This window comes from Vulpes vulpes, chromosome 14 (assembly GCF_048418805.1).
Source record: "Vulpes vulpes isolate BD-2025 chromosome 14, VulVul3, whole genome shotgun sequence".
Lineage (NCBI taxonomy): Eukaryota > Metazoa > Chordata > Mammalia > Carnivora > Canidae > Vulpes > Vulpes vulpes.
In genome coordinates this window covers 119542403-120070551 of record NC_132793.1, presented here as the reverse complement: position 1 = coordinate 120070551, position 528149 = coordinate 119542403, and the positions used below count along the sequence as shown (strand labels likewise).

The following is a 528149-nucleotide window of genomic DNA, read 5'->3' as shown; positions in this document are numbered from 1 at the left end:
GGATATAAACAATAAACATGATAAATAAGTAAATTATATACTTTTAGGTGGCAAGTAGTTTTGTTTAAGAAAAAAAAACAGTAAATATAAATGAGAGCAGGAGGGCTGGAGGCTGGAATGTGAGTGGTGGTCAGAATAAGCCTCACCTATAGGGTGGCATTTGAACAAATATTTAAAGGCACTGGGATTAAAAGAGAGATGGCAATAAGAATGGTAAGATTCAGGACACCTGGGTGGTTCAGTGGTTGAACCTTTGGCTCAGGTCATGGTCCCGGGGTCCTGGGATGGAGTCCCACATCGGCCTCCCAGGAGGGAGCCTGCTTCTCCCTCTACCTATGTCCCTGCCTCTCTCTGGGTCTCTCATGAATAAATAAATAAAATATTTTAAAAAATAATGGTAAGGTTCATATTCCTGGGTTCTAGAAATTAAGAATAAATGTTTTATAATAAAATTACTACTAAGAGGTTGAGTACATTTTTGAGGTTGATGATTTTTATAGAGGAAAAGTTACTTGTAGCTTTTTCTTTCTGAAGAGGTCTGAGAGATGACAAAACATCTGTAACTCAAGTTTTATCTCAATTATGTAAAAATACAATTTCCATCCCTAAGTGGCAGTAGCATATTTTTGAGCCTTCGGTCGGTTTTGTTTGTTCAAACACATATTATTTATGAGTTTGTGTCTTAAGTGGTTTGTTCTCGGATCACATAACTGTAATCCACAAGATGATAATGAGGATCACCATGAAAGGGCAAAGACTATCTTTCTGTTCATGAATCAAATGAAGTATAAAACTGGTAAATACCTTTTCAATAATACCTTGAAGACTTGTTTTGATTTTTTTTGGGGGGGGGGGTGGACTGGACAGAGGGACAGGGAGAGAGAGAATCTTAAGCAGACTTCACATGGGACTTGATCTCAGGACTTTGAGATCATGACCTGAGCTGAAATCTAGAGTCAGATGCTTGACCCATTGAGCCACCCAGGCCACCCTAATTTTTTTTTTTAAGTAGACTCTATGCCCAACATGGGGCTTGAACTCATCACCCAAGATCAAGAATTGCATGCTCTACCTAAGGCAGACAGGTGCCCCGACTTGTTTTTAATACTAAATACATAAAGAAGCACTGCTAAAACAACTTCTTAGACAAGGAACATATAAAACTGAGTATGTTGCTCAATTCCTATTCTGATATAGTAACTGCTTAAGTTCCTACCATGTGTCCACATCGTTTACTATTTTATGTGTATAATTTCACTTAGTCACTCATTCAATAAATATTACTGAGCAGTCACTTATGCCAGGCATGGTTCTAGACTCTGGGAACGTAGCAAGGAACAAGACAGACAAAATCCTTAAACTTATGGAAATGGATATATAGTAGGTCAGGTAGAAATAAGTGTTATAAAGAGAAAACAAACCAGGCTAAAGGGGAGTGGAGAGTGTTTTGGGGTAGGGGATATTAATTCATTATAGAGTGATCAGAGATGGTCTCTCTAACAGGATGACAGTTGGTTTTCTGGGTGAAACCATTTCTAGACAGAGGGTATAGCAGAAAGTAAGAACATGTTTTCTTTGACTCGATAACTATTGTTTTATAGGAAACTGAAGTCTCAAGGATGTTACTTTTATATATGTGGTCATGTCACATAAGTACTAAGGGGAAAAACTAAAACATGACTCCAGGTCTGTTGGCCTCAAAATTCCATGCCTTAGTCTCCCAAAATACCATTTGATTTACTCATCCTAACCAAAGAGTTACTCTTTAAAAGATTGGCAGAGCATAGGACTACCAGGAATTAATTGGTGCTGCTGTTAGTTCTATAATTTACTTTAGCCTTAGGCAAATTACAGACACTTGCTCTTCTCCAGAGCCTGTAAAATGGGGTTCAGGTAATTAACAACTCAGAACAACTGTTATAAGAACTAATTAGCTAGTGCTTACAAAATGCTTTGAACCCATAGCAATCAGTGTCTTCACTCTGGCGTCACACTTTCCTCCCCATTGAACCCTAGGTGCCTCCATCCCTGTCTCTCCCAGCTCCCTATCTGGTCCTTTTTAGATTTCCCTTTGCTGGCAAAACTAATCACCTAGCTGCTAAAACCAGAAGTCCAGGGGTCATCCCTAATTTCTTTTCCTTCACTGCATACATTCCCAAATCGGGTTCATTCTGCCTCCAGAATGCATCTTATACACACCCACATCGTTACAGCTTCAATACCACCAGTCTGTTTCAATCCACCATTCCCTCTCGCCTAGAAGATTGCAATAATTGGCTAATTGACCTCCTCCTTTACCATCTTGTTCCTCTCCGGTGCATTTCCCACACAAAAGCCAAGAGCAATGTCTGAAAAGCCTTTCCTGATTTAAACATGTGAAGTCCCACATCCCAGGAAACTCCTCCATTCTGGGCAAAAAAGGGACAACTGCTTACCTTCTCCATGGCCTGTATGGCCTCACTAACATTTAGGGCTCCTGCCTCATGATGTCATCTCTTGCCACTGTCCCCTCAATCACTACCCCCTTTGCACAATGGCCTTTGTCTGGTTATGGATGTCCTAACCCCTTCCATTCTCAGGCCTTGATGGTTGTACCTGCCTTTCCCTTGGCCTGAAATGCTCTTCCCATGGCTTCATTTTTCTCGTCACTTAAGGCTCAGCCAGAAAGGCCTTCCCTGATGCAAGTTAACTCAATGGTTCCTATCTACTATTCTCTTAGAGCATTCTTCTACTTCCTTCCTAGCACTTACCATTAGTCTTAATTCATTTTCCATTTAGCCATTTATTGTGTTTCCTACCATTAGAACATCAGAGGGCAAGGACCTTGTTTGAGTGTTGTGTGTGGTATCCCCCAGCACACAGCTCATAGCCAGTGCTCTGAAAATATTTGCTGAACCAAAATTTTAAGTCTTGAGCCTCGCCTCTACCAAACAACAGGTGGACCTATGGCCTTGTAGGGACAGAGATTAAGATCTTACAAACACCAGAACATCTGGTTGACCCAGCTCCTTCTCAACCCCCAACCCTGCCAGTGACTAAGGCCTGACCTCAAAAGGACTCAAATTTTGATTTCTTGGAGGCCTAGAGATGTTAAAGGACTTGCCCGAAGTTACACACTCAGTTTACATTTAACATAGGCAGGGTTAAAACTAGTATTTCCTGATTCCCTACCAACTGAATTCTAATTTCTAAGAATCTTAGCGCAGGAATAAAACTCCAGACCCTATTTGCTTTAGCCCTTCCAATCAGACTCTGTCATCACCTCTATTTAAAAGACATCTGGAGCCAGAGAAATAAATGACTTTTCCAAGGTCACATTACTCTTGAAAAGGATTTTATTCTTAGACCACTCTCTCTCTAGTTTTTATTATTTATTTAAAGATTTCATTTTTAAGTGATCTCTACACCTAACTGTGGCGTCTAAATAGAATATCTCTCAGGGCGCGCGGGTGGCTCAGTTAAGCATCCAACTCTTGATTTCCTGCTCAGGTCATGATCCCAAGGTTGTGAGATTGAGCCCCTGGGCAATGAGACTGATTAAGATTCTCTGCCGCCCTTCACTCTGCCCCTCCCCCTCCTCTAAATACATACATACATACATACATACATACATACATAAGGTGTCCCATCGTTCGGATGGGGGCACCCAAATGTGGGGCAATGATCTGGTGGGAGCCCATGGTATGGGAGGTGAAAGAACTCACCTGAGACAGAAGAAAGGAAATAGAAGTTTAACGAATATATCACAAGGGAGTAGTGGGCAGGACAGCAGAGGAGAGGCTGTCTGCCATGAGACAGTAGGTAGGGGCGAGATTTAAAGGGGGGATGTAAGGAGGTCTGATGATGTATGGAAGTCTCCCTTTTCTGGTAACTGACTGGTTCTAAGTAGCCCATTGGTTAGTTAAAGCCTATGGATATATAGTCCTTTCTACATTCCATTACTCAAGCCTATTTGCCTAAAAGTGGCCTCTACACTAATGCGGGGCTTGAACTTATAACCCTGAGATCAAGAGTCACACATTCTACTGACTGAGCCAGCCAGGTGCCCCTTTGTCTCTATAGTTTTTAATCTTTTTTATTCTGGTCTTTGTACAACTATGCAATCAAGGATCTTTTCCATATTAAACAGGTTAGCAAATGGTATTTAAAAAATGAGGGAAAAAATTGGATGCAGGGATACATCAGGAGTGACAAATTATTTAAACAGATGCGATACTTCTGTTCCTGATTCATTAATTCATCCAACAAATATTTGAGCTCCTGCTACATGCCTTGAATTGTTCTGGACGTTGAGAACAAAGCATAAGACAGAGTCTCTGCCCCCTTAGATTTTACAATCTAGTATGGGAGGCAGATTATAACAAGTGAAAAGTGTAGTTTTATGCGTTCGGTGCATTGGGTAATGTGAGTCCTGTGAAGAAACGTAAAGCAGAATAAGGAGCAAGTGACAGGCGGGGAACATGGTTGTGTTAAAGAAGATGTTCAGGGAAAGACACTGCAGTAAGACGTCATTTGAGCAGTGATCAGAATTAAGGGCAGGGACAAGAGGAAGAATGTTCTAGGCCAGGGGGAACAGAAATGCAATGGCCCTGAGGCAGTGTAGGGCGTGGCACATTCAAGAGAATGCCCAGGGGCCCTGTGCTCGGAGGGAGAGAGCTGGACAGAGGAAGGCAAGGTCACACAGGTTGCTGGGCCCAGCTCCTGGTGGAAACTGCTCTTCAAAACGCCTCCTTTTTAAACGGACGTGTCTTTATCAAGCTAATATTTACAGAGCCAGGCCTTGCGGAGAGGGTGGTGTTGAAAGCCACTGTGTATGCGTGTTTCAATATGTTAACAAGTGCCACAGGATTTGCTTTTTCTTCCCCTAACTGCTTCTTGCTGTTAGAATGTTAATCTGGCTAAATCCATTCAGCTTCAGACGTTTGGAAATCAGTCACCTAGTGCCTGAGGCCAGAACAGGAGACCCACTTACACATCTCAAGCAAAGCAGGTGAGGGGAGGGCACTCCCTCGGATCCAGATCGGTGCAGAGACCGAAGCGATTGTTCAGCCAAAGTTTCAGGTTGGTTTCTAAAAATAAGGATCTGACTCATCCTTTCCTCAAGCGGAGAAAGCTTTATTCCTTTTCCCTCCGCAGCTCCTGGTTGGTTAACTCCTTTCTTAGCAGCTGCGTGGGCAGGTTGTCATAGGTGGTGTGGCAGGGAGGGAGAAAAGCGAACTGGCTCTGAAGTCAGATCTAAGTCAAATCCTCCCTCGCCGAGAGAGAGAGAGAGAGAGAGAGAGAGAGAGAGAGAGAGAGAGAGATTGAGAGAGAGAGAGAGTTTTAACCAATTTACTTCTTTGAGTTTCAGCTTCCTCCTGTAAGAGGGGGGCATTAACACTGGATTCGTTTTGCTGCTGCTGCGTAACAACTCAGCACACATCTAGAGGATTGGAACAACACCCATTTATTACCTCACAGCTGTGCAGGTCAGAAGTCCCAGATGGCGTAACTGAGTCAGAGCCTCCCAGGCTGGAATCCGGTATCTCGGCTGTGCTCTCACCGAGAGCTCAGGCCCCCCTTCCACGTGCATTCCTGTTCTTGGCAGAACTCAGTTCCTTGCAGGTAGTTGTCAGACTGAGGTCCCTGTTTCCTTGCTGGCTGTCAGCCCGGGGGTCCCCCTCAGCTCTCAGACTGCACACAGATTTCTCTTCCCGTGGCCCTTGCATCTTCAAACCAGGGCCTGCGCATCAGGTCTTCCTCACATTTGGGGTGTCTGGGACTTCTGCTCTCAACCGTTTAAGTTGAAAAGCTTAAGCTCTGCTTTTCAGAGCTTGTGTATTTAGGTCAGGCCCACCCAAATAATCTCCATTTCTTAAGGTCACCTGTGCCATATAACATGCTATCATCCGCCAGAGTGAAAGCGCATCACATTCACAGGAGCCAGGGATCAGGGCAAGACACCTTTGAGGGTCATCTTAAAATCTTTGCCTACAACAAATGCCTTCCTCAGACAACTTCTTGAGAATTAGAGATAATGTATATGTGTAAAATAGTAGACAATTAACCTTGCCACTGTTACACATAAGGACCCCTTTGGAGGAAGGTACAGTATAGGTAAGTTTCTCAGCTGAGTGAATCAAGTATAAGACAAAACTATACTGTCTATGGTACATATTATTATCTTTCTCATATTTATAAATGTTAAAATAGTCCTTTGAACATAATAAGTGTCTTTATCAAGCTAATATTTACAGAGCCAGGCCTTGGAGAGAGGGTTGTGTTGAAAGCAACTGTGTATGTGTGTTTCAATATGTTAACAAGTGCCACGGGATTTGCTTTTTCTTCCCCTAACTGCTTCTTGCGGTACTTTGAACATAATAAGTGATCTCTGTTTTTTTAGAGAAAGAAAACATGCTCTTGCTAGCAGGGGGATAAAGTGGTAAGGGGCAGAAGAAGAGAATCTTTTTTTTTTTTTTCTTTTTTAAGATTTTTAATTCATTTACTCATGAGAGACACCTCCCCCCACACACACACCCAGAGACACAGGCTCCATGCTGGGAGCCTGACACAGGACTGGATCCCCAGCCTCCAGGATCAGGCCCTGGGCTGAAGGTGGCGCTAAACCGCTGGGCCACCCGGGCTGCCCGAGAGAGAATCTTAAGCAGACTCCCTGCTTGGGGAAGAGCCTGATCCAGGACGCAGGGCTCAATCTCACAACCTGAGATCATGACCTGAGCTAAAATCAAGAGTTGAACGCTTAATCGACAGAGCCACCCGGGTGCTGCAAGTGATCTCTGTTTTAATTGGAGCATTGATTTGATGACTTGATTTGGAAATTCTATTTGATCTAATTTAACAAAGAGAGATTGAGTTTCTCCTTTCTCTTCTGAGTGAATTATATCTCTCTGCTTTATCAACTCATTTTGGCAAAGCTGTTACCCTTCCTCTTCCTTCTCAAGTACTTTGTGGTGAGTTTATCGCCATAGGACCATAAGCTCAGGCTTTTATAGTATAGATACCAGCTGAATTCTGGGAGTTGGCTGAAGTCACTTTAAAATAGGGAAGGAGGGCAGCCCCGGTGGTGCAGCGGTTTAGTGCCGCCTGCAGCCTGGGGTGTGATCCTGGAGACCCGGGATAGAGTCCCGCATGGGGCTTCCTGCATGGGGCCTGCTTCTCCCTCTGCCTGTGTCTCTGCCTCTCTCTCACTCTCTCTGAATGAATAAATAAATAAATCTTTAAAAATAAATAAATAAATAAAATAGGGAAGGAATGGCCTCTGCACATCACATCCACAATGAATTCATTTCAGCTACGACTATTTTGGTTGACTATATTAAAGACAACCAAGGCATGGTTTTCACACTGATGACATCACATAGTTTTCACACCATGACATCATAAGGCACAAGGCAGCATCTTTTATAAAAAGCATAAGTCCTAGAGCCACACTGCTAGGGTTCAAATCCTGTCTCTGACATTTGCTTTCTATGTGGCCTTGGGCAAGTTACTTAATCTCTCTGTGCTTAGTTTTCTCATCTGTAAAACATCATTTACTTCATAGGGTTGTGGTGAAGATTGAATTAAATATTTATAAAGTGCTCACAACAGGGCCTGGTGCGGAGAAGTACTTACTATATGAAGTGTTTGTTAAGCAAATAAATTTGACCCATCTCCACTTTCATCAGAGCTACGAAGAAGTAGCAGAAGTGAGTCACTTAAAGGCTTCTTTCTTCTTCCCCGGCCTAACCTACTGTCTTATAAGAGTGGCATGGATTTTTCAAATTGTGTTTTATTTATTTACTTACCAAATTAGCAAAATTTGCATATCCCACAAAACTTAAAAGAATGCAAAAAAAGAGAAACAGTAAAAAGTTTTTCTTCTATCCTAGGTATCCGCACACTGAGCTCCCTGAAGCAGAGCTAGGCTCTCATGTATCTTCCTGAGATAGTCGATACATAAACTATAGTATAAATGCTTCTATGATAATATGTCATACAGACATTTTTCAGATATGTTTTTAACACAGATGATAATACTGTATTCTGTGCAGAATCTTGCCATTCAGCAGTGTCTCATGGAGATCCTTCCATATTAGCACATAAGGAGCTGCCTCATTCTTTTGATGACAGTAGAGTATTCCACTGGAAGGGTACACCATATTGATTCAACCAGTCTTCTGTTGAACCAGTCCTCTGTTGAGTCCTCTGATGAACATTTCATTTTCAAACTTTTCTATTATAAATAATACTGTGATTAATACCTTTGTACATATGTCATTCTGCACATCAGATATACAGGATTTCTGAAGGATAAATTTCTAGAGGTGGAATTGCTTGGCTAAAAAATATGTGCAAAAAAGGCATATGCAGTGTTGACATCTATTGCCAAGTTGTCTTCCATGGCAGTTGGACCAATTTAAATTCCTTTCTACAGTATATGAGTGCCTGTTTTCCCAATCCTTTCACCAAAAGAATGTGTTATTCTAAAGTTTTTATTTTTCTTAATTTTTAAAAATTTTTAATTTTTTAAATTTATTCATGAGGACACAGAGAAAGGCAGAGGGAGAAGCTGGCTCCCTGCAGGGAGCCCAATGGGGGACTCAATCCCAGGACCCAGGGATCATGACCTGAGCCAAAGGCAGACACTCAACCACTGAACCACCCAGGCATCCCTACAGTATTTATCTTTGCTATGGACTTTAAGCTTGGCTTTGATACTCTGGTATCAATATGGTCATTCACATTTACTAGCAAATATAGCAGCATTTAGGGATGTTCTTATTTATAGTCATGGTAGTGCAGATAAAGGGACCTCTAGAAACCAGGATTCTTTAAATTAAAGGCTAAATCTGGCTTCTGTCCCATTCTCTGTGGTAACAGGCTAGCTGTCAGTTCAATATTGCAAGGAATTTTTAAGGACATTCAGCTAAGAATGAAAATATCTGTTCTGGTTGCCTAGTGTGGATCCCCTAAGGTTCATGTGGGATTGGGACATGTAAATGGTAGAACATTTGCTATTTTTGATAATGGACTTCAGGCCCTCTCCTTCCAAAGATGGCTCTCAACAGATACAACAGAGCTCTTTGTGTTCAGAAGCTAGAGCAATGACAATACCAAATTGCTTGAGTATCACCTATCAATTGTGTGCAGAGTCAGGAAAATGCTGACGTCAGTGAATCTCTATCTGCATTCAACAATATGGCACCTCTAGGACTAACTCTTTCCTGCTGAGAAGCGGCATGTGTCTCTGCCCAGGAGGGGCCAGTGGCTGCAAATATAGTTAGCTAGTGAAAGACGTTTTCTTCCTTGGAATATTACTCAAAGCTACTCAATCCTGGTAATATTATACTGTACAATATTCATGTGATAATTAACAGTATGCAGTACTATAAAGGTGATTTTATATACCAAAATATGAGCAATTTTGTTAATTTGGGGACATAATTAGGGGGAAGGGAAACAACAAACCTAGATGAAACCACATTTTTGGGGATCCCTGGGTGGCTCAGCGGTTTGGTGCCTGCCTTTGGCCCAGGGTGCGATCCTGGAGTCCCGGAATTGAGTCCCGCATCAGGCTCCTGGCATGGAGCCTGCTTCTCCCTCTGCCTGTATCTCTGCCTCTCTCTCTCTCTCTCTCTCTCTCTATGTCTATCATGAATAAATAAAGAAAATCTTTTCTTTTTTTTTAAATAAAGAAAATCTTTAAAAAATCTTTTTTTTTAAGTAATGAAATTTGAATTAAAGATCTTACATATTAGAATTATGTACAGCCATAGTTTAGATATTTTTGTACCTCAGCCTTGTCTGATAAGGACTCAGCAGTTTTTGGAAAACTTGTCTTTGAACTGAGATTCATATATTTGTTTTGAATCTCAGTCCAAGTTGGTTGGAAGTTTGCTAGAACTAGGTCTGAAAGTTTTTCTTTCTTTCCTTTATTTTCCAGTAAAAACGTGTTGATATTAATAAGGAGATTGCAATAAAGAAGAAAGTTGGGAACCACTGATCTAGAACTTTCTGATAATATAATGGGCCTCTTCGTGAGGTAATAGTAGTGAAATCTAAAAGATTGATGTGCATGTATTTAAGGTAGAAAGCCATTGGTACCCGTTTAACATCTGGTGATGAACAACTGCATTGGCTCAGGGGAGGTTTTGGGTGGCTATTCTTGCAGACACATTTATAACAATTGACCTCTCAATCTGACCCTACCATCCAGGGTAAGCTTTGAGTGGAGGATTCAGATAAGCCATTGTGGGGCTATTCAATCTATTTGAAAGGGTCTGTGCAACAGTTAAGTACTTCCTGTGAGGCTCTGTGTATTCTGGGAGGTTATTCTGACAGCACTTCCTTTTGAACACAGTTATAGTGTGTTGGTGGTGGAAGTAGCTACTACTCTGAAAGCAGACAGACTTTACCTTCCTATAGAAAAGGATCACTGGGATGTTGGCTTTGTCTGTTTTGCTGCTAACAAAGGTGGATCCTTGGAAGAAAGAGCAGATATCCTTGTAGCATCAGACTTGAAAGTCACTAGTGGTTGGATGGGAAGATTTTGATTTTATGATTTCTCTTGAGATTGTAGTTTTAAATGATGATAGCTATTATGAATTGTGATCAATCTATATAAAAGGACTACCCTGGACTCTTTCAAAAAAGCAGTCTAAACGAGGGACCCCAATGGTCCTAATGCAACATTGGTTCATTTTAACCAGTGCATCTATTTAATCAACATAAAAATCTCACATCCTGCTTTAAGATTATTTGAAATTTTGAGATAAATTATGCATTGTCATTAAAAGTATATAAAGTCAATAATAATGTTAGAATATGGTATTAACAGCTACATGCCACCATTCCCTACTCATACACTGCCCTTTGCTTGACCCACATGAGTCAGAGAAAAAAATACTCTCTGAATTTAGGAGCATTATTAACCAACCATAGAAACCACCCTGTATAGCTGTTAATCCTAAGTCTCACCAAATTGCTGACTCCTTATGTTGGCATGCTCTTATGACATAATGCTTTTCAAGGATATTTTGAAGATGGATTTCCTTTATCTCTGGTCTTTTGTGCAAACAAAATTTCAACTTGGCCTAGTTGTTTGTCACAGAGGACTCCTAAATCCCAAACTAATCCAGTGGTTCCAGCTTTTGGTGTTTCAGACATTCTCTGAAACAATTAGAGAATTCTTGGAAAAAACTTCTGTTTTCAGATAATGTTACTCAAAATGAAAATAGCCTTTCACCTGTTTCTAAAATTGGAAAAGCTATTCAGATTTTAACTTGAAAATGCAAAGAAACTCAGTTGGAGAAAAGTATGTCTCAACCAGACTAATAATTTATTTGCTTTTCAAGCTACCACAGAACGACAGATGGAACATTGCCCATCATGAGGAGAGAACACATCCAATCCATCTCTGATATCCTTTTTTTATTTTTTAAGAGCATGAGAGAGCACCCACAAGTTGGGGGGGTGGCAGGTAGAAGGAGAGGGAGGAAGAATCTTGAGCAGGCTCTGCTCCATGCCTGGAGTGAAGCCTGACATGGGCCTCTGTCTCATGACCCTGAGGTCATGACCTGAGCCGAAATCAAGAGTCAGAGGTTTAACCCACTTAATCATCTAGGTGCCCCCAATCTCTGAAATCCTAACAATATCAGCAAATAATTCTACAGAGTCCATCATTTCTACTTCATTCATTCACTTCACCTGAAATAATAAAAAGCAATCTTATCCCCTGGTCTATTATCTGAAACAAGTCTAGAAAATGGAAAACCAACAACTACAGTTTCAATCTGTATCCATCAACATTGGGAACACCTTGCTAATAAGATTCAATTTTGTTATGTGATCTGATATTGCCTCTCTCTAAAGCACATGCTAACAATAAGCAATCCACATGTTCAGAGTGCTTGAGACACCACCACCCATGAAAGAAGGGACCTCAGAAACTATATTCCTTTTGTCCCCTTGGATCTGTTCAATTTGTTTCTTTGTAAAAATAAAAATGGACATTTCTGTCCAGTGACCATTATATGTTTAATTTGCCAGTCCCTCTTCACCCTGTGGCTAGCCAGGTTCTGCTGAAGGTGTTATGCACTTGAAAGAGGTGATTGCTTGACTACAACCCACCACAATTGAAAAAACAGCCTGTACTCTAGTCTTACTTTCACCTGGGAGCCTGTTTTCTTACGGACAGAATTCTGAACACTGGACAGGTCTCCCTGATAATGCCACAGACTATTTAAACCTAAAATGTCAGTGCAATTACCACCTTCCATAATATGTTTTCCAACCAATGTCTACATGGCTGTGCTATTGCTCACACTCTTTCTTTTGTGGAATTTTCAGTTTCCTTTTTGGAAATCACCAACTCTGGCTGAAGCCATTTTTGTCTTGGTGTATGAGAAGAAAGCATATTTTTGGAGGTGTCCTTTTCCTTTCCCAGAACTATGTTTCCGCTCTTCTCTTTCCTCCCCTCTGCCAAGTACAGTCATCCTGCCTCCCAGATCTAAGGGCTAGTCCACGTAGGAGGTGCCACAGTTCTTTCTCAGAAGTCTTAAAGTTATGAGTCATGCCCTTCCTGAGAGCTACACTTATCTCTTCATTAGCCATGTTTTCTTTTTTCTGAAGACTTAACCTGTACAGACAGTTTTCTACGTGAAGTCACTCTGGGTCCCTGTACTCTACTACACACGAGATACGCACGCCAGTTTATACCCGGATCTCAAGTATAGATCAAGTATAGATCTCAAGTATATATATACCCGGATCTCCTTTTTTTATGATCGCATGTCCTTCTCACCTCAACTTCTGCTCTGATTTTTTTAAAGATTTATTTATTTAATTTTTAGTGATAGGGAGAGGGACATGGGGAGAGGGAGAAAGAGTCTTAAGCAGACTCTGTACTGAGCACAAGCCCGATGCAGGGCTAGATCTCCACCCTGAGATCACCACCTATGCTAAAACCAACCAAACCAAAGAGTCAGACACTTAACCAACTACACCACCCAGGCACTCTCTGATCTTTATAAGTCTTTGAAAATATATTTCTTAGGATTTTAGAGTTCTCTCATTTAGAAATTTTGCTATCAGATGCATCACCCTTGTAGAACCATGGTAGTTTGATAGCAGTGGGCAATATAAGTGTTGAAGAATTTATGGTGGTCCACGGAAATCAGATCATGGACTCATAAAGGGAAAGCTTTGTCGGAAAAATCTCAGTCTCTACCTCTGTGATGGTTATGGATTTTATGATAGAAGTAGAGGTAAAAGTTTCTGAAAATTCCACAGAAAAAGGCTACTATTCTCACAAAGAGAGAAACAATAAAGAGCTCTCAAGAACACTGCTGATTAAAGGAATAGTAAAAAAATGCCATAGGAAAAGCAGCAATCCTTCCAGAAAAGTGACTGTAGGTATTCAAGATTATGAAAACCACAATTTGTAAAAGAAAGTACACCCAGAAAATACAAATAAGCAATATATTCCTGAGATGTTTTATCTATTGGTGGTTTATCTCTTTCATTAGATCAAAAATATTGTCATATCAAGTATCTCAGGTAGTCAAAATGTCAAAAAATAAGCATTTTGTGCAACAGCTATTAACTCTACTTATTTTTTTTTAAAAGAATTTTATTTATTTATTCATGAGACAGAGAGAGAGAGAGAGAGAGGCAGAGACACAGGCAAAGGGAGAAGCAGGCTCCATGCAGGGAGCCCGACGTGGGGACTCGATCCAGGTCTCCAGGATCATGCCCTGGGCCCAAGGCAGGCACCAAACCGCTGAGCCACCCAGGGATCCCCTTAACTCTACTTATTATATTATGCTACCGCTGATGTGGTAACCATATTGCTGAATTTAGGGATCAGCAGTGAGATATTCAGAATAAAAAATATTGAGTTACAAATTAGTTTGCACTGCTTTTATTTTGAGAAACTTTTTTCTATTTAGATTCTTTCATGTGTAAGAAGAAAAATTGGAAACTTTCCCATCTTGGTATGTCCCAATTAATGAATCATATTAGAAACAGAATTTCAAAAAACATTCATTTATTCATTCTTTCAATTAACAGGCAGTAAGTACGTATTTGGCTCATGCCAGGCACTGTGCTAGGCACTGGGGTTACAGATGAAGTGGGAACAGACCTTGCCATTGAGGGCCACAGTCTAATGAAAATAGATAAGCAAACAAAAAAAAAATGGTGCAAAACAGAGGACTGTAGTTAATTCTTACTAAATGTATCAGAGTAGATGATTTTTGAGCTGTCTTCAAGGATGATAAACAGTTTGCTTGATGGGCAAGAGAAGAAAGGGTACTCCAGGCAGAAGGAACAGGATTTGCAATGATACCAGAGTGTAAGAAAGAGCATAGCAAGAACAGGCAACAATAGTTACTTAATGTGGCTGGATCCCGGGGGATCTCTGGGAGATGAGGCTGGAGGGGCAGGCAGGGTCCAGACTATGGAAGGTCTTGACCCCTGCTAGGGAATTTAGGCTTTATCAAAGTCAGGAGAAACGGAAGGGTTTTAAGTAAGGAAGTGAAACGGTCAGATTCACATTTTAGGAAGATGGCTTTGGTGGCAATGTAGTTGGAGTAAATGGGGCAGGATTGGAGACCAGTGATTAGGAGGTTACTACAAGGGTTTGGGCAAGAATGATGATTACTCACACATATTGAGTGCTAATCATGTGTCAAGCACTTGACATGTTAACTAATATATTTTTATTTTTATTTTTATTTTTTTTAGATAGGGAAGGGATGGGCAGAGGGAGAGAGAGACAGAGAGAGAGAGATAATATCTTAAGCAGGCTCCATGCCCAGTGCAGAGCCTAACATGGGGCTCTATCTCAAAACCCTGAGATCACGACCTGAGCCAAAATCAGGAGTTGGATGCTTAACCAACTGAGCCACCCAGATGCCCCTTTAGGTTATCTCATTTAATCCTCACATTGATCCTATAAGGATGGGTTAGGTTATGCTGTGACAAGAAACAACCCCAAGGGATGCCTGGGTGGTTCAGTTGGTTAAGCGTCAGACTCTTGATTTTGACTCAGGTCATGATCTCAGGGTTTTGCGATTGAGTCCCACATCAGGCCCCATGCTCAGTGTGGAGTCTGCTTGAGATGATCTCTCCTCCCTCTGTCCCTTGCCTCCTCCCACTGTACCCCACTCTCTCTTTCTCTCTCTCTAAAATAAATAATTTTTCTTAAAGAAACAACCCCCAAATAATTAATCAACATTATTTAAAACAATAAAAATAATTATTTGCTCATGCCACATGTCCCATGTAGGTTGGCCAGGGGGCAATGCTCCTCATAGTCACACAAAAACCCAGAGTAAAGGGAGTTTTATTTCAATACATACCTCATAACTTCAAGACAGGATCATCATAGCAGTGGGAAGTGAATGTGGCTTATTGTCTCTGGGCTTGGAAAGCTTCTGCCCAAGTGTCACAGAGCCATAGTCAACTCCATAGTCAACTCCTTTCCAGGGAGGCAAGGAAGTGCAATCTTACCATGTGCTCAAAAGGAGAATCAGTAGTATTTATTTATTTATTTATTTATTTTAAAGATTTATTTATTTTAGAGAGAGAGAAGGGTGTGCATGGGTGGAGAGAGTGGCAGAGAGAGAGAAGCAGACTGCTTACCAAGCACAGAGCCTGATCTGAGGCTCAATCCCCAAACCCTGAGACCATGATGTAGGCCCAAATCAAGAGTCAGATGCTTAATTGACTAAGCCACCCAGGCGCCTCAAGAATCAGGAATATTTAGACACTAGCACTAGCTAGTCTCATATCCTAGTTCTGAGTAGGAAGTAAAACCACACATTTCTGATCTCCTTTTAATGTGACTGTGTGACCTAATGTAGCCAATGAAATGGTGGTCTTTAAGAACTAAGAACTAGAATATAATTTGTCAGAATTAGTGGTCTTTAAGAACTAAGAACTAGAATATAATTTGTCAGATTCTTGGCTTTTCCTCTGCCATGGTGACTGGCAGTATTCCAAATGGTGGTGCTTCTTTAATCTGGATTCCAGAATAACAATAGATAGCAGAGCCCCATTGACTTCCAGTGGGCATGTAATATAAGGTGCAGTTGTTGGTCACTGAGGTTTGAAGGATATTTGTAACTGTAGCATTCTTAAAAGTCTCCACAAATAATTTTTTTAAAAATTATTATTCCCATTTTACAGATCAAGAAACTGAGATTCAGAAAAGTCAAAGAATGTGCCCAAAGTTGCACCTAATAGATGGCGTAAAGCCAAAATTCAAACCCAGGCAATCTGAGTCCTGAAACTGAGCTTCAAACTAGAGCTAGCAAGAGCCTGACTTAAAGCAGCAACAGTGGAGATGAACAGTGGGACTAGTTTAATGACATTTAAAAAGTAGTAAGTATCAAGATCTCCTGGATGATGATACCAGGATGGGGGAAAAACAGGTGTCTAGAATGATTCCGTTTTCTGACGTGGAAAAGGAAAGAGATGGTGACCAGTAATTCAAATGGAGAAGAGAGTGGAGTGAGAAGGTATTAAATCTGGAATTAGACTCTTTTAGCACTTCAAAGCGGTCATGCCATTGTCTTTTGTTCCCTCTGGTTTCTCAAGCAGTTTGATTATTTCCACATATTGTTGCCCTATATGTTATGTGTTATTTTTCTCTGACTGCTTTCAAATTTTTCTCTTTTTTTTTTTTTTTTATTTTCCAGCAATCTGACAATGGTGGACCTAGGTATGTTTTTCTTCATATTTATATTGCCTAGGGCTCACTTTTTGGATTTGTGAAGTTGATATTTTCATCAGATTTGTGATGTTGACCATTATTTCTTTGATTATTTTCTGTCCTATTCTTACTGTCTTCTCCTTTGGGACACCAATTACATCATGTCTGATACTGTACCACAGGTCTCTGAGGATCTATTCATTTTTCTTCAGGGTTTTTTTTTCTGTTCTTCACATTGTATAATTTTTATCAATTGAACGTTATTTTTTTTTAAGATTTTATTTATTTACTTATTCATGAGAGACAGAGAGGAAGAGACACAGGCAGAGGGAGAAGCAGGCTCCATGCAGGGAGCCCAATGTGGGACTCGATCCCTGGTTCCCAGGATCATACCCTGGGCCGAAGGTGGTGCTAAACTGCTGGGCCACCAAGGCTGCCCTCAATTGAACTTTAGAGGATTCTTCTGGAATTTTCCTTCTCCTGTTAAAACCCTTAGAGAATTTTGTTATTTATTTATTTATTTATTTATTATTTTTATTATTTTTTTAATATTTTATTTTATTTATTAATTAGAGACACACAGAGAGAGATACACACAGGCAGAAGGAGAAACAGGGTCCCTGCAGGGAGCCTGATGTGGGACTCAATCCCGGGACCCCAGGATCATGACTTGAGCCAAAGTCAGATCAACCACTGAGCCACCCAGGGGCCCCAAGAATTTTGTTATTTTATTTTGAAAGTTTCAAGAATTTGCATTTGCTTATTTTTGTATAGTTTATATTTTTCTTCTGAGATTCCTTATCCCCTATTTATTTACTCATTAAGATCACACTTTCCTTTATTTTGAACACATTTGCCTTTAATTCTTTGAAAATACAATAGCTGCCTTAATGTCTTTGTTTACTAAATCTAGTATCTGAGTAATTTTAGGGTCAGTTTCTAATGTCTACTTTTGTTTTCTTATTTTTGCGCTTGTATAATAATTTTTCATGGTAATACCAGAGGATAAAGGTGATAAATTATAGAAATTTTAGACTCTGGATTCTGTTGTCTTCCTTTGAAAAATTTTAGTTTTTGTTCTAGTAGGCAGTTAATCATTGGTTGCTCACTTTGAACTTATGCAGGTTTTTCTTTTTTCTTTTTTTTCCCACTTTGTTAGGGTAGATCTTCAGAAAAGCTCCTCTAATTTAGTGTGCTCAATCTTCAAACCATTTCCCCGGGATCCCTGGGTAGCGCAGCGGTTTAGCGCCTGCCTTTGGCCCAGGGCGTGATCCTGGAGACCTGGGATCGAATCCCACGTCAGGCTCCCGGTGCATGGAGCCTGCTTCTCCCTCTGTCTCTGCCTCTCTCTCTCTCTCTCTCTGATGACTATCATAAATAAATAAAAATTTAAAAAAAAAAAAAGTTAAAAAAAAAACATTTCCCCTGTGGATCTTGTCAAGGCTTAGTTTTAGGCATAACTAGGGCAGACCTAGGACAATAGGTCTTCCTCCAAGACAGTGACTCTTGAACTGTAGCATGTATCAGAATCACCTAAAGAGCTCATTAAAACACATTTCTGGGCTCCTTCCTCCAAGTGTCTGATCCAGTAGATCAGAGGTGGGGCCTCAGAATTTGCATTTCCAGCAGCATGTCTAACAAACTTTCAGGTGCGGCTGCTGGTGGTTGAGGAACAATTATCCAAGAACTATTGCTCTAGAATATGGTCCTTATTTTTAAAACATGTTTTTTCTAGTGTCCTAGCTGGATGCCTAAGGTATTATTAACAAAATATTAATATGGCTTTCCAGTTAGGCTGAGCCAAAACTCTGATCACCTCTATTACTGCTTGAATTCTAATATCCCTGCTCACTCTTCAACCCCATAGAAGTCGGAAGAGGTTATACAAAATCATAAAAGTGGAGGATCAAAGATAGAATCTTGGGGGCACTGCCAATTTTTCATGGGTGGATGAAAGAGGCATATAAGGAGTGATCCAAAAAGCAGAAGAGCCCTATCCTGGAAGTCAATGGAGAAGAATTCTAAAAAAATATCTTGAATTCTTACTGTGTCTCCTCCATGTGCTAAGAGGTTCACAGAAAAAAAAAATTAATATATTTCAAGCAACCCAATAATATAGTACTATTATCAATCCCATTTTATAGATGAGGATGAAGATGAAGAACCTGACCGGTTAAGTAACTTGCATGATGTCGTGCAGCTGGTAAGTGGCAAAACAGGACTTGAATCCGGGAATTCGGGCTCCAATACTCAAAATCCCCACAATGTGCTGCCTCATTCCAAAAATAGGAGACCATGACAAATGCCATCAGGCTGCCCAGGACAGAAAAGTGCCCATGGGATTAGGTACTAGGGCCACCAGTGAGCTCAGCAAGAGCTCACTGTAGTAAACAGTAGGTGCTAATTAACTGTTCAATTTTATCAGTTCCTGGGCTTAACCCTTTGTTTGAGCCAGCAGAGTACCACACACGTGGCATCTCCCAGCCCCTGCTTGCCTTATCTTCCTCCTCAGAAACCTGTTCCAGGTTTCTGCTCAGCAAGAGGAAACTCACTCCCCAACTGCGTTCAGGGAAGGGAAGATCTGTGCTTCAAGCTCCTAGGGGAGTGAAGAGAAGTGGGAGGTAACTACTTATAACTCACTAACTGTGCCCAGGCACAGATTTACATGCATTGGAACATATCATCAACTCAATTACCTATGCTCAGATTAGCCTTAGCAAGTCTTTAAGCTCTCACAGCTGTCTTCAGGTGTTCAGGGGATTATTATGGGGAGATGTTGATCAGCTGTTCTCCATGGCTCCTGGGGGCAGAACAAAAGAAAAGAGGCTTAAATGTCAGCAAGGGATTTAGATGTAAGTGAGAACTCTGTGAGGCAGGGAGGTCCTGTGTACCCAAGCAAGGGTTTCCAGCCTTTCTGTCGTATTTAGCCTAAATATTCCCTTCCCCACCACACTACCTCTTCCTTTGTTTTCTGACAAAAGAGACAAAAACAATAACAGCAAGTTCTTATGTAGTTCTTACTTCATGTCAGGCACCGTTATGGAGGTTTTTACTCATAGTCACTCTTCCAATATTCACCACAACATGATGAGATAAGTACTATTGCTGTCCCCATTTTACAGGTATGAAAACTGAGATATAGGGTGAATAACTTGCGAGAGCCAAGATGAAGCTTTATCCCTAAGTCCACTCTCTGAACCACTACCCTGTACTGTTAATCTGTATGTGTGGCACTAGAACAGAATTTAATATCAGGCAAAATAAGGGAGAAATTCTAGTTGGCAATTTGGCATGGAGGCTGTTGCAGATTGTTACAAAATGACCCTAAGTGATCCACGCCTCCTTGAATTTATGCCTATGTACAGTCCTCTTCCACACTGAATCTGTGCCATTCCAGTGACTGGCTTGGCCAACAGCATGTGATGGAAACAACTTTCTGGGACTTCATACTCAGGCCTTAAGAGGTCTGGAGCTTCTACTTTCTCTGTCAGAACCCAGCTGCCTTGTAAAGGACACTCTGTCTACATGTAGAGAGGACACATGTAGAGAGAAGACTTGGAGGCTGAGAGGCCATGTGGAGAACAACAGAGGCACCTCAGCTAAGAGCCAGAACCAAAGTGGTAAATGAAGCCATCTTAGATCCTCCACTCCCAGCTGGATTGTCCCAGGAGACACCACACAGGCCAAGATGGGGTGAACTTGCTGAGCCCTGCACAAATCCTAACTCTAAAAGGGTTGTGTGTTTTTTTTTATTAAAGACTTTATTTATTTATTTATTTATTTAGGAGGGATTGAGAGCACAGTGAGAGAAAGAGCATGAATGGGGGTAGGGGGCAACAGAGGGAGAAGGAAAAGCAGGCCCCCAGCTGATCAGGGAGCCTGATGATGCGAGGCTCCATCCCAGGACCCCAGGACCATGACCTGAGCCGAAGGCAGACACTTAACCAGTTTAGCCATCCAGGAGCCTCAAGGGTTATGGTTTTAAATCACTATTTCCTTTTTATTGTGGTGAAATACACATAACATAAAATTTATAATTTTAACCATTTTTAAGGGTATAGTTCTATGGCACTAAGTGGATTTGCATTGATGTGCCATCATCACACCATCCCATCTATCTCCAGGAATTTTTAATCATCTCAGACTGAAACTCTGTCCCCATCAAACACTGTTCCTTCCAGCCCCTGGTAACCACTATCCTACTTTCTGTCTCTACGAATTTAAGTCAATAGGTTCTAAGGTAGCACCATATAACTTCATAGAGATGCTGACAGATTTAATAATCTGCTTTTAGAACATATTAATGTGTTTCTTAGTTTATTAAATACCAGAGAGTTATATAAGTATCAGGAACCCTCCCAGAGCTTCAGTTTGCTGTGTCATTTGTACCTGTAATTCTAATGGTGTCGTGGCCTATAGTGTTACAGGTAAAATTATAATTATACCTAACATTTACTTTGAAGTTGAGAAGGCAGTTTCACACTTAATGTATCACTTGTCTTTCACAATAGCCTTGGAGGTAGAATTAATTTTTTCCCTTTTATAGATCAGGAGATTGAGGATCAAAGGTTTTAAGTGATTTGGTCAAGGTCATAGCACTGATCTAAACAGGTTGGTCTGCAACCATTTTTTGATCACGCCTGCTGTAAGGGAGATGGGGGGTGAGGTATCCAAAAGATAATTCAGCAGTTTGAAAAAGGAGACACAAGCCTGTTCCTCAAACCACAGCTGCTTGCCTAGGACACACCCATGGATATGCCCACAGGAGAATCCTTTGATCATGCTGACTACCAACCAAGATGGCACCCAATGAAATGTTTTATAGGGTGTGGCTGGGTCTATTTTAAGAAACAAATATGTTCCGCTGTAGTTTGAGCAGGAATAGCATGACGAGGCAAGCCAGGGACATCCCCATTGAGTAAAGCCACAGAATCATGCCCATTCATAAATCAATTCAGTGGGTCACAAACAATATATTTTTTAAATAAAATAGAACAGAATTCATTGAAGTAGTAAGGGCAAGTATTTTTCTGAGGAATTTATTTCAGTAATATTATATACATATTCTTGTATCTTCGTAGTCATGTTATTTGAGATTTGGGTCACAATATCAAATCTATTTCCTACCATGGTGTGAATGCTTGAAAACCACTGCCCTACCCCAATTCTTCCTCAAAGTTCAGAAGCATTCTGCAGTCTCTAGTGGAAGTATAGCCCGTCTACCTGCACTGGCCTTGTGCAAACAGTAGAAAAGAGACAGATGCCATTTTAGCACAAGGACAACACTCCAGGGGCTGGTTTGGAATGGCTGAAATTGTCATTTGTAAAATTTTGCTCAAGTGCCCAAGGTGATTTTATGCCATGGAGATGTAGTGATAGGATTCTAAAAGCAATGGATTAGTCAGGGAAACCGAGCTTCCACCCCCTTGTTCTCCTTCAAACACCTATAATTCCTTGAGATTTTCTCGGCTTCATTCCCTCATCTCTAGCAAGAGGAATGATCAGACCAAATTATCTTTGGGGAAAGTTTTCAACCAAGAGAAGGAGTGCTGATAAGATTTAGGCTACTGTCTACTCATTTTCCCAAGGGGATAGGGAATGCAGACGGAAAGTCTATCTGTCTCTCTTTTTTTTAAAAGTGAGTCCAGTTTTTTGTTTATATGTTTCCCAACATGGATAAGGATAGACAAACACTCTTTGAAAGATAACTAATGTACATTTCTGGTTTGAGGCTGAAGACTTACCTTGAGTACCCCATCCAGGTCCAGGTGTCTACAATCGTGAAACTTACATCATTTTAGTTTCATGAATTAAACAATAAACTATAATTGTCTAGGTCCAGGGTATGATGGTAAAGTCACAGCATCTCGGTCACATATGAAATTTCCTCCCTGTTATTAAGCCATGTGCATAAGAAGGCAGTTGAAATTCCTTAAGAGGTAAAAGCACATGAGTGTGGTGATTCTTTCCCCTGAGCTGAGAAAACATGAATTTCTTGGTGGCTGGATTTTGATCCTAGAGCCGATGCTGAGGGAGGGCCTGGGTCAGTGACCACTGGAAGTTCCTGGATGTTAAGAAAGGCTCCATAGCAGAAAAGAAAGCCCAGACATTGCCAACAACCATTGTATAAAAAGAAAAATGAGTCGTTGAGTCTCAGCAATAATGACTCTGCTTCTGCCAGTGTCAGCAGGGAGACAGGTGCAGAGAGCTCTGAAGAGCCCTTCCAAACCCTTACACGTGACCCAAAAAACGCCCCAGAAGCCCAAGCTCCTTGACATGCTGAGCTGAATCTGGAGTGTTTCCAGCTATATTCAAATGGGTCTGGGAATGACATGGGAACTTAGCAGCTTTGTTTGCAACTTAGGAGTAGAAATTGTTTTTCATCAAACAGAAAATATCCTTGTCTATTTGAATTTCAAACAACGTAATGCTGTTTGGGGACTGCTATAAGAAAATTCATTCTCATTGGGGAAACTCCACATCTTTGTACAATTTAGGGAGAGAATAAAGGAATTGTTCAAACTGCTTCATTTCTATTTTCTCATGGTATAGAGAAGTTTATGTGATTTAATGCTTCTTTTTCATGATAATTTTTGAAGAATATATTCAAACAAGATGCCATTTAGTAGACTTGAATATTGCCTAACTCTCTGGAATGACAAAAAGCACAGATCGGCACAAATCGAAGAGGAAAGTAAGAAAAGATTTATTCAAGGGCAGTGAATTATATTATTAGGCCAGTGACTCCCTTCCACCCACCCCCCCAAACTAACCCCATGCCCAGCTTATCTGAGTAAACCAAAGGAAATTTAATCTTAGCCTCTACTATATATTCAGTACATTCCAGCTGACATTTCAGACCCTGTTAGAAATCTGGTTGGCTTCCAAGCACATGCAATACTAGAATGAAGAAATAGTATAGATAGCTATCTCATTTTTCTTTCTCTCTGAAACATTGACAATGATTCTTTGTAGAATGTCTCAGGACATTCAAGGAAGTTATCCATAAACATTTTGCAGAAATCTGTCAAGAGCTGATTATTGCAATTTATATTATATGGATACTTCATTCCACAGGCTTCATGCGTTGCAAGATTAAAACATGCAGGGAAGACAATGGAGGCTATAGGCTGCCAAACACATGAACAACCAGTAGTCAAGAGGCAGGTTTGAAGTGTGGTATTTTCAGCTCGAGAGGACAGAATGGTGACCTTAGATGACACAGGCAAAACCACCAGACACACACCAATCCCTTCCCAAACACACCACACATTAACCAATAAAATGGGCGAAACCGGTAACTCCATCTGGTTCCTCAGAAATCCTTACAAATGTGCCAGTTTCTGTGGGATATGCCACATGAGAGTTCCCTGCTGGGCAAATAGGAGTATCACAGACACTTGAAATTCATACATAAACTCCAAGCCTATATTTCAGCAACTTAGTTTTCCTCCTCCATTAGCAGTTGCAACCAATGCCTCCACTGTAGGCAGGACTCCACCCTCGTCCCTGTCCCCATCCTACAGAGTCATGAAGTGTGTGAATAAAGATGCCAAGGCTAGTGGCCCAGTCCCAAACTGAATGATCGCCCTTTGGAAAGTGAACCCTGGAGTGCAATAAGAAGGCTTCGCTGCAGCGTCACACAGCACGGCAGGTTTGCCTGCTTCTCAGAATCAACAAACCACGGCAATGTGAGATGTTTTACTTGGTAAGTCTCAAGTCCTTTTACTGTGTGGGAGAGACATCTAGATCATTTCATTCTACTTGCTATAGTGTTTTGGTTTTTTTTTTTTTTTTTAAGGTTTTATTTTTAAATAATCTCCATACCCAACTAGAGGCTCAAACCCATGGCCCTGAGATGGAGGGTCACATGCTCCACTAAGTGAGCCAGCCAGGCACCCAGGTACATAAGAGTTTTTATTTGGGCTCTTACCTGTGGCCACCTACTCTTTCTCCCAGAAATAGTAGACCAGTCTTGCCATGTCTCTTAATCACCACAGTAGCCTCGTGTTTACAAAAGACAAAAGAATACTAGGTTAAAGTCTCATACTCTTCAACAAAGGTGATGACATTTTCTTTCATAACACTGCACTCTTCATGTCAATCTTAATTAAGCTATTTGCTTAGGTTAAAATGATATGAAGTACACTTAAAAGCATTTCTGGATGCACACATTTAAAGTAAGCATTATATATATGCTTATACACACACATACATAAAATCAAAGCAACCATTTTTTTAAAAAGTAAATTCCTTTTGAGAGCCATAATTTCAACTAGTCACCATGATTGTGCGAATCCATCTTTTTTTCAGAGACGATCATTTAAATGACTAAAGGTACTCAGTCTGTCATGCCATAAAAATACATTTATAATTGAATATCTCCCTACAGACAATAGTGTGCTAATGGTTCCCATAGAAATGCAAAGCCCAAAAATGCATTGATGTTCTTTTCCTCACCTCTGTTGAACTTGCCTTTCATTACTGGGTGAAGAGAGATCACGCTTTCATTTGGTCAGGCATTTGAGAGATGCTGCAACTAGGTTTCTGTTCATAGCAAACTCTACGTGGGAATAGTATATCGTTCAAAAAGTATGCACCTATTATTGCCTCATGATCTCCACAACATCCTTGAGGCTGAGCAGAGCAGGAGTGATTTTTCTGCTGACAGATGGGAAACTGAAGCCTGTAGAGGTTTAAGTTACTTGCTTGAGGCTACGGCACACATCAAGTCACAAACTAGGATTCAAACCCAGACCTTCTGAGCCCTAATTCACACTGTTTCTTTTCTCTGTGCTTAAACAACAACAACAACAACAACAACAACAACACACACAGAAAGAAAGAAAGAAAGAAAGAAAGAAAGAAAGAAAGAAAGAAGAAAGAAAGAAAGACTGGTACTTTTAAGCCAGGTTAAAAATCTCACTTGCTTGGTTCCCCCTTTAAAATCTTAAAACATGGGATCCCTGGGTGGCGCAGCGGTTTGGCGCCTGCCTTTGGCCCAGGGCGCGATCCTGGAGATGCGGGATCGAATCCCACACGGGGCTCCCGGTGCATGGAGCCTGCTTCTCCCTCTGCCTGTGTCTCTGCCTCTCTCTCTCTCTCTCTCTATCTGTGTGACTATCATAAATAAAAATTTAAAAAATAAAATAAAAAATAAAATAAAATCTTAAAACAGGGCAGTCCAGGTGGCTCAGCGGTTTAGCGCCTCCTTCAGCCCAGGGCCTGATCCTGGAGACCTGGGATCGAGTCCCACGTCAGGCTCCCTGCATGGAGCCTGCTTCTCCCCCTGCCTGTGTCTCTGCCCCTCTCTCTATCTCTGTGTCTCTCATGAATAAATAAATCTTAGAAAAATAAAATAAAATCTGAAAACAATAAATAGCTCACCAGGTGAATTTGACATATATGACACCTACACATTACAACCTCTGGACACTCAACCAGAGGACTGGCAGTCTATGCACTGAATGACCAGGATGGAGTATATGGGAGACAGTTTTATGGTCAGGCACCAGCTGGCCTGTGTGCATCCGTAGAGAAGTTTCAAAGCTCTACAGTGGGGCTGCAGCCACCAAATGTCCCCCTGCTCCCCATCTACCTCATGGTTCCCGGTCATTCTGGTCTGCTCCCTCATTCTCTAGCACAGCACAAGAGTGGGGGAGAAAATAGCACTGGAAAGAGTTGGTACTGGGTGAAGGGTTGGCATAGCTGCTTGTAGATACTTGAGGTGGGGAGAGAAATAGAAGATGGGAGATTGGCCACAATTCTTGGAACCTTCCTTAAGGGAGGGTGATATGAAAGCTTTTGCACAAAGTAGCAGAACATGAAGTGCTGGTCCTGGTTCCCCAAACTATAGTCAGTGAGTTAGGGAAGAAGTTAGAGAGGCCATCAAGTCCAGCCTTCATTCATTCATTCTTCTGTACATTCCACAAATAATCACTGAACATCTATACTGCTGAGGATATAGCAGAGAACAAAGCAAAGACCCTGCCAGCATGGAGTTTACATTTTCCTGGGGCTAAGAAACATTAAGCAAATAAATAAATAGCACATCAGCTATGATAAATGCTGTGGAGAACAGAAAAGCAAGGTAAGAAGAAAATGGACCCTTGGGGGGTAGGAGAGCCAGGAGGTACTATCTTATATATGTTGGTTAGGGACTGATAATGACATTTGAACAGAAACTTGAAGAAGCCATGGGGATATCTGATGGAAGAAAGGACACAAGTGCAAAGACTCTGCTACAGAGAATGAATGGCATGTTTAAGGACCAGCTCAGATGCTAGTGGGGTTGCTAGCATGGCATAAGGGGGAAAATTGTAGGAGAGGTGGTCAGAGAGACTGTGGGGCCCAGACCATATGGGGTCTTGGAAGCAAGTGTTAAGCTTGAGTGAGACAAGAACCTTTAATTGGAGAAATGACAGGATCTGGCTTTTTAGAGTATCCTTCTGGCTGCTGTGTTGGAACACATCTCGGGGCTATGTCATGGAACATGATGAAAATCTATTTCATTCTTAAAAGACCCTGTACGTGATTCAGTTACCTTCCTATTTTCCAGTTTGTTTTCTATGCTTCTCTCTCTAGACAGGTTTTCATCACTGGTTTTATTTTCCATCATCGGATTCTTTAAAATTGTCTGATCTTGCCATCATCCCTTTTCAACCCTCAACACTTTCCAAATGGTTTTCACTTGCACTTAGGGGAAAGCTCAAACTCCATCCTCTGTTGTAAAAGGTCCTGTAAGATTGAGTCCCTGCCTGTATCTCTCTGCATGTGCTCTCCTCTGTGTTCCTCTTCCTCTGTAGTCACGGTGGCTCTCTTTCGGTTCCTAACCCCAGATAAGTTCTTCTTCCTGATACCTTCTCCCTATGTCTGTGTGGTTCACCCTTGCATATCTTGTGCTCCAGAAATGTGTTGGATTAGTTAATTTATCAATCAAATGCGGTACCCAAATAAAATGAAGTCACCTCAGAATCCACTGTTTGAAGTTATTTCTGTTTTGGAAGTAAGCTTGGGATTCACTATCACTGGAATCCCACTCAGTATGACTTTATAAAGTTTTATTTATTCAAGTAATCTCTACACCTTACGTGGGGCTTGAACTCATGACCCTGAGATCACATGATCCTCCGAATTAGCCAGCCAGGCACCCCATTCAGTATTATTTTAGATTATGTGAATATATTTTGTTATAAATACATGTGATCTTAATAAATTACACACTCACATTTTGGAATAACTTTCCTAGATATTATCATTCTAATTCACCTTCCCACATCATTGCAGCATTACATGAAATATCTTGTTAAATGCGGGGCTCCTGGGTGGCTCAGTTGGCTAAGCACCTGCCTTGGATTCAGGTCATGATTCCCGGGTCCTGGGATCGAGCCCTGCTTCAGGATCCCTGCTCCAAGGGGAACCTGCTTCTCCCTCTCCCTCTCCCTCTGTCTCTGTGTGGGCTCTCTCCCTCAAATAAATAAAATCTCCTCACTGAGCAGAGAACCCAACATGGGGCTCAATCACAGAACCCTGGGATCATGACCTGAACCCAAAGCAGATGCTTAATGGACTGAGCCACGCAGGCACCCCAAAGAGTTGTGCTATTTAATATGTTACCCCAGTCACACATGTGGTTTTAAATTTTTAAATTTTAAGTTAATTAAATTAAATTTTAAAAAACCCTTTCCTCAGCTCCCATGTGGTTTGTGGCTACCACATTGAATAGCCCAGATATAGAACATTTTCTATTATTAAAGAAAGTTCTGTTGGACAGCATTATTTTAGAGCCTCCATTTCACACCTCCCTGGTGTTTGATCTATCTTCTCTTTCTAAGGAGATGTCTGCAACGAGGTGACAATTACTCTATCATGTTGTCTTTCTTTCAGTGCCTACTTTGTACCAAACAGAGTGTTAAGAGAGTACTTTATATATATAAGAAAAAATATATATAGAAGTATATATAAAAGTATATTACATTGTATATATATATACACATTATATATATATACATATATACTATACATGCACGTATTATACACACATATCTATACGTATAGTTTTATTTGTTCCTCACAGGATTAAACCATCAGCCAGTTTAGGGAGGCCAGTTTATAATATCACTGTAGTAAACCAGAAATTTGATGCCTGTTGGCTCAGGTTTCCATACTCAACTCTTTAATCAACAGGCAAAATGTAAATTGGTCCCAATCCCATCAGATCATGGAGACCTCTGGTGCAAATAAAAGACAATTCATGCCAGTATGGATCTACATCTTTTCAGAATCTAGAGGGCTTACAAGTTCAAGTACCATGGGGCATGAGCCTGAGAACTAGACAGCCAGAGGACATTCAAAACTGGAGCCAAACAATACATGCGTATAGTGTTCTTTACTTTTAAAAAAGATCAATTCATCCTTTATCATCCAAATTATAGAACTTACAATATGTCCCCCAGAAATGGTCTGCTTTCAAGAAATACATACGATAACATGCTGTTGGGAAGCACACAGACACGGAACAGAGACAAACTAGATGGGAAATGTTTGCAAGTATAGAAAACAGAAAACAAAGACCTTTAAAATGTATTTTGAGTGATACTTAATAAATATGCCCGTGTAAATTAGCCGACTGCTTGGTGCCTGAGAGTAACCGTTGGAGTTTTAAGTGATGAAAAAGATGCAAAGTGAAAGGCAATTGCAAATAACTTACTGTAAGAAATCCCTCACTCTGAACATTTAAAAACAGTGAACATTTCATTTTTTCAATAGAAAATCAGTTTTTCTTCACTCCTGCTAACAATTAGTAAACAGATATGTAAAGAATATTGACTCTAAGCAAAGTCACCAAATTGATACCTGTGGTGCCTTCATGTCTTGGCTTAGCACTATAGGTAAAATTTTTTTTTAAGATTTTATTTATTTATTCATAAGAGACACAGAGAGAAAGGCAGAGACATAGGCTGAGGGAGAAGCAGGCTCCCTGCGGGGAGCCCAATAAGCCAAAGGCAGAAGAAGCTCAACCACTGAGCCACCTAGGTGCCCCTGAATCCAGGACATTTTTTACACAAGATCGGCTTAGTTTTTGATTCAGAATATTCTTTTATCTTACCAAATTCATTTTAAAGATGATACTTCAATCCATGGGATATTTCTAGAACTGTTTTATTTATTTAAAAGTCTACATATATTTTCATTTTATATGCTTTAATAAAGTTCTTCATCCATTAAAAAACCTAAAGCAAGGGTCAGCAAACTTTTTCTGTAAAAGATCAGTTAGTAAATATTTTAGGATTTGAGGGCCATATGGTCTCTGTCATAACTACTCAAGTCTGCTATTGCAGTGTGAAAGCAGCTCTAGAACATACATAAACAAATAAGCCTGGCTATATTCCAATAATACTTTGTGCACTCTGAAATGTAAATTTTATATACAGTTTTTTCTGCCACGAAATATTCTTCTTTTGATTTTCTTGAGCTACTTGTGAATATAAAACTACTCTTAGCTCATGGTTCTGTGTAAAAATACATGGTAGGCTGGATTTGGCTTCTGGTTCATGGTTTGCTAACCCCTCATCCAGAACATGAAATCAAAGCCTAGAGAAATGAAGAAACTTGTTTAAGAACAGAGACGAGCTAAGGACTATGCTATATTTTTTCTGCTTACTCAGCTTAATGGGTTGTATCTTATCAAGAAATAAAAATTCATCATGATAAGATGATGATCTTCTAGCTACTAAAAGATAATTTAATTATATGCAAGGGAAGGCCATATTAAGGCCATTAGCCAAGACTGCTCTGCAACATTTTTAACAAAAGCAAAGTCAGAATGTTTGCCATTATTACTTTTTTGCGTTTGCGTTATCTATAATGCCAAAAACACAATGCACTCTATTAATGTTTCCTTCCCTCTGCCAAAAAACTATATACTCTTATTGTAATGTAAACTGCAAATATTATGCTAAAGGGCAAAAGGAAGCGTAGAGAAATAAGTTAAAATTTTAAACTACAGCAATTTGTTCTCCCAATCTGGAATTAGTGGATTTAAAGGAAACTTCTGCTTTTTTTTTTTTTTCAAGATTTTATCCTCTCATTAATGAGAGACACAGAGAGAGGAAGAGACATAGGCAGAGGGAAAAGCAAGCTCCCTGCGGGGAGCCCAGTGTGGGACTCAATCCCCAGACCATGGGATCATGCCCTGAGCTGAAGGCAGACACTCAACCGCTGAGCCACCCAGGCGTCCCAGGAAACTTCTGCTTTAATCTTGTCCATTAATGGTTAATTTATGTATAATTCCTATATAATTAACAGATCATTACTTTGAAGACTTGCTTATTGGGCTATTTTCTTACATCATTCAATATTTACTGAAGGTTTACCATGTACTGGACACTATGTGAAGCTCTGAGTATATAGTAATATACAAATTCTCTTCTATCCTCTTTTAGAGGAATGTACAGTATAAGGTTCTTCCCATTGACAAACTTTAGTGCCAGTCCACTACCATCATGTTCTTTATATGACAATCAACAAAATGAGTAAAAGCACTAATAAGTTATCTGATTAGTTCATTTTTTATTCTAATGTGCTTTGAAACATAAGAACCACTTTTTTTGTTCATCCATAAGAAGCAACTCCTCAGTGGTTAGTTTTATCATGAGATTGTAGTAATTTAATCACATCTTCTGGCAGCACTTCTAACTCTAGTTCTCTTGCTGTTTCTACCAAATCTGCAGTTACTTCCTCCACTGAAGTCTTGAACTTCTCAAAGTCATCCATGAGGGTTGGAGTCAACTTCTTTCAAATTGCTGTTAACGTTGATATTTTGACTCTTGCCATGAATCACAAACGTTCTTAATGGCATCGAGAATGGTGAATCCTTTCCAGAAGGTTTTCAAATTTATTTTGTACAGATCCATCAGAGGACTCACTAAGGCCGCTATAGCCTTGCAAAATGTATTTTTAAGTAATAAGACTTGAAAGTCAGAATGACTCCTTTCTTGACCCATGGGCTGCACAATGGATGTTGTGTTAGCAAGCATGAAAACAACATTAGTCTTATACATCTCCATCAGAGCTCTTGGCTGACCATGTATACCGTCTGTGAGCAACCATTTTGAAAGACTTTTTTTTTTCCTGAGTGGTCAGCCTCAGTGGTGGTCTTAAAATATTCAATAAATCATGCTGTAAACAGATGTTCTGTCATCTAGGCTTTGTTTATGGAGCACAGACATAGCATACTTCCTAAGGACCCTAGGATTTTCAGAAGGGTAAATGAGCATTGGCTTCAACTCAAAGTCACCAGTTGGATCAGTTCTTAACAAGAGAGTCAGCCTGTCCTTTGAAGCTTTGAAGCCAAGCGTTGACTTCTCTCTAGCTATGAAAGGACTAGATGATATCTTCTTCCAGGAGAAGGCTGTTTAGTCTACATTGAAAAACTATTGTTTAGTGCAGCTACCTTCATCCACTATCTTAGCTAGGTCTCCTAGACAACTTGCTGGAGCTTCTACATCAGCACTTGCTGCCTCACCTTGCCCTTTTATCTTAAAGCTTCTTTCTTTAAATCTCACAGATCAACCTCTGTTAGCTTCAGATTTTCTCCTGCAGCTTCCTCCCCTCTCTCAGCCCTCACAGAATTTAAGAGAGTTAGGGCCTTGCTCTGGATAGGGGAATGTGGTGGCTGGTTTGATCTTCTCCCCATACCAATAAAATTTTCTCCATATTAGCAATAAGGCTATTTTACTTTCTTATCATTTCTGTATTCACTGGGGTAGCACTGTTATTTTCCCTCAAGAACTTTGCCTTTGTGTTCACAACTTGACTGACTGTGGGCACAAGAGGTCTACCTTTGGGCCTATCTCAGCTTTCAACCTGCTTTCCTCACTAAGCTGAATTCTTTCTAGCTTTTGATTTAAAGTAAGAGACATGTGACTCCTCCTTTCACTTGAACACTTAGAGACCATTGTAGGGTTATTAACTGGCCTAGTTTCAATATTGTTGTGTCTTAGGAAATAGAGGCCCAAGAAGAGGGAGACAAAGAAATGGTCAGTTGGAGCAGTCATAACACACACAACATTTAACAATGAAGTTTGCCATCTCATATGGGTGCGGTTCATGGTGTCCCAAAACAATTATAATAGTAGCATCAAAGATCACTGATTATAGATTACCATAATAAATTCAGTAACAGAAAGTTTGAGATGTGACACAGAGGAACAAAGGGAACAAATGCTATTGGAAAAATGCACCAATAGACTTGCTTGATGCAGGGTTGCCACAGAACTTCAATTTGGAAAAAAAACATAGTATCTGTTAAGCACAATAAAACAAAGGGCAATAAAATGAGATAAACCTGTCATAGAAATTTATTTATTTATTTAAAAGATTTTATTTATTTATTCATGAGAGACATACAGAGAGAGGTAGAGACATAGGCAAAGGGAGAAGCAGGCTCCCTGTGGGGAGTGTGATGCGAGACTCCATCTGATGGTCCTGGGATCACCACCTGAAGCAAAAGCAGATGCTCAACCACTGAGCTACCCAGGTGCCCCTGTCATAGAAATTTAAAAAACATTTTGCAATGTTCTATCTGCACAGCTTTTTAATAAACTCAAAGAACTTCACACCAACTTTTTCTCTCTCCTCTTTCATTTCTTCCCACAATTTCTGTGTCAAATAGGTTGAGGAAATCTGAGCACAGCAAAATACAGGGTCTTGTACAAGAACACAACCAGTTGAGATAGAGGAAGTATCAAGATTAAAATATTTGTAAGAATCCTCCTTTACCCACTAAAAATTTAAATAAACCATTAATCAGAAAGGTAGCTACAGCTGTACAGGAAACCCTGTTAGTCACACACAGTATTTGTTTAAGTGAGCGAAAACAAGGGAACTTTTTTTCCCTTTCCACTCTCACAATACAAACATAAAAAACTAGAAATACCAGACAGACCTGGAGGTAATTAATGCACAGTAAGTTGAACTTTTTACCTGTAATATCACTTTATATGTGCAAGAAACAGCTACAATTGAATTGTAATGATTTAAGGAGGCCACTGGGTTGGATGGGTGACTTCTTTTTGAATAAATTATCATTGTCTTTCCACTTTTTCAGTTCCCATCTCCTGGTCCAACCACTGACATGACATTGGTCATAAAACTCATGTCTTTCTCAGTGTGTTTTTTCTACTTTGAATTTTTGGTTTTGAGCGGCCACTATTTTTATACTTATCCCAAAGCGTTTAGTGGCAAATGAAGGGATAAATGCAGAGGTGGCAGTGGTGGTGGTGGTGGGGGGGGGGGGGGGGTGGCATTCAGAATGTATGTCCTGGCTCATCCAACAATACCAGGACTTACATAAAAGTGAAAATCTGAAACTGAGATGATCTAGGGCTGGCCAAGGGCCACCCTTCTAGTCCAAATCTAGTTTTGGCAGATCCCAAGAAGCCGTATTTCATGTCAGTTTTCAAGCTGACTACAGCTTGGCACAAGGAATTCTCTTGTCAAGATCAGTTTCTGGATTGGAGCTAATCAGGACCCAGCATACTAATGAATACTGGACCTGGCGTAGTTCCATTCAAACACAGGGAGCAAAGAGATGGGGCATATCAGTGACCATACATGGGCAACTCCCTCCTTAGGACACATTTCAAATCTCACTGCACCTTAGCCTATACTTGCTGGGTTCTTTTTTTTTTTTACTTGCTGGGTTCTTAATTTTTCTGTATCACCAATCTCTTTTCTTGTCCAAAATTGATATCTTTAAATAAAAAAATAAATAAATAAATAAATAAATAAATAAATATGATTTTAAATAAATTACACTGAAATACTGCTATAAAATCTTTTTTTAGAAAGTAATGTATGTGCTTCCTTGTTAACATATTAAATAACAGGATCTGGAATCTAATAACTACATAAATTTGAAGTAACTTAATATTTCCAAGATATCTGCAACAATCATAATAGGATATGAAAATCTGTCTGATTTCTTTTAGTAAAAAGGTCACAGGTACTGCTAGTAATAGTGTGATTTTTGTTCATATTCATTATCGAATGAAATGCTAACTTAAATTTAGAGGTTAGTGAAAACAAAAATTTAACTTTTTCTTTCAAAATCACCCTGAATTCTATCAGTGGACCCCAGAAGAACAATCGCTGAAAAGTTTGAAAACACCCAACTAACAGAGTTAAAGAAAGAACGAATTTCTGCCTCAAAAAAAATGTCCAAGTTGGGATGCTTCTTCTTTTTCCAACCATTTTATTTACAAATCTCAGTCCTACTTCCCTGTGAAAGATTATTCCCTCCCATTTTGTCTTCCAGTGCATTGCTGTGGGCTCTAGGTATGTACTGGTGTTTCTGAGCACTAGAAAGCACTGTCAGAGTAAATTTCTAAAAGAGACATGCCACACAAAGACAATTATTCAGGTGGTTTGCTGCAAAATCTCCCTGAAAATTTGGGAAAAATAGGACACTTATCTTACTGATTAACCTTATCAATGATTCTGTTTTCAGCTCCCTTAGTTGTGGGAAAACACCTCGGTTAAAAGCTCTTTGTACCCCAAATACTTTTTTGACAAACCTATAATTAGAGGTCAACAGAAGATGTTCTAGAAAAGTCTAGTTTTGAGATGATTAAGATTAGGCAAAAGTAAAAGTCCTGAGGATTACAATCTGGAGTCATCTTCAATATTAGTTTTTTTTTTTTTTTTATCTTATTAGCAGAAACGAAACAAAGTGCAGCCAAGACAACTGTTACTGTTTTTGTTTTTGTTTTTTGTTTTTTTAATTTGAATAGAGAGAGAGCCTGAGCAAGGGGGAGGAGTGGAGGGAGAGGGATAGCTGACTTTCTGCTGAGCAGGAAGCCTGATGTGATGTGGGGCTGGAGTTCAATCCCAGGACCCCGAGATCATGACTTGAGCTGAAGGCAGATTCTTAACCGATTGAGCCACCCAGCACCCCAAGACAACTGCTATTCTTGCCAGAAATAATAGCAGCATTAACAATAACAATATGGGGGATCCCTGGGTGGCTCAGCGGTTTGGTGCCTGCCTTTGGCCCAGGGCACGATCCTGGAGTTCCGGGGTCGAGTCCCACATCGGGCTCCTGACATGGATCCTGCTTCTCCCTCTTCCTGTGTCTCTGTCTCTCTCTCTCTCTCTGTCTCTCTCTCTCTCTATGTCTATCATAAATAAATAAATAAATAAATAAATAAATAAATAAATAAATACATCTTAAAAAAAAACAGTAACAATATTAAGTCACAATCCTCATACAATGAAAATATTACCACAAAGGTTAGTAAGAGGGACTTTTAAGTCCTAAACTTAAGTAGTTGATTTTTTTTTGGTATCAAAAAAGTTCAAAAACTAATGGATCAGGAAACATAATTTCATTCATATTCCTGATTTAAAAAGAGACACTAAAATATACTAGTTAAAAGAAATAGTTATATAAAAGTATAATGTCTAAATACTTTATAAATGATCAGTACAACTAGTGTTGCTAGTGGAATGACCTTTATTATATATGAGTGCATAATGCTGCAAAGAATGTGTAAATGATTTTAATAGTTTTCAAGGACACACTGCTTAGGTAGACAAAGAGAGTACTGTGTTTTTATTCTAAGCAAAGTGCAAATCCAGAAAGTTAGCTCATATCAAAAAGCTTTCACAATAATTATCACCCATGTAAATAAAAATTTATTTTTTTAAGGTACTGATGTAAACTGGGGCCTTGTTCTTTGAAAATAATGTCTTAATTTGAAAAGTTAAAGAAACTATAAAAACTTGTGCTTGATATAAACCTTGACATTTAGACTGAGGCAATCTGAATTCTAGCTGTAGCTGTCCAGAATCATAAGCAAACAAGTTACCAGATATCTACAAGGTTCCTGACAAACCAAAGTATTGAGAAACTGCTTATTTCATATTTGATTTGTTAGTTAAGTGCAAAACTGTTGATTTTACTTAAAATTGTGACAAAATAAGCTTTACAAATTGTATTTTGCTCTTTAGTATTATTTTGCACACTTGTTTGCTTTCAATTAATTGAAAAACTAGTGAATTTCCCTGAAAACAGTAGCAGAAATAAAATTTGGTATGAAAGCCACAACTCATTAAGGTTAAATTAATTCAACAGATTCAATACAAATCCTTATAAAAATCCTATCTAATTTTTTTGTAGAAATTGATAAGTTTATCCTAAAACTCATATGTAAACTCAAGCTAAAACAATCATGAAAAAAGATAAACAAAATTGGAGAATTCACATTTCTCAATTTCAAAACTTGGTACAAAGCAACAGTATTCAAGATAGTGGTACTCACATGAAATAAACATGTAGATCAATGGAATAGAATTAAGAGTCCAGAAATAAACTTGTACATCTATGGTCAATTAGGGTTTGATGAGATCATCAAGACCAGAAAGGACAGTGTTTTTAAACAAACAGTTCTAGGACAACTGGGTATCCACATTCAAAAGAATGAAATTGGACTCTTGCCTCAAAACATGTAATAATCAACATAAATAGATCAAAGACCTAAACGTAAGAGCTGAAACTATAAAACTCTTGGAAGAAAATAAAGGAGTAAATATGTGTGACCTTGGATTAGGTAAATTTCTTAGATATGACACCAAAAGCACAAGCAACAAAAGAAAAAAGATAAATTAGATTTCATCAAAAATTTACATATACATCATCAAAAGCAAAACATTTAGTGATGTAAAGTACACTATCAAGGGAGTGAAAAGACACCCCACAGAACGGAAGAAAATATTTTCAAATCTTATATCTAATAAAGGACTTGTATCTGGAATACATAAAGAACTCAATAATAAGAAAGAAAGAAAAAAACAATTTAAAAATGGGGAAGGGATCTTGACTTTCTCCAAATGGATATTTTTCCAAAGAAGATATACAGATGACTAATAAGCACATGAAAAGATGTTCAACATCATTAATCATCAGGGAAATGCAAATTAAAATCACAATGAGATACCACTTCACATCCACTAGAATGCTAGACTAAAAATAAACAAAAATAAAACAAACAAAAACAGAATATAACAAGTGTTGAGGTATAGAGAAATCAGAACCATACACTGCTGCTGGGAATGTAGGATGGTACAGCCATACAGCCACTGTGGAAAACAGTCTGGCAGCTCCTGGAAAAGCTAACCATATAGTTACCACTTGACCCATCAATTCACTCACTTTTAGGTATATGCCCCAGAGAAATGAAAACACATGTCCACACAAAAATGTATATATGAATGTTTATGGCAAAAAAAAAAAAAGAATATACATGGTAGGATTTTTCAACATAGCCTAAAAATAGAAACAACCCAACTATCCATCAACTAATGAATGGATAAACAAAATGTGACTTATCAATACAATGCAATATTATTTGTCCAGAAAAAGGAATAAAGTACTGATGATATATGCTACAGCATGGACAAGACTTAACTTTTTTTTTTTTTAAAGATTTTATTTATTTATTCATGACAAACAGAGAGAGAGAGGCAGAGACACAGGCAGAGGGAGAAGGAGGCCTCCTATGGAGCGCTCGATGCAGAACTCGATCCCAGGACTCTGGGATCACAACCTGAGCCAAAGGCAGACACTCTACTACTGAGCAACCCAGGTGCCCCAGGACACATTGAGTTTGAAAAGCCAGTAGAATACATTCCAATGAGAGAAGCCCAGCAGGCAATCAGAGATATAAATCTTAATGTCAGAGGAGGAATTTATACTGAAGTCATAGATCTAGGGGTAATTTGCATATACATATAATAGTCAAAATTATGTAGAAAATATGTATGGCAAGAATATTTTTGGTAACTTTAAAATACATATAACATAAAATTTACCATCTTAACCATTTTTAAATGTACAGTTTAGTGGTGTTAAGTATATTCACATTGTTGTGCAACCAATCTCCAGAACTTTGTCATCTTGCAACACTGAATCTCTATATCCATTAAACAACTGCTCCCCATTTCCCCTTCTCGAACCCAGTTCTTGGAAACCACCATTCTACTTTCTGTTTCTATGAATTTGACTAATGTAGATATTTCATATGAACATTTGTCTTTTTATGACTGGCTTATTTCACTTGATGTAATGTCTTCAAGGTTTATCCACACTGACACATGCATCAGAATTTGCTTATTAAGGTTAAATAATATTGCATTGTGTGTGTGTGTGTGTGTGTGTGTGTGTTACATTTTGTTTAGCCATTCATCCATTGAGGGACTCTTGGGTTGCTTCTACCTCTTGGCTGTGGTGAATAATACTGTTATGAGCACAGATGTACAAAAACATCTGTTTTCAATCATTTTGGTATATACCCTGAAGTGGAATTGTTGGATCATATGGTAATTCCATTTTTAATTTTTTAAGAAACTGACATACGGCTTTCCATAGCAGCTACACCATTTTGAATTCCCACCAACGGTGCACAAGGGGTCCAATTTTGTCATATCCTTGCTCACGCTTGTTCATTTCTGCTTGTTGGGTTTTTTTGTTTTTATAGTAACCATCGTAATGGATTTGAAGTGATATTTCATTATGGTTTTAATTTGCATTCTCTTCATAATTAGTGATGTTGAACACTTTGTTTTACATGCTGTTGGCCATTTTTATATCTTCTTTGGAGAAACATCTGTCCAAGTTGTCCATTTTTAATGGAATTATTTGTTTTTGTTGTTGTCATTGAGGAATTCTTAATTTAGGGTAAATAGACCACATCTGGTGTGAATGGATGGGCTTTAAACAGTCATGAAGACCCTCATACTAAAATTTTATGTGTACGTGTGGTGGTTTTCCTCAGAGATTCTCTAGTTCTGATCAGATATGTTTTCCACAGAGAAAGCAGCCCCTTTATCCCAGATTGTGTAAATAATGCATGTATTATGCAAAAAAAATCCCAAAGAATAAAAGTCTGATCCTAAGTCTTTTGTTTTTTTATTGTTTTATTTATATCTTCTGTCATACAAAGACTGGCATTGTTACATAGTCAAATATATCTATCTTTTCTTTTAGAGTTTTGGAGTTACTCAGCAATGGTTAATCCTTAGAAAAGGATAACCCCTCAGCCTTTAGACTGAACATATACTAACCTGATCTCTTTGTGTGATATCTTTATTGAATTACATTTTTACAGTTAAGGTTTTATTTTTTAAAGATTTTATTTATTTATTCATGAGAGAACCAGAGAGAGGCAGAGACATAGGCAGTGGGAAAAGCAGGCTCTCTGCAGGGAACCAGAAGGGGGACTCAATCCCAGGACCCTGGGATCGTGACCTGAGCCAAAGGCAAACACTCAACCTCTGAGCCACCCAGACATCCCTACAGTTAAGTTTTTAATCTTCCTAGAATTTATTTTATGTTAGTGTAAAGTGGGGGATCTTTTAGATTTTTTGCCTAGGTAGATGATGGCTATTTTAATTTCTTTGTTTTGCCAAACCTATAAGGCAATGTAAAGAATATTGAGGCTGGTAGCTATCCTATTTTTTGTTGAAATGGTTTTTGTGATTTGCCATTGCATATTGCTTGCTAGGCTTTGTTAGTCTTAAGGATATTTAAATAGTTTATTTCTATTCTTATTTTTCTAATAGAATTTATTAGGAATAGCTGCTGAATTCCAACAAATAAGTTTTTAGCATTTATTGAAATACTTATATTTTTCTCCTTTACTGATGCAATAGATTATATAACAGATTACATCGTAATGAACCATTCTTGTATTTCTGAAATAAATCCTGTTTGGTCATAATGTATTATTCTTTTGCTACATGGATTTTGTTTACTAATATTTTATTTTGAGTTTTTGAATTTATATTCCTAAGTGAGATTGTTCTGTACTTTTCTTTATGATGTTCCACTACATTTTCCCAGTTTTGGTATCAAAGTTTGCTGTTTTTATACAATGAATTTGGAGACTTTCATCTGGAGTAGTAAACAATCTTGTAATTATCTCTTCTTTTAAAGTCAGATAAACTTAGCTGGGAAGCCATCCATATGGTTTGGTAGCTTTTTTTGATAGAAGATTTTTTTAATCACCTTTTCAATTTCTTCTCTGATTATTCTGTTCACATTTTCTACTTCCTTTGGGGGTCAATTTTATTTGCTGGGTTTTTTAAAATCAGGAAATCATTCATTTCCTCTAAATTTTCAAATTGCTGACATAGAATTGCAAGAAGTAATCTCTCCTATATGTGGGCATATGAATTATTTCTCATTTCTCACTTTGCCTCTTCTGTTCGTTGTAGTGTATGTGAGGGGGGGTGATATATCACTGATCTTGTTCAAAGAACTAGCTTTTAGATTTAAGGTACTTAGTTCCTTTATTTTATTATTTTTTTTAATTTTTATTTATTTATGATAGTCACACAGAGAGAGAGAGAGGCAGAGACACAGGCAGAGGGAGAAGCAGACTCCATGCACCAGGAGCCCGACGTGGGATTCGATCCAGGGTCTCCAGGATCGCCCCTGGGCCAAAGGCAGGCGCCAAACCGCTGCGCCACCCAGGGATCCCTACTTAGTTCCTTTAATGTAAATTTTTTTTCTCTAATGATGGTTGAGTCTGTGTTAAGCTTTTGTTATTTTCATTTTTATAAACAAATTAAGTTTTATAAATTTATTTACATAATTTTATATCCTTACATGATATTTTTCATCTTGTTGGTGCTTTCAACTTAATTTCACTTGTCCTATATTAATATCACCAACTCTAATTTCTTTATCTTTGTATACCCTTTGATACCTTGTGTTGGCATGTTCTTTGTAACCACCATACAGCTGAATTTTGCTTTTTAAACCAAATCTGACAGTTTCTGTTTTTTAATGGGTACACCCAGTTTATCGCCTCCAATGTTCTTATCTTACTCTCTATTAATCAATTTATTTTTCTTAAGATTTATGTATGTATGTATTTGAGAGAGAGAGAGAGAGAGAGAGAGAGAGAGAGAGAGAAAACTAGCGAGAGAGCATGAGTGTGGAGCCAGGGGTGGGGGGCAGAGGCAGAGAGAGAAGCAGACTCCCTGCTGAGCAGGAAGCTGGACAATGCAGGCCTCCATCCCAGGGCCCCAGGATCATTACCTGCAAGGAAGGCAGACACTTAACTGACTGAGCCACCCAGACGCCTCTTTATTAATCAATTTAATTTAGATTTTGCTTTCTTCTTTTTCTTTATTGATGTTAATAATAAATTCCTTGTTAATTTGGAGTGTCTTCTGTATTTTTTCCCCATTCCACTAATGGTTACTTCCTTTCCTCAGCCCTCTGTGTCAGAATGTATGTCTTTAGTATTATTTAAATAAGTCACCCCCTGAGATGCAGTATAGTCCCCACCATGATGTTCTAATCTAATCTAAACTAAGTTAAGATCTTTAGGATCTTTCTTTTTCCCACTGTTCTCTACTTCCCTATGATCATCTAGGACCACTCCTCCCCCTCCTCCACAGGCTTCACTAGCCAGAAGACCTATTGCCTCCTGGCCTCATTTAAAAAAGTCTTCTCTATAAAAACTACTAATAATAATAAAAATAAATAAAAAAATAAAAAAAAAATAAAAACTACTAATAAGCTTAACCTTACCTATGTTGTGGAATGGTTGGTGGCTAAAATGGGAAAGCTAGGAAAGCATCTTGTAGATAGTGAAATGGTGTAGAAACACCTGTGGGAGACTATTTGTAGGGAGGACTTAGCCTGTTTTGATCTCAATGGACAATCCCGGACAAGGTGGAATTATAATCTCTATGTGGCTTCTGTGCCGTGAAGGAAAAGTGTTCTAGCTTCATTTACTAGGTACAAACTCACTGCTACTTGGGACTGACTTCTCTCAGCTACTGTCTTTTGTTATAGGATACATGCATTTAATGGATGCATCTTTAAGGATGATATCCTAAACTATCAGAATCTATTAACATCTTGAAAGCAGACTGGGGGGGGGGCACGGCACCTGGGTGGCTTAGTCAGTTATGGGTTAGGCATCTGTCTTGGGGTCAGGTCATGATCCCAGAGTCCTGGGATCGAGCTCCATATCGGGCTCCGTAGTCAATGGAGAGAGTGCTTCTCCCTCTCCCTCTGTCCCCACTCTGTGCTCTTTCTGTCAAATAAATAAATAAATAAATAAGTAAATAAATAAATAAATAAATAAATAAATAAATAAATAAATAAAATCTTGAAGAAAAAGAAAGCAGAGTACTTTGCAGGAAAGGGACTCTGAACTGGAGGGTTCTGATAGGATGGGCCGGTTTTGAAGCCTGGCAAACTGCCTGCAAAGAGCTCCAAGGAAGGTGTCTGAAAGGAGGAATTGCAGACAGAAAACTGAGGGATCAGGGAGTACTTGAAAGAAGAGAAGGTAAAAGAAGAGAAGAAGCAGCAGCCTCCAGCACATATTTGCTTGTTGACAGTGTTGTCTCCTGTCTGCATTGGCTCAGAAGTTCATGGCATCATAGGGACTCAAGCCAGGACAGACACTCTACGAGCGCTGTCATACAGGAATATGAGAGCCACGTGTATGATATTAAAATGTTCTAGTAGCCACATTTTTAAAAGGTAAATATATGAAATTAATAAGGTATTTTATTTAACATAATATATTTATAATATTATTATTTCAACATGCCACCAGTTTGAAATTATTAAGGAGATATTTTACATCTTGTTTTCCTACGAAGTCTTCAAAATCCAATGTGTATTTTGTACTTTATACATGTTGTCATTTGGACTGGCCACAGTTCAAGTGCTCAATAGCCACATGTAGCCAGTGGCTATCTTACTGGACAGCAATGCTCTGTAGTGCTCAGTCCCAGGTTCTCCTATCCTTCACCCTTGGTGGAAATCACCAGACAGCCATGGCATTCTTTTTTAATGAGTCCTGGTGTGGTCTCCCAATTCTCGTAACCAGAGCCTGGCTGATGGACCTTCTATTGAGGGTGGGCATCCTGACAGAAGGTAAACCGCAAGAGATTGTCAGTTTTTAGAAGGCAGAGCTTTGGTCTGTTTTATTCACTGCTATATCCCAACACCAAGAGCAGTGCTTGGAACATAATGAGCACTAGATATATACTTATTCATTGAATTACATTAGTTTGCCATCCTGGCTATAAAGCTAGTAAACAGAGCTCATTTCTAGTAACCATTATCTGACAATCATTTTAAATTAAGCCAAACATTTTCAAAATTTATGAGTAGAAAGAGCATTTTCAAAATTTATGAATTAAAAGAAAATCCTAAATGAGTTTTAAAAGTAAAAGGAGGATGCCTCAGTGGCTCAGCGGTTTAGCACTGCCCTCCTTCCAGGGCGTGATCCTGGAGTCCCAGGATCAAGTCCCACATTGGGCTCCCTGTATGCAGCCTGCTTCTCTCTCTGCCTGTGTCTCGGCCTCTCTCTCTCTCTCTCTCTCTCTCTCTGTCTCTCATGAATAAATAAATAAATAAAATCTTAAAAAAATAAAAGAATAAAAGTAAAAGGAGCCACTCACTTTCTTGTTCCGCACTTTTAGTGTTACTACGGAATATGAATTTTAACCTTTAAAGATTTTCTTTTTTTTTTTTTTTTTTTTAATTTTTTATTTATTTATGATAGTCACAGAGAGAGAGAGAGAGGGAGGCAGAGACACAGGCGGAGGGAGAAGCAGGCTCCATGCACCGGGAGCCTGATGTGGGATTCGATCCCGGATCTCCAGGATCGCGCCCTGGGCCAAAGGCAGGCGCCAAACCGCTGCGCCACCCAGGGATCCCCCTTTAAAGATTTTCTAGTAGGCATTACACTATGGCAACAGAAAACAAACAAACAAACAAACAAACCCATGACTATATATATTACTATGCCTATAGCCACATTTTTTTGCTAAATATGTTACTGCAGTATTATATAATAAATCTAAATATTTTGCAACATTCTGTATAATTTCAACCTGTTTCATAATTCCCCGAAGAAGGATAGGATCAGATGAGTAGGTGCATTCACAACAATCAGTCACAACATTTCAGAGTGAAGTCATTGCCTTTTGGATTTTATTTTTTAAAGCCCTAATAGAACTTTAATAATTAAGATCATTATCACGATTATTATAATAGCTATTCTTTGTTGAATGCTTATTATATTTAAGAATGATGTTAAGGGTTTCGTGTACATTATTTCATTAAAGCCTTAAAGTAATACTAATAGTCACTTGCTTAAAGTCATTCAGTTAATACATGACAGAGCCAGGATAAAATCCTGGTCTGCCTGATTCTTGAGTCTGGAATCTTGTCTATTCAGTTAGTCCACCCTCTCCAGTTTTGTAGTGAGAATACTTAAACCTCCACAAAATTATGGTATTTTCAAGATCATACAGCTCATGAGCGGCAGAGTCAGAACTGAAGTCCACATCTCCTGTTCTCAGGGCCAGATTCTCTCCTTTATACAGTATAATCTGTCCATAAGCAAAGCATGGACATGTAATTTATTCAAAACATATCTTTTAAATCACTGAAATGAAAATTGACCTTCATATGAAGAAAACCAGTGATTACTGATTTTTAGTCTATTTAGCCATTAACAGCAACATAATATGTTTAACAGCTAGGATGGGGATTGGGAAAGCGGGATCAAGACTTGAAGTGTTCATTGATCCTGGTCCCAAGCTAAAAGAATGAAGTGAACCAGTGATGAAGTGTTACTAGCAGAGGAACTCCACAGAAGACCCCAGATAACCTCGGTTGGAGCTAAGAAGCATGAGATGTGGTTGAAAGGGGAGAAAGCTGTCCTGGGTTCACAGAGTGGAAACAATCTCTGCAGACTCCTCCTGAGGGCTCTTCCCACACCTTCTACCTTTGAATCTCCACCACCTGGATGGGTAGGGGGGGGTGCCTGCGGGAATGTCCTAGCTCCAGGCATTTTCAGGGCAGAACTGAGAATGGTCAGCTCTGGAAAGCAGCAGGGGCCCTGTCAATCTCCATAAACCCCAGGAGAATGTAGAACAATGGGCTTCTCAGTCCTGGCAGTCCTGGCGGCTCTCCTCAAGGCCACCTCCCTTCCATTTAAGTCCCTTTTTATTGAAGCCAGTTGAATGCTGTCTTATCCGCATTAAGGGGGCTTGGGCTGCTCCTGGCTACAATTAGATTTTTATGCCACCTGGGCATAGAAACTCACTTCATTTCCAATGTCCCACCATTCCAGTAGAGTTTTTACTTTGAAGTTCACAATTAACGTTGGGTCAGCAAGTTATTAGATGAACAGGAGACAGCAACACCGGTACAAAACAGTAAAATACTAGCTGGGTTGCACAGAGAGGCCAGTGCAAGAGACACGGTGACTGATCATCAACAGGGGGGCGGAGGTGGGGGGGGAAAGTCTAACCAAAAGTGTATAGGAACTGAAATTGTTCCTATAACTCCCCTTGCTGGCCAAAATGAAGAGTGACACAAGAAAAAAAAAAAAAGACCTGCCTACTTCCTGCTCTCTCTGATACCTCTCCATGTACATATCCATATACCTCAAGGTTAAAAAAAAATAGTAAGAAAAAAATCCAGTGTGAAGGGACTAAAATCGATAGCTTTATTTGCTCTGTTTTTGATGGATCAGCTATTCAAGTGGGAAATGCAATGAGGTCATTACTTTGATAAAGAAGAAAGTGTCCTCCAAGTATGAACACTGCATGCCATTCACTTACTTCATAAGAAGGAACAAAAGTTACGTGGGCAAGATTTATACCCATAGCACCAGGGAGTCTAGCTATGTCACAGCCATGACACCCAGCCAATCTCAGGGTAGTATATGAAACTGAAATGTGTTTGTTGAATCCGGCACTAATCATGATGAATCGCAAACACAGGAGTACCAGCAATTCAGTTACCTTACTGAAATGATATTTTTAATTCAGAAAGAAAATTTCTGCAACTTACACATATTAAGAAATTAACCATTTAAATTTTTTTTTAATTTTTAAAAAACAAACACAAATAAAAAAAGAAATTAAACAGTGGCTCTACACCCTACTTAATCTTAGGGAAAGGTGACATGGGGAAGATAGTCCACTAAATATGCAGGTTTCTCTCTCTTTTTTTAAAGATTTTATTTATTTATTCGTGAGACACAGAGAAAGAAGCAGAGACACAGGCAGAGAGAGAAGCAGGCTCCATGCGGGACTCAATCCTGGGTCTCCAGGATCACGCCAACCGAAGGCAGATGCTCAACTGCTGAGCCACGTAGGTGGTGCAATATGCGGATTTCTGACAGCTATAACATTAAGAATGTTTTGGAACACATAAGCAGGTATAGGTATAAAAACTGATTGTCATTTGAAATTAAAGTAATAGTTCCCATGACCCAGAGTCTTTTCTCATGATAGCAGGTTTGTTCTTTCTTACTGTTTTGCCATTGGTAACAATCCCATCTCAGCTTCTGGTGATACCCATAAACAAATTCTGTATAATCCTGAGTCTGTCTCCTGGTGGTAAACTACTCCAGAAAATAAGTGTACTTGAAGGCCATTTTGAGATTTTATATTAACCCTCTGAAGTTCTCCCTGTGTTACTTAGTACTTCTAAGTTCTTGAAATAATTTGCAAAATATTTTCTTTTTTTTTTTTTTAGAGATATATTCATTTATTTGAGAGAGAGAGAGAGAGAGAGAGAAAGAAAGAGAGAGAGAGGAGATCAGGGGGAAGGGGAATAAGGAGAGGAAAAGAGTCTTAAGCACACTCTATGCTGAGCATGGAGCCCAACCATGACTTGATCCAAGATCTTGAGATCATGACCTGAGCTGAAACCAAGAGTTGGACACTTACCAACTCTTGGTAAGTGACTGAGCCACCACAGCACCCAGCAAAATGATATTCTAATGGTAATTATATTCGCTATTGATCTACAGTTAACTGTATATATTACAGATATCAATGATATTCATTGATGATGGTTGATCAGTTAGCTAATGCTGAACAAAGTATTTTCAAATATCAGATCATTGCCATTAAAATGTTAAAAAAAATATCGCTGCCTTACCTTATTTATACTGTGTGGTTAATAATGATGTTCAACTCTTCTGATGACATTGGGCATTGAATCTTTAACGTATGATTTCTAAGGTGAGGACAACGATATAGTCTTTGATGGTCAGACCAAGCTGGAGCATTGTCTAACACCAAGGGACTTGGATTTAGATGTCATTTTCCAAAAGTGACATTGCCAAGTGGGAGGGCCTAATTGTAAAACCGAGACCAGGATAGTAAGGGCACACAATACAAGGAAAACACAACTCCTTGACCCTGCCCTTACCCATCACCTTCTGCTATCTTCACTTCTTTCCCTTTACAATTTAGGTCCTGTGGCCCATTACTGCAGCCACTTTTTTGCAAACAGCTTCGTTATCCTCACTCCATCTACTTCTTCCATCACCACTGCCAGGCAAGAGAATGGTTCTGGATCAAAGCACCTACCTACTTCTCTGCTGAGATCTCCAGGCTACTGTGCTTGTGAGAAATCATACAACTGCACACACTGATTTCACCATAGACCAATAGTGTCCAACCTGGACTGGTCCCTTCATACAGCCTGGTAGCCATTTGGTATTTCCCTAGGTGGTGGTTGTCTCTGCCTTGCTTCACAGAATTCAATTTCTCTTCACTTTCCTCTAACCTCTGACATCAACATACAATCTTCCTTTCTACTCAACAGATAAGACAATGCTATTCAGTTAGGCACTCCTTCACTACCCTGGCCAGTGGTGCACCGGTAAATGCCTAATAACACACTCTCTGGAGGCCTTGTGTGAGGAAGTTCTGATTTGTAGTTTTAGTCAGTTTCCATGACATAAATATTCCCACTCTGGTTGAATTCAAGCTTATAATGTATATTAGCCAGTTGTCAAAATTTCTGAAAATTTGACAACTGGCTTCTGTGAGCTAGTAGAAGCTGGCTCCAGCACACGCTGCATGAAACCCAGAAATTTGGGGTGCCTGGGTGGCTCAGTGATTGAGCTTCTGCCCTTGACTCAGCTCATGATCCTAGGGTCCTGGGATCAAGTCCTATATCGGGGAGCCTGCTTCTCCCTCTGCCTATGTCTCTGCCTCTCTCTGTGTCTCTCATGAATAAATAAAATCTTAAAAAAAAAAAAAAAAAAAAAGGAAACCAGAAACTTAAATAGGTCCAGAACATCTTTTCCTCCTTCACCCTCTGTCATAAAGAGATGTCTCTCTTATTCTCCCGTCTAAAGTGAAAGACTCCTCCTGTCTTCTATAAGTTTTTTTTTTTTGAAGATTTTATTTCTTTATTCATGAGAGACACAGAGAGAGGTAGCGACATAGGCAGAGGGAGAAGCAGGCTCCCTGCAAAGAGCCGGATGCAGGACTTTCCCAGGATCCCAGGATCATGACCTGAGCCGAGGGCAGATGCTCAACCACTGAGCCACCCAGGCATTCCTATAAATATATATTTTTTTCTATCTATTAAAATCCCTCTCTCTGGCATCTTCAACTCCCCCCTCTTTATTGGCTAATTCTTTTTTGTCTTTTTGTCATTTAATTACCCAATTCTCTCCACCCCTTTTTATGTTAAGAAAACTCCATTTGATTCCACATTTCTGTCCAGCTATGTCACAGACTCATTTCTTCAAAGAATTGTTTCCACTGTCTTATCTTCAGATCACTCAACTATTAACTGGAATCTGGGTTTCCACTGAAATCTCAAAGTTCCTTGTTACTGGATTTAACAGAGAATTTTCAGTTCTTATTCTACTGATTGGTTTTCAGCATTTGACACATTTGACCACTCCTTCCTCTACTTGACTTCTGGGTCACAATGGTTCTCTGATTCTTCTCCTTCCTCTTGGCTTTGGTCTCCTATGCAGGCTTCTCCTTCCTGTCCTTTTCTTATTTTTGGTGCTTCTCATGATTTTAATCTGAGATCCCTTCTTATTCGACTTTTCCAGGACCTCATCTCCTCCCATGGCTTCAACTACCATCTCTAGGTTGATGATGACTTACTGGTCCATGGCTCCAGGCTAGTCCTTCTCCTGAGCTTTAGATTTGTACTACCCACCAGGCATATTCATTTGCATCTTCAGAGGCACCTCAAACTTAACATTTCTAAAATTGAAATCTCCCCAAATCTCCTCTCCTTCTGTGCTCTCGGCTCAGTGAATGAGTACAAGTTGCTCACACCAGAAAGCTTGGAATAATCCTTGAATCCCCCTAATATCTCATTCCCATTAATCACCAAGTCCTGCTAATTCAACTTCCAAAACCTCTTCCATCTCTCTAGCTCTTATCATCCACAGGGTTACCAGCCTGGTTCAGTCACATCTCTCTACCAAGATTATCTCTCCCAACTAGTCTCCCTGTCTCCAGGCTTGCCTCATACTGATCTTTCCCCATTCTGAAGTGATCTCTCAAAAACAAATCAGATCATGTCACTTGCCTTCTTAAAAACTTTTGATGGTTTTCCATTGTTTCTGGGACAGAGACCAAACTTGAATATGATCTATGAGTGCCTGTGTGGTCTGACCTCCATTTCTGAGCCTCTCCTTTCTTCCTACCTTGTTCCCATTGATCTAAATTTTTTTCAGGTCCTAAATATGCCATGTGCTATTTCATCTCTTTGAATACACTGTCTACTTTGTCAGGAATGCCATAATTTACTTCCTGCTGCTTCCCATCCCTCTTCCTCTGACTCTTACTCATTCTTACAAGTCACTTCCTGCATAAGTGCCACTGACCCAGTTCCCTTTACTTCTGCAACTGTTGCATTTTTTTAAAAGACTGCATATTTTTAAAAAGATTTTTTAAAAAGATTTTTTAAAAGATTGCATATTTTTAAATTGCATTTTTTTTAAAATTGCATTTTTTAAAAGATTGCATATTTTTAAATTGCATTTTTAAAAAAATTGCATTTTTTAAAAGATTGCATATTTTTTAAAAAAAGATTGCATATTTTTAAAAATATTTTTTTGTTTATTCATGAGAGAGACAGAGACATAGGCAGGGGGAAAAGCAGGCTCCCTGCAAGGAGCCCGATGTAGGGCTCAATCCCAGGACCCAGGATCATGACCTGAACCAAAGGCAGACACTCAACCACTGAACCACCCAGGTATCCCTTAACCATTGCATTTAATACAATGATTGTTTTTGCTATCTTATCTCCTTCATTGATACTATAATCTCTGTGAGGACATGAGCCATGTCTATGCTCTTCACCATCATATCCCCATTGATTTTAATCAAGGAACCCCATGTTCATTAGCATCACTCTACATCTCACCCACCCTCGGTCCCTGGCAACTGCTAATCTACTTTATTCACCTCCCTCAGCAAGTGGATGGTGAGAAATATTCAGCCTGGACCTACTATTAACTTTTAAAATAAGAATATTAAGTTAGTGGTTCATAGCAAATTATTAAACCCTCTGTGTCTTATTTTCCTTAACTTTGAAAAGATGCCTATTCATTGAAGAACAAAGCCCATAAGGTGACCTGCAGTGTTTCATAAACTGCCTATATATCATTTGGCTTCCTATGAAATTTTATATTGCTCAGTTTCTTATCTCTTGTTTTGGTGAATTCATAGAATTTTCTGTTACTCGAGTGTTGGTTTCTGTTGCTAGAAGCAAAGCTCTATTATGCTTTGAAGAACCTCCCATTCTACCATGGCTGGTTCTTCAGATCCCTGCCTTCTGCTTAATGTCTTCCTTGCTCTCTAAATAGGAATTTTTTCCACTCTGAGCTCAAGGAATTTGAGTCCCTGCAAGTTCACATTTTAAAACTTGTCTTACATACAATGTTGTATTGCTCTCATTCAAATCCTATCTTTCAAATAAGACTTTCTTAGGTGTTTAGTTTTTGTTTTCAGAAATAGGTAATGAAAAATAATAGTAAAAAAATATAGATATAAAAAATAATAATAGATATTATTTTAAGGGAAAAATACATCTACCATCTCCAAGAACTCCATGGGTGCTTGTGAATTGTAACTGGAAAGGCTGATTAATCCATCTGTTTCCCAAGGATCATATTTAACATTAATTGAAGACTTATGACATACCAAGGACAATGCTAAAACCTTTATTTACATTACTTTATTTAAACTCAGGGCAACCCAACAAAGTAGGAAATATTGCTACCGCCTTTTTACAGATAAGGAAACTAAAACTGAGAGATTAAATGACTCATCCAAGGTTAGACAGCCAGTAACTGAAGACGAGGACCTTGATCGGTCTCTGACCAGAATCCATTATGTTTTTTCTGGGGGAAAAATTAATTGTAAAGTTAAAAGGTAGTTTAATCTCATGCTGTTTACCCTGAAAAATAGCGTTAAATTCTGATTGAAATGTTCACAGCAACCAATTTGAATATCTCTTTGATGATAAAAAAATATAAATACCTATGTTTAAATATACGCCCCTTGAGAAACACTTGTGCTTCCTGACCACCAATTTCATTGCTTCTCCATTCAGATTGTTCATATGACATCACAGGATAGAACTGAACTAAGGAGGTTCAATAATGAAAAAGACCAGTTATTAAGATGATTATCCCTCAGGACACCTACGTGGCTCAGTGGTTGAGGGTCTATCTCCCACTCAGGTCTTGATCCCAGGGTCCTGGGATCGAGTCCTGCATGAGGTTCCCTGCAGGGAGACTGCTTCTCTGTCTATGTCTCTGCCTGTCTCTTATGAATAAATAAATAAAGTCTTAAAAAAAAAAGATGATCATCCCTCTAATTTCCTTCCAATACACAATGCTAGATGCACATTGCTAAATTGTGTCTTATTTTCATTTTTTATAATAATTTCAATTACTGGGATTTAGTGCCTGGCACATAGTAGGCACTCACTAAATATCCATTGAATGAATTGATGTGTTATCTCCTTTTTGGAACTCTATGGTACTTATTTCCTAAAGTCAGGACCTACAAAAAAAGAAGTTTAAAATAGAAGAGTACTAAGGAACATTCAGTGTCGTTATCCTAGGGGTATGTACGTTCCATTTAGTCCTAAAATATATGCCACACGTGCTCCCTAACTGCTTCATTATGTTAGTTTTGTTTCCTTTAACAGATTTCAAGCAAGGACTGTCATTCAATTCTTATATAAGCCCCATGGAGCCTAGTGTAGTGCTGGTCTTATAGTAGACAATCTATCAAAACGTGTATCACATTCTCTTACAAATGGTAAAGGCTTAAAAATATTTCTTAATATGTTATGAAAATTATTTTCAGGTTGATATGTTTTATCAGAACCACCAACAGCCTCTTTCTTTCTAATTTTCATAAATTGTAACTTCATTTTTTTTTATTACATATATAAAATGTAATAGCATTATAAAGAATTATTGTGCTGAGGTGCCTGGGTGGGTCAGTCAGTTAAGCATCTGACTTGTGATTTTAGCTCAGATCATGATCTCATGGATTCTGGGGTTGAAACCTACCTTGGAATCCAGCTTTATGCTTAGTGAGGAGACTGAGATCTCCACTGACGCTCTTCCCCCCTTCCCCCGCCTGTCCCTTCCCCCACTCACACATAGGCACATGCTCTCTCTCAAATAAATAAATCTTAAAAAAAAAAAAAAAGAATTACTTTGCTGTCATCTTTATGTCTATAAATCAGAACTAATTAATTGATAGCATGGTCTATATGGGTTGATCTCAGTCATATTCTACCACTTTTATCTCCGATAAGTTTTTGATTGAGATGTAATTGGAATGCTTAAAATTCAACTTTTTAAAGGTATACAATTCAGTGGTTTTTAGTATATTCACAAAGCTGCCCATCCATCACCACTACATAATTCCAGAACATTTTCGTCACCTCAGAAAGAAATCCCACATCCCTTAGCAGACATTCCTCCTGTCACTCCCCCTTACTCTGGCAATCACTAATCTATTTTTTGTCACTATAGATCTACCTATTTGGACATTTTGTATAAGTGGAATTATACAATAGGTAGTCTTTTGGTCTAATTTTTTTCACTTGGCATGATGTTTTCAAGGTTCATTATGTTATATTGTGTATCAATTCTTCATTCTTTTTTGTGATCAGATATGCCATTGTACAAATAAACCACATTTTACCTAATCATCATTTGATGGACATTTGGATTCGTTCTACCTTTGGGCCATTGTGAGTAGTGCTGCTACAGACATTGATGTACAAATTTTTGTTTGAATACCTTTTGTCAGTTATCTTGCATAGGAAAGAAACTCCTGAGTAAAATGATAATTTTGTGTTTAAGTTTTGAGGAACTACTAATCTGTTTTTCAAAGCAACTGCACCATTTTACATTCTCACCAGCAGTGTTTAAGGGTTCTAATTTCTCTATGTCCTCACTAGCACTTATTATTTTGTGTTGTGTGGGGTTTTTTATTTTTTAATTCTAATCACCCTAGTAGTGTGAAGTGGTTTCTCATTATGGTTTTGATTTGCATTTCCCTAACAACCACTGATATGGAGTATCTTTTCATGTGTTCATTGGCCATTTGTATATTTTCTTTGGAGAAATGTCTTCAGATCCTTTGCCTATTTTTTACTTGGGTTATTTGTCTTTATTTTTAATAGTAAGAGTTCTTTATAACTAAATACAAGTCCCTTATTAGATATATAATTGTAAATATTTTAGCCCATTCTGCGAGTTGTCTTTTAATTTTCTTGATAGTGTCATCAGTAAAGTTTTTACTGTTTTTTTTTTTTTTAAGTTTTTACTCTGGAAGTTGTATATTTAAACTTTTGATGGAGTCCGGTTTATCTATTTTTTCTTCTACTGCTTGTGCTTTTGGTGTCATACCTAAGAAATCATTAACACAAGGCCACAAATACTTACTCATGTGTTTTCTTTTAAGAGTTTCATTGTTTTAGCTCTTGCATTTGGGTTTCAATCCATTTTGAGGTTAATTTTTGCATATGGTGCATGCACTAACATTTTCCATTTTCCATGTGTAAACACAGTTTCTATGTGTTTCATATGCACTATGGAAGTTTATATTGAAGTACTACAAAAGATTATAGATTTAAGTAGTAGGAAGTAACAGTTTTCAAGTAATCAAACTTATTAAATAAGAATTCACAGCAATTACTTTTAATCTTAACAAAAAAACTTATCAGAAATTTTCCTGTCTTGGGCAGCCCGGGTGGCTCAGCGGTTTAGTGCCGCCTTGGGCCCAGGGCCTGATCCTGGAGACCCGGGATCAAGTCCCATGTCAGGCTCCCTGCATGGTGCCTGCTTCTCCCTCTGCCTGTGCCTGTGCCTCTCTCTCTCTCTCTCTCTCTCTCTCTGTGTGTCTCTCATGAATAAATAAATAAAATCTTAAAAAAAAAATTAAAAAAAAAGAAATTTTCCTGTCTTGAAGGTAATAAGTGAAAATATAATGACAAAACTCCTTTGCATATTACATTAAATTCAGTAATTTTTTCATAGCATTTGCTTAATCTTTATCAGCAAATATTCCATTTCTAGCAGGTAAGAAAAATTTTGATAAGCTTATGCAGTATCTAATATTTTCTTTTTTTTAATATTTTATTTTATTTTTAAAATTTTTATTTATTTATGATAGTCACAGAGAGAGAGAGAGAGGCAGAGACACAGGCAGAGGGAGAAGCAGGCTCCATGCAGGGAGCCCGACGTGGGACTCGATCCCTGGTCTCCAGAATCACGCCCTGGGCGGAAGGCGGCGTTAAACCGCTGAGCCACCCGGGCTGCCCAGAATCTAATATTTTCATAAAAATAGCTAAATTTAAGTTGTTCTGTTCAAATGAAATCGAAATAATGAGCAAGCTTATTATTAAACCGATTTCCTTATTCAGTAGTTGATATCGGAATGTTTATTTGAAGCAGAGTAATTTATTAGACCTCCTGAATACCTTTCCTGAACAGACATTTCAATTTGAAAGAATTTTAACACTATAAACTGCATGCCCAGAGACATGGAACAGACAGCAGCAGGATTCAAGAGGAGAACAAAGAGACAAAGATCAAGCAGGTTTGCCAAACAGTAGGTCCCTGTGTTTGAAAAACCTTGAGGGCTTTGCAGCAATTCCATTTTAGAAGTTTTCTGTAAAACAGAGTTTGAAGTCCAGAGCACAAAACTCATTTTAGAGATGAAGTCACTGTTAAATTACTGGGGTTAAATGTATCAAAGTTATGGATTCTCTATAATTAGCATTGCTTATTTTCCAAGATCATAATTTATATTCTCTATTAAATTCAAGCTTCTGAGGAAAAAAATTGACAATGATTAAAAAAAGTACATTCTCCTAAAGGAGAGGGTTTTTAAAAAAATTTTAATTAAAAACTAGAGTTAGGGAGATTTTGCATAGAGATTGAAATATGTTATTTTTAGTTTTTAATAAAATTTGGAAGATTGGCTGTGGGGCACTGGTGGCTCCTAAAATATAATTTATTTCATGTTAAATGCCCTTTCAGTAACTGTATCTTTCACGCTCAAAAGAAAATCTCTTTCAGCAACTACAGGTGAGAACATTTTGATGTGGCACATACACAAAATCACATGTGGTGTTGAGATTGTCCTTTGGGGACAGCGGTGCCCTATCTTTTCTCACTCTCGTTCTGGTTGAAATTTTAAATGTTTGGTTATCAGAAGATCTTTCCACTTATGAGCAAGTTGACAGCCTAGGGAATGATCACTCTGTTATCTTGCATCATGAAAATTGGTGGGTGTGTCTTGCCTTGGATTCTCTGAAATGCTTTTTGGTGACAATCATTTGTTTTTGACCTGAAAACACCATGGTTTTGCTTTTCAAATTAGGGTACCAATGTAAGCTTTGTGATGGCAGAGATTACCTTGTTACTGCTTTTAAAGCCCCAGTGTCTAGAATACTGTCTGGTATGGTATTATAAATAATTATAAATGAGAGGGAGGAGGCAGAGAAAGAGAAGGGGGGGACAAAGAAGAAGGGAAGGAAGAGGCAGGAAAAAGAGTAAGGGAGAAGGTTAAAGAGGAAGGAAAAAAAGAAGCAGAAGAACTAGTAGGGGAAAGGGAATGAATGATACCACATCATAAGGAATATATACATGGTGGAGAGATGCAAAGCTAAAGGACCAACATAGGGATATTTGGGGAGGATCAATTTTACCCAAAGAAATGAGATGGGGAGGAGAATATTATATTAAAATAAATATAGAGGGCGCCTGGGTGGCTCAGCTGGTTAAGTGGCTGCCTTCGGCTCAGGTCATGAACCTGGGGTCCTAGGATGTACCCTTACATCAGGCTCCCTGCTCAGTGGGGTGCCTGCTTCTCCCTAAGAAGAGGGAAAATACCTCTCCTCCCTCTCTCCGCTCTTGCGTGCTTGGTCTCTTCTCACACACAAAATAAATTTAAAAAGTTAAAAAAAAATGAATATAGATATGTGATGGAAGAAGATGCAAAATTTGCATTAGGCAATAAATTTATTCTCTGCTTTCACAGACTCCTAGAAACTCGAGCTGGGAAGGAATCAAAGAAGTCATTTTGCCACATCAGCCATGTATGATGCTATAATCTAGGGTTGGCAAATTTTTTCAGAAGAGGATAAGAAATTTTATTTTATGTATTTTTTATTTTTTATTTATTTTATTTTATTTTGAGGATAATAAATTTTAGGCTTTGAAGGGCATAGTTTCTATCACAAGTGCTCCATATGCCATTTTATTATTATTTTTAAGATTTTGTTTATTTATTCATGAGAGACACAGAAAGAGATGCAGAGACGCAGGCAGAGGGAGGAGAAGCAGACTTCACACAAGGAACCCGATGCAGGACTTGATCCCGGGATTCTGGGATCAGGCTCTGAGCTGAAGGCAGATGCTCAACTGCTGAGCCACCCAGGTGTCCCCCATTATGCCATTTTAGCATGAAAGAACCTTACATACACACAATATGTTTTTTAAAAAAAAAGTGCATGTCTGTGTGCCAATAAAATTTTATTAAAAAAAAAAAAAAAACAGGTGGTGGGACAGATTTGGCCTGTAGGCTATAGTTTGTTGAGCATAACTGCATATCTCCTACAACATTCAGACAAAGCTTATAACCTCTGTCTGTATCTGCATGACAGGGAACACACTTCTTTCCAAGGGAAAACTATTCCATTTTTATATAAGTGTGGTTATAGAAAGGCATTCTTTATATTGAGTAAAAAAATCTGCTTTTGGTGTTATTATGAACTGAATGTTTGTTTCTCCCCAAAATTTGCATGTTGAAATTTAATCCCCAATGTGATGATATTTGGAGGAGAGACCTTTGGGAGATAACTAAATCATGGGTGGAGCACTCAGGAATGGAATTAGTGCCTGTGTAAGAAGAGGACAGAGAGCTAGTTTACTGCATCTGCAAACCAGATGAGGGCTTTTACCAGAACTTGACCATGCTGGCACCCTAGCCTCCAGATTGTGAGAAAGAAATTTCTAAGCCACCCGGTCTATGGTACTTTGTTACAGCAGCCTGAATCAAGACAAGTAAGACAAGTACCATCTTAGTGTCTGTTTGTAACTTAATGATTTAGTACATGATGCTTTTTTTTTTTTTTAAGACAGCTTCTGTGTCTAGTCAGCATGGAATAACAAGGATCTGATTTACTCTCCCACCTGAAACAACTAAAAAACTGAGCAAAATGTAGGAGACCAGAGCATTCAAGATACTGACACTAGGCAACCAAGGACAGTGATCTCAGAGATGGGAAACAAATGAGGTAAGACTCCAGTTGCCTCCACCTTACTGCCTAGGGCCAATTTCTAGGACTCTGAACTGGGAGCCCAAGTGGAGCCCAAGTGGAGCCCAGTCATCTCTTTGAGTCGAGGAGATGGATTTGCAAGTCCAAGGGAGCCAAGGACAACAGCATGCACAGAGTGAAGCAAAGGATCAGAGAGACAAATCTGGAGATGTGCAGAGGGGCCCTTTTGATATTCAGCTGAGTGCTGCTCAGTGAATGTGTGTGAAGAAGTTAGGCAAGGTCAGGGAAAGAAACACCTGAGAAGATTATAGAAAAGAGGAAAAAGTTCTTGGAGCTCACCAGAGGCCAGAGATAGTCCTTGCTCCTAACAGCTCTTAACAGCTCCTAACAGTTTTTCAACAGAGTGGAAAACTTCAGAATTCATAGGTACTCTTTAGAATATTAAGACTCACTTGCCACAGTAATGAGGGCAAACTATTCCTAGGCCAAACGCTGCTTCAGCCCTGGATAAATGAACTTAAAAGTTAGATCTGAGGGGCACCTGGGTAGCTCAGTCAGTTAAGCATCTGCCTTCAGCTCAGGTCATGATCTCAGAGTCCTGGGATGGAGCCCTGAATTGGGCTCCTTGCTCAGCAGGTGTCTGCTTCTCCCTCTCCCTCTGCTGCTTTCCCTGCTTATGCTCTCTCTCAAATGGATAAATAATATTCTTTAAAAAATAGTTAGATCTGAAGGGATCTGTTTTCAATATGTTTTCCCCTAAATGTACATTAGATAAAGTGTAATTTATAAATTAGGCACAGTAAGAGATTAACAACATAATAGAATAATTATGAAAATGTACTGTAATAACAGTTATTTGAATGTGGTCTCTCTCTTTCAAAATATCTTCTTGAACTGTACTCCCCTTTGTGATGATGTGAGATGATAAAATGCCTACACGATGAAATGAAGAAAGGTGAATGATGTAGGTACTATGACATAGTAATAGGCTACTACTGGCCTTCTGACAATACATCAAGAATGTCATCTGTTTCTGGACCTTAGTTGACCAAACTGCAGAAAGAGAAAAAATGGAAAAGGGGATTCTGTAAATAGATGGTGAAATACCCAGCCATAGATTGTCCTTGCATTCTGACAGCACTCAGTCCAAAGTGAACCTTGCTTCCTTGGGCCCTACTACAAATCACGCAACCACAGCTCCAGTCCTATAATGGGTCCTTTCTAACACCCTCTTATTGAGAAGCCCTTTTCCTAAAATTTTTTTTCAATTTTTATTTATTTATGATAGTCAGAGAGAGAGAGAAAGAGAGGCAGAGACATAGGCAGAGGGAGAAGCAGGCTCCATGCACCGGGAGCCTGACATGGGATTCGATCCAGGGTCTCCAGGATTGCGCCCTGGGCCAAAGGCAGGCGCCAAACCGCTGCACCACCCAGGGATCCCGAGAAGCCCTTTTCCTAAGGGTGTGCATTCTCCCTCACTGCAATGAGTGATAAACCCAGCTTGTATGTGTCCTTGGCTTTTGCTGGAGGGCTTTGCCATTTTGATATATTATTTAATATAATCTTCATAATAAGAGCATAAGCCTGAATTTATAGACAATCTTAAGGCTCCTAAAGGTTTAATTTAGAGTTACAGGCAGAAAGAGACAAATCAGGGATTTGAACACAGGCTCTTTGAATATTCCTCACTACCTTGGATGACAAGAAGACAGGGAGCAAGATAAAGAAGAAAATAAAGATGTTCAAAAAGAAACAAAAGATTTTTTTCCTCATGCTCTTTAACTGTCACTTTCATGGAACAACATCTCCATCTTGTGATATTTTATAATGCAAGTTTTTAATTAACTGGATTTTACAACTACAGTCAATCATTCAGAGGCAACCAAGATTTAAGAGAATACATTTTGCTATTATTTGCTTCATAGGCAAAATAAAATTAAGCCGTTCAATTGAAAACCACAACTAATAAGGAAAGAAATGTTTTTCATTGTCATCTGTGGCACTTTTTTTTTTTCGTGAAAGATGACCCTGTTGTATGTTTTCACTTCAAAATAATGTCCTTAAGATAGCTGAAGATCACATAGAGTAGATTGGTTGCCTATACATGAAGAAACTTTTGGATGCCTGAAGGTTAAGGGTAGGAGAATTTTCAATGAATATTCTTTATTTTGTATTAAACTAAAATCATGTGAATATATTACCAGTTCAAAACATAAGTTAAAAAATTTAAAGGTCAAAAATAAAACATACAGATATGCACCTTTACTTTTTAAAAGATAAATAGTATCTGCAACTAAGGTACTACAGAAAATAAAATGAATTATCTGGTTTTTCATTCATTAGTTGTAACTGACTCAGATTCCTTAAATATGAGGCTGTAGCAGTAGGAAAGAAGTAAACTAGGAAGAAGGGCTCAATTAAAAAATGATAAGGAGAGGCACCTGGATGGCTCAGTCAGTTAAGCATTCACCTCTTGGTCTCAGCTCAGGTCTTGATCTCAAGGTTGTGAGTTCAAGCCTGTGTTGGGTTCCACCTTAGAAAAAAATGATAAGGAGCCAGATAGAAGAGGGGAAGACAAAGAGTTCATGCACATAGAATATAGCAATAAGTATATTCCTAAATAATTATACAATCTGAATTTTAAGAAAACCTTTTCTAAATCATTTGAAATAATATAATTGAAAATTTAAGACAAAATAGCACTGGCATATGGAGCAAGTATTGTACTGACATACTTATGCTAAAAAACTATTTGTCAGGGGGCACCTGGGTGGCTCAGTTGTTTAAACATCTGACTCTTAATTTCAGCTCAGACCATAATCTCAGGGTGTAAGGGTCAGGCTCTGTGCTTAGTGGGGAGTCTGCTGGAGGTTCTCTCTCTCTCTCTCTTTCTCTGCTCTTCCCCCAGCTAGCCCTATCTCTCTTTCTCTTTCAAACAAATAAATAAATATAAAAATATTATTTGTTGGTTATCTGAAATTCAAATTTAACTGGATGTCTTGTATATTATCTGGCAACCCTAACTGCACATCCATTAAAAAAAAAAAAAAAAAAAAAAAAAAAAAAAAGATAACTCATCAATATACCAGCAGATGGCTCCCTGAATCTAGTTTAGAATAAGATAGTATACTCAAACCTAGTGTGGAGTCCTTATTGTCTCAGAGTTTTTATTGTTTGGTCTGGTGTGATTGGGTTAGTTTTGTGGGGGAGTGGGAAGTTTTTATTTAGTTATATAAAAGCATAAAATATCCTTTCTCACCATTTCATATAACTCTTCATGATTCTTAACTTCCAAATATGAAAAAGAAAATTTACTTTTTAATATTTGTTTCTTTTATATTTGCTCAAGCATTTAAATGCTAAGGCAATACATATAATCTCACTGTAAAGTGACTCTGACATTTCCATTAGATTATGTATTCTGAGCATTAGGTCAGGGATCGCCATAAAAACCATACCTTTACCTCTTCCATGCAGTCTGGTTTGCTATGATATTCTAACATTGAGGCATGTGTTTTGTTTTGATCCAAAACACACATCCAGAGCTCCAATGAAATCATTGATTCAAAAGAACTTTTAGACCTGCCACAATTTTATTAACCCTTTGCCAATGCCAAAATAATTTGATGTATTCAAGTCTAAGACTTATTTTCTAGGAAAAAGTATTCTAGAACAATTGTCTTAGAGTCTATTTTGTCTGATAAGAGTATAGCCACTCGATCTGTCTTTTGGTTCTAGTTTGGATGGCTATAGTTTTTCATCCTCTCCCTCTCAACCTATTTGTGTGTTTGAAACTAAAATATGCCTCTTGCAGCCAGCATATAGCTGGATTTTTAAAAAGATTTTATTTATTTATTCATGAGAGACAAAGAGAGAGAGCGAGGCAGAGACACAACACAGGCAGAGGGAGAAGCAGGCTCCATGCAGGGACCCTGATGTGGGACTCGATCCTGGGTCTCCAGGATCACACCCTGGGCTGAGGGTGGTGCTAATGGCTGAGCCATCGGGGCTGTCCTATAGTTGGATTTTTAAATCCATTCTATTACCTCTGCTTTTTAGTTAAGTATTTAATCCATTTACATTTAATGCAATTGCAGATCAGATAGGATTTATATTTACCATTTTTCTTTTTTTTTTCTGTATATCTTATGTCTTGGTCCTTTTATTCCTCCATTCTGCCTACCTTTGCTTAAAAAAAAAAAACCCTTTGAATAGATATTTTAAATAAACACTGATAAATAAATATTATTTTTAAAAGGTACTTAAATATCTTTCCCCTATTGACTGCCTATATTTCTCAGTCTCTTCTTCACTCACTTTTTTCTTAGTAAATAAATCTTGGACTTCAACATATCAAGAAACAAATATAAAAAACAGAGACTTGCCTGGGGTTATGTAACTAATTCATGACAACATTAGGACTAAAAAACTAGTCTTCTAATTCTACCTAGTTTTTTTTTTCTTTTTAATTCTATCTAGTTTCAAAGTTCCCACTACCACTGTGCCATGTAAGCAGACTGAGTTCATTTGTGACACAAGATCCTTCTAATGTCTTTCTTTTTTTTTTCTTTTTTAAAGATTTTATTTATTTATTCCTGAGAGACACAGAGAGAGAGGGGCAGAGACTTAGGCACAGGCAGAAGCAGGCTCCTTGCTGGGAGCTTGATGCAGGACTCAATCCCAGGACCCCGGGATTACACCCTGAACCAAAGGCTTTACCACTGAGCCACCCAGGTGCCCCTTCCAATGTCTTTCTTGCCAGTTATGAATTTCTTGTATTTTCTACCTCTTGTTTCAGAAGAAGCATTTTTCATATAATGCTTGAATTCAAATTTCTTGACACAGAGTTTCTTCAGTGCAGAGCCAGCACCATCAAAGGTATGGGAGATGATTTAAAGTGATATCCTGAATTAGTATTGAATAACAAATACATAACAGAAAGCTGCTTTATCCAAGGCTCTTTTGAGTCTTCTGACAAGGAGAAAATCTCATTTTTGGGCTGGTGTTTAACACCTCTCTAACATTGCCCATCTTCCTTTTTATTTTTTATTTTTATTTTTAAAATTTTTTTATTTATTTATTAGAAAAAGAGAGAGAGAGAGAGAGAGAGAGAGAGGCAGAGACACAGGCAGAGGGAGAAGCAGACTCCATGTGGGGAGCCTGACGTGGGACTCCATCCCGGACCTCCAGGATCACACCCTGGGCTGAAGGCGGCGCTAAACCACTGAGCCATCTGGGCCGCCCCTCATCTTCCTTTTTAGCTGAGAGCAGTCAACATTAGGCCTGGAGTGCTGGTACACTGTTTCTAGCTAGAATTTAATAGTATTATTTTGCTTTCATTGTGATTATTTTCATTTATGTCAAATGATGCTGATTTTCCATTCACAGTTTTCTATTAAAGTAAAGCTGTGATCTTGATTTTTTAAAAAAAAAATTGAGAAAATAGTATGGATAGTAGTATATGGATGTGGAAAAATCACCCACAAAAGTGGTACTTGAATGACCACATCTGGAAAACTACTGTGTTGGTGCAATCTATTATGATGATTGTCTATTGTAACCTCTTTTCTCCGGGGCCACCAAAGGTAATCAAGCCTGGGGAAATGAACCTCTTTTCTTTAAGGTTTTATTTATTTATTTGACAGAGAGAGCATGAGCAGTGGGGAGAGACAGAGCAGAGGGAAAAGCAGACTCTCCACTGAGCAGGGAGCCCAATGTGGGGCTGGATCTTAGGACCCTGAGATCATGACCCAAGCTGAAGGAAGAAGCTCAACCGACTGAGCCACCCAGGTGCCCCAATAGTAGACCTCCTGAACCTCTTTCCCTGTTGCACCCCAGGTAACTCCAACTCTTCCTTAGTTGTTGGCATATTTGGCTTTTAAATTTCAGAATATTGCTTCTAAGGATGCCGCTTATGAACTGTTATAAGGACTGTTATGGACTGTTATTGGACTTTTGTTCCTCTCCACTTGCCTCACCTCTCCACTTGCCTCAGCTCCATCCCAGTTGTCTGCTGCTTCTTAATTAAGAAAGATTTTCCCCCTCCTTTTCAAATGATTATAGCTCTTTTGGTTAATCTTTGATGGACTTGTGTTAAAGAACCACAGTCATATTTTGATTTTCCCAAAGTGATCTTTGCATTATCATCTTACCATTTCAAGTCATTTGCGACAAGTTTCCACAGGGATTGGGCAAGAGGACACTTGAGTAATGCTACCCTCTAAGATATGCGAAGTATTCCTTCATACCAACTCTCACCCAGCATCAGAGGATGCTATTTATCCACCTCAAAGTGAGTAGTTTCCTGTCTTTTGGGGGCATTCATCGCCCTCTCCTCCTCTGGGATAGAATATTTCAGTACCTGACCATCAGTAATCAGACGCAGTTTACCCATGAGGTTCTGAGGATCCTCAGACAAATAGGGCTCCTAATACTGCCCTTGTACCCCAAAGTTCCTAGTTAGATATAGCTTAGGTCCACAATGGAACACTAGGTATCTTTATAAAATACAAAAGAATAAGGAAAAAAATATTGCAGAGAAAATAGACTTATTTTTAAATGGCAATAATTATAAATTGAGTTTTGTGTTTAAAAACACAAGTTAAAATTCTTTATGTTTTGGGGCAACTGGGTGGCTCAGTCCTTTAAGGGTATGCCTTCAGCTCAAGTCATGATCCCAGTCTTGGGATGGAGCCTGCATTGGGCTCCCTGCTCAGTGGGAAGTTGGCTTCTCCCTCTTCCTCTGCCTGGAGCTCCCCCTGCTTGTGCTCACTCTGTGTCAAATAAGTAAATAAAAAAAATCTTTAAAAAAATAAAATAAAATTCTTTGTTTCATACGCTTTTTTATATTTCTATAACAAGCTTCAATGAAGCTGAGCACAGTTTATAGGCCTGGATTAACTTGAAGCAAGTGAGATAATATATTTTAAATACCTACTTTACACTAGTTACTCTGAGTCAAATGCAAGGAATGTTAATTTACAAATATTTCAAATACTCTACCCCCTGGGGAAAGAAAATCACTCCTCTAAGTTCTTTTGGTAGAAAGCTCCAGGTAACTAACTTTTAATTTTCTACACTATTTCTGATTTAATGTTCTGGTCATATTACAAAGAGTGACTTAAACAAAGACCACATTTTTTACTGCCCTGCTTTCACAACAGTTGAATCCACACACCTATCTCTACGGCGACTTTTGAACCGTCCTCCCTGAGATTTAAGTCCACAATGAGACCATTAACCAGAAGTGAGAGGTAAAGAGGATTATACACACAATTAGAACAAACAGTAACTATGAACTCACTCCCCCAAAACTCTTTGCTTAAGCTTTACTTTGGGGATAGAGAATCTCATTAAGTTTCATTTTCAATATCGTGAGTTGTCTCTTAACATTGACCTATCGTGGAAAATAAGAGCCTCCTCAGTTACATTTTGAAAGACTAATAGTACTTTAAAGTTGATAGCTAGCTTTGCCTCACATTTTCAGCAGATTGTACTGTGTACCGGGTGATGCATAGTGAAATGTATCATGACCTGACCCCTAAGGCATCTTCATATTTGTAATCTTCTGTGCATGTGTGTGTGACAATGATATTTTACTAATATCTGGGAATAAAATATTACATATAATAAAAATAAAACGAGTTAATAAAAGTATTTGAGTGTTTTTTAAAATTTTTTTAAAGATTTTATTTATTTATTCATGAGAGACACACAGAGAGAGAGAGAGAGAGAGGCAGAGATACAGGCAGAGGGAGAAGCAGGCTCCATGCAGGGAGCCCGATTGGGACTTGATCCCGGGTCTCCAGGATCAGGCCCTGGGCCGAAGGTGGCGCTAAATCGCTGAGCCACTGGGACTGCCCAAGAGTGTGTGTTTTATGGGCTACATGGTAGGGAGGTGGGAGAAGGAGGAGGAATACAGTATGCTCACAAATATTTATAATACAAATTGAAGGGTGCTAATGTACATCTGTTCATTAATTTCTTGAGGGTAAGGTGCCTGATCATTTCCATACATTCATTATTACTTCCAGGGCTGAGCATAGTGCCAGATACATGGTAAGAATTTAATGTTTATTTGTTAACTTTATGGATGGAATGCATGCATGCATGTAGAAAGTGTTATGGCAGGATCCCTGGCTGGCGCAGCGGTTTAGCGCCTGCCTTTGGCCCAGGGCCTGATCCTGGAGACCCGGGATCGAGTCCCACGTCGGGCTCCCGGTGCATGGAGCCTGCTTCTCCCTCTGCCTGTGTCTCTGCCTCTCTCTCTGTCTCTCTCTCTGTGTGACTATCATAAATAAAAATTAAAAAAAAAGATAAAAACAAAAGGTGTTATGGGGACATAGAAGAGGCAACACTTGACATTCTGGGAATAATGGAAGTTGAGTACACTAGTGGATGAAGGGGTGGGAGACAGAGGTTTGTAGCAGAGACTGCTAATCATTTCCCCATACCATCCTCCCCTTCTTCCATAGCGATAGTTCCTTGATTTCTAGATGGACACATAGGCCAACCCTCTCTGCTGTTAGGTATGCCATGTGACTGAGTTCTGGCCAAGAGATGTGTGCACCTTTCAGGTTATGTCCCTGAAAAAGGAATGAGCATGCCCTCCTTTTCCTCTAGTTCCTCAACCCCTGGCTGGCAATGGACCTGGCGGTAAGCCACCCTGGACTAAACTGACAAGAGCAAAGCCCTCACATGCCCCGTAAAATAGGAGTGGGGTCCCTGACAACTTTGTGGAGGAGAACCCCTGTGCCAACAGGACTTTAGGGGAGAAATAAACTTGCTCTGTTGAAGCCAATGGGTTCTTCTGGGTCTCTGTCCCAGTGGCTAAATTTATATTCTGATACAAGCATCGGGAAGGATTTATAGAGGCAATGTTTGCACTGAGTTTTCAAAGACTGAGTAGGAAGGAGTTCCCTAGGTGGACTCAAAAATTAAAGAAGCCGGAGGGAGGAGGGCGCGGGGTGGAGGTGACTGGGTGACGGGCACTGAGGGGGGCACTTGACGGGATGGGCACTGGGTGTTATTCTGTATGTTAGCAAACTGAACACCAATAAAAAATAAACTTATTATTAAAAAAAATTAAAGAAGCCGTATTAAAACACTTTTTGGGGGGGTCTGTATTTGCTCCCACTTGCATGCTATCATTGGGGGATGCAGCGAGGTTAATCTGATAGTCTGTCGGTCCAGTTCAGCCAAGTCTTTCTTTGCAGGCAATTCCTGGAAAGGAGGGACTTGGCCTTCAGTTGGCAAAGACGTTTAACGCAAGTCGCCCTGGAAGAGTGCATGATATTCGTCGTCCTAAAAAGTACGGAAATAAAGCAGGCTCGTCTTTTCCCCCTCCCCGCCTTTTTTTTGTTTGTCTGGTTTTTGCTTCGGGAGCTCTCTACTCTTCCTGTTGGAGCGTTTGCAGCGCCCCAGGCGCCAAGGCGGGTGCCGTCAGCGACACACAATTCTTGCTTTCGAGGAGAGCGCCCCGGACGCGTCCGGGAGCAGGGGAAGCCCGAGCTCCTGGGAGAGTCGGGGACCCGGGCCCGCGCGGGCCAAGCGCGCAAAGGGTCTCGGCCGGGCCCCCAGCGGGGGCGGGAACAGGTGTCTCCGAACTCCCACCCAGGCGGAGCCGCTCGCCCGCCAAATCCCGCGGGAACTGCCCTCGAGCGGCGTCCGGTTGCCATGGAGACGCGGGTCCCCGGCCGGCCGACCCACCCTCGGCGCGGCCTGAGCCGCGGTCCCCCGCGCCGCGCTCTACCGCGCTCCGCCGCCGCGTCCGCCCGGGGCCGCCGCGCAGGACACACGGAGAGGCCCGACGGCGCGCCCCGCCTTCGGGAACCCGAGCGAAGCGAGCGCCGGCGGCCGCCACCGCCCCGGCCCCGAACCAGGCCGGCGGGCGAGGCCGCCTCGGAACCAAACTGCCTTCGCGCGGCCCCGAGGGCGCCGTTCCGACCGCAGCCCCGGAGCCCCCGAGCCCCGGCAGACCTCCGCCGCCTGCGGTAAGGGCCGTCGTGCGGCGGGCGGGGGGAGCGCCACCCCCGACGGGCCCCGGGCAGGGCGGCTCGGGAGGCGACTCCCCAGCCGCCTGCGCCCCCCGCCCCTCCGCGACGCTTGGGTCCGCCCGCAGGTGCCCCCTGTCCCGCCGCCGCCTTGCGCGCCGCGACGGAGACGGGCGGCCAGGTGGGTCCCGCCTCCGCGGGGACTTACCGAGATCACCGCTTGTTTCCACAGACGCGATGCTCCAGGCGCGGGGAAGACGGTTCCGGGGAGCATCGACCTGGTAGTTGAGCTGGCGTCGCCGCCGGCAGGCGCGGGGGCGGCCGAGCCCCGCGGCCCCCGCGAGCCCCGCGCGGAGGACCCGGCGCTGACGGCCCGCGCCCCGCGCAGCGACACGGGCTCCGCCGGGGCGCCCGAGAGCACGGGCTTCCCGGACTCCGTCTACGTTACGGCAGCAAACATTTTTCAGGGTATTCGGTTCGAAAAGTCACCAGAGCACGTCTTGATCAAGTACGGGGATGAGCCCCTGCGGTCCTTGCCCGAGTCGGAGGACGAATCCTTGCAGCGGGCGTCCTACGAGCTGGCTTTCAGCGCCCTGAAGTGTGAGTAGCGCCAGTCCGGAGGCTCCGCGCCCGGCGGCCCGCGGCCCGGGAGGCTCCGCGGCTTAGCGCCGCCTTCGGCCCAGGGCGCGACCCCGGAGACCGGGATCCGGTCCTGCATCGGGCTCCCTGCGTGGGGCCTGCTGCTCCCTCTGCCTGGGTCTCTGCCTCTCTCTCTCTCTCTCTCTCTCTAAAATAAATAAATAAAAGTCTTAAAAAAAAAAAAAAAAAGATCAGCGCTTACAGGAAGATGATGAAGAATCCGTGGCGTGCAGCCCCCCTCCTGCACGCCAGGTTTTGTTTTTACGCACAAGTATATCTGGTCAGTTGCAAATGTCAAGGAATTCGGAGAGTTCCAGGAAAGTAATAAGCTCTTTCAGGGCCACAACTGTGTGTTTTTTTTTTGTTTGTTTTTTGTTTTTTGTCCCCCGGCCCCACCCCCACCCCCCAACTGCAGATTTGCTCGGGCCTAGCACGGTGCCCGTCCTAAGATAGATGTAATGCACAGTCATTAAATGGAACAAGGAAACCATTTCATTAACAGGAAGCATTAGGAATCCACTGAAGTAGCCAAGTACGCATTCCTTCTCCTGGGGTTATTTCTTTGCATTTTCTGTGTTCTGTGTTTACACCTTGTATATTAGTGTATAAACTTTAACAAACGTAAAAACCAGTAAGAGGGTGGGGGAGAGGAACAGAGATGGAATAAGAAGAAAAGATACAACATACTAAAAATGAATATTAAATCAAGCCCCCCCCCACCCCTTTAAGATGATCCCATTCAAAGCCTGTAGCCTGAAGTTTGGGAGCTGGTAAGAGCAACAGTCAAAAGGGTCTGGAGGTGTTGTTTCGTTTCTTAAAGATTTTATTTATTCTTGAGAGACACAGAGATAGGTGGAGATATAGAGGGAGAAGCAGGCTCCCTCCTAGGAGCCCCATGCAGGACTCATCCCAGGACCCCAGGGTCATGACCTGAGCCCAAGGCAGCCGCTCAACCACAGAACCACCCAGGTGTCCCTGGAGATGTTTGTTTTTGTACTGGTGATAAACTTTATAATTTATAATATATTGTACTATATTATATTAATGTTTACATTGATTTGTAAACTGACTGAATATAGTTCCAAAAAAGAAGTTCCGGAAATATTTGGAGTATTAGTAGCATGGCTGAAATGAGCCTGGGCCTTGCTAAAGAGACAGCTTGAAAGGGCAACACTAATTTTCATGTATTTCCTTGGTATTAGTACGTATTGGGCCTTCATCATTGCACATAAGCAGTTAACAATTGTTCAGTTGAACTAAATGTCCCATTAATTACTGAGACGTGAATATATATTTTTGGTAGTCTCCAGACATGATACAGCTCAACTCTAGGGCCAGGAGTTTATCAACAAGGAAGAAAATTTGATGTTAAGAAGCAATTTCTCTTTAGTTTTTATTTCTTTTCTCTTGCTTGTTTTTTGTTTTTTTTTTGTTTTGTTTTGTTTTTTTAATTTTTTTATTTATTTATGATAGTCACAGAGAGAGAGAGAGAGGCAGAGACACAGGCAGAGGGAGAAGCAGGTTCCATGCACCGGGGGCCTGATGTGGGATTCAATCCCGGGTCTCCAGGATCGCGCCCTGGGCCAAAGGCAGGCGCCAAACCGCTGCACCACCCAGGGATCCCTTTTTTTTTTTTTTTTTTAATGTCTTAACCATTTACCATTTTTTCTTTTCCAGTGTAATCTTTAGATTGTTTCATCCGTTCCTTCCATTTGCTTTAAAAAATGTAGTTTTCAAGACCAAGGTGTGCTTTTAAATCATGAGTCAAAAGAACATTTTTACATCTTTTTCTCTTTGCAACAGTGAAAGGCAGACTGGGCATCTGTGTTAATTAGCTGGTATTTAATGTTAATGCCAAAATTCTATTATAGACCATTTGTTTTCCTAATGGAATATTGAATCCTACCTTTAAAAGTCAATATTAAAAACTTGAAATTATTCTATATAAATTTAATGCATTAACTAGATGGTTATGCTATAGTGATATATGTACTAGATTATCTTTCTCAGTCTTTATTTCTTTTTATGAAGGGCCTTGTGATTATTTGATATTTTTTAATGACCCAGAAAATCCCAGTCAGATAAAGTACTGTCATAGGCCTTTATAAACTTGCTTTTGCTTGAAATGTTCATTTTTAAAATTCTAATTCTGATATAAGGGCAAATACTAAAATAAAATGTCTTTGGTTGTTTACTTGGTACAAATATTATTTTCTTCTTATAAGGAAACTATCTTGCTTAAATTATTATCTGAATAATTTCTGAATGTTCAAATAAAATGAAAACAGAATTTCTAAATGCATTAGGTTTCCAAGATAATTAAGAGCCTGATATTTTTCTTTAAAATATGGGATGCTCTGTGCATTTCACTTTTATCTTGTGTATTATCAGTGTCCTACCAATACTTTCACATGATATTTTTATAAACTCACATTTGGCTTGTACAGTATAGGTTCAGGGAATCACAGTTCAGAAAAGAAAATTCAGGATTTTTTTTCTCTATGGTTTTATAAGAGCAATAAAGCTGAAAAGGTTAATGTACAAACTAAAGAGAGCTTGGGTAATGGTCCCTTTTATTGGTGAATTTGTGAATAGATGATTTAGATCATATTACCTTTTCCTGTGGAAGTACAAGGAGAAGGAAAAAATGACAGAGGAAGTTCCTTTAATTATATAAATGTTAAGTATATTCCTTTGGTTGTATTATAAGTTTTTCAGTTTTATTGTTTGCTCTTTTGTTGATGTCCTTTGTGTATAAGCTCTTTCAAAGCAGAATGTGTATTTATCTGATTAACCTTTTAAAGGTGTAAAGGGCTCAGTCTGTTTTTTTTTTTTTTTTAAAGATTTTACTTATTTATTCATGAGAGACACAAAGAGAGACAGAGAGGCAGAGACACAGGCAGAGGGAGAAGGAGGCTCCATGCAGGGAGCCCGATGTGGGACTGGATCCCAGGTCTCCAGGATCAGGCCCTGAGCTGAAGGCGGCGCCAAACCGCTGAGCCAACCGGGCTGCCCATCAGTCTGTTTTTTTTAAGATGAAGACAACCACTACTCCTGCTTTTCTAAATAGCCCCAAAGTCAATTTTCTGTTAAAGAAGGTAATGAAGAGTAGCCTATTCCTTTTAAGTTTTACTTTTGTCAAAGAAGTAGAGTACTAGCAGCTAATTTGTTTTTTCAAAGAATCTCTGGATGTTTCAAGGAATTCTAAATATTAAAGAAGAAAATCTGGAAAACAATTTCTTAAGAAATAAACTGATGGGGACTCCTGGATGGCTCAGCAGTTGAGCGTCTGCCTTGGGCTCAGAGGGTCGTGGTCCCGGGGTCCTGGGATCAAGTCCCACATCAGGCTTCCCATGAGGAGCCTGCTTCTCCCTCTGCCTATGTCTTTGCCTCTCTCTCTTTGTCTTTCATGAATAAATAAATAAAATCTTGAAGAAAAAAAAAGAAATAGACTGATGAACCATAAAGAAAAAAGAACACTTGAAGATTTCCCTGAAATTATTATTATTTTTTTATTTTTTTTAATTTTTATTTATTTATGATAGAGAGAGAGAGAGAGAGAGAGGCAGAGACACAGGCAGAGGGAGAAGCAGGCTCCATGCACCGGGAGCCCGATGTGGGATTCGATCCCGGGTCTCCAGGATCGCGCCCTGGGCCAAAGGCAGGTGCCAAACCGCTGCGCCACCGAGGGATCCCTTCCCTGAAATTATTGATCTTATTCCTGACTTCATTCTTTCTCCAGCGTTTCTAGGTATATATAATAGTTGGTGAACTTTCAGTTCCAGGAACTGTCTGTGGCATTAATCTGCTCATTTCAGAATATTCTAACTCTGTCTGAAAAACCTAGTAAATGCTTAATGTATATTTTGGTTATGGCTTTGGGAATTAGTAATTTTAGATGGGGTGCCCAGGAATACCCTCAGGGTCAATGATTCACTGGAAGGACTCACAGAACTTAGCAAAGCTATTATATTCATGGGTATAGTGTATTACAGTGGAGGTTATTTAAAATCAACACTAGAAAAAAGTACATAACCTTTTTATATTTATAAATATATAAATTTATATATATGTATGTATATAAACATACTAGAGGAGACCTGATATAAGTTTCTTATTGTTCTTTTCCAATGGAGTCCACGGACAATGCTTAATTCTCTTAGCAACAATGTACGACAATGCGAATGAAGTATTGCAGTGTGTAGAAGGTAGTATTGAAGTATAGGGAAGTTCATTCAAGCCTTGCTGTCCACAGTGTTTATTGGGATCAGTCATGTAGATAAGGAGTGCTCTTGTGGCTGACCTTACTCAATCTCTAGCTCTTCCAGAGGCCACACTGATGCTGTTTTGCCCAATGCCCGTGTACACAAGGACACTTTCATCAGGGAAGATATTTCAAAGGCTTATAGAGGTTATTTCCCAGGAGCTTGGAGGGCCGTATCTTTCCTTGGAATGTTCAAGGTTTGGCCACTCAGTCCTGCTGAGTTAATTTTTTTTTTTTTTTTAAAGAGCGCAGCCAAGGGATCCCTGGGTGGCGCAGCGGTTTGGCGCCTGCCTTTGGCCCGGGGCACGATCCTGGAGACCCGGGATCGAATCCCACATCAGGCTTCCGGTGCATGGAGCCTGCTTCTCCCTCTGCCTGTGTCTCTGCCTCTCTCTCTCTCTCTCTATGTGACTATTATAAATTAAAAAAAAAAAAAAATTTAAAGAGGGCAGCCGGGGTGGCTCAGTGGTTTAGTGCTGCCTTTAGTCCAGGGCGTGATCCTGGAGACCTGGGATCAAGCCTTGCATCGGGCTCCCTGCAAGGAGCCTGCTTCTCCCTCTGCCTGTGTCTCTCCCTCTCTCTCTTTCTCTCTGTGTCTCTCATGAGTAAATAAATAATAATAATAATAATTTTAAAAGATATTTATGTATTTATTTGTGAGAGAGAGAGACAGAGAGAGAGCTTGTGTGCCCACATACGTGTCCAAATTGGGAGAGGGACAGAGGGAGAGAAGCAGACTCCCCAATGAGCATGGAGCCTGATGCAGGGCTAAGGATTGATCCCAAGAACCTGAGATGAGGATCAGAGGCGAAATCAAGAGTGGAAGGCTTAGTGGACTGAGCCACCCAGGTGCCCCGCCTGCTGAGTTAATTCTTGATTGTATTCATTAGAAAAATGATCTAGATCAATAACCCTTTAAGCTTTGGTTTCATGGAAGAGGTTAAAGCAATTTTCTTGAATGACAATAATAATACCTTATATTTACATAGCTCTTTGTAATTAAAAGAACACTTTGTCATTTGATATACCAGTCCTTTGAGATGTAAGATTCTGATTTTGCAGATGAAAAAATTGAGAGAAGCTCAAGAAGAGATTAAATGATGTACCTAAGGAACTAGCAGAAAGAAGGTTAAAAAGAGGAGATGTTTCATCTGGTTGGAAAGTGAATAGCAACCCCATCCCTAATCCTAGTTTTTTAGGGTTCCATGGTGTGTTGTTTTAATTATATAATGATTTTTGTATTTGGTGATGCCAGCTTCCTTCCCCTAGTATTTATGTTTCTCAAATATTCTTTCAGAATGTTAGTGGCTATTCTTTCTAGTTTTGCCAAAAAAGCCTTAAATAGTTTTATTGTTTCTCTCCTTCCACACCCACACAAACTGAGCCAATGGTATTATATATAATTATACGATGCCCTTGACATTCTTGAAGTGAAGATTCTAGAGATCCCTCACATGAAGGAAACTCCATGAGAACATAATAACAATAAAAGAGGGAGAACATAGAGGAGAATCAAAAGAAGGGACATCTTCCATCTTTCTTCCAGAGCCAGAGGGATGACAAGATGGGCTGTGTGAATCTTAGGGTTCCAATAAATAGTGCTCTGCCTTCACATTTGATTTTGGAACCAACTGAGAGAGAGAAAAGAAAATGTGTTCGGGGACATGGCTTTAGATCTCTAGTCCAGAGGTTTGCAAATACTATCTACCGAATACTTTCTCATCTAACCTGTGAAGAAGTGTAGATCTCTCTACTGCACCTCCACAGACACACTGGCAAAGGGTGTTTCTCTGGGGAAGATCCCTCCATGTTGAAAACCTGAAGAATGGGGATGAAGAGTTCTTTTCAACCCATTAAAGAGAACAGGCTTTTAATTAGTTGGGAACAGGGAATAATGCAAGTTATTGGGCCATGCCAGTAGGATATGCAAGGTTTGCAATCATCAAGTAAATCCTGATAACTCAAATTAGTCACTGGCAATGTGTTTTATTTAGCCACTCTGGTTTGTTAGAAGAGGAAGATGAAGAAAGGCCGCATAATGTTGTGGTAAAGAGCAGACACTTTGGTGCCAGACTGTCTGGGTCTGAAACCCTGATTTGCCATTTGGTGTGTGATTACGAACATAGTACTTAACCATACTCTTTTCCTCATCTCCTAATCAATAAAATAGAGATAATGATGATAGATACCTAATTCATAGGGTTGTTATGAGAGTTCAGTGAACATATGAAAAGCGTTTAGAACAAGGTATAGCACGTAGGAAGCACCATCTAAAGTATACAGGTACTATTAATGTTGGCATTACTACGTGAGATTGTTATGTAAATTGTAGATACACAAAGATGATGCATTTTGCACAGCATCAAAGGCAGCCCAACAATGTTACCAGTTTTGACAAGAGCCCTAAAAGGAAAAATGCAATGTTGGCAAAATCATCATTATTTCATTCTGCCTCTTCTATTTCTTAGGAAATAGTGTTTTGCTCCTTCTTAGGAAATAGGAGTGTTTCACTGTATCCTAAGAAGGAGTAAAACACTTCCGTTGCTGAAAATTCTGTGACCTGTGCAGGTCTGCTTCCTTAGAACTCCTTCATTGTTATGAGGACTCGATTTTCTGTGATGAAATGGGACCCATGCTGAAAACCTATGAAGTAGATAGGAATTGGTTTTCATGTACTTAGGTGTAAAACTAAACCTTATTTTCCCTATAAGTGAAATGTTGCCTTGTATAATACAACCGTAATTGGTGGCTCAAATATGGATAATGATTTCCAAAGGATTTCCTATGAAAGTTAGAGTCTGTGCTCTATTAGTCTAAAACTTCTTTTTAGTTTTCCCATCTCCCAAATAAAAAACTGAAATTCAAAGTGTACCATGCATATAAAGCATTTGTCACATGATGTAACAAAAGGAACATTCATTTACCCCGTGGAGCTTTTTCAACATGTCCGCTTGTTTCCACCTTGTACCTTTGCAATTATCTCTGCCTAGAATGCTCTCTCCTCCCAGATATTTCCATGGCTAACTCCATGTCATTTGGGTCTTAGATTAAATGGGTCATTTAATGTGTGTGGAAACAACATTTCCATGGCTAACTCCTTGTCATTTGGGTCTTAGATCACAATGTCTTCACCAGTGAGTCCTACCAGATATTTCAGTAAGAAATAATACTGACCTATGACAAACTCTTTGAAAGAATGTAGGAAGAGGCAACACTTCCCTCTTACTTTACAAGGCCAGTATAACCCTGATACCAACATTGATAAGGATATTATGAGAAAAGAAAATGATAGACCAATATCTCTTGAGCATAACATGGAACAAAACTAAATAAAATATTACCAAATCAATCCAGCAATATAAAAATGATGACATTTAAATTAGATCCTCATTAATGTTTTATAAAGGATATGAACTAAAGGTTGGAATTCTTTTTTACTGCTTTAACTATTCCAAAAATGCTCCTTTGACTAGGATTTTGTGTGGTACCTAGATCCCAAGGGTTCCGGATTCAAAAAGATGACAAGTATTCATCATGTGAGTCTTTGTCAGGAATTGAAATATATTTTAGATATGAAAGTAAAAACAATTGGTGGTATTGTCTAAAGTATATTTTGATTCCAAAGTTTTCTTTTTCATTTTTGGTATTTTCAGTAACAGATTTTTTTCCTTGTCTTGCAGTTCAAGATATTTTGGAAACAATATTAATAGATAGCTATATCTTCCCAAGTACCACAATAGTAAGTAGACAACTTTTACATCATTAGCTGTCTCATGATTGTTATTTAGAAAGCACTAACAAGCCTTTAGATTAAAATAAAAACTAGTTTACTTGATGCTGAGGCCTCTTCAAAACACATCCTGAACTCTTTCCTACTTCCAGTTCTAATCCTAGTACTTTCATTGTGATGACATAGCAAAAATTGTCTCTTTGAAGAGGTTTATTTTTTTTACTGGATTTTTTTTTTCTATTTGGAAGTCCTTCTCTGTCTCTCAATACAACCAGACTATGAAAAAATAGTGGAATGGAAAATAATGCTATTAAATATTGTTTGTATACTTTTCTTTATGTGTGTTTCCCCTTGGTAGCCAGATCACTTGAGCAGTCTTATTATTGTGATGCTGTATGATTTCCAAGACAGAAAATTTCAAGCTCGTCTCCTTTCTGATAATGAAGAGCCCATAGCAGAAGTTCAAGAAGTAGAGAGTCTTCTTAACAGGTAATTGTGAAAGTACAAAGAGTATTTTATATGAAATAATTATTAGTATTTTCATTGGTAAAATTGTATACCATATAATGTGTAGATAAATGTCAAAAATTTATAGAGAAAAAAATAAAAGTTCATGTTTCTTGAGTTCCTTTACAAACCTTCTTGAACAGGTTAAGTATTCTGTTTAAAATCAAGTTGTTGGGACGCCTGGGTGGCTTAGCGATTGAGCGTCTGCTTTCCGCTTGGGGTGTGATCCCGGGATCTTGGATGAGTCCTGCATTGGGCTCCCTGCAGGGAGCCTGCTTCTCCCTCTCTGTGTCTTTCATGAATAAATAAATAAAACCTTAAAAAAAAAATCAAGTTGTTTTTGAAAGCTTGAATTGTAAGATCCAACTTGTCTTTGAAAAATCATTAGAAATTCCTAATAATGTTTCAGCATATACATAAATTAAACCTCATTTGAAACAGCTATTATTTATTTACTTAGGTCTGTTTATAGCTCTTTAAAAAAAAAAAATCTAATGGGGATCCCTGGGTGGCGCAGCGGTTTAGCGCCTGCCTTTGGCCCAGGGCGCGATCCTGGAGACCTCCTGGTGCATGGAGCCTGCTTCTCCCTCTGCCTGTGTCTCTGCCTCTCTCTCTCTCTGTGTGACTATCATTAAATAAATAAATAAATAAATAAATAAATAAATAAATAAATAAAAATCTAATGTATCAAATAAGAAAATTCCAACAGAAGATAAGAACCCACTACTTTGCCAAATTAAAAAGAAAAAAGAAAGCAAACCTTTTACGTAGTTAAGAACAAGCTAACAAGTTTTAAATTTGTTTTCTTTATAGCCTAAATCTTAGCAGAAACCTACTATGGGGATAGTAATAGTACCTACCTGAAAAGGCGGTTGGGAAAATTAATTAAACTAATGGCCATGGGGCAGCCCGGGTGGCTCAGCGGTTTAGCGCCACCTTCAGCCCAGGGCCTGATCCTGGAGACCCGGGATCAAGTCCCACCTCCGGCTCCCTGCATGGAGCCTGCTTCTCCCTCTGCCTGTGTCTCTGCCTCTCTCTCCCTCCTCTCTGTGTATTCTCATGAATAAATAAATAAAATCTTAAAAAAAAAACTAATGGATATGAAATGTTTAGCTTAGAACCATATGCATAGTAAATGGTCAATAAATGTTAAGTGCTACTATCATTAAGGCTTTTGTTACCATGTTGTTAAACTTTAATGGAAAGCAGAATATAACAATGATAACAATCTGGTAGGAAGATTTTTCCCTGAAACAATTATCAGTATGATATCTGATTTTATATTGTTAAAGGAAATTAAAGCAGTTTCATTTAAATTATGAGGCCGGAGGACTAAGGTAATGACATAACAAAAATAACTTACATTTATTGAGCACTTAATATGTATCAATCACTGTTGTGGAGCTCTTTAATTACAACTCTCTGAGGAGGATACTATTAGCAACCTGTATTTTAACATGTGGAAAAACTGACACACAGACATTTTACAGAAACCTACCTAAGGCTATAGATCCAAGAAGGGAGTGACCGGAATTCAAAATCTGGAACGCTGATGCCAGAGTCCAAGCATTAACCATTTAGATGCTACTACTCCTTCCACTTAGGATAGTTAGGTTTGGCTGAAGGACTCTGAAAGATTAAAGACCTAGTCATAGCTCATGTCAGATGTAGCCATAAGAAATTGTAAGATGGAGAACAGCAAAAGCAATCACAGGTGTATATTCTCTGTGTTAGATAAGTAAGGATCTCACCTGGTTTTCCATGTGGGTTTCTGGGCAACCCACACCTCACTGCTCATCCCACTACTAACTGGACTACTTGCCTTCCAGGACAGGCATCCAGATACATCAGAGGAAATTGATGGGGCAATATGCTATGGGACAGACTTTGAGTTTCAGCTTTGCTGAGCTTCCCTCAGTTTCTGTTTGACTTAGTTAGGACTCAGGAGACATTGATGAAAGTCCCAGCATAGTCTTAGTGAGCCTAATGAGAGCTGGGGTTAGCTTGAGTCAGCCAGGAAAGCCACGGGGCTCTAACCAAATTAGAAAGACCAGACTATGATTTCCTCAACAGCAGATTTTCTAGCTGAATGCTAGCAGGGCAGTGAAGAGGACAAGCAAAGGCCATGGCTCAGGAAGCCTGAGGAGCCGGAAGATACTATCAAAGGATTCTCTATTCCCTAGATTTTTCCCTTTCCTCAAATACCATGCTACCTCCTGCCTTAACATATACTGGTTACATTCTTGTCAATGCAAGAGTTTTTCCCCTTATAGAAACCAATAATGGTTTATATAATGCAAATCGTATTCCCAAATTAATCAGTTAACCAATCAAATTAATTTGTACTATACTCAATTTATAATCTGGTATAGGAGAAATGTATTTTAATCAAGATATGTTTTTTTAAAGATTTTATTTATTTATTCATGAGAGACACACAGAGAAAGAGAGAGGCTGAGACAGGGAGAAGCAGGCTCCATGCAAGGAGCCTGATGTGGGACTTGATCCCCGGTCCCCAGGATCACACCCTGGGCTGCAGGCGGCGCTAAACCGCTTCGCCACCGGGGCTGCCCAAGATATGTTTTAATGTGTTTAATCGAAATGTGTTTGAATCAAGAATCTTAGCTTTTAAGTAATAGAAACCATCTTCAGTTAGTCTGAGCAAAAATGGAAAGTGTTCTTACAAAGATACCGGGGTATCTCAGGCAACTCAAAGACTCAGAAAGGGAATGAAGCCAGGAATTGGAAAGGTGTTAAGACTTTCTTTATCTTTGCTTTTTAAACTTTTTATCTCTACTTCTCTCTTAGTATCTGTTCCATTCTCTTTTTTTTCTGCATATCTACCTTTTCTGCTTCTCTAGTCTATATGGAAAAAGCCCTACTCTTCTTGCACTGTAGTTCCTAAGCCTACATGTTACAGTTGTGTTTTAGTTTCTTCATTTACATTAACTTATTTTATCATCTCTGCACACCAATTCTAAATTCTAGGTTCCCCAGGAATTTGATTGGCTCCATGGGGTTTGGGTGCATTCCTTTGGGCCAGTCCTGCATAGCCAATAGAGTGTGATTCTGAGCTCGGACAGGATGTTGACTTGTATGAAGATCAACCTCTGTAGACTTCCAAGGGCTTCTGTTGTCCCGAGGGAAGTAGAATCATTTTAAGCTTGAACTATACCTTATTATGTTTCTACTGAAAGGATAAGAACTAATTTTAAGAGGTGATAGAAGTGATTATTTAGCAAGAAACTGAATAAGAATGATTTCCTTCTTATAAAAATTATGTTTGATCTTTGTTGTTATCCTTTCTACCAGAGATCCTTGTGGTTTTTGTTTTTTTAAAAAAGATTTTATTTATTTATTCATGAGAGACACAGAGAGAGAGAGACAGAGACACAGACAGAGGGAGAAGGAGGCTCCATGCAGGGAGCCTGACATGAGACTCCATCCTGGATCTCCAGGATCAGGCCCTAGGCTGAAGGCAGTGCTAAATAAACCACTGAGCCACCCGGGCTGCCCGAGATCCTTGTGTTTTATACTCTATGTACCAACTGTGTCTTTTCCTTTATTCATGGCTTTAGATATACAATCCAAGATGATATAAATTATCATTTTGGACATACGCAGGGTCCTTAAGAACTCATTCCTTGTATAGATCAATTATGTTTTTAATCCTACATGCATGGGTTAAATAAAAAGATACGACTGTCACTTCCTTTCTCATTCTCCATGCCCTCGCACTAGCCCAAAAAAGAGTTTCTATCAAATAATTTTGTTTTTTAAAGATTTTATTCATCTATTCATGAGAGAAAAAAAGAGGGAGAGGCAGAGACAAACAGAGAAGCAGGCTTCCGGTGGGGAGCCTGATGCTAGACTCAATCCCAGGACCCCAGGATCACGACCTGAGCCAAAGGCATATGCTCAACCACTGAGTCACCCAGGTGTCCCACTACCAAATAATTTGTTGGACTTTTGTGAGGCAGAATTGGAGAATGAGCAGTGAAATACTAGAGACGCAGCAGGAGGGGAAAGAGTTAGTAGTCCATCCTTCCAGACCACTCAAAACTGTTCCTCCTGATATCTTCGACGTTACATTATGGCACCAACATCTACCTAGACTTCATCCTTGATACTTCTTTCCTCCCCTTTCCTATACCCATACCTTACTTAATGCTGTAACTCCAATTGAAAAACATGCTTCATTGGTCTACTTTCCATTTCCACTACTACCTTCCAAATCCAAACCACCAGCTTGCTATGCTAGCTTCCTTACTGATTTCCCTGTCTATAATGCATACTTTCCCACAACCTATTCTACATGGCAGGTACAGCAGTTTTTTGAAAATGTAATTATTTGATCATAAGAGAGTGTCTGGAATTAGACTTATCCTCCTACTGTAACAACTAGAAAACTGGACAAAATATATGAGGCAAAGATTTGGGGCATTAGACAAGATACAGCACAGAAACTTGATCCCTAAGAGAATGAAAACAAATGAGATGAGCATTAGAATAGTCCTGGCTTTATGCCTAGAGGTACTTTCCAGCTGCAATACAGGAAGAGGAAGAGCCCAAGAGGAACATGGTAGTCCCACTAAGAAAACAGAGATTGGAATTTTGGAAGGCTGAATAATAATTTGTCTTTTCTTCTTTGTTCTATTAAAGTGGTAAGGTAATTTATATTGAATGATTTATGAGTGTTAAAACCAATCAGGTAGTTTGGGGATAAATAACATTTGTTCAGATATGTCTCTTTTCTTGTCTTCCCCAATTCTCTCATTCCCTATAATACTCCAGTTTCTCATTTGCCAAAATGCTCCCCAAATACTTATTCCTGGGTTTTTATGTCTCATATTCTTTCCACCTCTTCTTTGGAAACTCTTAGGTTATTTTACTTAGGGAATATACTAATTCACTAACATTGTAAGTATGATGTCTGATTTTATATTTGCACAGTAAATTCAAGCAATTGACTGAAGATTATCTTTTGGCATTAAGAAAATGTTCAATTTAGGGGTGCCTGGGTGGCTCAGTTGGTTGGGCATCAGACTTTTCATTTCAGCTGGGATTGTGATCCTGGCATAGTGGGATGGAGCCCCACATTGGGCTCTGTGCTCTGTGTGGAGTCTGTGTGGGATTCTTTCCTTACCCCCTACCCCTACCACCACTCACACATGTGCTCTCTGTGCTCTCTCTCTCTCAAATAAATAAAATCTTGAAAAAAATATTTATGTTTAAAGAGAACCACACATACACAATATACAAAGATAAATTTGAATGTTAAGGCTGGAAACCATAAAACTCCTAGAAAAAGACATAGGCAGTAAGTCTTTGGCATCAGTAATCTTTGTTTGCACCGGTCTCCTCATATAAGGGCAACAAAAGCTAAAATAAATAAATAAATAAATAAACAAACAAACAAAAGCTAAATAAAAATAAAAGTTTTGTACAGAGAAAAAATCATCAACAAAACAAAAATGCAACCTACTGAATGGGAGAAGGTATTTGCAAATCATACATCCAATCAAGAGTTAATGTCCAAAATATACAAAGAATTTACATAACTTAATATTAAAAAAACACAACCAATTAAAAAAAGGGGAAAGGACTTGAATAGACATTTTTCCAAAGATATAGATGGCCAGCAGGCACATGAAAAGATGTTTAACATCACTACTTATCAGGAAAATGTAATTCAAAACCATAATGAGATACCTGACACCTATCAGATTGGGTATTATCAAAAAGACAAAAAAAAAAAAGTGTTGGCAAGGATGTGGAGAAGTGGAGAAAATGAATCCTTGTACACTGTTGGTGGAAATGTAAATTAGTGCAGCCACTGTGGAAAGTAGTATGGAGGGTCATCAAAAAGTAAAAATAGAACTACTATATGATCCAGCAATTCCACTGCTAGATACTTATCCAGTGAAAATGAAAACACCAATTCAAAGAGATACATGCATCCTTATGTTCATGGCAGAATAATTTATGATAGCCAAGATATGAAAGCAATACATGAATGGATGAAGATGGGAGATACATATACACACATAAAACTCAGCCATAAAAAAGAATAAAATCTTGCCATTTGCAACTACATGAATAGACCTGGAGTGTGTTATGCTAAGTGAAATAAGTCAGAGAAAGACAACTAACATATGCTTTCTCTCATATGTGGACTCTAAAAAACAAAACAAATGGACAATCGAAACAGAAATAGATTCATAGATACTGGAAATAAACTGTTGGGTTACTAGAGCATGGAGGGTTGGGGTGAGCAAAATGAGTGATGGGGTTAAGAAGTACAAACTTCTAGTTATAAAATAAATAAGTCATGGGATGTAATGTATAATATAGGGAATATAGTCAGTATTCTAATAACTTTGGTGACAGATGAACTAGACTTAATGGGATCATTTCATAATGTCTAAAAATATTGACTCACTGTTATATAGATGAAAGTAATATTGTATATCAATTATGCATCAATTAAAAATAATGAGTAAATAAACTGAAGGAAAATGGTATATTAGGACTCTATTCTGGTAACTGACAGTACTCCAACTCAAGATTAGGTAAAAGAAAATTTAGTATAATGTATTTCCTGGAAGATTGAACATCAAGATGGCAGGAAGGGCAGAGATGTGGCTATACTTCTATTAACTTAGTCCTCTGACTTAAATATCATCAGGATTCTCTGACTCTAGTCCCTGCTTCTCTGTGTGCTTTGGCTTCATTCTTCTCCCAGAATGGGAAATGTGGCTGCTGACAACTCAGGAGCTTTACATCTTACAGCACCGACACTAGATAGACTGGCTTGATTCTTCCTACATACAAAAATTGTCTGACCCTGCCTTGAGTCAAGTGCTCACTCTCTACCAATCAGCTGTGGCCAAGGAGACTGAGTCAGTTAGGGACACCTTCCAGGAAAATTGTATGAATGGAGGGAGGAGAAGAACATTTTTCAGGAGACAGGAATTTCTATTCCCAGAAGGGAAGCAGTGCTTAGAATGCAAACTAGTAGGTTTCTCCTATAAGTGGAAACATTGGTATGCTAAGTATGTCGACTAAGAGAAGGAACTCCCATTAACTAGGTACAGTCATAGCTGCTGGTCAGATCAGCTACTAGTCAGAATATTCCCTGACTTAAGGAAAGCAACACAAAAACATATAGGAAATATGCCTTTTTTCACATGTGTGGTTGTGATGGGGCCATGCTATTCTTAAAATACATGTTTCTCTTTATTTCTTTATTCTTAGAAAATTGCATTTCTCCACTATATCATGAACAATCACTGACTTAACCAAAATAACCCATATGGTTCCTTATGAAGATAAGAGAATAAAATCTATTATGAGCAAGTAATTTGGGTATTTTCTTTTTTATTTATGTACTATCCAATTACATTAAAAATATTTCTACTTACCTTCTGTCCACTTTTTCTATCAATTATGTTTTTCCAATGCTCTATAAGAATAAATATGAACATTTTATTCTTTTTTTTCTGTAAAAGAACTTCAACTCCTTTATGATATTTGGAAATCCAATAAACTTCTAATTACATAAATTAGAAGGAAATTAATGGAAATATTGGGAAAAGTTCTTTTTGCCATTATTTGTAGATGTAAAGTTTCTTGGGATACACTGTATTAGGTATAATTTGCTATTGTGTATTAGTTTATTTCATTTATGGCCCAGGATATTGTTATCTTCCTTTAGAGGCACTTCCTTTCTTTGCTGTTGGAAGACCACAGCTAGACCTGGGACACTAACTAAACCAGGCGGCCTGGTCTAATCTGGGATTGAGATGATTGGAAGCTGTGCGTCAGTCCTCGTTTAGGTGTTATTCCATTTTATTTTATTCCTAGGGTTGTCTTTTGGTAACCCTGTCCAAAGCCTGGGGACTTATCAAAGCCCCACACCCATAAAGTTGGTATGCCCCCAATTTCCATTTTTGTTCTTCATGGCCCATGAGTCATTGCAAGCTCTGCATATCTCTCAACTTCTCAGGCACATATTTCAAAATTGGCAGATACTTTCATATATGATGCTTCTACTTGGAGCACACACTTCCTTAATCCTGGCTAACTCCTACTTCTATCCTTATGGCCTGGCCTAAATGTAACTCCTGGGAAACTTTCCTTGACTCTCATAGCAGTGCCCCTCCCTTGTGCCACCACAGTATCCTGCCTTCTCTTGTCATGAATACTGATGACATTTAAAAATAATTGCTTGTCTCCCCTTACCAGATTCTACACTTCATGATGATGGCAAGAACAGCATCTTCCTTGCTTATCCCTTTGTTTCTGGGACCTAAAACAGTGCCTGGAATATTATAAGAATGCAAATATTTGTTCATGAATTAATTGATACTTCTCTATGCTTAAGAGGCTTCTATTTCCTTTTTTTTTTTTTTTTATTAAGAGGCTTCCATTTCCTGCAGGAAAAATTCCCACTTCCTATGCATGGCATACAAGATTTTTTTGGGGGAGGGGGCATATAAGATTTTCTGTGATGTGAGTCTTGGATCTCTCACCACACCATACTCTATAAATATGCTTTGCTGTTTAACATCTCTATATACATGGTGCTCTGCCCTGTGTGTCTTTTTTCCTTTTGTGGACTGGAAAATTGATGCTATTTGTGGCTTCTCTTGTGGTCTGGAAAATTCTTGCTCTTCTTTAACAGTTTAAAAGAGAAGTTTAGGGACACCTGGGTGACTCAGGCAGTTAAGCATCTGCCTTTGGCTTGGGCTTGGGTCATGATCCCAAGTACTGGGATCAATCCCCACATCAGACTCCCTGAACAGCAGGGAGTCTGCTTCTCCCTCTCCCTCTGATCCTCCTCCCTGCTTGTGTTCGTTCTCTGTCTCAAATAAATAAATAAATAAATAAATAAATAAATAAATAATAACATCTTTTTAAACAAAAATAAATAAAAGAGAAGTTTAAGTTTCTTCTCCTCTTCAAAGTCTTTTTGGGCTGATCCTTGCTCTTTTTCTAATACCTTTACTTTCTTCTGAATAACCTGTCTAATGTCACATAGCTAGTAAGTGGTGGAAGCAGAATTTGAACCCAGGTAATATGATTGCAGAGTCCAAACTGTACTGGCTGGACAGACAGGGAGAGACGGCAGAGGGAGAGGGAATGTGGTATGTTATCAGCAGGGGCTGAAACAGTTCCTGTGTGGCCAGGCATAGATTTGTGGATCGGAGTAGTAGGAATTGAGGACTGAGGTGTCAGTTTAGGTTAAATTATTAATATCCTAGTGTTTCATGATAAAGAGCTTAGATTCTGTCCTGTAACTAATGGGTTCATTTTAGATTTAAGCATAGGAATTACAGAACTACAATTTAACATATAGAAATAGCTCTGGCTATGTTTACACAACAGGTTGATGGCAAACAGATGATTGAGCAACTCTCTGATAGTGTTCAGATTATGGCAGGGGATGGCCTTCTGGAACAAGAATGCTGTGGTTTCCATTTTTGTCATTGCAATATACCTTACAGCTATGGAAGAAGTTATTAGTAGCTACAGAGTATTTCCCTAACAGAAGTAATGCATGTCTGGTTATCCTGAATAGCATTTGGATTTGGTCTTTATCCTCAATCTGATATTGTATATTTATACAAAAATCTTTGTAACTGTATATATACCTTAAATTACTTTTTGTGTGATTAATTTATATTAAAATTCACAGTCTGAAATATTTTCTCTCTGGAAATTTGGAAATTTATTTCTCTGTGTACTTACTTCCCCCAAATACACAACATATATTTTTCTAGGCTTCATAGCTCTAATTTTTAGGTACAGTGATTGAATAATTCAGTCAATAGCATTTATGGTACATTTGAACTATATAGGTATTTGGAAGGACTATTTAGTCAAAAGTGGTGTGTACTCAGAAACATCTCACATGTATGATATAGAACAGTAATTCATCCTTTTATATTAATTTAGTTTTTGATGTGCATTAATGTATTATGTAATTGTTTTTAGTGTCCTTTGCTGTAGTTCTGACATTAGGAGATAGTACTACACAAATCTAATTTTATTATAGCCCTAGAAGTCTTAATGTTTGATAACCCTTCCCTCTCCTCCCCACCCAAGTGCCCCATCTATATACTCTCTTTCCATTTCTCTCTCCACCTTCCCATCCCTTCCTTCCCCTGTTTCTCCCTCTCTCAATGCATGCACACATGTTCATACACAAACACATTATTAGGTGAAAGGTTCTCGTTCTCCAAGTAAATAAGAATCTATCTTTTTTTTTTTTTTTTCTGAGAGAGAGTGTGTGAGAGGGGAAGGGGAGGGCAAGGGAGAGGGAGAGAGAGATTCTTAAGCAGGCTCCACATGGAGCATGGAGCCTGATGCAGGACTCAATCCCATGACCTTGAGATTATGACCTGAATCAGAATCAGGAATCGGATGCTTAACTGACTGAGCCAACCAGGCGTGTCTGAGTAAATAAGAATCTTAATCTTACTGAGCTTTCTGTAGCCACATACACCACTCTGGTTGTACTTACTTCTTCCATGGCATCTCTTCCCCATTTCTCATTCAAGGTTATCCTTGAGGTTTATTATTCAATTAGATTCTTACTGTGAAAATGCTGATTATAGGTCAAGAATAAGTCCTATATTCTCATTTATTAACATTTTCTATAAGATAAAATCATTGGATCTTCATGGTGATGCTAACCAGTTCTTGTTTTTCTTTTCTGTTATGGGAAAATCAGACCTGGGAAGGACTTCAGATAACAGATTCATGGAAGTTCCTTAATCTTTCAAGGCTACACTATTGGCAACTATGAAAATAACTAGCCCATAGTGAGTGTCTGTTGTGTGCCAGGCACTATGCTCAGTATTTTGCACACATGATTGGTAATCACCACATTAATAGTAAGGTGGTTGACCACATTCTACAGATGAGAAAACAGGCTGAGAAAAAGGATTCATTAACATACCTGAGGTCACACAGCTAGTAAGTAACAAACTGAATTTAACTTCAAATTTGTCTGATTAAAGTCTATACCTCTTTCACTACATAAAATTTCTTTCAGGGATCCCTGGGTGGCGCAGCGGTTTGGCGCCTGCCTTTGGCCCAGGACGCGATCCTGGAGACCCAGGATCGAATCCCACGTCAGGCTCCCGGTGCATGGAGCCTGCTTCTCCCTCTGCCTGTGTCTCTGCCTCTCTCTCGCTCTCTGTGTGACTATCATAAATAAATAAAAATTTAAAAAAAAAAAAAAAACTTAAAAAAATAAAATAAAATAAAATAAAATTTCTTTCAGTCAGCAGTTGATATCTGAGGAGATTCATATCTATACAGGGGCAGCAAAAAGTGAAAAAAGGAAGCAGCATTATTGGATTTCTATTTTCAAATATTATTTTATACTATGACAATTTGAGGCAGAATTACAGAAGGATTTGTTAGAATTCTAAATCTAATTTGTGAATTTTTCTAGTGGAAAGTTGATAGTCTTGTCTTCAGTGAAATAGTCATCAAGAATGGATTTTCTATCTCTAGTTTTAAGACGAAGTTGGCTGCAGCATTGGCAAGATGTCGAATCAAACATGATGCCCTTTCAATTTACCACATTCTTCCAGAAACAATTAGGAACCAGGAACTAAGGGCCTCCACTTTGCCACTTTATGCTTGGATAAATACTTGTAAAATCAGGTATGAGTTTTAATCAAATTCTTTATTCATATTTCAATTTACTAGCCTTTCAAAATAATGTGATAAGAAATACTACCTTTTTAATGGGTGGGGTGGGGCACAGCTAAGGGAGTGATTCAAGAATCATAGTTTAGTTCAGGATCTTATCATCAAATTACCAAAGGTAATTACATAAATATGTTAACTTTTCTGTCTTTAATTACCTTTTAACTTATCATTAGCTAAAATTGTTAAGTTCCATTAGATGCAATGTATATGGTACTATTTTTATTTATTTTAGGAAAAAGATGCTAGTGTTAAATACATTTTTAATATATTATTTTTATATATATTTAATATATTATTTTTAATTACACTTAAAATTATTTTTAATTACAACCTACTATTGCATATTTACAGCCCTGAAGAAGTTTATTATAGTTTGAAGAAAAAAGGTTATCATAAAGTCAAATCTGTATTACATATTGATGATAAAGTCTTTGCTGTGGACCAACATTGCCATGATGTCTTAATTTTTCCATCTCATCTTAAAAATGATCTTCTAAATATAGATCTTTTCAAAGATTATAAACTTATACTTCAGGTAAACAGACATTTACTTTCATTGTGATTCTCAATAATCCTACTTAAAGAATCCACTTAAAAATAAAACCTAACAAACTGACTATATTTTTTATAGATTATCAAGGAAATTTATAAAGTCTAATTTTCAACTATTTTATTGAATAAAATGTATACCCCTACAATCAGTGTTCCTATTGTACTTCAGCATCTTTGTCCCATGTGAAGTTATAAAGTACATGTTCTCCTTCCTGGACTCAATAGATGGGGATACTTGTATTGCTGGAACCTGAAAGGCTATATTTTTCTCCTCCAAGGAAGTATTCAAAAAAAGTGCAATGGTACCTTTTCCAACTTCTATTTCTGGGGAAGATGCTAATACCATCCTGAATTTGAAAATGCAATATGTTATACTTTCCCATTACTTCCTTAATATGGTCTTACGGTCTTGATTTATAAGAGGTATATAATGGCTATCAATGCAGGAAGAGGATGTGAGATTATATGTGGTCTCAATAGAATGAAAAAAAATGATCCAAAAAGTTAGGTTATATTAATTTTTATGTCCTTAGATTCCAATGCTTGGCTCAGATTTACCTTCGTCTTCCCCTTCACACACTCATCTTCTTGGGTGGAATCTCTTGGTCTTATCTTATAGTGATACAAACCCTACAGAGCACTGAGATCAACTGCAGAAACTCATATGTCTAGCCCCTTTTTATAAGCTTGTCAATCATCTTACTTTTAATATCTGTGAATCAGCAGTGATTTAAATGACAGTGGAATGGGGAAGAAAGAATGGTATCAGCTGATGAGTGAGTTTTCATGAAGAGGTAAGAATCGGTGCTGTAGTAGGACATCACTAATCTATTAAACACATTTTGGAGGTTTTGACATTATCATCACTATATAAAAGCTAAATGATCACATTTATAATTTAGGCTAAACAAAGTTAAGTTCTTTGTTTTAAAATTCTTTATATCAGTTATTTTTGTTAACTTTGTCTTCTAACATATATTAAGATGTTTTAAACTCAAATGGATTAGGTATCTCAAGAGTCCTACTAAGTACTTTTTTTTTTTTTACTTAAGCAAAAAGAAAGTTCATGCTTCTAGTCAAACCATTTGAAATTCTAATCATATCATTATCTTGTAGGACAAATCTCGAAGTCTCGCTGTCCATTCTGTAAGGGCTTTATTAAATATGGATGATGATATCTTAATGGTCAATACAGGTTCATGGTACACAGTTGCCCATATGTCAGTCTTAACAAATAATAATACCTCAAAAATATTTGTGTGTGGAGTAAAGTCACAAGCTAAGGATCCTGACCTGAAGAATCTTTTTACAAAAATGGGATGTAAAAGTATGTATAAATATTTATTTGTTTGGTGATTAATGTTCTACAAAATTTAGAAATGTCAAAAATGTTTGAATTTGTTTTTTGTAATATAAAAACTCTACATATACTCTTAAAATTATTCACTAATTCATATTACACCAGGGTCTTCTCATTGTTTAATATTGGTTAAACAACTGTAGTTTAAATTAATGAATATATTGGCACTTTGGGATATTGCTTGGCATTAGCTACCATATAATTTGAAGTTCAAACAATAATTAGTTAAAGTAGGTGGTAGAAATTATCATCCTTTAATTAATAAGAACACAACCAAAGGAGTGCTTGACAATGTTAATATCTAGGACTAGAAGTTACCATCCTTTAGGCTTCTTATTTGCAAAATCTTTTCCATTGGATCATGCTGTGACTAAAGATAACATTTTATTATAGGTTCAGGGAGGCTGAAAAACCAAGCAAAACTTTTGACAGATTCACATGGCTAAGGAGACAAAAAAAATAGAATATAAAGCTTGACTTGGAGAGGTAGACTAGTAAATATCTAGAATTTCATATGGAGACAGAAGAAGTATATGCTGGATAGTGATCAGTTATCTAACAAATTGAAGCCCAAGTTCTAGTCATCTCATTCCCAATTGGATTAAGATGATCTGGGATTATTAGTGCCCAGATTTAGCTGCCAATCAGAAGCAAAAGTAAATTTTCTCTGGAAGAAAATAACATCATCCTAGGTCTCATATCATCTCCTAAATTTTTTCAAATATAACGTTTGGCACTCAGTTTAAAAAACAAAAACAAAAAAACCAAGGTAAAAAGAAAAGATGTGACTAATATAAAGAGAAAAACACTGCAATAGGAACAAACCTATAGGTGGTTCTAATACTAGAGATATCAGATGTGGACTTTAAAATAACTATGATTAGTATGCTGAAGAGATTAAATGCCAAGTTGTAGAATTTCAGCAGAGAACTGGAAACAATTTTTTTAAATAAAAAGAAAATTCTGGAACTAAAAAATACAACATGTGAAAATAAGAGGTAAATAAATTTAACAGTAGATTAGAGCTAAGGAAAGAATAAATGAACTGACAAGCCACAAGAAAATATCCAAACTGAAGCAAGGGAAGACAAAGGATTAATAATATGGGAAAGATCATAAAACACACATGAGACTCAGTGATCCAGTGATCTTCCATATGCTGTGATTGAGAACACAGAAAGAGAGGAGAAAAATAATTGAGAAGAAATAATATTTGAAATTAAGGCTGGGAATTTTTCAAAATAGATAAAATAAATTAAGCCACAGATTCAAGAAGCTCTATGAACTTCAGTAAGAATAAATATATAGAAAACATATTAGGTATATTGTGGTATAACTACTGAAAACCAAAGACCAAGCAGTCGAGGTGATAATATATATTACTTTTAATAGAAAAGCAATAAACTAAAAACTAACTTCTCAACAGAAATAACCAAAACCAGAAAACTATTAATATCTTCATAGTGCAGAAACTACCAAGTACATTTCTAAACTCAGCAGAAATTTCCTCTGAAATAAAGATATTCTCAAACAAATGAAATCTGAGACCTTGTCACCAGCAGACACAGTGGAGGATATACTAAAGGTTATTTCTTGAGTAGAAGGAATATTATCTCATATAGAAAGTTGTAGATGCTGGAATAAATGAAGAATAATGGAAAAGATAAGTACATAGGCAAACCAATTATAATCTAATGTCTTGTGGGAGTATAAACTAATGTCTTATGGGGTTAAAATATGTGTGTTATATTTAATTAAAGTAAATTACGACAATGATACATAATTTAGAGAGAAGGAAATAGAATTAATGTGTTTTTATCATCTTTGCTTTGTCCAGTAAATGGTAAAAAATAGTAAATCATTAAGTCAGTGGTGTGTGTTATATCTAGGGTAATGAATAAACAAATAATAAAAGGATGTTTAATAGCTAGGAGGGAGTAAAATGGAATATAGAGGTAGAATACCCTATTAACATAGAAAGGATAAGACAAATAGCAAATAGGTAGATTAAACTTTAAAAAATATATATGTCAGCACATTAAGTATGCATGACTAATACTTGAAATAAGACAAAGAATGCCAGTATTAAAATTTTAAGATCAACAATATGCTTATTTATAAGAGAAATTCTTTACATAAAAGGTTATTAAAAAATTAGGACAGAAAAAGATATACATTACATATACTACTACAAGAGCTATTGACAAAGTAGATTTAAGTTAAGAAACATTACTAGAAATATAATTATAACATTTTCATTAGGAAAATTAAACAGTATGAAAGAAGTATATACTTAATAACATAATATTACATATAACTAAACTGTAGATTTCACGTATGATTTTTGCAAGGTTTCCAGATATAAAATTAGCATACAAATTCAGTTTCTGCATATCATTAACAAAAGTTTGAAAATGAAGCAGATATCTTTTACAATAGTACCAAAAACTATAACACATTTAGGAGTACATCTAATAAAATATGTGTAAGACCTCCTCATAAAACTATGGACCATTATTGAAAGACAGAAGACCTAAGTAAATATAATAATAGATCATATTCATATTCATGAACTGAAAAACTTAATGTCATCAAGATGACCTTTCTCTCCAAGTTGATCTGTATGGATTCAGTTCAATCCATATGATACTGCAGAGTACCGAGGAGATGTTTTCTTTTTCAATAAATGGTTCTAGAAAAAATGAAACTGATCTGTGCTTCACACCAATACAAATCTAGAATCTCCTAGAATTTATAAGGGAAACACTTAATGACTAGGATTGGTAAAGATTTCTTAAACAGGACACACAAAGCACTAACCATACAAGAAAAGATCAATAAATTGGAATACAGTAAACTTTTTAAAAATTTTAAACTTCTATACATTAAGAGAGTGCAAAGGCAAACTGTAGAGAGGGAGCATATAAACGGAGGAAGAAAGAAAAAAAATAAACTGAGGAAGAGTTTTATATACATGTATATAAAGAATTCTTACAAATTAACAATAAAAAGATAGACAATCCAGTTGGAAAATGTGCAAGAGACAAGACCAGTTATTTCACAAAAGAGGATATCCAGAAACTTAGGTAAAAGTAGTCAATCCCATTACTAATCAGGGAAATGCAGTTAAAATCACCACAGATGCAAAAAAAGAAACTTAGGTAAAAGTAGTCAATCCCATTACTAATCAGGGAAATGCAGTTAAAATCACCACATATCCACAGAATGATAAAAATTTAAAAGGTTTGGAGGGGAGTCTGGGTGGTTCAGTTGGTTAAGCATCTGACTCTTGATCTCTGCTCAGGTCATGATCTCAGTGTTGTGAGTTCAAGCCCCATGTTGGGCTCCACACTGGGCATGGAGCCTACTTAAAAAAAAAAAAAAAAAGATTACAGTACCATGTACTGGCCAGGTAAGGAACATTGGGAATGCTCAAAGATAGCTGGTGGGACTGTTAACTTGTACAGCCACTCTAGAAAACTAGCATTAATCACCAAACATGAAATATGTATAGACCCTATAACCCACCACTTCACTTCCAATTACCCATCTGAATTTTTCCCTAGTTAACAAGAAAGAATAGGAACCACTAGGTAACCACACAGTTGAGGAAAGGAAGTTTTTCCTTTTAGAAGTATTCCAACTAATAAATGAAAAAGAGATGACAGGATTAAGATAGGTCTATTTTGCAACCCCTTTGCTGGTGCCAGAAAGGCAACTTAATGGATGAGTATGATGTGACTTATGAAGTAGGTTTTTTTGGTCCTCTCTCTACCCTCTTCAGTCTCCTCTCAAAAAAAAAAAAAAGAAAAAAGAAAAAAGAAAAAGAGCCTGAATCTAATTAAGCTTTTTAAAGATCCAACTACTAAGTTATAGGAAGCACAGAAGATAGGAACATGTTAAAGTACACTCTAGGGAATCAATTAGCAAAATCCAGACTGTGGAAAACTCGTAGCAGTACAAATAACCATGTTTCATTCGGAAATAAGTTATAAGGAAAAATGCAAAGGGAACCTTAGAAGAAATTTAAAATAAGGCTTATCAGCTAATTGTAGTGTATGTACCTTATTAATATCTGGATTCACATTAAAAATTTTTGACATGTGTGAGACTATTTGGAGATTTGAGCCATAATTGGATGCTATTATTATTCAATGATAATAAATTATTTTTAAAAATTTGTATGGCTATATTTTTTAAGGAGTTCTTATCTTTTAGAGATATGAAGTATTTGTAGATTCAAAATAATATGGGTGGGGTGGAAGTGGGTACAGATATAGATGAAACAGAATTGGGCATGAATGGTTCACTGCTGAATCACCATGATGGGTGCTTGAGAATTTATTATATTTTTATGTCTGTTTTTGTACATGTTTGAATTTTTCTGATAGAAAGTTAAAAATAGAGGGGATAAAAGGAAAAGACCCTCTGATTAAAAAGAAAAACAACAATTTCAAAATAGAATAGGAAGATGAACAAGGTGATCAGACAAGAGAAAATGGGTGGGCCATTTGCTTCAACGTGGATGGAACTGGAGGGTATTATGCTGAGTGAAATAAGTCAATCGGAGAAGGACAAACAGTGTATGTTCTCATTCATTTGGGGAATATAAAAAATAGTGAAAGGGAATATAAAGGAAGGGAAAAGAAATGTTGGGAAATATCAGGAAGGGAGACAGAACATAAAGACTCCTAACTCTGGGAAACGAACTAGGGGTGGTGGATGGGGAGGAGGGCGGGGGGTGGGGGGGAATGGGTGACGGGCACTGAGGTGGGCACTTGACGGGATGAGCACTGGGTGTTTTTCTGTATGTTGGTAAACTGAACACCAATAAAAATTAATTAAAAAAAATAAAAAAGAAAAAAGAAAAAAAAATGGGTGGGCAAGCAGTTTCAGGGGTGACTCCTCAGCAGGTGAGGGGAATGGGAGCCACTGCAGAAGTGGAGGGGTGGCCTGAAGACAGGGGCACAGATCATTGTATTCTGAGACTGAAGTCCTTAAGGGACCTTAGACTGCCTCATAAATGCTACTGACACCCATTTTTCTCTGGGGAAGATAAAATATAAAAGGGAATTACAAATGGGAAAGGGAAATAACCTAATACTGAGCGTTTACTATGTACTAGGCACCATACTAAACTGCTTTATCTCAGTCTTCACCACAATTAGATGAAGTAGGCATTATTATCGCATTTTATGAGTAAGGAAGTGGAGGCTCAGAGAGATCAAGTCACACAGCTAGTAAACAGTAGGAGGTTGGGAGTCAAAGTTGGGTATTTCTGCTTCCAAAGCTCATTTCCCTCCACTACATCACAGTGTTCTGATGGAATCTGAAGTTCAGAATAAAAAATAGAATTATATTTTATGTAGAAGATATTTAAATTTCAAAATTATTCTCTCAAGTGAAGGAGAAAAATTCATGTAGTATCGGAAGTTATCAGAGAAGAATAGCCCTCTTTTCTGACTATATTAGGATGACTCTTCGTGAGGTTGAGGATTTAAAAATGAACAATGATAAATCAATCTAATTACATACTGTATTAAGATTTTTAATTAATACTTTTGCATTAATTTTTCTGTTTTTTCTCCAAGATATTGAAATACTTCATGAGACATTTCTTAACATTGAATCAAAGGATCATAGATTACAGAAAGTTAAAGTGATTCTGTTGCTACCTCGTTGTTCAGGACTGGGTGTTAGTAATCCAGTAGAATTTATACTAAATGAGCATGAAGGTACTTTAAAGTTTTTTAATTTATAAATTACTGAAATTTTTTGATAATTTCAAAAATAAAATTGTTTAAAATCATTAAAATGACATGTCAAATATATCTGATTAATGAGTAGCTACCATGTATATAGCACTTACAATGTGTAAAGTACTTTATGCCGGGTCACCTGAGTGGCTCAGTTAAGTGATTCTTGACTTTGGCTCAGGTCAGGATCTCAGGGTCCTGAGACTGAGCCCCAAGCTGGGCTCTATGCTTAGCATGGAGTCTGCTTCTCTCCTTCTCTCCCTACACTTGCACACACACACACTCTCTCTCTCAAATAAATACATACATAAACTTTTTTTTTTTTAAGATTTCGTTTATTTATTTGAGAGAGAGAGAGTGAGAGAGATAGCGAGAGGGAGCACGAGCAGATGGGAGAGTGAGAAGCAGTCTCCCCCCTGAGCAGACAGCCCAATGCAGAGCATGAACCCAGAACCTGGGGGCATGAGCTGAAGGCAGATGCTCAACCGATTGAGCCACACAGGCACTCCAATACATAAACTCTTAAAAAAATTAAGTACTTTACATTCATTGTCTCATTTAGTCCTTATAGCAATCCTTTATGATATGCACAGGGGAATATTAAAAATATTTAATAATTGGAATGATGTAGGTGATCAGATGTTCGTCCTTATGCTATTCTAGTATATACTTGAACTCAAGATATAGGCATTAACATTTACCAGCATTTTATGAGGAAAAAAACTGAGACTCAGAAAGATTAATTCAATTTTACAAGGTCACACAGGTTCTAGTTAGTAACAGAGCTAGAATTCAGGTTTAGATCAGCCAGACTGAGGGGCTCCTGGGTGGCTCAGTGGTTGAGCGTCTGCCTTCAGCTCAGGGTGTGATCCTGGGGTTCTGGGATCGAGTCCCGCATTGGTCTCCCCACGGGGAGCCTGCTTCTCCCTCTGCCTATGTCTCTGTCTCTCTCTGTGTCTCTCATGAATAAATGAAGTCTTTAAAAAATAATACATCAGCCAGACTCTACAGACTGTGCTCTAAAATTAAATCATTATCACATTATTTCAAACTCAAGATTTCTTTAACCTCCAGTATGTATATTTTATGATATGAATGCCTCAGATTAAATATTAATACTAGGAATATTTCATTTCCTTCTTTAATAAATCATAAAATATTATTTAACATTACCATTTATTGAGCACATATTTATAAGGCAGTGAGCTAAGCACTTTGCTTCAATTATTTCATCAAATCCACAATAACTCAATGAATTTTTTACAGTCTCCCCCCCTTATCCATGGGGATTTGTTCTAAGACCTCCAGTGGATGCCTGAAACCATGGGTAATACTGAACCCTACATCTACTGTTTTCCCCTATCACCTATGGTAAAGTTCAATGTATAAGAGATTAATAACAACAAATCATAAAATAGAGCAATTATAACAGTATTTTGAAATAAAGTTATGTGAATGTGGTTTCTCTTTCAAAATATCTTATTACACTGTACTCACCTTTCTTACAATGTGAGATGACAAAATGTCTACAGGATGAGATGAAGCGAGGTGAGTGAGGTAGGCACGGTGGTGATGTAGCGTTAGGTGACTATTGACCTTCCACCGATTTGGCAAAGGAGGATCATCTGCTTCCGGGACCTTCAGTAACTGAACTACAGAAAGCAAAACTGCAGATGCTGAACTCCTTTTTTCTCCATTTTATGAGTACAGGATCTGAGGCTCAGAGGGTTTGAAGCTCCCCAGAGCCATTTGACTAGTGTCAGAGCCCAGATTAAAACACAGCAGCTCTGATTCTGAGGCTGACACTGTGAGCCACTTTTTAAATGCTGTGCATTAACTGAAACATGCATTAACTGAAATGGATCCTTACTCTAATCTGTTCATATTGAAAGCTCTAATTAAATAAGATTAACTGAAATATTAGATAAAGAAGACATTTCACCAACATTCAGCATATAGTGAGTACCTATTTTCTGTTTCTAGCAAGGACAGAATCAAAAACAAGAAAAAGAAATGCAGGGAGAGAAGGAAACTAATATTTATTGCACACAACCACGTGCCAGCCAATATTCTAGGTGGTATGCGTGCACTGTCACTTAATAGTCACAATAACATTTTGAGGGTAGTGTCCTTTTATTATTTCTATTTGGGGAGGGAGGGAACAAGACTAAGAGAAATCTCACAAGCTACCTAAGGTGTAGCTAGTAAATAGAGAGGCTGGGATTCAAATTCAGATTAGTTAGCACATTCCACTATACTACAAAATGTGTAACTGGGCTTACACTGTTCCACGTGGAATTTTGACCTGCTATCGAAAATGTCTTCCCAATGGTAGTAAAACAGAAGCATAACCAACTCAGATGGGAGAATGGTGAGCTGAGAAACTTCCTACATTAACTGGGAAATAAATAAGAATTAGTAGACAATGGGAAAAAGAGGGGGAAGAAATAGCTGCCGCTATAATAAACATTGCAGTCAAGAGAATTAGACCTTCCAACTGAGAGACTCTGGCCTTATTCTGGGCCATCTTGAAGTGGGAATGCAGAAAAAAACAAACCATAGGTAAAAATAAAGTAGAGCCTGTTGGGGATGGGGTGGGATGGAAAGCCCAAAGGGAACCACAAGTTATGAAAAGGGAGAAAGTAAAAAATTTCCTAGGTATTAGCAATGTTCTGAAAACTTTGATGATGAGGCAACAGGATAAGCCAAGAAGCAGGCTTTGGGAAACCTAGGGGGAAAAAAGGAAGGTTTCCTCTGAGGAGGTAATAGAGCAAAGAAGGAGCTGCTGACCTAGTGTCTATGGTAGAAATAGTACCAAGCTTAGTGGGGATAAATCCAAAAGACTTAGATACTAGGTGGAAGGGAGAAATCATGAGTTAGTTTGAAAAACATTTTAACATGGAAAAGTATTAGAATCATTGAGGAATATATGAAATTGTTCTTTGCTAACAACTTGGAATTATTTTAAAATGGAGTGAAAGAGGTAAATTGATACAGTTTTATAGTATAATATGTAAGTGGTCCTTTAAAAAACTGGTGAATAGAGGGGCACCTGGGTGGCTCAGTCCGTTGAGCATCTGCCTTCAGCACAGGTCATTTCAGGGTCCTGCATTAGGGGCTCCCTCCTCAATGGGGAGCCTGCTTCTCCTTCTCCCTCTTTCACTCCCCCTACTTGTTCTCTCTGTCTCTGTCAAATAAATAAAATCTTAAGGAAAAAAATGTTTTTAAGTGGTGAGTAGAGATAGAAAAATGTGAAGTATAAAATTAAATTGGGAAATAATAGAATTAACCCTTAGCAATATTACTGGAATGGAGAAGAGTCACTATATGGCATAAATAATTGGCTCTCGTACTCCAGTTACTGAGAGGCGAAATAAACAGAAGTTAGGAGTTTGGACACTCTGGTCAGATTTCTGAGCTAGAAGCATGGTTCTACACCTCGTAGCTATGTGACCTTAGATAAGTAGTCTAATGTATGTTTGGACAGTTTTCTTAATGTTAAAAGGGATGATAAAGGGGGTGATGGGGCACCTGGGTGGCTCAGTGAGTTAAGCAGCTACCTTTGGCTTGGGTCATGATCTCAGGGTCCTGAGATGGAGCCCTTGTAGGGCTTCCTACTCAGTAGGGAGTTGGCTTTTCCCTCTCCTTCTGCCACTCTCCCCTCACCACCCCCACTCTTGCTTGTGCCTGCTCTCACTCTCAAATAAATGAAAAGTCTTTAAGGGGGATTGATAAATAATGTATATAAAGTGGTACTCAATATTCTTAATATCAAAAAACATGTTAAAATTAGTTTTAAAATTTTTAAAAAGTTACTTTAAGAGTTTCTTGATCTGTTTCTTAATCTATGAAGACATACATTTACCTCCCTGAATTTTTTTCTTCCAAGATTGCTTTCAGTAAGTTAATGTTTTTAACCATGTCTTTTTGTATTCTTTCCTACTCAGACGTGACTGTAGCTCATCAGTTTCTGCCTTGGAAATAAATCTCTTCTTTCTTTTCACCTATTAGTCTCCAGATTTACTGCATTCTCCCTTCTGTATCTAAATGACTTAGTTGGATGACTATTGCATAAGAACTTGGAGAAGAATATTAAAACTAAATGAAATTATCTTTATTTAGTTTTTAAATTTTAACAGCATTTTTATAATACTATTTATTTAGTTTTAATAAATATTCTCCATGAAATTCTCATTAATAAGGAAAACGATTGAAAAATTAAACTATGTGATTATAGCAATATATGAAATACACCCAATAGTGATATATTTAAAAGGATTTATTTGCTTTAGATACAGGTTTACTTAAAGATTTCTCTCAAGGAGGCACATCAGAAGATAAACTTCACATTCTTGCTCAACAGCAATATGAACAGCTAACACATGCAATGAAATGTAAGTTTATTAATCAGTGCAATCTTAAAATATGTTGTGAATCTTAGAAACATTAATACTTCATTTATCTATTATAATCAGGCTAATGAGTTGTGACCATAAGTGAATTTTCCAAAATAGTCTTAGTGCCTTCCAATATCAAAATATTTATTTTTACCACTTCAGTCTGTCTTAAAAATAGATGCTGTGCTATCATTTGTAGCATAGGTTAGCAAGCATAATGAACAGTTTCCTAATGCTGAAGTAAAAAAATTATGTACATCTATTATGGAACAGTTTTGTTTATTTCTTTTCTTTGGCTTTTTACTTGATGTAATTTTTCTGTTGTCATTGTGCCTGCCCATAATAACTATTCTACAATTCAAATTTTAATCAAATTCTTATGTCTCTTAGTACTAAATAGAGAATAGAGAAAAGCAATTACAAATATAGCCTAGATTTCTTTATTTTAACCCTGAGTAACTAAGCTCTTTAGGTATTTGTGGTATTGTTTCAATCACTCCATTTAGATTTTGTTTTTTTGTTTTTGTTTTTGTTTTTTCCATTTAGATTTTGAGGAGCACTGCCCTCAAATGGATATGGATATGAAAAAGTGAGAAATCTCTGAGAAATTACATAAACTATTATTAATTCAGTGCATTGTTTATCAAGTGCATACTCTGGGTCAGGCTGGATTTAGGGATATGCGTGTGAATAAATCCTGATCTACAGAGGCTCAAAGATAAATATATAGTTATAGATAATTCATTACATAAAGTTAGAACATAAATGAGGTAGAAATAAGGCAAATGGAAAGTACAGAGCCAGTCTGTTGATGCTACTCATAAATATTAATTTGAACACATATATATATGAGCTCATATATATATGATCTATGAAATAAATGGTTGGAAGATTAGAAAGTTGGTAAAGAATTTTTTGATGCTTTCTCAGATCACATTATTTAAAATTACAATATCATCTGAAACTATCTCCATCACTGCTTTTTCTCTATAGCACTTATCACCTCCTAAAGATATGATATAACTATTTGTGTCTTATCATGTTAATAAAACATGGAAAACAAGCTTCCCAGGGGCAAGGATTTTTGTCTGTATATCTTGGATGCCTAGAATAGTGCTTAGCTCGTAGTAGGTGCTTGATATGCATGAATAAATGAGTGCAGATAGTAGTAGTATCTCATTTTACAGAAGAAAAATCTGAGAGTTTAAGTAATTTTCCCAGGTTCATACAGCAGTCAAGTAAATAATTGGAATTCATATCTAAGTCTGTTTCTAGTTATGTGATATGGCTCATGGGGAGAATGCCTGAAGTATCAAGCTCATGGTAATCTGCAGTAGTATTTGTGTTTGTGACTGGCTTGATCACATTGATTGAAATTTCCAATTTCCAGACAGATCAATGAAACCAGGAGCTGGTTCTTTAAAAACGTTAATCAAATTGATAAACCCCTACCCAGACTTACCAAAAAGAAAAGAGAAAGGACCCAAATAAATAAAATCACAAATGAGAGAGGAGAAATAATAACCAACACTACAGAAATACAAATATAAGAGATATTATGAAAAACTCTATGCCAACAAATTGGGACAACCTAGAAGAAATGGATAAATTCCTAGAAACATATAAACTACCAAAACCGAAACAAGAAGAAATAGAAAACTTGAACAGACTGATAACCAACAAAAATCTCCCAACAGGGGTGCCTAGGTGGCTCAGTTGGTTAAGAATCTGACTCTTGATTTCGACTCAGGTCATGATCTCTCAGGGTCCTGGGATTTAGTCTCCAGTGGGCTTCCACACTCAGTGGTGAGTCTACCTAAGTATTCTTTCCTTCACCCTCTCCCTCTCCCCACAAACTCCCTCTCTCTCAAATAAATAAAAAAAAATCTTTAAAAAGCAAAATAAAACAGCTCTCTCAGCAAACAAAAGTTCAGGGCCAGATGGCTTCCCAGGGGAATTCTGCTAAACATTTAAAAAAGGGTTAATAACTATTCTTCTCCAACTGTTCCAAAAAAAAGAAATGGAAGGAAAACTCCCAAACTCATTATATGGGGCCATTATTACCTTGATTCCAAAACCAGACAAAGGCCCCACTAAAAAGGAGAATTATAGGCTAATAATCCTGATGAACATGGATGCAAAAGGTCTCAACAAAATACTAGCAAATCAAGTCCAACAGTATGTTAAAGGAATCATTTACTACGATCAAGTGGGATTTATTCCTGGGCTGCAAGGGTGGTTCAACATTGGCAAATCAATCAACATGATACACCACATTAATAAAAGAAAGTATAAGAACCATATGATCCTCTCTATAGTTACAGAAAAAGCATTTGATAAAATCTACATTCATTCATGAAAAAGCCTCAACAAAGTAGGGATAGAGGGAACATACCTCGACTATGAAAAATCTGTAGTTAATATCATCCTCAATGATGAAAAACTGAGAACTTTTCCTCTATGGTCAGTAACAAGAGAGGTATGTCCACTGTCACTACTGCTATTTAACATAGTACTGGAAGCCCTAGCCTCAGCAATCAGACAACAAAAAGAAATAAAAGGCATCCAAATCAGCAAGGAGGAAGTCAAGCCTTCACTATTTGCAGATCACATGATACTCTATTTAGAAAACCCAAAGACTTCACCAAAAAAGTACTAGAACTGATAACATGAATTCAGTAAAGTCACAGGATACAAAATCAATGGACAGAAGTCTGTTGCATTTCTATACACCAATAATGAAGCAGCAGAAAGAGAAATCAAGGAATTGATTCCATGTGCAATTGCACCAAAACTGTAAGATACATAGGAATAAAGCTAACTAAAGAGGTAAAAGATCTATACTCTGAACAGTATAAAACACTGGTGAAAGAAATTGAAAGTGACACAAAGAAAAGAAAAAACATTGCATGCTCATGGATTGGGAGAACAAATACTGTTAGGATAAGCAATCTACACGTTTAATGCGATCCCTATCAAAATACCACCAGGATTTTTCACAGAATTAGAACAAACAATCCTAAAATTTGTAGAAAACCACAAAAGACTGAATAGCCAAAGCAATCTTAAAAAAAGCAAAGCCGGAGGCCTCACAATTCTGGACTTCAAGTTATAAAGCTGTAATGGTCGAGACAGTATGGTACTGGCACAAAAACAGACACATAGACCCATGAGACAGAACAGAAAACCCAGAAATGGACCCTCAACTAATCTTCAACAAAGAAAGAAAGAATATCCAGTAGGAAAAAGTCTCTTCAACAAATGGTGTTGGGAAAACTGGACAGCAACATACAAAAGAATGAAACTGGACCACTTTCTTAACACCATACACAAAAATAAGTTCAAAATGGATTAAAGACCTAAATGTGAGACAAGAACCCATCAAAATCCTAGAGGGAAACACAGGCAGCAATCTCTTTGACCTCAGCTACAGCAACTTCTTGCTAGACATGTCTTTAAAGGCAAGGGAAACAAAAGCAAAAATGAACTATTGAGACTTCATCAAGATAAAAAGCTTTTGCACAGCAAAGGAAACAGTCAACCAAACTAAAAGGCAAGCTCCAGAGTGGGAGAAGATATTTGCAAATACTATATCCAATAAAGGTTTAGTAACCACAGTTTATAAAGAGTTTATCAAAGTCAACACCCAAAACCAAATAATCCAGTTAAGAAGGCAGAAGACTTGAATAGACATTTTTCCAAAGAAGACATCCAGATGGTTAACAGGCACTTGAAAAGATGCTATTGATTATTCATCAATAGAGAAATACAAATCAAAACAACAATGAGATACCACCTCACACCAGTCAGAATGGCTACACAGGAAACAGTAGGTGTTGGTGAGGATGTGGAGAAAGGGGAACCCTCTTAATGCCGGTGGTAGGAATGCAAACTGGTACAACCACTCTGGAATATAGTATGGAGGTTCCTCAAAAAGTTAAAAATAGAACTACCCTATGATCCAGTAATTGCACTATTAGGTATTTACCCAGAGGATACAAAAATACTGATCCCAAGGGATACATGCACCCTGGTGTTTATAGCAGCATTATCAACAAAAGCCAAATTATGGTAAGAGCCCATATGTCCATCGACTGATGAGTGGATAAAGAAGGGGTGGTATGTATATATATATATATATATATATATATATATATATATATATATACACACACACACACACACACACACACGCACACACACACACACACAATGGAATGTAGGCAGCCATGAAAAGGAATGAAATACTGCCATTTGCAATATTGTGAATGGAACTAGAGAGTAAATGAAGTCAGAGAAAGACAAATACCATATGATTCTACTCATATGTGGAATTTAAGAAACAAAACAGATGAACATAGGGTGAAAAATAGAGAGGCAAACCGGAAAGCAGACTCTTAACTATAGAGAACAAACTGGAAGGGAGGTGGATGGGGGATGGGTTAAATGGATGATGAGTAATTAAGGAGTGTACTTGTTGGGATGAGCACTGGGTGTTGTATGTAAGTGATGAATCACTAAATTCTACACCCGAAACTTTTACTATTATACTGTATGTTAACTAACTGGGATTTATTTATTTTTTCTAACTGGGATTTAAATAAAAACTTAAAAAAAAAGAATTTTCAATTTCTATACAATCCAGTTAGATTCACTTTACTTATTGGCCACAGATTTACATTACTAATATGTGCTTTAAAGGGAAATCATGCAAGCATTTATGGAAATCATTCCTTTCACAACCATGTGGTAGTAGTATCAAATAGATGTTTGGAAATATAAATCTGTTTAGGATTGTTAATAGGATCATTATTATTAATTACACCTTCTTTATAGTTACTAAAGCTCAAGCAGTCGTTTATTGCACATGTTCAGTTTATCCAGAAGAAAATGAAGCTGTTGTTAAAAAAGCACTGGAATTTCAGGACCTGGGGAATAAAGTACAGCCTTATAGGTAAGAAAGGAAAGGATCGTTTTGAATTCAAATATTTCTGAGAGTGAATGATTATGATTCTCTAAGTTATGTGAAGACATTCCACATCCTTTTTGTTATACTTTAACATGACCAAATAAGCTAACTTCTTACAACTATAATGTAGATTCTGTAGAGCCTTTACAATGGCTTGGCATGAGCATTCTCTTGTACTACTAAAAATTCTTTTTTGTTGTTAGTAAAGCTAAAGGCATTTTCACTTTGAGTTGATTGGTTTTTGGATTAAATTGGGTCTAAATATTTATATCCTGAGTTTTATATACATGTATGCCTCAGTACAAGAAAAATAAGTATATAAAAAAACCTTAGGAAGGAGATAGAAAATTATTTAATTGGGTGTTTATTATCTGAAAACACATTTCTTAGCCCCCTGTAGCCTTTGTCCTTCACAAAGACTGAGGTAAAAATGGCCTAAATAATTCAAGTAGATTTTGGGTTAAATGCTACAGGGAAGTAGGGGTAGAGAGGAGGAGCACTATTACATCTGAACTGTGGACATCAAAATAAAGAGTAGATCTAAAAATACATGGCACCAATTTGTTCTTCAAGACTGTATGATAGGTATTTTAAAACATCTCTTCTATTTTTTACTTATTTGTCTTGTTCTGAACTTTCCTTTTTAATTCTTACAGAAGGTTCTTAACATGCATATGGTTTGCTCCTTCCTTTTAACTTGATATTTTTTCCTTTGCTGTTCACAAGTGGATATGTTAATTATGCTTGTATTTTCCTTCTTACTGAACTTTACTTCCTTACCTAGTAGTAGCTCCTATTGGTGGCTAAGGGCCAACCTCATGCTCTGATAGCTTCCCAACACTGCATTAGCTAAATCACCATCTAGTGGCAAAGAGAATTATTGCGGGTATATAACCAAATTCGTAATGTGAACGATTTTGTCTGTCAGGGATGTTTTCTAAGACTATACTGTGGCAAAAATGGAGAAACATCTGCATTTTATTTCATTAGATTTTATTTCAGGTAAGCCATGATGAATGATTAATCCATGATATGGTATAAAAAACACAGGTAATATTTAAAGACATGAAGATAGAATAATGTGGGATTTGGGCTAAAATTGGAGAGTAAATATATATTCAAGAGATTTAACTACTTGCTAAGGATGCTGTTGAAAGAGCTTATGAATTGCTTAAGGAAGTATACTGTATGGCTTTTGAGAATCATTTCTTAATTCCCAAAGTAGGAGAATTTAGGTCTGAAAGCAGTATTATATGCCATTGAATCTAATCACCTGTTGTTTAAATTTCCTTTTAATATTCCAAAAATAGCTCATTTTTGGACTTTAGCTATCATGATACATGCCTTGGGTTTAGGCTGCTTCCCCCGCCTCATTCTCTACTGTAAAAACTTCAAACATTACAGAAATACCAACTTTAAAAAGAATGAATTTTTCTAAATTCCATTCTCTTAAAAATAATCATGTTAACAGTTTGATGTGTAATCTTTCAGGTTTTCAAGAACCAAAGGTTGTGGATATTTTACATTGTAATTAGTCTTCTCAAATTACTCACCAAAATATACACTCTTATTAATCTATTTCTCCACAGCTTCACCAATGCTGTGTTTTATCAGACTTAAATCTTTACCAATCTAATTAATTTCCATTTCTCCGTGAATGAGGTTGGGCACTTTTGCAGTTACTGACTGGGCAGTGTAGTGTGAAAGGTTTCAGAGCCGTAGTCTTCAAACATTTTTATTCAAATACTCCCTACCATTTTTTAAATAACTGTGATCATTTTCCGTTTTAAAGTTGACATCTAATATTTTTCATCATAAATTTAAATAATTGCAGAATATTTCTGGAATATTATATTACATGTGATTTAAGTATATTTCTGTTAAATCTTTGGAGCTGCACATTTATCTTACTTAATTTGTGGAAAAATATTTCATCTGTTACCTGTTTTACAAAACTAGTTCTCATTGCTAAAACCAAATTAACCTCATCAGGAAAAGTGTGACTTTATTAATTTAAATAAACATGTTAATATGCCTGTGTGATTTATTTCTAATTATAATTCAAAGATAGAAATAAGGAAGAAGAGAGAAGGGGAGGGAAGGAGAGGGAGGACAGGAAGGGAGTGAGAAGAGGAAGGGAGTGAGAAGGGGAGGGCAGGAAGCAAGAAGTTAGTTCAAGAACAGAGCTTTGGTAAGAGTTTGGCACCCTCTTCAAGATTTCTTACCTAAACTCTGTTTTGCCATGGGAGAGGAAAACCAGTCTTGAGTTGTCTTTTTGTTAGCCCCCTAGAGATTTTAACATCCTGGGACAGTGCACTATGATGAGATAGGTGCCTATTTTTGTTGTGTGAGAAAGGTGTTGTGAAAGGAGAAGAAGGAGAAGTAGCTGTAACATGGGTTACCATATTATCTACCTAATGGATCATTATGGAGATTGAATATATTAATATATTGATACATAAATGTTCAATAAATGTTCATTGTTATGATTATTGCTATTAATTTGCAAGTTGTCTGCTTGTGTTCTTTACCATTTTTTCAACTGTATTATTCATCTTTTTCTTCTTTTTATATGTTTTATTGTATATTACATATATTAACTTTTTCATATAAAATACAAATAGTTTTTAGATTATCTCTTAAATATTTAAAAATTTTAATTCCAGTATAGTAAACATACAATGCTATATTCATTTCAGATATATGATAGAGTGATTGAACAATTCTATACCTTACTCAGTGAACATCATGACAAGTGTACTCTTAATCCCCTTCACTATTTCCCCTAACCCCCCACTCACCTCCCCTCTGGTAACCACCAGTTTGTTCACTATACTTAAGAGTCTGTTTCTTGGCTTGCCTTTCTTTTTCCCTTTGCTTGCTTGTTTTGTCTCTTCAATTCCACATACGAGTGAATTTGTATGGCATTTGTCTTTCTCTGACTGACTTATTTCATTTAGCATTATACTCTTTAGCTCTATCCATGTCATTGCCAATGGCAAGATTTCATTCTTTTTTTATGACTGAATAATATTCCAGTGTGTGTGTGTGTGTGTGTGTTTATGTGTGTGTGTAGCTTCTGTATCCATTCCTCAAGCAATGGACACTTGAATTATTTCCATATTTTGGCTATTGTAAATAGTGCTCCTATAAATAGAGGGGTGCACTGTATCCCTTGGAATTAGTGTTTTTGTATTCTTTGGGTAAATACCAAGTAGTGAGATTGCTTCATCCTAGGGTAGTTCTATTTCTAACTTTTTGAGGATCCTCAAAAGCCACTTTTCCAGTGTCTGCATCAGTTTTCTTTTTATTTTAAAAAAGATTTTATTTATTTATTCATGAGAGACACAGAGACACAGGCAGAGGGAGAAGCAGGCTCCTAATCCTGGGTCTCCAGGATCATGCCCTGGGCTGAAGGCAGTGCTAAACCACTGAGCCACCCCAGCTGCCTGGTTTGCTTTTTCCACCAACAGTGCATGAGTATTCTTTTTTCTCCATATTCTCACCAACACTTGTTTCTTGTGTTGTTGATTTTTAGCCATTTTGACTGGTTGATGTGCTATCTCATTGTAGTTTTGATTTGCATTTCCCTGATGATAAGTGATGATGACCATCTTTTCATGTGTCTGTTGGCCATATGGATGTCTTCTTTGGAGAAATGTCTTTTGTCTTCTGCCCATTTTTAAATTGGATTATTCAAATTTGGGGTGTTGGGTTTTATAAGTTCTTTATATAATCTTGGATACTAACCCTTTACTGGATACGTCATTTGCAAATATCATCTCCCATTCCTCAGGTCGCCTTTTAGTTATGTTGATTGTTTCCTTTGCTGTGCAGAAGCTTTTTATTTTAATGTAATCCCAATAGCTTATTTTTGCTTTTGCTTTCCTTGACTTAGGGGATCTATTTAGAAAAAACTTGCTACACCTGATGTCAGAGAAATTAGTGCCTATGCTCTTTACTAAGATTCTTATGGTTTCAGGTCTCACAGATGGGTCTTTAATCTACTTTGTACTTATTTTTGTGTATGATGTAAAAAAGTTATCCAATTTCATTCTTTTGCATGTGGCTGTCCAGTTTTCCCAACACTATTTGTTAAAGAGACTGTCTTTCCCATTGGATATTCTTTCCTGCTTTGTCAAAGATAAATTGTCCATATAATTGTGGGTTTATTTCTGTATTTTCTATTCTGTTCTGTTGATCTATGTATCTGTTTTTGTGCCAGTACTATACTATTTTGATCACCACAGCTTTGAAATACATATTGAAGTCTGGAATTGTGATGCCTCCAGCTTTGCTTTTTTTTTTTTTTTCTTAAGATTTTATTTATTTATTCACGAGACACAGAGAGAGAGAGGCAGAGACACAGGCAGAGAGAGGAGAAGCAGGCTCCCTGCATGGAGCCCGATGCGGGACTCGATCCCAGGACTCTAGGATCATGCCCTGGGCCAAAGGCAGACGCTCAACCACTGAGCCACCCAGGCATCCCATCTTTGCTTTTTTTTAAAGATTGCTGTGGCTGTTTGGGGTCTTTTGTGGTTCCCTACAAATTTAAGGATTGTTTGTTCTAGTTCTATGACAAATGCTGGTGGTATTTTGATAGATATTGCATTAAATGTGTGGAGTGCTTTGGGTAGTATAGACATTTTAACAATATTTAACAATTCTCACAATTCTTGAGCATAGAATATCTTTGCATTTCTTTATGTCATCTTCAATTTTTTTTTATCAGTGTTTTATAGTTTTTAGAATACAGGTCTTTTACCTCTTTGGGTTTATACCTAGGCATTATTTTTGGTGCAATTGTAAATGGGATTGTTTTTTTAATTTCTCTTTCTGCTACTTAATTATTGGCGTATAGAAATGCAACAGATTCCTGTATCTTGATTTGCATCCTGCAACTTTGCTGAATTCATGAATCAGTTTTAGCAGTTTTTTAGTGGAGTCCTATGGGTTTCCTATACATAGTAGTATGTTATTTGCAAATAGTGAAAGTTTTACTTCTTCTCTGCTGATTTAGATGCCTTTTATGTTGTTGTTGTTGTTGTTGTTCTCTGATTGCTGGGGCTAGGGCTTCCAGTACTATGTTGAATGAAAGTGGTGAGAATGTACATCCTTGTCTTATTTCTGACCTTGGGGAAAAAGAAAGATTCTCAGTTTTTCCCCCACTAAGGATGATATTATCTATGGGTCTTTGATATATGGCCTTTATTATGTTGAGGTATGTTCCCTCCAAACCTACTTTGTTGAGGGTTTTGAGGGTTTTTATCATGAATGGATGTTGTATTCTGCAAATGCTTATTTATTTATTTATTTATTTATTTATTTATTTAGTAGGCTCACAGCCAGTGTGGAGCCCAACATGGGGTCTGAACTCACAACCTTGAGATCAAGACCTGAGCTGAGATGGAGAGTCAGATGCTTAACTGACTAAGCCACCCAGGCACCCTTCAAATGTTTTTTCTGCATCTACTGAAGTGATCATATGGTTCTTATCCTTTTTTCTATTGATGTGATGTTTCACATTGATTGATTTGGGAATTTTGAACCACTCTTATCACCCAGGAATAAATACATCAGATCATGGTGAATGATTTCTTAAATGTATTATTGGATTTGATTTGCTAGTATTTTGTTGAGAATTTTGCATCTCTGTTCCTCAGAGATACTGGCCTCTAGTTTTGTTTTTCTGTGGCATCTTTACATGGCTTTGGCATCAGTGTAATGCTGGACTCATAGAATGAGTTTGGAAGTTCTCCTTCCTCTTTTATTTTTTGAAATAATTTAAGAAGAATAGGTACTAACTCTTCTTTAAATGTTTGGCAGAATTGCTGTGGGAAGCCACCTGGTCCTGGACTTTCGTTTGTTGAGAGCTTTTTGATTATTGATTCAATTTCTTTGCTGGTAATTGGTCTGTTCAAATTTTCTATTTCTTCTTGTTTCAGGTTATATGTTTCTAGGAATTTTTTCATTTCTTCTAGGTTGTCCAACTTGTTGGCATATAGTTTTTCATAATATCCTATTATAATTGGTTGTATTTCTGTGGTGTTGGTTATTAAATCTCCTCTCTCATTTGTGATTTTATTTATATGGATCCTTTCTCCTTTTTTCTTTGGTAATTCTGGCTAGAGGTCTATCAATTTTATTTATTTCTTTTTTCAAAGAATCAGCTCCTGGTTTCATTGATCTGTTCTATTGGTTTTTAGTTTCTATAACATTTATTTCTGCTCTAGTCTTTATTATTTCCTTCCTTCAGTTGGTTTTAGGTTTTGTTTGTTGTTCTTTTTCTAGGTCCTTTGGGTGTAAGGATAGTTGTTTATTTGAGATTTTTCTTGCTTTTGAGGTAGAGCTGTATTGCTATAAACTTCCCTTTTAGAACTGCTTTTGCTGCATCCCAAAGGTTTCAAACCACTGTGTTTTCATTTTCATTTCTTTCCATGTGCTGTTTAATTTTTTCTTTCATTTCTTAGATGAACCATTCTTCATTTAGTAGCATGTGATTTAACCTCCATGTATTTGTGGTCTTTCCAGATTTCTTCTTGTTGACTTTTAGTTTCATAGCAGTGGTCAGAAAAGATGCATGGTATTATTTCAGTGTTTTTGAGTTTGGGGAGGCCTGTTTTGTAGCCTAACATGTGATCTATTCAGAAAATGTTGCATGTGCACTTGAAAAGAATGTGTATTCTGTTTTAGAGTGGACTGTTGTTCTGAATATATCTGTTAAGTCCATCTAGTCCAGGGTGTCATTCAAAGCCACTGTTTGCTTGTTGACTTTCTGTTTAGATAATCTATCCATTGATGTAAATGGGGTGTTAAGGTCCCTACTATTATTGTATTATTATGAATTAGTTCCTTTAAATTGGTTATTAACTGTTTTATGTATTTGGGCGCTCCCATGTTGGGTGCATAAATATTTACAATTGTTACATCTTCTTGTTGGATTGTTTCCTTTATCATTATACAATGTCCTTCTTTGTCTCTTGTTACAGGTTTTTTTTTTTTTTTAAGTCTATTTTGTCTGATACAAGTATTGCTATTCTGGCCTTCTTTTGACTTCCATTTGCATGATAAATATTTCCCTTTCCCTTCCCCTCATTGTCAATCTGCGGATGTGTTTAGGTCTGAAATGAGTCTCTTGTAGGCAGCATATAGATGGGTCTTGTTTTTTTTAATCCATTCTGTCACCCTACGTCTTATGATTGGAGCATTTAGTCCATTTACATTCAAAGTAATTATTGAAGAAATAATAGCTACATATGTAGCTACATATGTATTCTCATTTTATTACTTGTTTTGTGGTTGCTTCTGAAGATTTCCTCTGATCCATCCTTGTTCTCTCTTTCATGAATTGCTGGTTTTCTTTAGTGATATATTTGGATTTCTTTCTCTTTATTCTTTGCCTGTTTATTAGTAGTGTTTTATTTGTGGTTACCCTTAGGTTTGTATATAACTTCTGCATATAGCAGTCTATATTAAGTTGATAGTTGTCTAAGTTTGAACCCATTCTTTTCTCTTCCTCATGTTTTAGGTATATGGTGTCATACTTTATATCCTTCTATTTTGTGAGTTTCTTGACTGATTTTTTATAGAAGAATTCATTTTTGCTGCTCTTTTATTTCCTGCCTTCATACTGTCATTTTTGGTCTTTTCTTTCCACTCAAAGTCCTCTTTAATATTTCTTGTAAGGCAGTTTAGTGGTCACAAGCTCCCTTAGGTTTTTTTTTGAAATTCTTTCTCCCTCCTATTCCAAATGATAGCCTTGCTGGATACAGTATTCTTGCCTGCAAGTTTTTCCCATTTAGTACTTTGAATATATCATGCCACCTCTTTCTGGCTTGGAAAGTTTCTAATGGAAAATCCATCGATAGTTTTATGGGGGGTTCCATTGTATGTAACTATCTTCTTTTGTCCTGCTGCTTTTAATATTTTTTTCTTTATTACTATATTTTGCCATCTTAATCATAATATGTCTTGGTAGGGCACCTGGCTGGCTCTGTCAGTAGAGCATGAGACTCTTGATCTCAGGGTTGTGATTTTCATCCCCATACTGGGTGTGGAGCCTACTTAAGATAAAATTTAAAAAACAGTATGTCTTACTGTGGGTCTGCTTTTGTTGATTTTTTAAAAAAGATTTTATTTATTTATTCATGAGAGACACAGAGAGAAAGAGAGGCAGAGACACAGGCAGAGGGAGAAGCAGGCTCCTCGCAGGGAGTCCAATGTGGGACTTGATCCTGGGTCTCCAGGGTCATGCCTTGGACTGAAGGTGGCACTAAACTGCTGAGCCACCTGGGCTGCCTGCTTTTGTTGATTTTGTTGGGGGTTCTCTGTACCTCCTAGATCTGGATATCTGTTTCCTTCAGATTAGTGATGTTTTTAGCTATTATTTCTTCAATTTTCTGCCCCCTTTCTCTCTCTTCCTCTTCTGGGACTCCTATAATAAGAATACTATTACGTTTGATGGAGTCACTGAGTTCCCTAAGTCTATTCTTGTTTTGCATAATTTTTTTTCTCTCTTTTGTTCAGCTTACTTCCCATTATTGTCTTCTAGGCCATTATTTTGTTACTATGCTTCTCCCAGCCTGCTGTTCATTCCATCAAGCATGTTTCTCATTTCGTTTATTGAACCCTTTATCTCTGCTATGTTATTCCTTATCTCTGTTAATGGTCTCACTAATGTCTTCCCCTCTTGTCTAGTGAGTATCCTTATGATCATTGCTTTATTTACTTTATTTTTTATTTTGGGGTTCCATTTGTTTATTGGTCTCCTGATTACTCCACAGAAGAGTTAAGGTGGGAAGGGGCTTCAGCATCACCCACCTTCCCAGATGGCAAGAGTTTCAAAGCCTGTGCAAGATAGTATAGTCACTGATTCCTGGGATGGTGTGAGCTGTGGGCTTTGAGCTCCCCAGCCCTGGCCTTATGCAATCAAGGTAATAGAGCAATAGCCACTTCCCTAAGCCTGAGTGAGGCAAGGTGCACCCCCACAGACCATGAAACAGGGTTCAGGATTTCTCTTCTTATAACTGAGAGACCAGAAGTCTGTCCCCTTGGCCCACTCTCCCAGTGGGTCCAAGATCATCACCACTCTGCCTGGGAGGGTTTAACCAGAGCAAATCATGTAGTGACCCATGCTGGAACAGCTGGTGAGGGCTGGAGGCTGTCTCAAAATCAGGTCCCATAGGGGTGAGTTCAGGCAAGGAGGGGATAGTGGGCTGAGGAGAAGATAAAATGGGAATGCATCATCATTCAAAACAATATAGGCTTAGGGCCCACCTGCTTGAGACTCCCATGAGCAGGAGGCTAAGTTAAACCCACAGCTGGGCCCTCCAGGGGCCATCCTGGTGGCAGGATATGAGCCACTGTTGCAAACTAGTGCTTTTCCCAAGAAGAACCTGTGCAGAACCACAACTTCCTGATTCTTAAGCTAGCCCTCTTCCCTGTCTGAGTGTCTGGGCTTCCAGTTCCAAGGTGGGATCATTAGAGTGTGGCCACAGGGCACGGTTTTCAGCTGGAATGGGTATGAAATGCCCGCCCTGTGGCTCCTGAGAGGCAGAAGTTCCTTTGCTTTTCAGGTTGAACTTCAGTGAGCAGCTAAGTATTCAGAAGTGGGAGTGTCCTGGCTTGGGGCCACCATTCAGGAACTCAGGGCCCAGCCCATTGCCATAGCTGCCACAGGACACTTTTAAGGCTTCAGGTATATTGTGCTTCTGATGCTTGGCCACACTATGAGCATGCGTGGTCTCACTGAAAGCTAGCCACACGTGCATACTTTGAGCAGCTGAAGAAAAGCTCATAGTCACACTTGGCATATACATAGATACCTGGCTCAAAGTGGTTCTGGAAAACCTCACCCCCAAAGGAGCTGCAGAATGACATGGCACCAGTGGGACCATGGCGTGACTGTTGCTTCAGACAGATCTGAGGCCACTGGCTCAGGACTGCCTGGCTTGCACCAAGGGCCCCAAGCCTCCTCTCAAGGAAAATCATTGCTTTAAATTCTCCATCAGGCATGTTACTTATATTTGTTTTACTTAGATCTCCAGCTGTGACCTTGCCCTGTTCTTTCATTTGGGACAAATTCCTCTGTCTTCTCATTTTGTCTAAGTCTCTGTGCCAGGAAAGTAAGTTATGTCTCCTGTTCTTGAGGGTAATGGCTTTATGAAGAAAAGGTCCTGTAGAGCCCTGCAGGTAGTGTCCTCTTTTTCCCAGGGCTTAGCACTTCTGGGAGTGTCTCCAGCGTGTGCTCTGCTGTTGTGTCCTGGCCACTTTATCCTTCAGGCCAGCCATTTTCAGAGGTTCCCTTTGCCTGTTGTGGGCAGTGTTTGGTCCCTGCCTGAATATGGTGCATTTTAACTAGTCTGCTTGAGAAATGAGACATGTCTCCACTGTCACCAGAACTGAGGCCTCACAAAAACTCCCAGGTCAGGAGATACGATGCTGGCAAGGTTTGGGCCAATCTTCTGGTAATGAGGGTCCATCACACGGAGCCAAGGGTGACTGGAAAGGGCATTTTTTTCCAGAGGGTGAGGGGGCAGGGCTTGGTACAAGCAAGTTAGATAGCAAGTGTCTGCCCTGTGCTTATGCTGAAGGGCAAGGAAGGGAAATGATGCCACCTTTGAATGCTACCTCTTTGGGACATGCTCCAAGATGAGTAAATAACCTCACCTCCCCATTCTGTGTCCCAGGCACTCTTCAGATTGGTGTTTCCGCACTGTATGTCTGCAGGCTGTTTGCCTGCCTTTTCTCCAAAAGCAGTCCTAATGTCCTCTGAGGTCTCCCAGATCCAAGCATGCAGACCTTTAAAACTCCAGGCTTTAAGCCCTGTTGGTTAAAAGAACTCACAAAACTCACTTCTCACTTTCCAAGTCCATTGCTATAGGGATTTGTCTTTTCTGTGTATTCCCCTGTGTGCTAGTATGTCTCTCACCCTCCTCTGAGATCACGGCTCTCTCCCCACTGTAGTTCCACAATCCATTTCTCTCCCAAGCTGAGTCTCCACAATTCCTACATTCTTTGATGTAGTCTCTTCCCTACCTTAGTTGTGGAGTTTGTTTTGCTAGTCTTCAGATTGATTTCTGAGGCATTTAGGATTTGGTAGTTGTTAAGTTGTATCCATGGGACATGGTGAACCTAGGATCCTACCACTCTGTAGAATTCCTGTAGACCTGGATTTAAAAGGCTCATGTGATCAGGCCAGGTCCACTCTGATAATATGGATAGCTTAAGGTTAACTAATTTGAGACCTTAATTATATCTCCAAAATTCCTTTTGCCATGTGTCTGACTTTCCTGGACTGCCACAACAAATTATCCCAAACCTGGTGACTTATAACAAGAGAAATTTATTCTCTAATAGTTTTGGAGATCAAAAGTCTGAATGTCAAGGTGTTGGTGGGATTGGTTGGCTTCTGTGGCCTCTGAGGGAGAATCTGTTTTATGCCTCTCTCCTAGCTTCTGCTGTTTGTTACAATCTTTGGTGTCCTTGGCTTGTAGCTGTGTCACTCTAATCTTTGTCTCCACATGGCCCTCTTACCCTATGTGTCTCTGTATCTTCCCTTCTTATACGGACACCAATATTGAATTTAGGGTCTACTCTACTTTGGTATTACCTCATCTCAACAAATGATATCTGCAAAGACTCCATTTCCAAAATAAGGTCAGATTCTGGGTTTTGGATGGACATGAATTTTGGGGGGACACTATTCAACCCCAAACAGTCTACTGTGGCTCCCTAAAATTGATGTTTGTCTCATGCATGAAATACATCTAACTCATCCCAATATCATCAAGCCTTCACCCATTCTAGGATCAATTCTAAATCCCAAATCTCGTCTAAATATCAACTCCACAAATCCCAACTGTGATTATCCAAAGCAGGTATGTGTGAGACTGGGTATTAAGTTATCTTATTATTTGAAGACGTGGCCTGTAAGCTGGAGTTCAGAAATAATTTTGTTATGTGGGGACAATTCCTATAAGGTAATTTGACCAATCTTAATTAGGATTATTATTACCATTAAAAAAAGACAGCATATATAGCTAAAATATACCATATGTATTAAACATTTACTGAATATTATGTACGAGGCATTCTTTTAGGTGCTAGGAATATATTATAAATTAAGATTGACAAAATCCCAACCTTCTTATTTACATTCTGGAACTAAATATGTTCCAAACTGGTAAGAAATCATTATTTTCAGAGAGAGTATTCTTTACCTTATGCAAATAGATTTTTTTTTGAGGATTTCTATTTGTGTAGAGCATATATATGAATAGGCCTCAGAAATTCAGTTTGTTCGTTACAAGGTTGGTGAGAGGAGTGGCTGACACTCTTGCCTTTGGAACCTACACAGCTATTATATTTCAACTTAGTTCAGCATAAACATTTATTAAGAACCACCATTTGCACCACCTTTTCGCATGTCACCTTTTGAAGTCACCTTATGTTCCAGCCACATGGAAATACTTGCTGTACCCTGAACACATTTTTAAAATTAATTTTTTTAATTTAAATTTTAGGTAGTCAACATACAGTGCAGTACTGGTTTCTGGAGTAGAATTCAGCAATTTATCACTTACGTGCAATACCCAATGTCCATCATAACAAGTGCCCTTCTTAATCCCCATCGCCCATCTAGCCTATCCCCCACCCACATCCCTCCATCAACACTCAGTTTGTTCTCTATTGTTGAGTCTCTTATGGATTGTTTGCCTCTCTCCTTTTTTTCTTTTCCCTCTTCCCATTATGTTCATCTATTTTTTTTCTTAAATTCCACATATGAGTGAGATCATATGGTATTTGTCTTTCTCTTATTTCACTTAGCATAACACACTTCAACTCCGTCCATGTCCCTGCAAATGACAACATACTCTTTTTGATGGCTGAGTAATACTCCATTATGTACATATTCCACATCCTCTTTATCCACTCATCAGTCAGTGGACATTTGGGCTCTTTGCTCTGGCTATTGTTGATAATGCTGCTGTAAACATTAGGATGCATGTATCCCTTTGAATCTGTATTTTTGTATCCTTTGGGTAAATATCTAGTAGCACAACTGCTGGGTTGTAGGGTATAAACACACATTTTTATGATACTTTGCTTTTGTTCGTGTTCTTTCTTCTACCTAGAAATACTTTCTTTACAGATTGGAAACTTACTCATTCTTCAAGACACAGCACCAATGGTGGTACTTCTGTGGAATCTTCATATTTGCTATCCCATGGCAGGAGTTAATTGTACCTTTTTCTGTATTCCTACATGATTTTGCCTCTATTTGGCTCAGCATTCTTATTGGGTCTTTTTTATATTATTATAAACTGATTAGTTTCTTCAACTAAATTGTAAACTATTTAAGAGAATTAATATTTATGTACTTAGCACACAGTAGGCAAATAGTGAATGAATAAATATACATTTAAAATGGTTTTAAATCACTAAATTCTATACCTGATACTAAGATTACACTGTAGGTTAACTAACTAGAATTTAAATAAAAACTTGAAAAAAATAAAATGGTGTTAAATTTCAAAATATACAAAATTATTAACAAAAGAGTTCCTGATACTTTAATTTATATGGGAAAATATTGCTTTGATTAAATATATTTTAATTGTAAAAGTATGGGAATATAAGAATTATTTTTTTATGAATGAACCACTTACTCCTGAATGAGAAATTAAGTAAATACAAAAACCAAAATGTTATTTTACACATAATAGTGATTAGAGATTTTTATGTTTCTGGCACAAAATCTTTTCTTTGTTATGCACTTTCTTGAGCATTGTGTAACACATTCACTAATACTCAAAAAGTGGTTGGGAAGAATAATGTAGTTAAAACGATAGGCTATATTTTTATATTGTAATTGTGCAAAAAGTAACCAAAAGAAGGAAGTCATACTTTTTGTATTTTGACAACATGTGAAAGTAAAGGTTTTTTTCTATTATATCTTTGTGATTACTATACATATTTACCTGTTTTGATAATGGAAGTCTTTTGGTTAAAATATTAGCAACGTGGAAGAGATTTTAATTTGTAGAAAGGCTGGTATTCTTGGCATGGTTGTTTAAAGATGGAAACCTTGGGAAGCAAAATAAATTATGAGCTAATATGAAATAGAGCTTTTAATTTATAATATTGTTCTGATTCAGCATTTTATTCTTATTTGGGATTTGTGCTTAAATGATTAGAAAACATACTAGAAGAAAAATTGTCACAATTTACTGTCTCTCTTGATTGGCAAACAAGTCATTCTAACCATCTCCTGTTGGCTCATATCTATTGCAGGCTTAGTCCTCCTGTTCTTCCAATGTGTTCCTTAAAGGAAATACATCTGTCTACTGATAAATTTTTCAGAATGGAACCATCTGAAATTACCAATGGTTGTTTTCTTTCTGTTCTAACAAGGGAGGTAAGGGGGAAAATTCCAATCTATGTCAGCTTTGAATTAAGAAACTGCAAACCTCATAAAGAGGAACCTAGGTACTTTGTGAAGATTTTGAAATGGTGTGCTTACTGTGTGACACAAAAATCCCTTTTTTTAAAGTTCATTTGTTTTAGGAAGCTCTATACCCAACACGGAGCTCAAACCAATGACCCTGAGATCAAGAGTGGCCTACTCTTCTGACTGAGCCGGCCAGGTGCCCCCAAATCCCTCTTTTTCTCTTTCCATTCCTCCTGAGCGATCCTTGCTTATCTGCTCTCCACCCCTACCTTTCCAAGCACTTTGCCAACATTTAGTTCATCTTAGCTCACATGGAAAAAATAAGCTCTAGAATTTTTTTTCTATCACATTTACAAATGAGGAAGTTTAAAGTAAAAAAAAGTCATTTGCTGAGGTTTATGGGATATATTCGGGAATAAGGACTGAAAACCATTTCCTTTATAGTAACAAAGATACTCTTTTATTTTTACTGAAATGCTGGGAGAATTTATAATATACAACTCCAACATGTAGTAACTGCCTCTTTTTAATTGTAGCGGGACCCATCTGAGACAGTGTCTGTGAAGGATGTTTTGGCCCGGGCTGCAGCAAAAGGTCTACTGGATGGAATTGAGTTAGGTAAATCTTCAAAACGGGAGAAGAAGAAGAAAAAATCAAAAACATCATTGACAAAAGCTCCCACTAATGACAATAATGGAATCCAAATGAAAATCGCTGAGTTCCTGAATCGAGAAACAAATGCAAAAGCTAATCGGCCAGAGATATTAACAAAAACATCTCTTCCGCAGAAAAATGCAACTCCAGCAAGTTCTTCCTCACAGGTCAGAAAACCTGGCAAGCCTACCAACAATCCCTTAGCGCCTACACTTACGAGGAACGCAGCTCACCCCAGACCATATGAACGGCAGACCAGCTTCCTAAGACCTCGCTCAGAAGACAGAGTGATTGCTCTGAAACCCATCGAAATTGTTCTGCCTCCGGTAATGTTGCCATTTTCAAGTTCCCAAGGGATCAAATCTCAGCTACCAACTCAACATTTTTACTATCGTTGGGTTGGACCCAAGACTGTCATGCCCAGCTACTTTCCCTCACCATCAATAACCAGAAGAGGGGAAAAGCCTAAAGAAAACTTACCTTCCTCCCTACTCCGGCGTCCTCGACCATGGCTTTGACTGTCTTGTGTTTTTTACAGGGGTCAAGAGCAGTTGATTTTTTTTTCAAAGTCTGATATTTCTCTGAAGGTTAGATAACCCTACACAAGATACTCATCCTTTGGTCACTTAGTATCTTCTAAATGTGATATTACCTTCAAGAGAATTAGGACAAGTGAGAAAATAATGTAAGTGATCCAACAAAAGCAGAATTCCTACATTTCAACAGCTCAGTGCTGATCTGTTCTAGAATGTCCGGCTGTAGACTCAGTATCAGCTGTTAGAACTTGTCTTCTTGCTAACTTTCAGTCTGGACTCAGGATACTGTTTTAAGAGGAAGCTGCAAGTTTTTCCTGCAGGGAAACACTGCCTCATAACAGATGTGGGGCTGGTGACTGGAAAGCGTGGCCAGGGAAAAGACGCTGGCCTTCACGCCTACTTGAGGTCGCTTTTCTGTATCTATTCAGTTGTGGTTTGACATTTTCCATCACTATGGAGGTCGATTTTTTTTTCTTAAATATCAAAATATTCTTTAAACACGGGATGGCATGTGTTTTTGTGATGTGATTGAGTAGGAAGGGCAGGCAGTTTTGAAGTTCCAGGTGTGGGTAGTTCAGCTGAACGCTACCAGAGTGAAAACTGTTTCTCCTGGGAAGAGCTTCCAGGATCCGGAGCAGATTGAACATAGTCAGCTTTCCCTTCTGACCATGCCAATCACAGTTGTGGAAAAGTGACTGTACACAGATTTCCATCTAATTTGTAATAATTCTGAGGGGAAGGAAAACTGAATGCAAGTGACACCTATTATTGAAGAGATCCATAAAAGTGTCTGCTTCTGTTCCAAGATCAGGTGAAACAGTAAAATCTACAAGTCCTATCAAATGGTACTCGGTAATCAAACTTCAGTAAATCATTTCTGATGCACAATTAAAATATATTGTAGCACTATGTTAATTATATTAAAAGTCAATTCATCTTGAATGTATTATCAGTTGCCTGTCAACAATTGGTATGATGATTTCTGGGTCTATTGATTGGTTTTTCATCATGGAAACAGAAATTCTTTGACATTAAATCAAGTAAGTTACGACTATGAAACCTATTGTTTAAAATATGTTCATAGACACATTCATAAAGTTTGAATATAAAGTTCTATTTTCAGAATCCAGTTGTGTTGAACAGTTTTATGTAAATTCCTAAATGTTCAAGTCAGGCGGCATGATTCAGTAGACTATTATCCTCTTCAGGATGAATTTTTAGGCCTGTATCAGCTCTAACATTCTAGTCTTCATTTTCTCACTTGAAGTGAGGATAAACAAAATGGCAGATTTCATTTTAGTAGTAGTAAATCTTTATTTTAGCTGAAAATTTACATTTATCAGAATGTGTCAGGGAAGAAAGGCAACAAGCCTTTTTATACTTGAACTTCTATTTTAAATCCCCAAAGAATTCTCAATTATGACTCTCAAAAAGTACAGAAATGTTTTAAATGCTCAGCTTAATTTATTGATTTCAAAAATAAAAAATGAGACCAGTTTCAAAAATAAGGTCTTTCCTCCTACTCCCTACTGTCTGGCTCTGAGTGTCCCAGGCCTCTAGAGCTCTAGCTAGGGCAGCTGAATTGAACTTTGCTGGGTAAAGAGCTAGTATTTTATCCCTGGAATCACTTATTCCTCCTGCCTCTTCCCCTGCCCAAGGCTGAAAAGTATTCCATTGTCCCAAAGTAGCAGGTTTAAGATATTTATTTTCTGTGATGTTATAGAAAGATAATTCATCGTGGAGGAATAGTTCATGATATTTTTCTGATAAGCTTGTGATTCATGTCGTATCACAATTTAAGCCACTTATTTTCAGTATCTCATAGCACTCATCCTGTCACTATTTTTCTCTAGAAATATATGGAGATTTTGAACGGTTAAGCTTGTAGTGTTCTTCTTTGAGGGTCTTCTAAGAACACCATCAATTATTTAAGTGCTTTCGTAAAAAGGGAAAAAGACTGGATAAAACTGTGAGAATGCTAGTGAAGGAGAATACTGATTACACTTACATTTTCCTTTCTTGAGCTTCTTAGAGCAAAGCGCTGCAAAAACCTAAAATAATGAATTTACTGGTAGATTCTCCAATAGCAAATTTTGTCTGAAATTATTTACCACTAATGTAATACCCGAAACCAAAATGAAATTTTGTTCCTTCAGAGTAACTGCCTTTGATAGAGTTAAGAAGCAGCTATGGTGGGGGAGGGAGGGATTGCAAGATGTACAAGGAGAAATGGGTACACACTGATCTCATGTGGATCTGGCAGTTAAACTAGCCCACATCTAACTGGCTCTTCTGGTTACCTTGGATTTTGGACTTAGTGCTTGTACAACATTATTCTTTATTAACATCAGGTTCTTAAAAGGAATGAAAGCTAGACTCTTAATACTAGGAAGACTGCTTCCACCCATCCCGAGCTGGTGACTAAGGATGCCAGCTGCCCTTCCTGATTGCCCCATCAGGGCAGTGCGATAAATTACTCAAAATTTAAAGTGACTATAGTTCTTACCAGGTGGAAATCTGCAGTAACAGTCAAAGCACAATCTTTCATTACTAACGTGGTTTTTAACTTGAGGTTAGAATCATCAGAAGAGAGAACGACTAGCGTGCAGATTCTGGTTATTTCCATTCCTGGATCAATAGGACTGAGATGGCAGATGAATGAGCCAGACATTTTGTGCAGCTAAGTTTATTCTCACAACATATTACATTTAAATGTGTAAAAGTGGTCAACAGCAAAGGGGGCAGAAAGCAAAACCAAACGTTCTTTCAGGATAAACAAGCTGCTTTGGATGGCAAGGAGTGCTCTCATTGATAAAAGTGTGAGCGGAATCTTTTCTCTGAAGCTGAACTAAATTAAACTTCATTTTACTGGCTGTGTAGCACACATGTCAGCTGTGTATTAGGTTAAGGAAGCCTGGCAACCTAGAGAGCTAATGGTTTTACTAGTTAAATTGTGCTAGTCTCAGGGCTCTGCTTTTCGTGGGAATTCATGAATTTGTGTCGCAAATGCTTATGAAATGAGGGCATCATATGAGAAAAGGAGGAAAGATTTTGGGCTTTCTAGTAAATGACCTTGTGTAGAATCATCTTACAAATCTCCATCATAAAATCTGAGTGGATTTTGTAAAAAAAGTAGCAGTGCCAACAGTTTATCACAAAGAACTTATTTTAATGGAAATGGGTCTAAATGTCCTTTCATGCAACCAGACAGACACAAACAAAAAACAATGGTCCTAATTAGCTATAGGTGATCTTCTATCCAGGTGGAAACAAAGGGCTTGTGGACATGTGTCTTTTAGATGAGATCACATGTGCTGTGAAGAATATAAAAACAAAGCACCCAAGCAGTGCTTCAGGTTTGCAAAGTAAAGTTTTTGCCATAGGCATGTTGGCTATTCCCCTTGATGCTGCCAAGGAGCACATATAGGAGGTGGCAAGTCTGCGTCTATCTAGCTGCTTTTAAAAAATAAAAGGAACTTTAAGCATTTTGCCATTTCTTCTACATATTCCAATAAAAATGTGACTACAAATCATTACAAAACCACCTTTTAGGCGATGTATAGTTCACTGAGATTACTTAGGCCTGGATACACTGTGAGATACTATCCAGTAAAGATAATACATTAACACAATAATGCAGTATATTTCAGTAAAAATAGAATAAATAAAATAAAAATATTTCAAGCCGTATTTAACAGGTTAATTAAAACAATGATAAGACGTACGAGGCATAGCGGACACGGCCGCCTGTTTACCGCGTCGCAGGTCTAAGGAAGATGCATAGATAACTCAAGTGTCACCTCAGCGTCGGGTGAGACACCGCGCCCTCTCACAGAGAAATACACACACACTGTCACACGTACTTTTTGGCCATGGCAGAAAGTGTCTGAACGCTCTGTTTAACGTAATGGAGTTTACAAAATTAATTGCATTTAGTACGCAAAGCTATTTTCAAAACAGAATATCTGCAGTAAAGTTTTCAGCACGTAAAGCCTATCATTCATCTTAACACATTCTAGAATTGCATATATTAATCAGTTTGCTACTTAAAGCTAGCTCAGTATTCTTGATCCTGAAAACAAACAAAGGTATACCTTAAAAAATGAACAGTAGGTTCTGGTAGAGATTTCCAGTAGAGAAGTGGGTGACTGGTTCAGAATTTTTCTCACACTAAAACCTTTCTTTCACTGCGGAGATCGTGATGAAAGACCATCATCGTTAAATTTTAAACAGCTTTTCGAAGGGCACGGTAAGGATTTTCTTAATGCGATAATTTCTTAGGATGGCACTGGTTACTTCAGATAGACTAGTATATAGGCTGGTGAGAAGCAGAACTCCTTTCTAGGGTGGCATCTTTTTTTGTCACAACACTACAGTGCCAGCCAACAGTTCCAGGATTCTGAGGGAACAGAGACAGGAGGCCACCGACTCCATCATGTTCTCTGGTGGCTAAGTACCACGGGTTAGGAATATCTCTACCACAAGTAACGTCATCTCTGGAAAATCTCGTGAGTTGAACAGGCTTGTACTGCGTGTAGGATCCTGTTCTCTACAACACGTTTGAGGCACACTGTAGGAAAATAGGCCTGGACTGAGTGAGGGCAGTGGTTTTATGATTAATACCACTGCATGAGGAATTTGGATGTATTTCCCTATTTATACAGGGAATTCAAAGATTTTTTTTTCTTTTTTTCTTTTTTTTTTTTTTTTACAATAACCAGTTATGCCCAGGGTAATTCTGGAGAAACCCTTCCTCACTGATGTGGAAGCAACATAACGTATAACAGAGTTGGGAAGCATGGGTTCTGGTCCTGGCTCTCTCATAAAGTTTTGAGACATCTTAGGCTAAGTGACTGAGCCTCTTGGTACTTTATATATATATTTTTATTTCTCAAATGTGTTTATAGAGTACCTTTCTCTACCTGTTAAGGCTCAAATGTGATAAGACTGTGGAAACCGTTTTGACAAGAACATAGTAGTGGATAAACAAAGTGTTACTTTTTATAACTGGATGTCTTAAAATGTTAATTTTGACATTAAAAAGTAACTAAGGCTAATATTTAGATTGGTCTCCTTAGCAACTTCTTTTTAAAACAACAATGTCAATAAGAGTCTAAATCTGTGTATCTTTATAGGTGAGAAAATTATTTTTGGGACACTTGTTAAGCAGTTCATTGTTGCTGTGTATATTTTGCTCTGATACGAAATTTTTAAATCTTGAAAAAAATGGAAAAAATATAAATTTAAAAATATATCTAGTAAAGTCCAACAAATTCTAATATTAAATACATAAATTCAGAAAGATTCGATTTAATGTAATTTGTTGCCATGGACAATACATGTTGGACAGACAGCTTTCTGGGCAAAAAGCAGGAAGGTAAGACTGCATACAGAATCCTAGCAGGACATTTCACTAGGAGGACTAACATAATGACATGGTGGTAGAGAGTCAAAGTATGAATGACACTCCCTCAACTCCAAATTGCATATTGGCTGATTATCAAACTAAGGATGAAAGGCGTACGAGGAATATTTCATTGTAATGTTGTTTATGTAGAGAATGGCCATAGTGAACTATAATTCTCTAGCTGCATTGTACAATATAAGGCAGAAGTTTGAAATATGTCCCACCCAAAATGCCTTATGATTTTCTTAAATCTTTTTTTTTAAATAATTGGTTTGAAAACCATCTAGAAAGGCTATTTTTTTGTTTGATTTTAATTTCTCAAATTTGGTTTGTTTTTCACTTTTGAAGTTTCACTTTTCCCCCAACATCCCACAAACAGCTGTAGACATGAAATGGTGTCCGTGTGTCAAAGAGCTCGTCAAGGAAAGCTGCCATTTGGTTCCTGTCCTGATGCCAACAGCCAATTGTGTCAACAAAAGGTTCGATTTTATGAAAGACTGAAACAAAAACTCATCATCCTATTTTAACAGCAATTCAATGGTATCTGGTATGCAGTGGCTACTCCAATGTTGGAAACAGGGCAAAGTGCTGTAGGACTTAAACATTGCTTGTGACAGATCCAGTCAAGAAGACAGTGAAACTAACTCAGGTGTCATTCGCTCCAAGGACTCCGCATGAGTTCACTAGGAGGGGTGTGGCCACATTCTTCTCTGTGTATGTGAAGTTAAGTAATGTTCACGATATTTACAATAAGAAAAAGACCTTCCACTGCTCATGATGTATCTGACTCATAGCAAAAAAAATTAGTCATGCTTCTTTTCATATCACATGATGGTGGCAAGACGAGAGAACATGCTTGTCTAACACTGTTTGGTTAAGGATAAATTCTCTGAAGACAAAGCATCAGCAACTGAATGGAAGGCCAGGTATCAGTTCATCTTCTTTAGTGTAGCTATTCAATCTTCAGGTAAATATTCCAGAATCCTTGGACATATGCAGCTATGGCGTCTCTGTGACAGGGCGTTTCTGTTTCAAAGTGTCAATGAGGGATAAGACCCCTCGTTTTACATTGGTCGTGACTCTTCTGGTCACGGAGTCTGCTGGCGGAGGAGGTGGTCGAACTTTCTGTGAAGGCGGCCTCGCTACCAAGCACTTCTGGTATCGTAACTGAAATAAAACAAAAATGTTTTATGGTCATTAATGACATATCATCCCTTCTTGTTTGATTTTAATTCACCAATGCATTTACTTCCAAAACGTAATGACTTAGCTCCTAAACATAAATCCAAGAGTTTATTATTTCTTTTCTTAATGTGGGTATTTTATTTATTTTTTAAAAGAGTTTATTCATGAGAGACACACAGAGAGAGGCAGAGACACAGGCAGAGGGGGAAGCAGGCTCCATGTAGGGAGCCCAATGTGGGACTCAATCCTGGAACTCCAGGATCACGCCCTGAGCCAAAGGCAGATGCTCAACCACAGAGCCACCCAGGCGTCCCAATGTGGGTATTTTATTTTTATTTTTTTATTTTATTTATTTTTAAATATTTTATTTATTTATTCATGATAGACACACACACACACAGAGAGAGAAGCAGAGACACAGGCAGAGGGAGGAGCAGCCTCCATGCAGGAAGTCTGATGTGGGACTCGATCCTGGGACTCCAGGATCATGCCCTGGGCAGAAGGCAGGTGCTTAAACCACAGAGCCACCCAGGCTGCCCCAATGTGGGTATTTTAAATGCTCCCAAATGATCATTATGCTTGGGACACGTGGGTGGCTCAGTCGGTTAAACATCCAACTCTTGATCTCAGCTCAGGTCTTGATCTCAGAGTTGTGAGATCGAACCCCGCATTGGGCTCTGTGCTGGGTGTGGAGCCTGCCTAAAGAAAAACAGATCATTCAGCTCAACAAAGTTGAAAGTTATGGCTTTCCACATCCATCTCCACCCTCTACTTGTTCTCTATACAGATAGGCTGGTTGCAATTAATGTACTCTAATAGTCAAAGAGCTAATGAAAAGGATCAGGAGAGACAGTATTTGAGTTTTGTCGGAGACACGTACATCTCTGTACAAGAGGTAACTGCTCATGGCTAACTGGGAGACAACATGGTGGAAAGGGCACAGACTGAAGCGAGGCTCTGTCCCTTATGTGAACTGTGTGACCCAAGCAAGTTATTCCATCTCTCAGCCTTAGTTTCTTCCATGTAAAATGGCACAGAACTGGGACCTTTACAGAGGGCGTTATGAATAAGGAATCCTTGCAGAAGGCTGAAAACAGGCCTAGCAACACTGAAGGCATTCATAAGTATTTGCTCTCCCTCCTGTTTCCTGCTTTAATAAAAAAGAATGATGTATAAGATTTCAGGATACATTTTATCTGCAAGCTTAAATCCTCATGGATTTAAAAAGTTTAAGTAGCCTCTACACCCAACATGAGGCTCAAACTCACAACCCCGAGATCAAGAGTCACACAATCCACTGCCCAAGCCAGAAGCCCCTAAACCCTCATGGAATTTAAAATGTCCATGAGCACTGTTGGCATCCCAGATAGTTTCTCTCCTTCAGAAATATAGTCGACTCACTTTTTTTTTTCCACTCACTTTTTTTTTTCACTCACTTTTATATTAATGAAAAGTAATTCCTCAAAATTAGATGAGAAGGTTAAAATTTACCAAATGTTTTTTCCTAATTGAAGCACTTTAAAATCATTCCGTGGTTGATTTTTTAAACTCTGCTTAAACATTATGGGTTCTTTAGTACAGTGTGAAACAGGCTGACGCTTCCCTGTGGGAAGCATGAACTATCTACAGGAAGGACTCTGAGTCCCAATGCCCAGAGGCTACAGAATTGGCTCCTTTTGATCCAATCATCCAAGAAACTGATTTCTCAAGTTTCCTCTGGGTCAGGTATCTTGCTAGGTCTGTATTACAACCCAAAGCACAGACTTCCAGAGCACAGATCTGTAAATGGGCAGGTGTGGCATCGTGGTACCCTGGACTAGGCATCTCTACTGTCAAGTGTGTCCTGTGTAAATCAAAATTGCACCTGGTGAATTTCATGAAGGCTCCCCCTCTCATTCTAGATGCCACCAAAATATCTTCAGCTGGGCCTATACCACACAACTGCAAAAAGTGCCTAAAAATTAAGTAGATTCAAAAGAATGTGTTAACACCCCCAGATATTTCATATGGTGTAAATTCATGCGTAGATATTTCAGAGACAGATTCATGTGGATCTGACTGAAGAGGAAAGCCACTGAGTTAGAAATGCTAGAATCTGAGTGTAGAGGAGAGTGTGATGTCACCAGTGAGCCCGGATGGCCGAGCCGCTTCAGCTGGTCACCCTGTTACAATTAAAATCGTAAGCAAATGAGTAGAAATGGTTTCTCAGAGAGAAAATGAGGCTGAGAATCAGAAAATAAGCTGTAACCAGTGATAAAGCTAATTATTTAATTGTCACCAGCATTTAAAATGTACAGTTAAGGCGGAAAGCCATTCCTTTTATGACTAAAACCATCTGTTAGGATCTTTTCCATTTCGTGAAATACCTCAAGGGTCACCCCCCACTTTTGCTTGACTGGGTGCTTCCACTTCCCATTGTCTTCATCCCCTGAGTGTCCTGTACTGGGCCGAGGGGTTCATCTGGACTCCTCCACCAGCTTTGCCGCCCCCCCCGCCCGCCCCTTCACTTGCAGGGAGATCTGAGTCTGCTTCCTGGCTCCATAGCACTTGAGGGGAAACCCTATCCCTGACAGAGGCCTGTGGTGTCAGAACCCCGCAAGCTCTTCCCCTCCCTCCTTCCTCCTCCCCTCTTCATTCAAAGATGTCCTTCAAGGGGAAGTCAGCTGGCCCCCTGTTCTTATGCCTGGCCTTTGCCATCTACAGCCCTCCTCAGTCTTTGCCTTCATTCTTAGCCTAGCAACCTCTTGCAACCTCCTGCGACACCACCTCTTAGATTCTTAGGATTTGGCTACTCTCGGGGTCACTGTGACCCAATTAGGCTAAACCCCAACCCGAGGCTCTTAATCTACCACCAAGACCTTGCCCCCAACTGTGTGTATGACCCCCATTTCAATCCAGTGTTACTAGCTCATTTCCCTCTGCCTAAAAAATGTGTGAATCCCTCTGCACCCCCCATCGGAAAACCAGAAGCAAAACCCCGTGCTTCGAGCTACCCCTTCCACATCCGACTTGGTCTACCTTCAGGGTCACTACATCTTTTTCCTCCTGGTACTTCTCAGGCCAGTGTGATTTTAATACTTTCATTTACAGTACCTTTTACACTACAGCAGAATTTTGGTTTATGTGTCTCCCCATCTACCTAAGCTCTGTAATGCAAGGATCTTAGTCCCAGGGTCCAGCCCATAAATGGTGGGTTGAGTTAAATGAACAGGTGCTTTAAATTCAGTATTCCTCATCCCCAGCCAGGCAATTCTCTACAACATCCCAAGCCATCTGCTCCTGCCATTGTCCTGGATTAGACCCTCTGAAACTCACATCTGGACCAGTATGGCCTCCTGGCCGAGCTCCCCACCTCAGCCTTGTCCTTTAAACCCATCCTCTACATTGTTTTTTGTTTTTGTTTTTGTTTTTTTAAAGATTTTATTTATTTATTCCTGAGAGATACAGAGAGAGGCAGAGACACAGGCAGAGGAAGAAGCAGGCTCCCTGCTGAAGCCTGATGCAGGACTCAATCCAGGACTCTGGGATCATGCCCTGGGCTGAAGGCAGATGCTCAACCGCTGAGCCACCCAGGGGTCCCTACTTTGGTTTCTTTTTTGTGGAGTATGCTTTTAAAATCTAGAATCAGTTCATCTCTCCTGCTTGATACCTCTCCTGTTTGCTGAAGACAATCACCTTGGCATGACATCACAGGCCCTTCATGATACAGACCTCACCTTCTTTACTTGGTTCCAGCAACCCAACCTGCTGTTGCTAAGAATTACCACCCACCCCAGGTTTGGATACCTATATTCATTCTGTTCTGCAACTTTTCTAGAACTTTTTCAGTGCCCAGCATAACAGGTGCTCAAAGGATATTGGCAGAATGAATGATGAAGTGTTTTTGTTTGTTTGAAATCATATACATGGTACACAGAGCACCAGCTTTGTCACCTGAAAAACGTGGGGTCAAATGCAGGCTTTGTCTCTTACCAACTCTGCACCCTGAGCCCCGTTCTTTTCTCTAAGCCTCTGTTTTTTCACAAATAAAGCAGAACTAACAACCACCTTCCAAACAGTTGCTGTAAGGACTGAGTTCACAGATACAAATGAAATAAAATATGTAAGAACAACATGCTTAAACCAACTATCTGAAACAAATCATTCGGTACGCTGCATTTTTTAAGTACTAATGTAGTTTTTTAAGTACTCATACATGGTCAACATTTCCTGATCATATACTGAAATTAATTAGGGATCGGGACTTAAGAATCCTCCAATTTGTAATTTTGAAGATCACTGCTTTCAATGGCACTGGAGTCTCAACAGAATGTAGCTCCATCCAGTCCGGCTTCTTGTGGGTGTCCTTGGCTGTTGAGATGGTGAACTGCTCGTTGTCATGGATGACATCCACAGGAGCGAGGCGTTATACAGCAAGGCATTACTTTAGAGGTTAGATGTATTTTCTTTCAAATTAGTAACTCTGCACTAATTTACTGCACATAAAACAAAAGCAGTGGCGTGGAGCTCCAGCAGCTCCCTGGAGCGTGATTACTCACCATGCAGGCGGCCTGCACCGCCTCAGACACGTTACCCGCATTAGGCTCGCACCAGAAAACATGGCACTCAAAGCGCTGGTTCCCAGTGTCCATGATGAAGGCAAACGTATGGACATCCTTCCCGACACCCATGAAGGACAGGAATCGCACGCGGCACTCCACTAAGGTTTCCTCTTCATTCTGCAAGACATGCTGATCAGCAGCCCGCTCTGTCTATGAAGCCAGGCAACAGTCATAAACGTGCTCATTTCTTAAATCATAGACTCAAGCCTGGAGTGGCTGCGTACAGACACTGGTATTCAAAATATATAGCTAGACTGGATTTAGAAAGGACTCATATATTTTCTAAATATATCCGGAGAGGCCATCACTACTATATGGGTGTCTCATAGACATTTAACCGTGCTCTGACCTACACTAACTGTGCTTCTGTGTGTTCTGTTCTCTGTCTGCCACACTCCAAGCCTGTGTGTTCACTGTGGGCAGGGGCAGTGTCATGTGTACTTCTTAGGCTTTGCCCACACAGGGCACCTGGTGGCTCAAAACCCATTTGCCCAGGCGAACCCACTGGAAACCTCAGAGCACCAAGAGAAAAAGAGCTACAGGATCTCCTTCTCATGCTAAGTAGCACACTGTTTCACATTTCTATCTAAAACCATGTAGAAAAGCTGCCAAATCACTCCTCCCCCTCCACAAACTGGCGTCCATATGGTATCCATATGATGCAGTGTAAAGAAATGTTCAGAATCCATTCTTACGAACACCACATCCTTTGCATCAACCATATGCAATTTCTGAATTAGTAAACACATCCAGAATGTTGACTTTTGGATCATTAACATCTCAACTTACTAGATATTCACTCAGGTGCTATGGAATTCTTTCATAGGAAAATGAAACTAGCCTGAGATACCATGAAGTTTTCTTGGGAGAAATGATGTGTAGGTCGAGACCCAGGTAAGGGTTGGGTAGGCAAAGGGGTGGAGCACAGAAGGAGCAGGACTTGCACACGGTGAGGGAAAAAGGGGCTCGACACATTTAGAGACTTAAGAAGACCCAGCTTGGTGGGCTGGAGAGGCAGGCAGGGCCAGTGAGCATCACTCCTAACTCCTTCTGAGAAGGGGAACTGGGCTTGAAGGTGACCTTCCAGTGGATGGCATCGAGAGCAGGCCAACGCCTTGTGCTCTTTCCACAACAGGTGCTTCACAGAGGGAGAACTGAGAAGTGGTCACGAGCCTAGAGAAGACCACCTGGACAGAATCATGAGCTTGTTGCTTCTAGTTGTTGTGACCACAGGCACTATTTGCCTCAGTTTCCTTAACCAAAGAATGGGTAATTTGATTTGAGGCTAATGCTGGCTTCTCTTGATGACCAGCGGCCTCTGCTACCAACGACAGAACAAACCAGGGGACTTTCCACAACAGAAGTGTCTCCTGTGCCCCAACTCCAGACAAACAGCCCAATCCATACTGAAAGCCTGGAGACGAGCCCGAACACCAAATCCCACAATGAGCGACTGCCGGCATCATATAGGTATCTCTAGCAAATTACTTCAATCTCTTGGGCACCAGAGCAAGAAAGAATTGGGAGCACCAAAATAGATGCTTCTTAGTTCAAAGAAAAGCAAAGTTACGCCAAGATCCAGACACAAAGGACAGAAAAAAGAAAAAAAAAATTTAAATGCTGGCTATTTTAATCACAATTAAGCACACCCCCAGAGGTCCAGCCTTGGCTTTGTGTCTCCCTTTCAGGGAAGATTACTGTAGCCAGAGTTTCACTGTAACCCACAAAGACCCATGGTGCGTACAATCCCACTCACCTTTTCACTGATGACAGTCACAGTAGCATCGGCCACATTCATGTTCACAGACAGCCAGTCCTCCTGGTTCGACGAGGTCATAAGACTTTCTATGGCATTGTTCAGGGTATCCATTCCTGTGGATAGAACAGATCACTGAGGAAGGTCCTAAAGCCATTTATCACTCTCCAGTGTGGGCCCAAATCACCCAGTAACAGCTACACCCAAGTGGATCTTTTTTCTTTTTGGTATTTCGTTGGGAGCATTTCATTGCTTGAAAGAAAGAAACCAAAAAGCCTTTTCAACAGAAAGAAGGGTCATGAGAACCTCCAGAGAGGTACCCAACTGGACCGTGGTACTACTTTCCTTCCAGAGAGTCCCACCCCGAGTACATAGATAGCACTTAAGCAAATGTTACCTTTCCCTAAGCAAGGAGCCTTGGGAAAGGGAACGGGACAGAAGCCAGCGTCTTCCAGACTACCCCACCTTCCTCCACCTTCCTCTGCTCCTTACACAAGGCCACATCTGGGAGGCCCGCTTCCTGAGCAGGGTGCACGATGCCCCGGGCCCTGCTGCGGGGTGTTGTGTGGCAGTGTGAACGGGGAGGTGGGAACGGCAGCTTCACTGAGGCATCATTCACATACAGCTCACTCATTGGAGGTGTACGATGCAGTGGTTTCTGGTATATTCACAGAATTGTGCAAACCATCACCACAATCAAATTTAGAACATTTCTATAACCCCAAAAAGAAAGCCTGTATGTTTTAGGGGGTCACCATCTATTTTTTCCCAGTCCCCTGGCCTGTCCAGAGGTTGGTCTATTCTGGACATGTCATACACATGGGATCATACGGTGTGTTTCTTTGTATCCGGCTTCTTTCATTTGACGTACTGTCTTCCAGGCCAACCCACGCTGGTACTTCATGCCTCTTTACTGCCAAGTAAAATTACCAAGTACAGCAGTATCCCATTTTTTTTTGGGGGGGGGGGGAGGCAGTATCACATTTTATTAATCCATTCATCAGTTGATCGACATTTGTTTCCACTTTTTGACATTGATGAATAACGCTGCTGTGAGAGTTGGTGTGGACAGATGTTTTCATTTCACTTGGGTAAACGCCCAGGAGCAGAACTGCCGAGTCCAATGGTAACTCTGCGGTTCACCTTTGGAGGAACAGCCAGACTTTTTTTCCAGAGTGGCTGTGACCATCTCACTTTTTCCCAAGCAGTGCACAAGGGTTCTGATTTCTCCGCAGCCTCTTCTCCCCAGGGGAAGGCTCCATGTCCCGCCTCCTTTGAGCACGGTATGGCTGAGCAACCCAGCTCTGCCCCAGGCTGTGAGCCAACTGCAGTGTGTGCCGCCTGGGGGTGGCACCTCGAAAGGAAGGCATGAGGGCTCCCTCCACCTTCTCCCCCGCCCAGTGGTCACCAGCACTGATGGCGGTACCTGGTCCCAGAGCGGCTGCTCCCTGCCAGAAGGGCGCAGCCTGCATCTCCACGCCATAGTGTGGAGCCATGCGTCTGCCCTGTTAAGTCCCTCTATTCTGGGGACAACGTGACGGGGCAGCTTAGCCCGTCCTCTATTGCTCTCTGGATCAGGACCGTGTACGTGCCCTGGCTGGTGACAGTGCAGGGGCCTGATTCAAGACGGGGGAGAGGGATTAGAGGAGTAGAGCCCACCTCTCGGGGGTGGGGGGGGGACGATCACCTCCCAGGAGCTCCCAAGCGCTCGCAAAGTGAAAGGACATAAACGTTTCACATACCGACTGGTTTGTCTACGGGTAACATGCCCAAGTACTGCACGTGGAACTTCTGGACCAGCTCAGTCTTTGGTGTTGGAAAGTCTACTGCAGGAGAACAAAAGCAACAGACTCTTTCACCGTGGTTCGGACACCCACACCACAGCCGGCCACCACGCTCTGCGCCGTCCGGATTGCCCAGCACACCGCCCGTGCCACAACGTTTCTAGAGGGGGTGCGGCCCCTGTTCTGTGAAAAGAGCATCTCTTCCACCAGACACTGCGGCTCTGTCACTCAAAATCCCACCTGACTTTCATTTCTAGGCAGGGAAGCATTTGAAAGCAGGACGTGGGATGGATGCATTAAAAGCTGCTACTGTCTTTTTTCATATATGCTAAATCCACCGGTTTTGATGGCCTATTTGGGAGGAGTGGTTGGTGGCCCAGAGAAAACGGAATCACAAAGGGCACCGAGACAGGAAAAATAACAGCATCCCCCCACGTGTCTCCAGTTTTATTTTATAGACCTGACCTCTAACATTATGTTAGTTTCAGGTGCGCAACAAGTGACTCGGGCGCCCGTACGTATCGCCAAAACAATCACCGCAGGAAGTCTCCTTGATGGTGATCATTATAGTTGGCAAAAAAATTTTTTTTTCCACATCAACCCACATATTTTTAGACCAGCTGGTTCTTATCTCACGCTATACATGAATTATAGAAGCACTAAAGATTATATTCTCTAGTCTTGTCCAATAACAACAAAACTCATCCTGGTCCTTTGTGCCTAATTCTGTCGGCACAAAACAAACTCTGTGCCAGGAGGACCCCCTAGTGCGTGCTCGGCGAGCATCTGTGGGTTGAGCATGGTTCTACAGGAGACTAGAAATGGCAGGGAACCCCACGAGGCCCTCTGGGTCTTCACCAGGCTGCAGAGCGCCAGCATGAAGGGAGCAGGTGCTGCTCGCCTACCTTGCAAGGGAACGTCGAGGTTCACATTGGTTCTTTCCTGTAGGGAACTGCAGGCCAGGGCTTTGGCATTCTTCCGTTCGGCCATAATCTGAAGAGGAGAAAACACACCTGTGGTTTGTGGTTACAGACCCCGTCTTCAGCCTTTCCAGCCAGGAAAGGGCCTGAGGTGACTTTACTTCCAAGTTGAATAGGTTTTCGTCTACCGCCTGACCACCCCCCTCTGCGTCGCTGAGCTACGTTGAGAACTGCGCTCACTCTCCCCAGGGGTAACAGGTGAAGGACTATCCCCCTGAGGAGCAATCTCCTGATTGCTTGGAAATGATTCCTCCTTTCCCCTCCCTGTCTAGGGAGACAACCCAAACAAATACCCTCTGCTGCTCCACTGCGGTCACTGGAACATACAGCAACAGATTTTTCTCATTGCTTCTGAATGTTGACTTCTTGGCACCCTTTTCAGGGCTCGGGGGTTAGTGTTTGTGGGTTCAAATCCCTCCTTCGCTACTTACTAGCTGTGTGACCTTGGGCCAGTCACCTGACCCCTTGTGTCTCGTTTCCTCTTTGCATGTGGGAATAATAATATTTATGTCCCCAGTGATAATGTGTTGTCAGTTCTGAGGACTGAATGTCAGGACTCAGAAATATTCCCTGCTCTGGGGGTTGTTATTCTCAAATCTGTCTGCGGTCTGCTGTTAGGGGCACTAGGATCATTTTTCACTCCTGTTCACGAAGTGCTGTTGGTTTAGGGACTGGAGGAAACCCACCCTTCAGTGACCCCAAAAGCAACTCCTATCTTCATTCCCAGCCCAAGCTTTCCATTTCAGGTGGAACAAAAGTGGCTTCCTCCCCAGAGCTCCACTCCAGCCCTCTGTGGGTCTGCGCCTGGGATGGCAGGCAAGAGGGCTGCTCACAATAACATCACATTTTTACTGAGCACTTGCTCTGTGTTAGGGCCATGTTCGGGGGGCTTTACACTAGAATACAAGCTCCACGAGGACAAAGATTTCTTTCTTTCCTGTTTTAGCCTCTGCTGTATTCTTAGAACAGGACTTGGCACACACACGATGTTCAGGGCTATCTGCTGCCTGAATGAATGGAGATAATGATGAGCAGGGAGTGTGCTGCAAAGCTGCAGGCTATGCTGGGGCCCGTCAATGCCAGAGTGGGATAAATGGTGATGGCCAGACCAGCACCGACCCTGCATGCACTGGTCACCTGGATCAGAGCCGGCCCAGCTCCTACCCCTCCCTTAGGAAACGTGGCTGGCACCTGCTTTGCTTCTGATGTGCAGATACCAGGCTACAGCCTGGGCCTGGCTAGCTGAGGAAGTGCTGTAATGAGGCGGGGTCTTGACATCTGCCTCGAACCAGAAAGGTGATGCTCAGCAGGGGGGGTGGCCAAGTCTCATGTTCAGATTCAGTAAGTCAGTCTGGGGGTGGAAAGGCCTGGCTGAAGGACACCTGTGCCAGTGCCCTGGGCACTGGGCCACCACTATTTGAACACCAGCTGGCGGTGATGTTACTAAAACATCAACCATCCTGGTACTGCACTCCTTGGAGGTCCAGGGACAGAGTGGCCAGTGGTCTGCTCTCTACTGGCTCACCCTTGGAACACTGTGTTCATTCAGGGGGAGCCAACTAGAGAGCACAGAAGAAGAGGGTTAGGAGCCTCGTAACCTTGTGACCCAAAAGAGGTGAGGATTCTGGAGGAAGGAGGACAAGAACAGGACTGCGCAGACACCTGTCTAGCACCCCCAAACGTACAGGTACAGTCCACAGCTTCAAAGGTCTTCCAACGGTAAAGGGCTGTCCAGCAAGCAGACGAAATGGAGGACTCTTTTTTTGTGGCTATAGATTACACATCTCAAGTAAATCTATGGAGGTTCTGGAGGGGATGATTTCAGGTCTATGCAAGAAAGAACTCTCTAACAGCCAGAGCTGCTCAATAATACCAGTCTCCTGAGAAGTGCAAGACTCTGTTAAAGGGGGTCACAGAGGTGTGGGCAGAGGATGGGGATGTTTCTATCAGGACTGCTCTGCTGGAGGGGAAGGAGGAAGGGAGGCTGGTCTGGCGACGTCCAGCTGTCCGTCCTCATTCTGAGCCTCTGGTTAAAGCAGCGGGGACCTCGCCAGTGTGAGACCTTGACCACAGCCTGCCTCATGGCTGGTCGGCTTCCAGGAGCAGCTGTGTGTCCTCCTGAAGCCAGTGTCAGTCAGCTGCCTGCATTTCCACAGACACCCAAGTGGTTTCTTTCTTTCTTTTTTCTTTTTAACTCATGAGAGAGACAGAGAGAGGCAGAGACATAGGCAGAGAGAGGAGCAGGCTCCATGCAGGGAGCCCGATGTGGGACTTGGTCCCAGGACCCCGAGATCACACCCTGAGCCAAAGGCAGTTGCTCAACCACTGAGTCCCCCAGGAGTCCCCTCTTTTAAAAATATTTTCCCAGGTGGTTTCTTACCGTCCTCCCCTTTTCCAATGTTTTACGCTCAGATCTGGGGCCGTGTCCCTGAAAAGTCTGCCCTGACTTCTTTCCCCTTCTCCCTGTCGGGCTGGGGATACGCATTTCCATGCACCGGCCCTGCCACTGTTCTGTCCACCTAGCTCACCCTGCAAGCTGTGGAGGGACCCAGGCTCGGCTCATCTCAGAGGCAGAACATCACTGAGAGCAAGAGGGCTTTATCCCAGGGGGCTACACAGATGGTCTGCCCGTTTCTCCCTGAACACGACATGCAGGCCAGCATCCACCCTGCCTTCACACCCCCTTCCCCGCTCAGGCAGAGAGAAAAACAGAGGGACGGACCCTTGCATCCTGGCCCACCTTACCTTGGAACAGATTTCGTGGAGACTTGTGGCGATGGCTTTTGCTGGTGTGTCACATCGAAATACGTGACATTTCAAAATCCTCGTATCTTTGTCTCTTGCTACGTAAGCAAAATCTCTGTGCGAACAGAATTTATCAGGACATCAGAAAAGGGACTCTAGCAACACACGCTCTAGTTACGAATGTTAGCTGAGCGAGCGGCCAGCGTGTCGGTGGCAGAGTAGGTATGCGGTGGGCAGAACCAAAACGTAAGCTTCACCAGCTGCCTGGGACACAGGGACAATTCCAGGGATTTAGGAATTCATCTCTGAGTAAAACAACTATACTGTTTCCCAAAGTCAGTGTCCTGAGCTCCTGGAATCTTATGACCAAAACCAAATTTTAAATTTTTTATATTATTTTATTTATTTTTAAAGATTTTATTTATTTACTCATGAGAGACACACATAGAGAGAGAGAGGCAGAGACACAGGCAGGAGGAGAAGCAGGCCCCATGCAGGGGAGCCCGACGTGGGACTAGATCCCGGGACTCCAGGATCATACCCTGGGCTGAAGACAGATGCTCAGCCACTGAGCCACCTAGGGGTCACAAAACCGAATTTTTTAAATGAACCTTCTATCTAGAGCAATTATGATTATAGAAGCAAGAAGGAGCTTGAAACAAGCACGGATTTGCATGAGTGCTACCAAGACAAACACGGTGGTGCAGAGGAAGCAGAACAAGAGGCTCTGATGTGCAAACATGTGCCCGGAAAATGAGCAGAGCCCCGGCTGCTGGGGCCAGGTGACAGGCTGTCACCGGGCAGGCTGCCACACTGGGAGACAGCACAGACTGAGAGCCCGTCAGGGCCGTGAGATCCTGTTGAGTGGCTCACCCCGACCGAGGTGAGCTCACACACCTCGGGGAGCGTGCAGCTGGCGCTGGATTTTCACCTCTTTTACTGATGACAAGGGTAACGACTGGGACAGTACCTGGCTTCAAAGAACCAGGCTGTGCAACTAAATTCCTCCCTGTGATTATTGGACGACGATGGTTTAAAGATCAAAGTGCTCAAGAAAAAGAAATGCCCGCGTTGCTGCATCCGGATCACCATGATCTCCTTGTATATGTTGGTTAAGCCAGGACACGGTCTGCAGATTGTGTCTACAACCGCAGAAAAATTCTTTATCTATCTATCTATCTATCTATCTATCTATCTATCTATCTATCTATCTATCATCTATTTTATTTATTTATTTAAAAAAGATTTTATTTATCTATTCATGAAAGATGCAGAGAGAGAGAGAGGCACAGAGACACAGGCAGAGGGAGAAGCAGGCCCCACGCAGAGAGCCAGACGTGAGACTCGATCCCAAGTCTCCAGGATCAGGCCCTGGGCTGAAGGCAGGACTAAACCGCGGAGCCACCCGGGCTGCCCCTGATGAATTTATTTTGAATGATTCCTCTTCGTGTAAGAACCGGTGGTCTTTTCAGACTATGATAATCACTTTCCTCAAGATACTCTTGGCTCTTTGGGAAGGCACAGGGGTCTACCCACTGGAGGCAACTGGCCATCGTGAAGCTGTGGCCAGAAAAGCCTACCCTGCATCACATGCCATGCGCAGTGGGGCTCCCCACCCCGGCTCCAGGTCGGGGGCACTTTGGCCTCAGCCTGTCCACACCTGACTTCAATACCTGCTCCCCCCTACCTCCTCCTACCGCATGTTCTATCTCAGCTGGCGTCCTCTAGGCTAGAACCAAGAGGCCTTCCTACCCACCCCCAGCACCCCCCAACTCCCCATGTCTGGCTTCCTGAAAACGTCCTGAACTCATCCACCCCAGCCAGTTCCACCACCCCAGGGGGAGTCTAAGCAGGTGGCCCCGCCCCACCTCACCTCACGGGGTCTCTATGCCCTGGTCACAGTGCAGGACTCAGGGATGGGGGGGAGCATCCTTCCCAGTGCTGCCGCGGCGACTCATACACCCTGGTTCTGTCAGTATCTGTGACAGTCTGCATTCCCCACGACTCCCTGAAGCTCTGTGAGGATGGTACGTGCCTCATCAACCCCAATACCCACCCCAGACCTGGCCACGGAGGTCTTGACTGACTGGTCCTTCCTCTTTCAGAACAGCGCCTGCAGCTTGCATCCCAATTTCCTGTGGGGAAGCTGACCCTTGGCCAGAGGTGCCCACGGGCTTTATAACCGTGGGTGGAGGGGTGGGTCTGGGCGAAGAGCTGGGCCCACACTAAGGGGTGAGCAATCTTGTCCTACCCTGTGCTCCTGAGGCCTTTCCGTTCTTGTCTCAACCACTATCAAGACAACATATTAAATAAGAAACGAGAGAAGTCCTCATTTCTGGAGAGCATGCTCAAGGAAAGCCCTGATTCTGGCCCCCAGCTCTCCGGGTTCTTCTCTTTCCTAGATGGATCCTAAAAGGATATATGTGGTGTCTCGCCACACACAACCGTCTTCCTTCAGAATTCTACGTTCAGCTGCCATTTCTCCAAGGCCAAACCTCTTTGGTTCTCTGATCACCCACTCAAAGTCCAAACTCTGTCTGGATTTCTAGAGTTCTGAAACCTGGCCCACCTCCTCTTCTAGCTCTCTTGTTCCAACCATGGGGCTCTCTGCTCTGTTCCAGAAAGGCAGGTCTTGACTCATGGCATGTCCTCTTGCGTGGCCACTGGCCTCCCGGTACTGTCTGGGGTGCACTGCGGTCCATCCAGCTCAAAAAAGCCTGCTTGGCCCTCTGTGCCCCAGGACATTGCTTGTGTCTAAACGCTTGTGGTATTTAAATTCTGTAGCACAAAGGATAAGAGCTTGTCACATCCTACCTTTCGTAGTTACTGTGCAGACCTCAGAGTGTCTGTTCTCAGAGACAGTAGGAAGCAGCCAGGGACAAAGGAATCATGACTCAGGCAACCTCAGTTCTAGTCTCAGTCCTGAGTGCAGGAGCTACAGCAACTCAGGCATGGCATCTAACCTCATCTCTAAGTGAAGGAGCCGAGAAACACATTTCCAAGGTTCTCGTCGGGCTGTGATATACCATGAGGTAAGCTTCCCAGTCCCAGCCTGCTCTTCAGGACCGCTGTTGGCCTGCGGTGCAAAGCTACCATCCGGGAGGAGGACACCAGCCCTGGTCAACGAGCAATGGCCCATCCTAGCAAACTGCAGCTCCGCGCCCTCCGCTCTTTATTATACAACCCCCAAGGAGTAATTTTTAAAAAAATTATTATTATTAATCTTCATTTTCTTCCGGCTCCAGTGAAAGTGATTAATGCCTCAGGCAACCATCTGGAACCCACATCTTCCCAAGGGAGAAGCTTAGCAGCCAAAGGCTTTGTTTCGGGGATTTTTTTTCCAGCTTTGTCTTTTCCTGTGCGCTTTCAGGTACCGGGCTAATAGATCCGGGACGCAGGAAATCTGTCCATTGGGGACAGTGAGTGAGTCCTGCAACAAGCCCTCTAGGGGCTTCATCTGCTTCCCTGGGAAGGAAAAAATGGGAGTTCTCTCCTCACTACCAGGGTCAAGCGATTTGCATGGGAGACCTGTCCGGAGCCAAGCTAAATACCTGCAGGCCCCACGCTCGGGTATTTGTAAGCTGTGGTGAGTCCTCTCTTTCAGACCTGGGGCACAGACAAGTCGAGCAACCTCCTTTGTGTGCAATGAAATGCATGTCTGATCTAATTTCATTATTATTTGGAATGAAACCCAAACATCGCTTAACTGGTTGTTTCAAAAGCTCAGCTTTTCAGCACCTCATTTCTGAAAAAGCCTGCGGTCTAGACAGAATCAGGACCCTTCTAAGATGCTCGCGGCCCAATTCCAGGATCTGGGAATGTGTTAGCTCACACGGCAAAGGGTGATCAAATAAAAGATGTTGAGATGGGGTTGTTATCCTGACTTATCTAGTTGGGCCAGACACAATGACGGGGAAAGGACTTTGCTTCTAAGTAAGTGACAAACAGGAGCAGCAGCCACCAGCTAAGGAAAGCCGGCAGACAGCCTTTAAAAGCTGGAAAAGGCAAGGAAATGGATTTTCTCTTGGAGTCATTAGACGTGCCAAAACCGTGATTATACCTGGAATACTCATTTTAGATTTCTGATCTCCAGAACTGTAGCAGAATAAATTTGTGTTGCTTTGAGCCACTGTTTATCACTGCTAGGGGGCTTTATGGTCTAACTAAATTATGATTTAATTAAAGATTTTTATTTAAAAACAATCATATTCCATTCCCTTCCACAAATACCTTCTGAGCCACGATCACATGCCAGGTGGACAAGGCTCCGGCTAGGAAGCCCACTGTCTAATGGTACAGGTGTCCAGTGAGATTCACAGTGCATCTTTAAGTATCACACAGACCTCACCAGGGTGAGAAGGGCAGCAGACAGTTCCCAGAAGGTTCCGTGAGCATGAGCAAAGGCATGGACGTGAGAAAGTCCACAGAGCATTAGGAAGAACTGCTGGCCCAGTGCATATGCCTAGGTACTGTGGCAAAGGGCCACGGTGGGACTGCAGGGAGGTTGTACCTGTGTCCCCCCCACAGCCTGGCCCTCAGAGCCTCGGAATATGGCATGTGACCCTGCACAATACCTGTTTTAAAAAGTTTCTTTGGGTGGGATGAAGTGGGTCAAGGGAGACACTGACTGGGGGCTGCTGCTCAATGTCCAGGTGAGCAAATGAGTATGAAGCAGGCTAGGTTAGCATCTGTGAGAACAGGGTAAGAGGAGACAGACGGAAAGGAGGTGCTAGAAGGATGGCTGGCAGGACTGATGGGTGGGGCTGATGAGAGGGCAAAGCCAGAATGACTCTTGCTGGGCCAACTAAGCGCCCTCGAATGCACCAGGCCAGGAGAAGGGATCTGGTGAAGGAAGGAAGCTCATGAGCTCGGGTTGGACGGAAGTGTGAGGTGCTGGAGGGCCACCCGCTGGCCAGGCCCACCAAGCAGGAGGACTCTCAGTCCCTGAGCGTGGGCCTGTGGTCTGGGCTGGAGACACGGATCTGGGGAGCAGCTGAAGTCAGGGCAGCAGATGAGAGCATGGAGAATGAGACAAGACAAAATGAGGCCTGGATTGGAAAAGAAAGGCATTTAAAGGCCTCACTGAGGCAGAGGGCCCAATGAAAGATAGAGAAAGAGTGTGTGTGTGTGGGGGGGGAAGCACAGGAAAGGCTGGTTCCAAAGGCACTGAAAAAAGAGGGTTTCAGGAGAAATCTCCAGGGCTGTAGAGGCTGAACAGCAGGAGACCTGTCAGTCGGTCTTAGTGACAGGGAGGACGGGAGGTCTGTGGTGAACTTGGCCTCCTGGGCCTCTTCTCTGGAGGAGGGAGGTTGGGTCCCAGCTTTAGGAGACTGAGTTAATTTTTTTGCCCCTTAAAGTCTCATTCTGGGACCTTTCAAACATACACAGAAGTAGAGGACAGTCCCCATATCCCATCATCCAGTCTCAACAATAATCCAAGATGTTGCCCAGCCCAGACTTTCGGAGAGACTTTTTCCAATCAGTGTCAGGATTCTCAAAGATCTTATGCTCACACATCAGAGCAATCTGACCTTTTCTAGAGATCTTCCTGTGTTCCAAGGGGGACGAGAAACCTTGGGACTACAGTGCTCCTGAGAGATTGCAAACCTAAAAGGTTGCGTGTGACCAGCCTAGGGCCACACATGTGAATTTTGGAAGAAAAGCACCAGGTGCCACTGGGTGTCACATAGCCAGGCAGGGCCCACGGTGGCTCTGAACCCACGTCAGGGTGAGGGTCAGGCCCACCTTCGCCTACAGAGCCCTCCATGGCTCTCCCGTCCCCTTCCTCTTTCCTCAGAGCCACCAGCAGCTGTGGGGCGACAGCTCGGCTGAGATGGGCTCAGATGGGCTTCTATGCCGCCTCCTGGTTGACCAGGCACCCAGTGGTCATGCATCCCCCAGGCCTTCAGTGTGTTCATTTACATCCACAGAGAGCCCAAATGATCTCTGAGGTCCAGTCAGAACACAGTTCCTATTTTTCCCAACAGATTCTTCTAGATGTTCGTCTGTCTGAGACATTCCACCTGACCCTCAGGTGCAAGCACTGCTTTTGTCCTCGGCTCTGGCTTGTTCCACTGACAACGCTCACTGAGGAGCCATTTGCTAAAAGAGGCTCTGGTCCAGGCCCCCCGCTCCCCACACACAGAGTTGTGCCCCATTCCTTTCTCGGGATCACGGGGATCACTGTGTCTCCTTTAAAAACCAGGAATGACAAGTTTACAGCTGTACCTACCTGCGTCCCTTCCTTAAACTCTAACAGAAGAGAGCACCAGCAATCAACTCCCTCTCCCCATTTGTTTACTGGGCCCTTGTGTTTCCCACTCTCTCTGGTTCCTCTCCTTTTGCTGGTCCCCCCTGCTGATTACTGCCCCAGGGGGCCCGGCCTCCAATCCTGCCAGGGAAAAATGTCAGGGCTGAGACACCTTCTGTGGCAGCCTCAAATTTCTTCATGGCAAGGAACAAGGACAAAAGAATGCTTTTACTGTTTCCAGTTGAACAGCAGTTTAACCGCCCCGCAGGGGCTTAATCCATCTTTAGGGAATGAATGAAGAAACGATTCTTTATTCCAATGGGTTCTATTAAAAAAAGAGCCCAAACTACTCACCCTTTCCCTGGATCTCTCCCCTGCAACCCTCTTAGAGACAGGGCATTTGCTTGTGTGTTCCTCTCGCCACTAAAGGAATTTATGAGGCACCTACAGACCTCTTAGTGGGGTTAGCCAGGCTAACATTTCAAAGCCCTGTCCACAGAAGCCGGGAGAGGTCGGTATCTAGACTATTTCAGTGATACGAGATCTTATTTACTTAACGAATCAGCCTGTTTCACCGCAGGAATGTTCCCGGGGAGCCAGAACATATATATATATATTTTTTTTTTCTAAATGATGAACTGAAACTTGCCTCCTTGCAACTTTGGCTTGTGGGATTGAGCTTTGCTTCCTGATGCAGAAGCAGGAGGAGCTGAGCCTGCCAGCTGCAGGAGAGCCTAGGCGTGTGCGGGGAAGGGACTCGTTCCCCTCTTTTCTAGGAGATTCCTTTCCATTCACTCTCACCTAATCTCCTCTGCTAGCATTCCTTAGCCGGGCTCCACAAAAAGACAATGCCTTCCACAGAATCCGGGTTTGCTTGGGTCATATCCGTGCTGCGTGATGCTGGGAATTTGTGAAGGCCGGCACATGACAAGCATTCGATTAATGGTAGCTGTCGTTATACATGAGGAAAAGGTCAAAGAGAGGACCCCCTTTGAAATTCTGTCTCCTTCTCCATGAGAGATGTTTAAGTAAATATTTGAGTTCATAGGATTATAGTAAGACTCTCTGAAATGTACCTACAGACCCCTGCCTCCCAGTTGGTTTATCTTTCTGTAGAAACTATAAGCCACTACTGCAGTTGTTGTTACTACCACGGAGGACGGGCCCCACACGAAAATAATGACAAACAGGAACAAAGAAATCTGAGCCAAATATTGCATGTCTAGCCCTCTATGACAAACGGCTTTATCTCCACTTTGTTTTACGTGCACAGGGGCTGGAGGGAAAAGAGTCCTGTTTTCAACACTGTTTGCTCTTCTCTGCCTCACTGCTCCGATCTTCTGATGGTACTTTGAAAATCTCATTTTGGAAATGCTGGTGAGGATGCGGAGAAAGGGGAACCCTCTTGCACTGCTGGTGGGAATGCAAGCTGGTGCAGCCGCTCTGGAGAACAGTATGCAGCTTCCTCAGGAAGTTGAAAATAGAGCTACCCTACAACCCAGCAATTGCACTACCAGGTATTTACCCCAAAGATAACAGAGGTAGTGATCCAAGGAGGCACCTGCACCCCAATGTTCATAGCAGCAATGTCCACATTAGCCAAACTGGGGAAGGAGTTGAGATGTCCTTTGACAGATGAATGGATAAAGAAGATGTGGTCTATACCTACAATGGAATATTACTCAGCCATCAGAAAGGGTGAATACCCACCATTTACATCGACATGGATGGAACTGGAGGGTATTATATGGAGTGAAAGAAGTCAACTGCAGAAAGGCAATTATCATATGATTTCACTCACATGTGGAATATAAGAAACAGTGAGAGGCACCATAAAGAAAGGGAAAAATTAGAGAGGAAGACAAACTATAAGAGACTCCTGACTTTGTGAAAGGAGTCCCCAAAACCAAACGGTTGCAGGAGGGGAGGTGGGGTAACTGGGTGACGGGCACTAAGGAGGGCACGTGACGTGATGAGCACTGGGAGTTATTCTATATGTTGGCAAACTGAATTTAAACAAACACACACACCAAAGAAAGATCTCATTTTGCGGGTGGGAAGAGGAAGAAAGGAGATGAGAAAGTCATCTTTTTAGATGGTCAATCCAGAATGTTACACACACACATGATTTTTTGTTTTTGTTTTGCTTTGTTTTTTAAATTTTACCCAGTGGCGTATCAGCAGGCACTGACTTCACAAAGCTTAGGCTCCAGCTTTGTCAACTCCACTCTCTTTCTCCTCTGCAAGCTCAAGCAGATGCTAAGTGCCCCTTCAGAGGGCATCCCAGGAACTCCTCACCTGCGTAAACACACATTCTCCACAGGGAATCGTGAGACACATAAGCTGTGTAAACAGCAGATTTGAAATTCTACCTGCAAATAATCCAGGTGGCTCTGGCGGACCAGAATGCGCAGCCTTCTAAAGAACAGAGTCACGCTGTTAATTTAATATTCGGAGCCACGACCTCTCGACCTCTCCCCTCTCCCCGGGGAGGAGACGGGAATACATACAGAGGGGAGGGATTAGAAAACATCTGAAAATATGTATCCTCACCGCTGCCTTGCACCAGCCCTCCCGTTACTGTGGATGAGCTCACGTTCCTCATCCTCGGCCTCCAGAGGCCTCCTCAAAGGTAAGGAAAGGTAAGGGCCGTCACGTTTGCAGAGCCTCCCAACCCAGGCCCCTCAGGAAGACTGAGCCTGGAAGTGCCCCCCACCCAGTCAGAACTTTAATTTGGTGATAAAGCTGCGGAGGAGCAGAGCTGCAGGCCCCCAGGCAACCAAACCAGCAGGCCCACATGCGCAGCCCAGCACGGGGAACACAACATCTGAGGTACACACGCCTGCCTTTGGCCTCAGAGTCCTACCCTCTCCATAGTCAGGCTCATCCAGATGTAGGAAGGGAGGAAAAGAATCCATATGCTCGGGCTAATAATCGAGACTGAAAGGGAGTCAGTCTTCCGGGCTCTTAGCCTAGAGCCACCCTCACCAACGAAACTCTAGACAAGCCATAACTTCAGCAGGTCCTACCGTGCACTGAGAAGCCCTCTACGACGTGGGACGCAACCTTAGCACTTCTAACCACGGCCCCTCCCAGCCACGGGCGAGCGGCCACGGCCACGGCCTGTCCTACCCAATCACCCAGCCCGTCCCCGTCCCCAGGGTCAAGCGCAGCAGAGGCTTAGGGACCCGGCTGCAATTCCATGCTCTGTTTTCAATGAGGACACACACGAATGACGATGAACAGAAGGTCACGGAGAGCAAACTCTGCCCTTCGGAGACAACGATGGCTGTGGTGGCGGCAACATGGCATGAGGAAAGCACACCGACGAGGGGGGAGAAATGAAAATCGGTTTGGTTACCTCTCTCTGAATCCGGGCAGGCATGAGGGAACAGAGCAGAAACAGCACGTTAGCGTTCACTCGGCATCCAGGAAATGCAACAGCCCCGTTAACAGCAACTCTGAGCCCCGACACCCCATCTTTGCTTCCCAACTTTGCTGCGACGAACAGCCTCTGGGGGCTGATTTTAGCTGCGCTCTGTCACACAGAAGTGTGTATTTTGAGCCACGTTACGATGAAGCCAAGAGATGCCAGCTGAGTTTAGAGGCAACATATCAACCGGGGGAGGTAATCAAGCTTAAAATATCACAGTCAAATACAGGAAACTGTTTGCAGTAAACACTGGCAAGGCGCGTGTCTTCATTTTCCAGCTCCACCTGCTGCCAATAAAAAATGTACAGAAACGATGACATGGGGACAGCCTTACCTGTTCTTACTAACTTCTGGCATTCTACTAATTAATTGAGCTGCAACTTTAGCATCTCGGCCCTTTCACTCAAATGCATCACGAGAAGGCCCCAGAGCAGGAGGGGGCAGGGACAGTAGAAGGTCAAGGGCAGAGATGGGACGTGGGAGGGCTGGCTGGGTGAGGGATCAGATGTGCCGGGGAAGAGAGGAGTGGAAGGGGAGTGGGATGCAGAGCAACTTGGGGCCACAGGCTTCAAGATTCACTCCCTGAGCCGGCAGGGTGACCCTAATGAAGTCACTTAAACTCTCAGCCCGGGGTGTTCCCTATACCCCTCTGATCTTGTCCCAGCCAATCTGAAAGGGCCTGAGGGCCACCGGGTCCCCAGGGTGGTCACATGCACGCCAGTGAACATAAAGCAAGTGGGCCGGAGAGGCAGGGAGCACCCGGATACCGAGAAGGAAAGGAAGAAACCCAGCTGTCACAGAAACCTGCTCTTGGGGGCGCCCCGCGGCCAGGGTCACGGAGCAGCCCGCACGGCCCTGCAGAGATGAGAGCGAAAGTCAGGGGGTCAAACAGCAGGCACGTCACACAGTGAACCACAGTCATACAGCAGAGAGGTGGGCTGTACAGCCTGAGGCGGAGCAATGACCACAACGGGTTACTAGGTGCGGGGAGCCACACAAGCACACAATCCAACTTGCAGATATATGGACTCACGAGAAGCAAATGTTTGAGTATTTTGATATCCACACAGTAAGAAATCTGGAACAATATAATATCCATGTTGTCACCTGTTACCTGGAGGAGGGGCTTGTGGAGGATTTTATTTAACACGTTTGAATATTATACAATCAGCACGTGTGACTTCTGTGCAACCAATAGGTAAATATCTATCTCATTGCTTCAGCCAGAGCCCTGTGAAAAGCGCACCCCGAAGCACAGGTGGCAAGGCTAGAACATACATGAGTACTAGGGTGACACCCCCAACAGCCACCCTTTTTCTTGAGCTCTGGCTCCGTGTTGCCCAAACAGCAACCCAACGAGGTAAGTTTTACTGTTCTTACTGATAGAAAAGAAAACCAGTTCAGAGAGGTTGAAGAACTTGACAAAGGTCACACAGCTAGGACATGGTACAATCAGGGTTTGACTGGAGGTCTGCAGGACTCTCTAACACTAGTCTTCTTACAGTCGTTCAGCATCACCTCATGGTTTGTCACCCAAATGACCCGGACGGTTACAATGCACAGGTGTTCAAGACAGGGGCAAAGGATCTAGCAAAGAACCTGGGGCTTTAGATGTACATGGGAGGGCACCTGGGTGCCTCAGTGGTTAAGCCTTTGCCTTCAGCTCAGGTCATGACCCCAGGGTCCCGGGATCGAGTCTGACATCAGGCTCCCTGCTCAGTGGGGAGCCTGCTTCTCCCTCTGCCTCTCTGCACTTGCACTCCTGCTCTTTCTCAAACAAACAAATAAATAAATAAATAAATAAATAAATATATAAATCTTCAGATGTATAGGGGAACCTCTCTTCCTTTCCTTGGGTTGTGAACTTTTATAGGGGGATAAGGTGGCTGACAATTCTCAAAAGAAGTCCTTTACACTGAGTATGTAGATAGAACCGTGTTCAAATCCAGTTGGTAGCCATGTTCCCTTGGGTGTTTATCCTGTTTTTTTCCCCCCAGGCTCCCTCTATGTGCCAGCCACACTGTGTTACCTGGTGCGTGTGATCCTTCAAACCTCCTTCCTTGTCAGTGAAAAAGGGATCAGGACACCTGGCTCTGGGTAATCGTGGGAATTAAGTTAAATGAGATGGTGTGTGTAAAAGAGTACCTGGCATGTAACACGGTGCAATAAACTGCTTCATTGTAGTTGTCATCACTAAGTCATCTTATGGTTTCAGGTCTCAGTTGGGTCATGCTGGGTGGGCACTAGAAGTAAAGTGTCTCTGCTGGACAGGAGGTCACTGGGGGAAATATTACGGCCATCTTCTCAGAGTTGATGGGCGCTGTTCGCCACAGAACGAGGGGAAGTCACTTCCTGCTCATGTCTCTCTGTCAAAATTAGTCTACAGAAGCAATTTCAGATCATCACCAAAGGATCCAAAGACTTGGATCCTAGTCTCATATTAAATGAACACTCGGTAAGTCTCTTAACCTCTCTGAGTCTTGGTTTCTCATTTTAGATTAGATGGCTTAAGAATTGCCTGGTGCTCAGACTTTTATCAGAAAAGGATTTGCTAAAATGTTTTGACTCTTACATCAAAAAAGGATGAGCTGGTGGCATTTCTTTGGCGAGCTTTTCATTTATACCAAATGCTTTTAATTTTTTATTCCTAACAAAAACTTTGCCTGATTACCTTCAATCCAGAGACCTGAGAATACAGTCTGTTTCTTTTGGATATAATAATTATTGAAGACTTAGATATTTTTATTTATTTCTTTTTTAAAGGTTATTTATTTATTTATTCACGAGAGACACACAGAGAGACGCAGAGACACAGGCAGAGGGAGAAGCAGGCTCCTTGAGGGGAGCCCGACGACGTGGGACTCCATTCCAGGACTCGGGGATCACGCCCTGGGCCAAAGGCAGCTGTCCAACCACTGAGCCACCCAGCTGCCCTGAAGCCTTTGATATTTTAAATCAGGTCCATTACTTCTCATCCACTTAAGGAAACAGCATCAATATGTAGCCACAATGTTTTTCCCTGAAGGCAGAACTTGGAAAAATGATACTGCCAACTTTTAACAAGGTTCCTTCTTTTGGGGTTAATAGACACTGCTCGATTTGAGTGTGGAAGTAAAAGCCAGCCATAAGTAGGGACTTCAGAGAGATCTTTGAAATGTCTTTCAACAAATGCAGAAGAGTCAAAGTGGCAGCTGCTTTACTGATTTAACACCTTATAAATTTGCCAGGAAGCAAACATCAGCCCAAAGCCAGGCTCCTGCAGCAGGAAGAGCTAAGCGAGCTAAATGTAGAGTCAGGCGCACGCTTGCTCCCCTCTCGCTGTAAACGCGGAAGAATTAAACCAGGATTAATTCCACACCAGCCACACACTCAAGGGCTGCTTGATCAGTATGCTCTCGGCGGCGATTTCTTGGGAAAATGAACGTGGGAGTAATTGGCAATGTTTTCATTAAAATAAGCCTGAAATAACAGAACTACTTGGCATGTGTAACCGGGCATCCAAACGAATAGGAAATTCCTCAAAATAAACAGCACGCCAGAATGACAACGTCTGTTCCAGCTTTTTGGAGGAGGATGCATCTCCTCGTCCCCGGCACGGCCACCTACTTCTTATGCAACTCATGGGCCTTCTACTTTTCACACACTGAGCACGTACATAGCAAAGACTTGCCAGTGTGCTTCTCACTCCATTTTTGCAGAACTCTTGTTTCATGCTACTTTTTGATGCCTGGCCTTTCAACATTGGGGGGCTTTTGAGCCTTTTGAGCACCAGCACAGACCAGCATTATCCACACAACAATGAAGCAACAGCTATAAAACTTTATGTCATGGAAGCTCTCACATCAACTCCGGAACCTCGCTATTTTCCCCCTAGCTTCAAGGTCTTTTTTTTCTTTCTTATCCCTGACGTATATTAGTTGTCTGCCCTCAGTCAAGGCCCTTTGCCTCTTTGTTCTTCAGTTTATTCATCTGTGAAATGGGAATAATAGTGGCACGGACCCCCTAAGAGTTCTGCGGGGATTACACTCATTAATTCATGTAAGGGTCATGGTGTGATGGCACAATGTGGGGCTCGGTGTGCATGCTGAGCAGTGCGCTAACCAATTGTGGACAAAGAGGAGTTTTGCAGAGAGAAAGTTTCCTAACCTGTTTTGGATCATGGAACCTTTCGGAAGCTGATGAAAATACCCCGCAAAGAAATGTGCATGAATTTTATGCACAAACCCTAGCAGGATGGGGAGAAGGTTCAAGAATCCCTGGAACTCATTCAAGACCCCTTTACAATTCATATCCTGCAGGTAAAAGCTCCCTGAACTGAACTGAATTCTGGATTTATGCAAATTTACCATCTGGTGTCTGGAGTTTAAGAGAATTCAGCTCAGGAAAAGGATCTGTCCTTCCCAGGACCAAACCGTGACATAGGCACCTGTCTTTGAGGAGTGTGCCTGATTTTGCAAGCTAGTTCCCTTCCCACCTCCCTGCTCTTGCCCCCCAGGCCCACACGGCCTATTAACTTGCAGATGCAGGCAAGTCAGAGTTCCAACAGGAGTAAGTGTGAAGATGAGGATCTAAAGTGGTGTAAGGTTATTGAAATTCAAGGCACATTCTTCTAAACAAAGGACTTTCTCATGCCACTGGAGAGAAAACACAATAGTTACCAGTCAGCTTACTAATGAGGGAAAAAGGGATATTTGAGAGCAACCAGGAAATGAGTTTGGTGTGTGTGTGTGTGTGTGTGTGTGTTTAAAGTCCATGTTTGAAGTGAGCAAGAATTAACAAGTGTCTGCTTTCATCTGAGCTGTATTACAGTAAAGCAACAACCACTATCACAACAAAACAACCTTGCTTCTCTGAATATCTATGGAAAGAGAATACATATACATAAACTTCTATTTAGGTCTCAAGGGAGAAATAACTCATACCATGTTATGGTTTCAGGGTATAAAGTTTAGGGCATAATCAAAGAGCAAAATTATGTAAATTGTACCTGAATTGTGAAACCATGGGCTGGCTTCCTTCCTGAAAGTACAGGTGGAAAAAAACAAAACAAAAACTTGATACCCAGAAGGCTCCCTCCTCTCTGACTCTGACATAGAACAGGGAAGAAGACAGGTCTACGCTGGAAAGGTGATTTCCATGCAAGAAGTGTCACTAAGACATGAAGTACCAGCAAGTTATAGACAAGACTCCCAGTTAGAACCATGGTGAGTCTGTGGGTGAATTCCCCTCAATTCCATGCACCCAGCCACGTGGAGGGCCTCCTTCAGGTAGGGCACATTCTTAAATCTGTTCCTAAATTTTCAAGAGGATTTCAGGCTATCGCTATATAGCCAATCCCTATTTCTTTGCACAGACAGGAGTGCTAGTGTAGCCAACACAAAGAGCCAAAACATTTGATCATTTGCATTTTGGAAACTTCCATCTGGATACAAGTATACCTGACACTCTGTAAACGTGGTGATACCTGAACAAAAATAAACATCAACAACACTAACAAAATCACCATGGCAGCGCCTGTTTTATTGAACCTGCTGCCCACCCAGGCTTTGTTCTCAGTGCACGTTATTGCCGAGCCACACAATAATCCTGCAGGAGAACATCACGACCTATTTTACAAACAAGGAATCCAAGATGCAAGGAATTTAACTGGCTCAACACCCCCACCAATAGAAGGTGGTAGATCCACAAATGGAACCAGCAGGTCCCCTTGCCCGGTCTCTTCTCCATTGTTGCGTGGTTCTAGAGCACCTGGCACCTGACTGAGCCTGCCTCTCTCCCCCTTAGTGGGCTCTCCTCAGGACCCACCCCTCGGGGAAGAGAGGTGGTCTCAGGTCTCTGCTCCTCTCTCTATCCTATTGGAGTTTCGTTTCCACCACAGCTGGACCTGGTGACAAAGGGCAAGTGTTCTGATTCGGTCTAAACAACTTTCCCAGGCAAAGGCTAAGGGTTTCGTCCTCTACACAGCAGCCAATTATCCTGTTGCTGCCCTGCTTTGATCCTCTCCCGGACTCCATCTCATTGACCTCCCTCTCGGCCTCACCCATGGCCTGCTGGGCTCCAGCCACACTCCCATCCTTCTGTTCTCAAAACACACATGGCCTGTGTCCACCTTGGAAATTCTGTCATCAGTATTCCCATCGCCTGGGTCGCCTCTGCCCCCAGGTCTCCTCTGGAGGATTCCTCCTTATTGTCATCACATCCAGAAAAGCACTCTGGGCTATCCAGTCATGGTCAACACCTGCAGCTGTCAAAACTACTCTCTTCTATTGTTCTTGCTTCTACCCCAGAAAAGAGTCAAATCTGTGTGAGCAGGAACTCTTCCTGCTGTGTTCACTCACCACCTCCTGGCACACAGTGCCATGTAATCAATACATATTTTTGAATGAATGAAATAACTAAATAGAGTACACAAAGAACTACCCCTCACCCCCCGCCCTTACTTCTAATAATTTTGTAGGAACCCAAGGTACCGATGCTGGGAATAACCGGGAATTAGCTGCATTTTATTTTCACTTGCTATTGTTTACTGCCGATGGCATTTTAAAAAATGACTTTAGCTCATATTCGGTTTTTATGTCATCTGAAACAGTGTTAATAAAACATATTTCATGTGAGCCGGCAGGAGGAGAGTTCTGAAAAGATTATCAATCTCTTGTGACTCTATCTGAAAGTGAGGCAAATCTATACTTTGATCATCTCCAGCAGAAACAACAGTGTTTTCCAGAGCCCCTAACTAGATTCCTTCTTCAGAACATTTGTCTAAAAGAAAAATGGCTCCCCTGCTCCTGAAGAAATCAATATATAAATTTCCATTGTATATTGATTTCTATTGGGACTTATCAACTCCCTGGATAATTTTCTTTATGTTTGAACTCTAAAAGAAATAAACCATTGCTTATCATTTAGGAAAAAGACCTCAGACAACACATTTCCATATATACCGAGACAGAGGACCTACGGAGAGCTATATACCATGAAGCATCATAGAGCATTCCAGAGGGATCTTAGCAGGAGTTAACTTTCTGATACAATTTGAAAGAATATCCAGATTTCCTGTTCAGTAAGGTTCCCTTTTCTATGCAGCTAGTCTCTTTGTTCCAGCCTCTTTTTTCTTTTCCAATGAATATAAGAAATCTTAAAAAAAAAAAAAACTAAAAACCACAATCCCATTATAATAGCATTCTGTTTTTACTGCCTGAATTTACCTTCCTTTTATTGTCCAGATTTGTCCATATCTGACAAATGGAATAGACACACCACCTGGAAGAAGCTTTAGTGTGGGCTTGGGTGTTTGAATACTAGTTTGTCATGGAAGTACCCCACTGCTGGCCCAAAGAGACCGAACCTTCTTACTTTCGAAGGACAAGGACCCTCTTTCAGCTGTCGTTGGGGGCTCTACATGGATCTTTTATCTATTTATTTATTTTTAAAAGCAATTTTCTTTTTTAAATTAATTAATTACTTAATTAATTAACTTATGATAGTCACACACACACAGAGAGAGAGAGAGAGAGAGAGAGAGAGGCAGAGACATAGGCAAAGGGAGAAGCAGGCTCCATGCACCGGGAGCCCGGGTCTCCAGGATCGCGCCCTGGGCCAAAGGCAGGCACCAAACCGCTGCACCACCCAGGGATCCCCTACATGGATCTTTTAAATCAGAGATGAAAAACCATGACCCCAGGATCACAGATCATCTGTGTTCCCTATCTGTTTTTATAAAGTGTCACTGGGACATGGCCACCCCCATTTGTTTCCCGTCTACGGCTGCTCCTATGCTAGGAGAACAGAACTTGTGGAACAGTAGCTGCAACGAAGATGATGTAGCCCACGAAGTCCCAAATATTCAATATCAGGTCTTTTCCAGAAAAAGTTCCAAAACCCTGCTTAGATGACAACTGATTCAAGGGAGTGACGTCCTATATAGACAAACACTGAAATCAGTACCAGCTAAATAATTTGTGAAGCCCAGTGCAAAATGAAAAGGGGAGGCTCCGTGTGAAGAAATGAAGAACTGCAAGATGGTAAGAGCAGAGCATTAAACCAAGCACACACTAAATCTGTACGGCAGCCCTCAGACACTAGAGTAATGCTTGCTGCAGGTGACAGGCTCCAAAGCCACCTAGAAACCATTCCATCCAGATGCAGGAATAAGAGTCGCTTCCAATCTGTAGCTTCTTCAGGACCCAAAACACCTTTTGCTCAACTGAAATCCTACACATACACCCCACCCTGCGTGAGAGTCAGAATCAATGTGCAGCTCTGCCTCAACCTCTTATTTCAAAAAGGTCGCATGCAGGCTGTGAATGTGTTTTTAGCAGGGGGGTAGGGCAGGGGAACTCAGGGGGGCAGAAATCACACTGGACTTCTTGCAAACAGCATTTTCATGTAACCTGGCAGACAGATGCACGCTCTAACATGACAGAAGCAGGCCAAAGCAGCCCCAACTGTCAACTGTGCTCTCTGTGGCTGCTTTTCCTCGATCATAATTATTTCAACTGTCATAATTTATTCATCCCCAGACAAGCTTACATGTTCCAGGGTGACTAGTCCAGGCATCTGGGTCAGAAGGGCTGGCTGCCCCAGTCACTTCCACCCCTCCTCAAGCCTCAACTTCCGACTTCGGAAGGAGTATCTTCTGCATCGGTATTTTTTTTTGCAAAACCAAACCAAAGTTGGTTTCAAAACCAAAGTTAACTGACAAAGACTGTAAGCTTTTGAGTTCGTGAATGTGAAGGTGGGAGGGTGCAGAAAAAAATCCCATCAGAAATCAGAGACTTCATTTCCATACTTTACAGGTACAAGGAAATGGCTTTACTAGCTCACAGAGTGCTCAGTGATTTTTCTGCAAGGTTCCCAAGGAATTTTACTCTTTCTGATTTGAGATACATTTGGAACAAATTTTGTTTGTGACAATATGTCAGTTGTTGGGACTCTGAAGAATGTTCCACGTGAAATAGGTAACTTCAAATGCAATTATCAAAGGTTTCTTATAAAACTGGAGCAAAGGTAGATTAATTCCATATGGATTAAAGCTTAAAACTTGTCTTTTTTCTTTTTCTTTTTTTTTTTTATTTTTTATTTTATGATAGTCACAGAGAGAGAGAGAGAGGCAGAGACACAGGCAGAGGGAGAAGCAGGCTCCATGCACCGGGAGCCCGATGTGGGATTTGATCCCGGGTCTCCAGGATCGCGCCCTGGGCCAAAGGCAGGCGCCAAACCGCTGCGCCACCCAGGGATCCCCAACTTGTCTTTTTTCTTACGTTGATCTTTTATTTTTTTATGACAGAAAAAAGAAAATGCTCGAAGGTCTGATACCAGTTGAGAAGGACAGTCAGGGCAATAAGGCTGAAAACATCCTGGACAAATGGCTATATGCACAGCACTCCACTGGACAGGTCTGCTCACCCACAATGGAGACTAAACCCTAATTAAGTCAAGGTCTTGATACAACAGAAATTGAAACTGAGTTGCTGCGTTGCTTAATAACTGTCCTTAAACAGGCTTTATTTCTTTTACTGTGGATTTCAAACAGAAATCAACAACGAATCTAAAAATCCAGGGGGTGTCCTAGAATACTCTCCCTTCCACTTCTGTTATAGTCAGTCTTGCCCATTCAGTCTCCACAACCCACTTCTCTTCATTCTCTCTGCCACAACTCTGATTCTTCTTGGAGTGGGACTTGCTAGCTAGTCCCTCAGCTTCCACTTGTGCTCCTAATGTCCATTCTCCCAACCACATTCACTGAGATCTTTTCTTACAAAATATTAGGTCATGGCACTGCCCTGGTTATTACCTTTCAAAGGCTTCTCATGGCATTAAAAAGAAAACCTAAACCTTCGACCACAGCCTGCAAGCCCCAGATCATCTTGTCCCCACCGACCTCTTCTGCCCCAGGGCATACCATAGGCCTCCTTGCTCCTGGCTTTAGCTATGCTGCCCTCTGCTCTGATCCTTGAAGACACTGTACATCCCTCTTTCTCAGAGCTCTCCACTGGCTCCCCACCTGCCTGGCTTCTTCTCAGCCTTCTAGTTCAGCTCCAATGTCACCTCCTACAATGGAAGCCGCTTGGTGACCCCTTTCCCCACTGAACTACTCTGTTGTTTTCTCTGAGCAACTGACCATTCTCATGGAGCTTTGTAATCTATATCATCATGCTTCCTAAATCGTTCTTCCAGCCTATGTCCTGCCTCTTCTTCATACCTTGTCCGTCTCATTCATTGTGTACCTCACAAGACGCCTGAAACACAGACGTTCCGTATCTGCTGAACAGCAAGATAATCTAGAGATTATAAATGCCAAGTACATGTGATGGTCATAGTTAAACCCTCCAAAGAGAAAATGAAGTATTTTCATCTATATTAATTCATCTGCCCACTCAACAATTCAATTATGGAGAGCCACGTAGGCCAGGTACTATCTTAGGATTAGAAGAATCCAAAGGTCTAAGAATTTCTCAAAAATATTATATGCTGTGTTTAAAAGAGGCACTTAGGAATGAGTAATTTACACTACTATTTAGCATGTTTTCATGTAACCCTAGAGATGTGTGTTAAAGTCTGGAAACCCAGATGAGTAAGAAGTTATATATCATCAATACGTTCTAAGAAAAACCAAGAAAGGCAACCCCGGCCCGCCCACCCCCCCCCAAAAAACCACATGAAAAGTACAAAGGGAGTAAATAGGGGATTTTCCAACTGTGTTCCAGGTCTTTAAATCTACGAGTCCTTTAAATCTACGAGTCCCCTCTTCACACTTGGGAGACTGTGGCCAGATGAAAAGCTTTGCTCAGTCAGTGGTACCAAATGGAATTCACTTCCCTGAGGGGTTGTTCAAGATGAAAGCTGTCCAGGTGAGACCAGGAGGCTGCACGACTGATAGTTTTTGAAACAGACTGGAATGACCACATCCAAATAAACAACATCCCTGTTCAAACTCTCTTAGATCTCAACTTCTGGTCCTCCTTGCAGTTCCAGACTCCTCTGAGAGGTATCCACGGTCAAGAGATGCAAGTGCAGAAAGACTGAACCACCGACCATCTGATTAATACCTCCACCCTTGGAGAGGAGGTGACCTTGACCTCAATGGTGTGCATCCACAGCCCTGGGCTCAGCAGACCTCTAAGGCCGCAGCCTGCAGCAACATCCTCTTGCCTCACCTCAGTGTTATCCATACTATTTCTCAGGTGTGCTCCAGTTCAAAGGATCTGAAATGGGTCCTCTGATAGCATTATGTGGGCTCCAAGAAAGTAAGTAGGTACTTGTCGCATTTATTGAACACATAGCAGGTGTTCAATAAATACTTATTAAATAAATTATCCCCATTGCTCACAAGTTAGGACTTATTACAACAATAGAGGAACTCATTAACGCATTAGGTGTCACAAAAGTGGGGTTTCTGACCCACCCAGCACAGAGCCTGTGCCTTCACTCTGAGCCTCACTCACCGCTGAGCCAAGAACAATGACACTTTTCTTTGACGATAACGACTGATGCCTTATGTCTTTCCCCCATTCAGCTTTTTATTTACATTTCATCTTGGACAACACAACCATCAATAACTTTTACAAAATTATGGCCAAAATGGGGATTTACGGTTGTTTTCCTTACAATACGTTATGCTTTCTAAGTCCCTGGGAAAGGCTTCAGGACACCAAATAATTCCTTTCACAAAGCAGTACCAACTGAAAGGCAGTGGCAAAGCTCTGAACTTTAGGGAGAAAACTTGCAAACTGCTTTTGTGGCGGAGTAAGGCTGAAGGAGAAACTGCCCAATAGTTGAAAGAAACCAAAAAGAGAACACGGGGAAAGGGGACACAACCCACCATTCAGGATTCAAGTCAAACCAGGCTGCGTCTGCGGTTATAAAAGGAAAGAAAAAGACTAATGGGATTGCCTGCTCCTCCGCCTTCTCCTACCCAAGGCAGTAATGAAGATTCACAGCCATGCATTAATTAGGGAATCGATAGATAGATGTGCCTGGTTACAATACTGGGACAGGGAAACAGATAATGGAGAGAGAAGGCACAGACTCCCCCAGAATCCAGGCAAATGTTGTACGCGATATTTCCATCACGTTTTTCTTAAAAAAAAAAAAAAAAAAGCCACTAAAAACTCCTTTTTGATTGCCAAGAGCAAGGAGGTGACAGGTTGGCTGATTTTCTACATTTGGGGAATTTGAAACATCTTCTCACATGGGAGTCCCACGTATTCTCAATCCTAGGACTACAATCATTCGCAAATGCGCAGCCTTTCTACACCAAACAACATTGGTTTCAACCCCAAAACTGGATTGCCCAGATGCTGCCGGGATTTCTTTCCCTCGTTAACAGACAAGAAGACACAAACGTAAGACTCACCGGAGGGCCTGGGAGATGAAGGCGCCCGTTTACTCAGTCCTGGTACCCAGGGGCCGCAGGCGAGACGCCCAGCGCAGAGCATCCCCGCGGCCCGCGCCCCCTCGCCCCTCCCCGCCCGCCGCCTTCACCCCTCCCCCTCCCCCCCCCCCCCGCCCCTGCACTTCGCTGAGCGCCGCGACCAGCGCGGAGGGCGCAGCCTTTGTCCCGGGGGCCCCGGCGCCCGCCTCGGTCCCCGCTCGTCACCTCCGCCCGCACCTGCAGACAAAGGCCCGCCGTGGCCTCCCGGGCGGCCCGGGCGCGAGGGCGAGGGCGAGGGCGAGGGCGAGGGCGCGGCGACCACAGCAGCCAGCCGCCGCCCCGCCTCAAGTTGCAGCGAGCGCCCCCCGCGCCCCCCGCGCCCCCCGCCGCCGCCCATTGGCTGCCGAGGAGGAGCCGCCCCGCCAGCCCCGCCCCCCGCCAGGTGCGCCCCCGGGGCCCCGCCAGGTGCTCGCGGCTGCCCGGGCCCGGCCCGAGGCGCGCAGGGGGCGGGCACAATGCCCTCCTCCCGGGACGAACCCCCGACTCCAGCACGAACGCTGGACCCTCGGGACGTGGAAAGTTCATTCTCATCCCGCTGAGCCGCTCTGCAAAGTTGACGCCTGGGCTTTGGGTTTTTCTGGTTCCTAATAGATCCAGCCGGGTCCGTGAAGGGGGTCGGCGAGGAGAGGGGGGTGGAGCAGGGGGCGGCAGGGGTGGCAGGGGAGGGCCCGCTGCCACGCACGGCCGGGGCCTCTGCAGTGTCCAAAGCAGGGGCAAACTGTAGTTTGAAAAATCTGGCAGCCAGTTTGGAACTGAGCTGAAAGGTATCCTTGGCAGATTTCCCTGCCAATTTACACGAAACCCTTACCAGCAGGTAGTTGCCCCTGCACACCTTTCCAAGAGAGGTGCCCTCTCTTAGGGCACCTTTTGTTTAGTGCTGACTTGGAGCCAAGATGACACTGGCACCCCAACACCGTCACCTCTAGTGGAGAGACCCCATACACAGAAGCAGGGAAGTGGCCAGTTGGCCAAGCGACAGCATTTTAAATGAGTGCTGGCCAGTCACTAAAATGGAGTTTGAAAGAAGAATCCAAGGTCTCCTTACCGTCTTTATTCTGTGTCTACGGAGGGCACTCTACTAATTGTTTGTGGGCAGGATGTTTGATTGGACAATTTAACAAAATGAAATAGGCTATATTCAAAGTACCATGCATGGAACTTGTGAGATACACATAGAGAATGAAGGGAGTCTGCAACTAGGAGGTGGTGTCTGATTTTAGTAAAACACATCACAGGTGTCCTGGCAACTCTTAATGTTCATGTTTTAACAGCAGATTAAACATCTACTCACTTGTGCAACACTTATTAAGCTCTTCCTAAATGCCTGGCTCTCTGGCTATCCGTTGTTTTTCAAGGGGGACATGTTCTAACTTATGGTATATCCGGATCCACGACCAGTAAATACCTCAGCTGTTTAGAAAAGTTGTTTACACTTAGCTGCTCCGGCAACCACAACTGTTTGGAACACAGCCTAACCCGGAGGTGGGGGGTGAGTCTGGGGCGTGGGGTTCAGCAGTCGGAATAGGCATCACCGAATCTGCAGACATGAATTCATAGAATCCCACCTGTCACCCCTTCTTCCCTTCCTCCCTCCCTTCCACATAATTCTAGTGAGTGTGGTTACTTGCCTACAGCAGGGCGGAAACAACACATCAGCCAACGCTGCCAGATGCCCAAAGGTGACAACACAGTGTGACAGCTGAGGGTGTGCTCGCAGGGATGTCATGCTTGACAAATCCTGCCAACTCTATGTACCACTGTTCTCTCAGACGCATCCCCCTCTCTCCAACTCCACCGCCTCCTCCCTAGTTCTAGCCACTGTCTTCTCTCATCTAGATGGTTGAAGTGGTCTTCCAACAGTCCCCCTGGTTCCACTCATTCCCAACTGGCTGTTCTCAGGGCTGCCACACGTGTGTGTCACAAATCACAAACCCGAGGAGCTTTGCTCAGGCTTTAAAACTGACGAAAATGCCCTTCCATTGACTGGAGATAGAGTCCACAATCATTTCCAGGGTCTCTGAGGCCACCAGGGATCTGGTCCTGATTCTCTCTCTAATCAACACTGCAATCATGTTCCCTCTTCCTTCTCCTTACTCCAGCCTCATCTCCTAGTTTCTGGAACATGCCCAGCTCCTTTCCATCTCAGCCTTTGCACCATCTGTTTCCTTCTTCTGAAATGTTCTTCACTGCACTGCTCACCTGGCTAATCCCTTTCACCCTCCATATCTCAGTCCATTTCCTTGAGGAAAATCTTCCTACCAGACAGTTCTAGACCCTTACCCCCTCCATTCCCCAGTATCCTGGATTTTTTTCTTTATAGTCCTCTTCTCCTTCATTTTATAGTGAGGCTTATATACATGATTGTAGTGTCTGGTTTTGTTCCTGTAAAGAACTCAACCTTGGTCAAAGAGGGTCTTGGCTTGTGGTGGTAATCTCTAAGACCATGGACCTAACACTTGTGTTTCTGTTTGCCTGCAGCTCTTGGGTCACACTAGATAGTCTAATGATCTAGACTAGGGGCTTTGGCCCTACGTAAGGGCTTTGGCTTATGTGGCATCAATGCCACCTCTGGAGGGGCTCGAGACTGAGGTCAACCACACGGATCATCAACCATGCCTATGTGATGGAGCCGCAATAAAATTCCTGAACACCAAGGCTCAGATGAACTTCCCTGGTTGGCAATACTCTGTGCATACTGTCACACATGGATCCTGGAAAAGTTATACAGTCCATGACTCCACAGGGAGAGGACAACTGCAGCTCCGTGTCTGGATATTTCCTGCACTCTGCCCTATGCAGCTCTTCTCTTGGCTGATTTTCATGTGTATCTTTTAGCTGTAATGAACCATAACTGTGAGTATAATAGCTTATAGTGGGTTCCGTCTTTCCAGTGAATTAGTGAACCAAAGGCTGGTCTGGTGGACCGTTCTCTCTTGTATTCTCAGTATCGGGCACATTTCCTAATACACAGTTAGTGTTTGATACATTGAGTATTGATCATATTTAATAAATATTTTTTTCTATAGGTACTTTTAAAATGAGCATGTAATGAACATGGAATGCCTTTACAATTTAAAGAATAAAATTTCACTTTGCCAACTCCTACTTCTGAGTCAAGGCCAGATCAAAAGTCGCCTCTTCCATGAAGCCCTTTCCTACTCGCCAGGGCCCATCATTCTTTCTTGCCAATTGTGTTCTCTGGCTTATTGCTCTGCTTTAACAGCAGTCAGTGTATTGAAATGTTTTTGTGAATGACCTATGTTAGATAAACTCTGAATCCCTGGTGTAGAATGTGGTGCTTACACAGAGCGGGTACACAAAAGGCATTTGCAGAAGGCAATTTTTAAAATTTAAAGGTTTGGTGTATAGAAAGATAGGTTCAGGGGTACCTGCATGGCTCAGTCAGTTAAGCATCTCCCTTTGGCTCAGGTTGTAATCTCCAGTTCTGGCTCAGGGAGGAATCTGCTTCTCCATCTCCCTCTTCTGCCCCGCCCCCCCGCCCCGCCCCCTGCTCATGCTCTCCCTCTCTCTCTCTCAAAATAAATAAATAAAATCTTAAAAAAACATAGGTTCAGCCATCTATGAAATTCTGGTACATACTGCAGTTCATTCCCTGAAAAATAAAATAGCTGTTACTGTAGTAGCTGTTATAATGGTGTGCAACTCTATTATTTTCTTTTTAAAAATAAAAATGTTCCTCAAAATTATTATCCACTTTAAAAACCTGACATGCTTTAAATAAAAGTATGGAAGCAGATCACCAAACTTTTAAAAGTCATCTGACTCCCTAATTAGAATGAAATATTACAGTTTATTTACATAATACATTAAGAAAATAAAATAAAATAAACACAACCACCAATCTTTCTCTCCTCCATACAAACCTAATTGAAAATTCAACCAGCACACTAATAACCTATGATGTCCCCAAGTAGCATAGAAAAATCAATTTTATTTCCTTCAGACCTGCATTTAAACTGGATAATAACTGCTATAATGTGCAACAGCCATAATCCAATTTCAATTTGTTTGATTAGATGAGTATAAACATTAAACAAGAAAGTCACAGGATTGTCATAACAATGTTCACGCTGTTAACTCATTATAGAACAAAGCATTTTGATTTGCTCCTAGAAAACATGCTGCTAGAAAATATATAAATAGGAATTCAAAGAATCCTTGAATACCATCCACAAAGATCTTTGCATTGTCTCACCCAAAGATAAAAGCAGCTTTGAACTAAGAGGCCAGTAGGAACTCTCCCTGAATTTGGGACAAGGAAAACTCCAAATGATTCCTTAAATATATGAAGTTGTATTGAACATTCTTTTGTATCACATTCTATAATCAATAAGATTATCAAGGCAGCACCCAGGTCAGTGGTTCTCATATTAAAATGTGCATGGTAATCATTAAAATGAAGATGTCAGGGCTCAGCCCAAGAGTATGATTCAGTAGATCTGGGGTGACTCCTCGCTCTTTTCATGTATGCACCTGAAAGATCTTCAGAGGCAGGTGGCCAGCGGCTGGACATTGAGAAAGTTTCCAGAGAAGGGACTGGAACTGTGTGGATGAAGGAAGTCAAATGACACAGATAAAGACAATGGACAGTGCAATGTTGTGGCTTCTTCTGTGTCCCTGACTACACTCTGAGCTCCTGGAAACTCAACCGTGACTATTTGTTTTTGGTATCTTCGATGCCCAGCTCAGCAGGGAGCACTTAATAAATTAATTTCATTATAGTAAAGTGGCTTGCACCCACACTCACACCTACCTGGACATCAGGAGAATTCACTGAGGATGCACTTGTGGGGGTCACACATGATCCCAACAAAGTTTTCAATAGACCAGGTGGGCTGTTTGGGCAGGCCCTTGACCTAGATCAGTACCTTCTGAACTTCAGTGTGCAAATGCACTCTCTGGGGATGTGTTAAAATGCCAACTCTGATTCAGTAGGTTTGGGGTTGGACCTGCTTTTCTAAAAAGCTCCCAGGTGATGCTAATGCTCTAGTCCAGAGACTCCGCTTTGAGTGGCAAGAATCCAGATGTAAATTAGCCCAACCACGGCCACAATGACCAATAAACAGCAAGAAGGATGCAAACTCAGATCTGCAATTAACTTGAACAACAACAGCCAGAGAAGTTTGCACTGGGAGTAGTATTTCCTGACTTATTTTAAAGGACTGTGTTACCTGATGGTTGCTCTTAGAGAAAGCCATAACATGACTTTTTAAAAGAAAACCTCGACCGCCCCATAAAACATCAGATACAGCAGAAGCTTTGCTTGTAACTCACATAAGGATGAGGGCTTTATTCTAAAAAACCTCCAGGTTTGACAGCAGTGTGCTCCAATGAAAATTTTGAGAAAATAATTCTCCGGTCCAATGTCCTGAAGTCTTCATGTTCTGCCCTTATAAAATGCAAAGGCTATTTATAATAGATGGGCACAACAAAATTTTTTGTAAGTGGAAGACATTTCCAAGTCCTAGTCAGGGAGCAGAGCTCATTTCCCGCATGCAATATTCAGCAGACACAACCTCCCACTAGACCAAAGGCAGTGGGCACTTCCCTGGCATTTACTGTACTATGAAGAAATTTGACTTCTCCCTCTTCCCCCCACATCACATCTCAACTGCTAGGTGGTGGGAGGTAAGCATAAATCATTACCCTCCATGATTCGGAATCCTATTAGAACTGGTTCAGTTCTTAAAATGCATCTGCTCAACCATGTCCCTATGCAACCCCCTGGCAGGCAGGATTGTAAGGAGGTGCACGGGCCCTGAAAGCATGAGGGCCCAGTGAAATGCCTGCCGTCTGGCAATTTCCACAATTAAAATTAGAGAAAAAGCATGTTTCTGTAAATTCAAACTTAAACAGATATTAAATTCATGGTTGGTTAAGTGGGGGCCGGGGTAAGGGGGTAGGGACTGGTAGAGAGAGGCAAAAAGAAGTTCCTGAAGTCAATTTTACTTCCGTCACCTCTAGTTCACCACTGCTCTGGTGTCTGTCCCTGTAGTTTTGTCTTCTTGCAAATGTAATACATGGAATCACACCATACATAGCTTTAGAATCTTGCTTCTTTCACTTAGCATGATTGTTGAGTGTACCAGTTGGGTTCAATCCTTTTTACTCCTGAGAATTTCATTGTAGGGATGTGCCACACTTTGTTTATTCATCTACTAGCAATGGATATTTGTGTTGTTGCCAGTTTGGGGCAATTATGAATAAAGCCAATAATAAGAAAAACAGCCCAAGTGTTTAAATGGACAAAATTTAAACAGATACTTCACCAAAGAAGATATATGGTTTTCATAAGCACATAAAAGATGTTCAATATCATTATTCACTAGGGACTTTTATAGGGAATGCATATTCAAAGTACAATGAGTTACCATGTCACATATTGTAGAATGCTAAAATAACAGCAACAAAACCCTACGAAAACGTGGCCATACTAAGTACTGCTGAGGATGCTGGGCAATTGGAACTCCACTGTTGCTGGGAACGCAAAATGGTAGTTTCTTCAAAGAGTGGTTTGGCAGTTTCTTATAAAGCTAAACGTATCCTTCCCATACAACTCAGCAATCCTACTCCTGGGTATTTACCCAAAAGAAGTGGAAACTTATATTCACACAAAAACCTACATGCGAATGCTTATAAGAAAATTCATGGCTCATGATGAACTCCCCTCCCTCCTTTTTAAAGATTTTATTTATTAAGGGGCATCTGGGTGGCTCAGTAGTTGAGCTTTTGCCTTTGGGTCAGGTCATGATCCCAGGGTCATGGGACTGAGTTCCACATCCGGCTCCTGGGTAGCCTGCTTCTCTCTCTGCCTATCTCCCTGTGTCTCTCATGAATAAACAAAATCTTTTTAAAAACCAGATTATATTTACTTGAGAGAGAGAGCACAAGCAAGGGGAGAGGGAGGAGAAACAGGGTCCCCACTGAGCAAGGAGCCAATGCAGGGCTCAATCCCAGGACCCTGGTATCATGACCTGAGCCAAAGGCAGACACTTAACTGACTGAGCCACCAGGCGCCCCTTAACATCCGCTTTAAGATGAATAGATACCTGTCTATGGATGAAACCCATCCTAAAACTCCTTTGGGTTACTTCCGTTTTCCAAAGTTCAGACCTGAGTACATGAGTGATCTTTAAAAAATAACTAAGAGGGCAGCCCTGATGGCGCAGCGGTTTAGCGCCGCCTGCAGCCCAGGGTGTGATCCTGGAGACCTAGAATCGAGTCCCATGTCGGGCTCCCTGCATGGAGCCTGCTTCTCCCTCTGCCTGTGTCTTTGCCTCTCTCTGTGTATCTCTCATGAATAAATAAATAAAATCTTTTAAAAAATAAAAAATAAAAAATAACTAAGAGATTATAAAGTAGAACCACTTGATTTCTTGGTGATCACAAAACTCTGCTCTTAGGAGCTTGCTGTTGAGGCTGAATCTCAGAGGAGAGTCTGAACAGGGGTTTATCCTGTAATCACCACTTCCAGTGCAGGAAGCAGGTTCTGACCCTCATCTGTACTTACCCCTGAATCCCTCCTCCACACTTTGCCTTCCCCATTCCACTTATGTGCCCCCATCCACTCCAAGAGGTATCAGCGATGTCAGGAAACTATGGAAAGCAAAGCAGATAAAAATCTGCCAGCATTCTTATCCTTTGGTGTGGAGTTGAAATAAAAACATCATGTATGACTGCTAGGATCTGTTTTATCTTCATGCTCAGCAGGACTTCCTGATGGTGAATGCCTCCGAATGGCATTTCGGAGAAGTCTGGGTCCATTATCTAGCAGAGCTCTGCTTGTTTTCATAAATAAAACCTTATTGGAACATGACCACAGCCATTCATTTATATCTGGTCGAGGGCTGCTTCTGCCTAACAGTGCCAGAGTTGAGTAGTTAAGACACAGGCAGGATGACCCACAAAACTTAAAATATTTACCGTCTAGCCTTTTATGGAAAAGTTTTGCAGATCCTTGATCTAGCAGAATGGCCCTTTGGTCATTCAATTAATATGATCTATTCGTGTCCTATTTGCGTGGACTGGTATAACTACTAATTACTAATATGCGTGCAGCACTTTATATCTTCACGTACGAACAGTTCTGTATCTTCAGATAGGAACAAATGTCTGTTCATATCCATCATTTCATTATCCTATGAGCTCTATTAAGTTGGCAAATTATTACCATTTCCTTTTCACAGACAAAATAGGCTCTGACACAATGAGTGAGTTTATTTATAAGAAGTGAAACCAGAACTCACGCCCATCTTGTTCTCCAAATCTTCTGCTCTTGTCACAAATAAACAGAAAATAAATAAGACATAGAGCACATCAGCAAGCTGATCATTTAGTGAGCCAGCTAAGATCAACTTGGATTTTCATCTGTCTAAGCTCATTCAATTAAATTCAGTGCCACACAAAGTTCATGCATGAGGCTCATGTCCTCTGAGATGGTGTTCCCTTTTATCCTCATTTCTGGCACTTATAGATTGCATAACCTACAAGAACCTTCTCTTTCATGCAAAATATACTCTTTTCATATATATGAGTTAATTATACTAATGAAGTATCAGAGAGTTGATTCATTTTCACGGAAGCTAAAGCTCAGATAATTTCTGGGGCTTCCTTTAAGAAAAATAATACAAAAATACTCTCCTTTTGCAAATTTTACAAAAACCACATAAACTCATTACTAAACCCTCTCCCAGGGCCTTGAAAGGGGCCCAAGATTTTAAGCTTCCTTATCATAATAGTAAACCCTCCTCTGTGCATTATCTTTCCCCCTTGACGAAAGGAAACTCATATATTCCAGATAGAGCTCCTCGTAAGAATCGCTGCCTTCTGACTGAACAGACTGATTATTTAAATCTGCCATCCCCATTGCCTCCTCTTAAAGCTGCAAGATTGAAATCATTCACGCCTGATCTCAGCCTCCAGTGGTGGCTTTCCAAGTGTGGGCCACGATAAAATCAGCTTTACTAGGGAACGTGTTAGACGTGCAAGTTCTCAGGTCCTCTCCCAGACATTCTGAATTACAGACTCTGAGGATGGGACTCAGCCGTGGGTACTTTCTCAAGACCTACAGTTGATTGTGACGTGGCTCAAGTTTGGGCATCACTGGTCATCTAGATCATGGATTCCACTCTCTCCACTCATGCAGAAAAAACTTTGAGGAAATGAGGGGAAACCACAACATCTAACCAAGTTTTATAATTTTTTCTTTAGGAGCACAAGAAGCCAACAGCCAATTTTAACAGTAAGCAATCCCATTTTTAGAATTTTAGGAAAATATAGCATGTAAGATGTGTCAGGATTAACCAGAAGGAGACAAGCAAATGCTCACAGCTCAAAGTCTACTTTGATGGTTCCTGAGTGCACTGATGACAAATTAAATGAATTCATGACTTATTAATCAAGTGGAAAATGTATATTTAAACACTCCTGATATAGTCAGACTGAATCAGTAATTCCAAACTCTGAATCATCTTACAAGTTGAAGGAACTTCTCACAAAGAACCTAAATTACTTACTTTAAGTAAAATTCCTTATTTTTCAAAGGTTGGGGGCTGGATCAAATCAATCCTTTTAATCATCAAAGGGCTATTTTATTATTTTTACCCACCAAGGACCTCTTATTTTAAAATGTACTTCTTATACAAATATTAAACTACTTTGATGTGTACCCACACTGCTTTTCCTGGCAATCAACGGTACTCTTAGCCACTAATCACAACTTCTGATCAGCATTAGCTAACCTGTGTTGCCCCTCTAAGTGGACATATTTTAATTCCCACCAGAAGCAAAGACCCTTTTGGTTGGCCTGTGTAGCTTTGTATTACACAAATGCATAATTTTCCCTCTGGCCTCTCCTCATCTATAAAAGGCATATAAAACCTGTTGTTCTAAGGATTAAAATAAAACAAACAAAGCCAGATATAATGTATTTAGCACCTTATTTGGCAAATGGCAGGCACCCAAATATGGACATTACTATTCACATGATGATTAATTAAGCTGTTTGAAATCCTGAAATGAGCTCTACAGTGGACACTTGTTAGCTTAACCATCCTGGCCCCCCTTTCTGGGAAATACCACACCATGCAAACCTAGGTGAACAGCACATTCCTGGTTGACACCCTGCATGAAATAAACCTGACCAGTTAATTTAGACTAGGTGGGCGCCTACCCTATGCTGGGTGAGTCTCTTCCCTCAGGAATTTGGAATTGAGAGTCTACAGTCTTAGACTGGCTAGGAAAGAAATGGCCATTTTTTACCATACGAAGAAGTGAAAACCATAAGTGAATCTTGACATTACCTCAGACCCTAGGTTCCAAAAGACAATCAAATTGTCCTTTGCTTAAGATCATTTGAATCATTTTCTGTTGCTTATAATCAATGAGCTTTAACTACCATCCCTACCCTTCACCCAAACTGTGGCAGAGCCACATGAGGTGAGGTCAGTCCCAACCTGATAGTTAGTGACTCCAAAGTAGTCTCTGGCCCTTAGGAGGGCTATGTGTTCAGCACAGGTCCAAGCAGACGTCTCTTCCATATGTGGGAAATCCAAAAAGGGAGCAAGCCCTTTGGCAACACACTGTAACTTCAGGTTAATTAGAGTTGAAGATACCAGCCCATCCAAAGGCTTGATAGCAGGAGAGATTTAGTGAAAAAGATCTTATGCTGGGGTTGTTCCAAGCCAACTGTGGGATCCTGGTTAATTCACTTCACCTTCTGAGTCTGTTTCCTGCAGAGTTTCCTCTTAAGTATATGAGACAGCAACAGCAGCCCCGACAAGCACAACAATAATAATGATGGTAAACACATACCTAGTCTTCATCAGTCAGGGCACAACCAGGAGAACAAAAACTACTCCAAATAGTTTATATGGGGAATTTAATAGAATTGGTGACATGGGTGATGGAAGAGTAGAAAAGAAAACGGGAGACAGCGAGGCCCTCAGAGATGAGCAACAGTAGGATGCAACCTACTGTGCCCTAGCTGAAGGGCCCAGGGATCAAGACTACCCAGAGGAGCCACTACCACGGTGGGGTATGCAGAGGTGGCTGGAGCCAAGAGGAGCCACAGCCCGAGGCCCAGAGAGGGGAGAGGAACCTGGCTGGCACTTCTTTCCTTCAGCACCTTCCAGTGGCCAGACCCAGGCACAGCCTGCACTGGGACTAGTGCACTCACCCTGTAGGCGCCAGACACTGTCCTCAGCTCTTAGCAAGGGGAACCCATTTACCCCCAGGAGGTAGACAATGGTATTACCCAATGGAGAAACTGAGCTACAGAGAGAGTGGTGTAATTTGCCGAAAGACACACACACAGTAAGTGGCAGGATTGAGATTTAAGTCTTTTTCATTTGAAATCCATTGATTGAAAATCCATTTAATTTCTTCCAGAGGTGTGGCCAGCAAAAACAAAGGCCACACTGTTGCAAATGCTATGTGTCTATTGTTAGACACTTAATATTCAAACACTGCAGTTATGCTGCTTGTCCCCAAACAAATGGACGGGGTGTCCTTGGTGGTTCTGAACATTGTAGACCGCTTTGTACCGGGAGCTGCTACAAACTCAGCCCTCCTGATTCACAATCAGTCCTAAAAACAAGTTCTCCCTTTGCAACTATGGTTAGTTTTCCAGACAAACAACTCTTTTTTTTTCCTTCAATAAGTATTTATCAGTAAACTACTAAATTTTGGATATGATGATAGGTATTGAGAGTATTCAATATTTGACCCATGCTCCACCCCCCACCCCCCATTTTTACTTTTCAGGTATAAAAATTACTCGTTTTTCTTTTCTTCTTCTTCTTCTTTTTTTTTTTTTTTTTTTTTGAGAGAGAGAAAGGACACGCTCATATCCAGGAGTGGGGGGGGGGGGGAGGGACAGAGGGGGAGAGAATCTTAAGCAGATTCCATGCTCAGTGCAGAGCCTCACATGGGACCTGGGGCTCAATCTCATGACCCTGACAGCATGACCTGAGCCGAAATCAAGAGTCGGTCACTTAACCCACTGAGCCACCCAGGCGTCCCTCCAAATTTTCTTGAGTACAGTTGACACACAACGTTACATTAGTCTCAGGTGTGTAACACAAAAAGTTTATACATTATGCTGTGCTCACCACAAGAGTAGCTGCCATCTGTCCTCCACACAGCGCTATCACAATACCATTTACAATGTCTCCTGTGCTGTACCTTTCATTCCCGTGACTTATTCATTCCACAACTGAAAGCTTGCATCTCCTACGCCCCTTCAAACCTCCCTCTTCCTCTGGGAACCATCAACAGTTTGTTCTCTGTATTTTTAGGTCTCATTCTGCTTATAAGTCATTGTTATATGAGGACCTGGGACAATCTGACTGGGTAAGGCCTAGATGGAGTACATTCCAATAGTGAATTACAGATTCAATGGTTACTCAGTGTCATGCCCATGCCCTCCTGCTCCATGTCCATGGCAGGTGTGACCAACAGATGGCAGACTCCTCAGCCAGCTGGTTTTGGTCTCCTGGCTCTTCTCACTCCAGCAGTTCAGGTCCCTAATGTCATCATGTCAAAGATGGCGAGTAACCCCTATTTGCTAACCTGGCATTAGGATAAACATTTCCTAAAAATAAGGCAAATGTCCGAAGGGACTGCTTTATAAACAAAATAGGCCAGGATTTTAGATTTTGAAGGCAAATGAGAAACATATGTGAAACCACAAAGACTTCTGAGAAAAAAAAAAGTGGCTTTGACATTTCTTGGTTTATACCATTGTATTAGTTTCCTTGCCAACTATATAGGCCTAATGCTGTAAAGGTTTACTGTTTGTGGTATTTACTACTAAATATTTAGTAAAAACTAAAAATTACTGGAATTTGTGTGCATTGGCATATCAGGTTCTACACAGTGCTTTAGAAATGGAAAAATAGCTCTTCCTCTCAGTCCCATATTGAAATCGAGTTGGAAGAGGCGAGTCCGGTCTCAAAATGGAGGTAAAACCGCTGCCCGGTCGCCCCCACCCCGACTCCGGCTATCGCCGCCGCTGCCAGGGGGAGAAGGGCCATGATCCAAAGGAACCCAAGCAGTTGAGAAAACTGTTTATTGGTGGTTTGAGCTTTGAAACTACGGATGATAGTTTAAGAGAACATTTTGAAAAATGGGGCAGACTTACAGATTGTGTGGTAATGAGAGACCCCCCCCCCCAACAAAACGTTCCAGGGGTTTTGGTTTTGTGACTTACTCTTGTGTTGAAGAGGTGGATGCAGCAGTGTGTGCCCGACCACACAAGGTGATGGGCGTGTAGCGGAACCAAAGAGAGCTGTTTCTAGAGAGGATTCTGTAAAGCCTGGTGCCCATCTAACAGCAAAGAAAATTTTTGTTGGGGGTATTAAAGAAGATACAGAAGAATATAATTTGAGAGACTACTTCGAAAAGTATGGCAAAAAAAAAAAAAGTATGGCAAAATTGAAACCATAGAAGTTATGGAAGACCGGCAGAGTGGAAAAAAGAGAGGATTTGCTTTTGTAACTTTTGATGATCATGATACAGTTGATAAAATTGTTGTTCAGAAATACCACACTATTAATGGGCATAATTGTGAAGTGAAAAAGGCCCTTTCTAAACAAGAGATGCAGTCTGCTGGATTGCAAAGAGGTCGTGGAGATGGATCTGGCAACTTTATGGATCATGGAGGAAACTTTGGAGGTGGTGGTAATTTTGGCCATGGTGGAAACTTTGGTGGAAGAGGAGGCTATGGTGGTGGAGGTGGTGGCAGCAGAGGTAGTTATGGAGGAGGTGATGGTGTATATAATGGATTTGGAGGTGATGGTGGCAACTATGGTGGTGGTCCTGGTTATAGTAGTAGAGGAGGCTATGGTGGTGGTGGACTAGGATACGGAAACCAAGGAGGCGGATATGGTGGTGATGGAGGAGGATACAATGGTTACAATGAAGGAGGAAATTTTGGTGGTGGTAACTATGGTGGTGGTGGGAACTATAATGATTTTGGAAATTATAGTGGACAACAGCAATCAAATTATGGACCCATGAAGGGGGTCAGTTTTGGTGGAAGAAGCTCGGGAAGTCCTTATGGTGGTGGTTATGGATCTGGTGGTGGAAGTGGTGGATATGGTAGCAGAAGGTTCTAAAAAAATTTCAGAAGAAAAGGGCTACAGTTCTTAGCAGGAGAGAGAGCGAGGAGTTGTCAGGAAAGCTGCAGGTTACTTTGAGACAGTCGTCCCAAATGCATTAGAAGAACTATAAAAATCTGCCACAGGAGGAACGATGATCCATAGTCAGAAAAGTTACTGCAGCTTAAACAGGAAACCCTTCTTGTTCAGGACTGTCATAGCCACAGTTTGCAAAAAGTGCAGCTATTGATTAATGCAATGTAGTGTCAATTAGATGTACATTCCGGAGGTCTTTTATCTGTTGTAGCTTTTTCTTTTTCTTTTTCTTTTCATTACATCAGGTATATTGCCCTGTAAATTGTGGTAGTGGTACCAGGAATAAAAAATTAAGGAATTTTTAACTTAAAAATAAATAAATAAATGGAAAATACGAGGTCACTTCGCTGTGCACATGTGTCTCTCTCAAAATGAAAAAGAACAAACGAATTTGCACTAAACTACCTCCAAGTTTAAATGGCAGGGAGAAAAAACATTCTAGTGTCTAAAAATGTAGACATCAAATCATGTTATACATCATTTTGGAGGAAGACATAGTTGTCTGGCAATAAACTGCTCACCCATGAAATGAAATAACCCTTCTAGGAAAGGATGATTAATTATTTAATAAACATTGTGTGTTTTTAACTTCACTGTGAAAAATAAATGGGGGAGGTGCCTTGGGAATCTCAATGGGCAGCATCCTCTCCCTCCTGCCCACTACACCCCACGCTGTAGGTACCGAGGAGGTGGCACTGGAGGGAAGGACAGCATGGAGTGGGGCAGGAGGCGGGTTCTGTCCCCATCTCTACACAGGAGGACACAAAGGCTCAGAGTCACACAGCCAAGAAGAGGCAGATCCAGGAGTCTGGCTGGCTGTGTTGAACTTCAAAGGTCCTTGCAAGATATCATATAATCTGGACCACCCAGAGGAGGGAGGAGGTGAGGGTAAAGGAAGGAGGAGGGAGGAGCAGAGCAAGGGAGAAAGAGCTGGGGTAGCAGAGGGGGTTCCCACCATCCTGACTGTGGTAAGGTTGAACAATGGTCCCCAAAGTATCAGGTCCTAATCCCTGGAATTTGTAAGTATTACCTTATAAGGAAAAACGGTCTAAGTTGAAGATTCTGAAATGGGGGTATTATCCTGAATTATCTGAACGGGCTCTAAATCCAATCACAAGTGTCCCCATAGGGGAGGGGCAGAGAGATCACACACACAGAAGAGAAGGTGACATGAAGAGGATGCAGGCACTGGGGTGATGGCCACAGCCAAAGAATGGGTGACGGGCACTGAGGGGGGCACTTGACGGGATGAGTACTGGGTGTTATTCTGTATGTTGGCAAATTGAACACCAATAAAAAATAAATTTATTATTAAAAAAAAAAAAAGAATGTCAGAGCAACTACAAGCTGGAAGAGGAAAGGAACAGATTCTTCCCAGGGCCTCCAGAGAGAGTAGGGTCTTGCCAATGCCTTGATTTTGCCCACTGAAATGAATGTTGAACTTCTAGCCTCTAGATTGTGAGAGAATTCATTTTTGTCGTAAGCCAGCAAGTTTGTGGCATTATGTTATGACAGCCACCGACCTGCTGATTACAAGCTGAGAGGTGTGGCTGTGTGCTTCTCAGCCTGGCTGGCACCTGAAACCAGGAGATCCTGGTCGGGGGCTTTCAACTCTTTTTCTGAAGCTTCTTTCTCCCTTCCCCTGTGTGATCTTCAGCACAAGAAAAAACAGGTGTTCTCATTAACAGCTAAAAGGAATAGCAAAAAGCACTGGTTCAGAATTTAGGATTCATGGTTTTAGACATGGCTCCATAATTTTTTTTTTTTTTTGGGTGCAACACCAAGCAAGTCATATGAAAGTTCTAGGTCTCCCTTTCCTGATCTGTAAAAAGCATCATGATATGTCCTTTAGTCTCTGGAAAGATTAAAGGAGGGATGCCTAGGGATGCTGATGCCGTGGCTCAGTGGTTTAGCACCTGCCTTCAGCCCAGGGCATGATTCTGGAATCCCGGGATTGAGTTCCATATCGGGCTCCCTGCATGGAGTCATGTGTCTGCTTGTGTCTCTGCCTCTCTCTCTCTCTCTCTCTCTCTCTCTCTCTCTGTCTCTTATGAATAAATAAAATATTTAAAAAAAGAAAGATTAAAGGAGATAGTGTGCACAGACCCTTAGTGAACTATAAAGCATTATATTAAAACACGTAAAGAGTCCTGATTAATCTCCCTTCATTCTCTTCTTCATACAATCAAAAGCATCCTTAAGCCCCTAGTATAAGGAAAGAATTGTGTTGAGTCACATACAGAGAAGTATAAGACACAGTGCTGGCTGTCAAGGATTTATGATCTTCTTGGGGAGACATACACACCTACAATGTTAAGTAACAGCACAAGGTTGAAGAGATTAGGTGCCAATAACATGTACATGACTACAGAAATAAAAGAGATCATACAGCACCGCAGTGGTGTGAATATTTGGTCCCCTTCCTAGTGCAGAAGTGTATTTCTCCACCCCCTGAAGTCATGATTGGTTATATGACTTGCTTTGGCCAATGTAACGTGAGCAAAAGTTCAGTGTTGTTCCCAGGCAGACATTTTAAGAGTCAGTGCATTTTTTCTTCTTGTGACCATGGCTGGCAATACTCTAGTCTACCAGTGACTGTATCATCGGCCTGGGACATAGCATGAGGCAGTGCCTCCAGCCAATCTGCCATGGACGTTTAGCAGAACGAGAGTTGTTTTAAGCCACTGAGGCCTTTGGTTGTTACTGCAGCATAACCTAACCAGTGCTGACTGATACAAAAGGTGACAGGCTACCAGAAAAGGTGGGACCAAATTAGGCTATAAGGACAGCCATGTCAATGTAATGCTTGACAGGTACATTACAAAGTGATTCATGGGTCTCAAGGACTCATGGGTCTCAAGGACTCACCCACACCCCAGGTGGACAGGGACTGTGAGGTTCTTGTTCATAGCTACATCCTTGGTGCCAACTACCATGGCTTAGTAGGGATAATAAAAGAGTGTCTAATAAACCCCCAGAGAGGTGGATTGGACCATCTAACAGAGGAAGGAAGGAGAAAAGAAACTCAACAGCTTGATACCTCAAAGTAGGAATGAGGATGATGGGGCCTTGGGCATGAAGAATACCAATACAGATCACTTAAAAACATACAGGTACAATTATCATTAAATTATAACTGTAAATCTTAAAAAAAAAAAAGACGGTGCCCCTCCTAGATGATGACAGCCATTTCTACTCTTCTGCTGTCCTGATTAACACACTTCTTTGGTATAATCTGTTCTAATAGCATGGTTCCAAGGTCTAACAGGATGATTAACAATATTATGATTAAAAGTGACCCAAGATTTAAAGACCTAAGATATATACCATCTTTCTTTTTTTTTAAAGTATCACTCTAATTTCTATAGCACAGACTTACTAAAACCTTATCTTAAAACAATTTTTCCCCTCCTTTTTATTTGCAATCCTTGACTTAGCGAATTTAATGAATAGGATTAGGTTTTATCTTCCTTAATAAATATCCTCTACAGCTTCTCTTATGTCAATAAAAAAGACAAAGCAACTCTTTAGCTAGAAGCTATATAGAGATAAACCAAGACATTTCCTTTAGGCAAGAAAGGGGTGCAATTACTCTGGGCCACCGAATTTGTGGGGAAAATATATTAAGAAATTCTACACCATCCATTAGATGTAATGCTTTTGGTAATCACTGCTTATCTTTGTAATGGGATCCCTGGTGGTAAGAAAAGTAAGTCTGGCAAGCAAGTACCTTTAGGGCTGAGGTGGTTTCTGTGACACTGTTATTCTCTAATTCATGTAGGAAGCCACAAATGTCATTTCGATTGGCCAATAAATATTAATTTACTGTAGAGATATATTATTAACTTTGCTGTTCTTTTAGCTGCTCTAGGTTTTTACATAGGGGAAAAAAACCCTCAAAATACTCCTGCTGCAGAATGCACAGCATTTGTCAATTACTGAAAAATAGGAAAGCCAGGGAAAAAAATTATCTGTATTTTAAACATGCCATTAAAGGGCACTACAACTGGACTTTGTAATTATTAAAATGTATATCCCATGTGCTTCAGAAAAAAATTAAGTGGTTTACAATAAAAGGCAAACATTCTATCAGGCTCTTCGATTAGAAAAGTAAAATTTAAAACCAAATAGAAGGAAGAAGTAGTTCTGTAAATCAATTAGGTTAAATATGAACTTGAATTGCATTCAACCATTTCTGATGTAAAAAAAAAAACAAAACGGCAGCCATATGGTTTAGTCTAGCATTATTATTGCAGTTAAGGATTTAATTTCACTTGAAACTTTCTGGCAATAAAGCAAATGTGACCAACTATGCAATTTTCACCATTAACCTAATTCTTTAAGAGAGTCAATATTCACTGACTGCAAAGAAAGCTACGCTCAGAAGAATATAATGCTTTTCAGTGAAGTCATGGGGGGTGGCGTGCTAATAAGCAAAGTGTTAAAACCCAGCTTTGTTATAACTGATAGAATTATCATTCAGAACCCCTAGATCAGGGTACTTCTAACCCGGCAGGTCCCAGAAATATTGATCCTCTTCAAAGTCCATTTGTATGAAGCAAATAATGTGTTTTATGCTCACAAAGTATTAAAAGTTCAAAACAGCCCAAAGCCTTTCAACAGCTAAGCTGTGTGTGTGGGCCCCTCTCTGAGAGCAGGATGTTGCAAATACTATTTCTCCCAATGATCTGTTCATGGAATTTTTAAAAAAATTAAATGACAGCTATTAAGCTGGTAGAATGTTGTTTGGTTCAAATACTTTTTGGAAAAATTAACCAAAATCAGTGTTATTCACACTAGGATTAGCTAGTGGTAATAAACAGCATTTTAAGAGTTAAATAAATAGGGGCTGGTGGGGAAGGGGGGGGCAGGCAGGAGGGCTGGAGGCCGGGTGAGGGGCAGCCCCTTTCATCTCCTCCTCCCCCAGGAGAAAGGGTAGCTTCATCCCCCTGCAGCCTTGGGGCCTGTCTGAGCTTGGGTGGAGGGTTCTGGAGAAACGGAGGGGGCTCACTGGGGAGGGGGGAGAGGAGGAGAGATGTGGACAGAGGTCCTGGGAACCTGAGACTGGAAAGGAACAGATGGAGAGGCTGAGCCAGGAGTGAGGTAAGAGCAAGGCCGAGATGAGGCCAGGATGGAGAGGCCAGGATGGAGAGGCTGAGAGAGGAGACAGACGAGTGTCTCCTCTGCCATGCACACACACACACACACACACACACACACACACACACACACTCACACACATTAAACAATAGAGTAGCAAAGAAACAAAAATCAAAGAACAGAACACACAGTGAAGCTAAGTACTGCGTGAGATTTGTTAGTTAAATGTGAAAGAATAAAGGAGACAGAGGGGGAATTAGGTCATGCCATTAACCACATTTCTTATGGGTTACTACAAATAGTTTGAAACCAGTGATAGAAAAAAACTGATGACTATAAAAAAGGTGGGGGTTCACACAACAGTTTTTAAAAATCTGATAACTGCCCTTGCAAAACTTGTTTTCTTGTGGGTAGACACACACACGATCGGCAAGTTAAGCAGAGCTTCCTTGAGTGCTGGCGTGGAAGGTTCCATAGGCTCTGGCTGTGTCCCAGGGCAGGGAGCAGCTGGTTCCCCAGAAGGAAGCATGAAGGTTTCACGAAGAGGCTTTAGAAAGTGAGCAGGCAAGACAGGGCAGCCCGAGGCGGGGAATGTTCTCTGGCCCACCGTGCGGGAGGGGTGGTAGGGGGAGCCTGGGGGGAAGGAGCTGGAGCAGCAGGCAGGGGTGAGACACATGCTGCCCCTGGAGGGCACACCCCAGTCTCTAAACAGCATGAACATGTCTTCACCTGTCAGGAAGGTTCCTTGGGCTGCAGTTGGCAGGTTATTTGGAGAGGAATACCAGGCGACAGAGAGGGAAGGATGGGGGTCAGGGATGGGGGTGGAGAGATGGGCCTAAGAGGTGGTAGGGAAAACTGTTCCTTCTCAGCGTCACGGTTGAGCAACACTGAATCGGCCTGCCTAAGGGTTGCTTCTTTCTCTAGTGCTGCGCTGTCCACTAGCCATGTCACGTAAGCCACACAGGTAATTTTAGCTGTAGTCCCTTTTTTTTAAAAAAAGGAAGCTTTAAAAAAAAAATAAAAAAAAATAAAAAGGAAGCTTTAATAATATATAATAATAGATTTTATGATTATATAATATTGTATATTTATTAATATATTATTATGATTATATAATTATATAATAATATATTTTAATTAACTTCACATGTCCAGAGAATTATCATTCAACACGCAAACAACATAAGATGTTGTTTTGAGATATTTTACATTTTTTTGTGTGTGTGTGCATCCTTATGTGTATTTTACACTTCACAGCACATCTCAATTCCGACTAGCTGCATTTCAAGGGCTCAAGAGCCATCTGTGACCAGCAGCTATTGTACTGGACAGTCCAGCTCTAGAGAAATGTTATCTTTGTCTGACTTACTTTTTACTACTGACTGGGGCTCAGACTCTGTGAAGTTAGCGGTTAATTTATGGGAGATTAATTAGCTGCAAATAATTTCTGTGACTTTATGCCAAAAAAAATCCAGACAACCCCAAAGGTGATGATTTTATTGCCAGTAGAATATTAACCAATTTTGTATCTAACTTAGTCATCTATTTTAACATTTTCTCTTTTCCTCTGGCCGCTGTTGGGATTTTCTCTCTGGCTTTGGTTTCAGCCATTTGACTAAGATGTGCCTACATAGAAAGGAGTAAGGATGTGTGTGTATTTAAGTCATCCTGCTTGAGGTTCTTTGTGACTCTGAAAAGCACCTCTGCTTCCTGGTGGCTTAATTAGCAGTTTTGAAGATTCTCAGCATTTCCTATATTCTTTTGAATTGATTTTGGTGTCCTGCTGGTTCCCTCAATGGTGAGTTAAATAAATCTTTTTTTTTTTTAAGTTAAATAAATCTTTGACATGTTTACTCATTGTATATTTTTAAAGTTATGTTTAAAACAGCCTTATTGAGGTATAACCAACATACAATAAACTGCACATATTTAAAATATATAATTTGATGAGTTTGATAGGTATACACTAGTGAAACGTTGCCATAATCAAGGTAGTGAACAGATCTATAACTCCCAAAGATTCTTCTTGCCTCTTTATAATCCCTTACCTTCTGTCCCTTACCAGGTAACTGCTGACCTGCTGTTTGTCACTATAGATTAGTTGACCTTGCATTTTGTAGAATTTTATATAAAGAAAATCATACAGTATATACTTTTTCCTTTTTTGAGGGCAAGGAAAGGAGGGTCTGGCTTCTTTTACTCAGCACAATTCTTTTGAGATTTAGCCATGTAGTTATGCATATCAGTAGATGATTCCTTTTTACTGCTGAGGGGATATTTATTGCATGGATATACCATAATCTGTGTATCTATTCACCTGCTGCTGGATATCTGAAGTGTCCCAGCTTCAGTTATTCCTTACTGCACATATGAGAGCCTATTTTTAGCTTTCTGAAAATAATACCTGGGTCTAATTATTAAGGAGATAGAATCATTAGGGCCTGACCACTCCCGGAAGGTAGGGAAGGTAAGAGGACCCTAAGTTGCTGACTCATGCAGCTGATGGCAGAGCCATAACCAGAGTGGACTCAGCAGGAGTTGAGTGAATGAATGCATGCACGCACATGGAAACAAGTGAATGAATGTGTGGACCTAGAAAACAGGACTATAACTTTGAAAATGGGGCGAGGTGTGTGGATGACACACTCAGTTCTGACCACATTGAGTTTAATAGATTTGTGGGGTTTTTTTGTGGTTTTTGTTGCTATTTTTAGTTTAACAAATTTGGTTCCGTATTCCAGCAAGCAGGCTGTTATTAAACTAAGTGCAAAGGTGATCTGGCCCTAGGTTAGCTAAGCAGGTGCCAGGCACACTACCTGTGACCTTGTGGTTTTTATGCAGTTAGGAGAGAAGCTTCTTTCAAAGGGAGTTGAAATGGACTTAAAATGGACTGCTGAATTTTTCGAGTTCAGATAGCTGTTTATAGATTTAGGAGTGACTTGAGCCTTCCTATTGTCATCTCGATCCCCATCCCAGGTACATCTAAAGGAAGAGAAGGCAGGAAGGCTGCTGAGGGGCCTCAGCCAGAGGGGAGGAGATACTTTTGATGTGAATTAACTATCTATTTCACAGATTTGGTAATCAAAGAGTTAAGGGTTAACTCTTTTTAAAAAATGCTATTGACACCTCTGCTGGTGCTCTATGTAAAATTCCTGTAAAACTTATTACCCATACTCTCATTCCCTATCCCTATCTCTCCTGGGAGAAACCTGGTTTCAGTGGCCATGTAGAAATGTCTGGTTCTACTGAGGTTAAGGTGGAGACTTAGATTTTTCCAGCTTTGTTTCCAACAAACCTGCACTTAGGAGTTCTTCCATGGGGGTAGTAAGGAAGGATTAAGGGATCAGAGGCAGGAGCCATGAATGATTTCCCAGTAGACAGAGAGACTCTCAATTGCATCACGACCTGCTCCATCCTGGGCTGGGCCCATGGCTCTGCAGAGAATCATCTCCAAAAGGACAGGGCCCCCTGTGCAGAAAAAGGAGCCCTTGACAATGCAGCTTGGAGCCATTCATCGAAAGAGGCAAATGTAGCGACACAGGATGGTGACCAGGCCTAGAGAAGCAATCTCCTGCAGAGAGCCAGGCAGTCCACGCCCAGTTCCTTTCTACTCATGGTCACCTTCCTCCCCATCCCCTGTGTCCAGTCTGTTCTCCATGTCATCAAGCCCCGTAATCTGCTCTGTCCCCAGCCCCAAATTCCTTAGAGTCCTTAACTGTGCTCCCTTATGCCCATCTACCCACCCCAGGACTTTCAAACATCTCTTCACCTCTGACATGGTTCCAGTGTAAAATATCAGCCTGAATATCAAGATGTTTTAGGTTTTATTCTTATTTTCTCTCCCTGCCACCTAGCTTCTCCAGATACGTGGATGGTGCTACATCCAGTCTGTCACCGACGCTGTCTTCTTTTATTTATGGTCAAAACAATTGTTCCTGCATTTAGACAGACTGCTGAATGAACTATCTGGCTCATTTATTCATATCTGGCCCAAAGTCTGGTTTAGTATTATTCCCACTCTCCAGCCGCCGTGTCTGTGCCAGCCTGATTCTGCTCCCTGGACATTTTTACCCTCAGAAGCAGGGTCCTTGCTTGAGGGCCCCGAGTTTAATTCTTAATTCCTGTTTTTGATTCCTTTTCTCTTCTTCTCTTTTCTAAACAGCAGTTCCCCAGAGTACTCTTTGGGAAACAACTCAGAGGGGAAGAATTTCCAGCTCTGGAAGAAACATAGGACGTGGTGACTGTGCCCACAGGCTGTGTGCCGGAAGAAGGAAAGATAGGAATATAAGTTGACTGATTTCTTGTCTAAAGACAGAGGCTGAAAAAAATAAATAAATAAAGACAGAGGCTGGTGAGCAGCAGGAGAACAGGAACCTGGGGCCCACGTGCTGACACGTGTATGACAGCAGCAGGACATCTCTGAACCCAAGTGACTGGCCTGAAAACTCATCACAGGACAATTTTCATCCATTCTCACTTTACTCTATTAAGAAATAACTGCACCAAACACAGCTCATTCCCAGGATTTAATTCACAGCTGTGGAATTTAAACACCAAAGTCTGGCTCAGTAAGAAAGAAGACCACAGAGCCATTGGTGGGGGAAGTCTAAACACCAATGTTAGCTTTTGAGGAGACTTTACCTTATTAGTCAAGACTCCCAGGAACCAATATGGGACAAATTTTAGATATTTAAAGGCAAAATGATGCTAACTTCCTATGTGGTTAAATTTCTCCTAATTTTTAAAAAGAAAATTTATTTATTTGAGAGAGAGACCGAGGGGAGGGGCAGAAGAGGGGGGAGAAGGAGGGAGGGAGAGAGAGAGAATCTCAAGCAGACTCTATGCTCAGTGTAGAGCCTGACATGGGGCTCGATCTCATGACTCTGAAATCATGACCTGGGCCAAAACCAGCTGTCAGACGCTAAACAAACTGAGCCACCCAGGTGCCCCTCTCTTAATTTTGTATAATAGTTACAGTTGACCCAGGGCAATGTTTTAAGGAAATAGTACCATCTCAATAAAAAGAGTACTACTGGGGACAATGAAGGATACTTCTACAAAAGCACCTCCACATCCCTGCCATCCCGACAGTGGCCGCCCCCACTTTAAGTGGAGAAGAGGGCACACTAAGAGCCCCCCAATATCAGTACAAGGGAAGATCCATGACTGAATTGCAAATGCTGGGATTCCTACTCCAGTAGTGCTTCTCTTGACCAACTCTAGCTCTCAAACACCTGACATTGTAGGAGGTGGGAATCCTTGAGTACCACCTAATGTTCTCTAGTTCTTAGCGACTGACTGTGCTACTGTGATAACATAACAGAAGACACAGATATTTTGTCTTTGTCCTGTTCCTGACGCAAACTCATAAAGCCCTTGTAACTTCCTGAATGACAACAGCATCTTTTGTCATGACATTTGGCCTTAGTCCTTGGTTCTTGACACAAGAACGTTTAAAACCTTCCTAATCTCCAGAATGTTGGGTGTTGTACGCTAATGACAGGGCTGCCTTCTCCCTCCCCTGGGGGTAGCTTCAGAGTGGGGTCTGGTCATCAGAAAGACCAGAGTGTGAATAAAGAGCTGAACTTACAGCCCCATGCCCAACTCCAGGGAGAGGATGGGGCTGGAGATTGAGGTAATCACCAGTGGCCAGTGATTTAATCTATCATACATACATAATGGAACTCCCATGAAAAAAAAAAAAAACAGGGTTTAAACAACAACTGGTTTAGACAGATGATGGGTTGGTAAATGCATCCAAGGGGCCAGGAGGGTCATGTGTCTCAAACGTTCCAGGGACGGAAGCTCAAAGTCCTGTGTTCACAATGCTTTGGGACCTCACCCTATATGCCTCTTCATCTGGCTGTTCATTTATATCTTTCATAATTAATTGGTAGTAGTAAGTAAAGTGTTTCCCTAAGTTCTGTGAGCCATTCTAGCAAGTTGTCAAACCTGAGAAGGGGTTGTGGGAACCTCTGAATTATAGCTGGCAGGTCAGGAGTATGCATGCCCTGGAGCTGTGACTGGCTTCTGAAGTTGGGATGTCTTGAGAGGCTCAGCCCTTAACCTGGTGGGGGTCTGTACTAATTCTGGGTAGGGTCAGAGTTGAATTAAATTGCAGAACACCCAGAACTGATATCCACAGAGAACTGGAGAATTGCTTGGTGTGAAAAACCCACATATTTGGCATCAGAAGTGTTTTGTGAGTAGTAACAGATCATAGGAGCTACATTATGTTCTCAATCCCTGGATTTACCAAGAAGCCAAAACTCTCTGCTGATTACATTTGAATAAAAGGGTTCAATGTGATGACTTGCCTATGAAAAGCAGTGAGTGCCCATTCATCTGCAATAACAGTAGTCTTTTACAAATTTATCAACCACCTAATCATTTACAGAGCATATACAATTTGCTAGAAACTAAGCTGGGCTCTGGGTCATAATAGTTACAACTTTCTCTGCTCTATGAGACACTAATCCATGTTTATGTGGGTTGTTAGGCCATTTCTCCATGAAAACTACTCTTCTTTCTGTTCTTGGAATGCTTGAAGTACTCCAAGATTATGGGTACTGACAGAGAATTACTGAAGCCAAGCATGATGGATCACCCTCATACTGCATCCAGAGAGGCCCATTCCTCATCCACCTTGGGACTCAGGGAAAGTATGAGATGAAAGTTGTTCTGGAATCATCACCAGAACTTTCTGCACTCTCTTGACATGACAAGCTCAAGCTTCCACTTCACCGGGTAGTGTCAAAACATGCTTATGGAGAAATGCTGGATCATGCATTGAACCAATTAGCAAAACAGAAGATGAGTTCCCAAGGAGAAATCATTGTCTTCATACAGTCACCAACAGGGACAGCGCCACCCAGAAAGATCTGCTTGAAAATGCCCTCACATATTCCTTGAGGGAATTTTTCTTGGACAATCACTTACAAAGTCTTTTCTTAAAGGTTATTCTAAGCTGAAAGTATTAGCAAGCATCCCAGCATGATTAATAGAAGGAAGGGAAGCCACTTGTAAAGGGATAAAATATAACTACAGTGTAAGTCAGCAGAATGGTCAAGTAAATCCTGATGCCTCTGCTTATCATGGGGCTGTATTAAAAAGAAATTAACTCTAGAGGTCAAGATAATACTGTGGCATAGGGAGAGAATTATTGCTCTCCCCGAAGACTTTTCTCCCTGAGGCAACACAGCACATACCCTAGATTAAACTTTCATCAGCAGATCTTGGAATTCCATCAATCTTTCATTACAGTCTGGCCCGGAGAACCCTCTGACTAGATGTCATTGGGAAGCTCTCCATCCTCCATACGGAGACCCTCCAATAATTACTCCTAGGGAAAGAAACCATGACAAAGGGAAAATGGAGATAACTTTCAGATTAGCTTAAAAACAAGAGGCCCAGTATCTCTAAATCCCTGTCACCTAAGACAGAAAGGCCCTTTATCACTGACAACTGCTACCAGGTGAGAAAGGAAGTCAGTTGGGCTGGTGGCTTCGAAGAAGGGACACGATCAAGCTAGTTCCGCACTTCTGCGAGTGCTGGAAAAACTGCCAAGCGGAGTTAGAGCGGATGCAACGGGATGAAGGAGTTTTTCTAGGGTGATGCTCACAGAAATGGGGCACGAAGTAAGGAGCATGTCTCTTCTTTCTGCTCCAGCCTTGCAGTCTCCTCCCAGTCGGAGGTAGACAGCCAGGCAGTGACCTAGACAAGCACAGATGTGTTCTGGGCCTCAGAAAGCAGAGCCACCCACCAAGGGCAGGTTTGGAGCTGAGAGACAGCAGTGTAAGAGCCGGCTCAGGAAGCAGCAGGCCGTGGGCTCGGAAGGCTGAGGGGATTCGTCTTCAGACTCCATCAGAATGCTGCCTGTGTCACCTCTTTTTTTAGGGGTAGCTGACCTAGCTCCATATCCCAGAGTCCCTTGCAGCTGTGTGTGGTCAATGGGGTATGAATGGCATGGGAACATATGTGAGTTATGCAAGGTCCAGGTCGTCTTTCAATTTAGACAAGTCCCCTGGCCCGGTCTGCTGAGGACGACACTGGAAGGATGGTACAGCAACAGCCTAGAAGAAGCCTGAGCCTGCGTGACACAGAGCTGTGCCGCGAGACGGTACTGCTCATTGTAGACTGCTACAGGAGAATGTGTCTCTAGTGTTTCAGACAGTGGACTTTAGAATACCTGGTGCAGTGGTTCAGCCATATCCTGTTTAATACACACCAGTTTAGCTCTAGGAACAGTAGCAGGACTGGGCAATGCTTACGGGTACCCCAAAGAATGCTGGTAGATCTGAGTGCAGGTCGCAAAGGAGACACAGTCAAAAAGGACATTGCCTTCCTTACAACAACCTCCTACAGCAGCCACAAAGACCACTCCAACGCTCTTTCTCTAAAGGGAAGGAGGGCACCCTGGGTCCCTTATAGCCAGGTCTCTGTTCTACTTTTTCTAAGCATCCACCTGAAGATGTAAAAAACATTCCTAGCTCAAAGCCATACAAAGGAGGTCTCAGGGCCATAGTTTGCTTTCGATTCACAACTATGGTCTTATCTCCTCAATGAAGAAGCCAGATCTTTAAGGACAGGGACCAGGCCATAGAGTTCAAGAGTCTCCCTGCTGACCTCCAGTCATGTTAGGCCATCTGTCACCTTTTGTCAGGATTAACAGGGGAGCCTCCTATTCAGACAGATGAAAATCTCAGGAGTCTAATCTTTGTCCTGTCAGAACCAGAAGGCTCACCTAAGGTAAGTCCCACCCTCCATCCTTAGTTTTCTAATCTCTAAAGAGGTTGGAAGACATTGGTATTAAACTGCCTTTTTGATGTAAAAGTCTGTGAGTCAAAGTTTTATCTATGTTAATTAATTAACCCCAGCTTTACTCAGGACCCTCCCTATACCCCATCCCACCTCCAGAATGAAGCAGCGTTTTCAAAAGAAATCAAAAGACAACAATGGCATGAAAACAAGAGCCTAGACCTATGTGTAACAATAGTCTTCTAAAACAACTTAAATCAGGGTCTTGGTGGCCAAGACCAGTTGGGACTCTCCTAAGAGATGACAATATGGAAAAAAAAATTCAGTGTGCTTGAGACTCACTATATTTTTTAGATAAAGGGTCCCTGAGATTTTAGAGAGATTTTAGGCAGATAAAACAATTATGTCGAAGATAAACTCATTGGAAATTTATGAATAATCTATCACACCGTTTTTATTAGAAATTATTCATCAAAAACAGAAAAGAGATGTAGAAAACATTTTCTAGAAGGAGAGGTTTTGCGATAACTATAAGCATAAATAATATCACAGGAATGACACTGAATCTGAGAAAGTACTTTTTAAAAAGCACTTGTGCCCAATGGCTATGGTGGTTGCTATTAATTATGAAAGGATTTTATCTTCATTCTAGCAGGTCCAACAGGATCTCCATTTATTAAGTTATTTATTAAAGTTATTTATTAAAAGTAATTCCAACTTTTCTAAAAAACAAAGACAGTCAGCTAGTGTTGCTAATTTAAATGAATGAGTTTACTGACCAGAGCAGCGTTTTCCAAAGCGTATTCCACGTGACTGTCTCTCCATGAAGAAAAGGGTCTCAGTGAGCATCAGCACAGGAAAACCTCCAGGAGGGTCCAGGTTTTGTAAAAGGCCTGGTTGCACTTTGTCTGCATTTTCCCACTAACCCTAGAATCTTTTTTTTTTTCCCTCTTGAGGAAAGTGTATGAACATCTCACTTCATGAGGGCCTCATGGAACACTGCTGTGGGAGTCACTCGGGAAAATGCTACCTGTGGGATCTGAAACCCTCTGACTATACCATCCACCCACTTTCCTTTCTCACACGAAACAGAGAATCATCAGATACTACTGCATGTTGGCAACATACATGGGGATCCGTGTGCCCAGATCCTTCCCAGAAGACGAGTCTGTATCTGCCGCAAGGAGTGGAGAGTTCCTGTTAAAAAGTCTCCTATGTTCAGAAATTATGTTTGCTTGCTCTGGATACCTCTATAAAAGAAGAAGGAGAAAGCTGTTTCCCTGGGTCTGAATGATGATCGGCATGGGCTCCCCAAACAGGCTCACGAAATCCTTCTACCCATCCTTGGAATGATAGCATGAAAGGCTCACAAGACAAGAGGTGGCACCCCAGTTGTCTGCCCCAGTCCCTGTGGGCAAAATGGCAGCTCTAAGGCCAAGAGCCATCTGTACCTGAGGATGCCCTCTTTCCCAAGGTGGGAGGAGGCAGGGCAGGTCTATATGGGCACCCCAGTGCTGCCTTAGATTGGAAATATAAGGCTTCTGAAACTCCTTTCACTGATCTCCATATCTGGGCACCTTGACATTGATCCCACTGTGATCAAAAGGAACCCAGGTACAGAAGAGCCAAGAGAGAGGAGGTAGCTCAGTCTTTGTTGGGCAATAATGCAAATGTGCTCTAAGAAATACCACAGTTAAGCCAGGGATGACCCTCAGGAGTAAGGCGGAAACTTCAGCCCAGTCCAGCAACAACCAACATCCCATGGAGAACCAACATCTCATGTGAGTGCAGCCCCTCACGCCGTCCATAAGAAGAGGTTTCTCTAAACCAACCTTGGGGATCAGTGTGGCGCATGATTGCCAGATCTCTTCCTCACCCAGAGGAAACTCTCTCCATAAGCAATTTCTTCATAACAAATCAAACCCACTTGAAAGCTTAAAGATGGTGCTAAACCCCAAATAACGATAAATTCTGAAATTATTTCGAGCCTCTGGTATACACACTATCCTCCTTTACTTGAACCACATCAAGAAATCCTCTCAGAGCCCCAGCAAACTAATACACTGCTCTGGTTTGATCTCCTGCGTGCCCCTGACACCACTTACTGACAAGCAGATTGTTCCTGGGTTAGCAGGGAAGAAAGAAAATGGAGTCTTGGGAGCTCCTGCTTGCAAAGCATGGAGCAGAGGGTCGGGTATGTGGTCAGTTGTCAATAAATGTGTGGGCCTGTTACTAGCATTCCATGAAAATGGTTATCTTGATATTCACCAGAGGAGAACACACGGCCCTAGTTCCAAGGACTGTGCCTACTGAGGTATAATCAAATCAACAAGTCTTTGCTGGGCACCTACAGGGCTGGGCAGGGTATTAAGGGGCTGCATTCGTCACACTGTCTTTTTCCTCACGTTTCATTAGACATATCTTTTTAGAACTCCAAGAGAGAGAAAGGGAGAGAGAGAGAGGGAGGGAGAGAGAGAGAAGAAATCCCCTAAGACATTCCATTTTCTCAGTAACAAAAGTTACAAAGGAATGCAAAATGGGCTCATTTTTGCAAGCAAAATGAAACACTTTTATGTTTTATTCATGCAAAGTGAAAACCCCTTTCCTTTGCAGCATTACAAATTGAATTTGCTCTTGTAAATTGCTGTTAAAAGAAAAAAAAGTTTAAAAAAAAAAAAAAGCAGGAATACAAAGGCCCTTTCTTCTAAGGAATGAAAACTCTGGGGACCAGTGGGGAGAAATAGAACCTTTCGCTGGGAAACATAATTTATTATTATTATTATTATTATTTACTACTTCCAAAAGCAATCCAACTCAAGGGCCCCCCAACCCACCGCAGGAGCTTGAGGTCCTGACAGCCAGAGTGGAACCCTGAGGGAATTTCTAAATTACACTTATCTGTTAACATTGAGCAAGAATAAGAAGTGGTTTCAAAAACTGGTTAACCCACCCCACTTTTCAAAAACATAGGCAAGGCAATGTAACTGAATTTACACTGCTATCCCTGGGTGGCAGCGGGTCAGGGGGCTCTTCTTGCCTTGTAGGATAACTGAACTCAAGGTGTCTGGAACAGCCCCTCACCCCGTGTCAAATGATAAACTGTCCTTGAAACCTCCCTGACATCTGACCCCTCCCATATTCACCCTGTCATTGAAAGGAAGTCATGTAATTCGCTGTATCTGCTAGCATATGTTCCCTTCACGAATCAAGACCGAATTCATTAGGCATTTGCCACGTCGCCATCACTGTGCCAGTTCTGATGCACACACAAAGGTACATATATACACAAGCTCTGTAAAGGCCTCTCTTATGATCCCCATTTGACAGAGGAGAGAAACTGAGGCTCAGAGCTTGAATAACTCTGTCCCCTGGAGTTTCAGGGTTTTTTTTTCTTCTTCTTCTGTGAACATGTGGCATTTGGCTTCCTTTTAAAAAACTGGGCAGGCTAAAAATGTCATCAATGAAATCTGTTCATAGCCTAACTTTAAGAAAACACAACCTCATCTATTTGTACATGTATCTAACGATCCTCGCCATGGCTCCTACCTTAAGAACAACCTCGGGGGGCATAGACCAGGGAAGGATTGAGCATCTTACACCCTTCCATTAAGGTTAAACGTTTTTAATGATGAACAAACATCATCAGGTATTTTCCCTGTAAAATTACTCTATTCATGTCAACTCATCAACTGCAGTGTCACAGCTCTGCCAAGCAAGTGAATGGCAGGTGTGTACGCATAAATTATCACCCTCCCCTGCCCCCTCCCGCTCCCCCCTTCAGTGCACCTGGCCCAGCTGTCACCATTTAGCACTCTGGTACAAAAGCTCAAAGACACAACTGTGCTCCCAGGAAGGTTTATCCAGTCAGCAGTCAGAAGACACTTTGGTTTTCTCTTTTGCAGACAATTTTTCACGCCTGGTGATAGCAAAAATGCTAGTTCTGAGACTGAGGAGTGTATAGCCATTTTTTTTTTCTGGCTCAGGACTTGGAACTGATTCAAAAGACTACCGAACCCACAAATGCCCAGCGTTGGTGGACAAAGGCTGGGGAGATAAGCCAAGACAGAGTCCCTGAGAGAGGACCACATGGCGCAATAAACCAGAATGCCCAGGAATGGAACCATAAGCTCAGCAGAGTCAGCTTTTTGTCATCTGGGATTTTCACCTGCTTTTGTCCATTTTCAACAAAGCAATAACTAATCATCCTATACCCGATCCCTAAAGGCTAGAAGATCCTCCGGTATTTTGAGAGTTGCCAAAGATGAACTATAATGTAAGAGTGAAACATTTAATGTAGCCCAATTACTAAGCAATAGTATCCAAGTATGATGTCTGAAATAAGTGCCACTTTATCGTTTAGAATAGATATGTATTTGAACTTCCTTATTTCCAGTCATCCTGGAGAACTAACAACTCACAACACATCTAAGAAATACTTGCTGTAAATAACACATTTTCACTAGAATTTCAGAAAAGCATACATTGAATGGAATTCTGATGTGACCACGCATTTCAAATGTTAACAAAGTTAAGCCAACCACAAACCCCAGAAGCTCCCAATCACCATGATTCAATGATCTAAAGCTTGTGGTACAACCTCTCTCTTTGAGCAAGGCCGCTAAGAAAGAAACACCACTAGGAGGGCTTCTGAAATGGCTGAGATCAACCCAGACTGCAGAGAAGAGGGAAAAATAAAGGGGCAGGGGTCCAGAGAGCCTGGGTGAGCTGGCAACTGGGATGAGGAAAATGAGCAGGGGGAGAAATACACAGAACTCAAAAACAGGATCCAGAGCTCACAGAAGGTCTGACATACAGAAATCAGAAAGGGAAGTAGTATGGAGGGTTTAGGAGGTAAGGAGAGAGATGTGGCTTTAATTTTTTACATTTTTCACACTTCTTACATTCCTAAGGATGTTCAGTAAAGGGTAACAACTCTGAGGCCATAGTTTTACCTCTGAAGGTAACACAGGGGCAGGTCCTAAAGTGACCAGTGGTGGCGCCACCCCAGGGTACTCACCGGCCATTGTCACGGCCCACGCCCCACACACGGATGCTGGCAATGGGCTGCGAGTGGAGCACGCTGCGGTCCATGGGGTCCACCAGGCTGAGCGTGTCATTCTCCAGGATCAGGTACATGTCCTTACCCTGCGATTCAATGAGAAAACATGCTATCTTTCTCAGGAAGCTGCACTTCATGATGTGTGTGGCTATCTAGGGACACTGTTTCAACCAACAAAAGAAGCCACCCTTTGGGACGGTAATTTGTTTTCCTAAGAGAGCAACATCCTCTCTTGACTAAAATGTGCATAAATTTTTCATACTCCTCGCACACACCCAATTTTTCTCACCCTCTCCACATCCTCCAAAATGTGTCCCTCACCTGCCTTCTAGTCAACTCCTATTTTTAATTATTTACAATTCTGAATCCTGACTCACTCTGAGAACAAAGACTATCACAGGAGTGTCCCTGGAGAACCTGGTCTTTCACTAACATCATGTCCGTCATTCTCATAACTTGTCTCTCTCCGTCCCTTCCTCTCTACTTAGACCCTACCAGGCATGCTCCAGATGGCCTTCCAACGACCATGACCATCCCATCCCTTCTCAGTGTTTATAGCACTTCACATCTAGGTGATCTGGCTTACAAATAGCAGGTGCATTTTTGACATCTCTTGGTACCACAGCAGCTAACATTCATAGGACTTGATCACATCTCAGATCATGAACTAAGGCCGGAGGAAAGGAGACACGTTCCTTAGTGCATGGCCAATGTTTAATAATTTCTCAAATTATGCCTGAAGAACTGCAAGGGGAATAAAGTTGAATAGTCTATGTTCTTGCTGCCAAAGAGCCAACATATGTGGGGAGACAGGAGCAACACAAGCAATGAGCAGCCTCAGTTTCCCTGTGATCTTTCCAATGTGCCCTGAGAGCTTGGTTTGTTATTATCTCCAATTAGCAGATAGGGAAACTGAGGCTTCACAGTTAGGCAACTTGCTCCAGGTCTGACCCAGAAGATGGGACACCTTTAGCCATACAGGCACTATCGTAATACCAACACACAGGGTGACCTTAGCTTAGGCCAGCCACTTGGTGGTCTTCAGGAGAGGCAAGATTGCTGAGCCCCGGAGAGCTGGGAATGAGAGAGAGGGGTCCCAGGTCCTGCGGGTGCCAAGCAGTGATGTGCTTTGGGATAACTGACAGATGTCTGGTGCCTTGTGTGCTCTCTCTGCCCTTCCCCCAGGAATGAAGCACTGGTTGCAGCCTAAGAGATCTCCAGCCAGACCCGCTCGTAAGTGACCCCCAGTATAACTCCCACGTGGTCACTGCCACCCTACCTCTCTGCAGCTGCCTCACGGCAACCACCTTGTAGATGCTAACAGACTCTGAAGGCCTTTGTTTTAATGCTTTATGGGATGCCATCCATGGAGAGGCCTGATCCCCCTCACTGAGGAGGATATTGCATTTCCTTTGGGCTAACTCAGCTTTGAAACCCCTGCTGGTCCTCCCCAGAGACTGTCTTCATTGGTTAACTCTACTGACCATTTTTGCATCGTTGGACAGAACCAACGACAACTCTCAGCTGGTAGTCTACAATGAGAATGGCTGGTTGAACCTGGAGTGTCACTGAATGAAAATACCCCGTGGCTTCTGCTGAGTCATTCAGCACACACACATCTTCCCAGGCACATCCTTTCGGTTTCCTCACCCACACACAGCAGCTCCTGACTGACCACCTTAAAATCTTGCTAATTGGTTTTTGTTACCAAAATAGTGATGCTTATGCAGCTGTCATCCAAGGACGAGACATTCATCCGACAGTCATGACTTTATTTTCCATTTGCCACTCAACAAACATTTAAGGAGTTGTGCTGTATGATGTAAGGCATGGCCAAAAGCTCATAACCCTAAGGATTGAGCTACACTTTATACACTCTGTAATAGAAACACTTCCTGAAGAATTTATTGTTCAGAAGCACACAGAATTGAGAAAAAAAAATAGGAATGGCTTAGTGAGGCAAACTATGTGGGAAGACACAGCATATTTTCAGGCAGGCTGCCCCCTCATCTCTATCCCCATCCAAAGCTCTCTCTCCTGTAGGTATCCTGCGAATTGGAGATTCCTTTAGAATCTAACTAAGCTCTTCTAAGTACCTGGTGGCAAGTAGTCGGTGGTATTCATCAGTCATTCACACATTACTATAAATTATGCCAAACTTTCTTCTAAATCCTAGCTGAGATTTGTTCTTTTAGTGGAATGGCATTTTGGCTGAAGAAGAGGGATGGCAGGTAGATAATCCAGTGGGAAAGACATGTATTTGGGTGGGAAGTGGGAAGTAATGCAGTGAAAGCATGGTAAAGGCAAATACCAAACAAATGTCCTTTTCTTGGACGGGAGAAAATTCTTCCTTCTTTCTCCCCATGCTGGATATCTAAAAGTCCAGATGGCAATGCAGCTCGGTCCCATTCTAAGGTATATAGACTCCTCCATGGGAAGCCCTGACATTCTGACAATGTTTCCAGGAGCTCCAAGCAAAAGAGACCCCATCAAAGAGTTGCCAATGTTCTGTATGAGCTGGGCATGGTTCGAGAGTAGTGGATTCATACAGCAAGCACTATGTCAAGACACTCCCGATATACCCGTTCTAGAGGTCTCAGAACATGGCAGGCATATGGCTTTTCCTGCTTGATATGATTTTTATACTAATTTGGTATTTTTACTTATTACTTTCCTTTCTGAAATGATGTCAACTGACAATCCAAAACAGAATTACTTTGTTCAAAGTGAGAAATAACATCTAGGTATCAATTCTAAAAACTCAGGTAGGATATTGATTTTCAGATTATAAATAAAGCAGAATGTGTTATAACAGGATAATGTGTCAATTTTCAGAGTACAGGGACACCACCACTTCTGTGTGTATGTGTCGGGGTCACATTCCCCTTTGAGAACATACTTTCAGAGAGCATCTCCTTTCCTTCTTATATAATGGTGTGTCCTGTTTTGCATGCGGGTTAGGGGTTTCTGGGCCCTAGCACCCATCCATACATCCCCTGGGACTTGGGGATACGTGGTCAGACCCTGTCATGTAGACACAGACAAATGTTCTCTCCCAGGGCCCAGTCCTCACTGGGATCTGGCAAAGCTAACAGATAAATCAAAGGGTACGTCATGCCCAGACTACCTGTCTTTGTGGGAAGATGCTCCTGATAAATGCCCTCAGTATCGCACCTCGCAGAGCCCCAGGGTTTCATGAAGCACAGCAGAGCAAAAGCAAGCCTGCCATCAATTATTTCCACATGTTACTCACCTCTCCCCAGATGCCGACTGTATCTCGGATGTCGTTTTTGCAGTAAGAAAGCTGCCTGATGCAGTTGTTGACAGCAACGCTGCTTTTACCAGGAGCGAGGTCTTCCTCTGCCATTTCTACCCATCCCAGAGAGCGCACAGCGAAACACTGGAAGACAAAGCACAGGCCATGAAAGCATGCATAGATCACAGCCAATCTCCACCAATTTACCAAAATCCCCTGCAAAGAATGCCTAATGCATCTTCAATTACTACATAATGTCCAGTCACCGAATTCAGCAAATGAATCCTCTACTGCCGGAAAGTTCAATTGTGACTGCTTTTTGCTATTAAAAAAAATGTAGTAATAAATATCTTCTTGCCTACTTTTCTGTATGTGTGCGCAGATTTTTTCTAGGAGTAGCTTACTACTGGTACAATTATAGGTCTAATGAGTATAAGGATTTTTAAGCTCCTTTATCTATGATAAGGCATTTTTCTTAAACAGTAAGAAATGCAACACCCACGAGAGCTGCTACTTTGTTAAACACCCAGAAAAAGACAATGGAAGAGAGAAAGAATTAAATATGCATTAGGCACTTGTTTCTAATAACGATGAAGCAAAACGTATTCTCCAGTACCCAGAAATGAGAGAAAATGGGGAAAAATGTGCTTTCATGATAACCGGTCTTAGGTCCTACAGCAACTATACTTAGCACCAAATCCTGAAAACCTGCACAACACATGAGCTCGCGAGATACCTTAAAGCACAAAATGCTCTTATTCTTTTATCCCTTTGAGATACTTTGAGATCACAGTTCTTGTCTTCCTTTCTAAAGTTCAGTTATTCAATTGTCTCAAAATATAAAAAAGTATTATATCCATGTTGCAACAAGAAAATTCAAAGATCTATAAAAAGGAAACTCATGAGACATGTGAGGGCTAATTCAGCTACAGATCTGCTTGCTGCCAATTGTCAGGGAGGCCAGGTGGCTGGAAGGGGGACGGAAGGGGGATCCTTCCCAAGCAGTACAACAGCTGAAGCCACCTACCTTCCTTCCCAGCACAGGCAGGGCAGACAAGGGGCCGAGTTTCTGCGGGAGCCAGCCAGATACTCTCAAAGAGTATCTTGCAAAGTTTTCAGAGTGAACTTTATAATCAGATGGACAGCAGAGGCAGTTAGCTAGATAATGAGCATTGAGCAGGACTGCTTGATGGTTGAAAAAAGGCGGAAATTGCCAACCATCTCCAGAATGCAAACAGTGGGGCAAAGCCCTGGGAACACGCAGATGTTCTTTCCTATAACTGCTGCCCTAACATAGCCTCTGACTCCATTTACACTGAGGTTTTGGCCTTCCTCCTCATTCCGACCCTTGCAGGGAATGGCTGCTACAGCTGTTCCAACAAGGACCATAGAGGGCCCCAAATTCCCCTTCCCTACTGAAGGGAAGAGGCCCTTCAGGGACAGGAGGCCACCTCGGTCAGAGATGGCCCTCCCTATGACCTCGTAACCCATGCAAGTATTAGAAATAAGAAAGCCCTGACCCCTCCACGTAGTTGCCACATCTGCACCTGCCTGCTATCCCACCTGGGGTGCACTTTGGCTCCGATCACTATTACATGCTTACCTGCCTAAGTCTGGCTCTGAATTCCTTCTTGGCCAAACTCAAGAACCAAGGCTGGGGAACAGAACTCGCCCCTAAGAAAATGAAATGCTACAAACTCCCTAAGTGACCATATTCATTTCAGGTCAACTTTCCCTGTCTCACCCCCACACCCTGACCGGACACCTCCTGCCTGAATTGCTAAACACATTTTCTCAGGGGGAAAAAAACCAACCCACCAAAGTCCCAAGGACAATCCATTTAAGCAAAGAGCACCCTCACGTCCTAGAGGAGAAGCAGTGGCGAGGTATCTGCCTAACCATTGGGACCAGAACAGCAGCCCTGAGCTGATGGTGGATAGGATGCCTTCTACAAATAAACCAAAAGCCCAGGTCCCTGTGACCTCTGCAAAAGCTGCTCAGCACTCTGTGTCCCGAGGGAAGTTTCTGGGAGATGCCCTTACATTTCATCTGTGCCTCTGATCCACCGCAGGGAACCTAGTCAAAGGTGAAGAGGATTCCCACGGGCACAAGGGCTGAGTGGCGGCCTTGGTGCAAGCCCCTCCTGTAGCTCTGCTTCCTTAGCTCAGAGAAAGAACTGAGTTTCTCCCCGTGGGTACGTCAGATCTGACACAGGGTTGCCCCACAGCGTGCCTTCCCCCCATTTCACAGCTTGCAGGGGCTCTGGCCATATGTACCCCTTCCTGCAGGAAGCCCCGTGTTGCTCACTAACCTCCCTCCTTGTGGGTTCCCCACACGGCCCCCCAGTAGTAAAACAACAGCACCACACCCCAGCCTGCCATCTGTCCTCCTTCCATCCCACCTGCTAATGAAAATCTCAGCTTTTCCACCTCCACCAATGGAAGTGCGTGGAGGTTTTCCCCACACGCCAACACGCAGTTCTCAGATGCCAGCTGGGTGTCCTACAGTTCAACCCAATTCTGACACTACCTGTAGACAGCATCAGATTCCACAGGTTAAGGGGCCAGTTCTAGAAGGCTGTCTCCCCAGCCCCACCACTTCAGATGCCAGTCACAAGCCCAGGTTACAGACTGGAGTTTTCCAACAACTTGCTCTTTGGATTCTATTAATTTGCTAGAGCTGCTCACAGAACTCAGAAACATTTTACTTACTAGCTTCCACACTCGTTCCGGGCACCATATTCTCCCCAGTGTGCATGGGTTCACTGTCTTTTAGGGTTTCTATGGAGGCTTCATTACAAGGGCACGGTTGATTAAATCATTGGTCATTGGTGATGGAACTCAATCTCCAGCCTTCTTCCTGCACCCCAGAGGTGGGAATGGAAGTTCAACCCCTGTTGGCTCCCCTGGAGACCAGTGCTCCAGCTTTAGGTGCTCTTCAAAAGTCACATCATTAACCTAACAAAAGACCCTTAATCACTCTCAGCCCTTAGAAAGTCCAAGGGTTTTAGGAGCTGTGAGCCAGGACTCAAAGAAGACCAAACATATGAGAAATATATCTCAACAACCAAATACATATTTTCCTTATAAATCACAGTGTCACACACCTCTAGTGCTATCCTCCTGTGTCGAAAACAAAATGGAAACTCTCCCAGGTTGGAGAACATTCATATCATCCCAACCTACTTAAATAGCAGAAAACAAGCACAACAGAGTTGTATCATTTGACACAACACACTGGTCATTGGTGATTGCACCCAATCACAATCATTGTTCAAATGCCAAAGGTATTAATTCATTTACTCCTTATTTCAACCCTTTTAAGTCAATACTAAGTTAACTGTACCTATTTTATAGGTGAGGAAACAGGATGAAGCACAAGGCTAGTACATAGGTTGAACCCAGCCAGAAGTCAAACCCAGGCAGCCTGACAGCTGGGCTCCCATTTTTTTCTTTTTCTTTTTTTTTTTTTTTTTTAAGATTTTATTTGTTTATTCATGAGAGACACAGAGAGAGAGGCAGAGACACAGGCAGAGGAAGAAACAGGCCCCCTTGGGGAGCCCAATGCGGGACTTGATCCCAGGACCCAAGGGATCAGGACCTGAGCCAAAGGCAGACGCTCAACCGCTGAGCCACCCAGGCACCCCTGGGCTGCTACTCTTAACCACTCTGTATGCCTGAAATTTTCCTGGAGGGACAGTGTCAGATGGGACTACATCCACAGAAAGGCTCAAGAACAGTTAGCAACAGCACTAGAATTTTGAGTGTATACACTGCCCAGAGCAGGGACAGCCTGGGTTAAAATCTTAGCTCTAATTTACTAGTACTGTGATCTGGCCAAGTGATTTATAAAATCCCAATCTTTTTTCATTTATAAAAGTGGAAAGAACACTCCATGAACATTTGTTGAATGGAAAGAGCAAATGAACGGAGTGCTACAGTAAATCTTGGCTGAAGTCATCAAAGGGAGAAAAATGAAAGGATATGATTTGTAGTTAGTGTGGCCACACATTTCAATTGTCCCCAGGACAGTTCTGATTCATGTTTTGTTGTTCTAACAAAATTACTGAGGGGCTCCTTTTACTCTCAAAAGGGTCCCAGTTTTGATAATAAATTATTAGACTCATTTTGCTCAAATTCCAGTGAATGCAGCCTCTGGAGTGGAAATGGAGGTTTGGATGGGATCCTGTGATATGCCCAAATGGAAACAGGGTTCCAGATCAACAGAGGCTGCTATCAGGAGAGCATCCAGTGATCCCGGCAGAGGTGAGCCGTAAAACAATGTGGGATGGTCATATGCCCTTCAAACAAGAAGCCAGGAACACATTTTTCCCACTCTCTTTAATTGCCTGCTACAAAACCCTACAGCCTGTAAATACTCAAAAGAATTTATTAACAATACGGAAGGTAAAAAAGAATATTGGCTGCCTTTTGTCCCTTGAGTTCAAGAATAAATGGATTTCAATTTAAACAAGCTCACTAAAATTCACAGTATTTTTCTTGGCTAAGAAATGCAAACGGTACATGAAATATATCGTTTGTCATGCTGATAAAAAGAAAACAAGAGTCCTAACTCTATTATTACAGTGAATTTAAGTAGTTTTCCTTTGTGCAGTTTTGCTGCTGTTGTAATTTAGTTTCTGGTCTATACACCTTCACCACTGGTCCCCATGGCCAGAGTAAGAGAAACAGGTGTAAGGGAAATAACAGCTCCACCGGGGAGCAAATTCATCCTCCCAAAGAACAAAGCTGCAAAGAGCAACCTGCACTGTTGGGTGCTGCCCCTGTGTGGCAAAGAAGGTTAACAACCATCACCACCACTTTTCCTTAGCTCAGATAAAATGATGTTTGGTGCAATCAGCTCTGGGAATAAACATTTGTTTCAGAGTATCCGAAGAGCCCAAAATATTCAATCCAAAAAACCAAATATTTAATCAACCTTACTTATATATATTTTTTTTCAAAATTTAAAGAAAAAACTAACATTGGTGTTTGTTTTTCTTTTTTTTTCTTCAAGATTTTATTTATTTATTTGACAGAGAGAGATAGCACAAGCAGGGGGGAATGGCTGGCAGAGGGAAAGGGAGAAGCAGACTCCACGCTGAGCAGAGAGTCCAACATCCCAGGACCTCAGAATCATGGCCTGAGCCGAAGGCAGACACTTAACTGACTGAACCACCCAGGTGCCACTCAAGATTTTAAAGTAATCTCTACATTCAGTGTCAAACTTGAACTCACAACCCCAAGATCAAGAGTCACATGCTTCACCAATCAAGCCAGTTAGGCAGGAGCCCAGATGTTCATTTTTCAATAGTTCTTTATCAAAAGGGCAAAAATGAGTGGTTCAGGGAACAGACCGTGTCATCAGATGAATGTGGACTTAAGTCACAACTTTGGGGAAGTCACTTCTGGTCCCAAAGTGTCAGTTTCTTCATCTGTAAGATGGGAATAATAATAGTACCTATAGCTTATAGCACTGTTGTTGGGACTAAATGAGACAATGAAGATAAAGTGTTTAGTTTCCTCCCTGGAATATAGGGAGAACTCCGTAAACGTTTGTCTATTATCAATAGGTTTTAACTCTTTTCTATGTGTGGGTTTTAAAGATTTCTCTAGTTTAACAGACTACAGCCAACCCTTGCATGTGGAGGTGTACTGTGGATCATGAGGGGCTTTGCTCAAACACACAAAACTGGCCGCTGACTGCATAGTTTCTGATTCAGCAGGTCTGGGTAGGGAATCGGCAAGAGAACTTGCATTTCTAACAGACTCTGGGTGAAGTTGAAGTCTGGGGGCCACACTTTGGGGAACCACTGCCACAGACAGAAGGCCCCTTTCCTACCCAAAGTGGTGTTATCCCTAAGAGTGGTCCTGAAAGTAAAATGTGGGTGGAAATCCCAAGACTACCACTGACTATCCGTGATCGTGAACAAGTTAGTTAAAATTCCTGTGCCTCAGTTTGTTTGTTTCTTTTTTAAAGATTTCATTAATTTATTCATGAGAGACACACAGAGAGAGGCAGAGACACAGGCAGAGGGAGAAGCAGGCTCCCCACAGGGAGCCTGATGCAGGACTTAATCCCAGGACCCCGGGATCACAACCTGAGCCAAAGGCAGATGCACAACCACTAAGCCACCCAGGTGCCCTTCTGTGCCTCAGTTTCTTCATCTGACACTAAAAATCCCAGTCCCCCAACAGCCTGTCACATGTTGTGAGAATTAAATGGGCAGAGTTTGTTGCTGCTCCTGTTATGCATCACTGGCTTTAGGGGAATGAGCACTGTGGCGGAATTAGAAGGCACGTAGCTCTTGGCCTGAGGCTTCTTCCCTCCCATCTGTTCTCCTTCTCCGTGCTGGAATCAAGTTGTCATATCTTGGTTAGAAACATGTCGTGTTTCAACTTCCTTTTCTCTTGAGTACTGTATTAATAGAGACATACACCTGGGGACAACCATTTCCAAACACACACAGAGGGGGACAGAACACAGCACAAAGCCTTGGTCTCTACCGCCAGATGGTCCTGGGTTGAAAGTCCTACATTCCCATCAATGGGTGCTCAGCCTCCATGAATCTAAGTTTTCTCAGGTGAAAAGTCGTGGTCATACGGGCTCACAGAGCTTCCAGGAAAATCAAAGGAAATAAGAAAGGGGAAGTGGCTGGCATGTTGCATGCCCGTAGCAAATGTTCCCTTTCTTCTCTTTCGGGATCCAAGAGGCCCTCTCATTTTGTTCTGTGTTCTCTCGGAGGTGGTCTGTGTTTCCCTCACCCTGAGCTTTAATGAAGACAAAACAGATGAGAATATGCTGGCAGAGGACTGTGCGGCCTATCCCAGGACTATTCGGTGGGAAGGGGACAGGGGAGTGGAAAGACAAGACCGCAGCTGTTGGAGAGGAGGGGCCGGACTCTGTGCTTGGCACCAAGGAACAGGGTGCTTGGATGAGCTCGCATCCACAAAGCAGCACCCTCAATACCAGGTGGAGGTCAGTGCTCCCTGACTAGTGAGGAGCAATGACCAAGAGGGAAATGATACTAGAGTCAATAGCAACACTAAATTATAGATATTTAAAAAACTAAAAATGTTCATGGAGAAAAGCTACAATTTTGTCTAGTATTATACATGTAATCCTAGTTAACACTCATTTATGGGAGTGACTTACATTTAAGCCTAATTACCCTGCATTACAATAACAACTGTGTATTCAAGTCAATACGCATTTATTGAATGCCCAATAGTTCCTGGAGACAGAGAGAAATGAGTCACACACAACTCCACTCTTAACCAGCCTGTAAAGGAGGAAACAAGGTGGGAATCTACACCATGGCAATGTGAAATAAGGGGACATGGAGACACACACGTTTGTTGCTCATGGAAGGGCAGGTGTCTTGTTTTTTTTTTTTTTTTTTTAACTTAGAGGGCATTTTAGACAGTTTTTTTTTTTTAACATTTTATTTATTGAGAGAGAGTGTGTGCATGCAGGAGCATGAGTCGGGGGAGGGGCAGAGAGAGAAGCAGACTTTCAGCTGAGCACAGAGCCTGCTGAAGGGTTTGACCCCAGGACCTTGAGATCATGACCTGAGCTGAAGTCAGATGATTAATGGAGAGAGCCACCCAGGTGCCCCTGGACAGCTACCTGAGGGATGTGTTATAGAGCTGAGCTTTGTAGAATGGATGGATTCATTCAGTTAACAAACATTTGCTGACACCTACTGTAAGCCAGGTTCTAGAAACACATCAATGAGCCAAAGAGACCAAAGGTTCTGCTCTGTGTAATAGAGTACAAAACTAGAAGGGGGGCAGCCCTGGTGGCCCAACAGTTTGGCACTGCCTTCAGCCTGGGGTGTGATCCTGGAGACCTGGGATCGAGTCCCATGTCAGGCTCCCTGCGTGGAGCCTGCTTCTTCCTCTGCCTGTGTCTCTGCCTCTCTCTCTGTGTCTTTCATGAATAAATAAATAAAATCTTAAAAAAAAAAAAAACTAGAAGGGGGTGCCTTGGTGGCTCAACCATGTAAACATCCAACTCTTGATATTGGTTCAGGTCATGATCTCAGTCATGGGACCAAGACCCACATCAGGCTCCGTGCTCAGTAGGGAGTCTGCTGGAGATTCACTACCCCCTTCTCCCTTTGTCTCTCCCTCTTTCTCGATCTAAAATACATGAATAAATCTTTTTAAAAAATGAAAAATAAAAATAACTGGAAGGACGAAATCATTCGGCTATGACACCAAAGGTCACGCAGCTCCACTGACATGAACTAGATGAGTAAGATACATGGTATACAGGGGAGGGGCATGAGCATACCAGTTAGAACCCAGGGTTCCAAGTAACAAATCTCAATGTGGGTGATCTGAGCCAAGTTACTAAATCTTGGTGAGCCTCAGTTTCCATGTCTGTTACAGTGAGGACAATGTTATGGACCTCCTGGGGATACTGGCATGATTAAATGGGATGGCCTCTGTTAAGTGCCTTTACAAGGTCTGGCTCAAAAGGGCTGGTTGAGAAAACGTAGCCACTATTTCCTCAAGGTCTTTGGTCCTTGTCAAATGTGTTGGGACTGGGGGATGCCATCGATAGCCAGCCAGTCAATCCTGTTTTCTATATAAGCAGGACTATGGACACACCTCAGTGGCTGGGGGTCGGGAGAGACAACAGGGCCTACGGAACAGTAGATGAGGCTCTGTCCTCTTCAGAAGAGCAGGCTCCATCTCCTCAAGACTACCTCAGGGGGTTTGACCAAGAGTCCATGGCCCCGGGCGGGGGAGGGGGGCAGATCCATGGGCTTCTAAACCTCCTGAAAATACACCCCAAGTTATTTGTATGTTTCCATATTATGTAAAAGGGTGCAAAGCTTTCACTAACTTTCTCAAGGCTCTGAGAATATGAAGTACTTTAAAATAATTCCAAGGGGGTTGGATACCAGAGCACTCAGTCATCATGGCATCCATGAAGATGCACATATTAGGGGTGGAAAGGGCTCACTGGGTGGCATCAGAGTTCTATTCTGAGAAGCGGAGGAGGAGAACAGTTCAATGACTCTACATATGAAATGGTTGGGTATTTAGGGGAGAATAGAAGAAATGAAGGTTAATGAGGGCAGGGAGAAAGAGCTGGACAACCTATAGGAATCTCTGAGCGAGTGGCTTGCAAAGGGGAGGGAAGCCCAATACTCAGGTTTTGAAACCAGTAACTGTTTGATGCTGTGTGAGCCCTTTGATTATCCTTGGTGCTCCAGCAAAAGCCTGCTACAAAGAGATGGCTGACATCCAGGGGGAATTAAAAGAGAAGGGGGTACCCTCCCTCCTGGGGAGATGCTTGGCAGAAAAAGAACAACAGGCAAAGGCCTCAGAGTGGAGCCCAGCAAGTCAACTCAAGCCCCAGGGAGTGAGCAGGACTTTGGGAAGGACTTTGGATCTCCTCAGGCTGTGAGACTGGCATGTGCCCTGGAGCCTGAGAGCGTGGCGATCCCAGATGCTGCCCGAGCAATGCAGAGCCAATCTGTGGAGCCCTTTCGTGCCCGTGCTCTTTCGGCCAGGGGGAAGAAAAACGTGTGTCCTTGCTACATGTGATTATGAAAAACCTTTTTAATAATCATATATTGCACATATGAACAGTGCGGGTATCCTTTTTCTCCTTCTTTTTTCCATGCTGGCGGCCTGCATACCATAGCCATTTAGGGCACCTTCATTATAGTTGACATCCTATGTTCCGGGCTGCTTCTCTAAGAGTTAAGAGCAGCCCTCCACCCTTTCATTTCCCAGTTATTGCACAACATGGAGACAGCACGAGCCTGATTACTGCCCAGGTGCCAGTCTTCTGAATGTCCAGATTGCACGGAGAAATAAAGTAGCGAGGAGGCCAGAGGGAGTCCAAGTGCCCTTCCCAAAGTTTTGAGGCAGCTCAGTTGGTTAAACATCTGACTCTTGATTTCAGCTCAGGTTGTGATCTCCGGGTCGTGAGATTGAGCTCTGCACTGGGCTCTGTGCTCAGTGCAGAGTCTGCTTGAGATTCTCCGCCTCTGCCTCTCTCTCTCTCTCTCTCTCTCCCTCTGTCCCTTCCCCTGCTTGTGTGTGCGCACGCACACTCTCTCTCTCTAAAACAAATAAAATCTTTTTTTTTTTTTTTAAAGCACAGGATTTTCAAGATTCAAAATATCTTCCTTGGACATTGCCTCCATAACAGGGCAATTTTTAGTTCATCAGTGTTTGTGGTCATTATACACAGGAAATAAATCATTGTCACTATGGACACTGTTTTAATATAATTAGCTATATTTGCTATTGCTTTTCTTTGAAACACTGAGATGCTTTCTAAGTCCAGCATCCCGGTGGGCTCCACTCAAGAGGTGCCTGGGGACTCTAGAGTGGAGCTTGACCCACTTCTCTATCCAGCTGAAGCAAGGAATCAGCTTGATTAATTATTCAGCATGACCCCAGCAGTCAGGAATACCCAGAGAGCATTTCTACGGTGACCCCAATGAGCACTTTAGCTGTGTCTGCTGTTTCTCCCCAACTGTGGGCAACATGGTGAGCATTTAGGCACAAAACAAGAAGCCTGGCCCTTTGGGGCCCTGGCCATTTACTTAATTTTCCCCCTTCCAACCTTTCAGAACAAGACAACCAGGCTGGAAAAGTATATCCTTTGTTAACATCTGACAGGGCCTTCTACAAAGAGGACAGGCATAATAAATAGATACTACCCATAATAATGGATAACACGCGTGTGGTGCTCACAACGTGCCAGACACTGAGGATGGATCCGTAATTGAACTCTTGCCTACAATATCCATCTCCAAGGCTGTCTGCTTGCACTGCTGGCTGGTCAGTTCCTGGAGGATGGTTCCCAGCCTGGGTTACCTCTGCCACTAGCAAATAATAGGCTCTGTCCCTAGTAAATGTTCTGGAAACACGCAAGGTCAGGGGGCAGGAACACCAACAGCATTCTCTGTATTTGAGAAATGCCTCAGCATGCACACAATTATAGGGAATCAAAGCTAAGTTATCTAACACAATTAGAGGAAAGATGTGAACACAGTTAAGGAGCAGAGCTTTCAATTCTCCCTCATACACAACGTGGAGCCACGCAGGTTCCCAACATTTAAGGCTCCAGTGACTATTTCATCTTATTTATTTTTTATTATTTCTAAGATTTTATTTATTTTATTTGAGAGAGAGAGGATGAGTGTGAGAGAGAGAGCAGGAGCAAGGGGGTGGAGGGAGCGGCAGAGGGAGAAGCAGACTCCCCACTGAGCAGGGAGCCCAATGCAGGGCTCTATCCCAGGACCCGGAGATCATGACCTGAGCCGAAGGCAGACACTTGTTTGATTGACTTGTTGTCAATCAAGTGACTGAGCCACCCAGGTGCCACAAGACTTCAGTGATTTTTTTTTTTTTTTTTTTTTATGATAGTCACAGACAGAGAGAGAGAGAGGCAGAGACACAGGCAGAGGGAGAAGCAGGCTCCATGCACCAGGAGCCCAATGTGGGATTCGATCCCGGGTCTCCAGGATCGCGCCCTGGGCCAAAGGCAGGCGCCAAACCGCTGCGCCACCCAGGGATCCGACTTCAGTGATTTTAAACCTTTAAATGAATATATAAGGATTCTTCCCAAGCAGATGTATCTTTATTTCTCCCACTCTATGACCCTCCCAAGTCAGCTCCTGGCTGTGGGAACTCTTCCCAAACTGTTATCTAAAAAGTGCTTGCTGACTTGCCACCACACAACATTGAGAAAAGCAATCATTTTGGGATTTACAGAAATCGAGGCTTGAACCACTGATATACTGAAAAGAATGCACAAGGGCGGTCACGTGGGAATGGACAGAGATGTGATTCTGCATGTACTCTAAATATTTAACTGCTGCTGGGGAGTCCTTGCTGCCCTCTATTTATTCAGAGGAAACAAAAAGTTCCCATTCCTTCTCACCAAGGGATCTCTTTGAAGGATGAAACAGGCCAGCTGCGCAGAACAGTAGCCTGGGCTCTTTTCCATTCCCCTCCTGTGGCTCGAGAGGGTGGGGACATGGGTCTGAGGCCATGCTGGAGAGCGGGACAGTGCCGCTGCACTGGATTGTGGCTTTTAATTTAAGACACACACTTGTGTGGCACTGAAATCACAACATCAATGTATTTTACTTTTCACTTAAGACACAAGATATGTATCTTTATGTGGCAAGGAGATCCTAACATCAATACGTCGTAAACATATTTCTAAGTATTTATTATTATCTTAAAAGCAATATTCTTCGGTGCCTGGGTGGCTCAGTTGGTTAAGCCTCTGCCTTCCACTCAGGTCATGATCCCAGGGTCCTGGGATGGAGCCCCACATTGGGCTCCCTGTTCAGTGGGGAGTCTCCTTCTCCCTCTCCCTCTGCCCCTCCCCCTGCTTGTGCTCTCTTGCTCTCTGTTAAATAAATACATACATAATACGTACATAAAATCTTTAAAAAAAATAAAAATTCTTCAAAAAGCAGTATTTTCACTAGTACCCAGGTGAGGGGACTTCAGAAATAGCACAAAGAGGGAAGGGGTTTCCATGTACTGAGCTCCTATGGTAAGAGACACCATTAATCTTCTAATTTAGTATAATTCTTATAACCTAGTGAAAGACGTAGAGGCCCTGTCCCCCACCCCCCGGTGTTCAGAAGGAGAAAACAGACTCCCTGAAGAATTCAGGCGAGTTCAAGCTTCATAAAACATTTTGAAAGGCGTGACCTGGGTGCCGTGGTGGTCATACATAACCGAAGGTTTGGGCAGCCCAGGTGGCTCAGCGGTTTATCACTGCCTTCAGCCCAGGGTGAGGGTGTGATCCTGGAGTCCCAGGATCAAGTCCCACATCAGGCTCCCTGCATGGAGCCTGCTTCTCCCTCTGCCTGTGTCTCTGCCTCTCTCTCTCTCTGTCGCTCATGAATAAATAAATAAAATATTTTAAAAAACCCGAACATAACCGAAGGTTTGTGAATGTGGTACTGAGGAGGAGGCTGAAGGTGGGGGACAGCTGAGGTAGCAGACAGCGGTGTCACACACAAGCATTAATGAGGGTGTGTGTGTGTGTGTGTGTGTGTGTGTGTGTACATGACATTTGGAGTCGATAAACTAATTTCTCCTGTGTTTCTCCTTTGGTACTGATGGAACTCTTCCCCCTGACATTTCTGGTCACCAAATATGTGACACCAAGCAATTCTCTGTAATACTGCTGGGGGGTCCTATCATTTAACTCAGTTCTTTTTTTTTTTAAAATAAATTTTATTTATTTATTCATGAGACACACACACACAGAGGCAGAGACACAGGCAGAGAGAGAAGCAGGCTTCCTGCAGGGAGCCCGATGTGGGATTCGATCCTGGGACTCCCAGAATCACTCCCTGGGCCTGAAGGCAGACACTCAACCTCTGAGCCCAGGGGTCCCCATTTAACTCAGTTTTAACATTAAGTCCCTGGATCTGACATTAAGTCAGATCCACAGGGTAAGTGCTCATTCCCACAAGCCTGCCTCCCTCCTCAACCTCAGATGCCAAAGGCAAGCCGGAGTTGTCATCTCTTCTCTGACTGGCTATCAACTGGAGGTTCCCACAAGCTCCCCTTTGGGTTTAATTTTCTACAGCAGCTCATAGGACCCAGGCAACCAGTTTCCTTACTAGATTACCAGTTCATTATAAAAGGATGTAGCTGGGGAGCAGCCAGATGGGAAAGCTGCATAGGACGAGGTATGGAGAAGGCACCGGGTTTCTAGGCCCTCTCTGACCACGCTGCTCCCCAACCCTTTCCTGCATTTACCAACTCAGAAGCTCTATGAACTCTATACTTCAGGGATTTTTCTGAAGGCTTCATCACCTAGGCACAATCTATCTTTAATCCCATTTCTAGCCTTCTTCCGTCTCTGGAAAATGGGCATTAGGGCTGAAAATTCCAAGCTTTTAGTCATGGCTTAGTCTATCTGAGACCAGCTTCCCATCCAGGAGCCCAATGAGCGTTGCCTTACTAGAACAAAAGACACTGCTGTCACCCACGAAATTCCAACAGTTGAGAAACTCGATTTCAGGAACCAGGATCAAAGACTAAACACGAGAATAAAAGATGCTCCCATGCTCTTAACCACATAGAAAATCCCAAGTGTTTTAGGAGCTCTGTGCCAGGCACTGGGGCAGATGCCAGATACTTTCTTTTACCTATGTAATCATTTTAATCTGTAGGACAACATCTTAATCTGTAGGTGTTATTATTATTTCTATTTTACAGATGAAGAAACTGAGGCATAGGGTGGTTGTAACAGGCTGACTTGTGTCCCCCTCTGAATTCATATGTTGAAGCCCTAACTCCCAATGTGGTTTATATTTGGAGACAGGGCCTTTAAAGAGGTAATTAAGGGATGCCTGGGTGGCTCCATGATTGAGCGTCTGCCTTCGGCTCAGGTCGTGATCTTAGGGTCCTGGGATTGAGTCCCACATTATGCTTCCCACAGGGTGCCTGCTTCTCCCTCCTATTGTGTCTCTGCCTCTCTCTCTGTGTCTCTCATGAATGAGTGAATGAAAATCTTAAAAAAAAAAAGAAGTAATTAAGGCTAATGGAGGTCATAACAGTGGGTCTGAATCTAAGAGGACTGATGTCCTTCTAGAAGAGAAAGGGACACCAGGAATGTGTGTATGGAGAGAAAAGGCCAAGTGAGGACACAACAGGAAGATGCCATCTGCAAGCCAAGGAAGGAGGAGATGGGAGAAACCAAACCTGCCAGCACCTGATCTCAGACGCACTTAGCATCTACAGCCCCTTACCCAACACATAACGCACACGTCTGAACTACTCAACAGCTTAATCAGGTTCATACCAGAGGTCAGGGAGACCTGCTTCCCATTCTCAAGAGGCCCCAGAGAATTCACGTCTGGAAGTACATTGAGGAGAGGGAAATACCCCCCAAATAGGGAATGAATGAGTACTTCAAAGGACTCACAATACTTAGTGCTTCAGACTGGCTCTGAGACCTAGCCCTGGGCGGTCTTGGCGCCCCTGCCCAGACTGCCCACCGGAGGGCGCCATTACCCTTCCTTCTTTCTCCCCCCACCCCCACCTTCCCCAACCCCCACCTCCTGGTAACAGATCACTGGAGGTAAGGAGTCTCTAAGGAGGCAAAGGAAATTCAAGTGCCATCAGCCGTCTGAGCCTGTGCTCATCCCTGCAGGCCACAGCACTGCGATGGTTTGTCAAGGCTGAGGCCTCTGCACCTCCTCAGCCAGGGCCCAGCACTTTCTCCTCCATGAAAGGCTTTCTGCAGTTAGAGAAAGGCCAGTGTTCCCTGGCAATCTAAAAGCATTTACCATGTTGGTCCACGGTGACTCTCATTAATCTGCAGGGTAGGGGGAATCGAAACCATATTATGAGCAATTTATAGGCATTTAAAAATAAAAACCAGATTGTCAGTTTATTAATTTACAGGAAGAAATGGAAGTCTAACCGGATGCTCCATTTGGCTAACAAGAGGATTCATTCTCTAGAGGAAACCCAGTCTGGTTTTTAATCACCAGCCCACTGCCGGCTCACGAGCAGAGATGCAAGCAGAGGAGCCTGCTTCAACATCTTTACGGCCAGAATCTTCAGAGATTCATTGCTGGTGCCAGAGACAGGCCCTCGGGGTTGTGACTTAGTACAAAATGGTTCACTGTATTAGTCATGTCCTGCCCAGGAACCAGGCTGGCATTATGAGGCCTATTTTTATCAATGAAAGAGTAGAGCAGAGCTAGATTCCAACAACAGATTGAGCCCAATGTTTCCAGAATGTCAAGAAGCAAATTATGTGCATGTGCATATTTCAATATCAACCTGCAGGTAGATCACATTCAACATCTTCACGTGTAATCACCACCATCTTTCTAGCAGTGACCATTTATCAAGTGCTTACTCTTTGCTATCTGACACATAAAATTAAGAGTCTGGACTTGTGGAGAAGCATGAAGGAGAGCACTGACATTTATAGGCCATTTTCTAAATGCTGCATGCTTTACAGCACACAGCATGACATGTGCTCACAGCCCTGCAAGGCGGAAGCCACCTTTCTTGTTTTCCAGGTGAGAAACTGAGGTTTGGAATGCTTAGCTGAATTGCCCAAGGTCACACAGGAAATAAGCACCCTAGAATCTAACCTAAGGCTTAGCCCTCACAGTGTTTTGTCCTCTTGATTTTACAGAAGAGGAAGCCAGCCCAGTGAAGTTCAGCAAAGTGACATAGCTGAGGACTGGATGGGTCCTAAGCCTAGTCACTAATCTTTGTTCCACATTAGCTGTTCTATAAACACGGACGTTCCTTGAGACCTGGCCTATTCTGAATGTTCACCACTCAAAAGAGGGCCCAGCGCACAGTACATGCTCAATAAATATTTGTCACATGAAGACCTCAAGTTGGAGACAGGCTTGGAGGTCACATGGCTATAGTAGACCAGATTTGATCAGGAATCCTGGGCCACTATCTCTGGCCATGGCCTCGGCAAATTAATTGTCCTCAGTTTCTACATCCCTGGAGGGATAATCCTACCCTGCAGGTCCTGGTGAGGGTTCACGGGGATGTGGGCTGAGCTCTGGCAGAGAGCCTGGCACAGCCATTTTTATTATAGCAAAATGTCTAGAGCTGGGACTCTGAAGCCAGGGCACCCAGGGTTGAATCCTGGCTCTCCACTACTGAGTGATGCAGGGCAAAGTACTGACCTGCCCTGTGGCTTAGCTTCTAACCTATAAAAAGGAGACAATGCTAGTACTGATGTCTTAAGGAACATTGGGAGCAATACCATAGTAACATACATCTATTGTGCTTAGAATAGTACATGGGAAGCTTTCAGTGTGTTATTGTTATGATAAGCTCTCTACATTATCAACTAATCCTGATCTAGGCCATGCCTAGTGACATAAAAGTCAAACAAAAATATCAATTGAGGGCCACCTAGGTGGCTCAGTTTGTTAAGCATCTGACTCTTAATTTCGGCTCAGGTCATGATCTCAGGGTTGTGAGATTGAGCCCTGCCTCAGGCTCCATGCTCAGCGAGGAGTCCTTGAAGATTCTCTCTCCCTCCATCCCTCCCTCCCCAGCTCCAGCACACATGCTCTCTCTCCTCAAATAAATAAATAAATAAATAAATAAATAAATAAATAAATCTATCTATCTATCTTTAAAAAAATCTATCTATCTATCTATCTATCTATCTATCTATCATCTATCTATCTATCTTAAAAAAATATATCCATTTAGCCAGCAATGAGAGCTAGGTCAGATATCATGTACCATGCCTCCTCTATAAGACCAAAGGCCAGTCTTTCTAGGGGACTAATTCCCGCCCTGTGCCCAATCCAATCTGGCTTATTAGGAGTTCTGTCTACACTAGCTGGTAGAGCCTTGACTCAGGTTTGCAGACTGGAGCTTATATTCAAGTGTCCCGAAACACATGGACCAGGAAAAAATATGAACACCTGCTGTGTTTGCAGCCCTCTTCTCTGGGCTTCCAAACGGTTCCTGAAAACATACTGGGCACTCAGCTAGACCCACAGTCCTGTCTTAGAGCTGAGCCCCTGAGCAAAGCTTTGTGCTAATTTCCCCTCCAGGTGCCAATGGGATCTAGACAACCCGGTGTCACGACGCCCCCTCACTGTTGGGACCCTGACTTTGAACTAAAGACCACAGGGATACATGTGCGACAAGGGACCATTCATTAAATAGGACCCTCTGGACATGGAGCAGGCCCGCTGAGCCTCAGACCATTCCTGCATATATCCAAGCAATAATGGTCAAGTATAGAAATCAATGTTTTGTTTCACTGTTCAAAAATTCAAAAGCTTCTGCAAAAGACTGTTTTTTTTTATATGATGTGAAATGGTTGCTCTCACAGAGGGTAGAAGACTGGGGGCAAGAGCAACTTCCGAAACAGGACACCTGACATGTCCAACTAGGGCGCCTGTCAAATCCTCAGGTCAAACATCCAATCATGACCCTCCTAGATGACTCCAACCTGCTGCAGCCCAAAGCCCAGGCCAACTCTGAGTTGCCACAAAGCATCTCTAAGAATCATGATCTGACAATAACCACAGAAACTTCTCGTGGTGGGACAGCGAACATGTTACACAAAGGGAACTTTTGCTGGAGACATTCGAACGCCAATAGAAGCTGGGTTTGTGGCAGTAAACACCAGATTCACAGCCCACACTCCCAGAGCTTGAGTAAGAGCCTGTGCAAGTCCAGGCCAAGGAGCTAGGCTGGCAGGATCCCACTTCTATTCCTGCTGATAAGCAGCAGATGTCTGCACTACTGGGAAACCACTCTTACTCCCTGAAAGTGTGAATGGTATTTTAATTTTCCCCTACAGGAGTCTTGGAAAAGACTAGGAGGCAAGTTCTATGATCCACATGGCTGATTTACACTATAGATTATATTTCTGCTGCTGTAAAGTTGAGAAATGTTATTTGCAGCGTAAGCATAGAGTAAAACCATAATGAATATCCAAGTTCTGCACATAAAGTAGGCCACTTTATTTTGCTAGGGAAAGCAAGATGGCCATGTGAGCTATAGAGGAGATGCTGATCCAAAGAAAGGAACAGAGAGAGCTTGAAGTCAGGAGATAGGCTGTTCCCTCCAGACTGGGGGCTGGGGACCTGGGGACATAGGGAAGTCAGAGCTGGGACACTGGGGAGATAGGGAAGTTACCTGTACAATCTCAACTAATAACAAGTCTACTTGCAATATGGAAAATGCAATACTTGAATAAACACAGTTATCTTTTTTTTTTTTTTTTTATTCATGATAGTCATAGAGAGAGGATAGAGAGGCAGAGACACAGGCAGAGGGAGAAGCAGGCTCCATGCCGGGAGCCCGACACAGGACTCGATCCTGGGACTCCGGGATCGGGCCCTGGGCCAAAGGCAGGTGCTAAACCGCTGAGCCACCCAGGGATCCCCCACAGTTATCATTCTTTTTTTTTTTTAATTTTTTTATTTATTTATGATAGTCACACACAGAGAGAGAGAGAGAGGCAGAGACACAGGCAGAGGGAGAAGCAGGCTCCATGCACCGGGAGCCCGACGTGGGATTCGATCCCGGATCTCCAGGATCGCGCCCTGGGCCAAAGGCAGGCGCTAAACCGCTGCGCCACCCAGGGATCCCCACAGTTATCATTCTTAACAACAGTTAGCCAAAAGCATACTTTACAGGCAGCATCTGAAGCAATTCAGAACTGATTTGACCCTTTACTCTAAAATGTGCCCAACGGAATGATGCCACTTGGTCTTGAAGAAAGTCTTTCCATGGAATGGCTCAAGTACAAATACAGTCCATCCTCACTATTTGCAGATTCCATATTAGCAAATTCACCTACTTGCTGAATTTTATCTGTAACCCCCAAAATAAATTCTTGTTGTACTTTTGTGGTCACTCATGAACATGCAAAAGAGTGGCAAAAAATTTGGGTTGCTTGATGTACACGCTCCCAGCTGAGGCTGAACAAGGCAACTCTCTGTCTTCTTGTTTTAGCTTTCGTGCTGTAAGCAAGTGTCCTTTATGTGGTTATATAGTGTCTCATTTTTTGCATTTTTATGCTTTTTTTTGGCAATTTCACTGGTTAAAATGGCAATGAGGCAAAGTGCTATACCGCTGTTCAGGACTCCTAAGCGCAAGAAGGCTATGAAGTGCCTTAGGGAGAAAACAGTTCTTAGGCTCCATTCTGGCATGAGTTATAGCACTGTTGGCCTGAGTTCAGTGTTAATGAATCAACAATATATATATAAGGTGTCTTTAAACAGAAGGACACATAAAACAAGGCTGTGTATTGATAGGCTGATGAAAATGTGACCAGAGACTCCCAGGAATTTAGCTCTGTATTTCCCTTAGGAGCAATGCGTCAGTATTTGCTAATTCAGTGTTGGCAGTACTTTTTAGAGGATTTTAAAGAACCACGATAAATGATGAGCATCGACTCTAACAGCCCGTCATCCCAGGGCAAAAATGGAGAAGCCTTCCTTCTTTGTAAAGGACGTAGGTCCATTGCTTCGTAGTAAAAGGATCTTAATTATTAGGCTTTCTGGATCTTGTGGTAGTAGAGTGTCGGCAGGATTCAAAGCCAGGAAACCATGGGTTCTTGTCCTGGTGCTGCCAGTAGCTGTGACCTCTAGGATGTCCCCTTAATGATCTAAGCTTCATTTTCCTCATTGAACCAAGACAGAGAAGAAAAGGGGGAGCCGAGGAGGGAGAAAGGTTTGGGCTAAAAGATCTCGCAGGACATTTCTAACTGTAAGATACCTCTCCAGCATCTGATCCCACTCCTGTCCCTGTTGTGTCAGTCACTCAGCTCCAGCCACACTGGCCTCCAGGTGGATCCCTTCTCTGCCAGGCATCTGCTCCCCTTGGGCTTCCCCCTTATCTACCCAGCGCCACTCCCTGACATCTCACTTAATGTCTCCTTCTTAGGAGGCCTTCCTCAACCATGTAGAACTGCAACCCCTCCCAGCGTGATCTAGCTCTCTCTTCCCTACATTATTTTTCTCCACAGCAAGTATTTTCACCTAATGTACTTATATGCCACTTCTGCATTTTGCTGCTTATCTCCCTCCCCACACTGGAGGGTAAATGACATGAGGGCAGGGAGCTGGTCTGCCCTGTACCTGATGCCTGGTAAAAGTGACCTGTAATTATCATCATCATCAGGAGTTACTGTATTTTTGTTGTTGGTTTATAAGAAAGCTTTTATTGCGTGACTCAGCAAGAAACGAAAAATCTGCACTTTTTACCAAGTGTCTGAGATGAACTCATTGAGCTCATAAAGAACAGAGACCTATAAAGACCTTAATTATAAGCACTGCTATTACCAACCCTAAAGACAGCATTTACAATGTTTTAGTTCTCGAAGCTGACTCCTAGAAGTCTGTAAGTACTCACACAGGGAAAGTATTTAACCACGGTGCAGAGAGCCAGAACACAAGAGCTCTGGGGACCTGGAACCCAACCACCTCATTTCACAAATGAGTAAACCCGAATCCCAAGAGCATTACCTGCTAACAAGAATGACAATCTGCCTTGCAGGGGGCGGAGCGGGCATGGAAGGCGATCTTCAAGGGTGCTGGCAGAAACAGTCCCTGGCCAGCTGGCACTCCTTGTAAATGAAAGACGCAGTGAACATGAAGAGGTGCTCTTCCAAGACATTTATGACAATTCAAGAATTTTAAGTAGTTGTTTTAAAGGGTTTGCTTTAAATTAGATACATTGCATTCATTGGATAGGGATGAGATATTAAAGAGGAGGGCATTTTCAGCAATGGACTAGAATAAAGGCTAAAAATGCAATCCTAGAGATGACAAAGTATCTGAGGAATAGATATATCTTAGGCTTTATCTAAGCCCCCCTGTGGATTCTTCTTATAAGTGGGCACTGCCATTAGCAAGCCTGTTTAAGAAATATATGCCAAGTTCCCAAGGTAGTGACTTCCTACTCTGTTCTTCACATGGAGATTGGCAGCTCTTCCCCTGTATTGGGGTGATACAATGCAAGAAGATGGGTTTCTATTTGAATAAAACATCTTTAGCCCATGTCTAGCCATGTTCTGTTCCAAAGATGCAATATACCTGTGTCTCAAGGTGTGGACACAAGGAAAGGTGGCTAGAAGGAGCCTTGAAAATGTTCAGTAGCTCCAGAAACTGTTCTAAGAACAAGCATGACTGTGACCAATCTTGGTGATCACACAAAATAACCAATGAGAGCAGGGATCCCAAGAGTGCTGCAAAGTAATGTCTTCCCAAAAGTCCAAGAAGAGCTATGACTCCGCAGGTCGGATCCTGTCACAGAGCCTTGAGATGGTAATGAGGCGCAAGGGAGTGAGCAGTTAGTGAGGTAAACCTTGACAGAGACAGGGTGCGGAGGAAATGGTGGGAAGGGCCAGAGGGAAGGAGGGAGGGCTTAGGATTCTGACATCTGTAGGCTCCCCTGACAGGATGGGGTTCCCAGACAGGGACCAAGCCAGTTGGGGGACAACTAGGCTTCTATCGCTATGATGGAGCTGGCATGGGTCTAGTGATTTGGGCCCAGGGCAGCTGGCTCAAGTTCAAGGAGAAGCCTCATTCCCAAACTCTTTCTTTTCCTAACTCCTATGGTAGACAGTCAATAGCTCATCTTGTAATGCTCTATTCTTTGAATTAATTCCAGCTCCTCAATTAGCCTCTGAGCCTTATTTTTAGAGCTGAACTCAAAGCTTGTCTTGTCCTCTACTTGATCGATGAGGCCCATCAGAAGAAAGTGACTTGCCCCAGACTGCCCAGCCTGTAAGTGGCAGGTATGGATGAGTGGTAGGCATGGGGAAGGAGGGGTCTCTTGATTCTCAACACAGGACCCCTTCCACTGTCCCCCATAGGATCCGTAAGAACCATTTGAAGTCAGAGAACCAGAATTTTTTTTTTTAATATCCTACAATGCCTAGCTAAGTTCCAAGCACATCATCAGCATTTAGTATCAGTTGATTAAGTTTTTCTTCTGAAAAAATGCAGTGTATCCAGAGAAAAATCAGCGAAACTAATCAAAGCAACATGAACTTTGCAAATTATAAAGAACAGTGGAGGGAATCCAGATTAATTTTCTCAGAGAAGAATGAAAACAGTATCTTGAAGTATGGGAAAGAGTGTGGGGATGATGCCAATAGAAAGCTGTCCTTCCACACAACATATTAAGCAAGAGGTAGGTGCTTGGAATCGTAAGGAAGAATCTGGACAGTGGTAATACTGAACTTCTTAAGGACAAGATACTAAAACAAGGAACCCTCTACCCAAAAGCTCTTTATCTCTGGGGCAAAGCTTTTTTTTTTTTTTTTTTTTTTTTAAAGATTTTATTTATTTATTCATGAGAGACACAGAGAAAGAGAGGCAGAGGGAGAAGCAGGCTCCATGCAGGGAGCCCGACGTGGGACTTGATCCCAGGTCTCCAGGATCACGCCCTGGGCCAAAGGCAGATGCTCAACCACTGAGCCACCCAGAAGTCCCTGGGGCAAAGCTTTAAATGCACTATGGTGAGTTAATATTCTGTGATAATGCATTCAAGTGTTGACCACCTCCTTGTTCAAAGCGCTTTGGGAAGAGGCTCTTTTTACCTTCAAGGAGAGAATGGCAGTTCACACCTGGGCACCCACAGTAACAAAATAAGATTTGTTTTTATGTCTTCAGAATATCTTCACGTGTTAACAATGCGGCATGTCCCAGGGCTGGCTGGACCACATTATCTTGATTCTACACAGCTTACTCCAGTGGGAAAGAAGACCAGCTTCAACCTGCACATCATCACCTTTGCTAACATACAGGGACTTGGTGCTGGCACAACAACACGCTCATCCCTGCACACTTACTATCCTTCACAGAGAGAGACCCTCCAAGAACTCTAGAGGAATGGGACACTGTTTCACATGTACTGGAATGCCAGAGTAGGCTGTGGGCCCCTGGGAAACCTCTCAGCTTCCTGTATCCGTTTCCCCCCACCCCGTGTTAACTTTACAATAAGCTAAAAAAAAAAAAAAAACAAGGTTTTAGGGAAAATGTTTTATAGGTGCTATATTATTTATCTCTGTGACAGTAAGAGTGCTTTAATGCTGCTCAAGGCAGCAGGCCAGATACTGCTGCTCAAGGCAGCAGGCCAGATTGTGAACCTTCTGCAACTGCTTGCGGGGGTTGGGGGACAGCAGCCGGGGCAAGGAGCAAGCAAACCACCCAGTGTTCCCAGCAACATGGGAGCAACTTTGAAGCCCATGAATATTGACATAGAACTCTGGAGTGAGCATAAAGCCTCTGCTGGCTAAAGCCCAAATCATTTTAACCAGGGTTCTGGATGCTAAGCCCGACTGACTGGGCTTTAACCAGGGGCTCCAGGAAAGGAAGATTTGTATGACTGGACTCCAGTGCTTCGTTCCCATTCTGGCTGAACTAGGGAGGGAGGGAGGTTGCTTTAGAGGGAGCATGCCTGGGATTGGCCTCCAGCTGACTTCGTTCACACAGCAGCAAAAATCCATTACTCACCATTGCTGACGGGACTATAGGAACCCCACGACAGTACAATTTTGTAAAGAAACGGTTGGAAGACCAAAATTATACTTTATGTTTAGCCAGAGCTGCAGGTTATTGAAGCATATTTTTTAAGGTTTATTTGGGGGGTGTAGACACATGAGTTGGGGGAGGGGCAGATGGAGGAGGGAGAGAAACAATCCTTAAGCAGACTCCCTGTTGACCACAGAGCCTGACCTGGGCTTGACTCAGGGCTTGATCTCACAACCCCGAGATCATGACCTGAGCCGAAATCACAAGTTGGACATTTAAGCGACTGAGCCACTGCGCTCAAAGCATTTCTATAACATCTTCTTTGGTCCTCACAGTAACACTGTGAGGTTCCCAGAATAGGCAATAGCATCATCCCATTCTACAGATGAGATAAGCAAAGTCCAGAGAAGTTAAATGACTTATTCAAAGTCACACAGCTCATCACCAACGAACTGGAGCTAGAACCCAGGTACTCCAGCTCCTACTTCATACACTTTCTACCTGAAGCATGGCCCTGCAGGAGGGACAAGGACACTGGCTGGTTTTTCCTCTTTTGTTATTCTCTGCGAGTCAACTACCTGGGATCACCAATACAAAGCAAGCAAACGAAAACAAAAAACAAAACAGGCACAAAAACCATATTTTGTATTTCCTCTCCATCTCTGAAAACGGTTGCACATCTTCAGGAAAACTTGAGCTGGTGGTAGAGATTTCCCACAACAATCACACAGGAAACCAGATAAACAAACCAGGTGTGCTTGCCAGGCCATGGGAAGGCCCACTGCGTGGACAGGCAAGCATCCGGAGAGTAAAAGCTTGGGCATGGGAGCTTGGCTGCCTGGGTGCAAATCTCAGCTCTGCCATTTACCAACTGCGGGCAAGTCACCTGAGATTCTAACCCTCAGCTTTGACTAAAAATAGAAGAAACAAAGGAACACACCTCACAGGGCTTGTGGGAGAGCAGAACAGCAGCGGTGCTGTGTGGGCGTTTGTCACTGCCATTGACAGAGGTGCCAAAGGAGCCCGAAAGGCAGAACCCTGAGCGTGCCAGTAACAGCCCTATACCACCTCGGTCTATGTGTGCCTCGTAAATACCAAATGCTCAGTGAACATTAGCAAACACCATGGCGATTTTATATCAGAAAGAACACAGAAAAAAAAAAAAGAAAAAGAAAGAACACAGACTTGAGAGTCTGTCTCACTCAGGTTCAAATTTTAGTTTGTCTACATAATGGCTTTGTGATTTTAGGAAAGGGATTCCGATTCTGTAAATCTCAATTTCCTCATCTGTAAAATGGAATAATAGTTACTGCCTTCCTTGCAGGGTTGTGTGGAGAATCGGATGGTCCACAGCATGTCACACACCCAGCAGGGTGCTCAGCACATGGATAGAATCAGAGTACTGTGAGTTTCCTTCTTTGCTCACCCTCTACCATTCCCAAAGGACGTCTACACTGGATGTCCATTCATGTCACTGTTTCCAGATCTCAACTAAAACATGGCGAAAATGCAGAAGAGTATCTGAAGTAACATGGGTGAATTTTATGTAGAATTTTATGTTACTTCGTGAGTAACACTGGTCTATAGCATTAGTGTAGAGGGAAAATACTGAGCACGGTCTATAAATAAGCTCTAGGTTGCTATAGATCTCATCTGAACTCACGGCTCTAAAAAAAAAAAAAAAATCATGGCTGTCATAGGAAGGGCTTTTTGAGCAATCATATATTCTTGGCCCTACGTCCATGTGTCATTTACGTGGGCCAACTTCCCAGATTTGCTAGAGATGGGGGTCACTGCTGCTCATACTGACCATTGGTAAGGTGGCTAGAGCAGAAAAGTGGGCCCCAGCTAGGAACCTGTCTGCCCCTTCCTGAGCAGCAAATCTGCTAAGAGAATGAGAGACTATAATAGAATCCAAAGGGACACATCTCTGCTCTGTGCCAATAGAAAGCAAACTAAAACACCACCTGGCTGGAGATTTCGGTTAAGAGTATGTTGGTTCAATAGCTAACCATAATCTTAATGAAGTTATTTTTAAGGTCTCAAGGTCAATTGAAATTATTTTTTAAACTAATTATTTTTAAAGATATAACTGACATATACAACATTGTGTCAGTTTAAGATATACAATGTGTTGGTTTGATACATTTATGTATTATAATATGAATACTAGCATAACAGTTAAAACCTGTATCATATCACGATTATCTTTGTGTGTGTGTGTGTGCATGTGATGAGAACAGTTAAGATCTAGTTTCTTAGTAACTCTGAAGTTTATAATAAAGTATTATTGACTATGATCACCATTTGGTGCATTAGATCCCCAGAGCTTCTATCCTACAGCTGGAAGTTTGTATCCTTTGACCATTTCCCATACCCTTGAGCCCCTGGTAACCACTCTGTTTCTACAAGCTTGGCTTTCTCAGATTCCACATGTAAGTGATGTCATACAGTATTTGGCTTTCTCTCTCTTTTTTAATATTGTATTTATTTATTCATGAGAGATACAGAGGGGATGGGGAGAAGCAGAGACATAGGCTGAGGGAGAAGCAGGCTCCATGCAGGGAGCCCAATGTGGGACTCAATCCCGGGACTCCAGGATCACGCCCTGGGCCAAAGGCATGCGCCAAACTGCTGACCCACCCAGGGACCCCAGTATTTGGCTTTCTCTGTGTGACTTATCTCACTTAGTATGATGCCCGCAAGGTCCATCTATGTTGTCACAAATGGCAGGATTTCCTTCTTTCTCATGGCTGAATGCTACTACTCCAGTGTGTATGTAAGTCACGTATATATACATATATACACCACATATTCTTTATCCATTCATCTACTGACACTTAAATTGCCAGTTAAAATTATTCATATGTTATTGCTTAGTGAACTGACCTCAAACATTGCCTTCAACATGAAGCAACTGAAATCCAATGTACAGTTACAAGTTCTCTCTTCCAGCAACATTGTCACTGTCGTTCTTAAATGAGACCACCATTTTCTCAGCTGTATTGTTTTCTTTTCCTCCCCTCCCCAGTCTGATGGACCTCACACCAGCTGACACGTAACAGCTGTTGAATAAACAGATGCCAAACAAATGGATGGATGAATCTGTCCTGGACAACTGTGGAGAACTGTCACTCTTGATATCAGAGATTGACATTAAGGAAGCCTGACTATGAAAATGATTTCCTTATAAGCAGCAGAGCCAGGGGTGGAGGAAGAACTCAGATTCTGATCTTTGCGACTTCATACTTTGAGGAGGCCTGCAAGTGAGGGGAAGGTATGGTTCAGCTAAAATGACTCAGCCTCTGAATAATTCTGACAGCCCGCAAAGAAATGAGAAATGTTTGCATTACTACCTCAGTACTGGTATTAATTTTGAACTGACAGCCCTAAGAGCACAAGGTCTGATGTCTGTTGGCAATTTTCTAGGTAGTCTTGACACGCCAGCATCAGGACCCCCAGCACTTGACCAGCTGGCCCTTCCTGGAAGTCCCAGCTCTGCTGGATGAAGGCACTGCTGCTGCTTCTGCCTACGGCTGCTCAGTGCTGTGACTAGCCATGGCCCAAATTCTCTGCCAGGATCCCACAGGGCCGGGTTCGCACACCTGCTGCCCCAGCATTCTCCTGGATGCTCATCTCCACCACTGCTGCTGGCTGCTGCCCGTTCACCTCACCTGTTTCCTGCCGCCTTCCTTCAGGGAAAGAGGAAATCTGCCTTTCGTTAATTAGCCTTCCTGGGCATCCGCCACCACAAGGTGCAGCTGCCAATGATGGAGAACAATGCATCTCATTTCAATAGCGCCCTTCAAAACTCAGGGGCTACATGGCTGCCAATTCCTTGACTGCTCGTTCAGACAAGTGTAGTGACCAGAAGTTAATAAGGGAAAGGAAGCCATGGTTCTGCCAGCAACACAGCATTATGTTTGGCCATGTTGGCAAATAAAGGGAGGAAAACAGTTTTAGAAACACAAAAGCTGTCCTCTGGGCTAGGAGTCAAAATGAACATCCAAGGCCAATGGCTCAATGTCCGAGAATGAGCGTCAGCTCTGCTCAACGGAAAACCGTGCCGAACTAGGGTCAGGAAGACTGGCTTGGAGTTCTGCTCTTCTCAGACAAGTCATGCATTCTTGGGCAGATCAAGTTGCCTCTCTATGCTCCTCCCATTCCTCCTAAAGCTTGAATGAGATAGTCTGTATTTTCTCTTTGTGAATGTCAACCTAAAAGCCACACATGAGAGGATGAATCTCATTCTGCCAAGACTTGATATGTTCATCATTGGCTCTGTGCCTTGGTTTCTTGATTCAACTGTGTTGATAATGCCCTTCACTAAAGACATTTTTGTTGAACAACTGAAATGTGGGAATGACATTTACCGCAGCTTGTATGTTCCAAAGATGGCTGCAACAAAGCTTCCCGTCCTATGTACTCTTGCATTGTGACCTTGCCATGCTCCCTTGAGAGGCAGAGGCCACGTCTCCCCCATTGGTCTAGGTGGAGGTCTAGGTCTAGGTCTATTCCTCAGCAAGGAATAGCCTTGTCTCACCCGGTGGCTTTAGCTCCCTGCTTCTTGGAAGCCAGACCCCACATGAGAAGTACACTGCCTACCCAGGGACCACTACTGTGAGAAAGCCAAGCCACATGGAGAGACTCTGAAAGATGAGATGCCAGGCGATGAAAGAGAAACCTAGGAGCACCGAGCTGCCAGGCATGTGAGTAAGAAGCCATCTTGCAAGTGGACCCTCCAACCACCCCCCGCTGGCCTCTATGTGGATCAGAAAAGAACTGCACTACTGAACCTTTCCCAAATTCCACAAAATCACAAGCAAAATAAATGGTTGTTTTAAGCTACCAAGTTTTGGCATGGTTTGTTACATAAGTTTACAGGAATAGACAACGGCAACAATGCTATCTGTAGCACTGGACAAATATGATAAACTTTTCTTTGAGTGAAAAAATGTGTGTGTGTGTGTGTGTGTGCACTGGAGCAAGAGGGGGTGGGTATGGGGGAGAGGGAGAAAGAGTCCTTAAGCAGACTCCACACCTGGCTCAGAGCCCAACGTGGGGCTCTATCTCACAATCCTGAGACCATGACCTGAGCTGAAATCAAGAGTCGGATGCTTAATTCAGGCGTTCCCAATGACGAATGTCCTATTAATAGATCTGTTCCTAAAGGCACTTGGTGAACATGAACACAAATTTGCATATAAAATTATTTTCAAATATTCTGCATTTACATTTACTGAATGGGGAACAATCACTAAATCCTGTTGCAGTGCAAGTACCCTTAGGACTAGGGTATCAGCTTAGGTATTGACGCCTTCTGGGAAACCACATGAGCCACCCCTTACTGTCAGCCAGGGTCGATGCCCCTAGCACAGTGTCCATTCATGACATGGTAAGTCGCATTCAGAACAATGCATCAAATTCTCCTGTTTGTTGTCTGCCCCCTGAAGCAGGGAACATATCTACTCCTCTTTAGACAGGAATAGTAATAATGGCTAATGCATAAAGAATGCTTATTACGTGCCAGGGATGGCTCCAGGCACTTGAGATATATCTTATGTTTATAATATATCAAGCAACATCTATGCCATTTAATGGGAAATAGGTACTATTATTATCCTCACTCTACGAAAGAGGAAACTGAGGTACAGAGAAGTTAAGCAACTTGCCAAGGTCACCCAGCTAGTAAACAGCAGAGTCTGGCTTTAAACTCACGCAAGTCACAAAATCCCAGAATGCTATTAACCATTTATCCTTCAGCCGCTCCTTCAGCATTGTACACTCAATAAATGTGTTTGATAGAGTTAAAGGAATCGCAACAGAAATGAAATCCAACCTTTTCGTACAGATCAGGATTTCTGAAAGGAAAACCTGTGCCACATGAATCAAAGTCAATTATGAGAACTATACACAGACATAAAATCCCATACTAATGCTAAGTAATGATAATGAATGTGCTACACAGACCCAAAATAAATCTGAATGAGTAAATACTCCCTACCCCTTCCTGTTTATCTATTCGTGCTAATCTAGTCAGTAGCCACTAATTTAATTACTTCATGAAAATCTATGCTAATCGGAACCAAGGGAGGGCACAGATAAATAAGGCTCACAGAGGAGTATTAGAATTTCATGTTCATTCATCATTCACTTCAGAAAGTTCCTCCACCAAACCCACCATTGGACTGATCTCCATCCCCCTCTCTCCCCCCTTCTGGGGCAGGTTGTAACAAAAGAGTAAGCAGACAAGCAGAGCTTACACAAAATCCAGCACCTGGCTAAAAACCCCCCAGGCAGCTGAGAACTGGTTGCAAATGGGCCATAACAGAACAGGAAAGTGCTGTGTAGAAAGGTTAGGTCGGCTTCCCTGCAGAAGATGCAGGAAAACAATGCTTTATTGATCAGGTTTCAAACTTTTTAGTGTTAACGACTCTTAAGTGTTGTTGGGTATAGACCAGCAGCAGCGGCATCTGGAAGCCTAACAGAAATACAGTCCCCTTGTCTTGTCCCTAGAACACCTGAGTCTGAATTTGCCAACACATGCAGGGGAGTTTAAAGCACTGCAAAGGACTGGACCACATGAGTTGGGGTGACGGTGAAAAGAAAGGGGGAGCCTGTCCTCAAGCCATGACCTTGTAGTTCCCTCACCCAGACCCACCTCTGACATCTCTGCTGCCTCCATCCAAAACATCAGGGCCGCCTAAGCTTTACCCTTAAAGAAAGCTTAGGGAATTAATAACTGGGAGTGGGTGCAGACACTTTCCTGGGCTTCTGAGTCAAAAGCATCTGAGTTCAAGTTCTACCTCCACCAGTCACTAGCTGTGTGACAAAACAAATTATGTAACCTGTTCAAAGCATCAGTTTCTTATCTGTAATATGGGGAAATAAACACAATGCCTGGTGTTTGCAGGAAATCTGCATGTGAGTGCCTGTGTGCAGAGCACAGGCTGAGTGTGTTTGCAAAGGGGGAGTCAGCAGCCTGTCTCCAGCCCTGGAGAGCAATAAGCAAGTTACTCTTTCTTCCCTTCTCCAGCTCTTGAAGATAGATGAGCCTAAACAATGGCATCTCCAGATGCCATAGGTCAGGACTGCTACATTTCACCTGGAATTTCTCAGAACCAGGGTGACTTCTGAGACGATCACACATTCATTTTACAGATGAGGATGGTGAAGGTGGAGAATTAAGGAATTACCCAATTCCTTTTCTACAGACTTCAGAGGAGAATGTCCTAAAGGGAGTTCTAGAAGCCTCTCTTCATAAATATCCTGGAAATGATTTGTTATACACTAAGCCGGGGTGGTCCAAGGCCCAGGAGACCTGGCTTTGAGTGCCATCTCTACCACAAACCGATTGTGTGACCCTCAGAAAGTTATTTACTCAACTTTTCTGGGACTTACTCTTTTCACCTGTAAAGGACGCCCTTTAGATCATCTCCAGCATCCCTTCCAGCTATAAGCAATTCAATGATTCCCAATGAAAGGTGGCTCCCGCCCATTTCTTTAAAGATGTAATTTTCAATATTGCCCACAAGGTGGCGGAACGGCTCCTTTACAGAAGTCCAAGCAGAGCGACACAAAGGAGGAAAAAGAACTCTGAGAACCTAGCATACTTTTTTCAAAGGATTAAGTTTTCTACAACTTAACTATAAAATGTTATTCTGGTGTTGATCATTATAATCAAGGGTTTGGCCAGAAATGTGCTACAGGCCATTAGAAAAAGACAGTTTTGGGGCTTCTGATTGGCTCAGTCGGTTAAGCATCTGCCTTCTGCTCAGGTCATGATCCAGGGTCCTGGGATCCAGCCCCTCATTAGGCTCCCCGCTCAGAGGAGAGCCTGCTTCTCCCTCTGCCTCTGCTGCTCCCCCTGTTTGTGCTCTCTCCTGCTCTCTATGTCAAATACATAAATAAAAATCTTTAAAAAAAGTTTTATGGGGTTAAATTTGGATTTTAAGGTATTAAAGCAGGATGAATAAGAGGTCACATAGCAAATTAATGGGAAATTAGAAATGCAAGTTATCTGACTTGCACCCAACAGACTGCCCAAATAGGGCAAGGAGTTGCCTTCTTGACAAATGAAGCACAAAAGGCAATTATATATAAAAAGCTCGTGTACACAGGAATTTCAAAAACATTTTCACATGGAAAAAGTAATACAAAAGAGAGAAAGAAATGATTAGAGAAAAAAATATTTGGGATTACAATAATGAAGAATATTTCGAATCTAAAATGCATAGACACTATACAAGTGGTACCCTGAATTAGATCTTGGAACAGAAAAAGGATATTAGAAGAGAAACTGATAACATCTTAATAAAGTGTTTAATCATTTGGTGCTGTTAATTTCTCAGTTTTGACAAAATGTACTATGGTTATGTAAGATAGGACGTTATGGGAAGCTGGGTGAAGGGGAATTGGGAACTCTCTGTACTATCTGTGCAACTTTTCTGTATATTTGAAATTATTCCTAAATAAATATTTAATCTACAAATTTCATAGAAAAATAAGCATAGAGGAAGAAACGGCCAAGAATGGACAGAAACAGTTTCTACATAAAGCAATGTCCTGTCTTGATAATTTAAGAAGGGGAAATTTTAGAGGACACAGTAGCCCATGTGCAATAAAACTAGGCTGAATAAATTAAAATGACAAAGCCTAGAGTTAAAGTGGGCAGTGAACAAAGAAGTGTATTCTAGGACATGACTGGTGGAATTATATGCTGCTGTATCCTTTCTGTAAAGCAATTTTGCAATAGGTGACAGAGTCATAAACTGATAGCCTCTGACCAGGGAGTACCAGTTTTAGCAACCTATACCAAAGTAACAAAAAGATAAAAAGTCACCTAGTTTTATGAAGTTGTAGCTCTGCTCTGCAGTGTTAGAAGCTGCTCCTGTGGCCACTGGTGCCTAGGTGGATTACGGTGCTATTAATTAAAGTAGGATTATATTAATGGAGTTAAGAGTGACACATCTGATAACTGCAGAAAGGAATATATGAAATAATTTTTTAAAAGACTTTATTTATTTGTTTGAAAGAGAGAGAGAGAGAGAGAGAGAGAGTGCGTGTGTGTGCACAGAAGTACGAATTGGGGGAGACCAGAGGAAAAGGGACAGATTCCTTTCTGAACGAGGAGCCCAATGTGGCACATGATCCCAAGACCCTGAGATCATGACTTGAGCTGAAATCAAGGGTCAGACACCCAACTGACTGAGCTATCCAGGCACCCCTGAAATGATTTTTAAAGAGCTCATGACATAGTATCCTAGATTGGGTCCTGGAACAAAAAAAGGACACTAGTGGAAAAAAAATTGAGAAACTGAATAGGGTCTATAGTTAATGATGTGGTATCAGTATTTATTTATTAACTTTGATTACTATACTAAGATTATGAGGATGTTATTTGGGAAAACTAGGTGAAAGGTATATGGGAACTCAATCTCTGACTCTTCTGTTAACCTAGAATCATTTTATTTTATTTTTTATTTTCTCAAAGATTTATTTATTTATTTATTTATTTATTTATTTATTTATTTATGATAGAAAGAGAGAGAGAGAGAGAGGCAGAGACACAGGAGGAGGGAGAAGCAGGTCCATGCAGGGAGCCCGATGTGGGATGCGATCCAGGGACTCCAGGATCGCACCCTGGGCCAAAAGCAGGCGCTAAACCACTGAGCCACCCAGGGATCCCCTGTAAATCTAGAATCATTTTAAAACAAAAGAATGAAGACCTCAGAATTATATACAAACACACATTACTCTCAACTACAAAAGAAATTATTGCACAAAAACTTAGGTAGGCTTGAAAAACATTTTCAAAGTTATAAAAATACTCTGCTCTTTGGTGAGGGGGTTAGGGAGGTCCTTGTGTGCGTGTGGGGTGGGGGTGGTGTGGTCATTTTATGTTGTCACTGCTATTAAGAGGTTTCCTTGAACAAATGATTATCAAGGTGCCCAGACTCAGAGGCTGGAGAGGGTTGGGAAGTACCACATCCTGATACCCTAAAAATGATTTTAGTTGTTTTAGCATGCACACTTCACTCAGGAAGGAAGACATTTTCTATAATAACTTTTTAGTAATCAGTCCTTAGGGGCTATATTTATAATTCCATGGCACATGAAATTAATTTTTTTCCCTAAAGAGAGGATAGTTTCTGCTTATCTGGGGGGACTTCAGTTTTCTAGCTGTTGGCAGACTGAAGGAATGTGAAGGGTTATCTAAAGAAGTAACTGACTTCCACAAAGGACTTGAATATCTCGAAAATCCAGGTCTTTGCCACTTCTTCCTTCTTAGGTGCCCTCAGTGACATCAAACAGGCATTAAGGGGACAGATGGCAAAGCACAGGGGGTATGTGTGTGTGTGTTGTGCGGAGGACTCCTCCAAAGTGACTCCACACTGAAGTTAGTTCAAAACTCATCGGCTTTTTCAAAATTGGTAAAGAATAATTTCATTTACGGCTGCTGGATTTTAAAATAGTTGTAAATCTGACAGAACAGCTTGGTCTTCCCTGCAAGGCATCCCATGCCTGGAGTTTCCATTAGTGGGTAGCGGGACCATGCATCCAGAGGGGAAACACAGCCAGACTCCTCAATTTCCTCAAAGGAAGGTCAACCCCACTGGGTCCATGGTGAATTAAAGTGTGTAGATTTGCCAATCACCAGCGATGCAGCCTATCTCCACTCCAGCCCCCTTGGCTTCCTCCTGTTTTAGGCCCAACCTTGACCATAAGCCTTGTTGAAACCATGCTACAAAGGGATGGAAAACTCCTGCAGCCCATCCCTTCCACTTCTGGAGTCCAGTTCAACACTGCCTCAAATCAGACCCACAAGCTAGTCCACACTGTCACAATCTTCCACCAGTTTACTTGAAATGAGTTTTGCCTGGGTGTTTGTCCTTTGCTTCCAATGAGTCATGCTATGAAACACCGACTGACAAAACCCAAATTCCCATATATCTATGTATAGTTGGAATATTACTGAGGACACATCATTTGGTGGTTGCCCCTAAATAAAGCTCCAGGTGAGTTTTTTTTTTTTTTGATTGAGGTATAACTGACATATAACATTATCTTTGTTTCAGGTGTAAACACAGTAATTCAGTATTTGCATACTTTGCAAAATGATCACCAAAATAAGTCTAGTTAATATTCATCATCATATAGCTACAAAACATTTTTTCTTGTGATAGGAGTTTTAAGATACATTCTCTTAGCAACTTTCAAATACGCAAATGTATGAAGAATTTTCTTTTCTCAAAGTCTCGTGAGTGTGGGCTCTGTAGCCACATGGCCTAGATTCAGATCCTGAAGCTATTTACTTACTAGCTGCTTAACCTTCTGTGATTCAGTTTCCTCATCTGCAATATAGAGATAATGATACTCAGGCCACTGAATTTTTGTGACGATAAGAGCCAGGAGAGATAAAGTCTTAAGGACAATGCCTGGAAAAAAGTGAACACTCAACAAATATTATTACTGTTACTTTATAAAGAAGCACTAGAAACACTCTTACACACCATAAGGAACTGGGAGGTTTATGCCTCATGTACAGTGTGATACATGTAACGCAGGGTTCTAAAACGCTCTGCCCTCCCACTACGCTGGGGGTCTTCAACAATGACAGTGACTCTCTACAGCAGGGGGACTTGCAGAATCCAGGGTGGGTGGGATTAATTAGAAGCACATATAGTAAAAAAAAAAAAAAAAAAAAAAAAAAAGCACATATAGTATGCAAACATCTTGGGATTCTCCATTGTCCTAGGGATTTGTGCCATTTACCCTAAGAAACCTCGGTGAAAATAATCACCAAGAGGCACAAAAAAATGAACTTGCAGGTCAATTTCCATAACTGTGTGGAGTCCTATGATTTGAAAAACTATGTTTTTTTTTTCCTTTTCCCTAGTCTGATCTTTTCTGACCCTTGTCTATTGCCCCAGCACAGACAGATGTACCGATTATTCCTTTATATTTTCTGTGCCTTAAAAGAAAAAAAAAGCATTTGTTCTTATAAGTTTTCTAAGGTCTTATATAACAAGGTAGGATATAAAATAAATAATCCCATACATGCACTTTCTCATTTAGAACTCAGTACAGCTTCAGTAACTAATGGCAAAACCGAATGTCCTCATTAATATGAACAAATTCATAATAGGTGTTGGAATAGACATGTGGGTACCAGCAAGGGGCAGATAAAGAATTCAGTGAACGGTGCCACTGGGAGGTAAAAAGAGAAAGCACAACTTGGGTAATACTTCAACCAGGCTTCTGTCCCGGTAACAATCTCCTCTCCCCCAGCAACTCACCAGCCCCGCCCACTCGTCAGTTTTGCCATCCATCCCAGCACACCATCCCTCCCAGTGCGCCAAGTGCACCATCCCTCCCAGTGCGCCAAGTGCACCATCCCTCTGAGCACACCAAGTGCACCATCCCGCCCAGTGCGCCAAGTGCACCATCCCTCCGCCAAGTGCACCATCCCTCCCAGTGCCCCAAATGCACCATCCCTCCCAGTGCGCCAAGTGCACCATCCCTCCCAGGGCGCCAAATGCACCATCCCTCCCAGTGCGCCAAGTGCACCATCCCTCCGAGCACACCAAGTGCACCATCCCTCTGAGCACACCAAGTGCACCATCCCTCCGAGCACACCAAGTGCACCATCCTTCCCAGTGCGCCAAGTGCACCATCCTTCCCAGTGCGCCAAGTGCACCATCCCTCCCAGTGCACCAAGTGCACCATCCCTCCCAGCACACCATCCTCCCTGAGCACCAAAACTCCCCATCACAGCTGGCGCTTCAGGAAGGAGGAAGAGACTGCCACCCACTCCGCCTCCTCCAGCCTTCAGGGAGAACCCTTGTAAAACACCTGGTAGCAAAGCAATGACTCCCAGCCCACCTTCCTGTTTTACTACATCCGCTCCCTGCCATAAAATTTATCTTTAAAGGCCAGCATGTTAGCAGCGGCCCAAGGACTTGTTCAGAATGCCACTGGCTCTAGAACACCTTCGTGCTATGAGGCTGCGCTTAGAATGTAGCCCAGCGGACTAGGAGCCTGGAAGGAGGGAGGAGGTGTTCAAAGGCAAGCAGATGATTCGCCCAGCACAGACAGCAGTATGGCAGTTTCAAGGAGTCAAGGTTTTGAAACGGCATGGTGTTTCCCACTTAACTACTACTAAGGGAGCTTATTTGCTATTTTATTCACAGACACAAATCTGCTTTGGGAGTGAGAAAAAATACCTAGGACCAGCTACATAATTTGCAAGTGGAAATGTAATATGCAGAAAGAAAATGCAGAGCCCCTGTTCAAAAGGCAGGGGGGAAAATGCCGTAAAAAGTGTTGAAACAAAATTGTTGCTTTTCTTCGACATTCTCTCTCTTCAATCACTATGGTGTGTTTTACTAGGTATTTAAAGTCGCTCTCTTGGGCACAGGTGATCTGCAGGGTAAGTGCAGACCCTTACAAATGGCCCAGGGCCCTGACCACCCTGCACGGACCAACACCTCCTGGGTTTCCCATCCCATTTGCTGCTGGACTGATGCTCCTGTGCCCTGGTCAGGAGTGGGGAAACTGAGTCAGGAATCCTCCCCTTTTCTGTGGACCCATCTCCCCTACCCCGATGCGCAGCAGATAGGTGATCCTCAAGTGTATTGCAACATCTGTGCCAGGACACACTAGGTACCTGGATTGGGAGTGGGCAGGGCCTCACCCCCACTGAACACACTGTTAAGCTGTCAGTCTTGGCTGGGGTGGCCACTACTTTGCCCTTCCTTGAGATGCCATGGAAGCACCTGTGCCCAAAGCCAGCTCTCTCCAAGCTCACAGTAAGGCTCCTACTTGGGTGGAAGGCAGTAGTCATTGCTGGACGGATGCAGAGATGAGGATGTTTGGCAGGGCCCGAGGTGCCAAGAAGAAGGGAAACAAACAGTTGAGAACCTCTCAAGGAGGTAGGGAGGTTGGGAGGTAGCAGGACTATTCATAAGGAGAGGCTCCAACTCCCCGTTGCATGCTCCATCGCCCCATTGGACTTCACTTGCAAAAACACAACTCCAGACATAAAATTATTAAGAATTTCAAGATGGTGATCACCCAGCATTAAACCCCAGGCATGGGTCCCTGTGCAACTACACTGGCCACATGTCCATGCTGGCCTTGCTGGCATCCCACCAAAAGTCCAGAAGCAAAAGCTCACTCTTGTTTTCTTATTGTCAATCAGGCCTGTGTTTATGAAAGACACAGTACAAGTGTGAGGCTGTCCTGGACCGGATGGGCGTGAGGGGTCTTGCAGCACCTGCTGATTGCCCCTCCCATTGCTCTGCAAGGCAGAGCCTGGTGTATCTTTAAAGGCCTCTGGAGCCCACTCGTTCGAACAATAATTTTAACTTATTACACTGCACGGAACTGATGTAGTGAGATATAGGCACGGTCTAGATGATTATGGAAATCCTCCCAAACCTACCTTGGCCTAGGGATTTATTTTAAGTGTTGAGGAGATTAGGAAAGAGAGAGGATCGAGGAATAATCACTTAGTAAGTAGCTCTGGGTTAATAATTTATAAAAACCAACCCATTTCCAAAGTCATTACTTTGACCACTGAAAGCACATTTCTCACAAACCTTGGCTTCTGGGTCACTATTGATACTGCAAGAATCATCATCATCAGCATGTGGGGCATTTCTAGAAAGAAAAACAGAAAATTGGACTTAGAATTCTATTGTAAACTCTAGCCATGAGAAGCCACACATTATGGCAGGCCTTCCCAATGCCCTACCTGAGTTTCAAAGACGCATAGCGGAGTGTTGCTCCTTCAAACTCTTTTAAACTGGGGTCCGGGTTGACTGTGGCTGCATGCAAGTCCTAGAGGAAAACAGATCCCTGTTAATGGAGAAAGGGGGAGGCCCCGTGATGTGGCCTCAAATATCAAGGGGGAGAAAAGTCCTCCCAGCATGAGGCAGAGAGTGTATGTGAGCTTAGGCAGAAAAGGGCATGCAAGGACTGCTGGATGCTGGCTCGGTGCAAGCCCCAGTTCTTACAAGACAACAGGGAACCCGGGGCAATCAGCTTGAAATCATTCACAACAGGACACATCAAAAAAAAAAAAAAAAAAAAAAAGGCAACATGTGTGTGAGTTGGACATCCCTAGCAAAAAGCCCCATCACTGCGTCCCTGCAGAATGGATGATATTCATGAAGAAGAAAAAGATACAGCCACAGCCATGCAGAAAGGACAAAATATTAAATGATCTGGAATCTGACAATATACTTGCCTTCCAAATGTCACTATTAATCTTTCCCCCATTCAGAACAGCAAAATCACTCCATGGCTGTTTCTAGACATATAATTATTCACATAGGAAAAAAGCACATTGATTTAAAAAAAAAAAAAAAAAAAGGAAAGGAAATAAAAGAAAAAAAAAAACACAAGACACCGTTGTTAGCATTGATATTCACAGGACAGGTTACGGAACAAATTCACTCTACCAGCAGCTTGTTAGCTGGTTCTAGATCTAGATTATCACCTGAAGCCTCAGATGGGGGAGAGAGACGGTGCTCGACTTACTTACCATGGAAATGACTGACCACCATTAGTGGTCAGCGTTAGATCTTCTAAACGTGGCCTTGAAAGCACACAGTATGGTTTCAAGGATCCAGTGCCTAGCATACCTAATTCCATAGGAATTTTTTCTCTCCCGCTAACCAAATAGAACTCTCTTCGGAGATGGGGCTGGAATTAGGGATGGCCCTGTCACTGTGCAGATTTGAAAACTGGGAAGGTCCATGCCCAGGGCATAAAAACCTGGGGCCCAAATTATTTTCATGTAAAAGAAAAAAGGACAACGAAAGGGAAGGAGGGGTGGTCAGTAGCGCAGCCTTGATCTCAATATCTGACCTAATCAAAAACCAGCTCTACACAATCTAATGTAAGTTCTTCAAATTCATAAAAAGCTCCGCTTCCTTGCCACACCAGCTTCTTCACAAATTAGTATTTGATCACGAAATGATTTTGTAAACATGATCACAGAACAAAGCACGAAGCCCTGCCTTGCTGGGAGAATGCTCAGAGTAGATCTTTGAATTGAAACAGCCCTTCCATTGCCCTCAGACAACAGGCAGTGCTGTTGGTTTTTCTTCCTTTCTACCATATTGAGTGAATATTCAAATATTTTTTATCTAACATTTGGGGGAAATAAATGAAGCGAACAAAACCCAGGGACATCCTTGTGAACGTGTTCCACGGATCTGTCAGGTGAATAATTGCTTTTCTTGGATAATAAATCAACAATGGAGACTTTTCACTCAAGTCACTTTCAACTACGGTGTTTTGAAAATGAGAAGGGAATAGTGACCCATGATTTCTGCTCATGACATTAGTATAATTTTTAAACCCACTAGAGGCAGAGGCAGCTAAGTTCAAATGTGCCGTGTGTTGAGAGATACGTTCATTTAACTCAGCAGGACTCGAGCGTGGAGTCACTACAAATATAGATTTATTGTCACCACTGCACAGCTGGTGTCACTGCTGCTTTCCTTTTTGGACTAAGCACCCGAACTGCAGTTTTTGGAAAAAAAAGTAGAACTCACACCAGTATATCTACTTTTTTAAAAAAGAATCTCTTTTATTGAGGGGGGAAAAAAAAAGGAATGCTGCCTAGACCTCTGTCTTTATCCTACCCCAGCCCCCAGAGCAGTGCTCAGTTTTCACTGAGGAGAAAATTAAAAACATAGGAGGGTCTACTTGTTAGCTGAGGATACCTGTGAGCCCCCTGAAATCACGGTGGGGTTCTGTGCGTGCGCGTTTTCCTGGGGTAAAGATCCCTCACTTTTCTCATATTTTCAGAGGGGCTGACCAAGCAAGGTTTAGAGTCACCACTGTAAGGGTAACTCATAAGGACCTGAAATCCCAAGAATTTTAAGCTAGAGTTTGTTTTTCTCCCCCCCAAGGGAAAATAAGCCTATTTGACCTAAATCATCATCACAATGTTATACATTACATCCCCATGACTTATTTATTTTATAATAAAATAAATGCAATTTTTGTTTTTTCGTTTAAGTTGAATGTTGAAAAAAGGATATCAGATGGTGAATTAGTAAGACTCCAGGTAATTATGTTCTTGTAGAGAAACTAAAAAAAAGAAAGTGTGTCTGACAAAAGGAATCTGAAATCAAATTATCTTCAACAGGCACTGTTTGGGGACTAGAAAGTATTTTTTCAAAAAGCAAGTATTCAGAAAAGTCTTTAGCATTTAACTAAAGTCGTTCTCTGTATGTGTGCATGGCTTAAGCAAATTTTTTTAATGTATTTACTTTTTGGATGTTGGGTCTCTGTAATGTAAAAATTGATTATAATTCTAAAACTGTATGAATCCGGCTCTTATGCTACAGAGATGTGAGTCAGCTGGCAAACTTCCAACAATCACTTCTTACAGATTTAAATAAACAAAGGTCATATACAGCAATTCTTCAAAAGCTAAAATAACATGGGGATTCTCAAAGGAACCCTTTAGTACAAAACTCAAGTAAGGCCTAACGTAACAGAAGTTATGACTAGGACAAAAGACTCTTTACTCTCCTCTATATAAAAGCACTCATTTTTAGAAATTCCCTCTCCTACATAAATGATCATAAGTTTTCTTTTTCAAAAATGAAGGGCAACAAAAGACAAAAACAATCCATCTTGAGTTTTAAGAACCACATATTCTATTCACCTGTTTTTTTTTTTTAAGAGAGAATACAACATTTTAGCTAATCATTAAAAAAAAAAAAAAACCAACCCAAAGAGATTATTTGGTTCTATAGAAAATCTGCAGTCTGCATGGCAGGAGTGAGAGATGAAAGAAGAGGTGAGACAAAGAAAAAGGCAGTGAGAGAGGGAAAGGCAGGTGGGCTCTAGGTCTCAAGGACAAAGACTGACAGACAGGGGGAAAGGCTGGTGAAAGAACAGAGACCATTTCCCACGAGCAATGACCTCCCAACTGATCATATTTTAGGCAATGCAGCTCAATCTTTGCACCGTGGCAGAATGTTCTGGTGCCTGAGTTATAGATGGGGACATATTGTCCTGGTGCTTTTCTTGATCTTGACCAGGTGAAGCACGCCTTCACCTGATCAAAGTGATGACACTGCGTTCTGGGAGAGCCTTGGAGCCTTAGCTCCTCAGTGGCGGTGGTATCCCTGGGGACTGACCCACCCCTAGAACATGGTGCCTATTATGACCCTTCACGACCTTTCAGCATAGCGCCCCTCATGATCACACAGCAGAATCCATGTCAGGGTTCCCACTAAGGGGGATCTAATCGTCTAACCTTGACTACTGAGGGTTTTCTTCTTCCTCATTTCTCTTCTGGGATCTTAGAAAGTAATGCTACAAATCAAACAAAAATGATACATCATCCTGCTAGAAAAAAGCTAACACTGGAATTGACAGTGTCAACAGCATGTTATTGAGGATGGAGTCTGAAGGGATGGGAAAGTTTCTAAGAAGTGATATCAAAATGTAACCTGGAGAGCAAGCGTGGAAGGTGAACCTGCTGAGAACCAGGCAAAGAGGAAAGCAAAAGAATATTCCCTAGCGACTCTGATGAAAGCTATAATCATCACCTTCATGTGCCCTTCAGAAGGTCTGCTGCAAAAGCCCAGGTTCAAATCCTGCCTCCGCTCTCATCTGCTCTGTGACCTCAGTTCCTTGTCTACGAAACAGGGCTGAGAAGACCTCACCATCAGAGTGTGGACAAACAGATCAAGAGCATTATCCTTTATCTTAAGGACTGCTGCCCGAAGGTGCCCAAGAAATGGCAGTTCCCATATTTTCTGCTCTCTCCTTCCACAGTGGAAAGAAAAAAATAAAGCCATTTTTAAGAATAAAAAATTGGGGGACCTATGGCCTACAAAGTGTTATGAATTATGCTTCTTAATCCTCTTCTGTCAGGACTTGAGCCTTGGTATGTGTGGCCTTGATGATAAATGGCAGAGCACTCGATATCTTGGCACTCTAAGGGACAGGCCAGGTGATATTAATGAGCATTGAATCCCTAGATGTGTGCACATTTTTAACTTCTTTGTAAAATGCTTTCTGTGTTTTGTTGGATGCAACACTTGTCAGAAGAAGAGAGTTATGGTTTATAATGCAAACATAACCCAGAGAAGAAGAAGGAAGGAAGAAAAAAGAAAAAGAAAAAAGAAGAGGAATCAAACTAGTAAACAGACCAACAAATAGTTGTGCAATTAAATTCATCTTTGTGAGCCAGGGGAAGGTCAGGAGGCCCGGGGCTCTAGTGCCTGTGTTGCTGCTACAGCAAGTCAACCAAGAGCTCACTCAGCTATGAAACTGGCTTTTTCCTTCACTCAGCAAACATTTCATGAACTTCACCATGAACCAGACACTGTGACAGGTGCTGGGGATGTAAGATGAGGGGACAGGTCCTGACTCTCCCCCCCTGCCAAGGAGGGAGACTAATATGCTCCAAGTAATACTACTAGAAGGGATGCCTGGGTGACTCAGCAGTTGGGCATCTGCCTTCAGTTCAGGGCTTGATCCCGGGTCCAGGGATCGAGTCCCACATCGGGCTCCCTGCATGGAGCCTGCTTCTCCCTCTATGTCTCTGCCTCTCTTTCTGTGTCTCTCATGAAAAAAAAAAAAAAGGACACTCTGGAGTAAGGGCCTTTCAAAGGGGAGGGATGGGAGCAGTAGGTCCCAGGAGAAGCTAGGAAGAGTCCAAAAAGGAAGTGACCTAAACAAAGGCAGGGAGACTAGATTCATTAGAAGGCCCGCTCTTGTACTTACTCAGCACAGAATCACCTGGAAAGCATATGATAAAGGCAGATTTCCAGGTCCCACCCCTGGAGAGTCTAGCTCAGTGGCCTTGGGTAGGACCAAGGAATCAAGATATTCTACAAGGGTCAGCAGTCACCTTGGCTGCCGTCCTTGGCCCACAGGCTAAGAAATACAGCCATACCATTCACTAGGCCCTTCTTGAAAGTTCTCGCTGTTCATGATTACTTGATTGGGTCAAGAAGTTCAGTAAAAAGATGAAAGAAGGGGATCCCTGGGTGGCTCAGCGGTTTAGCACCTGTCTTCAGCCTATAGGGAGTGATCCTGGGGTCCCAGGATCGAGTCCCATGTCAGGCTCCCTGCATGGAGCCTGCTTCTCCCTCTGCCTGTGTCTCTGTCTCTGTCTCTCTCTCTGTGTCTCTCATGAATAAATAAATAAAATCTTTAAAAAAAAAAGATGAAAGAATAGCTCCTCTGTGTTGTCATCTTATTTCTAAGTATATATGGAATCCCACAGGTTCTAATGTAATACATAGATTTTCCCCTCCTAGGGAGTTAGTGGCTCAGGCCCCTGACAGACCCCGGGAGCAATGCAGCAAGAACAGAGCAAATTATGATCAAGAAAATTATGATCGGCGTTCTGAGAAACAATTCCACCTCCCCTGCTGCAGACCCACTTTCTCCTCCACACTCCTCTCCTTAAGGAGCCAGGAGATACCTTCAGTAGGAAACATTATAAGGCAAGAGTTGCCTATAGGCCAACAGTGATTCATAGAATATTCTGTGAGGCACCCTCTTCTCTCTAGAATTTGACATCCAAGTGATTTGGAACAAATCAATGGATTGGTGGAGGAAGGGGCGAGGCAGAGATCATTCTGGGCCAAATTTCAATAGCAAATGCTTCCTGGCCCGTTTATAAACTTTAGAAAATATTGCTGGCATACACAGAGGAAACATTATCCACTGCGCTTAGCACTTCCCCAGTGATCTCTGGAATGTGAAATGTAAAATTTTCAAACTGTAAGGAAGCTTTCAGTCCTAAACTTTTGTGAAGCAGAGTCAACAGATTTGGCACTTACTTGATTTTCTTTCCCCCCCCAAATGAGCTCAGGGAAAAGCTGAATAAAATATGCATTTCTAAGTTTCTTCTCGTCCTTAACATTTTGCTTTCTCTCCTGGTTCCAAATTAGTTGAAATAGATTCTATTTAGGGATCAAAGAAATGGTGTCAGAGAAGTAATCATTTCTCTTCCACTGTCATTAGCACCTGAGACACTGTTATCAAGAGAAGTCATTTTCTAGAAGGCTCTGCATATGATCCAGCCTGATGCAGAGATGTGAGACCCACCAAGCCCCCTGATAGGCAGTACTGTGAGGCCTGCGGTAGGGTGGGGGTCAGCAGACCTTCATTCAAGCTTGGCTCCACCACTAATAAGCATGTGACCTCGGGCAAGCGTCACGTCTCTGTCTTAGAATTGTCAAATGTAAAAAGGGAATGACAATGACAGTACCAGACACATAAGGTTTTATTAGGAGTCATGAGAGAAGGCATGACCTTGGCACCATAAATGCTCCATTACCCTCGGTGCTTCTGGTTTAATATCCATGTCAGCGTCTGCATATTCTGGGTATATGGGAGTCTGGGTCTCTCCCCAGCTCCCCCTCCTCTTCTCTCTACCGGCTCATACATTTGCTTCTGTGATTTTAATTTACTGCCTTTAAATGTGCTTGGTTCATTGACATAATGGCCTTATGGACAGGGGGAAAATGTGTATGAAGTGAACAATCAAAAGGCTGAGCTGAAGAACATCTATTCCACTGGTCTTATTAAAGTGCTGGATGCGAGTGGCGCTCTCTCTGAAACTTAAAATGGCGTATCTGTTAACAAAGTTCCCTGGAGGGTTAAGGGTCAACACAATGGCATGGTTAACAGCAGAAGTAAGGAATGAGACCGACATCAAGGTAGAGATTCACATAGTACTGGGGGCAGAGCAGAGGATCCAGAGTCTGAGAACTGGACACATGCCCATCCTACACCAGCTGCATGCTTACTGAACCCACTGAGCTTCTGTTAACTCTTCTCTTATGCAAGGAACAGATTAGGTGTCTTCTCGGTCTTGAAGGGAACAAATGTAATGACCTTTATGAAAATACACTGAAAGCCAAAATAAATCATGAATAGAGGCAGGGACCCTGAGGACTGTGGATCATTAGGGAAACACTGAATTCTAGGAGAGGAAGCAGGAGGCGAGGGCCATGGGACATAATCTGAGCCTGGGAAGGGGCCCTGAGAGGTAACCAGGATGGGAGTGGGAAGCGGGTGCGGAGAAAAGGAAGAATAGGCCCGCATGGACATCAGCAGGAGGCTGGGGGAGTAGAGGTGGACTCTGCTCCCTGACCCTCTTCCCCAGGGCAGCCTCCTACCTGGCATGCATTCTTCCCAAGATTTTCTGCAGAAAACGTGGAAACAAACACCTGCCATATCTAATGGAGAAATAAAAATCTGCATCTGATAAACTTTGGGCTGCCCTCCTTGGACTTTACCACACCCACACCTTGGCCTCAGGAGGCAGGCTTGCAGGAGAATTTAATTTCTTCTACATACAGAGGACAAGAGGTTCACTGGACAAAAGTATCGTCTCAAAGTGAGTCTAATCTAACTTCTGGGAAAATGAGAAAGCACATTAGGCTGGAATCTCAGAGCCAGAGGAGCAGAGTGAGAAAAGCCCCGGCCTAGGATTCAGGAGCACTCAGGATCTCTGAGTTCTGGAGCCAGTGGTGCCACTGATCACCCACCTCTCTGCACCTCAGCTGCCCTGTCTGTCATGTACGGACACTGGTGTCAGCTGACCCTTCCCATCGTAGCATTCCCTCGTCATTAGGCCCTCTGATGTGGTGCAGATGGTTAAAGGGTTGTAAGCGGGGAATGAACCTCTGGAATGGAAAAAGAGAGTCTAACAACAATGTCAAGAGAAAAGACGTATAGGTAAGAAAGGGAGAGGGTATCTGCTCCTAGTGGAGAGTAGAGGCTGTGTCCTGGCTGGCTCAGCTTCTGAGGGGGCCACTCGGTGGCCCAGGGAGAAATGCCAAGATGCAATCAGCTGGGATGGGAGGAGGGCTCTACTTCATGCTAAGCTCCTTGACGTTCATCTTTAGTTCCCAGCACACCTCACAAGATGAGTAAGTGAATGGAATGTGTTCAGTGAATAGGAACCTTATACTTCAATAAAAAGTTATCAGAGTTGCCCAGTAATAAGCAACAAAATTCTCCGTGCTTCAGCAGTACTAAAGCATGTGCTGGACCAGGAGGCTCAAGGGCCAACAAACCAAGGCCCTTGTCTGAGGGAATAGCTCACCCCAACCCATCACCTGAAAGACGGAGAATCCAAGGCCCCAGCTGGGTAGGTGAGATGCTGAAGCCCTGTAACATGTAATAGGAGGAATGGATCTGGAATGTAGGTCTTGCTGCCTCCCAGGGAAGAGCAAATAAATATCGACAGATGTAAGAAACAAGATACTTTCAAAGACAGGAAGGGTGATAATGGTTGCAAATACACAGAGGAGCTCTGCAGGTGAGAGACGCAGTTCAGATTCCCTCCAAGTCCTCAAAGTAAAAGAAAAAGAACAAAAGACTGTGGTCAGACAGGCAGACGTGCCTGTGTGTGAGGGATCCAACTACTTTTCTGGAAAAAGCCAACACTTAACTGTGACCTTTTCCAACTGCCATTTTCTTGAGTATTTTGTTATCAGGATTCGCAAAGGTTTGCTGTAAGGATCTCTGTATAAATAAATACCACAGTGTAATTTTTTTTCATGCCTCAATTCTTTGTTTAAACATCGCATTTCCTCCTCAGGGATAGCAGAAATTTATGCTGCTATTTAGGTCTAAGATAATGTCACTTCTGCTAAATAAACAGATCCTTAAAAAAAAAAAAAAAGAAATTATGCACTTAAGGGCTCTCAAGGGTTATTCTTTTTTTTTTTTTTTAAGATTTATTTTATTTATTCATGGAGACACACAGCGCGGGGGGGGGGGGGTGCGGGCAGAGACACAGGCAGGGGGAGAAGCAGGCCCCATGCTGGGAGCCCGATGTGGGACTCAATCCCGGGGTCCCCAGGATCATGCCCTGGACGGAAGGTGGCGTTAAACTGCTGAGCCACCCAGGCTGCCCTCAAGGGTTATTCTTGCAGCCATCCCCTCCATGCAATCAAATGGACCCAAGGCTAATACGATATGCAGTAATTATCACACGTCTGGCCAAGACATGTTTTTCCATGTGTAAATATTTTATGGAGCAGCACCATGCGAAGGCACCTGCAGAGTTAAGTATTGGTTCCATGAGCCCCAGGGAATCTTAACCACTTCTCATTAATCAGCCTCTCTTACTTTCTGCACCTAGAATGCTGTTTCAAGAGACCAAAAGCCACGAAAAAATGAGAACATCCCTGAACGATGGTTTTAACACTATTTACACTAAGAGGAAAGCATTTCTGAGGTTTCCGATGCAGCATGCATGATAATCAAAAAACTTACCTTGCTGACCTGTTGGGGCAGAAGCAACAAGTCTAAAGAGAAATGACAAGCAACATCCACTCTACTAAGCTGTTAAAAAGATACTCCATTTTACCTCGTGCTCTGGGGTGGGAGATGACGTTACAGAACTAAGGGACCCTTTCCTAGAACCGTGAAGATCTGCTGGGATGGAGACGGGGCGTTCCCACTGAGTCGTCCCTGTCGGTATGTGCCAATAATAGGTCCCCGCAATGTCGTTGATTCTCTTCCAGCCAGGTGGCAAATCTGGATCAGTCTGAAAGGAGTGATCACTCCATATATCTGCTGGGAAATGGAAAACAAGATTTTCTTAAAAGAGGAAACAATCACAGTGTTCCAATTTCAGCACTAATAGTTCGGGGAACCGCAGAGGCAGATATGCCCATAGCACTAATGAGAACTAGAGCCATCCTGTGGACACAAAGTATGGCAAAGGGGACAATATGGAAAGAAGTGAGAGAACTGAAAAGGAAGATTGACACTTGAGGATACAGATATAATGGACCATGGTCAAGTCATCTTACTGCTTCAAGAACCCTTTGGAACAAGCTAAAGCTTCATTAGCCAAAAATCAATGCCCCACGCAAAATTTGCAAGGTTACACACAAAATCTACTGACTCCTTTACAAATCAGTAAGCCTTACTGGTTGGCATCTTGATACCATTCTCAGCAATGAGTGTAACTCTCATTTTCTTTAAATGCTTTCTGTAAGTGAACACTGTCTTTGTATCTTCCTTTTGCTTTCACAACTCCTCCCCTTTGATTGTAAACATCTACAAAGTAGCGATGCCTTTTGTAATACTCTAGAATTCTAAATTGTACACAGAAGATTCCTAAGGACGGCAGACTAGAAAAGCCTTTGGAATTCAAGACTGATGCTAAAAGCCGGCGAGTAACCTAGTACATGAAGGAGGGTGGGTGTGGGATGCAATAGGGAATGGTGGGGACTACGGCAGACTGAAAAGCAAGCGCAATGTCCAAAAATATTCAATTAAAAATATAATAATGTTTTAAATACTGTGCTGGGGGCAGAGGGGAACAAAATACACGTCCTGGGCAATTTTAGCAATCCCTGGCCTGTATCAATATTTTATCAGTTTACTGGAAACTTACTTGCTTTGCAGAATCTCATTTTGGCCTTCTTGAAATTGAATATGAGATGAGGTGAAGTGCAAGAGAAGACAGGAGAGAGAAGTACAGCAGCACAGTGGGGGAGTCACAGGCAGCTGTATCAAGGTGCGTAGGTAGTAAAACTTAAGAAACTTGTGTTTCAATCTGGGGATCACTTTTTTTCTAAGCATCAGGCCCTCTCCCATGGGGCCATTCACAGGAGGCGGGGGCGCTTCACAGCAATCCAATAGAGAAGCACATGGGTCTTGCTCTGTGCAAATGTCACTACATCACGTGGGCAGGCATCACTGCCACTGTCGCTCTTACAGCGGCAACAAGGAAAAAAGGAACCAAACAAAGAGGCTGATTAAGACGATGGGCACAGATGTGCATTCATGCGCGTGTTTGGCATCCCAGCATTCACTTTTCTCATTTAAATCTGCCAGAGGCAAAACTGCCACTTGTCTCAAATTATGATGGAAATTTCCCCCTTCCCCCTACAGGAAATTAACCGTGATTAAATAATTTCAACTTACCCCAAATTTTCAGAAACAACTCGAAACAAACATGTATACAGTCCTTTGTCCTGTCTCCTTTTTAGGGGGTGGGAGGGTTGTTTTGTTTTTTGCATCTCAACTGGGACAGGAAAAATAAAATACATGGGTATCTGGATTAAGATGGAGAAAATCCTACCAAGGGTTATTTCCTTGTCTCATTTTAGCGGTTTATAGAACCAAGCTTTGTGACTTGAAAGGACCTAAAGAGGCTGCTAGTTACCATTTCTGAGGTTTTTGAGGTCTGAGGGCCTGAGTTTTATACATTTATCCTAGTTGTCTCCACAGCTGGGACGTGAGCATGAATGTAGATTACCACTATCAGAATATGGAATCATATTGGACCAAGGACAGAAACCAAGATCTCTGCTGAGATTTTGTTGGAATACAAATTAAGAAGGGATTTATTCCACTTCTAAAAACTGATGTTGGTGATATGATTATGATGGAGGAAGTGAGGACAGCACACCTACAATATTACTAATAGCTCCAGAAACATTTATAGAGTCGCTTCTGCATCATCCCACACTGGATTTCAAGGGATGTAAGTAAGCCCTGTGATGGCAGCCCTGTCTTGTATATCATCATATTCTAAACATCTAGCATGGCAGGTGTTCAATAACAATGAGTTGGATGGATGGTGGATGGATGGATGGATGGATGGATGGGAGGAAAGAATAAATAGAGAAGGAGGGAGAAATGAATGAATGAATGAAGTCTTTGAATGATGGAACTAGAACTTAGCAAAAGAAGAATTTTGAAGAAATCAGTTCCATGCAGTTTCACAAAACAGAACAATTTTACAACCCCCAGAAATAGCAATGTCTACTTCCCTTCGATGGTGCACGTGAATGTTCTTATGGATGAAAGGAAACATAATATGACAAACTGGAAAGAGTCCTGGGCTGGTGGCCAAGAGACTTTGGGTTGAGATTTGGGTTCTTTCTTTATTGAAAGGTTCCAAAGGGAATAGTAGGAAATACGCCTTCAGTCCCATTACAGTTCATTTTGTTAATCTAAATAGCTCCAACTTGCCTTGTTTTCCTACATAAAAATATGTACGCACTTAAACAAGTACTTTGAACCTTATTCAACAGGTCAGTGGTTTTCAACTGTTATGAATTTGGGAGGAAAAGAGTGGTGCAGGCAGGTGGAATTCCAGGCCCTTCTAGACCATTCTAACCACAGCAGCACCATTTTTATGTCTCCAATACTGGTATTGTATGTACAATTTTCCCTGAAAACAAAGATCAAGTTGTTGTTATTGTTTAAAAGAAAATTTGAAACCACAGGTAAAGCAAAAATGCAGTGGGGCCCAGGCACCTAAATCTCAAGAAGCTGCTTCTGTCAAATGATTATTCAAAATACTCCAAAGCAGCTTAAATGGTTGCTCTCAAATGAGTACCAAAGTGCATATGGCATGAAGAAGGGCATGCAGACTCCGTCGATAGAGGAAGAATCTATAAACACCAGCTGATTAGAGGAGAAAGTTCCAACCTCTTTTGATTCTCAGAAAATCACTTAGTGAAGCTTTGCTGAAGTCAAAGGAGCTGACGTTGCAGAAACGAAATGATGTCTGATAGTTTCATGGCCCTTCTGATCCTCAGCAGTTTTCTCAAACTGAGTTGTCTGTCATGCACCTCTTCTGGATAGATCTGCCTAAAGTTCTCAAGTCATGGTATTCTCATTTTTTCAGCAGGAATATACTAAAAGACCTCTGCCCTGGAGAATTCTCTTCTTTCTGGGTGAGTCAAAGATCCATTCAGCGGTATCTTGGCATCTCAGTGATTGAGCCTTTGGCTCAGGTCGTGACCCCCAGGGTCCTGGGATTGAGCACATCGGGCTCTGAGCCTGCTTCTCACTCTGCCTATGTCTCTGCCTCTCTCTCTGTGTCTCTCATGAATAAATAAATAAAATATTAAAAAAAAAAAAAGATCCATTCAGCACTGGACAGAAGAAGGCAAACCACAAGATTTCACTCCAGTTACCCAACCTCAGGATTGGAACTCAGGCCAATTGTTGGCTGGGTTACTTAAGGAAAGACTCATAGGAGAGTTAAAATGGAGAATTCTACAGAAAGCCTAAAGAGTAGTTTTAAATACTCCAGTAAAACTATAAATGAGGGGAGTCAGCAAAGACTCTAAATATGGCATTATACAGCCTGGCATGGCAACCAAGTGCGAACTCTGTAGCGGGCCTTTGTATTTTGGCTCAGCCACTCATTGTCTGAATGATTTCCAACAAGTTATTCAATACCTTTGGGCTTTGGATGTTTATCTGTAAAATGGGGATTAAAACAGTATCTACTCTACATCACTGGGGAGTATGTAAAACACTCAGAACAAAGGTTGACATATAATAGGCATATTTGCCACATAAATGTTCACTGTTAAGGGCACCTGGGTGGCTTAGTCAGTTGAGCATCCAACTTTTGATTTTGGCTCAGGTCATAATCTCAGGGTTGTGGGATCAAGCCTTAAATTGAGCTCTGTGCTCAGTGGGGAGTCTGCTTGAGATCTCTCTCTTCCTCTCTGCCCCTCCCCCTGCTAGGTCTTGCTCTTTCTCTAATAAATCAATATTTTAAAAAAATGTTCACTGTTATTGCTATTATCATTATATGTCATAGGTATCTGAAGCCAACAACATGATAATATATTAAATTCACTAAACCCACCATAAGAAGTATTTTCATATGCCCAAAGGAAAATGCTGACTACAGAATTTATGGGATTATGTAATCATCATGGTTCAAAGAATAAAGATAAAAGAAGATAATCTTATGGTGACTCTTCTTCTGGAGAGGAAGGTCCACCAGACTCCCTTAGCAGGGCTGGGATTTGAGGACCTGAGAGGGTCAGACAGATTCCACCCACCATGCCTTGCGGTGCTGCTTCCCTGTCTGGCAGTGGTTCTGCTTCACCAATACTTTCTCTTTCTTCAAATGTTTGTCTCTCAATTAATGTGTAAGTAAAAAAAATAAATATTTCATAATTAAAAAAATAGATTCACATCCTCTGTTGTCTCCTTTAAAGCAGATTTGTGTGGGATGCCTGGGTGGCTCAGCAGTTGAGCATCCACCTTCAGCTCAGAGCGTGGGTCCGGGGATCGAGTTCTGCACTGGGCTCCCTGTGAGGAGCCTGCTTCTCCCTCTGCTTATGTCTCTGCCTCTCTCTCTGTGTCTCTAAAGAATAGGTAAATAAAATCTTAAAAAAAAAATAAATTAGATTTATGGGGTGCCTGGGTGGCTCAGCTGGTTAGCAGCTGCCTTTGGCTCAGGTCATGATCTCAGGGTCCTGGGATGGAGCCCTATGTTTGGCTACCTGCTCAGGAGGGAGGCTGCTTCTCCCTTTCCTTTTCCTCTTCCCTCCAACTCATGTTCTCTCTCTCTCTCTCAAATAAATGAATAAAATATTTATATGTATATGTATAAATCTTTATATAATATTATATATAATCTCTAAAAATATATTTTTTACATGTGTATGTGTATATATATATGTGCGTATGTGTGTGTATATATCAGATTGGCTAAATTTGTCCTAGGTTTCTCTCAAACACAAACCAACCCCAAACAAAGTTGCCTTGTTTTTATATGATTCCTGAATATTTTCTTCCACTGTGGGTCTAGGGCTTTCGTTACCAAAAAAAAAAAAAAAGTTCCCTACTCATAAAGTAAAGCACATCTTCACAAACATTACCACGTTTAATGCTCACATCAATGCCAGCTAGAAGGTGGGGGTTGGGGGTAGATAGTAGCAAGCCAGGACAAGAATCCAGGCCTTTCAAGGCTTAAACCCAAGTGGTATTAATGCTGCCATGATGTTCTAAGGTTCTAAGAGCTAGTAACAATACTGCTGTTAACAGAAAAAGTAACAAGGGTAACCAGACACTGACTTCAGGCTTAAGTACCCGGATCCTTTATTACCTCTTTATAGGAGCTCGGGGAGTGTCCACAGCTACCCTATGAAGAACACAGTAAAGTTAACCCCTTTTTGAGGCTTAGGGAAGACAGCTATTTGGTTTGAAGCCAAGGGGAGAGACTATGTCCCCATGGATAAATGGATGCTACTGTTTCAGACAGCTGAGAAAAATCAGTATGGACAGCTTGGGGGAATTGGGAAAGTAAATACATAGTGATAAAAATGAAAGAACACAATGGCTGTAAGTCTGGGGCTTTGAGACCAGCCTGCTGGCCTGACCAAGGTCAAACAGCTACTAAGCAAGAGCCCTGAGTCCTGAACCACCCCTGTGTCTGGGTAAGTCCACAGGAGGATACTTGCAGTGTAGGCCTTACATAGGGCCCTCCCTATTCTGCTTTCAGTAATCTGGGGAACCACTGGCCCACATAGCTGCAGGCCCTCTCCATCAGAAGCCTTAGGATCAAATTCCAACCTCGGGCATGCTGCAAAGACCAAGACCCCTTGTCCCTCTTTCCCTCCCTACAGGATCTAGCACATAATACGCTTTCCGATCTGTCATCACTGCATCTCCCCGAAGGCACTGTCCCAGGGTGACAGGACGGTTCAGCAGTAGGGGCTGAAAGCCATAGGTGTCCTTTCAAAGTGGACATCCTTTCTGTGGCCCTTTGTTGTTTGTAGTTTTGTTCTGGAAGCAGGGCCTGGAAGTCAAGAGTATAAAAATAGCAAGGCTGAGAGCCCCAGAAAGTCCCTCTTGTACTGAGAGCCTCCTGGGCCAAGAGCAATACTTGGCGTGGGAACAAGGAGCCCATCTGTGAGCAGCAAAGACCCGCCCCTTCCAGCCACCTCAGACGCCAGGGCAACAGGCCTGGTTCTGGCTCCATTTGGGCTCTGTCTTTCCAGGGACCCACTTCCCACTCCCCTTCTCAGTGGAGCTGTATGTGAGGTAAGCCCACCTCTAATTATCCTCTCCTCTGGGCTCGCTTGCTGGAACCCAAGGGTCAAATGAAAACAAATCAGCATCTAGCAGCAGCTGGAAATTTCCTCTGCTTGCTCCAGAGGCCACAGGAAGGAGGAACGGATGAGCTGAGATTCTAAATTTGGCAAGGTCTGCAGCACAGAACACAAAAGGCTGCCCTCAGATCCTCAGGATGGCACTCACTTCCTTCCGTCAACATTTGTGTACCCAGTGCCTTCCTTGTGCAAGGCATGGGGTGAGAGGTCACAAGGAAAGAGGAGATGGACCAATTCATCCAACAAATATTTCCTGTCTACTCTGTGCCAAGCACTGTTTTAGGGCTAGGGATACGTGGGGTCATCAGATGGATCCCGTCCCACACCAGTGACCTGGAGCGTTGGTTCTCAAGCATCAGAGTCACCTGGAGAGGGGCACCTGGGTGGTTCAGTGGTTGAGCATCTGCTTTTGACTCAGATCATCATCCTGGGGTCCTGGGATTGAGTCCTTCATCGGGCTCCCCACAGGGAGTCTGCTTCTCCCTCTGCCTATGTCTCTGCCTCTCTCTGTGTGTCTCTCATGAATAAATAAATAAGATCTTAAAAAAAGAAAGAAAGAAAGAAAGAAAGAAAGAAAGAAAGAAAGAAAGAAAGAAAGAAAGAAAGAGTCGCTTGACATGCTAGAAGCGATCACTGGGAACCACCCCAGAGTTTCTGGCTCAGCAGGTCTAAGAATCTGCATTTTCAACAATTCCCAGGTGATGGTGAGTCCATGCTGCTGGTTTGAGACCATGCTTTTAAGAACCACTGGTCTAGGAAAACAGAAAAGGTAGTAATTCTTTCACATCAAACTCCATCTAAATACTGATCCCACAAAATAAAAAATGTGAATGTATATGCATTTAGTCATTCATTCATCCATCCACTTATTCACTCACTGTGTATAGTGAAGGCCTTCTATAAATGCCAAGCACTATTCTAGTAGCTGGGCATACGGTAATGAACCGATGGGTAATGCGATCAATCCTGTCTGGGAATGGGGTGGGCTATTTGGATAGGATGGTCTGGGAAGGTCTCTGAGGAGCAATGTATCCCTTGACTAAGCAGGGCCAGCCTTGTGAAAAGACAAGAGAACACCATTCCCGGCAGAAGGAATACAGCGCAGAGCCCATGTGGCAGGAAAGAACCTGCCATGTCATTACAACCAAAAAGTCACTCGAGCGAGGTTAAGTGGTCTAGGATAAGATTCAAGGCCACCAGGGCTAGGGATTTACCCTCTATGCAAAGGAACTCTTGAAGGTCTTGTGTGATCTGTGTTTTTCCAAAAGGGGGGGCACCTGGGTGATTCAGTTGGTTAAGTGTTTGACTCTTGGTTTTAGCACAGATCATGATCTCAGGGTTGTGAGACTGAGCCCCACATCGGGCTCCACGCCCAGGACAGATTCTTAAGATTCTCTCTATAACCTCCCTCAACCTCTCCCTCTCTTAAAAAAAAATTTAAAAAATAAAATAAAATAAAATAAAACCAAGAGAGTTTTCCACACAATACTTCCTTCTTGGAGAAGAAAAAACCCTTCCTTCCGAAGTCTTAGTTTCAGCCACTCCTAGCTAATCCCTTGAACAACATTATTTCTGAAAGAGCCAGGTTTAAAACTACAGGTTTCCCTCGCTATTTGAAAATAGATGAAACCTTTCATAAGCCAAAATGGCATAAAGCTAAGAGGCAATTACCATCAATTTACTTGGGAAAAAATTTTGAGGGTCCCTAGACCCAAAAAACAACCTCTCTTAGGCTTTTCTGATACCTCAGGACACATCTTGCTAACAGATGCACAAAATAAATCGAGATAAAGCACAGATGCTCATGGACACAGGTCAAAGCTATGGCAAATTGATGCTGAGTTGCTGAGTATAGTTCCCGGGAAAGGAGCTTGGTGGGGCCACTCTTGCTGCTGGGGGTGCACACTGCCTCTGTAACAGCTCGCTGCAAAACAAACGCTGAACGCTATTTTCACCTTTTTATTTTTTATTTTTATTTTTATTTTTATTTTTTTTCACCTTTTTAAATAAAAGTGAAAATCTTCTTCAATTTCTTTTGGTTAGTGCACACAGGTACTAATGTAGGTGTTTTGAAAAAGCAAAGTGGCATAGCACAAACTTTTGAAAAGTGGAGGTCACCTGTACTTAATTTTTTTAAAAAGATTTTATTTATTTATTTGAGAGAGGGAAAGAGAGCACGAGCACAAGCAGGGGGAAGGGCAGAGGGAGAGTGAGAAGTAGACTCCCCATTGAGCAGGGAGCCCGATGAGATGTGGGGCTCAATCCCAGGACCCCGGGATCATGACCTGAGCAGAAGGCAGATGCTTAACGGACTGAGCCACCCAGGCGCTCACCTGTATTTGAATTTAACCTTAAGACTTTTTGATCACCTGGTGGTCCACTTCCTGTGCCTCTCTCCTCTCTCTCTTACTACTTAGTCTCTTTTTTTTTTATTCTGGACTCAGAACTTCCTTGTCAGAATAGAACAAGCAAGAGTCTTGCTTCCCTCCAGCTGCATCACCAAATTCTGGAGACAACAGCATGGAGCCAGGACTCTAGGATTAGACAATTTATTCCAGATTTGCTGGGGGTCCAAGGTAGCATATGGAGGCTACTCAGAATATGGTTTGAAACAGTCCTCAGTCAAAGTAACTGGAAAACAATGACTATGGAAACTAGGGAATGAGCCCCAAAGTGTCCTAAATCTGTGAGCTCTCAGAAGTCTGACCTGCACGTCTACCAGGTTATGGGGGGGGGGGGGGAGGTAACAGGGAGAAAGCTCGTCCCGAAGTTTCAGGGTCAGTTCTATTTCTTAATATTTATTTGCAAGGCGTAATTGGGACCCTGAAATGCCTATCACAACCTTAGAAAAATTATACATTGTGCTCAATTTGCACTTTCCCGTGTGGCATTCTTCTAACAGTGACAATAAAATTCTTAACAATTTTAGGAACATTTGTTTCCTAATACTTTTTCCCTTATTTTTCTTTTTAAATACTAATATTAAAGTTTTGGAGTGTCCTTGAAATAGGAAACTATTTGTAGCTGAGGATTTTTCTGTTAAAGATTCTCAAGTAAATATTCCAAGAACTCACTATTTAAATAGTCCTTAAATTTGGGCCTTATAACCTTACATGCTTTGTATATTTTTATCAAGTATTTTGGTAGAAGATCAACACAAAGTTTCTTAATTTAAACTCACTGGAGACATAGTCCTTGCTGGGCTTAGTCTACTAAAATCGTTTCAGGGCCAGGTTACTATCACAGACAGGAGCTCTGGAGTCAGCCAGCAGCCTTGAATCTTGGCTCCAGTGCTGGCTGGCCCGGGTGACTTGTGACAAATGGCTTCATTTCTAACGGCCTGTCTGCTCACTGTACAAAAAAAGCCAATGACAGCGCCTACCCCACAGGGTTGATGTGGAACAAAGCACCTAGCACAAAGCTGGGCACATAGTAATCACTCAGTAAATGTTTGTTAATAGCTATTAATCACTTTGTTCAAATGTGGCTTTGGGGAAAAATATCCCGCAATACAAAACATTTTTTGAAATGGCATGAAACACAGTTCATTGAAAACAAACTAGGATTTCCGAGTTTGCAGCAACCAAACGGGTTTCTACTAAAAAGACTGTTTTTCTTTAGATGGGGAAAACTAGGTGATAATCTTGGCCCCCCACATATCAATTTAGAACAATGTATCACATGAGAACACACTGGTTTGAGTATGCGGCACCTCTTCAATTAGCATGTGGCTGTTTTACGTCATGTAGCTGAGCCCCTAAAGAAACAGAAATGAAATCAGAACCAAAGAGCTTGTTAAGTGTGCTTTATTAATTAAGACATCCTTCTTTTGAAATTGCTTTTATTCTACCCCCTGTCCCCATGAAAGTATGTATGTAGGAACTGTGGGTGGAAGATAAAAGGAAACTGCTTCTCTGTTCACAGACTGTTACCCAAAATCAAGACACAATATATGAGTCAGGGACTCTGCAAAGACAAATTTAAAACTAAAAGGCGTAAGATATAAGTAGCTACAAATTTTCTGGAAAAAACAACAACTAACCCTGGTATTTGTAAATATCTACTCGTCTGTACAAATCTACAGATAACTGAGGTTAATCATATGACCTGACTAAAGACTATTTTAAATATCATCAGAAGGTCTCACTCTAGGAGCACCTGGGTAGCTCAGTGTTGAGCGTCGGCCTTTGGTTCAGGGTGTGACCCCGGGGTCCTGGGATCGAGTCCCGTGTCAGGTTCCCCACAGGGAGCCTGCTTCCCCTCTGCCTATGTCTCTGCCTCTTTTTCTGTGTCTCTCATGAACAAATAAAATCTTAAAAAAAAAAAGAAGGTATCATTCTAAATACTCAAACATACAATATAACATGTACTTTTCTACAAGTTATGAAAGGAGATATTAAAATCTTAAGATGCTATGAAATATAATCTAAGAACATGATTTCCTTTTAAAATGTACAAAAAGCACAAAGTAGCATAATTTATAAACACTTCTGAGAAACCATAGGCTTAATGCTCCCCCAACCCCACCAAAAAAAGACCTACAAATAAAAACTTGAAACTTGAGTGGAGATTCATATTTTGTTTTAAGAAAGACCATTTCAGTAACCTCAGTTTTATTTTTCCAAGAGCTGGGAAAAACATATATTGAAACAACAAATCTCCTGGGGTTCCTGGGTCCCTCAGTTAAGTGTCTGCCTTCAGCTCAGGTCATGATCTCAGGGTCCTGGGATGGAGCCCCACTCAGTGGGGAGTCTGCTTCTTCTTCTACCTCTGTCCTTCCCCCTGCTCATGCTCTCTTTCTCTCTATCTCAAATAAACAAATATTGTAAAAAAAAAAAAAAATCTCCAAAATCCAGAAGTCTAAATAAAATAATGAATGGAGAATGAATATAGGTAGGCATTCTCTTGAAATCAGGAATTCTTTTGATAATTTTATTTATTTTTAATTTTTTTAAATTTTATCTTTTTTTAGTAATCTCTACATCCAACACAGGGTTCAAACCCCCAACCCTGAGATCAGGAGTCACATACTCTTCCAACTAAGCCAGCCAGGTGCTCCAATTTTTGGATAATTTTTAAAAAGTAAAGATCACAACATATTTATATAAAATTGCTAGACAGGTTTATTAGGTTTTTCTCCAGTTGTCTGAGTACACCACTCACCTACTGAATAGCAGCAATACATCTTACTCAATACCAGATGGGATTATTATGTTTGGCAAGAAGATCAGCAAATCAGACCTAATACCCTTTGCTTTGATGTTTGGGTATTTAGTGCTTACTTCTAACTACAGTGTTCTAGAAAGATCTATGACTATATGGAAATTAAGCAAAGGGTAACCGCACAACATTATTTAGAGAATGTATCCCGCTGCCATATCCTCAGTCAACCCAACCACCCAACTTTCTGATTTGATTATTATTTTACAGTAAGCATTTGGAGAAGAGAAGACAAAAATACCACTGCTGGCATGAATCTTTCTTTGACTTCCAAACACTCAGACAGATAGAATTACTACTGGCACCATACTTTTTCAAGGTAGACAGGTTTGAAAGTGTATTAAGTAGAACCAATCTTTTCCCCATAATTTTGTCAGGATCTTCAGTGCACCTCCTCAGGCAGATACACAGTAGCAATGATGACAAGGTGGAAGCTATTCCAAGGGTTGCCTTGGCTAACCTCAAGGTCATTATTCTTCTAAATGATGACATAGCAGGACTTGACTTCTCATCTATGTTAAATATTAGAGCAAAAGATGTTATTGAGAAACTAGGAATTAGGCACAGTATTCTACAACAAACTACAATTCGATCTTTTATCAGTGCATTAAAAGAGTAAGGTCAATGGATGCCAGCTTTTCCAAAATCAAAATCGACCTATGGGAGCACACAGAACTATATTCCCTTAAGTTAAATGTATATATTTTGTTTCTTATACACGAACAAAAACATGTATTTCTAGAGCACTACAGGACTTTCAAAGTGCTGTAACTAATCCAGACTCATTTGATGCCACAAAATCCTGCAATGCAGGCAGAAGAGATCTTATTCCCATTTTACAGATGAAGAAATAGAATTCAACCATGTGAACTAACCTGATGAGGTTGGAAACCGGTTATTATTGACTGAAGAAATCTCTGTGAATTTTTGTTTGGGAATCATTCTATTTGTTAAGTGCATTTTTAAAGGTTAAGTACCCTTAAAAATATCAGCAGAGAGGCGCCAGGGTGGCTCAGTGACTTAAGTGTCTGATTTCAGCTCAAGTCCTGATCTCAGAGTTGTGAGATCACACCCTGTATCAGAGTGCTGGCCATGCAGCCTGCTTAAGATTGTCTCTTCCTCCCTCCCTCCCTCCCTCCCTCCCTCCCTCCCTCCCTCCCTCTGCCCTGACCCCATAGAAAAACATACATTAGCATAACTGAACTAATCTGCTCCATCTGCCATGGTGGTTATTGGTCATATTTTAATATTTGATGTAAAATAGGATTTCTAGACTATGGCTGAGGTGGAGGAGTTCAGAGAAAAATGGTTTCCTGATATAGATACACAATTAAAAGGATCAGGGTGAAAGGATTGTTACTCCTCGAGATACTTATTTTCCACCTAAATCAAAAGAGAATTTGAAGCAGCTTTGTACATAAAAGATATAAATATATTTCAACCAATAAAATGAGAGGATAGAGCCAGGGAGTTGAGAAGAAATTTAATCTCTTGCTCCAAAAATTTACAAAGGGTTATCTAGTAAAAGTAGTTTATCAAAAAGAAACTTTTTCCTAAGCATCAAATCTTAGCACGCCAGAAACTGCACTGGAAGTAGAAAGGCAGCAAACTGATAATAAAGGTTTTACATTGCATCTCAGTGGTTTTATTCTGTAAATTTTGTTTTAAATTGTAATTGTGTTGTACAAGAGGTAACTAAATGTAAACTTTTTTTCTTTTTAAATAATAAAGTTAAAGGGGCAAACCATTCTGTACTATTCATTTTGTCTGTGAGCAGCCTGCTGTCAGGGTCTTATAAATCTGGTACCTGTGGGAGACACCGAAAGTTGTCCATCAATATCCAGTGTCTTCTTCCAAAGCAATAAAAACTTCTGTTTGGATACCTTTCCCAGAATACATTTCCCAGCCTCCCTTGCAGCTAGGTGTGACCAGCCAGATTACATGCTAATCCTTGGGGTGTAAGTACAAGAACTGTATGGCAGTTTCCAAGAACCTTCCTTATAGAACAGCTGGCAGGCACATGTATTCTCGCTGCCTGGAAGAGATAAGCTGCCTTGGACCACAGGGATGCAGGCTATACCCCAGGGATGGAGGGGCAGTACTGCCAAGGAATTTGGGTTCTTGGGGTGGATGAATTGCTCCTGCCAGGCTTCTATATGAAAGAGAAATCAATTTCTATTGTAATAAGCCACTGTTACTTGAGAGTCTTGCAATACTAGCAGTCGAAATTGATCCTAACTCATCTATATAATGGCGAGAAACTAAATTAACACCTAGGAAAGAAACAGCTTCTAGTAGATTAGTTTTATAATCTCCTATTCAATCCTAAAACTTTAGGCATCTGATTGGTAGGGTTAAGAAACCCAGGCTCCTGACTCCCAAACTCCCAAACTCTTTCTGAAACAGCAAATTGTTGGAGTGTAATTTCATTGGTTATTGCTCATTCATTTTCTACCACCCACCAAGCCAAGCATCTTAACCTCATATCTGACTTTTGTCAAAAATTACCAAATGCTGGAGAGTCTGGGAAACATCTGACTCTTGATTTCAGCTCAGGCATGAGTCTCAGGGTCCTGGGATTTGAGCCCTGCCTCAGGCTCCACACTCCATGGGAAGTTTGCTTGAGGATTCTCTCTCTTTCCCTCTGCCTATCACCCTGCTCATGTGCTCTCTCTCTCTCTCTCTCTCAAAGAGACAAATAAATCTTTAAAAAAAGAAACCAGGGCAGCCTGTGTGACTGAGAGGTTTAGTGCCACCTTTGGCTCAGGGCCTGATCCTGGAGACCTGGGATCGAGTCCCACGTCAGGCTCCCTGCATGGATGCTGCTTCTCCCTCTGCCTGTGTCTCTGCCTCTCTGTCTTTCTCTGTGTCCCTCATGAATAAATAAATAAAATCTTAAAAAAAAAAAAAAGAAAAGAAAAAGAAACCAAATGCAGAAACTGTGTTGGGCCTACTTTTTTACAAACCTCAAGAAGTATCTACTAGGATGCACCAACCACAAGCAACATCAAACCATTTGTTCGATTCAAGTCTTTGAATTCTTTGATCTGTACCATGTTCCTCCCCAAACCCCTCCAAATCTAGGTCAGGAGAGAAAAGCAAAGATTCTCCAATGGAAGAAAACAAAATGGCAAAACCAATTAGCTGTTCCACACCTGTGTGATAGCTTCATTTTTCTTTTCCAGCAATGAAAGAGTGATGATGTGCAGAGCTTTGAGTTTTTCAAAGATGCTGAGGCTACTGGCAGAAAAGAGGCAGGGGTATTTGTGGATCCCATCTGCCAGGGATGCACGTGTAGAAAGTGTCATTTCTTTATGCTTCTCAAAATAGAATCTAGCATAAGACAATATTAGGTAATTGAGCCAAAATTCCAGGAAAGGACAAGTAAATGGAATAAAAATAATTATTCTCAAAAATTTCAAATAATAAGCAAGTGCTCAAAGTTTAGAAGGGCTTTCTGCCTGTAAAGATTAGGATATAGGACTATTTGTTTAAGCTGTGGGCCCTGCAGAGCAAAGAGTTCAGAAAAAGTGTCACAGAGATGCTATTAATCACAAATTAAGCAGATCTGAGTTCCTTAAAGCAAAGGTCAGGCTTGTTCCTCTTTTAATTTTAATCAACTAAGGTACCCCAAGAGTGTCTCACACACAGTAGGTGTGCAATGTTTTCTAGAGATATGTAAATGTAGTTGGGGGTGGCTCCCTTTTTTCATATCTTATTCTCTGAAACTGAGAAGCTATCTCGGGGTGCCATGGTGGCTCAGTCCGTTAAGCATCTGACTGGCTCAGGTCATGATCTCAGGGTCCTGGGATCAAGCCCCACATCAGGCTCCTTGCTCAGTAGGGAGCCTGCTTCTCCCTCTGCCTGTGCTCCTCTGCTTGTGCTCTCTCTCTCTCTCTCAAATGAATAAAATCTTAAAAAAAAAAAAAAAAAAAGCTACCTAGATGATATCTATATGAATGATAATTACAGGAAAGAGGAGGACAAAGGAGAGGAAGGAAGGAAGGAAGGAAGGAAGGAAGGAAGGAAGGAAAGAAGGAAAAAAAGGAGGAAGGAAGGATGGGAGGGAGAAGGGGGCAGGGGCATGTACCACTAAGCATCCTGCCTGCTGAGTCTGAGTTCTACTTTGTATGACATCGAAAAAGGAACTAGGATAACTGTTAGCTAGTTTGTATTCACTCACAAATGCGCTGGTTAACCCATAAGGCCTCAAAGTCCAGCCAACAGGCTAAAATTATTTTCTAACTAGAAAAATGCTCTCGAAGCATTAAAAGTTCTCATCTGCAGGTTGTCTGGGAACAATTCCAAATTTATATACAACATAAATAGGATTTTTTCTTCTTCATCTCAAATTCTAAGCTCTCACTTGTGAAAACTCTGATTCATATGAAGTTTTTGTTCTGGGTTGGCTCTATTTCCTTGTTTCTGGATCTGTGTAGTGTCCATTTGTAAAAGATGGTCTATCTGATCTTGGATTCTGGTATGTTCTAAGCATCTTCCTCCTTGGCTTTCTCCACCGCTTTCCCTCTCCAAGAAATTACTAGAACCTAAAGGCTGTTAGGAGCATACAAATGATGCTTAGATCTCAGAAGTGAGTAGAGAAGAACATTGTCTGGAAGCAGATGAATCCAATGCTGTGTCAAAGTTTTCCTTGTTTCATGCAAAACAGGCAGGAGTTACCGGTGACAACTGTCTGACCATGTCGAGATCTTCATCTTAGATAGCTATCCATGCTTCTTTCCTTGTAGAAATAAACTTTGTGTGTTTTTCTGTGTTGCAGATATGCTTGAACGAATGAAATGAGAGTACTGACTCCTTTTAGAAAACATTATAGTAGGAAGTACCTAACCACGGATCCAGGAGCAGAAAAAAGTTGAGTGAAAGATAATGCTGGGTTGGGAGTTTTTTTGTTTTGTTTTTTGAAATTCCCTTTGGAGAAACAAACAGTATAAATTACTTTTAAAAGCAAAAGCACAAGGGGTGCTTGGGTGGCTCAGCCATTTAGCACCTGATCCCAGGGTCCTGGGATTGAGTCCCCCATTGGGCTTCTTGCTCAGCAGGGAGTCTGCTTCTCCCTGTGCCTGTGTCTCTGCCTCTCTGTGTCTCTCATGAATAAATACATTAAAAAAAATAAAAGAAATAAAAGGAAAAGCTCATTTTTCTGTGTAAATTTTCAATGGGATTTTTCTTCCAGGGTAAAAATCTTTTTTTCTCCCACTTTCTGCTTCAATGAAAAAATTCATTCAAAGAATATATTAGGCTCTGCTGATAGAGAAAGACTTGCAAATAAAGATTACACTTGTACTTGACCCAGATTTCAAACTGATCGTCCTAGGAAAGCTTGACCTCTTTCATGGGTACTGGGTCTGTTTCATAAACATATGCATGAAACTGAATTGGTTAGCTACTCCTAAAAAAAATAAGCCATAACTTAATTCACTCTACTGTTCAAAAGGATCTGATTCAACAAATAACTGCAAGCCTGTATTTTTCACTGAACAAAATTAGAAAAAATACATCCATCAATAAGAATATGAAAAAGAATTTTTTCCCAAACCAAGTAAATAATATATGCCCTATGAGCCAGTAATACTAAATGTATATCCCACATGCCATCTCACACAGTTCTATCAGAAGGTGTGTGTGTGTGTGTGTGCACGCGCATGTATTCCTGGGGGAGTAACTGTGGTGCTGGGGACATGGAGGCAGGCTAGGAGCCCATCGCTCTATGAGGAGAAAGGGAAAAATGTGTTGAGTTCACACCATGGAATACAATGCAGGAGTTAGGAACCAGGCATTAGCTATACACACAGTCTTATAGATAGATTTTTAAAACACAGCATATGAAGAAAATATCCTTTAAAAATTATGAACACACACACAAAACAACAAGGCACATCACAAGCATGCTTTTGAGCAAAAAGTCACCCATTAAACACATTAGATGATTGCCTATGGGTGGAGGGTGGGAGGAAGAGATGGGAATAACAGGGAGTAAGAAAGGAAGCATGGAAAGCAAGAGAGGATGTTCTGTACGTACCAGTGATGAAAATACACCACGAATTAGGGCATATGATTAACTCAACTGTCTACAACTGAGATCCAAAATAAACTCACTTTTCCATATTTACTCATTTTCCTAAACAACAAAAATACAAGTGAAAAATGACTAAGGAGACAGATATTGTTTCGGTAGCTACGGAAGTCACACAGGGCTCTCAAAGGTCCTAAGCTGTACAGTTGAGCTGTCCAGTAGGGAAGCCACTGGCCCCACAGGCTACTGAGCACATGAAATGCAGCTTGTCTGAACAGAGATGGGCTGCCAGTGTGAAACACACACTGGATGTGGACAACTTAGTCCAACATGAAGAAAAGAAAAGATTTTATTAATAATTTTTATATGGGTTCTATGTTGAAATGAGAGTACCTTAGATATATCAGGTGAAATAAAATCCATGATTAAAATTAATTTCACCTGTTTCTTTTTACTTACTGTGGCTATTGGAATGTTTAATATCACATATGTGGCTCACACTATTCTTTCTGATGGACACACTGGTCTGGAGGTTTCCAGTGAGCCAGGGGTTCAAGAGGGATCCTTTCTATAAAAATTACTTTAGAACCTCAATTTGGGAGGTTCTGAAAAACATAAATGTGGCCCCCTGACTGGAAGGATATAAAAACGGTTCAGAATTGAACATTAACATTCTAGGGGCACCTGGGTGGCCAGGTGGTTAAGTATCAGTACTTGGTTAAGTATCTGCCTTCAGCTCAGGTCACCATCTCTGGGTCCTGGGATGGAGCCCCACATCGGGCTCCCTGCCTAGCAGGGACTCTGCATCCCCCTCTCCCTCTGCAGCTCCCCCTGCCCATGCACACACACACACACACACACACACACTCTCTCTCTCTCTCTCTCTCTCTCAAGAAATAAATAAGTAAAATCTTAAAATAAATAAATAAACACTAAAGTTCTAGTTTAGGAATTGCTAACACCTTGAAGCACCTATCACCTTCCAAAGTTCTCATTTTAAAACTTCCTTAAGATCAATGCTGCTTTTTAGGAATTCAAGTCCAGTCCTTGAATTTCAACTAAAGGAAAATTTCTACTATATTTCATTCTGAAGTTATATAGAATAAGATATCTGGAAAAATCTCATATAATACATCGATCCAGATACACAGCATATGACTTCAGCACCTACTATCAGAAGGTACTTTAAAAATCAAAATGGCACTAACAACTTAGAGATTATGTATTCACAGTACTTACCTGTCTCTTGCTTGCTCTCTCTGTCACATGTGGTCTTTTGTCACAATGTAGACTATTTTTCCTACACTCTTTTGTATGGACCAACTGCCACCTATTAATGGTCTCTAGACCCCTTTATGACAAGACTTTGAATTTCCATTTGCCTGCCCCTAGCTCTGAGTAGAGTGCTTGGCATATATGGATGGTCAACAACTATCTATCAAATTAACCGGAAGTAAGTGGGGCAGAATTGAGACGTTTGGGGAGGAGGAATAGAGTCACATAGGTTATTTTCTTGTGATTGTTTAAGAAAACTATTAGAGGGCAGCCCGGGTGGCTCAGTGGTTTGGAGCCGCCTTCGGCCCAGGGTGTGATCTTGAAGACCCGGGATCAAGTCCCACTTTGGGCTCCCTGCATGGAGCCTGCTTCTCCCACTGCCTGTGTCTCTGCCTCTCTGTGTGTGTGTGTCTCTCTCATGAATAAATAAATAAATAAATCTTTGAAAAAGGCAAAAGAAAATTATTAGAAAGGACCAAATGTTTCCAGGTTTCATCAACATCAGCATCCATGTTAATGTATTACTGAGGTGCTTACCATGTGTAAGCCACTGTTGTAAACACTTTGTGTATCAATTCATTTACTTCTTATTAGAACCCTTTAAGATTGGTGTTATCTGGGGATCCCTGGGTGGCGCAGCGGTTCGGCGCCTGCCTTTGGCCCAGGGCGCGATCCTGGAGACCCCGGATCAAATCCCACATCGGGCTCCCAGTGCATGGAGCCTGCTTCTCCCTCTGCCTGTGTCTCTGCCTCTCTCTCTCTCTCTCTCTGTGACTATCATAAATTAAAAAAAAAAAAAAAAGATTGGTGTTATCTTACTCCATTTTATAGACGATACATAGAGAGGATAAGCAACTGACTCATGGTCCCAGAAGTAGTAACGGTAGAATTGAGATTCAAAGCAGGCAGCCCCACACCACAATCCATGCTCCCACATACGTGTTAGTCAATATACAAATTTACCCATTTTAGGATTGGATCCCAAACGGTTCAAGGCTCTCATATTCATGCCTTGCTTTTCAACCTCCACAGCACTGCTTCATGCTAAGCTCTCAAGAGCCTCACCTGGATCTGAAAAGGGTTCATAATCAGTTACTGTGACTGTACTGCTCCCTCTAATCATACCACAGCTAGTAATTTCCCAGAAAACACCCATTTCAACCACTCCCTGCTCCTCCTCCTGCACAAAATAAGCAGACTTCCTTTAGCATGGAGGAGCATTTAACCCCCTTTTCAATGGTGCCCTCCCCTTTGCCACCTCATTCCCTTATGCCTTTCCCAAACCAGGCCAAATGCCTATTCCCTGGTCTCACAACATCCCACACAGTTCTGCATCCCCAGGCCTTTGCTTATGTTGTTTCCCTGGACTGGAATCTCCTCCTTTTCTACTCCCCTCAAACTAAAGCGTCAAAGGTTGCTTCCTCCATGCAATTTTTCCTAATCACTTATTTTTAAAAATTAACTTGTTCTTCCCTGTACTACCTCCTTTTAGATACAAATTATGTAGGGCAATTTCCCCCCTAATATTATAGTTTCCAATATGAGACACCCCTCTCCCTCTGCTCCTAATGCCTAGAGTCAAGGATTGTTGTGTACGTGTTAGGATCCATAATGGATTCTGCTGAGAGGCTGAATGGGAGGTGGAAGCCACTCTTCACAAGACCCCCTAAGTACAACCACATTCAGAAGTTCAGAATTTCTTATACAGGCAGCAAAATACTATCAGAAGTTTGGAGCAGGGACTCTGTGTGTTTTGAGGATATTATTATGAACAAGATAGAAAATAGATGAAAAGGATTGCATTAGCATAAAAATCATGTATCATAACACATGTTCGAAAATTACATGTCAGTAATAGAAGTGAAAATATCAAGCCAAAATAACACATAATTACAAATTCTACATCTCAATTTAATTTTGCTATCAGTATAAATCAGTGATTAAAAACCTAGTCACTGGCCATTTGAAAGACTCCTTCCTCCCAGCGTGCAGCTGTTGTCATGACAACAGGACTTCCGGCCATATCCACACGGGCTTAGGTTTAAAGGGAGAGGATAAGGATCAATCAGGTGAAATAAAGAATACACTGACCAGTTTTGGAATGTAAGAAAACATCTTTCAACCCAAGGTTACCCAATATAATCTCTTTACATCCCTGTCAGTATTAGAAGCAGGCTGAGTTTTTTTAATCAATAAAATTATGCCTTAGCTTCAAGATTCTGCACATATAGTAATAACATGTGCTGAAGGTCTACACGCTAACTCTAATTAGTGGAGGATATTCCAGAACATATTCAACCCTTCCAATTACTGATACTATCCTAAATCTTCCTAGGTCAGAAGCTGCCTATCTTTCTTCTGTCTCAGCCCTTCTAAAGGATGTACTCTCTTTAGGAACTGATTCTTTGCTTCCAAGCAGATGGGATGGGGGAGTGAGGTGGCGGCGGTCCATTATCTCTTTGCCCTTCTGCACTATACAAATGTTGAACATCTCAGATGACTATACAAATTAATTTGAAAATTCTGTGAGAACCAGTAATTATTTGTGAATAAGAGCCACTAATAGATGAAAACTTGAGTGAAAGTTATAAACTGAATTAATTTTCTTCTTTTTTTTCTGTGCCTTGGACTTTCAATTAACACTGCCATCTATCCCCACTCTGGTGTTTGTGTGTGTGTGTGTGTGTGTGTGTGCGCGCGCGCGCACTAACTGCATTTGAGTTTTTGTTTGTTTGGAGACTGATTATAGCCTCCTGCATCCATTCACCTTATTTCAGGACTGGTCCTGTCAGGAGGACCAGGGTGCCCCAACACCATGAGCTAGATTCAGAGTGGTTCACATCAGGGACAGTTCCCACTCCTAGGGGCATTCAGAAATGTATGGGAGTGTTTGGGTTTCTCACAATGGCTAGCAGGTGCCAGTGGTGGCTAGAAGCCAGGGATGCTAAATGTCCGACAATGCATAAGGCAGTCAAACCAAAGGAACAAGGCATCTTGATTTTCCTGGGACTCTCTTGATTTTAGCACTCCCAGGCCCAGGCAAACTGTCATCTTAAATCCAGCACAAATGAAAGATTGTCTCTGCCAAACACTGAAGAACTTTTTCTCATGGGCAGAAAAAATACATTTGCCCCCGTCTTCTAAAAATTCCCTGTGGTTCCATAACTCTTCACTCCCTTCTGACGGTACCGTCTATTTACAGTTATCTCAAGAGGGAAAGCAATTTTCCTCATACATGCTTGTAGCGTAGATGTTCCTAGCATGGGTGAGAGCCAGCTCAAGCCAGCTTTTGTGAGAATAATTTCTACATCAAGGCTCTGAAGCGTCTTCTTATTACTCAGCATATTTGTATTGACGGAGAAACTCCACCAAAATCTAATAATGAGCCGCTATTAACACAATTCTTCCTTGTGAGATGCAAACTCAGGAGGAAGGACACATTTTAAAACCAAAATTCAAGCTACATTTTGAGAAACAGACCAGTGGGTTTTTGAACCTGCTTTCTCTTTCTTTGGTTTCCATCACTAATCTTTTTTTTTTACAAGTCATTTTACTCAATTACTCTTAAGCTAAGAAAGCATTTCATACCACTGACAAGTATAAAAACTAGATTCTCTACTTACTTGTTCAGATAGAGGACACAATAATTGGAGTGAGACTCTCTAAGGATCACATCATACATCTTTATGCAGAAATAGTAAGAACTGTCTCTAGGAAAATGGTTATGTCAGCTGCTTTTCATTCTCTTTAAATCTCCCCATCCTGAAGCTATTAGACAACACAGTCGCTCATGGATTCTGTGACATTTTTTCCTAGAAATATTTTCCTTATATGGTCATCAAAGGAGTGCAGGCTTCCGGTTAGTATTGGTACTTCAGAGGCCTAAAGGAGTTAATACCTCTAATCTAATACCAGCCAATGTCTTAAGACCAAGGGAAGAAAGTCTATCAAGTAACTGCTCCCTCTGACACCTTCTGGTTCTTAATCTGATGCCCAGGTGGCAGATATTTTACTTTAACATTAAGTTAGTAAAAGCATTCCCCCAAATTCTTGGTCTAGATTTAAATCATTAACTTAGATGTGAAAAGGTTATAGTGCCTAACAAATCCAGTCATAGTCCCATTCAGGCTTTAACTGCAGTGCATATTCTTATGGACTAATCAATTTAATAGAACAATGACCAGACCGGGGGGGGGGGGGGGGTAAAAAGATAATAAATACTTGGTTTCAATTTCTAAAGCTGAACAAAGTCAAACTCTCAACACAAAACTCCCAAACACTAAATCTAGAGTTGCAAAGTAGATAAATCGTACATTATTTTGTTTTAACGTGTTTGCTTTGTAAAGGATTTGCTCAAATGGTCCTTTCAAATATTTTCTCATATAGTGATTTCGTCCATTTTTAAATATTTTTAAGGGGCACTTGAGTGGCTCATTGGTTGAGCGTCTGCCTTTTGTTCACGGCGTGAGCCCAGGGTCTTGGGATGGAGTCTTGCATTGAGCGCCCTGTGGGGAACCTGCTTCTTCTTCCTCCTATGTTTCTGCCTCTCTCTCTCTGTGTCCCTCATGAATAAATAAATAATATCTTTTTAAATAAATAAATAAATTAATTAATTAATTAAAGCCACTCACTAATGTTCAGAAACTCCTAAATAATAAAACAAAATTTTAGAATAGAATAAGCTACTCTGGTACAGAAATTATCTTCAGCTGAAAGTAGTTGAGTTCCTGAAATCCCTTCCCTGCCTAAAAGTAGAACCTCCCAAAAAGAACTCAGTTGTCATAAATCCCCTCTCCCTGAGAGCAACTCTAATCTCTTCTGGAAGCTGAGAAATCAACACCCAAACATATGGTTACCAAACTATCATTATCTCCTATCTATTCTCCTAAGAGCTCACTTAGCTTTCCAAAAAAAAATCACCTGCTTTTTCATAGTGACCTCTACCTCCCTCAACCTTCTAAAGAGTCATGTGTTCAGAAGCACCCTCTCCCCCCACCATCTCCTGTTAAGATTTTACATAAGTCCCCAATCCTAACAGCCTCCCCAAGTTACATTTCTTTGTGAACTCTCATACGTAAGTACATAATTCAATCTGGGATTCTTCCTCTTGCTCATCTGTCTTAGCTCAGCTTAATTTGCAGTCCTCAAGTACTGAACCTGAAAGAGAAGAAAAGCTTTTCTTCTATGGCAAATCAAAGCACTCTGTCATTCCTTCCTTCCTTCATTTATCAATACATTCAGTGACCATCTGCCAGGAGCCAGGCTTCGGGCTAGATGTTGGACCTGAATCTTGCAGTCCACTGGGGAAAAGTGGCATCTAGTCAGTAACTTAAAATTACACGGAGTAACATGAGAGAATGGAGTCCCGTGGGAGTTTTAACCCTTGTTCACATAGTTGGTAGGCACCAAGAGTAAGTTTTATGAATAGAACTCTGAGTTCTAGGAGGTAAGTTCTGTGAGAGTAAGGACAAGTCTGTTTTACTTGGTACTTATCCCTAGGGGCTGTCTGGTATCTGGCACTAGAGTAAGTGCTTAATAAGAATTTGTTGAATGAATTCCACTGCCTTGAATCTTGCACTCCAAAATAAACAATTCTCGGTAGTCTCTGTTGGCAATCACAGCATTTGTTGAGAACCAGTGGTATGAACAACACGATCTCAGACATCCGATTCTTTCCATCTCATAGAGAAGACATCTTTGAATGACATCTACTCCTTATCCCAAATGTATGGGATATTCTCCAGTTTCCCTTTTCAGTCTAGTCTCCACCCTTTCCAGTTGAGAGGCTAAACCCTTGGTAGGTTTCGCCAATGAGAGGCTCAGCAGATGACAGGAACATGGGAGGAGAAAGAGGAGAACTCCCCAGCTCCCCTTCTGCAAGAGCACAGGTTGCCTGGGACTACAGTTGGGTTACCCCTTGTCTATACTCACAGTTGCAACCTCTGCCTGGGTTCCAGGAACCTCCCATCTTCTTGGCCCTTCGGGCCTGGAATGTGCCAATGGGAACCTGTTGCTGTCAACCCCGGAAGGCTTCCTCATACTCTGGAGGTTCTCAATCTTCCCCAAGCCTCTGTACACAGTGTCTTCTTTAAACTCCCCTCAGTGACCCCACTGGAGTGATCATCTATTTCCCCCCAGAACCCTGATTCATAAAGAAATGTACTAGAGTTGTACTCCTTTCCCTGGGCTGCCATAACAAAGTACCACAAACTGGATGGCTTATAACAACAGAAATTTATTGTCTCATAGTACTAAAGCCTAGCAATCCAAAATTGAGCTGTTGGCAGACCCGTGCTTCCTCCAAAGCTGCTGGGAGAGGGTCTTACCCTATCTCTTCCAGCTGCTTGGAGGCCCCAGGCATTTCTTGGTTGTTAGCAACATAACTCCGGTCTGCCCCCCACCCCTGCTCCCTTCACAAGGCCCTTCCTTCTCTGTGTACCTCTGTCATCACAGGGCATTCCCCTTTGGTCTGTGTCCAAATTCCCTTCTTCTTATACGGTCACCAGTCATAATGGATTAAGGGCCTACCCTACTCCTGTATGAACTCATCTTAACTTGATCACATCAGCAATGACTCTATTCCCAAATAAGATCAAACACACAGGTACCGGGAGGTAGGACTTCAACATATCTTTCTGAGGGACACAACTCAACCTATAACAATAGTTAATACGTGGGATCCCTGGGTGGCGCAGTGGTTTGGCGCCTGCCTTTGGCCCAGGGCCCGATCCTGGAGACCTGGGATCGAATCCCACGTCGGGCTCCCGGTGCATGGAGCCTGCTTCTCCCTCTGCCTGTGTCTCTGCTTCTCTCTCTCTCTCTGTGACTATCATAAATAAATAAAAATTAAAAAAAATAGTTAATACGTGTAGAGATAGTGTCTATCTGCAGAATTATTTGAGGGCAGGTGAAATCTTTACCAATCTGCACCCACAGAATCTAGCCCAAGGTTACACACACAGAAGATGCTCAAAGGCACACAACAAATCAGTAAATCATTAAGTGAGTAGTACATACAGCTATTTCAAAAAAAGATTTATGGTTTTGTTATAGTTAAAAATATATCAATAGAGTCTAAAAGAACAGAAGCTGCCTAAACCACTCTTCTGTTACGGAACTGTGTGCAGGGATGCTGAACTAACAGTTTGCCTGCACATCTAGTCTCAGGCATATCTAATTCTAATATCTCCATGAAGATTTGTCTAGAGAAGTAATTCCCCTTTAATATCACACGATCAGAGAACATCGACTGAACAACTCACAGCTTTAGACTACACTCAGCTAAGCTTCCAGGATACAGATATGAATGAAAGACAATTCCTGCCTTCAAAGAACTCACATTCCAATAGGGCCAACACCTTTAGACTAAGCTGAGGGCCCTTGTGCCTGTTGCTCTAGCCTCTGTTTTATTCAAGTGCCCAGAGCATAATTTTACTTCTTTTTGGTGCTTTAAGTCCATTATTTCAAATATCAACTGCTATCAAATGTCAACGAGAGGCCCTTAAACTCCTTACATCTACTGCTGCCAATAGGCATGTTCTTTGAGCCCTTTGCAATCTGGTATAGGTCCATTGTCCCCCCACCCCACGAGGGCTAAGCTGTCCCCTTGCTCATACTGGAAGGTTTGGCTCTACCAGCTTCTTTTTTTCTTTTGATCTAGCTTCTCATTCCATCCAGCTCTCTTCTAATTCCCTAAACCTCATCCCTTATCTGCTACACAGCTGGGTTAGAAACATGTCTAAAGTGGAATAAGTAGGCTTTGAGCAAGGACCTGGAGGTCAAAGTGGGCAGAACAAGGACAAGGAGGCATCTATGGGCTCCTCAAAAGGCTTTTGCTCTTGTTTTAAATTCTCCTCACTGATCTAGTTCCACTCTACCCTACTGTATCAGGGTAGTTTTCTATGCTGACCAGTAAGTGTTTACATCTTACTTTATCTATATGTTTAGTTATTACCTGACTCCTGCAATAGACATTTGGCTCCCTGAGGCTATCAATGGAATGGGTGGACATCATGGCAGCTCTCTGGCATCTTGACAACAAGGGCTACAGGTGGTTAATAAATAGGTCCACCTCCTAACATTGAAGACTCCTTACTACTTCTGGAATGATTCACTTTATCTCATATCATCTTACTGTTGGCCTAGAAGGCAGGACATTATGCCGCAATGTCTCTTCACCACTGCAAATAAACAGCTTTCAGGTAAGTTAATGAGGAGAATGCAGTAAATAAGAAAAGAACTTTCCCCTACTTAAACCTCAGTCTTTACAAAACAGAGACACATATTCTTTACTCATCTCTTATTTCTCAAGCCCAGACTTGGATTGACTCTAATTCTAGGGACCCTCATGAATACCTGCATGCTCATTTAATCCAAACCAGTCAATGTTAGCTACTCAAAGGTCTGTTAAAAAGGAGTTTTTATCCTTCCTTCTGACCAAAGCTATTAGAACAAATCATCTGCAATAATAAGGTTTATACAAACTCATAAAATATTGATAATATTTAAGGCTATTTTTGTTTCACATAAAAGTTATTATTTCTCTCCTCCAAAAATCCAATGCTACAGAGTCAGCAGTATTGAGAAACTTTACTAAAATTAGACTTTCATTCCCAATTAGCTTTTAGACTCAGGAAAACCCAACAATGTTAAATACAAATCCATAGGTAGAGAGTGAGGAGTAATTTCAGAACGGTGCTTATTATAATTTTATGTGAAATGTATAACCTACTTCAACAACTAAATAGTAAAATTAATGGGATTCACTCCATGTGAGAATTAGCTGAGATGCTAATTCTTAATCTGACACCAGGGGGCAGACATTTTGCTTTAACATTAAAATTAGTTAAAGTATTCCTTCAAATCCTGTGATTTGGAGACTGGAGAACTTTGGGGATTATATTATTCACCAGAAGAATTCTCAACTTCTAAAAACCAGAGACATGTCTACATATTAAAGAGTGGGTACTAAAAACACTCCCGGTTGTGATCACAGAGCTTCTGACCACTAACATACATACTGAACCTACCAGGTGAGGTCATTCTGGTAGGCAGTAGGTCACAGGAAGACCAGGGGATCAGGAGCTTCCTGTCTAGGGTGTGGAGATGGACATTCATCCAGTATTCATTCCAAGAATTAAAGAACCTAAACGGCTATTAGTGCTACAAAGGGGAAGGAAGAAGCACGTTAGCTTTCTCTGCATACCATAAAGAAGAAACAGGGCCAGAGGGCTTGAGATAGGGAAATACCCCAAATAGCTCAAAATGCAGAGCACCTTGCTAGATGCTGAAGGGCAGTGGCTCTCAACACAAAAGCATGCAGGCATCTTTTAGTGTACTCTTAGTAAATACTGGCTGAGAAAAGACCCAAATTATAACAAAGTAAGGGCACTTTTAAAGAAACTTGTGTATTATTCAACCCAAGAGAATCCAAATATATTTGAAAAAGAGTCACCACAGACATATAAAATGCTGGGTACACATACAGATACGCAGCCTCTGAAATATCTTCTTTTTCCCAGAGGTCTGAGGCCCACAGACTAGGAATTTCTACAGTGTGTGATAGCTATAAAGATGACTGCCAGGAATACACCAGAGACGCTGTCCTTGACCTTAAGGAACTTATGTTCTAATCGAGATTTAGCAAATCTCTAAATAAATGCACAAATGAATTTCATATAGGGTAGAGTGTAAACCACAAATGCCATGCTCCAGGGCGCAGGAGGGTGTGATACGGTGATGAAGCAGACAACAAGGGGCTTCATGGCAGAAGCAGTGGTGAAATGGTTGAGCCATTCTCAGATGAACCATCTGATGAGCCATTCTCAGAGATGTCCCTGTCTGTGCCTGTAACTAAGCGCTGATATATAAGAAGATGCAAGCGATGGGACTCAGAAATAGCCTATGGCTGCAACGTTTTCTCGGTCTTGAGGATTCAGCCCACAAACACACCTTGTCAAATGCCAAGGACGTGTGCCCAGATCCATTCCAAGCCTCCAAGCAGCCCGTTGTTTCACCCCAAATCAGGCAGCACGGGGGCTGGGCTAAGCACCACATTATTCTAGCCATACACGGTGAGGACATTCTGCTCCTCCCTGACACATCCACTGCCTCCATGCTGGGGTAATAACTAGCTTCTTACTTGGCAGCAGTCACTTTTCAAGTTAAGGGTGAGTCTGTCTACCTGTGAGGTCATTTACTGGTAGGCAGTCTGGAGCAGAAGAAGCTTTAATACAAACCTCTATAGAAAAACATTGTCTTGTCAATGGTAAGATTCTACTCCAAAAGAAGTGGGAAAAAAAAATGCATCCTATTTCTACTTAAACAGAAATTGAAAAAAACAAAACAAAACAAAAACCTGCCAGTATCACTGAATATAGGGGGGGAAAGCATGGAAAATTATCTGATGAATGTCAATTCAATTGTCAATACAAAAAAGTGTTTTTTGGTGAGGCAGCTGGATCACAAAACCTTTCTCTGGTTCCTATCTTCACCCTCAGCTCTATAATTCCTGGACAGTGGGAGTCATCATGCAAATTATAAAGATTATACAAATATACATGAACAACCAAAAACTCATTTTATTAAGATTACATTTCATTTAATAACTAATTCACAAACACATTATAAGAAAAATGTTCCAATTCAGGACAATAATGGGAAACAAAAAACACTGCTCATTAACATCAATGAGCTCCAGATTAATACGAGTACTTGGGGCTCATCTTTTTTTTTTTTTTTTTTTTTTTATTCATGAGAGACACGGGGTGGGGGAGCGGAGAGAGAGAGAGAGGCAGAGATACAGAAGGAGAAGCAGGCTCCGTGCAGGGAGCCTGACGTGGGACTCGATCCCTGGTCTCCAGGATCACGCCCTGGACGGAAGGCAGCGCTAAACCGCTGAGCCACCCAGGCTGCCCAGGCTCATCTTAAAGGTAAACGAAAAGACACATAGGAAAAGCAATGACAGAAAGGGCCAGCCAACTAACTCCCAGCCTTGCTCCATGACCTTGGGAAGTCTTTCCCACTGAGTCTGTTTTCTCACCTGCACAAGGGGTAAAGCAACTGGATTTTCTAGCACTCTGCGATTTCAAATTCTGGAAGGAAAGACTAGATACTTTATTTTGCTAACGACATTTCTCAAAAAAGTTGCAGTTTAGAATTTATACAATTGGAGATTCCCCCAGAAATTAGTATTAAAAATTTTGTGGCATTTCTAACAAGTTAACAGTTAAGATTTGGTGCCCAACATACAATAAACACTCTTTGACAAGTGGTAGGAAGAATTCTTGGGTGGTCCTAAGATTCCTGCCTCCTGATACACACCCTCTGAATAGTTCCTCCCCTGAGTATGGGCAAGACCTAGGAACATGACAGGCTATCACTCCTGTGATTAGGTCACATTGTAAGGTGAAGTAATTTTGCGGATTTAATGAAGATCTCTCATCAGTTAACTTCAGGTTAATTAAAAGAAATTTTGTCTTGGCTGGGCCTCACCTAATCAGGTGAGCCCTTAAAGGCAAAAAGTAGCAACAGATGCTGGCCTTGAAGAAGGCAGCTGCCATGTATAAAAGGAGGGGACACAGGGCAGGGACCCAACAGGAGTCTCTAGAGCTGAAAACGGTCCTGGTCAAAAGCTAGTAACAAAATGAGGATGTTGGTCACACAACCATAAGGAAATAAACTCTGCCAAGAACCAGTGAGCGCGGGGATCCCTGGGTGGCTCAGCAGTTTGGAGCCTGCCTTTGGCCCAGGGCATGATCCTGGAGTCCCGGGATCAAGTCCTATGTCGGGCTCCCTGCATGGAGCCTGCTTCTCCCTCTGCCTGTGTCTCTGCCTCTCTCTCTCTGTGTCTCTCATGAATAAATAAATAAAACCTTTAAAAAAAAAAAAAAAAGAACCAGTGAGCATTGGAGAGGACCCCGGGCCTCAGATGAGACTGTAGCCTTGGCTGACACCTTGCTTTTGGCCTGTGAGGCTCTCAGCAGGGGACCAGGCTAACCTGTAATCAGAATCCAGATCCACATTAACTACGGGATATTGTTTTATGGGATGTTTACCATGAACTACATTTGTGGTAATCTGTTACTCAGCAAAAGAAAACTAATACAAGGCACTGAGATTTTTTGGGAACAAAAGCAGGGGCTGTTTTCCCCTTTCAGCACTAGCTAGACCTTTTGCTGCCTGTTCCGCTCCACAATATACTGGCAAGCACTCTACCTCCTGGTGATTTTTTTTCCCCTTCTGCATTCATTATGGAGTCATTGACTCTTCTACAACCCAGGCCTGAGACAGCAGCAGCCATTCCATGGTGGGCATGAGATAAATGACAGAATGTCCACATATGATCCACGAAGGGAGGCAGCAGAGCCAGTAAGTGTCCGGTCAAGGTAGGACCAGTTAGCTCTGAGACATGTGAGACTGGAGACAGGAAAGTCTGGGAGGAGAGTCTCAAAGACAGTAGAAAGCATAGCCCTGAAGTAGGATCCCTTGCCCATGCTGTGCAATCTGTGTGTACGGTCTCGAAGCTTCATAGCTGCATACGGGCACCAGAGAAAATTTAAGTTGTGTAGCTTTGGGGACAAGCACCAAAAAAGGCAGTAAGAAGTATCCAAAACTTGCAATTTCTCAAACCTGGGCTTGTGCTCAAGTCTCTTTGCTCCCAATCTCTTTTCCTGACTAGGACAGATCTCAGACCAGGTTCCCAGAGTGGAATGAGAGGATTCTCTGAGTCTGATTCATGTAGGGATGCTCACTGACAATGGAGATTCCTGGGCCTCATCTGAGACCCTACCGGATCAGAATCTCTATGGGGAAGGGCCCAGGAGACATGCACTTGTTAACACGGGAGTCTTCTGCATGTTGTATTTGCAAACCAATAATCTAACTTGGCCGACGCTGTCCTCTTCTAGGTGAGGAATGTGAGCTTACTCAACTTGCTTACAGAGACATGGCTAGCAAGGGAGAGAGCTAGAAGAATGCAGAATGCAAAACTGACGGACGTAGCCCAGGAAGCTGGGAAATGAAACCCGTCTTTGTGTTTTCCACACTAATATTCTCCCCCATTAGTACAGATAATTAAGCACCGAAGATAAAATGACTTTGTAGTGGCAGAAATATGTAAACACATTAGGGAAAAAAATTATGTTGCACCAAGGTCTGTGGTTGGTTAGCATTTTCTGGTTAGTGCAAAATTTGACAGTACGCTAAAAGTTATCACTGGGATGGTTTATGAGGAAGTTCCCTCACTGAACATCCCCTTCCAACCACCTACCAGCTGCAAACCATGAGTGTCCATCTGGCTGCAGGTGTGGTCTCTGCTCCCTGTGGACAGAGGCCACCACGATGATGTGTGTAGGCTGCTCCTATTTCTCCAGCTGCAGCCCCAATAATTCTCCCACTGCAGCACTTACATTCCTGTTTGGGACCATGCTTCTCTTGTGCACAGAACAGGCCGTAAAGTAGGAACTGCCTTAATGTGACCCCTCAAGTCTCACTCAATTTCCAACAAACCCCTATGTTGTAGACTAAAACATGTTCCTTCACATATGTTAAAATAGTAACCCCACTTCCTCAGCATGTGACGGTATTAGGGACAGGGCCTTCGAAGAGGTGCCTGAGGTTACAGAAGGCCTTTAAGGTGGGCCCGTAGTCCAACAGGACTGGTGTCCTTATGAGGAAGGACAGGAGGTATGTGTGCACTAGGGAAAGACCTACATGAAGAGGAAACAAGAGAGTGGCCATCTGCAAGCCAAGGAGAGAGGCCCCAGAAGAAACTAAGCCTACTGGCACCTTGACCTTGGATTTCTAGAACTGTGAGAAAATACATTTTTGTTCTTTAAGCCACCTAGTCTGGGGTATTTTGTTCTGACAGTCCTAGCAAATTAATATACCTACTTACATGTGAGAGTAATTCGCACAAAATATAGACTCCCTTGCATGATAACTAGTTAATTATATTTTTGAGCCTGCATTCTAGCCATCCTTCTCTTCAGACAAGGCTGATTGTGCTTCTGATTATAAGCTCCCCTCCTTCCATCTATTTTTTCAAGATTAGAAAATATTCATTTATTCAATGAATTAAAAATGTATTTTCCTTGCAAGTATCCAAACGTGGGTATTTCTTTGGTCATAAAGTAACAAAGAGTCAACAACAAAAAAAAATGCAAATAATAATTTGCTCATCCCTTAAGGATAAATCTTAATTTAGTTTTTAAATTTATTTTTAGTAGGCTCCAGCATGGAACCCAAGGCGGGGCTTGAACTCATGACCCTGAGATCAAGACTTGAGCTGAAACCAAGAGTCAGATGCTTAACTGAGCCACCCAGGGGCCCCTACACAAATCTTAATTTTAAACAACTAAACCTCAATATACATAGGAGATCAATTCAATGGAGAAAAAAAAAAAAGTAAAACCACTCTCCTTCCCCAGAATGAACTTTGGTAACCCCTGTCAATAAACTCAAAGACTGGAGCAAAACTATGTGTCCAGATTTCCTTCCCACCTGGACTCCACAAGGACACCAACCATCAGGGGTATCCTCCTCCTCTTCCCCAAATATGAAACCTCAAAGTTCCAAAAGCCCTCCCATTTATTCAAATGCAGTAAGTATAAAAGTAGCAAACTGCCTCCCTTTTGGAACCAACAGGTGACAGATCCCTGATAAGTGCCTGGGCTTTATCCTCTCTAGGGACCTGGAAATGCCCCTTGCCATGCCTCTCTCGCTAGACTCCCCATACAGGCTGGGGAAGAGAAGGATGGAAGCAAACAAGGGAGACACATTACCAGTATTTGGGGTTGCAAAAATAACTAGAGTGGGTGACATTAACTGGGCACTCACCATGAGCCAGACACTGTTCTAAGCACTTTTTGCATATTACTCATTTAATTCTCAACACTTCCCATTTCACAGACCAGGAAAGTAAGGAACAGAAAGGTTAAGTGGCTTGCCTAAGGTCACACAGTTAATAAGTGGTGGTGCTGGGATTCAACCCCAGGCAGCCTGATGTTCTATGGCCTGTGCTCTTAACCATCACACTATTTGCTCTCTCCTAAGAACCGATACTAAAGCAAAGGTGATTTAAAAACCATTCTTTCAGTAATCTACTCTCCCATCCATATCTTGAAAAGCAGTTGCTAGAAAAAAAGAATGAAACACACATTTCTATAATTTAAATGTAAAATATCGGGAATTAGCAAACATCTCACAGACCGTCTCTTCCCTATCATTCTGGGAAGTGGATAAATATTATTTCTCCTGGTAATGGACAAGAGATAAATCTGACTTGGTACAATGTCATGGCAAGTTCGAATCCTTAAATCCAGAGTCTTGCTTACTATGATTTTTTGATCCCTGAATCATGAAGTCTCTTGTGGGAAAAGAAGAAAAGAAAAATATATTCTTATTTGCAACACTGCTAGTGAGTTCACTGGGAAATTAAATAGTCCACAGAAAGCCCTGGATCAGCAACCATCTGGTTAAAATGCTGCGGGGTGGACTATTCTACAGGTTCATCAGCTGATTTTGACCCTGGGAGGCAAAAGAAGGCAGCAGTGCATAACTACCAGTGCAAGAGGTCGCTGAGTAAGGTTGAAGAATCGATGGTTCGCCAGTCTCCATAAATCACAGACACAGGAAGCCTTTCTCAGTAGGGCTAGGACAGCAGTCACGCATGAAACCTACAGGGAGCTGACCTCCTGGGAAGTTGGCCCATCTCCAGATCGTCAGCATTTGAGTTGCCTTATAAAAGCGCATGTACACAAGCCTAGAACTGGTTATCTTTGAATGAGTTCAGGGCGGTCTTTCTTCCTTTTTGGGATTCATTTCTGAGATAATGGAAGACAATAATTGATTGGGTCAAATAAGCAAGGATTTGGGGATTTTGAAATAAAGTATGTGATCACTGGCCAAATGAACTCTTCCACCATGGAAGCCAAGGGCTGAGCCACAGGCTGGAGTCAGGGTTTCCTTACATCCCCACTCAAGAGCACCTTTCCTTGTAAAAACGGTCCAGAACATAAATAGTCATTTGGTTCATTGTGGAGTAACATGTTCTAGTGCCACCCAGGCCCCTGGCATCTCAAGAGGTGGAATGATGGCTAACAAACAGCAAAGAGGCAGGGAAAATCTGCCCAGAGAATGTTGGGAATTCGGTGTGCTGCTTACTGTATTTATTTGTTTTGGGGGATGAAGAATAGTTTGCTGTAAAGATGTTGACATAATGCGGTATTCATATTACGGGGAATATATGAAATAATACAGTACACTTTACCAGATTAAAAAGAAAACTATATACTCTTCAGAGTACTGTATTTAATATTCTTGCTGGGACCCTTACACAAGGAAACAGACATTCATGAGCCCACTGTTCATCACAGCTTTGATTACAATAGCAAACTTTCTTGGCAGAGGTATCTGTCAAAAATTCTTTATATTGGGTGACTGGGTGATGGGCACTGAGGGGGGCACTTGATGGGCTGAGCACTGGGTGTTATGCTATATGTTGGCAAATTGAACTCCAATAAAAAATAAAAAAAATTCTTTATACTGATAATTCCTCTAGGAAAATACTAGGACACATTTATGAGATATGTATGAATGTTTACAGAAGACATTTATGAGAAAAAGAAGAAAACCACCTAAAGGCCCAGCAACAAGGACCAATAAAAGAAATACAATATTCCTGTGTTCTACATTATTATGCAGCAGAATGAGGAGGTCTTGAACTAGACTTCCTGTATTCTAATCCCAGCCCTACCACATATTTGACTGATGCCCCTTACGGCTGTAAACAAGGCTGTGACAAACCGTGGTTCTTGGATGGCTGTTTCCCTGTTTAAGGGTCTGGCTATATGACCTTACAAAAACTCTGTAACCTCTCTGGGACTCAATATCCTGATACTGTAAAATGTAGATAATAACAGTAGTCTTATAGGGCTCATGTGAGGTTTATAAGTAAGTTCTTAGAACATTATCTGGTATGAAGTAATGGCCATACGAATGGTAGCTATTAGTACTATTATCCCCAAAACATGTCACATGCGTGCATAGAAAAAATATCTATGTAGCATATCACATTTATATAAAACAAAACCAACAAACCACAACCACATCTTTTCCCATCCCCCACCAAGATTTTCTCTCTGGGGAAGAGACAAGGTGAAACAGATAATGGGTATAAGAGGGAATTACAAGCCTATTCTTCAGAACTGTATGAATTTTTTCAAACTTGAATCTTCTACATTGGCTTTCTTCAAGCTCTTCCCTCCTACTCCCTCCCACCACTACATCAAACTGCATTCCACTCATATCACTTCTCCAAAATCACTCGCTTCTAGTCATTCATAACCTTTTGATGGTAAATTCAAGCTGTATTTTTCAATTCTCATGTTACTTCACCTCTGAATGTCTTTCAACATCATTGACCACACTTGTCTTAAAATGGCTTCCAGGAAACCACCCCCTCCTGGCTATTCTGCTACTTCTCTCGTATTTCTCAATGTCCTTGAACATCTCCTGTCCTCCTTCTGGGCCTTCAGTGTTGAAGGCTTATTCCTGGGCCTTTTCTCTGCTCACCTGGTTCAACTTTTAGGCAACCTCCTCACTGCCCAGGGCTCCAGCTATAATCTCCAGGAACATGCTTCTCATACTGAGACCTCATTCCAGATCATTCTTCTGAGTTCCCAAAAACATCAACTGCCCACCTGGCAATGCCCCTGGGATACTTTCAACTTATCTTGTGAAGGGTCTGGCTTCCTGCTCCCGTTGTTCCCATCTCAGCCATCTGGTGATGGAAGCTACATACTTAGGGCTCCTCCTGACAAATCTCTTTCTTATAGTCCTAAATCTAACCCTAGAATAGTTAGTGTATCTGTCTTGTACCTGCCTTCTTCCCTTTCCCCATTTCTATTGTTGCCTTCTTCAGGCTAACCCAGTCTCTCATCTACAATTGCCTGTTAACCAGCTTTCGGCTTTTACTCGTCTTCCCCTCAGAGGTTCTTAGCCCAGGGTCCATGGACTCCCAAGGAGTCTTGTGGATAGAATTCAGGTGGCCCATGAACTTGGGTGAGGGAAAATAGTACACCCTTATTTTCATTAATCTCAAACTGAAATTTACCATTTCACTCAATCATGAATGTTAGCAACAGACCATCCTAGTATTAGGAGAATACTAATACTCCAAATACTAGCATGATATTGCCACCAAGAGAAATCGGGTATTTTTACATCACATGACGATTGTCAGATACACTGTTTAATCACTCCTTTGAAATTGCAGTAGCTGTCAGACTCTCCACTGTATCTTTTTAAGATTTTATTTATTTATTCATGAGACACACAGAGAGAGAGGAACAGGCACAGGCAGAGGGAGAAGCAGGCTCCATGCAGGGAGCCCGACGTGGGACTCGATCCTGAGTCTCCAGGATCACACCCTGGGCTAAAGGCGGCGCTAAACCACTGCGCCTCCCAGGCTGCCCTATATCTTATTTTTTGATGCATTAGTAAAGAGGCACACATACCACTACATCACATATATGAGTTTAGTATTTTGGCAACTGTATTTAGATATAATTGGTCTCTTTTGTTATCCTATGTGTTTTATCTTATAGATTCAAAAACATTCTTCTTAGAAGATGTCCCCTAGGCTGCGGCAGACAGCCAAAGATGTATGTCAGTGGCACATTAAAGGTCAATAATTTCTGCTAGCTGATTCTTCATACCACTGTCACAGTTATTTTCTCAAAACACAACCCTGATATCACCCTTATATGCCTGTTCAATGATTTTGCTAATTGAGACCAAAGTACTTAATCATCTGGTCCCTGCCTACCTCTCCAGCTTCACCTGGCACCCTCAACCCCTTGTTCCCTAGACAGTACCTACACAAATTATCTCTCAGCAATCCAAGCTTCCCATCACCCCACTGCCACCCTCAGGACTTTGTTCATGTTTGTCTCTGCCCATTCATCATTACCTCTACCTGTTGACACAAAGTCAACCCTTTTCCAATCTTCACGGCTTCTTATAAACATCTCCTCAGAGAGGCCCTTCCAGGACCCCAAGGCCATCCCTTATCTTGGCTCTCCACTCAGAACTTCTAGAACTTTGTCCCCATAGTACTTTTCACAATTGGTAATCAACTCTCCTGCTCTGTGAGGTAGGAATCATAAAGTGCTTTGGATCTATTCTACTGCTGACTTATGCTAAGAAATCAGCTAACATTTGTCAAATTAATGAGTTGAAGAAAAAAAAAAAACAATCTAAATATCCAACAATGTAACTTAAATAAATAACGGTATTACCTAAGTTATGGACAGCCATTAAAAATTGTGTAATAAAAGTATATTTGCTGATGTGAAAATGTATCAATAGATCTCATATTTGATATGAGATCTAAGTGAAAAGGGCAAGTTAACCGAGTACATCTTCAGGAATCCCACTTTTAGTAAGAAAAATATAAATATATAAACATATGAAGAGAGAGAGACAGTGCCATAAAACAAGGTCTGAAAGGATATTCATAAAATATGTAACAGTTCTTAACTCTGGGCAGCAGAGTAGGAGATTTAGAATTGTGTATCTAGCTATGTTGTCTAACCTTGCCTTCAATGACTATGCCTTGATTTTTGCAATTAATAAATTAATAAAATTGCAAACTATCTGCTTAGGTTAATTAGTTTCAAAAATAATTAAACAACCCATAGGAGGTAAGCTATGTTTAACTGAATTAACTCAGGTCCATTCCAGCAGGATTAATCCTGGACTTTTCAGGAGGCTACATAAAAAACTGTAGAACCAAGTATACCTGACAGTGAGCACGACGTCAACTGTGAGGTCATGATGAACAGGACAGGTCTTTTCAGGCGAGTAGTGATCTCATTACTTCATAAAATCCCCTTTAGTTACACTGAATTTCAGGTTCAAGATATAAACTAATCCACAAACCCTAGTACAGGAAAAGATTTAAAAAAAACCATAGCAATTTTAGTCACTATTAAAGCCCGATTTCTTACCAGATATGCTGAAATTAAAGCAATATTTTTTCATTTTGTTGCAGTTTAACCACATTAAATCTCTAAGTATTAAAACAATAAAAAGATAATGCTCCAAAATTAATTAATTGGAGTTAGAGTGAAGCTGGGGAAGAAGATGAACATCGGTAATTTCTGGAAAGTTGAGCAAGCAGCATTTCTACATACAAGTCAAACTGTGTGAAAGAAGCACCACCGGTAATAATTACAAGTCTTCAGATCCAGCTTATATTTCATCACAGTAAAAAGTTACTTTGCCCTGTACTAAAGCATTTGGCTGGGATGAACTAACTTGCTGATTCATGTTATCTTGAGTATAGACTTTTCTACTTGAATAACTTAATAGGTTGTCCCAGGGAAAAAATTAGTGACACATAAAGGAGAAAACAGAAGTTTTGTAAGGGATTCTAGTCCTTTTTGAAAATCTTCAAGCTCCACAGATCACAATTTCTAAACTTCATCACTTGGTCTGCAGGAAAGCCAAGAACTCTATTTTGAGAGGACTCTTTCCAAGGCACTCCATCAATTCAAAATTGCTCATTTTCTCTTTTTATGATTGCCCCTCTGCCAGCCTAACAAAATAATAAAGTAAAAGAGTAAAAAATAAAGTCTCAAAGAAATCCAAAAGAGACGCTATGCCCAATGAAATACTGTAGGTAATAAGAGATTACTTACAGTCTCTCGCCGAGACAGTGCAATCCACCCTCAGCTGATCTGCAACCAGCATCCTTTAGGTTTCTGAGCTACATTTCCCAATACTTTTCTATCCTTTAACAGGCATCCGAATCAACTCCCCATTTGAAGTTTGTGTGTAAATAAGAATTTAGTTAATTAGCCCAGGTAGGATCAGAGTTTGTAGAAAATGAAACCATCACTCCCAGGCACATTTGCCTGGACATCACATTGCTGAAGCTCCACATGCAAATGGCATCAGTGCTTCCTTATCCAGATGAGCTGAGAACAAAGCAGCTAGGAAAGGTGCATCCACCACTGAACTGTTTCCGGTTTAAAAGATCCTGATGCATGATCTGACTTATTCCGATCAAGAGAGGAGATCAAGAAACAGGGCACTGGGGCCATGAATCTATTGTATTAATCCATCACCCACAATGGATAGTAAGTAGCCACGTAAATAGCAAAATTCCCTCACATACTCCCCTCTTTCGAGCACAAGAAAAACTATACAAAAAGGCCTTTATTGTAAACTGTTTAGATAAGCATGGAGGGGAGAAAGGGACAAATTATGAAAAATTAAAAGACAAATTTAGGAGACACAAACTCTTCCCAAGGTACCTAACCTCCAGCACTCCACAGGAGCACAGCAGGAATGGTAGAAATTGATTTTGTGAAAGGCTATTAAAGAGAGTGCTATTCTCATCAGAAAGTCCCTCCCCTTTTTAACCATAATCAATAATTTAAAGCAATGCCAAAAATCACATCAGTCAAAATGACCAAGAAAACTTTTGGGTTTTTTGCACACTATAGGGGGAAAATTAAATTCACATCTGTTAAGAAATTATCACTCTTTGAAGATTAGGTAAAAACTAACAGCTTTTCCATGGCTTGCCAATATACTCACTTAAGAAGAAAAGCTCAATGTTAAATAACACGATACCAAGCCTATGTATCAAAAGAATAATAAATTTATATTTTTTATTACACAGATATTTGATTTGCTTGTCAAAGTTTAAAAGATCGATTTAGGACTTGAGAGTCACAAAACATACTTCAGAACTTGACAATATAATTGTAAAAAGTGGTTTTCTTCCTCAGCTCAGCAAATTTCTTAATCTAAAGTTACAAAACAATCAGCAGGAAGCTTTGATTGTTTGATTATAAATTACACTGAACCAGTTCTCTATTTTCATGTGCCTTGTTCTCTTAGGTAATGATTTGTACCCTAAGGGATAAGGAGGTCTCTTGAATATTTTATAGGACTTTTTTTTTAGATATGACATTTCAATCCAATGACTAATTCTTTGAAATGTATTTAAAATTAGATAGTCATACTTTCTCAAAATGAAGGACTGAACATAGTCTCTGTGTATAATTTATAACTAGGGTGTGAAAATTCCCATGATGTTTCTGGGTGGTGATCCCAAAACAGAAAAAGTTGAAGAACCACCATGTTGTGACTGCTCTGTTTCTGGAACTCTTTATAAAGGATGATTCTGTGAACCATCAAGCATTCTCCAAGAACCTAGTGGATTCATCCTCAACATGTGCTGAATGACCAACTCTTCAGGATATAATAGAAGGGAACTAGAAGGGAATTAGAGTAGACAAAATCTAAAGTCCCTTCAAATTCCATGATCCTGTGGTCTTTCCATAAAGTAAAAATGAGACTTTACATTCAAGCATTAGCATTCATGAGACAAAAATCAAACTCTCCAAACCTCAGTTTCCAAGTCTGAAAAAGATGAATGATTATATCCAGGAATATTTTGTGAACTGAATGACATACTGAATGTCAACAGATTGCTCATGCAGTGGGCAAGAAACAAATGGTCACCATGACTAAGTGACTGTGCCCCAAAGATGACTCAAAGCCAGTTCTGACACAAGAGTTTCAAAGTCACATTACATTATTCACACAATCCCAACAGATACACAATCGGACTTGCCCCAAGGTGTGTCATTCTCATTGTACTTGTGCCAAAAGCCCTTATTTTGAAACACACTCTACTTGAATATACACGATTAAAGTTTAATTCTTATCAACAACTCACTCTTTTCTTTTAAAATGACAGGGGCTAGGACATGGTTCATATACAGTTAATACTACTGTAATGAATGCTAAATAAATAAGTTTTCTTCTGCTGTCCAAAGTGCCTTTCTGGACTTTTCAGTGTTCATATAGTGGGTGAGAAACAAGTGGATTTTTCAGTGGAGTAGAGAAAACAGAGAAGGCTGAGAAGTACATTTATTAATGCACAATATTAAGAGTCAGGTGATCATCATGACTTGCGTGGACTCTCAAAGGAGGCAGCTACCCCATGATGCCTTGCCTCTTTCAGTACTTTTCAGGGGTCTGAGGCAGAAGGAAAGCTGAGCTCACTCAGCTCAGACACAATGCTTTCTCCTTGCGACTATGATGCACACCAGAAGAGATATGAAAAATGTTTTCCAGAGGTGAATGCTTCTCTGCAGAAAGAGTTCATTTCCTGGAAACAAAACCAAAATCTCTGCATCTAAAATCCATGCTTCCAAAAATTATGGCCTTTCTTTCATCACATAGCTTTTATGTAAACAATGTGCAGATGAGCTTAGAGGAAATCAATAAAACACAAGAGTTTTTAATTTCCCTTGAGTAGACTAGAAAGTGCATTTTTTTCCAAAGACATCCTAAATGTGTTGGTTTTTCAAACTAGCTATGCATTTACTTGGTTTCTTAATTTGCTTGTTTCTTTATTTATTCTCTATTTACTGTAATAAACAATTTATAGTGACTTATAGAAGCACAAGCATCACGCCAACTGTCAAACGTCCTACTGCATTTTGGTCTCTGCTCAGCTGAACTTTATATTGATTACTAGTTCCTAAGAGCTTCATTTGAAGGGCAATGTGTTTGTTCCAGGGGGTGGTGTCACAGACCACATTCACAGATTCAATATCATGCAACCAGACTTTCAAATCCACTGGCAACAAAGATAATAATCACTGGGTATTCATGAAGACCAAATCTTGGCCTCAAAGGAATCTTTGGTGAATTGTCTGTTCAAGTGGGAAAGAAAAGAAGAAATGAAAGAATACAAACAAAATGCTAGAGTCATGTAATCAAAGAAGAGGTCCAAAGAAGGGGGACTTTTCACACATCGGATTTTCATTCACCTTTTCAGGAAAAAAAGAGAGAGAAAGAAAGAAAAAGGGAGGGAGAGGAAGCGAGGGGAGGGAGAGAGAAGGAAGGAAAGAAGGGAGGGAGGTAGGAGGGAGGAAAGAAGGAAAGAGAGAGAGAGAGAGAATGAATGAACGAACAAATGAACATGGACTCTGAAATGAGACAGACCTTGGGTGTGAATCCTGATCCTTTGGGTTGCTTAGCTATTACTTAAGCCATGATTCTTACAGCTTTCAGAGTCTCAGCAAACTCACCTCTTTAAAAAAAGATTTAGCATCTACCCTGAAGGACTGTGGTAAAGACTAGACTCCCACATGCTTGCAGAGAGCCCAACACACAGTGGGCATTCAGAAAAGGGTGACAATTATCATTCCCATAAAATGAGTATTGTCAATGGAGGTTTACAAATTTAGAGAGTGGATTTCTGAAAGGGTAATCAATGATTCTCAATCTTGGCTGCACAAAGGATGCATTTGAATAGCTTTAAAAAACACTGATAGCAAAGCTTTAAATAAATAAATACTCTTCTTCTCACAGACCAGTTAAATCAGAGTCCATGGTGGGAATACCTCGATGTAGATCGTTTTTTAAAGCACTCTAGGATATTTTAATGTACAGCAGAGTGAGAGCCACAGGGTTGAATCATTCGCCAAGTTCAATGCTGCTTTTTCTCTTATGACCCATCATATGCTTATCTACCATTGTTCTTTGGCTCACCTGCTATACCAGCAGTCTCAAAAGTGAAAGTAGTGTAACATGGAAGCAACCCAAGTGTCCATCGATGATGTATGAATAAGCAAAATGTGGCATATACACACAACGGAATATTATTCGGACTTCAAGAGAAAGAAAATTATGACACATGCAACAACATGGATGAAACTTGAGGACATTATGCCAAGTAAAAAAAGCCAGTCACAAAAAGATACTGTACGATTCCATTTATAGGAAGGAGGTACTTAGAGTAGTCAAAATCAGAGACAAAAAATAGAATGGTGGTTGCCACGGGCTAGGGGGAGGGGAGATTGGGGAGTTATTGTTTAATGCACGTAGAGGTTCAGTTTTACTATGAAAGGAATTTTAAGAATAGGTGGTAGTGATAGTCTTACAACAATTTGAATGTACTTAATAAAAATGAATGTCTAAACTATCAACAATAGTCATATTATGGAAAGAGCCCAAATGTCCATTGACTAGTGAGTGGAAAAAGAAGATATAATATGCGTGTATAAATAAAATGGAGGGGCAGCCCGGGTGGCTCAGCCGTTTAGCGCTGCCTTCAGCCCAGGGCCTGATCCTGGAGACCCGGGATTAAGTCTCACGTCGGGCTCCCTGCATGGAGCCTGCTTCTCCCTCTGCCTGTGTCTCCGCCTCTCTCTCTCTCTCTCTCTCTCATGAATAAATAAATTTAAAAATATATTAAAAAAAATAAAATGGAATATTTCTCAGCCATTAAAAAGAATGAAATCTTGCCATTTCCAACAACATGGATGGAACTAGAGCATATCATGCTCAGTGAAATAAGTCAGAGAAAGACAAATATCATGATTTTACTCATATATGGGATTTAAGAAACAAAATAGATGAACATGGGGGAAGGGAAGGAAAAATAAAATAAAAACAGAAGGGGCAAACCATAAGAGACTCTTAATTATAGAAAACAAACAGGGTTGCTGGAGGGGAGGTGGGGGGATGCACTAAATGGCATTAAGGATGGCACTTGTTGTGATGAACACTGGGTGTCATATGTCAGTGATGAATCGGTAAATTCTACTCCCGAAACCAATACTACACTACGTTAAAGAACTTGGATTGAAACTAAAAAAATGGCTAAGGTGGCATATTTTGTGTTATGTGTATTTTACCACAATTTAAAAAAAAATGAGAGTAGCACAAGATGGTCCACTGGGATATGAAGAAAGTATATATTTTACTTTAAACTTTATTTAAACTTTAAACTCTATTGTTATTTTATCCATTTATGTCTTTCTTCTAAAATTAATTTATTTGAGAGAGAGAGAGACTGCATGGTGGGGAAGGGGCAGAGAGAAAGAGTCTCCAGCAGGAAGACTAAGTGCAGAGCCTGACACAGGACTCAATCTCATGACCCTGAGATCATGACCTGAGCCAAAACCAAGAGTTTGAGGCTCGACTGACTGTACTACTTAGGTGCCCCTTATCTATTTATTTCCACTTTTGTATGTTGCATCTATGCACAGAATATATTAGTATGTTGCAAATGTGTATTGTTTATAAACATACATATGGCCAGGATATATACTCAAATATCAGAATGAATAATGAAGAGTTCACAAAATACTACATTTCCTAGAAAGAAATGTGGATCGATCCTAAGGCCAACCTTAGACGGTGGACCTGAAACATACGTCATCATTAAAAAGAAAAAAGCTTACAGACTGGGACAAGGGAGGGTGAACAGAGGAAGGAGACACTACAATGCACAGGCAACTTGCCCAACGTAAGACATTCATTTGGCAGAACAGGTGCTCGGATCTGGATCCATAAAATCTAGTTTGGTGCATGTTCCATTCTGCTGATTCTAAAATAATAATTTAGACCAATGTTAACACCAAATCAAAGGAACCACCAATAAGAATCGCTAGATATTTTTAGGAAATTAGATAAAATGAAAGTAGGGAAAGAAAGACTATTTATTGATTCCTGCCATGTGCCAGGAATATACTTTACATACATACATATATACACGCTTTGCATATATTCCAGCACATAGACTTTCCATATATTTATTATTAGCTCATTCAATCATCTCAGAAATTTTATGAGGAAGGTGATAGGAGCTCATTTTATAAATTATGAAATGATGGCTTAGGGCTATTTTGTAACTTGCCCAAGAACACAGAGCAGTGAGGCAGATCTGGGATTCAAAACCTAGGTGTACTTGACTCCAAACACCATTCTTTTTCCACCATACACTTGAATGCAATGTGTGTAAGAAATACATTTTGTCATCACACATGTAAACACACATGTATTTATCCAACTGTAAAAACTGTTTCATAAAATAATACTCAGCCTAAAACTGACAGACTAAGCCTTAGTTTGTTGCCCAACATCATAGGAACGTTCCACTTGTATCAGGTGTCTGACCTGAGAAAAAGGGTTCTTTCCTACAAAAGTGCCAAAAGCTAGGCAAGATTCCAAGGCTGATCACTTCTCATGAAAGCACTGGTGCCATAACTACTCTTTATCCAAAAGAAAGAAAAGAACTCTGCAAATGGCTCAGCATTTCATTAGCCTACCATTCCAAAGTGTTCAGGCTTCCAGAAGGCTCTTGACAGAACTATGGCAAGCTCCTGGAGGAAACGCTTCACCAGCATGCAGGAAGTTCGTGGTGGGTCCAAGTATACCCATATGGGCAAAGTAATACAGATTAAACAGTGATTTATTTCATCCCAAACTATATCTATCGTTTTAAAACTATGTTTCACCATGCTACTCCAAACTGTATATGGCATCTTCTCTTCCGCTTCTGCCAAGAAAAGCAAAGACTCTGGGATTCAGCTCCTGAAGGTTTAAATTGGGTTTATGTGGTCTATGGAGGAAAACAGAAGCAGAGAGAACCTGGAAGAGCGAGAGAGGGGTGGAAGATTCCGTCTGCTTGAGTACACAGACTTCTGGTCAGTGTAGACTGGGTTTTGGTTTTTAAATTTCTCATCTTGCTTCTTGGTATTGATAAAAAGTTCCCCTGAAGACTGTCATGTATTGTGAAACCTTTACCCCCACCCCCACCCCATGATGTTAGCCCATCCTATCCTTCAGACTAAGAACATACAAAATATTTTAGATGAAATAGGGTAGCTACCAAGTGATTGTTTATATCTTAAAAACATATGCAGAAAAAAAAAAAAAACATATACAGAGAACACATAAAAAAATACAGATGGAGTTCTGACTAGAGCAATTTCCACCTGCTTCTTGGTACTGAGCTTGAAGTGAGGTGATTCTGTTTGTTTGTTTTTGGCAAATGAGCAAAGAAAAGCAGCAGAAAGTACAGACAAGCTCCAGACGTTCTAACCCCGTCTCTTAGACATACTTTTTAATTTACAGCTTTGAAAACGCTCCTTCCCTAATTCAGCTTATCCCTTAGTTTTCTAGGTTTCTTTTAGAATCTGCGGAACACCAAAGGGTATGTTAGCTGAGGCTGCTACTCATGCGACCCTTAGAGAAGAAGGTGGGCTGAGGCGTCTCTGAAGAACTGTCTCTGAGAATATTCAGGATGGCTTAAAACTACAAAGTTATGAAAATCCAACCAGTTATAGCCTCTACAATCAGAACACTCAGTCTCATCCCGTCTGTCTCTGCCCCCCACCAACCACCACCCTCCAAAATCATGTTGAGAGTGAAAATTGTTAATTAAGGCTAAAAATGCTAAAGAGAAAAGCATCTTTGCTAACACGTTCTGGAGTTAATGCTCAGAACTTGCTGAGAATGGAAACGGATACCTCAGCTGACTGGTTTAGTTCACTTTAACAGCTAGAGATTCGTTTTCTGATATAATTAAACAGCATTTTAGATATATCCTGGATAGTTTCTTGGGTTTCTCCATAAGTGTGGAGTGGGGAAGAGAACAAACTAACACTTGGAAGATTTGTTGGATGAGGGGCGGGATGGGATGGCTGCATGGAAGCATGGGGACTCTGCAAGTCAGCTGGCCCTAAGGCCTCCTGGTGTCCAGACCCAGGGGATTGCACTGGCCTCAGACCCACCATCCTTTTCTCCCCTCTTTCAGCTAAGGCTGATTGGACCTATAAACCAAACTCAATTGGGATGGATCGAAAGCAGGGCAGCCTTCCATTTGCAAGATTTCTGCTCTATTAAGTATTGTCTCCTTATCTCTACATTCTAGTCTATTCTGCTGCTTATCTAAAAGTATTTTGTGCACACAAATCACAGTCCCTCTTTTACTCTTTCTGTGCCTTTCTCTTAGTGGGACAGTTAATTTCCCATTTGGAAATAATTGTAAAATCAAATTTCTGCAGAGCCCTGATTGCATGCCCAGTACGATACTGAGTGCTCCCCATGTCTCCCTTTATTTCAGCCCTTCAACTGCCCCATGAGGCAGGTACTGTCATTAACCCCATTTTACAGAGGGAGAAATGCAAGATGGTAAGTGACTGGGCCACAATTATACACTGAGTAATGTCAGAGTTGGGATGTTAAATATTCAGTCTTTATGTTGCATAAAGCTTATGGCAACAGATTCCATTTTACGGTCAAGAACTAGAAAAAGGACTCCAGGGGTTTAATTTCTGGAGCCTATAATAATTGAAAACCCTTCTTGCCCCTACAAAAACTAAAACAAAGCACTGGTTTTGTGTTTTTTGTTTTTGTTTTTTTAAGAAAATGAATGTTTTATACATGTGTTTCATCATGATTCTATAAATTGCTGTTAAACTTTAGCCAGATCAGAATGGACTTTAACAAGATCACAGCACTTTACAGCATCATGGAAATCCCCAACTAAAGCAGATCAAATGTCAGAACTGGAGTTGTGCTTCTCAAGCAGGGCGTGTAAAGGAATCCTCTCAAGAGCTCGTTAAAATGCAGGTTCCTGAGACCTACCTACTGGATCTGATTCTGGAAGGCACAGGTGAGGCCCAGACATGAGCACTCTAAGACATGTCTAAGAGAGTTGGATGCAGGTGGATTTTAGGACAAACCTGGAAGAAAGAGTGACTTAATAGCTGCAAGGAGATTTCTCCCCAGACTTGAAAATGAAGGCGCTTAAGACTGTTGTTGGAGTAATCAAGCAACAATGGAGTCAGCCGATGGATCAAAGCCAAGAAATGGGACAAGAAGGAGATAAGATGGCTCCCAAACAGAGTATGACTATCATCTCGTGATCTAATAAAAAATACATATTTGGTCTCATTCTGGTTCCTGGAACTCTGAAGAGTTCCTAAAACCCCTGAGTGATGTAAGTCAGATAGCATCTTTTGTCATTCATAATAAGCCTCTATCCACTAGAGCTGAGTTTATACTAATTCAATAACTCTAGGTGGGACTCTAGATAGCTTCAGCATGGGGCTGGTTGCCACAGAGGGAAATCAGAGGGTTGGAACTCTTAGTTTCGTTTTTCAAGGAGGGGAGAGAGGCTATAAACTCAGTTAATCACCATTCGCCAGGGTTTTAATCAATCATGCTCATGGAATGGAACCTTCATAAAAATCCTAAATGAAATGGCCTGGTGAATTTCTGGGTTGGTGAACAAATCCATGGGTCAAGTCCAAAGAGACAGAAACTCCTCCACTCAGGACTCCTTCGGATCTCGCCCTCATCCCTCTTCATCTGGTTGTCCATTTGTATTCTTTATAATATAATTTATAATAAACCAGTAAGTATAAATTGTTCTCCTGAGTTCTATGAACCATGATAGCAAATTATCATTCTGAGGCAAGGGTAACAAAGACTCCTGATTTGTAGTCAAGTTGGACAGCACTGTGGGTAACCTGATGACCCACTACTTGTGAGTGGCATCTGAAGTCAGGTGAGAGCAGTCGTACAGCACAGGGACCTTAACCTCTGGGTATGTGCTAATTCTAGGCAGTTAAGATCAGGATTGCTGTCCAATTAGTGTCTGCAGAGAACTGGAGAACCCACACATTTAGTGTCAGAAGTGTTTTGTGTAGGTAAAGAACAGATCAGAGTGGTAGCAATGGCTTATCTTTAACTCAGGAGAAAATATTATTTTATCCTAAGAGTGTGTTAGTCAGAATAGCTGGTAGGTATTATATTTAATCTAGGTAGCTTAGAAAAAGTAGACCATAGATTCAAATCCCAAAGAAGAGTGAATCTTAGCCAATGTGCTTCAGGGATTCTAGTTTCCCAATAGCATCACCCGAAGGGGAAGAAGTACAGGATACATCAGGCTCTCCAGCCTGATGCCTTTTAAACATTTGATTTCTCTGACTCCCCTCTGGTAGAACCATGCTCCTCAAGCATCCTTCTATGTATAGTTGGGTTCCCTGTGTGATTGTCTAGAGGGAGGGGAGGCCTAGTCATGTAGTTTATGGCAAATCAGGCCATGTGATAATGACTTCTGGTTGGGAAATAATACACTAGCTCTGAGAGTGTGTACTGACTGTGTCATGTCAACAAATCCATTATCCACGAGAGTGACCATTCTCATTACAAATTAATAAACTGATATACTGTCTGTAGTATTTTAATCTCACAAACTTGATTAATGAGTCTATCTTTGAGAAGCAGATCTGCTTTTAAAAAAGTCTAGTTTTGGAGTCTGTCAGGGAGACCCTAGGCCAAGGCCATGCATGTCACCAGGTAAAGTCTGTTGGGTCTCTTACTTGGCAGAGGTAAGTAAAAGTCAATGTCAACATCAGCTTGTGAGTAGAAGAGTATGCTGGTCTTTCTAAAGGTGGCCCCTTCACTTCACTGCAGATGAGTACAAATTAGAGAAAAGTGATGCAAGTTTAATATTTACAATGAGAAAAAAGAACACACTGGTTCTAACCATCATAACTATGTCACAGGTGTTTTGGGCGGTCCTCTAATACTACCCAACCTGGCTAAGTCACCATGTTCCCACTCCGTCCTTACCCTATCATCTGTCTAAAGGGAAGTATGCTTAAAGCTGCGATGCACCAGAAGCTCACGTAAAAGTCCCAGACAAAATAGAAGAACTTGGTGTCGGAGTAAAGCCACAACTCTAATTTCAGCACATCCACTGCCCCCTACCCCATCCCTCACCCCTCAGCTATTCCACATTATCTCAAACTCACATATCCAAAATAAAAAACATCCTCCTCCTCTTCCTCCAAAAACTAGATCCTTCTCCCAACCATTACTGCTGAAAACCAGCATGTTCTAATCTTCACACTGAAACTCTGACATGTTTGGTTCTTCTCTCTCCCTCACTACCATATTCAACCCACCACTAAATCCTAGAGATGTCTTTCCTCTACTTCTGCTCTATTTGTAAAGCTACCAGTCTCCTCTGATCTTCATCATCTCCAACAGACTGCTCTGAGACACTCAAAACAGCCTGCGTCCTCTGCCCCAATGTACCCTGGGCACCAGTGTCAGATATGCTTTCTTCAAACTTCACCTTTCTAAGGACACTTCTTTCTTGCAATTACCAACCACTTTTCACTAACAAAAGCAAGTTCATAGTTAGGCATTAGCATTCTCCAATCTGGCCTCCATCTAACTATCTGATCTTTCTCACAATTATCCTTCATGGATTCTCCTCTCCAACCAAAATGCTGGAAGCACTGAGCCTCACACCAAGAGCAAAATTCCTGGGGAGAGTTTCAGGGGATTTCTCAGGTCGAAATTATTTTCATAATTCTAAGATGTTATTTACAGCTTTTTCCACTGTGTTGACATTTAACCAATAGGGCACAAAAAATAATGGCTACAATTGTGGGCTTTTGCAGCACGAAGAAAGACAGTGATACAAATTGTACCAGCAATCACCATATCCCCCGATAATATATACTCCCACTGAAAACAAAGCTAATTTCACCTAAGACTTCCTTATGGAAGCAGTAAAAATTATTGACTTCATTAAATCTCAATCCTTGAGTACACCTTCCTAGTGTAAGCATGCATAAAGCACTTCTGTAGATGGAGGCATGATCATTGTTTGAGGAAAAACGTACATGGAACATCCTTTCTTCTTCAAAGAACAACTGACAGACTAACCGTGGTTATTCAAGTTCAGGTACCAAGCGGGCATTGTCTCAGAAATGAATGAGGTGAGCCTGTCACTTCAAGGAAAACAACTGACATTATTTGTTGCCATTGATAAAATGCAAGCTTTCAAGCAAAAATTAGAATTTTGGAAAACTTGTTATCTGCCACTGAGAGCTTGACAGCTTCCCAATAATTACTGACTTTTCTGATGAGATAGGTGGTGAGATGAGTGAATGTAATGTTTTCCTACTGTATAATGAAATGAGTCAACATTTGGAAGAACTTCACAACTCACTAAACCAATATTTTCCAAATCACCAATCCATGATGTTACAAAATTATGGATGGGTAAAACATCCATTCGAAATGTATGATGCATCAATGGATTTTAATACAACAATACAACAAAGTTTACTATTGTGATTGTAACTAACTTTTAAGAAAATATCAATTATCGAGGTTTGGTATAACATCAAAAAAGAATATCCGCAATTACCTGAAAAAGCTATTAAAATATTCCTCTCTTATCCACCTTCATGTCTGTATGAGACTGGCACGATTTTCTTCATCTACTTCAGCCAAAACAATTTATGGAGACACAGTAAAGGTAGAATCAGATAAGAGAATCCAGTTGCCTTTGATTAAGCCATGAAGGAGATTTTTTTATTTCTTTATTTCTTTATTTATTTATAAAAATATTTTATTTATCTATTCATGAGAGACGGGGGCGGGGGAGAGAGGCAGAAACACAGGCAGAGGGAGAAGCGGGCTCCATGCAGGGAGCCCGACATGGGCCTCGATCCTGGGTCTCTAGGATCATGACCTGAGCTGAAGGCAGACACTTAACTGCTGAGCCACCCAGGTATGCCAAGATTTTCGAATAAATAAAACATTATCACTCTTCTCACTAATTGTTGGCTTTGAAAAAATGTTTGTTTCATAAAACATACTATTTTGTTAATAGTAATGTTTTTTATTCTTTTTTAAATGGATTAATTTAAAAAATAATCTCCATTTTAATCTTGAATACAATAAACATTGATAGATATAACCCACATAAAAAAGATCTTTGAGGGGTACCTGGGTGGCTCAGTGATCGAGCGGCTGCCTTTGGCTCAGGGCATTATCCCGGGGTCCTGGGATCAAGTCCCACATCAGGCTTCCCTCAGGGAGCCTGCTTCTCCCTCGGCCTATGTCTCTGCTTCTCTCTCTGTGTCTCTCATGAATAAATAAATAGAACCTTTTTTTTAAAAAAAAATCATTGGGGATCTCAATAATTTTTAAAGATGTGAAGGGGTCCCAAAGACCAAAATGTTTGAGGAAACTGCCTTAGAGTAATCTCTCCTTTTGTTTTCTTCGTTTCTCTTTTTAATTTTCTGTGTGCCCACCACTTCTTCTCTAAATTCCATTTATTTTTCAATTCTGTCTTTTTCTCCCAGTCAAGAAATGCCTATCTGGAACTTTATAACCCTTATCTGTCCTACATACTTGACAAAACTCTACCTGGTCCAGTGTTACCACTCAAACTGTGGTCAAGCACAGAAGTACATATCAGTATCACTCGAAAGAGCTTATTACAAATGTAGAATCTCCACAATTAAAAGTTTTCTTTAAAAGATGCACACTCTCTGGATGCCTGGGTGGCTCAGTGGTTAAGCATCTGCCTTAGGCTTACGACCTGATCCCAGAGTCTCAGGATCGAGTCCCACATTGGGATCCCCGCAAGGAGCCTGCTTCTCCCCCTGCCTATGTCTCTACCTCTCCCTCTGTGCCTCTCGTGAATAAATAAATAAAAAATTTTTAAAAATAAAAAAAAATGAAAAATAAAAATAAATAAAAAAATGCAGACTCTCAGGCTCCAGTCCTCAGATCTACTAAATCAGAATCTGCACTTCAACAAGATTCTCAGGAGATTTTCCTGCACATTCACATGTGAGAAGCAGAGGATTTGTGCATCTCCCTAATTACTGTGAGTTTCTTGGAAGTAAACTATTAACTTTAATTTGTTGTACTGCTAGTAAGGAGTGCACTTGTGATGAGCACCAAGCATTGTAAGGAAGTGCTGAATCACTGTATTGGACACATGGAACTAATATTATACTGCATGTTAACTAACTGGAATTTAAATAAAACTTTAAAAAATACAATTTACTTTTTATAATAATTATTCACTGGAGCATGCTTACCCATTGTATGAACTTATTTCTGGGGATTAACAAAACAACAAAAGCAAAACAGCCTATTTTCCGAAGAAATTTTCCACCTCACAGCAAAGACAGTAATAATAATGGTAGCTAACATTTCAAAACATGCTTTCTATGGGCCCAGTATGGTGCTGAGGACTTTATGTAACAATCTTATAAAGTAGGTCCTACTATTATTATTCCCACCTTTGAGATAAGAAATCTAGGGTTCAGAGGACAAGAAAGTGATAAAGTGGGATAAGCCCACTTTATCTGCCTCTAACACCCAGAAAGTGATGAATGCCATGAGATGAAGCAAGAGATTAAAGGAATCTTGAGGAAGGAGCCTGTGAGTCCTCTGAGGGAAAGATTATGTCTCCATCTGAGATTCACCTGAGCACTAGCTCAGTACGTTGCACGTCTAGGAACTCAGGGGGCATTCATCAGACTGACACTAACTACATCAGTGGAGTGGGGTAACCTTATCAACCTTACTAAGAGTATCCTAAAAATAAACCATCTAGATTTTACCAATCAGATAATCCTTAACTCCATTAAAGATACAATAGACCTGAGTTAAAAATGCTTCTCTCTGGTATATCACACATGGAGTCCATTCTCTGACTCAGGGCTCTTATTCCATAGCACACAGAGGAAAGGGCATCAAGAGACAGGGGGACAAGACATGAACTAAAATGGTGAAAGCCACTTGGAAATCCTGAAAGAAACTGGTGCTCTCTTTGAGTAAAGAAAGGAAGTCATGAAATGTCTCCCTTGTCCACAATGAGGAAGGGATGAAAGGGAATGTTGGTCAGAGGTCCCCCCATAAGACACACACCTGAAGCAGATACAGAAAAGCAAAGTAGGAACTGGAGAGTCAGCCCATTATGGAGAAGTACCCCTGAAGGCTTCCGTCACTAGGTGCCTTACCACTCTCCATCCTCAAACTGACCTTGCTATGCTTCCCATCAGTCCCTTCCCAATGATTTGGAGTTGGGGTCATCTCCATCCTCTCACTTTCTGACAACTCCACATGGAGCTATGACCACATTTTCTTCTTAAACATTCTAAGAAAAGGTTCTATGGTTCTATTAACACTACTCTACATGCCTATTAGGGATTAAATATGCTTTCATGAGCCAGCCATCTTGTAGACCTTATAGAATCCTCATTATTAATACTATCGTTTATATGAGAAACAGTGTCCTGGCAACAAACAGACCAAAACCAGCTTCTCAAACAAGCCATTTATAGGATGGAGATCTACATTTATTATATTTCAGATGTACCAATTCAGTTTTATATGAAGACTTCTTTAAATGATACTAAGGGAGAAAAATAATCAACTAACAATGGTCCTAATGATACTGAGTAAGAATCCTTTTGAGGATTAAATTCAATCATATCAAGAGAAATCTAAGGAAAGCTAAACAAAAAGAAAAAAAATGAAAGTTCACACACAGTAAACATCCTCTCCCCTCTTAGGTACCAAGAGGAATGTTAATAGAGTTGGAGTCATCCTGTTCTCTTGCTTTCTGACCATTCCACGTGGAATGCTGACCATGTGTGATTTTTTTTTTAAATAGGCTCCACGCCCAGCATAGAGCCCAGTGAGGGGCTTGAACTCATGACCGTGAGACTAAGTATCAAGAGCTGAGATCAAGAATCAGATGCTTGGGGTGCCTGAGTGGCTCAGTTAGTTAAGCATCTGCCTTTGGCTCAGGTCATGATCCCTGGGTCCTGGGATCGAGCCCTGCATCAGGAGCCCTGCTCCACAGGTAGCCTGCTTTTCCCTCTCCCACTCTCCCTGCTTGTGTTCTCTCTCTTTGTCAAATAAATATATAAAATCTTAAAAAAAAAAATCAGATGCTTAACTGACTGAGCCACTTAGGTGCCCCAACCATGTGTGATTTTCTAACAGTCAACTGATTCTATTTTTCCAATGAAGTGCTTGAATATGAAGCTTTTATTTCACTGTTTTGCATCTAAGGGTTTTCACAGGGAAATGCAATATATAAATTATAAGGATAATTGTTAACTACCTTCACATTTATGAAAGCAAACTGAGAACATTACCACATCAGACTTGAGGTACAAAATTTATGAACCACCCACATTCTAGCTTTTGAAAAGCTAATGTTTCTCCTCCTCTAACCAGATTAACAGATGGAGAACATTGAGAAGTCATCTAAAGATGTCTTTGGAAAATTCAAGCATGTTTTGCTTAACAGTTCATGTAACACTTTATAATTCTAGCAGAAGGTCTGGGACTGACCGGAATGGCTATGGCCTCAGGATGTTACCACTATGGCACTGTGCTTGCATGCAGCTGTAACAGGCAAGACCAACATTATGTTAGTTCCTTCTACCATAATAGCTTCATGTGTATATGGCAGCTGAGCCCCCTGGCACACAGAGCAGAAGTCTCTAAGCCTAGTCTCTTGAGCTGGAAAGGATAGGACCCCCTTAAATGGTGGCTACTGACTCTCACCTTTTTGGCACTCAAGCTCAGGGTTGTGAGATTCCTGGGTTTATAAGAGAAAGGAGAAACCCATATTTTTAAGTAAGAAAAGCTTCCAATTTCTAAGCACTAGCATCTAATTCAAAGTCTTCTACCATGTTGTTTACAGGACCAAACCTGTGGGTTGTCTGTACATTCTCCAGCACTGCCCATGGGTGATCTCTGAAGATTTGATGGCATCATATGGCCTTTGCATTGCCCTATAGTTAAGATTGTATCTTTTTCTCTTATATTCTGCATTGCTCCTAAGAAAATCCTGTGTGTTTGGTAAGCAACGTCCCTCAAACATAGGTGAGAAAAACATGGCGATCACCAATATCCCTCCTTGTCTGTTCCTAAGCTTTGGGCCAAAGGAATAAACCCATCTCCATCTGCCAAGTTCCCTGAACTACCCTAGCCTTCAGAGCTGAGCCACATGGCTAAATGTTAAGCTTAACTGTGTCTTTATTATGTTTTTCTTCCCTTTCTACACTAGTTCCCAGTCTCAGCTGGGTTTGTGATTTTAGACCCACATCTAGGTTTCCTCATCTTTACCACAATTTGGATGAAGGCAACCCCCAAACTATCTTGAGGTCCTTTGGCAGTATATTCTGTTCATTTATCAATTCTCATGGTAGATACCTACAAATTTAAGATTTCCTTCTTGAAAAATCTGAACATGCTAATTCCTGCAAATATTCTCTCACAAATCCTCTGTGTTACATATATTAAGGAATTACCTATTAAGATACCTGTGCTGGGTTGAGTCATACCCCCCTTCACCAATTTGTATCTACCCAGAGCCTCAGAATGTGACCTTATTTGGAAATAGTCTTTGTAGATATAATCAGCTAGGTGAGGTCATACTGGATTGGGGGACTCTAAACCCAAGGACTGGTGTCCTACTAAGACGGCCACGGGAAGACATGGGCAGAAATTGCAGTGCTACAGCCACAAGCCACAGAACACCAGGCATTGCCAGAATGGGAAGCATGGGAGAGGCAAGCAAGGGAGCTTCAGAAGGAGCCCTCAGAAGCAGCCTGGCCTGTTGACATTTTGGACTTTTAGAACCATGAGAATAAATTTCTGTTGTTCAAAGCCACCAAGCATGCAGCAATTTGCTATGGCAGCCCTAAGAAACTAATAAAGCAGCGAAACATCTATTCTTCTTTGCTTGGAAGCTTAGGCTCCCTGGACCTGCAGTGGGACTTATCTTTTCATACTAACTGAGGTACTGACATGTGCAAAATAAAACAAAGAACACACAGACACCTGTAAAAGGTACTCTTCATACGGCGGGGTGGGGGGCGCGGGGGGGGGGGGGGCTGAGTCCATGGAGATAAGAAACTGTTGTATGTGAGGGCAGCCCCTGTGGCTCAGTGGTTTAGTGCTGCCTTCAGTCCAGGGCCTGATCCTGAAGACCTGGGATCGAGTCCCACGTCAGGCTCCCTGCATGGATGTTGCTTCTCCCTCTGCCTGTGTCTCTACCTCTCTCTCTCTCTCTTTCTCTCTCTCTTTCTCTCTCTCTCTCTCTCTCTGTGTGTGTGTGTGTGTGTGTGTGTCTCTATGAATAAATAAATAAAATCTTAAAAAAAAAAAAAGAAAGAAACTGTATGTGAGCTGAGGTCATAGAATGGTTCTCACTTGTTTCTACACCTCAGGCACCTGCCACAGAACACAGAAAAGGCTCTTAATAAATGCCTGGCATATATATGTCTATATGAAGTAACAAATCAGAAAAAATGGGTGAACTAATGAACAAAATTATGATGAGCAAATTCACCAACCCCCAAACTGTTGGTAACTTATATAGATAATATTGCTCAGTTAAAATCAAGGTAAAGTTACAGATCTAGTTCAGTTCCCCAAGGATGTGGACAAGTTCAAGCTTGCGGACACTCTGGATGTTTCTGAGGCCTTGGGACCTTATGATTTTTTAAAAATCATAAGCCTTGGGACGCCTGGGTGGCACAGCAGCTGAGCGTCTGCCTTTGGCTCAGGGTGTGGTCCCGAGGTCCTGGGATGGAGTCCCACATCAGGTGCCCGCAGGGAGCCTGCTCCTCCCTCTACCTGTGTCTCTGCCTCTATGTGTCTCTCATGAATGAATAAATTAAAAAATCTTTAAAACAAATCATAAGCCTCTCTATGTATTTATAAATTTAAGATTCCTCTGTGAGAATAACGGATTTGGCCAGAACATTTACAATGAAATTTGACCAAAAATCTTCAAGTCACCCATAGTCCTTTTGTCTCTATGGCCCCACTGAGTCAACCATCTCCTGGTGATTGCCCTGGAGGGTACTTCTCAGAGGCACCAGACACCAGGACAACTATAGGACTCCACCCTTTCTCTTTCTAATTAGCTCTTCTGTTTACCCTCCCCAGAAACTAACTTGCCAAAACTAGAAAACACAATTTAAAAAAATTAAAAAAATATTTATTTAGAGGCAGAGAGCATGAGCAGGAGGGGCAAAGGAAGAGAAATATCAAGCAGATTCCACACTGAGCATGGAGCCTAATGTGGGACTTGATCTCAAGACACAGAGATCACAACCTGAGCTAAAACCCAGAGTCCAATGTTTAACCGACTGTATCAATCAGGTGCTCCAATTTTTATTTTCAAAATGCCAGTAAAGCAGAGAAAAGACTGGGGGAAAATTACACATTAAACTTCTTTAGTAATTGGGATCCCTGGGTGGCGCAACGGTTTGGCGCCTGCCTTTGGCCCAGGGCGCGATCCTGGAGACCCGGGATCAAATCCCACATCAGGCTCCCGGTGCATGGAGCCTGCTTCTTCCTCAGCCTGTGTCTCTGCCTCTCTCTCTCTCTCTCTGTGACTATCATAAATAAATAAAATAAAATAAAATAAAATAAAAAATAAACTTCTTTAGTAATTAAAAAGAAAAGAAAAAAAGATTTTTTTACTTTTTAACACTTCTGGGAGACAATGCCCTCCTTGGATCTCCATACGATGTCTATTTAGTCCCCAGTACAGGTAACTTTAAGGACCTGAGCGTCCACATCTCTAACAACTGAAGTTTCCTCCTCTGAGCATCATCTACCCCCAGCACTCTGGCCAGCACTCTGGCTTCCTCTGAGCATCCTCTACCCCCAGCACAGTCCCTTCCTGGCTCATTGAATGTACCTATCAAAAAAAAAAAATTTAATTAAAAAAAAAAAAAAAGAATGTACCTATCGTCTTGTACTCACTACCAGACTGTTAGACTTTTGCTACCATTCATTTCATTGTATTATCTTTTGTTTCCTGAAGTATAAGGAAGTGAAAGAGCAACCACAAATTTTTGAACATTTAAGTGAATACTTTTTTTTTTGTCTAGAAAATTCCAAAAATGATTGAGCGAAACCATTTTCTTCCCTAATAAGTTCATGAGATGAGGTAAGGAATATTTTTATATATCTTACCCCCAGGCTACTAAAATCTAACTTGGAAATCACATCATCTACCCCAGAATACAGTGTGTCCGAGCTATTCTGGAAACATCTCACATCTGTCTTCTTGAATTCCTCCTGTCACATCATGGAACTCTCAACTGAGAAGACAAGACAGGAAGGCTAGTGAGTCACCAAAGGGTATTTAAGAGATTAAAATTAATCCAGCAGGGCAAACTCGCTGAAAACTAGGTCTTTCCTATATCCTAGAATTATTTTTTTAAGGGAAAGGAGCTTTTGAAAAGCAATTTAAAAATCATGTATAGTTGAAATTAGCAGAAAACAAGTGACATAGAATGAACATTTAAAAGAAGTTTCTGAAAAAGTTAATACTATAACCTTATCCAAAGTTCTGACTTTCTTAAGCTAGCTAAAGCCAGAAATAAGAAGAGCTGCCAATTACGCTGACACAATTAGGTTTGTGCCTTGGCTTTCCCCCTCTCCAGCTACCCAGCTTGCAAAAGAGGTCCACTTTGCTTGCCTTAATGCTGGAAACAATCAATGTTATGACATCAAAGGATTCAAACTCTTGAGCAACATGGATCAATTTACAACGCAAAGTGAAGTGTAAAGGCAAATGTAATCGAAACAGCTCTTTTCCTTGGCACTGGCCTTTCTGACGTGCAGGCCTATAGACTCAAATGTGAGAAATGTCTGTGGTGGACTGAATGACCAGCCCCAATTCTCCATCCCTCCTAGGAGCCTAGAATATAAATAAGAATCATCCTATCCAGATGCTCTTCACAGTTATGGTTTACAAGCTGTGCTTACTTTTTCTGTTTCTATAGGTGTGCTTGATGTAGCAACGCTGAGAGAGCATGCATGCATGTTTATCTTCCAGCTCCTTCCAATCAGCAAAAAGATAACATTTATGCAGCCTTTTACTATGTATTACGTACTCTTTGAAGAGGTTCATATCCACACATAATGAAGACTTGGTTCCTGCTTTCATGAAGCTCTACGTCTAAATGGAAAATTTCAAGTAAGGTTACCAACTGCTGAGGGGAACATGATAAAAGAAATCTGAAAACATTTCTCTGAAATGTTACTTTCTCTGAAAGTTACTTTCAATAACTCAGAGGGTCTTGAAAGGTTTCACAGAGGAGATAACATGTGAGCTAGATCCCAATTTTTAATAAGGATGGAAAGATCTTCTAAAATATAATTTTCCATTTTCCAGATTCTCAAGATAACTACCACACACAGCCAGTTGGAGAAGATTAAATCTCACATATTCAGGCTCTGGAGGTCACTCACTATAGTACAGTGGAAAAACACGGGATGCTGTGTCTAAAGACACTGGTTCAAGTCCCACCATGACAACCTGAGAAAGTACCATGAACAAGATTCTATGGACACATAGTAGGTCCACAGAATTTCACTGTGCCGTTCCTAATAACTGGTTTTTCAGCCTCACCTATTATGAGGCAACATTGTCAATTAAGTTATAAAATATCTACACAACATCAAAATCAGATGTTGATTGAGCTATAATATCAAATGTTTACTGAATATATCAAGGCATTTGGGGATATGTAGATGGCCTCTGATTTTATTCAGTTAACCATTACTTATTTACTAAGGTCACTTGCTATATCTCACACACTGACAACACAAATACAAAGATGAACACAAACCACTCCCTGCCCTTAGGGTACAGAAAGTCCTAAGTAAAATCAGAGTCCAGAATGTAGGTAACTTGTAATTAAGGGAGAAGTAAACTTTTACATCCCACTTGCTGTAGTGCTAATGGTGGTCACTAATAATAATAGGCACTAATATTTATTAAACTCTTGCTATATGCCAGACACTGTTCCAAGAGCTCTCACTTAATCCTCACAATTGGTCCATGCCAGACCCCACTATCACCCCCACTTTACACATCAGAGACTGCATGAACTGCCTGCCTCTAACCAAGCTTTGAATTTAGGAAGTTGACTCTAGAGCCCATGCTCTCAGTTATAAGTTAATGAAGCATTAGGCTCAAAGTCACACTACCTCGATTTTGTTTTCTCTATGTATATCCTGCCTTTGTACACTTTAGTAATGAACCTAATCTTGGCACAGCTATTCCACAAGACCCACCCAGGTTCATACTCTGTACCTTTAATTTTATTAAGCCCCAAATTAAACCTAAGTTAGATGTTGGTACCAAAAAGGTCCGGAAACCTGTACCCAGGTAGCATCAAAATATTATATCTTTCAAAAGTTTTCATGAAGCAAAGACACCAGGTGACTAACAGAAAGATTACACACAATCTGACCAACCTATATTTATCTGAGTCATCGTGCTTACCTGGGGCCGTGGAGGGAACTGTATTTCTAGCAAAATGCTAACTAATTCTAAGTTCTCACCTTCAAGTACCAAAATGGGATGCAACCCTTTCTTTTAGAATCAGAGTCAAGGCATTCTTTTGAACTTTGGTAAACTCCTATGAAGCTCAATAATTTCACAGATGCTTTCTTTTTTTTTTTCCTAATAGGCTCTTGTTTTCTCAGAGGACAGACTACACAGGAGGAAAGAGGAGCAACATATTGTATACATGATTGATTGTGCAAAAAAAAAGTGACTAAAATGCTGGAGGGGGCAATTGAGAGACAAAGAGAAATGGAAAGTAGTCGATCTCTGGGTTAGCAGTGCATTTTATTTTATAAATAGCAGTCTAACTTGGAAAGGATGCCCCTAAGGTAGAAACGAGCCTATTTTTCTAGGCTCCCCAAAGCACAGTCTACAATCCAAAGATAATTGTGTCATGATTTAGTCAGAAAACACACACCACTGTGATGAGTATTTACTTAACACACAGCAGATAAGCAAATATATACCCTCAGCAATGCATACTAGAATACGGGTACTCTGTACTATGCAATGCATACCAGTATCTTACAAAAATTTGCTCTTATTTTTTTCTCTCAATAGTTAGTATTTGTGTTTATTATATACATAAACATGTATATATTATAGGAAACATAATAAACACTGATTTGACCATTAGAAGTGAAACATACAATGTTTAATTTAAGCTGATCATGATCATTATAAACACTATGTTTCACTGGAGAGACAAAAATCAAAAGTAATACAAATGCTGAAAATTCATTTATTTTATTTTACTCACTAATTTTCGTAGTGGTCACCACCTGAAACTTGGAAGTGTGATCATGAAATAAAGAGGTTTCAATTCAGTAGGAGTTCACAACCGGCTATGATGAAATTCCAAAAGAATTCCTAAAAACTACCGATATTAATATTTTGAGATCTTGTGGCGTGCTGAAATAAGTACAGAGATTCCAGAGTGACCATATGTTGAAAATAGCACAGGTTAGGTTCTTATGTACTTTTTTTAAAAACTCAAATGTCACTGCTTGAGAGTCACAGCTAACCCACATTCTCTTGAGCATATTTGATTCAAAATGTCTATCCTTAGCTACCCATTAAGGGATGTTACCATATTGTCAATCTTCCTTTAAAATGTGAAGGTCTTCAAAACTGACTTGAAGAGAGAAAAATGAACATAGCCTCTCATTGTGTCAGAAAGCTTAACTCAGTTCGCATCATGTGCCAAGCACCAGAGAAACACAACAAAAAATGATGCCAGGACACTGAGCAAATGAGCAGTGAGCAGAGGGGACCCCGGGAAGGTTTCCTGGAGAGAGCCAGAGCAGAGTGTATGTGTTCAGCTGGAATTTTGTGCTCTCTGTAGGCCCTTACTGACACTAGCACCCTACAAGAGAAGGAGCAGTACGCAGAAATCATCCAGACACTCAGCAGTGAGGGAATAATTAAATAAACTGTGGAGCTTGAATATCGTGGAATAGCATGCTTGATACTTAAAAAACCTGCAAAATATATACTTAGGAGGAAAAAGCAAACCTTCCTAAAACTATCTAATGTAATTTTTTTTTTAATATTTTATTTATTTATTCATGAGAGACACAAGGAGAAGCAGACTCCTTGCAGGAGCCTGATGTGGGACTCGATCCCAGAACTCCAGGATCACACCCTGGGCCAAAGGCAGATGCTCAACCGCTGAACCACCCAGGCATCCCTGTTTTGATTTTTTATTGTGGAGAATTTTAAAGATGCAAAATTACAGAGAACAGAATAATAAACACTTATGTACAAATCTTTAACAATTATCAGCTAATGGGTGGCTTTGTTTCTTTTTTCTTTCTTTTTCTTTTATTTCCACCACAATTATTTTGAAGAAAATCCCATACCCAATATTATTTATGTTAGTATATATTGTATCACGTTGTATCTATTATTACTATTATATATTGGTATATATCTCTAAAAGATAAGGACTCTTTAAAAAATACCATTATCATAAAATTTGGGTAAAACTTAAAATTTATTATAAATGTGGGTATATGTCTAAGATGCTCTCTGGGGGTTTATCACCGCCTTCAGCCCAGGGCATGATCCTGGAGTCCCAGGATCGAGTCCCACATCGGGCTCCCTGCATGGAGCCTGCTTCTCCCTCTGCCTGTGTCTCTGCCTCTCTGTGTGTGTGTGTCTCACATGAATAAATAAATAAAATCTTTTAAAAACAATAAATAAATAAATAAATAAATAAATAAATAAATGCATACATAAAATGCTTTCTGAAAGGAAATACTTAAAAAAAAAAAAAGACAGCAGCCATCATTGTGAATAGGGGCTAGAGTGAGGAACAGGGGAGACTTTATTGTTCATTTAATATCATCCAGTAAATTTTATTTATTTATTTATTTTAATTAATTTTTTAAAATTTAAATTCAATTTGCCAACATACAGTATAATACCCAATGCTCATCCCATCAAGTGCCCTCCTCAGTGCCCATCACCCAGTTACCCCCCCTTCCCCTTCCACAACCCTTTGTTTCCCAGAGTGAGGAGTCTCTCTCATGGTTTGTCTCCCTCTCTAATTTTTCCAGTAAAATTTAAAATTTGCCTACAGTAGAAAGCGCCATGCCTGGAATTACGGTGGAAAGGCTATCACGACGGGAGGAAGACAATGAGGTCTGGGTGGTACTCCTGAAAGGAAGTGGACTCTGGATGTGAGATACTCAAGGAGACGTTTATATAGATTCAAACATGAGCAGGTGACAGTGTCCATCAGCTACAGGTATGAATCCTCTCAATGGGTAAAAAGTAATAGCTGTGAACTCAGCAACATTACTAAACATAATTATGTCTCCAGTAATGTGCAGGTCCAGGCATTTATGAGATGAAATGGACTCATCTCAACCTCCCTACTGCCATATCCAGCTACAGCAGGCTGATGAAATCTATCACCTAAAGCACTGCGATTTTAAAGGGCATTTCAAAAACACTTTTTTTTTTTTAAAAACAAGTTAATGTCTTCACTTTCTCCTTCTCTTCTTCCTTATCTATAGTCCTTGTAGTTTCTCTGCCTTAGAGGTGGCAGAAATGTCATTTCCTTCAGCAGTGGGACGATCTGTTATATTTCCAGCACATTAACATAGTCCTGGAACCCACTGGGGTAGCTGCCGGGTGACAGGGTTATGTTAGAGAAATAAGCCTTTGTGAGTGCTTGTTTATCCTGAATTAAGATACAACAAAGTGCTCCACATGTTTTAATCTTATAATCAGTACAGTGGGGGGGTTATGAGAAGAAGATATTCAAAGTAGCTGGCTTTTAGAACCCTGTTCATTTCTGTTCCAATTAGGACAAATCTGAAGATGTTACAGATATAGACAAAAGTCAAGAAAGACTGGTCTCAATTAGACCACTTAAAATCCTGAACTTCTGAATATATTAAAAAAAAAAAAAACCCACACCACCACTTTCTTACTTTCAAATATCACATGAACCAGGCTAATAAAATGTTCCCAGTAAAGGTCAAAGGGAAATGTCTACAACAAGTAGACTTTTAAACTTTTTAAACTTCTAACTTGTCATTAGTTTGAGCATAACTAAGTTCTGAGAACTTTAAAATAGTTGGTTCTTTTCATGAAGCTATGTGTTGTCCCCTGCAACTCTCTCTCTTTTATTATTTTGCTTTACAAAACCCAGTATTTCTAGATAGGGTTTAGAGCCAGTTCACCTAAGCGCTGGCAGTATAATTTCAAAACAGATCATGCTTTACTATACACCAAGGACCCATTTCTTTTACAAAAATGCTCACCAGAACAAACAACATAGGTAAGAACCAAAATGAAGCCAGGGAGAAATTTAATGATATTTTCCACACAAACTGCCTTATTGTACCCCAAGAGGCATACATTCTTCTCTGCCCACAAATGGACTTTTTTGGTGCGACTAGGGCTTAATCTCGTCAATAACTGGGAACACCAGAAGAAAGTAATGCCATGGTCTAGACCCTTCCCAGGGGTACCTGTTTCATCTGGGGAACTGGGCGAGGCGCTCTCTTGGGATAGTGTTGTCCAGCTGGACTCCTCATCACTCGGTGCCAGGTTCTGGATCCGGTGGAGTGCGCAGTCAGTTTTGGCTCCCGTCTTAGGATGATCCTTCTTGGTCTCTGGGCTGGATGACACCGTGGCCACTTGGCCATCTTCGGGGCTGAACTGGGCTTTGTTGGCTTTCTGTGGCAGTGCTTCACCATTCCCGATGACGGTGGAGGCCTGGCCCTGGCCCGGCTGCGATTTCTCTTCCACAACCCCGTGCTGGTTGCCTAAGTTCTGCTCTAGTTCTCTGGTTGAGGTTTCCAGGTCTGCATAGTAATTTAGGAAGCTCTTGGTTCTCCTGGGTTGGGAGGGTAGAATTTCACAGCCTGAGGAATCGCATGGGTGGGGCTCTTTGCCCTCTAACTTCTCAGAAGTTATGTTGATGACTGCAGTGGGGCTGACGTTTTTGTTGGGGTCCTGCTGTCCCTGTTCTGCAGCCTTCCGGAGCTGGTTCTCCCCATTTTTCACCAGCTTGATGTTGGCAGAGCCACTTCCCAGCAGGGGCTGTGCAGCTGGATCAGAGAGGCCCATTGCCACCTGGATGTTAGTTAGTGCATATTTTTTCCTGCATTTGGGGGGTGTGCTGTTCTTGCTTTCGGTGTGTTTTATTTCAGCATTCAACAGTTCATTGTGGGAGGAACGGAGATGAAGGGTGTTTGGTGGTGTGGCTGGGCTGTTTCGATTTGTGATGTCTGTGGCTCCGCTGCTGGCCATAAACACTGCCACGGTGTCTACACCTGAGTCACCTGGAAAAAAGAAAGTAGTCATTAGCAGGCTGCCTGGCATGATTAAACTGCTTAGCATACAGTGAGCCAACATTGTTTTTACAAAAAATTGAAAGGATTAATGCTTCCATTGCACACATTCTTATAGAATGGACTCATTTTCCTCTTTATTTTCACTATTCACTCATAAATTAAATAGGAACAAATAAAAGGCTTAACGTGGATACAAAAAGAAGCCAATTTACAGAAAAGCTGAGTGGTCTAAGGGTCCAAATTTTATTTAGAATCTCCCTTTTGAACTCATTTCAGGGCATTTTCTCCTGGTCATTATTCACAACCTTGCAAAGCATCCCCTTTCTAAACATTCACACCACATTTCTATTCTGTAGTTCCTTTGAGCAACAAAAAAGTTGCCCAAAAATCCTCTGGGGTTCCAGTCTTCTTAATTAACCTGAAAGGTCACTGTTCAACAATGTACCATACATCCAAGGTAATTTTTCTCAGCCATGTTGAGAAATTGTGTTCTGAATGCCTGGAAAAACCAAATCTCCATCAGAGTTTGCTAATATCTTTGTGAACATTTTTGACCTGGGCTTAGTGTTTGGATGAAAGACATTTTGGAGAAATGGCTCAGTTACTTGAGAACACACACACACACACACACACACACACACACACACAAACTATTACTAATAATGCAGCCTTGAGACCTTGGCTACTGCTCTGTTAGAGCCCCCAAAGGAGTCTGAATATATTCCACTGAATTAAAATACAGACTCAGCGGTTTGCAGGCCCTGTGTGCCCTTGCAGGACTCCTAGGAAACTATCTGACAGTTGCATTTATCTCAAATATTGTTCATACCATCCGTGATTTATTCCATGTGTCTCTTACTAGGAAGAAAGAAAAGTTTCTCAGACTAGAAAGGAATAAGATTCATCAACAAAAATTCCTAAGGTTTCACATTTCTCAGCCTATGAAGAATGACCCTTTCTTATCTGATCCTTTGCCCTCCACGGAGACCTCAGTGAGTTTACACCAGCAAATGAACCAAAGCACAGCTCCTAACATTCCTAAAATTGTATTGTGACAACTCCCTCTTCCACCCGCAGGCAAAACAGAGACCTCCACAGGGAAGGAAGGTAAAAATGTTCCTTTGCTTGGGAGCTTGAGGTATTTCTTTCTATCATCAAATACTCAGGATCATCTACTTTAGGAAAGAGTCACCCACTCATGCTCGGGTCTGTGTGCTTCTAGAAAGGCAGGCAATGTACACTATAGGCAGCGCCCACATTTATAACGCAATACACGCATGGCCTACAAAGACAGCTAAGGGCTGTAACATGAAGTGGTTAGACCTTGGACGCCATTCTTTAGAATTGTTACTTATAAGGATTATTGCTAACCCAGCAAAACAGCTGAGCCCCTGGGCTTCATTTTAGTTAGAAAAAAAAATCTGGTTTGTTTCTCCTTTTTAAGCAAAATCCTGGCAACTACATTTTAAAATAATTATACTGTTTTCACTATTACTACCATTTTCATATATTCCAATTTATAATTCAACTTCACTCAAGAGTAGCACTTGATATGAAAGGGCCCACCGGGGATCCCTGGATAGCTCAGCGGTTGAGCACTGGCCTACGGCCCAGGGCGTGATCCTGGAGACCCTGGATCAAGTCCCACATCAGGCTCCCTGCATGGAGCCTGCTTCTCCCTCTGCCTGTGTCTCTGCCTCTCTCTCTCTCTCTCTCTCTCATGAATAAATAAAATCTTTAAAAAAAATTTTTTTAAAAACATAAAACTGAATCCTGTTTTAAGAAAAAAAAAAAAAAGGGCCCACCTTGAACCCATTTGAAATTTTCCCAGAGACACATATCTTGTCACATGGGCACATAAGAGAAAATGCCATTTAAACTCTTGGGTATTTAGAATGACATTACTATGAGAAAGGAAATCTCTGCTTTTTAAATGACATGGCAAATATTTCTGGGAGGCTATTTTATGATGTTAAGGTACTATATTCTAACACTGTTATTAGGGAGAAAGCTTTATTTACTTTGTTTATAACCAGAAACATTTTCAGAAAGAATACTATCAAAATTTCTAGGTGATTAAATAGCTTTTATATCTTGGATGTGATAGATAAAAACCTTTCGCCACATTCTCATCAGCCTTTTGGATCCCACTGCCCTCCCTATGCCCTTTGGAACATTTCTGTGTGCGAGATATTATGAAGGGGAGGTCTGGGCGGGTTAAATTAGAACAACAGGACCATCCCGTACAAAACAGCTCTGTCTGCACTGTTTTTATAGATCAAAGCCTGAATACAGTTTGTGTGCATCTTAAGATATTAAATGATGGTATCAACTGGGAGCAAAATAAAAGGTTCACATCTAGAACAGCCAAGTTAATGCTATGACATATACAGCTGTCTCTAGGAGTTAACTACCAGCTGGGCAGTCATTTGGGCTCCAAAGAAGTAGGCAGAGGTCAGCAAATTCCTAGAAAGAACAAGGCTTCAAAGAAGGAGGCCCCTGCAGCCCAAGTGGCTCAGCAGTTTAGCACCGCCGTCAGCCCAGGGCGTGATCCTTGAGTCCGGGGATCGAGTCCCACGTCGGGCTCCCTGCATGGAGCCTGCTTCTCCCTCTGCCTGTGTCTCTGCCTCTCTCTCTCTCTTTTTCTCTCTGTCTATGTTTCTCATGAATAAATAAATAAAATCTTTAAAAAAAAAAAAAAAGGAGGCCCTGAATGTGGGAGGCAGTGCCATGAGGATAAGAACAAAGAACTCAGGGCCAGGGGGACAAGGCTTGAGCCCTGTCCATGCTACTTACTAGCTGAGGGATCTAGGACACCAGATCGTTAGGGTCCTTGTCTGAAAAATGGGCACATTAATAGCATGTGGTTTTTGTGAGGGTTAAAAAGAGAAATGCAGGCGGGTATTTAAAAATAAGTATAAGCAACCCTTACCCCTTTAGATCCGAGTGACAGAGCACAGAGCTGCCTGCCAGGGCCCCCAAATTAACACCTGATCTGCTCCAAGTGATAAAAATGGTCCTGCTGTATGGACACACAGGAAGTAAACAGGTTAACAAGATGAGATAAAGAAGTTGGATCCAGAGAGCTTAATTATAGGGGGAAAAAATCACTCAAGTTTAAGAGGAAGGAGGTTTGTGTTTCTTTTTTAAAGCAAAGGAAATCTGACAACGTCTCTTTGAATCTATTCTATTTAACTGTTTTCTTTGGACTCAAGAATAAGTCCAAATTCCTTGACATACAGGTAAGTGAGTTAAATTCTCCATTTCTTTGCTGTAAAATCAGGATAGTAGTAGTATCTACCCCTCACTGATTTTGTTGAGAACGAAGAGAGATGACTGTCAAGCATTTAGCCTAATGCCTGGCATACCATTAGGGATTATTATTTTACCATTCCCTCCTTTCCCACGCACTTTTGTGTCTGATCACCATCTTTAAGGAGCACTTTCCTCTTGCCAGGCACTGTGCTAGGAGTAGGGGAACCAAGACACACAAGGTCCCACCTGCTGAGTGCTTTCAGCCTTGTTGAAGACAAACATGCCATAATGTAATAAATATCAACCAGGATGGGAATTGGGGGAGGTGCAAAGGAGTGAGTGGTCTTCCCACTTCAGTCTGGAGAGGATGTGAAGGTAAGAGAGGGTGGATTGGCATTTGGGGGGTCTTAGCAAATCCAAACACAAAAGTTGAGATGCGGTTAAGGGGGAGGACGAGTCAGGTGGAGTCCTACAAGACATGCTCCAAGGGTTTGGACTTGAACCCCAGGCAGAGAAGAAGATCAAGCACTTCAATAGAGTAAAGGATGAATCTGAGGTTGAAGAGAAAGAAACAGGAAGAGAGAGAGAGAGAGGGATAGGGAGAGGATGTATGTGTATGTATGTGTTGTATTCCTTTATGTGGTAGAGGGAAAGGGTATCTTTCCCCCAGCATGTTCTCCAAGATGACTTTGATGAAAGGGCATTAAAGAAGCAATGTAAATTAGGCAATTAAAACCTGAGTAGTCATCAGGGCAAGAGAAGAATGAGGCAGATGGAGAGTGCTTCCCCAATGAAAGAGGCAGGCTGGCCCCATCTTCACACTCTTCCATTAGGTGTTAGAGTCTGACTCTGCCATTTATCAAAGGGAAGCAAAACCCAGGCCCAGAAACCCCCTGGAAGGCTACTGTAAATAATCCAATCAAGACAGGAGGGAAAGAACAAGGTGGGCATGAGAGACTTAGGCATAGGGTGGGGGGTTCTAGGTGGGGAGAGTCTTTCCCTCTCACTGACTCTAATCATTCATCCCTTGCCCAGGGCATGAAGATAAGGCCCCCCGTTAAGCAGCACTGGCTGATTATAAGAACATTGGTGGCTTCTGTTCTCCAACAGCTTTGGGAGAATGGCAGAGGTGGGCAGAGGGTGACCTTCAAGGAACTTCCCCCAACAAAGTGAGGGGACAGAAGAGCAGTTGGAGGATGACTTGGGGTTATAGGAAGGAATTTTTGTTTTTTAAAGATTATAGTCTTAGTGATGTTTTATTGCTTAGAAGCTGGAAATGCAGAGGCCAGTAGAGAAGGGGAAGATGGAAACACAAGAGGGATATATGAATAAGATAGAATGCAGGTGATGAGGGTATCTGGGTGGCTCAGTTTGTTAGGCGTCTGCCTTCAGCTCAGGTCATGATCCTAGGGTCCTGGGATTGAGTTCCCCTATCAGGCTCCCTGCTCAGCCAGGAGTCTGCTTCTCCCTCTGTCCCTCCCCCTGGCTCATGCTCATTCTCTCTCTCTCTCTCTCTCTCTCTCTCTCTCTCTCTCAGAAATAAACAAAATCTTTTTTAAAAAGGATCCAGGTGATGAGAGGAGGGAGCATAGCAGATATGAGAGAGTCAGCCTTGCCCAAGACAAGGGATGTTTGATGAGAGAAGGAAGGAAAGAAGTAAGGGTGGCAACAGGCATATCTACCATGGCTGTGACACAAAGCCAAGGAAAAGCAGCACTGACAGCCTCAATTTTCTCTGTGGAAGTAAAGTCTTCCCCCGAGAGGAAGCAGGCGAGGGGAACACAAGGAGAGGAACAAAGTCCAGAAACAGTCACATGGGAAAAACACAGAGTTGGTGACTTTTTCTAAAAGAAATGTTAAGTTTGATGGAATAAGAAGAGACACACAGATCAATGGGACAGACCAGAGAGCACAGAAATAACCCCATGCATGTACAGCTAATTAACTTATGACAAGCCAAGAATACACAACTGAGAAAGGATGGTCTCTTCAATAAATGGTGCTGGGAAAGCTGGACAGCCACATGTGGAAGAATGAAATGGGACCACGCCCTTATCCCCTCCACACAAACATCAACTTAAAATGGATAAAAGACTTCAACATAAGACTTGAAACCATAAAATTCCCAGAAGAAAACATAGGCAGTAAGCTCCTTGACATGGGTCTTGGCAATTGTTCTTTGGGTTTGACACCAAAAGCAAAGGCAACAAAAGCAAAAATAAACAAGTGGGATGACATCAACCCCCCAAATTTTCTGCACAGCAAAGGATACCATCAATGAAATGAAAAGGCAACCTACTGGGGCACCCTGGTGGCTCAGTGGCTGAGTGTCTGCCTTTGGCCCAGGTCATGATCCCAAAGTCCAGGGATTGAGTCCCATATCAGGTTCCCTACAGGGAGCCTGCTTTTCCCTCTACCTATGTATGTCTCTCTGTGTTTCTCATGAATAAATAAATAAAATCTTTTTTAAAAAATGGGAGGTAAAAATGAAGACATAGTCACAGATGGGGGCAGAAGTGAGGAATAAGGTGTGGGGAAGTGAACAGATGAGGAATGTACTCTGGGTAGGGCCTGGAGAGGGCAGGGAATGGAGCCAGGAAGAGGATGGAGAGCTGGGAGGGAAAGGCCAAGGGATCAGAGGTCTCCAAAAGGTCAAAGCACAGGTGTTACAGGAACAAGGAAATGTTTTCAACCCTGGCTGCATGCATCCCTTGGGAAGCTTTTAAAGACATAGAAAAGGCAAAGGCCCACTCCGAAAGACACCCTCCAAAGACTCTGATTCAATTGACCTGGGATTGGGCCTGGTCAGGGCAATTCCAGTGTGTGGTCAAGGCCAAGAACCACTAGAACAAGATAATGACTGCTGAGGCACTTGAAACACTCTGATCACACATGTCACATTGCTTGTCCTTGCACACATTCTCAACATCCTTCTCTCCCATCTGGCAAATTTCTATTTCACCTTTAAGATTCAAGGTAGATGGTGGAAGCCTGGGTGGCTGAGCATCTGCCTTTGGCTCAGGTCGTGATCCCAGGGTCCTGGGATCGAGTCCCGCATCAGACTCCCGGCAGGGAACCTGCTTCTCCCTCTGCCTATGTCTCTGCCTCTCTCTGCGTCTCTCACGAATAGATAAATAAAACTTTTTTTTTTTTTAAGATTTTATTTATCTATTCGTGAGAGACGCAGAGAGAGAGAGAGAGAGAGAGAGAAAGAGGGGTGCAGAGACACAGGCAGAGGGAGAAGCAGGCTCCATGCAAGTAGCCCAACATGGGACTCGATCCCGGGGCTCCAGGATCAGGCCCAGGGCTGAAGGCGGCACTAAACAGCTGAGCCACCCGGCCTGCCCCATAAATCTTAAAAAAAAAAAAAAAAAAAAAAGATTCAAGGTATTCAAGGTAGAGATCACCTTGTTGTGCACTGTCTTCGTGCCCCTCCAGGCAGATTGCAGGGCTCCTTCTTCTATAGTCTCAAACCTCCATACACTTCTCTCTCTGACAGCATCACTCCCACTGTTATTTTTGCCTTTTGAGTTTCCTATTAGACCGTGAGCTCCAGCAACCAGAAGAGCAGCGTAGCACACAGTAGGTGTTCAATGCATGCTCAGAGAAAAAAAATCAGTGAATACGATGAAAAAAAAAAAAAAAGCCAAGTGTTTCAACATCTCAAGAACTGTTTACATTAAAAGTCTAGCTCCTCTCCAGCTTTTATCCCATGCAGCATCTGAGCAAGAGTTAAAATAAAATCTTTCAATATACTATCCAGACCAATTTATTTTGCTCCTCGGTCTCGGCTCAAGAAATTCTTATGCAATTCCGCCATAGAAGAAAAGGCTATTTACAGTCCAAAGTATATGTTTTGTGACCCAGAACAGGCTGGTATACTTCTCTGCCAGACGTGATTTCTTATTGCTGTCATGCTCCCAGCTCCGAGTTCTCCAAGCTTTGGTATGAACAGCACTAATGGCTCAGCGGAGGCTCCGGTACGTGGGGTACAGTGCTCCTGTCACCACCATGCCCCCCAGCACCCCATTCTGGCCCTCCCTCCCTTCCCTTCCTTCCTCATATTTACCACCAGCATCGTTAGTAACCATGATCGAAAGGGAATCACATATGCTGGGAAATAGCAACACAGCAATCGTATAGATACTAAAAAGTATGGGGAACCAATGAACGCTCTGTGGGTATAAAAGTGAAAGGCTACCACCCCCCTCACGCATCTCTTGCTTCTGCTCTTCTCCATGTAAGACATTTTAGCCTGCTTTCCCCGATCCTAATACCACAGTGACACTCAGAAGTTGGGGCATTCAGGCCACCTCCATTTATCTTTGCCTCCCATGATGTTACTACAGATTTAAGATCGAAGACCACTTGGCCTAATACTCCCTAGGAATTGGAGGGATGGAGGGAGTTAAATCCACTGACACATGGGCTAGACCCTAAGTGAGAATTCCGGGCATTGCCTCTGCATTTCCCAGACTAGCAGCACTGGATGGTCCTTCATGGCTTTCTTATCCTACCGAATTCTGCCCATTTTCCTTAAAGTGTTCCTCTGGTAAACTGAGTCTCCCCTTCCCATCTCCTCCATGCCTGCTTTCAGGCCCTCATCACTCATCAGTTTCTTTCTAAATCTGCAAGTGTAATGGCTCTGCAGTCTAGCCTGACACTTTTTGCCCTGTATCATTCTAAACACAAACCGTGGGCAGGCCGGGTGGCTCAGTGGTTTGGCACCGCCTTCAGCCCAGGGCCTGATCCTGGAGACCCGGGATCGAGTCCCATGTTGGGCTCCCTGCATGGAGCCTGCTTCTCCCTTTGCCTGTGTCTCTGCCTCTCTCTCTCTCTCTCTCTCTCTCTCTCTCTGTGTGTGTGTGTGTCTCATGAATAAATAAATAAAATCTTAAAAAAAAATAAATACAAACTGATCATGTAGATCTCCTGCTTGAAAACACCTTCTGGCCCCTTGTTTGAATTCTGCTCACTCTGTGAGCCACTTCAAACTCCCCTATGCTAGTCTCAATCGAGCCTTCTGGTCACATCTCCCACCACTGTACTCCCGCCCCCCGTCTTGTTCTCTACACTATAGCCACAGTCAACTTTCTTGACAATGCCAAGCCCCTTCTCAACTCTTCCCCATGCACATGGAGTTTGTTTCCTCTACCTAGGTATGTCTTTTGCCTTCATTTCCCCTACCCCCACCCTATACCCTGCCTGAAAACTATAAATCCTTCAAAACCCAGCTCCTTTAGCCTTTCTCTGATTCCTAAACACAATAATGGCTGCCCCCACCTCTGTGCTAGGTATGTAACAGGCTGTTCATATCAGCACTTCTATATTACACTATAAATGCCAACTGAGATGTCTAACTCCCCTCCTAAATTATAAGTTCCTTGAGAGTGGTGACTGTTTTATTCACTTTATAGGATATAACTTACATATCATAAAGCTCACTCTGAATGTACAATTCAGGGGTGTTTAGCATATTCACAGAGTCATACAACTATTACTATGATCTAACGGCAGAACTCTATTGACACATTTGAGCAATACAGAGATGGTTCTGCTCCTAGATTTCTGGTAGTTGGATGGGGCTCCAAAACTTTGCCATTGTCTCCAAAGTTATTTGTCATGCTGTTATGATTCAACATCAATTCAGGAGGATCAATTCCTATTCCAGAGCTGGGTGTAAGTTGAATTAAAAGTGAGACAAGAGCTAATATTACTACTGCCGCTGCTCCCCTGCATGCACACAGAGAAACATCTGTGATAGCCTGACATGCATTTCCTCTCTATCTGGTAACAGCCCCACAATTTTTCTTGGGGAATCAACTTTTCTACACACTCATTCCTTCATTCAACAGATTCTCTGGTGTGCTCTACTGTGCAAAAGATATGGTTCTAACTATGAAGGTTATAGCAGTGCACAAAACTGACAAAATAAAAATACCTACTCTTGGGCAGCTTACATTCTAGGGGTTCAGCCCATGTGTTTCAGGCAGAGATGCTGCTGCCCGTTATTTTGTAGAGGACATGGCCCAGGCCCAGCCAGTCAGAATAGCAAATCCTCATGGCTATGGTGACTGGCTCAAGGAAAAGCATGTGACCCACACAAAGCCAGCCCTAAGATTGTTGCCAGAATGCTCAGAAAAGGGGTGCTCTCTTTTCTCTTTTTCTAAAACTAGAAGATATGAGTCTGGAGCTTTGAGAGGTCACCATGAAGAGGCAACCTGAGTTATTAGCATGAACCTATGAGCAAGCAGATCCACGAGACAGAGAGAAAGGAGGAAGCTCTAATGACATTGTTGGAATCCCTAAAAGAAGAAGCCATGCCTACCACATAATACCCCTAGACTCCTTGGGTATTAAAGTCAATTGATTTTTTGGTGTGTGCTTAAACCATTTTAAACTGAGTTTTCTCCTATTAGCAACTAAATAAAAAATGCTTCGTTAAAAAACAGAGTATTTTTTATGAGGCCTAAACAAAACTAAGTAAGCGAGGGTTACTTAAATTCTATAACCAATAAAGCTTTCCAGAAACCGAGAGTCACTAAGATCCCAACACTAAAATGTAATCCCATAATTCTGACGACATCCTAATACAAACCCATGCTGGAACCTGTAGTTAAACCTGCCCCCTCTGTTTCTCTTTTCTGAGACCTCTAGGCAACTGTCAAAGAAAATTTTGTCAATAATGACCAGAAACTCTTCTCTCCATACCCTGTCTACTCCCTGTGTGCTCCCATGACATTCATTCATTGGAATTGGAATTGGAATTGGAAATGGACAAATGGCCCAGGGAAGCCCAATGTTTGTTTGTCCCACTCTTCAATTAAACTTCACAATTTCTTCATTTTCATTTTTCTGCTACACAATTTTATTTCCACTGAGGAGTTAACAGCCAATTTCTACCCTGAGCAATGTTGCCTTTTGAACTAGACCTCAAAGTATTAAGGAAATAAAATAACTCAGATTTTGTTTCTTTTAGGAAGGAGAGGCAAAATAAGGCTGGTTTCCTGAAATTACTCATGAAAGTAAACTCCCAATGTGACGAAAATGATAAGAACTTCTCTCTGAACAAAAGAGGCCAAGGCTATGGGTCACTGAGATCACAGGATTAGAACCTTGGAAGTTTCTTTTATTTATTTATTTTTTTAAGATTTATTTATTTGAGAGAGAGTGTGTGCGTGCACGTGAGAGAGGTAGGGGCAGAGGGAGAGAGAAAGAATCCTCAAACAGACTCCCCAACTGAGCGCAAAGCCAGCCATGGGGCTGGATCCCAGGACCTTGAGATCATGACCTGAGCTGAAACCAAGAGTCAAAGGCTCATCCAACTGAGCCACCCAGGAGTCCATAACCTTGAAAGTTTCTAACAGCTTCACACAGCTGATTCACAGGGCAACTACCCAGGCTTTATGGTACGAGGGTGATTTCAATAGCTAGGTCTTACCTACCTAAGGGTTTTTTCAAGCCCACTCAACTTAATTGCCTGAGGACTCACTTTGTTAAATATCCCAAGTGGAGCTGAGGAGACTCAAAGAGATGTACCAGATACTTTTCTTCAAGAAATTCAATCAGAATGGGTAATGAGAATGAACAGTTATTAAACAAACTCACGGGCAGTGTGGGTGGCTCAGTAGTTTAGCACCACCTTCAGTCCAGGGCGTGATCCTGGGGACCAGGGATCAAGTCCCGTGTTGGGTTCTCAGCATGGAGCCTGCGTCTCCCTCTGCCTGTGTCTCTGCCCCTCTCTCTCTCTTTCTCTCTCTCTCTCTCTGTCTCTCATGAATAAATAAATAAAATCTTAAAAAAAAATAAACAAACTCACAATGGCTGAAGTAGGTAGAGAATCTTATGAGAAAAAAAGTATTTGGGGGACACCTAGGTGGCTCAGTGGTTGAGCATCTGCCTTTGGTTCAGGTCATGATCCCAGAGTCCTGGGATCCAGTCCCACATCAGGCTCCGCGTAGGGAGCCTGCTTCTCCTTCTGCCTGTGTCTCTGCCTCTCTCTCTCTGAGTCTCTCATGAATAAATAAATAAAAACAAACAAACAAACAAACAAAAAGAATGAAGACCTTGAAAGCAGTCACCTTGGGATAGTATATATGCTTATCCCAAGGATATTTTCTCTGCTCAATTTCTAAGCCATTTGCATTGTTTAGAAGAGCCTCAACATCTTTGGAAAATTAACGTATGTTTTTAATACAGCTCTAGATTTTTATGACCAAGTTGGATGAATATGGTCAATGAGCAAGCTTGAAGATACTGGCTTAGGTGGGAAGAAGTAGGTGAGCGATAAAGTAATGACACAGGTTTTCTTGACTAACTGACAAGCTGGGCCTCAGGTCATTTCTACCAGAGAGTATGGAACAATGGCAGATTCTGTGAAAGAGGGTAACTACTTGACTATGTCATTGGCTGAGACCTCCTTGGAAAGGACTCCTGAGTTGAATCTTGAAGGTTCAACAGGAATCTTCCAGACAGATAATGGTGTATGTTCGGGGGTATGTTTGTTTTTTAAAAGGCTCCCTGTCATCAGGAAATGGGATGGAAGGCTACTTTATCCCAGTTATCGGACCAGACTCTTCTGTACTAGCTACCCCCTGAATTTTTCTTTTCTTTTCTTTTTTTTTAATTTTATTTATTTATTCATGAGAGACAGAGAGACAGAGAGACAGAGAGAGAGAGAGGGGCAGAAACATAGGCACAGGGAGAAGCAGGCTCCATGCAAGGAGCCCAATATGGAACTTGATCCTGGGTCTCCAGGATCACACACCCTGGGCTGAAGGCAGCGCTAAACCGCTGAGCCACCTGGGCTGCCCCTTTCTTTTCTTTCTTTTTATTTTTTTTTCTTTTTCTTTTTCTTTTTCTTTTCTTTTCTTTCTTTTCTTTCTTTTCTTTTTTAAAGATTTTATTTGCCACCTGAATTTTTAAGTAAAAAAAAAAAATGACTGGGCTATACACTCCACTAAAATAAGAATACTGCTTTCCTTGTAAAATGCATCACATTCTATACCAACACATGATAGTAGTAGTTGTCATTAAAAAACCATGCTGGGGATGCCTGGGTGGCTCAGCAGTTGAGGGTCTGCCTTCGGCCCAGGGGGTAATCTTGGAGACCCGGGATCAAGTCCCACATCGGGCTCCCTGCCTGGAGCCTGCTTCTCCCTCTCTCTGTGTCTCTCATGAATAAATAAATAAAATCTTTAAAAAAAAAAGTGCTGGATAATTGTGTCATTATCTCTTATACAACTACCAACAAACAAAAGCAACTTGAGTACCATTAGAAAGAATGAATACATTAGCATAATAAACTATAAGTGACAGTAAGAAATTCCTAGAAGTTATCTGATTTGTTCACTTCCATTTAGAGGAAAATACAGCATTTTATATGCTTGCCAGCTTTGTCTTTACAGTTTCCATAGAGAGCTTATCTTGCAATGTAATAAAAGATTTTAAATGCTAAAGAATTCCTAAAAGGAACCATTCTCAACAGTTTAACCTGTGTTTCTTAAAAGGACATGTGTATTTGCCCTGATTTTCCAAAACTAATATGCCTGTTCAAATATGTATCTACAAAGAAAATCTACTCCCTGCCCTTAAATTACCACAGTGGGGATCTAAGAATCAGCTCAAAGTTCCTAATTTTCCTGTGTGAATTTAGGTTTATCACATTGTTTTTGGCTCTTTTGTATAAAAAGAATATTACCTGTTGTTCACATACCTCTACTGAGCTTGGCGTTTATTTCGTTATGTTTTATTTTAGTTCTACGTTGAAATGGAACATGCAGTATTATATAAAGGAGAAAATGGCTGGGACGTCCTTAAGGATTTTAATTCAGAACTGAGAGACTTTAATACCCATCTGTCCATGGTTTAAATCTACTTACTTAAAAACTCAGAATTTGCTGAGTGGTTTGTATCCTAACAAATATGGATTCCACGATTCATCTTTCACTTGCAGTCCTAAGTCTATGTGTAATTCAAACTGTTATAGCAATTACTTCTTCCTTATTCTATTACTGTGAGATGAAGAGTTAAATCCCACACCACACTGTGTGTGGACTAGCATCCATCCTGACACAGAGAAAGGGATATACAATAAAATTAAGGTGGTTTTCTTAAGGCCTGAATTTAATCAGTACCAGATCAAAGAGAATACTCAATGGGGGAGTTCTGCTCTAGACAAACCCAACAATGGTTGAAGACTCAACAATGGCTAAGATGCTATTTTAGAAGACTCACCACTGACACCTCATTGTCCACATGTAAGTATTCACAGGCTATCACGTGCAATGCTAGTTGGGAAAATCTGACATAGTTTTAGTTTCCTGTTATAATCAACTAAAATACTTTTATATTATATTACTAGGGTCATGCAATTGCTACATAAATACAGGTAAGTTCAGTTGATTCTCCTATCTTATTTTAACGATCTACTTTTCCACCACATGACTGAACAATAAAAAGCAAAAACATGTCATTTTAGCAAACCATGTTTAACATCAAAACAGTCATCTATCACATATATTTGTTCACGTTTTAATATTCAACTGCTTCTCTGCATTGAAACATGTGAAAGTGTGTCTGACCTGGAAGTACTTCTGACATGGATCACTGGACGCCAGCAGTGGTGCAGGAAATAGGTTATAATTTGAAATCTGAAAAGAGGGATCATTTGAGAAATTAAAACCCCAAATAACAAGCACAGAAGAAAAAAAGCATAGCATTGACAATTCTTCCAAAAGCTGTCAAAAATGTTAAACAATTTTTGGCAGAAAATATCCAAATTTTTGTTTATTTATAGTTGGTCACAACACATTTGACTGAAATTTAAATTTCTGCTTAGCCACATTTCCCACAAACATTTCTTGAGATTCTTTTTCCATGCCAGGCTGGAGTTACCTATCTGTCTGTCTGTCTATGTGTCTCAACTTTCCAATGCTTTTTCTCATAAAAACATAAAATTCAGAAGGCAATAAGGAAAAAATTGGTACATTTCACCACATAAAAATGTAAACATTCTGTTTGGGAGTAAAAAACGACTATAAACACAGTGAATACAAAAAAACAAACTGAAAGAAATTAACACTACGATGACATAAAAGGGCTAATTTCATTTATATAAAAGAGCTCTTTGATGTTATTAAGAAAAGTATGAACAAACCTATAGGAAAATGAGCAAAGGACAGGACAAGTCCTAAGAGAAATACAAATAAACATATAAATAACTAACGTCACTCAAAACTAAAGAAAACGTAAATTTAAATAACAATGACTCTGGGCATCTGGGTGGTTCAGTGGTTGAGTGTCTGCCTTCAGCTCAGGTCCTGATCCTGGAGTCCTGGGATAGAGCCTGCTTCTCCCTCTGCCTATGTCTCTGCCTATCTCTCTGTGTGTGTCTCTCATGAATAAATAAGCAAAATCTTTATAAATAAATAAATAAATACTCACTGATATTCCTCTATCAGAATGCAAAGATTAAATTAAGCTTGATAACACATAACTACAGCAACAACACTGGAAATAGGACTTTTCAAAACTTGCTAATGGGAGTAGAAGCTGGCAAAACTCTTTGAAAGGCCATTTAGAAATATCCGAGCAAATTTAAGATGCACGGACCCCACTGTTCAGCAATTCCATATCTGAGTATGTTTCTAAAAGCAAAAAATTGGCAACTAACTATTCTTCAGTGGACAGCTGGTTCATTAAATTATGATACATCCATACACTGGGGTACTGTGCACTACTTGGAAAAACAAAGTAGACCCATATGAGCTGATATGAAAAAGGCTTTAAGACTTATCACTAAGAGGTGAGTAACATACATAGCAGAACAAAAGCAGTTTTGAGTAAGATTTTTTTAAAGCATATACATATATATGCATGTAAGTGCACACACACACATATATACATACATTTACACAGAAAATCTCTCAAAAGAATAATAAAGAACTAGACACAGTGGTAAACTGCCAAATTAGATACATAATAAGGAAAACGGAAAACAGACTGTTTTCAATGAGTTGCTATCAGGAATGTCACTTAGAATGATAATCTATTATATTAATTCAAATGCGGATACTGCATGATTCCATTTATAAAGTACAAAAACAGGAAAAACTTATCTTTGTCAGGGTAGTGATTTACTCTGGAGGGCAGGAAAGGGGGAGCAGCAAGAAGGTAGCCTCTGGGATGTTATGAGGGTAAATGCACTGTTTCTTGATCTGGATATGGAAATTCCTCAAGCTGCACCCTTACATGCACATTTCTGTATGCCTATTACAGTTATGTGAGATGTTTTCTCAAAAAGTCAAATGATGGGGATCCCTGGGTGGCGCAGAGGTTTGGCGCCTGCCTTTGGCCCAGGGCGCGATCCTGGAGACCCAGGATCGAATCCCACGTCAGGCTCCCAGTGCATGGAGCCTGCTTCTCCCTCTGCCTGTGTCTCTGCCTCTCTCTCTCTCTCTCTGTGTGACTATCATAAATAAAAAAAAAAAAAAAAAAAAAAAAAGTCAAATGATGATAGTTTTCTAAAGCATTATTCAAACTGCATAACTTTCTATCTGTGAAGACAAAATTCTATTCTAACCTTTCCGAACTAGTAACCTTTAATGGGCATTGCTCCCAAATTTATGATTCAGATAATGACCTGACAACTTGGTCTACTGACCCACAATACATTTTTAATTATATTTCCACATATTGCAGGTAAGGCTCATTACTCTGGTATAATTAACAGGGTGGGTTTATTTTAAATTGTCCTGAAACAGCAAAAGATGCCTCCTCTATGTACCTTTGCTTTTGCCCTAGACCTTTCTCAGCTCCTGAAAAGTATTTTACAAATCAGTTTTTTTGTTTTTCTGTTTTTTTGTCCTCAGTGTACCTTAAGTTATAAGCAGAGACAGATGTGAGGTGACAGCTATTTCAAGACAATGAATACTAATAAACAGAGGAAAAGTTAAGAAGAGGCATGCTTATGGGAGCAAAAAGGCTTGAACAAACACTAAGAATCTAATATTTCAATATGTCTCATCTTAAAAAAAATTCCTTGTCTCCAGCATGAAAGAAACTGACTTCTATGAAGTTATGAATTGACATTCTGCTAATCACTTCATATTTTAAATGGTCCTGTGCTATTATTATCTGACTAATATTTATCCCATACATGCCATATGTTCCACTAGGAGCAGAGGATACTTCAGTGAATAAAAACACATTCCCCCTTCTCGTGGAACTTATAGACTAGTCCAGGAGATGGACATTAATCACAAAATCATTCACAAATCAGTGTATAAGCATATATGACCAGGAGGAAAAGAACTCAGTTCTGTGAGAAGATGGAATGAAGCAAATGGGATAGACTAGAGTCAGGATACACTTTCGGAGAAAGTGCAATTTAAATTGCAATTTGAGGAAGAAACAGGATTTAGCTAGGTAAACATTTATTAAACACCTGCCATGTGTAAGGTACTCCTTGGCCACAGGACTAAAGAACAAATATGCAGAGTTATTTTCCCCTAGGTATTTATATTCTTGATGAATAAGCCTGATCTGGCTAAAAAGTTTCTAAGGACTCTGTGGCATGGATTAGTTCTGCAGAAGAAATAACCTGAGAAATTCAAAAGCACTCAAGTATGGTTTAAGAATAATCTGTAGCTGAGCCACTTGGGTGGCTCAGTCAATTAAACGTCCAACTCTTGATACAGCTTAGGTCATGATCTCAGGGTTGTGAGATGGAGCCTCATGATGCATCTGGCTCCACATATAGCAGGGAGTCCACCTGAGATTCTCTCTCTCCCTCTTCCGCTGCCTCTCTTGCCACACACACCCGCTCCCTCTCCCTCTCAAATCAACAAATAAATCTTAAAAAGAAGAAGAAGAAGAAGAATCATCTTCTGTAGCTGTGCTGTCCAATATGGTAGCCACTAGGAGCAACTGGAGCTACTAACACTTGAAATGTAACTAGTGAAACTAAGGAACAAAATTTCTAACTTTATTTCATTTTAATTAATTTAAATCTAAACTTACAAACTGACACTTGACTCTCTGGGGGAACTTCTTGGGTAGGTGAATCTACTTTCTCAACTATACATTTTATGAAATCTAAATCATCATCAAGTATTTCTAATGAAAATTCCTCATCCAAGTTGAGTGCTAGAAGTGAAAAACACCTGATTTTAAAGACTTTGCATGAAAAAAAGTAAAATATCTCACTAATAATTTTAGAATATTGGTTACATGTTGAAATGAGTATATTTTGGATACACTGAGTTAAATAAAACATACTGGCAAAATGGATTTCACCTGTTTTTGTAATGTGGTTACTATTCAAATGTAATTCGTAATTTTACAAATTTCAAACTACATATATGGCTCACATTACTTTTCTGTTGAAGAAGCACTGATTTAGGGAATGGGGCAGAATCTGAAACTTCGCCCTAATCAAAATATTATTTACCTTTTCCATAAAAGCAAAGACAGGCAGAAACACTACCTCAGCTGTAAAGCTAGGGAAGGTCCGCCAGTATTCAGAACAGGTGCCTGTTTCCATGAAATCACATACTGAGTTCAAAGACACCAGAGACTCAGGTAGGCCATTACCTGCTCCATGTTAAGAATACAGCTGTGATTTTAAAACAAAGCATGAAATTATGTAAGTGAAACAATCTAGTAACAATAATTTCCTTCTAGCAGCGTTTTCATGTGTCCTATTAACGAAAATTCATAATCCTTCTGTGCCTTGTGATATTGCCATTAAAGCTCAGTAAATGTCCAAGAGGACCCCAGAAGAGTGTCCCCAAGCAGAAATCATGTAAGTACTATTAAACAAATGAATAAGTGAATAAATAAATGCCCACTTGTATTTGGTTCAGTATAAGATCCTTTGTGATTTTTCCCCTCATTGGATATAAATATATAAATTCAAAATTTTATATATTATCAACTCAATTTTTTCTATTATAACCATCTAAATCTCAATGTCTTTATTTTTGTCAATATGAAAAGTCCCTGATCAAGAATGCTGTATCTCACTAGAATTGTGCCCAATGTATACTGATTATTCTTTTTATTTGTGATATTGTATTTGTAATTTAGAATAAAGATTTTTCCCTCCATTTTTATTGTGTATTTTGTCTTTTTTCATGTAATTACAATTACTGTACCCATAAGGTTTCTAGTAGGAAACAGATGACACGATCAAATTGAATAATTTGAGTCAGGTTTAATTAAGGGACTATTTAAAAAAAAAAGGCTGTCAGGTAGAAAAACCACAAGGAGTAATGCAGACTCCAGAAGTAGCAAGAGCAAGTTACCACCTCTCATCTGAGGGACAAGAAAGCTGTATGCAGAAGGGCACTGCCCTACAGGGCCACCATCTGCATTGGAGGGTCCCCCAGCAGCTTTCAGCAGCCCTGCACAAAACTACGATCTTCTCCTGCTCTCATTGCCTGACCTTCTGACTACAAGGTTAAGAAACTATTCCTGAGTAAGCTAAAGTTGTGTGTAACTCTTCTTTTTCCAAGAAATAGATGAAAACTCACATTCATTCATCTATTCAGATACAGCTCAAGTACCGTACCCTTGAAAAGATTTTCTTTGAACTACCTAATTATTTTAACCACTATTATCCCACACTAAAGTTTGTACTTATTTCTATTATTACATATAACACATGATACAAAGTTTTTAATTTTATCTTTTTCCTAACAGAGGCTAAGTTCCTTGAAGAAAGGACTGCTTCACTTATTTTTATTTTATTATTTTTCATTGAGGTGTAAGTCACACAACATTATATAGTTTCAGTTGTACAATGTTGTGAATCAAAATATTTGAATGTACTGCAAAAAGATCACCACAATAAGTCCAATTAATATCCGTCAACACACACAGAAAATTTTTGTTCTTGTGAGGAGACCTTTCTATGTACTTTTAAATGATGCCAAAGAGGGACTATAGAAATAAATAAAAATCAAATAATTTCATTTTACCTGCCTTTCTTGAATATACCCCAAAAAGTCTGACTGATTCCTCTCAGTTTACCTCAGTCTCTTTCCTGTTCACTTCCTCTTCAGACCATTGGTTATGCAACCTTCACACAGTTCTAGCACTCCAGATCCAGCCTCAGCCTAATTTCTCCTGATACCTCCTCCCAGGTGTATTCTTGTTCCATAATAGCATAAACACTGCTGCGTTCACAATCACACCTTTATCCCAAAACTTTAAGAATAAAGTTCTTTCAGCCATTGACAATCCAATACCCCAACTCTAGAACCTCTCACTTACTTAACTCCTTCCTTACCTTTAAATAGTGACTTTCCCAAAAAATCTAGCCTTGGTGCAATCCTTTCAGAAACAACATTCCCTTGCTATAACAACTTTTTTATAACATTCCTTTACTATCTTGAAGTGAAACTTGTAGATAAATAATCTATCTATACACATAAATTCCAGAAAAGGAGAAATAAAAGGAGAGATACATTTCAGTAAGCAAATTTTCAGGCCCAACTACACTAGCAGTCATAAGGAAGTCATCAGACACCTGCATCTCTGGGTAGATTCACTGTGAGTGCAACAACTATAAATGCAAACTGACAGAGGCATGTGTTGTTTGTCAGCCCAAAAATCATGATTTGCACTGCTGTCAATAATGGCAATTTCAAAATGCTGAACAATTCTAAGAGAATTTCAAAAAATGTTAAATACAAGTTATCTTACAATTAGGAATTTCCACTTCTGAGAGATATAATGTATGTTAAAGCCACAAAAAATACTTTATGTTTAGAACTTATAGGCACAGATCATTATAAACATGCTGTTTGCCCACATGAACATTTGGTAGGGTGTTTATAAGCTTTGCAGAAGAGGACATTCTCGTTATATAGGGCTGTCCTGGGTATACTGCAAGGCATCTACCATCCCTGGTCTCCACCCGGAAATGCAAGTAGTGGGCCATCTTCCACACTTCCTAAGGGGTGCTCTAGACACTTCCAACCCCCCTGCTTTGAAAGTTATAATGTCAGCCCAGAGTTACCTCTCTACTTCCTAATTCATTTGACACTGAGGTCCTATATGATCTTGAACCAATACTTAATGTCTGAAGCACATCTTACTCAACTGTAAATCATGATTGCCTTCCATCTACCAGTTACTATGAGGATCAAATGAGATACAATAGGTTGCTTACTTGCTTGCTTGCTTGCTTGCTTTGCTTACTGCATGGCAGATACTATTTTTTCTAACACATGCATGCAACCTGTTTTGTCAATGATGTAAGCTTTCTGAAGGAAAATGAGGTGTCCTGGAGATCTCTGCACACCTATAAGTACTTGATAAACCCTGGTGGCACACATCTTCCTTCCTTCCTCCTTGCCCTTTCCTGCACTCCAAATATGTTCACAAAGAATGGACCAAAGAACTACAATTACAACGGGAACTTGTTTTCTGCCATTACTGAAATCATTATCGTAACCTGCCAAGCATAGGAAGGGCTGTCAAAAAACTGTCGCCTTACCCTCTTGAAAATCTACAGGGTTGTATCAGTTGATAAATACTTTTCATGTAGACATCGCACTCTAGGATGAGACTTATCTCCAAAATCATACTAATTCATCCTTTAAGGTTTAAAATATTTTTCTCTAATCTCTATTTTCAGATCTATAATTTGGAGCAGCTACATCAGATGGCTTTACAACAGGCAAACGTAGTTTGAAAAGTCCTTTAAATTGCCTACTTGGTACAATACACACTTTCCGTTAAACAACTAAAGTGTGTAAAATTTTATGATACATACATAATGAGGACGATTTAATACGTATATGCATATGCAAAGTTTTATTTCAGTATTTTGTATTTCCACAGAGAAGAAAGTAGAGATATGTCATATAATATTGCACTCTATGGGAACAGACCTGATTTTTTTGAAAAAAAGTTTTAAGATACAATTACTAGTAACAATTTCTTGCCATCCACATACCTAGGTGCTACATATCCGCTGTTTACAATCACTGTTCTGGAAAAACCTAAATTTGTCACTTATAAAAATTAAAAGAAAAAAAGAAAAAAAGAAATAAAAATTAAAATAGAAGAAATTTCCAGCAATAAAGATACAAGAACTAATCCTATCTTTAATGCCCCTATCTTATGCAAAAACACTTAAGGAAGTTGATTTGTGATTCTAGCTCCTTATATTGACTCAGTGTTCACAGAGCCAGATTTTATTTTCTTTTTTTAAGATCTTATTTACCTATTTGAGAGAGAGTAGAAGAGACAGAACACGAGTGGGGTAAGGCGGGCAAAGGGAGAAGCAGACTCCTCACTGGGCAGGGAGCCTAATGTGGGGCTTTATCCCGGGACTCCGAGATCATGATCTGAGCCAAAGGCAGAGGCTTAACCAACTGAGCCACCTAGAAGTCGCCTCAGAACCAGCTTTTAAAACCAACTCCAAGAACACTATCAAACAAAGAAAAACATACACAGAGAACGAGGCACCTAGGTGGCTCAGTGGTTGAGCATCTGCCTTTGGCTCAGATCATGATCCCAGGGTCCTGGGATCAAGTCCTGTATTGGGATCCCCGCGGGGAGCCTGCTTCTCCCTCTGTCTATGTCTCTACCTCTCTCTCTGTGTCTCTCATGAATAAATAAAATCTTTTAAAAAAAATATGCACGGAGAAAAATCTGTTTCCTGAAATGTATCCCAGGGGAAAATATCAAAACTGGAGAAGAAATATTTTTAAGACAGAATAAAGGTAGGCTTGTCCATGTGTGAATTACCTTTACAACCCTTAACAATAATTTTTTTAAAAAAAGCAAAAGCTTTTATGATTCTCCCACAAATATATTTGACCCCCATTTTCCATACTTCAAAGGCATGATGTCTGTAGTTTAGAAATAACAGCAATGTTTAATGCTTCCAAGACGTGTCTGTTCAAAATATGCTGCTGGATGGCTCTGGAGGGTGGACTACCCTAATGGCCTCAATCAACACCTCTCTGTATCCTTGCCTTCTGCTCTGTTACGTTAGTTCAGTCCCACTGGCTCTGACATAGCTGTGGGTCTTGCTTTGGTCATCTGAAGGTTAGTTAAGGAGAAGCTTGAAAACCATGGCCCATTTCTAGCCCCTTGAAAAAGATTATGATCTACACTACAGTGCAATACAAGAACACACACAGGCTGGCCTCTTGGAAGGATGTTGGAGACTTGGGTAGCTGAATCATCTTGTCCAAGGCCATCTGAGACCAGCCTCAGCCAGCTGACCATCAAGCATGTAGGAGAGTACTGCAAAGGGCTGTGCACTGTGCCCACAGCTGACTGTAGGCCCATGAGCGAACCCAGCAGAGACCATAAGCATCCTTCAGCCATCCTATAGAGACCAGTGGCTATTGCTCAAGCTTCTGAACTTTGGGGGGTGGGGGGTTCTTATGCAACATTATTGGGGCAATAGGTAAGTGATATACCAATTATACCCACAACAACCAAAATGAGATAACAGGAGAACCACTGGGATTAAACCTGAATCGCGATCCAGGGGAGGTATGATGTTGTGTAAAGATCCCACTGTGGAGAATCCAGTTCTTCCTTGGACACTAATGCCCTCCCTAGATTACACAGGGATGTCTTGGTCAATATAGGCTGCATCTTTGGTTTCTCCAGTTGTTCATTCACAACACACAACCATTTACACTCTGCATGTTAGAATACCCTGTGACGGCAAATTTTGGGAATGTATCATCAGGACATACTAGCAGCACTACTTCTAATAGGAACAAAATCAGAAATAAATTAAATGCCCATCGACAGGAAACTGATGTAATAAAGTATCACATCTATACTACGGAATTTAAAAGTGGCTACGTTCCATATTTAGTTACATAGAAAGATCCTGTTATTGAACAAAAAAAAAAAAGCTATAAAACAGTGTGGCAAGTACACTCATCTTTACATACACTTTCAACTTTTCTGTATGATTGAAAATTACCATAACGAGAAGTCAAAGTAAAGGTAGCATGCAGAGTGTCATTATTTCATAAATTAAAAAAAAAAACTTTCCACGGTAAAATAAAACACAGATTTAGAAAATTACACAAAACAAACAACTTATTATTCTAAAGAAAACAGTATAACACAACCACCCAGATCAGAAAACAGACTTTCCTAGCTACCCCAGAAGGCCCTCCATGTACTTCCTTTCTTCCAAATGTAAATAACTAATTTTGAACTTACAGTAATTACTTCTTTGATTTTCTTTATGATTTCATTACCTCACAGCGCAACCTTAGTCAATATAGTTAATTCTTACCTATTTTCTTTTAATTTCAGTGTCTTTTAAGTTACATTTAATCTATGTCCTCTCTATCCTTTTCTATTTATTTATTTATTTATTTATTTATTTATTTATTTATTTATTTATGACAGTCACACACAGAGAGAGACAGAGAGGCAGAGACACAGGCAGAGGAAGAAGCAGGGTCCATGCACCAGGAGCCCGACGTGGGACTTGATCCCGGGCCTCCAGGATCGCGCCCTGGGCCAAAGGCAGGCGCCAAACCACTGCGCCACCCAGGGATCCCATCTATCCTTTACTTTACCTTACAACATACTGATTGAAAAATCTGGATCTGGGACACCTGAGTGGCTCACTGGTTGAGTGTCTGCCTTCAGCTCAGGGTGTGATCCTGGAGTTCTAGGATCGAGTCCCACATCGGGCTCCCTGCATGGAGCCTGCTTGTCCCTCTGCCTGTGTCTCTCCCTCTCTCTGTGTGTCTCTCATGAATAAATAAATAAAATCTTAAAAAAAAAAGAAAAGAAAAATCTGGATCTGAATAAGTCATGGGGATGAAAGATACAGAATAGGGACTACAGTCAATGTTACTCTTATGTAGCATTGTATGGAGACAGATGGGAGCTACTCTTGGGGTGAACATAGCATAATGTATAGACTTGTCAAATCACTGTTGTACACCTGAAACTCACATAACATTGCATGTCAACTCTACTTCAACTTAAAAAAAAAAAAATCTGGCCCACGTGAGCTGTGGAGTTTCTATAGTATAGATTTTGCTGACTCCCTATTCACAGTGCAGGTGAATACACTGCACTATCCTCTGAATTTCCCATAAACTGGAGACTGGATTCAGAGGCTTGAAAAAATTGAGATTCAATCTGTTTGGTGGGATGCTCTTTCATCAGGAAGCACGTAATATCTGGTTTTCCCTGGCTGCTAATGTCTGCAGTCATTGTCACTCACTGTCTGGACATGTTAAATCAATGGGGATTGCAAGACCATGGTACTCTAATTCTCCCATTTCATTTTCATTTATTGAGTGGAAAAATTTTAGGAGATGCCTCTCATCATCTACTAGATGGCTCCCCAGGGGTCAATTCATAGAAGAAAGGCAGGATAAGTATCTGATTCTTTCCTGACTACTTTCAAGATAACGAATTGGTGCTCCATTAACCTCAGACCGTAACCAATCATATTTGTCCATATCATCAGGCGTCATGAATTTAAACATATTTGCAACTCTTATTCTTGAATATCAAACTGTCTCATTTGGGGGCACCTGAGGTGTCTTCAGGTTGGCTCCTGAGTCCTTCTGACATGGCTGTAATCTTTGATAGCTACTATCTAGAGATGTTTCAGGCTCATCTCTATTATCTAGAGATGTTCCAGGCTCATCCCTATTATCTAGAGACTATTCTGTTTCTTCTTCTTCTTTTTTTAATAGTATGTTTGTATGGGATGTAATCTTGCTAGTGTTCTGTACTTACATGAAATTTTATAAAAGTACACAATACTAACAAGATCATATCCCATAAATTTACTATGAAAAGAAAAGAATATGGAACAGAGTGATATCCTCACAATGAAAACATACCAAAAAGATGTGCTTAAAAAAATGAAAATATAATCTACTATTTCAAAAGAGGGTAAAGATTATTTTCAAAATTATATGAGATGTGAAAAAAAAGCATACATCTGAATTAGAAAACTTATATATAACTTTTATAGTCTCTTTACTACCTTTCTCTCCGTTATTTGGAAAGCTCTACAAGAGCAGGGACCACATCTATTTCATTCATCAGCATATTTCTAGTGTCTGGCTCATGGCAGACGTTCAATAAATAGTCCATAAAGGAATGTATAGAAATGCTCACTAAAATGTTAACAGCAGTAATCTCCGGGTAGTAGGATGTAGAAAAATGTCTTCCAGTGCTTTGTATGTTGTTGAATTGTGTAAATTCTTTTACAATGAGTACGAAGTATTTTCATATTCAGAACAAAGAGTTATTTTCAATGTGAAAGAAAGTTTGTACATGAAACTATGTACATACTATATATCTCTAGAAAGCAAGCAAGCAAGCATGCCCCCATCTCCCATCCCCCCACCCTCACTGCCTATATCTTCTATTCATAAAGGAAGACTCTGGGGTAAGAGGTGATAAGGCTGAGTTTTACTAAGTAAGACTAGGTTTAGAGTTTGTGGAAAGGAAGACAGCAACCACCCATCTGCCTTCCATGCTATACTTGACAGATTTTACTCTGTAGCTCAGAAAACATGTTAATAGGACTTCTTGTGGTGAGAGGAAGGGATTAAAAAAGCAAAGAACCTTGTTGTGATAGTTTGGCACCACGTTGAAAATGGCTCACAGTGCCTGCAATTCGTGGAACAAAGATAACATCTTTCCATAAAATCTGCACTCCAAGACATCCCAAATATACAACCGAGAAATGCCGATGGCAGTGACGCAAAAGCACCAAACAGAACAATCCCAAACAAGAACGAGATGAAGCCTTAATTTGCTTAACTGGGCCTTCATATATCTATTAGAGAAAACATAAGAGATGAACTGCCTCATAAAACAGATGGTCTTCTCCAGTTCCCTTTTTTTTTTTTTTAAACAAGATAATTAAAGGAAACGAAAGAGTAAGGATCTTGTTAAATTGGCTACGGAAAATGATTTCATCTGAAGTAGAATGCCTGAGTTTCTGGAGAAAGGATTTCAAGTTTCCCCCTCAGAGCTGATGCAGGTCATTCAGCAAAGCCTACATCAGAGAGGGAAGCCACTCTTAGGGCAAGAGCCTCCTAGATAGCATGGAACATCCTGGCACACTCTATTAACAGAGGCAAAAAGGAAAGCAGATGATAATGAAACATAACCCCTTGTTGAAAGAGCACTGGAGAGGGAGTCAGGACGTAGGAGCTTAGATGTCTTGATTTGTGGGTCTAATGAACCTATTTCACTTTGTCACCTTTTAATTTTTCTTAGAGAAACCCATTATTCATTCCCTTATCATATCTTGGTAGTAAGAACAAATGAGAGAATGAGAAAAAAATCTCTACAGCAAAGATTGCAAATGTAAAATCGTTAGTTTACAATGAAATTTTGTTTCATTGCTAGATATATAAGTCCCATTGTGCAGTATTGTTGTGAATCAAAAATCAGAAGGAAGAGAAATGAGGGTCCAGGTGTCCTGAACCCAACAGAAGAAGACTGTGTCCATATCTGTTCTCTAAACTCTAAGACACTTTCTTGAAGAAAAGGAGAAGCAGATAAAAGTATACCACAAAAGCAACTCAAAATTCCAGGCCAGATTTTTGATTGAGACAATAATGGGAGCCAAGAATCCTTAAGGTCTTGACTGGGATTCATCCAAGAAAGGGCACTGCTGCCAAATGCTACCTCATCTGACATAATGCCTACTGGGTCTGAATCTAACCAAAACCCAAGGGATAACATTTAACCCTGGGTAGCATTAAGTGACTATTGCTGAAGGTTTCCTCTGAGCTAAATAAACAGTATGCACAATGTCTCTCAGGTCTGACAAGCCCTAAGAGACAGGCACCATTGTTCTCATTTTACAGACATGTACCTATAGCAAGGTTAAGAAACTTGCAAGACATTAGATGGCTAATAAGCAGCACAGCCCAAGCACCATACCCACCCTATGATTCCAGAATCCTCAGTTTAGTATTCTATTCTACTGCCTCTCCCAGAAAGTAGAAAAAGGGATGGGACTGGTGAAAACAGACTCCAAAGATCCCATTAGCAGAGATTACTGATCCCTCCTCATCTACAGGTCCCAGAAGAAAGTGAATGTCACAACCCAGCAATTAGAAAATGGCTTCTCTTCAGTCACATCATAAAAGCAACACTGAACTTCCCTTTTGACCTGCCTAACTACTACCTCTGGATCGCTCCTATTCCCCCTACGTTCCTGAAATCCTTCCTTCTCTTTTGTTGGGACTTTTCCTGATGCTTCAAATACCACTTCCCCAATCCCTCCTCATGAGAACCAAATCCACTCTATGCTTCAAAACTTACAGTTAAAGCTCATTTTAACACATAATGCACATGAATCAACCGTCATTTCACCATGTAGTGGCCTGGAGACATTTGGCAATTTTCTCGATGATGATAATCTCTAACAATTATATCACACTGACTACTTACCAGGCATTGTCTTAAGACTTCATACATATTAACCATTTCAATCCTCATAACCACACTATAAGTAGGGAACTACTACTGTCCTCATCGTACAGATGAACTAACAGGCAGCAAGATACCAAGCAACTGCCCCAGGTCATACATCTAGCAGGTGGTGAAGCGACTTTGTTTTCAATCTCTCTGAACTTCAGTTCTCTCATCTCAAACATAAAAATAATATTCACCTCACGTGGTTTCTAGGCAGAAATGGAATAAATATACCCAGAGCAATTTTAGATAATACTTAGATTCCCCCTTCTTCCTCTAGGGTTTCTGGGATCACTCTAAGGTACAATCTAGAAACTTTCAATTAAGTAAGAACAGGGAGATAACCGAAGTGCTCAGCGTCTTTTGGACATGCTGTCTCATGTGTGAGTCACACATCCCTTTGAAGGAAATACTACCATCCTCCTTTAACAGATGAACAATTTGAGAACTCAGGCAGGGATGTTCTGCTGGCAACTTGAACCAGAATTCAAATCCACATCTGCATATTTTCTCTCCATTGCTTTTTTTTAAGCAAAGCCCCGTGGTCTTTGGTGACCTGGTGTTGGAAGTCTCACATGTCACTGTCACTTCTGCTACATTCTATTTCTTAGAAGCAAGTCCCTAAGGCCAGCCCACATTCATGCTTAGGGAATCAGGAAGGGTGAGTGGCCTATTTTTTTTTTTTTTTTAAGATTTTATTTAGTTATTCATGTGCAGAGGGAGAAGCAGGCTCCCTGCAGGGAGCCCAATGCAGGACTGAATCCCAGGACTCTGGGATCACAACCTCTGGGATCACGACCCGAGCCAAAGACGGACACCACTGACCACCCAGGTGCCCCTCTCTCCATTGTCTTTGAAGAGGCTTGAGGGGACAGCCAAGTCTTGTAGTTCCCCATCTTCCTCACACAGCCATATCCAGAAGAGTAGGGCTGAGTAAGTTCCACATGCAACCAGTGCTTATGTGATTGCCAGTGTTGACCTTTCTTGGAGAAATCAAGATGGAAAACCATAATCAAAGATAAAAATAGGTACAGCCACATTTACTAACCCTACATGATTCCCAACTCCCCTAATAAGGAAAAAAAGAGGGAGAGAAGGCAAAGAAATGATGAAAGGAAGGAGGGAGAGAGGATGGAAGGAGGGAGAGAGGAAGGAAGGAGGGAAAGAAGAAACTGTCCCAGACCATGGATGATAATGAAACATACACCCAAGTAGAATCTCTGCGTTCTCCCATCCACTTCGGTACTTTTTTTCCCACAAGAGTGTCAGCTGCAGATCTTGGATCAACTTGCTCTTCCTTCTTGGCCCTTTGGCTGCGGCCTCAAAGAAGGCTCAGGGAAGATGGGCTGCCCAGCACCATTCCTCTCAGAAAGGCAGCAGGAGGGAAGAAAACAGCTCGGCCCTGACCCGCGGGCCGAGGCCGCCACCAGGAACAGGGTGTTCCTCTCAACACAGGATGCCCATTCACAACACACACCAAGGTCCTCCTGTATCTCTAGCCACCATCGGCTCTCCTCGTCAAAACGTAAGAGCAGGCCAGAAAGCAGACGGCAAGCCCCGCTGCCAGGGAAACTGAAACAAAGGGGGCCCTGAGTCCAGAACCACACCCATCACCTCGCCTGCTCTCACCCCCACTGTTCTCGAGCTGGGAAGAGGACAAGCTGCCTTAGAAATGTCTTAAAAAAAACTGTTTAGACCTACTGTCGGCCCAGCATCACACTGACACATGAACTTAGAGGGTCCCATAAACTTAGAAATATGTTAGGACAAACTTAGGTGGATCTTTTTTTTCAAGACAGTTTTCCCAGGTTAAGAACCATTGCACTGGTTGGTCACAGTGAGAGAACAGAGCTATGGAAAAGGAAATCACCACCCTCCCACGAAGTCTCCTTCTCAACCCCCCTAGTTCAGTGAGGCAGACATCCAAGCAAGATCCCAGCCATCTCTGACATCATCCTGCCCCAGCCCCCATGCCCATTTGGGGATCTGGCACCAGCGATCTACACTAAGGAGCTATGGACATCTGAATTCTCCTCCCTTCATTGCCACTGTCACCACCTAAGCCAGGTTTCTATGAACTCTCTTAGAGGCCTGCAGTCCATCTCCTGATCAACCATCTGCCCTCACTCCAGCCTACTGCACACTTCTACAGATTTATCTTCCTAAGAGAATCCACCACCTTTATCATGACCATACCCATGCTCCAGACCATTAAAAGTGGGACTCTAGGGGATCCCTGGGTGGCGCAGCGGTTTGGCGCCTGCCTTTGGCCCAGGGCGCGATCCTGGAGACCCGGGATGGAATCCCACGTCGGGCTCCCGGTGCATGGAGCCTGCTTCTCCCTCTGCCTGTGTCTCTGCCTCTCTCTCTCTCTCTCTCTGTGACTATCATAAATAAATAAAAATTAAAAAAAAAAAAAAGTGGGACTCTAGGGCCAGAGCAGTTGGGTTTGAATTCTGTCTCCATCATTTCTTATTATGAGTTTCTTTGGGTAAGTCACCTAACTTCTGTGTCTCAGTTTCATCAACTGTATAATGGACATAATGAGAGTACCTATGTCAAAGGCTTACTGCAGAAATTAGTTGAGTGTGTATAAAACACTCAGAATGGCAGTAACACAGTCAGTGCTATTTAAGTATTAGCTATCATCATTACCAGTATGACTCTTTTAAGAGCTCCCCTACTGGCTATCAAATAAAATCTCCATTCTACCAATAGGCTTTCAAGACCCTCCATGTACTAGACCAAAATAAGCCCAACTTGCCTCTAGTCTCTAGAGACATAAACCCTTCCTCTACCACCTGACCCCCAAGGGCACACCAGCCTGGGCTCCACACTTGTTACTGAACCTCCTGAAAGTTTCCCACTTGTATGCTTCTGCTATTTGTTTTGCCCGGGACATCCTATCACTGCCTGTCAAACCCTTACTATCTCTCAAGGATCGGCTCAAGCATTGATCCCACCTAAGACATTGTCATCAAGAATTCAGGTGGACAGCACTGAAGGTGTTAATGTATCTAGCAGGTTTTGCAAACATGCCCTTATCTGCCTAAGAGTTATCATTTTGGATTACCTCAAAGAAATAACCTTTGTCATTTTGGGACTCAGGCAGTCAGAATAGATGGCTTTCGAAGCCTCCTTTGGAGACCCTTGGGGTTATATAATGTTTCCTTGTTCCTTTAGGATAATCTTTCATTAACCAAGAAGAGGATGCACAGGTTAACCACATATATTTTTATTTTACAAATGAATGGCTGAAACTGTTTTAAGTCTAAGTTCCAAGGTTATAAAAAAAGTGTAATTTTACTGGATTGTGTCTACAATCTCTCTTTATAATTTGATAGTGCTGTGACTTATAATTCCTTTTATCCTAACAGCTCAAAAGACAATTTTGATTTTTTACCTTAAATTATTTCATAATACATACCATTACACCACTTCTTTAAAAAAAAAAAAAGATGTATTTATTTGTTACTTGAGAGAGAGACCGTGTGGGCAGGGAGTGGGGGGGCGGGCAGAGACAGAAAGAGAATCTCAAGCAGACTCTCCGCTGGGCATGGAACCCAATGTGCGGCTCGACTAGGTAATGACCCCGAGATCATGACCAGAGCTGAAACCAAGAGTCAGATGTTCAACTGACTGAGCCACCCAGGCGCCCCCATAGTACCACTTCTACCTTCTGGGGGAAATACGATTCACAGAGTATTTGCATGAAGTCCAACAATGCACTAATTCTAAGACAGTAAAAAAGAAAACCCTAATTTGGGTTATTTTTTCCCCTACCCCTGTTTTCAGCAATGCAGAATTCTAGGATAAATTGTTTCCCATAAAAGTTAGAACTAGCCCCCAGATTTCTTGAAATCCCCAGGGTAGAACTTAGCCATAAAAAATTTGAAAAGAAGTAGAAAATTTAATAATCCCATTACCCTGAAATCCAATAAAGCCTGTTGGAGCTTCACATTTTTAAGAAATCAGACTATTTATGCTATTACCCCTAGAACTGCTATAGTTTCCTACAAAGCCATAAATATACACAATGTAGTTCACCAGAACACTGACTAAGACGATCATAAAAAAGGCCATAAGGAAGATACCGGCCATGAAGCATGGCTCGACGGTACTTGCTACAGCAGGTTCATGCAGGCAAGTTCATTTATTTTGAAAATTACATTTCTAAGTCCACAACTCATCGCCTTCAACTGTGAACAACTTTTAATACAAGTTAGAATGTCCTTCTCAGCGACAGTTTTCACAAGAGCTAAAGGTCATACTGAATATCAAGGAACAGTTATGAGGTAATCACAGCATACGGGAAAAGCATATAACATCTGTATCTTCACATTTGCTTCAGCTATCATCGCATTCAGCTGTAAGCATCAGAAAACCCAAATAACAGTGAATTCAATAAATAGGAAGTAATTGGAAGGCTCAAGGCTGCTGGTGTCAATTCGACAGGAACAATGTCAGAGCAGCTATCTCGGTGATGCTCTTGGCTTTTCCTTCATGCTTGTAACCTCATGGTGACATGAGGGCTGCTGTGCATTCAGACAGCTTATCAGTATTCAAGGCAGGGCAGAGGAGAAAACAAGTAAGGGAAGTGACAGGCTCATGTGTCAGGCAGGTTTTATCAGGACCATAAATGCTTCCCAGGAAACCACACCCCCACCCAATTGGACTTAATTCTCAAGTCTCCCTGGCCAGAACCAGGTCACATGACCACACTTGCCACAAAGAATCCTAGAAGTTTAGGGTCAGGACCGACAGGTTAGCTTGGACCATCATAACTATTGTCTGAGGCTGGTCATCATGCTACCCAGTTTGTTAGCAAAAATGGAGCAGGATTTAGGCACAGGGTGGGCAATTATTTGTCTCTATTTTGAGTCTCCATCTTGAGAATAAGAAAGTCGTCCAATGTGTAGAAAAGATAATTATAGTATTTCCAAAGTGTTTGTTGCTCCCCCAACTTAAAAGCATCTACCATATATAAATCAATGTTTTACAAATTCCAATACCTATAAAAACAAACAAAAACTGGTTAATCTCTGGGTTTGTAAGCTCTGATTTTTCTCTATATATATATAAACAGATAAAAATTGACAGTCAGATGGTGAAAAGACAACTGTTAAGTCTTGGTGCCATGAATCCTCATCACAACCTGAATGAATTCTACAAAGTTCTACCTGAGGTGAATTTCACCTTTCACTAGGCAGAAAGGCCACGTTAGCTGTGATGTGCATGGTAAAGTTGGGGGTGAAGCATCTTAATTGTATTTTCCCCACTCTGTTGTCCCTCTTCTCTCATTCAGCTCTCCTAAGCCTGCCTGATGGAACAGGTGAATCTCTTTAGCACCCTGGCTCTCCCATGGAATCGTGCCCCCACCCCCCTCACCCCTGCCACAGCCACTTAACATCCAGCAGCTTCCCACTGCTTTTTGGAAATTATCAAAACCCCGTACCAAGACTCCAAGTCTGTTCAGCCCAGCCTCCTCCAACTCCATCTCTCACCAAGCCCTGCCATACCCGCCATGCTCTAACATCCTAGTCTTCTTTCCATTCCTTTGAACCATCCATATTACCACAGACTACGATGAGCTTTCCTCAGTTCTCCACATGGCTAGGCTCTTCCCATGCTTCAGATCACAGATCAAACAGCACTTGTTCAGGGACATCCTCCCCATGTCACCCCATGTCATGGGGGCCCTGCCCAGGAACTCTCCAACAGACTACTGACTTCTCCACAGCATGGGCCACAATCCATAATTATCTTCTCTGAGTGGCTTTCCTCTTGTCTCCTTCCATCCCTAGAATAAATGCAAGTTCCAGGGAAGCAGTCACCTTACCTACCTTATCCACTGCTCTGTCCACACAGCCCAGCACACAGAAAGGCTCTAGACCTTTCTGCCATCTGCTTCCGGGATGCATTTGATGCAGCAGATCTCCAACTCCTCTGTGGGTCACTAACTCCTCGAGGTAGCCACCAAACAGACACTGCATCCCCAGGACCTGCTCCCCCTCCCCCCAGCAATCCCGACCTGGGAATCTCCTCTCTCCCAGCAGCTTCTCCTGCTTAGAACCCCTTCCCACTCCTGCCATAGCTGCTGAAGCAGGTGGCATAGTGGTTGGGAGCACAGAGCCTGCAGCCAGACAGCCTGGACTCAAATCCCAACCATACCATTCACTGTGCAGCCTGAAATAAGTTACTTATCTCCCCTGTGCCTCAGTGTCCTCGTCTGTAACTGAGTGATAAGAGTAGCACCCATATCCCAAGACAGCTGCTAGGAGGACTGAAAGGATGCCCATGAAGTGCTGGAGCAGTGCCTGCCTTGGAAGTGGTAGTCACTAATAATGCAGCAACTAATAATATAAATAGCTTATTATCATGAACATGCGCTTCGTTTTCACTAGGATATATTCTTCATGCACCCCCATTTCAACAGGTCCATCCACAATACCCCCACTTCACGTGCAACTCAAGTAACACCTGCAACCCCATAGTCGCTCTACCACTCCATGATCAGAATCACATCTGTTCCTAGACCTTTGTCCTACAGGAGGAGGAAGCTTTCAAGGTTGGGTTTTAGTCCTTGAGCTTCATGATTACACCTATCTTTCCTGGCCTTCCCCTCCTCTAAGCTGCTACACCACGTGATTTGATTCTGATAATTGCCACCTTTGGCCATGTCTACATATGAAAACATACACTCTTGGAGGACAATATGTAACTCTTCTCAATCCTCCAGAGGAGCCAGCACAGCATTACAAGTAGAGCAGATGCAGTAGCAATCCATCTACTGATTGGTTCTGATCACCCCTCCAGCCTTAACTCCATTCCTGTCCCTCAATCAGGAAAAAAAGGGGAGTCATTTTTAATCATTGCTTAAACTGGACTCTTTGGTGGAAGAAACAGATTTCAAAAACAAAAGGCTTCTATCTCCTGACATTCAAAAAACAACAGGAAAACCTCTTTACCCCTAAGCAAGCCCCAGTCACAAGGACAGAATGGTAGCAGGTATGCATGATTTAGCCAAGTCATGCTGGATTTATTGGTTTCAAGTTCCAAATAAGCAATATGCAACTTAAGCCATTTGGGGAATTTTCTTGTACCCTGAGAGATGGGGATCAACACTTGCCATGATTGGATACTCCTAAGAGGGCACTCTAAGGAGAAAACAAATCTGATTCCACAGATTTAAGTATTTTCCATAAAACTGAAAGGGAGAAAATGACTTAAAGTTTAGATATACTTTAACAAAGCATTTTCTATAGAATACGCAAGAATGCATGCTTGCTATGTTGTTTCTATCCCTTTCTCTATAAACACACACATACCTCATTAAAGAAAGTTCTAGAAGGTACAGAGGCTAACAATAAACTGACCTATCTGGTGACTCTGAAATATGCCAAGTCATTCCTTTCAGAATTCTATGGGTTTCATGTTGCGAGGATTCTTGTGACCTTCATTCAGGTCATCAGAGTTCACTTCCCCCAAGAACAATTTCAGGTTTGCATAAATGAACAAGTGTCCGGGAAACCTGGAAAAATAATTCTATCTGCTTTATTTTCAAAAATGCCCCCCAAAAGTTGTATATTTCTTTTTTTCTCTCTTTCCAGAAGCTGCTCCCAGAAGACAGTTTCAAGCTCCAAAGTTTGGCTGGAACATTTCTTCTCAACCACTCCTTTTGCAGAAAGTCCCTGTGGCCACTTCCCTGAGGACAACACATTCCTCTCATCCCTCTCTGAGTCAAAACCTATCCACATATACAGAAGGCTAATCTATCCCACCATCTGAATCTTCTACATATGAAATGTGGGGCAAGGCTGTTTAGAAGCCCCTAGAGTTGTCCCCAAAATGCTAGGCACGAGGTTTGAAGACACTTGCCACCCTACAAATAGGTTCCCCTGGAACAAGAAAGCTAGTCTACGGAAAATAAAAAAGGAAGCCACACTTAGTTCCCTCCAAGGACTGTTATGCCCCATCTTCTAGACTCATTTTATAGCAAAAGCAGACACCAAACAGGCTTCTTTCCAGGATGTCCATTCCTGTTACTGAAGACTTGACACAGGGCTTCTTGGTTCTGCTTTCTGTTTTGATGCTAGAGATGATAGACCTAGAGCACCCATGTGAAGATGGGACTTTTTCATTACCATAACAAAATAAATTTTGATATAACATTCAAATCCTCACTGGAGAAGAAGCAGACTACAGAGGGAATTTTAAAACAAAAAAAGCAAAAATTTACAAAGAAGGAATTTTAATTTGGATTGTTGAAACCTTAATTTCTCTCTCCAGAGAGACAGAGATGTCACCTTTCTTTATTACTGTTAACATCAAGAGATAATTTTATTTACTAGACGTGAAAACAAGCTCTAATTTATGAGTATCTAAAAATAGAAGCAGTAGATAGGCCTCTGATAAGCAATTTCAGAGCTACGGTTCACATGCCACATAAAATCTAGAATCAAGCTTACTGAGACATGCCCAGAAAATAGTGTTCTTCAAGTGGTCTGGTGTCCAAAGATGAACTGTACTACTTCACCACACTCCAAAACTACGGTTACTTAGGTGCAAGTGTCTTTGCAGAACACTCATTCACTGAATTAATATTTATTTAACACTCATTTACGTTTAAGATTCTTTGCAAATCAGAGATCGCAATCTGGTGATTCAAAGGTCTTAAAATCCTGTCATCAGACTATGCTGATAAGAGTTGCTAGTCCATATTGTGAGCCAAAATGACAAGGAAGGACTCTGCCTGTTTCAAATACATGGAAAACCTGAATAAGATATAACAACTTTTTGGGACACCTGGGTGGCTCAGCGGTTGAGTGTTTGCCTTTGGCTCAGGTTGTGATCCCAGGGTCCTGGATCGAGTCCCATATCAGGGTCCCAGCAGGAGGCCGGCTTCTCCCTCTGCCTATGTCTCTGCCTCTCTCTGTGTGTCTCTCATGAATAAAATCCTAAAAAAAAAAAAGTCAAAATCATGAAAAGCAAATCTCTGGGCCATAACTGAGGATGGAACTCAAAAATCAGTAAAGATAGTTAAAGCTTGAGGACCTAGAAGGCTTTCTGAGGACCTACAGAGAAGAAAGGAACATGGAGATCATGAAACTGGCTAGCCAGAGCTGAGCTGCAGGCTCTATGTGGGCAGTCACAAAGGGCTGCCCCTCAGTAAAACCAAGTCTAGAAAACACAATCCCTATCAAAGCCCATCTGGCTTCTTTGTAGAAATTGAAAAACTTCTCCTATAAAGGGAAAGAAGAGTCTTTTAACAAACGTGCTGGGACAACTAGAAATGCACATGAGGAGAATGAACTGAACCACTGCTTCAAAATATGTTAACTCAAATGAATCAAACACCTAAATGTAAGCACCAAAATTATAAATTGATTAGGCAGTGTTTTTTTTTCCCTAAGCAATGGTTTCTTAGATAGAACATCAAAAGTACAGACAAAAAGCAGATAAACTAAACTGCATCAAAATTTTAAACTTTTGTGCTTCAAAGGATACTAGTAAGAAAGTAAAACTGCAATCCAGAGTAGGAGAAAATTTTTACAAATTGCATAAGAGTGTAGTATCCAGAATATTCAAGGAAGAAAAAATAACTCAATTTAAAAGTGAACAAATGAAAAGATGCTCAACATCATAAGTCACTAGGAAAATGCAAATCAAACCCAGAACGAGATGCCACTTTACACCCCTTAGGATAGCTACAATCAAAAAGATAGACAATAAAAAGTGTAGCATGACCCAGCAATTCTGCTCTATGTATATACCCAAAAGAAATTAAAACATCAGTCTACTCAAAAACTTGTACGTCAGTGTTCACAGCAACATTATTTATGATACCAAGAGGCAGAAACAACCCAAACGTCCATAAACAGATGAACAGAAAAAACAAATGTGGGACTGTATCTGTACAATGGAATAATATTTAACAACAAAAAGAATTAGGTACCAATAAGTACTCAACATGGATGAACCTTGAAAACATTATGCTAGAGACACAAAGTAAGGTTCACAGTCTCCGAGGGAGATGGGTAGGCATGTGTGGTGATAACTAATGATGGGTTCAGGGTTTCTTTTCAGAGTGGTAAAAATGTTCTAGAATTAGGAGGTGGTGATGGTTATGTATCTTTGTGAATATACTAAATGCGACTGCATTTTATAAAGAGTGAATTTTATGGAGTGAATTATATCTCATTTGGGGGGAGAGGAAGTCAATGGGCAAATTCAATAATAAGATTAGAAACAGCCAAAGAGCAAATTCATGAATTAGAAGGTAGTTTGTGTTGAGGCTGTAATGACTCACCTGAGAAGCAGAATTTTTTAGCCCACTAGAATTTGGAGATTTGTCAACAGAAAGTTGTCTTGGAATGTGGCATCTCTTTATAGCCTCCCTTGTACTATACTTTGTCTCTTACTCCTACCAGGTAGCAGGAGTCCTACCGTTTGGCTACACTACCTGGCATAGCAGTTTTGAGAGGAGCTGTCTCTTTTGAGAGCAAACTAAGAATTCTCGAAGTAGAGGAAGTAACTTCACACACAAACCTATGTGTATGGAAGTTCCTAAACAGCAAATAGTTGACAGTAAATAGAAAAGGGAAAATTTCAGGATGGCAAGAGAGAAAGGAGGTGTGGTAAACTGAGTAAGAAAAGGAATATAGGAATTCCCAGAAGCTGAAACAGTCAAGGATGCAGATTCTCTCCCAGAGCCTCCAAGCCAAACAAGCCCTGCAGACACACCTCGGTAACCCAGGAACACTCCCTTTCAGACCTCAGGTCTCCAAAATGGTAAGAAAATAAATCTGTATTGTTTTAAGTCACTAGTTTGCAGTAATTTGTTATAGCAGCGATAGAAAACTAATACAGGAGGTAAATGGAAGGCCAGGAAGATGCTGTAACTCAGCTTTGATGTAAATAAAGGAAACTGACCCTAAAACAAACCAGGGCATTTTTAGTTGCTTCCCGGCTGGCAGAGGAAGAAACTAAGGAGATATGGGTAAGAGGGATCATGAGTCAGGCAGATGCAAACAATAGGGGTTGTCATATACAGAAAGAAGCTACGTAAACACAACCAAAGCTAGAGAACCAAGTATGTTCAAAAACAGGATTTGGAAAAATTTGCAACGTGCAAGGAATTCCTCACCCCCCCTTCAATGTTAAGTAAATTTTCAAGTAAGTACTTATTTGTTCATTCATTCAATATGTATTTATTGGGCACTTACTATGTGTCAGGCCCTGTATTTACTTACATTCATAATGGTTACTCAAAACTTTTCCTATCCAAAGCACTCATACAATTACACTAGACAGTGGGTGCTGGCATGCTGTTTAAGCTAACTAGATAAACCAAAACATTATCCTGTAAAAGCATTTTTATTTTTGTCACTGCTATTATGTAGTAAAGTAGATTACCTTTACTTATTTGGATGTGATCGCTCTCCTTTAAAAGCTTTGTCTTGGCTTATTTGTAGATATTTTAAGCAGTTAAAATCCAAGTTTAAATAATACTTCACTACCCATAAATTTCCTGAGTGCTATGTTTTGAATATATTTGCTCTAACTTGGACTGGTTCTCATCTGCAGCCATGCCTAGTTTGCAGCTCTCTCTCTGGAAAACAAATATAATAGAATTTTTAAACTAAAGATTGCCTAAATATCATCCAGTCCAACTCCTCAATTTACAGATGTCAGAAGTGAGACGCATTTGGTTCTAATAACTTGTCTACTAGCCCTAGGTGGCGGGGCCAGGACTGGAGGCCAGGCCTCTTGTCTCCCGTGATGGCTCTGCAGCAATCACAGGCTCCCTGCTCTTAAACCCAGGGTACTAGGCCCAGGGGCTCGGTCTCATATCTTAATTAAGCTCCTCAGGCTATTGCTGTATGAAAAGGCTGGCAACCTGTCTCTTTAAAGAACTAGATTTTAAGCTTAAAACCAATACAAACTGTGTACGATGAAAACAAGTCACATTATCTGCACAAAAATAAGTTCAGGTTTTTTTTACATTTGCATCACACGTATTCCATGCAGCTGATTTTTGACCACTGAACAGATTAAAAAAAAAAAAGAAGCTAAGCCTCGATATTTGGAAAAAATAACGAAATACCAAGTACAACAGTGAGGACAGCATAGTTCACCTATCACATCGGAAAGTGCACCTATCACATCGGAAAGTGTTTTCTTGTCTCCCTCTGTTTCCAGAGTAGGAAGAAATGTGCAGTCCTCACACAAGGGTGATGGAATGGAAATAGATAAAACTTCTCCAGAGGGTAGTTTGGGTATGCATAGCAATGTCTTTATAATGTGCAAGCAACACTTTAACTCAGCAGTTTCACTTCTGGACATTTCTTAAGGGAAAAAAAAAGAGGGTTATGAGTGATGATTAATCCAGAAGGACATCGAAAGATTGGAAATACCCTAAATGTTCAACAGTGGGTGATTGTTCTTTGTTTTGTTTTTTTAAGATTTTATTTATCTGAGAGAGAGAGAGAGAGAGAGAGAGAGAGCAGAGCACACAAGTCATGGGGGGGGGGGGGCGGGGGAGGGCGGTGAGGGACAGAAGGAGAGGGAGAAGCAGACTCCCTGGTAAGCATGGAGCCAGCCTCAGGGCTCCAGCTCATGACCCTGAGATCATGACCTGAGCCAAAGGCAGCCACTTAACCAAGTGAGCCACCCACATGCCCTAACAGTCGGGGACTGTTAATCATGATATACCCATGCAATGTAATAATGTGTAAGATTGTTAAAAATCATAGACTAGAAGATTTAATAATATTAGAAATTTCCATGACCAATTAAGTGACAAAAAGCATGTCATAAAATAAGACATACAGTATGATCACCATGTTTAACATAAATGGGCAGATGCATGCATGTACACATACACAACAGACCATTAAAATGTATGCAAAATATTAAGGATGGTGCTTTTTTCTTTGGGCTTTTCAGTGTCTATACATTTTCTAAAATAAATGGATTCCTTTTTTCCCCCTTGGACAGAGGAAAAATCTCATCAGTGTTATTTTTTAAATCTTGTTCCTTTAATCTTCCCCAACTCCAACACCCACTCCTCATTCAGGGAATCTTATTACTAAAACTGTGAAGACTCCTGAAGGACTCCTCAGCTGTGATCACCAGCATCTGGACAATCCTGCAGGGCTTCCTCCCACACCAGGAAAACCAATTAAAACCAGAGCAGAAAGTCCCTCTCTTGGGATAGTGTGTCATATCCTGCCTGTCCTGGGCAGTGAGACTCACTTGGCTGTTAATGATCTTGAACTCAGGTTCCTGGTCCTAACTCAAATTCCAAATGTTTCCCCATACCCCAGCAGAGTGGAGAAACCCTGCCCCTCTCCAGACTCCCCAAACATGATTCTGTCCAAGCACACTTTCCAATATTATGTAATCTCTAGCCTAGTGCTTCTCAAACTGGGACTTGAGACCCATTAATTGTCGCTGAAAATCAATTTAATGGGTCTTGACCAGCACTTTTTTAATCATGGTAGAAGTTCACATATCCAGGTAAAGCTGAAGCAGCTCTGCTGCATTCAACTGTTTTCACTGCCTCCCTCCCTCTGGATTACCATATACATAAGTCTACCACTGGCCACAGCTGCTTTTGAGTTGCCAGGAAAGTAAATGTTCTAGTCTAGAAAGATATTTATGATACCTTGTTGAGTAGACACCATGTACAACACTACCCCATGTCTATAAATAAACAGAAGATAAATATATTGAGAGAGAATGCTTGATGTACAGAAGGGTAATCCACAAAATGCATAAACTGGCTATCTCTTGGTATATAGAGTTGTGAAAGCTTGTTTTTTATTTTTAAATTTTTCTTTCTTTTTTTTTTAAGATTTTATTTGTTTATTTGACACAGAGGGAGAGAGAACACAAACAGGGAGAGTGGCAGGCAGAGGGAGAGGGAGAAGCAGACTCCCCCAAGTAGGGAGCCTGACACAGGGCTCGATCCCAGGACTCTGGGGCTATGACCTGAGCGGAAGGCAGATGCTTAGCCACCCAGGTGCCCCTATTTTTTTTTAAACTTTTCTATATTAAACATGTATACCTGTATGATTTTTAAGTGTTATTACTTTTATTGCACTTATTACTATTACTTTTCAATATGAAGTACTCTCCTAGGGCCTCTCTGTTATTTGTGGCTACTGAATTTAATTGGGTATGAGAGGAGCTAGAGACAAATGTCAGCATCCTTTGATGCTAAATCTTTTAGGTCTATAAGACCTGTATTACCAAAAGCTTGAGTGGGGAGAACAGGTGAGTGGACACCACCTAAACAAGTGGTCAACAGGTCACTAGACAACCCAAGCGTAGGAAGGAATATAGATGGGAGGAGAGGAGCAAATAAACCTAGACTCAGATTGTAGCTCTGCTCTGAAAAGTTACTTTGCTGTTTCAAGCCTCTGTTTTCTCACCTGTGAAATGGGGATAATAAAACAAACCTTTAAAGGTTTATTCAGTTCCAGGTGAGATACTTCTACTAAATTTAGGACACAGTGTATGGCATGTGGTAGGGTCTCAAACAAAATCAATGCCTTTCATCAGGGACAGCAAGAAAGTCAAAGAGGGAAGCCCAAAAGAAATAATCATGTGCCTATTAATTACTATTTAAACCTTCTATCTTTTATTTATTTTTTCAAAAAAACTTTTAAGTAGGCTCCATGCCCAGCATGGGGCTTGAACTCACAACCCTGAGATCAAGACCTGAGCTGATATCAAGAGTCAGATGCTTAAACAACTGAGCCACCCAGGCGCCCCTGCTTAAACTTTTTGAAGGGAAATTTCTTAAGTGGAGAAAAAGAGGAAACACCCACCTCTGAGAGAGTGATAGGAAGGTGGAAGGAGAGCCAGGGATGGGTGAGCAGAGCATCGTGCAGCATCCTGGCTGCCCTATTTATGCCCCTGTGGCCTTGGCCTGTAGACGTTCTGCCAAAAGGTTTGGAAAATACTTTACAGGGGGGCTTCCTAAAGACAATGATCAGATCCTACCTCAAGCCCAAGGTGATGCAACAAATATCTGAAGACCTACCACAGATAAAGCACTGTCCTCATACACAGAGAAGAGAAGGAAGTGAAAAGAGTTTAGTGTTGAAATCCAGACAAAATATATACATAGTCTAAAATATAGAGAGCAATTTGGGACACAAGCATCAAGAAGGATATTTAAGAGCTACATGGGCACATGCTTGTATTTGGGAAACCAGGGAAGCATCCTGGGAAAGAGGGCAATGCTGCTATGTCCTAGAGCCAGAGTAGAGTTCGAGCAGGCAGTCAAGAGATGGATCTGCATTCCAGAGAAGGAATGGCAGAAGCTACCCATTTAGGCTAGAGTAAGGTATCTACTGAGGAGGAATACTACTAACAACTATTATTAACCATGAGTAATGGGTACTAAAACAAGGGGCAGGGAAAGAAAATGTGGAAGATTCAAACGTCAGAGTGACCTTTTAGACTAGTGAAGATGCACCAAACATTCTGGTAAGGGATAAAAGCCATGCTTAGATGAATCTGGCTAAATACGTAAGTCAAATTTGCAAGGCAAGAGACCGCAGGCCAGAGGTCAGATCTTGACAGCTGGAGTTAGAGTAGCTGTAGCCATGGTAGGTGCAAACACAATAAACAAGGACGCAATCTTATTCACAATCCCCAGAATTATTTCAAAACACTAGTCTTACTTAACATGAGCACAAATATCTGCATGAAAACACGGGAGTGGTCCACTCTAACCACGGACTTCTACTTTTGGCGTTCAATGGATGCCATTCCATCCACATTTCACCAAAGACCAGCATCCTGGCCTGAAAGAAAGTAGCCCTGAACAGGAAAATAATAATCCCAAAGCAGAAAAAAAGAAAATCTACAAACTCCAATTTGCCATGTGAGCCTCAAAAATTGTTCAGAGTGCAGCAGCACTGCGTACTATCAACACTTGATCAAGAGTTCTGACCACACCTAATGACAAAATTATGAATTCTAGAGAATTTTACCCCCCCTGAAATATTTTCTCTTCTCCAGGAACAGTGTGGTCCTGTTCAGACCTAGTCCCGGCCGAGAAGCACCCCCTCCCCACCCACCCATCCCCCGCAAGTCATCTTAACTTTCTTGACTTAGGGGACAGGAGATAGAGCAGCTGAGGTTAATGTTTCTTACCACCAAGAGGGGCCTCTAAAGAGCATCTGCTGGAGGTTTCAACAAGCAAATCCAATTTTTTTAAAAGATTTTATTTATTTATTCATGAGAGAGAGAGAGAGAGAAAGAGAGAGAGAGAGGCAGAGACACAGGCAGAGGGAGAAGAAGGCTCCATGCAGGAAGCCTGACGTGGGACTTGATCCCGGGTCTCCAGGATCAGGCCCTGGGCTGAAGGCGGTGCTAAACCACTGAGCCACCCAGGCTGCCCAAGCAAATCCAATTTAATAATAAGAAGAAGGGAGATACAAGGGGAGAAAGGGGAGAACAGAAAAGACAACACACAAAATAAATGATGGTTTCAGCATACTGAACTGAGGGATCAACAATACCCTAGAGAGGAGACAAAAAGCCCAAAAGGGTGAGAACAACAATTCTAGTTCCTGGGAAGGATGTTTCAAGCAAGCGTGTTATGCAAACACGCTAAAGGCCAAGGGACCATCATGTGTGCCCACTAGCAGCCACTTGCCCTCCTTCCCACCAGGAAAAAAGCACCAGTGACATGTGCAGCAGAGGCCTCTGGGAATGGCTAGCTTACTCCCAGCACCCAGGAAGGGTAAAATAACAACAGTTTTCTCCCAGAGAGCTCTTAATAAGAAGTCAGTCGAGTGAAGAAGAAATGTACCCTTTCAACTACTTGACAGCCCAGACTCTGAAGCTCAGAGGCCCTTGGAAAACTCTGAAGAGGTACGACGGTGAATCACTCATGACGCTGGTGAGCAATGAGCTGGTCCACAGACATAAATTTCTCAAGTGAATTTACTTCTTCCACCCAAAGAACCTAAACTTTAAAATCCTAACCATTTTGAAAGAAGAATTTTCTTTCAAACATATTAGATTGACCACCTAAAATTAGCATGTTTGCAGGTCAAAACTGGTAAAAAAATAAATAACAATTTCACGTGTTTCAATCATAGTACATGGCCTCCAACTTCTTCCAAAAGCAGAAAAGAGGCAAATTTGTTCTTAACAGGACAGACCGTAGATATTTTAGGCTCTGAGGGCCAAGAGGCAAAGTAGATTATGTTGGGACTTACATAACCATTTAAAAATATAAAAACCATTGTTAGCTCCTACAAAAGCAGGCGTGGGCTAGATTTGGCCAGTGGGCCGGTTTGCTGACCTCCGTTTTACGGTATACAAGGATGAACTTTTTCTGATGTTCACAATGAAAATTGCTCATTTTAGGGTAATGTAGCAATGCCATCAGAGGATGCAAAAGCATCCATGTAAAAGCTGTTCATCCCACCCGTGCATGCTGCATTGCTGGTGGTTGGTCTGAACCACCGCTCTGTTGTCAGCGCTCCCTTCGGCTGCTGTTTCTAACAACCTGGCTTATTTTAGAAGCAATTGTGTCTGGGGGAGGGTTTGAGGGCAGTTCTAACTTTTCTATGAAGAAACAAATGGAGATGTACAAGGAAATGAGACTTAAAGGTGAATACGCATAAACATAACTATGAAAAGAATATGGGAGCAAAGGTGCTCTGGGGAATTAACCCCAAGCATGCCCCTGATGTGAAGTCAAAATTCCAAAGGTCCCAAGGAAGCAACAAAAGCAAATAAATATCTATGCACCTGGGCCAAAACTAAAAGGCTAACTGGAGAAAAAAAAAAAAAGTTTACGACAAACTCTCCTTTATAAAAATAGGACAGATGATTAAAAGGGGCAATAATACTTTTTCTCCTAAGTCAGTCAGGGGTAGAGACTCATAGGAAGAGGCCACACAACTGTACCCATTCCCAAAAGACTAATCGGAAAAACTTGAGTTTTGTGAGGCACTGAAAGTCATCACTGAGGGAATCAGGAGTTTCCTCCTTTGGAGGATGCTGACGAATAGGAGTCAGGGATTCTCTCCCTAACATGTATTCAACAATGACATACCCAGAGGACCTCTTTTCTGAGTCCAGAATTCTTTTATTTAAAAGAACGGTAAAAATCAGTAGGAAATGATCTTAGTTTATGGCATTGCTATTGTTTCAAATGTCATATACTGTGATGCAAAAGAGGAAAGCTTAAAAAAATACAGATTTGTCCTAACTATGAACGAATGTGCTGAAAGACAAAAGGGGAGACTGCTCAGATACACTCCTGGCCTCATATGGTCACTGGATTAGAAAATCCCTGAACTTCAATAACATTTCTCATCACTCAATATTAAACACGTCCCCTAGAGCAATCCATCCTCCTGCATTTCTAAATGCTCTCATTTAAACCTTACAAATCTTCACCAGGTCAGTACTCCACCATCTTCTACAATGACAGTTAAAGGGAAAAAAGGGAAATCCAATCCCATACATACATGAGTTGCTTGGGTGACAGTGAGCCTCCGGGTACCGTCTGCCCATAGCGACCGGTCAGCACATGAGCAGGGGCCTTGACAGTTTCCAAGTATTCGGGAAAGACGGAGTTGGTTCGCTGGGGTTGGGGGTGGGGGGAGAGATTAAAAAAAAAAAAAGGAGAAACAAAACAGAGATTTAGGATAATGACTCCATTTTTTTTCATTAAAATGCTAATGATGACCACAAATTTCCAGATAACCACATTTATGAATTATTCATAGTCACATGCAAGATGAAGTCTCCCTGTCACTGCGGGCTGGCACACAGCTTGCTGATGATGAGCATGTGGCCCCTGTAATAAGTGTGACAGAAGCACAGGTCACTGCAAGTCTATCCGTCAGGGTTGGCCCCCACGGGCCCTCTTCAGAAGACCAGGCAATCCCACCCACATTTCATTGGTGCTCATCTCTCCCCTAAAGTCAAGGAACAGCTCGTGCCTGGTTCTTTGTTGTGATGTCTGAACTAACACCCTGTAAAAACTCTGAAAGCTTAAAAGAAAAAAAAGAAATTTTCTGTAGTGGGTAGTTAAGATATCAGAATGATTTTTTTTTAATTTGAAGTATAATATAAATACAGAAAAGTACACCTACCATAAGTGAAGAGCTCAATGAATTTTCCTAAACTGAACACACCAGATCAAAACCTAGAACATTATCAGCACCCTGGAAGCCCGTTTCATTCCCCCTCCTAAAGGCAGCTATTTTTTAAAATATTTTATGTATTTATTCATGAAAGACACAGAGAGGTAAAGACATAGGCAGAGGGAGAAGCAGGCTCCCTGTGGAGAGCCCGATGCAGGACTCGATCCCAGGACCTCAGGATCACAACCTGAGCCAAAGACAGACACTCAACCACTGAACCACCCAGGTGTTCCCTAAAGGCAGCTATTATGCATAGATTACTTCTGTTCATTTTTTTAGACATTGCACCGATTTGCTGTAATTATTAATTTCTCAGTTAAAAAACATAAACTGAACATCTCCTATATGCCAAGCACTGTGCCAGACACTACAAACGTGAATGAGACACTGTCTCTGCCGTTAGGGAAAGTGAAGTCCAGTGGGGCCAAGAGACACATATAACCCACTCCAGGGCAGCCCAGGTGGCTCAGTAGTTTAGCGCCGCCTTCAGCCCAGGGCCTGGTCTTAGAGATCCAGGATCCAATCCTACGTCAGGCTCCCTGCATGGGGCCTGCTTCTCCCTCTGCCTGTGTCTCTGTCTCTGCTTCTCTCTCTCTCTTTCCCTCTCTCTCCATGAATAAATAAAATCTTTAAAAAAAAAAAAAAACACTCCCAAGGTCAGTGGGATGGATGCGATGTGAGACTCATGTCAAGTTGGGGCACTAGTCATAAATGGAGATGTTAAGGAAGGCTCCCAAGTAAATGAATTGCCTGACTTGTCAGCCTGGGTAGGACTTAGCCAAGCTGGGAATGGGAAACAGGATAATGGAAAAGGCAGAGGTAAGAAACTACACAGTGTAATTCAGTGTTGCTGGACTCTCTTGGGTGAGGTCAGGAAAGAAGCCTGCAGCCAGATCCTAACCTGTCCACATGTTCAAGGACTCTGACTTTATTCTGGTTGCAGACAGTCGCTGATGGGTCAGATCTGGGTTTTGGCTGCATTACTCTTTCTGGATGGGTTCAAAGAGGCAAAGTAGAAGCAAGGAGGCCAGTTAAGCCAGTCTGCTTGTTTGGTATGAGAGGAAGGGTGGGCATTAGGAAAGTGGGGAAGCGGGGAGGAAGAGAAGAATTAGTACTTGGGAAACATCCGGACACTAACAACAGAATAACTTGGTAATTAACTGCATGTACATGGTGGGAGTGATGACTGCATAGAGAATAGAGAAGGATGAACAAGTTTAATCAGGAAGACAAGGGGTTCAGTTTGGGGCATCAGAAATGGAGGTATATAACATTCAGGTGGGGACACTCACATATTCTTGAGTGTGAAGCTTGGGGAAGAAAGCTGAGCAAAACATAAAGCCATCTACATGATCATGACACAAAGCAGAAATTAGGTTTGTGGGTGACAGCCTTGAAGGAATGAGGGTAGAGTGAGAAAATGATAGAATGAGTGTGAGAAAGCAGATCCCTTGAGAGCATGAACAATGATACAAAGGGCAAAAGAAAAAGATTGAAGAGGACAGGCAGATGGGCACCATGGGAAACAACGAGATAAATAAAGATAAGAAATGAAAAATATACCTTTGGATTTGCCACATAAGCAGTCACTGGCTGCCCTGATTGAGTGCAGTTTCAGTGAAGTGTTGGCAGCAGAGACAAGAGAAGAGGATGGAGAATGGATGGTTGTTGGAAAGAGGAAGTGCTAATGGAAGGAAGTGCTGTATGGACAAGCCGAACAAATCAGCAGAGAGAGAAAGGCTGAGAGTGCAAGAGGGAGGAGGGAAAGATGGAGTAAGATCCCTATGGAGGTGGGGAAAAGTCTCAGGAGTACAGATGATGGGGCTGACCTTCAACCTCAAGGGAAATCTACAACACCCCCCCCAATACAATCTAGTATTTGAAGAATACTAGAATCAGAGGAATAAAGACTAATCTAGTTAGAGCAAGTTCATTGATAAGAGCACTGGGATTTTTGGAGGCAACAGGCAAAATGACAACCATATTGCAGACAAAATAGCTGGCGAGGCTCTTGACAGAGAATGGGCTGACATGGAAATGGTGTGACAGCCTAGATCTAGAAGATCTTGGTTTCTTACATGTGCTTCCCTCCAAAATGGAAACAGACCAACCTCGTCCTTTTTAAGGTAAATATCAATCCTGTCCGTTTTAAGGTAAATAAACATATATGCCAGCGCATATCAAGGGGGAAAGAGGCATTTGTGAGGTAAGCATACCCACAGGATAACCTCATGGTATCAAAAGAATATCTTGTAAGTAAAACATTCAGAAAAACACTCTTTTAAAAATGATCTTTCATTTGCAGTGCCAACCTCTCCACAAAGGTTTATGTAAATTATACTTCGCTAACTGAAATGACTCCCCACCATCTCACAAGAGTTCCTAAGATGCTTCCATTCAAAGACCTCTCCCAGCCTGACTAACGTAATAAACATGAAGAGTCAGATGGTTGAAAGTAAAGGTGAGAGGGAGTGGTTGGCTGCAGCCCCTGCCCTGGAGATGGCCCAGCATAATGCCTCTTCACACAGCAGCAATGTCATCCCCCTTAGGCTCCTGTCCCCTCTTCCACCTCAGTTCTGGCAAATCCAGAAGTGGGTGAAGTGACATAGTTCTTGGAAAGCATTCCAATAATGACAAAACAACAAGGCTCATTAGAAAGTCTAATGCAATGGAAAACACATTAGAAAGTAGATTTTATGTTCTCCAGGCCAACTCTGTGATCTCAAAAGCTGGGAGGCTACTGCACAATTTGTCTGTTCTGTTACCATGAACATCTCTAGCCCATCCCTGGAAAACAGTAGAATTTCAGAATTCTAGATAGGATTGAAATGGTTCCAAAAAAGCCATCAGAAACCTACCTGCTAACTGAGCCATTCCTCTTTGCATCCCCAGCACATACGATAAGTAGCAAGCAGTCGATAAATACGGAACAAATCAATAAAGCAATACTTAAATGAAGAGTTCTTACAACTAAGAGGTAAGCAGGCCAATTAAATGGTGAGACTAGAAATAGTCTATTCCTTCATTGCCCAACCTAATCCACTCAAAGCCAAGCTGCAAATCACACTCAACTGCGTTCGCTTTCCTCCTCACAGAAGAAAATCTTTATCAACTCATAAACACATATTGTGCGCTAAGTAAGAGGATTCAGAAATAATGAAATTATAAAAATAATGAAATTATTAAAAAAAAAAAACAGGATGCCTCATAAATGGGAAGATAGGTAGGTGCGAACATTCTGAGTATACAAAGGAATAGAAATTGCCCACTCTACATCTGTCTGCCTTCTTTGTTCTCCTTCTGTGTGAAGGACAGGACGTCATTACTCTGACAGCATGGCGCCTCTCCTCCCAGATGCTCCTTCACACAGCAACCTGTTCAGGTTCAACCCACTGGGGCAACAGATAGTAATGAGATAATCAAGTCTTGCTTCCTTGAAAATTCAGACAATCCACCACTCCCTAAAGGTCTATGTTTCTGTCCTAATATATATTTATATTATTCATCATTTCACTTCTTGTAGAGCACATAAGCTCTGAGGTATCACTGATCCTACGGAACACATTTTACACATGACACCGCAGCACACTTGGTTTTGTCTGGAAATAACTTTAATAATAAAATGTTCCAAAGTGAGGAAGGGTGGGTCATTGCTGTTTTTGGGTTTGGTTTGGCTTTTTTGGTATGTGCTATGTGACATTTTCCTGAACTGTAAAAAAACTCCGTCCTGAAAACATCAAATCTGTATCTGCCCATCTGATCAACAATACCCCGAGGAGGAAATAAATCTTTAAGACTACCATACTTCTTCCTATTTTTGATTAAGAATACTAAGAAACCAAGATGAACAATGCACTATTCATTTGAATGCAGGCCATCAAGAGGAGGAGTGGGATATTTATGCCAGTCCACAAAATGTTTAGTGTGCAACTTTTTAATTACCATATTTATGGAATTATCCATAATATATTCACTAACACAAATGCTCTACAAGGACATTAATCCTCAACAAATACATTAATGCTTCTCTCCTCTCCTACAAATTATTATGCTGATGTGAGGCAAAAATGCCAAGAATTCTCTCCAAAATAAACATTTCAAGTCAACAACCACTTGTTCTACCCTCTCCTTTTTTAACTATTTTATGATATTGTAAAATCTCACTTAAGTCTTTGCTGCTATTGACCTAAAGACAAATTTGTAAATAAAATGTTAAAAAAAAGATTTTTTAATGAACCATTTTTTTTGATACAAAAGCTGGTATAAGCTACTAAAAAATGGGTTATGCTCTTCAAAAATAATATATTCTATCTATAACTCATTGAATTATAATTATGTGCTTCACTATGCCATTGTAATGCTGTAATTTCTGTTTTTTAGAAACCTCAAGGAGTAAGAAGATATTGGAAATGATCAAGATTTTCATAATAGTTGAAGGACTACCCATCTGAGTAATAAAATGGGTTTAATTTCAACCATACTGGATTTTTTTTCCCCTAAAATACAATGCCTTCTCAGAGCATCCAGAATAGAATTAATCTTGGGTAACATGGAATCATTAATATGACTATGAATCATCTCGCTGTGTTGGAATAGAGAACACTGAGGTAAAGGAGCTGGGTCCAGTAGATAGTAGACAGAAGTTGAGTTTCTACCACCATGACCAGAGCTGGCAGGAGTGGAGTTCCTACCAAAGCAACAGAACACTCCAAGAATCAAAAGTAAGAGATGGCCGAGTTTCAAACAGCAAGGAAAGCACAGGTTCAAAAACACTCTGGAGACCTAAAGGTGAAATCCAAGTTACAGATCCAGGTCTAGAGCCAAGCTAAGTCAGGATCCTTGCGGAAGATAAATCAATGGAATAGAGGGACAGGGTGTAAGAGTGGCTTTATGTGTGCACTGCTGGTAACCAGACTAGACCTGCCTATAAAGGCCAGTGGCTAGACAAGCTTTCCAGGCACAGAAGGCTATTTGCTCTTCCACTCAAAGGCCGCTGGGTACTCTAGGAGATATTTTCTCTGCTTTTCATAGTTTATCTCCTTGCCCTTGCCCACAAGAGTCAAATCTCATTATGGTCAGAGTACAAACCTTTCCCTTTCTCAAGTCCACTACAATTTTGGAAACCAAAGAAAATTTAAACGTATAAGAGAACTAAATTAAAAAAAAAAACAAATTCCAGGTAAGTTATGAAGGGTGCAATGCACAGACTCTGAACCTATACCTGGGCAGCTGAGAGGTCTTTTTTGTGTATTCCTTGGTTCTTATAGAATTCAAATAGTAGGGCTCATTTAAAATCATTTAGTACAAATACAGCCAGGCCTAAAACATGTCCTGGGGGTGATATCTGTAAGTTGACCACTGTTATTTAATAAAGATTTCTTTTAGAGAAATCCAATAAGCTGAATATCCAGAAACACAATGGAATCAACTGCTCTGATGTGAAGTATCTGGCAAAGTGGGAATAAACTCAAACTTGGATGAGTGAGGGCTTTGCTACTGGAGACTTAAGTAAGTGGTTGTGGGCAAGTTGATTAGCCTTTGATGCCTCATCTGTAAAATGGGTTAATGATACTTGCCTTCCAAAGGTGTGAATGAGAACAAATGCGTGGCTCAGATGATATCAACAAAATTAAACCTTAATTAAGTGGAAGCACCACACATAAGCCCCTATGACACACAGATCTTTATTTAGAGCTGAGAAAGTCATCCGCCTCGTGCTTTCCACCCAAATCTCGCCAACTCATATGATAAGATTCCTGCCCCAAATTATTTTCGACAGAACTTTCCTTTTGGTTTATAAAATGTTTTTTAACTTAACTACTTAAATAATAAGTACAAGTACTACTGCATTTTCAGATTAAAAAAAAAACAAACTAGGATTTAAAACTCCTCTATTAGGGGGATCCCTGAGTGGCTCAGCGGTTTAGCGCCTGCCTTCAGCCCAGGGCATGATCCTGGAGTCCCAAGATCGAGTCCCACATTGGGCTCCCTGCATGGAGCCTGCTTCTCCCTCCTCCTGTGTCTCTGCCTCTCTCTCTCTCTCTCTCTCTCTCTCTCTCTGTCTCTCATGAATAAATAAATAAAATCTTAAAAAAAGAAAAAACACTCCTCTATTAGGATAGTCTCAATTTGTTTTTTCCTTAATTTTCTCTTACCCAAGTCAGTTCTTCTTTTTCCCATTTTTCTTTTTCAAATCCTAGTGGATCTTTTTTCTCTCTTGAAGTCGAGGTTTGCAACAATAGTAATGAACGTCTTTGTGTTACTTAGAAGTTTTCAAAGCACCTTCATATACATTATTTCCCTTAAATTACTTCTACTTGCTTCTCTTTAGTTTCCTTTGCCCCACTTTCCAAAACACAAGCAGAACTCTCTAAAAGCAGCAAAGAAGCAATTTTTATCCTTCCAACTGCCAACACATTAATAAACAATATTTTGCAGAGTTGTCTAATGGAAGTTAGACTATATACAGTATTCCTAAATCCTAACACATCCAATTCTGCTTGCAAGTAATTTTTTTTCTCACCCGGTGATGATCTTTTAAAGCTAAAATACAGTGAGAAATATATAAACATCTTAAAATAAGACAGGTGAATCCCTTTAGGAACCATCAAAAATAATGAATGAAAAATAAAAGGAAGAAGAGGTGAATAAAATTACAGAAAGAGAAAGAACAAAGTTCTTTCAGCTTTCAGGAAAATTTTCATTATCTATCTTATCAGAGCTATTTATTCTCCATGATCTGCATTAAATAATCTGATCCTTAAATCTATGAAAACCACAAGGGATGCGCCCTCATTAAAAAAGATGATCTTTTGAGTTATGATAATGAGAAAGAGCATCTATTTTTGGTTCTAAGGACAGAAGTATTTCCTGCTTATTGCTCAGAGACAGCAACACTTCTAGTAAGCTTTAGCACAAAACAGATGCCTGGCACTCTTTACCTATCATGATGAAAACAGGAACCTTCAAATAGAAATGTTTCCTCTCTGAACCTCTATATACTCTCAATCTTGATTTATCAACAAAGAACATGAGGTCTGAAACAGAAAAAATATTCATTCTACCACGTGACAGTAAACATAATTTAAAAAATAATAATCTGTAAACTCTAGATTAGTAATCAGATCAGATTCTTCTATATTCCTTCAAATCCTGCAGGATACAAAACCTTTAAAATTTGAATTGGCTTCCTCTTTGTTTTACAGTGGTTGACTAAGGCCCATACTAATTTTACAGTAATCCTTGTTATACCTTCATAATATGTTAAACACTGTAAAAATAAAATCAGCTGTTACTGTTAAAATAGGAGTACTAAAAAAAAAATTTAAGGAAAAAGTTGAAAGAGGGTCATATATAGTCCTGATTCTGCCATAGTATTTACATGTTCAATAATGTAAGCTTTGGCACATTATAAATGTTTCCACATTTTACAAGAGATGCTCTGAGTTATTTTATCCTACAAATGGAGAAGATGTCATGGTCTGACATTGTTCTACAGAATCTATAGAGATACCTCATGGAAACTCCACATCCCACTCAATACAACTGGGACCATGTAGAATGTTTTCCAACCTTGAACACAATTCAAGTCAAACTAGTAGGCAATCTAAGAAAGATTGGTCCATGTGGGATTAAGACCATGAAAAACTCTAGGGGATGGAAGACATTTCTTTGTAACGTTGCAAACTGTATGCTATTCTTGTGACTGGGTTTAAGGTCACACTTGGAATTTATACCTTAGAGAAAATTAACCCTTTATCTGATTATGTACTCAAATCAAGAAAGGGTGACACCCAGGTCACTTTGACAAGGAGAGTAACAATTTTTGAATGAAACTGAAAAGTACGGTAAATGGAATCCATCCTGAAATAACCAAATACATTTTTAATGGACCAGACCACCATGAATCCAAATTGAAAGGTCCAATCTAAAAAGTGCACTAACAGGGATTTTCAGTTGTACGTGATAGATTACAATCACATGTTTAACTCCAATCCCTCCAAAACCCCACTAAATGGCACTAAGCACAAGGCAGAAATAAGCTCACAAAGAGAAAGAGAATGCAAGAGGAGAAAAGTAACAGAAAAAATTTTGGAAAATAGAAATCAGATGAGCCAATGATGAGTAAATTCTCAATGCAGGGACAAATTTTACATGCCTACAGACAGAACTGTCAGGAGGAAGCAAGCCAATATGGGCACAGAACATTAGGGAAGTGCTAATTCAGGCACAGTTACATCAAAAGTTCAGGCTGGGGGCACGTGGGTGGCTCAGTGGTTGAGCATCTGCCTTTAGCTCAGGTTGTGATCCCAGGGTCCTGGGATCGAGTCCTGTGTCAGGCTCCCCATGGGGAGTCTGCTTCTCCCTCTGCCTGTGTTTCTGCCGCTCTGTGTGTGTATGCATGTGTTTGTGTCTCATGAATAAATAAATAATCTTTTTTTTAAGATTTTATTATTTATTCATGAGAAACACACAAGGAGAGAGAGAGAGAGAGAGAGGCAGAGACACAGGCAGAGGGAGAAGCAGGCTCCACGCAGGGAGCCTGATGTGGGACTTGATCCCAGGACTCCAGGATCACACCCTGGGTCAGAGGCAGGCACTAAACCGCTGAGCCACCCAAGGATCCCCCTAAATAAATAATCTTAAAAAAAAAAGTTCAGCCTGAATGGAGAGGGCAGCGTGGAGGTGCCACTAAAAACCAGAGGGCTGTTTACAAGACATCGTAAGGAATAAACTTCCAGATCCTTCCTCAGCCATGAAGTATGTCAACTGTCTCCCATTCCTCCTCAGGTTTGCTCCCAGCAAAGGTTAAACTTGAGAAGGTCTGGACTCAAGGACACTAAGAACAGCGACATAGGTGGAAGTATCACACTGAAGGAGAGGACTGAGTGTACACTTTGAATAAAGAGACCTTTTCTCTGCTGGCCTCCTAAAGCATGGTCACAGGAGATTGCAAGGCTCTTCTAGAGAAACTAACCAGCCCCAAAAAAGAGATCTACAGTTAACTAAAACTATGGAAAAAGGCGGGTTCTGAAAAGAAAAAGTCATCCAATAGTAAGGCCACCAGTTGATGAGAAAGACAGCTTGCCAACTTGCTCATGCAGAGAGTTTCCAATCAGTTTTCAATGTCTCCACATATATCAAACAGACAGCAATCACCAGACATGTGATGAAGAGTCTCACATGACAAACAGAAACTTTAAAAGGAAACAAGAGTCAATGCTGGAAGCAGGATTTAACTTCATATATACATTATTAACTCCAAGGGGTAAAAGATATTGCCTACATAAAGCAAAAAAGAATAGGATGCTATAAAAATAGAAATACTACAAGAGCAAGAGAGAATTCTTAAAAATTAATATTATGATCACAGATAGAAAAAATCCCTAGAACAGTTAAAAGATAATAAAGGTAAATAAAGGTTCCCCAAGAGTAGAAGAAACAGATGTAAGAAGTCAGAAATTTTTTTAACAACAAACTGAAGGACAAATACAAAAGTTCCAGCATTTGACAAATAAGAGTTTGAGAAAAGGAAGAATATGAAAAACAATGGCAAGAAAATTATCCTCCACCGCCCTATAAGAAATTTCACAATGAATGAAAAAAGTTATAAAGAAAGGCACATCATCATGGAATCTGAGAACATGAGGGAATTTTTTTTAAGAGTCTGAAACCTCTCCCCATCCCCTCAAAAAAGTCACATATAAAGTAACCAGAATCAAAAAAGCATCCAACAATTCAATAATAAAATTGGAAGCAGAAGAAAATGGAACGAGGCCTCCAAAACTCTCAGGGAAAATAATTTCCAACTTTAAGTTCCATATCAATCATATGTGAGGAGAGACTAAATGATATTTTCACACATGCCAGTTCTCCAAAAGATATATCATACACACTCTTTCTCAAGAAGCAACTGGGCAAGGTGCCTCCCCGAAAGAGAGACAAAACCAAGAGAGATGCCACCCATCCAGGTCAATCAAGAATTCCCAACATGATAATGAAGGAAAATTCTAGGTCAACAGCTGTGCATAAGGCCTGAAGAGTAAACAGTTCAGAATGGAGTAGGCAAGCAGAAGGCTCTGCAAAAAATGTCACACACACAGACACACACATATAAGAACCAAGAGACAAGCCACTGAGAATTTGGGGATGGGGTGCCTGCGTGGCTCAGTCAGTAAAGTATCCGACTTCAGCTCTGGTCATGATCCTGAGGTCCTGGGATCGAGCCCCCTGGTGGGCTCCCCACTCAGCAGGGAGTCTGCTTGTTCTTCTGCCCCTCCCCTGGCTCATACGCACTCATTCTATCTCCTTCTCAAATAAATAAATAAAATCTTAAAAAAATTTTGGGGGGATGAATAAGTCAATCAAAAAAAAAAAACTTTAGTACGCTATACAAGGAAGAAAATAAAATCATAGTATACTGTATAACTTAGCTGTGAAAAATATTTACAGTGAAAACAAATGGAGATATAATAATCTTAGAGAGCAAAGGGCAGGTATTTCAGGGAGGAAGAATAAAACAGAGTTAACCCCTTTAACTTCCTTCATAGGAATTCAATGTTTAATGTGTAAAATTGAAAAAAAAATTAAGAAATCCTAACATAAACACTTTAAGTTATATGGCAGTAAATACATGGAAAAAAGCTAGCTGAACATAATTACCTCTCAGAAGAGGAAAATGACAATGCAAATAAGCAGGCAGGAATTTATAAGCTATATATGTTATTATTGCAAATAAAAAATAAATTTTAAGAATGGTAGAAATTAATCAATAAATATGTAAACCACCCAACCATATAAGACAAACTGATAATGTGAAATTTCATTCTATGTATAAATTAGCTAACAGATAAATCTAAACCTGTTTCTTCAAGTTAATCAGATTGCTAAAATTCAATTTAATGCATTTTATGTTTAAGCAGCAAGAAATGCACTGAGAGACGCCAATATGCCTAAATCATCAAGTCACACCTCTAGCTTTAATTAGCACATAATGAAAGGGTCCCTGGGCACCAGTGCACAAGGAAGAATCAGCCATCTTTCTTATCACCAAGTTCATTAACTGCAGCTGCTGACGGGTTCATGCGCTGACCACTCCCCTTCTTCCAAAGCCCCTACTGTGGCTTCTTAGAGTAAAGATTTGTCCTTATTGAGAGGTTAAGGATGGATAATATCCAGCATCTGCACCCCTTTCCTGTATTGGAATTCCCCATCATGTGAGTATGGATGAGAGCCACATCTTTCAACATAAAGGCAAAAATGGCTGGACACCCACCTGCCCCAGACCCCCTTACAGCTAAGGCTGGAGACACATAGAGGCAGGAAATTACCATGGGTAGGGGCAACGGCGACAACATCCAGTGCTAGACGTAGCAAAGGCTGAGGTGACAGAGTTGGTAACCAGTGTCTGGTCCCATCGTTGTGGTCAGTGTGACCCAGTATGGTCTCCTGTCCGGTGATAGGGTCCATCCACCCTGCATAGAGCTAATCGTATCATATGACCTTGGCTATGAATCCTACTACAGAGTCTGTATTTGCTCCCATTTTTTTCCAACTTCTAGTAGTTCCAGAAACTACCCAATATCTTCTCAAATTCCTTCTCTGCTTAAATCATTCAGCCAGTCCTCATGGCTTTGAAGAACCCTGCTTGATATCCTGTCCCAGGAGAGCCAGGAAGCAATAGCTAATGGTCTACTGAAGTTAAGAATGAAACATTTATGCTGCGTAAGAACCAAGGACATGTATCCACCAGGAAACACGGGGGAAGGTTAGGTTCTAAGGTACAAAAAGAATGATGCCGCTGGAACGTTGTGGGTTAAAGAAGTTTCAATAGGTCCATCAATCCTTTGAATTGTTTTCTCTCATTAGGAAACACATTCCTAGTTCAAAACCACTAACTGACTTTACAACAAGCCATGAGAATGTAATCAGTTTGTGAATTGGGAGTTGCCACTATGTACATCTGGCAAAAGACTCACACTCATGATTCTTATTGTGAATCTTATTGTGAGTGAGCAGAAGAGCAGTGGGTGAGGAAGAACCATTTTCTTTGTCTTTCTGCTTTGAAACAGAGTTTTCTGAGAGATGAAGCTGTTTGAAAAGCAGCGGTCAAGAACTCCACATGAATATGAAAATGCAAACCAAGGCCCCCGAAGGTTTGTATTCAACTGTAGAAACATCAATATTGCTGAAAAGCTGCATCCATCAGCTGAGCGTACTGCAGCATAGTTAGTCCGAGTCTGGGAGAGCTGAACCCTAGGCAATTTATCTGCATATGTCTCAGGCTAACCACACAAATGTTGCAGACCAAGCTAGAAGTTAAGATAGATAGCTTAGAACAAACTGTTGATGGGACCAAAAGGGCTTTATAAAAGGGTCAAAGGCAGTAATGACGTTAATAGAAATGGGGATGAGAAGAACGAAAGCTTCACCCTGTGGTAGCTGTTGTTTCTGGAAACTGAGGAAGTCTTTCATGACAAAGTAGAGCTACTGTTAAAGTCATGATACAGTACAACTACAGTTTTTGTTAGTTGTACAGAACAAGATTATACACACCCTGGAAAGAAGGCTTTAGAAAATAAATGCGAGGCCGGACGTGTGCATACAATTTCCCTGCCTGTCGTCTTATTTCATAAAGACTTGCCAAGGGATCAATCCCTCAGTCACAGAAGTCGGGCTATAAATCACCTTGGAAGAAATTAATTGTATTTCAGTGGTGATGTAAATGCTACCTCAAATTCTATCACCTGCCAAACCATCTTCACCATATATTCCTCTGTGCAGTCAGTTCCCATGAAATATCTAATGGCCTCTAAAACAAGAGTTTCATTCCACAGTTGTCCAAGTGAATTATACTGTGCTCACATAGTGTTTTGAAAAGCTGAGATAAATTTATCTCAGTCAATCCCAGATCCACAGCCACCCCCCTACTTGTTTCATCTGAGGATCACAACGGACAGTGATTCCACACAGCAATATGTTTGTGTATCAAAGTAAATATATAGTCTAATCACCACAGCTCTGTGAAGAACCAGGCGTAATTCTGCTATTTTGGTTTCAGAAATGAAAAGAGAACAAGAGAGAGAGAGAAAAAAAAAATCCCAAGAAATCAGTCTCAAAAGCTGTTTCCAAGACTACCTTTTTAAGAAATTTAAAAATAAGGGCCAATTTTTATGCACAAGTGTAAAGGAGGCAAATTCATAGCTAGCTAATGAACCTCAAAATGGTGGAACCGTAAACAGCTATTTCCAAAACAGGTTCATTGTATCCAAAGCCTGATCTAATATGTTGGTATATAGAAAGATCCCTTTGTTTTTCCTCCCTCTGCAAAGGCTTAAGAGATCATCCAGTAATTCACACAGAGGGGTTTTATTTTGTCTCCTGTAGGTTCTAGTTCCAACCATTATAACCCGCAGAGTTTTCTAGGTTTACTATAAGAATCTCTATTGTATTATATGATCTTGCAAATATTTTCTTACTCGGAATTTCTTTTACTAAACAAATACAACAAGATGTAATTAATTAACACAGCATTGATTTCACCAACATCACGGAACGTACACTGACAGCTATGAAGTTGTAAGGCAAGTATAACATGGTGGGAAAAAGTGATGTATGAAAGTGTGTCAGATGAACCACTAATCCTTCAACACTTACTGCAAACACAGCAGTTTGTAGCAGGCGTGGAAAGGACCTAGGCGTGTGACACAGTCACTGGCAGTCGGGAGCTCAGCATACTCGAGCAACATGATACATGGAACTGTGAACAAACACTGATTCAGACACATCCTAGAAAGATTTATACTTTAAGGAAAAGAGGCTGGGTAAGTCATATGGGTTCCTATTCTGTCAGATTATGAAGCCTATTATACATATTATTTTTTTTTAAGTTTTACGTGACATGGATAGGTCCACACCTCTTGTATTATAAAGGATACCAGTCAACAATGCTGTCAAAGTCAATGTCATGCATTTAAGGAACTTTACCATATCTTGCCAGCATCACTCATCATACTGCAACATTTATTTTTAACTAAAGTTAGAATGTTTTTAACTAAATATTTTTAACTGGGGCAGCCCAGGTGGCTCAGCAGTTTAGTGCTGCCTTCGGCCCAGGGCCTGACCCTGGAGACCCGGAATCAAATCCCACGTCAGGCTCCCTGCATGGAGCCTGCTTCTCCCTCTGCCTGTGTCTCTGCCATTCTCTCTCTCTCTCTCTCTCTCTCTCTCTCAATCTCTCTGTGTGTGTCTCATGAATAAATAAATAAAATCTTTTTTAAAAATAAATATTTTTAACTGAGTCTCCTACTAGATCATGAAATATTAGAGGCCAGAGGGGTATCCTACTGAACTTTTACTGCTTATCTCTTGGCACCTACTGAACACATACCAATCCATTATACTGTTGATGATGAAAGAATGAATGAATGGTGCTACATGAGAAGTTGTTTATTTGATGATTTGTCCAAATGCAAAGATTCATTTTTTAAAAAAATATTTATTCATTTATTTATTTGAGAGAGAGAGAGTGTGTGCACACACATGAGCGAGCACACAGGAGAAGAGGGAGAAGGAAAAGTAGACTCCCCGCTGAGTAGGGAGCTCAATGCAGGGCTCAATTCCAGGACCCCAGGATCATGACTTGAGCTAAAGGCGGACACTTAACCAACTGAGCCACCCAGGCACCCCCAAAGATGGATTCTTGACAACAAAATAGTTCAGGAGGCTTCCACAAAGTTACATTTCATTAAGAAAATGGCAAAATTAATATTTAAAAGTATGCAAGAGAGGTATTCATTGAAGCATTATTCATAATAGGAAAAATGACATTCTGAATTTTCAAAAATTGGGTAACATGTTTTTCTATTATGGCCAGTCACTTGACAGATTATGGAACTATTAAAAATGACAAATATGAAGGCCTATAACAGAGGAAAAATTAAAATCCAATCCATAAAATAAAAATGTTTAATGGTGAAAGGCTGAAAGATTTTCCTTTAAGATCACAAGGATGCCTGCTCTTGCCACTTCTGTTCAATATAGTACTGGCAGTCCTAACCAGAGCAATTAGGCAAGAGAAAGAAATTAAAAGCATTCAAATTGAAAAGGATTTAATAAAAATATCTCTATTCACAGATGACCTGAAAACCTGTCACAGATGTAGAATACCCTAAAGATTCTACAAGAAATAATTCAAACTAATAACTGAATTCAGCAAAGTCGCAAGGTATGAAATCAACACACAAAAATAATTTATTTCTATGTACTAATAATGAACAATCCAAAATGGAAATTAAGACAGCAATTCTACTTAGAATAGCATCAAAAAGAATAAAATACTCAGAAATAAACTTAACCAAGGCAAACGATATATACGCTGAGAACTACAAATGTAGTTAAAAGAAATTTAAAAAGAATCAAATAAATAGAAAGACATCCTGTATTCATAGGTTGGAAGACTTAAAATTGGCAAGATCTCAATACTACCCAAAGCGATACACAAATTCAATGCAATCCTCATCAAAACCCCAACAACATTTTTGCAGAAATAGAAAAATCTGCACATATTCTCTCTTTTAATAAACTTTAAGGGCGAATTACTCCAACTTACCAACAAACACTTATAATTAAACTATGAAGTAATATATTGAACATTGCAAACTGGATGCTACCTTTCGGACACACAGAGGATCCAACATTTAAAATAGAGTGGTATCGGGTTACTGCAGAAGGAGATGGGCAGGCAGAGGGGGTGGGTTAAATAGGTGATGGGCACTTGTGATAAGCACAGGGTATTATAGGTAAGTGATGAATCACTAAATTCTACACCTGAAACTAGTTTTATACTGTATGTTAACTGATATTTAAAAACTTGAAAAAAAATACAATACTTGCTTTAAAATGCAAAATAAAATAGAATGGCATCATCACCAACATTCAGTCTGACAATGGACCACATTCATGACTGTTTGCATGAAGTGATCACAGGGGAGACTTGGTAAGTCTGCCCTGTCAGAAAACAAGTCTGCCATTGTACTTAAAAAGCACACCAAGAGGGGTGCCTGGGTGGCTCAAACAGCTGAACAGCTGGCTCTTGATTTGAGCTCAGGTCATGACCTCAGGGTCCTGGGATCAAGCCCTGTGTCAGGCTCCACGCTCAGCACAGAGTCCACTTGAGAATTCTCTCTCTCTCTGCCCCTCCCCAACATGTTCATTCTCTCTCTCTCTAATAAATAAATATTTTTTTTTAAAAAGGCACACCAAGAGGATAGTATGTTATCAAAATGATGGGAGGAATGGCCTTCTCCAGCAACAGATGGCTGGGTCTCCACAAAACAGTTATAATCACAAACCAGAGTGGTGTTAAGAATGGGAACTACCATCATTAGAAACTGACAGCTTGAATCTGTTCAAAACCTGTACTGTGTACTTTTAGGAGATATTATAGATTCATAGAATTTATGGTTGACAAGGACCTTAAAAATCATATTACATATGAAAATCATTTTACGGATAAGAAAACGAGTAACCCAGGAAGTAGTCATAGTACCTTAGATACCTCAAGGTCACATAACTAGCAGGTGGCAAAACCAGGACTGGAATGTTGGTTTCCATTGTTTCTCCATTTTCCCTAATGAAACTCCTGTGCTTGATGTTGGAAGTACCACCTTAGTCTGCTAGCAGAAAAGGTTTCTACACAAAACAATTTTCTTTTCTCCCCCAGATTTCATTGAGATATAATTAACATATAACATTGTATTAATCTAAAGTCTACAACATAATGACTTGATACATGCATATATTATAAAATGATCACTGCAATAAATTTAGTTACTCATCCATCCATCCATCCACCACACATTTACAAATTCTTTTTGTTGTGATGGGAACTTATAAGATCTATTATCTTAGCAACTTTCAGACATACAATACAGTTTTGTTAAGTACAGTCACCAAACTGTATGTTACATCCCCAGAACTTATTTGTATTATAATTGAAAGCTGGTAACCTTTTGACCACTTTTCCCCATCTCCCCCATCTCCCCCATCCCGAACCCTTCACCTAAGGCAACCATCATATCTGATCTCTGTTTCTGTAAGTTTTTGGGGAAGGGGTTTAGATTCCTTATAGAATACCATATAGTATTTGTCTTTTTTCCGTCTGACTTACTTCACTCCGCATAATGCCCTCAAGGTCCACCGCTGTAAATGACACAATTTCCTTCTTTTTTATGGCTTAATAGTATTCCATTGTGTATATATGCCATTGTTTATCGCTCAGCCACTGATGGGCACTTAGGTAGCTTCTATATCTTGGCCATTGTAAAGAACACAATGAACGTGGGAGTGCAGATACCTCTTCTAGGTAGCGACTTCATTTCCTTTGAATATATGCCTACAAATGGGATTGCTTGATCATGTGGTAGTTCCATTTTTAATTTTTTGAGGCACCTCCATACTGTTTTCCACAGTGGCTGCACCACTACATTTATATTAATTTAATTACATTCCCACCAACAGTGCCCAAGGACCTCTTTTCTCCACATCCTCACCAACACTTGTTATCTCTTTTTGATAACAGTCATCCAAACACATATGAGGTAAGCACAAAACAATTTCTTGACAACTCTTAATTACATCAATATATATAAACCAGCTCACTCCTACTCGAAGCAAGGAACCTCCTAGGATTGCATGGAAGCTTCTAAATGACACCAGATTTTTTGATAGCTGGCTACCACCATCCCATTCCTAGAAAAAGGGGTTAGGCCTGCCCTACCCCGTGCAAGGGAGACTTCCCAGCATCAATTATCCTTGGAAGAGGTAGAGCCTGAGATAAGAAATAGGACTGAGTGAGGAAAGACTTGGCAGAAAGAAAATGGAAGCCCTCCGTCTTCCATTCTGGGCTCATTCTCTTTGATGCCCAGACTCTATATTCAGATGTGTTGACAGTCATCTCTTGGGGTGGGAAGTGGTGGCCTGCACAGAAAGCTGGCCTTGTAGGAGGCCTGGGAAGGCTGCATCTAGACCTATATCTGATAGCCAATTTTATGGGATTCTCTGGGGTTTGTTAAAAGTCATAAATTCAACTTTTATCTGTTGTAGATAATCATAGTAGACTAGGAATGGAGTGAAAAATGGGAGGCGGAATTTCCAAAGAACTTCCACAGTGCTGGCCGGCAGCACTGAGGAGCAAGGTCCTCAAAGAAAATCGGAACCTTTAAGACAGGGATCCAAGCATGAATGCTAGGCTCACCCATCAAATGAAGATGGTATCCTTTCTTGATCATGGGAACTCAGAGGAGGCAGCATTAATTTATAACTAGGAGACACAACGGGTTTGCTTGCAAATCATCACAGATTAAACACAGATTTCTCAATACCAACAATACAGGCTAATATTCACTGGCTGAGCACTGTGACAACCACCCAGAATGTGTAAGTCAGCATCCATTCTGATTGGCCAAAAGCTGGGTGTTAACTGGTTTGAGTCTCACCCTTCCAACAATAATTTTAATGCCTCGTCTCCCCACCCCCGGCATCTCCTATGATTCCTTAGCCTGGGAGAAAATTGCCTTTGTGTTATATGGTTACAGTTTATCACAGATTCAGGAATGAATAAATATCCTGTTAATAAACACTAAGCAATAAAGATCATTATTCCTATTTTATAGGCTAGAAAATTGAGGTTCAGAGAAAGAAATCACCCACAGGTAGCTAGTGGTAGAGTCCAAATTTAATTCTGAAACAAATGAGTTTCAGAATTATAGAGGAGCAATCCCTCTACTTTGGAAATCTACCCTCCTACAAAAGATAACACTGTAGGGAACAGGAAACTATGGGCCTTGAAGGCAGATGCATTGCTGTGTCTTAAAATATTAATATGGAAAAGACTGGTCATCGTATGATTTTAATCCTCCACCCAACTCGCATCCTGCAATCATTGTCAAGAATTACCTGAATATCTCAAACTTTTACTATAGCTGCGTGTGACAAAATATTAGTCTGTTTCTTCAAAGTCATCTATGTGAACTATAAACCAATTTAGCCCTATTTATCAAAAGAAAAACCTCAACATACATTCTATTAAAGCTTTGGGAGTCCCTCTGTAAATGTCTCATTTGATTAAAATATTACCATCAATTTCAACAAAAGACACAATTTAACAGCAGATTTAAGGGGAAAAGATCTGAATTTAACAATTTTCCCTCCAGCCATTTCTTTAAACCTCCGACAAAAAATTCTGTTCTCAGAAATTATTTCTTTTACTCTCTAGTCAAAGAAGAAATGAAAATGCATCTGAATGAAATTACCAGTGCTGTGGAAATGCTGAGATGCTAAATCAAAACTAGTGACAATAACAAGATGTTCTCCAATGATGCCAGATTCCCTAAACCTACCCATCATCGTGATAACCTTTAAATGCCCTTTCTCATAAGGCTATGCCAGTCATTAGTTGTAATTAAAGTTCATTTTGTCAAAATCAGCTTAGTTTGCTCAACATCTGATTCTTTTCAGGCACCACTCACTGGCTACCCTTTCTACTTATTTATAAGAGATCAGACACTAGTCTAACATGTAATTTTACTGATACTACATCCACATTTGGTGAATTCATCAAAGTAGTCTGAATGCTGTAAAGGTTTCTGTTTAAAGATCCAGACTGTGGGGCATCTGGGTGGCTCAGTGGTTGAGCATCTGCCTTTGGCTCAGGTCATGATACCAGGTTACTGGGATCAAATCCCACATCAGGCTCCCCATAGGAAGCCTGCTTCTCCCTCTGCCTATGTCTCTGCCTCTCTCTGTGTCTCTCATGAATAAATAAATAAAATCTTTAAAAAAAAAAAAAAAAAAACAGAATGTCACCAATTTTCCCTAGTAAGGTGGCCACTGAATTTATCATCCAAACCAGGACACGTGACAGTGAAAAGGGGCATTATCAAAAACAGTAAAGAGGAAATAGGCAGAGTCAGGACTGTCCCAGCAAGCTGACACATAATGGTCACTGAACTTATTAAAGAACGAACTACTAGACTTAAAACCCTAAAGACTCAAAAACTGAAATCAAGATCATGGTGGGATAGGGGGCATAGCAGGTTTATGTGTGAAAAGAAGGCCAGAAGCACCAAATAAGATCAAAAGAAGGATGCGGTTTTTCTCAAGCATCCAAGTCCAATGGCATTTCCAGATTCCCCAAACATAGCTCCTCCCACCTTGACTATTCAGTTTGTACAGGTGGATTAAGTCCATTACATGTCATGTGCTCTCTTTGCCTATTTATTGGTTTATTTTATTGCCACCCTCACTGTCCTCCTTGATATTACCATAACTTATCCCCCATTTCCTAGGAGATGCCTGTCCCCTCTCCTCCCTAATTTATTCCCCATCAATGGGCCAATCAACCAGAGTTACTGGGTACTCACTCCATACCAGGTACTGTGCTAAGTACCTCCTACAGTAAAAGGGAAATTCAAAGGTGGATGAGATATAGTCCTTGCCAGGTTATTGTTCACATCTTATTTTAAATACATTGTTTAAAATTCAATACGGTTTCTCCAACTTCCTTTTCTGCACTTCCTAAGCAGCTCAAGCAAGGAGTACAATTCCAAAGTAGTCTACTAAAGTCACTTCTCTATTTATAGACAATTTAATATATGTACTGATGTAAAAGAATAATAAATTATTTTGTTAAGGTGTCAACATTCCTACATCTTTTTTAAAGTTATTTATTTATTTATTTATTTATGAGACAGTGAGAGCACAAGTGGGGGGAACAGAAGAGGGAGAAGGACAAGCAGACTCCATGCTGAGCAAAGAGCCCAATGTGGGGCTTGATCCCAGGATCCCGAGATCATGACCTGAGCCAAAACCAAGAGTCAGATACTCAATGGACTGAGCCCCCGAGGTGCCAGCAAAATTTCTACATCTTAAAAAAAATCTTACAAAAGCTCTCCCAGCCAAGACACTGCTCTTGGGGAGAGCAAACATTCTTGTATCCCTATTTCCTCCATAAACCTAGTGATGAACTGATTCTGTCTGCCTACAGAATTTCCAGCACCCTGCAAAGTATCTAATACAAAACAGGCTCTCAGTAAATGTTTATTGAGTAAATGATGAGGGGCTCAGGGTTAACTGTTTTTTTTCCTGATTCCAGCTCCTCAACATTTTTGCTCCACTGATTATTTCCTCTTAAAAAAGCAGCTCCTCTGAGTAACAGCTTTGAGATTAGCCAAAATCCCCAGATCAAATTCCTAGCCACTTAATAGCAACGTAACCCTGAGCAAGGCTTCTAGTCATTCTCTATGCCTTATTCTACTTACATATAAAATAGTCCTAATCATGCTTATACCTTATTTTTCTTATCTATTAAATAGAGATAGCACCATCTAGTTGGCAGGGTTTTTGTGGTGTTTGCGAAATTTGAAAACAATTTATATCCAGGGCCCAGGCGGAACACGAGAAATGTGTACTGAATGGAAGACTAAATTGCCATCCCGTTCTGCGGCTCCAGATCAAAATATAACCATCAAAATCTAATTTGCCAAAGCCGATCTTCATTCAAACAACAGATATGCATCAAGAGCTATAATGCACAACTGGAGTCTGTCTGCTGTTGAACAGCAAAGGAGGAGTTTAACATCTGCATTTAAATGTAGGAAACACCAATTAGCTCACGAGTAAAAGGGGACGGTGTACAATCCGATTTTATTTTCCCCACCAAAGCATCCAAGTATGAAGGGCTTACAGGCTTAAAGCAGGCTGAAGCTTTTTTGCAGGACCTCGTACAGTGGGGGCAGGTAACCCTGGGGATGGTTTTTAAATTCAGCATTTAGCTTTTCCCCAGCAAGAACGTATAGGCCCAGTTTGCCCTTAAAGTGCAAAGCTAAGCAGTCAGAAACCACAAGAATAAGATTGGGTCTGAAGAATATTTTTATCCAGCTCGCTGGCCCATCCAGCTATCTCACATATAAAACCTCAAAGGAGAATAACATCATGAGTCTTTGTGCCAATTCACATTTATGAAAGAAAATAAACGCTGTGACAGACAGGCGCACACTTGTTTTTGCCATGCAGCAATGTTCTGAGACCCATTCTGCTATTTCGCTTCCCCTCCGGCTAAGCTGTGGCCACTGGGAATAAGAAGCTCCCCTTGGGCTGAATTTCCAGCACACCTGAACTTATTGCCTCCGGAGGCCAGGAGAGCTATTTCCAGGCCATTACTTCTTCTTCACCAGTAACAGGGGTAGAAACAAGCTATGAAACTTCCCTGGGGTTTGGTTTCCTTCCTCCCTGCTCACTTATGCTACTCTCCTGGAAGATGAAAGAAACTCCAGAGTTTTTCAGAGCCCAAAGGCAATGTTGATCTCAAACAACATTTTCCTTTTTTTTTTTTTTTAAGCCACCATTTCCTACTCTCCTCGGGCATATAGAGCATGAAGCAAAGCCTAAACTCCCTCCTTAGAGTTCACATAAACAAATGCAGTAGTTGCAAAGGGTCACCCTGGGGTAAACATGGCCTATAATAATGAAATGTCCAATGCTATCCCACAAGCTCACAATTTTGCCCTTCCTTAAAGAATACCTAAGCAAAAGTGGCTCTCATCTGAATGCAGATTTTTCCCCACTAGATTCCCAATGAACCAGGTACATGAACCTATTATCACATAGCCATCTTCATTTATAGATGCTTTCTTGCCAAGGGCCATGGAGTTCATAAACCAAGAAAGCAGGATGCAAACCTAAGTAATCTGACCCCAGGACCTCTGATAATCAGCCCTGTACTAGGAAAGCCCTTCTATTTGTTGTCTGAGTCCAGCTGGGACCAAGCAAGAGTGACCATCAGCATAAGGGTTTCATGTGTTTTTGCAAAATGAGGTCCTTACCTGCATGAATGGCAGTGTAACATTTTTTATGGACTCATAAATATCATTTAAGACATTTGAGTATTAGAGCTGCCACAGCAGTGAAGTGGCAAGCACAGCTCTTAAGCTTCGAAATAGGACTCGCGAGAAGTCCATTTTAGTCTTGGCTTCAGTCGTTGACAGTAAGTCACAAATTATTTTTCAGATAAAAATGGCAATTAGGAATTTCCTGAAACTTTAGCAATTAATCTAGACATCAAATTAAAATTCAAGGACTCCTTTTAAAGTTCTACTTAACTATAAATGCAACTGAAGCTTTACATATATAATAAAAAATTACTGAATTTTAAGAGACAGAAAAGTCTTAAAAGATTATTCATCCTTTTTTCTTTTTTAAAGTAGGCTCCATGTCCAGCACAGAGCCCAACACAGAGCCCAACACAGGGCTTGAACTCAGGACCCTGAGATCAAGACCTGAGCTGTGATCAAGTCAGACACCCAACTGACTGAGTCACCCAGGAGCCCCAAAAGATTATTCATCTTACCAGTGCATATTTTGTTGAGCAAAGAGCTATGAAAGACAAAGACAAAAAATAAATGAGACTGGATCCCAATCCTCAGAATCTTCCCATCTAGTACATTAAATAAAACACTATGTAAATAACTATGACCCAAGTTAAAAACAATAAAAGATAAAATCAGAATATGTTATCAGAGAGATTCAGGTAGCCTATTAAGAGGGTTCAACATATAGAAAAGATTATTTCTAGGGAAGCCCCGGTGGCCCAGCGGTTTAGCGCTGCCTTCAGCCCAGGGCGTGATCCTGGAGACCTGGGATCGAGTCCCACGTCAGGCTCCCTGCATGGAGCCTGCTTGTCCCTCTGCCTGTGTCTCTGCCTCTCTCTCTCTCTCTCATGAATAAATAAAAATCTTAAAAAAAAAAAAAAAGAAAGAAAGAAAAGATCACCTCTAAGCATAGCACAGTCATTAAAAGCATAAACAAGAGAGTCACAGAGACCCAGGTATGAGTATTAGCTATAGCACTCCCTAACTGTGTGACATTAGACAAGTTATATAATCTCCCTGAGTCTCACTTTCAAAATCTTTAAAATGGGATAATAACATCTACCACTCAGAACTGATATAGGATTAAGGAAAATAAAGCGTATAAAACCCTTACTACAGTTCCTCATACACTCTCAGGGTTAACTGCTAGCAGTGGCTGCCAGTCCCAGACCTACTATTTCTCCAACCTCTGTGTCTAGTTCTTACCCTTATCAATGCCCTTATCCGGTCTGTCCAGGCCCCTGCTAGATCCTATTATCAACTCTTCGAGAGAGACAGAGAGAGAGAGAGAAGAGGGAGAGAGAGAATCCCAAGCAGGCTCCATGCCCAGCACAGAGCCCGATGTGGGGCTCAATCTCACAACCCTGAGATCATGACCTGAGCCAAAATCAAGAGCCAGACGCTTAACTGACCAAGCCACCAGGCACTGAGTTGAGTGCCTGCCTTTTGCCCAGGGTGTGATCCTGGAGTCTTGGGATCGAGTCCCACATCAGGCTCCCTGTGTGGAGCCTGCTTCTCTCTCTGCTTATGTCTCTGCCTCTCTCTCTTTGTGTGTGGCTCAGCGGTTGAGTGCCTGCCTTTTGCCCAGGGTGTGATCCTGGAGTCCAGGGATCGAGTCCCACATCAGGCTCCCTGTGTGGAGCCTGCTTCTCTCTCTGCTTATGTCTCTGCCTCTCTCTCTTTGTGTGTGTCTCTCATGAATAAATAAATGAAATCTTTTAAAAAAATGCTTTTAAAATTATTGCTCAAAGTTTATCAACTAAATGCTTCAAACCTTTTCTTTCTCCCAATGTGTTAACTTCATAAGTAGTAGCAGATACCAAAAATTTAAGAAAATAGAATAGAAGAAAAACATTTAGGGCAGCCTGGGTGGCTCAGTGGTTTAGCGCCGCCTTCAGCCCAGGGCATGATGCTGGAGACCCAGGATCGAGTCCCTGAATGGAGCCTGCTTCTCCTTCTGCCTGTGTCTCTGCTTCTCTCTCTCTCTCTCTCCCTCTCTCTCATGAATAAATAAATAAAATCTTTAAAAAAAGAAGAAAAACACTTAAAGATTAGAGAATTCTATTTATAACTTATTTCGGAGGGAATGGGCCAGTAAGTATCATTACTAGATTTTAGTAATCAAATACCTCATCTAAGAGGATCCACCCCACTGCTTATCACATAGTATAGGCTGAATTAATTGATACTTGACTTTGAATTTGAAAATCAAATTAAATTCCTTGAAAGCAAGGGCCTATCTCCATCACCTCTGAATAATGAGTCCCTAGCACAGTGGCTGGTGCAGAGTAGTTACACAACAAATGTCGATTTAGTAAATGAACTTCAAACCGAGAAAGTATGCAAAGGTCTATATAACATTTTGCATCTCCAATTAATTTGGATTGCGATTTACTCCAATAAATTCTAGTCCAAAGTCTATGATTTGCTCCCTTTGTACCCATTACCTCATCTGAGATGTTTAGAATTTCTTGGGAGGGAGAGATATGTAGGGAGAATCCCTCCTTTGGCACAGAAATATTGATGAAGACAGCAAAGCAGAAGGTACGTGTCACCTGCACTCTTGTAATATAACGAAGGGACCAAAGAAGACACAGTGCTTTATACAGAGTACCTGTCAGACAGTGACACTTACAGTTCTGAATACCCATTTAGTCCCATGAGCCTCCTATTCAGAACATGTCTGGTTACAGTAAACACTTGCAGAGATTATAGAAGGAGAATCCTAGTCTATTCTGTTTGTAGGTGGAAAACCCACACTATATATTTCACATATTTATTTCTCCTCTGTAACCGAAAGCCAAGATGGCCTCAAATTAAACAAAAAGCTAAGATCCAACTGTTTTACTTTCACTAAAAAATGATGTTGTAGCTAAATATTTATTAGCATGGGGATCCATTATTTATCATTAAGTGGAAAAGACAGGATACCAAACAATTTGAAGAACAGAATCCTCTTTCAGTACTGACATAAAAAGAAACACAGGCATGTGTTAAGTAGAACAGTAAAACAGAAGCTATTTTTTAGTTCCTGTAAAATAATCCATGGCTAATTTTTCAAAAGCACATCTACACTTTATAAACATTACAGACTCAAGGTGTCCAGAAATCTTCCTTAAATAACTCAATAAAATGCTTTTCCAAATGCAAATGCAATCAAGAAAACATAAGATTAGAGGATGAAAAGCTGCTGAAAGTGTAGAGGTTGTTTTGGGTTCTGGCTTTTTCCTAAAACAGTGTTTGCTTCCCCCCAGAAGAAATCACTGATACATTTCAGCACCCCTTACAGTTTTCAAAGTATAGTCAGGAACATTCTCCTATGATATTTGTCACTGTCAGGAAGGAAGGACTTCCTTCTCCCACTCTGTCCCTTCCTAATGCTGCCTTCCACCTAACAATTCTTCAGGACAGGATTTGTACAGAGCACACTTATATGTTATAACCTCCTTCTTCCCTTTTTTTTTTTTTAACCTAAAGGTAAACTTATGAACAGCCCTCTGTGCACATAAATATCCACCTATAACATCAGTTTTAGGAAGCAGGGATCTTTTTGCCCTGGTCCCTCTGGTAACACAGGGGCTGTCTTTAGCTTATTACTGTGACCAGAGGTCCCACAGATGCCTTGCCTCTACAAAATGGAAATAGAACTTTTACAGCAATGGTGCAAAGGGAGTATTTTGGTATAATGGAAGGAAAATACCTCATATATTAAATTTTAAAGCGATGCTAAATTATTTGAAAGGCACTTTATAAGTAGCTTACTTTCTGGGGCTAAGTTATATTTCCAATCTAATCATCAAATATCTGGATCTTGATGCCCACAATCTTTTGCCCTTTTCATTCCACTTCTATGGACAGACTGATGACTTCCAACATAATCCTCTTTCAAATAGCGTTCCAAGAAGGAATAATAACTATATCTCATAGGATTTCCTTTACGTTAAGGTTAATATGTGAATATAAAATTCAACTAGATAAATTGCTATCATTTTTAAAAATGCCACTGACAATAGTAGTTCACTATTGCAAATATTTCACTGTACCATTAAAAAACTGTCTTTGGAGAAAATTTTCAAGGTCCTTGTTCTCAATGAATTTATATGGACAGCCCTCAGAAATTATATTTGTGGTGTATGTATACTCTGTCTATGTGTATGTGTGTGTATGTTTAATATTCTCTCAGTACAAATATCTTATTTAATCTAAACAGGCTTCATAATTAATGGCCCTTACCTTATTATATAATAATACACAATTTAATTATAAGTATATTTATAGTGTGTAAATATAACAAGAAAACCTGATCTTACTATTTGATACCTCTATGGAACTTCTAAAACAGAGTTCTCTTCTGTCTTGTTTTGTTTTAAACACATTTTAACTAGCTTATATGTACTGTCAAAAATGTAGAGGAACCATAAGACACAAGATGGAAAAAGTTAGGAACCTACTTAGTAATTTAGTGCACAAACAGTCCCTATAATCCATGACACTATTTCTGGAACATGCCAGAAAAAAGATTTGTGCATGAATGTGCATATAAATGTTTATGATGCGTTGTTTTGCTTACATTCTTATGGCCATTCATACTTCTGCATAAATCCTACAATAAAGCAGACTGACTTTATTATCTTCAAGGCCCTTTTTACCTTTTCAAAAAGATCTGGGAATAAAACAGAACTCTATGGTCCCAAGCAATTTTTTCTAAAAGATAGCAAAACTATTTACACAGTCTTAATTAGAATATTTCAGGCTGGGATCCCTGGGTGGCGCAGCGGTTTAGCGCTTGCCTTTGGCCCAGGGCACGATCCTGGAGACCCGGGATCGAATCCCACGTCGGGCTCCCGGCGCATGGAGCCTGCTTCTCCCTCTGCCTATGTCTCTGCCTCTCTCTCTCTCTCTGTGACTATCATAAATAAATAAAAATTTTTAAAAAAAGAATACTTCAGGGTACTCCAAAAAGCTATAAAACAAGAAAACTGACAGGCACACCAATTCTTCTAAGACTAAGCTACATGAGGGACTTATTGAACAAATGATTACACATTTTGTTTTCCTTTCCAGACAAGAAAAGAGCCAAATGGATTTCATTCTCATTCTTAAAATTCAGAACCAAAGAACCTATCTAAAAGTCTAAAACACCTGAAGCTCAGAAAACTGGACTCACTTTTCTGGCACACCATATTATAATGCTTTGCCTTTAAAGTTTGTCTACTGCACAACTGATAAAAGATTTATCACAAGTGTGAGGACTCAGTTTATGAAACCTAAAAAACTTGGCACAAAGCAGAAAGTCACCCTAATCTCTTGGAAAGTTTATTCGTGTTTTGTTTTTTTTTTTTTAAAAGGTCTCTCAAGTCCCTTTCAATGTTTCAAATTCATAAGAGCACATAAAACTTACAAAGCCAGGAAAGAATGAAAGTAGAAAAGCCATAGATCCACTGTTATCTTTCTGAGAGAAGTATAACAAGATTTTTTTTTTTAAAGTTAGAAAATTACTTACTTTTTTCCCAGGTCTTTGGTACAGAGCTCAAAAGGCAAATTCCCTTTTCCCACAAAGTCTTGTTAATTAATAGCAATCATTCAATGAGGTCAAGCAGCCCAAATATCTAAAAATTGTGCAGAGACAAAAAGTTAAAATTCAAAGTCAGATGAGAAATTAAAAATCAAGACACCCCATTGGTATTCAGTCTCTCTGCATAATTACAATACAGATTTCATTGGAATATCTAAATGATGAGCTATGTTAGCTGCTTTTCTTTCAGAACAATACAAACAAGGCCTGCTAAATCAAGATGGTATTTTGATCTGTCGTCTTATTAAAATCACGAAAGGAGGATCCGGCAAGGCTTCTTGGCAACCATTCACGGTAAAAATGTCCTTCTCGAGGAGTCATAAAAAAAATAACTGAGGGAGGATCTGGGCTTCTAATTATACTGTGACTTGGGAGGGAAGGTCTCCTGAAGTCACACTTGTCTGTTCCACCTTCCAAAGATGAGCTCATCTCACAAGCACAGAAACGGTTGTAAATAGAAATGAACAGTAACAACCTAAAGAAAATCGTCAACAACTTGTAAACACCCTTCTCATGGATTCATTTAAGCACCCTACACTTCTGCAGGTGGCAATGAGAAGTGAGTTGCTTTTTCCCTCATCAAAGAGAAAATCTGAAAATTTTGTATGATGATATGCTCTTTTGAAACAGACGCTTCTTCCCCAACAATCTCACAAATGAGTACATAGGTAATAACTCCTAAAAGTTTGAGTAGGTAAAACAGGGGCCACGGGTAAGCCTAACTGAAAGTCAGCACAGGCCCCACCCTCCTGCTTTTCCCATTCTGGGCCTTAGGCTAGATGTGATTCTAAACACTAACTCATTTAAAAGCCACAAGAGAGTCAATGGGAAGGAGGCAGGAAGCACTGCTACAGGAGACGGGCCATAACTGAAAACCAGAATCCCACAAACATCGATAGGCATCACTCATTATTACTATCGTCACTGTTCCTGCCAACACTCACACAGTGCTCACTCGTATGCTGGATTCTTCTCGTAAGTGTTTCACACGTAGTAATTCTATTGGGGATAGAGACAAGGAGAATATGCCTCGACATCACTGTCTTACACTCAGTACGCTCAGTTCTGCTATAATGTTTGTGTTTGTTCCAAGTTTGCTATGTGAGGGAACAATTTGAGCATAACTTGAATTTCACATTTGTTTATGCATGATGTCATCGCAGGAAACCCTAGGTAATAGCAGAAGATTGCACCCAGGCAGGATGCAGCTGCATAGAGATACTCAGAACGCCCAAAGCCCGTGCCTCTAACACCTACAAGCGATCCTAGTTTCCACCAGTGTTATGAGCCACACCCATTCACATCGGGTGCTCCAACTTCCCTTCTGATTTTAGGGAAACCTCCTTCTACCACCTCAAATATCTCACCACCTGCAACCTTTCGAAGGCCTGTCTGAAGATGCCACCAGGATTTTGTCAAGGTAAAGTATCATGCTGATTGTATAATTTATTTACTTTAACCACCTAATATGTGCAAAATTGTGCTACAATTTTTATTCAATTCCTCTCCTATTTTTTTAATGTGTCACTGATAAAGATTTTTGAGTGTTGTACCCTGATCAGGTTTTTCCCATCAGTGCTATGGGTTTTACTGCATTATTTTGCATAGCATGGTGGTTTTTAGAAACACCTGTCATGCATTTTAGCAGAACTGCCGATATGGTAACTACTGTTTATAAAGATGCTTGTGGGGGATCCCTGGGTGGCCCAGCGGTTTAGCACCTGCCTTCGGCCCAGGGCGTCCAGATGCTGGAGACCCGGGACTGAGTCCCACATCAGGCTTGCATGGAGCCTGCTTCTCCCTCTGCCTGTGTCTCTGCCCCTCTCTCTGTGTGTGTGTTTCTCATGAATAAATAAATAAAATTTAAAAAAAAAAGATGGTTGTGATTTGAACCAGAAGGGGGGTAAATTGTGATTTTTTTAATCTTTTCATTATGTTAAAGATTAGATTTCATTATGTTAAATTGTAATACAATTTTAGAAAGATTCTTATTCACAATGTTTATAATGATCAACTATAGACACATAAGGGTCAGTCTGAATTAACTAAAAACTTTATTCATGAGAAGTTCCCTAATGGTGTTAGATAAATAAGGTGCTATCACACCATTCTGAACAGATCAAGATGATGGGGTTATAGAGATAGATCCTGGCAGGCAGGAGGACTTAAATGTAATTACTGGAAATGACAAACTGAACTGAATAAGTTTTTATGCCTTGAAACCAGTAAATTGAAAAAAGATTCTGAATTTATCCTTTAAAAAGTCTAAGATATGCATAAAAAGTATGTGTATGTACAAGGAAGTTTTCCTATGATAAGTAATATTATTTTAAGCAATTTAAAAAATATAAATACCCCAACAGTATTACCCCAACTGGGTAAACAGTTTTTTCTATTATCTGTAAATCATTTTTTTAAAATGGGAAAATGTTTTTAAGTAGTGTTCATTGGCAACGCAGACTATAAAATAGCATGTTCAGTCGAGTCCCAATTTTGTTTAAAAGTATCTATAACTAGAAAAAAGAGGGGGAAGTCAACATTTATATAGCTGCTAATTAGAGATAATGAAATTAGAGCAAAATGATTTTTAGTTTCTTTGCATTTTCTTGTGGTACCCAAATTTCTCACAATAACCTCATCTGCTTTTACAATTACAAATAACAATATGCTAGGAGGTGCCTTGGTGGCTCTGTCCAAAAAGCATCTGCCTTCAGCTCCCGTCATGATCCCGGGGTTCTGGGATTGTGCCTGCTTTGCGCTCAATGAGGAGTCTGAATCTCCTTCTTCTCCTACCTCTCCCCCTGCTTGCATTCTGTCTCTCTCTCAAATAAATAAATAAAATCTTAAAACCCCAAATAACAATATGCTTAATAAAAATAGAACTAAGGCATTTGATGAAAAAACCTTTTATCCCCACTTTAAATTCACATGTGAATCCAGCCAATGAGGCCAGCCCAAGAACAAGGACACCAGCAGCTTCCTTCAAAAGCATTAACAGATCCGGTCTCATGACTGAATCCTTCAAAGTATTTTCTATCTCACAACTCAAGGCAAACACAGTCCCAATAGAGACATTTAAAGTATAGAAAACCATTACAGAGTCCAAAATACAAATTTGCTTTTGCTGGCTAAAACTGTCATGGATTTAGTAAAATCCAGATGAAAGAAGATGGTTTTTAACATATAATTGTATACAAGCTGTCTTAATGTCTGAATGAAATTTCATTCTGAAAGAAGAAATTGTGTTCTGGATAAAGCGCCTTTCAACAAGATCAAGATTAAAGAAATACAAGGGGCAATGGATTTGGGAGTAGGAATAAACACTCCAGTTGGTGAGTTTTAAATAGAATGTAAGAAGAGACAGAGGCTGATCTTTATGACTTCCAAAAGAATTCAGTTATATTAAAATCTTCCCAATGACACCAAAACTTGACTTTAAAACTGTCCATTTGCCAAAAATGGGGACTCCTTAGTCATGAATGCACTTAGTTTGATCTCATACACTGGCATCACAAAAGAACTGAATGGTGAAGGTACTCAGGACTCAGAGGACAATCTGGGACAATGTGGCCACCACACATCTAAGTTCATTCACCTATGCTTGGCTAGCAGCACATTTAAATAATGTGTTCCCTTCCATTTTCAGTTTGACTTTCCTGGTGTGTGGCACACCCAGGAACTAGGAAGAGCAGTTGCTTTAAGAGGACTCTCCATTGTCAAGAACATACTGAGAATTAAAAGTCAGTGAGTGTGGATGTGTGCTTTTATTTCATTAAATTACAAAGTATCTGTAATATTCGGTGTACAGGTTGGAATAAAAATTATATTCCTGCTGGACAAAGTATACATGTAGTAGTCTTTGTATTTTTGTTTGGTTCCCCCCTTCCAAAAATGCTGACTTTGATAAAAACCAAACAAAAACAAAACCTTTATGTTTTAAATTTGCTTTTAGATTTTTAAGCATTTTCATAGGTTCCCTGTCAAACAGAAACAAAAGCTACTGCCTTACTGTTTTGTTTTAAAGAATAGAAAAGGCAAAAGAACATCTAAATTATGCGATTATGTATAAAAAGAGATCACAGAGGACATACTGAGTTCCAAAAAAAAAATCAGTTGATTCAAGATACCTCTCAGAGGCTCTATCATCTTATCAAATTCATGCTGATTACTTTAAAAAATAACTGAAATCCTTGGCTTCTGAGTCTCACAAGTTGCTGCCTGAGATGCTGCACATATGCACCTCCAATAATTTGCAACCAGATATTATAATCAGTATGTAAAATCATATTATATTCAATTGCGAGTATCCAAAATAAAAAATATTAATTTTAATTTTTAGAGGCCATGCTGAAATATACATCCATCTATATATACCACATGCTGACCCTGAAAATAATAGAGCACTTAGAACTCCCAGAATGGAAACTATATTTCTTAAATTGCTCTAAGAATTAGCACATGTATAGCTCAGGGGAATATACTCTCTTACAATTACCGGATATAAAAAAAGGGCAACCAATTTTCAGAGTCTACTTGGGAAACAAGCAGGAATTATTTCCTGGGGTCTCTCTAGTCACTCCCTGGGCAGAATTCCAACATAATTTAAATTGGTCTTTGGTACCATCTCACTTCCCTTTCCACCTTACTGCACCAGAAGACCTTCACTTTTGATGGCCTCCTCCTCTCAACTGGTTCTTTCCTTCCAACTTCTAAACAACCAGTGGCTCCATGGGAATATTTTAGCAGAAAGTAGAGGATGGGAGAGCTTAAACAAAAGACTGTTGATGTTTAACTTTCTGTAGATCCATATTCATTTTTAAAGCAAAGCTTGAGCACCCACATCTTGGCTTCTAAATACCTTAGTTCATTCCAGAAATAGTTGGGTCCAGGCCTGGGGTAAGGATAGCACAAAATTGCCTAGAACATCTTATTATGCTAGAGACTAAGGAAATGCCCGAATATTAATGCAGACATGACAAAAGGACACAGGAGCTACCTCAAAGGGACTTTCACTGGCCAAATGTGGGACAGTTTAAACAATAAAAAAAGAATGATACAGATGAATTAGAATATATTGAATTAAAAAAGGAACCATAAATCCAGAGGCATTCATGAAATAGGGGATAGCAGGAAGCTCTTCTTTATGAAGAATGCCAGCTAATAAAACACCAAAGGAATAGCAGAAATAGAAAATCCCACTTCGCAACCACCCAGGCAATAATTGATTCAGTCAAGGATCATTAATGGATGCTAAAACCATTAGGGAAGGGGTTTTGTGGATCAGGATACTCCTACAGTCTCAGAGTATCACCCCACAGATTACTTATCACTTACCTAGGGGAAAAGGTATCTTTATAATGGATAATTCTGGCAGACGACTTTACCCAAGTGATGATTAGCATAATCAATTATGGGACAATTAAATGTCATGTGTCTCCACAAACACTGTGTCATATGTTTGCCAAAATGCTTAACCTATATCTATCTAATCATAAAGGAACAATCAAACAAATCCAGATTGTGGTACTTTCCATTAGACAACTGTCTTGAAATCTTCTAAGAAAAAAAAAAAAAAAAAGAAATCTTCTAAGATATCAGTGCCATGAATGATTAAAAAAAAAAAAAAAACCACTGAGTGACTGCTCTAAATTAAAGGAAACTAAAGATATAAAACTCAATGAATGACTGCTGACGATTCTTAGATGAGGAAAGGAATAGTTATAAAAGACATTAGTGAAATGACTGGGGAAAGTTAAATAAGTATTCATACATTATCTATGTATTAGATAATATTTCTTGGTGATAATAGTATAATGGGTTATGTGGAAGAGTATTCTTGTACTTGGTAGACACATGTTAAAGTGTTTAGAATGAAAAGGTCAAGATCTCTACAACCAACTCAAATGGTTCAATAAAAATTATTTAAAGTGTGTGCATGTGTAGAGAGCCAGGCAGACAGACACAGAAAACAGAGATAGAGCAAATATGGCAAAATGTTAGCATTTTATATGGCAGACTAGCAGTGACCTATAAAACTAGTAACCATGATAACTTGTGGGCTCTATCTATTCTGTTTAAAGACAGACCATAAAGGAGCTCATGGTTGAAAGGAAAAGGACACTATCTTTCAAAAACCTTTTTCCCAGTTCATTTCTCTTCTGTAGCAATTATTTAATGGTCACTAGTTGGGAGGAAGAAGATTGAAAATGAAACACAAGGAAGAGGATGACAATGGATGAAAATTAGCAATAGGCATCCCAGAACCACAGCTCTCAGCACCTGCCTCAAGTTTAATGGGTTTGAAAGAGAATTCTCCCCACCAAACTTGATCCCTCATGTCTATGACCCTTCTATCCAGGCTCAAAATTACAGCTTCATCTTTCACTTTGGGTCCCGTGGCCCATCCTTCACACCCACTCTTACTTTTTGCTTGTTCACATCCTCAAGCCATGGTGGCCACAGTCTCTCATATTCCAGGCAAATGGCCTCTCTTTCCTATGTTCTTTCTCAATATTTCTGTAGATGGTGCTTACTTGGCACTTTTTAAATATCTTTGTTACACAACATCAATTCTACGCCCACTGAAGGTAAGTGCTTTGCTACGTTATCTCACTTTAAAAAATCACTGTAAGTCTGTTAAATATTCCTTTATGCCGACTTTACAGAAGAAATGGATGTTCAGGGGCACCTGGGTGGCTCAGTCAGCCAAGCAGTCTGCCTTCAGCTCAGGTCACAACCCCGGGGTCCTGGGATGGAGACCCACATTGGGCTCTCTGCTCAGCAGGGAGCCTGCTTCTCTCTCTCTCTCCCTCTCTCTCTATCTCTCCCTCTCTAGCTATTTCTGTTTCTTTCTCTCAAATAAAATCTGAAAGAAAGAAAGAAAGAAAGAAAGAAAGAAAGAAAGAAAGAAAGAAAGAAAAGAAAGAAAGAAAGAAAGAAATGTTCAGATGAGACAATTTGTCCAAGCTCACAGAGTTGTAGTGCTGACATTCAAGACTTGGTCTTGAACTTTTACCCTAAAACCAAGTGGCTTACCCTAAGACCAAGTGTTAGTTACAGCTTTAAACACCATGTCCCAGCCTTAAATCAAGCATATGATCTTTGAAGGAAAGGATCCATTTCATCCACCTTTGTGCTCTCTCTAGAAGCTGGCAATACTCATAACTCGTGTTCACGGATTTATATTTCAAGCCTCAGCTCAGAGACCATTTTTCTTAGTGACTTCCACCCCTGCAGAACCAACCACTCGATCCTTGCCCTCTCTATGCTTCTGCTACAGGACATGTAAGCTTTAATGCAGGACTAGGACTGCTACATGTGTGCCCAGAACACAGAAGGCATTTCACGAATGTTCACTGAATGAAATGTTTATGTGTGAGACAGTTAGGTTTCCCGACAGGGTTGCTACGCCTTACTAAAAAAAAAAAGAAAGAAAGAAAGAATTGACCTCATTTTTAGCTTTCTCACATACTGAGGATAATTCTTTTAGGAAAGTGTGATAGACGGAGAAGAACGGAAAGCACAGGTCTTGGCTCTTTGAGCCAGAACCATTGCAGCTGCTGCCCTGGGTATACTGGGTTCTAGAGCCTTCCACATTTTAATGTATATGTAACATCATTCAATACAAATTATGATTCAGTATGTCTGGGGTAGAGCCCAAGATTCTGCCTTAATAAGCTCCCAAGAGATGTTGATGACGCTGAATCTACGGTCCACACATCTGAGTAGCAAAAAGTTCTAGACAGTTATAGTGAACGCCTGCCCATTTAGAGACATGTAGCACGTAGATTAAAATAGCGAGACATAAATTTACAGAGTGTTAATGCTAGTTATCTCTGGATTTCTCCTTTCCACTTTTCTATAATTTCCAAGAATTTTATCATGATTCTTGCTGATGGAAATGAAATGTTAAATACTATATATACAATTGCACTGAAAAACTGTACATTTGGACATTTCCACTCTGCCTGGCTACGTAGTCATTTAAGCAACAAATATACGTAAAAGGACTCGGGCTGGGAGAGAACAGGTTGGTGAATTTAGCAATTCCCCATCTACGCATTTTAACACTTAGATTAACATAAAATGGCCATTATCCTTAACAAACAGTCGCCACCAGCAGCATTGTTTTTCTCAGGTTCCTCTCCCTTAAAAGAAAGAGAAGGAATCCATTCAGTTGGAAGACAATGAAAGGCAAACCAAATTAAGGCCAGAAGGGAAAACCAGCAGGCACTAGGTACTGAATCTCTTCCAAGTGGGCCAATGGAACAGCATGAAAGTCCAAACAGAGGTGGAAACGCGGTTCTCCAAGAAGAGGCACGGTGAGCTGGTATCCACTACAAGGATAAATGGAATCAATTCGAGTAGCACTCCCTGTGCACCTGCAAGTGAGGCGGGAAAAAATGATCCCCAGAGGAGCCCCACTTCCACAGGGTAACAAGGCGATGTCATGAGGAAAAGGCAGTGACAGGGGTGTCCCTTTGGAGGAAAACTTCCCCTGACACACATCTCCTTCTCTTTCAAAGGAGTTTCCGTGCTTGCCAGGTTGGATTTTGTGAGTCACAGAAGTGCACCAGTGGCAGGGATGCGTTTTGCATACCCACCCCAGCCCCTGCAGCAGTTCCAGACACTTAGGTGTCTGTGCCTGGGGGTGAGCCAGAACCAAAGAAGGAGGCCAAGCACCCTGTGGTGACAGTAGCGTTCCCAGGGCCAGCGTCAGGTGCTCGTACCACCGTTCCACCCATGGGCCTACTGACTTTTTGCCTTCAAGAAATATTGTGAAACTCACTGTGAAATCACCCACAGGGATTGGAACCGAGTGCCCAAAAGGCTTATCTAGACAATGGAAACAAAAATCACTCCTGAGTGTCTACGCACAACCACTCAGGATGTCTTTTCACATCTGGAAATTTCGACGCTGCACTCAACCGAGATCAATGTGTCACTGTTATCTCTATTGAATCCCATGACTAGCGATGGTCTACTCAAGGCAAGCAGGCAGGTGCCATGTTATTTAAAAATGTGATCACTTGAGATTTCAAAACTAACATCAAAGTCATCATCTTGATGGGTGGACACCTGAGTCTACTGGGCTTAGACTGATTTACTGATATTCTGTAAGGCAGTTTCCTTATTTCTTGGGAGATGCATGCTAAAGTACTTTGGGGTAAAATGTCATGATATCTAGAATTTATTTTTTAAATTGTTCAGCAAAAGATAACCTATGAAAATGTATACAGATGAAGTACATAGGGAAGAATGTTAGTAATTCTTAAAATTAGATGGAAGTTCATTGGATGTTCATTGTGGCATTCATTCTGCATTTTTCTATACTTGAAAACGTTTAAAAGTTTAAATTTATATCAGCCAAAAATATTTATGATCTTACAGTTTTATCTCCTTTGTCCTATTATCGTCCTACCACCCTACACTTCGGTCCATCTACAGTAAATAATTTTCTTTCCAACAGAAGACATTTCCTCAAGCCTTCCCACTCTCTGAACCTTTGTGTATTCTATTTTCTCAACCTGGCATTTTTCTCTCACCAGTCACTGTGCCTCTGGTTAGAGCAGACTCCAACCTTTTAGGTCAATCTCAAACGCTGCCTTCCCCAGGAAAGTGTTCCTACCCACGTCCCCCACTCCACATCATCCTTTGCTGACTCTTCATCACACTTAGCACAGTCTATCCTGCATGGTAAAACTTGAAGCTGACATTTACCGACAGCTCTCCATGTGTGAGGCCCTGCTCTACTCACTGTCACATGCATTCTTCCATTTACTCATTTTATTCCTACCCCCTGAGGCAGGAAGTGCTATCATCCTCTTCTCACAGGTGAGAAAACAGGCTTTGAGAGGCTGGGTGACCTGTCCAGTCACAAGCATAGTAAATGGCAGTGCCAGGATTCATCCAAATGTAGCCCTATCTGCCACCAAACTCTCAAACACTAAGGTGCGTGTCAGGTGCACAGTGGCTGGATCCTTCCCTCCTAAACTCTAACAACTTAAGGGCAAGCAGAGCATCTTATTTGTTTATTCACTCAACAGACAAAACTAGTAGAGAGCCACTATTGTCAGAAACAACTGCTCTATCTGATGGGATAAAGCAGTTGGTAAAACAGGACACTTTATGGTCCAGGTAAAAACTATGAAAATCTGAACAAACTATGGGCTTTGGTTTCATCACTATTCGTTGATTCCTTTTAACAAATGCACCATATTAACATAAGATGTTAGTAATGGGGAAACGGGGTGAGAGGGTACAGAACTGGGTAACTATCTTCTCAATTTTTCTGTAAATCTAAAGATGTTCTAAAAAAAATAAAGTCTGCTTTAAGGAAAAAAGACAATGACTATGAGGTTGTTGTTCTTGATTGCCTCATAAACTACCTCTTACACCAATTCCAAAGAGTGGTCCAGTCTTCTTTAGCAAAGGGGGTAGTGCTGAACACATGCATGGGGCCTATTTGGGGATTGAAGTGGAACTAGAATCTCTGACTGAATGTGTGGCATATGCTGTTTAAACCAAATCCCATACATTTATAACCCTCCCCTCATACAACCCTAATATGTTGCAGGCTCCAAGTTCTGCAGCTTCATTCATGACATTTTAATCATTCCCAGGAAAAAATTTACCACATCTCCTACTTCTCTAAGTCAGTTCAAAGTTCTTAAGGTCTCAGAAAGACTCCAGGAGTTCAAAAAAATTAGAAAAAAAAAAAAAAAAAGCATTGGTATTTATTTTCTTTAAAAAATCAGAACTCAAACCCAGAACTTCAGGCATCTGCACACTGACATATCAACCACACCATGCATGATTCTTCCCTCGGAATGGGAACTCGGCCCTTCTCTGTGCAGGGACCTCTCCCCACTATAATAGCTGACTCTCTTCACTCCATTTATGAGGTTTGCTAGACTCCCACACATAATGACCTTCCTAAGTAGAGCCAGCCTAATAACTCGCCATGAGTAACAGTAACTCTTTGTGAGATCATACTCCTGGAGAACCTCAGAAGAGCATCACAGATGTACATATTTAACATAAATGCTAAGTAATAACATTGAAAGTATTTTACTGTTTGTAGTGCATTTTATAAATGCACAGTCTCATAAAAGTACGGCTATATGGACAGTGAAGATATCACCATTTTCTAGATGGAAAATTGAAGCTTATAATTGAAGTCAGAACTCCTTCACATGCACGTCTGTGGATCTGTTCTACTCAGGATCCTTCAAGGCCTGGCTCGGTGCCAGCTGTGTTTTGCTCTCTCCAACCAGAAAGACAGGACATCTCCTGCCTTGTAATGTTGCACAGTACTCCCCTCAACCTGGAGGCAGTCTTTCTTTCTCTGCAGGTCATGTATCTGTTCATGCATCCAATCTTCCAGCAGAATTATACAAACCAACTCAGGACTAGGGCAGTGCCTCACTCATGCTTACCACCCCTAAATGTTAACACAATGCCTCACACAGTGGCGGTTCCCCAAAACCAGCGGCCCATGACCACACGAATGATTCTCTGCTGCAAAGCTTACCCATGGGCAAAAGCCATGAAACAAAAACATATGCTGTTCTGGTTCTCAAAAACTAATGGGAAGTTCAAGAGGACTTTTTTTCCTTGACCTTAAGGCAAAATAAATTACATTTATGTTTCACAACATGGCGATACCCATAAACAGAAAATAGAATTTTGTTTCCCCCACGAGTCCTCAGCTAGGCCTCCAATTTGGGGCCAAGAACATTCAGGAATGTGCCACCAGTCTCAGTTTTCATCCAGATTCCAGAAAAGGGAGAGAGGAAAATTCATTTTACCATCCATATAGCTTGAGCTCCTCTTACAGGAATGCTGCTAGAGAAAATAACACCTAAAATTGGCTTGTGCATATTTTTCTTCCTATAGACTTGTTGGCCATATTGACCACTTTATGAGAACCCTTGATTCTCAGAACCTAAATCAAGTGAAAAGTCAAATATTTTTAAAAGATCAAATCATTTAAAAAATTCTTCTATCCTCCTTGATATGAAATAAAAAGCATCTGACCTTGCACAGAGGTCAGTTAACTCAGAGTTAACTGCTCCTGCCTGAAAGGAAACCCAGGCTTCTAGTACGCCAGGACATCACAGAAGTTGCTGAAAGAAGCAGTTTACTGAATGGTACTTCTGTGTCTTCAAAGTTTTCATATGTCCAATGGTGGAAAACTAAAACCATCTGGATCAAAGAGGCTAAAAGTCAATGCTTGCTTTGTTTGTTTTTAACCAGAATAACCAAAATTGAATATAGCTCACCAGGGTTTTAAATTTCTGCCTTGGTATTTTTCCTTCTGTGTCCAACTATAAAAGAGACTTTAAAAAAAAATAAAATGTTTAATTCTCCCATCAGTAACACATGTGCTTTGAGTTTTTTTTTAATCAGGAATGAAAGATGGGACGTACAGAGTTATCCAAACCTTTCCCTGTATATCCAATGGCATATGCTGTACACCCAAACACCACAGAAATAGTTAGAAATGTCCTCAGACTTCAGTTAATGGACTGCTTCTCTGCCCTCCCAGAAAAGTGATCACCAAATACCAGAGGGGATCTGAGGATATGAGTGTGTATGTTTGTGTATACACGTTTGCATGTGCTCCTCTGTGGTGTGTCTGGACAGCGTTGGGGTGGAGGAGAGCAAGCAAGAGAGAGTTGGAACTCATAAAAAATATCTTAAGTATCTCCTAAAACCTAAGATTCCACTCCTTCCTTTTTTTTTTTTTTTAAGATTTTATTTATTTATTCATGAGAGACACAGAGAGAGGGAAAGAAACATAGGCAGAGGAAGAAGCAGGTTCCTCGTAGGGAGTCTGACGCAGGACTTGATCCCCGGACCTGGGATCACAAACAGAACCAAAGGCAGATGCTCAACCATTGAGCTACCCAGGCTTCTCTCTTTCCTTTGTTTTCCAGTCTGTTCTTTGCTCCAGGACATTGATCTACTTAATAACAGGCTCCCTTACCCTCTGGCTCCTGGTTGGCTTTGCCCAGTGGAAAGGTTCCCACAGGAGTGTCAGCACCCACAGGAGAGCAGAGGAAGAATGATTCCCTCCCTGCAGGGTCCCTTCAAGTCATAGGTCCTGTCAGGTGGCCCACTACACAGAGCTGTTCCTTAGAATTCTCCCTCCATCCCCCTCAGGCCCCGACTGGGAAGAGTTTGGCAGCTACTACCCCCAGGGCACTACACTATCCTAGTATTTCCCCGATACCCTGCCCAAGCTTCCAATTTGAATGTGCCATCTGTTTCCTGATGGGACCTAGGCTGATATGGAGGCCTAAAACCTTTGAATACTCACCTAACAAGATAATGCCCTGTAATTACTACTGTTTTGATCCAACTTTTATTTATTTTTTAAAAATTCTTATTATTTATTTAACAGAGAGAGAGTGTGTGCATAAGCACAAGTGGGGGGAGTGGCAGGCAGAGGGAGAGGGAGAAGCAGACTCCCCATGGAGCAGGGAGCCTGATGCAGAGCTTGATCCCAAGACCCTGGGATCATGACCTGAGCTGAAGGCAGACACTTAATGGACGGAGCCACCCAGGCGTCCCTTGATCCCACTTTTATAACAGCCTTACGTTGATGATGTCAGAGAAGAGGCACCCTACTATATTTCAGGATCTTTTATAGCGAATTGTTTTGGCTGCTATGCTGACATGTTATTTTTAATCCCCATATTGCATCATGAGCAATAAACCACATAGTAAATATCCTTATAGTTTAAGTGATCCCTTTTTTCAGCCTTATTGAGATATAACTGACACCTCGAATTGTAAGATATTGAAAGTGTACATCATGCTGATTTGGTGTGCGTATTCATTGTGAAAGAATTTCCCCATCTAGTTAATCAGATTCCATCTCTCACATATTTTAACACCCCCTACCCCATTTTTTTGGTGAGAACATTTCAGTCTTACTCTCTTAGCAAATTTCAATTATATAGTACAGTATTATCAACTACAGTCCCCATATTTTACATTCAATTTTCATACTTTATTCACCTGATAGCTGCAAGTTTGTACCCTTTCACCAACCTCTCCCTATCTATTCCCCACCCCCTGCAACCACTTTTTCACCGACTGTTTCTGAGTTTGACTTTTCTAAAAAAAACAGATTCCATATGAGTGATACTACATGGTCTATGTCTTTCTCTGTATGACTCAACTTCATTTAGCATCCGTCATGCCCTCAAGGTGTATTCATGTTGTTGTAAATGACAGGATTTCCTTCTTTCTCATGGCTAATATTCCATTGTATATACAGAGACTGCATCTTTTTTCTCCATTCACCCATCAATGAACACTTAGGTTGTTTCCATGTCTTGGCTACAGTGAATAATGCCACAATCAACATGGCAGTGCATGTATTTCGAGATCCTGCTTTTCTTTAGATAAACAGCCAGAGGTAACACTGCTGGATGATAGGGTAGTATTTCTATGTTTAATTTTTTGAGGAACCTCCATACTGTTGTCCATAGTGGCTGTACCAATTCCCACAAACAATGCACAAAGAGTTATCTTTACTCCCTTGCCAGCATTTATTATCCCTTGTCTTTTGATAAAAGTCATCCTAACAGATGGGATATCTCATTTTGCTTTTGATTTGCATTTCCCTGATGATCCGTGATGTTGAGCATCTTTTCATGTACCTGTTGGCCATCTGTGTGCCCTCTTTGGGAAACCATCTATTCAGTTCCTCTGCCCACTTTTTATTGGGATTGTTTGATTTTTGGCTATTGAGTTATAGGAGTTCTTTATATATTTTGGATATTAACCTTTTCATCAGACACATGATATGCAAATATTTTCTCCCATTCAGTAGGTTGCCTTTTCATTTTGTGGATGGTTTTCTTTGCTGTGCAGAAGCTTTTTAGATTGAGGTGGTCCCACTTGTTTAAGTGATCCTTTTAAAAACATAAGTCAGATCAAGTCAGATCTCTGCTCAAAACCCTGTCATCTCTCTTAGAATTGAATATTTTTAAGTCCTCATTCTGCCCTGAAGCACCCATAGTAACCTCTCACTCCACCCCATATTATTTTTTTTTTGCTTCGCCTCTGCATCACCCTTTCCTTTGTTTGCTCTGCTTCTGCCCAGAGGGCAGCTTTACTGTTTCTTGAACACGCCAAGTCCTTTCCCACCGGAGGGCCTTTGCCCTTGCAGTTGCCTCCACCTAGAATGCCACCTCCTGGGTCTTCACGTCGTCGCTGCATGTCACTGATTCCTGCTCACCTGGAACTACCCCAGAGGGCCCATGGCCACCTCTCAAGCAGCCCTCTCTTGCCTCTCTCTCTCTCCCTCCCCTTGATTGGTCTTCACTGTGCTTATTATCCTGATACATTACATATTTATGTGCTTATAGTCCATCTCCTCCTATGAGAACACATGGTCCCAGAGAGACAGGCCCTGTCTGTTAGGATTACCGCTCACGCTGACTGCCTCGAAAGTGGGTGACATACAGTCAGTGCTCACTAAATGCACGTTGACCAAATGAGTGATTTGGCCAGGAAAACATTTTTTAAGCTACCAGTCGGCTTTCTTCCTGAATGCAGTAAAACAATTAGTGGCCATCTTTCGGAAATGCTACCAAAGGGATTCTGCATAAATTAAAGAGATGAGTTTATGGAGTAATCTGCCATCCTAATGAGGTTTTCCACACTGCATATCAAAACCCACAGTAAAGGGCAGCCTGGTGGCTCAGCGGTTTAGCGCCACCTTCAGCCCAGGGTGTGATCCTGGGGACCCGGGATTGAGTCCCACGTCGTTGGGCTCCCTGCATGGAGCCTGCTTCTCCCTCTGCCTGTGTCTCTGCCTCTGTGTGTGTGTGTGTGTGTGTATGTGTGTCACTCATGAATAAATAAATAAAATCTTTTTAAAAATCACAGTAAACAACACCAAAATATGAATAAATTTAAACAACTGTTTAAACCAGGACAGCAAAGATTTTATATAAAGAAGCGGACAGTAAATAACTTGTACTTTGCAGGCCACAGAATCTCTGTCACAACTACTCAATTCTGCTGCCACAGCATGATAGCGACACAATACATAAATGAATACAGATAGCTGTGTTCTAATAACCCTTTATTTATAGACACTGAGAGATGAATTTTGTATAATTTTCAGCTATCAAAAAATAGTCTTAATTTTTTTTTTCCATTTAAACATATGAAAAGTATTCTAAGGCTCTTGAGCCATATAAAAACAGGCAGAAGGCTGGATCTGGCCTCTGAGCTGTAGTTTGCACCCCTGATTTAAGTCATTCCTAAGGGTGGATTTCTTCTAGAGATAAAATGCATTCGGATTTCTTCTACAGATAATATACATTCTGGTCCATGAATCTGCTGGATATTCTACAATTAATTAAGCATAAAACAACCACATTTCTTAAAGAGTAGTAAGATGGATAAAGCTTTTTGGGTGAGTAAACATTACTAATTCACTCTTCTAGGTCTGTTTTCCTACCCAGATTTTGGTTATCTTTAAACACAAGCTTTGTTAGCATTTTTTCCACAATTAAGTATTTTCACTTTCCATCCTCATTGAAGAAATCGCATCCAGCTTCTTCCTTTACAGGAAGGGGAACTGTAACAAAATATTTTTTTAAGATTTTATTTATTTATTTATGAGAGAGAGAGAGAGAGAGAGAAGCAGGTTCCATGCAGGGAGACTGATGCAGGGAGACTGATGCAGGACTCGATCCCGGATCTCCAGGGTCACACCCTGGGCCAAAGGCAGGCACTAAACCACTGAGCCACCCAGGGATCCCCCAAAATCTTAAAATAAAATGAAGAGGGTGGTTTCCCAGACTTTGGGGCAAGGCAGATTTCACATAAAGTTTTATGATTAAGTATATGTGTTCCTTACACTTTGCTTTCAAATACTTTCAAACACACCCTATTGTGTGGGCCCTGGAATGAGAACTATTTGGATTGCAGGTGCTGCTAGAATCTAGGGTCATCTATCCCCACAAGCCACAAATTTGCTGAAAAGGCCAGGATGGAAGATGGCATGGCTAAAACATGTTATTTCAACTAGGAGACACTGTATGATAACTAACTGGAATGAAAACTTATAAAGAAAAAAAAGGAAAGACACACATAAACACAGTCTATTAAAATTTTTTGAAGAGAAAAACATTTTTTTTCTTTTAAAGATTTTATTTATTCATGATAGACATAGACAGACAGAGAGAGAGAGAGAGAGAGAGAGAGAGAGGCAGAGACACAGGCAGAGGGAGAAACAGGCTCCATACTGGGAGCCCGACGTGGGACTCGATCCCGGGACTCCAGGATCATGCCCTGGGCCAAAGGCAGATGCTAAACCGCTGAGCCACCCAGGGATCCCCGAGAAAAAAAAATTTTAATAAAAATTTTTTAAAGAGACAAAGGTGAAAACATGTTATTTCATGACTTGAAGCAGAAGATTTTAAATTTCACTCAATTATCATGACACTCTCCTCTCTCTCATATCTGATAGCAATATATGAAAATAAGGAATTTGAAGAAGCGCTCTTCATACTATAACTTAGAAGCGTTGATCAAACATAGGAAAGAGAAGTAATTTTAACATTAAACAGGTCTGTCTGACCCTAGATACATAATAGAGAACACCTAGATACATAATAGAGAACAGAACACTTCACCTCAGGTGCTTGAATGTTTTGTGTATCCTGATGTCGGGTGTCCCAGAAACCTGAACAAGAAAGTATTCAAAAGGAAAGTTCTCAACATTAACACCCTTTATGTTCTCCAAGCTTAGGAGACATGGAACAAAACCAGTCCAAACTCATTATCACCTAATTAATTACAGACTCTGTTTGCCCTGCCCAGTTTGAAAACAGATCTACTGAAATGTGAAATGAAAAATTCTAAAATTCATTGAAAGACCTCTAGTGCTCTGCTTCTTGAAGAGTTTGTTTTCCAATTCCGTAAGTAACGCAGCCTACAAACTGACCGTGAAAACCAGGGATTAAATTAGGCTTTAGTAAAATTCCAAGCTTCATGTTCTCAGTCTCCTGAGAACGAGGACATGGATTGAAACGCCAGCATCTCACATACATGGTCCAATTCACACCAGAGACAGCCATCCACCAAGCCACCCCGTCTCCTATGCTGCCTCCATTCTGCTGAACCGGGTTCTACCCAAATAAATGAAAGCTGATACATCCTATCACAGAAAGCTGTAAGAGAAGTGCCTCTGCTTCATCTCACACTCTTAATTCAGTTTCTGAGGGAGATGAAAATGCTGACAAGGCATGCAGCTTCAAACAAAAATGGTCAGAAATGAATGAATATGCCAAGGAATCACCACTGTCTTTGCCTGGAAGCCAGAGAGCATTCAAACAGACATTCTTTTGGGAATACCCAGGGCACCACTATATCACCCTCCTTCCAAACATCCAGGGAGACTGGGAGGCTAACATTAGGTGGGAGACGAAGTCTCCTTGAACAGCCTTGGCTTCTGCTTGTGTTAGTTTGCTAGGGCTACCATAACCAACTACCACAGGCTGTGTGGCCTACACATGGAGATTTTTAAGTCCAAGATGCTGTCAATATCAAGGTTTGGCAGAGTTGTTTTTTTCTGAGGCCTCTCTCCTTGGCTTATAGATGTTGTTGCATTCTAACTGTGTCTTCACATGGCCTTTCTACTGTCTATAGGAGTCCAAATTTCCTCATCTTACAAGGATACCAGTAATATTGGTTAAGGTCCACTTAAATGACTTCATTTTAATTTAATTGCCTCTTTAAAGATCCTATCTCCAAATACACAGTCACATTCCATTCTAAGATACTAAGGGTTAGGACTTCAACATAAGAATTTTCAGAGGGATCCCTGGGTGGCACAGTGGTTTACCGCCTGCCTTTGGCCCAGGACGCGATCCTGGAGACCTGGGATCGAATCCCACGTCGGGCTCCCGGTGCATGGAGCCTGCTTCTCCCTCTGCCTATGTCTCTGCCTCTCTCTCTCTCTCTCTCTCTGTGACTATCATAAATAAATAAAAATAAAAAAGAATTTTCAGAGAACAGGGCACCTGGGTGGCTTAGTGGTTGTGCATCTGCCTTTGGCTCAGGTCGTGATCCTGGATCCTGGGATGGAGTCCTACATTAGGCTCCCCACAGGGAGTCTGCTTCTCCCTCTGCCTATGTCTCTCATTTATAAATAAATAAAATCTTTAAAAATTTTTTTAAATTTTTTAAATTAAAGAAAAATAATTTTAAGAGAACGCCATTCAGCCCTGTACTCTACCAGAACAACTGCCATGGCAAAGCTCTATTTCTGTGGGTTCTTACCAGTGCCAGAGGTAGACTTAATAGACAGATAATTCTTTTTTTTTTAATTAACTACATTTCTTAAGGAAAGAATATTACATTCAACAATGTCCCAACACCATTCTGGTTTTGATTATCAAAAGAGCAATGTGTCATTTTTAATGCCTTTATGAAACAATTCATTATATACCAAATCTAATCATAAAGTGGGGGTAGGGGCATATCCAGAAGATTTCAAAGCACCAGCTGCCAGTCCACATTTTATAAGCAATTTGCACTGCAACAAAGATCCAAACATGGAAAAATCAGGACATTTACTTGACATTCATCATAATGAAAGGCAAGTGTAAAAAAAAATACATTTTCACTCATTTCACGTGTGCCTTTTCCCATAGGCATTCACGTCTTTGCATGAAGGATTACCTATTGCTGTGTTAATCTGTACTGCCGGCTCCTGATATCAAAATGGGTTTAAAATATAACACTGAGATCAAGACTTCTATTCAAACCAGGTGCATAGCCAGGAATATCATCAGCTACATGTAATATTGTAAAGTCCTGTATCTAAAGATCACCAAAGTCCTTTTTAAAAGAAATACCAAAAACAATATCATGTATATGATTTTAAACTCAGTTTAAGCCTCCTAACAATTTATGGCCTTATAGTTACTTTTGTCCTACAAGTTTGACTATATTAACTCATTAATACCATAAACATTTACTGAGATTGTACTATGTAGTAGGCCACATGCTAGGTGCTGGAGACAGATTATTAAATAAACAAAATCCATACCACCTCACACCTGTCAGAATGGCTAAAATTAACTCAGGAAACAACAGATGTTGGCAAGGATGTGGAGAAAGAGGAACCCTCTTACACTGTTGGTGGGAGTGCAAGTTGGTACAGCCACTCAAGAAAATAGCATGGAGGTTCTTCAAAAAGTTAAAAATAGAGCTACCCTATGACCTAGCAATTGCACTACTAGATGTTCACCCAAAGAATACAAAAATACTAATTCCAAAGAGATACATGCACCCTTATGTTTATAGCAGCAATGTCCACAATAGCCAAAATATGGAAAGAACCCAGATGTCCACTGATAGATAAATGGATAAAGAAGATGTGTGTGTGTGTGTGTGTGTGTGTGTGACTTAATGTAGTCAAACTTGTAGGTCAAAAGTAACTATAAGGCCATAAATTGTTAGGAGGCTTAAATTGAGTTTAAATTCATATACATGTGAATAAATAAATAAAATCTTTTTTAAAAAATCTGTCTCTCTCATGAATAAATAAAAAAATCTTTTAAAAATAAACATATACGTGATATTGTTTTTGTATAAACACACACACGTGTATATACACAATGGGATACTATTCAACCATCAAAAAGAATGAAATCTTGCCATTTGCAACGACCTAGATGGAACTAAAGGGTATTACGCTGAGCGAAATAAGTCAGAGAAAGACAAATACCATCTGATTTCACTCATATGTGGAATTTAAGAAACAAAACAGATGAACATAGAGGAAGAGAAGGAAAAATGTTAGATAAGATGAAAAAATGAGAGGGATGCAAACCATAGAGATGTTGAACTCTAGGAAACAAACTGAGGGTCACTGGAAGGGAGGTGGGTGGTGGGATGGGGTAACTGGGTGATGGCCATTAAGAAGGGCACTGGATGTAATAAGAACTGAGTGTTATATGCAAATGATGAATCACTACATTCTATCTCTGAAACTAATTTTAAAAAGGAATAAAAAAGTTTTAACCGACTGGGTTAACGCTAACTTATTCCATCTGCCTGAAACAATTTGGATTTGGTTGTTCTTTTGTAAACTACTAAGTGTAAGATTTCTGTTTGCATTTGCCTGTATGTTTATGTATGTCTATATATGTATGTTCTGAATATGTGATATTTTTCTACCTCTAGATGGTATTGCCAAAATTACTCTGGTAAAAGAGCTCTACTTAATTAGCTTTAAAAAAAAAAAGTGCTCATATAAATTAAGTATTCCTCAAACTCAGAAATAAAGAAACTAACCCCAAATAATTAAACAAACAAAATTCCTGCCCTCGTGGAACTCACATCACTTCCTCTACTGTCCTACAAACATCTTTCTCCTCCCAACATCGCTGACTGGGACACTGGGACCTCCAGCCTCCTTGCTTCCCAAAGACAAAACTCATGAGCTATTTTATATTTTTCATTCTCCTTCACATCCCGTCTGGGGCCTCTAATGGCTATTTCTACCCCTGTTTCCTCCACCTGCCTCTCTTAATACAGATAACATCATCACCATCCACCCACAAGCGCCAGCCATGAATCAGAGGACCCTTCTTCCTCCCCATGCTCCCTGTCACTCGTCATTTGCCAAATTCATTAACCCCATGCCTGGATTCCCTCCCTCATCTCTTCTGGCATCTCCATTCCCTCCACCACAATCCTGGTCATTTTTCTTCTCAACTAACACAATATCTGCTCTAGAAGACAGAACCTATAATGCAGAAACAGTGGTCTACTCACCTTTGTGTTGGCACAGAACTTTGGACATACTGTAAATCGGTCAATACACTGTTTTCCTGGCTGTTTCCCCACTCGACCATGCACTCTGAGGGCAGGGCTGTGTCTTTTTTTTTTCTTAATTCTCAGTGACTGACACATAGTAGATATTGTGTGTCTTTTGAAAACCACTTAATCATTCATGCAACAAATATTTATCAAGCACTCCTGCCCCTCAAGCACTATTCCAGATGATGGGGATGTATCAGTCACAGAAACAAAGAAAAATCCCTGCCTTTTAGAATTTGTATTTATAAATTCATGTTTACATCAATCCCTCTTGAAATGTATATTATCATGAGAGAGAGATAACTTAAAACATAAGTCAAGTCCGTAGTGTATTTGAAAGGTTTAAATTCTATAGGAAAAGAATAAAGAAGAGGGAGTTGGAGAGGAGGGCAAAAGAGTTTATAACTATCAATGCATCAATTAGGATCAATAGAGTAGCTTTCAGGGAGAGGGTTACCTTTGAGCAAAGATCTAATTAAGAGAGGAAGGATGCCATGTGAATATCTGGAGAAAGGCACACAGGAAGAAAACACAGCAGATGTAAAGGCCCTGAGGCAGAAATAAGTCCAATGCATTCAACAACTAGAGTAGCTAGAAGGAAGTTAGCTTGGGGGAGGATGTGGGCAGATGAGATCAGAGAGGAGAGGAGGGGGCATCATATGGACCCTTCCAAGTAATCATGAAGACTTCATTTTTTACTGTGAGGACAGAGAAGTTTTGAGCAGAGGAGTACCACGGTGTGACAATGATTGTTAACAGTATCACTATTTTGAAAACAGAGTATAAAGAGGCAAAGCTGGAATGAAGGAAGCAGCTAGGAGGTCTCTGGAATAATCCAGACAAGACAGAATGGTGGCTTGTGTCAAGGTGGCAACAATGGATATGTTCTAAAGGTCAAGTTTTCCTGGTGGACTAGAAAATATGTCTACATTTCTCCCTTTTCACTGATAATAACTAAGTCCCAAACCAGACCCTCTCCTCATTCCCAGATGGCTGGGAACATTTGGAATTTGTTGTCCCTGTCCTCAATGCTTCCCCCTTCTCCCTCTCTCTCTCTTTATCCTACACACCTCAGCAGGGCTGGTGTTCAGAACACCCTCCCATCATAGCATCCCTTGCTCCCCGTGGGTCTTTCTCCAGAGCACAGACCTGCTCCGAAGCCCTCCTCATCAAGTGCCCTCTGCCTGCCCAAGGCCTCAGACACCTTCCCATCACTCCGCCTTGGCTCTCCATCGCCCTCAATCTTAAGACCCAGGCCCTTAGAGGTTCACTGCAGATGCCACCTCCTTTTCAAAGTCTTCCCAAGATGGTCTAGCTTATACTGACTTACCACCCGCTCAGGGTTCCTGTGGCCTTTACCACCTGTACCAAATCTTCCACATCATGCTGGCCCAGCCCAGACTGTGTATCCCCAGAAAGCAAGAAGCATGCCATAGACTTTTCAGTGCCATGCTACCTACTATAGAGAAAGCAATTATAATACTTGCTGAAAAGAACAACATAGCGAAGAATGAAAGACTACATTTTAATTATTATAAATGTATTTTCAATACTTAAAAATTGGTAGCAGTCACCTAAAAACCAAACTTCTGCCTTCTTTTGAAATACTGGAAAGTCAGGCAACACTAGACTCTTATTCTTGAATAGCCAGCCACGTGGTAACTGTGCCCTTCCCCTCCCTCCCTTATGCTCCAGTTCACTTGTTTACTTTTCTCTCAGGTCCTGGTAGGTATTTGAGTTTGTAATCCCCATATTAGACACTGGTGATCATGAGTTCTTAAATTATCAGGTTCTTGTGGGAACTAAGTATTTACTGAAGGTAATACCAGTTTTTCTCTTTCATAATATGCAGTGTCAATGGTATTGTTTCAGACATTTTGATATTATCAACATAGTTAGCTGCATACATATACACACATATACCTATACAAATAGAGACATATAGATGGATTTTGGGCCACTCTCCTAAATCTCCCTAATAGATTAGAGTTCCTACATATGGTCCAAGTACTTTGAAACATGGGGATTATATTTCCTGACATGGCTTAGCAGAAAAGGGTCAAATATCTATACATAAACTATATAGAAAGAAAGGAAGACAAGGTGAAAACAAATAATACTGATTCTGATGAGCTATTCATCAAACCATTTTAGGAAAACAGAAATTATTAAAATTCTTCTGAACCTAGAAAAAGATACATGGCTTTGTTGATTTTTTCAACTGCAACATCAAGTATTAGAGATTGAAATACATATAGATAAGGGGTATTACCATGAGCTTATTCTCCAGAACACTACTGCCTACATTCTAAAATAATAATAATAATAATAATTGTCATCTTCCTAATTATTATTAAATTTCAGCAAACTGTTTTCAGACAAGCTGATCAAGAACTGAAAACATAAGCAGTAATTGGGGTGCCTGGGTGGCTCATTTGGTTAAGCATCTGCCTTCAGCTCAGGTCATGATCCCGGGATCCTATTCAATGGGGAGTCTGCTTCTCCCTTTCCCTCTGCCACCCTCCACCCCCGCTCATGCTCACCCTCTCATAAATAAATAAATAAATAAATAAATAAATAAATAAATAAATAAACTAACTGACTAACTTAAAAAAAAAAAAAAGAAAGAAAGAAAACTTAAGCAGTAATTGTTATTGTAAGACTATAGGGGAGTCATCTCCTTTGACCTATGGCCCGTGTCTAGGGGTTTTAATTAAGAGAAAAGCACAATTTAGACACGGAAGTCCAAAGACATTTAAGAAGCACACTGGCTTTAATCTGTGCATCAGTCATGACTTCTACTCCAAGCAGGCGGGCCTTTCTTAGCAAACAGTTTTCCTGATTAGCAATCAGATCTGAGAGACTTTCATGACCACCTCCAGCCTTGTGGTCTGAAAAGTAAATACAGTTCAGTCCAAAGCCCATATCTAAAGCAAACAAACTGAGCATAAAGGTACACTTTCAGACACACTCCAGTAAGATGGGATTCTTTGTCCTTCAAATCACATTTGGTAAATATCTTTTACCTTTCTCCTGCTCAACTCAATGTTTTAACTAATAAGCCTTCAAGGGAATGTTTGCTGGCTTAGCACATACTTTACCATTCTTCCCACAAAGATCACCCCCTTCCTCTGCACGCAAAGAGGGTAAGAAAGTCTAACAAATGAATATTAGAGAAAAATTTAGTGTTTTAAAAAATACTTAGTAGGGTTTTATGAACTACATTCAAACAACATGAGGAAAACAGTCCACGATCATACTGCTCAGTTAGCTCCTGATTCTTTTTTAAAAGGAAAGAAAAGGAATAAATGAACATGGTTACAAAACTCAAATACAGAAAAGTGAGGAAAAATAAAAATTTGCCAGTGTATTTTCATATCTTTTTAGAGAAAAAGATAATGTGTGTGTATATATATGTATACTATATTATATATATTTTTATATATAAGATAATTTCAAATTAGCACACATCATTCTATACAAACATATTATAAAGTACCTTATACAAATATCTTGGCATAGTTTTAAGTGAGCCTATTTATGAAATTGCTGGTGATTTTAAATTTTGAAACGTATTGCCAAATTGCTCTTCACTGGTATCTATTTTAGAAGATAATTTAATCTCAAACAGTAGTCTCTTTGCTGTATGGTTATGAGTATCAAAACTGATCTGCTTTGTCTCAAACTGTTCCACAGGTCGGACAACCAACCCATCACAGACTAAGCCAAGCTCTTCTAGATAACAGAGAATACATGAGCCAAACCAGAAACATATAAAAGCAAAGATTAAGGTTGGGGATCACAGTTTTGTAAAGGGTTCTGTGTGGCTGACCTTTTACTTTTTTCTACATTCTTTGTCTAAGACACAATCTCAGGAAAAGAAAGGGGCTAAGCGTGGGGATTAGCTTCTCATAGGTACTTGTCTTAGTCCTTCTGGGCTGCCATAACAAAATACCACAGACTAGATGGATTAGAAATAACAGAAATTTATTTCTCACAGTTCTGGAGACTGGGAAGTCCCAGAATGAGATGTCAGCACAGTTGCCTTTTGGTGAGGGCCCTCTTCCTGGTTCATAGTTGGCCTTCTCACTGTGTCTTCACATGGCAGAAAGGGCTAAGGGCCTTCTCACTGTGTCTTCACATGGCAGAAAGGGCTAGGGATCTCTCTGGAACCTCTCTTGTCAGTCACTACTTCCATTCATGAGGGCTGTATCCTTATGGCTTAAGTACCTCCCAAAGTCAACTCCTCTTTATACCATCATCTTTGGGATTTCAACATATGAATTTGTGGGATGGTGAGAGACCCATCCGTTTAGACCATAGCAGTATTTAACTATGAATGCCAGCAGTTGAAAATACTAAGAAAGCAGTAGATAGACTGGAGTCTCAAACCATCCGCTGATGGTTTGAACAATTTTTAAACACTCTGTTGGTTCTTTACCATTGTCAAATTCTAGGGGAGCTCCCATAATAGCACAAAGAAGTTTGAAGTTCTCAAACAATGAGTACAGAGTGGGGATGTGGGATAGTTAGGAATGTCCAGGGCTTACCTTATTACTTCCTTCTCTAAGTAGTTGCCTGGGAGTGTCTGGTTCCCCTCACAGCCAGATCCCTCTGGGTAACTCTCAGCAAGATTAGAGTGTGGCTGGGCCACACCCCTTGGCTATAAACCCATGACTTCCCAAATATGCTCTGCATTTTTATTTCTGCCTCTGAGAGTCTGATTGGATATTTCCCTCAGGTAAAAGGGCTTGAAAACGCGCACCCACTGACAATTTCCAACCTTCTAATTTATCAAAAATCACAAAAGGCTCTTTCTCCAAATTAATGTACATCCATATTAACCACCCTCTCCTTGGAAATTCCAGAACATTCTATTCATCTAGTTGTCTGGGCCTTTATTATCTCATTCATATAAAAACAATGAACATTATATAAAGAAAGAGATATATATATATATGTATATGTATATGTATATGTGTGTGTGTGTGTGTGTGAGAGAGAGAGAGAGTGAGTTTTCCATAGGTCAGTCACTTTATAGGCAGTGCTTTCATTTATGTAAGTATACAGTGGAGCTCAAGAAAAAAAAAATCATTCAAATTTAAATTAGGACATGTGACACTTCCATAAAACCATTTGGTCTCACCGATCATAAGCTTCTTTATCTATAAAATAGAGTAATACTGCCTCTCTGTCATAGGATTGTTGTGAGGATCAAATGAAGTCCCCCACCCACCTCACCAAAAGCTGAGCAAGTGCCTGAGTACTTAGCATACTGGACACGCTCAATAAAATGTTAGTTCTCCCAGAAGGGCTTCTATTCTGGCTCTCCTTCCCCCAGGATATTTCATTTTATTCCCTCCAGCAACTACCAAAGTAACCTTCCATTTAGATACTTGTAACACGTTCATTTGGAATTTAACTGAATTGTTCCGAACTAAGTAAAATTAATTCAGTATTTCTTATTACTCATAAATTAATGCCCACTCAAGAGCAGCAGTCATTTTGTACCCAACGTTAGGGCCACTTAGGGCCAAACATCATTGTTGGAACTCTCTATATTTCTGAGGCAAGTCTTTGGTAAAATCATTTAGTTATCCTCTTACTTTCCTAGGCACCACCAACCTTTTGCCAGACACCAGAAATGAAGCAGCATTAACAAACTCTCTGCAAACTTATATCTTCAAAAGAATCGCCCTTATGAAATCAAACACAAAATAGTTACTAGTTACTAAGATTCTAAAATCTGTCCTCAAAGGGCCTAAGCTGCATGATGATTGCAGGGACAACTATTTTCTTTAATTCTTACAAAGGGGTACACTAACAAATTACACAGAGCAATTTCCCAATGCTAGCTACAATGATGTTGATACTCATTTTTAAAATAAATTACTGGCTTGGATTTAGTCTATGTAAAAACATCCAGTAGACTATTTTTGTTTATGAATGAAGCGGAAGATCAATTCTTATTTGAGCAGAAAATAATCAGTTTGGAAATTTCAGAAGTTATGAACAGTTACTGTGTCATGAATATAGATCTTATTCAGACAGTATAATCAAATTAAATGTTTTATTCATTACATGTCAATATAGGACTGAGAAACTACTGCTTGTTCTTATATTAGTAATTAGATTAAAATAAATAACAATTGATTACATGTCACTCAAGTATGGTACCTTTGAAGGCTTTTAAAGGAAACCTAATAATTCACAGATTATTTCACTTAAATACTATAAAGACAAGCAAAAAATCAACAGATGTAATATGCCAAACTCTATTAACATATTTATCATAAACATCTCCACTACAGATTTACACAAAAATGTGGTTTCTCCTAATGAAAGCAAGTTCCAGGTATTCTCTCCATTCTCATATTGGTTCACTGCATGTGACTAAATTGATCCGCTTTTGTTTCATCTGCAACCAAATGATAATAAGAAGGCAGAAGCCTTCACAGAATCATTCAAACCCTGAGCACCAGTCAACACAAGGCTCTCTCTATAAAGTCAAGGGCAGTTAAGAAGTTAATATCACCCAGATATGTTTTGTTTCAGCTCCCTAAGAAAAATAGGACCAAGACCATATTTCCCTAGAACATTTTATGTACTACAAGCCTCATAGGGTCCATTCATCATTCTGCAAATAGGTCACAAAGATTTTTAAAAGGTATCAAAGAGAAAGAAAAGATTTAAAGAATGGCAGGGTTAAAAAATCCACCATACCCAGTTCCCAGGCCCTGGAATTATAAGTAAAAGCTTACTATCTACGGCTTTTTCTTTTATTATTTTAAGAGAGTTTGTTTATTCATTCATTCATTCATTCATTCATTGGAGCAGAGGGAGAGAGACAAGCAGACTCCATGCTAACCACAGAGCCTGATGCGGGGCTCAATCCCACAACCCTGAGATCTTGACCCGAGCCGAAATTAAGAGTCCCATGCTTAACCGACTAAGTCACCCATGTGCCCCTGACTTTTCCTTTTAAGTGAACAATAAAAAGAATAATGCTACGTTGCTCTATGGATGCATGTTTATGCAGTGACATCAGCCAAAGGACAGCCAAAGAAAGCAAAGGAGAAGGTAACAAACATGTCAGTTCCCATCAATGTGGTCTACCTAGGTTGAAATAAGATTGCAAAGAAAGAGCAAGAAGCAGAGAAGCCATCCTGAGCTGAACCCTCTGGAAACTGGGAAGGATGGCTTGACCTACTAATGGAACTGCAAAAAATACATTCTAGATCTAATTTTGATTTTAATACTCAATTAAAGCCCAGTGGCAGAAGTCAGCTTTCAGCTGTATGTCAGAGAAAGGAAATGCCTCTGAATTTCTCCAAGACCAAATCTTTATATTTTTTCACATTAAAAATAAGTCATTCCCCAAACAAAATTATAACTTAATGACAAAACAAAATAAAAGGAAATGACCAACTAGAATCCAAACATCACCCAAAAAAGCACTTTTTTTCCCTTCTAAATCACATGCATTCACAATTTTTACAGAATTGTAATAAGGAAGAGATATATATTTGCAGTCTTTATATTTCCTATACAATTATTTTATGTCTAAACAGTTGCACAAGAACTATATTAACATAAGGACACAAATAGCACAGGTAAATATTTTAAAAATACAGACAGTAATTTTTTTTCTTTTTTTTTTTTTAGGCAGAGGGAGAAGCAAACTCCATGCAGGAAGCCCGATGTGGGACTCAATCCCGGAACTCCGGGATCACGCCCTGAGCCAAAGGCAGACACTCAACCACTGAGCCACGAAGGCATCCCCATACAGACAGTAATTTTAATTGTAATATGAAAAATATTCAGTTTTTAAGAAACATAAAACCGTACTATATTTCCAAAACCCAAAACATTTTAATTCATAGATTTTCCATTTAGCAAAATTGTAGTTTTGTGATTTATCATTTTATGTAAAAAAAAAAAGAGCCAATTCATATTATCATTAATGTAAACTCTTCAAATTCTTGAGATGATGTATCAAACCTGCAGATCCTTCAGTCAGTAGTTATTGGTAACGATTAAGATAGAAGTAATGGAAATTTTAATCTGTTTTATTCGAATGGATAATGGGTGCTAGGATGCTTACCATCTTTTTGAAAAACAAAGCATTTTTTTAATTTAAAGTAATGCATACAATAATCTAGAAAATCCATCTAAACTGGTTTGCATTCTCTTCTACCGTTTCAGATTTCCACATTTATCCCCCCAAAAAATAACCAGAGACTAGTAGTTTTAAGAGAATGACTCAAATAGGAATGGAAAGGAAAAGTAGCAAAGATATGATAGTAAAAATAAATAGAGACATATTGCGACTTAACCCTGTTTCTTGAACAAAACTTCTTCACAGAAAAACTGCATTGCAAACCTAAGTATAATATGGAACAAGCATAAGGACAGGCATAAATAATCAAAGAAATAGAACTGAGTGTTCTGAGATAAACTCTTACATTTATGGTCAATTGATTTTCTACAGAAGTGCTAAGATACAACAAGAGGTAAAAGATAGTCTTTTCAGCCAATAGTTTTGAGATAACTGGATATCAATGGGAGGGGAAAAAAATTAACCTATACCTGAACCTCACACCATACACAAAACTTAACCCTAAAGGGACCAAAGACCTAAGTGAGGACTAAGATCAGAAACACAGGGAAAAAATCTCAGTGATCTTCAGTTACACAGAGAATATTTAGAAACACCAAAATCATGAACATCAGAAGAAAAAACTGAATAACTGAACTTCATTACAGTTAAAAACTTGTAAAACTCAACACCCCCAAAATTAATAATCTCATTAAAAAATAGGCAGAAGACATGAAAAGACATCTTTCCAAAGAAAACATGCAAATAGCCAACAGACACATAAAAGATGCTTGACATCACTCATCATCAGGGAAATACAAATCAAAACTACAATGAGATATCACCTCACACCAGCCAGAATGGCTAAAATCAACAACACAAGAAACTAAAGGTGCTGGCAAGGATGTGGAAAAAGAGGAACCCTCATGTCTGCTGGTAGGAATGCAAACTGATATAGCCACCATGGAAAAGAGTATGGAGGCTCCTCAAAAAGTTAAAAATAGAACTATCCTATGATCCAGCAATTGCACTACTAGGTATTCACCCAAAGAATGCAAAAATACTAAATCAAAGGAATACGTGTACCCTAATGTCTATAGAACTATTATCTACAATAGCCAAATTATGGAAATAGTCCAAGGGTCCATGAACTGGTGAATGGATAAGGAAGATGTGATATATATAGATGATGGAATAGTCCTCAGCCATAAAAAAGAATGAGCTCTTGCCATTTGCAATGACATGGATGGAGCTAGAAGAGTATTATGCTAAGAGAAATAAGTCAGAGAAAGACAAGTACCATGTGAATTCATGAATATGGGAATTTAAGAAAGAAAATAAATGAGCAAATGGAAAAAAGAGAAAGAGGCAAACTCAGAAACAGACTTTTTTTTTTTTTTTAAAGATTTTATTTATTTATTCATGACAGAGAGAGAGGCAGAGACACAGGCAGAGGGAGAAGCAGAGGGAGAAGCAGGCTCCATGCAGGGAGCCCGATGTGGGACTCGATCCCAGGCCTCCAGGATCAGGCCCTGGCTGAAGGCAGCGCTAAACCGCTGAGCCACCGGGGCTGCCCTCAGAAACAGACTCTAACTATAAGAGCAGAGCAATGGTTACCAGAGAGGAAGTGGGTAGAGGAATGGGTTAAATAGGTGACAGAGATTAGAGGTGCACTTGCTGTGATAAGCACCAGGTGTTGTATGGAAGTGTTGAATCACTATATTATATACCTGAAACCAATATCACACTGTATGTTAACTAACTGGAATTTGAATAAAAACTTTAAAAAGAAAAGAAACTTAAAAAAGCAAAAGAAAACTTATGAGCTTCAAGGACAGCATTAGGAAAATGAAAAGAAAAGCCACAGACTGGGAGAAGAATACATGCACATCATATATTTGATAAGGGGCTTACAGACAAATAACTCAGCATGAAAATACACAAAGAATTTAAATAGGCATTTCCCTAAAGAGGATACAGGAGTAGCTAAGAAGCTCACTGACTGTATAACTAGCTCAATAATAAGGAGATAAATTTCATAATTATCATCTTTTGTTCTTTTCAAAAACTACATAATAGGATGATTTCATTAGTAACTCTAAAGCATGTTACTTTGTGCTTCTTATATCACAGTCAAGTTTTCAAATCACTGTAAAAAATAATGGTAATAAGGGATCCCTGGGTGGCGCAGCAGTTTGGCGCCTGTCTTTGGCCCAGGGCGCGATCCTGGAGACCTGGGATCGAATCCCACATCGGGCTCCCAGTGCATGGAGCCTGCTTCTCTCTCTGCCTATGTCTCTGCCTCTCTCTCTTTCTCTCTCTGTGACTATCATAAATAAATAAAAATTTAAAAAAATTAAAAAAAAATAATGGTAATAAAATCCAGATTGAAGAAGAAATGAAACTATCTCTATTTGCAGATGACATAATCTGGTATGTAGAAAACCTTACGTAAGTCACAGCACAATAAAAAACTACCAACACTAATAAACCAGTTCAAGGTTTAAGGAAACAAGATTAATATATATATATAATATATATTAATTTTATATTTTATATAATATATAAAAATCAATTTTATATATTTCTATATACTGGCAATGAATACTCTGAAAATGAAATTTTAAAAATGATTCCATCTATAAAGGTATCAAAGGAAAAAATACTTAGGAATAAGTTTAATAGCAAAGTATAAGATCTATCCCTAAAAACAACAAAATACTGTTGAAGAAATTTTAAAAGATCTAGGTGCATCTGGGTAACTCAGTCGGTGGAGCATCTGACTCTTGGTTTCAGCTCAGGTCATGATCTTGGGGTCATGGGATGGGCCCACATCAGGCTCCCTGCTCAGTGAAGAATCTGCTTAGGATTCTCTACCTCTCCTTCTGCCTCTTCTCCTACTCTATCTCTCTTTCAAATAAATAAGTAAATCTTTTTTAAAAAGAATCTAAATCAAAGGAAACATATCCCATGGTAATGAATTAGAACTCTTTTTTCCAGTGTTTTCTGTTTTTTGTTTTTTGTTTTTTTCTGAAGAGAGAGAGCTCATTCGCACACAGTCTGGGATGGCACAGAAAGATAATCTTAAGTAGGTTCCATGCAAAGAGCTGGACATGGGCCTCAACCTCACAACCCTGAAATTGTGACCTGATCCAACATCAATAGTTAGATGCTTAACTGACTGAGCCACCCAGGCGCCCTGGATCAGAACTCTTAATATACATAAGATAGCAATACTCCTCAAATTGGTCTAGAGATTCAACACAATCCCCATCAAAAAGCTCATTCAATATTCAAAAATCAATTAATATAACCCATCATATTAATAAGCTAAAAAAGAAAAAATCATATGATCATATCAATAGATGTAGAAAAAGCATCTGATAAAAATCCGATACCTGTTCATGATAAAAATTCTCAGCAATCTAGGGTTAGAGGGGGAGATTTCCTCAACTTGATAAAGAACAACTACGAAAAATCTATAGCCAAATATTATATTTAAATGGTAAGAAACTAGATGCTTTCCCATGAAGAGCAAAAATACGGCAAGATACCTTCCATCATTCCTATTCAACATCATAGAGATAAGACAAGAAAATAAAAGGCAGACAGATTGAGAAGGACAAATAAAACTGTCTTTGTGTTACAGATGACATGACTATCTATGCAGACAATCCCAAAGAACCAATAAAAACACTCCTGGATCTAATCAGCAATTATAGCAAGTTTGCAGAATGCAAAGTTAATATACAAAAGTCACTCACTTTCTTACACACCAGCAATAAACAATTGGTATTTGAAATAAAAAACAATACTATTTATTCTAGCATCAAAATAAATGAAATGCTTAGATATAAATCTAAAAAAAATATGTACAAGATCTATATAAGAAAAACTATAAAACTCTGCTGAAAGAAATCAAAGAAGTTCTAAATAAATGGAGTTATTCCACATACAATGGTAGGAAGAAGACTCAATATTGTCAAGATGTCAATTCTTCTCAACTTGACCTATAGATTCAACACAGTCTCAATCAAAATCCTGGCAAGTTATTTTATTTTATTGATAAACTGATTCTAAAGTTTACAAGGAGAAGCAAAAAGTCCAGAATAGCCAATACAATATTGAGGGAGAAGAACAAAGTCAGAAGACTAACACTATCTGAATTGAAGATTTATTATAAGCTATAGTAATCAAGATAGTGGTACTGGTGAAAGAATAAATGAATAGATCAAAACACAAGTACAGTTAACTGATCCTTGACAAGGGAGCCAACATCATTCAATAAATAAAAGATATTCTTTTCAACAAATTGTGCTAGAATAACTATAATTTCACATACAAACTAGGAATCTAGAAAAAGATCTTAACAGTTTTCATAAAAATTAACTCAAAATACCTATAGATCATAGACCTAAATGTAAAACATAAAATTATAAAACTCTAGAAAATAAAGAGAAAACCTGGATGACCTCGGGTTGGCAGTGACTTTTAGACATGATAGCAAGAATTCATGAAAGAATTAATAATTGATAAGTTGGACTTTATTAAAACTAAAAACTTCAGCTATGAGAAAGACACTGTCAATAGAATGAAAAAAAAAAAAAAAAAGACAAGCCACAGAACCAGGAGAAAATATCCACAAAAGACTTACCTAATAAGGGCCTGGTATCCAAAACATACAAAGAACTCTTAGAATTCAACAATAAGAAAATGAACCATCTGATTTACAAATGCGCAAAAGACCTGAACAGATACCTCACCAAAGAAGATATACAGATGGCAAACAAGCATATGTAAAGAGGCTCAAAATCATACATCATTAGAGAACTGCAAATAAAAGTAACAATGAATGTCACATACATCTTTTAAAATGGTTAAAATCCATAACACTAACAACATTAAATGCTGGCAAAGATGTGGAGAAACAAAGTCTCATTCATTGCTGCTGGGAATGCAAAATGGTACAGGGACTATGAAAGAGTTTTGCAGTTTCTTACAAAACTAAACATACTTTTTACCACTCAATCTAGCAAACATGCTCCTTGGTATTTACTCAAAGAAACTGAAAATTTATGTCCACACAAAAACCTGCACATGAATGTTCATAGCAGCTTTATTCACAATTACCAAACCTTAGGAAAACCCAAGATATCTTTCAAATAGGTAAATGGATAAATGAACCATGGCACATCCAGACAACAGAATATTATTCAACACTAAAAAGAAATAAGCTATCAAGCAACAGAAAAAGATGGAGGAATCTTAAATGCATATTTCTAAGTGAAAGAAGCCAATCTAAAAAGACTATATATGTATATATGTATCTCTAAAAAATATGACATTTTGCAAAAAGTAAGACAATGGAGATTGGAAAAAGATCAGTAGTTGTCAGAAATTCAGAAGGATGGGAGGAAGGATGAATAATTAGAACACGGGATTTTTAGGGCACTGAAACTATTCTGTGTGACTCTATAATGGTACATACATATTATTGTATATTTGTCAAAGCCCATATAATGTACAACACAAAGGGTAAACCCTAATGTAGACTATGGGCTTTAGTTAATAATATTGTATCATTATTGGCTCAACAGTTTAACAAATGTACCAAACTAATGCAAGATTTTAATAGGGGGGCAGGCCCGGTGGCGCAGCGGTTTAGCGCCGCCTACAGCCCAGGGTGTGATCCCGGCGACCCGGGATCGAGTCCCACGTCAGGCTCCCTGCATGGAGCCTTCTTCTCCCTCTGCCTGTGTCTCTGCCTCTCTCTCTCTCTCTCTCTCTCTCTCTCTCTCTCTCTCTGTCACTCATGAATAATAAATAAAATCTTTAAAAAAATGTTAATAGGGAAAACTCTTGAGTGGTAGTGGGGATATGTGGGAACTCTCTATACTTTCTGCTCAATTTTTCTGTAACCTAAAATTGACCCCCCAAAATAAAATCTGTTAATTTAAAAAAGCAAACAGGGGTGCTTGTTGGTTAAGCATCTGACTCTTAATTTTGGCTCAGGTCATAATCTTAGGGTCCTGAGATCAAGCCCTGGGTCAGACTCCACACTGGACGTGGAGTAAGTCTGCTTAAGATTCTCTCATTCTCTCTCTCCCTCCCTCCCTCTCTCTCTCTCTCTCTCTCTCTCTGGTCCTCCCTGCCCATCCCTAACCCCAAGCACACACTCTCTCTCTAAAAAAAAAATAGTAATAAAAATTAAAAAGCAAACGGTTTCAATTACAAAAAATAAAATAATAATAAAGTCTAACAATAAGAATAAGAAATAAATCTTTAAAATTCATGATGTGCTTGGAATTCTGCTTGAACAGAAAGCCAACCGAGGTTTTAGTGAGAAGAGCAGCTGTTACTCTGTGGTGTTAAAATAAACTCTGGACAGCTTTATGATAACCTCTCATTTGGCTGCTCCCAAAACAATTGTGTTTACAGTAAACACCAGGATTCTACTACCAGTGAAGCTCTGAAATTATCTTCCTTATCTACTATTACTTTAACTATAAGCTCTGGAAAGCCTCTCTTTCAGACTCAAAAAGCAAGTAATTGAATTAAATGTATTTTTTTTAAATGTTCCTGAAGACTAAATTCTACTTCTCCTTTGTTAAAATAACAGCTCTCTGCCAGTTTCTCCAACACCCAGCAGAATTCATAATTGCATCTCTACTCCCACAGAACTTAGCTTTTACCTCTACTGATACATTCTTCACGTTGTGTGTCAGAATACCGATCTGGCCCAACCCCTACACTGTGAGCCCCTGAAGACAGGGAGGGCCCATCACCTCACCCTAAGACCTCATATCTAGAAGGCATTCCCAGTCAGGACCTTTGTGGATCGAAGTGATGGATTACGTTTTTCAAACTAAGTACCAAACCTGCCAGGAAAGTGAAACTAGAGTTGCTGACTTGAAATGATGCTGCATCTGGGGTCCTGAGTTTTGTGTGGGGTGCACTTCCTGTATCTCTCTGCTCTGATCTACTTCATGCTAACAACTTTAGTCTCAGAAAAGGCTTTCCTTAAGTGGTGGCAAAGAAGGAAACAAGCAGCTCCAGCTTAACAAACCCATGAAAAGGGAAAACCTCTTTGCAACAGGGTCAGTGAAAATCCCAGGTCCTCCATGAGCCAATTCTTGTGACCCCGAGTAGCCAAGCTCATGTCACATGCCCATAACAGAGGCAGTGAGGTCACCGCCTCCGACTATACAGGCTGACAACAAAGGAAGGGTGACTGACTGCCCAAGGAAAATCTGGGTGATTTACTGAAAGGAGGAAGGGCACGCTGGATGGGAGAAGTCAAGCAGACGTTCACTACTTTACAGGTTCTCAAGACTGCTGACTTGCTCCTGCCCAGCGACTATTTATTACCTGTTTATTATGTATACTGCTGAGTTACCCCTGAATATCCAACAGGAATTGTTTGTAGTCCCTCTACCTGTGTACCTGTGTGTACAGAACCCGTTCACAAAGTGAATTAGCCCCGCCTTACTGCACCATGTGAGGCTGTTTTGTTTCATGCTCCTGGTCCATGGTTAGGCTATTTTGCATTTATCCAGGTTCCTATTATTTTCAGGACGCCTCTTTTCTTCTGTGCTATGGAGTATCTTCATGCCAAATGTACACTCTGCCAAAAATGAACATGTTGCTAGCTTTTGTCTGAGGGGAGATAAGAGTAAGTAAAATCTTGCCAGGCAAACCAGGGACGGAAGCGCCCCAACAGAAATGGCAGGTCTCCACCTCCACGATCCCCCCTTCCCAGTGGGCAAGTCTGAAAGCACCAGTGCAAGCCCCTGCTTTCTCAAGGACAGGGTTTCTCCCCAAAAGCCCGCCAAGATCACTGCGGTTGTTATGGGTGGCCTCTGCTGTGGCCTCCTACATACGTTGTGCTGAAGACTTTCTCTCCTCTGAAAGGGGAGTGGAATAGATGAGCAAGAGGATGGGGAGAGGAGACGCAGAAGGAAGACAACAATGGACTGCACACGGCTGTATGTCAGGATCTATCCGCCATCTCTGCAATGCTAGGAATCTCTCAAATAACTGGGGAGGACTATTTGGGGCTGTTTCAGAAACACTTTGTGGAATAAACAAAAGAGCTTTTCCCTAGCGGGCCCACTCCGCTTCATCCAGCCTCTCTGATACTAACCTGATTTTACTTAGTTAGCGTCTGTCTCCGGCTTTCACAGGAGCTTTCTTTTATGGATTTTCCATCCAGCAAATGTTTCTGTTCCACGGCTGGGCAGATCCGACCACAGCATGCTTGGCTACAGACCACAGCAGCTCACCCACAGCAGCTCCGACCTGCAGGGGAAAAGCCAGAGCCATTGGAGGGATTCGTATTCACAAACACACTCTCTCTCTCTCTCTCTCTCTCTCTCTCTCTCTCTCTCTCTCTCTCTCCCAAGAGTCTATGTTCAGCAGGATAACACCAAATGTTTTCCAACTTTTTAAAATCATTAATGAACAGAGACAACAGCCATAAGGTGTCCAAAAGACAAGTTTGGGTTATCCTAAAGGAGGACTGGGGTATTTAATCATTATTGAAAAGCTTCGGCCAAACGATTATACTCTGTTTGTGGAAAATGCAAAAGCCAGATGTTTTAATTAGCCACAGAAAACACAAGCTACAACTAAAATTTCATGAACACAGTGATCTGCCCTGTGGAAAACCACAGGAATGTTCTGGCAAGGCCCAGTCTGAATTCTTGGGACACAGAGGGCTAGAATCATTCCCCTTAGGAACTCGAACAGAAAATTAACTTGCTCAATATGTTTTAAAAGTAAAATGAAACCCAGATTTAATCTCAATCAAATACAAAAACATTTCAGGACTTCAAAGGGCACCACCAAAAGACACATAAGGAGAAGGTCATAAAGAATTCCGATGTGGCTCAGGCTTTAGAATGCATTTCCAATGCATTAACAGAAAAGTTTTATAGGCTAAATAATCCAAAGGAAAAACTAATCATCTTTCATTTCCTAATAGAGAAAAATGATATATGAAACCAATATTCAACAAGTGAATCATAAATATTATCAAATGCATAATATATTTGGGCAAAAGGAATCTCTTAACTATCCTTCTTCATGCCAAACTTGTGGCCTGGCCCACGCCAGCTACCACGCTTCAGCTTGAGGAATCAAGGCATCCAAAAGAATAGTGTTAAAATAGCTTATGCTCACTGATATTACAGCTCACAATTTTGGTACAGAAAACTAAAGTTAGGAAACCTTAGAAAAGCAATAAGTGAACAACTAGGGACTAATAAATTAAGAAGTCTTCATTTCTTAATTAATGTATTAGTTATGACAGCATCTATATATGCTAAGTATCAAAAGCCTGCTCAAGAGGGAAGAGGACAAATGTTATTTTCAGATACTAGGTCTACAATTCTATTTCTGTAAGGCAAAACAGACCCTGTCACAAGTGTGCCAAGCATAATATTACATTAATCTCTACCTTCATTTGAAAGCTCAGTCCTGAAAATCATCTCAAAAGGAACACAGGAAAGTTATAGATGTATGGTATGATCCCAATTTTGTTCTACAAACTGAGTGTGTATAATTTAAAGACACCAAAGTATGAAAAAAGAGCTATTTCTGGGTCATGGAATTAGAAGCTATTTGTCTTTCCTTCTTGGTGTTTTCCAAATTTCTCACAACTAATATGGATTACTTGTAGAACTAGAATATTTTTAAATAAGATTTTTATTAAGCAGTATGGAAATAGAAATCCGCAATTGGATGTCTATCTTATATTACCTTGATCGGTGAGTTTGCTCTTATCTGAACATTAAGAGTTAGTAAATTAAGAAATCCTCATTTATCTGAACTCAATAATTCTTAATTTAGAAGTTCAAAACCCAAGTGTCCTATAACATTTTCAGGGCTGAATAACACTACTTTTCTTAGAAACAAGAAATTTGTGTTAGTTTTCTGCAAACTTGCCATGAAGAGACAAGAAGACCATAGTTATTTCCCTCCTTTAATTAATGCATCCAAACCTATCACTGGCCATGCCATATAAATTTTGCTTAGTTTAAATGAGCACCTACTGTGCATTCCTTATGGTCTCACAGGAGCTCAGCCCTCGTGAACACTTGACACACTCCATTTTTGATACTCTTAGCATCCCAGAAAACACAAAACACGGTGGTGGAATCTTAACACTGGGTGACTTGGCAATCATTCACCCCAAGAACCCCAAAACTCCCTCAGGTTACAAATGAAGACATCGATGCCCAGAGACTTCAAATGTCCTTCCTGAGGCCACATGGCAGGGATGAGATCAGGGATAAAAGTCCAGATCACCTGCCTCCACTCCGACCCAGCACTCTTTCTACCACTACGATATCTTAGCACGCACTCTTCAGAATACAAGTTTGTATCACACACACAAACACATACACACACGTTAAATTCGTACCAGCAAAGCCAGAAGAACAAGACAGACATTTGTTCCACCAAAAATGAAATGCATGCAGGAAAAAAAACCTCAAAGACTCAACTGCAGGCTAAAAAAGATGTGGTGGCTGTGCACAGAACATGTTCAATCAGAGAAACAATGGTCGCAGTGTGCTCGGGCAGCAGGTGTCCTGACCAGAAACTGCCTATCACACCGAAAGCTTTCTGGTCCTAGTATTTGCCCTGTCGACAACAGCACATACCCACTGCTCAAAGCAGGACAAAAGGTTGTCAACAAGATAATACTATACTCACCCTGAACCACCCATAAGAAGTAAGAAGGATGCAGGCTCACCCCACTAGTTCAAAACCAGTGATTTAGGGCATCAGGTCCCAGCCTCCTCCTAACAAAATGACCCAAAACTTAGGGGAGAGACATCAGTGGTTTCAAAAATTAAGTAAACAGCAATCGCTGAGAAATCACATAAAATGAAATAATCCTAATACTTCCTAGCTTATATCTGATACAAACCACAGAGAACAAGCAAGGTTCTTCTCTTTTCTTCCAAGTTATTTAATTTGAAATACTGCTCACCTCCACTTCTTTCTTAGAATCCACCTACAGCATCCTCGCCACACCAATCAGAAACCTAAGATTCGCACAAAATGTGAATAGTCTGAAAAGCAAGGGGAGAGAAGAGGACAGATGGCAATGACAAACTCAGAAACGCTCCCTGAAAAGCCTTTATTGAGCGCACTGCTCGTCAGCCTGTCCTACTGTGCAGCAGGACTACAAAGGCATGGGCTGTGAAGCTGCTAATAAAAAAAGCCGCATCGAGGGATGATGTGATCTCGCTTTGTAAGAGCCAGAACAAACACAATAGCTTGTCCCGCCTCATTTGAGAAGCCAGGCACCCAGGGAAAAAAGAAAATGCATTTTTTTCCCACCCAAAACCGCTCCTCAAGTCCCTACCATATATTTCCACGGCTGGATCCGGGAGGAAACACAATACTGGCAGTTTATTTATTCCCCTCGATGCCTCTGTTCTAATACTAAAGGTCAATGTCCACAGCAGGCAAAGGGAATTAGATTCTTGTTGCCATTTCACAATGAAATCAAAGCTTTGTGGTATTGTTCAAGTAACTCTGTAAAGTTATTTGTAAGGTAATGAGGCGAAGTTCAAATTTAGTGGTCTGGGAGAGCCAACTCTGACCCACTAATCAAATTGGATAAAATCTTGCTGGAGCCAACAAATTATCTTTCTCAACAGAGACAAAACACAAAATTAGAATTAGATCAGATTCATAGATTTCCAAATCCTTTCTTGGAACCTCGGCTGTGTGTTGTTTGGTCTTTAGCTTCAGTGAATGCCTTTGGCAAAATGTGAAACCAGATGTTTGCCACCATTTGAGAATCTTAAATGTTTGGCCAGCATTTTATTTTTTCTATTCTAATATCACAGGGGAGAGTTCTCCTTCTTGAGTCCGAGTCCAGCAATACTAGCCAAGCCAATTCAACACTTCAGAAATTTCTATCTCAAAATGACTGGGAGGACCAGGCAATATATTGGAGAACATTCCTCTCAGCACTTTGGAAATTTGATTTTAAGGATTTATTTATTGATTTGAGGGGGAGGTGGGGAGCAGAAGGAGAGGGACAAGCAGACTCTGCTGAGCTCTGAGCCCGATGCAGGACTGGATCCCATGACTGAAATCACCACCTGAGCTGAAACCAAGAGTCGGATGCTTACCTGACTAAGCCAGCACCCAGGCACCCTTGGAAGTTTGATTTTAAAAACTTAGATTCACAGTATTAATAAATTTATATCTTAAAATGTTTGGGAGAAAAGAATATAGCATTAAAATTGTTTTGTTTTGTTTCGTTTTTCAAAAAGAATGCACCCATCACAGGCAATTTAAAAGAATCTATTATGAATAACCCAAACTGGCACCCAACAAAGATTATACCTGATGGGGAAGACATTAGGCAATTTGGAAGAGGTTTCATATGGTAACTTCCTCTGTTATGCTCTCAAGAGGGTTTCAACTGGGGGAATTTGTGCTTATTAATGTTTTAAAGGCTGTCCTGGAAAGAAAAGGGGGTGAAAAAATGGGCAGATTTATAGCCTGTAGTCCTAGCTCTGCTACTTAGGACCTAAAGGCTTTCTGGGATAACTAATTAATTCTCTTTAACCTTTGTTCCACCATTTGGACTGAGATGATATGATCAGCCACCTTCATGAGAGTGCCAACTGATAAAACCAAATATGAAAGCGTCAGAGAAATTTTAACACTGTGTCCACCCAACAAATATTCACTAAGAAACTGCAATGCTGCCGGATAAGGTACTAAGGACACAACCATGGACAAGACACCTAGTCCCTTCCTGTGAAGATTCAGGTTAAGGAATGCAGTGTGATTTATATGAGGCCCAGGGAACACTGGGAGCATGTGGGTATAGCCTCTAATCCGAATATCAGACAAATCTTGGGTATTATTACCTTTATGAGTTCTTTTGTTGTTGTTGTTATGTTTGTTTATTTATTTATTTATGAGAAAAAGAGAGAGCAGAGGGAGGAGCAGAGAAGAAGGGAAGGACAAGCAAACTCTGCACTGAGCTTGGAACTCAAATGCAGGCTTGATCTCAGGAACCTGAGATCATGAGCTGAGCCAAAATCAAGAGTTGGACACTCAACTTACTTGACCCCATCTTTACCGAGTTCTTGAGGAAGTTCCACAGCAAAAAGTGGTCGATGTGGACGTTAGTTTGGGTGGTCTGATTGTTCTTCATTTATGTATTTTTCTTGAGCACTCACTATGTGCCAGGCACTATCTAAGTGCTGGGGATTTAGCACTGACCATAATTTCCACCCTGATAAAGCTGACATTTCAGGCATTCCTCATTCACATGAAATGTAAAATATATTAACTAAATAGGGTAAGCAGCAAGACTGGTTGCAGTACAGTGATTCTTTTAACCAAAATACCTACACACTAAAATTAAAAGGAATATTCTAATTCATCTAGATACAATAAACACTTCCCTTATTTTAATCTCCAGACCACATTTTACAATGTAACAAATAACTACCAGTATATGAACTCTAAGGTTTGAGGGACTACAATTTGTGTGTGTTAGCATGCAGTAGGGCACTCTCCCCACACTGTCCCGGGCCTCCCCGCCCCCAGCCAGGAAAAAGAACACATGCTGGAACCCATCCAATAACAACCCTGGTTTTAACAAGGGGAATATCAGTTATTTTAGAAGCATTTCCTGGAGCAGTCATTTTTTAAAGAATAAAAAAAGTTGAATTATTTATTTTAGAAACTAAACTGAAGTTCAATTTTAACATGCCAAATGTCTGCCTTAGCAAAGTTTCTTTTTTAAATCTGTTTCACTACAAAAATAAATAAAAAGGGCCTGAGAACTAGGCTGTCCAGGACACTATCAACCCAACTGTCTGAAAATTCAGTATGGGATAGAGGAGAAGAGAATGAGGAAAGAGGGAAAAAGAGAAAAGAAGGTAGGAAGTAAAGATCCACATAATGACCAATAACCTGAGAGCTCACACACTCAACACGAAGAGTCAGTGTTCAAAATATGGCATAGCAAGGAAGAAAGTAAATATCCAAATAAAAATGACCAAATGGATACCCAACTCCAGAGGAAGGCTTCCTAAACCTGAAGTCTGTACAAAAAATACAAAGTCCAAAGCCCAAGGACTCTGACATACATACCAGGGCTGGGGTGGTATCCAGGAAATCTTAATTTTTTTTTTTTAACTATCCCTGCATGATGCTTGATCCACAGCCATGACTGGGAATCACTGGTTTTACTCTATTTCCTTATAGAAAAAAGTATTGGAATACTTATTTTTGTAAGACTTTATTTATTTGAGAGAGATAGAGCATGTGCACATGTACGCGTAGTGGGGACGGGCAGAGGGAGAGAATCTCCAGCAGACTCCATGCTGAGCACAGAGCCCAACCCCGGGGCTCAATCCCAGGACCCAGAGATCAGGAGCTGAGCTGAAACCAAAAGTCAGACGCTGAACCCAGTGTGCCACCCAGGCGCCCCAGAATACCTTTATCATCATAACGGGTAACTGTTTTTGCTAAGGGCTTTCCATTACTCTTTACATCCATCCTGAAGGAGGAACTCTTACTCTGCCTATTTTTAAATAGTGAAACTTGAGGCGTAATGGGGTCAAGTAACAGGTCTGATGTTACTACCTAGCTTTTAAATCAAAGACCTGGGATTTTCCACCCAAGTCTGCCCTATATTTTCCTAGCATCTGGTGAATGTCAGCAAGCTGTCTCTTTCTGCTCTGTCGGGTAAGGATGTCCTATGACTACCTAATCTATAATATGACATAGGCATTACAGTTTTTCCTACAGAGCTTAAAACCCAAAATTCAGTACTAAACTCTGTGCTGAAAAGAATGTTCTGAAAATCATGCATAAAGTATGGTCTATTTAGAGCACTGGGAGCTATCTGGCCAGGTCTGCAGAGCTATTTTAATTATCTTCCAACTGAAGATTAGTAAAAGGTGTGCTTCTGATCTTAGGGAATGTAGGCTCCTTCCTCAACATGAGACTTTACCTAGAATGAACGAAGCTGGACACAGTGAAGTCCAGCTCATTAGGAATTACTTTACTGCCAAGGGCTTCACACCTTTTCACAGCTTCAGGCTTCTCTTTGTGTTACACCATCTGCCCAGACTCCCCTGCCCAACCGCTCAGATGTGCCAAGTATTCATCCTCAAGCCCAGCCCAGATACTACCTCTTTCTTAAAGTCTTCTCAGATGCCCTGGCAGAAATAATGGCTGCCGTCTTTGTGGTTGCCAATGCTCCCCCTACTACACAGAGCAGGCTGACGCTTCAGGAATACATAGGCCTTACCTGGTCAGGGTCTAGGCAACATCTTACCTCTGCACCCTTTAGTCCCAGGTGGTCCAGAGCCTGCCCTGGTTCTTCCCCCACCTCTCTCAAGGCTCCTTCTTAGGCTCCTCCTTACACTCCTCCCTGAATACCAACATGTTCATAAAGCCTTCATCCTGACTCTCGTCATGCTTCACCCAAATCTTTGGGTGACTTCAACCACATTGCCAGCCCAGCTACAGGGTATTATGATGATTCCCGTATACCCATTCAGTACATCACCCATTCATTCATCAAAAATTCATCAAGACATATGCTATGCCAAGTACACACCACACTTTGTCTCCAGGCCAGACTTCTCCCTTGACTACTCTATGTCCAACCTACTTGGATCACCACTCCTGGATGCCCACACCATTACTACTCTAACCCCAAATGGCAACCATCCTAAGAGGCCCATGTCTTCACATGTTCACACAGATAATACTGAGAAGTGTCTTTTAAAAACGGCACTTTAAAAAATTTTGGCAGTAGGGGTGTCTGGTGGAGCATGTAACTCTTGATCTCAGGGTTATAAGTCTGAGCCTCACCTTGGGTGTAGATATTACTTAAAATCTTTAAAAAAAAATTTTGGCAATGTTTTTCCTAAAATTTTTTACATGTAGCATAATGGTGGCTCTTACATACAATGGCATCTTAAAATGAACTGCAGAGATTATCTTAATTTATTTCCCTTCCATTGTTGTACAACAGTGCTGTTCACCAGAACTTTCAATGATGGAATTGTTCTGTATCTGCGTGATTCAATACAGTAACAGCCACGAGCCACATGTGCCCTGAATTGTGGTTAGTATAGGAAAATTTTTCATTTTTCATTTTTAAATTTAAAAAACTTTTTTAAAACTTTTAATTTTATTTAATTTTGATGATTTTTATTAATTACTTTATCACTCTTTTTTGCATCTCAGTCCTTCCTCCTAGAACTTTCTTCTTTCTGAAGTATATCCTTTAAGAAGTTTCTTAGTAAAGGTCTTCTGTGGCAAGTTTTAGATTTTTGAAAAGCATATTTTGCCTTTTTCTTGAATGACAGTTTTGCTGGGATACAACCAACAGTATTTTCTTTTAGTATTTTGAAGATATTTTCCAGCCTCCATTATTGCTGTTAAAAAGTCAGCTCTTTACTTCCTTGATGAACAATCAGGCTTTTCTTTCTGGGTGTTTTTAAGATCATCTTTTTTATTTTGTTGTATTGAAGTTTTCCCATGTGGAGACATGGATTTCTTTTTATTTATCCTTATTAGTTTGTTGTGCTTCCCTTATCTGTCCATAAATTACTTGAATTTAAGGAACACTGATCATTTATGGACTTCAGAAACTCTCTCTGAAACTATACACCAGATCTTCAAATATAACTCCCCTCCATTTGTTCTATTTTCTAGGGGCTCTGAACAGATCTCCATATAGCCTTTATACCCTTCACTACGCTTTCATGTTTTCTTCTCATTTCTATGTCACATTCTGGTTAATTCCTTCAAACTTTTTTTCTAGTTCATTGTTCCTTCAGCTGTTTCTAATTATTGAGTTATTATTTCAACAGTTAAAATTTTTTCCTTAGGTATTGCTTTCGTTCGTATCTTTCCAAATCTGCCTGGTCAATTCTCTTTTCAGCAATAACAAAAACACCTAGATCTATGCTGCCCTTGTACACACTCTTTTCCTTTCCCCCATTTTACTGAGATATAATTGACATACAACACTGTATTCATTTAAGGTGTTTAAGGTACAACATAATTTGATATTTGTATATATTGCAAAATGGTTACTACAATAAGTTTAATTAACATCAATTGTGTCACATAGTTACCAATTTTTTTCTTATGAGAACTTTTTTTTTTAAAGATTTTATTTATCTCAAAAAAAATAAAATAAAAAAATAAAAGATTTTATTTATTTGAGAGAGAGGGAGAGAGCATGTGCATGGATGGGGCGAGGAGCAGACAGAGAGTGAGAAGCAGATTCCCCCCTGAGCAGGAACCCAGAGGTAAGCTCCATCTCAAGACCCCGAGATCATAACCTGAGCCAAAGACACTTAACTGACTGAGCCACCCAGGTGCCCCCTGATGAGAACTTTTAAGATCTATTCTCTTAGCAGCTCTAATCACCATGCTGTACATAATATCCCCAGAACTTATTTATAACTAGAAGTTTGTACCTTGACCACCTTCCCCATCTCCCCCACCCCTCTTCTCTGGCAACCACCAGTCTTGTTCTCTGTTTCTATGAGTTTGGGGTTTTTTTTAGTTCCACATAGAAGTAAGATCATACAATAGTCATCTTTCTCTAACGTAATTCACTTAACATAAAGCCCTCATGATCCATCCAAGTTGTCACAAATGGTAAGCCTTCCTTATTTTTATGGCTAATATTCCTGGGTCAATTCTTTTTTTTTTTTTTTAATTTTTATTTATTTATGATAGTCACACACACAGAGAGAGAGAGAGAGAGAGAGAGGCAGAGACACCGGCAGAAGGAGAAGCAGGCTCCATGCACCGGGAGCCTGATGTGGGATTCGATCCCGGGTCTCCAGGATCGCGCCCTGGGCCAAAGGCAGGCGCCAAACCGCTGCGCCACCCAGGGATCCCTCCTGGGTCAATTCTTATCTCAGCTCTTTGCACCTATTTGTGATTAACTATTTTATGTCTTAAAATTTTTCAAACATAGTTATTTTATACTATGTACACTCGGTATCATAATTTTAATATCTAAAGTTCTCAGGGGAAAAAAATAAAAAATAAATAAATAAAGTTCTCAGGGTTCCAAATTTATTTTTTTATTTTTTTATTTTTTTGTTTCTGGTGACTCTCACTCTTGGTGGTTTGTTTTCTAGAAGAACTGGAGATCTTTTACTCTGAACTCGTATTTGGTTGATTTTAGGAGAAATCCTAAAGTCCAAAGAAGGGATGCCTTCCTCCAGAAAGGATCTGCATTTCCTTCTGCCAAAAGCCAATGGGCACTACCTACCCAGGCCACCTTAGGTTCTTTTGTAGGTCCTAGTGGAATGCAGGCTATTGCACCTTGCCACTGACCAAAGGCTTAGTCTCCAACCACAGCTCTGATATCAGCATTTACCCCTGCAGTAACCTATCTTTTGTGGCTGTTTATACACAAAGTTCTCTGCTTTGATTTAATTTTCCCTTTGATGGTTGATCTGAGGTAGGAGATTCTGAAAATGTCTTAGCTCCTATGATTCCAGAAGCATATTAAAAAATATTTTACCCAGATTACAGTGGGGAAGTGTGTTAGAGTATCCAATCCACTATACTGCTGGAAACCTAAAACCCCCACCAAGATCTTCTCTCAAAACCTACTTTTCATCCTTTGTCCTACATTTTGCTCAGTGGCACCATTCACTCTCATCCAAATCTGAAACTCAATTTAGCAGGTACCAATGACCCCTCTCTTTTCTCCCCTACCCCCATGTGCAACTAGGTACCAAGTCTCAACCTCCTGATCAAAAGTGAGCTTGCATTTATATTTCTGATTGGCATGGAATCTAGTAGTATAATTTTAATCATCAAGGACAAGAAAGAAAAATAAATGAAACTAAATTAAAACCTAAATCATGCATTCCTGCCAAAAGACGGTGCTTTATATGAAGGAAGCTTCAAATAAAATACAGGGAAGTGGAAGGATAATTGAGTTTCTTACAGATCCCAAAAGAACTGGAACTTTGGTGTCAGAACGATAATCACATTTCCAAGGGGAGGTTTAATTTTAGTCAAACAAAATTATCTGTCACAATAAATTAATGTTAATTTGCATTTATTGGTTTTGTAGTTCGGCTTGAATTTACTCTATAAATTTGTCATTGTTTTGTAGTTATATAAGAGAGCTGAAGCATAAGGGTTTATACCTACTTTTATGTTCAAGCATATTTCAACTACTTCATAATAAAAATATTTATCTCAGTACTGGAGACTTGTGAAAAAATTTTTCATATAAACAAAGAGGTCCATAAATTATTGAGATTTAAGGAACACTGGTCTTTATATACTTTGTCACCTTTTATGTTCATCATTCTCTCCGTAAATGAATATAGAAAAATGGAATACAACAGCACAATACAGATATCACTTACTTAACTCCAATTTCTCCCCAATTCTCCAGCTGTTTGAATTAGCTTTTTTTTTAAAAAAGATTTTATTTATTTATCCATGAGAGACACAGAGAGAGAGAGAGAGAGAGAGAGAGGCAGAGACACAGGCAGAGTGAGAAGCAGGCTCCATGCAGGGAGCCTGACGTGGAACTCAATTCCGGGTCTCCAGGATCACACCCTGGGCCGAAGGCAGGTGCTAAACTGCTGAGCCACCCAAGGATCCCCTGAATTAGCTTAATACGGATGAATCTTTTAAGGCAGGATGCTTGGTGTCTTTCCTCCAACAGTGGCAGTTTCTAGTATACAAGGCTCTCCCCAGGTCCTACCATCACCCACTTCCACTAGAATCTATAAAATGGCACAAATGTACCTGGCAACAGTACAACAATGAACTGTGTCAAACAAAGGACGGTCCTCGCCTTAAGGAAGTCCATTTCCTGATTGGGTTTCAATAACCGGGAATTTGGGTGCGTATGGCATTGTTGCTCTGAGTGAGTACAAGAAATTCCCAATCATTTCTTTTTTAACTTCAATATTCTTTTTTTTTTAAGATTTTATATATTTATTCATGAGAGACACAGAAAGAGAGGCAGAGACACGGGCAGAGAGAGAAGCAGGCTCCATGCAGGGAGCCTGATGTGGGACTCGATCCCAGGGCCCCGGGATCATGCCCTGGGCCGAAGGCAGATGCTCATCCGCTGAGCCACCCAGACATCCCTTAACTCCAATATTCTTATTCTTTATGGACTGATGGACAATAGGCCCTTCAACCTTTACGCATTTCATGTTAGAAGTCCCTCCTACCAAGATAAAACTTTATCTCCGACATACTGGCTTACCTGTCAACATTTTCTATTTCTCTTCCCACAGGGTCCCACCCCATCAGAACCAGAAGGGAAGTGCCAGCACACCCGTGCCATCTATTACTGAACAGAGAATACTGGGGCCCAGAATGCTGAAAAGGCTGATGGGCACAGTTCAGAACCGGGTTCTACAGAGTCTTGCTACCCTACCTACCCCACAGAGTCCAACCTCATTTTAAACCATGAACAGCAGGGCACCTGGGTGGCTCAGTCAGTTAAGCAGCTGCCTTCAGCTCAGGTCATGATCTGGGGTCCTAGGATGGAGCCCCATGTCAGGCTCCCTGCTCAGTGGGGAGTCTGCTTCTCCCTCTCCCTCTGTTGCTCCCCATGCTTGTGCTCATGTGCTCTATTTTTCTGTGTCAAATAAATAAATGAAATCTTTTAGAAATAAACCATCAGTAGCTTGAACTAGGACTTCAAATTAATGACTTTGGTCATTCATTGTGCTTTCATTGTTGTTGTTTTTTAAAAGATTTTATTTATTTATTTGATAAAGAGCACAAGCAGGGGGAGCAGCAGAGGAAGGAGCAGGCTCTTCACTGAGCAGGGAGCCCAATGTAGGGCTCAATACCAGGACTCTGGGATCATGACCTGAGCTGAAGGCAGATGCTTAATTGACTGAGCCACCAAGGTGTCCTGAACTTATGTTTTTAAAAAGTCAAAGAATTAGAGAGCTTACTAGTAATAGTAATTTGTGGATATCCATAGTATGAAGAACAACCTGAGTTTCAGTAAAAATCTAAAGAAAGTCTCTCAAATTCTGAAACCTAATCCAGAATTCTTTTTGGAAGTTTTTTTTTTTTTTTTCATCTTTGATTTTTAATCAAAGCACATTAACTCAGGGGGAGAACAAGATTATCTTTTTATTCAAAGAAAGAAATAAAACATTCTACTGCCAGTTTAAAAACAACATAGGGACTACATGTAACTCTTAATTCAGCAGTTCTTGCACTCAGATCTGCATCTGGGCACAAGAATATGCATTTTTAATTGAATTATAGTTGACACACAATGTCACATTAGTTTCATGTGTACAACCAGTGATTGGACAAAGCTGTACCCCATGGTGTGCTCACAAGTGTAGCTCCCATCTGTCACCACACAACACCACTAACAATATCATTGACTGTATTCCCTATGCTGTACCTTTCATCCCTGTGACTTACTTATTCCGTAACTGGAAGCCTTTATCTCCCACACCCCTTCACCTGTTTTTGCCCATCCTCACGCCCTGCCCCTCTGGAAACCTTCAGTTTGTTCTTTGTATTTATGGGTCTGTTTCTGCTTTTTGTTTATTCACTTTTTTTAATTTTTAGATTCCACATACAAGTGAAATCATATGGCATTTGTCTTTCTCTGACTTAATACATTTAGCAGTAAGAGCTTCTAGGTCCATCCATGTTATTGCAAGAATACACATTTTTTTGAAGATTTATTTATTTATTGGGGGTGGGAGACAGAGGGAGAGTCTTCAGCACTCTCCACACTGAGCACAGAGCCCTATTTGAGGCTCAATCTCACAACACGGAGATCACAACCTGAGCCAAAACCAAGAGTTGGTTGCTTAACCAACTGAGCCATGAGCCCCACAAGAATATACATTTTTAACAAGCACAAATGATGATAATGCTGGTGGTCTGAAGGCCACCCAATAGGAAACACAGATCTACACAATTTAATTTTGGTAACTCCACCTAATCAAGAAAGGAAGGCAAGGAAAGGAAGGAGCAGAGTGAGAGAATCCAAGAGACACGGTACAGCCAGATAGGCAGACACGGTGTTACCCTTCAAGCACGTGAAAAGTGGCTTTCATGGAATAACATTCCTAAACTCTGACCTAGTAAATTATGCAGAGAGCTGCTGCAAAGAATTTTTAAAGCCAACTCAGAGCAGAAATGGCATTCTCACCCAACGAACAGGTGAAATCAAAGGCCAGTACAGGGTTTGGCAGATTTCAGGCCCTCACGAAATATTTGCTTAATTAAGAAGCAACTCTGGCTCTAGCTGGAAATCTATTTAACCACAGAAGTGAAATCATAATTAATATGATCACATCTTATTTTCCCCCTGTGTCTGTTTCCTCAGGGCATCTATGATGTCTGAACCGGAAATCGAGCAGTAAGTATTAGAATAACAACATTTGTTGGAAAGCTCAGCCTAATTTTCGTAGTTCATAAATTGCAGGATATGCCTTTATTAATTCTTTTCAGATTTTTTTCAAAGAAATCTGAACTTTTAAAATGACGTGTTATCCACCTTTAACCAAATAATTCTGGCAAGCAAAACCTTCTACTGGAAAAGACAGTTGAAGAAAGGAAAGGAAAGGAATAGGAGGAACAATTAATTAAAGGTAAAAAATCAAGGGTAAGGAAGTCAGGAATTAAATGTAGCTAAAAATACAAATTGTTGCTTCAAGCTCCAGATATCATATCATTTTTAACCGGGGGACAGGGGGGATCCCCAACAGACTTGTTTAAAAGAAGATGATCAAACCTCCTGCGTATCCTGGGACAGGGGGTCCCCTGTGCTCAACATACCATCACCAGTCCAACTCATTCATTCATTCACTCCTTTTTACTTCCTTCACTTCAGGACAATGTTTAGCAGTTGTTTATTTTACTCCTTATATTCAAAAGAAATGCCTGAGGGATCCCTGGGTGGCTCAGTGGTTTAGCGCCTGCCTTCAGCCCAGGGCCTGATCCTAGAGTCTCAGGATCAAGTCCCACATCGGGTTACCTGCATGGAGCCTGCTTCTCCCTCTGCCTATATCTCTGCCTCTCTCTCTCTGTGTCTCTCATGAATAAATAAATAAAATAGAAAGAAAAAGAAAGAAAGAAAGAAAGAAAGAAAGAAAGAAAGAAAGAAAGAAAGAAGAAAGAAAGAAAGAAAGAAAAGAAAAGAAAGAAAAGAAAAGAAAGAAGAGAAAAGAGAAAAAAGAAAAGAAAAGAAGAAAAGAAAAGAAAAGAAAAGAAAAGAAAAGAAAAGAAAAGAAAAGAAAAGAAAAGAAAAGAAAAGAAAAGAAACGCCTGATGTTAAATCAGGAAAGAAAATCTTTCTTTACAAATTAGTGTCTGCTGTGAAGCTGAGTGCACAGTTTTCTTTCACAGAAGTGGGAGTGAAGTCCTGCAGAGGGACTAGGGACTAGTCCCAGGTTTGGGACTCTGAGGGAAATAGGTTCAAATCTTGACTGCGTCACTTGTCTGTGTGACCATGAGACTCATCGTTCAACTTTCTGAGCTCGTTACCTCCTCCAAAAATGGAACCATTTATGCACCTTCTGGGTGGAGTGAGAATCAGGGACAAAGTGTCCGAAGAGATCGAGCACAGTATCTGGCACACAGCAAGTGACTGCTCTTACTGTTATTTCACACTGGCTGCCTTTACTTGGGGCCTGCACAATCTTCTGTCCAGGCAGGTGAGTCTAAAGCAAGTATTCCCCAGTCTATTTTCCCCAGGCTGCAAAGAGCTCCCACATGAAGCCCTTCTCATATGACTATTCATCACCAGACCCTTGGGAACTGTGTTCTGTTCTCTCCCGAGTACAGAGGAAATGAAAGTCATTCTCCTCAGGCTCTCTCAAAGGGACATTCACCCTCAAAAAGCAATTATTCTATCATTTTCGCTATAGTAAAAGAAGCCAAAGAACTGACTCCCAAATTGTCACTCTTGGAGCGACCTAATCCCCAAACACTTGAATAATGAGTGGGAGAGTGGAAAGAGCAAATATGGGAGGTGGGGTTGTAAATGTGCTCTACCCCTCCCATAGCCACCTGCCTGCACACACAACTGCTCTGATATATAATTCTTTGAAATCTGGACTCAGCTAGGAGTATGCCAAGAAACAATATAAAGTCAGATGAGAAGAGGCTACTGGTGCTTACCCAATTTAGCCCTTGGGTAACAGCTACATGTTCCAAAGCCCTTTTCGATGACAGTCCTTCCTATTTGTGATTAAGAGAGATGGATAACATGAGGGACTACGGTATTGACTCCAAAGCCAGGTTGACTGGGTTTGATACTTGGCTCCATCTCAGCCTAGCTATAGGACTTTAGACATGTCATGCCAAAGGGGCACAATGATAGCCCCCAACTTGTAGGGCTGCAGCAAGAACTGAATGGGTTAATATATATAAAGCGCCTAAGTTAGCTATTATCACTGCTATGAAAGCATTACACCCAATCAACAAGGCCAGGAGTACATACACTCTCTCCTCAGAAAAGGACTGCCGTATTTCTCCAGAAAGCTACACTTAACTCAAGTTCTCTAAATTGAATTGTATTTTAGATACACTAGAAAGTCATTCTGATTTGTCTACAGCAGTGGCTCTAAGCCAGAGTGGCACCAGGAGCACCTGGAAAGCTTTTCCAAAAGGTGCGTGTCTGGGCAGTAAATCTGGTTTGGAGCCCAGAATGTGTATTCTGACAAAGCAATGTCACTCTCATGCCCACCTGGAGGTGAGAAACATTGGCTGAAAGCAAGTCTCAACTCTACAAGACCGGCCTTTCCTGGCAGGTTGGGGATAGTTCAGGGGTGTTTCAAGGATACCACTGCCCACAAAAATGTCTCAGGAACCAGTCTACTGTTCCTTGAAATTCCTTTAGCAGGAGGTTCCCATTGCATAAATCAGAAATACATTTTAAACTAGAAAAGGAACTAACATTGGCTGATCATCTATAGCATGTCAGGTCCTTTATGTGTATGTGCTGTTCCTCAAGATCACCTTGAGGCACTTACTGTACAAAGGAAGAAACTAAGGAGCAAGGAGGTTTTATAGCAGAGCCAAGATTCAACCCCAGGTGTGTCTGTCCACTACTCCACACCACCTCCTGGCCTGTCACCTGCACATAGAGGAACCCTGGCCACAATTTTAAATCAAAGACAATGAAACAGGACTAGAGGAGGAGATTCACATATACCCCACACACTCCACCACACTCCACCCTACCCTGGTCTTTTTAGGTTGTACTGAACCAGGTATAAGTTGAATCTAAAGATGCAGGAAGGAATCTCCCACTCAACCCTCGCCTCTTCTTCCAGGAGAAGATTTTAGGGCAAATCTCAAACTCACCAAGTCTTAATGCTACATCTGTACAACTGAAAGGTGTTAGCTTTAAATCTCTCTTTTATCTTCATAGGCAAAAGGAAAGAAATAGATGAATTAATGGAAATAGATAAAAATGGGGGAAATTGCCCAGTATACCTCAAAAAAACTACCATGAAGCTTAAATAAGATCACAATATCCACAGTAACATGAGCTAGGACTTATTGACCTTGATCAATGCCAAGAATATATCATTTTCTTTTTTTTTTTTAAGATTTTATTTATTTATTCACGAGAGACACAGAGAGAGAGAGAGAGAGGCAGAGACACAGGCAGAGGGAGAAGCAGGCTCCATGCAGGGAGACTCGATCCCGGGTCTCCAGGATCAGGCTCTGGGCCGAAGGCAGCGCTAAACCACTGAGCCACCCGGGCTGCCCATCATTTTCTGACAACCCCTAGAGACTCCCATTTTTCAGACGAGAAAACAGAAGTAGGAAAAGGTTATAAATGTGTCTGAAAACTTGGTTTGTAAATGGAAATTAAAACCCAGGATAAAATCTAGCCTTTTCAACTCTAAGTCCAGTACATTATTTTGTGTATAAAGTCATTATGTGATCTGTCAAGTCTAATAAAGATAGTACTTTCCTCATTATTAGGAAATTTTCATGAGCCACCAAGTGCCTCAAAGCTACAGAAAAAGCAAAAGGAGCAGATAATCTATAAACTGGAATCTCATCCCTGAAATAAATAAGAGAAGTTTATAAATCTATTTTCAGCTTAATGAATAGAAAATAAATAGAAGCATCCAAAGAAAATGAAGGCAATCAAGAAATAACACTAAGGAAAAAACAATAGGCCTAAGGAGAAACAACGCTATTTACTGGGAAACATCAAGGATGAGAAACAGGGAAGTGATTCAGACGACTGTAAGACAAAGATTCAGGGCCCAAGGCAAGCTAGCTGTACGGAAAAGGGGAGGGGGGGGGGCAGTTCACAGGTGCTGCCGGCCTGGATCAGAAGAAGGACAAGGGCTGAAGTCACCAAGCCATAGAAAGGAAATGATGGGAGCTCTGCTGCCTAAGTGATTAGTCAGAGTGTGAGGAACACCACACTTCCTCCCATTTCCCCTCCCTGCAAATGCTAGAGAATTACCAGACATTCCTTCTCAACAGAGGGGATGATTTTTTTTAATACCAGCTAGAGCAGACAGAGAACTTGCCAGAGGAGCAATCTGATCATGACCACAGAATATGGCATATTCCCATCCCTGCAGTCAGGGATGGGAATCCAGATGTGGCCCTAGTTATGCCACCTTGGGCAAATCCCTCAGCAACCAGATCATTGGCTTCCAAGGGAACTGGGGTCAGGGTGATCTCTAAGAGGCATATTCTGGTCACTACCTCCCTTCCCAGATTACCCTGGCATCCCTCTCACCTCCCATGGACCATGGTGAGTTCTACAATGTGCTTCTAACCTGAAGAGAGGGAGGGAGGAAGGAAGAAACTGAGAATGACAAATGTGCTTAAGCTTCAAAGAGCCTGTAAGAACTGGAAATCCAAAACACAAACAAGACTAATGAATCTGATAAAAATGGTATCTACCATTTATTGAGCCATTACTATATGCCAGGTATGTATCAGCAGGTTTATTCCTCACCACAACCCTCTAAAAGAAGGCGGGTTAAGTAACCAGTCCCGGTGACACAGCCTGTAGTTAACCTGGGATTTGATCCCTGGCCTTCAGAGCCTGAGCTCCTAATCACCAAACACACAAATAATTAAGGAACAAGACGACCCAGTTAATTGTATGACGCCTCTTTGCTCTATGGCTGAAATCCTATCCACTCCAATTGACAACCTGTGTTACAGAATGTTGCCAGTTTCCCCAGGGAAAAGGAGGTGATCAGTTTGGGACCAGGATCTGATAAACACACAGGTTGAGTGAAACCAAGCCCTTCATGGGCATTGCTCCCTGATTCTAGAATCTTCCTCCCTGAGAGCACACCCCAGATCTCTTTCAAAAGTGTAGCATTCCAGGTAGCTACTGACAATGAGGATCCCATCATCCAGGGAACTCATTTCCTCAGGAGAGACTATGGAACCCAGAAATGTTAAATGGACGACTCCAGGTCATTCAGGTCATTGGAGGGCCAGAGCTAGAATCTGAGCTTCTCAGACTTCAGTTTCATGTTCTTTCAATCCTTTACAACAAATATCCATGTCTTAGCCCATATTTTATTCTGTGCCTTTTATTATAGAAACTTTCAAACACATAAAAAAAGTAGAAAGTATCAACTATCCTTCAATGAAAAAAGAAAGTAAAAAACTTAAAATATAAACTCTACATCAATTTTTTTTTAAATTGCTTTTAACTTAAAACTGGAAAGAAAAAAAAAAACTGGAAAAAATGAATAAATCCCTGCATAGCCATCTACAAGCTTCAACAATTACCAACTCACAGCCAGTAGTCTTATTTCTCTCCATGTCCACCTATTCCCTTCCCCTCCATTGCCATGTCCAACACCAGATTGTTTGGAAGTAAATCCCAGACATGTCATCTGCAAATACTTCAGTATGTTCCTCTTAAAAATAAGGATCCTTCAAAGCATAAACATACTAGCTTTATCACATCTAACAAAATTAATCATATTTTTTAAAAGATTTTATTTATTTATTCATGAGAGACACAGAGAGAGAGGCAGAGACACAGGCGGAGAGAGAACCAGGCTCCCTGTGGGGAGCCCGATGTGGGACTGGATCCTAGGACCCCGGGATCAGGACCTGAGCTGAAGGCAGACACTCAACCACTGAGCCACCCAGGTGTCCCTTTCCTTCTGTTTTGAAAGAATAAATTCCACTTAACTGTTGATTCAATTCAACAACCATCTCTGGAATGTCAATAAGGGCAAGGCTCATAGGATACCAAGGTGAATAAGACCTGATCCTTATCTCTGGGAAGACACACAATCCAAATGATAAACACCAGATGAGATCTACCTGCGAAGGCTCTAAAAGAATTTCAATGATGAGGTGGGATCTAAACTAGACTTTGAAAAATTTGGTTTGGGCCCATACAAAGCAAAAGGGCAATAGGACACAAAGGTAGCTGGGGCAATGTTGCCAAGGTGGGAACGTGTCTGGCATATTTTAAATTAACAGCAGTGCTGGCAGGCAAAATATCTCATGGGGAAAGAGTTTGGTAATGAAAGATCCCGAATATATGCTGGGGATCTGAGAATCACCAAGCATGTTTGATAAGTGGGGTAGCACTGGATCCCTAGTATAGAACACTAGCAACAGCACTGAGAATGTATTAGAGGTGAGGAATCCTGTTTGGATTTCAATAATCCAGCTAATGTGGCCCTCAACTAGGCTAATGGAGATGACCAAAGAGAAAAGGAAGTAATGTGGTCGGTCTGCCACCTGAATACCTGGTGACAGAAGGCAGGAAGAGTAAAAGATATAAAAAGCTGATTTGCAGCTTTGAGAGAAAAGGAAACGATTTTCTTGAAGGAAAAATATTATTTCTGCAGTACCTCACATAACATACTTCCATGGCTGGGTACTAAAATCCACATCGAATATAAAACGGTCTCTAATGTTTCAGTAACAAGGCTTGCAGGAGGAAGAAAATTCATTGTAACGAAAAAGGTAAGTCCTAAAAGGCTTTATATTTATTTAGGGATAAAATGCTAGCAAGTGCTTAAGTCACAAATTCAATCTCGGATTCACAACCCATTTTGAATGTACACATAAATTATAATCAGTAGTTTAGAACTACAAATTGCTAACACAGTGACACAAGGGCCCAAGAGAAGGCTCCTGTGATTTAGAGAAGATCTCAAGACACATAATTTCCTTTTATCTAATTAAGAGGGCACAATAGTTTCTGTTTGTACCAGACAGCACAAACCCAATTAAGTTCTTAATAGATACTTTCTTTGATGAAAAAAAAAAAAAATCCCTTAAAAAAAAAAAAAAAAAAAAACCTAAAACCTGCTTATAAAGTGCCTGAAAAGGTAGAACACTATCACCTCTCCTTAAACGTTAACCTTTAAATAACTAAAACAACTATTCTATCCTTTGGATTTCAACTCTTGGATCACACTAGATTTCACATAAGCACAAAGAGCAAATTCTAGATATTTTTTGAACCAGTGGGAAGTTGTAACTTAAAAGTTTATTCTTTTCACTTAGGGAATATTCTTAAGTGATCCCTAAAGACATGCTATTTTTTAGAGGACTAGATCATGTCCGGGTGTTTAAGTACATATCAAGGTTAACAGACTGTCCACCCTGTGGGAATAATTCTGGATTTTCATTTTCATTCTTCAGTCTTACTTTACAAAAGATTTTAAGTGGGTATATATTCCCTTTAGCCCCACCTGCAGAAAGTTTCACCATCCGAGTTATAAACCATTCCCCTTAAACCATTAAATCTCTAAGGCTTCTCTCACAAAGCTATCAATTGTTTTATATTTTATTTGATCATTTGAAAAGTCTACAACACATTCATGTAGAGAAAGGCAGTCTGAGTTTTCAAATCCATGGGACTCTAAGTGTACAACGTTAGCTGTTTCATGAGTAAGTCACTTACCTGTTTCCTCACTGCACACTAGGGTCATATTAGCACCCATCTCTCAGGAGTGCTTTAGGACCACCTCTCCTTCACTGTACTTACTTCAGACGCCAGTTACAAGCACCAGGCCTCCAGGTTACCTGCTTGCCAGACTTGGCTACACATATGGGGGTTCCCACAACTTTTGCCCATTAGGTTTACCAGAAAAGCTCACAGAACTCAGGAAAGCACTTTATGTCTCATGGTTTATCATAAAGGATCCAATTTAGGAATAGTCAAAAGGAAGAGCTGCATTGGGCAAGGTATGGGGAAAAGGAGTGTCCTCTCTGGATGTGTCACCTGCCCAACACCTTGATGTGTTCACCAACCTGGAAGCTCTCTAGACACAGCAGTTTAGGGGTTTTTAGGGAGCATGACTGCTTAAGTCATTGGCCAGTGGTGTCTGAACTCAGTCTCCAATCCCTCACCTCTGCCCCAGGGTCCAAGGTGGGGCCGAATATTCCAACCATCTAATCATGGCTTCTTGGTCATTCTGGTGACCAACCCCCAGCCTGAAACTATCTAGCAGAGTTACCACCCTCTATCCAGGAGTCATCTCATAAACATACAAAAGACACTCATCGCTCAGAAGATTCTGAGGGTTTTTAGGAGCTCTGTGCCAGGAACCCAAGACAAAGATCCAATATCTATTTTTTTTATTATACCACAGATTAAATGCAAAGTGGCAGCTATTGCTGTTTTTATTAACATAAGACAGGATTGCAGTGCTTCCCCAGCATTGTATGGGTAGACATATGGTTTAGGTGAGACCGCCTCCCATCCCTATGTTCCTCCATTCCTTCTAACATTTAGCGGCTCAAGAATGGATTAAAAATAAAAACGAGGAGCCAATGGCATCCCCCAGTTCACAGTGAAATGCTTTGAGTTGGTCCAACCGGTATGAGGCGTAACACTTCTGAGCAACAGTTGGGAAAATTCTTTCCCTAGATGTGAACAAAGATACCCATCATTCTGGAAGCTACTGGCAGCCACTTTGCCAGCCTGAGGTGAACCACACTGAGAAAGAAGCTGGCGGAAGAAACTGAAGAAGAAGCCAGCACCACATCAGAGCTTCTCAGTAGCCTGTAATAGTCTATAACAAGAAACTGGGAATAAGCCTGTTTAGAAACATGTATAGCAATTTGACTGAATAAATTTGTATCTGTTGAATTTAATAATTAAAATCTGGGGCTTATACTTGTCTTTTACAATTTCATTTTTGTGGTAATTCATTTATATCGTATTTTATAAAAGTACTGGTCTATGTTGGTTTAGAAAAAAAAAAAAATTTAAGTTCCTTTTTCCAAATAGCTTCAGGAGCAGCACTGCATGGTCTGAGGAGAAGTGGACGGCAGCTCTGACCAGACCATACCTAAACCTGACGCTTCACCTCTACTTTTTAGTAATGTGAGCCAACAGATACCCTTTGTTGCTTAAGCCTGTTTGGGTTGACTTTGCTACCATTTACAATCAAAACCATCCAACCGCATGTAGGAAACTATCAACCCAAAGTAAAGTGAGAAAAAGAACAAACATGGTAGTAAGATACAGTGCAAAGGTATTGAGAATCCCAATCATTACATAAAACTCTACATGAAACTGAAGAAGAAAAGACCCAAAGATGTATAATCAGATAAAGGCCCTTTACAGTCCTGCAAGTAAATGGCTACCTTGACGGATTTCCTTCCTTTAAACAATGAATCCGTGCAAACTTCATTGTTTCACTCGTTTTTAGCCGCTGCCAATTTTGAGCCAAATGAATTATCTTCAAGCAAATGTCACACACAGCGGGTGGTGATTTCATTTCCTAAACTGTTGTCAAAGCTTTGCATACTGAAGCTTCCAAAAAGGAGAATTGGAAAAATGACAATTTAGAGGTGGGAAAGAAACATGAGTTATTTCAAAGCCGCAGCCTGTGATACAGTGGAATCTTTCTCTTAAAGTGCCTCTATCTAACATTTTCCAAACTGCAATCATTTCAACTGCTGGCTTTCACCGTATTTATGCTGGAATTTAGCTGATTTATTTTTATAGACTTTTTTACCAGGATGAAAAGCCAAAAACTGAATAGAGAGAGAGAGAGAGAGAGAGAAAAAAAAAGGAAAATAGTACTGTGGGTTTTTTTTTTTTAAGTAAAGATTAAAGACTATAAATTGGAAGAATTAGCAAAGAATAAAGAATGAACTTTAAGAAAAATGTTGGCTAGTTTTATTACTGATTTGTCAACCTAAAACAACATAAAGTTACTAAAGCCAAAAGTCTATGTATAATAGGTAACATAAGTACACAGAGGTATGTGTGTTGGGGTGGGGGGGGGGGTCAGTTCAAGGCCAGGAAACTCCCAAATCCCTTAACAAGATGGCACAGTCTGGGGACCCCTGGGTGCCTCAATGCTTGAGCGTCTACCTTTGGCTCAGGGTGTGATCCCGGGAATCCCTGATTCCCACATCAGGATCCTTGCATGGAGCCTGCTTCTCCCTCTGCCTGTCTGTGTCTGTCTGTCTGTCTGTCTCTCTCTCTCTTTCTCTTTGTTGCTCATGAATAAATAAATAAAATCTTTAAAAAAAAAAAAAGGATGGTACAGTCTGTAGAGGGTGAAGCAGTTGGGAAGGGTAAAGCCACAGCCCCTATCAGAGTCTCCCTAATTGTGAGATCCAGGGACATTATCCCCAGGAGTCTGAGATTTAGAAACTTTCTTTTTCTACTTTTATGATGAGTTTTGAAATTCAATAATATAAGCACATCCTAGGCCATCCAGATGCCAACCTTCTTACAGCCAAGTAATCTCATTCTTACTTGCATTTTACAAGCACACTGAGATCACTTAAAATCAGAACATTCAACTCCGGTTGTTTCTCAAGCTGTTTTGCCCCAGACATGGTTGCAGAGGTCAACACTATCTCCTGGTTAAGAAACTTAAGCCTAGTTAACTGCATCAAGGAGAAAACTGCAGTATGATTAAAACCAGAGAAGAGCGCCCTGAGAAGCACACATCACTTCAATAATACTCAACAAAAATGCACAACCTTTATTCAACCATAAGGAAACAACCTCCCCAAATGGAGGGGCATTTTACAAAATAACTGGCCAGTACTCTTCTGCAACGTCAAAGTTATAAAAGACAAATGAAGGTAAGACTCTTCCATATTGAGAAGTGTCATGATCCCGGGGTCCTAGGATGGAGTACCTCATCAGGTCCCCTCTAGGGAGCCTGCTTCTCCCTCTGCCTATGTCTCTGCCTCTCTCTGTCTCTCATGAATGAATAAATAAATCTTTAAAGAAGTAAAGTAAAATGGAGTGGAGTGCGATGCCTGGGTGGCTCAATCAGTTAAGCATCAGACTCTTGGTTTTGGCTCAGGTCATGATCTCATGAGTTGTGAGATTGAGCCTGCATGGAGCTCTGTGCTGAGCAGGAAGTCTGCTTTAAGATTTTCTTCCTTCTCCCCACTCACACACACATTCTCCTTGCCCCCAAATAAATAAATCTTTAAAAAATAAATAATAAATAAATAAAATAAATCTTTAAAAAATAAATAATAAATAAAATAGGGGGACCAGAAGAGGGAGCTCTCTTAGTCCCCACATTGGTTGTCAATTGCAGACCCAACAAGAAGAGATACCCTTTGCAAGTCAATACTATTTTAGCTACTTCTTTACTAATCCAGCAGGAGGAAGAAAGATTCTTCTCCCCTGCCAACAACCCAGCCAATAAAAAGCCACCATACTTCCAGCTCTTAGTTTACTCCAATGGATTTGTTGTTGTTTCTAACAGCCTTTCCCAACTCCTTCCTTTCCTCTAGAAAAGAGCATTTCTCTTCTTTGTTCTCTGGACTTGCCTCAGGTTTTGTCATAGCTTGCTTGTCCCGGATTGCAATTCTCTGGTATTCCCAAATAAACCCATTTTTCCTGATAAAATAACTGGCGGTTTTATTATTAAGGTTAACAGGTTAAGGCACCATAACAACTAAATGCAACATGTAATCCTGGATTGAATCCAAGACCAGGAAAAGAATGCTAATGGGATGCTAACTGGCAAAATTTGAACAAGGTCTCCAGGTGATAGTAGTAAATCAATATTTGCTTCCTGGTTTTAATCACCATACAGTGAGTATGTAAGATATTAGCATTTAGAAAATCTGGGAGAAGAATGTAAGGGAATTCTTTGTACTATTTTTGTCACTTTTTTGAAAATCTGATATTATTTCAAAATACAAAGTTAAAAATAATCATTTTAAAATAATCTCTGCCTCTCTCTGTGTCTCTCATGAATAAATAAATAAAAATCTAAAAAAAAGGCAAATAAAATTTTAGTGATAGTTGAAACTCATTTTTAAGAAAGTTATTAGTAGAGTCTTTGGTGTTTGAAAAGGGAGTTGTCCTACAGTGTATGTTCTCATTCATTTGGGGAATATGAATAATAGTGAAAGGGAATATAAAGGAAGGGAGAAGAAATGTTGGGAAATATCAGGAAGGGAGACAGAACATAAAGACTCCTAACTCGGGGAAACGAACTAGGGGTGGTGGAGGGGGAGGAGGGCGGGTGTTGGAGGGGAATGGGTGACTGGCACTGAGGTGGACACTGGACGGGATGAGCACTGGGTGTTTTTCTGTATGTTGGTAAATTGAACACCAATAAAAATTAATTAAAAAAAAATAAAAATAAATGCAAAAAAAAAAATAAATAAAAATAAAAATAAAAAAAAAAAAAAAAAGAAAAGGGAGTTGTCCTTGGGGTGGTAATAACCAGGATTTTGGAAGAGCAGGTGACAGTGAAGGCTGCAAGGGGAAGTGAAAATGTACTGATGAGTATAGATTTATCTCAGAGTAAAAAGAAAAAAGTGTAGTGTGTTAATTTTAGAAGCATTTACTTTCTTGATGTTCTATCTTGCAATTTGAAGTTTTTCAGTATCCTAAAATGAGCTGACGTGGCAAAGTATTATTGAAAAAAATGACAATTTGGCATCTTTTGCTAGACTCCTCCCCACCCCCCAATTAGGTGAAAGAAAAATCAGTGGTAAATTTCAAGCATATTTAGAGTGATCTCATTTTGATATGACTTTAATAGCTATCCTTTTTTTAGTGCTACTGTATCTATTCATTTGACATATTTTATTTCTTTTTTTTTTGTAAATTTATTTTTTATTGGTGTTCAATTTACCAACATACAGAATAACACCCAGTGCTCATCCGGTCAAGTGCCCACCTCAGTGCCCATCACCCAGTCACCCCCACCCCCACCCACCTCCCCTTCCCCCACCCCTAGTTCGTTTCCCAGAGTTAGGAGTCTCTCGTGTTCTGTCTCCCTTTCTGATATTTCCCACTCATTTTTTCTCCTTTCCTCTTTATTCCCTTTCACTATTTTTCATATTCCCCAAATGAATGAGACCATATAATGTTTGTCCTTCTCCGGACTTACTTCACTCAGCATAATACCCTCCAGTTCCATCCACATCGAAGCAAATGGTGGGTATTTGTTGTTTCTAATGGCTGAGTAATATTCCATTGTATACATAAACCACATCTTCTTTACCCATTCATCTTTCGATGGACACTGAGGCTCCTTCCACAGTTTGGCTATTGTGGCCATTGCTGATAGAAACATCGGGGTGCAGGTGTCCCAACGTTTCATTGCATCTGAATCTTTGGGGTAAATCCCCAACAGTGCAATTGCTGGGTCGTAGGGCAGGTCTATTTTTAACTCTTTGAGGAACCTCCACACAGTTTTCCAGAGTGGCTGCACCAGTTCACATTCCCACCAACAGTGCAGGAAGGTTCCCCTTTCTCCACATCCTCTCATATTTTATTTCATTTAATCCTCTAATGCTCCAAATAAGCTGAGGACTTGATTGGGATCATCCACCTAACCTTCTTTTTTTTTTTTTGAAAAAGCCACCTCAGTTTCTTTTTTTTTTTTTTTTTTTTTTTTTTTTTTTTTGCCACCTCAGTTTCTAAAGTACAAGGTACTGTTCCAGGCATCAGGATGTGGTGGTTTGCAAACCAGCCTTAGTTCCTGTGCTCTGGGATGCTTCAAACAATAGGGAAGATGAAAAACCTTACAAATAAATCATTAGAAAATGTGGTGGGTTCTATGAAGAGAAATGATAGAGTGCTGTGACAATGTCAGACAGGGTGCTCATCTAGGCCCAGTATTGGTCAGGGAAGGTGTTTCTGAATAAGTGATATTTAAGCTGAAACCTGAATAAATATTGATGAGTGTAAATTTGCTAAGCTGAAGTGTGTGTGATGGGGGCACAGAGGAAGTAGGAAGATATTTCAAAGACTATAGTTTGCACTGTCTTTGAAGTGATGATCAAGCTTGACTCAGGGACTGTACTCTATAAGAGGGAGAGGAACACTGATGAGAGGGTAGACCAGTAGGCAGGACACTGGGCCACAATGAGGATTTCGGTATTTTATTTTATTATTTTATTTTATTTAATTTAATTTTATTTTATTTTTTTATTTTATTTTATTTTATTAAGATTTTATTTATTTATTCATGAGAGACACAGAGAGAGGCAGAGACCTAGGCAGAGGGAGAAGCAGGCTCCCTGTGGGGAGTCTGATGCGGGATTTGATTTGAGTGCTACTGTATCTATTCATTTGACATATTTTATTTCTTTTTTTTGTAAATTTATTTTTTATTGGTGTTCAATTTACCAACATACAGAATAACACCCAGTGCTCATCCCGTCAAGTGCCCACCTCAGTGCCCATCACCCAGTCACCCCCACCCCCGCCCACCTCCCCTTCCCCCACCCCTAGTTCATTTCCCAGAGTTACGACCTGAGTCAAAGGCAGACACTCAACCACTGATCCACCCAGATGCCCCTTCATTTGCTTTAAAAACATGAAAAACTTGCTTCTATCTCAACAATGAACTAATAAAAGCAGGATAAATCACAGTTCTTCCAAGTAGTCCTTATTCATAAAGGGGATTTAAAGTCATTTAAAATTGCAATTTACTTAAAATATAAAAATGAAGGATTAAAACACCCATGTTGATCCTTATTTCAGGTTATGTTTCACTGTAACAGAAACTAAATCCTGCTGGTCCCAGGCAATACACTCAGGGAAAGGAAACAAGGACCCAAATACTGAGATTTCTTAGGGGATAAGTAGGCAGATTCCCACTGACCAGGGAAGAAATGAGAATTTAGAGTGTATTGTTTCCTTAGAAGAAAACACTTTACAGAACTTGGCTCTAGACCACTGAATAAATGGCTACATTCCAGAAATGTGTGTTATATAAAGCAATACCTAGCAGTTACATGCAAAACCGAGTGAGTAATTCAAAGTTGGATGTGTAAGAGAGGGAAGACTTTCCTTATACCTTCCTAGATTATATAGCCGAGTCTATAAAATAAACTGGCAACAGGCAGAGGAACAGGGGGAGAAGCATACCAATTTATTAACTTTTAATATTACATGCAGGGGAACATCACAGGGGGGAAAAATGAATACCCAAAAAAGCAGTGAGATTTGAGAGCTTATATACCATCTTAATACAGGAAATTGAGTGGGGCGTGTAGGCCTCTCAGAGGAGAGTAAATGGTTCTTAGGAAAGACGAATGGGCCCTGAAGAACAGATGGGAGATATGATAGTTTGTTATAAAGTCTGTCTGGGTATGGTATGTGTGATAAGAGTCCATTTTTGCTGGTTGATGAAACTCCCAGAGAGGGAATTGTATGACAATGGGGTTCCTTTTTTTGGAGGATCTGTTTTTAGGTAGATAAGAGGAATTCAGACTAAGCTTCTCACTGCATTTGCTATTTTTTCACATTTAAATTAATCAATATAATACAATCAATTACATTATAGTAATCAATATAATAAAGCAACATAGTTTGGAGAAGCATCTCCTGAACTCTGTCGGATGAAAGCATGATTCTTACGCTCACAATCATGGGATAAACAGATATATAATACATACAAATATGCACATGTATACATCTGATCATTTGAATCTCGTGACAGCTATAACTCTTCTCCCAGGGGGGCGGGGGAGGATGCTTATGTAAAAGGGAATCTCTCAACCCATCTCTGTTTAACCACCTTGCCAAATTAACCAACATATTGCACTCCCTCTATAGAGAATACTGACTGATGTTTGAGAACACAACTAGTAGCGGATGCTACTTGAGCACAGGGCTTCTCAAAGTGTGGTCCAGAGAGGGATGCCAATCTACAAGCTGTTAGTTACCAGCTGCTCAGGAAATGGAGAGTGAGCATTTAGAGATGGACATAGCTTTTAGGCTTGATTGTAACCTCCAAATACCTGCATAGGGAACTTGTCTCATCAACCAGTTCCGGCGTTATTGACCTTGCAAGGTGAGTGGTGCCACCTGCCTACTAACTAACTAAGCACAGGAGAATCACAGATAATAGTTCAAGGTTACTTTGTTAATTTTGGGGGGCAAATACAGGTATTAAAATCCAGAAATTTTCCTTCATCCAAAAAATCATTTAAATTTGACCATAAATTTAAAGAATAAATTGTTGTTAACTGGCTACCATGGTGGACAAAGGTGAATTTTGACATGGCAGCAACACTCACTTCCTTCTGAAGAGAAGTAGAAGATGAAGATCTAGAGCTTGCTGAATCACTTTAACATGTGTTTATTCATTCTTATCAACATAGTTTTGTAAGACCAGTTCCTCCACCATGAGTGTTATTAAAACAAAACCATAAACAATTTATGAGATAAGCTGTCACCAACCCACCCTAAACAGGTTAATAAGCAAAAAGTATTTGAGACATGAAAAAATGAAAAAAAAAAACTTAAATGCTTCCATAGGAACGTTTTTTCTAGATATATCTCCTGAGACAAGGGAAATAAAAATTAAAAAATAACTATTGGCACTCATAAAAATAAAAGGCTCCTGCAGAGTGAAGGAAACAATCAACAAAACTAAAAGACAACCTACTGAATGAGAGAAGATATTCGCATATGACTTATCCAATAAGGGACAAGTGTTCAAATATTTAAGAACTGGTACAACTCAACACCCAAAAAATAAATAATCCAATTTAAAAATGGACAGGAGACATGAACAGACATTTCTCCAAAGAAGACATACAGATGGCCAACAGAAACACAAAAAGATGCTCAACATCATTCATCATCAGGAAAACTCATATGAAAACTACAATATCACTTCACATCACTCAGAAATGGCTAAAATCAAAAACACAAGAAACAATAAGTATTGGCAAGGAAGTGGAGAAAAAAGAAACCTTTGTGGACTGTTGGTGGGAATGCAAACTGGTGTAACCACTATAGGAAACACTATGGCATTTCCTCATTAATTCAAAGGGATATATGCACCCCTATGTTTTATAGCAGCATTATTTATAATAGCCAAATTATGGAAGCAGCTCAAGTATCTGTCAATAGATGAATGGATAAAGAAGATGTGATACACACAGTGGAATATTATTCACCACAAAAAGAATGAAATCTTGCCATTTGCAACAACATGGATGGAGCTAGAGTATAATGTTAAATGAAATAAGTCAGTTGAAGACAAATACCATATGATTTCACTCACATGTGGAATTAAAGAAACAAAATAAATAAGCAAAGAGAAGAGAGAGAGAGAGAGAGAAAGACAAACCAAGAGAGAGACCCTTCACTATAGAGAACAAACTGATGGTTATCAGAGGGGAAGTTGGTGGGGAAATGAGTGAAATAGGTGATGAGGATTAAAGAGTACATTTATCATGAGGAGCACAGTAATGTACAGAATTATTAAGTCACTATATTGTACAACTGAAACTAATATAATGCCATGTTAAACATACTATAATTAAAATAAACTTAATTTAAAAACATAACTACATATATATGGAGTTTTTCAAAGTGTACACAGAGGGGCAATGGGGTGGCTCAGCTGTTAAGCATCTACTTTTGGCATAGGTCATGATCTCAGGATCCTGGGATGTAACCTGCTCAGCGAGGAATATGCTTCTCCCTCTCCCTCTCTCTCTCAAATAAATAAATAAATAATTTTTTTTTTTAAGTATACACAGAGATATCTAATAGGGGGAAATCACCATTTCACTCATAACTTTTTGTTTAGTTATGACTAGAATAACAAATTAATAAGAGTAATAGTGATTCTATGTGAATTGCTAATGCACACTTCTAAAGAACATACAGATTTTGTCATTTTTCTCCCTATATCATGTTGTTCCAATTATATTTACTGACACGCAATTTTATTTCTGTTGTTTCTAAAACATTAAAAAATTAAGGCTTGTATTTTATATGTCTTTATTATTTATCTTTTTCATTAATAAAAGTATAGCTCCACAGCAGATTGAAAGTAAAATGTGCTACCCCATCCCTACCCATTAGTTGGGAAACAGTAATCTATTCCTATCAATCATGCTATATCCTTTCCTAGGGTCAGATATATTAAATTCCTACCCTATTTATGCCAACAGTTCTTCTAATTTAATTATATATAAACACTTAGTAAATTTTACATAAACATATAAGATATGAGTTCAGAAAAACTAATGTTTCTTTGAAGTTGAATATCTGAATAATGTAGAATAATTCAATAAAAATAAAACACTAAAACAGCCATTATTTAGGTGTGAGGCAAAAGACTTGGAGGCAAATCACAAAAATCTGGAAGGATTTTGCACTCAGGAAGTTCACAAGTATCTTAAAGATCTTCTAACAATTTAAAGCAACTCAAACTGAAAACCAAGTAGACCATGCATCACGGGTACAATTGTATGTGCAAAAAACAACATGGAAACCACTTATCAGGTTTCCATCAGAAATCAGCTAATGGCTGCACATTTATGTGTTTGAGTTTAAAATAAAATATTTAAGATATGAATGTAACTCTTTTTTTACATTTCTCCACTTTAACTGATTAGTTGCTGGTCATAATCACAGATAAGAGAGCTTATACTGTAAACACAAAATTCTGTGCAAAATATTCAAGAGATTTTGGCCTCCCAGCTCTGTTACTGAGACATAACTACTGGGTGATAACACCAATCACAAAAAGCATAAGGAATCCAAAAAGAGATTCCAGCCAAATAAAGAAAATGAAACAATTTGTGAAACTGCAAAGCATATGTCTCTTACTCAGTAAAATTATATCCACACCCAATTCCTGCAGAGCATGTACTTTTTAGCAGTTAACAGCACTAATAAAATTAAAGCAGAGCCTTCATGGGATAAACGGGGTTATTCTAGGCAGAAAGAGTCATTTTTCCCTGGCAGAGTCCAAAAGTCAAGAAACAAAGCAGAATCAAAAGCAATATATAAAAACTCCTTTAGGAGATACTGCAAAAGATTTCTCTTACTCTCACTGCAAAAATGGCAGTGATTCTGAGACATAAACCAAACTAAATTCAAAGGTTTAGTTTAATTTTGAATTCAGACTTTTTGTAGCTTATCCAGATGAACCCACAGCTCAGGATTAAAGTTTTATTTAGTGTTAGGAAAAATAAACAACATAAATGAAAAGTAAAATAGTGTAATGAGGGAAATTAACACAGGAAATCTCATTTAATAAAGCATTCTAGGTTGACAAAAATTTAAATTATAGGAAAATTTTTAAGGATTTTATTAATACTCAAGTTGAAATTATTTGAGCACAAACTCATTCTAAACTAACAGCCAGAGTGTGTCCCACCCTGACTTCACAGTATTAGAATTTAGTTGAATTAATACAAAATTTCCACTGTCAATTATAGTACATAAGTGAAATAGAATGGAAACATGCAAAAAAAAAAAAAAGGCATAGAACATGTGTAGGGTAGGAAAATAATTTTCCCTCTACCCTTTTAAGTTCTTAGTTGAGACCCCTATAGTAAAAGACAAATTAACAAGAGAAAAACAAACAAGTTTATTAATGTGTAACCTCATTTAACATGGAAGATACCCAGGGGAAAATGAGTAACTCAAAGAAGTGGCTTAGAATTCAGGCTTAATTACCATCTTAATAGGGAAAAGGGGAGGGCATGTAAGCTTCTCAAGGGAGAGTAAATGATTTTTAGGAAAGATGGAGTAGGCCCTGAAAAGAACGGATGGGAGGCATGACACTTTGTAACAAAGTCTGTCTGGATGTGGTGTCACTTCTAGTCTCCTTTCCTATGGTAACAGTCAATCTCCCCCAGTTGATGAAACTCCAGGGATGGAATTAATAACAACTAAGTTCCTATCTGCCTAAAGACAAAGAAGAGGAGTTTAGAGAAAGCTACTTTTAGCGTTTGCTCTTTTTCAAGTGCCTACAGTTTGAAGTAATCAACATACTAAAGCAACGTATTTTGGAGTGACACATCCTGAGCTCCTATAGTCATATACTGGGGTGCCATATTCCGCTACCCTTCACATGCAAGTATGTGAGGGAACAGTGGGCTGATGTTCTGGGTCCTGCTCTCTGGTCTGTCCAAAATTTGTACCATGGCGCTGTGGAAGTGACTCACCTTAATTTTGGGGTCCCTGTCTGTGAACTCAGAGATTCAGCTATGTACACCCCACAGGTGCTATCCATGCTATGATTCTACTGCCCTACAACTACATATATGCCCAACACTGAACCGGGCTTTTATAGGCAATGTATGATGGGAGGCAAACACAAGATCTACCACAGTGAGCCGATATGGACACCACTCACTGATGTAGCTAATAGTTATTCTGGTCATGAACAAAGTAAAAATGGAAAGGTATGTAGTGCACAAAGCAACGTCAAGAACTATTAAACTTTCACAATTCTTCATAACAAAATGCATAATGCCACAAAAAAAAAACTTTTAAAAAAGGTTTGCCTTTTAATAGGTTTTCCACCTAATTTTATAATTAACAAAAATTTATTTTTAAAAAACAGGAAGGAAATATATTAAAAGGAAGGGATTCACTGTGGTTATTTAAAGACCACTTTACTGGCATCTTTATCTTCTCTCATAGAACTTAAATTAATTCTTTTTTAAGTGAAAAAATGATAAAGAAGTGATTAAGAACATACACTTGAAACTAGATGGCCTGGGTCCAAGTCCCACTTCCCAGCTATATAGCCTTGGGTGAGTTTCAGTTTCCTCATCTGTAAAATGAGATGATACAGGTGGATAATATGGTCTTGACACCGCATGTGGTTGTTGACCATTAATAGGGGATAATATACATAAAGCACTAAGCGCAGTGTCTCTGCTGCACAGAAGAACCCATAAAAAGCATTAGCTAATATTTTGTGTTAACTTCATATCTAACTAAAAATAGAAGTTCAGTAATATCCCAAATGAAAACCATATAAACATCAAGACCCTAGAAAATCCTGCATAAGAATATCAACATTAAATATTTAGAACACTAAACAATTCTAAGAATATATATATGACATATATATGTCACAGCATAGATATAGGATAGATATATAGGACAGTAGCTTCATTTAACTCTTCTCCCAGACCTCAATCCTTCCTCAGTCTATTCTACACATAGCCACTAGATTCAACTTCCTAAAGCAATGTTGGGTTTAGGTCACTCCCAGCAAGAACCTTTAAAGACTCCTCACGGGACGCCTGGGTGGCTCAGTAGCTGGGTGTCTGCCTTCAGCCCAGGGTGTGATCCTGGGGTCCTGGGATCAAGTCTTATATCGGGCTCCCTGCATGGAGTCTGTTTCTCTCTCTGTCCATGTCTCTGCCTCTCAGTGTCTCTCATGAATAAATAAAGAAAATCTTTTAAAAAATAAAAATAAAGACTCCTCACAGTACAGGATAAACTCACGCCAGAATGATGCTCTACCCTTAGCCCAGGCTAGAATAAGCTTCTAGCACACTGTACTTCACAGTACTTGGAACAGTCGGTAATTACATCCTTGGGTGATTATTTAGTTAATACCTTTCTCACTCACTAGAATGAAAGCATAAGAGGCAAAGCCTGTGTTTTACCCACCACTGCTACCATAGGGCATGGCTTGCTGCAGGTGCTCAGTAAATATGTGATGGATAAATGAACCTCATCACCCATAATTCTCACACACTCTAATATGAATGACTCATCACAGGTCATAAAATAGTCTCATGTGAATTTTCTCACTTATGCCTCTGACTGAGACTTTGGGGAAGGTAGGACAGATGAGAAAACCAAGGCCCAGGAGTTCAGGGTCACCCAAGGTCACATTCTTAGTAAGTGGCAAAAAACCAAAGTGCATTAACTCCTAGTCTAGAGTTCTTTCCAGATGCCCATCTTAAATCCAATACAATCCACTCAAGCCCTGGCCTTGCCGTATACTTTCTAGTCGTTGCAATTTTTACTCTTCCCTTCTACCCACCTAGAACTGCCTCCTACCTCTTTTCCCACTTTTCATCTATTAAGCAAATATTTATTAAAGACTTTGAGAGGCAAACCCTCCTTCCTTCAGGGCCTACCACTGTGTCACATATGCACCATTTTTACTGTACAGACATCCACGAATTCACTAAACAAAAAGTTTTTCATTATACAAACATTTATTTGTTCTTCCAATACAATAGTGAGAACCTGCTAAGTGCTACATTATGTAAGGTTCTGTAGAGAACTATACAGGATCACACAATAACTGATTAGGATACCATTGTCCTCGTGCTCTGAAGAACTACTGAAGTTTCCGGAAGAGAATAACAACATAAATCAACATGCTTAAAAAGCAACACAACTGCTGCCATTCACACAGGCTGAGATGTCCCAGGTACTTTAACAGAGAAGTAAAGCAAACATTAATACCCATTAAATAATATAAAGTACAGCAATTAAAAAGGAAATATAGATTAAATTTACTACTATCATAAAAAAAAAAAAAAAGCCTAGGTTAATACAATGACATCATCAAGCAAAGTATCCCCAGGTCTACTCCACCAAAATGGTTTTTATCCAGCAGGTCGGTTAAAGAGTTAACAGCCCTTCTTAAACTTGTCAGCTCAAAAGTACACACGATTAAAATGGAAACAACAGATTCAAGGATCCTATTTCTCTGAATTACTAGCATAGAACCACAACTCTAAATACAACAGCAATAAACCTGCAATAATCCTTGTGAAATATAGTATCAATTAAATGTTGGTGCAAGAAATGTAATGCAGAATTACTGCCGTATTAACACTCACTGAAGATAAATCACCGAAGACTTTAAACAAGTGAAAATCGATTCTATGAATATTTAACACAGCTGGCTTTATTTACAATTCCCCATAGCAGACATATACGGGCATGAAGAAGAGCTACAAAGGGTTAATAATGCTAGATTACATGTGGATTCAGAAGAAATGACAACTGCATCCCCAGGACTCTTCCTTATCTTGAAATGACAATATTTTACAGCCTTGGGGGGAAGCATACAAAGCAGTATTCAATAACATGCTAACTCATTACCAGATTTAATAGAAACAATACCCAACTAATCCTCCTCTTTCTTTCCTACTTAAATTTCAATGCGAATTAAAGAGGCCAATCTCAGATGAGACAAGACGGTGGCTGCAAAAACAAAGTAACACTCAGAATGGACAGAAATCTAAGAAATGATTTGTCTCCAGGGGCAAAGGTTTGAGTCCATGAAGAACCTCCATCAGGATAAGGCTGCACGTCTGTCTCCCAGCTATCTCCTACAAGGACACACTGCTTGCAAACACTGTGGTCCCATGAGGCTCAAATAAGCCTAAGAAAATCTACTGGCTGGTGGGGTTGTGTTTGCTTGCTTGCTTGCTTGCTTGCTTGCCTGCTTGTCTTTAAAAGTAGCATTAAATTTGCCCAGATGTATTCTTCCAACATAAGTGGGTCTCCCCTCTCCCCCTTAAAGGTCTCCCAATCACCCTGCCTTTCCCACACCTCGATCATCTAGGAGGGAGTGATTTATAAATCCTGCAGGGAAGCCAGGACCAGCCTCAAGGAGCCTCATTAAGAAAAGCTCCCCTTTTATTAAATCTAAAGCTCTTCTCGTTGTGCAGTTTAATTCTACTTCCCTTTTTTCTCCCCCTACGTAAACCTGGCAGAAAGTAATACACTCTTGAAAGCAAAAGTCCCTTTCATCTCACAGAAATAATCACATTTGGTCAGGTGAATTCTGTGAGTCAATAGAACAGGCGCAATTTTAATAGGTGCTCTCTGTCAAAGCAGGAAGAACATCAATGATCCAATTTCATTCTATCATTTATGTCAAAAATATTTTTTTCAGACCTATTACAGCCTTGTAAAAACTAAGTTTAATAGCTCCTTTGATTCTGGAATTATACATGTCTCCCTGAAAGTTTAAGCTCACACCTTTACCCATGTCCAATTCCAGGCATAGGCAGTCTTTTCCAAATGGTTTCCGAGCACCTAGGGGAGCAAGGGAAGGTTATAACTCAAGGCACTTGTGTTTCACTCCCCATCTTGGGTTGCCCTTTGGGTCTTCTGCTCTCTTACCTTGGCAGACTGGGAAAATGAGAGATGAAACTCAAGTCTGTTAATTATACTTCGCTCATAACTCTTGATTTTAAGATAGGGGAAGGAGGAAATTGAAATGCGGCTACAATTGTTTTTGGATGTAAATTATCCTGAGAGCTAATTATGTATAATTCCTTCATTTTCTTTATTCATGTAAGTGAAGCCCAGATACATTTCCTTTTAGGTCAAATATTTCTTCCCTTAGAACTTCATGACTAATCCTCTATAACCCTAACACTCCCTTACTCACCCCTCAAGAACTCAAGTGTTACTATACCATACTATTAGGAGGAAAGGAGATAAAACTTGTCTGAGAGGGGCTAACATTACATACTTAGGCATGAAGTTCTTAATGAGCATAAAGTTAAATCACCCTGCAAAAGAAGAGGGGCAGTCAGAGAAGTATCTGACCTCCATTCCAAGCCAGTCAAAGAAAGGTTTCCCAAAGGCTTTTCCATCTCTAGGATCTCAGTTACTCTGCATCTCGGAGGTGAACAGGAGTCCTCAGCAAGCTCGTCAAAGAGCTAGTCGTAAAATCGACAGCTGTCTGTATTTATAGCCTCTACTTTCTCTCTCCTCCCATTGAGTTCACTCTGACCAGGCTTTCATCCCTATCATTCTATCAAAACTGCTCTTGCCAAGGTCACAAATGACCCCCATACTGCCCAAGTCAACAGTCAATCCAATCCTCATCCTACTGGATAATTACATGCTCTTGAAACACATTCATTACATGCTTTCTGAGGCCTTCCCCTCCTCTTGGGTTCTCTTCCTATCTCACTGACTCCCCCTTTTCAGGTCTTCTTTGCTGGTCCCTTCTCATCTTTGAACTCCAGATTCCAAAATCTCTCATATATCCAACTGCCTACTCAATATCTCTACATGATGTCTAACAGGCATCACAGACTTAAGCCCTAAATCAAATTAATAGTTACCCCCAAATTCCTCCCAAAGCCTTCCCCATCTCAGTAAACCTCTATTCTTCTAGTTGCTCCCTGCCTCTGCTCACACTCTCTCCCTCTAACTCCACATCAAGTCTAATAGGAAATCAGCTCTACTTTGTACCAAGAACCTGACCACTTACTACTGCCATCTCTCACTCCCTAGCCCAACTACCATCATCTCTTGCCTAGATTACTGTAATGGCTGCTTCCTCTTTCCATCATTCTCGTCTCCACAAAACAGACTGATCCTTTTTAAACATAAATCAGATTATATTATTACTCTGTTCAAAACTCTCTGATGGCTTCCCACCAGTTTGGATTGAATTGTGTCCTCCAAGAATTTATATATTTAAGTCCTAACCCTCAGTACCTCAGAATGTTACTATATTTGGATACAGGGTCATTGCTGATGTAATTAGTCAAGAAGTCATTAGACTAGGGTAGGCTGTGATCTAATATGACTAGTACCCTCATAAAACAGGGAAATTTGGAAACTGAGATGCACTTAGGGAGACCATGTGAAGATGAGTCTGAGATCTACAAGCCACGGAATGTCAAATACTGCTAGCAAACCACCAAAAGTTAGATGAGAGGGAAAAAGGGATTCTCTCTCACAGGCACAAGAACCAACTCTACCAATACCTGGACCATGAACTTCTAACATCCAGAACTGTGAAATAATACATTTCTATTATTTAAGCCACCAAGTCTATGGTGCTCTATTAGGGCAGCCCTACAAATTAATACACCACTTCACAGAGAATAAAAGGTGAACTCCCTGTAACAGTCCGAAGGCCTCTCATGACTGTACCCTGGCTCACACACTGGCCTCCTTGTTGCTCTCCTGCTGTAGCAAGCACACTCCTCTGTGGGGCCTTTGCTCTGGCTCTTCCCTGGACAGCTCTGCCCCAACGCCCTCGATTCCTATAGATCTCCATTCAAATAACCCATAAAGGCCTCCTCCTCCCATTCTATCCACCTCATCTAGATTTCTTTTTTCCATCATGTGTCACCACCAGATACTTAAATATTTATTGCAGTAGACCGAGAGAAGCACTGCTAAGACTCACCAGCCACCTGCAAGCAGACGGCCTCCTCGGCCTCCCTTTTCAGGGTCAGTCTTAGCTGCAGAGAGTTGCCTCACCTGCCCTAGGTGATACCCTTCTCGGGCATGCCATACCTGTACAACACACCCGGTTTATAAAGGAGTGAGGTTATGGCTCAGTGCAAGGCAATCCAGAGTTCTCTGGCAGGCTGGTTGAGGCTTTGTCAAACCTGCAGCTTCATTTACCTTCTCCCTGTGCCCAATCCTGCTTCCTCCCCTTCCTGTTCACAGTACTGACCCCAAATAAAGCCTCTTGTTTCCCAAACTACATCCCTGCATCTGCTTCTGGGGTACCTCACTAAGCTCGCTACACTTACCTGCCTTGCCTGGCTGGAATGTAATCTTATTGAGGGCAGGGGCTTTCTTTCAATATGTTCTCAAAGCCTAGGACAGTGCCTGGTTCAAAACAAGAAATGACTGAATGGAAAGAAGGGAAAGAGGCAGAGAGGAAGAGGCACTGACTATGTGGAAAGGAGACCAAACCCTGGATAAAACAAAAGCCTCATAAAATGGTCATTACTTGTCATAAAGTAAAAGGAACACACACTATTACAATGAAACTCTGCATGAGATGTCTAAAGTGCACTTTGCGGCTTGACTTTACAGGAATGTTAAAAAAATGTGTACAAAGTTCCTAAGATTCACTTATTATCTTGATACTCCTGATTCTTCTCCTCCTAGGATTTATATTTCACCACCTCAAGTCGTACCACCAAGAGAGTTTCAGGACAATAACCTTTAATGTAGGGGAGATACTGTATCATTACTGTTAATAGTAATTTGTGACATCTTATATGCTAATTAACTCCCACTAAAAAACTCTGCCCTGCATTTTACCAAAATAGTTTATTATAGCTTTTCTCTTTATTGACTGGGTCTTTTTTTTTTTTTTTAATTCAAATGATTTTTTTTTTTTTTTATGATAGTCACACAGAGAGAGAGAGAGAGAGAGAGAGAGAGAGAGGCAGAGACATAGGCAGAGGGAGAAGCAGGCTCCATGCACCGGGAGCACGACATGGGATTCGATCCCAGGTCTCCAGGATCACACCCTGGGCCAAAGGCAGGCGCTAAACCGCTGCGCCACCCAGGGATCCCTATTGACTGGGTCTTATTTCAAGCCTTACTCAAAACATTACTTTTTCAGAGAACTGTCTTTCACTATATTGCAAGACCAATTGCATTCAGCTCTGGCAAATTATTTAAAATATGCTTCCCCTGCTCCGTAGTTGGCTACTCATTCAGATTCAAATTAGGCTGATTCCTACCTGTCACAAACCTCATGCCAACTAGGAATATGCAAGGTCTGCCTATAAAGCAATAAAGCCAGAGGGTAGAGGTGTTTGTGTTTGGTCTATAGGATCACTTTCATCTTTTTATATATAATTGCATGATGAGATTTTAAGGGAAAAATGTAAACCCATGTTTAACACCAAACTCAACAAAACCACCCCCACACTGGAGCTACTATTACTTTACTGGTCTGAACCACTCTAAGACAGATGGATTCAGAACACTGTGTGTTTACAGCGCAGGAATGTCATACATAGATGGACCTGAAATATTTTATAACCATAAATATGAATAACAGAGTCTTCCCAGTCAGACCTATCTAATTTCATCAACCCTCTGAAATTACATCTTTCACTAAAGCAGCCCTGGGGCACAAACGCAATAAGATAACATTAATTAAAATACATAAAATCATCCAGGAGTAGCAAGGAGTATACTACACTTTTTAAAAGGGTAGAAACTGAACTAAAAATAGTAATCACTGTTTTGCAAGCTTAAAAAGCTGGGTCTCACAAAGTGCCTGAAGCCACAATCCTACCAGACTTTCTCCAACGTAGGATAATAATTAGGATGTTATTCATTCGTCTGGTATGCACCCTAATTTTGCAGGGCCGGGTGTGCACGCTCACTTTGCAACTGCGAGCTTCAGTTCTCTGCTACCTGCTTGTCATTAAGCAGAATCCAAGAAATTCCAAAGCACAATGTGCCATCCCCTACCACTATGCCAACTACTGTACCACCCAAAAAATGAGATTCTATGCAACCCTAAAGAAACACTATTACCACTGCTGAAATCCAGCTCTCCACTTTGTTTGGAAACAAATTACTGCTGACCATAAACAAAGAGCATACTATTATTAAAATAACCACAACTGCCTTGGTGCTCACATGATCCCACTAGGTCTTTACAGCAACACTATTAGGTGGTATTACTCCAATGATTCAGATGAGAAAACTGAGACTCAAAGTAATCGAGAAGCTTACTTAAAGGCTATACCACTAGGAAGCCATAAAGCCAGCACCATAATCCTGACCTGGCAGGACTCCAAATCCCATACACCTGATACACTGCATGTTCCTTCCGAAACTATCACAACCATAAACAAGTATTTTAGGTGCATGGAAACAAAGAACCTAATTTTATCACTAAAAGTCATGGCTTCTGCACATCAGTATGACAGCGCTATTCTGTATCATGCCGTTTCATTTATTTCAAGTATTAACATCCAAATCACCACAGCACAGAAAGTCAGGTCAGAGTTGAGCTTCAGGAAAGCTCACCAGATTTTACCTGATTTGGTTTCCTGATGATGTGAAGACATGATGATACAAAACAGGAGCTCAGCTAGGAGGACAATAGTCCTTTGCCTTCCATGTTATTAAAAAGTAAGACCTACGTAACTGGTGGAATTTCAGGTGATTTTTTAAAATTTCTTTTTTGTACTCTTTTATTGTTATGGGTCTTTTTTTTTAAGGACTTTATTTATTTATTCATGAGAGAGAGACAGAGGCATAGGCAGAAGGAGAAGCAGGCTCCCCACGGGGAACCTGATGCAGGACTTGATCCCAGGACCCCGGAACCATGACCTGAGCCAAAGGCAGATGCTCAACCACTGAGCCACCCAGGTGCCCCTATTATTGTGTTTTCTACTATTTACCATTTTTGCCAGATTATTACCATTTCTACTATTTACCATTTTTATCACATGAGAAAAAAAATAAACATATTTTGTTTGAGAAACATAAATCATAACAACACACATTGGTGCCATGGGCAAAGATTTTATATAAAACATGTTTCTTAAGTTCATATCTTGTCTATAGAAGCCCCACACAGAAAAGATGAAACTGAATTTAATGACCCTGTGCTAAAAAAGTCAGAAAGCTTGACTATATGTACCAAACCATCAAGTACTATCCATGTTACCCTGAGCAAGTCATTCAGCTCCTCAGAGGTCCCCATTCCTCACTTACAAAAAGAGGATACTATAATTAATACCAATTTAAAATGGTCGTTTTAAGAACTAAATGAGAAATGCATGCATTTATGTACAAACATATACATTCATAAAGTGTTAGGAGCCATCAAGATTTAAACAATCTAACCTGAAAGATCCTTAAACAGATAGTACTCTTATGCATTTCTGTGACATGAATTTATCCATGCCTAAAATAGGATAAATTCTTTTATTTATTTATTTTATTTATTTACTCATGAGAGATACAGAGAGAGAGAGAGAGAGAGAGAGAGAGGCAGAGACACAGGCAGAGGGAGAAACAGGCTCAAAGCAGGGAGCCCGACGTGGGACTTGATCCCGGGTCTCCAGGATCACGCCCTGGACTGAAGACGGTGCTAAACCACTGAGCCACCCGGACTGCCCTATTTTAGCTTCTTTTAAAGCCAAATCTTATTGCAGAGGCAAAGGGCAAAAGTCTTCCTCTTTCTCTCCTTTCTCTGTGTATGTGTGTTTCCCAAATGACATCCCCAGTAGGTTGAAAATTCATTAGTCTTTAACTCTTTCCAGTGTATATTTATGCAAAGGAATTCAGACTTTACATTATAGCTGGTTTTAAATTAGAGTCCCATTCAATTCACATTAAAGGACCTGTGAATTATAATGAGTGCTTTTACTTATGTATCTTTATATTCTAGGGGAACATTTGGAAATTGACTTGTAGAAAAGAAAATCTAGAGACAGAAAAACCAATTAGCAGCTTTACCATCTTCAAGGTAGAAAAAAAATGAAAACACTTGAGAACTGAAAAGATAAATCACAGTCCAGGGACATTTGGGAAGACTGGCCATTCCTGTTGATGCATACTTGGATGAGGCAAAAGAAAAGAATCTCAAAGACATAGGAAGTTTCTAGCTTTGGTATCTGTAGGGATGGTGGTCCCTAAAAAGTGGTGGCATCATAACATAGCTGGTGAGGAGATCAACCTGAACAACCACTTTGAAAGACTTCATTAAGGCTAAACAACATATGTATGCCTCACAACCCAGCAATCCCACACCTCAAATATACCTAACAGAAATGCATGGTAAATGTCCATCAAAAGGCATATACAAAAATGTTCACAATACCATTATTCTCAATAGGCGAAAACTGGGAAACAAGTGTCTGTCAACAGTAATGTGGATTAGCTAAAGTATATTCTTATAATGGAATACCACTACACACAATAGACAAAAATGAACTAATGTTACAACAACACAGATGGTTGAGCAAAAGAAAGGCAACATGAGAGGTCACATATTGTATGACTCCATTCACATGAAGATCAAAGCAGGGGAAATTCATCTAGTGACAGAGGTACTATCTGGAATAGCAGGAAGAAAGCTGTAGGAGTGATGGAGATGTTCTCTATCTTGATTGGGGTAATGGCTACACAGGTGCATACATAATGGAAAAACTCAATCCTACACATCCTGGGGGGGGGGGGGTGTTCATTAAAAAGTTTACCTAATTCCCTAGTATTATCATCCTTGAAGAAATAAAAATGCTCCACAGCTTCACATACTGCTTAGTTTGATTTCACTGCAGTACATTTGCTTTCTAAAGCTTACTTACCATATCAAAAGAATTTGCTACCTAGGCTATTTCTTAAAGTTCTGTGATCATCTCATCAGAAGTGAGAAAAGAAGAGCATCTACGAGTCATGAAAAAAAAGAGAAAAAGTCCTCCTCCATATAATCAGGTATGGCTACTGAGTGTGTGTTTTGGTGTCCAATGTTTTGTTGTACAGATTATGCATCAGAGATAACCTATATGCTAGTCTTATATACCTGGCCATAAAATATGGTTTGATTCCTGGAATACCCTAAACTTTACCTTCTAAGTAAGATAAAGCAGTTGAAGCAATAAAAAGCCTCTCTAAGAAGATCTGAAAAGAAAAAGGCCAATGAAAGCTAATTCCCTATTGTGATTAAGGAGCTTTTGGAGAAATGGACCAGTAAGGAGCTGGTAGTCTCTTTCTGATAGACAAGAGCAGCAAAAGGCTGAGGGAAGGGCAACTCAGGCCAGCTAGGAGACAGCTATAGCTGGCCCACCATTCCCCATATAGATGATGCCTTGAGACCAACTGGATAGATTTAACTCTCTTTACGGAGGAGCTAAGCAGGGACCCAGTGAATAATGTCATGTCCTAGAGGCCACCAACATCACCCTTATAGCAGCCTTGGCCACCCCAGGAAGGAGAATGATGAACTATGAAATATGCCACTCATGAGACCAGGAACTGGGGGATGGAAAACTTGTACCAGATATATTTTCCTCCTTTGTCCACATCAGCCAATAAACAGCTTCCTCTCCCCTTTGTTAATGCCTGTGTGCTTAGGATGATCAAATCATGGGTATGAACAATCATCAATGACCTACTTGATTACTAACTTGGGATCCATCTATGACAAGTCAATAGGTCTTAAATTCCTTTTATTCTTGTTTTTTTTTTAATTTTTTTAAATTCCTTTTATTCTATGCATTCATTGATTTTTATTTTTCTCTCAACCCCCACCCCTAGAAAACCCAAGTGTAAGAGAAGATGGCTTTTGCTAATGCAAGTCACACCACCAAGTGGGGTGGCCAGTCTGAGAGCCATGGGTGGGAACGCCATTTGATTATGCCTCTGGTGTGCTGGGCAGTCCTGACCCAGTCACATCCTCCAGCACAGTGACCAAGGGGTCACAGTAAATATTTGGCCAGTGCTAAACATGTGCAGGACTCATAATTTGTCAGCAATGAAAAATCATCTGAAGTCATTTTACTTGTCCATTTTCCAACCCTTTCATTTCACCACTGTGATTAAGGACCTGTTTTCACAAACCATAGCTGATGACATCTAACCAAATGATATTTTTGACAACTGATGCTGGCATGGATCTTCTGAAGTGTTATTCTCTCCTGGGTCAGGAAAGCAGTAATTATTAGCTACTCTACTCCAGAAGACCACCAAACCTCTGTAGTGAACTTGACAATGAACCTGTTCACAGTGGAACAAAGGCTTACAGGCTAAGAAATTAGATTTAAAACTAAAAAACAAAAAACAAAAAAAACAAAAAAAATTAAAAACAGTAGAGCACTAGTGTGGTGTCAGCTACTTTTTGCACTAAGATTCTTTTATCTCAATATCCCTTTCTATATACCTGCAGTATACCTAAACAGCATACCTCCAAACTTTTTCATCCACTAATTTAACAGCAAAACAGGAAAGATGAGATGAGAAGAAATGTGTGTCACTTGTACCTAGTACATGATGAGCTCTCTCAGGCACTTGGCTTACATAAGTTATCTCCCACAATCCTCACAACCTCTTGAGGTGGGAATGGGTGTCTCTGGTCTGTGGATGAAAAATAAACAGAGACATGACTTGTCCCTGTTCATGATTAGAGACAGAGCTAAGATTCCAAGCAAGGACTGAAGGGCATTAAAGCCTCAGACTTCCCCTAGACTATGATCCCACACTAGCATTCCTGAGCTCTCAAAAGGAACCCTGGGACTTCCCAAAGCTACCCTCATCAGCAAATTTAACACGTTCCTTGCGGAGGCTGCGTTTTGTGCACCATTGCTTCTGTGGCTCTCCCAGGACCCAGCTAGCTGGGTACAGGACCACTGTGGCGGCTGTCAGAGCAGCTGCCTGAAAACTACAGCACAACTTGGGCCAGAGCCTGAGAAGGGGGAGACAGGGAGAACACATGCATGCGTGCACACAAGCGAGAAGATGTATGTGTGTGTATATAAAAATAGTAGAACACAAATAAAAATAGTAGAACTGCAATAATAAGGAAGAAGAAAAGATGAATTCTAAGACATCCAGAACAGTTGTCACATTTCTTTAATATGGCTAGTAGGCATATGTGGAATTTAAGAAACAAAACAATCCAACAAAAGGGGAAAATGAGACAAATCAAGAAACAGACTTTTTAAATTTTTTTTAAAGATTTATTTACTTATTTGAAAGAGAGAGAGAAAGTGAACAGCAGGAGGAGCAGAGGGAGAGAGAGAGAATCCAGAAGCAGCCTCCCACTGAGTGCGAACCCGACTCGGTGCTCTGTCCCAGGACCCCAAGATCATGACCTGAGCGGAAATCAAGAGTCGGTCTCTTAACCAGCTGGGCCACTCAGGCGCCTCAAGAAACAGACTCTTAGCTATAGACAACAAACTGATGGTCACCAGAGGGGAGGTAGGTGAGGGCGATGGGTGACATAGGTGATGGGAATTAAGGAGAGCACTTGTAATGACCACTGTTTGTATAGAAGTGCTAAATCACTATATTGTATACCTGAAACTAATAAGACACTGTATGTTAACTACGCTGGAATTTAAATAAAAACTTAATTTAAAAAATGGACAGTAGGTAGGTCAGCATTTAATACATTAGTCTCTACTTACTGCGATATTTATTTGAAATATTTTATTAAGACAAAATATTTATTATAGACAAAATATAATAGGTATAGATATTAATATAGATACATAAATAACTCTCATACATTTGCACACACATCTGGAAGGTGACCCAGACTATTAACTATTAACAATGCTATCTCCAGGGAGAAGGAAGAGAGAATGGGGCATTTATACTTAATACAACTCTGTAAATGTAGAGAAATAAGATAAAAACCAAAGAACATTCGTAAGTTTTCAATAGTTACTACAGTTTTACACAGAGATGTGATTTATTTTCAGATTTGACACAGCTGATCACATCTATCCATTGAAATACATCTTCCCTTGACTTTTCCAGGACATCACCCTCCCACCTTAGCGGCCACTCCTTCTCAGTGTCCTTGGCCTATTCTTCATCTCTGCAACCCTAACTTGGTAATGAGAAACTAAGCTCTTGCAAGCCTTCTCCACCTACACTCCCTCCATGGATGATCTTTATACTCCCAAACCTGCAGCTCCAGCTCAGACCTCTCCCCTAAACTCCAGACTCCTAGATTCACCTGCCAGGTCCAGAGGTCCAACTCAATATCTATCACCTGTATATATCATATTTGATATTGCCTATGTTGTTTCTCTCTTGAATTTTTTGTCCTTATTTAAGCATCTCTCCAAAAGCCTCACCCATCAGCCTACTTCTTGCCCAACACTGGCATTAGCTGCCCCTGTTGTTGAGAAAGGCCTAATTTTTATTTATTTTTTTTTTCAACTGAGAGGATTCTTAAAAGGCTCTGTCCCAAGTATTACTAATGATCTCCAAATGTTAGAATTTCTAGTGATGTTTACTTTTAATTTTCTTTTTGTCTGAGCCTTGTCATATTGAGTACATTTTACTTTCATAATCAAAGAAAAACCACAATGGAAATGACCCCCTTCCTTCAAAAAATAAAAATAAAAGTGGGTGGGACCATGGCTGAAATTATGCAATTGCCATTAGATATGAGAAGTGTAGCCACAGAAATCCAAGGTCACATGTACCTTTCACCTCTGAACACACCACTCTGGGTGGCATCCCCAGCAGAATGACTGCATTCCGGTGGTGGCTTTTTAAAACCTACAGTGGTTCAGAACACAAACTGATGTCACCGAGTAATCTGGAGACAATTAACAACAAACCCAAGCCATCTTTAAATTAATCGCTTAGATACAGGTGGTTCACCAGATTTAAAAACAAAACTATGTTGGCTCAACATGCTGGTTTATTTTTTTTATTTTGCCTAATCAGCAATCTGCACATAGCTCTGTGCCAATGTCTAGCCTATCTTAATCATTTTTCTTCCATTTAAACAAAGTACATTACATTTTACCTCCTGATCCCAATGGCAAATGGCAAAAAAAAAGTTGTTTACAAGAAAGTCCACGGACCCGAGGGTGCAGCACTTACACAGGCCCACAGGAATCTGTGAACTAGACTGAAGATAGTATGTAAGCCTTCCAAACCTTGTCTTCCAATAGCAAATACAAGAGCAATAATGCTAATTAGAGCCAGTACTTTTTTTGAGCACTTACACTGGCCACGCACTGATCTAAGCACTTCAAATTAATATATTCATTTATTCCCCCCAAAGCCCGTTATCACTAAAAGAAGAAAATACGGAGGCACAGAGAGGTCAAGAAAGAAGCTTAAGGTTACACAGTGAGACACAGCAGAATTTGAATCCTGGCTCCAGGACCTATCTACACTCTTATACCACTGTGAGTACCCCCTGGGTGTCTCCTGTACCTGTCATTGTGTTAAGACTTTCTACCTTTGCATACACTATTCTTATTTCCCCTAAAGTTCTTTCCTTTGCTACCTAGCAAACTCCTATTCAACCTCCAAAACTCATCTTTGGGAAACCTTCCCTGGTACTACAAGGAGAATTAATCATGCTCTTTCTGCTTTATATTATCATTTTTTATTCATATGCTATTTCACTAACATGTAAAAAAAATAAATCTCCCAACTTGACCATGAGTCTATGTGGAAAGGAGCTATGTCTGACCCATACCTGAATTCTCCACACTTGATAATTATCACCAAAATTCATTTATAAATTTAAGATCTTTCAGGGATCATTTCATAGTATAACATTTATTAGGTGCTTACTATTCTAGGTACTTTACGCATTTTAACTCATTTACTCCTCACCTAATCCTATCATGGAAGATTCCTATCATGTCCCCATTTTGCGAATGTATAAGAAGAGAAAGTCGAAAATTAAGTTACTGCCCAAGGTGAGAGCTAGCAAGTACCTGAATTTGACCCCAGGCAATATGACTCCACACTCACTGTCTGACCAGTACACAGGCTCTGCACAGACTCTCTGAGGTCCAAAGAAAAGGTTACACCCAGTTCTTGCCCATGAAGATGTCACATGAAATCTACTTCCTTTTCTTCTTCAGGTTAATAGAGGGAATGATCACCTAAAGGATCAGAGAGGGCAGAGATCCTGCCTGCTTGGTTCACCCCAGACACTCACTGTCCAGCACAGGGCCTGCCATATATATTTGCTAAATGATCAAAAATCATTTATATCTTTGAATTAATGGTTTTCTTTACATGTTAGAGCATTACTAAAAGCATCATACCTATTTTATCTTCAAAACAACTACATGAGGAAAGTATTCTTTTAGCCCTATTTATAGATGAGGAAACCAAGGTCCCGTGAGCTTCAATAACTCGCCTAAGATCAATCACAGCATTAGAATGTGAAGCCAGCATTCAAACTCTGGAGGTCTGATTCATCCTGTAGCTTCTTGTGTCTGTTGTAACAACCACAAACTGAGAGGCTGAGAACAATAGGAATTTCTTGTCTCAATGGTTCCAGAGGCTGGAATCCTGATATGATGGTGTTGGCAGGCCCGTGCTCCCTCCAAAACCACTGAGAGGGGGTCCTTCCCTGCCTCTTCCAGATGCTGGAGGTCCCAGGCACTCTTTGGTTTATAGCAATGTAACTCCAATCTGCACCCCCTCCCCACCTTCACAAGGCCCCTTCTTTCCTTCTCCGTGTACCTCTGTCATCACAGAGCATTCTCCCTTTGGTCTGTGTCCAAATTCCCCTCTTCTTATAAGGTCACCAGTCATAATGGATTAAGGGCCTACCTAAGAGGAGTATGAACGCATCTTAACTTGATCACATCAGCAACGACCCTATTCCCAAATAAGATCATACACACAGGTACCAAAGGTTAAGACTTCAATATACCTTTGTGGTGGGGGAATGACACAATTCAACCCATAACAGACAGCCTGGATAGTACTGATTCCAAAGATGCAGGGAAATGACTCAGTGTCTCTAACCAGTTACCCTCTTCGTTGATGTAAGATTTGCTAGTTCTAAAATCGCTCCTCTGAATAAGGAGCAGTTAAAGGTTTGAGATTCAAGGGTTTCGGGATCCCTGGGTGGCGCAGCGGTTTGGCGCCTGCCTTTGGCCCAGGGCGCGATCCTGGAGACCCGGGATCGAATCCCACGTCGGGCTCCCGGTGCATGGAGCCTGCTTCTCCCTCTGCCTGTGTCTCTGCCTCTCTCTCTATCTCTCTGTGACTATCATAAATAAATAAAAATTAAAAAAAAAAAAAATTAAAAAAAAAAAAAAAAAAAAAGAGATTCAAGGGTTTCTTTCCATACAAAGTAAACAGGACATAACCAAAATGTAAACACACTTTAAGTACATGAGAAATGTTCTTTATCATGAAAAAGTCAGTATTTCCTAGAGTGGAACCCAGTTAATATGCGAGAAAAACTTCAAGTACTTATAATCTACTTACTTTCTACTCTCTTGATTTATTATACACCTTCACTCTTTCCACTTTAGGCAATACCTTTGAGTTTTGGCCAATGAGCAATAATTAAACAGTATTCTATAAGAGTGACCTATTTGATTTTTTTTTTAAACTGTCAATAAAAGTGCCCACTCCTTCTGAAAGCTAATGATTCCCTGGGGTCTATAATTAACAGTTTAAGACGACATGCAGTTTTCAATTTTTAATAAAAATTAGCCTTCATGGAAAATGTAAACAAAGTATACAATTCTTCAAGTAAACAGGTATCTCATGTTTCTTCCATTGATAGCATCCCTATTCTTCCAGAGTCTAGTGTCAAACTTGTATACTCACTCTATATCAACTGTATTTTGCTCATCTATTAATCATGAGAATTATGTCCACCATACACTAGCCACCTGATTTTCTCTATATACTAGGGAAGTAACCAAAAACTTTCAAAACAAGTTAATTCAGAATCTGGCTCTTTAAATAAACTTGGGAAAAATCTCTGGCATGTGTAATGTTTAACCAACCCACTACTCAGGAATTATTCTTCGAAATGGTTTTGTTGGAAGGTGTCTCTGTTAACTAATGAATACATTTTGCTGGCATCACCTAGATTGTGATAAAGACCACATGAGTGCCATAACTCATCTTAAATATTAAAATATAGGGATGCCTGGGTGGCTCAGCGGTTGAGCACCTCCCTTCAGCCCAGGGTGTGATCCTGGGGTTCCAGGATCAAGTCCCACATCGGGTTCCCTGCATGGAGCCTGCTTCTCTCTCTGCCTGTGTCTCTGCCTCTCTCTATCTCCCATGAATAAATAAATAAAATCTTTTTTAAAAAATTAAAATCTAGCATTTAAGTCAGGATGTACTATAGGCCAAAGCTAGTCAAAGCAAACTGTAGAGGAAATGATATTTCCTAAAATCAAAGTCTTAAAAAAAAAAAAAAAATCAAAGTCTTGACCTGAAATTCTATCTGCCTTCCATCAACTTTCCAGACTCAAATAGAAGTGGAAGTCTAAGAGGTTATCCCAAAGGACAGTTATTTTGGAAGATATGAACGACCCATTTAAAAAAAAAAAAAGTTAACAGCCTTCCTTAGAAAAAGATCATTATTAACATGGAATAATTTAGCAAGTAAAATTCTATTTTATTAGCACACCACATTAAAATGCAATTTTCAGACTAATATATTTACAGACATTTCAAGACTGCCAGTTGCTCACCCCTAGTGGCTGGAACTGATCCTATGTAATTATTCTCAGGACAAGATGCTTAGTGATTGATTAGAGAAATAACTGATTTTTTTCCCAAAGAGAAACAGTAACCCCCAATTACATCCTTTAAAAGTATATATTAACCCCATAAAAAAATATAGAAATTTTCTTCGTTTAAAAAGGCAATTAGAAAAAGAAAGTGCAAAGCAGCTACAATCACAACCAAATACAGTTTGTGGTTCTGACATGTACTTTCTCACACCAGTTGGTCCTAGATACTCTCCACTTTCCTAGGAATTCCAGATTTTATAACCTGGTAGATCTTGTATCTTAGGGAAATATTAATTTAAGAGTATGCAGTGTGTGTGTGTGTGTGTGTGTGCGTGCACACACACGCAGGGATACATGCAGCGTTCACATGTACTAAGTGCTTTTCCCCAGTGCCAAGTTCGATCCTCATAATCTACACTCAGCTCAATCCTATCACCTGTTAGCTGTGTGCCCGTGGAGGTTGATGAGCCTCAGATTCCCCCACCTACATCAGAGGATAATTACAGCAGCTTCCTCATAAAGTGTGAGACCCAGGTGATCTCTGGGTGGCTCAGCGGTTTGAAGCCTGCCTTTGGCCCAGGGTGTGATTCTGGAGTCCCGGGATTGGGTCCTGCATCAGCCTCCGTGCATGGAGCCCATCGCTCTCTTCCTGTGTCTCTCATGAATAAATAGAATCTTTAAAAAAAAATAAGGTGTGGGACCCAATGATGCCCTCCATGTAACACATTTGCCACAGTGACCACTGTCTCACAGTAAGTGCTCAATAAACATCAACCCTTATCATTTCATTTTTTTTAAAAGATTTTATTTATTTATTCATAAGAGACACAGAGAAGGGGGCAGAGACACAGGCAGAGAGAGAAGCAGGCTCCATATGGGGAGCTCGATGTGGAACTCGATCCTGGGACTCCAGGATCACACCCTGAGCCGAAGGCAAGTGCTCAACTGCTGAGCCACCCAGGTGTCCCAAACCCTTATCATTTCTATGGGATCCTCCTACAAGTGAGGAAAAAGAGGTAACTTGCTCAGGATCACTGCGCCAACAGAGGCAGACCCAGGATCAAAGCCCGATCCACAGGTCTTCCAAAGCTATCCAACTATAATAAGAGGCATCAAACACATGGAGGGAATATCATTCACATTATCTGAAGATAATACAAAGCAGGGAATGAGGTAACAAGGAAAACCAAAAACATGTAGTTGAATATAAAGATTAAAAACCTGCTACAAATTATAAACATCTTTCCGTTTGCCTTTTCTAGAAGAACCACCCTTTCCTTGAGGGTGGCTTGGGTGATTCAGCTGGCTAAGTGTCTGACTTTGGCTCAGGTCATGATCTCAGGGTCTTGGGAACAAGCCCCACTCAGCAGAGTCTGCTTCTCCCTCTCCCTCTGCCCCTCCCCGTGGTTTGTGCAAGTGTGCGTGCTCTCTCTCTCTCTAATAAATAAAATCTTAAAAAGAAATAAAATATTTTAATTCTGAAAAGTCTATTTGATCAAGGACCATCTTGTCTTTTTTTATGGTGAAAAAATTTATATTTAGATTTATAGCCAGCTGGACTCAGTTTAGATGATCCCAATCTGATCAAGATGTTGACCTTGCCCATATCAATGTCATTCAGCTTCTTCACAGCCTGTTTGATCTGGTGCTTATTGGCCTTGACATCCACAATGAACACAAGTGTGTTGTTGTCTTCTATTTTCTTCATGGCTGACTCAGTAGTCAGGGGGAACTTGATGATGGCATAGTGATCAAGCTTGTTTCTCCTGGGGGCGCTCTTTCGAGGATATGTGGGCTGCCTTCGGAGACCCAGGGTCTTGGGTCATTGGGATGTACGTGCCTTATGGATCTTCCTTTTTTTGTGACTGTGCAAGCCTTTCAGCACCTCTTTCTAAGCTTTCAAAGCCTTTGCTTTGGCTTCGGCTTCGGCTTTGGGAGGGGCAGGGGCTTCGTTCTTCGCCTTCGGCACCATCTTTGTGAAAGAAGGACCATCTTCTATAGCACAATAACACATGTGGGGGTGATCTAGAATATGTGGTCAACCTACTGGCCATTTCAACACAAAGTAATCAAAAGAGTGGCGCTCATTTTCACATCTTATCACAATAAATCCTCCCAACCAGGAAGGAATCATTCTAGATATTTTACAGATGGAGAAATCGTGGCTCAGGCAGAGAAACCACCTATATCCACCTTCCAAGCGCAAGGCCCATGCTGAAACTTGGCCCTGTCCAGACCTAAAGTCTACACTCTCTTTAGAACAACACAGATGAGGCAAAAGAAAAGTTAGGCTACATAGTCACTTGGCTTTGAGGAAACACTCAACAAAATAAGTGGGGGAAGTGCCACAATTCTGGAGGACATTCAAATGAAGATTAATTTTTACCAAATTGTTTCATTTCCAAAGTAGAAGTCAGTAACAGATACGGCCAAAAATATGTCCCACATAGAGCATATTCAATTCACAATTTCGAACTTGTCTTGAATCAGTGTTCATTTCTCATAAATGAAAGCTTCTGGAAAGGCAAGAACTTGGCATCTAGTTCAGGTTGAGTGGCACCTATGCCCACCTCCCCCCAAGGTCTTGGGGTCTTTGCCTTCTGCACCCTTCAGAGTTTCAGCCCCAGTGGCAGGCTGCACAAAGGTTAGAACACACTCAGAGTAGCTTCAGCCTAATGTGAGGACACAGGACCAGCTCTCTCTCTCTCTAAGATTATACTTCCTTTGCTTTTATTATGGTAAAATACACATAACAAAATTCACCATTTTAACCATGTTTAGGTATACAGTTCTGTGGCATTAAATACATTCACACTGTTGTATGACCATCACCACCACACATTCTTAGGACTTTTCCATCTTCCCCAAATCATACTGTGGATCCGTTAAACACCACCTCCTCATTCCCCCTGCACCACAGCCCCTGGCAACCACCTTTCTACTTTCCATCTCCAGGAGTTACACTATTCTGGGTACCATAAATACACTCATACAACATCAGTCCCTTTGTGATTGGCTTATTTCACTAAGCATATTGCCGTTCTTTTTTGTTTCCAGTTAGTCTCCTTGAAGAAACACCCTGAAATGCATATCCTCTAGAGAACATAAAAATGAACATGTGAGAAATTTTTTTTCCCCTTCTACTACTTACTAAAAGGATATCAAAACAGTAACAATGGTCAGGGAAGAAGAATGAGAAAGCCAACAAAATCACCCAAAATCCCACAACACAGCCACTCCATTTTTATTTCTATTCTTTCTTTCATCATCTTTTGCTTTATGCAAATGAAATCTGCATAATTACATCATATTGAGTATCCTTTAACTTAACTATCAATCAAAATGATACACCTTCAAGCTTTTCAAAAATTAACTTCCAAGGTCAACGCCAAGGAAAAATAAATGTGCTTTCATGAAAACTTCTATCTGCTGAGCTCTCGCATTGCCTGAAGTTTCACTCTCATATGATGAAATTGTCTTTGGCAAACAGAACCATCCCGTGTAATAGTTGGTACTGCAGAAAGAGGGCAACAGCTTCACAAATGTTTACACAAAAACCATTTAAATGTTAAGCAAAAATGTACATAAACTCCAAATGTGGCCATTCATCCTACTGTTATCTCTCTCAGTGGAAAAGAGCATGACGGCATCTAATGAAAATCCTGTTTTCTTCCCAGGAAATAAAAATAAAAATGTCACAAATCAACATTCTCCCCACTTTCTTTTTTTATATTGATTTTTCTTTCTATATATATATATATATATATATATATATATATATATATATATAAAACAGTTGGATCTAGTAACAGTAAAGGAAAATGATTTCAGATGAAATAAAACCCAAGTCAGCAGGAGATGACTTTGATTGGGAGACAATTACACCAAAGTCAAGGGAATACAAGACTTCCTTTATTTATTCTAGTAGAAATAACCTCAAGTCCTAGAAAAAAAGACATTTTTAGAAAATGACACTGACCCAATTGCTAGGTCTCATGAATAAGAGCAGGGAGTGTTATGTCTGTTGCACCTCTCCTCACACAATTTCTTCCCAAAGCACTGGAATACATTTAGCTTGAATGCGGGGTTTTGGGCTACTACATAATTGAAGACATGGAGATCCTGTCCATAATAATGGTATCCGACATATCCACCACTCATACTAAATTTCCTATTTCATTTAGAGAGAGCAGAATGCATGAGAACAGAGTACCCAAACACGGAGGACCCAAAAGGACTAATCATTCCAAAATCTTGACTTAGGGACATCTTCTTTAACTCTATTATCAGTCAGGCCCCAGTGCATCTTTCTAGAAATTGCCACAAGGACAAAAAAAATCTGTAGTACCGGAAGGGGTCTCCTCTCAACCCTGACAACTAACCCAAATGTTCTTTTACTCTCAATTATTTTACAGAAAGACTCATCCCAGGCTCTCCCTTAAATGAAACTTTTCAGTGAGCTTGTCCCGCTGTGAAACTTTCCTGGCTTGCTGTATCAAACCAGGACCATAAAGATTAACAAGAGAGGCACCTGGGTGGCTTAGTACCTGAGCATCTGCCTTTGGCTCAGGTCATGATCCAGGGGTCCTGGGATCAAGTCCCACATCGGGGTCCTCAAGGGAGCCTGCTTCTCTCTCTCTGTCTATGTCTCTGCCTCTCTGTGTCTCTCATGAATAAATAAAATCTTAAAAAAAAAAAAAAGGTTAACAGATAACAGAGAAGAAAACTTCAAAAAGACCCTGACCATCTGCTCTGACTTCAGGAAGGGCCAAAATCTAGGTTGAAAGGAAGATTCTAAAACATCAGCAAAAACTTAGAATACAGTGTCTGATCCAGGTTTATTATTCATACATAAGGCTCACCCTTAGGCACTCCAAGCAGGTCACTCCTTTCCCCCCACTTTACTTAGAGTGAGCAGACACCCAAAGCAATGAAGAAGACAATGACGTCATAATAGGAACAACTCGACCGCAAACCATTCTTTGTGAAAGCAACTGAGGCTAAAGCATGTGCAGGAACAGCTTGCATCCCATGTGACACTCCAGCCCGGCTCCTCCCTGAATGCAGCAAATGAGCAATGATCTCTCAGGCTCTAAAGGCCATTTATCTTTGGACCCAAATCAATAGGTCTGATCAACTAGGCAGGAGGCATTTGGAAAACCAAATGAGAATTCCTTCCTCTGCCTCTTCTTCAACAATCAAAGTCCCCAAAGGGTAAGTGGGACATGAAGAGGAGAGAAAAGTCTGTGTCACATGAAATATTCTTTTTAGGTGCACACAAAGCAGCACCTTTACAGCTGGTTGTCTGAGGTGTACAAGAAGAAACATCAGTTGAGAGCAAGCACACTGTGCAAAACTGGCCCACAGGCAAATGCTGGATTAAATGAACTTTCTTTTCAGTAGGACTTCCTGAATATATTAATGGAAAGAGAAAGTACATGCAGTTTTCTGAACTTGATGGCAGAAGTCTTTATTCCCAACGTATTCCCAGTCACTCTGGATTCACTCATCACCCTCTGGGAAGTACTGCTTTGGATGTTGTGGAAGCAAGGTTAGAGCCCAGATCTGGATAAGCATGAACATAATAAAGGTGACATCAATCCAGTCTTCAAAACTAGAGAGGTATTAGGGCTCCCCAAAAAGATGTTTTAAAGTTAGGTCCTCTGCAGCATTCTCGTGTCCTTAAATTGCACCTCTCTATGTCATGATCTTGATAGACCTGGTCGTCACTTCCTGCCACTCAGGACACAGCCAAATAGACACCTACTCACCACGTGATCTGAAGGAGCCCACTGGGCACTTTTCATGACATCACCCATCTCTGTCTTCTTCATGGCACCTCCCACCCAGAAAGCAGGAGTGTTTTACTCAGTGCCATATCCTAGGGCCTACTGGCACATAGCAGGTGTTCAATGAACATTTATGGACTAAGTGAGTACATGAAGTGTTCTAGCCATCCCTCTCACTGGCTTGGAGAAATGATTACTTAAACATCTGGTTACATTTAAGACCAGTTCAGTAAGATTTATTACTTCAAATAAAAAGGCCACAGTTATGCTATGGTCACTAAATTAAATGACATCTGCATTTCTTTGGATGCCTATTTTCATACTAAGGTGACTATTTAAAAACCTATGTATTTTTTGAGTCATTCCAGGAACAATAATGGGTTTAATATGAGCTCCCCTCCTAGACCTTTCTAGAATTTAGACACCAAACCACATAGTTAACTGGGTCTTGTGTTAACCAACCGCATGCCGATGTCCTTAACATCATGGTATAAACCTATACCGTCACAACTGGGGGTAGACTGTCAGAAGAACTAGGTGTCACACATGTTCTGGGGCATATTTATTAAAGCTTCCAATGACAAAATTACTTCTCATTCACAAATTAATTCTTTGACAGAGAATGATTGAGCATCCAGGATTTCTAAGCCCTGAGAGCACAAAGACAAACCAGTAGCAGTGTGATCCCTCAAGGGGTTACAGGTTAGGAGCCAAGCCAGGGAGGTAAGCAGGTGCAATGCAGTGTGACCCAAAGGGCACGATGGAGGACAGGGTACCAGGAGCTCACTGTGGCAGCAAGAGCCAGTCATCCTGTTCTGGGTGACCGTGTCACCAGTGGTCTTCCAAGTGTGGTCCCCAGTCCAGCAGCATCAACATCACCTGGGAAATTGTCAGAGGTATGGATTTTGACTGGGCCACATCACAGGCCTCCGAATCAGAAATCAGACCAGCAATGTCTACTTTAGTAAGCCCTCGGGTCATTCTGACACACACTGAGGTGGATGATGATTAAGCCACTTTGTGCAGGAGGAACAAAAAATGTCAAGGAAGTGAAGAATACACAGACAATAAGGATGGTTGCAGGTGACGGGAACACAGGATAAAAGCCCGAAGGCCAGAGAAAACCAGGCATGTTGAAAGAACGGTGTGGCTCAAAGCTCAGAGCAAGAGATGGAAAGCAAAGCAGTATCATGAAGGGTACCAGGTGCGATGCCAAGAAGCTGGCCCGTCGTCGTGAGGGCAGTGAGTGAGGAGCCCCTGGAGGGCTGGGATGGGCATGCCCGGACCTGTAGAGGATTTCTGAAGATCACCTTGGAGGCAATGCAGAGCATAAACAGAGAGGCCATGGGGGATGAGAGGTGATAGTAGTGGGACACAATCCGCAACAGCAGGGCTCCACGTGGGGGCCTGGAGTCAGGGGCGCCTTCCACAGCTGCACAGATGGAGGCGCCAGGCACGCTGTGGACTACCCTGAGCATCCCTTCCCTTTGGAAGCCTTGTCTGCACACACCCCCCCCCCCCCCCACACACACACACACACACACCCAACCAGGGCAAATGCTGATGGAGAAGCACTAAGCACTTCCCACCCTCCCCTCCTGGTAGCACAAAGCACATTTTATCACAGTTGCCAGCTTTCCCTACAGCCAGAGAGCTTCAGGATGACAGTGGCCATCCGGGTCGGTTTCCACCCTGGTCAGTTTCCACAGGCAGCATCTGGAACAGTGCCCAGCGCTTCGGAAGCCAAACTGAATGAATGGAGCTGGACAGGCCAGGAGGCCACTGAGAGGCCACTGCCCTCATCCGGGGATGAGATGACCGTGTCATCGGGAAGGAATCCGAAAGCTTATGATGAACTGAACATCTTCATTTTTCTCCGGTCTGTGGATCCCATTCAAAACACAGAATGAAAATCTTTTCAAGTCAATTATGCTAGGAAAATTTGACAGTAAATTTGATCTGCTAAGTGGAGGCCACAAGTCAGCAAGGACCATGGTTTGAGCACTTTTGCAAGTGAAAATAAGACACAGTTCTAGGCCACAAAGACACTGTCACCTGAGATAACAAGTTTGCCCCCTTTTGTTTTCAGAACAAAACAAGACTCCGAAACCTTGAAGTAGAAGACCGAGACATTTTAAATCCCACTGACACAGCTTGCATCTTTGCTTTGATTTTTAGAAATGATTTCAAGCAGGCAGATGTTGTGACCCAATTACAGGGTATTTTAGAAGGAGTAGGCACCTAACTTGGGGGTGGAGCCGGTGGGCGTAGAGGGAAGAGTTAGTTACTAAGCAGGCACTACCACCTGCCTCTCAGTCTTGCATGGAATTTTATAGAGACGGGAGCTGTGACAATCAGGAAGTAAGGCAGCTCTCCCTTGACCTGCTTCCTGTTTTCTCACCATTCCCAAAATAGACAGAGCTAAGGAAAATCGTAAATATATTTCTGCGCCCTCCAGGGAACGGTTCATTAAGGGCATAAATTTGGGTCCCTGGGAAAAAAAGGATGAAAGACAAAGCTATCAAAGTCCTAGAATCAAGAGGTGGAAAGAGTGAAAAATAAAATCTATGGACAAAAAGGAACCAGAGAAAGAAAAACAGTGGCCAGTTCTTACACCAAAGCATAATAGGGGGTGGTGCCACAAACTTGGCTGCCCTGGATTCCCTAAATTCAACCTCTTTGGAGTCAAAAGTTAGTTTTTGCTTAAAATAAATAACAACTGTTAAGATCTTCCTTTATGCCAAATATTATTCATTATTATATTCCTATATTAACTCATGAAATCCACTTAACCGTATCATATATAGTATTCCTACTTATGGATAAGGGAACTAAAGCACTGTAAATTCTGTTCTCCACCTGTAATTCTGCAATTCTGTTGGCCTCAGTCATATGGCTGTTAAATTGCCCAGCAATATTGGAACCCTAAGAGTCTGGCTCTTAACCACCAAATCCCTACTACTTCCCTGCAGGGCTGTCTTGTGCATGTACTTCCTGTAGGACATTTACAAGCATCCTTGGCTTCTACCCCACTAGATGCCAGCAGTACTCCTTCGAAAGCCATGACAATCAGAAACATCTCCAGATACTGACAATATTCCCTGGAGAGCAAAACTGCCCTCCTCCCTTGTTGAGAACTATAGCTATAAAGACTTGAAAGTGCAAATCTCTAGGTTCTCTTTGGAAGGTGTTGCAAATCCCAGGTGTTGGATAGAAGGAACAGGCTAAGACAATTCTATGAAGGCAAGGAAAAATGGAAAAGGAGTTAGCTGAAGGGTTTTCTGTAGTGGGGGTTTACAGGAGTCCCTTGCCACAGCTCCTATATTCCATGAGGCCTCTCCACTCCCATGGAGACAGGACCACTTGCTCAGACCTCACACACATGCCTCTACCGTAGCACCATATCATCAGTGCTCTGGTACATTCCTGTCTGTCTTCCTGAACTCTGCACAGTACCTGGCACAAAGTATGTCCTCAAAAAACATTTGCTGAACAAAGACATGAACAAAGAAAGCTAAGTTTCCCTGTCACACACACACAAAAAAAGTCTGTCTTCACTAGTGATCTGAAAAATGTATAAATAAATAAAGCTTGGTTACTGGAGAAGATAAGAGATTCTGGTCAGATATCAGAAGAACATGAAGTTGAACCAGTGCTTCTCGAAGCATCTATACCCCTGTGAGTCCAGACTATGCCTCAGTTAAGTTCAGAAATTTTGTATTGGTTCACTTATGGAAAAATCAGCTCAAGAAACCTAACTCATACTAAAGAAATTCTAATTTATTCACTTCCACTGACAAATAGTACTGCCTAGCAAATCAGCAGATCCACCTCTTTTGATCTCTCTTGCCCAGGTCAAAAGTCCCCTTGGGAAATCAAATGAAGATCAGAAGGTAAGAACAGAGCTGGCATCCAGGAGCATGCTGGATGCTCCCAAAGGGAGGAACCATCATCTGGGGTGCTGAAGTTCTTTCTCCAGACCCACCGCTTGGGCAACCAGAAATCTTGAGTCAGCCACAGGCAGCCGGAGAACCCTGGAAACACTCACTTCACCTTTTTCCAGTCATCGGAAGCCTCTGTCATTCTAGCATTGCCTCATGATAGGCGCATGACAACTAATCAGATTCCAGTGTATTTTATTTACAACAGAAACATTCTAGACTGCAATCTGTCCAGAGAGGTTACACAGCAACGCCTAGTCAGACAAATTTAGAAATGATATTTGGATTTTCTGCTACTCAATTTGTATCCACATGAAAGAAATGCATATTGGAGACATAATATGAAAGAACTAATTCCATCATTAAATATGTGGATTTAAAAAATAAAAAATAAAAATAAATAAATAAATAAATAAATAAATATGTGGATTTACAGTAATGTCCATTTTGAAAATGAATGAAAGGTGAAATTTTCACCTTTTTCCCAAATGGTGAATTTAGGAAGGTTCTTCACTCATAAGAGAGGAGACAAGGAGAAGGTACCCCAAAGGACTAAGTGAAATGTTTCCTGTATAACACGAGGCACACAGTTGACCCTTAATTACCAAATGTTATTTCTTCATTCTGTTAGGATCTCCAGCAACCATGGGGCCTCCATATTGATTAGTTACAGGGTAAGTGTCACTGTTTACTATAAAGGCTTTAGTGAAAAGGACCTCAGTTTCCTTATCTCTAAAATGGGAACAGCACCACAGCATTTTGTAAGACTTAAATAAGGTAATAGTGATAAAGCTCTTAACACAAAGAGCTCTATAATAACATTAATACTATATTATCAATGATGATCAGCAAGATCCAGATATCATTTAGCATAGATTTTTCAAATATCATCTTTAAATATATTATTTTCTTAACCTACTATTTAAAACACAGGAATAATTTGGGTTTGCAATGCCTTGAGCAAATTATTCTTAGGTTCCTCCAGCGATTCATCAAGGCTTGCTCTGGAAGACATGATATTGCAAAGGTCCAAACCAAGCTGGCTATTACACCACTTGTGTTTCTACGGCCTTGACTCCATCAGCATTTCCTAGAATCACCAACCCCATATTGCTAAAGTGTGCCGCCTTCACAGAAAGAGGCCTGTGTGCAAAGAAACCAACACTAGGATCTGTCATTTTGAGGCTTTGCCTGCTGAAATTCACATTACAATCAGTTGTCCTTTCTGCTCTCTCAGACCCTCATCTTTCATTTTGGCACTTCCATTGACATTCTTGGGCTATAATTCAAAAATATCTGCTGGTTCCCAGAGCACTTTCAAAATTAGTTTCTTCTAAGCTCCTAAGACCCTGAGTCTATACCAGTGACCCTACATTCCTGGAAGGCCCAGAGGCCCCATCAACCCACCCATAAGCTCCAGTTTGGCCGGGCCTCCACTACTCACTCTATCCCAAGGGCATGGCTCTCAACATCTCAAGCCCAGCTTCCCAGACTTATCAATTTCATGGACCATTAAGCTGCCAAATAAAAATATTCCCATCAAATCATAAAAGGATTCTTATCCCCAAATCAGAAGGGTATAGTCTCAGAGAAAAAAGGACACATATCCTCAATTGGACACACTTACAAAATATTCACTACAACATCATCATTATTTTGATAAGGACAGCAAACACATCACTGACAGCAATGGCCTATGGACCTAATACTGTGCTTTGCACTTTTAAATTGTGAGTGGAAACTAAAATCTGATGTATAGGGCATCAATTCTGGAAACATTACATCTTATACCACTGTGATGCCAAGCCTTCCTTCTTTAAAAAGTGTTTCCCTTCACTCTCTAGAGCTCTCTGCAAGTTCTCTCCAGCCTCATGCCCCTAGGTACACACTCCTAGCTCAGTTATAAAACTACATTCTTCTTAGTCAATTTTAAAAGAAAAACACAAACCCAAACTACTCTTCCTCCCACTCTAAGCATTCCTAAAGCATAGAGTTACACTTTAAAAACCTCAGCTATTACATAGCAGACAAAATCTTGCAAGATTTCCACAGGAGGCAAAGAGTAGTTCACCTTATCTACAATCACTGTCAAATCATTAATAAGCAAAGAAACACCTTAATCCATAATTCCATACCATTCATTTTTTCCATGTTCTCTTCCCATCTTTCTCCATAGAAGTCTGTACATCTCATGTAGCAATAAATTACACAGTAAGACTTTTCTGATGATAAGAGTAATGCCTGTCCTAGCATCCATTCAGTGCTTAGGAAACCAGGTAAGATTCAAACATTATAGAAATAAGATTATGCAGAAAAGGAATGTCTCCTATGAGTCTACACCTAAAGGCCTCTAATACTTTTAAACTGATGTAGGCTTCTTACTTTTTGCCAATTTGTAGTGACTTGACTGTCTTCTGCTCTTCGTGTGCTTCCTCTCTTATGGCTCTCACCTCTTGTTCAAAGTTATCACTCCACTCCTACCAGATGCCCAGCAACCCTGCAGCCTGGTTAATATCAGAAGTGCTAGATTCACTGTCTGTTTATTATCAACTATTAAAATATGGGTAACAACCCTGGCATCTCCTCACCTGCCCCACTGAAAGGTTCATTCAGGACATTGAGCTTTGGGAGCATCGTGAAAGCAAAGTGTACTACAAACACCAAAAGGACCAGTTTCCTTTGCTTTCTGACCCATCACCATAACTTGCCAAGAGAAAAAAACAAAAAAAGTTCACAATCTTGCCAAAGTAGAGTAGGTACATTCCACCAGCCACAACTCCTGTTACTGCAGTAGCTGACCCTGGACACCTGGACACCTGCCCAATAGAGGGATTGTGCTAACATGAAATGATGATGAGAATTTTATTCTAGAGACCAAGGGCTACATTTCTAATCAAAGGCTAAAGAGAGAGAGGATGGAGACATGGAACAGGCTGGCCAAAATTTCACTTAAGTGGGCCCGAAACCCAAGACACAGGACACCTTCCTCTGTGGTGGCTCCTTTCTCAGCTTATCTGCATGCCCAAGAGCAGAGACTCACCTCAGAAGATGCTATGAAACAGTTTCAGATATCTAGTGTGCTTTATCCAAATCTAATCATCCCCTTATCTCCTACCTAGACTTGGAAGGGCCACAGAGTTAATTTTATGACAACCATTCTTTAACAAAAACTAAAAAGGCAGTCAGGATTTGGCCAAAAAAAGGGCGGGGGTGGGGGGAGATTCCTCAAAGCAGGACAGGCCAGACTCTGTGAAACAAAATCACCTTCATGTAATGCTCTACATGCAGTACCCCTCCTCCAAAGGTTGCATCATAGACCCTTGAAACCGGACAAAAGAACTCAACAGGCATCCAGAGAATGCACTGTACTGCAACTCTCTCATTGTACAGATGGAAAAACTAAGGCCCAGAAAAATAAACTGACATTCCCAAGATCACACACAGCAAGTTAAAGTAGCAGAAGAGTCTGGCCCAGAAGGCAAGTGTTGGAAGTCACTGGTTGATGGTCTTTGCACCAAATCCCACCAGGCTACTGCAGAGAATCTGTCACTCTGACTCTGACAAACTATTGCAACTGTATCGGGTTGATACAGAGCAAGCATTAAACAAATATTAAGTTTCCTTAACCCAAAGAAGGGAAATAAGTATCACCCACATAACTAGTAATACCTTCTTAAAATAGTTTCCTAAAAGTCTTACAGCTATGGAAAATTCAAGGTGTTATAATATCAGACTAATGTCTATTTTAAAAGTGTAACTGGGGTGCCTGGATGGTTCAGTGGGTTAAGCATCAGATACTTGATTTCAGCTTAGGTCCTAATCTCAGGCTAGTGACTTCAAGCCCCACATTGGGTGTGAAGCCTATTTAAAATATTTTTTTTAAAGTGTAACTAAGAAAAAGATGCAGAGAAACATTACATTTTCCTTAAAAGATAAATTTAGATATTCTGACATCAGAGCTGTCCCCATAACCCTGTACTACTAATATTATGGCAGGCTTTTTAGTATTAATTCCTGTTGTAATGGGGGGGGGGGAATTCAGTATTTTTCTGGTGGCAGGAAAAGAAACAGTCATTAAAAAGTTGAAACATGACATAAAAAGAGTAACAATTTTAAAATACGTTATCTTTATACATGCGGATTCTTGCAACACTTAGTAGTCTTTTCTTAAAATAATTTTGTAGTCTCTTATTCACATTACTCCAGTTAAATGTAAAATGCCGATCTTTTACACTTCAGTTCATTAAGCTTTTCCACTACCACTTTATAAAAGTTTCAGAAAGTGCGGAATGGTGCTGGCTGCTTGAGGGCGAATTATCTAGTCAAAAGCATCCTTTGGAAAAGAGAATAGAAGTTCAAGAAAACTCCTTCCCTAGAAAACAATCTCAACTTTAGAATCCTTTCTCAAAGCCTCTGAGCAAATATCTAGGGATATCCCTAGATTCTGAAGACTCTAAGTGATGGGGGGGTGGGGGGGGGGAGCCACACTGTAAAATGATGACAAAAGGCCAGCAACAGAAATCTTGATCTGCTTGCTTCTCCCCTGGTGTTCCGACCACCAGCCCATTGTACTCTACTGCCACCTGCGTTCTCCGGGCATCTCCCCTAGCGCAGACGTTTCTCATCCATTTGCTACATGCCATCCCTTGCAATAAGTGCATTTCTAAGATTCTGCAAGTTACGACAAACAATTGTTGAGCAATTACCGTTCTCAAGCTACAAACGGAAAACACATCTGAGCGGCTACCGAAGTTCCAGAAGAAATCCCCCTTTAAAGATTATATGTCCCTGGAAGGCCAGCTCCACCAAGTCCGGCATCCTTCATTATCACGGCCATCTGGGGACAAACGGAAGCCCATGACACGGAGAAATAAATAAATAGAGGCTTAAGAGACCTAAACCCAGAACGACAGATCAGGGTGCCACTGCTGGGTGGTTTAAATCGGTCAAATATCAGAACAAATGACACACAGTTGCCAATCTCCCAAAGTTTCCTCATTTCTTGGAACCGAAAGCAGCACTGCTGGCATCGTTTTATGACAACCCTTCAGAGATTTCACCTAAGTGATCGCGTGCAAAGGGACACCAGTGACGGAGGGACCTCTCAACACTATGCCCTCCGAGAGTCCAGTCCTGCCCGGGCTTCCCACACCGACCCTTATTTCCAGCCCCCGCCCCCCCCCCCCCCCAACCACTCAATCCACCCAAAAACGCTTGTTGACAGTCGCGGCTCTAAACTGCGCAAACTTGGCTACGAAACGGCTACAACCCGAAATCTGATTTCTCCCACGACCCCTCAGCTCCGGAGCCCTTCACCTGCGGTCCAGGCCGCCTCGCATTGTCTCCTCGGGACTCCGCATCCCTCCCCGCCCAGCGCTGTCACCGTCGCACCAATGTCATTTCCAGCGTCCGGCTCCACGCAGCGCGGCGGGCGGCGGAGCGGCTCTCGGGACCCCGGGGCCCGCCTCCCCGGTTCGGTCCCCTCCGCACAGCCATTTTCTAGCTCAAACGCTCCGTGCCTGCGAGGGGGGACCGAACTTTTCCCCCGTGGTCTCCCCGCGGCCAGCGTCGCAACCCCCGAGGAGCCGGCGCCGCCTGCGAGTCCCCGGCAGGAGCGCGCCGCCCGGGAGGAGGGGAGCCCGGCGCGCAGCCGACCCGGTGCCAGGGCAGGGGGTGTGCGCCCTGCCCGCCCGCGCCCGCCCTCCCCGTGCGCTCCGCAGCCCCCCCCGGCGCACCCCCCGACCCCGTCTCCCGCGCCCAGGCCCGGCCGAGCCCGGGCTGCCGCGGGAAGGAGGGCGCCGGCAAGCGAGAGGGAGGCAAGTCCAGGAGTGCGCCCGCGGTGGCCCCGCACTCCGCCACCCGCGCCCGCTGCAGATGCGGCGGCAGCTGCTGCAGCTGTGGCTGCGGCGGGGCGGGCGGCGGGGGCCGCGCGGCCCCGGGGCCGGCAGGAGAGGAGCAGCCGCCGGGGCTGCACGCAGCCGCTCGTCGCACGCCGCTGCCGCTGCCGCCGCCGCTGCCCGGCTCTGCCGCCCGCACTCCCGGGCCGCCCGGGGTCCAGGGCGCAAGCAAGGAAGAAGGCGAGGCTCACCGGCGGTGCGCGCCGCGCTCGCTCCGGCCCCGGCCCCGGCCCCGGCCCCGGCGCCCGGCGGCTCGGCTCCAGTCTCGCCTTCTCCCCGGAGCGCCCGGATCGGCTGCGGCTGCAGCGCACGAGCTTCCTACTTGAGACCAGGACGGGCTCCGGCGACTGAGCATGCCCAGTGCCGCTCGGCGAGTCCCGCGCAGGCAGCGGCGCCGGCCGGATTCCACTTCTCCAGGCTTTGGCGGCGGCTGCGCCACGAGAGGCTGGAGGGGCCCGGCCGCGCGGGGGCCGAACCCGGGAAGGCGGGGCCGGGGGCGGGGGCCGAGGAGGAGGGGGCGGGCCGCGCTCCGAGGGCGACCCCTGCAGGCAGAGGCTCGCGGCCTCTGGGACCCTCGGTGCCCCGCTCGCGGCGGAGGACGGCGGGAGGCAGGGGGGCCCGGGAGGCGCGATGCAGCCCAGCATCCCCTCCATGCGGCCTGGCGCCTGTCTGCACCAAAAGGCAGCTGGGCAGCCTCATCCCTGGCTAGTCCTTTCCCCCGCACGTCCGCAATCCTTTATAATGGGAAAATGCACCCAGAGGAAAGCTGCCCACACCCACCCAGCTGCAACTTGGAGGCGAGAACTTCTGCCTGCTTATCCAGAACCCCAGGCGTATGCCACACACACACACTCACACACACACACACACACACACACACACACCACTCCTTGATGTGAAAATCACAGCAAGATCACTTCAGGGGAGAAACATACCCGCAGGAGGAGAAAAGCATAATTTCCTTTTCACCTCCAGGAAAATTACCTATAATTCGATTTGTAAGCAGACGAGCAGATGCCTGAGAAGAAGGGATACTCGGTAAGCAGGAATCAGCGCTCTGCTCTGGACACTGCGGCTGGCATCCCACAAGCATCCCACAAGCATCCCCCAAGCATCCGTAGGGGGTTGTTCTTCACCAGTGCGGTGGTCCTCCAGCTGGAGGCTGCGTCAGAATCATCCCAGGGCTCGACAGCAATAAACGGACAGGTCTCACTCCCAGAGTCTCTGAATGAGTAGGTGTGCAGTGGGGCCCAAAGCATCTGCACATCCAACACGTTCCCAGGTAATGCTGATGCCGCGGCCCGAGGACCACACTCTGAGAACCATCACTATACATACACGCACAGCCTTATCTATGATCTGTGTCAGGAGGATTATCCTAAAAGTGAATTAATAGTGGCTAGGAGGTTATGGCTTCTCCTCACTTATCCTCTTCCCCAAACTTCCAATATGCTCTAATTCCTCAAATAACAAACTCACACCTAGCGGGTCCTTATTCTCCGTGTGAGGTTTCTGTGTGGTTGTGACCGGCAGTGCTTTATTGCTTCCAATACCATGTATGTATGTATGGAGGATCCTCAAGGTCTCAAGGAAGCCTGGGAATACCATAGAATAATTAAAAAAAAAAAAAAAACAGACCCCCTGCCTTCGTAAAGCTTCCAGTCCAACGAGGTGGACCAGACATCCACCAAATAATCACTCAAAAAATGTCATATATTGGGATCCCTGGGTGGCTCAGCGGTTCAGCGCCTGCCTTTGGCCCAGGGCATGATCCTGGGGTCCCGGGATCGAGTCCCACATTGGGCTCCTGGCATGAAGCCTGCTTCTGTCTCTGTCTCTCTCTCTCATGAATAAATAAATTTTAAAAAATCTTTTTTTAAAATGTCATATAAAACACGGAGGATGCTAGGAGAGAGCTCTACTACACGTGTATAAAACTATATAAGGGTCCCTGATGCTGGCGCATATAGGGTTGTTAAGTACCTGGGGGAGCGGGGAGGGAAGCTGCCTTGCAGATTAATGGTTTCCGGCGTCTGCACCCCTAAAAACCTCTCCCACGAACAATTCTCGGAACCACCTGAAGGCCAACAATCACGTTGCTCCTTACTGCAACAGAAAACCGATATTGGCACTGAGTAATCCCTAGAAATCCATCAAAGTGCTCACCCTTAGGGCTGAGTCCCTGCCCCCCCCCCCCATATCGACCTACTGAGTCTGCGGACCACGCACAGCCAGAGGCCATGGGTCAACTCAACTTAATAAAATGCAGACCCCGAACTGGAAAGGCTTCCAGTGCTGGTCTCCGACCCTCAGGTCCAGAGGGGCGACGAAACCGGCCAACCCAAGACCACCCCGCCCCGCCCTTCAGCTGCAGGACCAGCCCCCACCCTTCCAGGCAGCTCCTCCAGCCGCGGCACGCCACTCCCTGGGACCCCACGGCTCCCCGCGGCCCCCCAGGACTCCCACCCCGCAGGGCCCGGGGCTCGGGCCCCTCCCGGCTCGGGCTCCTCCAGACCGGGAGGAAAACCCGCGGTGGAGTCGGCGGCGGCGGGGCGGGGCGGCGCGCGCAGGCGCAGTGGCCGCCAGGTTGGGCCGAGGAGGCGCCCGGCTCCACACCTGATGCAATCAGCCTTCCGGAAGCGGGCCCGGCCGCCGCGCTCACCCAGGAAACGCTTCGGCGCCCCCCACCCTGGCCGCCGCGCCCCCTGCGCGGGTGCCGAGCCTCCCCGCCGCCCGACTTCGCCCGGAGCGGAGGGCGACCTTCGGCGGCCCGCAGAGGGCCCGCGGGGGTCGGCGGGTCACCGCCCGCGAAAGCCGACTGTGGCCGCCCTAGCGGTGCCGTGGAAACGGCCCCGGACGTTCCGGGGCTGCTCGGGAGCTTCCCGTCCTGTGCGTTTGCCGAGGAGACCGGCGGAGGCGGGGAGGCCCCCAGCCTGCTCCGCTGGGCCCCTTCCCTTCGTCACACATCTTTCTCCCTCACTGAAGGGAACGTTTGGAGTAACAGTTTTCAGGCGGGAGGGACAGTTTTCGGGCAGGAGAGACAGTTTTCAGGCGGGAGGGACAGTTTTCGGGCAGGAGGGACAGTTTTCGGGCAGGAGAGACAGTTTTCAGGCGGGAGGGACAGTTTTCAGGCAGGAGGGACAGTTTTCGGGCAGGAGGGACAGTTTTCGGGCGGGAGGGACAGTTTTCAGGCAGGAGGGACAGTTTTCGGGCAGGAGAGACAGTTTTCGGGCAGGAGAGACAGTTTTCGGGCAGGAGAGACAGTTTTCGGGCAGGAGGGACAGTTTTCAGGCAGGAGGGACAGTTTTCGGGCAGGAGGGACAGTTTTCGGGCAGGAGAGACAGTTTTCAGGCGGGAGGGACAGTTTTCAGGCGGGAGGGACAGTTTTCAGGCAGGAGGGACAGTTTTCGGGCAGGAGGGACAGTTTTCAGGCGGGAGGGACAGTTTTCAGGCAGGAGGGACAGTTTTCGGGCAGGAGGGACAGTTTTCGGGCAGGAAGGTGAAACCTTCGTCTTTGCTAAATCTGTAGCAGCGCCCGTTATCCCCGCCACGTAAAGCCTTCCACCGTGCACTCACTTTATAAATAAGTAATTGGTTCCTCTGTGCCTCATCATTTTAGTTTACAAAGAAAAATCACTTCTGGTTTCGCCGCCTCATGCAATTTTGATATCTTTTGTGAGTGGGTTTTTGTCCTTCATGCTGACTCACCCGTGAATTGTTTTCTAAGGAAACGAGATAGTCTAAGAACATTTTCAAGAGCGTGCTTATGAAAGAATGGAAGTAAAACTTACCTCCATACGTCCTTTAAGGCTAAAGAAGGAAAAGGCAGATTCAAGGAATTTTAGTTGAAAGGATACTTAGGAGACTTCTAGAATGAAACCTAGGTCAACACAGATTTTACAGACGTTTACCTCTCTGTGGCCCAAAGAGGTCCATGACTTTTTCTTACTTAAGCAAAACAGCAGCAAAACTGCACTTGAACAGATTTCCTAACACAGTGAAAAAAATATATTTGTATTTTTCACAAATGCTATACAGAGTGCAAGACTATGTCACAATGCTGTTTTTCCCTTCTAAAGATTACAAAGTACAAAATCAGCAACAGAGGGGATCCTATTGTTCATACTTCTGAAGTCACTAGTCTTGAAATAGTGCCTGATCTCTCCAACACTATACAACCTACCCAGACATTTCTGAGATAACCGGAGATTAGGCTTTAAATATTTCCAACTTAAGTGGAATGAAATTCTTCAGAGCTTCAAGACATCAAGAAATCCTTTGAATCAAAATGTAGAGCCTCTAGTATTTCTGCTTGGTAGTGGTGTATCAACTGTTTGAGGTTAAACCAAGGGAATTTTAATGATCATAATAAACTATCAGGGCTATGATTTGGCACTGTGCTGATTTAAAACACTTTTAACAAAATGGAAATCAAAGCAAAATACAGACGTTACTGCAAAACTCATGCCTACAAGAAAACTTTTCAAAACCCTATCTACCTTTTCATCTTGATTAATGTACATTTCTTTTTTAGAACGTTCTGACATTTAGATCTGAGAGAATGCCTTTACTTATGCATAGAGTCAAGTGAATGTCAGAATACAGAGGAGCAAAGTACGAACTCATCACAAGATACTAGTTACAGAATAATGAAACTTCACCGAGTACTTAGCATGTGCCAGATACTGGCCTAAGCATCTGACATAGATTATTTGATCTTCACAACTACCCTAAGAGTAAGGTACTATTGTTACCCTTCTATTACACGTAGTGAAAGAGAAGTTTGAGAATGTGAAGTAACTAACTCAAGGCATGACACATTCAGTGACTGAAGTGGGATTTGAACCCAGGCATTTGCCTGTAGCTCAAGCTCTCAAATAACACTCCACATAGAAAAATGTGAATATAGAGAAAATGATTGTGATTGTTTCATATAAGAAAGGAGGTAGAGTACTATATTTATTCTCCTTCCAAAGATAAGCCTTGGTAAAGTCACTGTGTTGTTCACACATTCATAATTAATGACTTAGAGTCCCCAAACTTACGACCAATCTTACTCACAGATAAGAGGCAGATGATCAAACACCTAGTGACTTTTTGAGAGTACCAGCAAGGCCTGCCTTCTGATAGACTCTCCATGTCCAGCTGGTTCCTCTAGCCTGAAACTATCCAGTATGGTAGTCACTAGCCATATATGGTCATTTAATTTTCAATTAATTAATTAACATTAGAATTAAACTTAATTCTTTGGTCATATTAGTCACATTTGGATGTTATAGCCATGTGGGCTAATGGCTACTGTATTGAATGGCACAAGTCTAAAATGTTTCCATCCCTGCAGAAAATTTTATTGGACAGTTCTACTCTAGTCCTTCATCCCAATAGTGTGAGGCTTTCATCTTTCTTCACTCTGCGCCAGCCCTCGTCTGAGAGGACTGTGTTTCTAGCTCTACCTTTCCCATGAGTTTCAGTCCTACTTTTCCAAATTAAAATTACTGTCAGAGTGTAAAATACTACCATGGAAAGATATAGGCTTTGGAGCAAGACTTTATTTCCCATCCCAGCTCTTTTATTTATCATCTGTGTAACCATGGACAAATTACTTAACCTCAGTGAACCTCAATCTTCTCTGTAAAATGGGCATTTTAATCTTTTCATCATGGGTTTATTTAATAGAATAAAAATAACACACATAAAGCTTCTGGTGGGCCTCACATAGGTTCCTTCCTTCCACTCTTATTTCAGTAAATGACATCACCAATTACTCAGATTTTCTAACTAGAAATCTCAGTCATCTTCATTTCTTCTTTCCTCTTCAACAGCCCGCATTAAATTAGTCATCAAGGCCTATTGCTCCCCTCCCAGGGATGCCTCTCAAATCTGGGCCCTCCTCTCTACCTCCATTCCCACTGTTCTCATTGGCTTTTCATGTGCTGTTTCAGTATCCTGCCAACTGACCTTGTTGACACCCATCACTCCCAATCCAAGCCCTTCCTCCAAGCTGCTGCCAGAGTGATCCTTCTAAAAAAGAGATGCTGGTGATGTCACTCCCCTACAAAAAAGCCATTGATGACTTCTGGTTGCTTAAGGATAAAAATGTAACTATTAAATCCAAGGACTCATGGGACCAACCCCCCATTCCATTTCAAACCCACATTTGGACGCCTCTACTACCAATCTCCCTTTTAACCATCCCTCCCTCAGCTCTTAACTCCCCCTACATCTCCCCTTCCCAACACACAGCACCCTCTGCACCATCAACCAGTACCCTGTGAGGCATTTCTACAACACATAATGGCCTTGCCTGTCTCTGCCCCTGCACACACCCTTCTCAATCTGAACTGACCTTTTTACATCTTCTTTACCAGGCAAACAATACTTACTCTTCAAGGTCCAGTGCAGCTATTACCTATTCTATAAAAAGCTTAGTCAACTTTCCCAGGGAAAGGTGGTGACCAGCTCATCTGTGATGTCATAGGTTTAAGAGTATAGATGCTATATATTCAGATTACCCAGGTTTAAATCCTCCCTATACCACAATCTCACTGGTAGTTTGGGGAAAGTGACTTACCCTCTCCTTAACCTCAGTTTCCTTGTCTGAAAATGTTGATTATCATATTATGTACAATTTAGCATTGTTGAAAGTATATGATAGTGCACATAAAGCTCATAACAATGGCCTGGCTCATAGGTAAGTGCTCAATATACATTACCTTAAAATCATTACTATTATTACTATCTATCTTATCCTTTTGTCTCTATGTGGGTCTTTTACATTAAATACATGTTTTACTTTCGAAATTTTTTTATTTCACATTTATGTTGATTTTACATTATATAAAAAGCATTTTTATTACAGAAGTACTTGGTATTCATTGAACAAATGTAGGAAACACTAATAACAAAGCAAAAAGACTATATATTTTTTCTATTGTTTGAGATACATCTTGGTTGCAGACAAAAGGAACTCTAGTTAACTTCTCCAGAAAAAAATTAGAGAAGGCATCGTCACGTTGCCCATGGCATCAACACAAAGATGGAGAACTGTTTCAGCAAAAGGTCAGGATCTCTGGAAGACAGGAAGCAAATGATACAGACCAGACTATGGCACAGTATGTCACCAATAGCACCATCCCACTGGCCACTTCCTATGGCCACTGTTTCTGAGCTTTTACAACTTAGCAATGCTTTCTCCCTCCTCAGATAGCCCATACCTTAGCAGCCAGAAAGCAGAGAGAGGAAATGTTTGCCTCCCCTCAGATTCTCTGTTGGGAGGTAGGGCCCTCCCACAACCAAACTCATGTAATAGAGGATTCGCCAAAAATTTAAAAAGGGTCTCCCCACCCTCACTCCCCCACCGCACAGTGCTTTCCCCATACTTTATCACTCATTTGCAAGCATCATATACTTCTACACTTTCAAGCCTTTGCTTAATCTATTCCCTTTGCTGGAATATATTCTACTTCGCACAATGATCCATTCACTACTACTTCTTTCATCTTGTCCACTTTTCAAAATTGTACTCATTCTACAAAGGCCGAGATTCTTCCTTAATCTACTACACAGGTTAATGCTCACTTCTTGGTTCCAGAGCACATCATATGTTTTTGTAGCACCTCATACATACAGTTAGATGTTGTAACATTCTTTGTTGCTAGATTGTGAACTCCTATTTCCAGCTTTATCACATAGAAGACACTTGTTAAAATCTGGTTAATGAATGAAAGAAGGGAAAATTACCTTTTATGAAGGTACTGTGCCGAGCACTTTACAATATTAACTCAATTTATTCTCAATTATAATTCATTTTCTACAATAGGCTGTATCAGCATTTTATAACAGAGAAAACTGAGACATGGAGGAGTTAAGTTATTTTCCCAAGGTCACACAGCCAATAAAACACAGAGGCAGAATTTGAGCACAGAGGAGAAAGCTAATTAAATGTATCTGTAAATTTTTCATAAGTATTGAAAATATATTTAGTAAATTGTATAAGCACTTATTCCACTGTTCTTGAACAATGACAATAGATAGGCTCTATACAGGAATTCACAGAAATTTAATTTATGAGCACAAAAGCACACAATAAAATTCATCACACTCTTTGTCTTTGCTCTTTCCCCAGATGACCAAGAATTGTTATTGCAGACACTGGCATTTTATTGAACTGGTTCTGCCTACAAAGAATTTATGTTCTTATGCTCAGAGCAATCTCCTTCCCTGGCTATACGATATCCTCTCATCCCTCCAGAAAATCCTTGTCTGGCTTATCTTCAGACAGTAGAAATTTGAGTCCAGAGTACCAATGTGCATGGTGTCTCACAATTAATTGTCTGCACAGATAAGGGCAAGAATTTAAATCTTGTAAATGGAGGAAAACCATCACCTCCATGTTCAAAAAGTAAAACATAAATAATACCATCCAACCTAGAAAAATATTCAATTTTAAATTCATATACACATAATTAAATAGAAAGGAAGAAAACTAAGATGAAGAATACTGAAAGAAAGAAGAGGTTATAAAAGAAGCAGAAATCATTTACAAGAGATAAATGCTTCACTCATACCTAGAGGTAGAAGGAAATACATTGCTAATTTGCAAAGAATTGATATTCTCCTTGATCAAGCAAAGTAAACATCTGTCATTAAGTTAATTGAAGCCTAGCTCCTTATAGATATCTGAGAACATAAAAAGTGATTTGGGGAGTGAAGGGGCATTAATATAGAAAAAGAAATGTAATTAAAAGTAATAGCACCAAATTAATACCTAACATGAAGGTTAGATATTAGAGGGAAAAAAAGATTATTGGTAAGGTCAATTAAATAAAGGAAAGACTTCAAAGGAATATAGTAAGTGCTCCATCCCTTGAAATATTTAAAATTACCCTGGACAAAGAACTAGAATATATTTTGTAGAAAGAAATCCTTTCTGACAAGTTGGTAGATTAGTTCTAATTGATTTTTCCACCTCTAATTTCTTTAGATCTTTGAAATGCTGTTCGTAGAAGACAAATGAGTTTTCTTTGAGAATGAATTTTTGTGTCTTTATTTTAATGAAATGAGATATGATTTCTTATGAAAATAGTTTCAAAGCCAATGACTCTGCAAGTAATAATTCTATTATTTAGACTATAAAAGTTAACAAAGTACATCATTAGTAAACACGGTAAATTACTATATAGTTTCTTTCATTGTGCACCAGCAATTGTCTTGGAATAAAATTCCCAAAAAATGAAGGAATACAATGCAATTCAAGAACAAAAAAAATGAAGCAGGTAAGTATTCTAACAGTTTTTACCTTCCCATTATAGTTTCATATCTTGTCTAGAAAGTTATCACTTTAAAAAAGGCTCATTGAAATTACGTTAAATTTTGTATTATTGCATCAGATAACAGTTTTGAGGAAATAAGGGACAATATCATATACATTTATTTATTTTAAGAAAAGAACTAAATTAGAAATGTACTAGAAGCCCAGGTGGCTCAGCGGTTTAGCGCCACCTTCAGCCCAGGGCCTGATCCTAGGGACCGGGATCCTGCTTCTCCCTCTGCCTGTCTCTCTCTCTCTCTCTCTCTCTCTCTGTGTGTCTCTCATGAATAAATAAATAAAATCTTTAAAAAAAAAAAAAAGAAAACTTTGCCTGATGTCTTTGAATTTTTTTAGATCACGTTTTGCTTAGGAAAAGAAGAGGAAACACTAAATCAAACAGGAAGTATATCTGTTTCTCCTTACATATATGGATTTTCAAAGCAGTTCTACATTCTTTGATAAAATGTGAATGTATGGGAATATGATTGTAAAAATATTCTTTTTTAAAAATATATTTATTTATTTATTTATTTATTTATTTATTTATTTGAGAGAGAGTGACCATGAGTGGGAGGGAGGGGCGGAGAGAATGGGAGAAGCAGACTCCCCACTGAGCAGGGAACCTGACAGACACAGGGTTTGAACCCAGGACCTCAGAATCGTGACCTGAGCAGAAGGCTGACACTTAACCAACTAAACCACACAGATGCTCTTGAAAAAAATATTCTTGATTATGACTTTTTTTTATCCCTAGGCCATAAATATATTCTTCCCTATTATATGCTGGGAAGTTTTAACTTTTGTGTCCTTAATTTTTTTAAAAGATTTTATTTATATATTTTATTTTTTGAGAGAAAGCACCCAAGAGCAGGGGGAGGGGCACAGGGAGGGAGGATAGAGAGTTAGAGAGGCAGACTCCCCGCTGAGCACAGAGCCAAACACTGGGTTTGATCTAAAAACCCTAAGATAATGACCTGATCTGAGAACCAAGAGTCCACCACTTAACCCACTGGGCTACCCAGGCACCCTCTTAATTTTGTTTTTTGCATTTGAATCTTTAATTCATTTTCTAATATGTTGTGAGATACAGATGTAATTTTACAAGTAGAAAGCCAGCTATTCTAATGTAATGTATCAAAAATCCTTCTCAACTATAATGCCACTTTTGTCACATACCAAGTTCTCATTGATCTGTTCCTAGGCTATTTCCTTTCACTGATTAATATTTCTATTGTTGTGCTAATACTGCACTACTTTAATTTCTATTCCTTTGTGATATATTGATATATATAGTCTTCCCTCTCCTGCTTTATCAAGACTACCATGGCCCTTCTTTCACAATACTTTTCCTTATAAAATTTATAATAAATATAAATTTATTTATAAATTTTTTCATAAATTTTTATGAAAGATGTTTAGAATTTTTATTGATATTACATTTAATATAAATTAAGGAGAACTGGTATTCTTATTCTACTGAATAATCTCATACATAAATGTATTATATTTTTTCATTTATTTAAGACTTTATTTAACAAATAGTCTCTACATCTACTAAATTCTAAGCCCACAGAAGCTCATATAACTTTTCAAGTTTGAGAGTGATATTAGTAAGAAGATTTGAGTTTTTATATTATCCTAAATCTGCTGTTACGTTAGCTGAGACAAATCTCTTGGACATAAGTCTATTGTTCTCATTTTATTTTTACTGGATTTGATCTTGGAAAAAATCACTGAGATGATGGAAGTCAATCAAGCACATTGCCTTTGTCCACATGACTGCGGTTTATGTAAATCCAGTGTGGTTTGGAGTGTCGGCCTCAATTTTAATGAGGTTATGATAACAGTGCCTCATTTAAATTAATCTCCTCAGGTTTGCAAGAAAAATCACAAAGGAAAAATTCACAGATTTCCTTCTTTTAACTGGTATGCAGACCGTTGGCATTTAATAATCCCTAGAGTAACCAATTAAAGAGAAAAATAGCTAAAAATATAATAAATAAAGTTAAGTAGAATACTGAAAGTATTTAATCAAAATGAATATAGGAAAGAGAGAAGAGGCTAACAAAACATGGAAAACAATATAAAATAATAGAATTGTCGACCTAAATGCAATCATATTGATAATTACATTAAATGTAAGTGATCAAAACATCCTAATTACGGGGGATCCCTGGGTGGCTCGGCGGTTTGGAGCCTGCCTTTGGCCAAGGGCGCGATCCTGGAGTCCCGGTCCCGCGTCGGGCTCACGGCATGAAGCCTGCTTCTCCCTCCTCCTGTGTGTCTGCCTCTCTCTATCATAAATAAATAAATAAACAAACAAACAAATAAATATATAAATCCTTAAAAAAATAGACTCTCACGGAGTCTTTAAAAAAAAACATTCTAATTAAAAAACAGAGATTCTTGGATTGGCTATAAAAATAGAAAACCCAATTATATACAATCTATAAGAAAGCTAGTTTAAATATAATTACATAGATAAAATGAAAGGATGAAAAAAGATGTATAATGAAAACACTAATCAAAAATTATTTTACTTGGGCTGCCATAAGATACCACAGACTGCTCAGCTTGAACAACAGAGATTTATTTTTTTACAGTTCTAAAGACTAGACTTCTAAAGAAGTCCAAGATCAAGATGCCAACAGTATTGGTTTCTTCTGCGACTTCTCTTCCTAGCTTGCAGATTGTTTCCTTATTTCTATGTCCTCATATGGCCTTTCCTCTGTGCTCTGCCAAGTACCCCCTGGTGTCTTTTCCTCTACTTATAAGGCCACCAGCTCTTATATTAGAGCCAAATCATATGACCCCATTTAACCTAAATTACCTTGTGGCCTCTCTCCAAATATAGTCATATTTTGAGGTACTGCTACTAGGGCTCTAACATATGAATTTGGGAGCAGGGACACAAGTTTGTTCATAATATCAAAAGAAAGCTGGACTGGTTATATATATATCAAGTGAAATAAACTTCAGAATAAGAAAAACTACCAGGATTAAATACAGACATTACGTATTGAGAAGTGGGTTGATTCATCAGTAATACAAGACAATCTTAATGTAATGCATCTATAAATTAGAGATAAAAAATACACAAGCAAAAACTGACGGAAGTGAAAAGAGAAATAGACAAATCTATCATTACACATGGAGACTTCAGTACTTCTCTCTCAATAATAGAACAAGTAGACAAAAAATCAGCGTGGATATAGATCTGACAACTCTACCAACCAATGTGACCTAATTGACATTTATAGAACATTCTGACCAATGACAGAATACACAATCTGATCATAACAGAATTAAACAAGAAATCAATAAAGAATGATATCTGGGGGGTGCCTGGGTGGTGCAGGCTGCCGACTAAAGCTGCCGACTCTTGGCTTCAGCTCATGGTTGTGAGATCAGGCCCCACATTGGGCTCTGCACCCAGAGAGAGATTCTCTTTCCCTCTGTCCTTCTCACTTGTGCTTTCTCTCAAATTAATTAATTAATTAATTAATTTTAAAAAAAGAATGATACCTGGAAAATACCCAGATATTTCAAAATTAAACAATGCACTCCGAAATAATCCATGGGCCAAAGGAGAAAGCTCAGGGAAAATTAGAAAATCGTTTGAATGGAATGAAAATGAAAATACAAAATATCAAAATTTGTAGGATGCACCTAAGAGTTTAAAAGAATATTTACAGCATTTACTTTTTTTTTTTAAAAAAAGGACTTGAATCAATAATCTAAACTTTCATGCTAAAAAAACAAAAGAGCAATTTAAATCCAAAGGAAATAATAAATAATAAAGAGTATTAATGAAATAGAAATTGAAAAAATAATAGAGAAAGTCAATGAAAGTAAGTGCTGTTTCCTTGAAACAAATCAGTAAAATTGGCAAGTCTCTAGTTAGACTTGTCAAGGAGAAATAAAATTTATAAACAACCAATATTAGATTAATAAAAAATATTGTTAACAACTTTATGCTAATAAATTTGATGTCCTGGGGAAAATGGGACAAATTCTTTAAAAGACAAAAATTGTCAAAATTCACCCAAGAAATTGAAAACTTCAAGTCACTGGCGAATTTTATGAAACTTTAAAGGAAGAAATAATAAAACTTCTACATAAACTCATGAAAATAGAAAAAAAGAGGAAAAACTTCACAGCTCATTTTATTTTTCTTTTTTAAAAAATATTTATTTATTTATTCACTACCGAACTACTGAGAGACACAGAGAGAAATAGAGGAAGAGACACAGGCAGAGGGAGAAGCAGGCTCCATGCAGGGCACCCAACGTGGGCCTCGATCCCGGGTCCCCAGGATCACACCCTGGGCTGAAGTCAACGCTAAACTGCTGAGCCACCAGGGCTGCCCGAGTTACTAGAAAACTTTTAAAACACTATGATAGCATCAAAATATCAGGAATAAAAATAATGAAAGACATGTAAGACCTATATATCTAAAACTACAAAATATTGCAAAGAAAAGTTAAGGAGGGAAGCCCGGGTGGCTCAGCGGTTTAGCACTTGCCTTTGGCCCAGGATGTGATCCTGGACTCCCTGGATCGAGTCCCACATCAGGCTCCTGTATGGAGCCTGCTTCTCCCTCTGCCTGTGTCTCTGCCTCTCTCTCTCTCTCTCTCTCTCTCTCTGTGTGTCTCTCTCATGAATAAATAAATAAAATCTAAAAAGAAAAAAGAAAAATTAAGGAAAACCAAATTAAATGAAGAGATATGCCACTTTTGTGGATTGGAAGAATCAATACTGGTAAGGTGGCAACAGTCCCCATGCTGTTCAGTGCCATCTTTACAAAAATCCTGGCATACCTGTGTAAAGAAATTGGCAGGTTTATTTTAAAATTTACATAGAAAGTCAAAGGACTTAATTTCTAAAAAAAAAAAGAAGAAGAAGAAGAAGAAGAAGAAGCCACTTTCAATTTTAGTTCTTTGTTATAATAGCATCCGACTTTCAGGTACTGATATTTGTTTTAGCTATGTATTGTTATATAACAAATTACCCTTTGCAACTGAAAACCACATCTATTATCTCACTTTTTCTGGGGAGGCAGGTATCTGGGAACATCTTTGCTGGGTCTCCCAGGGTCTCCCATGAAACTGCTGTCAAGCTGTTAGTTGGGACCACAGTCCCCTGAGGGCTGGACTGGGGGAGGATCTGCTTCCATATTCACTCACGTGATTTTTGGTGGTCGTCAGTTTCTGACTGTTGACCAGAGACTTCAGTTTCTCCCCCAAGTGAGCAGCCCAACCACCTTCACCATATGACAGCTGGATTCCCAAGTGATCTGAGAGAAAGAAAGGAAAGAAAGAGAGAGAAAGGGAACAAGACAGACCAGAACAGACCAAGACAGAAACCACTGTGTCTCTTAGGGTTTATTTTTCATTTCTGTGTAAATAATATTAGAAGAATTCATGCATTTTTAAATTTTTAAAAATATTTTATTTATTTATTTTGAGAGAGAGAGAACAAGCATGAGTAGAGGCAGAGGGAGAGAGAGAATCTCAACCAGACTCCATGCTGAGTATGGAGCCCAATGCAGGGCTCAATCTCACAACCCTGAGATCACGACCTGAGCTGAAATCAAGAGTTGCATGCTGAACTGACTGAGCCATCCAGGCACCCCAGAATTCATGCATTCTTATCAAATATCACATTTGTTATCAAAGAAGAGGTTTTAGCTTTTTCAAGAGAAAACTATAGAGCCTCATTTAAACAAATGATAATAATAATATTCATAAAACAAAAATGAGTGAAATAATTTGAGCATTTATTATGTTCCACACACTCCATTGAACACAGAAATTAAGAGCATGGTCTTTGGCTCAGACTGCCTGTTGTTGCCTTTCTGTTCCACCATTTACTGGTTATGTGCCTCTGGGCAAGTTATTTAACTTCTCTATGCTTCAGTGTCCTTATCTATAACATGAGGATAATGATAATAGTTACCACATAGAGCTGTTGTGAGGATTAAATGGGTCATACTATATGGATCACTTAGAACGGGCTGGCATCTAACAAGCACTGTGTCAGATTTAGCTAGTATCCGTATTAGGTATTAGGTAGTGTTTGTAAACATCACTCATTTAATACTCAAAATAAGCTAAGAGGTAAGAGCGATTATATTTTACTTCCGAGGCAAAGCAGTTGAACCTTGGAGATGCAGGTTAAGTAATTTGCCTAAAGGTACACAACTGGAGAGTGGCCAAACTGAGTTTTATCCAGTTCTCTGGCCAGAAGCTACTTAAAAAAAAATTTTTTTTTTAGTAAGTTGTAGATGTGACTGGAGAGTGATCAAAAATGAAGGTTAGAAACTAGATTAGAGGACTCATTAGCTACTGTAATTTTTCAGAAACAATGTTAAAAGAATATTGAAATAGAAGAAATTTTAGAGAGCCTGGCTATACAAATCATTATGTAGTTCTTACAGGAAAAGTGAGTATAAAATATCCTACCAAGGCCTAGAAAAGTGGAATTTTCCTAGTATCCATCTTTTGAACTTTCTAGAAGATTTTGGGTTAAGAAAACCATTTCAGATTTTACTCCTCTATCTTGCCTCCTGTATCCTCAAAACTAGAAAGACTTCCTGCTTCTGTGCTTGTATTGCTCTCTGAATCTAAAACTAACTTTTCTCAGATGCATTAAAAAATGTTTAGGCAATAATCTCCATTAAAATCTTTGAAGGAAAAAAAAAAAGAAAAAAGAAAATCTGGTGAGAATATAGTGAAGCAGAAGAAAGACGTTCGAGAAACTACCACACACCTCCAAAGTCTGACCAAACATTGGGGTCCCTTTTCTGTGGTGCTGTTGGAATATTTCCAATAAGTGGAATCACTTTTGCTTTTAGATACCTGTCTGTCATTCAGGGCATGGTAGACATTAGGCCTGCCTACAAATATCCCAGTTCTTCTCTTCCTGGAAATGTATAATTGCATTTCCCACTCCCTTTTAATTCAAGCCCAACTATATGGCTTGCTTTGCCCATTGAATTATGAGTGGAAATAATGTATGTCATTGCCAAGTGGGAACTTTAAGAGCCAGTACGCCTTGCTCATGTCCAGGTGATATCAGCCTGGATCCCTTGGGGACTATGACAGGCAGAGAATCCCTCCACCCTTGACCTTCTTTGGACATGTAGCTAGCAAACCATTGCTTTTTAAGCCACTGAGATTGGGGGATTGTTTGCAACTCTATGATAATTGATCTATTCTGGAATGATTATGCACAGTTTTAAAATCTTTTCTTTATGGGCACCTGGGTGGCTCAGTCAGTTAAGCGACTGGCTTGGGTCAGGTCATGATCCCAGGGTCCTGGGATTGAGCCTTCAGTCAGGCTCCCTGCTCAGTGGGGAGTTGGCCTTTCCCCCTGCTCATGCTCTCTCTCCCTCAAATAAATAAATAAAATATTTTAAATAAATAAATAAAAGCTTCTATTTTTAAGAAGAATTGTGACCTCTAAGACATCTTAGGTCAGAAGATATTTTGTTGAATCCTATTACTAATTCATAAGGTATTTTCCAAAGCTAACTACAGTTAGAATTTAGCAGTTTATAAACTGGCTCTAGCATTCCCCAGAACTGAAGCCATCTTAATTCATAAAGGAGAGATTATTACCAACTGACGCTAATGTGTCAGTTGACCCGAAATATAAACCACTAAAATTTGGCAGAGGTCGCAGTAAAAAAAAAAAAAACACTAAACATTACATATGTTAGAATGGTAAAGTTCCTGTTGGATTATGATCATCAGAAAACAAATGTGTTGGGTCCTGTTTTCACCATTAAAAAACAACAACATAGAAAACAAATACACACACAAAAATGAATGGATGTCATAGGCACATGCAATAAGATAAAAAGCTGAGAAGTTCACAAAGTCCACCTTTAATATGAACCATGTCATTTCTAAGCAACAATCATGTCTGTGGCTTCTTTGGTGTTCATTACAGACATTTATTTGTTTTCTTGAGTTTTTATTTTAACTTTTTTTTAAATCTTATTTATTTATTTATGATAGTCACACAGAGAGAGAGAGGCAGAGACACAGGCAGAGGGAGAAGCAGGCTCCATGCACCGGGAGTCGGACGTGGAATGTGATCCCGGGTCTCCAGGATCGCGCCCTGGGTCAAAGGCAAGCGCCAAACCGCTGCGCCACCCAGGGTTCCCGAGTTTTTACTTTAATCCCAGTTAGTTAACATGCAGTGTTATATGGGTTTCTCATTACAGAAATTTAAAGTAGAATGTGTAGGAATACCACGCATTTTACACCTGTTTGCGGCATAATAAACATACAAGTGAAAGAGGTGGCCTAGGAGGCAGGCAATAAAGAAACAGGAAAGTAAGAAATATATACAATAAAGAAAGAAAAGTCAGGCTTAAACAGAAGGAGAGCCAGAGGATATTCTTTCAAAAGCAAACACATAAGGCAGCCCCCGCGGCTTGGCGGTTCAGCGCCGTCTGCAGCCCAGGGCGTGATCCTGGAGACCCTGGATCAAGTCTCACATCAGGCTCTGCATGGAGCCTGCCTCTCCCTCTGCCTGTGTCTCTGCCTCTCTGTCTCTATGAGTAAATAAATAAAATCTTCTAAAAAAAGACAAACACATATGAAGTAAATGCAATGCAAATATCAATTAATTTAAAAAAACAAATATTAATTAATTATGGGGAATTTGTTAATTTTGGAACACACTAAACCTGATGATGTGTATCTTTATCATTTTGGAATATATATTGTTTTCCTCTCAATTTCCTTGGCCTAAAAGCTATTCAAAAGCATAAAACATAATTTCACCTAAAATTAAAACTTAAGGATGAACATTTTCTTTTTGAGACTTTTTGGTAGAATGGAAATAATTTTTCCCAATATGGCCTAATTCTCCTAACTGGCCTACGCATCTCAATAACTGGGGAGCAGGAGAGGTTTCTCTCATCCTCAGAAATGCCTCTTCCTATGTTACAAGAGGTCCATCATCTTACTCATTTACCAGGCCAGTGATTGAGGTCCTTTTTTTTGGTCCTGATCTCTTCAGTGGCAACATTCCTTTAACAAATACATTTGAGTACCCACTATGTCCTAGGCAATGATTTGGTGATTGTGCTATTTGACTTGCCATTCCACCACAGTTAAACTATCAGAGCATTATAAAAGACACAAGCCATTATCAGGCTCATCTCTGACCCAATGTTATGGGTTGTGTCCTCTCCCCAAAAAAGATAAGTTGAAATCCTAACCCAGGACCTCAGAATGTGACCTTATTTGGAAATAGTCATTATAGGTATAATTAGTTAAGATGAGGTCATATTGGTGTAGGAAGGCCCCTGAACCAGTATGGTTGACGTCCTTATAAGACAGTCATGTAAAAACACAGAGACATAGGGAGAATGCCACGTGCAGATGGAGACAAAGATGGGACAGATGCACCTCCACGCCAAAAACTCCAAGATTTGCTGTTTGTCAGCTGAAGCTAGGAAAGAGACATAGAACAGATTCTCCCACAGAGCCCTCAGGATGAATCAACTCTGCTGAATTTGGATTTTTGTTCCCCAGGACTTTGAGGGAACAAATTTCTGTTGTTTTTACCAGTTGGTAGCATTTTATTACCTCAGCCCAAAAAAACCACCACACCCATCCACTCTAAATAAACATCTTCATATAGAGATACACATTGTCCAGGAAAAATTTTATTACCATAAACTAGTATTTCAAAACTTTAGAAATTGTCAGAGGTGTCAGAGTCTGAAAAGCCCTTGCAAAATGTGATTGTCCTTTTCTATGGTGACATGCTGACGACACATTAAAAAAATCTTCCCTAGATTCCGAGTTAATATACCCCCATTTCATTGCAGTAAAAAAAAAAAAAGAAAGATGTGTTGTTAATAAAAGGGGAATGAATGCTGAGTAAGCCAATGTCCATTACGTGAACCAATCAAATGTCCTCTAAAAGGAAATATGAAACTATTGCATTTGCTAAACATGGAGAAAACAGCCTCTATACCCTCAAGCTACTAAACGTCTCAATATTTGGTGACAGTTAACCTACAGATCTGTCCAATTCTCTCAGACTGGAGAAAACACGGACAGAAATTAGAGGAAATCCATTCAAAAAGAAAAAAGAAAGAAAAGAACTCAAGTGGGTAAAATCTTTTTAACCAGGCTCCAGACATCAAAGCAGGAACTCTATGATGAGCACAGACACTTCCACTCCGAGACCTCACAGCCACTTCTGTAAGGGAAAACTCCTAAAAGACCACCCCAAGCATGTGTGTATCAGGCTGGTCTTCTCTCCCCATCTTCCGCATCCTCCTCTTCACATTTGCTCTTCAATCTCTTTACAGAAGGAAGGCACATCTCAGCAAATGGATGCTACCTGGTGCATTGCCTCGGGTGTAAAACTAAGCAAAAGGACAATTCAGCATACTGCCCGTGGCGTTGAAGTGGCTAAAGACTATGGGGTGACTGGGTGACGGGCACTGAGAGGGGCACTTGATGGGATGAGCACTGGGTGTTATGCTGTATGTTGGCAAATCGAACTCCAATAAAAAAAAAAAAAAAGGCAATGGAGACTCGATTGTCTTACAAGCCCACCCATTCCAATTCTTTGCAATTGAAAATTGGAGGTGGAAGGAATGAAGTTGTCAGCTAATAGTTGACGGAACCTAATTTTTGTATGATTTTGGCATATAACTTAGAAGGAGGGCAAAAAAATGAAATTCTTCCCATTCCCATCTTTTTTTTTAATGTGGACAAGTTTTCTCAGAGCTAAATGTGGAACACTGAAAAATAAAAATGGAAGTGATGGTAAGCCCTGTCTCAACAGTAGAAGAAAGTTTACTGTTATTACTATTACCATTATAAACCTTCTAGCAGTAGTAGTGCCTTTATTCATCCACAAATACATAAACTCATTTTTTTAAATGCAGCCTTACTCATCTTAAGATATGCACTTCCGGAAAATTTTGCTTTTTATGTTTAATAATTATCCATGAAATTTGTAACATCTTTATGATATTTTGATTAGTAATATGTTGATAATAATAGTAACTCAAACTAGAAGGTACTTTTAAATATTTAAAGACTTCAGTCACAAGAGATGAGGGTAAAACTGAATTTCTATGCTGTAGAGAGTTTTGCTAGAATGATAAATAAAAGACTTTTAGGCATTAAAATACATTAGGATGAAATTTTCTGGGAGAAATGGAATTGAAATATTAGATAAAGAGCAAAAAGGAACAATGCAAAATGTTAATGAACAGCTAGCTTAAGTATCTTAAAAATACATGATAGTATCAAACTGTTGTATTTATTTCCATTGGATACATTTAAAAGTAAAACTTTATCAATACCTCTAATGCACCAGAAATTATATTCTTTGCACAGCTTTAAGCTTGTGATAAAACATTTCATATGTCAATTAAAAAATGTATGAGGGGGCTACATTGTTTACGGTCCATGCTAGCCAAAAATGTTTGAAGAACACTGATCTAAAGGAGAGACAAGATGGATATTTTTATTTTTTTAAGATTTATCTATTTATTTGAGAGAGAGAGAGTACACATGTGTGCATGAGCAAGGGGAGGGTCAGAGGAAGAGTGGAGGGAGAGAATCTCCAGCAGTCTCCAATTGAGCACAGAGCCTGACACACAGGGCTCAATCTCATGACCCCGAGATCATGACCTGAGCCGAAATCAGAAGTCAGATGCTTAACAAACTGAGCCACCCAGGCACCCCCAAGATGGATATTTTTAAAAGAAAGTAACATAATAGGGTACTATATGAGTCCTAAGGGAGCCCACTAAGAAGCAGATACCAATGCTTAGGAGGTGGTCATACCTGTGATGGTTTGAGAGAAAGTACAGAAGGAGGCAAGGTACTGGGATAAGGGCAGGCTGGCTGCCAAAACTGGGTCAGAGTCTCAGATTCTAGCCCCAGAGATTTGATTTGGTCAGAATACTTCGTATTCACCACACTCAAAGCTTACTTAATAATTTATAGTAAGAACTACAACTATCACATCCTGTATGATGTGATAGAAGCCAAATTGCAACCAGAAGGTCATTTGGTGGATCCAGCGGAATCAGAATAAGGATGAGAATGGTGTGACACCAAAGGCAGAGTGATCTGAGGTTCTGACAGCCTGCTGCACCATATTATGGTGGCAAGGGGACCCCTACCACGTGCCCTGGAGGACTCCCATTTAGGGGTCAGGTTGTACTCCTGGGTGGGGCTGGAAAGGATCCTGCCAGCCTCTGGCTCCTGGGGTTTCCTTGTCAATGCTAGACAGTGGTTTCTCAGATCCATTATTTAGGATACTAGGACCATATTGATCAAATCAAATTCCAGTCCTGTCTGCTTCATGTGACCTGCTGGTGGCCTACATTGAAGTTTTGGACAAACCCATTCCTCAGTCACACATTTACAGACAATATCTTGGCCTTCTTCCAGCATAAGATGAATTGCACCCATGTTACATGTGGATTTTTTTTCTTGTTTCACTCTCAGGTAAATTTTTATTTCCAAATTTTTATGGGAATAGAAATGTGGGGGTCTCATTCCCACGTATCATCTATAAAACATGTAATAATTGCAATTATAAAATTAGCTATGAGCAGAAGAAAATTTAGCATATTAATTATTCAAAATAACGACTAGTAAAGATAGCTCAGCACTGTACGGATCATAGCCACTTTGAAGACGGTCGACTAGAAAGGAAGCTTAATTAATTCAGTGCACATTTACTGGGCTCCAACTAGTGCATTGAAGCATGCCAAGATCAGAGGATAGGAAGAGAAGCAGGGCAGGCTCTGCTATGGAGACTTCACCTGGAAGCAGGTAATTCTCATACGACGTGATAGAGGCATAATCAAGCAATAAAAGAGGATTATAGGAGCACAGTGGAGAGGAATAAGGGATAGTCTTCACAGAGGAGATATTTTATTTCTATCTTAAAGGAAGAGCAGAAATTTACTGAGAGGAGACAGGAAATAGCCATCCAGTATTGAGAGTACAATCAATATCTAGAGACCCGCAAGAGCATTGCATCTTTAGAGAATGATAGAAAGTTCAGTGTTCCTGGAACTTAGAGTTTGGAGGGGGAGGGTGCAGAAAGTGAGTGAGGTTTGGATTTTACGAATCTGCACTAAAAGGGTATGAGTGTGAATCCACATGGATTGAACCTGTGGGCAAGGAGAGAAATCATAACCACCCTAGACACCTTGGATAGACACACGGGGCCAGTTGGTGAGATATGAAACACAAACATTTGGGAACCTTCCACCTCAACAAAATTTCTAGGAGTCCAGAGGCATGGGTCACATCAAGAAATCCCTTCCAAGGGATTGCTACAGATGGTCCCCTTGTCAATAAGAAAAAGAAGCACATCTTGTATTGTTAGGGTGTTTGGGAGGCAATATACATAATTAGGACTGCTGCTTTGACCCATTTATTTATCCAACAACCCATTTTGATTGGAGTATAAAGAGATGACTCTCCAATGGGTCCAGGCTGCCATGAAAGCTGCATGGCCATCTGGGCTGTCTGGCCCGCAAATCCCAAGGTGATCAAGGTGTCTGTAACTGATAGGGATGCTGTGTAGAGCCTTTGGCTGGCTCCTCAGTTCAGACTGTCAGGATTTTGAGCAAAGCTATGCCACCCTCTGAATATAGCTATCCTCCTTTTTGAGAAACAGCTTCCAGCTTGCTGCTGGGCCTTAGCAAAGACTAAACTATATCAACTAAAGCACCCATAATGCTCTGGGTTTTGGCTGACCCATCCAGCCATAGAGCTGAATGTGCACAGCAGCACTCTATCATTAAATGGGAATGTAGGGATCCCTGGGTGGCGCAGCGGTTTGGCGCCTGCCTTTGGCCCAGGGCACGATCCTGGAGACCCGGGATCGAGTCCCAATTCGGGCTCCCGGTGCGTGGAGCCTGCTTCTCCCTCTGCCTGTGTCTCTGCCAATCTCTCTCTCTCTGTGACTGTCATAAATAAATAAAAATTTAAAAAAAAAATAAATGGGAATGTATATCAAGGCTGGCCTCTAGCAGATCCCGAAGGCATAAGTAAGTCATGTGAGCAAGTGAGTCAGAACTTTGTGGCTTCTATTCTTGCTATACTGTCTTTCTCAATCCATGCTAACAGCCTATGGGAATAGAAGAAGGAAGTCATAAATATGAATGATGATCAAATAATCAGTTGCAGAAACAAAGACTATACTAATGATGAATATTTCTTTCTTACTTGTTAGGAATATGTTTGTGTATATATTTTCTTTTTCTCTGTCCCATTTTCCTACTATCTAATATAATTAATAGCAGTCAACCTTAAATTTTAGGATTTATGTTACAGAATATCAAAGAGGGGCTTAACTCAAGCACAAAAATAATGTATATAAATAACTCTTATATTGATAAAGTGGAATTTTACACTATTTGCTGCTTGAGAAATAGTTGCATCATGTTAAGTAGAAGCATGTTTTTGCTCTTGTTTTTATTTGAAAATTAAATATGTTTAGAATAGCAGCCAGGAGTAGCCCCAGACCCACCACCAGACACTTGGTTGCCAACTCACAGAGGCTGTAACTACACAGAAGAAACAGATTTCCATAGATCTCTCCATAAACTCCCCATTTGTGGTCTACTTTAGTGGCTGAATGTTCTTGGCCTCTCCGATTACCCAGCAAGCTCTGTTTTGCATTGATGCTTCAGGAGAAATGGATAGTGACTATCACTATTCCAGACTTTCTTGTCCTGAGCTGGTCCCACAGCTATGTAAGATCTAATTCCCATAATACTGTAAGATCTAATTGTCCCACAATACTCACAATGGCTCTGCTTCCCTGACTGAACCCTGACAGATACAAGGATTTTTGAGCCAGGGTCTGAGAAAGGTAAGGGGAGTGGTCATAAGGTTACCTCAGGCAGAGTATTTTCAGGCAAAGGAAAGAGCAAGTGCAAAGGCCCTGGGCATGAACATAACTGAGGAAGTAGTGCCTTGAGGGGAGTTAGTGAAGGGGGGAGTAGGAGGAGCTGAGATACAGGGGTAAGGTCATGTATGGCCTCATAGAATACTACAGAAGAGTTTCACCTTTTTCTCTACCTAAGATAGAAAACCATGTAAATAAGCAGAGTGGCATGATCTAACATTTTAAGTGAATTCACTTTTACTGCTATGTTAAGAATAGACTGTAGGAGGCAGATAAGGGCAGAAATAGGAAGATGAATTAAAAGGCTGATGCAATAATCCAGATGAGAGATGCTATTGACTCAAACCCAGCTGTTAGCACTGAGTGAGGTGGTGACACGTTGTTAGAATCTGGATATAGGGATCCCTGGGTGGCGCAGCGGTTTGGCGCCTGCCTTTGGCCCAGGGCGCGATCCTGGAGACCCGGGATCGAATCCCACGTCGGGCTCCCGGTGCATGGAGCCTGCTTCTCCCTCTGCCTATGTCTCTGCCTCTCTCTCTCTCACTGTGTGCCTATCATAAATAAATAAAATTAAAAAAAAAATTTAGAATCTGGATATATTTTGAATCCAGAGATGGTAGGATTTGCTGTCAAGCAGAATGTTGGGTGTGAGAGATCAAGAGGAGTCAAAGATGACTATAAGGTCCTTGACTTGAATGATGAAGAACAGGATTACTATTTAATGACACAGAAGGCTGGGGGTAGAACAAATTTTTAGAGTAATACCAGAAGTTCAGATTTAGACCATTAATTTTGCAATATCTGTTAGATATACAGGGGCCTATGTCGATTGGGAAGTTCTATAGACGAGTCTGCATGCAGGGGAGAGAACCTGATATAGAGATACAGATTTGGGGATCATTTGTTTACATATGTTTAAGATTATTAAGAGAATGAGTATCGTTAGAAAAGAGAAGAGTTCAGGACTGAGCTCTGGGGTAATTGGAAAGGTTGGAGAGATGAGGAGTGGCCAGAGGACTGAGGAAAACCAGGAGCTGATTCAGGTGCCTCTTTTTTTTTTTTAAGATTTTATTTATTTATTCGAGAGAGAGAGAGAGAGAGAGAGAGAGAGAAAATGGTAGAGGGAGAAGCAGGCTCCATGCAGGGAGTCTGTGGGACTTGATCCTGGGACTCCAGGATCAGGCCCTGGGCTGAAGGTGGCGCTAAATCGCTGAGCCACCTGGGGTGCCCTGATCCAGGTGTCTCAATTCTGTGTTGCTCCACCTTTCTTGCTAGTGGAAAACAAGTCTTATGATCTACAAATTCCTGACATCTGGTATGTTATCAGTCATTTACCAGGTACTCCATAAGCAGATGTTGGAGGGCCCTGCTAGATGACCTCATGGAAAGATAACTCCCAGAAGAGGAGAAAGTATTTGTAAATCATATACCTGATGACAGACTTGTATCTAGGATATACAAAGAACTCTTATAACTCAATAAGAAAATGACAACTCAATTTTTAAAATGGGCAAAGGATCCAAATAGATAGATCTTCACAGATCTACGAATGGCCGAATCACACTTGAAGGAGAGTTACATTCATTAGCCATTAGGGAAATGCAAATCAAAACCACAATTAGATACCCACTAGAATGGTTAGAATCAGAAGGAGAAAAACAAATGTTGGCAGGGATGTGGAGAAACTGGAATCCTCATACTCTGCTGGTAGGAATGTAAAATGTTGCAGCCACTTTGGAAAATTGTCTGGCAGTTTATCAAAAACTTAAACATAGAATTACCATTTAATCCAGCAATTCTACCCCTACGTATATAGCCAGGGGTTGCAATTATAATAATTGACAAGGTCAGGTTGGAAATAAATAGGCATCCTAACCACAGAGGTTTATTGAAATAGTAGAACACGATTTCCTCAGGGGCAAAATAGATGGTCAATTGAAGGATACCACTTTTGAGTAGAAGAAATCAAGGATGAAAGACCATGAGACTAAGAGAGAGTATCCCAATGAGAAGTTAAAATTCCTTGCCTGGTTCAGGATGAGATTCACCTTTAAGACCCAGACTCATTGACTGAGTCCCTAGGAATAAGGGCCCTGCAACACCACGTGGGTATGCATGGTAGTGATACCAGGGGTTGGTATCACTCTCAATAGAGGCCAGATGGATATTGGAAGACGACTACAAACCACAGGTAGTAGCTTTACCACATCTACCCGTCAGGAGTGATATCCCTGTTAGAGCAGATTCATATGGCCTCAGTTACATAAAATGCAGCCATTGATTTGATGCTTTTCCCTTTCAATCAAAAAGAGGACATGGGATCCCTGGGTGGCGCAGCGGTTTGGCGCCTGCCTTTGGCCTAGGGCGCGATCCTGGAGACCCGGGATCGAATCCCATGTCGGGCTCCCGGTGCATGGAGCCTGCTTCTCCCTCTGCCTGTGTCTCTGCCTCTCTCTCTCTGTGTGTGACTATCATAAATAAATAAAAATTAAAAAAAAAGAGGACAGAAATAGTTTGTTTTCCCATGGAATTGGCAACAGTATACATTTATGGTCTTGCCCCAGAGCTATGCTTCCTTTCTCACATCTCATCATAGTGTAGCATTAAGAGATCTGTCCTTTCTGGACATCCTACAGGGCATCACATTGCTCCTTTGCAGTGACAATATTGTGATGATCAGGCCAGATGACTATGAGGTGGCTGGTACCTTGAAGGCTTTGATGAGCCTTTGATATGGTGCCAGTCATGTGGTGGCTTGTTGACTATATTGGACCTCTTCCATCCTGAGAGTGCCAGAGTTTCTATCTTCATAGAAACAGGCATGTATCACTGGCATGGATATGCCTTTCCTGTCTACAGGGCTTCATCCACCATTACTATCTGGGGGCTTACAGATTGTTTGAGTTCCTGGCAGGGGAGCACACAAAGCTAGGGACCCACTTTACGGTCAAGGAGACATGGGATGAGATCAAGACTAAGGGATCCACTGACTTGGTCTCCAACCACCTCACTTGGAAGCTGCTAGTCTGATGGAGCATTCAAACTGGCCACCAAGACAGCACAGCCAACAATTGACTGACTCTGGGGTACAGAGGCTGCGGCCTTGTCTCAAAGGAAGGACAATTCTGCACGGCGGTTCATGGTCCAGAGCTTTTCCCCCTGGCTCAGGGCAAAATCAGACTTTACCTAAGACCACATCCCCCCTTGGCTCTCTCCCCCCCTTGACTCTCTCCCCCTTGGCTCTTTCCCCTCCTTTATTTTGCTTCCTTCCCTCCGTTTAAGGCTTTTTTCTGGATAAAAGCTTTATCATCAATAAATCATGGTGCAATGAATTCCTCTCTCTGGTTCTGTTTCTTTAAAATCTGATGGAAGACAACCAGCAATAAGGAAATGTCCCTGAGAGAGGAGGCAGCTCCAGAAAAGTGAAAACCACATGAGTTACAGATCCTCAGAGAGGACAAATACCAGCTTGAGACAAGGGATCTTTCTTTCTTTCTTTCTTTCTTTCTTTCTTTCTTTCTTTCTTTCTTTCTTTCTTTCTTTCTTTCTTTTTCTTTCCTTCTTTCTTCTTTCTTAAGATTTTATTTATTTATTCACGAGAGACACACACACACACACAGAGGCAGAGACACAGACAGAGGGAGAAGCAGGCTCCATGCAGGGAGCCTGATGTGGGACTGGATCCCAGGATTCCAGGATCACACCCTGGGCTGAAGGTGGCGCTAAACCTCTGAGCCATCCAGGGATTCCCCCAAGAGACAAGGAATCTACTTTCACTGGTTATTCCAAACTAAGTAGATCCTAAGGACTGGGAGCCAGTCTGCTTCTCAAACTGGGTTTTTTTGCCCTCTGGGAACATGTGACTACATTTCAGAAGTAATTAGAAATCCTCCTAGAGTGACAAGTGTGCTAGAAGAGATGGGGGAAATATTTTATTTTATTTTATTTTATTTTATTTTATTTTATTTTATTTTATTTTATTTTATTTTGAGAGAGTGCAAGCAGGGAGAAGGGAAGAGGAGGAGGGAGAGGGAGAGGGAATGAATCTCAAGCAGAGTCAGCACTGAGCGTGGAGCCTGACATGGGGTGGGCTCCATCTCACAGCCTTGAGATCATGACCTGAGCCAAAGCAAGAGTTGGACCTTCACTGACCATGAATGACCCAGGCGCCCAGGGAAATATTTTGTATTAGAACAAATGCACCTCTCTTATGAAGTAAAGCACAAAATGGGCAAAAAAAACATTTTCTAGATGAAACAGATGATCTCAAAAGGCACATCTCTCCCGAGGCAGGCAGCTGAGGACCCCCAGAGGTTTTTCTGCTATAAGGGGTATTTGAGCCAAGTTTGATAAACAGTGACAGTGATGTGGCTACTTTGAGCGAGAGACCAGAACAGGTTCCATCCTACAGACCAATGCAAGAAAAGGAGAGACCTCGGACTTGGATGAAACCCTTTTAAGTTTTTAGGCCTTCCCCCTTGTAATAACTAGCATGTTTGAGAGCTTTCTACTTGCTAAGCATGTAATACGCGAACGCAATCCCCCAGTGCTCTGTGAGTAGCCTCATATTACATACGGGAAAAGTTTAGAGAGGTGAATAACTTTGCCAGGGTAATTGGAAAATATGTAAGAATCCTCATCATGGCACATGCTGTGTCTTCTCCACTTTCTGTGCTCATAGAATGTAGGACATATAAAAATAGAGAGATCTAGGTATCTCTAGAATAAAACACCGCTGAACTCAAAAGAGTTGAAATCTGGCCTGAATTAGAACATTTCATTTTCCACCTTTTACCCTAATGTTCCTCTGATACTTTTGTCCTCTCAATTTCATGTTTTCAACTGGATATTTTAAACCGAAAACTTTGACTTCTTTGCCATGCTATATTTATTTCTCTCTTATCGCCTACATAAATTTTGCCCTACGTACGACCTCCTAGGCCTGGAGTGCCACATAAAAATGAATAGAAGGTAAGTTTGAAAATATCAGAGATGAGAACAATCAGGTTTCATAGCATAGAAGTCATGAAGAATTTCTTCATATAGGTTACATTTTGTTTATTTCTTCATTAAAACTTTGCCAGGTTTCATGTATGTGGTTGGTCTGCCTCGAAAAAAAAAGACTTAAATGCTATTTCAGGTTCTCATAAATACAAACTCAAATCTACAACCTGGAATTTTTTAGGAGAAAGGATGGAAGCTCACTTGTCCCTCCCTTACCAATAGCATCATTGAAAGAATTGTTTACTATCGTCTTCCTACTCTGCTGAGTTCCTGGGTGTAAGTCCAAGAATATGAGGCATGGATAGCCAGGCTCTAAAGATGACTTTTTAAAAGATTTTTATTTATCCTCTCTGTGGGGAGCTTGATGCAGAACTCAATCCCAGGCACTCGGGATCACGCCCTGAGCTGAAGGCAGATGCTCACCCACTGAGCCACCCAGGTGCCCCCTGTCCTTCCTCTCTCTTGCTCCTCTCCCTCCCTTTCTTCCTTCCTTTCCTTTTTCCCTCTCAGTTTTCTCTTTTAAAGATTCATTTGCAATTTATTGTCACTTTTGTTACCACTGCTTTATAATCTAGGTGGCCTAGATTGCCAGAATAATGCTTGGCATTGGAGCAAAATGCTTGGTTAGTGACTTCCAAACTGCCGCGTTGTTACAGCTTGATTTCCAATTAACACACTTATTAGGCTATATATAATGCCTTTCTATCTCAGAGACCATGCAAGTTTTACCTTGAACACTTTCTCAGTATCTGCAAAGTTTAAGTAGTGCCTTTAGAGTTGCTTACATATTGAAAAACAAGTTTATTAAGTAGAAACAGTTTGCAAGCAGTAAGATGATACTCTGAAAAAAGTATTAAACTATTGAATGCTTGTCAGAAAGGTGGGGAAAAGACCTTGATAGTGTTTTAAAAAATCATCTATTTAAAAAGTGATTTTAATTGTGTGCAATTATTGTATTCTATGTGTGTGAAGTTAAATGGCAGAAACCATATGTTTCTACAAACTTTCTGAAGATCTCAGCTAGCTAACCTATGAAAAATAATGTTCTATATCCACTGGGGCAAAGTTTTTAAGGAAATACAAGGAACTGTGACAGCAGCTCCCGTATAACAAATGCAAGCGGGAATACCCTGGGGACAGCATGTCACTCTGAACATTAATTGATACATGAGACTGACTTATAAAAATAGCAGGGATCCCTGGGTGGCACAGCAGTTTAGCGTCTGCCTCTGACCCAGGGCGTGATCCTGGAGACCCAGGATAGAGTCCCACATCGGGCTCCCTGCATGGAGCCTGCTTCTCCCTCTGCCTGTGTCTCTGCCTCTCTCTCTCTCTCTGTGTCTCTCATGAATAAATCCATCTTTAAAATAAATAAATAAATAATTAAAAAAAGAAATAAAAATAGCAAGCCGAGATGAAATAAAAATCATCTTTAGGGCACCTGGGTGGCCCAGTGGTTGAGCATCTGCCTTTGGCTCAGGTCACGATCTGGAGGTCCTGGGATCAAGTCCTGCATCAGGCTCCCCATGGGGAGGCTGCTCCTCCCTCTGCCTATGTCTCTGCCTTTCTCTCTGTATCTCTCTCATGAATAAATAAATAAAATCTTTTAAAAAATAAAAGAAAGGAAGGAAGGACAGAAGGAACCCAAACTGCCAGCAGTTCTCCTTAATCACAGTTCAAGTGTTTTTCTAAAGAGGACAATCACCCAAGGGGAATCAAAAGGCAATTTCTAAAGAGGTAGATTTGTCTTTTCTGACAAGTTGAAAGAAACTGTATTGAAAGAAGCTTTGTCAGAACATTCCACGTTGGATCTTCTGCCCAAGGCCACCATCAAGGTCAAGTTTATGGCTAGGACTTCTGAAAATGTGGCCTTAGTGAAATCTAAAAGTCGCCATAATGCCCATTCCAATAGCCATATAAATAACCTAGAGACCTGTGGCATAGTGGGTTTCTGTCCTACTTTGGCCACTTACTGGTATTATAATTTTTGATAATTAATTGAACGATTTGGGGCTTTACTTTCAACACATTGAGGTGACAGGCAGAAACAGATGGGAAGGTTGGTCAGGGCCATCTCTTATGACTCCATGATTTTAGGAAAGTTACATAACTTCTATTAATCTATTTCTTCAACTATAAGATATGAATAAGATCTAAAAAGGTTGTTCGGAAGAAGCCAGACATGAGTACGTAATGTATGATTCCATTTATATAAAGCTCTAGAAAATGCAAACTAATCTATAGTGACAGAAAATAAATCAGTAGTTGCTGGGGGAGCCAAGAAGCAGGGAGAGACAGGAGGAAATAATTACAAAGGTGTGCCAGGAAACTTTTGAGGTGGTGGATATGCCCATAATCTTGATCTGGTGACGATTTCACAGATATATACATATGTCAAAACTTAATCAAATAACACATTAGACATTTTAAACATTTATTGTGTGCTAATTATACCTTAATAAAACTGTGTTTTTAACAGGGTCAGAGGGGTGCCTGGGTGGTCAGTCAGCTGGGCGTCCAACTCTTGGTTTTGGC

General features: G+C 40.9%; 2 protein-coding genes, 1 long non-coding RNA gene and 2 pseudogenes across 39 annotated transcripts; 3 read left to right on the top strand and 2 right to left on the bottom strand.

The window, feature by feature from the left end:
* The first annotated feature begins 4903 nt into the window (after positions 1 to 4903).
* Positions 4904 to 24399, top strand: LOC140595509 (uncharacterized). The gene is made up of 4 exons (XR_011997192.1): positions 4904 to 5061; positions 16686 to 16708; positions 18844 to 18902; positions 24226 to 24399. It is a non-coding gene; the product is annotated as an uncharacterized lncRNA (long non-coding RNA).
* Positions 24400 to 67721: 43322 nt separating this feature from the next.
* NSUN7 (NOP2/Sun RNA methyltransferase family member 7) lies at positions 67722 to 128492 on the top strand. Its single transcript, XM_072737811.1, has 12 exons — positions 67722 to 68338; positions 68571 to 68938; positions 76922 to 76980; positions 77330 to 77460; positions 89008 to 89160; positions 89560 to 89743; positions 90877 to 91087; positions 96712 to 96855; positions 101169 to 101270; positions 106110 to 106227; positions 120538 to 120661; positions 121231 to 128492. Exons 1-12 carry the CDS (start codon positions 68022 to 68024, stop codon positions 121864 to 121866), a joined length of 2547 nt encoding a protein of 848 aa, XP_072593912.1. The 5' UTR covers positions 67722 to 68021; the 3' UTR covers positions 121867 to 128492.
* Positions 115665 to 119757, bottom strand: LOC112919564 (uncharacterized; annotated as a pseudogene).
* On the bottom strand, positions 125033 to 496789 carry APBB2 (amyloid beta precursor protein binding family B member 2). 37 transcript variants are annotated; one of them, XM_072737825.1, is made up of 18 exons: positions 496564 to 496789; positions 427695 to 427849; positions 389515 to 389620; positions 360403 to 360518; positions 328006 to 328074; positions 313340 to 314155; positions 247248 to 247453; positions 238119 to 238181; positions 237624 to 237709; positions 237469 to 237529; positions 198844 to 198990; positions 195549 to 195676; positions 140343 to 140457; positions 137523 to 137610; positions 136576 to 136659; positions 134834 to 134949; positions 133015 to 133194; positions 125033 to 128458 (listed from the first exon to the last, which is right to left on the bottom strand). In XM_072737825.1, exons 5-18 carry the CDS (start codon positions 328022 to 328024, stop codon positions 128291 to 128293), a joined length of 2277 nt encoding a protein of 758 aa, XP_072593926.1. In that variant the 5' UTR covers positions 328025 to 328074; positions 360403 to 360518; positions 389515 to 389620; positions 427695 to 427849; positions 496564 to 496789; the 3' UTR covers positions 125033 to 128290. The 37 variants fall into 37 exon arrangements, with proteins under 37 accessions (XP_072593926.1, XP_072593919.1, XP_072593922.1 ...); XM_072737818.1 differs by having other exon boundaries at positions 247248 to 247456; positions 496564 to 496774; XM_072737821.1 differs by lacking the exon at positions 496564 to 496789 and adding an exon at positions 495792 to 496109 and having other exon boundaries at positions 247248 to 247456.
* LOC112919652 (heterogeneous nuclear ribonucleoprotein A3 pseudogene) lies at positions 175436 to 176979 on the top strand (annotated as a pseudogene).
* Positions 496790 to 528149: the final 31360 nt, after the last annotated feature.

What these genes read in the sequence shown, in the direction of transcription:
- NSUN7 (XM_072737811.1), top strand. Translation starts at nt 68,022, where the DNA reads ATGGAGACGCGGGTCCCCGGCCGGCCGACCCACCCTCGGCGCGGCCTG. An exon ending in GGCTTTCAGCGCCCTGAAGT is followed by an intron (nt 68,939 to 76,921) that starts GTGAGTAGCGCC and finishes CTTGTCTTGCAG; the next exon opens with TTCAAGATATTTTGGAAACA. An exon ending in TCTTCCCAAGTACCACAATA is followed by an intron (nt 76,981 to 77,329) that starts GTAAGTAGACAA and finishes TCCCCTTGGTAG; the next exon opens with CCAGATCACTTGAGCAGTCT.
- APBB2 (XM_072737812.1), bottom strand. Translation starts at nt 360,448, where the DNA reads ATGGGCAGACGGTACCCGGAGGCTCACTGTCACCCAAGCAACTCAT. An exon ending in TATGCGTCTTTGAAACTCAG is followed by an intron (nt 237,530 to 237,623) that starts GTAGGGCATTGG and finishes TTTTCTTTCTAG; the next exon opens with AAATGCCCCACATGCTGATG. An exon ending in TCCACGAAATCTGTTCCAAG is followed by an intron (nt 137,611 to 140,342) that starts GTAAGGTGGGCC and finishes TCTCCTCTTCAG; the next exon opens with ATTATGGCCGAACGGAAGAA.